Below are 549323 nucleotides of genomic sequence, written 5' to 3'. Positions count from 1 at the left end.
TTGCACCACTGCACTTCAGCCTGGGTGACAGAGCGAGGTTCCATCTCAAAAAAAAAAAAAAAAGAAAAGAAAAGAAAAAAAGAAAAACTTGTAAAAGCAAAGTAATAAAATAGGATCACCTTTATCAAATATGAAAGTGTTATTTAAAGTATAATGATGAAGACATCTTGATGCTTATGTATGACTATATAATTAACTGGGCCAGGCGTGGTGGCTCACGCCTGGAACCCCAGCATTTTGGGAAGCCGAGTTGGGCGGATCACTTGAGATCAGAAATTTGAGACCAGCCTGGCCAACATGGTGAAACCCTGTCTCTACTAAAAATACAAAAATTAGCCGGGTGTGGTGATGTGCACCTCTAGTCCCAGTTAGTCGGGAGGCTGAGGCAGGAGAATCGCTTGAACCCAGGAGATGGAAGTTACAATGAGCTAAGATCACACCACTGCACTCCAGCCTGGGCGACAGAGCAAGATTCTGTCTCAAAAAAAAAAAATAAAATAAATAAATAAATAAATAAATAAATAAAATTAAGTGGAACAGAATAAAGCCCAAGAAACAGACCCAAATATATAAATAAATTTCACTTATTGTGAATCTGCTGTTATTTAAAATCGTAAGACAAATACAAAATATTCATTAAATTCTGTTGGGGCAACTAGCCATTTGGAGGAAAATGAATACATTCCTACAACAATTCTTATACTATCATAGACTTCATAGAGAAAAAAGTAATAAATATTTTTAAACTAAAATAATAAATAAAATATTTTAAAAACAAATAAACCCATCAGAGGAAAACAAACATGAGTTTTACATTTTAATTTTAGAGCATGAAAGAATGTCCCATGCATGATTTAAAAAAACAAAAACATGGCCAGGCGCAGTGGCTCACGCCTGTAATCCCAGCACTCTGGGAGGCCAAGGTAGGTGGATCACCTGAGGCCTGGCCAACATGGTGAAACCCCATCTCTACTAAAAATACAAAAATTAGCTGGGCATAGTGGTGGACACTTGTAATCCCAGCTACTTGAGAGGCTGAGGAGGAGAATCACTTGAACTCGGGAGGCGGAGGTTGCAGTGAGCTGAGATGGTGCCACTGCTGTCCAGCCTGGGTGACAGAGCAAGACTCTGTCTCAAAAAAAAAATAATAAAAATAATAAAAAAAACAAAAAACGGCACGTATAAAGGAAAGAATTTGACTGCAAATAAATTAATCAAGCCAAAATAAATGAATGAAAACCAACAATTAATTCAAAGACAATCTGAAAAAGAACTTTGCAAAACAGAAAAAAAGAACTAGTTTTCTTAATCTGTGAGCAGTGCTTATAAATCAATAAGAAAAAAACTACAAAACCCAAACTAGAAGGAACAAATTGTGCAAACACTTCACAGAATAAGAAATACCCATGGTCAGTAAGTGAAAACAATGCTCAACTTTACCCAGGCTTAAAGTGATGTTCATTGAAGTATTATGTTGCATCTATCAGATTGGCAAATGTTTTAAAGTTTCATAATAGACACTTTAGGGGAGAATGTGAGGAAGGCATTCTCAAAATGTGTGTGTAGGAGCTATTGAATTGTCAATCTCAAATGGTCTTCAGTTCACCAACTGCACTTCTCAGAATTGGTACTGCAAAGCTGCTCACAGATGTAAGCAATGGTCAGTGTACATGGGTGCCCACTACATCATGTTAGTTATAGCAAAAGCCTGGAAAGCACACAAATATCCATCAATGGAGAAATGTTTTGATGAATTACAGTACATCCTTATGAGAGAACACTATGCAGCTATCAAAAAGGAGGAAACAAAGAGAACTAGTTCTACAACACACTGGAGAGTTAATCAGTGCAGAGACTCTAAAAGGCAATTCGGCAATATCTATTAGAACTGAATAGGTTTGGCCAGGCGCTGTGGCTCACACCTGTAATCCCAGCACTTTGGTAGGCTGAGGTAGGCGAATCCCCTGAGGTCTGGAGTTCGAGACCAGCCTGGCCAACATGGTGAAACCCCGTCTCTATTAAAAATACAAAAATTAGCTGGGCATAGTGGCGGATGCCTGCAATCACAGGTCCTCAGGAAGCTGAGGCAGGAGAATCACCTGAACTCAGGAGGCAGAGGTTGCAGTGAGCAGAGATTATGCCACTGCACTCCAGCCTGGATGACACAGTGAGACTGTCTCAAAAAAAAAAAAAAAGAAAAGAAAAAAGAAAGAAGTAACAAAAAAGAAAAAATAATTGAATGAGTTTAATTGCAATAGATAGTAAAGGCAAAAATCCTGCAACATTTCCTTTGCTCCAGGCTGAGTACCAGGCCCTGTTTCTGAGCTCTGCACCAATTCCCACTAGGCAGTAATAGCACAATCACCAATAAGACCTTCTCCCTTTCCCACCTGAAGAGCTAAACCAATGAGAGGGACTCAGGAACAGGTCATGAGGACCTGCACACTCACCATTCAATCTCTTTAGGATCACCGTTCTTCAGGAGCTCTTGCACCTCCTGTCGGCAGTGCTCCTGGTATTCTGGGTACCTCGCGAGGTTGTACAGGACCCAGGAGAGACCACTGGCCGAGGTGTCATGGCCTGAGGGGCAGCCAGGTAAGCTTGGGTCTCTGGGCTGCTTCAGCACCCAAGGGTGGACAGCACCCATGTATTGAGGCCCTCAGAAGGAAGTGGGGAAGGAAGATGGGATGGGGTGATCCAGGGTCCACTCACCACATCCCTGGAATGGAGACACTCCTACCCCTAGTGACATCACACCCTGGGACCCTCACCCCCAGACATGAAGGTGTCAGCCTCCGCTCTTATGTTCTCATCTGACAACTTCTTTCCATTTTCATCCTGGAGACAAGACAAGACCTCTAAATTACACCAGCCATGAAGGCACCTGAGTCTAACCTAAAACAGTTCATGAAGATCCATATTCCAGGCAAGATTCCTCCCTTATCATCATTAGACCTGCCTAGCAGGACTCTTTCCCAGTCTCTTGCCTCCTGTTTGCTCCTTCTAGGAACTCTTCTACAGAGTCACCTCTAAAATATATCTTACTTGTCCCTCCTTTCCTCAAGCACCTTCCATGGCTCCCCAGTGCCCTCTGGATCAAGTCCAAGTTCATGGATCTGACATTTCACGTCAAAGTCCATTCTACTTCTGAAATTCAGATCCCAGAGTAGCCCACCTTGGCCAGCAAGAGCACGTCAATGAAGTCCAAAGTCTTGGACTTGGCCTTGGCCTGCAGGAAGTCATCGACACCCTGGCTAGTGAGGGTGCGACGCCGCTCCTGGATGACAGCATCTGTGAAGTTGTGCACTATGTCACAGGCCCTGCAGAAGCGTCGCCCATTGGGAGTGAGGAAGTACAAGAAGTCCGTGAGCAGGAAGATGTGCTGGTGCCGTTTCAGACTGAGGGCACTGAGCTCCAAGATGGCATCAATATATTCGCTGGGCTTCCCGCAGGGTCAGGCCAGGAAGAGGAAGCAGCTTCTAAACACACATGAAAGCCTGGGAGCACCTTCTAGCCAGAATCCCAGGACCACGTTCGGTGCAGAAAAGGGTGCCCTGCAAGCACACTTCACTCTCTGCCTCCCACTCTCTGTGAGCTGCCTCCTGCCCCAGATGCCCCAGGGCACAGCTTGGCCATCATGGGCATCTTACACAACATCTGCTCCTGCCTATTTCTCCTTGGTTTCTCTCAAATCTGCCCCTTTTTCTCCACCAAGCTCAGGCCTCTTCCTCTCCATGGTCTCCTTGCTTCCTCTGTCTACATAACAGTCAATCTTCCACAGAGTCAAACGTCCAAGCTCAGCACTGACCATGACCCTCATCTTCTCAAATACCTCCCATGATTCCCTGGGAGCCTTGGATGAAGTTCATACCCCTTTGCATGGCTTTTCAATGTCATTAAGTTGTAGCTACTGCTGACCCCTCCAATCTCATTTCCAAGGTGTCCCCTTGATGGCCATTGCACGTGCTCTGCTCATCCTAGCCTCCTTGCCATTACCCAAACACTTCTACCTACCTGGAGAACTGATCTTTCTCTCTCCCCTTCCCTGTACTTCCATGCTCAATTCTGACTCATTTTCTCCAAGAAGACACTTCAGATGCCCTGATCAGTCCTCTCTCCATAACCTACTCCTGTGGGTCCATGGCCAAGATCCCAGGTCCTGGGGAAGAACTCACTCCTGACAATTGCTGTCAAAGCTGAAGATGCATTTCTGCAGACTGTCCAAGGTCATGAGGCTGATGTGCTCAAACATTTCCAGACGGACACTGCCCTCCAAGGCCAGGCGTTGCCATTTGGCCTGGCCAGAGAAGGGGACAGAGCAGGAACTGAGCCCTGGCTCCCCTGAGTCCCTTCCCGTCCCCAACCTCCAGGATGGACTCCCCCAGAACCAACTCCTAGTCGTCTTTCCCGGGTACCCATCCCCAAGGAGGACCAAGCTTGTGAGGGACAGAAGCTGTTACTATTAGGACATGAAGGCCCAAGGCTGGGGTTCGGGTGACCTGGGTTCAAGTTCCAGCTCTGCTTCTGTGCCCTATGTACCCTTGGTCAGCCCACTGCCCTCTTTAGGTCCCCCCTGTCAAATCTTCAGTAATAGTTAAGATGATCTGCTTTGGGTCAGGCACAGTGGCTCACACGTGTAATCCCAACACTTTGGAAGGTGAGATGGGCAGATCATGAGTTCAGGAGATTGAGACCATCTGGGCCAACATGGTGAAATCCGTCTCTACCAAAAAATACAAAAAATGGCTGGATGTGATGGCAGGTGCCTGTAATTCCAGCTACTCAGGAGGCTGAGGCAGGAGAATCGCTTGAACCCAGGAAGCGGAGGTTGCAGTGAGCTGAGATCATGCCACTGCACTCCAGCCTGGTGACAGAGTGAGACTCCATCTCAAAAAAAAAAAAAACAAAAAAAAAAGCAAAACAAGATGATCTGCTTTGGTGCCAGATAACCAGGTTAGAACCCCTTCTCCACCACTTTTAGCTCACTTTCTAACTGTGTAAACTTAGGCAAGCTCCCTAATCTCTCTGACCCACAATTTCTTCATCCATAATGTGGCAATTATGATCATCTCTACCTCAAAGGATTGTGAATATTAAATTAGACAACATAGATCATGGAATTGGCATATAGTTTCTGGTATACACTAAGTGCTCAATAAATGTTAGCTATCATTATCATCCTCATCATTAGCACAGAGGCAAGTGATTGCAGAAATGTCCCCAACTTTTTGCCCCTCACCCTTGGCGATGAGACTTGGCACCTCCTTCCATTTGCAGGCAGAGCCTGAGTCTCCATCTCCTGGATTTGAGCTGGTCTTGAAACTGGCTTTCACCAGGAGAATGTGGTAAAAATGCTAGTGTGCTAGTTCTGAACTAAGCATCAGGAGGTACTAAAATGTTTCTGCTCACTCTCTTGAAACTCAGGCTCCATGGTGGTAGTGAACCCAGGCTAGCCTCCTGGAAAATAAGGGACAAATGGAAGTGTCTGGTTGGCCCACCAGGGCCAGTGAGTTTTAAAGTGGTTTGCTATGCAGAAAAAGCTATATGCAATTTTTTTTTTTTTTTGGACTTGTAGTCTCACTGTCGCCCAGGCAGGAGTGCAGTGGCACAATCTCAGTTCACTGCAACCTTTGCCTCCTGGATTCAAGCAATTCTCCTGCCTCAGCCTCCCAAGTAGCTGGGATTACAGGCATGCGCCACCATACCAGCTAATTATTTTTTTGTATTGTTAGTAGAGATGGGGTTTCACCACGTTGGCCAGGCTGGCCTCAATCTCCTGGCCTCAAGTGATCCACCTCGGCCTCAAAAGTGCTGGGATTACAGGAGTGAGCCACTGCGCCCTGCCATTATCCAAATTTCATCATAACTGTCTTTATTAGTTTGCAAGGTTTCTGTGAGGGAGACTAGTAATTAATGCCTTCTGAACACCTACTATGTGCCAAGAACATGACTTCGGTACAAGATCTTGACCACCCTTTAAGTAGAAATTATTATCCACATTTTACAGATGAAGAAACCAAGGCCTAGGGAGGAAGAGCTATGGCACCAAAGCCACCCAGCAGAGCCAGCATTTCAGACCAGATCTGTCTGAGGTCACTTCTCCTTTTCCAAGGGCCCAGCTGGGATCCGAGTTTGTGGCACTCACGTGCATGATGTTCGTGCTCTCATTGAAAATCTTCACATAGGGCTTCAGGATTTTGAAGTGGAAGGCAGGTGTGAGCAGGTGGCGGTGCCATCTCCACTTGTCACCGGCACTAATCAGGAGCCCATCCCCTAGTAGAGGCAGCCAAGGGCCATGGGCAAGGACAGCACCTTCCCCTGGCCCCAGAAGGTTGTCCCCATCCCCATTCATCTAGTTACTCACCCAGCCAGGGCTTCAGGAAGCCATAGAAACTCATATCCTTGAGTGCAACAGCAGCTGACATGAATAAGGACCATCAGGGGTTATGGAGAGGGGCAGGGGAGGGACTTTGAGTGTAGGGGGAGGCTCCCAGCCAGGGATTTGCACTTCCACCCTCCAGGCCCAGCATAGCAGGAAGAGGGTCAAGGGCAAAGGAAGGAGGGAGGACAGGGGAGGAGACTGGGGACCAGACCAGGCTGCAGCGGTGCAGTAGAACAATGACACAGCCCAACATGGCACAGCACACCCCAGTACGCCTTGACATGGCTCCTACATGGTCCAACATGTTCTGCAACACCTGAGCATAGCTCAACGCTCTACAAAATGCCTTTACAAGGACCTAGGACACCCTAGCCGGGCACGGTGGATCACGCCTGTAATTCTAGCACTTTGGGAGGCTGAGGTGGGCGGATTGCCTGAGCTCAGCAGTTCAAAACCAGCCTGGGCAACATGGTGAAACCCCGTCTCTACTAAAAAATACAAAAACATTAGCTGGGTGTGGCGGCGGGCGCCTGTAGTCCCAACTACTCGGGAGGCGAATTGCTTGAACCAGGGAGGCGGAGGTTGCAGTGAGCCAAGATCGTTCTACTGCACCCCAGCCAGGATGACAGAGTGAGACGCTGTCTCCAAAAAAAAAAAAAAAAAAGGACCTAGGACACCCTGTCTGCCCAGTACTCTCTGACATCTTCTGACATGGACCTGAGATATGTGGCATAGCCTGAGATGCGTTAACATGTTCTGACATTGACACAATATACATGACCTGTCCTGATGTGGCATGCTCAGACATGGACCTGAGAGAGTCTAAAATGACTTCCACATGCCCTATAGATGGGCCCCAGATAGGATTTAAATCTGGTCCTATTAGCATCCCACATGTAACCTAGGCTTGATTTAGGCTTCCTCAGTATCCTGCCACACTCCACAATAAGCATTAATGAGTGAGACCCTGTCTCAAAAAAATTACAAAAAGAACTAAGAGGGAGGCCTCGATATGCTGTGTGACCTTGAGAAGTCATTGCACCTCTCTGCACCTCAGTTTTCTGACTCAGGAAATGCCTATCTCACAGGGATGCTGGTGAATGGATGTCTGGTGAATGGTGGTATCTGCCCGTCCAGCATCCATCCTCCTCATGCCTTCCCCACTCTCAATCCAAGTAGTTGAGTGGGTTCTCATCCCCTGCTCCAGAGCTAAGCATATGACCTTAAACCTATGCAATCAAGCTGCAGTGACTGGATAAGAAATTGGTCCTGTGACCCAGGCCAGGCAAATTTAGGGGAATCCTGGAAATTTTCCTGGAACTACAGGGAATTTTCCATGGGGGTTGAGCTTCTGGGATTTATCTTTAGCAGCATGAGAGTGAAACCATCACAGAGGGATACAAAGCTAAGAGATGAAGACTGGCATTATGATGGCCTGGATCCAGCCATGCCTGAAGACCACCCTTCCTGGACTTCACTTTTACTTCCTGACTTTTACTTTACAGTCAATGCATTCTGTTTCTTTGCTTAGACCACACAGGGTTGAGTTTTCTTCATTCAGAACTAAAAGAGGCCTCAGGAGCCAGAGAGCACCAGGGACCTGCCCAGAGTCACCCAGCAGGTTAGTGGCAGAGCCATGGTCTCTATTGGATATGTCCATTTTTCTGCTCAGCATGGCCTGTCCAAAGGTTGGGAAGGCAGGGAGCAGAGGCAGGGAAGATGCTGCAGCATAGCCTCCTGAGAAAGATACCTGAAGCCTGGAGCACAGGGGCAGTGAACGTAGGGTGGACGAGATGCAGGACAGGGTAGAAAGACCCAAGCCACCAGAGTTGGACATCACGGAAGTAGTGGCCCAGATCCTCCATCAGCCTCATGTCCTCCTCATTGCCCCGCATCTGGGGATAGACAAGGCTGACACCAGGCTGGCAGGGGGCCTCAGATGCTACCACTGCCCATTGCACCCCCCTACCCACCACACACCCCCAAACTTCTCAGCCCTTTCACCTGAAATATTGGTCTCTGCCTGTCTCTTTCTGTGTCTGTGTCTATGTGCTTCTCTGTTCCCTCACTCTCTTCCTCTCTCTGTGTCTTTCTCTAGATAGATATGTAGATGATGGATGGATGGATGGATAGATAGATAGATAGATAGATAGATAGACAGACAGATAGATAATAAGATAGATGGTTGGATGGACCCGTAGATAGGATGGGTGGATGCATGGATGGATTGGTAGGTAGGTGGGGAGGGAGGGAGGGAGATGATAGATAGATAGATTAGATAGATAGATAGATAGATAGATAGATAGATAGATAGATAGATAGATTAAATGGACAGATGGACACACAGATAGGATGGATGGATGGATCGCTGGATGGATGGATGGATAAATGGGTAGGTAGGTTGGTCAGTCGGTAGATATACAAGCAGATAGATAGAAGATAGATAGATAGGCCAGGTGCGGTGGTTCATGCCTGTATTCCCAGCACTTTGGGAGGCTGAGGTGGGTGGATCACGAGGTCATGAGTTCAAGACCAGCCTGACCAATATGGTGAAACCCCCCTGTCTCTACTAAAAATACAAAAATTAGCCGGGTCTGGTGGCGCATGCCTGTAGTCCCAGCTTCTCGGGAGGCTGAGGCAGGAGAATCACTTGAACTCAGGACGTGGAGGTTGCAGTGAGCCAAGATCACGCCACTGCACTCCAGCCTGGGTGACACAGCGAGACCCCATCTTGAAAAAAAAAAAGTAGATAGATAGATAGATAGATAGATAGATAGATAGATAGGATACATGGATGGATGCACAGATAGGAGGGATGGACGGATATGTAGGTAGGTAGGTAGGAGGTAGGTATATAAGTAGGTAGGTAGGTAGATAACAGGATAGATGGATGGATTGATGTATGGATGCACAGATAAGATGGATGGATGGATAGATGATAGATTAGATAGATAGATAGATAGATAGCTAGATAGATAGATAGATAGATAGATAGGATAGATAGAAGGATGAATGGATGCACAGGCAGGATGGATGGATGGATAGGTAGGTAGGTAGGTAGATAATACGATAGACAGATAGATGAGAGAAAGAGAAAGGTAGGTGACAGATCGATAGATGATAAATAGGATAGATGGATAGAGAGATAAGAGAGACAGGTATAGATGAGAGAGATGTATGAGTGATGGCTACATAGATGACAGATATGATCAATGACAGATTTAGATATGTGTGTCTATGTGTTTCTTTTACTTTCTGTTTATGTGTCACTTTCTCTGTGTCTTTCTCTCCCTCTCCCCTCTCTCTCCCTCACTCTGTCTCTCACTGTCTCTCTCTTTCTCTGTGTGAGCATCTTTTTCCCTATCACTGTCTCTCCCAAGTCCAACTCTCCATCCCTCTCCCTGTCTCTCCCCACCAACACTTGACCATTCACCCCACTTGCTGTTTATCCCAAATTCATAATGAATCTCAGTCCATTGAACTTTCTCTCCTGTCCCCTAGTCCCAGCACAGCCTCCTGCCCCTAGCTCTAGACAGGTACCCCCAGCTTTGCAGCAAGTTAGCAGGGGGAAGATGTAGACACAGCCCCTTCTCCCAAGCCTGGCTGCACCACCCCCAGACCAGGCTCCACATCCCACCCCAAGGATAGCCCTGAATTTGAGTTCATGGGAGAATGTTCTGTCTCATACTCCCATCACTCCCACAACTGTGCCCAGGCTGGAGCCAGCTGGGAAAGACTGAAGGAGATGCCCAGAAGAGATCCAGAAGGAAGTGGAAGAAAATGGGTAGAAGCCAGTCAGAGAACAAGAGCAGAGGTAGCAGGTCAGTGGGAGAGGAATGACTGGAGAATCATAAGGCCCTGTCTTAGTGTGGGCTCTCTAGAAGCAAAACCTGAATTGCAGATACTTCTGCAAGGGTTGCTATAGAAAGGAGCTTGATAAAAAGGGAGAGAAACCAGGTGGGGCAACGGAAGGAGCCAGTCAGCTGATATTGCCCCTCTCCTGTTCACACACCCTCCAGGGCTCCCCATTGTCCTCAGAATCAATCTCCTCCCCTCCCTCTTTCTTCTGCCTCTCATCCTAATTGTTCTGGTGGCACCAAGCTCTTTCTTGCTGCTCAAAAGCCAGGTGCTTGCTCTCACCTCCAAGTCTTCGAGTTGGCCCAACCTCCACATGAAATTATCTTTCTCTTTCTCTTCTTTGCTTAAAAAAATTCCTACTCATCATTCCAGACCCACTTCCACAAACCCCTCCTCCAGGAAGCCTGCCTGCCTGCCCCATTGGCAAAAACCCTGATTCCCCTCAGGGGTCCTACAGTCCATCTCTCCTTCAAGCCAGCCCTGACCACACAGGATGTGGAGTGTCTCAGTCTAGTTCTGTGGCCCCAAGATTGGGGGTGCCTCCAAGGTAGAACCTCAACTGAGTCTCTCCAAGGATCCCTAGGATGGAGATTGGCAAATAAATGAAAGAAATAAAAGATGACCAAGGGCGTCCAGAGCCACGGGGACCTTGGGTCCTACAGGATCAACACATAAGCTGGGCAAGAAGGGGCTCACAGGCTTTGGACACTGCCATAGCACCCACTTCCAGGTGTTCTGAGTGAGCACCTGTGGTGCTGATGACAGATCGTATGATGTTGGGTGGCACAAACCAATAAAGAGGAAAATGAGACCCAGCCACTTTTTTTTTTTTTTTGAGATGGAATTTCACTCTTGTTGCCTAGGCTGGAGTGCAATGGGGCCATCTTGGCTCACTGCAACCTCCGCCTCCCAATAAGTGGCTCAGTCTATCAAAAAAGTCTGTCCAGGTCTCATCTTTTTTTTTTTTTTTTTTCTGAGACAGAGTTTTCCTCTTGTCACTCAGGCTACAGTGCAATGGATAGATCTCAGCTCACTGCAACTTCTGCCTCCCAGGTTCAAGAGATACTGCTGCCTCAGCCTCCAGAGTAGCTGAGATTATAGGCGCCCATCAGCACACCCGACTAATCTTTGTATTTTTAGTAGAGATGGGGTTTCACCACGTTGGTCAGGCTGGTTTCGAACTCCTGACCTCAGGTGATCCACCTGCCTCGGCCTCCCAAAGTGCTGGGATTACAGGCATGAGCCACTGCACCAGCCATCTCATCTCTTTACTTCATTGCAAATAACAAACTTTAAAACCTGAGCTCTCATTCTATAAGATCTGTGTCATGTTTTCATGTAGCTTGATGTTTTAATTATTCTTCAATCAGTCTTCACAAGCATAATGATTAATGTTTTCATACAGTTCCTTCAACAAATAGTTATTCAAGATAGACTGTGTGCATTCTACATTCAGGTGATAGAGCAGGGGATAGGACAGGTGAAGTCACTTTTGCTCTCAGGGAACTTGCAGTGGTCCATATGGCTTTACCATAATTAATTCACTAGTTTTGAAAACATGTTTACTATTTATTACTAGCATAACAAATGCAATGGAAGTCTCATGTAATTATGTTACATATACCTGATTATCAACTGAATATAGTGTCCTCAAAATAAGTCATTGGTATAGTTTGAAGTTTTTGATATATACTGCAAAATTACTTTGAAGAAGAATTTTATAAATATCCACATGCATATCTGCTCCGTATGAAGGTGGACAGCATTACACACTGAAGGCCTTATATGTTTTTAAAAAGCCTTTATCAATGTAATAGTCAAGAAGTAACATCTTGGCCGGGTGTGGTGGCTCACACCTCTAATCCCAGCACTTTGGGAGGCTGAGGCAGGCGGATCACCTGAGGTCAGGAGTTTGAGACCAGCCTGGCTAACATGGTGAAACCCTGTCTCTACTAAAAATACAAAAAAAAAAAAAAAAAAAAATTAGCTGGGTATGGTGGTGCACGCCTGTAATCCCAGCTACTCCAGAGGCTGAGGCAGGAGAATCACTTAAACCCAGGAGGCAGAGGTTGCAGTGAGCCGAGATCATGCCACTGCACTCCAGTCTTGGTGACAGAGCAAGACTCTGTCTCCGAAAAAAACCATATATATACATACAAAAATTAGCCGGGCATGGTGGTACATGCCTGTAGTCCCAGCTACTAGGGAGGCTGAGGCAGGAGGATCATTTGAACCCAGGAGATGGAGGTTGCAGTGAGCCGAGATCATGCCACTGCACTCCAGCCTGGACGGCACAATGAAACCCTGTCTCAAAAAAATAAAAAAATAAAATAAAAGGTCACATCTGAAATTGTCTTTATTGATTATGAGATTGCATCGATTTTCTTAAATTTGTCGATAATCTCTGTCTCTATTTATTCAAACTGTGTAGGCAAAACTTTTGCCTGTTAGCCAATTGATAGTATCTCTAATGGATTTGTAGTGTAATTTGTGTGCTTTTGTCTGTAATTTTTATAAATGGTTTCCTTTTTTAGACAGAAAAAGAAAGAAAGAAAGAGAAAGAAGGAAGGAAGGGAGAAAGAAAGAGATAGAGAGAAAGAAAAGAAAGAAGAAAGAAAAAGAAAGAAAGAGAAAGAAAGAAAAGAAGAAAGGAAAGAAAGAAAGGAAGAAAGAAAGAGGAAGGAAGGAAGGAAGGAAGGAAGGAAGGAAGGAAAAAGCCTGTCCGGGACTGAGGAGAGAGTGGAGGAAAGGATTGGGCACGGCAACAGGGAGACCAGGGAGGCGCCCGTGGGAGGCATCCAGGAGAGAGGTGGCAAGGGATGGAGCCAGGGGAGGCAGGAGGACTCAGAGAAGGAATTGACGGAGGAGAGACTGTGCCAGGCAGCACCAGCAGACGTGCTGAGGGACAGGATGTGCAGATGAGAGAAAGAGAACATCAGGAGACCCCAAAGCGTGGGGTCTGGGAAACTGAAGGACTAGACCAAAATGGGGGACAGTGTAGGGAGGGGGGCCATGAGTTCAGATTCAAACCGATCGGAATGGAAGTGTTTCTGAGACCACCCCCACCCCGAGAGGAGAGAAGCAATGACCTCCAGCTCAGGAGATGTAAACTCAGAGCTCACTTCTAGAGGGAACCGATGGTCAATTTAGAAGCTGGAGCCCTGGGTAAGGAGGTGACCTCAGGAGAGAGGCAAGAGGGAGGAATGACTAGGACCATGGGGGATCTCCCCATAGTGAGGAGCCAACAGCAGAGACACGGGAGCACACGAAGGTCAGAGGAGACCAGGGAATGGCAACGTCCTGGAACCAAGAAAAAAGGAGGTACTGGGAATGACTGAGTAGTCACAAATTCAGAGAGCTGCTGGGAGGTAGATGAGTTGGGGCTGGGAGGTGTCCATGGGATTTGGGGGCTTGAGGGTCACGGTCACCTCAAGACAGCAGGATGGGGTGGAGAGCAGGTGAGGGGCGATCAGAGAAACAAAGGGAGTGAGTGAAGGCAACTCTGTCTTTGAGGGGACAGCAGAGCAAGCAGGCTGAAGGTCTGGGCGCAGAATGTGGTGCACAGGAGGTGGGTGGGAGGGAATTTACATATCACCCATCTGACCTGCTTTGTGACCTTCTCTAATATTGTTGTAGAGAAGAAATAAAGAGAACACGGGTGGCCAGACACCATGGCTCATGCCTGTAATCCCAGCACTTTAGGAGGCTGAGGCAGGTGGATTGCTTGAGCCCAGGAGTTCAAGACCAGCCTGGGCAACATAGTGAGACCCTGTCTCTATAAAAAATGAAAAATAAAGACAGAACATGGGCGATTGAGCTCATCTAAGGCAAAGGTCTTCCAAATGGCCAGGAAAGAAAGTCCCATTGGCCAGAAACCAGCCCATGAGCAAATAATAGGAACTATGCCTAGGAAGGACTGGAAGAAGCTGCTAGACTGGGGTGTAGAGAGAACTGGAAGTCCCAACAGGGTGTAAGATGAGAAGCAGTGGGCCAGGTGCAGTGGCTCATGCCAGCACTTTGGGAGGTCAAGGTGGGCAGACCACTTGAGGTCAAGAGTTTGAGACCACCCTGGACAACATGATGAAACCTCATCTCTACTAAAAATATAAAAATTAGCCAGGCGTGATGGTGGGCGCCTATAATCCCAGCTACTTGGGAGGCTGAGGCAAGAGAATCACGTGAACCTGGGAGGCGGAGATTGCAGTGAGCTGAGATCACGCCACTGCACTCCAGCCTTGGTGTGCACGAGTGAGAACGAGACGACATCTCAAAAAAAAAAAAAAAAAAAAAAAAGGTTGAGAGATAGTGAACAGAAAAAGCTAGAAGGAGAGAAGGGATTGTGGTCAGAGAAGGCAACACTTGAATCAATGGCATTGGAGTGGCGCCTTTACAGATAATGACCAACCCAAGGTATGATTCTGGCAGTAGAGGGCCAACACAGCATGGAGAAAAGTCCTCTAGGGGGGAGGCTAGGATGAGGGAGATGAGGAATCTCCTCCCAGGGAATTTGGCTGTTAGGGCAGAGGCCAGAATGATCCCTTCTGAAAGGAAAAGTAGTCAACTGTTATCCAAACTGAGCAATGGGGCCCATTGACATATCTTAGGGGTGGAGGGAAATATAAGAAAAAAAGGTGCCTGATTAAAGACACGGAGGGAGAAACCAGCCACATCTTTCCTCTGGCCCAGCTGTGCCCTGTGGGTGCGGTAGGGAGAAATAGCAAATCTTATGGGGAGGCAGCAGCCCAGAGAGGAGTAGACACCAGCCTGAGGCCCACAGAGATGGGCCAGGCAGAGAGTGGACTCTGGACTCTCCCCGTGAGGAGACCTCAAGTCCAGTGATAAGGATTGTGGACTAAGCTAAGTGCAGTGGTTCATGCCTGTAATCCCAACACTTTGGGAGGCAGAGATGGGAGGATTGCTTGAGGCCAGGAGTTTGAGACCACTCTGGGCAACATAGTGAGACCCTGTCTCTACAAAAAAAAAAACTAGCAGGTCTGGTGGTGCACGCCTGTAGTCCCAGCTACTGGGGAGGCTGAGATGGGAGGATTGGTTGAGCCCAGGAGGTCAAGGCTGCGGTGAGCTATGATTGCACCACTGCACTCCAGCCTGGGTGATAGAGCGAGACCCTGTCTCAAAAAAAAAAAAAAAACATGGGCAGCCAGGGAGTACCTGCTCTGTGCAGTCCACCCTAGAAGCCCCCAGTAGAACAAGGATACAACGATGCATTAATGTGGGGAAGACAAGTAGGAACTTGAGCCAAAGCAGGCTTAGGGTGGGGAAGAGAGAGAAAGAAAAAGGCCTGGGGCCATGGAGTGGACAGAGAGGAGGAATGAATCCGGTTGGGGCAGTGAGGAAATAGGGGCTCCCCTCGGCCTCCCTCACTCCTCTGATGTCCCAGACCCCAACCCACCCTCAATATCCAGCTCCCTGAGCCCCATTCCCACCCCTCTAGAAGTCCACCCACCCTGAGACCCCAGACCCGTCGTGCTGCCATACTCACCAGGCTCAGGTGACCTCAAAAGCAGTTCCGTTTTGGAGGCTGCTGGAAACACTGGAGGCGGTGGCAGTTGTCATAGAAGGCGTACGTCCAGGCCAGGACACGGGCCAGGAGCCAGGAGGCCCCGACCAGCAGCAGGAGCAGCCATGGGGATGCTGCCACCGGCCCGAGGCCCAGCCAGGACAGGCTCAGCAGCGACATCCTGCAGGGCACACGGGATGGAGGGTGAGGTCCTGAGGCCCAGAAAAAGAGCCCGGGGAGCTTCGGGGACATTGGACAGGGGCAGGGATGGGAGGTGCTGGAGGCAGGGAGAGCTCAGAGATGAGAAAACAAGGGCTGAAAGCAGAGAGGGAAACCCAGGTACAGCCAGGAGAAGAGGCGGAGAGAGAAGAGAGTAAAGAAGAGAGAGGGAAGAGAGAAAGAGAGAGAGGAAGGCTGATTAGAGTCCTGAAAGGCCCAGCCTGAATCACTGCAGGTTGTCAGTGGCTTGGTTTCAGTTACCAGGAACCCATCAGCCCCACCAGGACCAGCTCCCTGGAGCCACCCCAGCCTTGGGCAGTGCCCCTCCCTCTCCCAGACCAGGACCCTCCAGCCCCGACAGTTCCAGCCTGGCACCTTCTGTCAGGAGCAGCTTGTCCCACACAACTTCCTCTTCCCTCCTCCTGGGGCTTCTTTGTCCCTGGCCCCTCACCTAGGCAAGGCTGGGCTGGGCTGGGCAGTCAGGGGCAGCCAATCCCCGTAGGCCATAGGCCTGGCTGCCTCCTCCCTGCCTGGGCAGCTGGCCAAAACCTGCAGGCAGTATCAGCTGGGTGCAGAGAGGAACCAAGTCAGTGTCACAGTTCAGAGTGGAAACTGGATCTTCAGCCTTCAGTATCTCCTGCTTGAACCTGGGGCCAAGGTGACTCTGGGACCCCAAGTTTACAGCTGCCCCTGCCCTTCCAAGGCCACGTAAATCATGAGGTTGGGAATTCAGGCGTCAGGCAAGGAGAACCAGGCAGGCCAAGCCTTGCACCCAAACATCTCCCACAAGTGGGCTGGGAGGACACCATGCACCATTTCTCGGTGCAGAATTAGGAGACTTGGAGAAGGGAGTCTCTGGCCTCTGACTGCACAACCTGGCAGAAATTCAAGTCCTGCCTCCAGCCAGCCCAGGGCTGAGGTGACACATGATGGCCAGGAGCAGGAACAAAGAACAAAGAATCCAGCCCCGCTGAGGATTACCCAGGTCAGATTCTGGGGATTAAGAGGAGAACTGGAAGAGTAAACCAGGCAGCTGTGGTCGGTTTTGTTTGTTTTAATTAATGCAAAACAGATTTATCTGCATGCACAGCAGTGAGGATTAGGAAACTAGATAGAAAGGAAAGAAGCCTTCAGCAGCAAGTGAAACTCATCAAGACTCTTTTTTTTTCTTTTCTTTTCTTTTCTTTTCTTTTTGGAGGCGGATTCTCGCTCTGTCACCCAGGCTGGAGTGCAGTGGCGTGATCTCGGCTCACTGCAAGCTCCGCCTCCCAGGTTCATGCCATTCTCCTGCCTCAGCCTCCCAAGTAGCTGGAACTACAGGTGCCCACCACCACGCCTGGCTAATTTTTTTGTATTTTTAGTAGAGACGGATTTCACCCTGTTAGCCAGGATGGTCTTGAACTCCTGACCTCAGGCGATCCACCCGCCTCAGCCTCCCAAAGTTTTAGGATTACAGGCGTGAGCCACCGTGCCCAGCCAAGACCTTTAAGTAGCTGACTCTAGGATCTCTATAATGGGAAGACTTACTCAGTCTAGAAGGTGGGGTGGGAGGCACAGGGGGCAAGAGTGAGAGGGGCCATGAGCGGACAGGGTCAGGCATAGGAGGGCAGAGCCAAGGGACTCTGGGTGGAGTCCTCGTTGTGCCCCGTCCTTGCTCTGACTGTGAGCAGTGCTGGGTCTCCTGGGCTCAGTCTTCCTATCTGGGAAATGGGATGTTGGCCTTAAAGGGGCACATCTTGTCCAGATACTGTCCTGAAATCCCCTGTTGGGTGTTCTCAGCCCTCAGCCACTAAGATGAGGGTGAGTGGGGTTTTTTCATTTTTTTGATGTTTGTTTTATTTTGTTTTGTTTTTGAGACAGAGTGTCGCTCTGTTGCCCAGGCTGGAGTGAGGTGGCGTGAACTCAGCTCACTGCAAGCTCCGCCTCCAGGTTCAAGCTATTCTTCTGCCTCAGCCTCCCAGGTAGCTAGGATTACAGGTGCCCACCACCACACCCAACTAATTTTTGTATTTTTAGTAGAGACGGGGTTTCGCCATTTTGGTCAGCTGGTCTTGAACTCCTGACCTCAGGCAATCCACTCGCCTCGGCCTCCCATAGTGCTGGGATTACAGGCGTGAGTCACCACGCCTGGCCAAGACTCTTAAGTAGCTGACTCTGGGATCACTATAATGGGAAGATTTATTCAGTGTAGAAGGTGGGGTGGGAGGCATAGGGGGCAAGAGTGAGAGGGGCTGTGGGCGGACAGGGGGCAGGCGTGGGTGGGCAGAGCGGAGTGACTCTGAGTGGAGTCCTCATTCTGCCCCGTCCTTGCTCTGACTGTGGGCAGTGCTGGGTCTCCGGGACTGGGTCTTCCTATCTGGGAAATGGGATGTTGGCCTTAAAGGGGCACATCTTGTTCAGATACTGTCCTGAAATCCCCTATTGGGTGTTCTTAGCCCTCAGGCGCTAAGATGAGGGTGAGTGGGGTTTTCTGTTTTCTTGGTGTTTGGGTTTTTTTTCGTTTTTTGTTTGTTTGTTTTTGAGGTGGAGACTTGCTCTGTTGCCAAAGCTAGAGTGCAGTGGCGCGATCTCAGCTCATGGCAAGCTCCACCTCCAGGTTCAAGCTATTCTTCTGCCTCAGCCTCCCAAGTAGCTGGGATTACTGGCACCCGCCATAACGCCTGGCTAATTTTTGTATTTTTAGTAGAGACAGGGTTTCACCATGTTTACCAGGCTGGTCTTGAACTCCTGACCTCATGATCTGCCCGCCTCGGCCTCCCACAGTGCTGGGATTACAGGCGTGAGCCCTCAAGCCCAGCCCCAAGATGAGAGTAAGTTTGAAGGATGGAGCTGCTGAATGAGAAAATCAGGATAGGTGTTCCTCCTGTAATTGATCGAATGTTGGGGAGATGTCCAAAATTTCCTTCCCCCACTAAGAGCTAACTACATACCATGTAGCCCTGCCTGATCCAGCTTCAGGTCCTAGAGCACGTTGGAGGGCCCTGGAGCTGCCAGCAAGCTGAGATGTACAGATTCTCCTTCTTCTCTACTGGGGTGGCTCCACCTGGTCCACCCCACAGACGAGCCAGGGGCAAGGCCAGGGCCCCCTGGAGTAGGTGGGAGGCAACAGGGTAGGTGCCCAGCTAGGTCTGGGGAGAAGAGGGAGGGGGAAAATCAAAAACAGAGAGGTGCCGAAACTTGCTCCAGCCACACAATGAAGTAATTAAACATTAGCATGGGTGAAAATGAATCCTGGCACGTAGTAGGTGCTCATTAAATATTTAGGGAAGAAAGGGACTTTTCTAGCCATGAGCTATAAGAAGTGGACACTCAAGATGTGATCCTTGGATCAGCAGCATCTTGGAAATGCAGAATCTCAGATTCTAACCCAGACCCCTTAAAGGTGATAGCCACAAAGTCTTTGTCACTGTCTTCAGCAAGAGGGAGAGCTTAATTTCTTTCCCCTTGAATCTGGACTGGCCTGGGATTGAGAACAGAAGTGGCATGTCACCACCTCCACCACACACTATTGGTTGCTTAACCTATAGTGCCTGGGTGACAGTGAGACCTCATCTCTGCAAAAAAAATACAAAAATACAAAAAAATTAGCCAGGTGTGGTGGCACATGCCTGTGGTCCCAGCTACTTGGGAGGCTGAGGTCCCAAGCTACTCAAGTTGCTTAACCAATAGTGCATGGTGATGGTGACATGCCACTTCTCTTATGGGAAATTAACAGAATGAGACAAGCTAGACAGCGACTGAGGGGGCTGTTCTGGACTCAGTGATCAGGCAGGAATGTCCCAAGAGGAGACCTTTGAGCAGGAACCTGAATGACATAAAGGAGGGGGCTCTGCATAAGGGCCACTGTATAAAGACCCAGCACCAGGTGGGACACACATGTTCATTCTCACTTCCATCCTCAAATGCACTGAGATAATCAGAGCTAGAGGGGTGCCTGCAACCAAGAGATGCAGGAGAAGCAGGGTGCACTGGAGACCCATGTGGTGACCGATGAAATCTCACCCAACGCTCACACCAGAAGCCAGTGTTGAAGTTTCATTTAACACTCTCAAGAACTCAAAACCCAGCCAGGCACAGTGGCTCATGCTTGCAGTCCCAACACTTCGAGAGGCCAAGACAGGTGGATCGTTTCACCCCAGGAGTTCGAGACCAGCAACACAGCGAGACCCTATCTCTGAAAAAGTAAATTTAAAAAAAAAAAAAAATATATATATATATATATATACATATATAAATACAAAGAATTAGCCAGGTGTTGTGGCACATGCCTGTGGTCACAGCTACTTGGGAGGCTGGGGTGGGAGGATCGCTTGAACTCAGGAGGTTGAGGTTGCAATGAGCTAGGATTGCACCTCTGCATTCCAGCCTGGTGACAGAGTGAAACCCTATCTCAAAAAAATAAATAAATAAATAAAAATTAAAAAGATGATGAAGAAGAAGAATTGCAAACCCAACAAGCCCCTTAGTCCATATTGAGGGCAGGACCAGCAGGTATAGCTATAACTGCCACATTTGCAGCCCGGGTGACAGAAGACCAGATGAACTGGATTGGGAGACAGAAATCCTAGAAGGGAACTTTGGAAAAGTTCAGAGGTCACACAAGAGCTAGGAACCACCACCAGAGCATGTTACTCGATGTTACTCAGTGATTTCCTCTCTTCTTTTTCTTTTTAATAAACTTTATTTTTTTAATGTATTATATATTTTGGCCAGGTGCAGTGGCTCACGCCTGCAATCCCAGCACATTGAGAGTCCAAGGCAGGTGGATCACTTGAGGTCAGGAGTTTGAGACCACCCTGGCCAACATGGCGAAACCCTGTCTCTACTAAAAACACAACAAACATTAGCCAGGTGTGGTGGCATGCACCTGCAATCCTGGCTATCCAGGAGGCTGAAGCACAAGAATCACTTGAACCCAGGAGGCAAAGATTGCAGTGAGGTGAGATCGCATCACTGCACTCCAGCCTGGATAACAGAGCAATACCCTGTCTCAAAAAAAAAAAAAAAAAGAAAGAAGAAAGAAAATAAAAGAAAAAATAAAATGGTCAGGGCATTGTGGCTCATGCCCGTAATCCCAGCACTTTGAGAGGCCGAGGCAGGAAGTCGGTACCAGCAAATAGGAAGCACCAAATTGCCAGCCATGAGAGTGAGCCACCTCAAAGTATCTCTTCCAGCCTCAAATGAGCTGCCCACACTGATGCTGTGTAGGACTGAGAAAGCCATCCTGGCTGAGCCCTGCCCAAATTGTAAACTTGTGAGCAAACTAAAAGTTGTATATATTCTGATACAGATAGGAGTTCATACACACATACCAAAAAAAAAAAAAAAACTTGTATATCTTTTTTATTTTTTTGAGATGGAGTTTCGCTCTTGTTTCCCAGACTGGAGTGCAATGGCATGATCTTGGCTCACAGCAACCTCTGCCTCCCTAGTTCAAGCGATTCTCCTGCCTCAGCCTCCCAAGTAGCTGGGATTACAGGCTCACACCACCGCGCCCGGCTAACTTTGTATTTTTAGTAGAGACAGGGTTTCTCCGTGTTGGTCAGGCTGGTCTCGAACTCCCGACCTCAGGTGATCCGCCAGCCTCGGCCTCCCAAAGTGCTGGGATTACAGGCATGAGCCACCGAGCTTGGCCTGTATATTGTTTTAACCTACTAAGTTTCCTGGTAGTTCAATATACAATAATAGATAATTGAAACAGATATATTTCCCAACAAGTTTGGAGTCATCAAAAAACTGATAATGGACTGGGTGCAGTGACTCAGGCCTGTAATCACAACAGTTCGGGGGGCCAACATAGGCGGATCACTTGAATCCAGGAGTTCCAGTTCAGCCTGGGCAACATGGTAAAACCCCATCTCTACAGAAAATACAAAAAAAAGCATCTGGATGTGGTGGTGGGAGGATTGCTTGACCCCAGGAGACAGAGGTTGCAATGAGTTGAGATTGAGCCACTGCACTCCAGCCTAGGCAACAGAGCAATACCCTGTATCAAAAAAAGAAAAAAAAAAAAAGGCCGGGTGCAGTGGCTCACCCCTGTAATCCCAGCACTGGGAGGCCAAGGTGGGTGGATCATTTGAGGTCAGGAGTTCAAGACCAGCCTGGCCAGCATGGTGAAACCTCATATCTACTAAAAATAACAAAAAAAAAATTAGCCAGGCATGGTGGTGTGCCTGTAATCCCAGCTACTCAGGAAGCTGAGGCAGTAGAATCACTTGAACCCAGGAGGCAGAGGTTGCAGTGAGCCGAGATCATGCCACTGCACTCCAGCCTGGGTGACAGAGTGAGACCCTGTCTCCAAAAAAAAAATTTTTTTAATAAACAAAAAAAACCCGGTAACGTGTGCATAAATGCTTTTATATACATTGGAAAACGTTCATATATATATGAACGTTTTTTAATTTTTAAAAACTGAAAAAAGAGCACACCAAACTGCTGGGCCAGAGGTAGAAGCAGAAGCAGAAAGCGGAAGAATTTCCCTTTCAAATTTTACACTTATAACTTATTCCCTGCTCCTTCCATGTCCTTGAGGAGGGAGGAGGCTGTCAGGAGAGGAGTGAGCACCCAGCTTGTGGTCAGACAGCCCATAGTCAAAGCCAGGCTCTGCCACTCCCTCACTGCCGTGTGACCTTGGGCAAGTGATTTGCCCTCTCTGAGCCTCACATTCATCGTTGGTAAAAAAAATAAATAAAAGCGCACACTGACAGGCTTCTGGGGATTGGAGGAACCAGCACACATGTGTGTCTTAATTTGGGTTCCCTGGAACTAGACCTTAATACAAGGAGTTGAGTGCAAATCCTCTATCAGGAGGGTGACCATAAGACAAGAGTTCAACTGCCTGTTGTTTCTTTGGGAGGTGATCCCTGGAAACACAATTAGGGCAATGGAGAAGAGGGATGGGGAAGGGAAGGCAGCAGCAGTTAAAGGGACCTTTATTGAGGAAGTTTCCACTGTGGGTAGCTAGGGCTCAGCCCTGCCTAGTACCTCAGGGAGACAGAATAGAACATGCACCTCCCAGAACAAGGGAGTCTTCACCCCCAGAGAGAGGGAGCTGGGGTATTTATCCACCAATACCCACCAGTCATTACTGACAGCTTCCTCCAAGGGCATGATTTCTCCAGAATGTCCTGCCTGCACCGCACAGGTCAGACCTGGGGACAGAGGCAAGGGCTCTGACAGTGGCTCCAGCCATGAGCAGGAACACAGCCTGGTGTGTGTGGATAGTTACAGTGACTCAGTGAGTGGAGTTCTCCTCTCCTCTCCTTCCAACACACCCATCCATATGCGCACACACAGTCACACCGACACATACACGTTTACACACACTCGTGTGCACACTACAACACATGCACACACTGTTACCCAAATGCACCCAAACACATACGCGGTCACACATGCACGCTCAAACGTGCACGGACACAAAATTGAACGAATAGAGAATGGATCTCCAAATTGTCCAGCAGAGGGAGCGTTCTTCACACTCAGGAGGAAGGAGGTCCCACAGCCGCCAGCGACAGGACCAGACTTCGGTGTTTTGAGAATTACACTTGCAGTACGTGTAACAGGGCTCCGGGGACCCAGGGACCTTACTCCTCCCCTTCTCATTCTCATTTATTCACCCTCGTGGCCCTTGGCGGAAACTCAGTGTGCATTACAAGCATGATGATACCGGACTATTCGCATGACAAGAAAAAGCCGAGGTGCAGAGAGGGACAGTCACGTGCCCAAGGCCGCCCCTAGGAAGGAAGAGCCTAGATTGAGCCCACATATGTCGGATCTCAAGGCTAACTTCGTTTGCTAGTGGATGGCGAGGTTGCGCCGAAAAGGGCCCAGGAGATGTTTGGCAAAGGATGCGCTCTTGGAGACCCTCGGTTGGGAGGGGGGTGTAGGAGAGGCAGCACCTGCAAGATCCGGGTGGCTCACGTAGGGTCTGGGACTGTCTGTTTCCCATTCAGCCCCGGAGTACGTCGAACAGGGGATCCCGGCCGACGACCCCAGCACAGGCCACCGGGGGGCGCCCCAGGACACACGCCGCTGCTACTGCCTCTCGCACAGCCAGCCCCGCTTTAGCTCATCTCCTCCCCGCTCCAACTCTAGCCCAACCCCCGTCGACGCCCCCTTCTACGCTACGTGGCTAGGGATCTAGACCAGGACTGGGAGCCTGAGGGGTGGGGCAGAAGAGGACTCAGCGCCAGCGCTGAGGCCGCACCGAATGATCTTGGGTAAGTCACTTCATTCGGGGGCTCAGTTTCTACCTCTGTTAAACGGAATAATAAAAAGTGATCTTACAAGTCAGTATGAGGATTAAATGGGAATATATGGAAAGAGCACACAGGAAGCACTCAATCAAAAAAAAAAGTTTTGTTTTTGTTTTTCAGACCGAGTCTCGCTCTGTCACCCAGGCTGGAGTGCAGCGGCACTATCTTGGCTCACTGCAACCTCCGTCTCCCGGGTTCAAGCGATTCTCCTGTCTCGCCCTACCGAGTAGCTGGGACTACAGGCGCGTGCCACCACTCCCGTCTGATTTTTTTTTTATTTTTAGTAGAGACAGTGTTTCACCGTGTTAGCCAGGATGATCTCAATCTCCTGACCTCGTGATCCGCCCGCCTCGGCCTCCCAAAGTGCTGGGATTACAGGAGTCAGCCACCGCGCCCTGCCCTAATTTTTTGTATTTTAAGTAGAGATGGAGTTTCACCATGTTGGCCAGGCTGGTCTGGAACTCCTCGCCTCAACTGATCCGCCCACCCCGGCGTCCCAAAGTGCTGGGATTACAGGTGTGAGCTACCACGCCTGGCCTCATAATTGTTAGGTTAACTTTGGAGACCACCCCCAGGGCTCCCTTAAGCCCTTACTCCATACACACACACACACACACACACACACACACACGCGCGCGCGCGCGTGCGCGCACACACACACGCACACATGAGATCTCACCCAGTCTTAAAGTTTTGCTTTCTTTTCTGTTTTTTTTTTTTTGTTTTTTTTTTTTTGTTTGTTTTGGTTCTCCAGTTCATGGTTTTTAATTAGCAGAACTGTTGCCTTTGGGACTGGATAATTACTTGTTTTATTGAGCTAGGTATCCTTTGTCTTGTAGAATGTTTAGCAGAGTGCTGGGTCCCTACCCTCTAGACGCAAATAGTAACCACCGGTTGTGACAACCAAAAATGTTTCCAAATAACAACGAATGTCATCTGGTAGGAAAAATCACCCCCATTTGAAATCGCTTCACTAGCTTTTGGAAAAATATATAAAATATTTATACTAAGGCTTCCCAAATATACATGCCCAACCCAAAACTCTTGAATTGGAGAACCGTTTATTCGACTGACATGTCCAATTCCTCTGAACCAAAACTGACATCCTGACATCTCCCACAAAACAACTTACTCCACTCAGCATTCCCCACGTCAGCTGATGGCAGTTCCATTTTTCCAGATGTTCAAGCCCAAACCTAGTGTCCCCCACTTCTTTCAAACTTCACGTTTTATCCACCACCAAGCCTGACAGCACTGCCTTTGTGAACAGTCACTCCTCCTTGGAATCCAATTGCTCTTGATCACATCTAAAGACCCCGGCTTGGTTGAAGCCACCATCATGTCTCACCTGGACGAATGCAGTCACCCCTAACTGATCTGCCTAGTCCCATCTTTGCTCACACTGTCTCTGTTTAACAGAGCACACAAAGTCCTGTGGAAGTCCTGGCATGGTGGCTCACACCTGTAATTCCAGCACTTTGGGAGGCTGAGGTGGGAGGATCGCTTGAGACCAGGAGTTCAAGACCAGCCTGGGCAACATGGTAAGACCCCCGTCTCGATAACAAATACAAAGCTTAGCTGGGCATGGTGGTGTGTGCCTGTGGTCCCAGCTACTCAGGAGGCTGAGGCAGGAGGATCGTTTGAGCCCAAGGAGGCCAAGGCTGCAGTGAGCTATGGTTGCACCCCTGCACACCAGCCTGAGCAACAAAGCATGACCCTGTCTCAAAAAAAAAAAAAAAAAAGTTCGTATGACAAAGCTTGTCCCTCCTCTGCTCAGAACTCCCCATTTCTGTCACAAAAAAAGTCACAGAAAAGGCCCTGTGTGAATTTACTTCTTTCTTTACTTATTTATCATTTATCATATCTCCTCCCTAGAGGTAAACTCTGGGAACCTAGGGCTCAAACAGTGCCTGTCTCACGGCAGATTGCCCAAGAAATATTTGGTAAATTAATTTTTTTTTTAGACAGAATCTCACTCTGTCGCCCAGGCTGGAGTGCAGTGGCACAATCTCGGCTCACTGCAACCTCCACCTCCCAGGTTCAAGCGATTCTCCTGCCTCAGCCTACTGAGTAGCTGGGATTACAGGCACCCGCCATCAAACGTGGCTAATTTTTGTATTTTTTAGTAGAGACAGGGTTTCACCATGTTGGCCAGGCTGGTCTCAAACTCCTAACCTCAGGTGATCCACCTGTCTCAGCCTCCCAAAGTGCTGGGATTACAGGCATGAGCCACCGCACCCGGCCTGTTGAATTAATATTATTGTCTCTAGTGACCTAGATGGAAATAGTCTACAGGCAAATGCTACCTAAAAGGAAGATGATACCACTATTATACCACCACTATATATATAATGATGGCATATATAGTGCATATATATATATTATATATGTGGTATAATAGCAGTATCATTTTCCTTTAGTGTAGCATTTTATATGTATAAAATTGCTGACATTGTCATTGCCCACCTTTTTTTGTTTGTTTGTTTTTGGAACAGGGTCTTGCTCTGTTGCCCCAGCTGGAGTGCAGTGGTGTGATCATAGCTCACTGCAGCCTCAAACTCCTCAGCTCAAGTGATCCTCCTGCCTCAGCCTCCCAAGTAGCTGGGACTACAGATGTGCACCATCACACCTGGCTAATTTTTTATTTTTTGTAGAAATGGAGTCTCACTGTGTTGCCCTGGCTGGTCTCTAACTCCTGGTCTCAAGCAATCCTCCAGCCTCAGCCTCCCAAAGTGCTGGGATTACAGGTGTAAGCCATCACGCCTGGCCCCCATCTTTTATATTCCCATATCAGGGACTACTCTACCATCAAGTTCCCTCAGCCAAATACCTGAGCATCACCCTTACCACCTCCCTCCCCTCAGCCCCCACTGCTAGATAGTCACCCCAATCCTGGCCCTTCCTGTTGTCTGGACCTCAGCTTCCCTCTTTCCCAGGGTCCCAACCCCGCAAGTCACCTCCCTGCCAGCCCTAGATCTGGCCATGTCCTGTCCTGATCCCGCTCACACACTCTCCATGGCTCCCTATTGCCCTCAGCATAAAGCCTGTGCATTTGGCCCCTTCCTTCATTCTGCCCCCACTTCCCAGATCCAACCACCTGGCCCCTGGTGAGTTCCTCAAACACACTCTGTTCTCCCTCAGCTCAGGGTATTCTCAGATGTTGTTCCTTCTGCCTGGAATACTCTTCCCTCCCCTTGTCACCCACTCAACTTCCATTCCAGCATCGGAGAAGCTCTCCCTGACCCATCCCCATCCCTCTGCTATATTCATCCAGCACCCGGGGCCTCTCCTTTGGAGCACCTGTCCTGGGTTGTAAATAAACCTTTACACGTGGAATTATTTGTTCAACATCTGTCCCCCACCCCCTAAGAAGGCAGAAAACAGGGCCTGCCTGTGGTTCTGAAGCAGTGCCAGCAAACAATATGTGATCTGTTGATGAAATAAATGAACACACAAACTGACCCCCAAAATCTGAGTTTATGTCCTAGGATAAATGGCTTTCCAGCCTCCTAGCCCGCAGCTTCGCTCAGTTGCAGAGCCCCTCATTCCCATGCTGGGGGCTCCACGTGTAAGGATCTGGCTGAGCTAGGGGTGGAGGGTGGGGTAAGTCTGCATCCTTTGCTTTTATTCTGCAAAAACAGAACACTCAGCAAAGGATCTTTGGGCAAGGGAGGAAGGAAGGGGCTTACAAGGGTCTGAGTTTACAAAACAACAACAAAAGCAAGCAGCCTCGAACCCTACGATCCAGCCTCACGCCTGAGCAGTCTGCCCGTATGAGCTGAGGGCCTCAGGAGGGTGATGTCCGAGTTAAAAGCTCTGACGTCAGGCTCCAGCTTTCCTCAGTTTGGAAGCCTGCCAGGGGTTCAGCCAGTTGGGGGGGGGTGGGGTGTGGTGGGCCCTGAGTCATAGGTGGGTCTTAGGTCCTCTGAAGGCTCAGTGGGCAAGGCCTGGAGACCTGGATCTGCAGGGGCGTGGCCTGAGGACCTCAATCCGTAGGATCCTGGGGGCGGGGCCTGAGCCCAAGGGGGCAGGGTCGACCCTGGTCCCTCAAACAGGACAGGTGCGAGAAGTCAGGGGGCGGGACCTAAGCCTCAAGGGGCGGGATCAGGCCCCCTAAGGGGAGGAGCCTTGCCTTGAGGGGCGTGGCCAGTACCACCAGGCTGCTCAACAGCGGTGCCTGGTCATCCAGGAGCTGAACCTGAACTTCGAGGGGGGTGGCCTATGCCCTCGGGATCTTTGGGGCGAGTCCTGGTCCTTTGGGGGCGGGGCCTGGACCCTCGGGAGCCGCAGGGGCGCGCCCACGCTCAGGCCCGCGGAGGCAGCGGCTCCACCTTGAGCCAGAGCCCGTTCTCCGTGCGCAGTATGAGCTCCGGCTTCCGCCGCACCTTGCGCGTTCGGTCCACGCTCAGGCGGAAACGTAGCAGTGTTAGTGCCACAACCACGCGCAACTCGGCCATGGCGAAGCTCTGTCCGATGCAATTCCTGGAGGAAGAGGGGACAGGGCTCAGGCCCAGCTTCTGTGTGAGCACTGGTCCCCGGGGGTCACATGCCTCCTTTGAAAATGAAGCAAGCATCCTGGGCTGGCTGAGGGTTAAAGTGAAACCCCACGCTGGGTGAGGGTTAAAGTGAGACCCCACGGATCGCTCAATTAATGTGACCTTGGGGTTGAGTGTCTGAATCCCAGTACAGCCTCTTACTAGCTGTGTGTCCTGGATACACAGCGCCCCCTCTGAGTCTCAGTTCCTTCATCTGTAAAAACGGGGACAAAGGCATCATAGAGCCAATGGGAGCGTGGGAGCCCAGAACTCAGGGCCTGACACACCGTTGGTGCTCAATACCCAGGATGCTATTGCAGAGTCTGATTTGGGGGCCTCCTGGCGCATTGGGGAGAGGGTGCTGGGTCTTCAGAAAGGACGCCTGGGTGCCATCTGATCTCTGCTCCTGAGAGGCACATTCCTGATCTTTCCCTGCCTCTGTTCCTACACAGCTGGCTTGGACTAGGGGAAATAGAGGGGTTACCTGGGTCCTGCAGAGAAGGGCACATAGGCCAGTGGAGAGCGCTGCTGTGGGTTGTCCGGGTCAAAGCGGTAGGGGTTGTACACCTAGGGAGGAACAGCCTGGAGATGAGTCTGGGGGCTGCCCCAGACATCCCAGCCTGGCCCCCTTCCCTGAGCCTCTGGGGGTCAGTAAAGATGGATGGGGAGCACCCCAGGGCCACCTCTTCCATTCCACCTTGCACTTCCTGCAATGCAGCCACACCTGCCTCCTTCTGTTGTTCACACGCACCAGTGAGATTCCACCTCAGGGCCTTTGCACTTGCTGTTTCCTCTGCCTAGAACAGGCTTCTCCCTGATCCTTCATCCCCTAAGTTCTCAGCTCAAACATCTCCTCGGCAAGGCCTTTCATAACCACTCGAGCTAAAGTGCCCCCTCCACCTGTTTTTCTTTTTTTTTGTTTGTTTGTCTGTCTTTGTTTGTTTGTTTGTTTGTTAGAGTCAGAGTCTCACTCAGGCTGGAGTGCAGAAGCGCGATCATAGCTCATTGCAGGCTGGGCGCGGTGGCTCACGCTTGTAATCCCAGCACTTTGGGAGGCCAAGGCAGATGGATCATCTGAGCTCAGGAGTTCAAGACCAGCCTGGCCAACATGGTGAAACCCCATCTCTACTAAAAATACAAAAAAATTAGCCAGGCATGGTGGCACACACCTGTAATCCCAACTACTCAGAAAGCTGAGGCAGGAGAATCTCTTGAACCCAGGAGGTAGAAGTTGCAGTGAGCCAAGATCGCACCACTGCACACGCTCCAGCTTGGGCAACAGAGCAAGACCCAGTCTCAAATAAATAAATAAATAAATAACCATAGCTCATTGCAGCCTCAAACTGCTGGGCCCAAGCGATCCTCCTGCCTCAGCCTCCCGAGTGGCTGGCACTGCAGATGTGCATCACCATGGCTGGCTAACTTTTTTTTTTTTTAGAAATGGGGTCTCACTGTGTTGCCCAGGCTGGGCTGAGCTGGAACTTCTGGCCTCAAACAATCTTCCCATCTTGGTCTCCCAAAGCACTGGGATTACAGACACAAGCCACCACATTGGGCCAACTTTTTCCTTTTTGGTAGAGATGGGGGGTCTCGCTGTGTTGCCCAGGCTGGTCTCAAACTCCTGGGCCCAAGCGATTCTCCCACCTTAGCCTCTCAAAGTGCTGGGATTACAAGTGTGAGCCACTGCACCTGTAAACCGGAACTGGCCCAGTTTTTCTTTCTTTTGTGCATGTATCAATACCCAAAATCTTATTTATTTGCTTATTGTCTTCCCCAAAACTTCACTGTGAGCCCTGTAAAGGCAAAGACAGTATCATCCTCTATTTTCAGAGCCCAGCACACACTCTGGCACACAGTAGGTGCTCAATAAATATTTTCTGCCCTAATGAATTAACAATCAGTGGGTGAATAAATGGCTAAATGCGGAGTGGGGAGGGGTGTGCGCACTCAGGCCCTGCAACCAGCCCTGCTCGCTGGCTCCCTGGGGCGCAGGGGAGGGGAGGACCTGAGGGCAGGGAGGAGTGGGGCAGGCACTCACCTTGGAGTCAGGCCACACTGTGGGGTTGTGGTGGGTTCCATAGATGCTGACCAAGCAGATGATTCCTGTGGGGAAAGATGGGATCAGTGGGGCCAAGGGGAGCCAGGGCCTCCTCCAGAAACATCCCCCAACTTGGGTCTCCCTAGAGCCATGATGTTCCCATGAGCCATCTGCCACCACCTTCTGTCCATCCTTCTCTAAAAAATTCTGCTGCCCCATCCACTCTTCCCACCTTTCCCTAAGAGGAACCTATCATCTTCTTTCTGGCTGCCAAGCTGGCCACATAGGGATCTTTCTTACTCGCAGATCTGACATTGCTCCTCTTCAGCTCAAACACCTACCTTGGCTCCCTGCTGCCCCCAGGATTGAGTTCAAGCGCCATCACCTGGCACTCAAGGCCTTTCAAAATCTGCATCCTGAGGCTCTACTCCATAAACATGCTCACTCTTTCACTTCCACACTCCAAGCCTCACCTCCCACATTCCCTCCTCCAGGCAGCCCTCCCTGCATTCCTCTCCATATTGGAGCTACTCCAGCCCCTGTCTCTCCCTTTAGCCCATTCCTGATTCCATACGCCTGGGAATGTCTGCACCCTGCTGTATCTCCCCCAGAAAGGGCAATACTCAAAACCTGAGCCAGGGTCCCCTGTATCAACCAAGGCAGGGCTTGGTCTCCAGGGAGTAACTGGCAACTGAATGAAACTGACCCTCCCCAACTGCACCCTCACAGGCCCATCCCTGCGACACTGCCTCCTTCCTTTCCACCTGGACTCACCCGGCTCTATCTCCCTGCACACACAACTGGGTTTTCTCCAACACCCCAGAAGCAACAGGCACACAGAGAGCTATCCCATCTGCAGGGATAGTGCACCTGGGGCAGGCATAGCCAGGCCCCTGTGGACAATAGAGCAGCTACATCATTGGAGGCAGTGCACCAGCAGCAGGCGGAACATGGTAGGCACCTTTGGGGATGATGCGCCCATCTGGGAGCTTGATGTCCTCCGTGCATTGGCGAGAGACAAGAGTGACAGGTGGGTACTGGCGCAGGCTCTCCTTAATGCACATAGTTGTAAAGGGCAGCTGAGTCAGATCGTCCCTGGGGAGAATGGAGATATAACTAGAGGCCGAGCCACCATGGCACCACCTCCCCAAAACACACACACACACACACACACACACACACACACACACACACACACACTCTCTCCCTCTCTCTCTCTCTCTCTCTCTCTCTCAGGGGCAGCTGGGCAAGAAACCAGTCCAGGATTTTAGACTTGCCCCAATTTCTGCCATTTGCAGTTGTCTCATGCACAGGTGGGAAGTACTAATATTTAGTGGTTTTTTTGTTTTTTCTTTTCCTTTTTCTTTCTTTTTTTTTTTTAAGACCGAGTTTCGCTCTTGTTGCCCAGGCTAGAACATAGTGGCGCATCTCGGGTCACTGCAACCTCAGCCTTGCAGGTTCAAGCAATTTTCTTGCCTCAGCCTCCCAAGTAGCTGGGATTACAGGCATGCGCACCCACACCCGGCTAATTTTTGTATTTTTAGTAGAGACAGGGTTTCTCCATGTTGGCCAGGCTGGTCTCAAACGCCTGACCTCAGGCAATCCACCCACCTCGGCCTCCCAAAGTGCTGGGATTACAAACGTGAGCCACAGTGCCCGGCCAGTACTAATACTTAGGATGCAAAGTATCTGAGCACCAACCGCTCAGAACAGCACTAGCACTGGGCCCTCTGCTGGGCCCAGCATTAAGCCTTTAATTGATGAATTATGTGGAGGTCCAGGGGCACCTAGGCGAGGTGCCAGGACAGCCAAGGGGACTCACGGCAACAGCAATATGCCAGTTTATATGGTCCATTTCTGTACTTAAAAAACTGCTGCAGGACAGGTGTGGTGGCTCTCGCCTGTAATCCCAGCACTTGCAGAGGCTGAGATGGGCGATCGTCTGAGGTCAGGAGTTCAAGATCAGTCTGGCCAACATAGCAAAACCCCATCTTTACTAAAAAACACAAAAATTAGCTGGGTGTGGTGGCGTGCACCTGTAGTCTCAGCTACTTGGGAGGCCGAGGCAAGAGAATTGCTTGAACCCGGAAGGCGGAGGTTGCAGTGAGATGAGATTGCACCACTACACTCTAGCCTGGGTGACAGAGTGAGACTCTTGTCTTAAAAAAAAAAAAAAAAAAAAAACTGGTGCAGGCCAGGCATGGTGGCTCATACCTGTAATCCCAGCACTTTGGGAGGCCGAAGCAAGTGGATAACTTGAGCCCAGGAGTTCGTGACCAGCCTGGGCAACAAAGAGAGACCCCATCTCTACCAAAAGTTAAAAAATTAGCTGGGCATGATGGCACACACCTGTGGTCCCAGCTACTCAGGAGGCTGTAGTGAGCTATGATCATGCCACTGTACTCCAGCCTGGGCCACAGTGTGAGAGCCTATCTCAAAAAAAGAAAGAAAGAAAAAAAGAAAAAAGAAAGAAAAGAAAAGTGCATTATCTCCTTATAATATCATTTACTTAATATTTTTTCCCTTGGACTTTAGGGCCCAAAATTGGGCTAATGATAACTCTTGGTTCATGTTCTAGATTAGATTAGTTTCTTTAAATTAGCAGGTTCTCTTTCTTTTTTGATGGCGTCTTGCTGTTTCATCCAGGCAGGAGTGCAGTGGCACAATCTCAGCTCACTGCAACCTCTGCTTCCCAGGTTCAAGCAATTCTCACGCCTCAGCTTCTCAAGCAGCTGGGATTACAGGCACACACCAATACGCCCAGCTAATTTTTGTATTTTTAGTAGAGACAGGGTTTCACCATGTTGCCCAGGTTGGTCTTGAATTTCTGGCCTCAAGTGATCCACCCGCCTTAGCCTCCCAAAGTGCTGGGATTACAGGCATGAGCCACTGCACCTGGCCCAGGTTCTCTTTCAAAGAAACTTTATGGCTGGGCACAGTGGCTCACACCTATAATCCCAGCACTTTGGGAGGCCAAAGTAAGAGGACTGCTTGCACTCAGGGATTTGAGAGCAGCCTGGGCAACACAGCAAGTCCCCATCTCTTAAAAAAATGTTAAAAATTAGCCAGTTGTGGTGGCACACTCCTATAGTCCCACCTACTCAGGAGGCTGAGGCAGGAAGATTGCCTGAGCCCAGGAGTTTGAGGCTGCAGTGAGCTATGATTATGCCACTGCACTCCAGCCTGTGTCTTAAAAAAAAATAAACTTCATGTTGCTATAAAGGGCAAACAGCATCCCTGGCATAAAGGTATTCATCCATACAAACACCACTGTGAAAGCAGTAGTGTGTTATTAAATTGTGTCTACACACCAACTCCCACCCAACTCTCTCAACCTGAGACATCTTCTCCACTTGTTTAAAAGGAAGATTAGCAAAGTGTTCAGGACACAGTAGCACCCCACTGAGCATGTCCCCCTGAGGCCATAAGGCAAAAGGTTGAAATAGAACCGAAAGGAACCTCCTCACTGTGTGAGTTGATGCTATTTAATGTTGCGGCTGTGTTTTTCTTCTTTTCTTTTCTTTTCTTTTCTTTTTTTTTTTTTTTTTTTTTTTGAGACAGGGTCTCACTCTGTCACCCAGGCTGGAGTGCAGTGGCGTAATCTTGACTCACCACAGCCTCCACCTCCTGGGTTCAAGCAGTCCTCCCACCTCAGCCTCCCAAGTAGCTGGGACTATAGGCATGCGCCACCCCACCCAGCTAATTTTTGTATTTTTTTGTAGAGACAGGGTTTCGTCATGTTGCCCAGGCTGGTCTCAAACACCTCAGCTCAAGCAATCCACCCCCCTCGGCCTCCCAAAGTGCTGGAATTACAGGCATGAGCCACCACGCCCAGCCTAATGCTGTGTTTTCTTTTCATCACCCAGAATCAGCTCTACATAGCATGAATCTGGTAGAGACTGGGTATGTGTTCTGATTCTCCACTTCCTCCCTGAATTAGAATTATATACCTGTACCCTTTGTCATATGATTCTTCAGTGCCTTCTGCTCAGGTGAGTGGAGTATATGTCCTGCCCCATTCATGCTGGGCTTGGTCACGTGACTTGTTTTAGCCAATGCAATCTTCTAGTGCAAGCACAGCTTTTGTTTTTTTTTTTTATTTTATTTATTTACTTATTTTATCTTTTTTTGTGGGGGGGTGGGGACAGAGTTTCACTCTTGTAGCCCAGGCTGGAGTGCAGTGGTGCAATCTCAGCTCACTGCAAACTCCACCTCCCAGGTTCAAGTGATTCTCCTGTCTCAGCCTCCCGAGTAGGGGGGATTACAGGCACCCATGACCGTACCTGGCTAATTTTTGTATTTTTAGTAGAGATGGGGTTTCACCATGTTGGCCAGGTTGATCTCGAACTCCTGATCTCAGGTGATCCACCCACCTCGGCCTCCCAAAATGCTGGGATTACAGGCGTGAGCCACCCCACCCGGCCCAAGCAAAGCTTTTAAATTTCATGGCTTTTTGTGCTTCTGGAATCTGCCTTGAGAAGAATACGACCCAGGGTAGCCTCTGGTCCAAAGAGAACAGAAAGGGAGTATATGAAGCAGATCTGAACCCAGCTCTTAGTTTTGAAGCAACTCCACTCCACTCAGCCAAGTCCAACAGCAATTAGAGTAATGAGCAGACAAGAGCAAGAAATGTGTGCATACAAAAGCAAGAAACAAATGCTTGCTGTAAACCACTAAGTTTGGGAGCTGTTCATTATGCAGCATCATTGCAATAATTGCTGACTAGGACACTTTGAGAACTTCTGCATTATGAGGTGGGCATAGGCACTATAACCACCCCCATTTTGTAGCTGAAGAAATTGCAATTCAGGAAGCTAAAGTGGCTTGTCTGAGGTCACACAATCAGTAAGTGGGAGAGCAGAGGCTTACACCCAAGGCTCTGGCCTCAACCTGCCCCCTCCATTCCCCTGACCCCACACTCACCACTCCAGCTCCTCCAGCTCCCGGCCTTTCATGACTTCCTGAATCTCTTCTCGGCATTTCTCCTGGTATTCCGGATACTTTGCCAAATTGAACAGCATCCAAGAGATCCCACTGGATGTTGTGTCGTGACCTGCAGGGAGATGAGGGTATCTGAATGGAGGCTGCCTGAAGAAAGCAGAGATGCTGTCTACAGACAATGATGTCCCTTCCTGCCCTCCTCCAGCCTCACCCCACATCCTCACCCTCAAACATGAAGGTGTCTGCTTCGGCTCGGATATCCTCGTCTGACAGTTCCTTTCCATCTTCATCCTGGAATGGGCAGTAGAGGGTGCTCAGCCCACTTCATCCCACCCTCCGCATCCTAGGGGCTCCTCAAAACTCAGATATCTCCCCGCCCCCATCTTTTTTTTTTTTTTTTTTTCTGAGATGGAGTCTCGCTCTATCACCCAGGCTGGAGTGCGGTGGCACAATCTCGGCTAACTGCAGCCTCCGACTGTCAGGTTCAAGTGATTCTCGTGCCTCAGCCTCCTGAATAGCTGGGATTACAGGCACATGCCACCACTCCAAGCTAATTTTTGTATTTTTAGTAGAGATGCAATTTTGCCATATTGGCCAGGCCGGTCTCGAACTCGTGGCCTCAAGTGATCTACCTGCCTCATCCTCCCAAAGTGCTGGGATTACAGACATGAGCTACCACGCCTGGCTCCCCTCTCTCTCTTAAGCCAAGCTGTGGGGGGAACTAGTCCAGGAAGATGGAAGTATGCAACTTGTCTAATAAAGATGGAAAGTGCCCAGCATGGTGGCTCACACCTATAATCCCAACACTTTGGGCAGCTAAGGTGGGAGGATCACTTGAGCCTAGGCGTTCAAGACCAGCCTGGGCAACATGGTAAGACCCCATTTCTACAAAAAAAAAATCAGCCAGGTGTGGTGATGCATGCCTGTAGTCCCAGCTACTGGTGAAGCTGAGGCAGGAGGATTAAGCCCAGGAGATCAAGGCTGCAGTGAACCATGACCGCATCACTGCACCCCAGCCTGTGTGACAGAGCAAGACCCTGAGTGAGAGATGCTGGTGAGGCTGTGGAGAAATAGGAACGCTTTTACAAGGTTGATGGGAACGTAAATTAGTTCAACCATTGTGGAAGACAATGTGGCAATTCCTCAAAGACCTAGAACCAGAAATACCACTTGACCCAGCAATCCCATTACCGGGTATACAACCAAAGGAATATAAATTATTCTATTATAAAGATACACGCACACATATGTTCATTGCAGCACTATTGACAATAACAAAGACATGGAATCAACCCAAATGCCCATCAATGAAAGACTGGATAAAGAAAATGTGGTACATATATACCATGCAATATTATGCAGCCATAAAAAGGAACAAGATTATGTCCTTTGCAGGGACCTGAATGGAGCTGGAAGCCATCATCCTTAGCAACCTAAGGCAGGAACAGAAAACCAAACACCACATGTTCCCACTTATAAGTGGGAGCTGAACAATGAAAACACACGGACACAGGGGGGAAACAACACACACTTGGGGGGCCTATCAGGGTGGCAGGAGGAGGGAGAATATCAGGATAAATAGCAAATGCATGCAGGGCTTAATACCTAGGTGATGAGTTGATAGGTGCAGTAAACCACCATGGCACATGTTTACCTACGTAACAAACCTGCACGCCCTACACACGTATCCTTGAACTTTCCATTTAATTTAAAAAAAAATTTTTTGAGATGGAGTTTCTCTCTTGTTGCCAGATTGGAGTGCAGTGGCGCAATCTTGGCTCACTACAACCTCTGCCTCCAGGGTTCAAGCGATTCTCCTGCCTCAGCCTCCAGAGGAGCTGGGATTACAGATGCATGCCACCACGCCCGGCTAATATTTTTTTTTTATTTTTAGTAGAGACGGTGTTTCAATATGTTGGCCAGGCTCGTCTTGAACTCCTGACCTCAGGTGATCCTCCCACCTCAGCTTCCCAAAGTGCTGGGATTACAGGGGTGAGCCACTGCGCCCGGCTTATCCTGGAACTTTAAATTACATTTTTAAAAAACAAGAAAAAAGAAAAGAAAGATGTAAAGAGGGACAGAAAGTCAACAGTGAGGAGAAGAAGGAAGTTCATATTTCTTGAGCAGCCTCCAACACCAAGCATCCCACTGGATGCCTGACAACCTTGTGATCAGGTTTTATGATCACCATGGTATAAATGGAGAAACTGAGGCTTGGGAAGAAGAGTCAATGACTAAGGTCAAACATCCACTAAGCGACAGAGCCAGGACTGGAATCCAGGACTATTTGAATCCAGAACCCAAAAGGTCCACAGACACACCAATGAGTGACCATAGAAGTGTCTCATCTCTTCAAGGTCATGTATTTCTTTTTTTTCTTTTTTTTTTTTTTTTTTGAGACGGAGTTTCACTTGAGTGCAATGGCATGATCTCAGCTCACCGCAACCTCCGCCTCCCAGGTTCAAGTGATTCTTTTGCCTCAACCTCCCGAGTAGCTGGGATTACAGGTGTGTGCCACCACGCCCGGCTAATTTTGTATTTTTAGTAGAGATGGGGTTTCTCCATGTTGGTCAGGCTGGTCTCGAATTCCTGACCTCAAGTGATCCACCTGCCTTGGCCTCCCAGAGTGCTGGGATTACAGGTATGAGCCACCACGCCCAGCCCAAGGTCATGTATTTCATTTTTGCAATTGTGATGAGCTGAATGGTTCCCTGCCCACCCCCCCTCCGCTAGAATTCATAAGTCCTAACTTCCAGTACCTCAGGCTATGACCGTGTTTGGAGAGAGGTCTTTGCAGAAGTAATCAAGACAAAATGAACTCATTAGGGCAGGGCCCTAATCCTTATACAAAGAGACGAAGACAGAGACAGGCACAGAGGGAAGATGATCCGCAGACATAGGGAGAAGACAGCCTTCTGCAAGCCAGGGAGCAAGGCCTGGAACAGATTCATCCTTCATGGGCCTTAGAAGAAACCAGCCCTGCAGATACCTTGATCTTGGACTTCTAGCTTCCAGAACTGTGAGAGAATAAATGGCTGATGTTTAGGCCATTTAGTTTGTGGTACTTTGTAATAGCAGCCCAAGAAAACTCACGCAGTAAGTCTTACATGTTCTGACCCCATCCCAGACCCATGTGAATTTCTTTTTGTTTTGAGCATGTGTATTGTTTTGTTTTGTTTTGAGACAGAGTCTCGCTTCTGTTGCCCAGGCTGGAGTGCAGTGGCACCATCATAGCTCACTGCAGCTTCCAACTCCTGGGCTCAAGCCAGACTCCTGCTTCAGCCTCCCAAGTAGCTGGGACCATAGGCATGCGGCACCACACCCAACTTATTTGTTTTTTGTAGAGACAGGGTCTCCCTGTGTTGCCCAGGCTGATCTCCAATTCCAGGGCTCAAGCGATCCTCCCGCCTTGGCCTCCCAAAGCGCTGGGATTACACGTGTGAGCCACCACGCCTAATGGAGTTTTAACACTTATCATTTTACATGCAATTCCTCGGGAGGCCAGCCCTCGGGAGGCCAGCAATTCCAGGGGGCCCAGCCTCACCCTGGCCAGGAGCAGCACATCAATAAAGTCCAAGGTCTTCCCCTGCTTGGCCTTAAGCCAGGCCTCGGCCCCCTGCTGACGCAGTGCCCGCCGCCGTTCCTGGATGACTTCAGTGGTGAAGTGGTGCACCATGTCACAGGCCTGCCGGAACCTCCGCCCATCCGCCGAGCGGTAGTAAATGAAGTCGAGGTAGTGGTGCAAGCGATACTGGCGCCGGACAGACAGAGCGCTCAGTTCAATGATAGCGGAGATATAATCACTCATCTTCCTGCCAAGGAGAAGGGGATCCATGAGTGTAGCCCCTTCCCCTAGCATAGCACAGCCCTGGCTTGGCTAAGATAAGCCTCCTGTCCCCATTGAATAGATAACAAAGAGAAGCCCTATATTAACTCTATTTTTAAATTCATTTATTTATTTTTTTAGATAGGGTCTTGCTCTGTCACCTAGGCTGCAGTACAGTGGCACAATCATAGCTCACTGCAGCCTTGAACTCGTGAGCTCAAGTGATCCTCCAGCCTTGGCCTCCCAAAGTGCTGGGTTACAGGTCTGAGCCACCACACCCAGTCTCGGGTATATTTTTGAACAGGCCCAAAGAGGGATAAAGACTTTCAACATAGGCATAGTCATTGTAGCATCACTAAAACTAAATGGTTACACTCCTCAGCATGGGAGAAAATATTTGCAAATTGTCTATCTGATAAGGGATTGGTACCTAAAATAAATAAAGAATTCTTAAAACTTATTTTAAAATGGGCAATGGATATGAATAGGCATTTCTCCAAAGAAGACAGAAATTTCCAATGAGAATGTGAAAAGATACTTAACAGCACTGGTCACCAGAGAAATGCAAATCAAAACCACAATGAGATACTACTTCACCCCACTAAGGTGACTAAAATCAAAACTTATAATAACAAGTGTTGGGCTGCACTCCAGCCTGAGCAACAGAGCAATATCCTATCTCTAAAAAGCAAACAAAACAACAACAACAAAAAAAAGCAAGTGTTAGTGAGTATGTGGAAAAACTGGAGCTCTCATACATCACTGGTTGGGAGAGCAAAATGGTACAACCACTTCATACCATGTTGAAACCCACTGAAATAAAGTTTAGCAGTTCCTCAAAATGTTTAAAATGGAATTACCGTATGACCCAGCAATTCTGCTCCTAGGTATATAGCCAAAAGAATTAAAAATGTATGTTCACACAAAACTTTGTGCATGAATGTTAATAGCAGCATTATTCATAAAGGTCGAAAAGTGGAAACAGTGTCCATCGATGGGTGACTGGATAAACAAAATGTGGTATTATGTGGTAAATGGAACATTATTCATCAATGAAAAGAAATACATAACTGATACATGCCACAATATGGATGAGCCTTTAAAACATTATGCTGGGTGAAACAAGCCAGACACAAAAGTCTGTATGATTCCATCCGTGTGAAATATCCATAACAGGCAAATCTATAGAGATAGAAAATAGATTAGTGATTGCCTAGACTTGAAGGAGAAAGGGAAGTGCACGGGTTGCTAAAGTGTATGAAGTTTCTTGGGGTGGGGGAGGATTGATGAAAATATTCTAAAATTGATTATAGTAATGGTTGCACAACTCTGAATATACTAAAAGCAGTTCAGGTGTATTCTTTAAATGAGTAAATGGTATAGTATGTGAATTGTGTCTCAACAAAGCCATTATTTTTTAAAAACTAACAGGTGAAGCAGGCTTGAAGGGAGCTGTCCTCAGTCCTGAAGTGGGCTTGTTTTCATGCACTTATTGCAGTCTGTCGTTTTCTTGTTTGTTTACTTGTTCATGGTTATTACCTGTCTTCCTACTAAAATGGAAGCTCTAGAAAAGCAACATCTTGTCTTTCTTGTTGAATATGGTGTTCCCAGCACCTAGTTCAGGGTTGGCACTTACTAGGCACTCAGTAAATATTTCTTGGATGAATTAATTATTTAATTTCTAAGACAATCTCTGCCTTATCCAACTGGAACGTGCCCCTATAATGCCTAGAGTAACGAAGTCATTAGCTTGTTACTGAGGACCTACTATGTGTTGCAAGTTTTGCATTAATTATCTCCCTTATTCCTTATGTCCCCACTTAGACTATAAACTTCACAGAACTGTGACTGTCTGTTGTTCACCACCCTGTTCTCAGCAGCAATATCATGGTGCCAGGCACGTAGTAGGTGCACAATGAATATTTGATGAATGAATGAATTAATGAAGCAAGGCATTGGTTATTTGATTCATTTACTCAACAAATATTCTCTGAGCATCAACTATGTGCCAGGGCAGTGCTGCATCATTTTATCCTTAAAGCATCTCTCAGAAAGTAAGAGATTGTCATCCTTTTTTTACAAACAAGGAAACTGAGCCTCAGAAAGTGGGGAGGACACTGTCCAAAGACCACATACTCTTCCTAGTGGAATGAAAAAATACTAACATTTACTAAGCACCTACTTTATACCAAGCCATTGATTCACATTATCTCATTTAATTCTCACACAATGACTATGGGGAAGGAATTATGATGCCCATTTTTTTGATTAAAAAAAAAAGTGAAGCTCAGAGAGATGGTCAGTTTCCCGGAAGCACATGGCCCATCCGTGGCAGAGCTCCCATAGGCCAGAGTTGTCTAATGCCTGGGAGTTCCCTTTCTCCTGCCACCATCTTGCTCCTAGAGCAGCTGGCTCCATCTTCCCAAGAAGGGTCACACTCACTCTTGGCAGTTGCTGTTGTAGCTGAAGACACATTTCTGAAGACTGTCCAGGGTCATGAGGCTGATATGCTCAAACATATCAAGGGAGACCGCTGAGCCCTCTGCCAGATGCCGCCATTTAGCCTGGAAGAGAGATACATGGTGACTGTGCATGGAAACCACAGAGAGGGAGTCAGCCTAACAAGGACCCGACTGCGTTTTCACTACAAGCTCATTTTATAGATAAAGTCAGTGAGGGCTCCTGACATCACATGGCTTGCCCATGCATGAGTTGGAGCCTGGACCAGCCTCACTCCCAAGACACCCTCTTCCCTCAAAGCCTTAGGACTCACATGCATAATGTCAGCGCTCTGGTTGAAGATCTTCATGTAAGGCTTCAGGATGTCAAAGTGGAAGGCGGGTGTCAGCAGGCGACGGTGCCGGCTCCACTTGTCACCTTTGCTGAGCAGCAGCCCATCCCCTGGGCCCAGAAGACTGAGGTTAGGGACCTCTCCTGTTACTCTGAAACCTTCCAAGGAACCCCATGCTCTTCCCTCTCTTCTCTAAAGCCCCAGCCCCAGCCTACCCACTGGGCACTCACCTAGCCAAGGTTTTAGGAAGCCATAGAAGAGGTCATCCTTGGGGGCGATGGCAGCTGTGGAGGGCAAAGGGAAAATGGTGACTCAAAACAGAGTTTTTTGGTTTTTTGTTTTTTTTTACGGAGTCTTGCTCTGTCATCCAGGCTGGAGTGCAGTGGTGCGATCTCCACTCACTGCAACCTCCGCCTCCCAGGTTCAAGCAGTTTTCCTGCCTCTGCCTCCTGAGTAGCTGGGATTACAGGTGTCCGCCACCATGCCCGGCTAATTTGTTTGTATTTTTAGCAGAGACAGAGTTTCACCATGTTGGCCAGGCTGGTCTCGAACTCCTAACCTCAAGTGATCCACCCACCTCAGCCTCCCAAAGTGCTGGGATTACAAGCACGAGCCATCGTGCCTGGCCTCAAAACAGAGTTCCAACCCTTGACCTTTGCTTATGACTTCCTTAGTCCTCCTCACTGGGCTCCAACCTCCCACTGTATTCACCCAGTCCGTCCTCCACACCTACCCGAGAAAAAATCCTTATAAAACACTGATCTGAACATGAGCCTCCCCTGCTCAGACACCTCCCATGGCTCCCCATTGCACTTGTAAAAAGTTCAGGCTCAGCCTGGCATTGAAACCCAATTCCATCTGGCCCCTGTATGCCTCTCCCACCACCTCATCCTTCAACATACACCAGATAACCCTATTCTCATCGCCTGCTGTGGATCACCTCTGAACCTTTGACCAGGTTGAGCTGTCTATCCAGAATGGACTTCTTCACCTGAGTCTTCCCCTAATCCACCCCCTTATTTTCTGCCAGCTCAGGCCATCTGAATCACACCTCCTGTGCTCCCAGCCTCCAGCCTCACCCTCTCCAGTGTGTCCCTCATGAATGGCCCCAGGAGAATCTCATCTGACTATCAGATCTGACCACGCCCCTTCCTGCTCACACACCCATCACCCTCACATACCAGCCCATTTTCAAAGCCCTGAATCATTTGCCTTTGTCCAAATCTCTCTCAAGACACCTCTGTCTTCCACCCCCTATTCGACGTCACAGAACTAACACCACATAACTTTTTGTTTTTTGTTTTTTTGAGATGGGGTCTCACTCTGTCACCCAGGCTGGGGTGTGTGGTGAGATCATAGCTCACTGCTGCCTCCAATTCCTGGATTCAAGCGATCCTCCCACCTCAGCCTCCCGAGTAGCTGGGACTACAGGCATACGCCACCATGCCTGGCTAATTTTTTAATTTTGTGTATGGACAGGGTATCGCCATATTGCCCAGGCTGGTCTTGAACTCCTGAGCTCAAGTGATCCTCCAAGTTCAGCCTCCCAAAGTGCTGGGACTACAGGCATAAGCCACCATGCCCGGCCACACCACAGAACTTTTCTCAGCTCCTTAAAAAGACCACGTGCTCTCTCTTCTCTGAGACTTTCCACCAGCTGTTCTCTCTGCCCCAAACACTCTTCCCTCATCCTGTATGAGAACTTGAATGCTTCTCCCCACCCCTGACCCAGCAGTCACTCTGGATTGTATCCACTTAGTTACAAGCCCCTTAACAGGAGGGTTCGTGTTGATTACTGATATGTTGTGCTAGATAAATTTTTATTAAATGAATAAATAAGTCAATCCAAGGATGGATGAATGAAAGAATAAATGGGTGGATGGATGAGTAGAGGGACAGATGAGTACATGGATGGATAAATAAGTGGATGGATGAATAGCAGATGGATAGATGGTGGGTGGGTGGATGGATGGATGGATGAATGGATGGATGGGTGGATGGTGGATGGATGGATGAGTGGATGGATGGATGAATGAGTGGATAGGTGGAAGGTGGATGGATGAATGAATGAATGAGTGGATGGATGAATGGATGGATCCTCCTTCTATATACTGAACAGATTTGGGGCTGAATGGGCAGAGGCCCAGGAAGGAAGTATCTGAAATTCGAGTGATATCACTTTTACCTGAATGCGACTCAGCCACCTACACCGACACAATCCCTAGGAATTGGCCAATTGCCTACACAATCATCCGCCCACTCATCCCCCCATTCATCACACCTCTTATGCTGCCTTTCTGTGCCCAACCCAAGCTGGGTGATGCTGGGGACCCACAGATGGCTCAGCTCTATGCCCTCCCTGGAGGAGCTCCTGAGTGGGGCAGGAAAGGGAAGCAGAGACACACCATGCAATTACCAAGAAGGTAGAAAGTGTGCTAGGTGCTAAGGAAGGCTCAGAAAAAGGGCTGTTGGAAGTCAGGGCAGGCTTCCTGGAGGAGGCAGCATTGAAGAGGAAAGCAGGAGTCTAGTCACTCCTCTCCTCTCTGCACTCTGGACTCCAAGATAGGCTCCACAGGGATCTTTCTGACACCAGGATCTGGTCAATAGCTGTCTTGTTCAAATACTTCCCGTGGCTCCCTATCACTCCCAGGATAAAGTACAAGTTCATTCACTTTGCTGTCCAGTTCCTGCTTAACTGTCAGTCTCATTTCCTATTCCCCCCAACATATCACCTTCACTCCAGCCACCCTAAATCACCTGAATTCCCCTGGAATTTTCACACATCTGCATCAAGGCACTGGCAGGACCTTCCATCTGGGACTCCTTCTCTGGCAAGCTCCTAGGCATCCTTCGGGGCCCAGCTTCACTGACACCTACTCCAGGAAGCCTTCTCCAAACCCCCTTCTCAGCTGAACCATTGTTCTCTCATCCTCAGGTTCCTTTTCCACTCCAACTCTGACCACAATGCCAGGAAAGTCTGTGTCCACGCTCCTCACCAGTTTTCCCCTCCAGCAAAAAGGAGATGGTAGGCCAGGTGCAATGATTCACACCTGCAGTCCTAGCACTTTGGGAGGCAGAGGCAGGAGGATCACTTGAGCCCAGAAGTTCAAGACCAGCCTGGGCAACACAGCAAGACTCTGTCTCTACAAAAATGTTTTTTAAAAAGAAAAAAAAAAAGAGGGAGAGATGGTAATGCCTACCATGGATGAGACGGTGTACGAAATACCCCCACATGGTGCCAGCATGGAGAAACTCATGCTCAGAAAGCTGCATATCACTATGTTTGAGAGCTTGGGTTCTGGGCCAGCCAGGTCTGAGTTCAAATCCCAGCCCTGCCACTAACTAGATATGTAAGCCTGGACATGTTACCACTGCCAAAGGAGAAAATAGAACAATCTTGCCTCATGGCATCCCTATAAGACTCAACAAGCTCTTGTGTTCCTGGCACATGGTAGATGCTCATTAAATACGTGCGTAGGTAAATGAATAATTGACCAACTGTTGGCTATTTTTATTACTATGGTTAAAATGATTATTTATTGGCATCAAGAACTTGTGAGATAAATAGTTGTGTTTCCTGTTAGTAGAAAATTAATGCACACCCTCTGTGGAAAACAGCAAGGTGGCTCCTTAAAAAGTTAAGTACAGAATTCCATATGACTTGGCAATTCTACTCCTAGGTATCTACCCAAGAGAGAAATGAAAACATATGTCCACCCCAAAACTTGAACACATATGTTCATAGTAGCATGATTCACAACATCCAAAAGGTGAATGGGTAAACAAAAAAAAATCCATACAGTGAAATGAATTCAGCCCTAATGACCAACCTGGACAACATAGCAAGACCCCATCTCTACAAAAATAAAAATAAAAATTAGCTGGGCATGGTGGTGCGTGCCTGCAGTTCCAGCTACTCGGGAGGCTGAGGCAGGAGGAGAATCACTCGAGCCCAGGATTTCAAGGCTGTAATGAGTTATGGCTACACCACTGCACTCCAGCCTCTGGGTGACAGGGTAAGACCCTGTCTCAAAAAAAAAAAAAAAAAAAAAAGAATGAAACTGATTCCTACTACAACGTGAATGAACTTCAAAAACATTATGCTGAGTAAAAGAAAACAGACACAAAAAGATCACATTTTATGTGGTTCTCTTTCTATGATGTACCCAGAATAGGCAAATACATAGAGACAGAAAGCAGATTCGAGGTTACCAGCGGATGGGAGGAGGAGGGAAATGGGAAGTGATTACTCAATGGGTACAGAGTTTTTTTATGAGGTGACTAAAAATTTTGAAACTGGAAAATGCTGGTGGTTGCCCAACATGGTGAATACACTAAATACCACTGATTGTTCACTTGTAAATGGTTAATTATATGTTACATGAATTTCACCTCCATTTTAAAAAGATGATATAAAAGCAAGCTACAATTATATGTCTATATATCATCATGTTCTCTATAAAGCATGTTTATCTACTTTCTCTCATTAAAATTTCCTAGTCCAAAGGCCCATAAGATGATGGGGAAACTGAAGCTCCAACAGGAGCTGGGCCCTCCTCCAGGCTCAAGGGCTGTGCAGCTCCAAGCTCAGAACAGCAAGCCACTCCCAGGTGTGGCCCCAGGAGGTCCTGATCCAGGGTGGTGTCTGTGACTGGAGCCTGATCTGTGTAATTCCAGGTGGGGGCACCCTGGGGCCAAGAGGCCTCACTCCAGGCTGACTCACAGCACCACCCTTTTTTCCATCCTGGAGTTCCCTATCTGGCTTCTCTGATGGGGTACACAGAATATCCCCTCCCTCCACTGGATGAGGGGAGGGCAAGAGGCTTAAGCATCTACTACATGACAGCCCCTGCTGGGGCACTACTCCTCGGTCTGTTTGGAGTCTCAGAACCAGGCAGGATGGTGCTCAGGAAACTGATGCTCTGAGGGGGAGGAGAAGGGAGGAGGAAGGAGAAAAAAGAGAGACCAGGCGCTGTAGCTCACGCCTGTAATCCCAGCACTTTGAGAGGCCAAGGCAGGAGAATCACTTAAGGTCAGGAGTTCAAGACCAGCCTGGCCAATATGGTGCAGCCCCGTCTCTACTGAAAAAAAAAAATACAAAAATTAGCCAGGTGTGGTGGTGCACACTTGTAGTCTCAGCTACTCGGGAGGCTGAGACAGGAGAATCACTTGAACTCGGGAGGCAGAGGTTGCAGTGAGCTGAGATCATGCCACTGCACTCCAGCCTGGGTGACAGAGTGAGACTCTGTCTAAAAAGAAGAGGAAGAAAAAGAAGAAGGTGGAGGAGGAGGAGGGGGATGGGGAGGAGAAGAAGGAGAAGGAGGAGAAGGAGAAGAAGAAAGAAGTAGAAGGAGGAGGAGAGAAAGAAGAAGAGAAGGGAGGAGGGGGAAAGAGGAGTAGAGAGAGAAGTAGAAGGAGGAGGAGAAGAGGGAGGAAGAAGAAAGGAAAGGAGGAAAAGAGAAAGAAAAACATATATTAAAAAGGCAGAAGAGAAACCCTTACTAATGCCTATCCATATTATTTTTTTTTTAATTTTTTTAGAGACAGAATCTCACTCTGTTGCCCATGCTGGATGCAATGGCACAATCATAGCTCTCTGCAGCCTCAACCTCTTGGACTCAAGCAATCCTCCTACCTCAGCCTCCTAAGTAGCTGGGACTATAGGCACGCACCACCACACCTGGCTAATTTTTTAAATTTTTTGTAAAGATAGAGTCTTGCTCTGTTGCCCAGGCTGGTCTTGAACTCCTGGGCTCAAGTGATCCTCCTGCCGTGGCCTCCCAAAGTGCTGAGACTGCAGGCATGAGTCACTGCACGTGGCCTCTTATCCACATTATATTATTCAGGCTTCACAACTGCACCCATTTTACAGATCAAAACCTGAGATCCAGAGAGGCTAGATAAATGGCTGGGGTCTCACAGCAAGCATGTGCCAAGGCCAGAATTTGAAGCCAACCCACCTCAGTCCTGGCCCAGGGCTCTTCCCACAAGTTGGTATTCATCCCTCAGAAGAGTCAATTCTCCCTCCCAAGGTCTAGGTTTTCCCCTTAGTTCAACAGGGATCGTCATCCCTTCACAAATGTAATAACGGGAGACAACAAGGCATTGAGAGGGAATAGCTGTGGAAGGGGAAGATGGCAGCTTCTTTCACAGCTCCTGGGTGGCAGCCCTGGAGATGGTCCCCAGATGCGTGTTTGTAGAGGCAAAGCTGGGACAGAGATCCTAAAATTCCTGGAATCTCCCACTTTTTTTTTTTTTTTAAGAGACTAAGCCTTGCTCTGTCACCCAGGCTGGAGTACAGCAGTGGTGCAATCATAGCTCACTGCAGCCTCCATCTGCTGGGCTCAAGCAATCCTCTCACCTCAGCCTCCTGAGTAGCTGGGACTGCAGGCATGCACCACAACACCCAGCTAATATTTTTAAATGCTTTTGTACAGATGGGGTCTTGCTAGATTACCCAGGCTGGTCTTAAACTCCTGAGCTCAAGTGATCCTCCCATCTCAGCCACCCAAGTAGCCGAGACTACAGGTGCACATCACTGCCACTGGGTAATTATTTATTTTTTTCGAGAGACAGGGTCTTGCTGTGTTGCCCAGGCTAGTCTCAAACTCCTGGCCTCAAGCAACCCTCCTGCCTCAGCTTCCCAAAGTGTTGGGATTACAGATGTGAACCACCATGCCTGACCTACTGGAGCTCATTGGTTCATTTGAGAGTGAGTTCTCTCAGATGTCCCGATACCTCTGGAGGTGCCCAGGTAATATGGTTTGGCTGTGTCCCATCTAAATTTCATTTTGAATTATAATTCCGATAATCCCTATGTGTCATGCGAGGGATCCGGTGGGGGGTAATTGAATCATGGGGGCGGTTACCCCCATGTTGCTGTTCCCATGATAGTGAATGAGTTCTCACGAGATTTAACGAATTTCCCCCTTTTACTTGGCACTTCTCCTTCCTGCTGCCATGTGAAGAAGGACGTGTTTGCTTCCCCTTCCGCCATGATTGTAAGTTTTCTGAGGCCTCCCCAGCCCTGCGGAACTGTGAGTCAATTAAACCTCTTTCCTTTATAAATTACCCAGTCTAGGGTAGTCCTTCATAGCAGCGTGAGAACTGACTAATACACCAGGTACACAAGGCCACACTGAGGATCCAGAGTCCCGCTCATGAGGAAGATAGAGCTGGACACAGACATACCCAGGTCCAAAGGGTTAGGACTGAGAATAGGTCTGTCTGGGAAGCCAGGGAAAGATTCCTGGAGGAGGCGGCCATTGGAGCTGGGTGTTGAAGGCTGAGCAAGAGCTTGCCAAGCAGACTTGGAAGTCTCACATCTTGGGATAGGTGTGGACTGCACGAGGAAGAAGGAATTCTTCCACATCTCCCTCCCTGCCAGTCAGAGTCAGCCCAAGTGATGACAGCAGGCTGCAGGCTGAGTCACCAAGAGTCCTGGCCATAATGGGAATGTCAGAACCAAATGATGGGCGTGCCACGGCCAGGGATTGAGTAACACTTACTTAACAAAACCATAAGGAACAACTGCCTATCCAAACGTGCCTGGCTCTGACTGCCAGATGGATGGACATTCCCTCGAAGTTTCTGGAACTCTTAGTCATTGCCACATCTTTGCCCATACTGTTCTCACAATCTGGATTGCCATGCTTGCTTTGCCAAACTCTTATTCATCCTTCAAAGCCCTATTCAAATGACCCTTCCTCTGGATATCCCACCTGCCTAGAATCTCAGATAGGCTCTGGGAGTTGAGGACTCAACCATAGATCGGAGGCCCAGCCCACGTACCTGAGGCTCCCAAAAGGGGTTTGATGTAATCAGGGTGCACCAGAACCAACAGCGGCAGGACAGGTCCCATCCATACCAAGAGTACATGGTGCATGTTGTCCAGTACCTTCTTCTCATCTTGAAGGCCCGCCTCATTTGGAAGGTACTGCAAGAGGTAAGGGAGGAGCAATGAGGAGGTACCCAGCCCCAGCTTCCCCCACTGCCTTCCTCCTGCCACCTCCTGTAGTCTCAAAACAAGCCCAATAGTGCTACATTATGATTTCAGGCAGTTGGCTGCACCTCCCTGGGCCTCCATTTCCTCATCTGAAAAAATGGAGGAGAATCAACTCTCCCTCTGAGGGCAGTAGAAAGGATTCATGAAATAACAAAGCAAGAGCCCCAGCATGGGCCTGACCCATGGCTGATGTTCAATAGCTAAAAATAGTAGCCAAGTGTAGTGGCTCACATCTGTAATCCCAGCACTTCAGGAGGCCAAGGCAAGCAGATCACCTGAGGTCAGGAGTTCGAGACCAGGCTGGACAACATGGTGAAAGGCCATCTCTACTAAAAATACAAAAATTAGCTGGGCTTGGTGGTGGGCGCCTGTAATCCCAGCTACTCAGGAGACTGAGACAGGAGAATCGCTTGAACCCAGGAGGCAGAGGTTGCAGTGAGCCGAGATCATGCCATTGCACTCCAGCCTGGACGACAAGAGCAAAACTCCACCTCAAAAAAAAAAAATAAAATAAAATAAGAAGATAAAATTAGCCAGGCTTGGTGGGACATGCCTGTAGTCACAGCTACTCATGAGGCTGAGGCAGGAGGACCACCTGAGCTTGGGATGTCAAGGCTGCAGTGAGCTATGATCACCCCACTGCACTCCAACCTGGGTGACAGAGCAAGACCCTGTCTCTTAAAAAATAAAAATAAAAATAGTAATGATAAACACAATAATGATCATGGTTGGCATTTATCAAGTACTTGCTATGTGAGTAATAAGATATTACTACTGTTGCTATCTTTACCACATACAGGTGCCTGCACTGTGTTGGTCACTGTGGTGGAGACTTTTCATGTACTGGCATATTTGATCAGTACAAGAACCCTATGAGACCGTTGCTATTATTTTCCTCATTTTATTTTGTTCAGCAAGGTCGAATGGTTTTTCTGAAGTTGCAAGTTAAGTAGGTGACTGTTCTGGTTGAGGCTCCCCCAGAAGGAAGTCCTGAGACAAGGGTTCTAGGGCAGGTAGTTTATTTGGGGCATGATCCCCAAAAACATGGGTCATGAGATAGGGGAAGAAGACCACCAGTAAAGGATGAGTTGTCAAGGAAATTACCACCAAGGGCAACCAGGGCTCGGTCCCACTGGGGAGCTTTGGAGGGCAGAGTAGCGCATTGCACCTCAGAGTCACTCCACCTGAGGGCAAGGGAGCTGAGGTATTTATACACCAATGCCCATCAGTCATTGGTTGAGGGTCACTCCTGGGGGCGTTAATTCCCAAGCTCACAGAAGCGACAGTGGCAGGACAGGCACTGGGACTCTAGGTATGCACCACCAAGCCTGGCTAATTTTTAATTTTTTTGTAAAAACTGGGTCTTGCTATGTTGCCCAAGCTGGTCTCAAACTCCCGGGCTCAAGCAATTCTCCTGCCTTGGCCTCCCAACGTGCTGGGATTGCAGGTGTGAGCCACTGTGCCCAGCCTTTATTTCACTTGCAGAGTGGGCTCCAGCCACCAGAGACAGCCCCTAGAATGCAGGAGCTGGCAGCTGGACGTCAGGCCACTGCATCCAAAAATGGGTTGAGAGGAATATGGGCAAGCTTTGGCATCATCTGCAAAGCTAGTACCTGAACCCAGGCCACCTAGCTACAAAACTGCACTTCCTCACCTGCTGTATGAGGCAGGAAAGCTTCAGGCTCAACGTCAGAAAAATCCAAGTTCAAACCCACCCTCAGCGGCTGTGTGACTTTGAGCAAGCCACTTAACCTCTCTGTGCTCAAATCCATAAAAGTGTGAATCCATGAAATAGGACAGATCCATCCCCACTTCACAGGCTATGAGAATTAGAGAAGAGCTCAGCTACAAAGGAGCCTAACCCAGTGCCTAGCCAGTGATAAGGCTCAGCAATTGCCAAATGATTCAACCAACAAATGACTCCTTTCCAGCTCCTGTGTCTCCTTCCCCGTCAGGCTCAGCCTTGATCATGTCCACACCCAGGGCTCAATTGCAGCCTCACCCAGCCCCCGTGGGCCCAGGAGCTGGGCAGGACAACGTCAAGGCTGGGCTTTAGAGCTGACCCTGGCCAACTCCTCCAGGCACTAGAGCCTGGCCACTCCCTCTAGGACAACCATCAAACCCAGAGAGGGCTTTCTAGAGTAAGGGCACTGGAGATGGGGCATGAAAAATGAGCAGAAGTTGATCTAGCAGAGAAGGATACCTGGACAGAGAGTACAGTTTTGGGAAAGGCCTTGGAGGTGGGAGCCTTGTTACAGGAGTGGGAAGTGATTCTATGGAGCTAGGGAGGGATGGTGGAACAAGTGAGGAGGATGGAGGTTGGAGCCAAAAGGGCCTTGAACACCAGCCTTTTTCTGAATGGCAATAGGGAGCCATGGAGGGTGTGTAAGCAGGGGCAGGGATGTGGTTGAATCCAAGAATCCCTCTGGGGCCAGGATGGGAGACGGACCGAAGGGATGAAACTGGAGGTAGGAACTCAAGGAGGGGGCTGGACCATGGACCAGCAGTAGAGGGTAAGGCCTGAGCAGGGGTAAGGGATGGAAGAAATGAAGGAGAAAAGTCCAAAAGGGAAAGTCCAGCCTATCTCATCCAGAAAGTAGAGGCATCAGAGAGTAGAACTAAAAACAGGGAGGCTGAGCACGGTGGTTCACTTGAGGTCAGGGGTTTGAGATCAGTCTGGCCAACACGGTGAAACCCTGTCCCTACTAAAAGTACAAAAATTAGCCAGGCGTGGGGGCATGCACTTGCAGGCTTGCAGTCGCAGCTACTTGGGAGGCTGAGGCAGGAGGATCCCTTGAGCCCAGGAGGTAGAGGCTGCAGTGAGCCATGATTGTACCACTGCACTCTAGCCTAGGTAGCAGAGAAAGACTGTCTCGAAAAAAAAAAAAAAAAGGAAAAGTCTAGCCTATCTCATCTAGAAACTAACTACAGAAACTAGAGGCATCAGAGGGTAGAACTGAGATCAAGGAGGCTAGAGCTTGACAGGCTGGGTTTGAACCCCAGCTCTGCCACTTACAAGCTGTGTGACCTAAGGTCAGCTACTTAACCTCTCTGTGCCTCAGTAATCTTCCACGCAAAATGGGGCTAGTCATGGGACCTACTTCCTAGAATTGTCAAGAGAACTGAATGAGTTAATATTTGCCTGGAAAAATACTTGGCACATATCTGCAAAATTAAAAAGGACTCAGCAGGCTGAGGCCAAAGGATTGCTTGAGCTTAGGAGTTCAAGATCAGCCTAGGCAACATAGCGAGACCCTGTCTCAAAAAGAAAAAAATTCAATGCAATAAAAGGGTAAGAGTCCTCACCTAGGACCACAGCATTCAAGGGAGAAGAGTGGAACCACATTGGGAATAGGATGTGTTCCCCTCTCCTCCTCCAACCCTGCCCTGGGATTCCAAACTCCAAAGGTAAAGGTACCTATTGTACAGTGATAGCTATAAAATTATAGAGAGAGTTCTTTTTTTTTTCCTTAGAGAGACAGGGTCTCCCTAGGTCACCCAGGCTAGAATGCGGTGGCACAATCATAGCTCACTGCAGCCTCAAACTCCCAGGCTCAAACAATCCTCGCGCCTCAGCCTCCCAAGTAGCTGGGATTACAGGTGTGTGCCACTGCACTCAGCTAATTTTTGTAATTTTTCTTATAGAGATGGGGTCTCACTGTGTTTCCCAGGCTGGTCTCGAACTCCTAAGCTCAAGTAATCCTCCTACCTCAGCCTCCCAAGTGGCTGAGACTACAAGTGTGCACCACCACACCCATATAATTTTTGAATTTTTTGTAGAGAGGGGGTCTCACTATGTTTCCCAAGCTGGTCTCAAACTCCTGGCCTCAAGCAATCCTCTCACCTCAGCCTCCCAAAATAATTCATCTTTAAAGTTAGTTCTGCCTCCTCCCACCTGTGTGACCTTGGGTAAACTGCTTGCCCTCTCTGAGCCTCAGCCTCATACCCCATCATATAAATCTGCTGCTAGCCCCAACCAGATTCTTGGGAGGCTGTGGGAAGCCAGCAGGCCCACCATCCCTACCTATTACCCTGCACATGCCCAGCCCAGCCCAGCCCAGTCCTGCCTGGCCACACTTACCATGCCCAGGTGGCCCAGCAGCCAGTTGCGCCGGGGAGGCTGGGGGAAGCAGCGCAGCCGGCGGCAGGTGATGTAGAAGCTCCTGCAGAGCCTCAGGAACCGCAGCAGCAGGCGGAACAGGAAGAAGAGCAGGAAGAGGAGAAGGGTGGACACCGCGTATATGCGGAACGCCGTCTTCTCCAGCCCCAGGAGGTGCAGCAGGCGGTCTGTGATGGGCAGCATCCTGGGGACACACAGGGTCAGGGGGTCGGTGCCATGCACAAGACGATGACCCATGGGGTAATGCATGGTGTGCCTAGTGCACAGAAGGTTCCCAGCACACGTGAGTTCCAGACACCAAGGATACCTCTTCATCCCCCAGCCATGATCTCCAACCAGCTGGACAGATGGATGCACTCGGGGCCCTGCTCGTATGCTCTCAGCCTTGACTTTTACAAGGCCACCCTCTTGACTTCTCTACCATAGGGCATTCTCTGCCCAGGCATAGCCGGTCAGGCTGGGAAACCAAGACACCCCTCCCAAAGGAGCAGCTCTCAACCAATGACTGAGGCTCATTGGTGGATAAATACCCCAGCTCCCTCACCCCTTGGGTGCAATGACCCTGAGATATAGGTTCCACACTCACTCTAGGCTTCCCCAATGAGATTAAACTCCAGCTGCCCACAGTGGAAACTCCCTATTGGCCACGTCCTTTCCCCCTCTTTCTTTTTCTTTTTCTTCTTTTTCAGTTGAGATGAGATTCGCATAACACAAAATTAATTATTTTAAAGGGAATAATTCAGTGGCATTGAGTACATTTACATATAATGCAACTACCACCTCCATCTAGTTTCAGGACTTCTTTCTTTCTCTCTCTCTTTCTTTCTTTCTTTCTTTCTCTCTCTCTCTCCTTCTTTCTTTCTTTCTTTTTGAAAGAAGGTCTCCTCTGTCACCCAGCTGGAGTGCAGTGGCATGATCACGGCTCACTGCAGCTTTAACCTCCCCAGCTCAAGCAATCCTCCCACCTCAGTTTCCCAAGTAGCTGGGACTACAGGTGCATGCCACCAGGCCCAGCTAATTTTTGTATTTTTTTGTAGAGACAGGATTTTGCCATGTTGCCCAGGCTGGTCTCGAACTCCTGGGCTCAAGCGATCCTCCCGCCTTGGCCTCCCAAAGTGCTGGGATTACACGCATGAGCTACCTCACCCAGCTAGTTTCAGAACATTTTCATTATGCCAAAACAAAACCCCATCCCTGTTAGTAGCCACTTCCCATTCTCCCTCCCTGGAGCCCCTGGCACCACTAATCTGCTTTCTGTCTCTATGGATTTAAGTATTCTGGATATTTCATATAAATCTATTAAATGCTATGCAGCCTTTTGTGTCTGGCTTCCTTCACTCGGCATCCTGTTTTTGAGGTTCATCCACATTGTAGCATCAATCAGAGCTTAATTCCTTGTACTGCTGAGTAATATTCCATTGTATGGATATTCCACATTTCCTTTTTTTTTTTTTTCTTTTGAGACAGGGTCTGGTTCTGTCACTCAGGCTGGAGTGCAGTGGCATGATCACGACTCGCTCCAGCCTTGACCTCCCAGCCTCATGTGATCCTCCTGTCTCAGCCTCCTGGGTAGCTGGGACTACAGGTGCATGCCACCACACCTGGCCCCACATTTTCTTTATTCATTCATCTGTGGACAGACATTTGGGCTGTTTCTACATTTTGGCTATTATGAAATATGCTACTCTGAACATGTGTGTACATGTATTTATCTGAGTACCTGTTTTCAATTCTTTTGGGTTCACTGTCTTCTTCCTTGCTGGTATTTTCTGTTATTACTTCCCAAAAAAATTACTTGCACTCAGGTCCTTGCTTTAGGGCCAGCTCCTAAGGAACCAAAACAAAGCAGTCAGGTAACCATAATGTTAATAAAACAGTGAGCAGGCAGGAAGGGCTTGTCATCTGCCGTGCACCACCATGCTCCGGGCAGTACCAGCCTCATCTCAGAGAATCTGATATGGTTTGGATCTGTGTCCCCACCCAAACCTCATGTTGAACTGGAATCCCCAGTGTTGGAGATGGGGTCTAGTGGAAGGTGATTGGATCACGGGGCTGGTTTCTCATGAATGGTTAACACCATCCCCTTGGCGCTGTCTTCCAGATAGTGAGTGAGTGAGTTCTCATGGGATCTTGTTGTGAGTTTTTTTGTTTTTTGTTTGGAGACAGAGTCTTGCTCTTGTTGCCCAGGCTGAAGTGCATTGGTGCGATCTCAGCTCACTGCAGCCTCTGCCTCCTGGGTTCAAGCGATTCTCCCACCTCAGCTTCCCAAGTAGCTGGGGTTACAGGCACCTGCCACCATATCCAGCTAATTATTTTTTGTGTATTTTAATAGAGACGGGGTTTCACCATGTTGGCCAGGCTGGTCTTGAACTCCTGACCTCAAGTGATCCGCCCACCTCAGCCTCCCAAAGTGCTGGGATTACAGGCATGAGCCACCACACCACGCCTCACTTAGGTCTTCTGCCAGCCAACGCCAAACCACATTTTCCATGCAGAAGTGAAATTTGTTGGCCGGGTGCAGTGGCTCACACCTGTAATCCCAACATTTCGGGAGGCCGAGGTGGGCAGATCACTTGAGTTCAGGAGTTCAAGACCAGCCTGGACAACATGGTGAAACCCCATCTCTACTAAAAATACAAAAATCAGCCGGGCGTGGTGGCGTGCGCCTATAATCCCAGCTACTCGGGAGGCTGAGGCAGGAGAATAGCTGGAACCTGGGAGGCGGAGGTTGAAGTGAGCTGAGATCGTGCCACTGCACTCCAGCCTGGGCGATAGAGTGAGACTCCGTCTCGAAACAAAATAAAAATAATAAAAATAAAGAAGTGAAATTTCTTTTTGAGACAGGGTCTCACTCTATCACGCAGGCTAAATAGTGACCCTAAAGAGTACTATCACGGCTCAATGCAGCCTCAACCTCCCAGGCTGAAGCAATCCTCCCACCTCAGCCTCCAGAGTAGCTGGGACTATAGGTGCACACCATCATGCCCAGCTAATTTTTTCTATTTTCTGTAGAGACAGAGTCTCATGACGTTACCCAGGCTGATCTCAAATTCCTAGGCTCAAGCAATCCTCCCACCTCTGCCTCCCAAGTGCTGAGATTTACAGGTGTGAGCCACCTCGCCCAGCTGCAGAAGTGAAATTTTTATTAGTTAACACTTCCTGGGAAAACAGCTGGGTGGGTCATCATCAGATTTGGAGATCCCAATTGGGATGGATATTATGACTTAAAATACAGACTACATGACCAGTCTTAAGATGGTTGCAACTGAAACAAAAAAACAGAAAATAAGTGTGGTTGAGGATGTGAACAAATTGGAACTGTTGTGCACTGGGGAAAACCATATGGTGTTTCCTTTTTTTTTTTTTTTTTTTCTGAGACAAAGTTTCGCTTTTGTTGCCCAGGCTGGAGTGCAGTGGCACAGTCTCAGCTCACTGCAACCTCCGCCTCCTGGGTTCAAGCAATTCTCATGCCTCAGCCTACCGAGTAGCTTGGATTATAGGCACCCGCCACCATGCTGGGCTAATTTTTGTATTTTTAGCAGAGACAGAGTTTCACCATGCTGGCCAGGCTGGTCTCGAACTCCTCACCTCAGGCCATCCACCCACCTCCACCTCCCAAAGTGCTAGGATTACAGGCGTGAGCCACCACGCCCGGCCACTGGTGGTTCCTTTTAAGATTAAACAAGCTGAGCATGGTGGTGCATGTCTGTGATCCCAGCTACTCTAGAGGCTGAGATGGGAAGATTGCTTGAGCCCAGTTGTTCGAGGCTGCAGTGAGCTATGATCGTGCGACTGCACCCCAGCCTGGGTGACATAGGGAGATCCTGTATCTTAAAAAAAATTAAAATTAAACATAGAATTACCCTATAATCCATCCATTCTACTTCTGGGGATATACCCCCAAAGAATTGAAAGCAGTGTCTCGAAGAGATATTTGCACACTCATGTTCAGAGCAGCACAAGTCATAATCACTAAAACGTGGAAGTAGGCTGGGCGGGGTGGCTCATGCCTGTACTCCCAGCACTTTGGGAGGCTGAGGGGGCAGCTCACCTGAGGTCAAGAGTTCGAGGCCAGCCTGGCCAACATGGCGAAACCCCGTCTCTACTAAAAATACAAAAAATTAGCCAGGTGTGGTGGCAGGTACCTGTAATCACAGCTAATGGGGAGGCTGAGGCCCAGGAATCGCTTGAACCTGGGAGGCGGAGGTTGCAGTGAGCTGAGATCGAACCACTGCACTCCAGCCTGGGTGACAGAGCGAGACTCCGTCTCAAAAAAAAAAAAAAAAAAGGTGGAAGTAACCCAAGTACCCACCAACAAATGAATGTATAAACAAAATAGGGTCCATCCACATAATGGAATACTATTCGGCCTTCAAAAGCAAGGACATTCTGACACATGCTACACCAGGGTTGAACCTTGAGGGCATCCTGTTCAGTGAAATAAGCCAATCACAGCTGGACGTGGTGGCTCACACTTGTAATCCCAGCACTTTGGGAGGCCAAGGCAGGCAGATCATGAGGTCAGGAAATCGAAACCATGCTGGTTAACATGGTGAAACCCCGTCTCTACTAAAAATACAAAAAATTAGTCAGGTGTGGTGGCGGGCACCTGTAATCCCAGCTACTCAGGAGGCTGAGGCAGGAGAATTGCTCGAACCCAGGAGGCGGAGGTTGCAGTGAGCCGAGATCGTGCCACTGCACTCCAGCCTGGCGACAGAGCGAGACTCTGTCTCAAAAAAAAAAAACAAAAAAACAAAACAAAATATTAGCAGGGCATGGCAGCATTCGCCTGTAGTACCCGCTACTCGGGAGGCTGAGGCAGGAAAATCGCTTGAACTTGGGAGGCGGAGGTTGCAGTGAGCCGAGATCGTGCCACTGCACTCCAGCCTGGGTGACAGAGCGAGATTCCATCTCAAAAAAATAAAAATGAAAAAAGAAGTGTGTGCACTGAGGCTCTGTGTGTGGTCCGTATGGAAAGCCTGGTACCCCTGTGAGTGAAGTATTGCCTCCATTCATTGTTTACGCTGGAGTTTTTCTCCTCATGGAATGCAAGTAAAACTTAGTGTTTGTCACCAATAAATGGTGACAAGAGCAAAACTCCGTCTCAAAAAAAAAAACAGCAAAAAAAGGGAAAGAGACTTTCTTTTTTTAGTTTTTGTTTTTTTTTTTTTTTTGAGATGGAGGCTTGCTCTGTCGCCCAGGCTGGAGTACAGTGGCGCGATCTCAGCTCACTGCAAGCTCCTCCTCCCGGGTTCATGCCATTCTCCTGCCTCAGCCTCCTGAGTAGCTGGGACTATAGGCGCCCACCACCACGCCCAGCTAATTTTTTTTGTATTTTTAGTAGAGACGGGGTTTCACCGTGTTAACCAGGATGGTCTCGATCTGCTGACTTCGTGATCTGCTCGCCTCGGCCTCCCAAAGTGCTGGGATTACAGGCTTGAGCCACCACGCCGGGCTGAGACTTTCTTTTTAAATGCATGCATGTACTTGTGCACGCGCACACACACACAGACACAAACATACACGATGAACATCTGGATTCTATGTCTGCCTCCTCACCAATTGGCTATGTGGCCTGGTCCTCAGTTTCCCTGTTTGTACCTCGGGGTGACTATAAAAAGATGATCTCTGGGTCCACACCAGTGTGACCTTTTCGTCTGCAGCCCGGTCAGTGGGTGTGGGGTGGGTGTTACCATCTTGGCAGGCCCAAAAGTGCTGAGAGGGAGTCAACATATTCAGCCAACAGGGGTCACATGAATCATCACATCCACCCCCAGGAGCCACCTGGCTGCAGTTCAGTCCCATTCCAGCCACCACAATCCCCTTTCTAACAGCCTGTGACTCCTATGCTCTAACACCCTGCATGGCTCCCTACTCCCCTCAGCCTGGCATCCAAAGCCCTTCAGGAACTCACTCCTGCCCATCCTCCACTTCAGCCTCAAAAAGTCCCCTCCTCTGGCTGAGCACAGTGGCTCACATCTGTAATCCCAGCACTTTGGAAGGCCAAGGCGGGTGGATCACTTGAGGTCAGGAGTTCGAGACCAGCCTGGCCAACACGGCAAAACCCCATCTCTACTAAAAATACAAAAATTAACCAGGCATGGTGGCGGGCGCCTGTAGTCCCAGCTACTCGGGAGGCTGAGGCAGGAGAATCGCTTGAGCGTGGGAGGCAGAGGTTGCAGTGAGCTGAGGTCGCATCATTGCACTCCAGCCTGGGTGACAGAGTGAGACTCTGTCTCAAAAAAAAAAAAAAAAATCCCATTCTCAGTCTGCTTTGAGCCCGTCTTTCTTCACCCGGTTTGTAAATGTTGGGGCTTCTAAGAGCCACGTTGTCCCCCCTTTCCTCTGTGCCCACATCCTGAGGATCTCACCCCTCCCGTGGTTTCAGAAATCCTATCTCAAAGGCAATTCCCATGTCTCAGTGTCCAGCACTGCCAGGTCCAGCCAGCTCCTGAACATCCCCCTGGGGGCATCTCCTAGACTCTCAGATTCACCTCACCCTCTTCCTCCCCCTTTCAGCCACATCCAATCTGTTGCCGGGTCCTGCTAGTTGTCCATCCTAAACATCTTCAGAATCCATTCATCATTCTCCATCCCCATCATCCCAACCCACAGCAGGCCAGCACTGCAGTGGCCCGTTCCCACTGGTCCCCTGAGTTCCATCCTTTCTCCCTGCAAGAAGTCCATTCTGCACACACAGCCAGAGGGATCTTCCTCAAATTAAATCAGATCATGAACCTTCCCTGCTCAAAATTCTCCCATGGCTCCCCACTTTGCTCTAAATGAAATTTAGACTCTTTTGTTTTCACGGTTTTTCTTTTTTTTTTTTTTCTGTGTTTTGTTTTGTTTCTTTTTTTTTTTTTTTTTTTTTTGAGACAAAGTCTCATTCTGTCGCCAGACTGGAGTGCAGTGGCGCGATCTCGGCTCACTGCAAACTCCGCTCCCCGGGTTCACACTATTCTCCTGCCTCAGCCTCCTGAGTAGCTGGGATTACAGGCGCCTGCCACCACGCCCAGGTAATTTTTTTTTTTTTTTGTATTTTTGGTAGAGATGGGGTTTCACCGTGTTAGCCAGGATGGTCTCGATCTCCTGACCTCGTGTTCCGCCCGCCTCGGCCTCCCAAAGTGCTGGGATTACAGGCGTGAGCCACCGTGCCCGGCCTTTTATCACGGTTTTTCTTTTAGAGGCAGGGTCTTGCTGTGTCACCCAGGCAGAAGTGCAGTGGTGCAATCATAGCTCACTGCAGCCACAAACTCTTGAGCTCCAGAGATCCTCCTACCTCAGCTTCCCCAGTAGCTGGGACTACAGGCATGCACCACCATGCCCAGCTAATTTTTAAATTCTTGGTAGAGATGGGGTCTGGCTATGTTGTCCAGGCTGGTCTTGAACTCCTGGTCTCAGACAATCCTCCCACCTCAGCTTTCCAAAGTGCTGGGATTCTAGGCATGAGTCACCTCATCCAGCTAAATTTAGACTTTTTGTCATGGACCACAACAACCTACATGGCTTACCCCTGTTGATGCCTCTAGCCCTGTCTCCCACCACCCTCCTCCTCACTTGCTCACCTCAGGCTGCTCCAGGCCACTCCTTCCACAGGCCAAGCAACTTCCCGTCTCAGAGCCTTTGCACATTCTGTTCCCTCCATCCACATTCCTTTCCTCAGCTGTGCCCACACCAGCTCCTCATCCTCCAACCCCAGCTCTGCCCTGATGGTCCACTCCTTTGCACCACAATCAGCCACCTCCCCTAGATCACTCTCCAAAGAATCATTGAGTGCCTGTTATGTGTGATGATTTTCACTATCATTCACTCCATCTTCCCAGTAAGCCTTAAAGAGAGCTGGAAGACTTCTGAGTGAAATCACAGCTAGAGCCCCCAACTCGCACCCAGGAAAATCCCAGCTGAAATCTCAACAAAGGAAATGTCTTCTGGAATGAATGAAATGGGAAAGAATTGGGATAAGAGAAGGTGCCAGCCCTAGAGAGGGATCCCTGCTCCAGGTGGCTGGGTACATGGGGAGATGGGTGCTTGGGGAGGGTGAGAGAGGGGAGTTGTGGAGCCCTGTGTCCGCTTCACCTCCCCGTCCCCCTACCAGACATGGGCTGAAGTCCTTCCCAGGACAAACAACCCCTGGCTCTGCCCCCAGGCAGGACCACATGTTGTGAGTCCCCAGTTGGGACACTCTCTGGAAGCCTCCAGTTTCTCCACTACAAAATGGGAATCATGACAAGAGGTCCACCAGATGCCCATGGGAAGACCACCATGAAAGGTACATTGGGGAAGTCCTATACTTTCCACAGCTGGGGTCCTCCTGTCCCTCAAACAAGAACACTTCTGTCTGGCACCCACAAAAAAAAATAGTGCAGCCACTGTGGGGAAACCCTAGAATTATCATTTGAGGTCGGGCACGGTGGCTCACACTTGTAATCCCAGCACTTTGGGAGGCTGAGGTGGGCGGATTGCCTGAGGTCAGGAGTTCAAGACCAGCCTGGCCAACATGGCAAAACCCCTTCTCTACTGATAATACAAAAAATCAGCCATGCGTGCCTGTAATCCCAGTTGCTTGGGAGGCTGAGGCAGGAGAATCGCTTGAACCAGGTAGTCAGAGGTTGCAGTGAGCCAAGATCGTGCCACTGCACTCCAGCCTGGCAACAGACTCCGTCTCAAAAAAAAAAAAAAAAAAAGAATAACATCTCTTCAGGCCACGTACCCCATGGACCTCTCATGAGATCCTCTGAGCAAGTGGACTATCTTTCCAGAGTCCAGGGATTCCAGGTTGAATACAAAGACTTCCCCAAAAACAACAAGAATGAATTTGTATCTCTTATCCATTGCTCCTCTCAGCCGCCTCTGATCAGCCATAGTGTTATAAGTAAAATGTTTATTCAGAAATAGAATGCTTGTTCCTCGGTACTGCAAGTAAAAATCAGCATTCAGATAATAAGTTTTCTCAGCAAGGCAATTTTACTTTCTGCATAAAGGGTGCTCCTTGCAGATGGAATAATGGCGAGAGCACACCTGAACAAAGGAGGGAAGCAATTTTTATCCCTTATGCAGTTTGTCCTTGCTACTGTGTCCTGTCTCCATTGGCTGAAGCAAGACCTCACAATCTAAATTAAACCTGACTGGCTAATAATTTAAAACTTTCCTAAATAGGTAAAGGCAATAGAGAGCAAAGGAAAAGAGGAAGTTGCTTACAAAAGGACTTAGAAAAGCAATAATATTTCCAAATAAGGAAAGGGCATGGGCTGCGAGCTGGGACATGCCTGTGAGCACATCCAGCACAGATATCTTGGTTAAAGTACAAGGACGTAGAATGTACTATGTGCCTGTGAGCATGTCTAGTACAAATATCTTGGTTAAAGTACAAAGACATAGAATGTACTTATTCTCTTATATCTAACACATAGTATTGGCAAGGATGTTGAGTCCTGCTATGATATGGCTGCACTAAACATCTTTTTCTTTTTCTTTTTTATTTTTCAAGACCGAGTCTCGACCGGGCGCGGTGACTCATGCCTGTAATCCCAGCACTTTGGGAGGCTGAGGCGGGCAGATCACGAGGTCAGGAGATCAAGACCATCCTGGCTAACATGGTGAAACCCCATCTCTACTAAAAATACAAAAAATTAGCCGGACGTGGTGGCGGGCGCCTGTAGTCCCAGCTACTCAGGAGGCTGAGGCAGGAGAATGGCGTGAACCCAGGAGGCAGAGCTTGCAGTGAGCCGAGATCGCGCCACTGCCCTCCAGCCTGGGTGACAGGGCGAGACTCCATCTCAAAAGAAAATAAAAAAAAGACAGAGTCTCGCTCTGTTGCCCAGGCTGGAGTACAGTGGTGCTATCTCAGCTCACTGCAGCCTTTGCCTCCCGGGTTCCAGCAATTCTCCTGCCTCAGCCTCCTGGGTAGCTAAGATTACCGGCATGCGCCACCACACCTGGCTAATTTTTGTACTTTTTAGTAGAGACGGGGTGTCACCATATTGGCCAGGCTGGTCTTGAACTCCTGACCTCAGGCGAACCATCCACCTCGGCCTCCCAAAGTGCTGGGATTGCAAGCGTGAGCCACCGTGCCTGGCCAGCTGCACTGAACACCTTAAAGTTGCTGTCTGAGTTGGACCAACAAAGTACAGAGATGCCAAGAACAGGAAATGGATCAATGTCTGTGTGTGGGAGGTGCTGAACCTTTTCTGGCCATGAACCATTATAAAATCCCAACATATACACTGAAAATATTAAAACTGCTTTGAAAATTTGGAATTTCTGATACCTCTAGTGGGCCGAGAGACGGTGGGTAAAGGATGTGGGCAGCAGCAGGGAACACAACAGGGGAGGTGGCTGTGGCCGGGCTGGACTGTGCTGGGGTTTGTTGTGACGGCCACTCGGTGACCTGGCTGTCCCTACGCAATACCAGCTGCCTTTGGGGAAGAAGGGCTGCCCAGCCAGCTGGCTCTCCTGGGGCACCAGCAGATCCACGCCCTGGGCACCTTCCTGTTTGGTCTTTTTTTTCCCGTGTGAAAGAAGAAACTGAAAGCATGACCCCTTCTCAAGCTGGCTTAGTTGGGACAAACCCTGGACAGCCACACCAGAGAGAGGCCTTCAACCAGCCCCAGAGCTAAAAGCACCAGAGAAAGTCAAATGCTTCCTATTCAGCATGACCTAACTTCTAGTGTGCCACGGCCCCACCACTTCCTGCAGTGCCCACACCATCACCACTGCTTTCTCTTCCAACAGTGATCTGTATTCTTAGTTTCATTATTTCCTTTTTATTGGTATGACACTATATAAAATTTTCCTCCTTCCTGCCTTCCTTCCTTCTTTCTTTCTTTCTTTTTCTTTCTTTCTTTCTTTCAAGACAAAGTCTCACTCTGTCACCCAGGCTGGAGTGCAACGGCACAGTCTTGGCTCCCTGCAACTTCTGCCTCCCAGGTTCAAGCAATTGTCTGCCTCAGCCTCCCGAGTAGCTGGGCCACCACACCCAGCTAGTTTTTGTACTTTTAATAGAGACGGGGTTTCACCATCTTGGCCAGGCTGGTCTTGAACTCCTGACCTCGTGATCCACCCGCCTCGGCCTCCCAAAGTGCTGGGATTACTGGCATGAGCCACCGTGCCCGACGACACTATATAAAATTTTCATTTGAGAGTTTCTCAACTGTATCTAATTATATCGCACAGTTTGGAAACTTTTCTGAGACTGACTTTATCAATAATCTAACCGACAAAGATCATATCCACGTGTATGTAGTTAGACATTTTTATTTCATTGACTAACCCAGCACCATTTCAGTGATGCAAATTACGTGCCCTATGGTTCAGCTGAAACAGTCCTGGACTTTCAAAAACCTTGAATAAGTCTCCCACAGTTGTATAAATTGGACAATTTAGGAATTTTAAACTTTAGATGATCATTTGCTTCCATTTTTATTTTATTTTTATTTTTGTTAATGCAAACAGGACTTAAACAAATGAACTTTGATCTCCATTTTAAATATTCTTTAAGAAAATCATGTGTCTATACATACGGCTCTTGAGGACTTAGCTTTCACTACACTACAGGATATGATCTCCACATAGTTCACATAAAACTGCAGACTGATTTTCCAGAGTGCTCGATACTATTAATTACATCTCGATTAGGGCTGAAAAGTATGACCTATGTTTCTTTATACAGTTGTGTTGCTTTTGATGTTGTGTTACTATACACAGAAGTGTGTGCACTGGGCCGGGTGCGGTGGCTCACGCCTGTAATCCCAGCACTTTGGGAGACCGAGGGGGGTGCGGATTGCCTGAGCTCAGGAGTTCGCAACCAGCCTGGACAACACGGTGAAACACCATCTCTACTAAAATACAAAAAAATTAGGCTGGGCGTGGTGGCTCACGCTTGTAATCCCAGCACTTTGGGAGGCCGAGGCGGGCAGATCACGAGGTCAGGAGATCGAGACCATCCTAGCTAACACGGTGAAACCCCGTCTCTACTAAAAATAAAAAAAATTAGCCGGGCGAGGTGGCGGGCGCCTGTAGTCCCAGCTACTCGGGAGGCTGAGGCTGAAGAATGGCGTGAACCCGGGAGGCGGAGTTTGCAGTGAGCCGAGATCGCGCCACTGCACTCCAGCCTCGGTGACAGAGTGAGACTCTGTCTCAAAAAAAAAAAAAAAAAAAAATATATATATATACAAAAAATTAGCAGGGCGTGGCAGCATTCGCCTGTAGTCCCAGCTACTCAGGAGGCTGAGGCAGGAGAATCGCTTGAACTCGGGAGGCAGAGGTTGCAGTGAGCCGAGAACATGCCACTGCACTCCAGCCTGGGTCACAAAGCGAGATTCCGTCTCAAAAAAATAAAAATGAAAAAAGAAGTGTGTGCACTGAGGCTCTGTGTGTGGTCCATATGGAAAGCCTGGTACCCCTGCGAGTTAAGTACTGCCTCCATTCATCGTTTACACTGGAGTTTTTCTCCTCATGGAATGCGAGTAAAACTTAGTGTTTGTCACCAATAAATGGTAATACAAAAAAGAGAGAGAGAGAGAGAGAGAAAAGCTTTGAGGACCCAGGAAAAATGGTGGCAGCCTCTGGAAAGGGCCTGAAAGAACTCGGGACAGGGGTGGAAGGGAAACTTAAGTTTACTATCCACTTTTCCAGTCGTTTTGGTTTCCTATACCATGAGCACATGTCACCCATTCAAAAAAAATTGAATCAATTATAAAAATTCATTAGTTTACTGCATGACACAAAGAGTGAATCCTAATGTAAACTATGGAGTTTAGATAATGGAGGAAAGGTATCAGCCAGGTGAAGTGGCTCATGCCCGTAATCCCAGCACTTTGGGAGGCCAAGATGGGAGGATCACTTGAACCAAGGAATTTGAGACCAGCCTGTGCAACATAGTGAGACTCCGTCTCTACTAAAAAACAAAAAAATCAGGCCAGGCATGGTGGCTCATGCCTGTAATCCCAGCACTTTGGGAGGCTGAGGAGGGAGGATCACTTGAGGTCAGGAATTTAAGACCAACCTGGGCAACATGATGAAACCCTGTCTCTACCAAGAAAAAAAGAAATAGCTGGGCATGGTGGTGGATGCCTGTAGCCCCAGCTACTTGGGAGGCTGAGGCAGAGGTTGCAATGAGCCAAAATCTTGCCACTGCACTCCAGCCTGGGGGACAGAGTGAGACTCTATCTCAAAAACTAAAATTAATTTAATTTAATTTAATGTTCACTTTTGACTTCAACAGGCCTGGGTTCAAATCTCAGCTCTCCTATTCCCTAGGTTAGCAGCCTTGGGTGAACCCAGTCCCTGCCATCAGCCTCCCTTTGCCAATCTGTGAAATGGGTTGATAATAACAGGACCTACCCCCTAAGGTTTTTGGGACGGCTCAGTGAAATGAGGCATGGAAAGGCCTTGTCACGTAGCTCACAAAATGTTAGCCATGATGACTACTCCTATTATTGCTATTTGATAGAAGTGAGAGCAATTCAAAGGTGACACCCTCAGAATGTTGTGGGCGGCTGGCATGTCCACTCCCTATCTACACCGGCCCCCGATCTCATCCAGCAGGCCCGCCTTGGTAGAGGTGGCCCTGCCCTGCCAGGGCCCGCATTATCTGGTGGTGGTGAAAGCCAGCGACTGGCTCCGTGTCCCGGCCCACGCCCAGGTCGCGCTGGTTTGTCAGGTTGGCCCAGCCGTTCACCCACTGAGGACTTGTTATACAAGGTGTGTGGGCTCCCAAGAAGGAGTGGAGGGCACGGACCCAGGCCGACGCCAGGTACGAGATACATGCCTCTTCTTGAACTGCAGGGGCTGGGACCAGCCAGGAGCCTGATGGAAGAGCACCCCAACGCTGGCCCCATCACCCCAAATCCCAGCCCTCCTTTTCACTCCAAGCCTGTAGTCAAGGCAGCCTGCCCCCGTCCCCACTGATTCATGGTGCCACCTTGGCTTCCTCAACATCAGAGGGCTGGCTTACCCCAGAGACTCACATATTCCCCCAAAGTGCCAGACCCCAGAAGGCTGGAGCTGAGAGGGGACTTCTAAGTTGTTTTGTTGTTGTTGTTGTTTGTTTGTTTTGTTTTTTAGACATGGTCTTGCTGTGTCCTTCAGGCTGGAGTGCAGTGGTGTGATCTTGGCTCACTGCAACCTCCCCGTCCTGGGCTTGAGTGATCCTCCCACCTCAGCATCCTGAGTAGCTGGGACTACAGGCGCCTGCCACCATGCTCAGCTAATTTTTTTTTAATTTTTTTGTTAAAAAAAATTAATATAGTGCTGGGCGCGGTGGCTCATGCCTGTAATCATGCCTGTAATCTCAGCACTTTGGGAGGAGGGAGGATCACCTGAGGTCGGGAGTTCGAGACCAGCCTGACCAACATGGAGAAACCCCATCTCTACTAAAAATACAAAATTAGCCAGGCATGGTGGCACATGCCTGTAGTCTCAGCTACTCAGGAGGCTGAGGCAAGAGAACAGCTTGAACCCGGGAGGCAGGGGTTGCAGTGAGCCAAGATCACGCCATTACACTCCAGCCTGGGCAACAAGAGCAAAACTCCATCTCAAAAAAAAAAAAAAAAATATATATATATATATATATATGGTATCCCTATATTCCCCAGGCTGGTCTCAAAGTCCTGGGCTCAAACCATCCTCCAGCCTTAGCCTCCCAAAGTGCTGGGATTACAGGCATGAGCCACCACACTCAGCCTGGCTTCTAGGTCTTCAGTCTCCACTCAGCACTCTAAATTTCTAAGGTTCTGAGAAAGAGCTTCAGAGTCATTTATGACTAATGAGGGCAGGGCCAAGTTGGCAAATGTGGTAAAGGAGACAGTCCTATCGCAGCTTTGATCATATTCAAACCTTTTGCTAATAATTTCCTTGGCCCAAAGGGGATCCTGGCAGAAAAAGAAGTTTTAAAACCACTAATAATCTAGACCATTGCAGGGTTGTAATTGTTTCTGCCCACCATCCCAAGTGTGGCCACACCTGGACATGAGCCTCAGAAAAGATTCTATAAAGGTCTGCCTCTTTGCTGTGCGACCTCGGGTGAGTGTCTGCACCTCTCTGAGCCTCAATTTCTTCATCCATTAAGACAGAAGCCCTATTTACCCACCTCATGGGGCTGCAATCTTCCAGGCACATAGTAAGCCTTTGATCAATGATATCTCTCATTACCGTTGGTGCTGCCATCACGTTCATTATTGTGACCTGGCCATCTGGGGTTTGGAGAATCAGGTCCAAGTTTTATCAACAAGGAGAGATGAGTCAGGCGCAGTGGCTCATGCCTGTAATCCCAGCACTTTGGGAGGCTGAGGCGGGTGGATCACTTGAGCCCAAGAGTTCAAGACCAGCCTGGGCAACATGGTGAAACCCCATCCCTACCAAAAATACAAAAAGTAGACAGGAGTGGTGGTGCATGCCTGTAGTCCTCCATACTCAGGAGGCTGAGGTAGGAGGATTGCTTGAACCCAGGAGATCGAGGCTGCAGTGAGCTATGATTATGCCACTGCACTCCTGCCTGGGTGACAAAGTGAGACCCTGTCTCAACAACAACAACAAAAAAAGAAAGAAAGAAAGAAAGAGAGAGAGACAGAGAAAAGAAAGAAAGAAAGAAAGAAAGAAGGAAGGAAAGAAAGAAAGGAAGGAAGGAAGGAAGGAAGGAAGGAAGGAAGGAAGGAAGGAAGGAAGGAGAGATGGGTCCCATTCCCTGAATGCCTCTCAAGTCATCCAAGCCCCTCTGCAGATACCAACCTGGGTCACCGCCAGACACCAGGCCAGAGTTAATGTTACTGTTCAGAAACCCAAGCTGGGCCATTTGGTGATGCCGGGGACATCGGAAAGTGGACTGAGGCTTTGGGGTCAAACAGGGCTTGTTTTTTCAAATCCCAGCTCTCCCACTGGGCACTGGGTATCCACAGGCACAGGCTTCTTCTCTCTGGCCCTCAGTTTCCGTGCCTGTAAAATGAGGGTGGTAGGGAAGATTTGGGGAGGTTCCTTCTCTTTGGGGTTTGGAGTTACACAAGAAGGAGTTTGATGCTGCCAGCCCTGGCTGGGCACAGCTCCAGGACCTAGAAATAAGGGGTGGAGCAAGGGGCACAGGGTAGGAGGAATTTCGGGTACGCAGCCAGCCCTGGCCATCTCCTTTGCCTACAGGGCGGTGAGACTCACAATGAGTGCATGAATGAGCTGTGAGCGGGCAGATGAACCAGGAGAGATGCCCTGAGCCTAGGCCTCTCCAGCCTGCGACTCCCCAGGTGGCCAGCCTCGGCCAACTTGCATACCCAGGCTGGGCCAGGCCCCTGGGAGGCCAGAAAACATCTTCCTTCCAGCATCTATCAGACGAAGATCACCTGGGACCAACCCCAGGACCTCACACAACCCTCAGAGCCAACTCTCGGGGCCAGAAGAACACCGTCTTTTCATAGAGGGGCTCTGCGTCTGGCATGGATGGGCAGAGGGTTCCTGATAGCAGTTGAACCACAAGCCTAACCCCATCGGTTGAATGTACTACAACCTCCCCGTCAAGACAACGTGCAGTGGTGAAATCTCAGGGCGAATCCCCATTCAGCCCCAAAGAGGCGTCCCAGGGCGGGGCTTGAACCCATCTGGGATGTCCTGACTACCAGAGGGGTCTTTTGGAGGCCCCCTGCCCATCACAGATACCCAGAGAAAAGGATGCGCCTAGGACTCCGAGGCGCACACAGAAAAAAAAAAAAAGAAAACAACTCACAAATGCAGCAAACGTCGGGGACACACCCACGTGCCCCTCTCCCCACGAGTGCCCCGGGCATGCAGCCCCGTCCTGGGTCCTGGGGGGGTCCCCGTGGCCGGCTGCGCCCCGCCCGCCGCCGCGCGCAGACCTTCGCCCTTGCCCCGCCAGCACCGAACCGCGCGAGCCTCGGGTTCCAGCGCAGCGCCGCGGCCGCGCTCAGGTTACAGCCCTCACCACGCGCGCACTCACCCGCGGGTCTCAGCCTCCTGCCCTCGATCCGGATCCACCGGCGCCACTACCTGGGATCTGACCGCGCCGTCCCACGGCCCAACCCTTTAACCCCGCCCGGCCGTGCCGAGGGGTCCGCCCCCGGACATCCCGCCCCGGGCTCCCGCAGGGTTCTGGGCGGGGACTCCAGCGCTGCCCCCTAGAAAAGGAGAGAACAAGAAATAGGCGTGTGGAGGGGTGGAGAGCGATGGAAAGAGAGAGAGACTGAGACTGAGATGGAGAGATGAAGAGAGACAGAGACTTGGACACCTAGAAGTCCCAAACCATCAGGCTCCCCGCCCTCCTGCCACTGCTGGGCCGCATTAGCGCCCAAGTCCCGCTCTGGACCACACTCCTCCCACACCAACACCCCCCATGGCCCTTACTTCCAGGTTTGCTCCCAAGCTTGGACAGCGATCTCTAAACCATCACCCCCTGGGGCCCCACTGACCCCCCCGAGAAGCCTCCTCTGGGGCCCTCAGGAATTCTCTGGCTCCACCAGCCCTTGGGAACCAGCCCTTCCCCTCTCTCTGGATCCTGGGCCTAAGCTTCCCCGGCACCCACCCCTGGAGGCTCTGCAGCCTCTTCCTCCAGGAAGACCTCCAACCTCAACAAGCAGCACCAGACTGGTTCTGCTCCCCGCCAACCCGCCCTCCGCCACTCCTCCCCACCCACTGCCAGACACCTTGACCCTCTGACCAGGATGTTGTCCTTGGCCAACCCGTCTACTCCAGATGTGTGGAGACAGAGTCAGCTCCGCCTCTGGATGTGTCTGTCCTCCGGAGTCGGTGGGTGGATGTGTGGCTGACCTTAGCACGTGGGCAGACAGATGAGAAGACAAGAATCTCCACTTGCCCCAGCAGGTGGTAAACTTAGAAGACTTCCTTATCCCTCTTTTTTCTAAGAATACGCTCTCATTTGGTGCTGGGCCCTTGGAAAGAGGGCGTGGGAGGTGTGGGGCATGTCTCCTGGTGAAGAAGAGGAGACACAAGTAATTGAAGTTTTGCTGCTTGGAGGAGGCAGACATGAGGTCAGGGAAGGCGACGTGGAGGATGTGACACTTGAGCTGGGACTGCATGGAGAGGTTGGATTTCAACAAGTGCAGGAGAGGGGGTAGAGCTCAAGCACAGAGAAACTGGAGGGTGTGACTTAGCAGATGGCTTTCCCTGGCCTTGGAGTGTGAGAGGTGTGGAGGCTGGAGGGATGCAGGAGTTGACTGTGAAGGCCAGTTTGAATGGCTGGATCTTGATCTGGTGGGCAGTGGGGAGCCATGGATGGTGCTTGAGTAGGGGAGGTGCCCCCTGTTAGTTGATTGGTCTCACTCTGTCATCCAGGCTGGGGTGACTCCTGGGCTCAAGCCATCCTCCTGCCTCAGCCTCCTGGGTAGTTGGGACTACAGACACGTGCCACCACACCCAGCTAATTTTTTTTTTTCATTTTTTTAGAGACAGGGTCTCACTATGTTGCCCAGGCTGGTCTCAAACTCCTGGGCTCAAGCCATTCTCCCAGCTCCTAGAACTTTTAAAAAAAAATATTTATATTTATTTGTGTCTTTAATCTTTTTTACTTCTGAGGAAGAGCTTATTTTATTAATTTTTTATTCATAATTAACGCAGCATGAAAGCCTATTTTTTAGGGATATGAATTTTGTTTTGCCAGTAATTCTGGCCAAGGGGGAGCTTACTAGAAGCACTTTGGAAAATGCAGAGATCCACATAGAGTGAAGTTTGAGAGGGACCCCTCCAGTGGCTGCAGGGGACAGAGACAAAGGGTGGGGGTAGCTGAGACCCAGGAAGGGGTTAAGGATGAGGTCCCGGAGGTCATCTCCACTGACCACTGGCTAAATACGGGGTTCTAGGGAAGAGAGAAGGAAAAGAAGCCATCTGCCTGGCTTCTCTGCTCTCAAAGAGCTGGAGACCAGGAAGGAGGAGTAAGTGAAAGGGCCTGGAGCACTAAGAGTGGGCTTCGTGGATGTGTGGCCTTGAGCTAGTCACATGGCTGCTCTGAGCCTCCATCTCCCTATGCATAAAATGCAGAAGAAGCCCATGTGATGAGGTGGTGTTCAGCCCCACTCCTGGCACAGGGCACAGGCTGGACAAACATCAGCTGTTTGAGTTTGCAGTTGATTGGGGCCATCCCAGCAGAGTAGAGTTTTCCGCCAGGGAATGTTTAGCAACATCAGGAGATCATACTGCTGGGTGGGGGGTAGAGGTGGGGGTGGGGGAATTCAGGGTGGTGCAACTGACATCTAGTGGGTGAAGGCCAGAGATATTATTCAACATCCAGAACACCCCCACCCCCAAAGAATAATCCAGGCTCAAATGTTGACAGTGCTAAGATTGGGAAACCGTGGGTCACCTTCAGTCTAAAAGTCTCGTGGGTCTCATGGGATGACATTCAGGGAGACATCCAGGAGGCAGTTGGGCTCAGCGTGAGGGCACCTCCTGAGAATTGCATCTGTGAGTCACCTGCCTTGGGAAGACGGTGGATGGCATGGCAGTAGGTCAGCGAGATCACTCAGGAGGGAGGTGGGCAGAGAAGAGGAGGGGAGGGCAGAAGTGGGGATCACAGCCACTTTTTTTTTTTTTTTAAGATGGAGTCTCACTCTGTTGCTCTGTTGTCCAGGCTGGATACAGTGGCACAATCTTGGCTCACTGTAACCTCCGCCTCCCGGGGTCAAGCGATTCTCCTGCCTCAGCCTCCCGAGTAGCTGAGACTACAGGTGCCCACCACCAAGCCCGGCTAATTTTTGTATTTTTAGTAGAGACGGGGTTTCGCCGTATTGGCCAGGCTGGTCTCAAACTCCTGACCTCAAGTGATCCACCTGCCTTGGCCTCCCAAAGTGCTGGGATTACAGGCATGAGCTGCCGTGCCTGGCCTTTTATTTTATTTTTTAATCAAACAGAGTCTTGCTCTGTCACCCAGGCTAGAGTGCAGTGGTGCTATCTTGGCTGACTGCAACCTCCACCTCCCGGGTTCAAGCAATTCTCCTGCCTCAGCCTCCTGAGTAGCTGGGATTACAGGCTTGCACCACCACGCCCGGCTAATTTTTGTATTTTTAGTAGAGACAGGGTTTTGCCATTTTGGCCAGGCTGGTCTCAAACTCCTGACCTCAGAGATAATAGCTACATTTATAGAGAGGACAGGCAGCAGCACTGAGCTGGAGCTGGAGATGGAGTTTGAGAAGAGTGGTAGTAGGGACCATCACTGGCACCTAGACGTCAAGGAACCCAAGCTCTAGAGCTGTGTGGTTCCCATGCCACCAGAGCCCTCAGCCTGCCACAGCCCAGGGCTCAGTGGGGTGAGGTTGAAGTGGGAGGGGAGGAAGTGGAGGCTGTGGCTGGACTTGGGAAATGGTAGTAGAAAGCTGTCTGGGAGTGGATGTGGCAGGTCATGGCAGGGAGTCAAAGATAAAAAGAAGAGGGATCTCGCCATACCCTGCTGGTGGCAACGTAAAATGGTTCAGCCACAGTGGAAAACAGTTTGGGAATTTCTCAAAAAGCTAATCAGAATTACCATAGGACCCAGATATTCCACTCCTAGGTATACACACACAATAACTGAAAACAAGTACTTGCCAGGTACAGTGGTCTACAGCTGTCATCTCAGCACTTTGGGAGGCTGAGGCAAGAGAGCATCACTTAAGCCCAGGAGTTCCAGACTAGCCTGGGGAACAACATAGCAAGACTTCATTTCTACAAAATATAAAAAATTAGCTGGACATGATGTGCGTACCTATAGTCCCAGCTACTTGGGAGGCTGAGGTGGGAGGATAGACAGCTTGAGACTGGGAGGCTGAGATTGCAGTCAGCTGAGATTGTACCACTTCACGCCAGCCTGGCTACAGAATGAGACCCTGTCTCAAAAAAAAAGAAAAAGAAAGAAAGAAGAGACAGAGAGAGAGAGAGAGAGAGAGAGAGAGAGAGAGAGATAAAGAGAAAGAAAGAGAAAAGAAAACAGTTACTCACACGTAATTGTAGAGGAGTGCTCGGGATAGCACGATTTATTATAGCCAAAGGTGGAAACAACCCAAATTCCACCAACAGATGAATGGATAAACAAACTGTGGTCCATCCATACAATGGAATATTACTCAGTCATAAAAAAGAATAAAGGCCGGGCGAGGTGGCTCTTGCCTGTAATCCCAGCACTTTGGGAGGCCGAGGCAGGTGGATCACCTGAGGTCAGGAGGTTGAGCCAGCCTGGCCAACATGGTGAGACCCTGTCTCTACTAAAAATACAAAAATTATCTGGGCACGGTGGCGGGCACCTGTAATCCCAGCTACTCGGGAGGCTGAGGCAGGAGAATCGCTTGAACCCGGAAGGCAAAGATTGCAGTGAGCCAAGATCGCACCACTGCACTCCAGCCTGGGGGACAGAGTGAGACTCCGTCTGAAAAAAAAAATACAAATAAAAATAAATAAAACCCTGATCCATGCCGCAATGTGGATGAGCCTCATAAACATTGTGCTGAGTGAAAGAAACCAGACACAAAAGGTCACACAGTGCATTATTACATTTATATGAAATATTCAGACTAAGTGAATTCACAGAGACAGAAAGTGGAGTAGTTGTTGCCAGGGGCTGGGGGAGGGGGGATGGAGAGAGAAGCCCATACCCAGGGGGAGTGGTTATAGGACCTCCTTTTGGGGTGACAAAAACACTGGAACTAGATAAAGGTGATAGTTGCACAACATTGTGAATGCACTAAATGTCACTGAATTCTACACTTTAAAGGGTTAATTTTATGTTATGTGAATTTCACCTCAATTTTTTTTTTTTTTTTTTTTTTTTTTTGAGACAGAGTCTCACCTGTTGCCCAGGCTGGAGTGCAGTGGTGCGATCTCAACTCACTGCAAACTCCGGCTCCTGGGTTCAAACAATTCTCGTGCCTCAGCCTCTCAAGTAGCTGGGATTACAGGCCTGTGACACACAGCCAGCTAATTTTTTTATATTTTTAGTAGAGACGGGGTTTTGCCATGTTCGCCAGGCTGGTCTCAAACTCCTGGCCTCAAGTGATCCTCCCTCTTCAGCCTCCCAAAGTGCTGGGATTACAGGCATGAGCCACTGTGCCCGGCCTCACCTCAATTAAAATAAATACTTTATATATATATATATTATATATATATAATAATTATATATATATAATATATAATAATTATTATATATAATATATATAATAATTATATATATAATTATTATTATTGGGAGGTCGAGGCAGGAGGATTGCTTCAGTCCAGGAGTTCAAGACCAGCCTGAGCAACATAGCCAGACCCCATCTCTAAAAAAAATAATTTTTTGTAAAAATTATAAAAAATAACAAATTAGGCATAGTGGTACATGCCTGTAGTCCCAGCTACTCAGGAGGCTGAGGTGGGACGATTGCTTGAGCTCAGGAGTTTGAGGTTTCAGTGAGCTACAATTGCACCACTTCACTCCAGTCTGAGCAACAGAGTGAGACCCTGTCTCTAAAAACAAAAGAGGGCCAGGCGCGGTGGCTTATGCCTGTAATCCTAGTACTTTGGGAGGCCGAGGCGGGCAGATCTCCTGAGCTCAGGAATTCGAGACCAGCCTCGTCAACATGGTGAAACCCTGTCTCTACTAAAAATACAAAAATTAGCCGGGCATGGGGGCTCACGCCTGTAGTCCCAGCTATTCGGGAGGCTGAGGAAGGAGAATCACTTGAACCCGGGAGGCAGAGGTTGTAGTGAGCCAAGATCGTGCCACCGCACTCCAGCCTGAGTGACAGAGTGAGACTCCATCTCAAAAAAAATAAAAATAAAAAAGAACTCGGCAGGAAACAGACCGAACACTTAAGTGGAGTAATTTGTAGAGAGTTTAATAAAAAGCACTATTTTCAAAGGGATAGTGCAGCACACCAGGGGCTGGTAACAGCTGAAATTAGTTACCACCCCTAGGACCTGGGGCCAAGGAACTAAAGTTGCTAGAACCTGGACCAGACAGGGCTATGCAAAGAGGTCCACCTGTCAAGAGTTCTGAACCTCCGGTGGAGGGACACAGCCAGCCTGCATGGAAAGAAGATGAGTTACAAATAACCTAACCTCACTTTCCTCCCTCCCTCCAATGCCTGCTATGGCTCCCTGCTGTTTCAACCCAACTGGAAGCCACAAGACAAAGGAGCTCATTGAGTGGTCCATATACATCAGCCTCCTGGGACACAAAAACAGTGAGGCAGAAAAGTGGAAACAGAACAGGTGATATCAGAGATTTCAAACAAAGAAAGCAACACAGCTGGGCATGGTAGTTCATGCCTGTAATCCCAGCACTTTGGGAGGCCAAGGCAGGCAGATCACCCGAGGTCAGGAGTTCGAGACCAGCCTGGCTAACATGGTGAAACCCCGTTTCTACTAAAAATACCAAAAAATTAGCTGGGCATGGTGGCACGCACCTGTAATCCCAGCTACTTGGGAGGCTGAGGCAGGAGAATTGCTTGAACCTGGGAGGTGGAGGTTGCAGTGAGCCAAAATCATGCCATTGCACTCCAGCTTGGGCAACAAGAGCAAAACTCCGAAAAAAAAAAAAAAGAAAAAAAGAGAGAGAGCGAGAGAAAGGAAGGAAGGAAGGAAGGAAGGAAGGAAGGAAGGAAGGAAGGAAGGAAGGAAGGAAAGCAATTCAAAGGTGAGAGGCAAGTGGGGTGTTAAATGGCCCCTTTTAACATGTGCTGGCCACTTTCCTTCTCCCCATCCACACACAAGCCACTTGGGACCATTTTTGCCAAACCCATCAAAGACCATCTCTCCAACTTTAAATCCTTTGCACATGCTCTTCTCTCTGCTTGGAATTATCTTCCTCTCACCCACCCAACTAACTCCTACTTAAGGCCATTTTTTCTGAGGGCTTCCCCAGTCACTGGGCTTAGTTCCAGCCCATACTCAATGCAGCCACAGCCCCTGAGTGTCCTCGCTCCCAGTAAAATTGCTCTTGGAATGATTTTTTTGTTTTGTTTTTGTTTTGTTTTGTTTTGTTGAGATAGAATTTTGCTCTTGCTGCCCAGGCTGCAGTGCAATGCGCGGTCTTGGCTCACTGCAACCTCCACCTCCCGAGTTCAAGTGATTCTCCTGCCTCAGCCTCACAAGTAGCTGGGATGCACCACCACACCCAGATAATTTTGTATTTTTAGTAGAGACAGGGTTTCAGCATGTTGATCAGGTTGGTCTCGAACTCCTGACCTCAGGTGATCTACCCGCCTCGGCCTCCCAAAGTGCTGGAATTACAGGCATGAACCACCGTGCCTGCCTCTTGGAATGATTTGTTTAGCCCTGGATAGGGCTGTAAACTCCACGCAGGTAAAAGGGATCTTTCTCTTTCTCTGCCTTGTCCCCAGCCCCAGCTGTCACATAGCACATATTCATTCAACAAATGCCAAGTTTGCACATGGTACCAGGCATTGCTCTGCAGTGAATAAACAAAAACACATAAATTAAAAGTGTATAATCTATGTGATATGTGCTATGGGACAAAACCTAGCAAGGTAAGGAGATGTGGAAGCCCTCTCTGAGGAGTTGATATTTGAACAGGGATCTTAAGCATTCCAAGCAGAGGGCACAGCCTGTGTAAAGGACCTGAGGCTGGACCATGCCTTAAAGAACAGTCAAGAGGCCAGTGAAGCTGCAGCAGAGTGAGTGAGGGGGATACCGGGAGGAGATAAATGCAGGGAAGTGACAGGACAGGTTGTCTAGGACCTGGGGGACCACTGAGAGGGCTTAGGTTATTACTCTGAGGAAGGTGGGAGCCATACAGGGTTCTAGGCAGAGAAGGGATGTCCCCTGAGAGGTTTTAACAGGCTTCCTCTGGCTGCAATATCATGAACAGAGTAAACGGGGAGCAAGAGCTTGCTTCCTCACTGCCCAACCCTGAAGGAACTTAGAGTTGTGAAAGGTGGTAGAGTTTGGGATTTGTTTAATAAAAGGTGGAGCTGATGGGATTTGCTGACAGACTGGATGTAACTCCAAGGTTTTCCACCTGGGCATCATTTAGGCTGGAGGTTTTGTTCTGTTTTTGAGATAGGGTCTCACTCTGTCATCCAGGCTGGAGTGCAGTGGTGCGGACATAGTCCACTGCAGCCTCGACCTCCTGGGCTCAAGCAATCTTCCCATCTCAGCCTCTCAAGTAGCTAAAACTACAGGCGCTCACCAACACGCCCAGCTAATTTTTTAATTTTTTTGTAGAGATGGGCAGGGGGGATCCCACTATGTTGCCCTGGGCTCAAGCCTCAGCTTCCCAAAGTGTTGGGATTACAGGCATGAGCCACCGTGCCTGGCCTAGGCTGGAGTTTTTAACGGAGTGAGTAGAAGAGAAGAAGAAGGGTGAAGGAAGAGAGATAAAGACAGTCAAACAGGAAGATTGGGGTGGAGGAAGGGAGGGGAGAGAAGCTCCCGGTGGAGGAAGACAATAGCGATAAAAACGCAGTGGGGGCCGGGCGAGGTAGCTCACGCCTGTAAACCTAGCACTTTGGGAGGCCGAGGCAGGAGGATCACAAGGTCAAGAGATTGAGACCATACTGGCCAACATGGTGAAACCCCGTCTCTACTAAAAATACAAAAATTAGCTAGGTGTGGTGGCAGGCGCCTGTAGTCCCAGCTACTCGGGAGGCTGAGGCAGGAGAATCGCTTGAACCCGGGAGGCGGAGGTTGCAGTGAGCCGAGATCACTCCACTGCACTCCAGCCTGGGCGACAGAGCGAGACTCCGTCCCAAAACAAAAAACAAAAAAACTCAGTGGGTGCAAGAAGATGCCTTTGGGCAGGCAGGTGGAGGGAGGAGAGGTCCTTGTCATCAGAAACTAGAGAGATGAAGAGTGTGGTCCCCTAGGAAGGGAAAGGATTGGGGAGAAGGGGTTCTGCTGGGGAAGGGGAAGGAATGAAGAGGACCCCTGCTTCCTCCCTGGGAATTATAGAGGGGCTGGGTGACACCTCTCTCTTCTGGGCCATAAATCCTAGTGGTCACTCTGCAGGAGGCGTGATGGGAGGTGGAGAACAAGATTCTTTCTCAGCAGGTATGGTTGGGGAGGTGTCCTCTCTGGCCTTTGCCTGGAGTGACTCAGCCCCCTCCCCTCCTCCACACACATCTGCCTCCATTTCCCCATAGTCCTAGGAGATTAATCTCCACCTCCTTCTACCAGGGCCCAGAGACACGGGATTTGTGAAGGAGAGCAGAAATGACATTGCTAACACCCCCGGGGAAACTTCATGCTGAGTTTCCCCCAGCCAATCAGATTCCACCCTCCCACACCTCAGCAAATTAAATGCTCTCATATCCCTCAGTCAATCAAACCCCAGTCTCCTGTTTTTCATCCGATTAGACTCCGCCCTCTTCCCCCTCCCGCAACTAAACGCTGCTCTCCAACCCCTCAGTCAATCAGAGTCTGCCTTAGTCAATTAAACTACTCTCTTAACTCTCACCCAATCAGACTTCCATATCCTACTTTCCAGCCAATCAGACTTTGCTTGTCTACCCACCCTACCAACTACTTCCACTTTTTGGTTCCTCGGCCAATCAGATTCTTCCCTCCCCTTCCCCCCACCCCCACCCCCTACTGCACCCCGGCTCCTACAGCCTATCAGAAGCAACCTTGTCCCTCTGTTAATAAGAATTCCCCTTCAGGAAAAGCAGGCAGGTAGGTATCTAGGCCTGGCTCTGACACCAGCTCTGTGGCCTTAGGTACACATCTTAGCGTCTCTGTGCTTCATTTTTCTCAACTGTAAAATGGGAGTGGTCCTCCTCCTTCCCTCTTAAGGTGGTCCTGAGGCTCCAACAGGGAGGTAGGTGTGAACGTGGTCTGTCCTCAGGAAAGTGTTGTGTAAATTCCCTTATTAATCTCAGCCTCCCAGATTGTTGGGATTCCAGGCTTGAGCCACCGCGCCCAGCCAGAGGTGGGTTTTAAAGAATATATAGGAGTCTGCCAGGTCAAATGAAAAGGCTTGGGAGTATTTTACACACTCACATGCTTAACTAATGGAGAATGCAAAGTAATCCCTGGGGAGAGAAAACTGGCAATATCTGGCTGAATTATATATGCGTTTATCTTATTATAGGAAAGTGAAATAAGCCAGTCACAAGGACAAATATTGTATGATTCTATTGATATGAAGTAACTACAGCAGTCAAATTCATAGAGACAGAAAGTAGAATGATGGTTGCCAGGGGCTTGGCGGGGAGTAGGGAATAGGAAGTTAATGTTTAACGGGGACAGAGTTTCAGCTGGGGAAGCCAAAAAGTTTTGGAGATGGCTGGTGGTGATGGTTGCACAACGTGAATGTACTCAGTGCCCTAGAACTGTACGCGTAAAAATGGCTAAAATGGTAAATTGTATGTTATGTGTATTTTACCACAGTAAAAAAGTAATGTGGTATTACTTCGTCTGAATGACCCAGTAACTCAAAGCTGCATGTGGTAAGGTACTATATTTATTTATTTTTTATTTTTATTTTTTAATTTATTTATTTATTTTGAGACAAAATCTCGTTCTGTCGCCCAGGCTGGAGTGCAGTGTCACGATCTTGGCTCACTGCAACCTCCCACTGCTGGGTTCAAGCGATTCTCCTGCCTCAGCCTCCAGAGTAGCTGGGATTACAGGCATGCACCACCATGCCCGGTTACTTTTTGTATTTCTAGTACAGGCGAGGTTTCATCATATTGACCAGGCTGATCTCAAACTCCTGACTTCAGGTGATCCACCCCCCTCGGCCTCCCAAAGTGCTGGGATTATGGGCCTGAGCCACTGTGCCTGGCCTAAGGTACTATATTTATAATGACATTTTTAAATGGGGGTGGGGGATGGAGGTAATAGGTGAAGTTTGCAATAGTAACAGATTAATATTAACGATAATATTAATAATAACAGGCTGGGCACAGTGGCTCACGCCTGTAATCCCAGCACTTTAGGAGGCCGAGGCAGGCAGATCACCAGAGGTCGGGAGTTTGAGACCAGCCTGACCAACATGCAGAAACCCCATCTCTACTAAAAATACAAAATTAGCCAAGCATGGTGGTTGCATGCCTGTAATCCCAGCTACTCGGGAGGCTGAGCAAGGAGAATCGCTTGAACCTGGGAAGCGGAGGTTGTGGTGAGCCGAGATCGTGCCATTGCACTCCAGCCTGGGCAACAAGAGCGAAAACTCTGTCTCAAAAATAATAATAATAAATAATAATAGATTAATGATAATTGTTATTATGACATTATTAATCCTGTTATTTGACGTATTTTCTTTTCTTTTTTTTTTTTCTTTTTTTGAGACGGAGTCTTGCTCTGTCGCCCAGGCTAGAGTGCAATGGCTCAATCTCGGCTGGCTGCAACCTCCACCTCCCAGGTTCAAGCAATTCAGCCGTCTCAGCCTCCTGAGTAGCTGGGATTACAGGCGCATGCCGCCAAGCCCCGCTAATTTTTTGTATTTTAGTAGAGATAGGGTTTCACCGTGTTGCCCAGGCTGGTCTCGAACTCCTGAGCTCAGGCAATCCACCTGCCTCAGCCTCCCAAAGTGCTAGGATTATAGGCATGAGCCACTGCACCCAGCCCTATTTCAGGTATTTTCTAATTGAACAGTGGTTCTATTAATAGTTGCAGTTATAATGCACAATCTTATTGTGAGATGTTGTTTTTATTGTTGTAGGTAATTTTTTTTTTTTTTTTTTTTTTGAGACAGAGTCTCACTCTGTCACCCAGGCTGGAGTGCAGTGGCGCGATCTCGGCTCACTGCAACCTCTGCCTCCCGGGTTCACGCCATTCTCCTGCCTCAGCCTCCCGAGTATTGTAGCTATTTTTAAAGTAAATACTTTCTACACTCAAAAAAAAGGCCCTAGAAATTAAACACTTCTGGTTACCGGCATAACCAATCAGAAAGAAAGTATTTTAGCTCAGTAATTTAATGGTACATCCCTAGTGGAATATACCAAAATGAAAAGGGACAGGGGAAAAATGTTAAACTGTTTCCCATAACCATATCACTTAAGATACTGTTGGTGTGTTCTTCTGGGATTAATGTGTGTGTATTGTGGAATAAAGCAAATGAGTGAATGTGTTGGTGGTGGTGAGAATTTGGATTTTCAGTGTGGGAAAATAAAAATGCAGGTATCAAATTGATCAGGCTAAATAAAAGGCATTTAGTCCAAAATATGAATTGGAAGCATCAATACAAACTCATTTCATATATATATATATATCTTGAGGCTCCTGAGTAGCTGGGATTACAGGTGCCCACCATCATGCCCGGCTAATTTTTGTATTTTTAGTAGAGGTGGGGTTTCACCATGTTGGCCAGGCTGGTCTCAAACTCCTGACCTCAGGTGATCCACCTGCCTCGGCCTCCCAAATTGCTGGGATTACAGGTGTGAGCCACCACACCTGGCCCATGTTATATATATTTTTAAAAAATTAAAAAAAAAGGTAGTGGGAGACCAGACATGGTGGCTCACACCTATAATCGCAGCACTTTGGGAGGCTGAGGTGGGCAGTCACCTGAGCTCAAGAGTTCAAGACCAGCCTGGGCAACATGGTGAAACCCTGTCTCTACAAAAGATACAAAAATTAGCTGGACATGGTGGCACGCCAGTGGTCCCAGTTACTTGGGAGGCTGAGGTGGGAGGACCACTTGAGCCTGAGAGGCAGAGGTTGCAATGAGCCGAGATGGGACCACTGCACTCCAACCTGGGTGATGGAGACCGCCTCTCAAAAAGAAAAAATAGGTGGGGGGCTGGTGCAGTGGCTCACGCCTGTAATCCCAGCACTTTGGGAGGCCTAGGTGGGCAGATCACGAGGTCAAGATATCGAGACCATCCTGGCCAACATGGTGAAACCCCGTCGCTAATAAAAATACGAAAATTAGCTGGGCGTGGTGATGCACACCTGTAGTCCCAGCTACTCGGGAGGCTGAGGCAGGAGAGTCACTTGAACCCGGGAGGTGGAGGTTGCAGTGAGCCGAGATGGCGCCACTGCGCTCCTGCTTAGGCAACAGAGCAAGACTCCGTCTTTAAAAAAAAAATAGTGGGGGATTTTCTATTTGTGTCCAGTGAAAATACCTAGAAACAAAACTAACTTATTAGCCATGAGCACTTCAGCTCCTTGATTGTGGAGCTGATTCCTCATTTTCCAATCAAAGGAATAAGGGTTCCTGGGAGAAATTGCTGATCCCAGGCCTGTGGCAGGAAATGAACAAGATGTTCCCACAGCATCTGGTTAGAACATCTTGTTATGTCATGAAGCAAGAAAGCCACCTAGGACTCTGAGCCATGCCAAAAGAACACAGGAGTCAACATAAAGAGACTCCCACCAGCCAAAGAAGGAAGCCAATTTGATTATCAGTAATGATAAAAACTGCAATGTATTGACATATTTCATTAGTTTAATGAGATCGTAAATCTATAAGGGAAAAAAAATCTCAGTGTTTACTTTTTGAGGATATTAAGGGACCCAAGGCTGGGCGCTCATGTCTGTAATCCCAGCACTTTGGGAGGCCGAGGCGGGTGGATCACGAGGTCAGGAGTTCAAGACCAGACTAGCCAAGATGGTGAAACCCCATCTCTACTAAAAATACAAAAATTAGCCGAGGTGGTGCGCACCTGTAGTCCCAGCTACTCAGGAGGCTGAGGCAGAGAATTGCTTGGACCCGGAAGGCAGAGGTTGCAGTGAGCCGAGATCATGCCACTGCATGCCAGCCTGGGCGACAGAGCGAGACTCCGTCTCAAAAATAAATAAATAAATAAAAATAAATAAACGGGCCAGGCGCAGTGGCTTATGTCTGTAATCACAGCACTTTGGGAGGCCGAGGCCGGTGGATCACCTGAGATCAGGAGTTCGAGACCAGCCTGGCCAACGTGGTGAAACCCCGTCTCTACTAAAAATACAAAAATTAGCCGGGTGTGGTGGCAGGTGCCTGTAATCACAGCTACTCGGGAGGCTGAGGCAGGAGAATCACTTGAACCTGGGAGGCAGAGGTTTCAGTGAGCCGAGATCATGCCACTGCACTCCAGCTTGGGCAACAGAGCGAGACTCTGTCTCAAAAATAAATAAATAAATAAATAAATAAATAAATAAATAAATAAATAAATAAACGGGCCGGGCGGGGTGGCTCATGCCTGTAATCCCAGCACTTTGGGAGGCTGAGGCGGGCAGATCACCTGAGGTCAGGAGTTTGAGACCAGCCTGGCCAACGTGGTGAAACCCCGTCTCTACTAAAAATACAAAAATTAGCCGGGCATGGTGGCGGGCACCTGTAATCCCAGCTACTCGGGAGGCTGAGGCAGGAGAATCGCTTGAACCTGGGAGGCAGAGTTTGCAGTGAGCTGAGATCATGCCATTGCACTCTAGCCTGGGCAACAAGAGAGAAACTCCATCTCAAATAAATAAATAAATAAATAAACTAGAAAAGAACAAGAATCAAGTGCTCATCTTGCCTTTCCCATATGAATGGTACCACTGGGTAACCAAATGGAAGATGAGAGACTGTTTCTTTCCTTTTTTTTTTTTTTTTTTGAAATAGAGTCTCGCTCTGTCACCCAGGCTGCAGTGCAGTGGCGTGATCTCAGCTCACTGCAACCTCCACCCACCAAGTTCAAGCAATTCTCCTGCCTCAGCCTCCTGAGTAGCTGGGATTACAAGCATGCACCACCACACCCAGCTAATTTTTGTATTTTTAGTAGGCCATATTGGCCAGGCTGGTCTCGAACTCCTGACCTCAGGTGATCCACCCACCTCGGCCTCCCAAAGTGCTGGGATTACAGGCGTCAGCCACCGCACCCAGCCGAGACTGTTTCTTTCTATAGAACTGCATCAACTAATGAGCAAAATAACCAGCTAACATCATAATGACAGGATCAAATTCACACATAACAATATTAACCTTAAATGTAAATGGGCTAAATGCTCCAATTAAAAGACACAGACTGGCAAATTGGATAAAGAGTCAAGACCTATCAGTGTGCTGTATTCAGGAAACCCATCTCACCTGCAGAGACACACATAGGCTCAAAATAAAGGGATGGAGGAAGATCTACCGAGCAAATGGAAAACAAAAAAAGGCAGGGGTTGCAATCTTAGTCTCTGATAAAACAGACTTTAAAGACCAAAAGAAGGCCATTACATAATGGTAAAGGGATCAATTCAACAAGAAGAGCTAACTTTCCTAAATATATATGCCCCCAATACAGGAGCACCCAGATTCATAAAGCAAGTCCTTAGAGACCTAAAAAGAGACTTAGACTCCCACACAATAATAATGGGAGACTTTAACACCCCACCGTCAACATTAGACAGATCAACGAGACAGAAAGTTAACAAGGATATCCAGAAATTGAACTCAGCTCTGCACCAAGCAGACCTAATACACATCTACAGAACTCTCCACCCCGAGGCTGGGCGCGGTGGCTCATGCCTGTAATCCCAGCACTTTGGGAGGCCAAGGCGGGTGGATCACAAGGTCAGGAGTTCAAGACCAGCCTGGCCAAGATGGTGAAACCCCGTCTCTACTAAAAATATAAAAAAATTAGCCGGGCGTGGTGGTGAGCACCTGTAATCCCAGCCACTTGGGAGGCTGAGGCAAAGAATTGCTTGAACCTGGGAGGCGGAGGTTGCAGTGAGCCGAGATCGTGCCACTACACTCCAGCCTGGGCAACAGAGCGAGACTCGTCTCAAAAAAAAAAAGAAAAGAAAAGAAAGAAAGAACTCTCCACCCCAAATCAACAGAATATACATTCTTTTCAGCACCGCACCACACCTATTCCAAAATTGACCACATAGTTGGAAGTAAAGCTCTCCTCAACAAACGTAAAAGAACAGAAATTATAACAAACTGTCTCTCAGACCACAGTGCAATCAAACTAGAACTCAAGATTAAGAAACTCACTCAAAACCGCTCAACTACATGGAAACTGAACAACCTGCTCCTGAATTACTACTGGGTACATAACGAAATAAAGATGTTCTTTGAAACCAACAAGAACAAAGACACAACATAGCAGAATCTCTTGGGACACATTCAAAGAAGTGTGTAGAGGGAAATTTATAACACTAAATGCCCACAAGAGAAAGCAGGAAAGATCTAAAATTGACACCCTAACATCACAATTAAAAGAACTAGAGAAGCAAGAGCAAACACATTCAAAAGCTAGCAGAAGGCAAGAAATAACTAAGATCAGAGCAGAACTGAAGGAAATAGAGACACAAAAAACCCTTCAAAAAGTCAATGAATCCAGGAGCTGGTTTTTTGAAAAGATCAACAAAATTGATAGACCACCAGCAAGACTAATAAAGAAGAAAAGAGAGAAGAATCAAATAGACACAATAAAAAATGATAAAGGGGATATCACCACCGATCCCACAGAAATACAAACTACCATCAGAGAATACTATAAACACCTCTATGCAAATAAACTAGAAAATCTAGAAGAAATGGATAAATTCCTCGACACACACACCCTCCCAAGACTAAACCAGGAAGAAGTTGAATCTCTGAATAGACCAATAACAGGATCTGAAATTGAGGCAATAATTAATAGCTTACCAACCAAAAAAAGTCCAGGACCAGATGGATTCACAGCCGAATTCTACCAGAGGTACAAGGAGGAGCTGGTACCATTCCTTCTGAAACTATTCCAATCAATAGAAAAAGAAGGAATCCTCCCTAACTCATTTTATGAGACTAGCATCATCCTGATACCAAAGCCTGGCAGAGAGGCAACAAAAAAAGAGAATTTTAGACCAGTATCCTTGATGAACATTGATGCAAAAATCCTCAATAAAATACTGGCAAACCGAATCCAGCAGCATATCAAAAAGCTTATCCACCATGATCAAGTGGGCTTCATCCCTGGGATGCAAGGCTGGTTCAACATACAAAAATTAATAAATGTAATCCAACATATAAACAGAACCAAAGACCAAAACCACATGATTATCTCAATAGATGCAGAAAAGGCCTTTGACAAAATTCAACAACCCTTCATGCTAAAAACTCTCAATAAATTAGGTATTGATGGGACGTATCTCAAAATAATAAGAGCTATCTATGACAAACCCACAGCCAATATCATACTGAATGGACAAAAACTGGAAGCATTCCCTTTGAAAACTGGCACAAGACAGGGATGCCCTCTCTCACCACTCCTATTCAACAAAATGTTGGAAGTTCTGGCCAGGGCAATCAGGCAGAAGAAGGAAATAAATGGTATTCGATTAGGAAAAGAGGAAGTCAAATTGTCCCTGTTTGCAGATGACATGATTGTATATCTAGAAAACCCCATCGTCTCAGCCCAAAATCTCCTTAAGCTGATAGGCAACTTCAGCAAAGTCTCAGGATACAAAATCAATGTGCAAAAATCACAAGCATTCTTATACACCAATAACAGACAAACTGAGAGCCAAATCATGAGTGAACTCCCATTCACAATTGCTTCAAAGAGAGTAAAATACCTAGGAATCCAACTTACAAGGGATGTGAAGGACCTCTTCAAGGAGAACTACAAACCACTGCTCAATGAAATAAAAGAGGATACAAACAAATGGAAGAACATTCCATGCTCATGGGTAGGAAGAATCAATATCGTGAAAATGGCCATACTGCCCAAGGTAATTTACAGATTCAATGCCATCCCCATCAAGCTACCAATGACTTTCTTCACAGAATTGGAAAAAACTACTTTAAAGTTCATGTAGAACCAAAAAAAAGCCCACATTGCCAAGTCAATCCTAAGCCAAAAGAACAAAGCTGGAGGCATCATGCTACCTGACTTCAAACTATACTACAAGGCTACGGTAACCAAAACAGCATGGTACTGGTACCAAAACAGAGATATAGACCAATGGAACAGAACAGAGCCCTCAGAAATAATGCTGCATATCTACAACTATCTGATCTTTGACAAACCTGACAAAAACAAGAAATGGGGAAAGGATTCCCTGTTTAATAAATGGTGCTGGGAAAACTGGCTAGCCATATGTAGAAAGCTGAAACTGGATCCCTTCCTTACACCTTATACAAAAATTAATTCAAGATGGATTAAAGACTTAAATGTTAGACCTAAAACCATAAAAACCCTAGAAGAAAACCTAGGCAATACCATTCAGGACATAGGCATGGGCAAGGACTTCATGTCTAAAACACCAAAAGCAATGGCAACAAAAGCCAAAATTGACAAATGGGATCTAATTAAACTAAAGAGCTTCTGCACAGCAAAAGAAACTACCATCAGAGTCAACAGGCAACCTACAGAATGGGAGAAATTTTTTGCAATCTACTCATCTGACAAAGGGCTAATATGCAGAATCTACAATGAACTCAAACAAATTTACAAGAAAAAAACAAACAACCCCATCAAAAAGTGGGCAAAGGATATGAACAGACACTTCTCAAAAGAAGACATTTATGCAGCCAAAAGACACATGAAAAAATGCTCATCATCACTGGCCATCAGAGAAATGCAAATCAAAACCACAATGAGATACCATCTCACACCAGTTAGAATGGCAATCATTCAAAAGTCAGGAAACAACAGATGCTGGAGAGGATGTGGAGAAATAGGAACACTTTTACACTGTTGGTGGGACTGTAAACTAGTTCAACCATTGTGGAAGTCAGTGTGGCGATTCCTCAGGGATCTAGAACTAGAAATACCATTTGACCCAGCCATCCCATTACTGGGTATATACCCAAAGGATTATCAATCATGCTGCTATAAAGACACATGCACACGTATGCTTATTGTGGCACTATTCACAATAGCAAAAACTTGGAACCAACCCAAATGTCCAACAATGATAGACTGGATTAAGAAAATGTGGCACATATACACCATGGAATACTATGCAGCCATAAAAAATGATGAGTTCATGTCCTTTGTAGGGACATGGGTGAAGCTGGAAACCATCATTCTCAGCAAACCATCGCAAGGACAAAGAAACAAACACCACATGTTCTCACTCATAGGTGGGAATTGAACAGTGAGAACACATGGACACAGGAATGGGAACATCACACACTGGGGACTGTTGTGGGGTCGGGGGAGGGGGAAGGGATAGCATTAGGAGACATACCTAATGCTAAATAACGAGTTAATGGGTGCAGCACACCAACATGGCACATGTATACATATGTAACAAACCTGCATGTTGTGCTCATGTACCCTAAAACTTAAAGTATAATAATAATAATAAAAAGAAGTATTTCAGCTAATACATGAAGGAGGAATATTATCACTCAAATGTCATTATGTTATTCCTACTAATGAATTAATAGATCCTGGCAATGATCGTCAACAGCAGATAATATCACAAAAGAGAGACAATGGGTGGAGTATAGAAGAAACAAGATGAATTGTGATTTGAAGATGTCAATTCGGTGATCGGTATGCGTAGGGGTTTTTTACAATTCTCTCTACTTTTGAATATGTTTGGGATTTTCTATAGAAGATATGTTTAAAGCCCTTTGCCCTGTGTCATTCTCTGAAGCAGGGTGATGACAGCTAAGAGCCCGTGTGTGCTCTGTAAATATTCCACCAGGAAGCGCTAAGATATGGCCCCATCCCCCCACACTCAGTCTTGGCCCCTCGCATACTGGCAAGAGCTAAGCTCACCATATCTCTACAGTATCCCACATCTCAAATTACTAAACTCCGTCCTCCCCAGTTCCAGGACCAGTTGCCTGAGAGATTAAATCTCACCTCTGATGTCCCAGAAAGATGCAATTGAAGTCAACTTCTGCCCACTGGGAATGGCAGAAAAGCCCCAGCTGGGGGCCGCACGGTCGCTGGCTCATGTCATGACTTGAGTCTCTTTTTAGTGAATTGGGCTCGACTGATTTGGGGGCTGGCTGACCTTGGCTTTCATGATTTGGCTGTGGTTCCAGATCGGCTCCAGGCCCAGCCCTAAGGCCCAGCTGGCTACTGGAAGACCAGGGGCCAGCAGGGAAGCCTTGGGCTTGGACAGGTGCCCCAGATGGAGAAATAATGCATGACTATGAGTCTGGACTCCTCTAGGAGATGGGAATCCAGCCATGACAATAATTAAATGGATTTTTCCCATGGGCTGGGCTAAACATTTGCTGGGGAGGCTGGGGCAGGCGGGTGGGACAACAGGAACCGAGGACATCACCATCCTCTACTCCCTACTCATCAAGTGCATTCCACGTGTTTTTGTGTGTGTGTGTGTGTGGGATTTTTGTTGTTTTTGCTGTTGTTGTTTAATTTTGAGACAGAGTTTCACTCTTGTTGCCCAGGCTGGAATGCAGTGGAGTAATCTCGGCTCACTGCAACTTCTGCCTCCCGGGTTCAAGCAATTCTCCTGCCTCAGACTCCTGAGTAGATGGGATTATATGCACACACCACCACGCCTGGCTAATTTTTGTATTTTTAGTAGAGATGAGGTTTCACTATGTTGGCCAGGGTGGTCTCGAACTCCTGGTCTCAGGTGATCCGCCCACTCCAGCCTCCCAAAGTGTTGGGATTACAGGCTTGAGCCACCACACTCAGCCATGCTAGGCACTGTTTTAAGCACTTTATACAAGTATCAACTCATTTAACCCTAACAGTCACCCTTTGCAGTTGGTACTATTCTTCCATTTTAGAGATGGACAAAATGAAGACTAGAGATAAAGCCACCTTCTCCAGCCAGTAAGCAGCAGCATAGGCATTTGAATCCAGGCGGGCTGGCTCGGCAGGGGTCAGCAAAGTTTGTATTAAAAGGCCAGATAGGCCGGGCACGGTGGCTCATGCCTGTAATCCCAGCACTTTGGGAGGCCAAGGCGGGCGGATCACGAGGTCAGGAGATCGAGACCATCCTGGCTAACATGGTGAAACCCCATCTCTACTAAAAAAAATACAAAAAATTAGCCGGGCATGGTAGCACATGCCTGTAGTCCCAGCTACCTGGGAGACTGAGACAGGAGAATCACTTGAACCCAGGAGGTGAGGTTGTGGTGAGCCGAGATCGTGCCACTGCATTCCAGCCTGGGTGACACAGTGAGACTCTGTCTCAAAAAAAAAGAATTAAAAAAAAGAGCCAGGCTGAGGCAGGGCAGGAGAATTGCTTGAACCTGGGAGGCAGAGGTTGCAGTGAGCCGAGATCACACCACTGCACTCCAGCCTGGACGACAGAGCGAGATTCCATCTCAAAAAAAAAAAAAAAAAAAAAGCCCAGATAGTAAATAAATATGTTTTGCTTTGTGACTCAGCTGTTATAGCAGGAAAACAGCCACCATAGCTACGTAAATGAATGGAAGGGAATGTGTTCCAATAAACATTCAATCACCTAAACAATTTGTGATCCTTTCATACAATGGAATACTATGCAGCCCTGAAAAGGAATGAAGCACTGATCCAGGCTATAACGATGAAGCTTGAAAACATGATGCTAAGTGAAAAAAAAGACAAGCACAAAAGGCCATAGTGTGAGATTCCATTGATCTGAAATGTCCAGAACAGGCGAATCCATAGAGACAGAAAGCAGATTTGTGGTTGCCAGGGGCTGTGGGAGGGGGAATGAGGAGTGACTGCTGATGCGGACAAGGCCAGATAGTCAATAGTTTCTGCTTTGTGACTCAGCCATTATAGCAGGAAAACAGCCATAGAAATGTAAATGAATGGAAGGAAGTGTGTTCCAATAAACATTCAATCACCTAAACAAATCGTGATCATTTCCCACAATGGAATATTATGCAGCCCTGAAAAGGAATGAAGCACTGATCCAGGCTATGATGATGAACCTTGAAAACATGATGCTGAGTAAAAAAAAAAAAAAAAAAAGACAGACACAAAAGGCCATAGTGTGACATTCCATTGATCTGAAATGTCCAGAACAGGCGAATCCATAGAGACAGAAAGCAGGTTTGTGGTTGCCAGGGGCAGGGGAAGGGTGAATGAGGAATGACTGCTGATGAGGACAGGGTTTTCTTTTAGGGGTATGCAAATTCTTTAGAACTAGATAGAGGTGACAACTGCACAACACTGTAAATATGCTAAGTGCCTCTAAACCACACAGTTTAAAATGGTAAATTTTGGCCAGGTGTGATGGCTCACACTTGTAATCCCAGCACTTTGGGAGGCCAAGGTGGGAGGATCACTTGAGCCCAAGAGTTCGAGACCAGTCCAAGCAACAAAGCAAGACCCCATCTCTTCAAAAAATCAAAAAATTAGCTGGATGTGATGACACACATCTGTAGTCCCAGCTACTTGGGAGGCTGGGGGCGGGGATCCCTTCAGCCCCAGAGGTCGAGGCTGCAGTGAGCCATGATCCCGCCACTGCCCTCCAGCCTGAGCAACAGAGTGAGACTCGGTCTCAAAAAAAAAAATAAATAATAAAATGGTGAATTTTGTGTTAGGTGAATTTCACCTCAAAAAACAGTTTTACAAAAACAGACATCCAGTTCATAAGCTGAGGTTCTCTGACTTCTGCTGTAGAACATTGCTTAACAAATCCCAGTGATTAAAAAAAAAAAAAGGAAAAAAAAAATAACCACAGGCACAGGCACATAAAACCTTAGCTCAGAGCCCCACACACAGCACTTTTTATTAGTAGTGTCAGAGGCCTGTGAACCAGAGCAACTCCATCTTGAACAGGAGCTGGGTGAAATAAGGCTGAAACCTGCTGGGCTGCATTCCCAGTTAAGGCATTCTAAGTCACAGGATGAGATAGGAGATTGGCACAAGATACAGGTCATAAAGACCTTGCTAATAAAACAGATCGCAGTAAAGAAGCCTGCACGGCCGGATGCAGTGGCTTATGCCTGCAATCCCAGCACTTTGGGAGGCCGAGGTGGGCAGATCACCTGAGGTCAGGAGTTCGAGACCAGCCTAGCCAACATGGTGAAACATTGTCTACCAAAAATACAAAAATTAGCTGGGTGTGGTGGCGGACGCCTGTAATTCCAGCTACTCGGGAGGCTGAGGCAGGAGAAACACTTGAACCCCGGAGTGGAGGTTGCAGTGAGCCAAGATTGCGCCACTGCACTCCAGCCTGGGCGACAAAAGTGAAACTCCTCCAAAAAAAAAAAAAAAAAGCAGCAGCAGCCAGCCCAACCCATCAAAACCAAGATGGCGACAAGAGTGACCTCTGGTCATCCGCACTGCTACACTCCCCAGCGCCATGACAGTTTGCAAATGCCATGGCAATGATAGGAAGTTATCCTATATGGTCTTAAAAGAGGAGGCATGAATAATCCACCCCTTGTTTAACCTATAATCAAGAAATAACCATAAAAATAGGCAACCAGGCTGGGCGCGGTGGCTCACGCCTGTAATCCCAGCACTTTGGGAGGCCGAGGCGGAAGGATCACCTGAGGTCAGGAGTTTGACACCAGCCTGGCCAACATGGTGAATCCCTATCTCTACTAAAAATACAAAAAATTAGGCCAGGCACAGTGGCTCACGCCTGTAATCCCAGCACTTTGGGAGGCCGAGTCGAGTGGATCACGAGGTCAGGAGATTGAGACCATCCTGGCTAACACGGTGAAACCCTGTCTTTACTAAAAAAAAAAAAAAAAAAAAAAATACAAAAAATTAGCCGGGTATAGTGGTGGGCGCCTGTAGTCCCAGCTACTCGGGAGGCTGAGGCAAGAGCATGGCATGAACCAGGGAGGCGGAGCTTGCAGTGAGTGGAGATGGCGCCACTGCACTCCAGCCTGGACGACAGAGCGAGACTCCGTCTCAAAAAAAAAAAAAATAGCCAGGTGTGGTGGCACATGCCTGTAATCCCAGCTACTCAGGAGGCTGAGTCAGGAGAATCGCTTGAACCCAGGAGGCAGAGGTTGCAGTGAGCCGAGATCATGTCATTGCACTTCAGCTTGGTCAACAAGAGCAAAACTCCGTCTGAAAAAAAAAAAAGGCAGCCAGCAGCTATCAGGGCTGCTCTGCCTATGGAGCAGTCATTCTTTATTCCTTCACTTTCCTAATAAACTTGCTTTCACTTTACTCTGTGGACTCACCCTGAATTCTTTCTTGCGCGAGATCCAAGAACCCTCTCTTGGGGTCTGGATCGGGACCCCATTCCTGTAACAGTAGTAGCGAGCGGGGTCTTCATTATTAGCATCATTAGTGCCACCATAGTGAACGCTGTCGACTCTGACGTTGAGCCCAAGCCCAGCCCTGCCCCAAGTTCCTTCTCCTCTGGCCTCATCCCAGCCTTGCTTAAGATCTAGGGCCAGAGGCTCTGCCTATCTGTGCCAATGCTACAACTCATGAGAGCCGGCCCTGCTCCATAATCAGTGGCTACTCTTGTGACCCCTCTAGTCTCTCTGCAGCCTGGAGGGGCCTTGATTTTTTTTTTTTTTTTTTTTTTTGAGACAGAGTTTTGCTTTTGTTGCCCAGGATGGAGTGCAATGGCGCGATCTCAGCTCACCGCAACCTCTGCCTCCCGGGTTCAAGCAATTCTCCTGTCTCAGCCTCCTGAGTAGCTGGGATTACAGGTGCATGCCACCACACCAGCTAATTTTTGTATTTTTAGTAGAGACGGGGTTTCATCATATTGGTCAGGCTGGTCTTGAACTCCTGACCTCAGGTGATCTGCCCGCCTTGGCCTCCCAAAGTGCTGGGATTACAGGCGTGAGCCACCGCACCCGGCCAAGGGGCCTTGATTTATCTGACAAGTGGGCCTCCTGAGGTTGAAGGAAACCTGGGGTAGAGGTGATTCATTGTGGGATTTCCAGCCTTCTTTCTGCCTCCCAGGCCCAGCCCAGCCCTGATGCATTGGTGTGTGAGTGCCTGAATGTGGGTGTACATGTGTGTGTTTCAGATCCTGACCCCAAACTGGCCCCACATCATTCATCAGGCTTTTTGTGCATTTAGCAATCCCTCCCTGACACTCACTTGGTCTTGAGTCTGTGCTGGGCACTTCTGGACAGCCCCAAAAACTCAGCATCTCCTAGATTTGGGGAGACAAAACTGGACAAAGAACCTTCCAGCACTGTAAGCACAGCCTAGGTTGAAGGGAAGAACAGCAGGTCAGGGAGCTGGGAGGAGTAAGGGGAGCAAGGGGTAACCACAGAGGCTCCCTGGAGGAAGGGTCCTGCCCCAGAAGGTCACAAATCCTACATAGACCCTAAGGAAAGAGCCTGCCATCCATGACATGCCCCTGGCTTAAAACAAGGCAGTCTCTGCCCCAACTCCAAGCTTTAAAGGGAAATCAGGTGGGGTGCAGTGGCTCACGCCTGTCATCCCAACACTTTGGGAGGCCAAGGCAGGTGGATTACCTGGGGTCATGAGTTCAAGACCAGTTTAGCCAATGTGGTAAAACTCCATCTCCACTAAAAATAGAAAACTTAGCTAGCCTTGGTGGTGCATGCCTGTAGTCCCAGCTACTCTGGAGGCTGAGGCGAGGGAATCACCTGAACCTGGGAAAAAAGAAGAGTTACTAAGAAAATCGTATGGAAGAGGAAGTATGTTTACTATTCATTAAGTAGAAGTGTGTCATCATAAAGGTCTTCATCTTCATCGTCTTCATGTTGAATAGGCTGAGGGGGAGGAAGGGAAGGGGTTGGTCTTGCTGTCTGAGGGGTGGCAGAGGTGGAAGAGGTGGAGGAGGTGGAAGGGGAGAGAGGAGAGGCAGACACACTCCATGTAACTTATTGGAAAAAATCCACGAGCCAGGTGCAGTGGCTCATGCCTGTAATCCCAGCACTTTGGGAGGCTGAGGTGGATGGATCACCTGAGGTCAGGAGTTCGAGATCAGCCTGCCCAACATGGTGAAACCCCATCTCTACTAAAAATACAAAAATTATCCGGGCATAGTGGCAGGTACCTGTAATCCCAGCTACTCAGGAGGCTGAGGCAGGAGAATCGCTTGAACCCAGGAGATGGAAGCTGCAGTGAGCTGAGATTACGCCACTGTACTCCAGCCTGGGGGACAGAATGAGACTCTGCCAGAAAGAAAGAGAAAAAGAGAAAGAAAGAGAAGAAAGAGAAAGAAAGAAAGAAAGAAAGAAAGAAAGAAAGAAAGAAAGAAAGAAAGAAAGAAAGAAGGAAGGAAGGAAGGAAGGAAGGAAGGAAGGAAGGAAGGAAGGAAGGAAGAAAGAAAGAAAGAAAGAAAGAAAGGAAGAAAGAAAGAAAGAAAAAAGAAAGAAAGGAGGGAGGGAGGAAGGGGGGAGGGAGGGAAGGAAGGAAGGAAGGAGAAGGGAAGAAAGGAGAAGGAAGAGAAGGAAGAAAATATGGAAGAGGAAGTATATTTACTATTCATTAAGTAGAGAATCATCATAAAGGTCTTCATCCTCACCGTCTTCATGTTGAGTAGGCTGAGGAGGAGGAAGAGGAGGGGTCTTGCTGTCTCAGGGGTGGCAGAGGTGGAAGAGGAGGAAGGGGAGAGGAGAGGCAGGCACAGTCCATGTAATTTTTATTGAAACAAATCCAGATATAAGTTGACCCTCACAGGTCAAACCCATGTTGTTCAAGGGTCAACTGTACTCCGTATGACACTCTAGTGGTGGACATATGTCATTATACATTTGTCCAAACCCATAGAATGTACACCACCAAGAGCAAACCCTAATGGAAATGATGAACTTTGGGTGATAATGATGTGTCAGTGAAGGTTCATCGATTGTAACAGATATACCATTCTGGTGCTGGATAGTGATAATACGAGAGTCTGTGCATGTGTCAAGGCAGGGAGTAGAACTCTCTGTAACTTCTGCTCAATTTTGTCACGAACCTAAAACTGCTCTAGGCCAGGCATGGTGGCTCACGCCTGTAATCCCAGCACTTTGGGAAGCTAAGGCAGGAGGATCCCTTGAGTCCAGGAGATGAGACCAGCCTGGCCAACATAGCGAGACCCTCATCTCTATAAAAAATTAAAAATAGAGGCCGATGCGGGTGGATCACCTGAGGTCAGGAGTTCAAGACCAGCCTGGCCAACATGGTGAAACTACATCTGTACTAAAAGTACAAAAATCAGCCGGGAGTGGTGACGGGGACCTGTAATCCCAGCTACTCGGGAGGCTGAGGCAGGAGAATAGCTTGAACCTGGGAGGCAGAGGCTGCAGTGAGCCAAGATTGTGCCACTACACTGCAGCCTAGGCAACAGAGCGAGACTCTGTCTCAAAAAAAAAAAAAAAAAAAAAAAAAGCCTGTAATCCCAGCACTTTGAGAGGCCAAGACAGGTGGATCACCCGAGGTTGGGAGTTTGAGACCAGCCTGGCCAACATGCTGAAATCCCGTCTCTACTAAAAATACAAAAATTAACTGGAAGTGGTGGACGGGCACCTGTAATCTCAGCTCCTTGGGAGGCTGAGGCAGGAGAATCACTTGAACCTGGGAAGCAGGGCTGCAGTAAGCCAAGATTGCACCACTACACTCCAGCCTGGGTGACAGAGGGAGACCCTGCCTCAAAAAATAATAATAATAAAATAAAAAATAAAGCTGGGTGCAGTGGCTCACGCCTGTAATCCTAGCATTTCGGGAGGCCGAGGCAGGAGGATTGCTTGAGGCCAAGAGTTTAAGACCAACCTGGCCAGCATATCAAGACTCCATCTTTAAAAATAATAATAATAATAAAACTGTTCTAAAAAAGTCTTAAAATTATTTATCGGCCGGGCATGGTGGCTCACGCTTGTAATCCCAGCAATTTGGTAGGCCAAGTTGGGTGGATCACCTGAGTCAGGGGTTCAAGACCAGCCTGGCCTACGTGGCAAAACCCCGTCTCTACTAAAAATACAAAAATTAGCCAGGCATGGTGGCGCATGCCTGTAACCTGAGCTACTTGGTAGGCTGAGGCAGGGAGGCAGGAGAATTGCTTGAATCTGGGAGGTGGAGGTTGTAGTGAGCTGAGATCGTGCCATTGCACTCCAGCCTGGGTGACAGAGCGAGACTCCGTCTCAAAAAAAAAAAAAGTTATTGATGACTTAGATTTTCAACACTGCCTTAAATTTTGCGGCAAAGAGGATGCCTCAACCTAGTCCCTGCCTCAGCCCACAACCTTCATATGGTTCTACCAGGCAAAGCTCCTATCCCCAAATCCTGGGAAACGAGCTTGGAGGAGGACATTGTCTCTTACTCCCATGGGAAGTGTCCCCCATTCACTCTATCACTTAGCACCCTACATCCTGAGCTTCCACTATGTGCCCAGCTTTTTTCTGGGAGGTCCCCAGAAAGAGGACACCTGAGGAGGCCCCAGGGGTGGCCCCCAGGGGAATCCCAGGCCTGGCTCAGGCTGGACATTCCCAGGCCTGCCCTGGCTGAGTCTCCAGCTGGTGGGTCTCCTGGAAACTCCCCGGGCTGGTTTTGAGGTGGGAGCCCCACAGGGAAGCAATTTACATACACAACAGCCCAGTCATGTCAACCTGCCCCATCTGATGCCAGAATAAAGGGGAGATGGGTCCATTCTGCAGGTCTCAGTCATGGGCACCCGGAGAAGAGGAAGGACATTTCACTGTCAGCCCAGGTGAGTCCAGAAGCCAGCTCCTGGAACAATGCCAGGGTCCTGAACACTCAAGCTCAACCCCTGCTCTCAGCTACTGCTGGTGGCTTGAAATCAAGGGCTGGAACTGGATGAGAGGTGACAGCCCCTGGTCCCCATGGGCTCAGAGCAGGCCTCAGCAAACACTGTCCTCGGCCCCTGCACCCATGCTCTGCCTGAGCCTGAAGTGTTGGTTGCAAAAAAAAGCAGGAGGCAGTGCCAACTTCAGGCCTCAGCAAACACTGTCCTCAGCCCCCGCACCGATGCTGTGCCTGAGCCTGAAGTGTTGGTTGCAAAAAAAAGCAGAAGGCAGTGCCAACTTCAGGCCTCTGCTTCTCTCCTCTCCCTCAACACAGCCGGTCTTACCAGTACAGCAGGCGGCAGCTGAGAGTCCCCTCTGGTGGCCAGCAGCGGCTACAGAGCCGTCACTATGGGGAGGGACAGGACTTGAGGGGTTGCCTCGGTCCACCTCACTGGAGAATGGGCAGAGTTTATGGAGTCTGAACCACCTGGTCTCCAGGCCCCTCTGGGGATGGGCCTGGCTTACTGACCACTGACCTCAGCCTAGGAGGGACAGAAGAGACTGGGGGAGACCAGGATGCCCAGATGACCTTGACCCAGGGTACGCTGCCCCATGTCCCTGCTGCCTCCCGCCCACAGCTCTACGAGAGGCAGGTCTGTCATTCGCCGCTGGACTTTGACAGTGGTCAAAGGCTCTGCTCAGTTCTCTGTGCCTGTCTCCCTCCAGCACTGCCGAGGTTCTCTGCCGAGGCCAACCAGAAATACCCCTTGGAAGCTGGAATCCTGCAACAATGGCCCAGGGTGTCCTCTGGATCCTACTCGGATTGCTACTGTGGTCAGACCCAGGGACAGGTGAGTCAGGGGGCAGAGTCCTGGGACCAAACCTCTTGGCTCTGCAGAAGGCGTACTGCTGTCCCATCTATGTCTTGCCCTGCATGGAGTGAGGCTGGAGACTCAAGCTCTCAAAGAAGCTCCAGCATGGGGACATAGATATTCCCAGCTCCACAGAGTCAAGGCAAGGATAAGGGAAGGAATCTGGGGCCTGGAGAGCAAAAGTAGGGAAGGCTTCTTGGAGGAGGAGACATAAGAGCTAGGCTAGGAAGAAAGAGAAATGATTTGGGGGAGAAGCCAGAAAGGGCATTTTTTGCAGAGAAGAGCAAAGCTACACAGGTTAGGTGGTGGACTGGAGAAGAACCTAGATTCTAGACCAGGAGAGTGTGTCGAGTAAGACTTCCTGGATTCAAATTCTACTACTGGCCAGGCCTGTAATCCCAGCACTTTGGGAGATCAAGGCGGGCAGATCACTTGAGATCAGGAGATCGAGACCAGCCTGGCCAACATGGTGAAACCCCATCTCTACTAAAAATACCAAAAATTAGCCAGGCGTGGTGGCAGGCACCTGTAATCCCAGCTACCCAGGAGGCTGAGGCCAGAAAATTGCTTGAACTCAGGAGGTTGCAGTGAGCTGAGCACTACTGCACTCCAGCCTGGATGATAGAGCAAGACTCCGTCTCAAAAAAAAAAAAAAAAAACAAAGGCAAATCCTGCCTCTGCCACTTCCTTCCTGTGTGACCTTAGGCAGGTAACTTAACCTCTCTGTGCTTCAGATGCCTCATCTGTAAAGGGACACCATCTTAGTCCCTTTGTGCTTCTATATAGGCCAGGGTACCTGAAACTGAGTAAATTTGTAAAGAAGAGAAATTTACTTTCTTGCAGTTCTGCAGGCTAGGAAGTCCCAAATGCCAGTGCTTTGATCTTGGACTTCCCAGCCTCTAGAACTATGAGAAATAAATGTCTGTTCTTTTTTTTTGTTTTTTAGACAGAGTCTGACTCTGTCGCCCAGGCTGGAGTGCAGCAGCATGATCTCAGCTCACTGCAACCTCCACCTCCCGGGTTCAACAGATCCTCCTGCCTCAGCCCCCCAAGTAGCTGGGATTACAGGTGCCCGCCACCGCACCCGGCTAACTTTTGTATTTTTAGTAGAAACGGGGTTTCACCATGTTGGCCAGGCTGGTCTCAAACTCCTGACCTCAAGTGATCCGCCTGCCTCGGCCTCCCAAAGTGCTGGGATTACAGGCATGTGCCAGCACACCTGGCCAAATTTCTGTTTTTCATAAATTACCCAACCTCAGAGATCTGTTATAGCAGCACCAATGTACTAAGACAGGGGCTAAAAGGACCTACCTCACAAGAGTTGTGAAGACTAACTGCGTTAAATTATTAATATATAAGTCACCTAGACTAGTAGCTAGCACATAGTAAATGTTTACTGAAAGTTAGCTATTATTTGATAACCCATCTCTGAACCAGCTCTGAGCCTAACTTAGCATTTCTAGGTTTGCAGTTCAGCCACTGACATTTCCCCAACATGGCACAAGCCCATCCTGCTCTTCCCCCTGCCTCCCAGGCTATTTTATTTTATTTTATTTTATTTTAATTTAATTTTATTTTATTTATTTTATTTTATGATGGAGTCTCACTCTGTCACCCAGGCTGGAATGCAGTGGGGGGTTCTTGGCTCACTGCAACCTCCACCTCCTGGGTTCAAGCAGTTCTCCTGCCTCAGCCTCCTGAGTAGCTGGGGTTACAGGTGTGTGCCACCATGCCCAGCTAATTTTTGTATTTTTAGTAGTGACGGAGTCTCGCCATGTTGATCCGGCTGGTCCTGAGCTCCCGACCTCAGGTGATCCACCCGCCTCTGCCTCCTAAAGTGCTGGGATTACAGGCGTGAGCCACTGCGTCTGGCATTTTTTTTTTTTTTTTTTTTTTTGAGACAAAGTCTCACTCTGTCACCCAGGCTGGAGTGCAGTGGCGCAATCTCGGCTCACTGCAACCTCCACCTCCCATGTTCAAGTGATTCTCCCGTCTCAGCCTCCCAAGTAGCTGGGATTACAGGCACACACCACCATGCCTGGCTAATTTTTGTATTTTTATTAGAGATGGGGTTTCACGGTGTTGGCCAGGCTGGCCTTGAACTCCTGATCTCAGGTGATCCACTCACCTCGGCCTCCGAAAGTGCTGGGATTACAGGCCTAAGCCACCACAGCCAGTCCCAGGCATCTTTCAAAATACCTTTCCCTCTAACATCCCCAATTTTTAACTTCAATTCATCACAAAAGACCATCCATCTCTCCCTCTCACGATCTGGGGACTCTTCCACTTTTGTCCACTGCAATGTCACTACCTACCTTCTGCCACCTTCATCTCTCACCTCCACACTGTCTCCCCTTTTCTATCCTGGCACCCCAAAAATCCATTTCCTTATGGCAGCCAAACAAATCTAAGCCTAAGAAAGGAGTCTTAGAATGCCAGGTTCGTCACACCTCTGTCCTGCTCATAAATCTGCCATGGCTCCCCAGTACTCACAGACAGTCTGAGCTCCTTAACCAACAGGCAATAGTCTGTGTACCTCACTTTCCTCATCTACACAAGGATAGTGTTGGGGGTCATGGGGTTATCAGATGGAGGGCTGGGAGCATTGGGTAGATGTGGAATCAATACAAGGAGGCTCAGGAATGGGTGGGGCTGGGCTAACACATTCTTTCCTCCTGCAGCCTCCCTGCCCCTGCTCATGGACTCTGTCATCCAGGCCCTGGCTGAGCTGGAGCAGAAAGTGCCAGCTGCCAAGACCAGACACACAGCTTCTGCGTGGCTGATGTCAGCTCCAAACTCTGGCCCCCACAATCGCCTCTACCACTTCCTGCTGGGGGCATGGAGCCTCAATGCTACAGAGTTGGATCCCTGCCCACTAAGCCCAGAGCTGTTAGGCCTGACCAAGGAGGTGGCCCGACATGACGTACGAGAAGGGAAGGAATATGGGGTGGTGCTGGCACCTGATGGCTCGACCGTGGCTGTGGAGCCTCTGCTGGCGGGGCTGGAGGCAGGGCTGCAAGGGCGCAGGGTCATAAATTTGCCCTTGGACAGCATGGCTGCCCCTTGGGAGACTGGAGATACCTTTCCAGATGTTGTGGCCATTGCTCCAGATGTAAGAGCCACCTCCTCCCCAGGACTCAGGGATGGCTCTCCAGATGTCACCACTGCAGATATTGGAGCCAACACTCCAGATGCTACAAAAGGCTGTCCAGATGTCCAAGCTTCCTTGCCAGATGCCAAAGCCAAGTCCCCACCGACCATGGTGGACAGCCTCCTGGCAGTCACCCTGGCTGGAAACCTGGGCCTGACCTTCCTCCGAGGTTCCCAGACCCAGAGCCATCCAGACCTGGGAACTGAGGGCTGCTGGGACCAGCTCTCTGCCCCTCGGACCTTTACGCTTTTGGACCCCAAGGCATCTCTGTTAACCATGGCCTTCCTCAATGGCGCCCTGGATGGGGTCATCCTTGGAGACTACCTGAGCCGGACTCCTGAGCCCCGGCCATCCCTCAGCCACTTGCTGAGCCAGTACTATGGGGCTGGGGTGGCCAGAGACCCAGGGTTCCGCAGCAACTTCCGACGGCAGAACGGTGCTGCTCTGACTTCAGCCTCCATCCTGGCCCAGCAGGTGTGGGGAACCCTTGTCCTTCTACAGAGGCTGGAGCCAGTACACCTCCAGCTTCAGTGCATGAGCCAAGAACAGCTGGCCCAGGTGGCTGCCAATGCTACCAAGGAATTCACTGAGGCCTTCCTGGGTGAGGAAGTTCCCCACACCCTGTGATCCTTCCCATTACAGACACAGACGCCCCCACCCCGTATATTCAGGGAAGTTGAGGACTAGGAGAGTCCAGAGGGGGCAATAAGGGATCTGGTCGGGGGTGGGTGGGACAGCTGCACAGGTGAGGAAATGCCAGAGTTGGGCCTTGAAGGATGAATAGGAGTTCATCTCATTTTGTTTTGCTTCATTATATTTATTTGCATTAATTTATGGGGTACAAGTGTAACCTTGTTTCTCGCATAGATTGCATAGTGGTCAAGTCTGGGCTTTTAGGTACCCATCACTCCAATAACATACATCCACCCATTAAGCAATCTGTCATCATCCTCCCTCCTCTCTCTCCCTCACCCTTCTGAATCTCCACTATCTATCTTTCCACACGCTACATCCATGCATACACATTATTTAGCTCCCATTTATAAGTGAGAACTTACGGTATTTGTCTTTCTGTGTTTGACTTGTTTCACTTGAGATAATGGCCTCCAGTTCCATCCATGTTGCTGCAAAAGACATTCTTTCTTTTTTTTTTTTTTTGAGTCTCTCTCTGTCGCCCAGGCTGGAGTGCAGTGGCACGATCTCAGCTCACTGCAACCTCCGCCTCCTGGGTTCAAGCAATTCTCCTGTCTCAGCCTCCTGAGTAGCTGGGACTACAGGCATGTGCCACCATGTCTGGGTAATTTTTTGTATTTTTAGTAGAGACGGAGTTTCATCATTTTATCAGGGTGGTCTCGATCTCCTGACCTCGTGATCCACCCACCTTGGCCTCCCAAAGTGCTAGGATTACGGGCGTGAGCCACCATGCCCAGCCAACATTATGTCATTTTTTACAGCTGAGTAGTATTCCATTTCCTGCCGACCACTGTAGACAACCTCCTGGCAATCACCCTAGCTGGAAACCTGGGCCTGACCTTCGTCCAGGGCTCTCAGACCCAGAGCCATCCAGGCCTGTAATATATATCATATTTTCTTTATCCAATTCTCTTTTGATGGACAGTTAAGTTAATTTCTTACCTTTGCTATTGTGAATAGTGCCCTGATCAACATGTGAATGCAGGTATCTTTTTAATATAATGATTTATTTTCCTTTGGGTAGATATCCAGTAGTGGGATTGCTGGATTGAATGATAGTTCCAATTTATTATTATTTTTTTTGTTTTGTTTTGTTTTGTTTTGTTTTTAGACAGAGTTTCACTCTTGTCTCCCAGGCTGGAGTGCAATGGCACAATCTCGGCTCACTGCAACCTCCACTTCCTGGGTTCAAGCGTTTCTCCTGCCTCAGCCTCCTAAGTAGCTGGGATTACAGGTGCCTGCCACCATGCTCGGCTAATTTTTGTATTTTTAGTAGAGACAGAGTTTCACCATGTTGGCCCAGGCTGGTCTCAAACTCCTAACCTCAGGTGATCCACCCACCTCAGCCTCCCAAAGTGCTGGGGTTACAGTCGTGAGCCATCACCCGGCTTTTCTGTCTTTTTAATAATAGCTATTCTGATTAGAGTAAGATGATATCTCATTGTGGTTTTAATTTGCATTTCTCTGATGATTGGTGATGTTGAGCATGTTTTCCTTTGCCTATTGGCCATGTGTATATCTTCTTTTGAAAAATGTCTATTAATGTCTTTTGCCCGCTTTTTAGTGGGTTTCTTTCTTTCTTTCTTTTTCTTTCTTTCTTTCTTTTTCTTTCTTTCTTTCTTTCTTTTCTTTCTTGAATTGTTTGAGTTCCTTGTAAATTCTGGGTATTAGTCCCATACCAGTGCATAGTTTGCAAATATTTTCTCCCATTCTGAAGGTTGTCTGTTCGTTCTGTTGATTATATCTTTGGTGTGCAGAAGCTTTTTGGTTTAATTAAGTCCCATTTGTCTACTTTGTTTCTTTTGCTCTGTGCTTTTGAGGTCTTAGTCATGAATTCTTTGCCTAGCCCAATGTTCAGAAGCGTTTTCCTTAGGTTTTCTTCTGGTATTTTAGAGTTTCAGGTCTTACATGTAAGTCTTTAATCTATCTTGAGCAATTTTTTTTTTTTTTTTTTTTTTTTTTTTTTTTTTTTTTTGAGACAGAGTTTTTGCTCTGTTGCCCAGGCTGGAGTGCAAAGATGTGATCTCAGCTCACTGCAACCTCTGCCTCCTGGGTTCAAGCGATTCTCCTGCCTCAGCCTCCCACATAGCTGGGATTACAGGTACCTACCACCATGCCCGGCTAATTTTTGTATTTTTAGTAGAGACGGGGTTTCACCATGTTGGCCAGGCTGGTCTCAAACTCTTGATCTCAGGTGATCCACCCACCTCAGCCTCCAAAATTGCTGGGATTACAGGCGTGAGCTAGCGCATCTGTCCTTGAGTTAATTTTTGTATATGGTAAGAGTTAGGGGTCCAGTTTCATTCTTCTGCATATGGTTGGCCAGTTGTCCCAGCACCATTAGCACCATTTACTGAATAGGCAGTCCTTTTCCCATTGCTTATTTTTGTCGACTTAGTTGAAAATTATTGTTTGTAGGTGTGCAGCTTTACTTCTGGGTTCTCTATTTCATTCCATTGGTCTATGTGTCTATTTTTGTAACAGTACCATGCTGTTTTGGTTACTATAGTATTGTAGTATAATTTGAAGTCAGGTAATGTGATACCAGGCTCGTTTTGCTTAGAATTGCTTTTGCTATTTGGGCTCATTTTTGGTTCCTTGCGAATTTCAGGATAGTTTTGTCTAATTCTGTGAAAAATGACTTTGATATTTTGATAGAGATTGCATTGAATCTGTAGATTGCTTTGGGAAATCTGATTTCTCTTTTTCTAGAAAATGAGGTCTCACTATGTTGCCCAGGCTGGTCTTGAACTCCTGGGCTCAAGCAATCCACCCACCTCGCCTCCCAAAGTGTGGGATTGATTACAGGAGTGAGCCACCATGCCTGCCCCCACCTCCAATTTTTTTTTGGGGGGGACAGAGTCTTGCTCTGTCACCCAGGCTGGTGTGCAATAGCACAATCTCGGCTCACTGCAACCTCCACCTCCCAGGCTCAAGCAAGTTGTCTCATGCCTCAGCTTCCCAAGTAGCTGGGATTACAGGCATGTGCCACCATGCCTGGTTGATTTTTGTATTTTTAGTAGAGACCGGGTTTCACCATGTTGGCCAGGCTGGTCTCAAACTCCTGACCTCAAGTGATCCACCCACCTCGTCCTCCCAAACTGCTGGGACTACAGGTGAGACCCACTACGTCCGGCCCACCCCCAATTTTTTTTAATAAAAATAAAATAGATTTAGTTGAGTATAGTTAGTTGGTCCCCAGGGAGGACCAATGTGGGGTGAGACTGGACCCTTTCCAAATCTGAGAGGAGGCTGAGGGATGGTCTGTATGTGCGCTTTAATGCGGGTGGAGGAACAGGCAGAGAAACAGTTCCTGACCCCAGCCTTCAACCCCCTTGCCTGTAGGATGCCCGGCCATCCACCCCCGCTGCCGCTGGGGAGCGGCGCCTTATCGGGGCCGCCCGAAGCTGCTGCAGCTGCCGCTGGGATTCTTGTACGTGCATCACACCTACGTGCCTGCACCACCCTGCACGGACTTCACGCGCTGCGCAGCCAACATGCGCTCCATGCAGCGCTACCACCAGGACACGCAAGGCTGGGGAGACATCGGCTACAGGTAGGAGGGGCCCGACCGGGGAGGGGGCGGGGCCCACGTTCGGGGATGGGGTCTGAGTGGGCGGAGCCTGATGCAGGGGACCGGGCTTGAACCCGAGGAAAGCTGGCAAGACCAAGGAGGAGTCCTGATAGGTAGAGCAAAGTTGGAGAGGTGGCGTGGCTTAGGCTAGGGGCGGGGCCTTAATAGGGACCGGGAATAGCTAAATCATGGGACTCCAGTCAGGGTAGAGAACTAGTACAGGAGGCGGGATCTGGGAGAGGAGCGGGACCTGTGGCAGAGTCTGGGTCTGGGGCCAGGCAGAGATGGCCTAAAACAGACAAGGAGGCCTGGTGCGGTGGCTCCCGCCTGTAATCTCACCACTTTGGGAGGCTGAGAAGAGAGGATCGCTGGAGCCCAGGAGTTCGAGACCAGCCTGAGCAATATAGGAAGACACCCCCCCACACCACCCATCTCTACAAACAAAAAAAACTTAAAAAGGCCAGGCGCAGTGGCTCACGCCTGTAATCCCAGCACTTTGGGAGGCCGAGGCGGGAGGATCACGAGGTCAGAAGATTGAGACCATCCTGGCTAACACGGTGAAACCCCGTCTCTACTAAAAAATACAAAAAAATTAGCCAGGCGTGATGGCGGGTGCCTGTAGTCCCAGCTACTTGGGAGGCTGAGGCAGGAGAATGGCGTGAACCCGGAAGGCGGAGCCTGCAGTGAGCCGAGATCGCGCCATTGCACTCCAGCCTGGGCGACAGAGCGAGACTCCGTCTCAAAAAAAAAAAAAAAAAAAAAAAAAAAGCTGGGCATGGTGTTGCGCGCCTGTAGTCCCAGCTACTCGGCAGGCTAAGGTGGGAGGATCGCTGGAGCCCAGGAGTTCGAGGCTTGAGTGAGTTATGATCGCATCTCTGCACTCTAGCCTGAGTGACAGAGCGAGAACCCGTCTCGAAAAGAAGAAGGAGGCCGGGAGCGGTGGCTAACGCCTGTAATCCCAGCACTTTGGGAGGCTGAGGCGGGTGGATCACCTGAGGTCGGGAGTTCCAGACCAGCCTGGCCAACATGGAGAAACCCCGTCTCTACTAAAAATACAAAATTAGCCGGGCGTGGTGGTGCATGCCTGTAATCCCAGCTAGTCGGGAGGCTGAGACGGGAGAATCACTTGAACCTGGGAAGCGGAGGTTGCAGTGAGCCGAGATCGCGTCGTTGCACTCCAGCCTGGGCTACAAGAGCGAAACTCCGTCTCCAAAAGGGAAGGGAAGGGAAGGGAAGAAGGGAGGGGTGGCGAGGGGAGGGGAGAAGGCTGGGCACAGTGGCTCACGCCTGTAATCCCAGCACTTTGGGAGGCCGAGGAGGGCAGATAACCTGAGGTCAGGAGTTCGAGACCAGCCTGGCCAACATGGCGAAACACCGTCTCTACTAAAAATAAAAATTAAAAAAAAAATTAGATGGGCGTGGTGGCGGGTGCCTGTAATCCCAGCTACTCCGGAGGCTGAGGCAGGAGAATCGCTTGAACCCGGGAGGTGGAGGTGGCAGTGAGCCGAGATCGCGCCCTTGCACTTCAGCCTCAGCGACAAGAGTGAAACTCCATCAAAAAAAGAAAGAAAGAAAGAAGGAAGGAAGGAAGGAAGGAAGGAAGGAAGGAAGGAAGGAAGGAAGGAAGGAAAGAAAAAAAACCCAAAAACAGAAAAGCTCTCTGAATTGGGCAAGAACTGGGCTTGAGAAAAGGCAGAGGTGGGGAGGAGAAGGGCAGAAAGGGGCGTGCCAGTACTGAAGGGCGGATCCAGAGAAACCGAACGGTCCTGGAGTGGCAGCTGGTGTGAGAGTGGAACAGAGCTGGATGGGACACAGGCAGCGCGACCGCGCGGGTCTTGGGGTCGGTGGCCCTTGGCACACCAACAGAATCGGGGAGGGGAGCGGATAAGGGCCCGGGTCCCCCTCACGCCGCATGGTGCTTGCTTCTCCCTCCCCTCTGCAGTTTCGTGGTGGGCTCGGACGGCTACGTGTACGAGGGACGCGGCTGGCACTGGGTGGGCGCCCACACGCTCGGCCACAACTCCCGGGGCTTCGGCGTGGCCATAGTGGGCAACTACACCGCGGCGCTGCCCACCGAGGCCGCTCTGCGCACGGTGCGCGACACGCTCCCGAGTTGTGCGGTGCGCGCCGGCCTCCTGCGGCCAGACTACGCGCTGCTGGGCCACCGCCAGCTGGTGCGCACCGACTGCCCCGGCGACGCGCTCTTCGACCTGCTGCGCACCTGGCCGCACTTCACCGCGGTGAGTCTTCGCAGCCTGCACTACACGGCCCGCCGCCCCTCCGTCTACACAAGCTCCACGAGGCCCCTGCCCCCTGCCTGTAACAGCTGTGCCCGCACAGCCTCAGCCAGGCCCCCAACTTCCCGGCGGCACGTCTATTCAGGAAACCTAGGCCCAGCCTTTGCGGGTCACTCTGCGGGCAACATCCCTGATCCTGTGACTTCTGCCTATGCAGCCTCAGCTCAGCCCCAGACCCAGCCAGCCTGTCCTTTCCCCAGCTCCTAATACCTCTACCTTTCCAGCCAAGGCATGGACCCTGACACCTGCCAACAGCCCCTCTGCCCTCACAACCTCAGCCTGGCCTTCATGACTTCTCTACCCAAGTCACAACCTGTCAGGCTGCACCACCTCATCCTGGCCCGCCGAACCTTGACCTCACCCCTGCCCCTACCCGAAGGCCCTCTGTCCACACAACATGAACCTAGGCTGTGACCTTTTGCCTTCACAACCTCTGTCCAGTCCTTAATCCTGTGTTGCAATTCTCTGTCCAGACAATCTCAACTCTGAGGTTGCTTGTTTCGTCCCTGACTCCTTAACCCCTGATGACAACTCTTATGCCAGCACAACTTTGACCTGATGACCTCATCCCAGCCCTTGATCGCCATCACTAAAACAATTTTAGAATCACACCTGGACAATCTCGTGCTACCTACATACTGCCACTCCATTTCATTAAGCTATTGACTAGCACATCCATCTCGGCCTATAGTTGGCTTTGTCCTCACTCTCTCACTTTGGGCCACTGTCCCCTCCCTGATCCAGGGTTCCACCACCAGGAGGGCAGACCCAGCCACATACCACAACCACCCCCAAGCCTCACACTCCCTTGTCTTTTTCCAGACTGTTAAGCCAAGACCTGCCAGGAGTGTCTCTAAGAGATCCAGGAGGGAGCCACCCCCAAGGACCCTGCCAGCCACAGACCTCCAATAAAGACAGCATGGAAACAAAGTCTCTGTTCATGCATCATCATGCATTGTCTTAGTTTGGGTCTTCCCAAAAGCAGACCTTAAGACAATAATTCCAGTACAAGTAGTTTATTGAGAGGAGATCCCAGGGCAGGGCACGGCAGCTCACATCTGTAATCCCAGCACTTTGGGAGGCTGAGGCGAGGGGATCACCTGAGCTCAGGAGTTCGAAAACAACCTGGGCAATAGAGTGAAATCTCATCTCTGCAAAAAAAAATTTTCAAATTATCCAGGCATAGCCAGGCACGGTGGCTCATGCCTGTAATCCCAGCATTTTGGGATGCTGAGGAGGGTGGATCGCCTGAGCTCAGGAGTTCAAGACCAGCCTGGCCAACATGACAAAACCCCGTCTCTAACAAAAATACAAAAAATTAGCCAGGAGTGGTGCCACACACTTGAGGTAGGAGGATCACTTGGGCCTAGGAGGCAGAGGTTGCCGTGAGCTGAAATCACACCACTGCACTCCAGCCTGGGAGACAGAGCAAGACCCTGTCTCAAAAAAAGAAAAAATTATCCAGGTACAATGTTGTGTGCCTGCAGTCCCAGCTACTCCGGAGGCTGAGGTGGGAGGATTGCTTGGGCTGGGAGGTCGAGGCTGCAGTGAACCATGATTGCGTCACTGTACAGCAGCCTGGAGAAGAGAGTGAGAGCTTGTCTCAAAGAAAAAAAAAGAAAGAAAGGAAGAAAGAAAGAACGAAAGAAAGAGGAAAGAAGGGAGAAAGGGAGGAAGGGAGGAAGGAAGGAAGGAAGGAAGGAAGGAAGGAAGGAAGGAAGGAAGGAAGGAAGGAAAAAAAAAAAAAGAAAAAGAAAAAATAGAGAGGTGAACAACCCAGGTACCGATGCAGGGAACTGGAGGCAGCCAGGGAATAATGTGTTTTCAAGCAAGTTTCCACTGTAGGCAAGAGAGCTCAGTCTCACTTCGAAGCCCTGAGGGAGAGCATAGGACACATACCTGAGTCATCCCACACAAGGGTTGAGGGAGCTGGGGTATTTATACACTAATTCCCACCAGTTATTATGTGAGGGCTGCTCTCAGGGACATGTTAATTCACTGGCACTTTTGGAATGCTTGTTACACAGACATAGTGGACTCCATCTGCTAGATACAAATGGCTGCAAATGTCACCTCCTCAGGGAAGTCCTCCCTGATTTTTCCAGCTCAAAGAGTGGCATTTTTGCTCAGCATTCACTGCAGCCTATTTCCTTCTAGGTCCTCCTTACCAGCTAGAAATGTCTCATGTATGAGTTTAGGATCTTATCTACCTCCATCATCTGTGAGCTCCAGGAAGGCAGAAACCAAGTTTGGTTAGTTCTCTGCGGCCTCTCCAGCACCTAGCATGTAATAGGCACTCGGGAAACATTTGTTGACTAGACAAAGGCTTACATGAATCTTTTGAAACTGATATTATCGTCTTGTACAAATAAGGAAAACGAGGCTCAGAGAGAGGAAATGACTTGTCTGAGGTCACACAGAGGGAGAGGGGCCAGCTGGTACTCGGCTCCTGGACCGGATTTATGCTGACTCATTTATTCCTCAGAATGGCATTTACTTACCTCTGGCTTTCAAGTAAACATCTGTGGAAGCCTAACAGAGATACAAGAAAGTGCTCCCAAGGGCACAGCTTGATGAATTTTCACAACAGCACACAGCCATGTAACCAGGACCCAGCTCAAGAAATAGAACATGTTAAGCCAAGCGTGGTGGCACACATCTGCAGTCCCAGCCACTACAGAGGCTGAAGCAGGAGGACTGCCTGAGCCCAGGAGTAGGAGACCAGCCTGGGCAACATAGTGAGACCCTGTCTCTTTACAAAAAAAAAAAAATTAAAATTAGCCAGGCATGGTGGCATGCACCTGCAGTCCCAGCTACTCAGGAGGCTGAGGCAGGAGGATTGCCTGAGCCCAGGAATTCAAGGTTGCAGTGACCCACAATCATGCCTGGGAATAGCCACTGTACTCCTGCCTGGGTGACAGAACAAGGCTTCGTCTCTCTGGGCACAGAGGCTGATGCTATTCCTGTATTCCCAGCACTTTGGGAGGCTGAGGCATGAGGATTGCTTGAGCCCAGGAGTTCAAGACAAGCATGGGCAACATAGTGAGGCCCCATCTCTACAAAAAACAAACAAACAAAAAGTTAAAAATTAGTCAGGTAGCATGCACCTGTAGTCCCAGCTACTCGAGAGCCTGAGGTAGGAGGATCGCTTGAGCCCAGGAGGTTGAGAATGCAGTGAGCTGTGATTGTGCCACTGCACTCCAGCTTGGCCAACAGAGCAAGACCCTGTCTCAAAAAAAAATCTTATTAAAAAAAAAAGAACATGCTAAATTTGTGTTATATGAATTTTACCTCAATTAAAAAAAAAATAGGCCAGGCATGGTAGCATGTGCCTATTATCCCAGCTACTTAGGGGGCTGAGGTGGGAGGATCACTTGAGGCCAGGAGTTCAAGAACAGCCTGGGCAACAAAGCAAGACCCTCATCTCAACAACAACAAAAAAATTGTTTTTAATAAGCCAGGTGTGGTGGCATGCAGCTGTAGTCCCAGCTACTCAGGAGGCTAAGGCGAGAGGATCTCTTGAGCCCAGGAGTTAGAGGTTACAGAGAGCTATGATGGCACCACTGCACTCCAGCCTGGATGACAGACCTCATCTACAAAAAATAATAATATTCATATTATGTATAATGTAATATTATTTATATTACTATGTAATATAAATATTATATTTTTATTTTATGAGATCTATATTATTTTTATAGACCTCATTTATAAATAATAATAATAATAAGGGCCGGGCACGGTGGCTTACGCCTATAATACCAGCACTTTGGGAGGCCAAGGCGGGCAGATCATTTCAGGTCAGGAGTTCAAGACCAGCCTGACCAACATGGTGAAACCCCGTCTCTACTAAAAATACAAAAAAATTAGGCAGGCATGGTGGTGAATACCTGTAGTCCCAGCTACTCAGGAGGCTGAGTAGGGAGAATCACTTGAATCCGGGAGGCAGAGATTGCAGTGAGCCAAGATCGTGCCACTGCACACCAGCCTGGGAGACAGAGCGAAACTCCTTCTCGATAAATAAATCAATTAATAATAATAAGAGTAATAATAAATCTTGCCATCTTCCAGAAGCCCCCCTTGTACCCTCTTCCCAGCCACCAGTGCCTCCAAAAGAAACTGATACCCTGCTTGTTAGACATGGTTTTGCCTGCTTTAGGACTTTATGTAAATGGAATCACAAAGTGTATACTCTTCATTGTTTTGGGGTTTTTAAATTTATTTATTATTGCTTTTTAGAGATGGGGTCTCCCGAGGGCAGGGAGGGGAAAAAGAAAAAAAAAAGTTAGATATGAGGTCTCCCTATGTCACCCAGACTGGAGTGCACTGCCTATTCACAGGCATGATCACAGCTCACTGCAGCCTCGAACTCCTGGCCTCAAGCGATCCTCCTCCCTCAGCCTCCTGAATAGCTCAGATTACTGGCATTTTATGGCTTTGGTTTTGGTTTTGGCTCAACATTGTTTGTGATTCACCCAAGTTAAATCATTCTTTAGTTTGTTCTCACTGCTGTATGATATTCTGCTGTGCGAAGAGATCACAATTTATTCCTTCTCCCACTAATGGGTACTTAGGCTGCTTCCAATGTGGGGCTATTATGCATTGTGCTGGGGGGGCATATCTATTGGACGTCTACCTAGCAATGGAATTGCTGAGTCAGAGAAGATCCAGCTAGTAGTGTTAGTAGATCCTGCCAAACCGTTTCCCAACATGAGTGAATGGGTCTACACTCCGGCCAACTGTGGATTAGAGTTCTAGGTGCTTTGTATTCTCGCCAGCATTTGTTCAGCCTGTACTCATTTTGCAGAGAAGGCAACGGAGGCTCAGAGAGAGGGGCAAGTGCTGCCTCCCCGTCAGGGAGGCAGTCTGGGTCCTTCTTGCTAGAAGCCTGGTAACCCACCTCCTCTCTTCTCCTCCCTCGAACCTCCAGCAACCTGCCCGCACTGTGCCCTCCCAGCCTGGCTGTGGGGTGGGGTGGGACAGAGAGGGTCACGTGGAGTTGGGTTCCGAGGGAGGAAGCCAGGCGGGGTGCAGACGGCTGCTGATTCTGGGGCTGGTCAGGAAACCAAGGTAAGGGAGGGAGTGGAGGTGGGGGCAGGGGGATTCCTGGAGGCAGAGCTGAGGGTGGGGAGGGGGCCGAGATGAGGGCAGTATGTGGACAGACACTGGGCACTACTGTCACTCTCTCGTCCCCCAGGAGACCCCCCCCCCCAACCATGGACCCACCGTCGCCAAGCCGGACCTCCCAAACCCAGCCCACAGCCACCTCTCCGCTGACTTCCTACCGCTGGCACACAGGGGGCGGTGGGGAGAAGGCGGCTGGAGGGTTCCGCTGGGGCCGCTTTGCTGGCTGGGGCAGGGCCCTGAGCCACCAGGAGCCCATGGTCAGCACCCAGCCAGCCCCTCGCTCGATATTCCGTCGGGTCCTATCTGCGCCTCCCAAGGAGTCACGGACCAGTCGCCTTCGACTCTCCAAGGCCCTCTGGGGGAGGCATAAGAACCCACCGCCGGAGCCAGACCCGGAGCCGGAGCAGGAGGCCCCAGGTACATGGTTCCCCCACCCTGAGCTTGGGCCGGGCTGGGAAGCCGGATGCTTGGGTTTTGTCTGCCTCCGGAGCATCAACCATACAGACACAGGAAGTTGTGGGGAGTGCAAAAGCCCAGCAGGAAGCCGCTGGGGCCCAGCTACCCTGTTCCCTCTTTCCCCCTAAAGAGGGTAGGAGGAGTTGCCGGGGTCCTGTGGGCAGAGGGTCCATCTGAGGAAGGAACAGTGAATGTAAACCCGTGATAGTATTGTCCAGAGGCTAAACGGCTCTTGGCCCCAACGGGTCTCTCCTTCAATGGCTCAGGCCCATCCTTTCCTACCTGGATATCCATCTTCAGCCTGCCTCCTACTCTCCTACCTTCTAGCTTCCGTGTCTTTGTTCTGAGCCCTTAAGCCTCAGCCTCTCCATCAGTTCAGTGAGAATAATGATCTCCATTTTGGAGAGTATATAATTTTATTTGCTCATATTCATTCATTTATTCAAGCAGAGGTTTGTTGAGCTTCTATTGTATGTGCCAGGCCCTGATTTAGGCACTGAGGACACACTAGTGAAAGAGACAGATGACCCTCCCTGCCCCATGGAGCTCACAGTGTAGTGGAATTGACAGGAAATCCATCAACAAGAAAATGACAGATGGGCCAGGCATGATGGCTCACACCTGTAATCCCAGCACTTTGGGAGGCCAAGGTGGGTGGATCACCTGAGCTCAGGAGTTCGAGACCAGCCTGGCCAACATGGCAAAACCCTGTTTCTACTAAAAATACAAAAAAAAAAAAGTATCTAGGCATGGTGGCACATACCTGTACTCCCAGCTACTCAGGAGGCTGAGGCAGGATAATCGCTTGAACCCGGGAGGTGGAGGTTGCAGTGAGCTGAGATTGCACTACTGCACTCCCGCCTGGGCGACAGAGGGAGACTCCATCTCAATGGAAGAAAAAAAAAAAAAAGAAAGAAAAAAAATGACAGATGGTGCTAAGTGTCACACAGGGGGATCTAGAAGAGTAATGGATATCACAAGAATTAGGGCTCAGGAATGTAACACTAGCCTAGGGCCCAGCATTTTTTTTATTTTTTTTTTGAGATGGAGTCTCGCTCTGTTGCCCAGGCTGGAGTGCAGTGGCGCGATCTCGGCTCACCGCAAGCTCCGCCTCCTGGGTTCACGCCATTCTCCTGCCTCAGCCTCCTGAGCAGCTGGGACTACAGGAACCCGCCACCATGCCCAGCTAATTGTTGTATTTCTAGTAGAGACAGGGTTTCACTGTGTTAACCAGAATGGTCTCGATCTCCTGACCTCATGATCCGCCCGCCTCAGCCTCCCAAAGTGCTGGGATTACAGGCGTGAGCCACCGCGCCCGGCCCCAGGCCCAACATATTTTAAGTGATCCGTTAATAAGCGGGAGTTATCATTTATTGCTCCTGGTGGTAAAAACAAGGGAACAGACAGGCAATCTGGGAGGGCTAATTCAGCCCTCCTATTTCCTGGAAGCTCATTTAATTCTCACTGCTTATATTCCCATTTTGTTTTTGTTTTTGTTTTTGTTTTGAGACACAGTCTCACTTCCTTGCCCAGGCTGGAGTGCAGTGGCGGAATCTCAGCTCACTGCAACCTCTGCCTCCCAAGTTCAAGAGATTCTCCTGCCTCAGCCTCCTGAGTAACTGGGATTACAGGCATGTGCCACCACGCCTGGCTAATTTTGTATTTTTAGTAGAGACGGGGTTTCTCCATGTTGGTCAGGCTGGTTTTGAACTCCCAGCCTCAGATGATCCACCCGCCTAGGCCTCCCAAAGTGCTAGGATTACAGGTGTGAGCCACAGAGCCCAGGCACATCAGGCTATTTTTTAAAGACAGGGTCTTGTTATGTTGCCCAGGCTGGTCTCAAACTCCTGGTCTCAAGCAATCTGCCCCACCTCGGCCTCCCAAATGTTGGGATTACAGGCATGAGCCACCTTGCCCAGCCCCTGTCCTGTTTTTTAACCTCTTGGACCCACATAATGTCTTGGTTAAGAGAAGAATGCAAAAAAAACAAAAAAACAAAAAAAGAGAGAGAGAGAAGAATGCTTGTGACTGAAGCCCAGCCCAACCACTCACAAACTGTGTGACCCTGAGCAAGTCACTCAACCTCTCTGAGCCTGTTATCATAGCCCTTTGAATGGCTTTTGGAGGATTCAATGCAAGAAGGTGTGTGGAGTGGTATACAGGGTACTGGGCACATGGTAGGTGAGTTGTGTCTGCTACCCATGGTTAGTGGGGACAAGGCCCAGACAGCGATGAAAGCTTGCCCAAGGTCATACAGTCTGATACGGCTGCTGGGGTGGGGGGCACCTAGGAGGGAACCCACCATGAGCCTTCGGGAATGGAAAGGGTAGCCTGAGGGAGAGAAAACGTCTCTTAAGTCCCCCAGTGCCTCCTCTTCTTCCCAGAGCTGGAGCCGGAGCCAGAGCTGGAGCCCCCTACCCCACAGATCCCTGAGGCCCCCACACCCAACGTGCCTGTCTGGGACATTGGGGGCTTCACCCTGCTTGATGGGAAGCTGGTGCTGCTTGGAGGAGAGGAGGAGGTGAGAGGGGGCACCTGGGAAAGGGGAGGAGGGAAGAAAGAAAAAGGAGGAGGGCAGAACAGAGGCAGGGGCTGGAGGGAGGATAATGGGAAGGTGTCTGCCTCTCCCTCGGTCTGCCTGCCTGCCTGCCTGCCTGCCTCCCCTCTCTGACTACCCACTCCTGCGGGAGAACAGGGTCCTCGAAGGCCCCGGGTGGGAAGTGCTAGCTCCGAGGGCAGCATCCACGTGGCCATGGGGAACTTCAGGGATCCAGGTAAGCTTGAGGGGTGGAAAGGCCTGGGGCATTTGGGAGGCTCTAAAAGTGGGGCAGAATCCAACCCCCCAACCTGCCACCCATAACGACCCACAGATCGGATGCCTGGAAAAACAGAACCGGAGACTGCTGGTCCCAACCAGGTCCACAACGTTCGGGTAAGGCAGCCAGTGAAGGTGGGAGGTAGAGGGGAGAGCCAAGACTCTCGGACCCTCAAAGCTGAAAGGGCACTCTTGCTGGGTGATCTGGAGCAGGTTGCTGACCCTCTTTGGGCCTCAGAGTCCCAGTCTGTCAAATGAAGCTAATGAAATAACCTTTCTCTAGGGGTTGTTTATGGGAAGCCAATAGAGAGTGCAGGAGCCAGGCAGGGCAGTGCGCAGCTATAGTCCAAGCTACTCGGGAGGCTGAGCAGAGAGCACTGCTTGAGGCCAGGAGTTCAACACCAGCCTAAGCAACATGGGGAGACTTCATCTCTTAAATAAATAAATGAATAGTATAGGAGAATATATGATTGATGCTTTACAAATGGGAGTTTGGGCCAGGCACAGTGGTTCACACCTGTAATCCCAACATTTTGGGAGGCTGAAGCAGAAGGATTGCTTGAGACCAGGAGTTCAAGACCAGCCTGGGCAACATAGCAAGTCCCCAATTCTACATGGTAACATTCACCTGTAGTCCCAGCTGAGGCAAGAGGATCACTTGAGCCCAGAAATTTGAGGCTGCAGTGAGCCATGATCGCACCACTGTACTCCAGCCTGGGCGACAGCACGAGACCCTGTCTTAAAAAAACAAATGAACAAAGAATTAGGAGCTGCTGATTGCTCTTATTATTCCTGCTAATACAGCCTGAGCTTGGTGTTGGTCCTCCAAGACCAGTAGATCCTCTGGGATGTCTTGGGAGGGAAGGAGCTGAGGAAGGAGCACAGATTTCTGTCCAGCTGACATTCCCTTCCCCACAGGGGTTGCTCAAGAGGCTGAAAGAGAAGAAAAAGGCCAGGTTGGAGCCCCGGGATGGGTAAGGGTGTATGAGAGGCTGGAGGGGCTGGGGTTCAACACTGGCCCCTCCTCCTCCACCTCCTGCATATCATTCCAATCTACACCAAACACCCCCTGTGGCCTCTGTGTTCTGCCCCACATCAGTTGATGCTGGGGACATTGAATGATCTAGCACAGAGCCAGGGTGGGGGCAAAGTCTGACACAATAACTCTAAAATGGGAGCTAAGTCAATCAACTGGTCTGGGAGGGTTAGGGAAGGTACCCTTGAGCTGAGATCTGAAGGGTGGATGGAAGTTAACTAGGCCAACAGGGGGGTGGAAAAAGCATTCCAGGCAGAAGGAACAACAAGTGCAAAGGCCAAGAGGCCGAAAGAAGCAACTAAAACAAGGCCAAGAGGGCTGGGTGAAGTGGCTCCCAGCACTTTGGGAGGCCAAAGTGGGCAGACTGCTTGAGTCTAGGAGTTCGAGACCAGCCTGGGCAACATAGTGAGACCCCATTTCTACAAAAAATACAAAAATTAGCTAGGCATGGTGGCGGGCACCTGTAGTCCCACCTACTGGGGAGGCTGAGTGGGAGGATTGCTTGAGCCTGGGAAGTTGAGGCTGCAGTGCACAGAGATCATGCCACTGCACTCCAGCCTGGGCAACAGAGCAAGATTGTGTCTCAAAAATAAATAGGGCTGGGTGCGGTGGCTCACACCTGTAATCCCACAGTTTGGGAGGCAGAGGCAGGTGGAACATTTGAGGTCAGGAGTTCAAGACCAGCCTGGCCAACGTGGTGAAATCCCATCTCTACTTAAAATACAAAATTAGCCAGGCATGGTGGCGAATGCCTGTAATCCCAGTTACTCAGGAGGCTGAGGCAGAAGAATCGCTTAAACCTGGGAGGTGGACATTGCAGTGAGCCAAGATTGTGCCACTGCACTCCTGCCTGGGCAAAAGGGCAAGACTCCATCTCAATAAATAAATAAATAAATAAATAGGGCTGGGCACGGTGGCTCACACCTGTAATCCCACACTTTGGTGAGGCTGAGGCGGGTGGATCACTTGGGATCAGGAGTTCAAGACCAGCCTGGCCAACATGGTGAAACCCCACCTCTACTAAAAATATAAAAATTAGAAAATTAGCCAGGCATGGTGGTGGGCACCTGTGATCCCAGCTACTTGGGAGGCTGAGGAAGGAAAATCACTTGAACCTGGAAGGCAGAGGTTGCAGTGAGCTGAGATCCAGCCACCGCACTAAACAAGACTCTGTCTCAAATAAATAAATAAATAAATAAATAGGATAAAATAAAACAAGGCCAGGGAGGCTGGAGCTCAGAAAGTGATGGATTAGGTGGAGGGAGATGAGGTGACAACATCTGGACCCAGCTTGGTCATGTAGGTCACCAGGAGTTGAGTTTATCCTAAAAGCAAGGAGGTGCCATGGCGGGGGGTGGGGGGGGCACGGGGGAGAAACGGGATCCGAATTGGGTTGAAGTCCTTCCTGGCCTTCCTCTACCCTTCAGGCTATGGGGGATGGGGAAGAGGCAGGAATGACGGTGTGCTCACCCACCCCCTTCCCAGACCCCCCAGTGCTCTGGGCTCTAGGGAGTCGCTGGCCACACTCTCTGAACTGGACCTGGGTGCCGAGCGGGATGTGCGGATCTGGCCACTGCACCCCAGCCTCCTGGGGGAGCCCCACTGCTTTCAGGTAAGTGTAGACAGTCCACCTCGATTCCACCTCAGTCCCACCTCCCACCCTTTGGCTTCACCCTTGGCCTCGATCACACCGTTGGATTCTCCATCCCAACAGGTAACCTGGACGGGTGGAAGCCGCTGCTTCTCTTGTCGCTCGGCCGCTGAGAGAGACCGCTGGATCGAGGACCTTCGTCGCCAATTCCAGCCCACCCAGGTCATTGCCCTCAGAAAAGCGGGACACGGAGACCCCGCCCACAGGCCTGGCCCGCCCCTTCCACTCTACCCAAAGCCAGCTCGCTCCATAACCCGCGCCCCCAACACACCTGCCCCGCCTGCATCGTTGCAACGGCTCCAAGACTCCCCTTCCATCTATTACCAGCCCCGGGAATATCAGACCCGCCCCTTCTGTCCACTCCCGGCCCCATATGCACCCAAAGCCCTGCCTGCCAGGCAATCGCGAAGTCTTTACTCCAGTACTACTCTTGTATGCCCTGGAGCCCCCAACTCTCCCGGAGAGCCCAGAAAAGCTAGAAGACTTCCGCGTAACCGCCTCCGGACTCCCGTGGCTCCACTTCTTTCCCCAAAGGCCCAGCAATCTCCCTAGGGACCCGACGCAACAGGTTTGAGGCTCCACGCTTCACTTGCGGTGCCTTCTTTGGGGTGCCAACAAACCAAAACGCTTCCCCCCATCCCACTCCCATCTGCAGGACAACGTGGAGCGGGAAGAGACATGGCTGAGCGTGTGGGTGCACGAAGCGAAGGGGCTTCCCCGAGCAGCGGCGGGGGCACCCGGCGTGCGCGCCGAGCTGTGGCTGGATGGCGCGCTGCTGGCACGCACGGCGCCTCGGGCCGGCCCAGGCCAGCTCTTCTGGGCCGAGCGCTTCCACTTCGAGGCGCTGCCACCGGCACGTCGCCTGTCGCTGCGGCTGCGCGGCTTGGGCCCGGGAAGCGCGGTGCTGGGCCGCGTGGCCCTGGCGCTGGAGGAGCTGGACGCCCCACGCGCGCCTGCCGCCGGTCTGGAGCGCTGGTTCCCGCTGCTCGGGGCGCCGGCGGGCGCAGCGCTGCGGGCGCGGATTCGGGCGCGTCGCCTGCGCGTGCTGCCGTCCGAGCGCTACAAGGAGCTGGCGGAGTTCCTCACCTTCCACTATGCGCGCCTCTGCGGGGCCCTGGAGCCCGCGCTGCCTGCGCAGGCCAAGGAGGAGCTGGCGGCAGCCATGGTGCGCGTGCTGCGGGCCACCGGCCGGGCGCAGGTGCGGCACCGCGACAGCGCGGACCGGGGCTACCAGGGGTAGACCGATAACGCGCTTCGGGCAGGAGTTGGGGCGCAGGACCTGAGTTGCACCTGTAATGGGGGAGACACCTTGAAGGGGTGTGAGGGGCGTGGTCCAAGTGTCACCTGTAAGCGGCGGGGCACCTAGAAGGGCGGGGCACCTAGAAGGGCGGGGCCTGAACATCACCCGTAAGGGGCGGGGCACCTTGAAGGGCGGGACCTGAGCGTCAGCTGTGAGGGGCTGGGGCTGAGCTGCACCTGTAAGGGGCGGGGCACCTTGAAGGACTGGGCCTGAGCTTCAGCTGTGAGGGGCGGGGCCTAATTATCACCCATAAGGGGCGGGACACCTTGAAGAGCGGAGCCTAAGCTTCAGCTGCGACAGGGGCCTGAGCATCACGCGTGAGGGGCGGGGCCCAGGTTGCACCTCAGCGCTGAAAGGCTTAAATTTCTGCTGTGAGGGTTAGAGGTTCCGGCCTCGGTTATGAGCCCCAGCAGTAAGGACTGGGCCTAAGCATCAGCTACAAGGGGCGGGGCCTGTGCCTCTGGTGTGAGGGACCAGCCAAGGATCCGAATTCCCTTGGACTCTGTCTGCATCTGGTGCAACCTGACCTCCTGCCCTTCCTAGGCGCTGGTGACTGACCTGGGCACTGCGGAGCTGGCGCGCTGTGGAGGCCGTGAGGCGCTGCTGTTCCGGGAAAACACATTGGCCACCAAGGCTATCGATGAGTACATGAAGCTCGTGGCACAGGATTACCTCCAGGAGACCCTGGGTGAGCTGGGGGAGAGTCCATGTCAGCGGCCTGCTGGTGAGCTAGGGGACCTGGGTGAAGTTCTAAGAGTCCTTGAGCAACCTGGATTCTGGTAGTGAGTGGTGTTTTGGGGGTGCTAGGATCCTGGGGACAATTGGGAGCTCCCCAAGATGTTGGGTGCCTCCGGAATAACCTGAAGACAAGGTTGGAGGATGGGTGTGGCAGGTTTTGGTGGTCATGGCCCCAGCCCCTATCTGGCTGTGCTGGGCTGCAGGACAGGTTGTGCGGCGTCTCTGTGCTTCTACTGAGGACTGTGAAGTGGACCCCAGCAAATGTCCAGCCTCGGAGCTGCCAGAGCACCAGGCCAGACTTCGGAACAGCTGCGAGGAGGTCTTCGAAACCATTATCCATTCCTACGAGTGAGAATCAGGGCCCCAGCAGCTTAGCCCACCCCTGCTTACCATGCTAGCCCCGACCTCCAGTTTAGGGTGGCCAGATAAAATACAGGAGACACTCAGTTAAATTTGATGCAATAATTGGGACCATGCTTATACTAAAAAATTACTCATTTGAACCAGGCATGGTGACTCACGCCCGTAATCCCAATGCTTTAGGAGGCCGAGACAAGAGGATTGCTTGAGCCCAGGAGTTCAAGGCCAGTCTGGGCAACATAGCAAGACTCCATCTCTCCAAAAAGCTTTTTAAAAATGAGCTAGGCATGGTGGCACACACCTGTATTCCCAGCCGAGGCTGGAGGATCGCTTGAGCGCAGGATTCAAGGCTGCAGTGAGCTATGATCATGCCACAGCACCCCAGCCTGGTTGACAGAGACCCTGTCCCAAATAAAAGTAAAAATATAAATAAAAATCACTCCGTTATCTGAAATTCATGTTTAACTGGATGTCCTGAAGTTTCGTTTGCTGCATCTGGCAACCCTATCACCATGCAACCCTATCACCACTGACCCCAAGTAACCTGAGACCCAATTCCTTGTCCTGTAACCACAGTTGATTCCATATCCCCAATTTCATGCCACTGGCTCCAGTTAACATAGGACCTCAATCCTATGACCAGATGATGCCCCAAGTCCATGATCCCTGGCTTTAAGTGACCCTCCACCTCAAATCCCATGCAACTGATCACAGGAGACCTGGGATTCCAATCCCTTGACCTCTGACCCTAGGTTAACCTGCATACCTAATCCCTGACTTCAATCAAGTGACTTCTGACCCTAGGTGACCTCCAGAGCCCCAATCCTACTTTATATCTTGTACTCTGGCCCACCAGTCTCATGTCTAATTATAAGTACATCCAAGCTCATAACCTCTGTCTTCATGTGACCCTGTATCCCCAACTATAAGAGTATTATCCCCAGCGATTGCCATAGCTACACCATAAGCCATGGCCCCATGCTGATTCATAACCCCAAGCATTGTTATCTCAGATATTCCCAATCCTAGAGCCCAGACCCCAGGTTCAGTGAGAAGGAAGCCTGCATGGGCTTCATGAATAGCTCTCTGGAGGATCATGGACCAATCATGCAGTGCTTCTGGGACTCCCAACCTTATGACTTTAACCTTTATGCCCATAGCCTCCCCGTCTGACCATTCATTGCCTCTTCTGCACCAGCTGGTTCCCTGCGGAGCTGGGCATCGTGTTCTCAAGCTGGCGAGAAGCATGTAAAGAACGTGGCTCTGAGGTGCTGGGCCCCCGACTGGTGTGCGCCTCCCTCTTCCTGCGGCTCCTGTGCCCTGCCATCCTGGCACCCAGCCTCTTTGGTTTGGCACCAGACCATCCAGCACCCGGCCCAGCCCGCACCCTCACACTGATTGCCAAGGTCATCCAGAACCTCGCCAACCGTGCCCCGTAGGTGCTGGGAAGCTAGGGGTGGGGGGACCATGCTGGGAGTGTGGGGGTGGCAGGTGCCTGACCTGACCCACCCAGCCTGGCCCTGATCCAGGTTCGGTGAGAAGGAGGCCTACATGGGCTTCATGAATAGCTTCCTGGAGGAACATGGACCAGCCATGCAATGCTTCCTGGACCAGGTAGCCATGGTGGATGTGGATGCTGCCCCCAGTGGTTACCAGGGCAGTGGTGATCTGGCCCTCCAGTTAGCTGTCCTGCATGCCCAGCTCTGTACAATTTTTGCTGAGCTTGACCAGGTATGGCCTGAACCCAGAGTAGGGAGGCAAGAAGGCTTGGGAGACTCTGACCCTGGAGACTTTGCTCAGTCTCTGTCCTGCATGCCTCACCAGACAACCCGAGACACCCTGGAACCACTGCCCACCATCCTGCGAGCCATTGAGGAGGGCCAGCCTGTGCTTGTGTCAGTGCCAATGCGTCTCCCACTGCCCCCGGCCCAGGTCCACTCCAGGTAACCTCAAGTCTGGTCTGGGGTCTGATGGGTGGGAACAGGAAGGAGCAGGGCTCAGACAGGGGTCAGAGGTGAAGTTGGATCATTGTGAGCAGAGGTCAAGCCCAGGGTCAGACGGGAATCACAGGTTATAGAAAGGGTTGGGTCAAAGGTCACAGTGTGTTTGAGGTCGGGGATGAGAGGAGAGGTTAGGGTGGAGAGATGTCAAGGGTCATAGAGAGGACAGTATTATAGTCAGAAGTCAAGGACAGGAGCCAGGCTCAGTGGCTCATGCCTGTAATCCCAGCACTTTGGGAGGCTGAGGCAGGAGGATCACTTGAGGCCAGGAACTTAAGACAAGCCTGGGCAACATAGGGAGACCCCATCTCTACCAAAAAAAAAAAAAATTACCTGGGTATAGTGGCATGTGCTGGTAGTCCTAGATATTTGGGAGGCTGAGGCTGGGGAATAGCTTGAGCTCCAGAATTCAAGGCTGCAGTGAGCTATGATCTAGCCACTGCACTCCAGCCTGGGCGACAGAGCAAGACCTTGTCTCAAAAAAAAAAAAGAAAGGACAAGTTCACGTGGGGGGTGAGGTCACTTCTGGTCAGGTCGGGATGGGGTCGTCTCAGGGGCCAGTGGAGGGTCTAAGATCCTCCATCCCACCCCTAGCCTCTCCGCAGGGGAGAAGCCCGGCTTCCTGGCCCCCCGGGACCTCCCCAAGCACACCCCTCTCATCTCCAAGAGCCAGTCTCTGCGCAGCGTTCGCCGCTCAGAGAGTTGGGCCCGGCCACGGCCGGACGAAGAGCGGCCCCTGCGGCGGCCCCGGCCGGTGCAGCGCACGCAGAGTGTCCCGGTCCGGCGTCCTGCCCGCCGCCGCCAATCTGCGGGGCCCTGGCCGCGACCCAAAGGCTCCCTGAGCATGGGACCAGCGCCCCGCGCCCGGCCTTGGACCCGGGACTCCGCCTCGCTGCCTCGGAAGCCGTCGGTACCCTGGCAGCGCCAAATGGACCAGCCGCAAGACCGAAACCAGGCACTGGGCACGCACCGACCTGTGAACAAGGTAAGGTCAGGCCCAGGTCCGCGCCTGGGGAGTGGGAACAGGGACGCGACTGGGGAAGACTGAAGGGCCAGGCAAGTCTGGGTTCAAGTACCCAGCTCGCTGTGCTGTGTGACCCCAGGCCTAGCCCGACCCTCTCTGAGCTTCAGTCTCCCCAGCTGTACCGCAGGAGGGATGTTCCCCAACTAGGCAGGCCGGTGATGACGCTGAGCGCTTGGGCCTGGGAGGTCAGGGTCTCCGGGGAGACACAGGGGCGGGACAACGGGTCAGATTACAGCTGCTCTCCCACCACAGTTGGCAGAGCTGCAGTGCGAGGTGGCCGCTCTGCGTGAGGAGCAGAAAGTGCTGTCCCGCCTCGTGGAGTCGCTGAGCACCCAAATCCGGGCCTTGACGGAGCAGCAGGAGCAGCTGCGGGGCCAGCTGCAGGATCTGGACTCCAGGCTCCGTGCTGGGTGAGCCCAGCCCTCTCCATTAGCTCCGCCCCCAGGTGGGCCCGATCCAATTAGATCTGACCAGGCCCTCCCCCCCCCCCCCAAACCACGCCTAGCACGGCCAAGCCCCACCCTGGCCCCGCCCCAATAAGTCTGTCCAGGCCCTGCCTCTTGGCAAGCCCCGCCCCCAGGTGGACCCACCCAACGAAGGTCGGCCTAGGACCCTGGCAGATTCTCTCATCCAGGCCCCACCCCTCCATCAGCCCCTCCCAACCTGGCTGGGCCGGGCACTGAGATATCTCAGCCTGGGCACTCCCTCCAGCTCAGTCACGACCCCACCCAGGACTGGCCAAACCCCACCTCCAAGGGATGATTGATAGGTCCTGTCATTCCAACCATTCCCGTCTCTGGTCCGACCCTTCTTCAAGCATATTTAGGCCCCGCCCCTCAGTCTGGACAAGCTCCGCCTCCACTCCAAGCTCCGCCCCCGGAGTCCCTGGCACTCCCACCAGGAGCTGGAAGGGACTTCCTTAGCCTCTGCCCTTCGCCCCAATCCCCCGACCCCCACAGGAGCTCAGAGTTTGATTCAGAGCACAACCTAACAAGCAATGAAGGGCACAGTCTGAAAAACCTGGTGAGATTGCCATCTGAGCCCTGGGGCAGGTCTGGGCGGTGGAGGAGCAAGGGTTGCGGTGCAGCCCTCTCCTGGTTTCTGAACCCCATCACCACTGCCTCCCCAGGAGCACCGCCTAAATGAGATGGAGAGAACTCAGGCTCAGCTGAGGGATGCTGTCCAGAGCCTGCAGCTTTCTCCAAGGACGCGGGGGTCTTGGAGTCAACCCCAGCCCCTCAAAGCACCCTGCCTCAATGGAGACACCACCTGAGCTGCCCATCCTGCCTCATCACACGTGGTCTGGGAGCAGAGAGATAGCCATCTTAGGGGGGGTGTCTGACTTTGCCTTAGCCCTACTTGGCCTACAGTGGGGAGTGGAGCTGCTGGTCCCAACCACTCTGGCAGTATGAAGTTGCCCAGTAAAATCTTGATTTCAGTGAAATTGGTGGTTTCTTTGCCCACTAAGAATTGCCAATTCTTAGGCATTTGCCCCGCAAGCCCTATTCATCTCTCCCAAATTCTCCCCTAATTAGAAGTCTCATGGAGAGGGCCATGTACACAAGTTCTCACCAGCTGTGTGACCTTAGACCTTCATTCTCTTAAGAGCCCGTTTTCTTATCTGTGAAATGGACGTAAAGTTCCCTACACAGTGAGAGGACCCATAGTTAAAGGCATTCGATAAAAGGTATTCACCATTGTTATAGGCAGCACCTGCTTCTCAATGAAGCATGGATTCCACCCCTGGCAACCTCCCAATCCCACAGTGAGAGCATCTTCCTAGGCCCTCCTCATGTCACGGAGGCCATGGGTCTGGGAGGCGGATAAAGGAAGGGGGTCAGGTGTGGAGATGGTTGGATACTGTGTATGAATGATTGGGTAAATGAGTCATTCAAATCATGGGTGAGTGGATGGGTGAGGGGTAGAGTGGGTGGAGCAAACGGCAGACGGATAGGTTAGCATTTGCTGGATGTTTGACCTGGTAGGTGAGTAGCTGGGTAGTTGGTTAACCAGGTTGGGTATGTCTGCCTAGAAAAGGCCTGGTTCATAGTAAGAAAAAATTTTTTTCAATGTTGTGATTATATATATCATATGTACATATGTTGAGGTCTCCTGAGACGCCTGAGAACTGGGCAGTGGAGAAACAATAATGAACTAGACAGGACTCCTGGCCTCATGGAACTTACATGTTAGTGGAGGGACCAAATCAACAGACAAACTGGTGGATGGATGTTTGGGGGGCTGGGCGGAAAGATGTGTGTGGGGATGGTTGGGTACTTGCTTGGTTGTATGGATAAATGAGTATTTACTTGGGTGCTGGATGAATGGGTGGGTAGATGGGAAGTGAATGGGTGGGTTGAGTGGGTGTTTGGGTGAATTAATAGGTGGTTGGAGGGGTGGGTGGATAGGTGATTAGTTCATTGGATAGGTAGATGAGTGATTGATAGATTGAGGAAGTGGATGAGATAGCTAGGTGGTTAGATATCTGGATACATGGTGGATAAGACAAGACAACAGGCCATGATGTGTGTCTGATGGGGTAGTCCTGGAAGCTGTGATCCTGGGAACTGGGTGGAGAAGGTGACTTAGGACTGAAGACCTAGGGCAACTCTAGGGACATGGAGGTGCTGAAGTCCAGTGTGGATGATTGGGAAGGAGGGAGTGAGCTTGTGGTTGGAAGGTAGCTGATGGGGGGCAGGGGACAAAAGGCTAAAAATTGGCTGGGTGGAGTCTTCAATGACCTATCAATGACCCATCAATGACCCATGGGGGAACTTCTCTGCACCCTCCCCACTCTTTTAGTGCTTTTAGCGAGCCTACCATTGGAAGTACCAGTGGGACGATAAGGAGCCATTGGGGTGTGGGACGACAAGGGTGTTGTCATGGTAACGGGGCCTCTCCCTGGACTCAGGCCGTGCGGGCCCTTTAAGGGTGACCCGCTTGGCCACTCCCAACATGGCGGCGCGCCCGCTGGCCGCCCCCCCCGGGGCGGCGAGGGGGGGGGGGGTGGGGTGGGGGGGGCGCCCCGGACCTCCCCATCATGGCGGCGCGGCGGGGCTGTCGCGCTGAGGTCACGGCGGCGCGCCGGGGGGGCGGGGCGGCGGGGGGAGCGATTTAAAGGGACAATGTCCCCCGAGCGGTGGAGGCGGCGGCGGCTGCGGAGGCCGCGGCACCGGCACCGGGAGCGGCAGCGGCGGTAGCGGCAGCGACGGCCGCACCAAGGAGGGGAGCTCCGAGCCCCGGCACCTGGCCGGCGGCGCCGCCTCCCCGGTGAGGCCCGGCCCGGCCTGGGGAGCCCGCGGGTGGGGCGGAGCCGTAGCGGGGCGGGGGAGGCCCCGGGCCGGGCCGGGCCAGGCGGGACCCCCCGGGGCGGGGGCGGGGGCGGGGCCTTCAGGGGCGGGGCCTGGCCGGGGGCGGGGCCGTGCAGGTGGGGGGAGGGGCGGGGGTCTTGGGGCAGGTGTCCCCCCTACCTCGGCGCGTCCCGCGGGGTCTCCTGCCCCGGGGTGCACGGGCGGAGGGCTCATCCCCCGGACCCTGGACCCCCGAGGAGTGGGCCCGCGCGGCGCAGCCCCCACCTCTGCGACCCCTGGGGGGCGTCCGGGTAGGAGCCCCCTCCCCACGCTGCCAAAGTGCTCCGAAGTTGCGGTCCCGCCCGTTCCCCGCGGGCAGTGCCCACCCAGTGGACAACCGCAGGTGCTTCCTCCGGGCCTGGGTAGGGACCCCCACCAAGACTGCCAGCCCACGGAGGAGCCCCCTGGGAATCCCCAGGCCCCCGAGGGCAGCGCCTGCAACCAGGCCTGGCGCCCCGGCCCCGCCCCGGTTGCCTGGGCCCGGCCTCCCCACCATCTCCCTGGGGAGGGCGCCTCATTCCTGCCCTTCACTTTCCGCCGTTACCTTGAAGGTATTTATAGGTAGAGAGGACAACCCCCGCTCCCCAGGGTCCTCATTTCTGGACCAGGAGCCCTATCGTTTTCTTTCGCCCGAGGACTAGAGCAATCTTGGTTGGGGGGTGGGGGGAATGGAGGAGCCCAAGCTGGGTATGCATGAGGGATAATGTTGGGGAGAAGCGAAAGGGTTAATGCTGGGGTCACTTGAGGCTGTGTGTGTGGAGGGGGGTGAAGGGGTTAATGCTGGAGAACCCTAAGGTCCTGTGTGGGGGAAGGGTTGGAGTGTGGGAAAAGTGCAGGGATCATTGGTATGGGACAACCCAATGGAGAAAAGTAAAGGGGTAATGATGGGAGACTCCTGACGGTGTATAGGATCAGAGTGTACAAGTGGCTGGGATTCTTGCCGAGGAAACGAAGGCATGGCAGTAGGATGTGCGTGTGCATGGATGTGAGGGCAGGACTGGGGAAAGTGCAGCTGTGTGTGAATGAAGGGAGGCGTCTGGAGAAATGGTAAGATTGATGGAAGAAGACCAGGTGGCTGAGTGTGCATGTGTCAATATGGGTAAACTGAGGCAGTGCAGGATCTGTATAAAGGGGAGGAGTTATTGATGGGGAGACGGAGGCATGCTGAGGGTAGGGGCCATTGGGATAGAAGGTGTGTGGAAAAGGTCTGAACACCATTAGCTCCCCTGGGCTGGGAGGTAAACTGAGGCAGTGAGCTGCAAAGTTGAGGACTGAGGTTTTGAGGGATGGGAAACTGAGGCAGATTCCCTTTCCTCCATCCCCTAAGCACTTCCTTCTCTCTATCCCCAGGCCCACAATGCCCCGCTGAGCCGGTGCAGCAGCTGAGTGGATCCAAGCAGAGAAAATCCGATGGAGGGGTCTCTGGCAGGCAGCCTGGCTGCACCAGATCGTCCCCAAGGCCCAGAGAGACTGCCTGGCCCGGCGCCAAGGGAGAACATCGAGGGTGGGGCCGAAGCTGCTGAGGGGGAAGGTGGCATCTTCCGGTCCACCCGTTACCTGCCTGTCACCAAGGAGGGCCCCCGAGACATTCTGGATGGCAGAGGTGGCATCTCTGGTAAGAGAATGGGCCGTGTGGCCCCCAGGGAGCATCCAGCCCATTCCCCAAGGCTCAGAGAGAGTCAAGTCACCCAGCGCAGCAGCGGCTGAGCTGGGATGCTGATTCCGCTTGGGTCCAGAGCCTTTTCTTTGTACTCTGTTTAGTTTCTTATTTGACAGTTGTGAAAACAGGTGTCCTGGGAGCCAGTGACCAGACCAAGGCTCCCCACTGGGTGGTATGGAGCTGGGACTTGAACTCAGGTCAGCCTGGCTTCCTCCTCTGAGCATACTAATTGGGTCCAGAGGCCCATCTCAGCACCCCAGACTCCCTGCCCCCAGCCCACTTATTCCACAGGTATTCCCCACTCCCATCAGTCTATCCCAGCTCCCTCTGGCTGTCTGGGTGTATCCTGTTCCTGAACCACGGGCCAAAACAGCTTCTGTAGTGGCTAGGGAGAGGCTGGGTAGTCAGCGATGCTGGCTACCCCTTGGTTTACCCAGCAAAAAGGTATCTCACACTCTCCCCACCTCCAGACGTGTTATTCATTCATTAAATACTGAGCACCTTCGGTGTGCCAGGGTATGTGCTAGGCACTGGGAAGACAGCTGTAAACCAAAGAGGCAAGAATTCCTGCCCTCAAGGGGCTGACACTCTAGTAGGGGAAATGGACAACAAGCAACTAAACAAATATCAGAAGGACAGGTAGTGACAGATGCTGTGAAGGCATTAAACAGAGTGCCAGGATCATGCCTGGGAGACCTGGGAGACCCTCCCTGATAGAGTGGCATTTGAATGGAGCATGGAGTGAATGGTGGGACGGGCATTCTGGGTGGAGGGAACAGCCAGTGCAAAGGCCCTGTGGTGGGGAGGAGCCTGACGTGTCCAAGGACCTGGTAGGAGGCTGGTATGCCTGGAAAACAGTGGGCTGATGTATCACACCCCCCACCCCCATCTCCAAACACCTCATCAAGGGCTTCCTCCGTGCCAAGGCTTTTGCAAGATCATCTTCTGTCATTCTCCAAAGAACCCTGTGGAATAGCCTTCATTATTATTATCCCGTGTCAGAGATGGGGAAACTGAGACCCTGAGCGGTGACATAAGTTGCCCAACGTCACCTAGCCAGGGAGTAACATGGCTTGACAGCCCTCACTCTTAACCACCCTGCTGCATCCTCACAGATCCTTGACCTGCTCTGGCCACCTTTACAACTCATGATGCTCGGATATTTATAAATACACAGCATCTTCTAGGGGCCACGCCCTGGGGCACAGCGGTGACTGAGCACACACCATCCTCGCTCTCATAGACCCCACCATCTGAGGCTGGGGAGACAGATGTTATGATACCGTGTTATGACCCGGTGTTATGTCACCAGGTGTTATGACACAGCGGCTGGGGCTGTGATGAGGAAAGCACCTGGTGGGGAGCAACCAGGAGTTCCTGCAGGAAGTGAGAGGTAGGATGAGGGACAATGAGCCAGACCAAGGGGGAAGCAAGCATCTAGGCAGGGGGCTGTGTACATGCCAAGGCTTAGAGGTAGCTGGTGGCATCTGCAGGTGTCAGGCAGTGGGGTGGCAAGGTGAGACCCCTGAGGGCAGAGGGTACACCCAACTCCAGAGTATCAGCACTCAGGGAAACTTTAGCAATCCCCTCCTCTAAGCCATTAATAACTGAGTTAATAACTGAGGCTCAGAGAGAGGCAGAATCTTGTGCCAGGTCGCACAGCCGGCCAGGGCTGGGCGGGGACTTTGATTTTGTGGGAGCCTGAGGGTACAGGCTCTAGGGATCCCAGGGTCCTCTCTGGGTCTGGTTCCGAGGGATTGGACATCTCTTCTCTACCTCGCAGATGCCCCAGGTCTGGGGAGAGGGGAAAAGCAGGCAGGTAGGTGCATCCTCACTCCCACTGGGGAATCACCCAGGGTCTCATACGTGCATCTGTTTTATAGCTTGGGGAAGAGAGAAATGTGGCTGCTGAGGGGGGCCAGGCCCACCCTTGAAGGTTTCCCTCAGCAGCTGGGGGCAGGGATAGGAATGGCTTGACTTGGAGTGAGGTCATGGCCTGAATGTTGGAAGAATGCCTGGGTTTGGGACACCACGTCTCTCCCACTGCCCTCTCTGCCCGCTTGATCTCCCCCTCCGGGACACGGGCACCTGCCCTACTAGTCTTGTGATGCCTATAAATAGGAACAGGCTCTGGGGCTGCTATTCCACCCCAAAGCCTGGGCCTTCCTTTATCCCCACTCAGCCCTCAGAGCCCCCCAAGAGCACACTGGAGTGGCCACCTCCAAACTTCCCTGCCTGGGCAGGGGTGTGCCCGCTGCCTCCTCTGTCCCCCGTTACGGCTGTTTACCCAGAGCTCCCACACCCCCTCTGCAGCTCCTGCCTCTCTGGTTGGGCCTCCCAGGTTCAGAAAAGACTCAGGGGCTGAGGTGGTCTGTATGGATCGATGAAGAGTCTGGTACATGCCTGGCATTGTGTTGGGGACAGGGCACCCAGGGACAAATGACATATCATTTCTGCTGTCTTGAGGCCCCAGCCTGGGGAGAAAATCAGAGCATGGAGTGACCGGACCTGAGGCTCTGGGGTCTAGCCTCAAGCTTCCCCCTTGAGACATCGCTGAACCAGCCCTGATCCCCCAGGCCTCCCACCAGCCTTCTTCCCCTCCACCGCCACTTCTCTGGATGGAGCATTTACTACAATCTTGCTGGCACCCATTGCTGGCCCTGCGAGACTGGGTCGGTGGCTGTTCCCATTGCACAGCGGAAGAAACCAAGGCTCGGAGTGGGAGAGGCACGCCCTTCAGGGCACCCCTGGGGTATTGAACTCGGATCTGTCTGGCTCCAGAATCTAGGTTCTTGGCCACTCTACCAAGTTGAACCCCAGGCTTGGAGTTCAGGCTGCTTATGGACACCCCTTGCCATCAGCATTTGCAAACTCTCTCGGGGAACCCAGATGGCAGGAGCCAACAAGGGCCCCTTGGCATGGCCACTGCCTAAGGGCTGCGACCTAGCGCCTCATCTGACCCGTAGGGACTCCTGGATCCCCATCAACTGTGGAGGCCTCTGGGTGAAGCCCCCACCCCCAAGGTGTCTTGGACACAGGGCACTGCTTGGCCTGCTTCCTCCAAAGTCACTGCCACTAAAAATAGGAGCCTCGCTGGAATTGCTCAGACAAAGAGGCCACGCGGTCCCCTGGCTCTTGGAATTCTTAGACAACAGCAATCGCAGAATCATCAAATCTGGGACGCCCGGAATCTTGGGAGCTTGGGGTCCTAGAACCTCAAAAGCAGGATGCCCGGGACCCTCAGACCCACACCTCTAGGTCATGCTAGGGCAGGTTATATGTGAACCGGCTGCCCTCTCCTGAAAAAAGTCAAATCTATGACTCACATGTTCTCTAGAGCCCCTGTTTCTTGGCTGGGCCAGGCCTTTCTTTCCCAACTCTGAACGCCCTCTCCAACACCCCCATCCTAAAACCAGCCCTTGCACCCAGGCACAGCTCTGCTGCCCATCAGTGTATCCTGGTGGTTCTCAAATGGGGGTGATTCGCCTCCCCCTCCAGGGGACACTTTGGTAATGTTTGGTGACAATTTTGGTTGTCATGACCGAGGGCTGGGGAGGTGTGGAGGCCAAGGATGCTGCTCACCATTCTGCAATGCACAGGATGGACCCCACCCCAGAAAATGATCTGGCCCCAAATGCCAATGGTGCTGATGTTGAGACACCTTGCGCTGTAGATGATGCAAATTTCCATACCCCCACCACCCCTTCCAGAGGTCACACAACAGTCACAACCCTTTTCTTGGGTTCAGAAGAAGGACCCTCAGCCAGTGACCACACCTTTCTGGTCAACACCCTCTCCCCACCCTACCTCCACTTTTATCCCTTGACTCTCAGCAGTCAGCTCTCAATTTCTCGGGCCAATTGGATGATGAGGGATTGGAAAAAGAATTCGCCCCAGCCCTATCCCTTTTTCTGGACCATCCTCAAATTGAGGCTAATCCAACAATTGCATCTGTCGGGCTCTGGACGGGGCACAAGTTCCCCCAGTGTGTTAACCTTGGCCCGGGCAATTGGCCTGCTCCCCGATTGGCAAGCTTACCCACGTCAGGCAAGTGTGGCGGGCAGAGATGCAGGCCAGGATTCCTGTGGTCGCTCCAGGCATTGGCTCCACAGGCGGATAATAGAGAGTTGGCTCCATCTGTGTTGGTGGGGAGGGGGTCCCAGGAGGGGATTGGATTTCAGGACATAGGCCTGGGAGAGGGTGCAGAAGGCAGGGATGGGCTCTCTGCAGCTCAGGTTAGAACAGGTGCCTCGTTCATCATCTGGCAAGGATTTGCTGAGCACTTGCTCCATGCCAGGTGCTAGAATGCTGCAGTGAACGAAGCCGACAAAGTACCTGGTCTACTGTGACTACATGCTAGTAGGGGACCCAGCAAGCAGTCATCCCAAGAAAGAGCCAGGTGATTTCAGAAAGTTCTAAGAAAGAAATGAAACAGGTGCTGAGAGAGAAAATCATAGGGGCTCATTTGAGTTAGGCGGTCAGAGATGAGTGCCCTGGGCAGAAGGCATAGCAGGTGCAAAGGCCCTGAGGCCCAAAAGAGTTAGGTGGGCTTGGGGCTTCCTGAGGAGGCCCATACAGTCAGAATGGAGGCATTGAAGGGCCAGGAGAGAGAGGGGAAGTTGGAGAGACCAGCAGAGGTCTGACCTCATAGGGCCTTGTAGGTGGCGGCTAAGAGTCTGGTTTTTAGGCCGGGCACAGTGGCTCACACCTGTAATCTTAGCACTTTGGGAGGCCGAGGTGGGTGGATCGCTTGAGGTCAAGAGTTTGAGACCAGCCTGGCCAACATGGCGAAACGCCGTCACTACTAAACATAGAAGAATTACCCAGGCATGGTGGCACACGCCTGTAATTCCAGCTACTCAGGAGGCTAAGGTAGGAGAATCGCTTGAACCCAGGAGGCAGAGGTTGCAGTGAGCCGAGATTGTGCCATTGCACTCCAGCCTGGGCAACAGAGCAAGACTCCGTCTCAAAAAATAGAAGTCTGGTTTTTATTATAGGTATAATGAGAAGCCAGGTGAGTTTTTACCAGGGTGAGGCTTGTAAAAAACCACCCTGGCTGCTGGGTTGGGGGAAAGAGAGGAGGGTTGGAAGGCAGCAAGGCCCTGGGGTCCCCCAGGAGAGCCAAGGGGACTCTTCCAAAGAAACCCCTTTCAGGGCTCAGGACCACAGAGGCCACGGGCCTCTCAGGGAGAGGAACTGGGAGCCAGCAGGGCCTTTCTGAGGCACCTGGCAGGGCTCCTGGAGCTGGGGTGTGGAGGGCCCCGGCCAGGGGGACCCCAGCCCCTCAGGGTCTCCCCTCTCTGTTGCAGACGGGCAGCCCCATCCCGGCCTCAGCGAAGCCCTCCCCCGTGTCACCTCCGCCACCCATCGGATCAGCAGCTGGTGAGTGCCATGCTGGCCCTGACCTCAGGGAGGGCAGGGGGGCAAGCAGGACATGCCCAGGCCTCAGATAAGCCCCTGGGGAATGAGAAGGGGACAGGAGGGAATCAGGAGGCCAGGCAGGAGGAGGAGTCAGCTCCCGGCAGGCAAGCCCCTGGGCGTGTGCTGGGGTTGGGGGAGGTCTGGAATGAACACAGAGGGTCAACTCTCATTATCCCTGCCAGGAGCAGGGCCAGAGGGGCAGGAGCCTGGATGTTGGACCCTTCAAGTCCTCTCTCTGCCAGGTGACCCTTAGAATGATACTAGGCCTCTCTGGGCCTCAGTTTTCTCATCTGCAAAATGGAGTCCATAAGATGCATCTCATGAATTCGCCTTGAGGATCCAAGGGGCATTGGGTGAGAGCAGGAATCAAGAGCAATGCTGATGGTCCCTACTCTTTATTAAATGGCTTGGCAGGTGCTAATAAGTCATAGTCATCTTTTTTTTTTTTTTTTGAGAAAGTCTCACTCTATCGCCCAGGCTGGAGTGCAGTGGCGTGATCTTGGCTCACTGCAACCTCCACCTCCTGGGTTCAAGCGATTCTCCTGCCTCAGCTTCCCCAGTAGCTGGGATTATAGGCACCTGCCACCATGCCCAGATAGTTTTTGTATTTTTAGTAGAGATGGGGTTTCACCATATTGGTCAGGCTGGTCGAGAACTCCTGATCTCAGGTGATCCACCCACCTCAGCCTCCCAAAGAGGTGGGATTACAGGCATGAGCCACCATGCCTGGCCAGGTCATAGTAAGTTTATCAGGATTACTAATAGCTCTCAGAATGAGCAAGAATATTATTAATTAATTAATAATAGCTGCTATGAGCTACACTCTGAACATGTGTTTATCCCCACTGAATCCTTGCCACAGCCCCAGGAGGATGGTCCTTTTAGTATCGCATGTCAGTGATGGAGCTTAGAAAGGTGACCTTATGGTCTCCACCCAACATCTGAATGGAACATTTCCACATCTGTTCCATAAGCGTGATTGGCATCCCCTGATGGAGGCAGGATCTTGAAAAGGAAGGGAGAACCGATCTCAAATGGTCATAATAAGAACCCACACTGGGCCAGGCATGAGGTGAAACAAAGCATTTCTCAAGCACTGAGTTGTGTCATCTTCACCCTACACCCTGCGGGGTCATTGAAAGGTTGTGGTTGTGAGCATTTAAAGAAGCACCTGCCTTGTGTTGCAAGCACCTTTTGTTGATGATGGCTATGAGAAAGCTCCACAGATGTTGTATAAGGACAAAGGGGTTCCCAGTTCTTGGGAATTACCCCCAATTTCAGGATTGGAAAACTGAGGCCCAGAGTGGTTACCTTGCCTCCCCCAGCCCCACTCCCACCCCTCTGCCCAAGAAGGTCAGGATCACTGGGGCCAAAGGCTTAGCAGGGACCTTCAACCTCTCCTGACTCTGCCTTTCTGGAGGGGGAGATGCAGGGAAAAGGAACATTCCTTTGAACTGTTCTGCCACAAAGTTAATCGCCAAATCTGGGGGAGAGGTGAAACTAAATTAGCAAAATCACCCCAGTTTGGGGAGAACCAAGACAGAAGCAGCCTGGAGCACAGATGAGAGGCTTGGGTCCTCCCTGGGGAGAGATGAGAGTTGACTGTTGCCACCAGACTTCTTAGAGGTGGCCACATCCCCGTGTGGCCCAGGGGTGGTCTCCGTACATTCCCCCACAATGCAGCGGGGCTAGGCTTTGTGGACAGGTGCATCCTAGGAGTTGAACCTGGCTTTTGACCCGATAGGTCCGGAAGGATCCACGTGGACTCCCCCTACCTCCCACCCTCACCCCCACACCCCTGTCACCCTCGGGCTGGATCTCCGGGGCCTGCTTCAAACGGCCTGGGAGGACCCCCATCACCACCCTAGGAAGGAAAACTGCAGCCCATGGCTAACCTGTCCCCATTGGCACTTCCTTGCAGCTGCTGGGATGGAGGCAGCCTGGACTTCCGGCCGGGCTCCCCACCACCCCATCTCCTGGGCCATTTCCCAGGTACCCCTGATGGCCGGGGGCCCTGGGAGCACCCCCTTGTCCAGGAGGCTGGGGAGGGCATCCTATCTGAGCGGAGATTCGAGGACTCAGTCATTGTGAGAACCATGAAACCCCACGCTGAGCTAGAGGGCTCTAGAAGGTTCTTACACCACCGGGGGGAACCAAGGCTTTTGGAGAAACATGCCCAGGGCCGCCCCAGGTTCGACTGGCTCCAAGATGAGGACGAGCAGGGATCCCCCCAGGACGCAGGGCTGCACTTGGACCTGCCTGCCCAGCCGCCACCCCTCGCCCCCTTCAGGAGGGTGTTTGTGCCAGTGGAAGACACCCCGAAGACGCTGGACATGGCGGTGGTGGGTGGCAGAGAAGATCTGGAGGACCTGGAGGGGCTGGCCCAGCCGTCCGAGTGGGGCCTACCCACGTCAGCCTCGGAGGTAGCCACACAGACCTGGACAGTGAACTCGGAGGCTTCTGTGGAGCGGCTGCAGCCGCTACTGCCCCCGATCCGGACCGGGCCCTACCTGTGTGAGCTGCTGGAGGAGGTGGCCGAAGGGGTGGCCAGCCCAGATGAGGACGAGGACGAGGAGCCGGCCGTGTTCCCATGCATCGAGTGCAGCATCTACTTCAAGCAGAAGGAGCACCTCCTGGAGCACATGAGCCAGCACCGCCGAGCCCCGGGCCAGGAGCCCCCTGCGGACCTGGCCCCGCTGGCCTGCGGGGAGTGTGGCTGGGCCTTTGCTGACCCCACTGCCCTGGAGCAGCACCGGCAGCTGCATCAGGCCTCCCGGGAGAAGATCATTGAGGAGATCCAAAAGCTGAAGCAAGTTCCAGGAGACGAGGGCCGGGAGGCACGGCTGCAGTGCCCTAAGTGTGTCTTTGGCACCAATTCATCCAGGGCCTATGTGCAGCATGCCAAGCTGCACATGCGTGAGCCCCCAGGCCAGACCACCAAAGAGCCTTTTGGAGGCAGCAGCGGGGCTGGCAGCCCCAGCCCTGAGGCCAGCGCCCTCCTCTATCAGCCCTACGGAGCTGCCGTTGGCCTCAGCGCCTGTGTCTTCTGTGGTTTCCCCGCGCCCAGCGAGAGCCTGCTCAGGGAGCACGTGAGGCTGGTGCATGCCCATCCCCACTGGGAGGAGGATGGCGAGGCTTATGAGGAAGACCCTGCCAGCCAGCCAGGCACTAGCCAGGATGCTCACGCCTGCTTCCCTGACACTGCTGTGGACTACTTTGGCAAAGCTGAGCCGTCCTTGGCCCCCATGTGGCGGGAGAACCCTGCTGGATACGACCCCAGCCTGGCCTTTGGCCCAGGATGCCAGCAGCTGAGCATCAGAGATTTCCCGCTGTCAAAGCCACTCCTGCATGGCACGGGCCAGAGGCCTCTCGGAAGGCTGGCCTTTCCCTCCACACTAGCATCCACCCCCTACTCCTTACAGCTCGGGAGAAACAAAAGCACCGTCCACCCACAAGGGCTGGGGGAACGGAGGCGCCCTTGGAGCGAAGAGGAGGAGGAGGAGGAGGAGGAGGAGGATGTAGTGCTGACCTCCGAGATGGATTTTTCCCCTGAAAATGGGGTCTTTTCACCCCTAGCCACCCCCAGCCTCATCCCGCAGGCGGCCCTGGAGCTGAAGCAGGCATTCCGAGAGGCCCTGCAGGCAGTAGAGGCCACCCAGGGGCAGCAGCAGCAGCTCCGAGGGATGGTACCCATTGTGCTCGTGGCGAAGCTGGGGCCGCAGGTCATGGCGGCAGCCAGGGTGCCCCCAAGGTTGCAGCCCGAGGAGCTGGGGCTGGCAGGCGCCCACCCCCTGGACTTCCTGCTCCTGGACGCGCCGCTGGGCGGCCCGCTGGGGCTGGACACACTCCTGGATGGGGATCCGGCCATGGCACTGAAGCACGAGGAGCGGAAATGCCCCTACTGCCCCGATCGCTTCCACAACGGCATCGGCTTGGCCAACCACGTCCGGGGCCACCTGAACCGCGTGGGCGTCAGCTACAATGTGCGCCATTTCATCTCCGCTGAGGAGGTGAAGGCCATTGAGCGCAGGTTCTCCTTCCAGAAGAAGAAGAAAAAAGGTAGGGCAGCTTCACTTTTAAAGGCCCAGGAGACACATGGCTGGGCAACCCACCGTTGATCTAAATTCTCTCCCTTAGCGCCAAGCAGGGGGACACTGGGGCCTCTGCTCCTGAGAGACTTGAGAGCCACAGTGAAGGCCACCTGGTCGGTGGATGTGTGGAGACGCCCCAGTCCCCTGGCCATTCCAGCCACTGGAGGAAGGAGTGTGGGTAGAAGAGTCAGCCTCAGGCAGAGAATTTCATTCATTCCTCCATTCAACAAATATTTACTGAGCAAGGTTCCCCTCTGTTCTGGGGACCTGGGGACACAGCAGTGGACAGAATAGCAGTTCTTGGACTCTTGGAGTTCATGGCCCAGTCCAGGAGTGGTGGGACCCCCTCCACCCCACACTGGCCAGCTTCAGAACCCCCTGGGGCTGCCTGTAAGGTTTGTCAGTTCCCACAGTACAAGGCTCTGATTCCAGAAGTCTGTTTCCAACAGGAGCACCCTGGGTGGTTCTGACATTGGCAGACACAAAGCCCACTTGGGGAGGTGCCAGTATGGTGTTTGAGTGTGTGTGTGTGCGTGTGTGTGTGTGTGTGTCTACGCACTAGGGGTTGGGGGCAAGGGGTGACAACCAGGAAACCAGGCAGTGACGACACCGAGTGAGCAGGGCTGAGATGCGGGGAAAGCTGGGAGAACCAGGAGGCTGGGGAAGCTGAGACAAAGTCCCTAACTCCAGTTGCAGGGCTCAGAGAAGGCTCCCAGCAGAGGGCATTACATCCATTTGTCCATTTCTTCATCCAACAAATATTTAATTTACAGCACTTGCGTGATCATGAGTAAAAATAGTCACGAGAAGGCTATTAATCAAATACTCTCATAGATGATGGCAGGTCCACAACTGGAGAAGCATTTCTTTTTCTTTCTTTCTCTTTTTAAGAGACAGGGTCTTGCTCTGTTGCCCAGGCTGGAGTGCCATGGGGCAATTATAGCTCACTGCAGCCTCAAACTCCTAAGCTCAAGCAATCCTCCCACCTTAGCCTCCCAAGTAGCTGGGACTACAGGCACGCACCACTATGCCCAGCTAATTTTTTTATAGAGATGGGGTCTCACTATGTTGCCCAGACTGGTGTCAAACTCCTGGGCTCAAGAGATCTTCCCGCTTGGCCTCCCAAAGAGCTGGGATTACAGGCGTGAGCCACCACACCTGGCCCTGGAGAAGGGTTTTTGCAGAAGAGGTCCCTCCTTGACGTTGCCAGATGTGGGAAGGGGGTATCTGGGAGGGTCAGGCTTCCTGGAATGGGGTGGGAGGATGCACGAGCTGAGAGCTGAGGAGCAGGCAGGAGCAAAAGGGACAGCCACGGGGAAGAAAGGCAGTCCAGGGTGAAGCCCTGAATATGGGGAGGGGTTGGGGCTGGGGAGTAGCCCCCTCTCCACCTCAGGCAGTCCTGTCCTCTCTCCACAGTGGCCAACTTTGACCCAGGCACCTTCAGCCTGATGCGCTGTGACTTCTGCGGGGCTGGCTTCGACACACGGGCCGGCCTCTCCAGCCACGCCCGGGCCCACCTACGTGACTTCGGTATCACCAACTGGGAGCTCACTGTCTCACCCATCAACATCCTGCAGGAGCTGCTGGCCACCTCTGCTGCTGAGCAGCCCCCCAGCCCCCTGGGCCGAGAGCCTGGGGGTCCGCCTGGCAGCTTCCTGACCTCCCGTCGGCCCCGCTTACCTCTCACGGTGCCCTTTCCACCCACCTGGGCTGAGGACCCTGGGCCAGCCTATGGAGATGGTAAGGGGAGGGGACGGGCTGTGCTGGAGCCCCATCCTTCCCAGGGGCCCAGAGCATTGGAGGGGCGGGGCTGGAGGGGCAGCCGCTCAGCTTTCCTGGAAGCATTTTGAGTCACTTTACAAAGTATGTTGATGACTTTCCTTACAACCACCCTGCTATTTAGGTGTCCTTTCTGTTTCACTCAGGATCTGGGCCAGGTCTCTTTCTGGATCCAGTTTTTCACTATCTTTCCTGCCAGTGACTTTGACAAATGCTTACTGAGCTTTTACTGGGAGCCAGGCATCGTTCTAAGCACTTTACAAACATGAACTCATTTACATCCTCACAACAATCCTATAAGGCAGGTGTTATTATTTCTTCCACTTTACAGATGAGGAAACTGAGGCACAGAGTTTAATTAACCTGCCTGAGGTCACACAGCTGGAAAGGGTGAAACAGGGATTTAAAACCCAGGCAGCTGGGCCCCAGATTCTTTGCTGTTAATGACATCTTCTATCTTGAGAAGCATTGTTGTATAGAACTTTCTGAGATGATGGCTGGAAATATTCTCTAGATATCTGCACGTCTTACAGGGACACCATTGGTCATGTATGGCTGTTAAGAAGTTGAAATGAAGCTAGTGCCAGGCTAGTGGGGATCCTATTGGATAGTGCAGATCTAGAGTCTAGATTTTCTTTTTTTTCGAGATGGAGTCTCGCTCTTTTGCCCCGGCTGGAGCTCAGTGGCACAATCTTGGCTCACTGCAACCTCCGCCTCCGGGGTTCAAGTGATTCTCCTGCCTCAGCCTCCTGAGTAGCTGGGATTACAGGCGCTCATCACCACGCCCAGCTAACTTTTGTATTTTTAGTAGAGATGGGTTTTCACCATGTTGGCCAGGCTGGTCTCAAACTCCTGCCTTCCAGTGATCCGCCTGCCTCAGGCCCCCAAAGAGCTGGGATTACAGGCGTGAGCTACTGTGCCCAGCCTAGAGGCTAGATTTTTTCTGAGATGAAGTCTCACTCTGCCACCCAGGCTGGAATGCAGTGGTGCGATCTCAGTCACTGCAACCTCCAACTCCCAGGTTCCAGCGATTCTCCTGCTGAGTAGCTGGGATTACAGGCGTGCACCACCACGCCTGGCTAATTTTTGTATTTTTAGTAGAGACGGTTTCACCACGTTGGCCAGGCTGGTTTCAAACTCCTGACCTCAAGTGATCTGCCCGCTTCGGCCTCCCAAAGTGCTGGGATTACAGGCGTAAGCCACTGCACCCGGCCTAGAGTCTAGATTTTCAACCAATGTTTGCTTTATCCGGCAGACCTGATATGCTACTCCATTATCAAATGCTTGCTATGTACTAAGGTTTTTTAATTTTAATTTTTTATTTTTTTGAGACGGGGTCTTGCTGTGTTGCCCAAGCTGGTCTGGAACTCCTGGGCTCAAGCAATCCTCCTGCCTCAGCCTCCCAAAGTGCAGGGATTTAGAGGCCTGAGCCATCACGCCTGGCCCCTGTACTAAGATTTTAACGTGTTAAATCTCATTTATGCCTCAATGTAAGTCTGTACAACTAAGATTGCTGTGTTTCTGTTTTTTTTTGTTTGTTGGTTGGTTTGAGGCAGAGTCTCACTCTGTCGCCCAGGCTGGAGTGCAGTGGTGCCATCTCGGCTCACTGCAGCCTCCGCTGCCCAGGTTCAAGCGATTCTCCTGCCTCAGACTCCTGAGTAGCTGGGATTACAGGGCGTGCCACCACACCTGGCTAATTTTTAGTAGTGACGAGGTTTCACTATGTTAGCCAGGATGGTGTCTATCTCCTGACCTCGTGATCCGCCTGCCTCGTCCTCCCAAAGTGCTGGGATTACAGGTGTGAGCCACCGCACCGGCCATGTCCCTGTTTTAAGGATAAGGAAACCATAGGTCATCTTCTTTGCCACAGCCACACAGCTGTAGAGCTAGACTTCTGAGCAGCTTGTTTGGTGGTGTCTCTAGTGGAGGATGGCTTGGAAATCCATAAGTCCTATTTGGTGAAGGAGCCCAGGACTGGGCACTGCAAAGGGAGTGGACAAGTGAAGGGCCCAGTCTTGCACAGCCTGGCTTTGCACGAGCCTTTACAAGGCAGAGAACTTGGCTACAAAAAGTAGTTGGGCTCTGAGGAATGGAGAGTGTCTGAACAGGGGGTATCGCCCCTGGGACTGCTGGAGGCTGGGGCTTCCTTTGATACTATTCCTTCTTTTTTTTTTTTTTTTTGAGATGGAGTCTCGCTCTGTCTTGAGATGGAGTATCGCTCTGTCGCCCAGGCTGGAGTGCAGTGGCACGATCTCGGCTCACTACAAGCTCCACCTCCTGGGTTCACACCATTCTTCTGCCTCAGCCTCCCGAGTAGCTGGGACTACAGGTGCCTGCCACCACGCCCGGCTAATTTTTGTATTTTGTTTAGTAGAGACAGGGTTTCACCGTGTTAGCCAGCACGGTCTCGATCTCCTGACCTTGTGATCCGCCCGCCTCGGCCTCCCAAAGTGCTAGGATTACAGGTGTAAGCCACCACGCCTGGCCCTTTTTTTTTTTTTTTTTTTTAAAGATGGAGTCCTGCTCTGTCGCCCAAGCTGGAGTGCAGTGGCACGATCTTGGCTCACTGCAACCTCCGCCTCCCGGGTTAAAGCAATTCTCCTGCCTCAGCCTCCCAAGTAGCTGGGATTACAGGCGCCCACCACCATGCCCAGCTAATTTTTTTTGTATTTTTAGTAGAGATGGGGTTTCACCATGTTGTCCAGGCTGGTCTCAAACTCCTGACCTCAAGTGATCCACCCCTCTTGGCCTCCCAAAGTGCTGGGATTACAGGCGTTAGCCACCGCACCCGGCCCCTTCGGTACTATTCCTACTTGCAGCTGCTGGGGTCCTACCTAGATCTGTACTCTGGGCTCAGTCAGACCCACTCACAAGCCCACTTGAAGGGCATTCATGAGCCTGCAAAGGGGAGGGTGGGGCTATCAAAGCCCCCTCTCCTTGGAGGTTCAGAGAGGACAGGGGCTGGTTGAGGTGACACCTCAGGAAGGGGCAGAGTGGGGACTTGACCTCAGGCTTCTTGCTTCTGCTAAAGGCTGCTCCCCAGGCACTCAGCTCACCCACGTCTGGCTTGTAGTGTCTCAGGGGTGGCTGCGAGACAGAGCTGGCTCTGAGGATGGCTAGGGGTGCAGGAGGCACTGGGGTATAAGGAATCAGCCTACGGATGAGAGGAGCCAGGTTTGGCACTGCCCTGGCCTTGTCCTTGGGAGGGAGAGCTATGACCAGTCTTTCAGTGAATAACTGCGAGGCAGAGGGTTGGCGGTTAGGGAGTGATTGGGAAGATCTTGGAAGCCTTGCCTTAAGTAAGGATATGCAACATTAGGGCTAGGTCTGGGCACTGGCGCTGCAAGGCTGTCGTTAGAAGCCTGCCCCCTCTCCCTAAGTGGGCAGGAGGGGGCGGGTGCCAGGTTGGGGGCGGGGCAATGTTCCGATTCTAGCCCCACCCAACTGTCAAGGAACAGCTGGGGACAATCGGAGAGAGAAGCAGGCGGTGATTGAAATGTGTTGCCGGCCTTGTGGGGTTCCCTAGGTCTGCGGAACGGCACCGTCGGGGGACGGTTGGATAACAGGATGATACTGGAGGGATTCTTGTGGTTGGAGATCAGGTGTTTTCCAGGATCCCCGACTCGGAGATGGAGACTTTCCGGAAAGGGAATGGGGCAGGGTCCTAGGGCAGGTCCTAGCTCCGCCCGTCGGGGCTCTTAAGAGTTTTGACGTTGTTTAAGGGGGTCTGAGTGAGGCCGGAAGATTCCCATCCTAGGGATAGAGATGTCCGGGGACTGGGCTGGGGCGGCGGTTAGAGGCCGCTGGGCGCCCAGCGTGGGTGCATCCGCTAGCCAGGGCGCGCGACAAGCTTCCAGCAGCTGCAGCCGTCCGCCCTCAGGGCCCAGACGAACGGTTTCGCTCGTGGCACTCGGCGCTCGGCGCTCGGCACTCGGCAGGCCAACCTGGGCGCGCCCTGAGGGGCGGGGCGGAGCGGGTTTGGCGGCGGCGGCAGCGGCACTCGGCACTCGGCGCTCAGCTGCTCCCGCCTGGGGCGGCCGCCCCGCGTGCGCCGGAGCCAAGATGGCCGCCTCCACCGCCCAGTGCCGAGTGACAAAAGCGGAGAGCAAGGCGGCGGCGGGGCCGCGCGCGGGGGGCGCCCGGGAGCGCGCGCCCGCGGGGGCGCCCCCGCCCAGCCCCCCGAGCCCGGGCCCCGCGGCACCCCCCGCGCCGCCGCCGCCGCCCCCACCCCCGCCGCCGCCGCCACCACCACCGCCACCGCCACCGCCGCCGCGGGACGGGCCCAAGGCCGAGCCGGAGCCGGGGCCCGGGCCCGCGTCCGCTCCCGCGCCCGGTAAGAGCCCGCGCTTGGGAGGGTGTGGGGAGGGGAAGGTCGGAATCCCGCCTGCCGGTGCCGCCGCCCCCGACGCCTTCCGTCCAGTCTGCGGGACCCCCCCCTCCCCCAGGCCCTTTAGTTGTGTGGGCCCAGGGCCTTCTGTCGCCGCTCGCAGGGTCCCAGGCCTCAGAAACACTCCTCCGCCGCTCCTCGAGACCTTTGCCCCGTCTGACAGATGTCCCTTGCCCCCTTTGGAGCCCCGGGAGCGTCCCTTGCCACGGTTCCGGTCCGTCCGGTGCGGAAACTCACTTCAGCCCTGCCCCATCTGACAGACGCGCCCACCCGACCCGGAGACTTTGACAAAGTCCTCGGTGCCCCAGTCCTCAGCGCCTACTCTTTGCTTCTGCGAGACTCAAACTGAGCATAGAACCTACATGGCCCCCTGCCCCGTTACATCCCACTGAACGCCTCCAAGGCCCCATTTGGCACAGTTCCTTCATCCTTTGCTCTGAACTCTAAATTTGGAGTTCAACTGGCCTCCCAGGCCCCTTTGAACAACTAGACGTGAAAATTCACCCTTGGTTCCCTCTGCCACACACTCCTCACCCAGGGATGCTGCGGGCCTGATAGATGTCTCAGAAACTTAACACAAAGTTCTGTGATTCCAACTCTTTCTGTCCGAAGTCAGATAGCTGTAGGTGCAGACACCTTACCCCACTTAGGGCCCAGCTTGTGATCAGTAGGCCACCCCTGGTCCCCCATTGTCTCTGCAGCCCCAGCTGTCTTGTCTGGTGGAGATTCCTCACAAGTGCTGTGAAGCCACCTCCCTGTCCCTGGCTCCCTGGCTCCCTGCCTCTGTGTGGCCTCTCCAGCCTCCTGACCCTGGTGTTGTGTTGAATTCCCTCTCTGAGTGCCTCCCACCCTCACCCTCGAGACAGGCAGACGTTCCCCCTCACAAGTTCTGCCCAGAGAGATCTTTTCTTTGAGATCCCCTGGGATGGGAGTTTGGGCTCAGATTTGCATTAGACCCCAGACCTGTCCATGCTGTAGTGTGTGGAAGCAGCTGCTGGCGTCTGCTGTCAGTGGCAGCCTCAGTGTCCCTGCACTGGACTGGTGCTGGGGGTTATGGTGGAACCTCAGCTTTCCTGGGGTGAGTCGCTTCGCAGAGTGAGAGCGGACATCAAGGATAAGGAAGAAGGCCATCTTCTTAGTTCTGGGTATAGACAGCCTGAAATTTGTCTGGGCTGAGCCTGTCTCCCCAACCCACAGGCCTGGGTTCTGAGGAAAACGCAATGGTGGCCATGGACTTGGGCTCTCCCTCGCTCCCTAAGAAGAGCCTGCCTGTCCCTGGGGCCCTGGAGCAGGTGGCCAGTCGGCTGAGCAGCAAAGTGGCTGCAGAGGTTCCTCATGGCAGCAAACAGGAGCTGCAGGACCTCAAGGGTGAGTGGCCCAGGTGGCATGGCAGGGGATGCTGGCCAGGCTGGTTACACTCACAGGAGCACTCTCGTGCCTTGGGGTTAATGTGGGGCCCAAGGTTGCCCGCAGTTTTCCCTCTGGCACCTTGAGGCACCAAGGTTGGCACTCAGCTGTCTTCTCTCTTGAACTTCTACTGTCCTGGGCATGCGTGGCCCTGAGCTGCACCCTCACGGGGCGAGGGACAGCATCCAGAAGCAGTGGGTGTGGTGGTCCAGAGCTCATACTCAGACCCAGCTCATTTGCTGAATCTGGCCTTTGCTAGCTGTGCAGTCTCTCGCATGACACCATTTCTTCGTCTGTTGATCCTAAGGTTGTTATTGACTAGTGACGGGCCCTGGGGTGGACTCCAGGGAGGTGAGAGGAGCAAAATGAATTTGGCCCTTGCTCTTGAGGGCCATTCAAGTTGGGGAACGGGGAGACAGAGAAGCAGATAGGCAAGGATAAAGGCTCTGTGGAAGAGGGTGCAGGAGACTGCAAGGACCAGTGTTTCGGGCAGGAGTTGAGCCACAGAGGGTGGTTAGAACTTAGTTCAGTGAGGCATGTGGCTGTCAGGTCAGCGTTTGTGTGAACCTGTTGCCAGGGCACCCCGTAGGCCTGAAAGGTTGTGAAAGGTGTCCCACTGGCTGGATGACAGAAGGGCTCTATCTCCTGCTGTGTGCCCTTGGGCACAACTTTTCCCTCTCTGAGTCTCAGTTTCTAACCCTTATTGGCAAAGCAGCCAAGCTATTCTCTGCGTTGTTAGGGTCATTGTGAGGTTTGGGGGGCCTGACGGAGGCAAAACACTTCCATGGAGCCTGGGTGAGTGGGACTCTCAGGGGAGGAGAAGCGGGAGAGCTGGGCCGTGGGCCTCACAGCCTGCTCTCCCGGCCTCTGTGTTGCCCTTCAGCCCAGAGCCTGACCACCTGCGAGGTCTGCGGTGCCTGCTTTGAGACCCGAAAGGGCCTGTCCAGCCACGCGCGCTCCCACCTGCGGCAGCTGGGAGTGGCAGAGTCGGAAAGCAGCGGCGCACCCATCGACCTCCTCTACGAGCTTGTGAAGCAGAAGGGTCTGCCTGACGCCCACCTTGGGCTGCCCCCAGGCCTGGCTAAGAAGTCCAGCTCACTGAAGGAGGTGGTCGCCGGGGCCCCCCGGCCCGGCTTGCTCAGCCTGGCCAAGCCCTTGGATGCCCCTGCTGTCAACAAAGCCATCAAGTCGCCTCCCGGCTTCTCGGCCAAGGGCCTGGGCCACCCGCCCAGCTCTCCACTCCTCAAAAAGACACCACTGGCCCTGGCGGGCTCCCCTACCCCTAAGAATCCTGAGGACAAGAGCCCCCAGCTGTCCCTGAGCCCCCGGCCGGCCTCCCCAAAGGCACAGTGGCCTCAGTCTGAGGATGAGGGGCCCTTGAACCTCAGTGAGTGTGGGTCCCAAGAGCCGAGGGAGGTTCTGGCGCTGGGAGGGTCGGGACCTCAGGTTGGGCTGTAGCCCAGGGACAGGGCCCAGGGTGGGTGGGGGCGGTGGGGACTACAGCTCCCATGTCCTGGGCCAGCCAGGCCAGAGTATTGGTCAAGCCTCTGCATCTCCTTTTGGGCCGCCTTGGATGTGGATCGTGCCTCCCACTTTACTTTGCTGATCTTCCCCTGAAAGCCTCACTGCGGCTGATGAGCCTGCCAGGGTCATGCTCGCCACTGAGGGGCAGCTCTTGGCTTTCTCTGGGCCTGTGGGTAGGGGCGGTGAAGGTAACCAGGGTTCCTGTGGCCTAGCTTTCTCAGTGGTAGTTGGAAGCATCTTGGATAGACAGGGGATCACCTGATGGGAGGTGCCCACGATTGGTCCTGTCATCAAGTCTTCCTGGCTGTCCACCACGCAGAGGCAGCTCTCTGCGCCTGCCGGTGAAGCCCCACCTCCTGGGCTGCCTGTGGGCACGGCAGGCAGGGTTTGGGAAGAAACCCTCCAGGTGCAGTGAGCAGGTTTAACAAGGACGTCCCTTACAACATCAGGCTTTCCCATATCTTTGTGGACATTAGAGTCTGGGGGTGACCCCAGGGTCTCACCCCCTGCCCAATGGAGCCCCCCATTTGGCACCTTATGTTCCCTTGAAGTTGCTTCCACTGAGTCTGCCGTGCTTCCAGGGGCAGGGCCTTGAGCAGGTGTGCCCTTGGCTGCGTGAGCCCAGCAGCCACCATCGCCCCCAAATAGCTCCCATAGCAGGGATCCTAGGGGAGAGGGTCTGGGAGTATCTGATTACCTAGAATTTGGTCACTGCCTGTCTACCCAAAGTCCTTAAGCTCTCTACACTCCCCTCGATGCCAAAGGGCTAGGCAGGAAACAGGATGTCCTGCTTCCCAAACTTCAAAAGAAATCTGCGGCCTGAGTCTTGGACCCCCCAACTGCCTGAGCAGCCAAAAATCACACCAGACCCTCCTACCTCAGGCCCCCAAGGCCGGCCAAGGTGGCGGCCGTGAACCCCCCCTGTGTTTTGTCTCCGCAGCTTTAGATAGTGACGGGGGCAGAGAGCTGGACTGCCAGCTGTGCGGTGCCTGGTTTGAGACCCGCAAGGGCCTGTCTAGCCACGCCCGTGCCCACCTGCGCCACCTGGGCGTCAGCGATCCGGACGCCAAGGGATCCCCCATAGACGTGCTCCACGGGCTCATCAGGAGGGACGGCGTCCAGATCCGCCTCCCACCCAGGCGCGGCGCCCTGGCCCACCCGGGGCGGCCGCCTCCCACCTCCGCGGCCCTCTCCTTGCTTCCCCCCCCACCGCCGGCCAAGAAGGCCAAGCTGAAGGCCGCGGGTATGGCCAGCCCCTGGGGGAAGCAGGACCTCTCGGCCGCCGCAGCCGCCGGCATTTTCTGGGCCTCTGATGTGGAGCCGTCTCCTCTCAACCTCTGTAGGTTCTCGCTTCAGCTGCCCCCTCCTCACTGCGGGCCCTGGAGCCCCTCCCGGGGGGGGGGTCACAGCCCCCTCCCTGCTGGGGCAGGGAGTAGACAGGGGCCCTTGGCAGTGGGCCGGTTCTGCCCAGAGATCTTGTTGGCAGTGGGCTGCTAGGCCCTCTCTCTTGGCCTTTGACCTCCATGACCCTTCCTGAGAATGAAGGCCAAGGTGGGGAGATCCTGCCTTTTAGTGTGCAGAGCACCCACATCTGCCCCTGTCTGGATGGCACATAGCACCTAGGCTGCCTCCCTGCCTCACCCTGTCCTTGTTGGGACCCACAGAGCAATGGAATCTTGGTTCCATCCTCCTCCGCCAGGACTGAGGGCCCATGTGCTCTCTGGAGCCTCCCCTCACTCCTGCCGGGTATCTGGCCCCCAGCCCCGCTCCTCCACTCCCTTACCTGCACCTGCCCTCACCACCCTAACCTGTGGGCGTGCTGCTGCCGCCCACGCCCAGCCGACCAGGACACTCCTGCAGGTGACCATGCTGGCAGTTCCACGATGCTAACTGCCCCTTTCTCCTCCTGCTGCAGCCTCAGGCCCAGAGCCAGCACGAGACATCCGCTGCGAGTTCTGTGGTGAGTTCTTCGAGAACCGCAAGGGCCTCTCGAGCCACGCGCGCTCCCATCTGCGGCAAATGGGCGTGACCGAGTGGTACGTCAATGGCTCGCCCATCGACACGCTGCGGGAGATCCTGAAGAGACGGACCCAGTCTCGGCCTGGTGGACCTCCCAACCCACCAGGGCCAAGCCCAAAAGCCCTGGCCAAGATGATGGGCGGCGCAGGTCCTGGCAGCTCACTGGAAGCCCGCAGCCCCTCGGACCTTCACATCTCACCCTTGGCCAAGAAGTTGCCACCACCACCGGGCAGCCCCCTGGGCCACTCACCAACTGCCTCTCCTCCTCCTACGGCCCGAAAGATGTTCCCAGGCCTGGCTGCACCCTCCTTGCCCAAGAAGCTGAAGCCTGAACAAATACGGGTGGAGATCAAGCGGGAGATGCTGCCGGGGGCCCTTCATGGGGAACTGCACCCATCTGAGGGTCCCTGGGGGGCACCACGGGAAGACATGACACCCCTGAACCTGTGTAAGTGTGACCCTGCAGTAGGGCAGGGAGAACAGTTGGAGGGGTCTCCTCCCTGCCTCCCCTTGGGGGTATCCAGAGTGCCTAGGGTTGAATTGGAAGGGAGGACACGCAGGTAGAGAGGACACAGGGTTAGCTGTGTATTCCTGCTATGCAGACCCCTGCAACTGAGCTGCTGCTCAATTGTCCTTTATTCATTTGAGAAGCAGGATTGTGTCATTCAGTGACAGCAGAAAGATTCCATCTCTTGTGCCATTTCAATCGATTGGTAGTGGCTGCCAGCCAGACTCCTAGGGAGAAAGACTGCGGGGATCCATTAGTGATGTCTGCTACAGCAGGAGCGTAGGGACTGGCAGTGAACGTCTGAACTGTGTCTTTCTGACATTTTTGGTAATTAAGTGCTTGACATTGGGAGTCAAGTGTGAGTTAAGATCTCTGTTCCTCCACAGTCTAGCTTTATGTGACCTTGGGCAAGTTTCCTCATTTGGAAGATGGAGATCAGCATAGTCCCAACTCTGTCTGGTTTTCTTGAGGATTAAGTGGGATAAAGCACTTAGCACAGCACCTGGTTACAGAAAACTCTGTATGCCATCATTGTAATGTCACTTGCTCGCTTGCCTGTCACACCAGCACTGTGTTCATTCTGCTCAGGTTGATTGGATGCCCACTGTGTGCTGAGCAGGTGAGGGCAGCCCAGGCTTGTGCCTTAGCGCTCACGTGTGTTGTGTACCAGCTCTGTGCCCCATGCTGAGAGCTGTTCCCATTTTAGACCGTCCCAAAGTAACACTGGGAGGTAGGGGTTTTCATCTCCATTTTGCAGCGGAGGAAACAGGCTCAGAGAGGGAAAGTGACTTGCCCAGGATCATACAGGGAGGTATCTTGAAGCCAGCTAGAATTTGAAGTGACAGAACAAGCAGAAGAGCCAGATGTTAAAAGGGCCTCTGGAAGCCCAGATGAGGGAGCAGGTTGTTGCGGTCTGGTGGGTGGTGTGGACAGGGGTAGCTAGGCAGCTGGCACTGATACGGGGGCTTTGAGCTTGGAGGCTTCCTGCCCGCAGCCGCCGCCTCCTTCTCCTCCTCCTCCTCCTCCTCCTCCTCCTCCTCCTCCTCCTCCTCCTCCTCCTCCTCCCTCCTCCCTCCTCCTCCTCCCTCCTCCTCCCTCCTCCTCCCTCCTCCTCCTCCTCCTCCTCCTTCCCCCTACCCTGGATCCCCTGCAGCGTCCCGGGCAGAGCCGGTGCGCGACATCCGCTGTGAGTTCTGCGGCGAGTTCTTCGAGAACCGCAAGGGCCTGTCGAGTCACGCGCGCTCACACCTGCGGCAGATGGGTGTGACCGAGTGGTCCGTCAATGGTTCGCCCATCGACACACTGCGAGAGATCCTCAAGAAGAAGTCCAAGCCGTGCCTCATCAAGAAGGAGCCACCGGCTGGAGACCTGGCCCCTGCCCTGGCTGAGGACGGGCCTCCCACCGTGGCCCCTGGGCCCGTGCAGTCCCCACTGCCGCTGTCGCCCCTGGCTGGCCGGCCAGGCAAACCAGGTGCAGGGCCGGCCCAGGTTCCTCGTGAGCTCAGCCTGACGCCCATCACTGGGGCCAAGCCCTCAGCCACTGGCTACCTGGGCTCAGTGGCAGCCAAGCGGCCCCTGCAGGAGGACCGCCTCCTCCCAGCAGAGGTCAAGGCCAAGACCTACATCCAGACTGAACTGCCCTTCAAGGCAAAGACCCTTCATGAGAAGACCTCCCACTCCTGTAAGCAGCGGGCGGCAGGGTCCTGGGAGGGCGACCGCCAGGGCCTGCCAGGCCAGGCAATGCCACAAGCGTGCACACTGACCCCAAGTGGGGCCCCCATGGCTGGGTCTGTGTGGGAGGCGGGATTGGCACCTGGCCTGGGCAGGGCCATCTGGGTGCACCTGCCCCCTTTGGGCTGTGACTCAGCAGCACCCCCTCCGCCCCGCAGCCACCGAGGCCTGCTGCGAGCTGTGTGGCCTTTACTTTGAAAACCGCAAGGCCCTGGCCAGCCACGCACGGGCACACCTGCGGCAGTTCGGCGTGACCGAGTGGTGCGTCAATGGCTCGCCCATCGAGACACTGAGCGAGTGGATCAAACACCGGCCCCAGAAGGTGGGCGCCTACCGCAGCTACATCCAGGGCGGCCGCCCCTTCACCAAGAAGTTCCGCAGTGCCGGCCATGGCCGTGACAGTGACAAGCGGCCGTCCCTGGGGCTGGCACCCGGGGGCCTGGCCGTGGTCGGCCGCAGTGCCGGAGGGGAGCCAGGGCCCGAGGCTGGCCGGGCAGCCGACGGTGGTGAGCGGCCTCTGGCAGCCAGCCCGCCAGGCACCGTGAAGGCTGAGGAGCACCAGCGGCAGAACATCAACAGTGAGTGCTTGGTGGAGGAGGGTCGGGAGCGCAGCGGGCACCTGTCAGGCCCACCCAGCCACTCCCCAGGCGCTCTGCTGTGGCCCTTAAGTCCTTTCTCCAGTTGCTTACCCATTCACCCATCCATCCCCCATCCCACCCATCCAGGTAGCATCAGTCCTCAGCTCTTGTGTATTCCAAGTCTCTGCAGCATCCACCCCTCCCACTCATCTCCCGTCCCCCTCTCCACCTTAGAATTTGAACGCCGACAAGCCCGCCCTCCAGATGCCTCCGCAGCCCGGGGAGGCGAGGACACCAATGACCTACAGCAGAAGCTGGAGGAGGTGCGGCAACCCCCACCCCGAGTCCGGCCAGTCCCCTCCCTGGTGCCCCGGCCCCCCCAGACATCACTTGTCAAGTTCGTGGGCAACATCTACACCCTCAAATGCAGGTAGGCTGCCCCTGGGGGAGGGAGGGAGACCACCTGAGTGGACCTTGGTCACCCGGAGCCTTGGAACAGGATAGGGTTTGGTGGAAGCTGGGAGGTGTCGCCTCAGTGGCTGCCCTTGGGTGTGGTGGGGCTCAGGCTAAAGGCTGACACCCTGAGCTTTGTAGCCTGCGAGACCTGGGTTCAAATCCCAACTCTGCCACTTACCAGCTTAGTGACCTCAGGGAAGGACTTACCTGCTCCTTACCTCAATTTCCTCACTCATAAAAGCGGGTTGATAACAAACCTACCTTACAGATTTGTTACGAGGAGTAAGTGAATTTAATATTTATAAAGCACTCAGAACTGCCTGGCACATGGTAAGTAAGCACTCAACTAGTGTCTGGCTCAAGAAAAAAGTAGATCTTAGTTAATTCTTACCAAAGTCCACAAGTACATTGAAGAGCAGCGAACTGGGACTCTGAGACGTGAGGTGACTTGCCTGAGGCCATACAGGCCAAGTCAGAAGTCAGAGTCAAAGCCACGTCTTGAGCCATGGAGCTTGGGCTCCAGGCCTCTGTGCTGTGAGGCCTTTTTAGGTGCCAGGAAGACAGGAGGAGGTGGGGGGCTTGGTGCGTTGGGTAGGATTTGCTTCTCTGTGCCCTCTACTGTCTCAGATTCTATGTATCTGCCAGATGGCAGGGGTACCTGGAAGCCAGTAGCCCTTACCTGGCACCAGTGACTTCTGAGCACAGAGGCAGGGGTCTCTGTGAGACCCTGCCATGACCCCATGGTGAGTGGAGGTGGCTGTCCATGGGAAACGCCTGACTTCTGGGTCCCTCTTCCCCCGCCTCCTGGGCTGGCTCTGTCCACACTGAGTAGCAGCAGGTGTGCCCAGGGATGCTGGCAAGGCTATGCTTCCGCCTCTCCTCACAGCACTGGCCACTCCCTCTCTCTGTTCCCCCATGCAGGTTCTGTGAGGTGGAATTCCAGGGCCCCCTCTCCATCCAGGAAGAGTGGGTGCGGCACTTACAGCGGCACATCCTGGAGATGAACTTCTCCAAAGCGGACCCCCCACCTGAGGAGTCCCAGGCCCCGCAGGCACAGACAGCGGCGGCAGAGGCTCCCTAACACAAAAGCATTCCAGATCCCCTCTCGTGCCACCTCTGTCTCCTCTTCTTCCTCCTCTGTGTCCTTGTCCCTCTTCCTCTTTCTTTCCGTTTCCAAAGGAGCAAGCCAAAACCTCAAACCGGCGCCCCTTGGGGGCCGGGCACACTACAGCCAGGGCGCCGGGAGCCAGCTAGCTGCCCTTCCCCCAGCCCGAGGACTCTGGGGCCACAGGGTGTCTTCCTTCAGCCCATGCCCACCTGGTCCAGCAGGGGCAGCAGCCAGGTCTCTGATGGCAGCCGGTCTGGTCACAGGGGAGGACAGCACTCCCCCGTCTAGCAGCCAGGCAGGGCGATGTCTGCCATCCGTGGCCATTTGCAAAGACCCCAAAGACCCCTGTTCTGGTTCCCTCTCTCCCCCATGAATATCCTCTCACACACATGTACATGCGAACACACACAACACGCACCTCGTGAGACCCGGGACCTGCCCCGGACCCCCAGTTCCTGGGTTGAACGACCACATCATGCCACGGTGCTTGCTCAGGGGAAGCCACGCTCCCTCTGTGGGGCCTGCTGGGGCCTGGGAGCCCCCCACTGAGCCCACAATGCCACGGAAATCCTTGTTGGCTGCCCCCGAGAGGGGCCTTCCCAGCTGGGAAGAGCTCAGAGCTGACAGCTGCCTCCTGCCATGTCAAGGCCCCCCAAAGAGCCTCAGGGGCTCTGGGGCCCTGGAGGGTGGGGTTGGGGGGTGGGACTCTCCTCCCCCACTCCTGCTCCCTCTCCCTTTTCACTGTTGCTTTCTATGTATAGCTCCCTAGACCTTTCACTTTTTTAAAAACGCGTTTTGTGTAGAGAATAAGGAACGTGGATCTTTTTATTTTGCAATCCTGGGCCAGCTAGAAGCCAGGAGCTGATTGACCTTTTAACTTTTTTCAGTGGCCACATTTTGGTTATCGATGTACCTAGAAGTATGTAAATTAGATTAAATTTCTCTTCTGGAAACACCCTGGGGCAGGCGGCCAGCGTGTGTTTTTCTGTCAAGTGGACAGGCTGGCATTGGCTGGCAGCCGGGGCTGGGATCGGGGCCTCCTCTGTCCAGAGCGCCATGGAGGCCCTGGGTTTTCCAGTTGGCCGCCAAGCCGACCAGACGCAGCTGGGGATGAGCCCAAGTTCCCAGCTGTTGGCTCTTTAGGCCATGGCTGGGAGGGGGTCTCTGGCTGGCTGGCAAAGCGGCTCCAGTGAGCAGATGAACCAGGGTTCTGGGCAGCCTGTCTGGGAAGGGAGCCAGGATCAAGAAGCAGTTGAGGCTAGAGGAGCTTATCAAAGGCAGGAGCTACCAGCGAGGGTGTCAGGGACCCGTTGGGAGCATTTGGGTGGGGGCCAGTGGGGTTGTAGAGAGCTGGAACTCACCTGCTTTTAATACATGTGACTTCTAGTGAGACACATGCACCCCTGACCCAAGGAACATGCGGGGAAAAGAGGAGCCACTGGCTCCTTTGCGATGTTATTTATTTTCTCGCTCTGCAAATGTTTATTGAACATTTCTGAGATTTTAAGAGATTTTGTTGGCTGCTCCTTCTTGTTTATTGCATGTGGTTTTTCAGCTCATCGTTTTTACTAAACGGTCAAGTGCTGGAGAGTGGGAACGACCTCATGGCGTGTGGACAGAAGGGGCCACCTCTACCCCCAGCCCTGCTTTCTGGGCCCTCCCACCATACCCCTTCCTGGGAAGGAGGGATTAACAGGCTGCAATAACGCCCACAAGGGTGGTCTTGGCCCACACGTCTGCTCCTGTGGGGTCAGGACGCACATCTCGCCTGGTGGCAGAAGGCCGCAACCACTTCTCTCCATCCTGTGCTGTGGGTGGGTGGATGTATCCAGGACTTAGGAAGCAGGGAGAGCATCTTGTGAGCTGACTCAAAGGTGTTTCTTCCTCTTTCAACTTTTCATAAGTCAGTTTTTATTTTTTTATTTTATTTTTTGAGACAGGGTCTCATTTTGTTGCCCAAGCTGGAGTGCAGTGTAGGGACCTCGGCTCGCTGCAGTCTCTGCCTCCTGGGTTCAAGTGATTCTCCTGCCTCAGCCATCCAGGTAGCTGGGATCACAGGCATGCACCACCACCCCTGGCTTATATCTGTAATTTTTGTAGAGACGGGGGTTTCACCATGTTGCCCGGGCTGGTCTTGAACTCCTGAGCTCAAGTGATCAGCCTCCCAAAGTGCTGGGATTACAGGCGTGAGCCACTATGCCCGGCCCGTAAGTCAGTTTTTGAAATATAAAAGTGGTATAGGCTAGATGTGACAAAAAACAGTCAAATGATACAAGAGCTTATAAAGTCATATGGCAAGTTCCTCCCCACCAATCATGCAGTGAAGTGAGGGTCATGTGTGTCCTTGGAAGAGTCACCTCCAGTTCTTGCAGGGGGATGTTTTCCTAAAACTTTCTGAGCATTGCTCTTCTCTGCTCAAGCCACTTCAATACACCTCAGGCAGCAAAGTCTCAGCTTTTGAGCCGTGGTCTCTGAGGGTGTTGGATGTGAACGAAATCAAATCGGTACAATGATGACTGTGGCAAGTGCGATGAAGGAACGAACCTGCAGGGCGCAGAAGACGTGTCCTGGGGCCCTGCCTTGGTTTGGAAGACAGGCAGGCATCCCTGAGGCTGATGGGGAGATGAACCCCGAAGCCAGAGTGCTTATCCGTCAGATCTCTGCTTCATGTTTGGAGTTTGCTCACTTAACACATCAGAAGTGGCTTTGTTCCGTATGGCAGCAAGTTCTGCAGAAGCCTCATTTGGGTGGGGGGAGTTTTATTAAAACAGTTTATCATGGAGAATTCCAACTATACAAAAGTAGAGCAAACAGTAAAATGGACTCTCATCTATCCATCACCAACCCATGACCAATGTCTTCAGCTGTCAGAGATTTATCTTATAGCTCCTTGCTTCCTCCTCCTCTCTCTACCTGTCTGAATTGTGTGAAGCACATCCTGGCCATAAGATCAGTTAACTTCTTAGTATTTCAGTATGTTTCTCTCAACGTTGTAAATGCCACTATTACACCTAAAGAAATCAACAATATCAAAAAGAAACAGCATACCTTAAAAAAAGTTTTAAAACACACGAAGCGTAGAAGTCGTAATTGCGCAGCTTAATGAGTTTTCACAAACACACGTGTTAAGTACTCTTCGGTGCAGCTCTGTCATCTCTAGAAATTATGAGTTGTCCCTGGCAGGGTTTCCATATGCCCAGGAAACAGACTGAGGACATGACTGGTGCCCGGCTGCACTATTGCAGGATCTCTCGAGCCCAGAGTGAATCAGGAGGGTTTTAGAAGCAAAGCTCCCATTTTAACACGTAACTGTCAAGGACCTTGAGCAAATCATGAGTTCCAAGCTTCAGTTTTAAGTGAGGATTAAAAGCTTTTTGCAGGTTTGAAGGAGCATTCGAATGACACACAATACAAACGGAATTATTACACATATAAGCATATGCCATATAAATATATTATCGTTTTGTTACGATTAATCACATTTATTCAGTGCACTGGCACCAGAATGATTTCTTTACACACACTTTGTCACGTAATGTTGAAACGTGTGTCCAGCATCTTGTTTGGTGCTGTTTTAATTTTCTCTTCTCAACATGGCTTTGCTATGCTTGTTTTGGAGCCGAAGGCCAGAGAATTTGAGAGACTTAGCTAGGTCCCCTACCCAGCACCTCGGTGGCGGAGTTGGCATCCCAGCCCTGCCCTGAGCCGTAGACCCGACTCCCTCTGGCGGGTCTCCAGGGTACGGGCGCTCCTCCAGCCCGACCATGCTTGGGCCTTGGGCCTTTCCGTAGTGCACAGCTCCGCCCCCTCAAATTCTATAGGACTCCGCCTCTCTGCCGGCTTCTGTAGGCCAATCACTGAGGCCTTAGAATAACAGAAGGCGGGGACAAGGCGGGGCTCTCACGAGATTGCCAGCAGCTTCCAGCCACTGATATGAGGAGGCATAGAGATAGACAGCGGTTCCTTCCAATAGACGTGAAGCCGAGGCCGGTATGAGCCAATGCGGTCGGGAGGCGGGGCTCGGGTGTGTGTGGAGGGGACCCTGTGGTTAGCAGCAGCTATCGCAGCGTCGGATGTTCAGAGCAGCAGAAGCCGGCGTCGTCGGATGTTGTGTTGCCCGCCACCATGAGCTACACAGGTGGGCCTGGCAGGGTGGGGTCGGGCTCTGCGTGGGGGATGGGACAGGGACGTGCGGATGCCGCACCAGGCTTGCCCGCACCTCCCCTGGGGCCCCGTCACTGCCTTCCCTGCGGTCACAAAATGGCGCCGCTGGCCCGTCGCCTCAGGGTCGCTGCCCTCACGCCTCGTTGCCTCAGCTCTCTGTGTCTGCAGCCGGCGTCCCGGCTCCCGGCCGCCTGATGTCTTGGCTTCTGTCGCCTGTGTCCGTGGGTCCGGGCCTCAGCGCACGAGGTCTCCGCCCCCACCACCTCCGTCCCTGGCCTGCGCTCCTGGACCTCGACGCCTTAGGTTTCCCTTTCTCAGGCCTTGGTCCTTGCGAGCAGGCAGCAGGCTCGGCTGCCGTCGCCATTGTCGCGTCCTCCCCCGCGCAGTTTCTCTGCAAAAACGCCGCAGCTCTACACCCCCATCCCGATCCCACCCACCACCCCCTTTTGTCTATTTCAGAACTGGGAAAGGCGCCAGGCCCTAGGGGGATAAGTAAATATTGGAAGGGTTTGGGCTGAGCGGGGAGCCTTGGGCCCCTAGGGGCTGAACTGCAAGGAATGACAAGGTTCCATGTTAATTCCCTCTGCGTCTGTCAAATGAACCGTGTCCGGTACAGACTGGGTATTGGGAATACAGACAAGAATTCCTCAAGCAGCTTAGAGGCGAGGATCTTAATAGGCAAATAAGCGAGTGTAGGATATATTTTAGGGTGGTCAGTACCGTGCGGGGGTCGCTCCACTACGTGGAGTGGTTGGAGCCTTCTGTAAAGAGGTGACATTTGAGCAGAGACCTAAATGGAGGGAGCGAATAAAGATATCTGGCCCAGGGAGCTTTTGCTGTAAAAGGCTTACGGGCAGGAACTGCCTGGCTTGTTAGAAGATCAGCCAGGGAGGCCAGTGGGAGGCCAATGGGATTTGAAAGGGAGAGTGGGTGACAGATCCGAGAGCCCCTCTCCGCCCCCCGCAATATGCTTGGGCGACTGTAAATCATCACTGGGTGAATTGCCAAGGCCTCCTGGGTTTGCCTTGGCAGTGACTGATGAGGCTTCTCGGCCAGGAGACTTACACTAGGCCTCCCTGTTTGGTGAGGGTATTATAGGCTTGAGCGTGTGTGGTTGCCAGGTAACCTGCATTCTACTTGGAATTTTGAGAACTGAGAATGCAACGTGAGTCTGTGGGGCTCCTTTGTAGACCACTTTATGTTGGCATAGGCAAGAAGGTAGTGCCAGTCCCCTCTACCCTGGCTGCCAGGTCAGGAGCTTTCCAAGAACCCCAGTTTTTCTAGCAACCATCCCCCAGCCCAGTGGGTTCTCATCCAGGGGTGATTCTGCCCCAGATGACATCTGGCAATGTCTGGAGACATTTTTGGTTGTCACATATGGGAGTGGGAGTGCTGCTGGTATCTAGTGGATGGAGGTTTGGGATGCTGCCCTGCTACGGTATACACAATGACACCTACCGCAAAGAAGTATCTGGCGTCAAACATCAGTAGTGCCCAAGTTGGGCAGCTCTGCCAGAGCCTTTCTGTAGCTTTCCTAGTTCAGGAGGAAAGACTATGGGGTTGTTACTGACATCCCTGGGATTGGAATATAATTCTCACCAAGTCTTACCAAGAACTGGAAGACAGTTTCATGGTTTTTAAAAACAGGACTCTTGAAGAAACCAGAAGATGAATGGTTGGGTGCTGTGGGGTAGCTGAGTAATGGAGCTCTTTTTTTTAATAGATGAGGAAACTGAGATACAAGGTCACTAATGACCAAACCTGAATTCCAGCTCTAGGTCTTGTAGGCTGTAGTTCTGGGTTTGGGTGGGCACTGAGATAGCCAAGCTAAAAAAGTAATGATTAGTTTTTCCTTTATCTTGATAAACTGAAAACCACAGTAATTTACAATGTGAGTCTTCCCCTTATTTAAGAAGTAGGGCACTAAAGTCAAAGGCATTTTAATTCACATTTCAGACAACTAATAGCTTTAAGGGTAAGTCCTAGAGGCCTCGAAGCAAATGTTAGCATTATTAAACATAAAAGGTGACTGATAAATCTTTTTATTAACTCGCCCTGCTTTTGAACCCTGTTACCTTATTTATACGTGGGAAAGGAAGCTGCATCTCTAGCACTGAGAGGGGAAGAGGAGAGCAGTGGTAAACAGCACAGAAATATCCAGAATCAGGCCCTCAAACAAAGGTCTGAAATGCTACTGTACTTGTCATAGAAACATTTATTGTCTCACACAGTTTCTTTATGTTTGGAATGGATAGGTGATTTCACTGGGTGGTTCTAGCTTGGAATATCATGAGGTTACATTTAGGATCTCTATGTGGACTAGAGTCATCTGAAAGCCTGACTGAGGCTGGAGGTCCCACCTCCAAGGTGACTTAAACTCCCATGCCTGGCAGGCTGATGCTGGCCAATAATTCTTGGCCCCATGGATCTCTCCCTAGGGCTGGCTGCTGGAGTATCCTCACAACATGGTGGCTGGTTTTCTCCAGACTGAATGATCCCAGAAAGAGCAAGGCGAAAATCCCAGAAGTCACACTCAGTCATTTTCATAAATCTTATTGGTTGCACTGGCTAGCTCTATTAGTTGGGAGGGATCTACATAACGTTAAGAGGCAGGAATGGAGACCATCTTTGAGGATGGTTGTCACCCTACTCTTGGCTCAGATAATAAAGATTGAAGGCAACCTAACCTAATTCCAGTTATCTTTTAATTTTTGGTACTCTGTGTTACTCCTTCAAATAAGACTCTTTTTTTTTTTTAGATCAGGCACGGTGGCTCACACTTGTAATCACAACACTTTGGGAGGCCGAGGCAGGAAGATTGCTTGAGGCCAGGAGTTTGAGATGAGCCTGGGCAACATAGCAAGACCCTTTCTCTATAAAAATTAAAAATAAAAAAGTTAGCTCTGCGAGGTTGAGGCTGCAGTGAGCCATGATTGTGCCACTGTGCTCCAGCCTGGATGACAGCGAGACTCTGGGATTTTTTTTTTGTTTTTTTTTTTGAGACGGAGTCTTGCTCTGTCACCCAGGCTGGAGTGCAGTGGCGCCATCTCGGCCCACTGCAAGCTCCGCCTCCCAGGTTCATGCCATTCTCCTGCCTCCGCCTCCCAAGTAGCTGGGACTACAGGTGCCCGCCACCACACCCGGCTAATTTTTTGTATTTTTAGTAGAGACGGGGTTTCACCTTGTTAGCCAGGATGGTCTTGATCTCCTGACCTTGTGATCCGCCCTCCCTGGCCTCCCAAGGTGCTGGGATTACGGGCATGAGCCACTGCGCCCGGCTGACTGGGAGGTTTGCTGGAGCCCAGGAGTTCAACATTGCTGAGCTATGATCATGCCATTGCACTCCAGCCTGGGCAACAGAGCAAGATCCTGTCTCAAGAAAATATATACTCTTTTTTAAAAAGGAGAAAGGAAAAGTATAAAACTGAGAAGCATTTGTTTTGTTTTGTTGAGACAGGGTCTCACTATGTTGCCCAGGTTGGAGTGCAGTGGCACAAAATCATAGCTCACTGCAGCCTCGCCCTCCTGTGCTCAAGTAATCCTCCCACCTCACCTCAGCCTCCCAAGTAGCTGTGACTACATGTGCATGCCACCATGCCTGGCTAATTTTTTATTTCTGAGATGAGGTCTCACTATGTTGCCACGCAGGTCTTGAACTCCTGGGCTCAAGTGATCCTCCCAACTCAGCCTCCCAAAGTACTGGTATTACAGACATGAGCCACAGCATTTGGCCTGCTTTTGTATTTTTGAGCAAAAAAAGTTGACGAGAGATTGGTTAAAAGCAAGGAGTGTTGCTGCAGAACTAGAAATCCATGGTCTCAAAGTGAGAGGATTGCTTAAGCCCAGGAATTCAACACCAGCATGGGTAACATAGTGAGACCCTGTCTCTCAAAACAAAAAAAGAAAAAGAAAACAAAAATTAGCTGGGCCTGGTGGTGCGTGGCTATAGTCCCAGCTATACAGGAGACTGAAGTAGGAGGATCACTTGAGCCCCGGAGGCTGAGGCCACAGTGAGCAGTGATTGTGCCACTGCACTCCAGCCTGGATGACAGTGAGACCCCCTGTCTCTAATAAAAATAGAAAGAAAGAAATCCGTGGGCTAGGCGTGGTGGCTCACGCCTGTAATCCCAGCACTTTGGGAGGCCGAGGTGGGCGGATCACGAGGTCAGGAGATCGAGACCATCCTCGCTAACACAGCGAAACCCCATCTCTGTGAAAAATACAAAAAATTAGCCAGGCGTGGTGGCAGGTGCCTGTAGTCCCAGCTACTCAGGAGGCTGAGGCAGGAGAATGGCGTGACCCCAGGAGGCGGAGCTTGCAGTGAGCCAAGATCGTGCCACTGCACTCCAGCCTGGGCGACAGAGCGAGACTCCGTCTCAAAAACAAACAAACAAAAAAAAAAAGAAATCTGTGATCTAACATTTAGCTTTATAGGGCCATATAGGGCATATTTTATTTTTTTCAACCAGCGCTAATCAGGCTGATAAATTGTACCAAGAGAACACTTTACAAACCAGCTAAGAATTTAGGCCGGGCGTGGTGGCTCACGCCTGTAATCCCAGCACTTTGGGAGACCGAGGCGGGCAGATCTTCTGAGGTCGGGAGTTTGATACCAGCCTGACCAACATGGAGAAAACCCGTCTCTACTAAAAATACAAAATGCGTAGTGGCGCATGCCTGTAATCCCAGCTACTCGGGAGGCTGAGGCAGGAGAATCGCTTGAGCCTGGGAAGTGGAGGTTGCGGTGAACCGAGATCGCACCATTGCACTCCAGCCTGGGCAACAAGAGTGAAACTCCGTCTCAAAAAAAAAAAAAAAAAAAAAAGAATTATTCATAATAGGAGCCAAAACTGGCTACAGAAGGGCCTGCTCTGCGATCTTTGCAGATGGTATTGTGGAACAGAATGTTAATGTGGTGCAGGGTATAGAGTTAGAGCAGAGATTGCCATTGATCTTGGAGGGTTTGATGGATCGTCTTTCCTTCCTAGGGAAGCACCAGGGCCCCTCTCGCCTGAACAGACACAGATATTTTGCTCAGCAGCTTGCTGACTGTATCTTGTGAGGGTGTGGTAGGCTGTCATTTGCAGTTGCAGTACTCACAGATCACATTACCTAAAGTCTGAGGCCATTTTACTGGTGGCCCAATTGCTGAAAGAACAAGTTTCCAGAGGCCAGTTGAGCAAACAGTGGAGACCGCAGGGGCTGGGTATTCCTTACATTATAAGGCTTTCCCCTGGGTGAACTCTTCAAAGCTGCTCTCAGTGTTTCTTATGGACAGCTATTAATCAACAATGCCTGGATTTTAGGCATCTCAGGAAGGTCCAGATCCCTGGAAGGAATCCATTTGAATGGATTTCTAGCCTCTTTACTTAGGGAAGGTAGAAGACTGGATCTGTATACCCTCGGTTTTATCCTGCCTCAAGTCCCAGTCCCTACTCTGGAAAGTGAAGATGAAGCTGGGTTCACAGCTCCGTCTTTGGAACCCTTGGAGCTAGATGTATTTTGGAATTCTAGCTTAAGAGAAGTCACGTGGGGTCTGGGGAAGCACCTTGTATTTAAATAGATTAATTCTGCACTAAGTAGGACAAAGAAAGATTATAAATGTCCTTACAGGTGAAAACAGCTCCAGCGTGAGTTTTGGCACCACACTGGTAGAAAACACTTGGTGTTCAGACCCTTTTGGACCTGGGGGAATTGCAGAGTAAGGAATCTTGCCCACCTGCCCTTATTGTCTGTGGTGAGGATGAAATGAGATCATTGCAGATAAATGTTCTTAGCACCCTGCAGGGAAAGCACTTGTTTGCTGTTGGCTGCTGCTGCTGTGGTCTTAAGAGATAAAATAGAGACACTGTCAACAAATAAGAGAACGCTTACCCAGGGGGAAGGCACTTCTGTAGGTTTTTGATGTAAACAAGCTGTTAAAGGCATAGGCTTTAATTTTCAGGTCATGAGTTGGCTCTGATGGGAAAGGCAAATACTGCCTCTTATGGTATCTGTCGTAATTTCAGTGCTGAGAGAAAATTATTCAAAAATATGTATTTCTGGCCGGGCGCAGTGGCTCACGCCTGTAATCCCAGCACTTTGGGAGGCCAAGGCGGGCGGATCACAAGGTTAGGAGATCGAGACCATCCTGGCTAACATGGTGAAACCCCATCTCTACTAAAAATACAAAAAAATCAGCCGGACATGGTGGCACGCGCCTGTAGTCCCAGCTACTCAGAAGGCTGAGGCAGGAGAATCGCTTGAACCCGGGAGGTGGAGGTTGCAGTGAGCCGAGATCGTGCCACTGCACTCCAACCTAGTGCGAGACTCCGTCTCAAAAAAATATATATGTATTTCTAACTGTAGAGTTGTTGTTTTTTCTTTTTTTAATGTAGTTTTAAAGCAAGTGTCAGGATTAGCATCAGTCATAGTCTGTAGGAGCACTGGTTTCTGATAGAGGTAGAAGTTTTCCTTACTTGGCACTAACTCATTTTATTTTATTTCATTTATTTATTTATTTTGAGATGGAGTCTTGCTCTATTACCCAGGCTTGAGTGCAGTGGCACGATCTCCACTCACTGCAATCTCCGCCTCCTGGGTTTAAGCAGTTCTTCTGCCTCACCCTCCCAAGAACCTGGGATTACAGGCAGGTGCCACCACACCCAGCTAATTTTGGGGTTTTGTTTGTTTGTTTTGAGACGGAGTCTTGCTCTGTCGCCTAGGCTGGAATGCAGTGGCATGATTTTGGCTCACTGCAACCTCTGCCTCCTGGGTTCAAGCGATTCTCCTGCCTCAGCCTCCTGCGCAGCTGGGACTACAGGCACACACCACCACGCCCAGCTAATTTTTGTATTTTTAGTAGAGACAGGGTTTCACCATATTGGCCAGGCTGATCTCGAACTCCTAACCTCGTGATCCACCTGCCTCGGCCGCCCAAAGTGCTGGGATTACAGGCGTGAGCCACTGTGCCCTGTAATTTTTGTATTTTTAGTAGCTAATTTTTGTATTTTTAGTAGAGATGGGGTTTCACCATGTTGGCCAGGCTGGTCTTGAACTCCTGGCCTCAACCAGTCCACCCCCCCTTGGCCTCCCAAAGTACTGTGAGTACAGGCATGAGCCACTGCATCCAGCCCTAATTCATTTTATGTTGAGAAATAGTTTGAAAGTTGAGAAGATAGGAAATTTTATGTATATATAATAATACTTATTTCCATATGACCATGCCACCCCAAATAATTACTTTTAAGAAATAATTGTTTTTTGTTTTTGTTTTTGTTTTGAGACAGGGTCTTGCTCTGTCACCCAGGCTGGAATGCAGTGGCGCAATCATAGCTCACTGCAGCCTTGACCTTCTGGGCTCAAGTGACACTCCCACCTCAGCCTCCCAAGTAGCTAGGACTACAGGCACATGCTGCCACAGCTGGCTTTTTTTTTTTTTTGTAGAGACAGGGTTTCACCCTGTTGCCCAGGCTGGTCATCTTGGCCTCCCAAAGTGTTGGGATTACAGGCATGAGCCACTGCCCGGCCCAGAAATAATTGTTATAATTGTTATACACACTTTTTAATGGGAAAACCAAAATAAAAAGCAGTTTCTGTTTCAGATTTAGAACAGGGAGGGGGGTATTATTTGCTTTAACATGGTTTTGAAGCTAACCTCCATCCTTGTTTGAATTCCAAGTGGCTCACCCTTCAGGGATTTGAATAGTTTCCTCATTTAACAGAATGATAACTTGGGTGTTCATTTCTCAAAATAGGCTACTGGCTTAAATGTTTAAAAATTTTTATTTGGGGCCAGGCTCTGTGGCTCACACCTGTAATCCCAGCACTTTGGGAGGTTCAGGAGGGTGGATTGCTTAAGCCTAGGAATTAAAGACCAGCCAGGGCAACATGATGAAACCCCATCTCTACAAAAAAGTATAAAAATTAGCTGCGAATGATGGCACGAACGTATAGTCTCAGCTACTTGGGAGGCTGAGGCAGGAGGATTGTTTGAGCCTGGAAGGTCGAGGTTGCAGTGAGCCGTGATCATGCCACTGCGTTGCAGCCCGGACAGAGTGAGACCTTGTTTTTAAAAAGTAAATAAATAATTTTTTAATCTAGTCCTCCTGGTATAGCAAGTTAAACATAGCCTGCCTTTCCATTGGGTAATATTTTCTGACGGTCTAATTAAACTGTGGAATCTAGAGGTTTTGGTGGCTTTTCGTTGAGAGAAGGGCCTGCTGGCAATCCTATACCAAAGGTTAGGTAGTCTCAGGTCATTTCCCTGTGACTTGCTTGTGGAAATTAACCCCACTGTCTTTATGTTTAGGCTTTGTCCAGGGATCTGAAACCACTTTGCAGTCGACATACTCGGATACCAGCGCTCAGCCCACCTGTGATTATGGTAAGTGTGGACTTCTGGTGGGAACCAAAGTGTTCTGCAGAGCAGTTCCTTGTCTTCTTAGTTGCCTTTGGCTTTGCTGTCACCCTGTCATGCTTTTTTAAACCTAAACTTGTGTGAAATGGTGTGGCCATTTGAATAGCTAGTGCTTCCCTTTCAGGCAATTATGGGAAAAGTAGCTGTGTTCCTGAGCAAGTTAGGCTCTTTGATAAAAGGCCTGGCTTCAAATCCCCATGGGGGAGGGACTGGGAGTCACAGTGGCCAATTAAAGTCCAAAGGAGGCCAGGCGCGGTGGCTCCTGCCTGTAATCCCAGCACTTTGGGAGGCCGAGGCGGGTGGATCACTTGAGGTCAGGAGATCGAGACCATCCTGGCCAACATGGTGAAATGCCATCTATACTAAAATACAAAAAATTAGCCGGGCATGGTGGTGTGTGCCTGTGGTCGCAGCTACTCAGGAGGCTGAGGCAGGGGAATCACTTGAACCCGGGAGGCAGAGGTTACAGTGAGCCGATATCATGCCACTGCACTCCAGCCTGGCAACAGAGCAAGACTCTGTCTCAAAAAAAAAAAAGTCCAAAGGATTGGTCCAGGAGAAAGCAAGCTATTAACTTAGTCCCAGCATAGTGCATGTCCTTGCTGTGGGAGAGAGGCTGAGTGTGTGAATCTGGCAGCTTTTGGAGACTCAGCCAGGCCACCTCAAGCCAGCAGGCTCCACACACACAGAGTTGAGTGAAGATCTCTGATTGAGTTTTCCAGCGTGGACAGAAACACCTAATTAGCTAATTCAGAAGTAGCCACCAGTAGGATTCACAGATGCTGTTTTGTTTGTGTGCTGTGGCAGCCCGGACTGCTGTTAAAGCTGGTTTTTGGTTGTCTGTGACTCTAGGGGTATCTGTTGAGAAGGAGCCCTCTTTGGAATTAACAGGGATAATGTCTTAGTTACTGAGATGGGTAATTTCTTTTACTACCAAGATCTGGGGAAAGACTGATCCTACACAGCTAACATGCCTTCAGGGGTCACTGCATAAAGAGACTTAAGTAAGCTCCCCAAGTAACAGCAGCTAGTCCCAGGAAAAGGGAAGACTTAAAATATTTTGAAATTGAGTGAGAAGGTATCAGGTGTCTCATAAATGAGGAGAAACTTGGTTTGCTTGACTTCCCTGTGCTGCCCTCCCTGCCTCTCCCTTTTCATCAAATGTAGTCCCTAATTGCACATCCTTTTGAATTATTTTCCCTCTGGATTGCATATTCTGAGTACAAGCCATTTCTCGGATATGCCATTTACAAATATTTTCTCCCAGACTGTGGCTTGTCTATTCTCTTGTCAGTGTGTCTTGTCTTGTGTCAGAAAGAACACAAGTTGTTAATTTTGAAGCCCAATTCAATCTTTTCTTTAATAGATGATGGTTTTGCTTTTATATCTAAGAAATCTGTAATATTTTCTTTAGAATTTTCTTTTAGGTGTTTTAGTTGTGGGTTTTACATTTAGTCTGTGATCCATATTGAGTTAATTTTTCTACAAGGTGTGCAGTATAGGTTAAGGTTTCTTATTCTTCTATGGCATATAAATATATAATTGTTCCAGCACCATTTGTTTAAAAAACAAAAACAAAAACAAAACCATTTTTTCTTTCTTTTTTTTTTTTTTTGAGACAGAGTCTCACTCTGTCCCCCAGGCTGGAGTGCAGTGGCGCGATCTCAGCTCACTGCAAGCTCCGCCTCCTGGGTTCATGCCATTCTCCCGCTTCAGCCTCCCGAGCAGTTGCCCGCCACCACGCCTGGCTAATCTTTTTGTATTTTCAGTAGAGACGGGGTTTCACCGTATTTGCCAGGATGTTCTCGAGCTCCTGACCTCGTGATCCTCCCGCCTCGGCCTCCCAAAGTGTTGGGATTACAGGCGTGAGCCACCGCGCCCGGCCTCTTTCTTTCTTTCTTTCTTTCTTTTTTTTTTTTTTTTGAGATGGAGTTTCGCTCTTGTTGCCCAGGCTGGAGTGCAATGGCGCGATCTCAGCTCACCACAACCTCCACCTCCCAGATTCAAGCTATTCTTGTGCCTTGGCCTCCCAAATAGCTGGTATTACAGGCATGTGCCACCACGCCTGGCTAATTTTTGTATTATTAGTAGAGACGGTTTCACCACATTGGCCAGGCTGGTCTTGAATTCCCCATCTCAGGTGATCCACCCGCCTTGGCCTCCCAAAGTGCTAGGATTACAGGTGTGAGCCACTGTGCCAGGCCTATATTTTCTCTATTGAATTGCCTTCGTACCTTTACTGAAAATCAGTTGACCATATACTGTGGGTCTATTTCTGGACTCTTGGACTCTCATTCTGTTCCATTGGTCTGTACATCTAAATTTCGTTCAGCAGCACGGTCTTTTTGTATTTTTAGTAGAGACTGGTTTCACCATGTTGGCCAGGCTGGTCTCAAACTCCCGACCTCACATGATCCACCTGCCTCGGCCTCCCAAAGTGTTGGAATTACAGGCATTAGCCACTGCGCCTCGCCCAGCAATGCAGTCTTGATTACTGGTTAATAGTAATCTTGAAATATGAGTCCTCCAGGTTTGTTCTTTTTTCCAAAATTGTTAGTTTCTTTGCTTTTGCATATAAATTTTAGAATCAGTTTATGAAGTTTTTTAAAAAATTCATGCTGAGATTTTGAGTGAGAGAGCCTTGGATCTATAGATCTATCAAATCTGTAGAATCTATAGATTAGTTTGAGAAAATTGACATCTTAACAATATCAAGTCTTCTGATTCATGAGTGCAGTATGTCACTTCACTGATGTAGTGTTTTGTAGTTTTCAACACAGATCCTACACATACTTTGTTAGATTTACGCCAAGTTTTTCATGCTTTTAGTGCTATAGGAAATGGTACTTTTAAAAACTTTCCATTCATTGCTGATATATAGAAATTTGATTGCTATTTGATTTGTAGGTTTACCTTGTAATATTTGAAATTTGACTTACAGATTGACCTTGTAATAAACCTTGCTAAGCTCACTTATTCTAGTAGCTCTTTTGTAGATTTGTTTGAGATTTTTTTACATACACAATTGTGAAAGAATAGAGATGGATTTATTTTTCCTTCTGGCTTGAATTGCAAGAACAATATAACATTTAAATAACATTTTGAAAAACAGTCAACCAAGATCCTACCATATTAATGTTTAATTTTTATCAGCTTACTGATTTTGTGTAGTTTAATAATTTATAGGTGGATAGAATTGTGGGTACTGCTCTTATTTTATTTTATTTTTTTAAGATATGATCTCACTCTGTCCCCCAGGCTGGAGCACAGTGGCACAATTTCAGCTCACTGCAACCTCCACCTCCTGGGCACAGATAGCCCTCCCACCTCAGCCTCCTGCATAATTGGGACTACAGGCATGCCCTACCATGCCCAGCTATTTTTTGTATTTTTTCTAGAGATGGGGTTTTGCTATGTTGCCCAGGCTGGTCTCAAACTCCTGGGCTCAAGCGATCTGCCTGCCCCACTTCCCAAAAGGATTACAGGTGTGAGCCACTGCGCCTGGCTGGTCCTGCTTTATTTTATGTTAGAAGCATTTCCTTGTGCCACATAAGGCATAGTAAATTCTTTTTATATGCTTACATGATATGTCACCGAGTAGGTAGGTGTAATCTGATTAACTATTACGTTAAAGTTGAGTGTTAAATTGTTTTCTATTTTTGGTCCATAAATATCACATACTGTGACCATGTCCTTTTTTCTTTTAAAAATTATGTCCTTGGGGCCAGGTGCAGTGGCTCATGCCTATAATCTCAGCACTCTGAGAGGCTGAGATGGGAGGCTTGAGCCCCCAGGAGTTTGAGACCAGCCTGGGCAACATAGTAAAACCCTATCTCTACAAAAATAGAAAAAATTAGCTGGGCATGGTGGCACATGCCTGTTGTCCCAGCCACTCCGGAGGCTGAGGCAGAAGAGTCACTTGAACCCAAGAAGTCGAGGATGCAGTGAGCTGTGATCACACCATTACACTCCAGCCTGGAGGACAGAGCAAGACTCTATCTCAAAAATATATATGTACATATATCTTATTTTTACATATATATGTATATATTTAATAATAATAAATATATAAATTTTAAGGATCTCTCTCTCTCTCTCTCTCTCTCTCTCTCTCTCTCTCTCTCCTTAAAATTTCTTTTGTCAACCATGATCTCATCCCTTCTGGGGATGGAAATGAGTTGGGGTGTTCTTTCAGAAAGGGCAGGTCTTGGGGAGTCCCTAAACGCCAGTCTAGATGAAGGCTTCCTCCTGAAGGGACCCAGCTGGGATGTCCATCAAGGAGTCTGGGTTGCTCCAGGCATAGCAAGTGGCATGTAGTGAGTGTTTGCCTGGAGGGACTCCTGAGAGTTGCCCATCGTGGGAGGCCCTGCTTGTCCTTAAAACGTAAAGTGGTGTTCACGGAGTTGATGCTGCTTCCTTTCGTTGTGCCTCCTCACTCTGTTGTGGCAGATCCTCAGCAGGTGAAGCTTGCAGTGACCACATTGTAGCCTCCCAAGCAGAGCCCTGATGGATCTGCTTTTGCCTCCATATCCTATTTTCTTTTTCTTTTCTTTCTTTTTTTTTTTGAGACAGAGTCTCGCTCGGTCGCCTAGCCTGTAGTGCAGTGGTGCAATCTTGGCTCGCTGCAACCTCCACCTCCCAGGTTCAAGTGATTCTCCTGCCTCAGCCTCCCAAGCATCTGAGACCATAGACGCGCACCACCACACCTGGCTAATTTTTGTATTTTTAGTAGAGATGAGGTTTCACCATATTGGCCAGGCTGGTCTCGAACTCCTGACCTCGTAATCCACCCACCTTGGCCTCCCAAAGTTCTGGGATTACAGGCATGAGCCACCACGCCCAACTCCTATTTTCTTTAGAATAGCTAGTGCCCACTGTCCCTGGTACAAACAGTCACTTGGCCAGGTGTACAGTAGCTGCCTGGGCTACCTGTGTGTTGTTCTATTTTTTTTTTTTTGAAATGGAGTTTCACCGTGTCGCCCAGGCTGGAGTGCAGTGGCGCGATCTCACCTCACTGCAAACTCTGCCGCCTGGGTTCAAGCAACTGTGCCTCAGCCTCCTGAGTAGCTGGGACTACAGGTGTGCACCACCACGCCTGGCTAATTTTGTATTTTTGGTAGAGAAGGGGTTTCACCATGTTGGCCAGGCTGGTTTCAAACTCCTGACCTCAGGTGATCCGCCCGCCTCGACCTCCCGAAGTGCTGGGATTACAGGCGTGAGCCACTGCACCCAGCCTTGTGTGTTTTTCTTTATGTGGCTCTGCCAGCCTCTCTTGCCTCTTAGAATGGCTCCATTCTTTCCTCAGCTACCACTCCTGACTTACCCATGCTGCTCTCTGGCTGTTAGCATCTCTCTTACCAACAGGCAGATCTCCATGCCTGAGCAGTGCCTGGGACTGCAAGCCTCTGTTCCCTGTGCTCAGGGGATACATAAACAAATGGATGAGAAGCCTGTTTTGGTTTCTCCAGCCCAAGAGTTTTTGTTTTGTGAGCTCTCTTGTTAAACATAGTGGTCATCAGCAGTTCCTCAGCTTCTCTCTGATTTCTTCCCATTCTTTTTGTGCACTGGGTCGTGGAGGAACCCAAGTGCAGGACGACAGCCTGCCTGTTCTCTCTGGCTCATCTTTTCAGTTGACTTACACTCTTCCTGCTGTGGTCTGGCTTCTGCCACTTATTGCCCTGCTGTCTGTCTCACTGAGCTTCGGTCCCCTGCCCTGGGATGAGCATGTCCTCTGCGGGGCAGAGATGACATGGAATGGGAAACAACTGTTGGGTCTCACCAGAGACCCAGGGAAAGGGGTCACCTGCTCTGTGCCCTCCTTTGGGGAGGAACTGTGTGTTTGACTCAGAGTTCCCAGGGGACTTTACACTTTGTCACTTCTCAGTGGCTTTATGTTACTGAAGGAATGAGGTTTTATCATGTGTTGTGATTGAATCCAGAGCATATTAAGTTGATAATCCAGATTGTTCTCTCCACAGCTTTTCTCAAGCGAGGGGTTGCTTCTTGGGCTTCTCTCACTGATGTGTTCCAGCACAGCACAGTCAACAATTCAAGGGCTTGTTGGCCCTCCCTTTTAAGGCAGACTCTTGGGAGACTGGGGTTGGGTTTTCTGCTATAAACTGATTAGCACTTAGCTTGGGGTGTGGAGGTCACCTTCTAATTCTGGCTCTTAAAGGGAGGAGTATAGGAGCCAAGTTCCTTAGTTGAGAGTGTTGGGAACAGAAGGATCCTTAAATAACAGATGCTCAGAGCCACAGGCAGCCAGGCACCAGGGCAGCAAGTGGCCTGGGTCATTTGCGCAGTGCTCGCGAGCTCAAGGCTTCTCGGTTAGGGGAGGTGCAGCCTGCTCTGACCAGTCAGGTCCTGGGAATAATTGTCTGCGCCTGAATTATGGCCTTGTATTGTAAGCAAGTATAGATGTAACTGCCCTTTTACTTTTTGTAGGATATGGAACTTGGAACTCTGGGACAAATAGAGGCAAGTGTCATTCCTGTGATTGCTGTCCTGTCCCTTGGGGTTGTCCTGGCTGTGTTTCTCTGCCACTGCCCTGCTTGGCCAAGGTTGGGAGTGGGGAGGGGGCATGTTTCTGGGGTTACCTACTCCTTAACAGGAGGCCCTCATCAGAATGACCAGGGCCCATCTAGCTTCAGTGGCTAGGGTCTTCTCTCTCTGTGACAGAAGATACCCTTGTATCTGTGTTTGTCTCTGTCTCTGTCTGCCTCCCCTCTGCCTGCCCCCACCATCTGTCTGTCTCTGTCTCCCTCACTGCAGGCTACGAGGGCTATGGCTATGGCTATGGCTATGGCCAGGATAACACCACCAACTATGGGTATGGTATGGCCACTTCACACTCTTGGGAAATGCCTAGCTCTGACACAAATGCAAACACTAGTGCCTCGGGTAGCGCCAGTGCCGATTCCGTTTTATCCAGAATTAACCAGCGCTTAGATATGGTGCCGCATTTGGAGACAGACATGATGCAAGGAGGCGTGTACGGCTCAGGTGGAGAAAGGTGAGTGGACACCTGCCTAGGGGTTGAGACTCTGCAGGGGCGGCTCCTGCCTGCTGCCCACTGCGTTTTCCTCTCTGAGTGCCCCTCTGTGTCTGCTTCCTCCCCGCTGCTTGGTGCTGCTGTGGCTCCCAGCAGGGTCCGTTGCACTTCCCGTCTCTGACTTGTGTCTCCTCTCACCCACCCTCAACCCCTGCCGCACTGCCTGGTGGTCAGCCTTTCCCAGCTTGCGGTGAGAGGAACAAGCCCAGACTGGGCAGACTTCACTGTGCCCTCAAAAACAGAGTGTTCAGCCACCCCTCCCTCCAAGGACAGCCATTTGGAATTCTCTCGAGACTTTGCCTCCTGCGTGGTGTCAGGGCAGGACAGATGGAGTTTGGTGTGAAGGGTGGGACGAGCGTTTGGGGCTGATCACTGCGAGCTGGGCCACCCCCACGTAAGGGTCGGGGCAGGTGTGGGCATTTCCTGGTTACTCTCCTGTGCCTTACAAACATGTACCTGATGGAAGCACTCCTGTGAGGAACTGCTGCTGTCCTCATTTTGCAGGTGGGGATACAGAAGTGCAGGCAGGTCATACCCTGAAGGCACGCAGCAAGTACTTGGTGGGGCTGGGCCTCGCCTACCAGATCTGCCCTACTCCAAAGCATCATGCTGTGGGCATTTGTTATTAACTGAACTGGACTTGGCCCAGGAGTGCTTATGCCCAGTGCGAGGCTTTGGTGAGGAGCGTGGGTGTATCTCTAACATGGGATAGAGTGGAGCACCAGCTAACAGATGAGTGAGAGCCAAGAGTAAGGAGTTGCCTGGCTGAGCACTGATAGGGCCAAGGGAGGCCCCAGGGCTGTGGTGGCAGGGTGTGGAACAGGCACAAGGGGATTTGATGCCATGGGCTCTGTAACTCCTGGCCCAACAGCTGCAGCACTCAGAGCTGAGGGCTTGGCATGTGAGGCTTGGCCTTGCGTTGCTGCTATGCACCTTCTTACCACAGCCTGGAGCCTGGGATCGGGGTAAGCAGAGCAGCGGCAGCACCAACTGCTGCTCTTAGAGCTGCCGGTGCCTCTTGGTGGCCCAGGTTTAGGGAAGAGTGTGCAAGGGGAGCCCCTGTGCCTGTGAGGTGTGTGGGGTCCAGGCCTGTAGGGGTGTGGGCTGCGGGCTGCAGTCACGGTTAAAAGAGCTCTCTGCGGTGCCCTCTGTGTCCTGGGAGGAGGTCTGGCCTGCCTTCCCAGTTGCAATACAGGGTATATAGAGTTTGGTGTCTGGCTCTGGGCTCCAGGGTTGATGTAATACAGCTCTTTTTCTTGTCCCTGGGCAAGCTCTCAGTGTCTTCCCTGGGAAATACTCCCCCTTTTGTCTCAGTTGTTTTGGTAATGAGGGACTTTGCAGAGTTTGAAGGTTCCCCAGCCATGAGGGACAAGAACAGTGTTTCCCATGGGTATCATCAGCCTCACTGGCTGCGCATTCATTGTGCTGGACCTGCCTGCATCCTGCAGGGTGCTGGGGTGCTCAGCCTTGCCCTGTGAGGAGCAGCCTTGGGCGTTGCAGCTCCCACAGATGGTGTACATGTTCCCAAAGGGCTGTGGAGCAGCTCTGCCCCTTGTTGAGACTCACTGGACTAGAGCCTCCACCCCAGTTATCAGTCCTTCAGTCCTTCTTAGGGTCCCCAAGCCAGTGTGTGGCTACATTCAAGTTTGGGGCAGTGGTGCCCCTATATCAGCTGAGAGGCTGGAACTCTTTAATCGGCATTTCTGAACATTGAGCCTCCCAACCAGGGCAGGGTGGGTGCTGGACTGGGAGATTGGGGAGGGCAGGAGCAGTTGCCTGGAGGTGAGGGATCCTGAGGGGCTCCACCTGATGCTCACCCCATGCCTCTGCAGGTATGACTCTTATGAGTCCTGCGACTCGAGGGCCGTCCTGAGTGAGCGCGACCTGTACCGGTCAGGCTATGACTACAGCGAGCTTGACCCTGAGATGGAAATGGCCTATGAGGGCCAATACGATGCCTACCGCGACCAGTTCCGCATGCGTGGCAACGACACCTTCGGTCCCAGGGCACAGGGCTGGGCCCGGGATGCCCGGAGCGGCCGGCCAATGGCCTCAGGCTATGGGCGCATGTGGGAAGACCCCATGGGGGCCCGGGGCCAGTGCATGTCTGGTGCCTCTCGGCTGCCCTCCCTCTTCTCCCAGAACATCATCCCCGAGTACGGCATGTTCCAGGGCATGCGAGGTGGGGGCGCCTTCCCGGGCGGCTCCCGCTTTGGTTTCGGGTTTGGCAATGGCATGAAGCAGATGAGGCGGACCTGGAAGACCTGGACCACAGCCGACTTCCGAGTGAGTGGAGGCAGCCTTCCCCTCTGGGAAGCTTAGTTCCCACTGGGGCGGAGCTAAGGGCCGGGTGCCATGCACCCTGACACGGCTTCCCCCCCTTATGACCCAGACCAAGAAGAAGAAGAGAAAGCAGGGCGGCAGTCCTGATGAGCCAGATAGCAAAGCCACCCGCACGGACTGCTCGGACAACAGCGACTCAGACAATGGTGAGCCCACTAGGTGGTACTGGGCGGCTGCCCCCTGCCTCTGGGAACTCCTGGGTTGAGCTTACCTCCTTTTCCCTTTCAGATGAGGGCACCGAGGGGGAAGCCACAGAGGGCCTTGAAGGCACCGAGGCTGTGGAGAAGGGCTCCAGAGTGGTAAGTGGCTCTGGCTGGGCATTTTCTGTCTGCAGGCAGGGCGAGCTGGCCTAAAGAGTGGTGCTCTCCCTGGGGGCCAGAGGCAATGCTGTGTCAGCTCTGCGTGCATGGTGACCAGCATGGGGAGGCAGTGTGGTCTGGCAGAAAGCACAGGCTGCCTAGCTGGAGGCACAGTTTCCTTGTTGGAAAATGGGATGAGCCCCTGTGCACCAGGTAGTGGGAGGATGTGAGGTTTCTGGCACATAGCCGGGCCTTGTCATTTAAAGCCATTGTAAATAACTGGGCTACTCTGGGCCACCCTGCCTATAGGATAGCCCTGCTCTGTCTATGGAGCAAGCAGCTGTTTTACTATATACCGTTGCTCTAATAAACTTGGTTTCTTTTAAAAAAAAAAAAAAAGGCACCTGTTTTAAAGTTGGAATTTGAAATTGTTAGGACGGAGAGGATGAGGAGGGAAAAGAGGATGGGAGAGAAGAAGGCAAAGAGGATCCAGAGAAGGGTGAGTTTTCCTGGGGTGCCTGGTGCTAGGGCGGCTCTTCCAGGGGCTCACAGTGGGAGGGACCCAGCTGAGGGCAGGGTTGCGGCAGACATGCGGCCAGTTGGGGACCTCCCTTGTGGGCCCGAGTGTGTGCTGGCAGGGGGCTTTCTTTTCGCCGCCTCCACCCCCTTCCCACTCTTCCTCCTCCTTCCCAGGCGGAGGCTGTGGATGGTGGTGACCCCTGCCTAGCACACTGGTTTTGCCTTCAGATGGGGGCAGCTAGTAAAAGTGTGGGGAACCCCAGGCACGCCCCCTGCCCTCGGTCCCTCAGTAACGCGCAGTTCCAAGTCCTCAGTGGCTGGTGTCCGATCTGGGACCCTCGGTGCAGTTTTTACGGCTCTGGTGTGCGTATCCTCTCCCTTAGCACCTCTCCAGCCCCTGTTGGGATTCCGTGTCCCCCCACCTGAGTGATGAGCGCCAGCAGGTACCTAACAGCAAATCCAGCGTCAGCCCACTGTTGCCGCGGTGCCCGGTTGGGGGTGGGCAGGGCCATGTGAGCAGCCTCCCTGCATCCCACCACCTGGCCCCTCTGAACATGTGCCAGTGTCCCCACAAAGATACCCCCTCTTTGCTTTCCAGCCTCCTCCTGGCCCACTGCACAGAGAGCATGGGTGTCCTGGAGAGTGGAGGGGTCATCGCCTGGCCCCCACTCCTTGGGGCCTAGGCCAAACCCACTCCCTGCACAGCCCAGGATACCCAGCCCTGCTCATGGCCAGAGGCCTTGCTTGGACAGCTATTCTCGATGGACCCTCTGGAGTGGACAGTGGGTGATTCAGCCAGAGGCCGCAGGGCCTGCCCTGTCCTGGCAGAGCCAAATTGGTGACAGTGCCCATCTGCTCCCACAGGGGCCCTAACCACCCAGGATGAAAATGGCCAGACCAAGCGCAAGTTGCAGGCAGGCAAGAAGAGTCAGGACAAGCAGAAAAAGCGGCAGCGAGACCGCATGGTGGAAAGGTAACCAGCTTCCCTCCACCCCTCTGCCTCTGCCTCGCTGTGGGGCTGCCGCCAGGAGAGCAGGGCCATAGCTCTGCCAGCTCGCCGCCCTCTGGCCTCCCTTGGGAGCCGCCACCTGCTCGGCCGTGCATGGACCCTGCTTCCCGCCAGGCCCAGCTCCCAAGGCCTGACTCATCCCCTGCCCCTCTGCGGCCGCCTGGCGACCGCTGGCGTCTGTGGGCCGAGACCTGACACCGCTCGGCACCGTTGCTCAGAAGCTCTGGCGCTAGGTCACTCGGCGCACGAACCCCAAGGTGCACTGGGGGCCTGATGCCCCTGAGGGAGGGGGCCAGCTCATCAGAGACTCAAGGTCCAAGGCGCCTGTGCCGCCCCAGCTAGCTGCCAAGAGGCCACCGCCGTGCCCAGGAGAGATGGCAGCACCTGTGGGCTGTGGCAGCCTCGGGCCTGCCTTCTGCCCTGCCCGCCGGCCCTGTCAGGCCGGGCCTGTCTGCGGCTGAGCCCTTCACGCCCCTTGGTCGGGTCTGTCTGCCCTCAGGGCTCCCGCACTGGCGCTTGCCTCCTCCGCCTCAGACTCTTGCTCTTGCTGGACCTTCCTCAGCCTCGCCGGCGCCCGGCCCCTGGGCTCTCCAGACAAAGCTGACCCCGTGGCCCAGATAAGGACGTCCGGCAGAGGTAGGGACCCGCCCCGAGGTCTCGGTGGCGGCTGGCCTCCTCCGCCCCTTGCCACGGCGGCCTGCTCCGGCCCAGGCCCCAGACCCCGGGCTTCTACTGTGGACACCAGGCCCAGACAGAGCACCTCGCCCAGGTGACTCCAGGCTGCCCTCTGGCAGGCCGAGCGGGCGCCCTCCTTCCAGCTCAGACTGGTCTCTTCTTGGAAGAGGAAGATGAGGCAGCAGGTGCCCAGGCCTGCTGCCTCCCATCCCTCCCGACACCACCCCCAAGCATTCTGAGCAGAGGATGGGCTGGGCCTTTGAGTCCCCCAGATCCCAGAAGGAAGATGCAGCACCTTTTCGGGCCCTGCCTCGGGACTGCGTACTCCACTCTGCACCTCAGGGCCACCTGGCTCACGCCAGGGCATCCTTCCTTCCGGTCCCCACCTGGGCCAAGTGCACACGCTCCTGCCCAGCCTTGGTAGCGAGGCCCTCCAGCAACTTTCCAGCGACTCGTTGCCTGTTGCAGCAGCTGCTGTCTCAGGCTTCAGCCTCCTGCCTGTGGGAAGGAAGAGCTCCTCCCCTGTCCCCTACGTTGCAGTAACTGCAGCCTGCAGACTTTCTGGCCCTTTCTACTCCCGACCCCACTGGTCCCAGCCTGTCCCTCTGCTGGGACCGTACTTCAGAGGCCCGTGAGCAAGGCCTGTTTCAGGGCTTGTGTCTGGGTTGGGTGAGGCGGCAGCACTATCCCCTGGGACACTTGCAGCCTCAGCCCCTCGTTTCCTTCCTGTGGCAGGATCCAGTTTGTGTGTTCTCTGTGCAAATACCGGACCTTCTATGAGGACGAGATGGCCAGCCATCTTGACAGCAAGTTCCACAAGGAACACTTTAAGTACGTAGGCACCAAGCTCCCTAAGCAGACGGCTGACTTTCTGCAGGTGAGCCTTGGAGTAACACAGCCGCTCTTAGTTTCTTGGACCCCTGAGAACATAAGGCGGCCCACATGAACCTTTATATTCCTTGCAGGAGTACGTCACTAACAAGACCAAGAAGACAGAGGAGCTCCGAAAAACCGTGGAGGACCTTGATGGCCTCATCCAGCAAATCTACAGAGACCAGGATCTGACCCAGGGTGAGGAGATTTTCAGCCCACTCCCACCAGGCAAGGCCTCAGCCTGCACTCCTGATTTTCGGTGCAGGGTCAGGACACCCTTCTGTTCCCCCAGGGAAGGTCAGGAGACCAGCCTTGGCTCAGGCCCAGGTGGAAGTGGCAGGGCGAGTTGAGGAGGAGCTGGTGTGGTTTTTTTCTCGAACACCTGGGTCTATCTTAGGCACCTGGGCCCAGTGGTGACTCCCTCCTCCCCACTACAGAAATTGCCATGGAGCATTTTGTGAAGAAGGTGGAGGCAGCCCATTGTGCAGCCTGCGACCTCTTCATTCCCATGCAGTTTGGGATCATCCAGAAGCATCTGAAGACCATGGATCACAACCGGAACCGCAGGGTGAGTGGCCACAGTGCTCTCCCTCTGTCCTGTGGGTAGATTGAGTGAGGCCTCTGGGGAGGTTGTGCAGTTGGAACCTCTGCCAGCCCGTGAGGGACTGCAGTGGAGGCAGGAGGAGGTGGATATGGACATTTCCAGCTCAGTGCAGGCAGCACAGCTACAGAGAGAGGGGTGAGAGATGGGGACTCTGCCTGGGAGAAGGTGATATATTCTGTGGGATATGGGGACCTCCATGTTCATAGGGGCCAGCGCCAGATTAGGTTCAGAAACCAAATGGAGATGATACAGTGCAAGTGTTGCTGGAGGAGGGGGTTGGGCTTGAGGCTCAGGAGAGCTGCACTGAGAGGCCTGGGCTTGTTCCTGTAGGCAGTTAAGTTTCAAGTGTGGGATTAACAGGTTAGAGTTGGTGTTGAACTAGAGACTTCAGGCCTGCACCTGGGTGGGGTGGTGGGGGCCAAGGAGGAGCTCCTGCAGTCTCCAGACAAGAGGAGACCCCACCTTGGGAGTGAAGGGGAGAAGAGCAGTTGAAGGAAGGGAGCCGGGGGCTGGCATGTGGGAGTGATCAGAAGCCTGGGGTGACTCTGGTTTCTGACTTGGGGAACTGGGAGGACAGCGGTGCTGCCAAGATTGTCAGGGAGCAGGGAGCAGTAGGGAAGTGTGTTGTGCGGCATGGAGAACATAAGGCAAGAGAATGAGCAAATTCTGTCTCATTTTCCAGTGTTGCTCCAGTGCCTAGCATGGAAGCCAGAGTAGGTGTTTTTTTGATTGAATGGATGACATGCTGTGTTGCAGGTGGGGGTGAAGGGGCTGTGTATGGGCAGAGAGCAAAGAGGCCCAGGACCAGGTCTGGGCCAAAGAGGGGCTTGGCTGTCTTCACCCTGGAGGAGGGTGGTGGGGTTTATGAACAGATGTTCGCATCCAAGGTGAGCATGGGAAGCAGCATTTCTCCATCTTCTTCCATGCTCATCACAATTCCTCTCTGGTCTTTTTCGGTGTGATGATTCTGAACGGTGGACAGGGTCAGGGGTCTCTCTGGTTGCAGAGACTCAGGATTGGGAAATGCCACCAAGAGTTCTGGGAAGAAAAGGAAAATGTCAGTTGGCTTTGGCAACAGAGAAGCTTTAGGGAACTTGCCAAAAACAGATTCTTTTTTTTTTTTTTTTTTTGAGACGGAGTCTCGCTCTGTCGCCCAGGCTGGAGTGCAGTGGCGCGATCTCGGCTCACTGCAAGCTCCGCCTCCCGGGTTCACGCCATTCTCCTGCCTCAGCCTCCCGAGTAGCTGGGACTACAGGCGCCCGCTACCACGCCCGGCTAATTTTTTGTATTTTTAGTAGAGACGGGGTTTCACCGTGTTAGCCAGGATGGTCTCGATCTCCTGACCTCGTGATCCGCCCGCCTCGGCCTCCCAAAGTGCTGGGATTACAGGCGTGAGCCACCGCGCCCGGCCTAAAAACAGATTCTTATGCTAGGAACTAGTAGGGGTTAGAAGACTGCAGAGGGTGGAAACTATATGTCATTAATGAAAGTTGGAAAATCTGGCTGGGCGTGGTGGCTCACGCGTGTAATCCCAGCACTTTGGGAGGCTAAGGTGGGCAGATGACGAGGTCAAGAGATGGAGACCTTCCTGGCCAACGTGGTGAAACGCTGTCTGTACTAAAAATACAAAAATTAGCTGGGCGTGATGGCGGGCACTGTAATCCCAGCTACTCGGGAGGCCAAGGCAGAAGAATCGCTTGAACCCAGGAGGCAGAGGTGGCAGTGAGCCGAGATTGCGCCACTCGCAGAGCAATCTGCGAGACTCATCTCAAAAACAAAACAAAACAAAACAAAAAAACCAAAACAATGGGCACGGCACTTTGGGAGGACAAGGTGGGCGGATCACGAGGTCAGGAGATTGAGACCATCCTGGCTAACATGGTGAAACCCGTCTCTACTAAAAATACAAAAACAAAATTAGCCAGGCGTGGTGGCAGGTGCATGTAGTCCCAGCTACTCAGGAGGCTGAGGTGGGAGAATGGCGTGAACCCAGGAGGCAGAGCTTGCAGTAAGCCAAGATCGTGCCACTGCACTTCAGCCTGGGCGACAGAGCGAGACTCTGTCTCAAAAAAAAAAAAGTTGGAAAATACGGGAGAGGTGATAGCAAAATATAAACTCAAACTTGATCCTAAAAGAAGTTAAAAAAAAAAAAAAGAACAAGCCATAGCAGCTGGTAACCGTAGAGAGGTTTGGAAGGATGATGAAAGATATTTAGAAGGCACCAGAAGTCATTGGTTTACAGAGATAATTTGAATACAGTCTAAATACTGTATTTTTTAGAATTCTAGACTGTAGAGATTAATGGAAAGCTTCTAATTATTGTTATCTTTGGTAACAGCTTTACTGAGATAGAATCACATACTGTACAATTCACGCATTTAAAGTATACAATTCAGTAGTCTTTGGGCTGGGCGTGGTGGCTCATGCCTGCAATCCCAGCACTTTGGGAAGCCAAGGTGGGAGGATCGCTTGAGGCTAGGAGTTCAAGGTTACAGTAAGTTATGATTGCACCACCACAGTCCAGACTGGGCAACAGAGCAAGACCCTGTCTCTAAAAAAACCAAACAAATGAAAAAAAAAACCAATTCATTGGTTTTTCACGTATTCACAGAATTCTGCAGTCATCAACCAGTCGATTACAGAATATTTTCATCACCTTAAAAAGAAACCCTTTAGCTATCAGCCCCCCCAACCTCTTGTCCTCCTCCAGCCTTAGGCAGCTACTAATCTATCTCTCTCTATTTGCTTATTCTAGACACTTCATATAAACAGAATCACATAATATGTGGTCTTCTGTGATTGGCTTCTTTCACTAAGCATGATGTTTTTGGGGTCCAGCCACATTGTAGCATGTATCAGAACTTCATTCCTTCATATGGCTTCATATTATTCCATTGTGTAGATAGATGTGGCACATTTTGTTTATTTATCTTTTTGGGTGTTTGGGTTGTTTTCACCTTTTGGCTATTATGAATAATGCTCTTAGAAACATTATTGTGCAAGTTTTTATGTGGACATATGTTTTCATTTTTCTTGAGTATATGACTAGGACTGGAATGTCTTGATCAAATAATAACACTTTAACTTGTGAGACTATTTTCCAAAGTGACTGTGCACCATTTTACATTTCCACCAGCAACATATAAGGGTCCTGATTTCTTCACATACTCACCAACACTTAGTTTCTGACTTTTTTTTTTTTTTTTTTTTGAGACAGAGATTCGCTCTTCTTGCCCAGGCTGGAGTGCAATGGCGCGATCTCGGCTCACCACAACCTCTGCCTCCCGGGTCCAAGCAATTCTCCTAGCTGGGATTACAGGCATGTGCCACCACGCCTGGCTAATTTTGTATTTTTAGTAGAGACGGGGTTTCTCCATGTTGGTCAGTCTGATCGCGAACTCCCGACCTCAGGTGATCCCCCTGTCTTGGCCTCCTAAAGTGGTGGGATTACAGGCATGAGCCACCGCGCCCGGCATTTTCTGACTTTTTGATCTAGTCATCCTAGTGGGTGGGAAGTAGTATCTCATTGTGGTTTTGATTTGCGTAGCCCTGATAACTGACTAATGGCATCTTTTCATGGGCTGGTTGGCCATTTTTGTATCTTTGGAGAAATGTCTATTCAAGTTCTTTGTGCATTTTTTAATTGTGTTGTCTTTTGTAGAGTTCTTTTTGTAAAGTCCCATATTTGATATGAGTTACAAATATTTTCACCCATTCTGTGGGTTTTTTCACCTTCTTGATGTGTCCTTTGTAGCACAATAGTTTTAATTTTTATAAAGTCCAATTTTCTTTTATTGCTTATGCTTTGGGTGTCATAACTAAGAATCTATTGATAAATCCAAGGTCACGAAGATTTACCCCTGTGTTTTCTTCTAAGAATTTTATGGTTTTAGCTTTTGCAGTTAGGTCTTTGTTCCATTTGAGTTAATTTATTTATATCGTATGAGGTAAGGTTCTAACTTTATTTTTTGCATCTAGATATTAAGTTGTTCCGGCACCATTTGAAAAAGAAATGAAAGAGACTGTTTTCCCCCCATTGAATGATCTTGGCATCTTTGTTGAAAGTCAGTTGACCATAGCTATTAAGTCTTCTAATCCATGAATATGGGATGTCTTTTCATTTACTGAGATCTAGTAAATGAATTAATTTCTTTCAAAGGTTTTGTAGTTTTCAGGGTGTAAGCTTTGTTCTTTATTGTTAAGATTTTTTTTTTTTTGAGACAGAGTTTTGCTCTTGTTGCCCAGGCTGGAATGCAGTGGTGCCATCTTGGCTCACTGCAACCTCCGCCTCCTGGGTTCAGGCAATTCTCCTGTCTCAGCCTCCTGAGTAGCTGGGATTACAGGCACGCACCACCACGCCCAGCTAATTTTTTGTATTTTTGGTAGACAGGGTTTCACCATGTTGGCGAGGCTGGTCTTGAACTCCTGACCTTGGGGGATCCACCCACCTCAGCCTCCCAAAGTGCTGGGATTACAGGCATGAGCCACCAGGCCCGGCCTGTTAAGATTATTTATAAGTATTTTATTCTTTCTGTTACTATTATGAATGGAATTGTTTTCTTGATATTTTTGGATTTTTTTTGCATGTGTATAAAAATACTTTTTTTTTTTATTCTTGAAATAGGGTCTCACTCTGTTGCCTAGGCTGGAGTGCAGTGGCACCATCATGACTCACTACAGCCTCCAACCTCCTGGGCTCAGGTAATCCTCCCACCTCAGCCTCCCAAGTAGCTGGGACTACAGGCATGTGCCACTATGCCCAGCTAATTTTTGTATTTTTTGTAGAGACAGGGTTTCACCATGTTGCCCAGGCTGGTCTCAAACTCCTGGGCTCAAGCAGTCCTCCTGCCTCAGCTTCCCAAAGTGCTGGGATTATAGGCATGAGCCACTGTGCTCAGCCAATATATTGATATTATACCCTACAACCTCACTGAACTATTTGTTTTTAATATTTCATAATTTTAATAATATTTCAGCTATGGCTAGGCATTATAGCTCATACCTGTAATCCAAACACTTTAGGAGGTGAAGGTGGGAGGATTGCTTCAGTCCAAGAGTTTGAGACCAGCATGGGCAACATAGTGAGACCCTGTCTGTATAAAAGAAACAAGTTAGCCAGGTGTGGCGGCAAGTGCCTGTAGTCCCCGCTACGCAGGAGGCTGAGGTAAGAGGATGGCTTGAGCCTATGAGGTTGAGGTTGCAGTGAGCTATGATCCTACCATGCACTCCAGCATGAGTGACAGAGCAAGACCCTGTCTCTAAAAAATAAAAACATAAGGCTGGGCGCAGTGGCTCATGCCTGTAATCCCAACACTTTGGGAGGCTGAGGCGGGAGATCACGAGGTCAGGAGATCCAGACCATCCTGGCTAACATGGTGAAACCCCGTCTCTACTAAAAATACAAAAAATTAGCCAGGTGTGGTGGCGGGCACCTGTAGTCCCAGCTACTTGGGAGGCTGAGGCAGGAGAATGGCGTGAACCCGGGAGGCGGAGGTTGCAGTGAGCTGAGATCGCACCACTGCACTGTGCCTGGGAGACACAGCGAGATTCCATCTCAAAAAATAAATAAATAAAATAAAATAAAAATAAAAACATAAAATAATGTTTATTAGTTCTAATAGTTTTTAGTGGATTTTTTTTTTTTTTTTTTTTTTTTGAGACAGAGTCTCACTCTGTCGCCCTGGCTGGAGTGCAGTGGTGCAATCTCGGCTCACTGCAACCTCCACCTCCCAGGTTCACGCCATTCTCCTGCCTCAGCCTCCCAAGTAGCTGGGACTACAGGTGCCCGCCACCACGCGCAGCTAATTTTTTGTATTTTTAGTAGAGATGGGGTTTCACCATGTTAGCTAGGATGGTCTCAATCTCCTGCTCATGATCCACCCGCCTCGGCCTCCCAAAGTGCTGGGATTACAGGCATGAGCCACCGTGCCCAACCTAGTTTTTAGTGGATTTCTTAGGGGTTTCTTTGTACAACATCAGTCATCTGCAAATAGAGTTAGTTTTACTTCTCCTTTCCAATCTAGATGCACTTTATTTCTTTTTCTTACCTAATTGCCCTGGTTAGAACCTCCAATACAGTATTGAATAGAAGTGGTGAGAATGGATGTCCTCATCTTTCTGATCTTACAGGGAAAGCACCAGTCTTTACCATTAAGTGTGATGTCAGCTGTGGGTTTTTCATAGGTGCCCTTGATTGAGTTGAAGACGTTCCCTTCTAGTCCTGTTAAGTGTTTTATCTTAAAATGGTGTTGGACTTTGTCAAATGCTTTTTCTGCCTCTGTTGAGGTGATCATGTGGCTTTTGTCTTTAATTGTGTTGTTACAGTATGTTAGATTATTTTATTTGGATATAAAACACCCTTGTGTCCCTGGGATATATCCTGCTTGGTCATAGTGTGTAATTATGTTTATATATTAGATTGGTTTTGCTGCTATTTTGTTGAGAATTTTTGCATCTATATTCATAAAAGATAATAGTCTGTAGTGTTTTGGTGATATATTTGTCTGGTTTGGGTATCAGGTTAATTAATACTGGCCTCATACAGTTGTCATTTTTCTTCCTTTTCTGGTTTCTTGGAAGAGTTTGTGAAGAACTAGTATATACTAGTATTAATTCTTCAAGTGCTTCGTAGAATTTGCTTATGAAGCCATCTAGGCCTGGCTTTTGTTAACTAGATTTTTTTTTTTTTTTTTTTTGAGACAGGGTCTCACTCTGTCGCCTAGGCTGGAGTGCAACGGTGTGATCTCGGCTCACTGCAACCTCCACCTCTCAGGCTCAGGCGATCCTCACACCTCAGCCTCCCAAATAGCAGGGACTAAAGGCATGTGTGACATCATGCCCGGCTAGTTTTGGTAGTTTTTTGTAGAGACGGGGTTTTGTCATGTTACCCAGGCTGGTATCAAATTTCTGGACTCAAGCGATCTGCCTGCCTTGGCCTCCCAAAGTGCTGGGATTATAGGCATGAGCCACTGTGCCCAGCCTGTTAACTAGTTTTTTTTTATTATTATTAATAATTCAGTCTCCACTTGTTATAGGGTATATTCAGATAGTCTGGGGTTTTTTTTTAAGTCATTTTTAGTAATTTGTGTCTGTCTACAGAGTTCCCTTTTTTGATTAAAAAAAAATAAATAGAGACAGGGTCTTGCCACTACAGGCATGAGCCACCGTGCCCCGCTGAGAAGTCGGCTTTAACCTAATATTGGGGTTTCCTTGTGATGATTTGTTTTGTCTTGCTGCTTTCAAGATTTTTCCCCTGTCTTTGACTCTTGGCACCTTCATTATGTCTTTGTGCATCTCTCTGTGTTTATTCTACGTGGAGTTTGTTGGGCTGGTTTTTTGTTTCTTGAGACGGAGTCTTGGTCTGTGGCCAGGCTGGAGTGCAATGGCACAATCTCAGCTCACTGCAACCTCCGCCTCCCAGGTTCAAGTGATTCCCCTGCCTCTACCTTCTGAGTAGCTGGGATTACAGGTGCACACCACCATGCCCGGCTAATTTTTTGTATTTTAGTAGAGATGGGGTTTCACCATCTTGGCCAGGATGGTCTCGATCTCCTGACCTCGTGATCTGCCCGCCTCGGCCTCCCAAAGTGCTGGGATTACAGGCGTGAGCCACCACGCCCGGCCTGAGCTGCTTTGATGTATAGATTACAGGTTTCATCAACCTTCCAAAGCTTTCAGCCATTGTTTCTTCAAGTATTTTGTTTTCCTACTCCTTTCTCTCTTTCCTCTTCTAATGCTCATTACCCGTATGTTGGATCACTTAATAGTGTGCCATGGTTGTCTGAGACTGTTCATTTTACCTCATTTTTTTCCCTCTGTTCTGCAGATTGTATAATCTCTTTTGATACACAAGTTCACTAATTCTTTTTTTTTTTTTTTCTTTTTTTTTTGTGATGGAGTCTCGCTCTGTTGCCTAGGCTGGAGTGCAGTGGCGCCATCTCTGCACACTGCAAGCTCCGCCTCCTGGGTTCATGCCATTCTCCTGCCTCAGCCTCCCAAGTAGCTGGGGACTATAGGCGCCCACCACCACGCCCGGCTAATTTTTTGTATTTTTTTTTTTTTTTAGTAGAGATGGGGTTTCACCGTGTTAGCCAAGATGGTCTCCATCTCTTGACCTTGTGATCCGCCTGCCTCGGCCTCCCTAAGTGCTGGGATTATAGGCGTGAGCCACCGAGCTCGGCCAAGTTCACTCTTTTTTAGAGATGGAGTCTAGCTCTGTCGCCCAGGCTGGAGTGCAGTGGCGCGATCTCGGCTCACTGCAAGCTCCGCCTCCCAGGTTCATGCCATTCTCCTGCCTCAGCCTCCGGAGTAGCTGGGACTACAGGCGCCCGCCACCACGCCCGGCTAATTTTTTTGTATTTTTAGTAGAGACGGGGTTTCACCATGTTAGCCAGGATGGTCTCGATCTCCTGACCTCATGATCTGCCCGCCTCGGCCTCCCAAAGTGCTGGGATTACAGGCGTGAGCCACCGCACCCGGCCCAAGTTCACTAATTCTTAAGTTCAAATCTGTTGAGTCCTTCAAATGGATTTTTGGTGTCCGTTATTGTACTTTTCAGCTCTAAGATTTACCATTTTATTATTATCATTTCTATCTCTGTGTTTAAATTGTTTCATGAGACAGTGTCATTATACCTTCTTCTACTTGAGTTTTCTTTAAACCTATTTACAATTGCTACTTTAAAATGTTTGTTGAATTTGACATCTGTTCACTGTCACAGGAAGTTTCTATTGTCTGCTTTTTCATCTGTGCCTGGGTCAGAGTTTCCTTTGGATGTCTCATAATTTTTCACTGTTAACTAGACATCTTAGATAATTTGTTGTGGCAACTCTGGGCACTGATCCCCCACCCACCCTCCCAGGGTCTTGTTACTGTATTTGCTTGTCTATTTGTTTAGTGACTTGCTAGATTTTTTTAGTTAGGTCTCTTTCATTCTCACACAGTATGAAACTGGTGGTGTGTCTTGGAGGGAGGAAGCCATGGGCTCGCTCTTTTTCCCAGACCATACTCAGCTGTTAAACTCTACCAATTGCTGGCTGATTGCTTTATTGTTTTCAACAATGTTTTGGGGCATAGATTGCTGCCCAATCTGATCCAATTAAATTTGGGCTCCTTTATAGGGATTTTTTTCCCCTCCCCTCCCCGCCCCCTCTCCCAGACAAGAGTCTTGCTCTGTTGCCCAGGCTGGAATGCAGTGGCGCGATCTTGGCTTGCTGCAACCTCCACCTCTCAGGTTCAAGCAATTCTCCTGCCTCAGCCTCCCGAGTAGCTGGGATTACAGGCATGTGCTACCACGCCCGGCTAATTTTTGTATTGTTAGTAGAGACGGGGTTTCACCATGTTGGCCAGGCTGGTCTCGAACTCTTGATCTTATGAGCCACCCACCTCAGCCTCACAAGGTGCTGGGATTACAGGCGTCAGCCACTATGCCAGGCCCAAGAGGGATGGTTTTTGAGGTGGTTGTTTGAGATTTATTCTGAACCCAGGGAGTCTGTTCTTAGCTATTTCACTGGTCCTTGTCCTCTTTGGTAACCTAGTTAGCCTATGGGTTAGCTAATATCACTGTCAAATCTACCGGTCCTTCTTTTTTATGGCTGTGTGGTGGGGGAAAAAAAAAAGGACAAAGCTATCAGTGTTTAACTCCAATAAATATTCAGAAAGAAAAAAAAAAGCTATCAATGTCCTTTTAATTTTTTTCCTCCCTAGTCTCCATTGTTTTTGAGAGAGGCCCTAGTCTTGCACTTCCCAACACTCTTGCCAGTGAAGTCAGTCAGTTCCTTTGAGATTGGGAGTTTACTGATTTAAGGCCGTGCTCTCACTGTGGGCAGAATCTCTGAGCCAAGGCTCTGGGGATGGAGACAATGGAGTACCTCTCTCTGAGTGACTCTGCCACTTTAGGAGAGACATGGGAGGAGGTACAGTAGGCTGTAGCCTCCGGTCTTGGTTTGCCTTTCCTGGCATGGGACCTCTGCTTTATGAACAAGCCATGGGTATGTGAGCCCTTATATTCTTAGTGTGCCATGCCCAGGGTCAAGCCTCCATTCCACGTGCGTGTGGCTGGGTAGAAGATAGGAACCGTTCTCTCTCAGCTATGCTTGTCTAGAACTTAGCCTCATCAGCAGGTAGCTGGGGGCGGGATGAGAGATACTGACATCCGGCTGGGTACAGTGGCTCACGCCTGTAATCCCAGCACTTTGGGAGGCCAAGGTGGGCAGATCACCTGAGGTCAGGAGTTCAAGACCAGCCTGGACAACATCGTGAAACCCCATCTTTACTAAAAATACAAAAATTAGCCGGGCTTGGTGGCGGGCACTTGTAATCCCAGCTACTCGGAAGGCTGAGGCAGGAGAATTGTTTGAACCCGGGAAGTAGAGGTTGCAGTGAGCCGATATCACGCCATTGCACTCCAGCCTGGGCAACCAAGAGTGAAACTCCAACTCAGAAAAATAGATGCTGACATTCTGTTCCTCCTGGGAAGATATCATACCCCTTAACTGAGATGATCTGGGTAGATGCGGGCAGACCTGTCTTCTTGGCTGTACTGTCTGGAGTGGAGTTTCCATCACACTAAGCTGGGGGAGGCAGGGATGCAATAGGTTGTGTTTCAGACATCACAACTCTTCATGGAACTGAGTTTTAGTAGCTTTTCCTCATTAAATCTTTCTCATAGGGCTGTATGTCCTTAGGAACATTTTCAGAGACTTTAAATGGTTGTTTTTTAATACTTTTCATCAGTTTCACTAGGGAGTGTTCCAGGGAACGCCTCAGACTGCTATGCTAGAGTCTGTCCTCTCAATATTTAGGAAGCTTCTTAAACCTTAATTCCAAAATTCTGATAAAGATGATACCAAAATGAAACTGTAGATTAGTTTACTATTATTAAAGATATGAAAGTGGGCTGGATTGGCCGGGCGCGGTGGCTCATGCCTGTAATCCCAGCACTTTGGGAGGCCGAGGCAGGCGGATCACGAGGTCAGGAGATCAAGACCATCCTGGCTAACACGGTGAAACCCCATCTCTACTAAAAATACAAAAAATTAGCCGGGCGTAGTGACGGGCGCCTGTAGTCCCAGCTACTCGAGAGGCTGAGGCAGGAGAATGGTGTGAACCCAGGAGGCGGAGGTTGCAGTGAGCCGAGATCGCGCCACTGCACTCCAGCCTGGGCAACAGAGTGAGACTCCTCAAAAAAAAAAAAAGAAAAAAAAGAAAGAAAGTTGGCTGGATATAGTGGCTTATACCTGTAATCCCAGCACTTGGGGAGACTGAGGTGGGAGGATCATTTGAGCCCAGGAGTTCAAGACCAGCCTGGGCAATATAGTGAGACACTGTGTCTATAAAATTAAAAATAAAAAAATTAGCCAGGTACTGGGGCCTGTGGTCCCAGCTACTTGGGAGGCTGAGGTGGGAGGATCACCTGAGCCCAGGAGGTTGAGGCTGCAATGAGCTGTGATCGTGCCACTGCATTCCAGCCGGGGCAACAGAGCAAGACTCTGTCTCAAAAAAATAAATAAAATGAAGTGCTAAATAAAATATTAGTAACTATCAATCTAGTAGTGATCCCTATGTATGATACATTATAAGTAAGGTTTGTTTCTGGAATGGAGGGATGGTTCCCTAAGAAATCTAGCAACAGTTGCCGGGCGCGGTGGCTCATGCCTGTAATCCCAGCACTTTGGGAGGCCGAGGTGGGTGGATCACGAGGTCAGGAGATCGAGACCATCCTGGCTAACACGGTGAAACCCCATCTCTACTAAAAATACAAAAAATTAGCCAGACGTGGTGGCGGGCGCCTGTAGTCCCAGCTACTCGGGAGGCTGAGGCAAGAGAATGGCATGAAAGGCCGGGCGCGGTGGCTCACGCCTGTAGTCCCAGCACTTTGGGAGGCCGAGGCGGGCGGATCACGAGGTCAGGAGATCGAGACCATCCCGGCTAAAACGGTGAAACCCCGTCTCTACTAAAAACACAAAAAATTAGCCGGGCGTGGTGGTGGGCGCCTGTAGTCCCAGCTACTTGGGAGGCTGAGGCAGGAGAATGGCGTGAACTCGGGAGGCGGAGCTTGCAGTGAGCCGAGATCCCGCCACTGCACTCCAGCCTGGGCAACAGAGCGAGACTCCGTCTCAAAAAAAAAAAAAAAGAGAATGGCATGAACCTGGGAGGCGGAGCTCGCAGTGAGCTGATATCGCGCCACTGCACTCCAGCCTGGGCGACAAAGCGAGACTCCGTCTCAAAAACAAAAACAAAAAATCTAGCAATATTATTGGTATAATGCAAACTCTCTTTATGTGCAAATAATGTGATTATGCTCTTAGAAAAGCTGAATGATCCCAGCAAAATGTTCTTAGAATTAATAGAATTTGGTAAGGGGATGGGATTCAAAATAGCGTACAAAAAGTCGTAGTGTTTCTCTATTCTAGTATTAACCAGTTAGAAATTTAAATGGAAAAAAAACTACTTAAAATAACCACACAATGTATGAAATAGCTAAGAATACAGATTTAAGAAGAAAGACTTGAGGGCCAGGCATGGTGGCTCATGCCTGTAATCCCAGCACTTTGGGGAGGCTGAGGCGGGTGGATTGCCTGAGGTCAGGAGTTTGAGACCAGCCTGGCCAACATAATGAAACCCTGTCTCTACTAAAATACAAAAAATTAGCTGGGCGTGGTGGTGGGCGCCTGTAATCTCAGCTACTCAGGGGGCTGAGGCAGGAGAATCGCTTGAACCTGGGAGGCGGAGGTTGCAGTGAGCCAAGATCGCGCCATTGCACTCCAGCCTGGGCAACAAGAGCAAAACTCCGTCTCAAAAAAAAAAAAAACAGGGAGGGAAGAAGAAAGGCTTGAGATCTTTTAAGAACTGCAAATACTCCAAGGATATGAAATAAGACCTTAGCCGGGCACGGTGGCTCACGCCTATAATCCCAGCACTTTGGGAGGCGGAGGCAGGTGAATCACTAGGTCAGGAGTTCAAGACCAGCCTGGCCAAGATGGTGAAACCCTGTCTCTACTAAAAATACAAAAAATTAGCCGGGTGGGGTGGTGGGTGCCTATAATCTCAGCTACTTGGGAGGCTGAAGCAGAGAATTGCTTGAACCTTGGAGGTGGAGGTTGCAGTGAGCTGAGATCATGCCACTGCATTTCAGCCTGAGCAACAGAGCAAGACTCCATCTCAAAAAAAAAAAAAAAAAAAAAAAGAAATAGACCTTAATGAATGGAGGAATGTTCTGTGTTCTTAAATAGGCAATTTAATAGTGAAACAAAACAAAAACCAGTTCTCTCCAAATTAATATAGACAGCACATTTCTAGTCAAAAATATCAGTCGGGGAGTAGGACTGAATGAAATGAAATTATTTTAAAGTTTTACATTGTAAAATTCAGTCTAACAATAGCTGAGAGATTGATTTCAGAAATACTAAAACTTACTACAAAGCTGCTGCAATTAAAAAACAAAAAAAGTGATAATTAGCACAGTAATGAAACAGTGGAACCAGAATAGAGAGTCTAGCAAAAGATCTCAGTATATTTCAGACTTAGTAATTTGTTAAAGTTAGTACAGATATTTTATCTGAAACCTTAGGGCCAGAAGCCTCAGAATTAATTTTTCAGCTTCAGAAAACCAATATGCAAGGCTGGGGGCAGTGGCTCACACCTGCAATCCCAGCACTTTGGGAGGCTTAGGTGGGATTGCTTGAGCCCAGGAGTTCCTGACCATAGTGAGATCTCGTCTCTACAAAAAATAAAAAATTAGCCAAGCATGGTGGTGAGTGCCTATAGTCCCAGCTACTCAAGAGGCTAGCATGGGAAGATCACTTGAGCCCAGGAGTTTGAGGCTGCAGTGAGCCGTGATCACACAATGGCAGTGCAGCCTGGGCAACAGAGTGAGACTCCTATCTCTAAAATAAAATAAAAAGAAAGACAATATGGTATTAGCACTAACCTCTCCAACAGGATCTGGGGAAAGCGCCTTGTAGTTGAGTCACAAATAATTCTTCACATGACTTACATATAAATGAAAAATGTAATGTCAGTTCACATTTAGCCACCAAATGAATTTTGGGGGAAGACTTGTTTTCTAGAGCCTTTTGGATTTCCAGTTTATAGATAAGGGATGGTAGACCTATATGCCAATTTGGTAGGGAAATAAATGGTGTGTTTTGTACATTTCTGGAAAAGAAAATTTTGGACCCTCTACCTCATAACATATACAGATTGAGTTCATCCGTCATCTGAAAATCCGAAATGCTCCGAAATCCAAAACCTTTTTCTTTAAGAAAAAAGAATTGAGTCTTGCCATGTTGTGCAGGATGGAGTGCAGTGGCTGGTCGCAAGTGAAATCATTGCACACTATAGCCTTGAACTCCTGAACTTGAGCAATCCTCCTGCATCAGCCTCATGAGAGTAGCTGAGACTACAGGCACGAGACACTGTGCCCAGTAAAATCTGACTTTTTCAGCACAGACATGACAAAGTAAATGCTCATTGAAGCATTTCAGATTTTGGGTTTTTGGAGTAGGGATGCTCAACTGGTAAGTATAATGCAAATCAAAATCTGAAAGACTTCTGGTCATAAGCACTTTGAATAAGGGATACTCAATCTGTATCAAATTCTAGAAAATTTGGCTGGGCGTGGTGGCTCACGCCTGTAATCACAGCACTTTGGGAAGCCGAGATGGGTGGAGGTCCTGAGCTCAGGAGCTCAAGACCAGTCTGGGCAACATAGGAAAACCCTGTATCTACTAAAAATACAAAAAAGTAGCTGGGTGTGGTGGTGCGTGCCCGTAGTCCTAGCTACTCAGGAGGCTGAGGCATGAGAATTGCCTAAACCTGGGAGGCGGAGGTTGCAGTGAACTGAGAGCCCCTGCACTCCAGCCTGGGCGACAGAGCGAGACTGTCTTAAAAAAAAAAAAAAAAAATTTAAATGTGAAAAATGAAAACCAAGATCAGAAAATAGTTAGAAAATTATAAACTGTGGGCGGGTGTTCCAGTGTGCTTACCAGAGCACTCACTCGCCGGTGGGCAGGGAAATGCCGTGGGAGGCAGCAGCACAGATTCTTCTGTCTTTTATCCACAGCAAAAATACCCAACAGTGACAACATCCAGTGCTGATGGGCAGGCAGGAGGACCAGGTCATTGTTTTAACACAGGTGGAAGAAGCATGACTTGCAAATGTTCTGCAGTTAATTGGGCACTATCACTTTGAAACCAAACCTGGTTAGAATGAAAAGCACCAGCATGGAAGTGTACAAGTTTATTCTAGTGTTGCTGGGTTATTGTGGAGAAGATCTGGAAGCAACATAAATGTGCCTCACTTGGGAGAATTTATGGTGTGGTTATCTGGGCATCTAGAACCAGGAGGATAAACTGTTGGCAAGTGAGAGTCACTGGGGGAACGGTCTATAGTAGTATCCTAATTGTGTATCTTTAGTTTATTGTGAGCATGTATGATGTCTGTTAATATTTTCCTCCAGTAGTAGAGAAAACGTGCTAAGGAAAAAAAAAAATGAAGATGGAGAGAGTAGAAACAGCAAGTGAGAAGGCTTTCTGAAACATGTAAATGGAGTGGGAAGGACTCAATGGGCTCTCCCACCCCACCAAAAATATCCTTCTTTTACCTTATGGTTTTTATAATGATCAAAGTGAGATTTGCCTGTACTCCCACCATGAGATGGCCCAGCATATTGATGGAAATCCTTCCAGACAAAATGGCTCTGGCATGCTCTGCAGACAGTACTATATTATACACCTTTCTTATGCCAGTGCAGAGATGAGCCCGATTTGAAGGGCTGCATGATGTTCTTTTGAATGTACGATTTATTTAACCTCTTCTGCACTGAGGAACGTTTAGGTGTTTTCCCATTTTTCACCACTACAATCAGTGTGCACGCATGTTTCCAGTTCTTAAATTTAGGATACGTTCTGGGAAGGGATTAATGAGACAGATTTTTACTTTTCATACATTGTGTCAAACTGCTTTCCAAAAAATACGGAAACAGTTGATCCTCCCACCAGCAGAGAAGACTCTCTTCACCCTTGCATGACTGGGAATAATTCTTCATTCTTGGAATTCTGTGGGTTAAAAAAGACGTTTCATTAAATATCTGTTCCTGTTTTTATATCTTCCCCGTTGGCCCCAAAGTGCTCCTTGCCTATTAGCCTAGTTGGCACCTTGTTACAGGTTGCACCCACCTTTGGCTCTTAGTTTCTTAATTGTTCACTGCTTATAGCTTTTTTGTAAGCAAATCAGATTTCTGTAATACAGCCGTAAAGTTAGAGATATATAGATCTGTATTTTTATTTACCTACAGTAAGTGTGGTGTGGAAGGAGAGGGAATTTGAACAAAGATCAGATAGGTTGTGGTTCCATGCTTGTGGAGTGGCCCTCCGTTGGTGGGGCTGGAAGTGCGTGGGTGCAGGGGCGGGGTGGGGTCCCTCTAAGCTGGCAGGGTCGGGGCAGCAACTTGTAGGGCACTCAGAGCAGCCTCTCCAGCTCCTTCTGCCCTGCCCGCAGCTCATGATGGAGCAGTCCAAGAAGTCCTCCCTCATGGTGGCCCGCAGTATTCTCAACAACAAGCTCATCAGCAAGAAGCTGGAGCGCTACCTGAAGGTGAGGCACTGGTCCGGGCCTGCCCTGTCCCCAGCTTAGTCCCCGCCTGTGCTCCCTCCCTTCAGTGTCCGCGCCCCTCCCCACAGGGCGAGAACCCTTTCACCGACAGCCCCGAGGAGGAGAAGGAGCAGGAGGAGGCTGAGGGCGGTGCCCTGGACGAGGGGGCGCAGGGCGAAGCGGCAGGGATCTCGGAGGGCGCAGAGGGCGTGCCGGCGCAGCCTCCCGTGCCCCCAGAGCCAGCCCCCGGGGCCGTGTCGCCGCCACCGCCGCCGCCCCCAGAGGAGGAGGAGGAGGGCGCCGTGCCCTTGCTGGGAGGGGCGCTGCAACGCCAGATCCGCGGCATCCCGGGCCTCGACGTGGAGGACGACGAGGAGGGCGGCGGGGGCGCCCCGTGACCCGAGCTCGGGGCGGGCGGAGCCCGCGTGGCCGAAGCTGGAAACCAAACCTAATAAAGTTTTCCCATCCCACCTCCGGGTTTCTCTGTTACTGTGCCGCGCGGGCGGGGCGGGGTGGGCAGAGGGGCGGGGTGCGCATGCGCGCGGGCCGGGCCGTCGGGCACCGCGGTGGGACCACAACTCCCATTAGGCCACGGAGCTGGATCGTAGCAGCCCGAAAGGCCAGCTGGGACGGCGAGGGCGGGCCCTCGTGAAGACCAGCCAATGGGGGCGCGCGGAAGTAGTGACGTGTGCGCCTGGTCTTCCAGTAGTCGATGGCGGAGGTGCGCTGAACGCATGCGTGCTGTGGTCGCCTAGTAAACGGGGCTGCTGGTGGGCCGCGTCGAAGACATGGACCAGGGCTACGGAGGTTTGTGTTGGCTGCTGGGTGCGGAGCGGGGAGGGAAGGCTCTGTGCGGGCGACGCAGCCGCTGCGCAGACTGCCGCCGGCCGGGCCTTCGTCCCGAGCGTGGTTGCCCCAGCTGGGCCCTCCGGAGAGGCGGCCAGGGCGCGCGCGCGCCGCTCATTGGGCTTTGGCGCCGTCGCTCCCGGGGCTCTGCGTGCGGATTGGCCGCCAGGCCCCGAGGAGGCGGGCGGGACTCGGGGTTGGGGCAGACGCCGCGGTGGGCTTCGTGGGGGCGTCTTAGACAGTGTGGGCCGTTTTTGCCCCTCACCTTCGGCGGAGTCCTTCCGGCCCCCAGCGACCCCGGGGTTTGCACTCCCGGCTTCCTCTTCCGAAGACGCCACAAAATGGCGGCGCTAGGGGGGCGGAGCTACAGCGTGGGGTTGTGAGGTCGGACCCGGGGAGCTGGGTCTGGGGCCGCGGGCGGACCGCGGGGGCCGCCTCTCTCCCGACCTGCCCTAGGCCCGCGGGGCCGTGTAGGGTCTCCGCTGGGCTCACGTGGCCCAGGGCGCCTGTCCCGGAAGCCGTCGGGCTGCGCGGGGTCGGGCCTTTAGTCCCCGGTGCAGCGCGGTGGGGCCGAGTGCTGCCGGCGCGAGAGTCAGCCTCGCCGGGCTCCAGCTCTGTACCCGGCGCGTGCTGGCTTGGGACAGGATGGTGAGGGGCAGATGCTGAGTGTTCGTATAAAGCTGGAAACCTGATGTGCCCTGGGGCTGGTGACATTGGCAGTTCTCCTTTAGGCAGTCTGTTGTGGTGGCCTGGAGGGGCCGAGGGGCTGTGCAGGAGGGAACGTGTCCTTTCCCCACTAGGATTTAGCGCTTGGCCTGCAGTAGGGCCGATCTTCTCGAGCTGCCTGCTCCCTGCTTCTGGAATCAGAGCCTTTTGGGAGCAAAGTTTGCCCACAGGGGATAGTTGGGACATGCTGGGTGGAGCTCGACTGGTTGTAGAGAAGCTAGTGGTCTGATCCTGGCTGCAGGAGCTCGAGAAGTTGTCGATCTTGAGAAGTGGCAGGGCAAAAGTATCCCAGCACCAGAAATTGCAGAGAGAGGTTTCGGTCCTGAGGCGGCAGCGTGCGCGGTGTGCTTTGGTGTCTTCCGGGTCCTAGCGAAGGCTCAGCCTGGCTCTCCTGGTCTTCCGCAGCCTGGGTAGATTTCACCATTCTTTCCCTTCTTTCCCATCAGATCTTTTCTGCAGGTATTGTATTCCTTCTTTTCATTCTTAGTTTGGAGAGGTTTTTTTTACCCCCTCTTCCTACCTGCCGAAAACCTTTCAGACACACTGGAGATAGTTAAGCTTCCCTGATTTCTTGTGTTTCCGGGAGCGTTTTAAGGTTAATAGTGCGTGCCACTTACACTAGAGCTTCACAGAGAAGCAGTCTCTCGAGGTTGGTTACTTGCTGTTGGAATCTGCAGTCTGCCTTTCTGCTGCACGGATGCGAATTTAGAAGGTTTTGCGGTATGACGGAGGGGAAGGCGTAGCATAGCAGAGGGCAAAACTCAGCAGTATGACTGGGTCAAGTCTCGTAACCCATGAGCCTAGCTCCCTTGTCTCTGAATGGCATTCCGGACAACAGGGTTTGCTGGGTGCTTGCGGTGTATCGGCACGCACTAGGCACTTAGCCGGGGGCGGGGGAGTTGTTCTGGTGAGGGAGACATGGATATGTTCCTGCCTCATCAAAGTGAAGTCATTTAACAGGCATGGTGGCCACCCGCGCGCAGCTCAGTGCTGGGCCCCAGGGACACAGAAATAAAGAGAACACAGTTCCCATTCTCCTTCCTGGAGGGACCAGACAGATGCCATAGTGGGCGGGGGGTGTGGAGGGGTGAAGAGTGCTGTCTGATGCCTTAGGGCCAGGCGAAGGCTCTGGGACTTAAAGGTCCAGGGGATCCGTGGAGGCCTTAAAAGTGGCAGGAAGGGCCTGGCGCGGTGACTCACGCCTGTAATCCCAGCACTTTGGGAGGCCGAGGCTGGCGGATCACGAGGTCAGGAGATCGAGACCATCCTGGCTAACATGGTGAAACCCCGTCTCTACTAAAAACACAAAAAATTAGGCGGGCGTGGTGGCAGGCGCCTGTAGTCCCAGCTACTCGGGAGGCTGAGGCAGGAGAATGGCGTGAACCCAGGAGGCGGAGCTTGCAGTGAGCCGAGATCGCGGCACTGCGCTCTAACCTGGGCAACAGAGCAAGACCCCGCCTCAAAAAAACAAAAAGTGGCAGGAAGTGCAGCTTAGAAAGATGCAATTTATGTCACTAAATTCCCATGCTTGTTTTCAGTTACGAAGTACTTGTGATGGCACTCTGAACTGGTTTCCTAGCTGTGTGGTGGGTGGGGGAACGTGTCCTCATGCTGAGTGGATTGTCTTGTGTTAGCCTCAGTTGTGGATGAAATCTTGGAGAGGTGAGGTCCTTGGCCAAGGTCCCTCTGCAGGGCGGAGCTGACTTCCAAGCCCACTTCCCACCCTTCTTTTTCTGCTTTGATCTCAGCCAGGTGGAATGCGATGACGCCATTAGCCAGTTGTGTGATGGCTTTTTTTTGGTGGGGTGGGGGGGAGTCTTCCTTCTTCTAAGGCTGGCACTGAACTGTAAGGAGATCCCTTTAGGAGTACCCCCAAAAGGACCCGTTCTCTGGTGTGACAAATAGAATTTTAACTCACGGGGTCTTCTTGCAGGCTACGGGGCGTGGAGTGCTGGACCTGCCAACACCCAGGGTAAGTGGGCTCTGCTTTGCGGGTGAGGCGTGGGCTTCCCCTAACTCAAGGCCCTAGCATGGCAGAGCTGAACTTGGGTCAAGGGAGAGTAGTAGCCCAGGGGTCAGCAAACTTTGTGTAAAAGATCAGATAGTGAATATCTTTGTGGCTTTATGGGCTCCACAGTCTCTGTAGCAGGAAAGCAGTCATAAATGTGTGAAAGAGTGGATGGGACAATGCCAGTAGTTACTTACAGACAATACAATTTGAAGTTCCTAATTTTTGCGTGTTAGTGAATACTCTATTTTGGCAAAATATTTTTGTTATTCTGAGTAAATAGCTGAGGGTATATCCGAGGTGTTTTTTCTCTATAATTACCAGACTTTTTAGTACAGCTTTAGATTGAGTAGTGGAGTTTCATACGCCCACCCACCTCCACTCAGGTGTACTGAGTGTACACTACACCTGTAGTGAGTGTACTAAAAATCTCATTAGTATGATTTTTTTTTCTTTTGATACAGAGTCTTGCTCTGTTGCCCAGGCTGGAGTGCAGTGGTGTGATCTCGGCTTACTGCAGCCGCAGCCTCCCGAGTAGCTGGGATTACAGGCACCCACCACTGCGCCCAGCTAATTTTTGTATTTTTAGTAGAGACAGGGTTTTACCATGTTGGCCAAGCTGGTCTCGAACTCCTGACCTCATAATCAATCCCATAATCAAAGTGCTGGGATTACAGGCGTGAGCCACCACGCCTGGCCTCATTAGTAAGATCTTTCATTAGCTGGGCGAGGCAGCACACGCCTGCAATCCCAGCACTTTGGGAGGCTGAGGCAAGAGGCTCACTTGAGCCTGGGAGTTCGAGACCCGAGCTCAAGTGATCCTTTTATCCAACTAATGAAAAATTAGTGGGGCGTGGCAGTGCGTGCCTGTAGTCCCGGCCACTCAGAAGGCTGAGATAGGAAGATTGCTTGAGCCCAGGAGGTAAGGCTGCAGTGAGCTGTGATTATGCCACTGTACTCCAGCCTGGGTGACAGAGCACGACCCTGTCTCAAAAAAAAAAAGGCCAGGCACGGTGGCTCACGCCTGTAATCCCAGCATTTTGGGAGGCCGAGGCGGGCAGATCACGAGGTCAGGAGATCGAGACCATCCTGGCTAACACAGTGAAACCCCGTCTCTACTAAAAATACAAAAAAAATTAGCCGGGCGCGGTGGCGGGCGCCTGTAGTCCCAGCTACTCCGGAGGCTGAGACAGGAGAATGGCGTGAACCCAGGAGGTGGAGCTTGCAGTGAGCCGAGATCGCGCCACTGCACTTCAGCCCATGCAACAGAGCGAGACTCCATCTCAAAAAAAAAAAACAAAAAAAAAATCTTGCATTGGTGTGATGCATTTGTTACAATTAATCAGGCAATGTTGATGTGATATTATTCACTATAGCTCATAGTTTTTGTTAATTTGTATAGTTCTCTGAGTTTTGATCCAGTGTGTAAGTGATGTATCTCATGTCAAAATTTGTCATTGAATACACTTTAGAAACTTTACCCCAACCATTTAAAAACGTAAAATTCATCCTTAGCTGAGGGCAGAGCCTGAGAGCACAGGGCTACGGGCAGTGTGCTGGTACTTATTTATGGGCACCGAAATTCGAAAATCCTAAGGGCTGTGCCAAGGCGGGAAGTGGGCTGGGTGTGGCTGGACTTTTTGCAGATCCCTGCTTTAGAGTCAGGGCCATGATGCTAGGCTTGTGTGGCGAACCAGTGCATGCTCTCTGCTGGCGAGGCTTTCTCCTTTCTGCCAGCCCGTGTTTTAGGGCACGAGGGCTTCCTTTGTTTTCTGAGCCTGAGATCTGACTCAGGCAACATGGGGAGTGGGGCTGCTTTTGAGCCACCACCCGGTGTTTCAGGAGGAGGCCTTCCAAGTCGCTCGTGGCACATAACGTCCTCTTTTTCGCTTGAGTTGAGGACGTGACTTTGCACCAATGCTTCGCTGTGCAGTTGGCAGCGCCTGCACTCTGGCTTCTGATGGGAACTGACCCTTTACGAGGTCTCTGCCTGGGGCCTGGCCTGGCCAACCTCTTGGCCAGCAGCCCACAGTGGACGAGCTTCCTGGGGAGCGTGCGGCGTCCCTTCCCTTGCCCTGACGGACGGTTGGCCTTGCCCGGGATAGAGGGCTTGCTTGTGCTCAGCCTCTCAGCCTAGTGCTCTGTAGGAGTTGAGTGAGCTAAAAACACCCAAGGGTGTCTCCCTGAGCGCTGCGGAGGGAAGCCCTGGCCCTGGGGCTGTGGAGGGTGGAGCAAGGTGACAGCTGGGGTGTCAGTGCCTTCGTTCTGCAAACAGGGCTCTTGTGTGTTTCTGTTTCCCCTAAGGTGCATATGGAACTGGTGTGGCCAGCTGGCAAGGTAAGCCCTTCTGTGGGGGGGGTCTGTGGGCGGGCAAGTGGGCCTCTGATCTGAAGGCCAGGCGGGTCAGCCCGTCAGGGAGGTCTGGCGTGGACTTTCTGGCTCTGTTCCTGAGGACGCAGTCAGCCACGGCTGCTGTTGTGTATATGGGGGGACTGCAGAGGGCTGTGGTGGGCGGCCTCAGGGGAGCATGATGGGGAGGACTGCGACCGTGCTTTGGGAGCAGCGGTCCTTTGTGGGGCCTGTCAGCAGCCGGAACTGCTGTTCCCAGGCTCTCAGTCACCCGGCTTTGAATGGGGAACAGGTCCTAGCGTCTGGCATGGAAAACCCGCCGCTCGGCACTGAGGCTGCCCCTTTCTCTGGCCACCTCCTGCTGCCTCTTGGCAGGTCACAGTGCAGTGTGAAGTGATGCCAGCAGCACTGGGTCCCACACCCGTTTTCCTTCTCCGTGGCAGCGGGTGCCCCTCCCCGGTTGTGTCCACCATGGACAGGCCTCGTGGCTGCTGAAGTCTGACTTGGCTCCTCCCCCTGTGACAGGTTATGAAAACTACAATTACTATGGCGCCCAGAACACCAGTGTCACCACAGGCGCAACCTACAGCTACGGCCCAGCCTCGTGGGAGGCCGCCAAGGCCAATGATGGCGGCCTGGCGGCCGGGGCCCCTGCCATGCACATGGCCTCTTACGGCCCAGAGCCATGCACCGACAATTCCGACTCCCTCATTGCCAAGATCAACCAGCGTTTGGACATGATGTCCAAGGAAGGAGGCAGGGGCGGGAGCGGCGGCGGTGGGGAGGGCATACAGGACCGGGAGAGGTGATTATGGACCCAAGCCCTCCCCCGGGACCCCACACATCCCCACCTTTGTGCGCATGGGAGTGGGCACCCACTCTTGAGGGAGGGCCTGTCCCCGCCTCCCTCTTGGGTGTGGCATTGACGAGTTGGGCTCGTGGGGGGTCAGTGATGTTACAGTAGGACTTCCTTGCTTTTCTTCATGGCGGGGCTTGGGCGTGGTTGTTGGCTAAGCTCCCCGAGACTCCTTTTTTCTACATCATGCTATTCCTGTGGCCAGGGGCTCTGTCCCCTGCTCAGCAGTGTTCCAGGGAGGGTGTTGGTCAGTTTTGGTCATCCCAGCACTTAGGTGGGATGCAGGGTGGTTTGGTTTGCTGTTTTGAATGTAGGGGCGTCGAGGTTATACTGAGGGAGTGTGGCAGTGGGTGATCGGGGTGACCGCCCCTGATGGGCTGTGCTTCTGTTGCAGCTCCTTCCGCTTCCAGCCGTTCGAGTCCTATGACTCCAGGCCCTGCCTGCCGGAGCACAACCCCTACCGCCCCAGCTACAGCTACGACTATGAGTTCGACCTGGGGTCCGACCGCAATGGCAGCTTTGGGGGGCAGTACAGTGAATGCCGAGACCCAGCCCGGGAGCGGGGCTCCCTTGATGGCTTCATGCGGGGCCGGGGCCAGGGCCGCTTCCAGGACCGGAGCAACCCTGGCACCTTCATGCGCAGCGACCCCTTCGTGCCCCCCGCTGCGTCCTCTGAGCCCCTGTCCACGCCCTGGAACGAGCTGAACTACGTGGGTGGACGGGGCCTGGGAGGGCCCTCCCCCAGCCGGCCACCTCCGTCCCTCTTCTCCCAGTCCATGGCTCCCGACTACGGCGTGATGGGCATGCAGGGGGCGGGCGGCTATGACAGCACCATGCCCTACGGATGTGGCCGCTCGCAGCCTCGGATGCGGGATCGGGATCGGGTAAGCCCTCGCAAGGTTCCTTCCGGCCGCCTTCGCTTCTCTTTTTAGCAGCTTTATTGAGGTAAAATTTCCCCATCTCAACATTCACTTAAATGTTTTTAAGTGCGCAGTTCGACTTTTAGTTAATTTACAGGATTGTGCAACCATCCCCACCATCACAGTCTAATCTTAGCATTTATGTCAACCAGAAGAGAAACTTCTTCTCATTAGTCACCCCTGTCTCTTCCCCGCCCCCACCAGCCCCCGACAACCACCACTGGTCTCTGGATTTGTGTGTTCTAGACATTTTGCACAAATGGAGTCGCGAAACGTGTGGCCTTTTGTTCCTGGCTTCTTTTCACTCAGCATGATTTTCTTTTTAGTTTCAAATTATGTTGTCTCTTTGCTTTTTGAAAAGACCTTTTGTGCCTGTGTTGTCTGATCCTACAACCTCCTTGTTCTTTTCTGTGGGGCATCTTCATGGCCCTCGTAAGTAGCTCATGGGGTGTGCTTGTTGTCTGTAGCCCAAGAGGAGAGGGTTTGACCGCTTCGGACCAGATGGCACGGGCAGGAAACGGAAGCAGTTCCAACTTTACGAGGAGCCAGACACCAAACTGGCCCGGGTTGACAGTGAAGGAGATTTCTCCGAAAATGGTATGTCCTGGGGGCCAGGTGGGCCAGACAGATGTAGGATGGGTCGGCTGCCTGCTGGGGGCTCTGCTTGCCCCATCTGTGTCGTGGACACTCGCAGGTGGCATGTTTCAACCCCACTGTGGTCAGGGCAGACTCACCCTGGATGGCGAGCTTGGGAGGGCGGAAACCGGATGGGACCGTTCTCCGGGGACTGACTTTTCCTTTCTTTGTGTCTGGCAGATGACGCAGCTGGTGACTTCCGCTCAGGAGATGAAGAATTCAAGGGTGTAAGTCCACCAGGCAGCCCTTTTGCCTCTAGTGTGGGATTTCTTCTTTCTTTAATCACCCTTCCTCACAAAGGGGCAGGAGCAGCTGCCATGGTAGATTTGACTACCTCTGAGTGGATTCAGGACCCTGACTTTTAGCTAGATTTCTAAAAGTTTTCCACCTTAGCCGGCACGGTGGCTCACACCTGTAATCCTAGCACTTAGGGAGGCTCAGGTGGGTGGATCACTTGAGGTCGAGAGTTGGAGACCAGCCTGGCCAACATGGTGAAACCCCGTCTCGATTAAAAATACAAAAATTAGCCAGGAGTGGTGGCACTTGCCTGTAGTAGCAGCTACTTGGGAGGCTGAGGGAGGAGGATCACTTGAACCTGGGAGGTGGAGGTTGCAGTGAGCTGACGTTGCATCACTGCACCCCAGCCTGGGCGACAGAGGGAGACTCCGTCTCAAAAAAAAAAAAAAAGTTTTCAACTTACAACAAACATTCCTTTTCTGAAAAAAGCTCCCAGTTCCTCTCCCTGGTCTCTAGGCCAGTAAGTGCAGGGACTGTGGGCTGAAGCCTCCAAGCACAGGCTGGAGGCTCATTTGCCGCCAGCTCCGTGCCGGGTGCCGCTGACTGGTGTCCTCATCCTTCCATCCTCACAACAAGGCACAGGCAGGCAGCACGTGGGGCCAGTTCATAGCCGGGACCACCCCAAGCTCTTGGGGAGGTGCCTCAGCCACCCCAGTGTAGATTCTGATCCAAGTTGGAGGTGTAGGGCCTGGAGGTCCAGAGTGGGAAGGAGGGCCTTCCCCAAGTCCTTAGAGTCACACAGGCAGGGAACAGGCAGGAGATGGTGGCTTTTCAGGTTTTCAGAGTCTCACTTGATCCCTATTTTGCTGGTCTTGAGATTAGGAATCTCTGTAAACCTGCTGATTGTTAATTTAGCCGTATGTTCACTGCCTAAGGAGTCAGCTCTGTTCAGATTCTCAGTTGAATCGTTTTTATCTATACGTGATTGTTATTAAGACATCGGGTAAATATAGGCCTGGCGCGGTGGCTCACACCTGTAATCCCAGCACTTTGGGAGGCCAAGGCGGGTGGATCACGAGGTCACAAGATTGAGACCATCCTGGCCAATATGGTGAAACCCCGTCTCTACTGAAAATACAAAAATTAGCTGGATGTGGCGGCATGCGCCTATAGTCCCAGCTACTCGGGAGGCTGAGGCAGAGGATTTGCTTCAACCCAGGAAGCAGAGGTTGCAGTGAGCTGAGATTGCATCATTGCACTCCAGCCTGGGAGACAGGGCGAGACTCCGTCTCAAAAAAAAAAAAAAAAAAAAAAAAGACATTGGGTAAATATAAACAAAAGCTCGGGAAACGTGGTGGAACCCATTTTCTATGAAGAATGCCAGAACTGGCATCCCCCAAGTGAGACTCTATCTCCCTACGGTTGGTGAACAGGCTCCATTCATAGAATTGTACGGGTGGGTCTTTGTCATGGGGCAGGCAGTTCTGCAGCTTAGGAGGAACCGAGAGAGGGTGGGTGAATGGCTTTTTAGCAAGGTGATTGTCACAGAATCTCTGAAGGCAACTAGGAGTAATAACAGGACACACAGGCCCTGTCCTGAGCCCCGGAGGCTGGTCCTAACACACTGTGGCTCATTCTTGGTGGCATAGCAACCTAGGTCTTGGGTGAGACTGCCCACCAGGCAGTGGCCAGGGACTGGGCTGGTTGTGGAGAGTCTGGACACACCAGCTCACTGCCGGACTTTGTGTATACTCTTTTCCAGGAGGATGAACTCTGCGACTCTGGGAGGCAAAGAGGTAGGCATCACCGTGTCCCTTGCAGCTTTCCTGTGTCTTCCCAGCTGCCCCGCACTTACTGCCCAGCTTCTGAGCAAGCCAGGGGCCTGGATGGAGGGGCCCGTGGCTGTGGGGGAAGAGGGGCTGCAGCCACCAGATGGGCCTTGACCGTGGCGATCAGCCAACACTTTGCTTCAAAGTGTCTGGGGCAGCATTTACTGGAAACGGGTCTGTCTGCCTGACCCGATGTGGGCTGCAGTGGGGATGGGGGGCAGCCTTGGGTGTCCACCACAGTCGAAGTTTGTAGGGAAGGAGAAACATGAGAGAAGAGGCCCCCAGCCCATCTTCTGTGCCCTCCTCGGCCAGTGCATTTCCCTGAAGTGTTTTCTCTGGGGCTTCCTTTTGTCCAGTTCCTTCAGTCGCCTGCCCTGGGCTGTGCTGTGGGCCTCTGTGGTGGGGATACTGGCAGCTGCACTGCACATTGCTTCGTGCCTGCGAGTGTGTGACAGCAGACACCTGCGGGGTCGGGAGCACCCAGGCCCACTGGGTCTTTGAGAGGCGGGCGCCCTTCAGCAGGTCTCTTCATGTCCAATGCAGGAGACCAGAGGGTCTGCAGCAACAGCAGAGCAGGCTTAAATCCCTCATGGCAGAGCGGCCTGAGGTGCCGCGGCCTGGAGCTCACCCTGAAGCCACTCGTTTCTTTACCTGTCCTGTGGGTCTTTCCGTAGCTGGTTACCCCAAGGATCATAGGCTGGCTCCTCAGTGGCCCTGCTCCCATCCATTCTGAAGGCCCTTGGCTTAGATGTTCCTCCTGTTCAGGCTTTGCCAGCCCTCTGCGGTCCTCCCCCCCGCGACCCGCAGCAGTCCTGTCCATAGCACGGGGCGCCCCGAGCGCTTAGCGGCACAATGCTAAAGCAAAGGTGACATGTCTGTTGCGCGCAGGTCCTGCTACCTACCCGGGATGACTTTGCTATTAAACAGCAGTCATAGTTTCAGGCAGTGACCTCTTGCCAAAAATCCCACACGCCCTTTTGAGAGGCTTCTGAGCAGCGCACGCCGGTCGCCATCTTCGTGGGACAGTCTCGGGACTGGCATCAGGGGTAGGGGTTACAGTTCAGATGCTTCTCCAACCTTTTTTCAGCGTCCGTCCCTGGCCTCATGCTGGGATGATGGCCGCGTGGCTCTCCGAGGAGCTCCTCTGCTGGCCCCGGGGGACGGACGGGAGGACCAATTGGTCTCTTCCCAAATTTTTTTCTAGGATTGCTTCCCACGCAGCCCTGGGAAAGCCCTAGATTGACGGTTTTTGTGAGTGGAAGATAGAGGTCGGGCCAGCAAGGACTGTCAGACCTGCTGAGGCCCTAGTTCAGACGGGGCCGCCAGGACGCTCGTCACAGTCCACCTAGAGGTGGGATAGAGGGCGGCGGAGCAGCTGCTTCACTTCCTGAGGCCTTCAGCTGCCGCCTCTTCATCCGGGGAGAATTGGCTTCTCCTGTGATATTGGGAGAAGACCCCATCGCAGGGCATGAGATTGGACAAGCAGAATGGGGAGGACAGAGGGAGCAGGGGGCTGTGGTGCACATGGGGTGGGCAGGCTGTGTCCCTAGCCCATCCTGGCCGCCTCAGGCCATGTGGGGAGTTTGGTGACTACTCCGGGCTCTCACTCCAGGCCCGTGTCCACCAGGAGTCTCTGACAGTGCCTTGGGGCATCCTGGACCCTGCCGCGTGGTGCAGGCAGTGGCAGGGCACAGGGTGCGGTGGCCAAGCTGCAGCCCCCCGACCAGGCCCTGGAGCTCAGCTCCTTTGCAGGCCACTCAGAGCGTCTCGAAGGGACTTGTCTGTTACAGGAGAGAAGGAGGACGAGGACGAGGATGTGAAGAAGAGAAGGGAAAAGCAAAGGAGAAGAGACAGGACGCGGGACCGTGCAGCCGACAGGTGAGGCGCGGGCACACGACCCCACAGGAGGAGGTGGACTCGTGCGGTGGAGGCGCTGCCGAGCTCACCTGTCCTCGCTCCACAATGCTGGGGGCCTGGTGGCCTGACTCCTCTGGCCAAACCAGTGGGAGGCAAAACAGTAAACAATTGGGAGTGCAGAAAAGACCATCACTCGTGCTCCCAGCACACGAGCTACCTGTCTTCTAGGATGGCTGGGACGTTGCTTTGGTGGTTAGGTTTCTGTTCTTGCTTTAGAGGATTGGTGTTTGACTCCTGTGTCTCTATTCCTCTGGAATCCCAGCCTTGCTGGTGGGTCTGTGTGGTCCATAACTGCTCAGCAGCGGGCTCTGTTACTCTCCTGCAGGCCTGAGGGGCATCCCTGCCCCCTAGCCTGGTGTCTGGCATCTCAGACACTGTCCTGTGTTCACCTTATCCAAATCCAGACCACCCCTGGAGTTTGACACAGCTAGGAGACAGGTAGAGAGATGATCCTACCATCAAGATTTTGTCCCACAATAGAAAAGGATTGCAAAAATGTTGAGCCCAAAGGATGTCATTGTGAGCACACCATGTGCCTGCCTCTCCCTGCCAGGAGTTAAGTGGCTTCTGACTAGAAACTGAAATCACCAGTGATCATGTGATGCTGGGGAATCCTTGACCTTAAGGTTCACATGGGACAGTGATTTTCTTTTTGTTTGTTTGTTTCTGAGATGGAGTCTTGCTCTGTCGCCCAGGCTGGAGTGCAATAGCATAATCTCGGCTCACTATAACCTCTGCCTCCTAGGTTCAAGCGGTTCTCCTGCCTCAGCCTCCCGAGTAGCTGGGATTACAGGCGCCTGACACCACGCCTGGCTAATTTTTGTATTTTTAGTAGAGGTCGGGATTCACCGTGTTGGCAAGGCTGGTCTTAAACTCCTGATCTTGTGATCTGCCCGCCTTGGCCTCCCAAAGTGCTGGTATTACAAGCGTGAGCCACTGCGCCCAGTCTGGGCAGTGATTGTCGTGTTCAAAGAAATGCTTAGTAAAAGGGGCCAGATGCCGTGGCTCACACATGTAATTCCAGCACTTTGGAAGGCTGAGCTGGCGGATCGCTTGAGGCCGGGAGTTCAAGACCAGCCTGGTCAATATGGTGAAACCCATCTCTACTAAAATTACAAAAATTAGCCAGGCATGGTGGCAGGTGCCTGTAATCTCAGCTACTCGGGAGGCTGAGGCAGGAGAATCACTTAAACTGGGGAGGTGGACTTTGTAGTGAGCCAAGGTTGCACCACTGCACTCCAGCCTGGGCGACAGAGCAAGACTCTGTCTCAAAAAGAAAAAGAAACGGGCTGGGGGCAGTGGCTCACGCCTGTAATCCCACCACTTTGGGAGGCCAAGGCAGGCGGATCACCTGAGGTTGGGAGTTCGAGACCAGCCTGACCAACATGGAGAAACCCAGTCTCTACTAAAAATACAAAATTCGTCCGGCATGGTGGCGCATGCCTGTATTCCCCGCTGCTCGGGAGGCTGAGGCAGGAGAATTGCTTGAACCCAGGAGGTGGAGGTTGCAGTGAGCCAAGATCACACCACTGCATTCCAGCCTGGGCAACAAGAGCGAAACTCTATCTCAAATAAAAACTCCATCTCAGTGAGCCGAGATTGTGCTACTGCACTCCAGCGTGGGCGACGGAGCAAGACTCCATCTCAGGAACAAAAAAAAAAAAAGAAAATCACTGTTCCATGTGAACCTTAAATCAAGGATTCAAAAAAAAAAGAGAGAAATGCTTAGCAAAACGAAGCCAGGAACCAAACGCAGAACTGTTTCTTCTTAAGTGGTACAGGAACATTGAAACCCTTGTTATTTTAAACAGATAAATGGATAGAGTAGATGACTTTTCATGTCACATGGAAACTGAGATGACATTTTCTTTTTAATTATTTTTAAACTTAAATAATCTAATAAAGAGATAGGGGTCTTTCTCTGTTGCTTGGGCTGTTGAACTAGCCTCAAGAGATCTTCCTGCGTTGGCCTCCCAGAGTACTGGGAGAAGGGTATAGAGATGACATTTTTTTTTTACTACTTTTTGCTTTTTTTTTTTTTCTTTTTGCTTTTTTTTCATCTTGTATGTTCTTCCAATGAACAGGTGACTTTTTTTAAAAAAAAAAAAAGAAACCTTCAGAGTGTGCGCTAGTGACTGAGGATCTTTTTCTTTTTTTTTTTTTTTATCCTTTGAGATGGAGTCTTGCTGTGTCACCCATCCTAGAGTGCAGTGGCACGATCTCAGCTCACTGCAACAGTCCACCTCCTGGGCTCAAGTGATCCTCCTACCTCCGCCTCCCAAGTAGCTGGAATTACAGGCGCCCGCCACCACACCCAGCTAATTTTTGTACTTTTAGTAGTGACGGGGTTTCACCATGTTGGCCAGACTGGTCTCAAACTCCTGACCTCAGGTGATCCACGCACCTTGGTCTCCCAAAGTGCTGGGAGTACAGGCATGAACCACCGCGCCTGGCCATGACTGAGGATCTCGAAGGGACTTGGAGGAATTCTCACGGGGAGGCAGAGGTGTAGCAGGGAAGCACACAGCTCATCAGTAGCTTCCTGACAGTGCTGTGTATGAGCCCCGGGAGATTGTCCCCTCCCCGCCTACGTAGGGGCTGTCTGCAGAAGCGGAGGTGTCTTCATGTTGCTTGTCAGAGGTCAGAAGCCAGGCATGTGGAGTTGGCAGAGGTGAAGTCCTGAGTGCCACAGGGCCTGCACCCCTACACCAGAAGGGGCAGGAGCCTCCAGGAGAGAGCCAGGGAGGGAGCACCCCAGTGTGGTGGCCTGGGGGCCTGCAGGCTGCTCTCCCTTGCCATGCAGCGTGGTTGCATTTGGGGAGACTTTGAAAGCCTGTGACAAAGAAGCCTCACTTTTTATCTGTAGAATTTGATGTGACATGTCTTTACGTGTAGTCTCATGGCAGAACTGATACTGGGTTTTGTGTTTTGAATTGTGCGAGGTGTTTTGTCTGCACGTAAAATGAGGTTGCCTTATGTCATCCCAGTTCCTGCAGAGAGGAACTCATCTGAGAAGCTGTGAAGCTAGATGCTGGGCCCCAAGAGCTGCCAGCCAGAGCCTAGGGCGTCCCCAGTTCCAAGCAGTTGCAGCTTTCTGGTGTTTTCTCAGGGGCTTTGGGGCCAGAGGGGCTGCAGTGCCAGCAGATTACTATGCGAGTCATTTTCCTGAGATACCTGCAAGCCTGTGTTCCCATTCTTCAGCTGGGGAAGTTTGGGTAACTGCCATTCTGTTGCCCTTTGGGAAGTCGGAACTCTTGGTTCAGCAGCCACTTTCCCTGGCTGAGTGCGGTGGCATGCACCTCTAATCCCAGCTACTTGGGAGGCTGAGGTGGGAGGATCGCTTGAGCCCAGGAGTTTGAGAACAGCCTGAGCAATACAGTGAAATCTCATCTCGAGAAAAAGAAAAGTCTGGGTGCGGTGGCTCACGCCTGTAATCCCAGCACTTTGGGGAGGCTAAGGCAGGTGGATCACCTGAGGTCAGGAGTTCGAGACCAGCCTAGCCAACATGGTGAAACCCTGTCTCTACTAAAAATACAAAAAAAAAATAGGCTGGGCGCGGTGGCTCACGCCTTTAATCCCAGCACTTTGGGAGGCTGAGGTGGGTCAATCACGAGGTCAGGAGTTCGAGACCAACCTAGCCACCATGGTGAAACCACGTCTCTACTCACAATACAAAAATTAACTGGGAGTGGTGGTGGGCGCCTGTAATCCCAGCTACTCGGGAGGCTGACGCAGGAGAATCACTTGAACCTGGGAGGCGGAGGTTGCAGTGAGCCAAGATCGCACCACTGCACTCCAGCCTGGGCAACAGAGGGAGACTCCGTCTCAAAAAAATAAATAAATAAAATAAAATAAAAATACAAAAATTTAGCCAGGCTTGGTGGCGGGCCCCTGTAATCCCAGCTACTCGGGAGGCTGAGGCAGGAGAATCGCTTGAACCTGGGTGTTAGAGGTTGCGGTTAGCTGAGATCGCACCATTGCACTCCAGCCTCGGCAACAAGAGCAAAACTCCATCTCCAAAAAAAAAAAAAAAAAAAGGAAAGAAAAAAAATTACTGAAAATCCTGTTTCTTTTTTTTTTTTTTTTTGCCCACTGCCAATTTATTTATTTATTTATTTATTTATTTATTTATTTATTTTTATTGATCATTCTTGGGTGTTTCTCGCAGAGGGAGATTTGGCAGTGTTTGTGTCCCTGGGTACTTGAGATTAGGGAGTGGTGACGACTCTTGGCATGCTGCCTTCAAGCATCTGTTTAACAAAGCACATCTTGCACCGCCCTTAATCCATTTAACCCTGAGTGGACACAGCACATGTTTCAGAGAGCACAGGGTTGGGGGTAAGGTCACAGATCAACAGGATCCCAAGGCAGAAGAATTTTTCTTAGTATAGAACAAAATGAAAAGTCTCCCACGTCTACCTCTTTCTACACAGACACAGCAACCATCCGATTTCTCAATCTTTTCCCCACCTTTCCCGCCTTTCTATTCCACAAAACCGCCATTGTCATCATGGCCCGTTCTCAATGAGCTGTTGGGTACACCTCCCAGACAGGGTGGTGGCTGGGCAGAGGGGCTCCTCACTTCCCAGTAGGGGCGGCCGGGCAGAGGCGCCCCTCACCTCCTGGACGGGGCGGCTGGCTGGGCGAGGGGGCTGACCCCCCCACCTCCCTCCCGGACGGTGCGGCTGGCCGGGCGGGGGGCTGACCCCCCCCACCTCCCTCCCGGACGGGGCGGCTGGCCGGGCAGGGGGGCTCCTCACTTCCCAGTAGGGGCGGCCGGGCAGAGGCGCCCCTCACTTCCCGGACGGGGCGGCTGGCCGGGCGGGGGGCTGACCCCCCCCCACCTCCCTCCCGGACGGAGCGGCTGGCCGGGCAGAGGGTCTCCTCACTTCCCAGTAGGGGCGGCTGGGCAGAGGCGCCCCTCACCTCCCAGACGGGGCGGCTGGCCGGGCGGGGGGCTGATCCCCCCACCTCCCTCCCGGACAAGGTGGCTGCCGGGCGGAGACGCTCCTCACTTCCCAGACGGGGTGGCTGCTGGGCGGAGGGGCTCCTTACTTCTCAGACGGGGCGGCTGCCGGGCGGAGGGGCTCCTCACTTCTCAGACGGGGCGGTTGCCAGGCAGAGGGTCTCCTCACTTCTCAGACAGGGCGGCCAGGCAGAGACGCTCCTCACATCCCGGACGGGGCGGCAGGGCAGAGGTGCTCCCCACATCTCAGACAATGGGCGGCTGGGCAGAGACGCTCCTCACTTCCCAGATGTGATGGCGGCCGGGAAGAGGCGCTCCTCACTTCCTAGATGGGATGGCGGCCGGGCAGAGACGCTCCTCACTTTCCAGACTGGGCAGCCAGGCAGAGGGGCTCCTCACATCCCAGACGATGGGCGGCCAGGCGGAGACGCTCCTCACTTCCCAGACGGGGTGGCGGCCGGGCAGAGGCTGCAATCTCGGCACTTTGGGAGGCCAAGGCAGGCGGCTGGGAGGTGGAGGTTGTAGCGAGCCGAGATCACGCCACTGCACTCCAGCCTGGGCACCATTGAGCACTGAGTGAACGAGACTCCGTCTGCAATCCCGGCACCTCGGGAGGCCGAGGCTGGCGGATCACTCGCGGTTAGGAGCTGGAGACCAGCCCGGCCAACACAGCGAAACCCCGTCTCCACCAAAAAAATACGAAAACCAGTCAGGCGTGGCGGCGCGCGCCTGCAATCGCAGGCAGTAGGCAGGCTGAGGCAGGAGAATCAGGCAGGGAGGTTGCAGTGAGCCGAGATGGCAGCAGTACCGTCCAGCTTCGGCTCGGCATCAGAGGGAGACCGTGGGGAGAGGGAGAGGGGGAGGGGGAGAGCTGAAAATCCTGTTTCTATTTCAGCTCTCCTCAGAGGTGAGCTGATGCCCCCTGCTTCACTCGCTGATGCTCCCTGCTTCACTCCCCTCCTTGTTTTCCTTCTACAGAATTCAGTTTGCCTGTTCTGTATGCAAGTTCCGTAGCTTTGATGACGAAGAGATCCAGAAGCATCTGCAAAGCAAATTTCACAAAGAGACCCTGCGGTTCATAAGCACCAAGCTGCCCGACAAGACCGTGGAGTTCCTCCAGGTAAAGGAAACCTGGGCCCCGTCACCGCGTCTCTTGCCCATCCCGCAGGTGCCGGATCCCTTGAAGGAGGAAGGGAAATCAGAGGCTATACTTGGCCAAGGTTTCCTTTCCCAGATAGAGTAGCTGTGTAAGTCCCTGAGTCACAGGGACAACCGGGAGCTCCAGCCATCGTGCTGTGCTGCCCCACGCAGCTGCTCTGATAGCTGCCTGCCTAGCCCTGGCAGTTGAGAAATGCCCACATGCGCCCACCTCTCATTTTACTTTATGCCCTCTCCAATCCCACCTAGGAATACATTGTAAACAGAAATAAGAAAATTGAGAAGCGGCGTCAGGAATTGATGGAGAAAGAAACCGCAAAACCAAAACCAGATCCTTTCAAAGGTGAGTTGTCATCCCAGGATGAGTGCTTTCCTGGATGGTAGTAAGGCATGTGACAGGACCCGTAAAACGTGGCACGAGGCCGGGCACGGTGGCTCACACCTGTAATCCCAGCACTTTGGGAGGCTGAGGCAGGCGGATCATGAGGTCAGGAGATCAAGGCCATCCTGTCTGACACGGTGAAACCCCGTCTCTACTAAAAAAATACAAAAAATTAGCCGGGCGTGGTGGCGGGCACCTGTAGTCCCAGCTACTTGGGAGGCTGAGGCAGGAGAATGGTGTCAACCTGGGAGTCAGAGCTTGCAGTGAGCCAAGATTGCACCACTGCACTCCAGCCTAGGCGACAGAGCAAGACTCTGTCTCAAAAAAAAAAAAAAAAAAAGTGGCATGAAGCCAGCCCAAGTTGGCTGAGAAGGTGATGACGAGACCCGTGGGAAGAGCGCTCAGCAGCAATGGAAAGAAACCTTCGGATGTGGCCTTGCATAGATTGCAGCTTATATCAGTGACATTAAGCACTTTCATATCTTTTCCTCCTTGGTTTGAAAAGAAACAACCAGGAGGAACAGAAAAGCTGAAAAGTGCAGAATTCACAGCTATAGAGGCCGATGTGCTGACCCATACTCCCCATAGAAAGGCAGGCTGTGCCCTTCTGATTCCTTAGAGTTGCAGGGAGAAAACGTGGGCCCAGATGGGGAGTAGGAGGAAAGCATCACTTGCTGTCCCAGATCCTACAAGACATGCGTTTCCTGGCAGGGATTGGCCAGGAGCACTTCTTCAAGAAGATCGAGGCTGCTCACTGCCTGGCCTGCGACATGCTAATTCCTGCACAGCCGCAGCTCCTCCAGCGGCACCTGCACTCCGTGGACCACAATCACAACCGCAGGGTGAGTCTTCCTCCCCACACTGCCTGGGGTGCTCATTGCAGGGCTGCGGCTCAGAGCCTGCTGTGTCTTATGGGGAATAACAACATCTTTAGGGGTTCTTGCTATGTTTCAAGTCTATCACTTCCATCGATGGGTCGTAAGATTCGTCTCAATTTTTATAAAAATGTGAGAAAATGTGTTGCTTAGACTCGATTAAATGCAGTAGCTGAGATTCTCCTGATAGTGTTTCCACGTTGGTCAGTTTTCCCACTAGCGGAAGGCCTGGGGGCTTCCATAAGCTGAGACCGAAGGGCCATTGAAAGCTGAGTGGCCCAGGGGACTTGGACTAAAGGACTGGTTCTGTCCTTACCTAGCTGCTGGGGCTTCAGGCTAAATGTTGAGCCCAGGGGTCAAGTGTTGAAGATGCTGGAAAAATACCTTATTTTGTAAAGAGTCAGATCATGAGTATTTTTAGCATTGCAGACCATAGAGGCCCTATCCAGCAACAGCTCTACCTGCTGTCAGTGCAGAAAAGCAGACAGTGAAGAGTGCCTGTGGCTGCGTTTGCTCTGCAGCCTGTCACTTTCTGGCCCTGGGTTAGCAGCTCTCTCCTTAGTTTACTCAGCTATTAAATGGGGAGGTCAAGAGCTGCTCACCCATCTCACAGTACTGTGTTTTGGTTTTGGTTTTGGTTTTGGTTTTTTGGTTTACGTTTTTGTTTTTTTGTTTTTTTTTTACGGAGTTTCACTCTTGTTGCCCAGGCTGGAGTGCAGTGGCACGATCTCAGTTCACTGCAACTTCTGCCTCCCAGGTTCAAGCAATTCTCCAGCCTCAGCCTCCTAAGTAGCTGGGATTACAGGCGCCCACCACAATGCCCGGCTAATTTTTTGTATTTTTAATAGAGACGGGGTTTCACCATGTTGGCCAGGCTGGTCTTGAACTCCTGACCTCAGGTGATCCACCCGCCTCAGCCTCCCAGAGTGCTGGGATTACAGGTGTGAGCCACTGCACCCAGCCCCAGTACTGTTAAAGATCAGCTGAAAAGCAGTATACAAACAAGGGACCATTGTGCAAACAAGTCAGGCTCTAAAACAGAGACTTGGTGCAGTCATGGTTGTGTGTTTGTTTTTTGTTTTTGTTTTTGTTTTTAATTTTATTTTTTGAGACAGAGTCTCACTCCATTGCCCAGGCTGGAATGCAGTGGTACAATCTCAGCTGATTGCAACCTCCATCTCCCAAATTCTCATGCCTCAGTCTCCTGAGTAGCTGGGATTACGGGTGTGCACCACCACACCCAGCTAATTTTTATATTTTGTAGACAGGGTTTCACCATGATGGCCAGGCTTGTCTCGAACTCCTGGCCTCAAGTGATCCACATGCCTCAGCCTCCCAACGTGCTAGGATTACAGGCATGAGCTGCCACACCCAGCATATTCATACTTTTGTTGTTGAACTTATGAAATCAATGTAACCCCAAAAACTGAAAAGAAAGAGCTTGTCCTTTTCCTCCACTGAGTCCACACAGCCTTTCATTTGTAAATGCTCTTGTTTCACCCCCAATTCTGCATGTGCTACATGGGTATCAGTGGTGCATCTTTGCATTTATCTCTTAAGATTGCCTAGCTTTTCCAGTTTGTTAGTCTTGGTTGCACAGTCTCTGGAGCCTTCTATTCTTGGAGGCTGGCGTTTTGAGATTCGCTTCTCTGCATAGGGCTGATCTCAGGATGACTCGGCAGAGCCTGGCTGGTTTATTCTCTTCCTTAATCTTTGCCATTTTTAAGAGCTCACATTTGGTTCCCTTTGCAGTTGGCTGCTGAACAGTTCAAGAAAACCAGTCTCCATGTGGCTAAGAGTGTTTTGAACAACAGACATATAGTGAAGATGCTGGAAAAATACCTCAAGGTTTGTGCTTGCAAGTACCACAGACAGGAAAAGCTTTCAAAAGGGAAGATGAACCCCAGGAGCAGGGAGTTGAATCCAGAGTGCAGCATTTAGCATTTCTGAGTCTTTTGACAGTTGAGGGACACTGGAATGCATCAAGCTCAGGAACATGACAACTGGGATTTCTAATGAGTCAGTGCTTGCCTGGGGACTCTGGGGATGTGGCGCTGCTTGATTAATCAGTGCGTAATGGATTTTTACCATGAAAAATCCTGATTGTTTAGCCTTAAAATTCTGAGCAAATGATGGTTAGGTGATTTTTTAAGAAAAACCCAAGGCTAGCCCTACTCGGGAAGCTGGGATGGGAGGATTGCTTGAGCCCAGGAATTTGAGGCTACAGTGAGTGATGGTGTTACCACTGCACTTCAGCCTGGGTAACATAGCAAGACTGGTCTTGAAAATAAAGGAAAGCGGGGAACCGGGAATTATGGCTCATGCCTGTAATGCCAATAGTTTGGGAGGCTGAGGCAGGAGGATCCCTGAGCTCAGGAGTTAGAGGAGTTAACGATTGCGCCACTACACTCCAGCCCAGGTGACAGAGTGAGACCCCATTTCAAAAAAAAAAAAAGAATCCAAGGTACATGAGAATTTTCCAGGAGAGAAGCTAAAAAGAGATTTCATTGATAGAGCCAACTGACAGTGAGGTTGAAGGTGAGGGGTAGTGAAGAACCAGAGCCTTCATGATGGGAGCAGCATATCGAAGTCCCAAAGTGGGTGCTCATGGAGAGAAGGCTGGTTGGAAGAGCTCCCAGTTCTTCCTTGTGAAACCCATTTTGCTCAGTGTTCATCCCAGGACTTTAGCATTTGGGGCAGGTGGCTAAGTCCCAGCCCACAACCTGACTTCAGGACCTTTGCCCTCCTCTCAGTTACTAAACACTTCCATATTTGACAGTTCCATCTATTAAAGGCACAGAATCTAAATAACCAATTGAAGAAACATGACTGGGCCGGGCGTGGTGGCTCACACCTGTAATCCCAGTACTTTGGGAGGCTGGGGTGGGCGGATCACTTTGAGTTCAGGAGTTCAAGACCAGCCCGGACAACATGGTGAAACCCTGTCTGTACAAAAAATACATAAATTAGCCAGGCGTGGTGGCATGCGCCTGTGGTCCCAGCTACTCAGGAGGCGGAGGTTGCAGTGAGCCAAGATCGTGCCACTGCACTCCAGCCTGGATGGCAGAGTGAGACCTTGTCTCAAAAAAAAAAAAAAAAAAAAAAAGAGGGAGGAAACATGACTGATGTATATTTTACCTTTGCAGCTTAAGCAAGGTAAAAGTTTCCAGAGTCAAGTGTGAGCTCAGGCTTCTAAGCGTCTTTTTTTTTGAGTCAGGGTCTTGTTCTCTTGGTACCCAGCCAAGAGATTCCTGCAGAGATTCTCTGCAGCCTCGAATTCCTGAGCTCAAGAGATCCTCCCCACTCAGCCTGCCAGGTAGCTGGGACTGCAATAGTACACCACCACACCTGGCTAATTTTTTTTTTTTTTTTTTTTTTTTTTTTTTGAGATGGAGTCTTGCTCTGTCACCCAGGCTGGAGTGCAGTGGTGCGATCCCGGCTCACTGCAAGCTCTGTGTCCTGGGTTCATGCCGTTCTCCTGCCTCAGCCTCCTGAGTACCTGGGACTACAGGCGCCCACCACCATGCCTGGCTAATGTTTTGCAGGGGGATGGGGTGGCCGGGCGTGGTGGCTCACGCCTGTAATCCCAGCACTTTGGGAGGCCGAGGCGGGTGCATCACGAGGTCAGGAGTTCAAGACCAGCCTGGCCAAGATGGTGAAACCCCATCTCTACTAAAAATAAAAAAAAAATTAGCCAGGCGTGGTGGCGGGCACCTGTAATCCCAGCTACTTGGGAGGCTGAGGCAGTGAATTGCTTGAATCCGGGAGGTGCAGGTTGCAGTGAGCCAAGATCGCGCCATTGCACTCCAGCCTTGGCGACAGACCAAGACTCCGTCTCAAAAAAAGAAAAGAGAGATGGGGTTTCACTGTGTTAGCCAGGATGGTCTCCATCTCCTGACCTTGTGATCTGCCTGCTTCCGCCTCCCAAAGTGTTGGAATTACAGACGTGAGCCACTGCACCCGGCCACATGCTGGCTAATTTTTTAAGACAGTCTTGCTCTGTTGCCCATGCTGGTCTGGCCTCAAGTGATCCTCCCGCCTTGACCTCCCAAATTGCTGGGGTTACAGGCGTGAGCACCTTGCCCTAAGCATCATATTTTAAAACATGTTTCCTAATCTGGTAATGATAACTTTTAGTTTGCTTGTTTTAGACTACAGATAGTTTTCTATCATATACTTAGGAGAATTTTGACTTCTGAGGGAGTCAGACTTGGATTTGAATCTTGATTCGCCACGTTGCCCAGGCTGGTCTCGAACTCCTGAGCTCCGGCAGTCCTCCAGCCCCAGCCTCCCAAAGTGCTGGGATTACAGGCGTGAGCCACTGTACCTTAATGAAACTAAAATATTACGTAGTGTTAACTTCCTATTACATGCCCTTTATTTTATTTTATTTTATTTTTTTGAGATGGAGTCTGACTCTGTCGCCCAGGCTGCCAGGCTGGAGTTCAGTGGCGTGATCTCGACTTACTGCAAGCTCCGCCTCCCAGGTTCACGCCATTCTGCTGCCTCAGCCTCCCGAGTAGCTGGGACTACAGGCGCTCGCCACCATGCCCGGCTAATTTTTTTTTTTGTATTTTTAGTAGAGATGGGGTTTCACTGTGTTAGCCAGGATGGTGTCCATCTCCTGACCTCGTGATCCACCCATCTTGGCCTCCCAAAGTGCTGGGATTACAGGTGTGAGCCATCACGCCCGGCCTCATGCCCTTTTTTAAAAAACATCAAGTTAAGGCTGGGCTTGTGAACTTTTCCTCGCTGGTACATGCTTGATTAAAAATTGCAGGCCAGGCACGGTGGCTCGTGCCTGTAATCCCAGCATTTTGGGAGGCCAAGGCAGGCGGATCACCTGAGGTCTGGAGTTCCAGACCAGTCTGCCCAACATGGTGAAACCCCGTCTCCACTAAAAATACAAAATTAGCCGGGCGTGGTGGCTCCTGCCTGTAATCCCAGCTACTCAGGAGGCTGAGGCAGGAGAATCACTTGAAACCAGGAGGCAGAGGTTGTGGTGAGCTGAGATCGCGCCATTGCACTCCATCCTGGGCAACAAAGCAAAACTCCGTCTCAAAAAAAAAAAAATTGCAGAATGGGCCGGGCATGGTGGTTCACACCTGTAATCGCAGCGCTTTGGGAGGCTGAGGTGGGTGGAAACCCCATCTCTACTAAAAACACAGGAGGCGGAGGTTGCAGTGAGCCGAGATCGCACCACTGCAGTCCAGCCTGGGCAACAGCGAGACTCCATCTCAAAAAAAAAAAAAATTGCAGAATATCTCCCCGAGGTGTTTTCTGAATCTGTAGGCTCTGAGAACATGTAGGATTCACTCCTGTGGCATAATTTACAGAAGTGTTTCCCTTGTGGACTGCTGGTTCTGAAAAGCTGACATCCCCGCAATCATGGGCCTCCTGAGCTCTGCTTACACCACGCTGACCGGTGTTTCCTCTTTGGCCAGGGTGAGGACCCTTTCACCAGTGAAACTGTTGATCCAGAAATGGAAGGAGATGACAATTTAGGAGGTGAGGATAAGAAAGAGACACCTGAGGAGGTGGCCGCGGACGTCTTAGCAGAGGTGATTACAGCAGCAGTGAGGGCCGTAGATGGGGAAGGAGCGCCCGCTCCAGAGAGCAGCGGGGAGCCGGCTGAGGACGAAGGCCCCACGGACACAGCGGAGGCCGGTAGTGATCCTCAAGCCGAACAGCTGCTGGAAGAGCAGGTGCCCTGTGGAACGGCACATGAGAAGGGCGTCCCCAAGGCCAGAAGTGAGGCTGCAGAGGCTGGAAATGGCGCCGAGACAATGGCAGCAGAGGCAGAAAGTGCCCAAACCAGAGTTGCTCCTGCCCCAGCTGCCGCGGATGCTGAAGTGGAACAAACTGATGCAGAGTCTAAAGACGCTGTTCCCACAGAATGATGCTCATTTCCCTGTTCCAGGGAAGGCGTTGGGATGATGGATGCGTTGGTCTTTCTCCCTTGGTTTGTAAGCAGTACAAGGGCGTGTGCTCCCAGAATATGCTGTAATCTAATTTTGGTGAAGAGACCCAGCGTTTCCTCCTGAGCAGTGCCTCTCACGGCTTGTCTCATGCAGTCGTGTGGCTTCTTGCCCAGGTTTCAAAGCTGAAGTACATTGTCCTTAGCGGCTGTAACATGTCTCTTGACAGTAGTGCACTTGGAATAATAAAGGTTGGGTGATTATATCTTGATGATACATTACTTGTTCAATACAGCCACTGATGGAATGCTTCCTTTTTTATTTTTTTCCTTAATTTTTTTTTTTATTTGGTTGGGAACAGCTGAATACTAGGAATATATCTTGCTCTATAGAGGATTTTTTTTTGTATGTTTCAAGCTTCAGCCTTTAACCTATACCTTTGTAGTGCACCATATGGTGTGTGACTTTCACAGGACTTCGCAGCACCTGGTTCACATGTGGCACTGACCGCGTCACATCCACGCACTCCCAAAGGCCAGAAGTATCTGACCGACCTACGCCACTGGAAACACACCCACCGCAACCTCAAGAACCAGACTGTGCAGAGGGCATTGCGTCCCAATCTTTAGTCCTTGCTGAATCAGTTCTCTAATATTTTACCTCATTTGTGTTCCACCTCTAGATTACTTCAGGTTTTTTTCCTTTAAAATTAGTTACTACCACTCAAATGTATTTACAAAGAGAATTTGGCCAGGCACGGTGATGCATACCTATAATCCCAGCACTTCGGGAGGCCGTGGTGAGAGGATAGCTTAAGCCCAGGAGTTCAAGACCAACCTGGACAACATAGCAAGACCCCATCTCTTAAAAAAAAAGGAAAGAAAACTTGATGTGATTGCCATAGGTGGAATAATCCAACATAAATTGCCATAGATAGAAGGTATCTGTAATATATATATATATATATAAAATGAAATATATGTTTCATTTTAGAGAAATAACTATTACTTTAGATCTTTCCAAATCTGAGAAAGGGAGGCTAGCATGTGTTCAAGGTTAGCACGCAACAGAATTTCCTAAAATCAGAAGAATTGGAAGATCCTCCCCTTTTGAAATGGCCCTGCTGTGTCAGTTTCCCTGTGGCCTTTTGAACTGTACATCTCACATGTTGGGAAACGCTGGCCACTGGGAAATCATTAGAAAGGAGGCTGTAGAATATTTGCCGAGCCTCTACTGTATACCAGGGGCTAACTCACCAAGCACATTCTAGGAATTGGGCCCTGCTCATGAGGAGCCTTAGTGGAGATTCCAGGTGAATATTTATGAAAAAGTCAACATTAGAACTGAAAATGGAAATAAACTGCTTGAAAAGACGATGGTGCCTCTGGGTCATTTCTGCTCAGCATCCGTTTGTGTTGTGTAGATGCGTCTTAATCGCAGGGTGAGCATGCCTTTTAAGCTTGTTCTCTTAAGGCAAAAATGTCGGTAGCATTAAACAGTAGTGCAGAAAAACATCACTAGTGGAACTGCTTTATTTCCTTAATTTTCTTTTTTTTTTCTTTTTTTTTTTTTTTTTGAGACAGTCTTACTCTGTTGCCCAGGCTGGAGTGCAGTGGCGTGATCTTGGCTTACTGCAACCTCTGCCTCCCAGGATTACAGGCATGAGCTACTGCACCTGGCTCTCCCCTACCCCACACCTTTTTTTTCTTCTTATAAAAATCCAAGACCCGGCCAGGCATGGTGGCTCACACCTGTATTCCTGGCACTTTAGGAGACCAACGCAGGTGGATCAGTAGAGGTCGGGAGTTCAAGACCAGCCTGGCCAACATGGCAAAACCCTGTCTATACCAAAAATACAAAAATTAGCTGGGTGTGGTGGCACACACCTGTAATCCCAGCTGCTGGGGAAGCTGAGGCAGAAGAATCGCTTGAACCAGGGAGGCAGAGGCTGCAGTGAGTCGAGGTTGCGCTACTGCACTCCAGCCTGGGCAACAGAGCAAGAATTTGTCTCAAAAAAATAAAATATCAGGCCAGGTGTGGTGGCTCATGCCTGTAATCCCAGGACTTTGGGAGGCCAAGGCGGGCAGATCACAAGGTCAGGAGATCGAGAGCATCTTGGCCAACGTGGTGAAACCCCATCTCTACTAAAAATACACAATTAGCCAGGCGTGGTGGCAGGTGCCTGTAGTCCCAGCTACTCTGGAGGCTGAGGCAGGAAAATCACTTGAACTCTGGAGGCAGAGGTTGCAGTGAGCTGATACTGCATCACTGCACTCCAGCCTGAGCGACGAGCAAAATTTCGTTTCAAAATATGTATATGTCAATCCAAGACCTGTCATTAAATTGGTCTGAATGTCAGTGAGGCTCTTCCACCTTCCACCTCTTGGTGAAACTACATAATTCTGTTGTTGTTGTTGTTGGTTTTACAGGCAGGATCTCACTGTTGCCCAGGCTGGAGTGCGGTGGCACCACAGCAGCTCACTGCGGCCTCCAAATCCTGGTTTCAAGTGATCCTCCCACTTCAGCCTCTTGATTAGCTGGGACTACAGGAGTGCACCACTATGCCCAGCTAATTTTTAAAAGCCTTGTAGCCAGGCATGGTGGCTCATGCCTGTAGTCCCAGCACTTTGGGAGGCCAAGGCAGGTGGATGGTCTGAGGTCAGGAGTTCAAGACCAGCCTGGCCAGCATGGTGAAACCCCGTCTCTACTAAAAATATAAAAATTAGCTAGGCATGGTGGCAGATGCCTGTAATCCCAGCTACTCGGGAAGCTGAGGCAGGAGAATCGCTTGAACCTGGGAGGTGGAGGTTGAAGTGAGCTGAGATCACGCCACTGCACTCCAGCCTGAGCCAACAGAGCGAGATTCCATCTGGAAAAAAAAGTCTTGTAAGCCGGGCGTTGTGGCTCATGCCTGTAATCCCAGCACTTTGGGAGGCTGAGGCGGGTGGATCACCTGATGTCAGGAGTTAGAGACCAGCCTAGCCAACATGGTGAAACCCCGTCTCTACTAAAAATACAAAAAATTAGCCAGGTGTGGTGGCAGGTGCCTGTAATCCCAGCTACTCAGAAGGCTGAGGCAGGAGAATTTCTTGAACCCAGGAGGCGGAGGTTGCAGTGAGCCGAGGTCATGCCATTGCACTCCATCCTGGGCAACAAGAGTGAGACTCCATCTCAAAAAAAAAAAATTACTTCTATGTTTTATTCCAATAATTTAATAATGTTAGCTCATATTTAGGTCTGTAGTTCATTTTAATTTTTGTTTGTTTTGTTTTGTTTTGTTTTGAGACGGAGTCTGGCTCTGTCGCCCAGGCTGGAGTGCAGTGGCGCGATCTCAGCTCACTGCAAGCTCAGCCTCCCGGGTTCACACCATTCTCCTGCCTCAGCCTCCCGAGTAGCTGGGACTACTGGCGCCCGCCACCACGCCCAGCTAATTTTTTTGTATTTTTTAGTAGAGACGGAGTTTCGCCTTGTTAGCCAGGATGGTCTTGATCTCCTGACCTCGTGATCCGCCTGCCTCGGCCTCCCCAAAGTGCTGGGATTACAAGCGTGAGCCACCGCGCCCGGCCAATTTTTTTTTTTTTTTTTTTTTTTTGAGATGGAATCTCATTCTCTTGTCCAGGCTGGAGTGCAGTGGCGCAGTCTCAGCTCACTGCAGCCTCTGCCTCCTCAGTTCAAGTGATTCTCACGCCTTAGCCTCCCGAGTAGCTGGGATTACAAAATTGTGCCACCACGCCTGGCTACTTTTTGTATTTTTAGTAGAGACAGGGTTTCATCATGTTGGCCAAGTTGGTCTCGAACTCCTGATGTCAAGTGATCCTCCTGCCTCGGCCTTCCAAAGTGCTGGGATTATAGGCGTGAGCCACTGCCTCTGGCCAAGTTAATTTTTATATACGTGTAAGGTAAGGGTCCAACTTCACTCCATGTGGCTTATCGCGTTGTCTCAACAGTATTTGTTGAAGAGACTGTTCTTTCCCCCAATGAATGGTCTTGATACCCTTGTCAAAAGTTAGTTGACCATATAACTACATGGTTTACTTCTGGACTGTCAGCTCTATTCTATTCTACGTATCTATCCTTATGTCACTGTGCTTTGAAGTAAGATTTAAAGTCAGGCAGCGGTTCATGCCCATAATCCCAACACTTTGGGAGGCTGAGGCAGGCAGATCAGGTAAGGCCAGGAGTTAGAGACCAGCCTGGCCAACATGGTGAAACTTCATCTCTACTAAAAATATAAAAATCACCTGGACAGGCCAGGAGCGGTAGCTCACGCCTGTAATCCCATTTACTTTGGGAGGGCGAGATGGGTGGATCACCTGAGGTCAGGAGTTCGAGACCAGCCTGGCCAACATGGTGAAACCCTGTCTCTACTAAAAATACAAAAAATTAGCTGGGCATGTGGTGCGCACCTGTAATCGCAGCTACTCTAGAGGCTGAAGCAGGAGAATCGCTTGGACCCAGGAGGGAGGCAGAGGTTGCAGTGAGCCGAGATCATGCCATTGCACTCCAGCCTGGGCAACAAGAGTGAAACTCTGTCTCAACAACAACAACAAAAAAAATTAGCTGGACATGGTGACATGCACCTGTAATCCCAGCTACTTGGGAGGCTGAGGTGGGAGGATCGTTTGAGCCTAGGAGGTGGAGGGTGCAGTGAGCTGATACCGTGCCACCTGTAATCCACCCAGCCTGGGCAACAAAGTGACGACACTCTGCCTCAAAAATTAAATTAAAATAATAAATAACTCAAAGTCGGCCAGGCACAGTGGCTCATGCCAGTAATCCCAGCACTTTGCGAGGCCGAGGCAGGTGGATCACCTGAGCTCAGGAGTTGGGGACCAGCATGGGCAACATGGTGAAACCTCTTCTCTACCAAAAATACAAAAAATTAGCTGGGCATGGTGGTGGGCACCTGAAGTTCCAGTTAGTGGAGACACTGAGGTGAGAGTATCACCTGAGCCTGGGAGGTAGAGGTTGCAGTGAACTGAGATCATGCCACTGCACTCTAGCCTGAGTGACAGAGACTGTGTTCAAGAAAAATAAATAGGCTGGGCATGGTGGCTCACGCCTGTAATCCCAGCACTTTGGGAGGCCAAGGCGGGTGGATCATGAGATCAGGAGTTCAAGACCTGCCTGGCCAAGATGGTGACACCCCGTCTCTACTAAAAATACAAAAAAATTAGCTGGGCATGGTGGTAGGCACCTGTAATCCCAGTTATTTGGGAGGCTGAGGCAGAGAATTGCTTGAACTGGGAGGCAGAGGTTCCAGTGAGCTGAGATCGTGCCACTGCACTTTAGCCTGGGTGACAGAGCCAGACTCCATCTCAAATAAATAAATAAATAAAATAGATGAATAAATACAAGCTCAGGTGCAGTGGCTCACGCCTGTAATCCCAACACTTTGAGAGGTCAAGGCAGGTGGATCCCCTGAGGTCAGGAGTTTGAGATCAGCCTGGCCAACACCCAACATGGCGAAACCCTATCTCTACTAAAAATATAAAAATTAGCCAGGTGTGGTGGCGCATGCATATAATCCCGGCTACTTGGGAGGCTGAGGCAGAACAATCACTTGAACCTGGGAGGCGGAGGTTGTACTGAGCTGAGCTTGCACCACTGCACTCCAGCCTGGGCGACAGAGTGAGACTCCATCTCAATAACAATAAAAACATGAATAAATAAAATAAATAAGGAACTGTGACTCCTCCGACTTTGTTCCTCTTTTTCAAGATTGTTTTGGTTATTCTGTGTCCCTGTTTTTTGTTTTTTGTTTTTTTTGAGACGGAGTCTCTCTCTGTTGCCCAAGCTGGAGTGCAGTGACGTGATCTCGGCTCACTGCAAGCTCCGCCTCCCAGGTTCACGCCATTCTCCTTCCTCAGTCTCCCGAATAGCTGGGACTACAGGTGCCTGCCACCACACCCCACTAATTTTTTGTATTTTTAGTAGAGACGGGGTTTCACTGTGTTAGTGAGGATGGTCTCGATCTCCTGGCCTCGTGGTCCACCCGCCTTGGCCTCCCAAAGTGCTTGGATTACAGGTGTGAGCCACCGCACCAGGCCTTTTTTTTTTTTTTTTTTGAGACAGAGTCTCGCTCTGTCAACAATGCGGAGTGCAGTGGCGCGATCTCAGCTCACTGCAACCTCCACCTCCCACGTTCAAGCGATTCCCCTGCCTCAACCCCCAGAGTAGCTGGGATTACAGGCACGTGCTACCACAACCAGCTAATTTTTGTTATTTTTAGTAGAGATGGCGTTTTGCCATATTGGTCAGGCAGGTTTTGAACTCCTGACCTCAGGTGATCCGCCCACCTCGGCCTCCCAAAGTGCTTGGATTACAGGCGTGAGCCACTGCACCTGGCCCCAGCCCTTGAGTTTTTATATGGACTTTAGGGTCATCTTGTCAAACCCAGCTGGTACTCTGACAGAGATATCAGACAGGAAATCTACAGATCAACTGAGGTAATATTGCCTTTTTTTTTTTTTTTTTTTGAGACGGAGTCGCGCTGTCACCAGGCTGGAGTGCAGTGGTGCGATCTCAGCTCGCTGCAACCTTGGCCTCCCAGGTTCAAGCCATTCTCCTGCCTCCGTCTCCTGAGTAGCTGGGACTACAGGCGTGTGCCACTGTACCCACCCAGCTGATTTTTGTATTTTTAGTAGAGATGGGGTTTCGCCATGTTGGCAAGGATGGTCTCGATCTCTTGACCCTGTGATCCACCCGCTTCAGCCTCCCAAAGTCCTGGAATTACAGGCGTGAGCCACCGTGCCCAGGCTTGGACCTCTTTTGTTCCTAAGTATTTTTTATATGTTTGATGCTATTGTAAAATGAAGTTTTAACATTTCTTTCGTTTGTTTTTTTTTTGAGACAGAATCTTGCCCTGTCGCCAGGCTGGAGTGCAATGGTGCAATCTGGGCTCACTGCAACCTCCGCCTCCCGGGTTCAAACGATACTCCTGCCTCAGCCTCCAAAGTAGCTGGGACTACAGGCGCACGCCCAGCAAATTTTTCTATTTTTAATAGAGACAGGGTTTCACCATGTTGGCCAGATGGTCTCGATCTCTTCACCTCATGATCTGCCCTCAGCCTCCCAAAGTGCTGGGATTTCGGGGGTGAGCCACCGTGCCCGGACTAAAAAAATTTTTTTTTTGAGACAGAGTCTTGCTCTGCAGCCCAGGTTGGAGTGCAGTGCCAGCATAATCTTGGTTCACTGCAACCTCTGCCTCCTGGGTCCCAGTTAAGCAATTCTTCGCCTTAGCCTCCCGAGTAGCTGAGATTACAGGCGCACACCACCATGCCCAGCTAACTTTTGTATTTTTAGTAGAGACGGGGTTTCACCATGTTGGCCAGGCTGGTCTTGAACTCTTGACCTCGTGATCCACCCACCCCGGCCTCCCAAAGTGGTAGGATTACAGGTGTGAGCTACCATAAATTTTTTTTTTTTTTTGAGACGCAGCCTCATTCTGTTGCCCAGGCTGGAGTGCAATGGTGTGATCTTGGCTCACTGTAACCTCAGCCTCCCGGGTTCAAGCGATTCTCCTGCCTCAACGTCTGAGTAGCTGGGATTACTGGTGCATGCCACCACACCCAGCTAATTTTTGTATTTTTAGTAGTGACAGGGTTTCACCATGTTGGCCAGGCTGGTCTTAAACTCCTGATACCAAGTGATCAGCCCGCCTCGGCTTCCCAAAGTGCTGGGATTACAGGTGAAAGCCACTGAACCCAGCCTATTTAAAACATTTTTAATTAAAAATTTTGGGCCGGGTGCGGTGGCTCACGCCTGTAATCCCAGCACTTTGGGAGGCTGAGGCGGGCGGATCACGAGGTCAGGAGATCATAGACCATCCTGGCTAACACGGTGAAACCCCGTCTCTACTAAAAATACAAAAAAATTAGCCGGGCGTGGTGGCGGGTGCCTGTAGTCCCAGCTACTTGAGAGGCTGAGGCAGGAGAATGGCGTGAACCCGGGAGGCAGAGCTTGCAGTGAGCCGAGATCGCGCCACTGCACTACAGCCTGGGCGACAGAGTGAGACTCCGTCTCAAAAAAAAAATTTTTTGTTTGTACTCAGGGGGTCTGCCTGATAATTTTTTTGTTGTTGTTGTTGAGACAAAGTCTCACTCTTGTCGCCCAGGCTGCAGTGCAATGGCACAATCTCGGCTCACTGCAACCTCCGCTTCCCGGGTACAAGTGATTCTCCTGTCTCAGCCTGCTGAGTAGCTGGGATTACAGGCACCTGCCACCACGCCTGGCTAATTTTTTTATTTTCAGTAGAGACAGAGGTTCACCATGTTGGCCAGGATGGTCTCGAACTCCTGACCTCAGGCAATCTGCTCGCCTCAGCCTCCCAAAATGCTGGGATTATAGGCGTAAGCCACTGCATCTGGCCGAGAATGTTTTTAATTTCATTTTTGGGTTGTTCGTTGCCAGTGTACAGAAATACAAGTAAGAGGTTTTTGTGTGTTGATCATGGATGCTAATTTTGTGGAATGTATTAGCTCTAATAAGTTTGTGTGTGTATGTGTGTGTGTGTGTGTGTGTTCTTCAGGATTTCGTATCTATAAAATCACATCATCTGTGAATAGATACAGTTTTACTTCTTTGATTACTGTCTTCCAGTACAGTGCTGGCATTGTTGTAACACTTTTATTCTTTTCTTTTTTTTATTTTTTTGAGACAGGGTCTTGCTCTGTTGCCCAGACTGGAGTGCAGTGGCACAACCATAGCCCACTGCAGCCTCAATCTCCTAGGCTTAAGTGATCCTCCCATCTCAGCCTCCTGAGTAGCTGGGACTACAGGCATGCACCACCACGCCCTGCTAATTTTTGTATATTTTGTAGAGACAGGGTTTCTCCATGTTGCCCAGGCTGGTCTCAAACTCCTGGGCTTAAGAGAAACTTCTCCCAAGGTGATGGGATTACAGGTGTGAGCCATGGCACCCAGCCTCTTTTTTTTTTCTTTTCTTTTCTTTTTTTTTTTTTTTTTTTTTGAGACGGAGTGCTGCTCTGTCTCCCAGGCTGGAGTGTAATGGCACGATCTCGGCTCACTGCAACCTCCGCCTCCTGGGTTCAAGCGATTCTCCTGCCTCATCCTCCCGAGTAGCTAGGATTGCAGGCACATACCACCATAGCCAGCTAATTTTTTTGTACTTTTAGTAGAGATGTGGTTTCGCCATGTTGGCCAGGCTGGTCTCCAACTCCCGACCTCAAGTGATCGCCTGCCTCAGCTTCCGGAAGTGCTGGAATTTCAGGTGTGAGCCACCGCGAGCCTGTGTTTAAAGCATATTTACATCCCCAGTAATATTCCTCTCAACTGAATTCCATTATGTTGATGTGGAAGACCGTTTATTCCTACAAATCCTATATTTCCAGCCAACTCATTCAAGCTGGATTATTTCAATAAAGAACAGAGTGTATATAACATCTCCTTTTCGGGTCTAAGTCTGAGTCACAGGTCAACAAGTTGGGCATTTGTGTCTGCAGGGCCTAGGCATTGTGGGTGCACAGATCACCATGTTTTCACTTAATAGGCCACCCAGCCCATCGCTACCCACTCAAAACGACAACCGATCCTGCCCTGTGGGAAATGCCTGGGGATTTTGGCTTCTCAGATGCCTACAAAGACTTGGGAACATTTCTCTAAATAGATGTGAAGAGGCAGAGTTCAAAAATGCATGCAAGTTTCCCATATTTGCTGGCAGAAAATTATCTCTGAAATAACTGCTAAATACTTGTTGTCCTCTTTAGAGATTACCCACATGGGCCGGTGACTAACTTTAGGGAAATGAAATGTGTGAATGTGAGAATTCTCTACTACAATGGTCCCCAAAAGGAAAACTGTAGCCTCCCTAGAGAGACATAAGTTCCTAATTCCTCCTCACAAGAGGACAATGAGAATGACAATACCGATTACCCCAAATGAATTAAGACCACAACAATTCTCCGCAGTGTTTGAAATACACTTTGTCGGCCAGGCGCAGTGGCTCATGCCTGTAATCCCAGCACTTTGGGAGGCTGAGGCGGGAGGATTACCTGAGTCTGGGAGTTCGAGACCAGCCTGACCAACATGGAGAAACCCCGTCTCTACTAAAAACACAAAATTAGCCAGGTGTTGTGGCACATGCCTGTAATCCCAGCTATTCAGGAAGCTGAGGCAGGAGAATGGCTTGAACCTGGGGGGCAGAGGTTGCAGTGAGCCAAGTTCACGCCACTGCACTCCAGCCTGGGCAACAACAGTGAAACTCTCTCTCAAAAGAAAAAAAAAGAAATAAACTTTGTCAACTGGATGGGCACGGTGGCTTACACCTTTAATTCCAGCACTTTGGGAGGCCGAGGTAGGAGGATCACATGAGCCCAGGGGTTTGAGACTAGTGTAGGCAACATGGCGAAAATCTGTTTGTAAAAAAAATGCAGGCTGGGTGCAGTGGTTCACGCCTGTAATCCCAGCACCCTGGGAGGCTGAGGTGGGTGGATCACTTGAGGTCAGGAATTTGAGACCAGCCTGGTCAACATGGTGAAATCCCAGTTCTACTAAAAATATAAAACTTACCCTGGCATGGTAGCGCATGCCTGTAATCCCAGCTACTTGGTAATCCCAGCTACTCCGGAGGCTGAGGCAGGAGAATCGCTTGAACCCGGGAGGCGGAGGTTGTGGTGAGCCAAGATCACGGCATTGCACTCCAGCCTGGGCAACAAGAGTGAAACTCCGTCTCAAAAACAAAACAAAACAAAACAAACAAACAAAAACAACGGCAAGCAAGCCGGACGCATGGTGGCTCACGCCTATAATCTTTGCACTTTGGGAGGCTTTGGTGAGGATCACTTGAGTCCAGGAGTTTGAGACCAGACTAGGCAACATAGGGAGACCTCATCTCTACTAAAAAAAAGAAAAAAATTGCCAGGCATGATGGCACACACCTATAATCCCAGCTACTTGAGAGGCTGAGGCAGGAGGATCGCTTGAGCCCAGCAGGTTGAGGCTGCAGTGTGCTGCGACCATGCCACTGCAGTCCAGCCTGGGCAACAGCGCAAGACCCTGTCTCAAAGCAAAACAAATAAACAAACTGGCAAGCATAATAGTATATACATGTCTTTATTTTCACTTTTTGAGACAGGGTCTCACTCTATTGCCCAGGCTGGAATACAGCGGTGTGATCTTGGCTCACTGCAGCCTGGACCTCTCAGGCTCAGGTGATCCTCCCACCTCAGCCTCCCAAGTAGCTGGGACTACAGGGATGTGACACCATAGCTGGCTAATTTTCTGTATTTTTGCAGAGATGAGGTTTCACCATGTTGCCCATGACGGTCTCGACCTCCTGGGCTCTAGTGATCCCCCGTCCTCGGCCTCCTAAAGTGTTAGGATTACAGGCATGAGCCACCATGTCCGGCCTACATGTGTTTATACATTTGTCAAAACCCATAGAATATACAACACAGAGTGAATGAACCCTAATGTAAAGTACAGGTATTAGTTAATAATGTATCGGTATTGGATCTATACTGGCTCATCAGCTGTAACAAATGTAGCACACTAATGTTAATGCTGAGATTGGGGAAAATGGGGTGGAGGGTAGTAGTAAGGGCATATATGGGAATCGTACTTTCCACTCAATTTTTTTTTTTTTTTGAGATGGAGTTTTGCTCTTGTTGCCCAGGCTGGAGTGCAATGGCGCGATCTTGGCTCACTGCAACCTCTGCCTCCTGGGTTCAAGCGATTCTCCTGCCTCAGCTTCCTGAATAGCTGGGAGTACAGGTGTGTGCCACCGCACCTGACTAATATTTTTGTATTTTTAGTAGAGACGGGGTTTCATGTTGGGCAGGCTGGTCTCGAATTCCTGACCTCAGGTGATCCACCCGCCTCAGCCTCCCAAAGTGCTGGGATTACAGGTGTGAGCCACCACGCCCAGCTTCAATTTTTTTTTTTTTTTTGAGATTGAGTCTCGCTCTGTTGCCCAGGCTAGAGTGCAGTGGCGCGATCTCGGCTCACCGCAACCTCCTCCTCCTGAGTTCAAGTAATTCTCCTGCCTTAGCCTCCCAAGTAGCTGGTATTACAGGTGCGCGCCACCATGCCCGGCTAATTTTTTGTATTTTTAGTAGAGACAGGGTTTTGCCATGTTGCCCAGGGTGGTCTCAAACTCCTGACCTCAGGTGATCCACCTGGCTCAGCTTCCCAAAGTGCTGGGATTACAGGCGTGAGCCACTGCACCTGGCCTCAATTTTTATGTAAACCTAAAACTGCTAACAAAATAGTCTATTAATTTTTTAAAAATTATAGCAGAGTAGCTTCTGTATCATTACAGAAATGAGACTTGTAGGCTGGGCACAGTGGCTCATGCCTGCAAGCTCAGCACTTTGGGAAGTTGAGGTGGGAGGATCTCTTGAGCCCAGGAGTTCAAGACCAGCCTGGGCAATATGGTAAAACCCCGTCACAATAAAAAATGCAAAAGTTAGCCCATTGTGGTGGCATGCACCTGTGTATGGTTCCAGTTACACAGGAGGCTGAGGCAGGAGGATTGCTTGAGTCCAGGAGGTCAAGGCTGCAGTGATCGTGCCACTGCACTCCAGCCTGGGTGACAGAGAGACCCTGTCTTTTTTTTTTTTTTTTTTTGAGACGGAGTCTCACTCTTTTGCCCAGGCCGGACTGCAGTGGTGCTATCTCGGCTCACTGCAAGCTCTGCCTCCCGGGTTCATGCCATTCTCCTGCCTCAGCCTCCCAAGTAGCTGGGACTACAGGCATCCGCCACCACGCCCGGCTAATTTTTTGTATTTTTAGTAGAGACGGGGTTTCACCGTGTTAGCCAGGATGGTCTCGATCTCCTGACCTCGTGATCTGCCCACCTCAGCCTCCAAAGTGCTGGGATTACAGGCGTGAGCCACTGTGCCCAGCCGAGAGACCCTGTCTTAAACAAACAAATAAAAAAGATGCATGTAAAGAAATTTCTGCTTCTCTAGGCTTGAGAGTCTAGAACTGGGACGAGCAAACTATATGGCCTACAAGACAAATCTCAGCCACCGTTTTTGAACAGCCTTCCAGTGAGGAATGGTTTTTATATTTTTTAAAAGGCTGACAGCCGGGCGCGGTGGCTCATGCCTGTAATCCCAGCACTTTGGGAGGCCGAGGTGGGCGATCACCTGTGCTCAGGAGTTCAAGACCAGCCTGGCCAACATGGAGAAACCCCATCTCTACTAAAAATAAAAAATTAGCCGGGTGTGATAGCGCATGCCTGTAATCCCAGCTACTTGGGAAGATGAGGTAGGAGAATTGCTTGAACCCGGGAGGCAGAGGTTGCGGTGAGCCGAGATCGCGCCACCACACTCCAGCCTGGGCAACAAGAGCGAAACTCCGTCTAAAAAATAAATAAATAAATAAATAAATAAATAAATAAATAAATAAAAGGTTGACAAAAGTCAAAATAATGACATTTTGTGACTCATGAAATGTATACGAAACTCTCATTTTAGTATCCGTAACATTTTATTGCCAGTCATGCCATATGTTTACATATTATCTATGGCTGTTTTTGTGCCACAATGGTACAGCTACAAAAATTAACAGTGTAGCTGGACTCAGTGGCTCACACCTGTAATCCCAACACTTTGGAAGGCCAAGGCAAGAGGATCATTTGAGCCCAGGAGTTCGAGACCACACTGGGCAACTTAAATGAGACCCCCATGTCTACTAAAAATAATGAAAAAAAAAAACAGCTGGGCACAGTGGCTCCTGCCTGTAATCCCAGCACTTTGGGAGGCCGAGGCAGGCAGATCACGAGGTCAGGAGTTCAAGACCAGCCTGGCCAACATAGTGAAACCCTGTCTCTACTAAAAATACAAAAATTAGCTGGGTGTGGTGGCACACGCCTATAGTCCCAACTACTCCAGAGCCTGAGGCAGGAGAATCATTTGAACCCGGGAGGCAGAGGTTGAAGTGCGCTGAGACACACGCCACTGCACTCCAGCCTAGGTGACAGAGTGAAACTCCATCTCAAAAAAACAAAAACAAAAACAAAAACAAAACAGCCCAGCATGGTAGCATGTGCCTACAGTCCCAACAACTTGGAAGGCTGAGGCAAGAGGATGGCTTGAGCCTAGGAGGTTGAGGCTGCAGTGAGCCCTGATGGTACCACTGCAACTGCAGCCTGGGTGAGAGAATGAGACCCTGACTAAAAGAAAAAAAAAAGGCCGGGCGCTGTAGGGCTCATATCTGTAACCCCAGCACTTTGGGAACCTGAGGCGGGCAGATCACCTGAGGTCAGGAGTTCAAGAGCAGCCTGGGCAACATGGTGAAACCCTGTTTCTAATAAAAATACAAAAATTAGCTGGGCATGGTGGCACATGCCTGTAATTCCAGCTTCCTGGGAGACCACGGCATGAAAACTACTTGAACCTGGGAGGCAGAGGTTGCAGTGAGCTGAGATCACACCACTGCACTCCAGCCTGGGCAACGCGGCAAGACTCTGTCTCAAAAAAATTTTTAAAAAATTGGCCATGTTATAGAGATTGTATGGCCCTCTAAGCCTAAAATGTTGAGTATTTGGCTCTTTCCAGAAAAAGTTTGTCAACCCCTGGGCTAGGGGAAAAAAATGCAAGCAATCTTTACAGAGTCAGGATATCTAGGTTCTCAACTCTGTGTAAATGTGTGACCTTGGGTGACTCACTTGCCTTCTCTAGGTCTAACTATAAATTCTAGAATGTAACTTTGTGGGCAAGTTCCCATTGGAAAGTGGGCATTGATACAAGACACAAATCCTCCAGCTCCTTTTTTTTTTTTTTTTTTTTTTTTGAGACGGAATCTTGCTCTGTCTCCCAGGCTGCAGTGCAGTGGTGCGATCTCTGCTCACTGCAAACTCCACCTCCCGGGTTCAAGCGATTCTCCTGCTTCAGCCTCCCAAGTAGCTGGGATTACAGGCACACACCACCACGACCGGCTAATTTTTGTATTTTTATTAGAGATCGGGTTTCACCATGTTGGCAAGACTGGTCTCGAACTTCTGACCTCAGGTGATCCACCCACCTTGGCCTCCCAAAGTGCTGCAATTACAGGTGTGAGCCACGGAGCCCGGCCTCTTTTTCCCTTTTTTTTTTTTTTTTTTTTGAGACAAGGTCTCACTCCATTGCCCAGTCTGGAGTGCAGAGGCTCAATTGTGGCTCACTGCAACTTCTACCTCCCAGGCTCCGATGATCCTCCCACCTCAGCTTCCCAAATAGCTGGGATGACAGGCATGCACCACCATACCCAGCTAATTTCTTTTGTATTTTCTGTAGAGGTGGCATTTCGCCATGTTGGCCAGACTGGTCTTAAACTCCTGGATTCAAGTGATCCACCCTCCTCGGCCTCCCAAAGTGCTGGTTTTACAGGTGTGAGCCACCACACCCAACCTTTCTGATGTTTTCAGAGCTGAACATGCTATATAAATTTATCCTTGTTTTTTTTTTTTTAAACAGTCTATTGATCTTTTATTTTTTATTTTTATTTTTTGAGACGGTATCTCGTTCTGTTGCCCAGGCTGGAGTACAGTGGCGTGATCTTGGCTCACTGCAACCTTCGCCTCCCAGGTTCAAGTGATTCTCCTGCCTCAGCCTCCTGAGTAGCTGAGATTACATATGCCTACCATCATGCCCACCTAATTTTTATATCTTTAGTAGAGACAAGGTTTCACCATGTTGGTCAGGCTGGTCTTGAACTCCTGACCTCTTAGAGTGAATAATGTGCTCAATACGTACATGAATTCTCTTGGCAAGAATTTTGCCCTTAACTTGTCCGTTTAGAAGAATCCCAACAGCATGCTTGGTAATACTGTAGACTCTTCCAGTTTTGCATGATAACAGTTGTGGGGCATTCCTTTGTGAACAGTACCCATTCCCTTGATGTCTACAACATTACTTTTCTTACAGATTTGCATGCATGTGGCCAAAGGAACAACTCCATGTTTTCTTTTTCCTTCGTTTTTTAGTTTAGTGTTTTTTTTGTTTTTTTTTTTAAACGGAGTCTTGCTCTGTCTCCCAGGCTGGAGTGCAGTGGCGCAATCTTAGCTCACTGCAACCTCCACCTCCTGGGTTCAAGTGATTCTTGTGCCTTAGCCTCCCGTGTAGCTGGGACAACAGGTGTGCACCGCCACACTTGGCTAATTTTTGTGTTTTTTTAGTAGGGACGGGGTTTCACCATGTTGGCCAGGCTGGTCTCGAAATTCCTGACCTCAAATGATCCACCTGCCTCAGTCTCCCAAAGTGCTGGGATTACAGGCATGAGCCACCATGTTATCTGAGATAGATAACATACTGTATGTGATCCTGACATCATCTCCAATAAGGCAGATCTCAGAGTATTCACGTGAAATGACTTCCAGCCAGACACAGTGGCATGCACCTGTAGTCCCAGCTATTTGGTATGCTGAGGTGGACTGGGAGGATCGCTTGAGTCTAGGAGTTCTGGGCTGTATGTATTAAATTAAAAAAGCTGGCTGGGTACGGTAGCTCATGCCTGTAATCCCAACACTTTGGGAGGCGGAGGTGGGCGGATCATTTAGGGCCAGGATTCTGAGACCAGTCGGGCCAACATGGTGAAACCGTGTCTCTAGTAAAAATATTAAAATTAAATAGCTGTGGTGGCGCATGTCTGTAGTCCCAGATACTTGGGAGGCAGGGGCATGAGAATCGCTTGAAGCTGGAGGCAGAGGTTGCAGTGAGCCGAGATCGCACCACTGCACTCCAGCCTGGGTGACAGAGCAAGACTCTGTCTAAAAAAAAGAAAACAGCAAAAAGCAACAGATATAGGATGATCCCTTTTGTTTAAATAACATAACTATTTCTATACATTGATACACATTGATGCATAGAATTAAAATCTAAGCTGGGCAGGCAGCTATAGTCCCAGCTACTCAGGAGGTTGAGGTAGGAGGATTGCTTGCGCCCAGGAGTTCAAGGCTATAGTCAGACATGATTGTGTCTATGAATAGCCACTGCATTCTAGCTTGAGCAATATAGTGAAACCTTATTGCTACAAAACACAAACAAACAAAAAAAATAAATAAAAAAAAAAGCCAAGTGTGGTGGGGCATGGGTGTAGTCATATGTACTCAGGAGGCTGAGGTGGGAGAATTGCTTGAGTGGAGAAGGGTGAGGCTTCAGTGAGCTATGATTATGCCACTGCACTCCAGCATGGGTGACAGGGTGAGATCTTGTCTTTATAACTTAATAAATAAATAAATAAGCCAGGTGCCATGGCTCAAGCCTGTAATCCCAGCACTTTGGGAGGCCGAGGTGGGCAGATCACTTAAGGCCAGGAGTTCGAGACCAGCCTGGCCAACATGGTGAAACCTCGTCTCTACTAAAAATACAAAACAATTAGCCGGACGTGGTGGCACATGCCAGTAATTCCAGCTACTCAGGAGGCTGAGGCACGAGAATCTCTTGAACCCAGGAGGTGGAGGTTGCAGTGAGCCGAGATCATGCCATTGCACTCCAGCCCAGGCGACAGAGTGAGACTGTTTCATAAATAAATAAATAACATGTGAACCATGAGGTAACAAGACTATTTTTATTAAAGTGACTCAACCAGATAAACATTTTCTGAGTTTGAGCTATCTTCGAGGAGTTAGGCAAAGCACCATGGAAGACAAAAAGAATGAGACATTGTTGTCCCAAACGATTTTTGGAGACAGCTTTTGGAACTGCCTTTACAGCCTGAATATTTTTTCCAGGTTGGATTTAATTTGTAGCAATGGCCAAAAGCCACCTAGTTCGGTCTAGTTATCAATCTAGATATATAGTTTTGTCTAATGTTAAGTGTGACTCTACAGTAAAGTGAGGGCTTTTATTATGTGATTTGCAAACCAACAGTTCCAAATTACTTCCAAAAACATTTATTGTCAACAACAATGATAATTTTTTTTTTTCGAGATGGAGCCTCGCTCTGTCCACCCAGGCTGGAGTGCAGTGGCACGATCTCGGCTCACTGCAACCTCCACCTCCCGGGTTCATGACATTCTCCTGCCTCAACCTCCCGAGTAGCTGGGACTACAGGCACTCACCACCATGTCTGGCTAATTTTTGTATTTTTAGTAGAGATGGGGTTTCACCATGTTAGCCAGGATAGTCTCGATCTCCTGACCTCGTGATCTGCCCGCCTCAGCCTCCCAAAGTTCTGGGATTACAGGCGTGAGCCACCGCGCCTGGCCAACAATGATAAATTAAGTGGATAATGCAGCAAGACAAGATAACTATAGGGAAGGAGAGCTTAAAATAGATACATTCTGGTTTCCTTAAAAAAACAAACAAACAAAAAACCCAGTAACAACAAACCAGTTGTTAATACCTATTCACAAAGCCCTGGGTACCCTCCTGCTCTTTTTCCATTTCTGATCATCTTCTGCATAATTGCCAGGGGTGCAAAATTAGGAGCCAGAAGATATTCACAAATTTCAATATTCTGTAATACAGAGTTAGAAGGAAGTTTCAATGAAGGAGTTACAATTACATCCTTTATTTCTTGCAGCTAATAACTTGTTTTCTCATGCTTTGTTAAAAATAAAGGGTTAGGCCAAGGCAGAAGAATCACTTGAGGCCAAGAGTTTGAGATCAGCTTGGCCAAGACAGTGAGATCCTATGGCTACAAATTTTTTTTTTTTTCGAGACAGAGTCTTGCTCTGTCACCCAGGCTGGAGTCCAGTGGTGCGACCTTGGCTCACTGCAACCTCCACCTCTTAAGCAGGCTCAAGTGATTATCCTGCCTCAGCCTCCCAAGTGGCTCAGATTACAGGCATGCAACACTATGCCTGGCTAATTTTTTTTTTTTTTTTTGAGACAGAGTTTGACTCTTGTTGCCCAGGCTGGAGTGCAATGGCGCGATCTCCGCTCACTACTGTATCCTCCACCTCCGCAATCTCTGCTCACTGCAACCTCCGCTTCCTGGGTTCAAGTGATTCTTCTGCCTCAGCCTCCTGAGTAGGTGGGATTACAGGCACCTGTCACCAAGCCCCGCAAATTTTTTCTATTTTTAGTACAGATGAGGTTTCACCACCTTGGCCAGGCTAGTTGTGAATTCCGGACCTCAGGTGATCCACCTGCCTCGGCCTCCCAAAGTGCTGAGATTACAGGCATGAGCCACTGCACCCGGCCTTTAATTTTTGTATTTGTAGTACAGACTAGTGTGTTCACCATGTTGGCCAGGCTGCTCTCAAACTACCGACCTCAGGTGATCCACCCGCCTCAGCCTCCCAAAGTACTGGCATTACAGGCGTGAGCCACTGCGCCCAGCCAACTACAATTTAAAAACTTAGCTGGGTGTAGTGGCACATGCCTGTAGTCCCAGCTACTCGGGAGGCTGAGGTGGGAGGATTGAATGAGCCTAGGAGGTCGAGGCTTCGGTGAACCATGAATGCAACACTGCACTCCAGCCTTTGGTGAACCATGAATGCAACACTGCACTCCAGCCTGGGCAACAGAGCAAGACCCTGTCATAAATGAATAAATTAATACATAGATACATGAATGAATGAAAAAATTTAATTTTTAACTTTGCTTAGGACCCATTAGTGATTTATGATTGCCCCTGGTTAAGCATGAGCAAACACATGATAGAAAAGAACTATTTTACTGGTATCCTATTATATCCATATATTCTGAAACCATGGGCCATCAGGAAATGTTTCATTACTTGGACTTAAAAAAAAAATACCACGCAGACTTTTTTGTTTTTTTTTTTGAGACGGAGTTTTGCCCTGTCACCCAGGCTGGAGTGCAGTGGCATGATCTTGGCTCACTGCAACCTCCACCTCCCAGGTTCAAGCGATTCTCCTGCCTCGGCCTCCTGAGTAGCTGGGACTACAGGTGCCCGCCACCACACCCGGCTAATTTTGTTTGTATTTTTAGTAGAGACGGGGTTTCACCATGTTGCCCAGGTTGGTCTCAAACTCCTGACCTCAGGTAATCTACCCGCATTGGCCTCCCAAAGTGCTAGGATTACAGGTGTGAGCCACTGTGCCTGGCCCCATGTAGACTTTTTAGAACTGAGTTTGCTTTCCTTTTTTTTTTTTTTTTTTTTTTGAGATGGAGTCTCACTGTCGCCCAGGCTGGAGTGGAGTGGCACGATCTCAGCTCACTGCCACCTCTGCCTCTTGGGTTCAAGTGATTCTCCTGCCTCAGCCTCCAAAGTAGCTAGGATTACAGGCACCCGCTACCATACCTGGCTAATTTTTATATTTTTAGTAGAGTCGAAGTTTCACCATGTTGGCCAGGCTGGTCTAGAACTCCTGACCTCAGGTGATCCACCTGCCTCGACCTCCCAAAGTGCTGGGATTACAGGTGTGAGCCACCGCGCCCAGCCTGCTTTCCATTTTTAAAAGATGGGAATACAAAATGCTAAGAGAATGGCCTGGGTGCGGTGGCTCACGCCTGTAGTTCCAGCACTTTGGGAGGCTGAGGGAGGTGGATCGCTTGAGCCCAGGAATTCAAGACCAGTCTGGGCAACATGGTGAGACCTCCTCTCCACAAAAATACAAAAATTAGCTGGGCACGGTGGCGCACACCTGTGGTCCCAGCTACTAAAGAGGCTGACGTGGGAGGATCACTTGAGACTGAGAGTTTGAGGTTACAGTGAGCTATGATCCAGCCACTGCACTCCAGCCTGGGTGACAGAGCAAGATCTTGTCTTAAAAAAAAAAATATATATATATATAAAAGGAAAGAGAAGTGGTTGTTTCCAGGTTTGAAAAATTTCACAGTATTATTTTAAGCTACAAGAGACATATGCCTAACTTCCTCCTTTTAGCAATCTCAAAACTACCCCATGTTTACTAAGCTCTTCCGTGGCCAGGTGGGGTGCTTTGGAAGCCCTAGAAGAGGTCATATGATGTTTTTTCCCCTCGGACTCACACATGTAGAGTAGGCACATACGTCCTGGAGCTGACTTAGGGTTGAGTCTTTTTCTTTTTTGGAGACAGAGCCTTGCTCTGTCGCCCAGGCTAGAGTGCAGTGGCACAATCTCGGCTCACTGCAACCTACGCCTCCCGGGTTCAAGTGATTCTTCTGCCTTAGCCTCCTGAGTAGCTGGCATTACAGGCATGGGATTACAGGCATGCGCCACCACACCCGGCTAATTTTTTTTTTTTTTTTTTGAGACGGAGTCTCGCTCTGTCGCACAGGCTGGAGTGCAGGGGCGCGATCTCCGCTCACAGCAAGCTCCGCCTCCCGGGTTCACGCCATTCTCCTGCCTCAGTCTCTCGAGTAGCTGGGACTACAGGCGCCCACCACCACACCCGGCTAATTTTTTGTATTTTTAGTAGAGACGGGGTTTCACCGTCTTAGCCAGGATGGTCTCGATCTCCTTACCTCGTGATCTGCCCGCCTCCCAAAGTGCTGGGATTACAGGCGTGAGCCACTGCGCCCGGCCCACACGGGGCTAATTTTTGTATTTTTAGTAGAGGCGAGGTTTCACTCTGTTGGCTAGGATGGTCTCCAACCCCTGGCCTCAAGCCAACCTCCTGCCTCTGCCTCCCAAAGTGCTGAGATTACAGGTGTGAGCCACCGAGCCTGGTCTGACTTGGGGTTGAGTCTTAAGGATGGGAAGGAGCTGGGCGCGGTGGCTCACGCCTGTAATACTAGCACTTTGGGAGGTCGAGGCAGGAGGATCGCTTGAGTCCAGGAGACAGAGACCAGCCTGGCCAACATCGTGAGATCCCATCTCTACAAAAAATAGTTAGCTGGGTGTGGTGGTGCACACCTGTAGTCCCAGCTACTTGGGAGGCTGAAGCAGGAGGATCGCTTGAGGCCAGCAGGTTGAGGCTGCAGTGAGCTATGACTGCACTACTGCACTCCAGCCTGGGGGACAGAGCAAGACCATGTCCCTTTTTTTAAAAAGGTGGGTTGGAAGAAGATCAACAGGGGGGCATAAGAGGAGAAAGGTGCTACCTCCCTGCCCAGGGGCAGCCAAGGAGGATCCGCCTCGGCCTTGCTCGCAGCCTCCTCTCACCTCCTTTCCTCCACTTCACCCCAGCCCCGGCGCCCCCATCGCAGCTCTCTCGCCTCAGCCTCCCTACCTGGGGTCCCCCCTTAGGGCTCTCTCCTCCGCCTCCTCCATCAGTCTGTGGGGTCCCTCCTCACCATCCTCCCTCCCTGTGAGGGTCTGTCTTCAGACCTTTCTTAGTATTTTGGATGTCTCTCTCAGCCTTCAGATCTTTTCCCGCAGGCCCAGCCTGCAGTCCGCCCGTTTCCCCCAGCCCGCTCCTTCGCTCTGCGGGGTCTCCTCCCTCAGTCCGCGGTATCCCCCACTCACCTCGCAGCCACTGTCTCTCCAGAGCTCGTTCGCGCTGGGCGCGGGGGCGGGGCGCGCACACCGGGCGGCGGCGGCGCGGGGCCGCGCGCGCAGCGTGCGCGGTGACGTCAGTGCGCTGGCGGCGGCGGCGGCGGCGGCGGCGGCGGCTGGGCTGTTTGTTCTGGTCTCCCGCAGCCGAGGAGCCGAAGCAGTGGCGGCGGCAGCGGCTGCGGCGGCTGCCGGCGGTGCCCGCGGGCGAGCGCGGCCTGTGAGCTCGGCAGAGCGGCGGGCGGGCCCCGGCGCCGCGCAGGCAGCTCGGGGAGGGGGCGGCGGCAGCGGGCGGACGGCCGGCGGGGGCGGCGTGCGGCCTAGCGTCTCAGGTGAGGACTGGTGCCCTTTGGGGCGGCGGACGACACTGGGCGGCTGGCGGAGGCTCGCGGCGCGGTCCGCGTAACCTGCATTGCGTAATGGGGCCGGGGCGCCGCCACCTACGCCATCCGCGCGGCGCGGGGGCGGGGAGGCCGGGGCTACGCGGGCTCGGGCCTGCGGGCCTCCCGCGCCGTTCGTTCCGGGCCGGGGCGGCCTGCGCCGTTGGTGTCGGGGCGGCGGGGTCGCTCGCGGCTGTCCTGCCTTTGGTGCCGTCGGACCCGGGCTTGGGCTGGCCGGCGGGGCGCGGGTGGGGGGCGCGGGCGCCGCGGCGGGGCCGGCGGTCGGGGGCGGGCGGGGGGCGGGCCGAGGCGCCCGGCACTTCCTGCCGCCGCCATTTTGTTAAGTGAGGAGGAGGAGGAGGAGGAGGAAGCGGCCGCCGCGGGGTCCGCGGCGCGCCCGGCCCGGGTAAGTCCCGGCCTGGCGCGGGGGCCGCGAGCGCAGCTGTCCCGGTCCGCGGTCCTCTAGGCGGGCTCGGCCGCGGCGCTCACGTGGGCCGGGGCCGGCGCGCTCTCCTTCTGGCACCCAGGTCGTTTTGCCTGGGCCGGGGCAGCGCGCCCCCACCCCCATCTCTTCACCTTCCCGGCGGTCCCCGGAGTGCTGCGGAGAAAGGGGCAGGTCCCCTGCGGAGGGAGGTGGCTGCGGCTGCACGCCGGTCTGAGGCCAGGCCTCAGGGCGGGAGCGGTGCCCTGGAGGCGAGCTTGGCCCGCTTGACGCACCCACTCTCAGCCTGGCAGCCCCTTGCTGGGCGCTTTGTTTTGCTCGGTCCGTGCTCGCCGGCGTCCTTGCAACGGCCTATTTTATTTGCAGTGTTGTGTGGTGGTGGTGATTGTGGTGATTTGGGGTGGGGATGTGGGGGAGTTGTGATTCAGCGAAATAAAATGATCCCCCTCCTCCCAAACGGAAATAGCATGGCTTCACTCGGCTGAGATGCCCCCAAGGCTTGGGTTTGCTTGAAGATGGGAAACCCCACTCTGTTGTAGTGGACGGTGTAAATACTTTAGTTCAGGCCGGTGCATGAGTCATGTGCTTCTCCTGGGTGGCTGACCTCCCTTTTACTCAAGACTACGCTTTGTTTTTTTAAGATTTTTATTTGCTTGTTTACTTGTTTACGTTTCGTGCAGCCTGGTGGGGTGTCTGGTCTTGGGTTCATTTCTCTGCGTGTGTGTTGGATGCTAGTGACCCCTTGGAATGTATGCCTCACGAGAATTGGAATGTCTTTGCTTACCTTCGACAGGGCTCTACCAGTCCGTGGTTCCAAAAACCAAGTCGCAGTTTACCTCGTAAGCCAGTGGCTCTTTGGGGCTGTAACAATGGTCGGGAGTTTTTTGTGAATGGAGCTGTCAAGTTCCCTACCGTCTTTGGAAGTTGTAAAGAAAGCGATACTCAAAAGGATTTATGAATGTGTTTTTAATTTCAAGAAAGTTTTTGATGGCACAATCTGTTTTATGATCTTGCCAATATATACATATACTTTTAGATGGAGTCTCGCTCTGTCGCCCAGGCTGTAGTGCAGTGGCGCGATCTCGGCTCACTGCAACCTCTGCCTCCTGGGTTCAAGCGATTCTCCTGTCTCAGCCTCTCGAGTAGCTGGGACTACAGGCGCCCGCCACCACATCTAGCTAATTTTTGCATTTTTAGGAGAGACGCGGGTTTCACCATGTTGGCCAGGCTGGTCTCGAACTCCTGACCTCAGGTGTTCCATCCTCCTCGGCTTCCCAAAGTGTTGGGATTACAGGCATGAGCCACCGTTCCCGGCCGCCAATAATTTCATAAAGCATTTATTTCGGTTTAATTTGGGTGGGGATTATGTTTTTTATCTTTTTATCTTATCACTGATGCGTTGTAGATAACCAAGCGCTTCCCCCCAAAAACTTCAGCCAGGGAAAGATAAACCACTCAGGGTTTCCATTGATCAAATGGAGAAGGCAAAGCCTAATCTGAAACAAAATGTATTGCTGCTCTGTTATCCACCATACCTCTTTCTTTGGTAGGAAACATAGTATCTTAAAGGCTCAAACTGGAGTTAGCCGGTCTCAGAATGGCTTTAGTTGGTCTTAATTGGAAGGAGTCGAGTCCACCTCCGAGTATCTTGCTAGCAGTCAGCCCAGTGGAATTGCTGAAGATAAGGAACTTTGCCTACGGATGAAAGATAAGAAGGTAGCTGCTGAGTTTTAAGGATTGTTTGGCTGTTCTGGGGTGCTATATGCCTAGCTTCGCTAGTCTGGAGGACAGCGAGGGAAAATTTTTAGCTAAGAATAACGAGAATCATTGGCCACTTAGTAACATTTCCACTAAATTATTGAATTGTTTAAAGGAATTTAGACTTTGTTTCTAAAAGTTGCCTTTTTGAGCCAGTTGTTGTGATCTTTGTACTAAATTGCACTTTTGCTTTAGGAGGTGGGGGTAACAATATTTTCTTGTTTCACAATTCAGGTTATTGAATGACTTCAGATTTACAGATTTAAGAGATTGAATTTTGTTTTGTTTTTATTTTTTATTTTTTTGAGAGAGTCTGAAGTCAGTCGACAGGCTGGAGTGCAGTGGTGCGATCTCGGCTCACTGCAACCTCTGCCTCCTGGGTTCAAGCGAGTCTCCTGCCTCAGCCTCCCGAGTAGCTGGGATTACAGGCACGCGCCGCCACGCCCAGCTAATTTTTGTATTTTTAGTAGAGACGGGGTTTCATCATATTGGCCAGTATGGTCTCGATCTCCTGATCTCGTGATCCGCCAGCCTCGGCCTCCCAAAGTACTGGGTTTACAGGCATGAGCCACTGCGCCCGGCCTGTTTTGTTTTTAAAGCAAAAAACCATTTGGCACCTCAGTGATTTGAAGACCCTGGGCTGTTAAATCTGCTTCTGACAACCTACTGTATAGTGTGTTGTATTTTGTGAATGTAAAATGTTTTGGTTTCTGATTTTGAATAAACTTGTAGAGTAGACCATGTTTGTCTTTATGTTCCTGGCAAATCTGTAAAAAGGAAAGATAAGCTTGTCATTGGAGCTCCTAATGTTTCATAAATCTTTGTGATTTTTGGTGTCTAGAAAAGAGTGTACATTTGCGAGGTGAGAATTGTGGGGAATTCCTTGCTGGTGCTGACATTTAATACATAAGAGATGAGTTTGGAAAGATAAAATTTCCTTGTTAACTTAAAAAAAAAAAAAGCAGAATGCGCCGGGCGTGGTGGCTCACGCCTGTGATCCCAGCACTTTGAGAGGCCGAGGCGGGCAGATCACCTGGGGTCAAAAGTTCGACACCAGCCTGACAAACATGGAGAAACCACGTCTCTATTAAAAATACAAAATTAGCCGGGCATAGTGGCGCATGCCTGTAATCCCAGCTACTCGGGAGGCTGAGGCAGGAGAATCGCTTGAACCCGGGAGGCGGAGGTTGCGGTGAGCCAAGGTCATGCCATTGCACTCCAGTCTGGTCAATAAGAGCGAAACTCCGTCCCAAAACAAAAAACAAAACCAGAATGTAAGTTGGATGAGGGCAGGGTTTTGTTTGCTTGGCTTTGCCTGTTTTATTCTGTTGTATCTTGTGCCTAGAAGAGCACCTTAAATAGTCTCAATGAATAAACGGGAGAAGTAATTGAGCAAGAATTTTGCATGCCGTAATGCCAAATGCAAATAATCCCGCTTTAAAAATGTTGTTAGCCGTGGACATAATTGTTCGGTAGTGACTTACAAGGAATGTGAGTTTCAACTAAGATAACGCTGGGGTCCCTCGGTGTTGTAGTAAACTTATTAGTCCGAGCAGCCTGGCATGCAGTGTGTTTCCATGCACTACTGGACATTTCCCACTTAGCAGTTTGAAGTGCGGTGAGTGGCTTTGCGCTGTGGTTCAACCCTGACCTGCCAAAAGTATTTTCAAGAGGGATATGAAGTGGGCAATAAACACATATGGGTAGCATTTCTTAATGTGAATCTCATGTTGTCAATAAAAACCTGTTAAGTTTTTTTTTAAACATTGAACACATTTTTAAATATTTTGATTTTATGTGTGCATGATTGGCCAATCTGTCTCTACAATTAGTCCTTGAGCCCTTACTATGTACAAGGAAAGACTGAAAGATATTTGTATAATGACTTTAATATGCGTAGTCTTTATTATTAGCGTGTTCATCCTCCACGTTTATTGAATATCAATTATGTATAATTTGAGCATACTATTATTGTAAAATCCTACCAAACATCTTTTTAAGAAAATAATAGCTTTGAGATAAACGTTGTTATACATGATACAATCATCAGTTTTTAAATGTATTTACAGAGATTTGCAGCCATCACTGCAACCAATTTTAGGACATTTCCACCCCCCCCCCCCAAAAGAAATCCATTACCTATCATTCCCCATGCTCCTGCCCACCCCCCGCCACTTTTGCCCCTGGAAGCCACTCATCTACTCTCTGTCTCTATGGATCTGCCTGTTATGGATATTTCAGGAATCCTACAATATGTAACCTTTTGTGCCTGGCATCTTTCACTCACTGTACTGTTTCCAAAAGGTTCTTGCTGTGTAGCATGAATCAGTACTTCATTCCTTTTTATAACTGAATGATACTCCATTATATGGCTATGCTACATTTTGTTTACCCATTCATTAGTGGTGAACATTTGGGTTGTTTTCACTTTTTGGCAATTGTGAATAGTACTGTTAAAAATACATTTGTGTACTTTTTTTTCTCTTTTTTTCTTTTTCGAGACGGAGTCTTGCTGTGTCGCCCAGGCTGGAGTGCAGTGGCACGATCTCAGCCCACTGCAGCCTCCACCCCCCGGGTTCAAGCACTTCTCCTGCTTCAACCTCCCAAGTAATTGGGATTACAGGCACCTGCCACCATGCCCGGCTAATTTTTGTGTTTACTATTTAGTAGAGATGGGGTTTCACCATGTTGGCCTGGCTGGTCTTGAACTCCGGAGCTCAAGTGATCCACCCACCTTAGCTTTCCAAAGTGCTGGGATTACAGGCGTGAGCCACCGCGCCTGGCCTTTTGCGTACAGGTTTTAGTTTCTCTGGGACAGATATCTGGGAGTGGAATTGCTGGGTCATATATCTATGTTTAAGTTTTTGAGGGTGCACAGCGACTTTTTAATGGCATTGATGTTTCTAGTACTTAGGTAGAATGGTTAAAAGCTTAGTGGGATACTGAGTAACTGTTTAAATGAATGAGGAAGTGGAACTGCAAGGATATCAGCATGTTGACATGTTGTATTCTGCCTTCATGGTTTGGTCACCGTTTGGTTTTTTACATTGTGCATGGTTACAGAACAGTTTGAAATGCTGCTCCATAGAGAACAGTCTCGGAGATGCACCCCAAACTTGCAGTTCCTTTATTGTAAAGGGTGATGTTTTAAAGCAGTTTGTTTTCAGTCTCGACAGGCTACCAACCTCAATTAAACCACGTGCACATGTCCTAGCATAATTCATGGAATGTAGTCCACTCTGAAGAAGCAGAGGAAGAGAGTTCTGAGTCAGGGTGAGGGCAGAGCAGCCGTCTGTCCCATTCTTGTCCTCGTCCTGAAGAGGAATAACATTGGTTGTTCCACATCATTTGAAAAGGAGATTGTAAGGCTTTTTCTTTAAACAAAAGTAGTGCATGGTCATTTTAAGGAATTTGGAAAAAGTAGAATGTTAAAATGATGGTTAAAAATGATCTCTTAATCCCATTTTCTTTCCTTCCAGTTATTTGTCTTTGTCTGAGTAACACAATTTGGTTGTAGTGAAGTTCTTTGTTTTTAATTTTAATTTTTATTTATTTATTTATTTTGAGGCAGAGTTTTGCTCTGTCACCTATGCTGAAGTCTTTGCTCTGTCACCCATGCAGAGACTGGCTCATTGCAACCTCTGCCTCCCCGGTTCAAGCCATTCTTGTGCCTCAGCCTCCCAAGTAGCTGGGACTACAGGCGCCCCATGCTGCCACACCTGGATAATTTCTTGTAGTTTTAATAGAGATGGGATTTTGCCATGTTGTCCCCACTGGTCTTGAACCTCTCGCCTCAAGTGATCTGCCTACCTCGGCGTCCCAAAGTGCTGGGATTAGGATTACAGGCATGAGCCACAGCGCCCGGCCTTTTTTTTTTTTTTTTTTTTTAATGCTACATTGTGAACATTTCCAAAATGTTTCGTTTTAACTGGCTGCTTAGCTGTCGTATGAATGTACCATAACTTAATTCTGCTATTTTTGGACATTTGGACATGATTTCCAAGTTTTCTTTTTCTTTCTTTCTTTTTTTTTTTTTTTTTTTTTGAGACGGAGTCTTGCTCTGTTGCCCAGGCTGGAGTGCAATGGCACGATCTCAGCTAACTGCAGCCTCTGCCTCCCGGGTTCAAGTGATTCTCCTGCCTCAGCCTCCTTAGTAGCTAGGATTACAGGCATGCACCACCACGCCCAGCTAATTTTGTATTTCTAGTAGAGACGGGGTTTCTCCATGTTGGTCAGGCTGGTCTGGAACTCCCGACCTCAGGTGATCCGCCCGCCTCAGCCTCCCAAAGTGGTGGGATTATAGGTGTGAGCCACTTCATCTGGTGTTTTCTCTTTTTTCATCTTTGAATTGGGAGGTGTATATTTTTGAAAACTTGATTTAACTTATTTTCTGGAAAGGTTGCATGTATTTCCATTTCTCCAATCAGAGCTTGACAGGGTCTTGTTTATAGGGGTGAGATTTTAAACATTTTTTCCCCCACAAATGATGATGTATGAAAACAAAATGTGTCTTTTTTAATGTGGTGAGAAGTAGAAGTGTCTCTAGGCTCTTGCCCTTTGACTTTTCTACCCTCTCCTGCCCAGAGTTGGACTTTGTTTCCTGAAATCAAGTCTCCTGACCCGGCAGTACGAGCCCAGTCCAGTCTTAACTGGAATGCTCTAGGGAGGGTGACCTTGGAGGGCTTGGGCAGCCTCTTGGCATCCAGTCCTATCTCATTTTTGCTGCCTTGCTCCAAAGACTGATAACACCAGTACGGCACATTCAGGCCTCGGTTAGAATCCTGGCCCTGCTACCTGCTGTGTAACATTCATTCTGTCACTCAGCCTTCCCAGAGCTTCATTGGCCCATCTTTCAGATGAGGTTAAAATGAGACAGTGCCTTAGAGGACACACAGCACAGGGCTTGGCAGCAGTGCTGTGCCCTCTCAAGGTTAGCTACTGCCGTCCTTGCCCAAGGTGAAGAATAGAAGTGGGAAGAGGAAGCCAGGGGTCAGAGTAGAGCTGCTGACAGCCAGGAGGTGCACCAGCTGATCCAGGGCATGGTACTGGGTGACACTACAGCCCACCAGGTGCCTTCCAGAGGTGCCACGTCTTCCAAGTGAGCTCTGAGTGGAGACCAGTGGAAGAGGTGCTTGAAAGAGGGATTGTGTTTGTTTTTATCTGATAATGAGATTAAGAGCAGTGATAATGGGATTAGTGGAGGTGCAGCAGCTTTGGGGGCATCCACCCTGGGATGTTTGCTGCAGAGTTTGGGGAAATGATCCAGCAGGGGAAGCTGGCTCAGTGTATCCTCAAGCCTAAAATGTAACTTACCCATCTTATGAAAACCTGGTTATCTGAACACAAAGACTTGGTCAGGGAGCCAGAAGGCACTGGTGGGCCAAAGTTTTTCCAGAACACTGGAACATCTTTCCATACCTTTCTGGCCTCCATTGGCTCTGATTCTGATTGTATTGGCATCTGGGCTTGGTGAAAGGATTCTGGTCCCCAGGAAGGTGTAAGGTCTCCCTGGAAAAGTTTGGTAGAGTAATTTTGGCAGCTGGATGTGTGGAGGTCCTGACTGGGAGTCTGGCATACTGCCGATCGACTTTGGGCCTTTTGACCAGAAGAACCAGTTAAGTCCAGTTACTTACTAGGCGTCATTGGGATCCGGTTCCACAAAGGTTGCCTTTTGCTTGTGTGAAATGCAATTGAAAGATATATTTTCTTTAGAGGTTGGTCACATAATCTAAGCATTAGCTTCAAATTAAGAGAATGTGAATAAATTTGACATTTGTTCTATTTTTCGTTTATCCTAGGTGTAGACAGTTGTGTGATCCTTCCCCTTCCCCCCTCCCCAGGCATGTGTTAGCCTGTTCTGCCCAGTGTAGGAAGTTTCTGGGACCTTGGGCTGTGGCAGACAGCATTGGTTGGGCTTGGGTGGAGCCGTGTACCAGAGCAGGAGAGGAGAGAGAACACCATGGAGTTCACTGTTGGGTGCAGTCCCAGCCCCACCCCCTTCTGGCCTTGACCTCAGGGGAGTTACATCGTCTCCATAAGCCTCAGTTTTCTCTTCTGTAAAATGGGATCAGTGTGCCTGCACAGTGACAAAAGGGGGACCATGTGGGTACTGACCTGGGCCTCATGTCTAATTGTATAAAGATGCCTGGGACTGTTGAGAAAGATGGGGGCCGAGGAGTGCTGGCTTTGCTTTCTGCCTGAAAAAGTGTGAGAAATGCTATCCAGGCCCTTCCTACTTAGTATGTGTGGTCACCTTCCTTGTCTTGGTCTCCACTCAAGGCTGAAACTCTTTATTTGTTCCTAGCTGCTGTTAGTCAGGAGACACTGGTACATTGTCAGCCAGCACCAGGGGAGAGGTGTTGGGCTTGGTATTACACAATTTTCAGAAACGTGAATTAGTAATTCTCGTGTCCTTGTGTGTTGCTAATGTCTGCAGTTGTTCCTTCTCAGGCAGTAACACATACATGTCTATGGGTGGATTAGCCTTCAAAGTTTTGTTTTGTGTAAAGAAAAGGGAAGAGGGTGAGAAAAATTTGGGGACTTCATACTTGAAAATTTTCCATGCTGTTTGAGGAAACATATTTTGTGGGAGCAGATCATTATCATGAGAGTTGAAACAAAAAAACTACATGGAGGTGGAACCTGCCAGCCCAGTGGTGGATGCCAGTCTGGGCCATACTGGGCTGCTGGGGCACACTCAGCAGGGGACATCTGCCTGTGTCCTTGGACCCGTTGCCTAACCACTCTAGCCTCAGTTTTTCATATATAAAGTAGGGCGCATAGGTTTTGATTCCAGAGAAATTTGATCAGAATCTGGATTTTAAGAGAGAGCAGTTCTTTTTTTTTTTTTTTTTTTTTTTTTTAAAGAGATGGAGTCTTGCTGTGTTGCTCAGGCTGGACTTGAACTTCTGGGTTCAAATGATCCTCCTGCCTCAGCCTCCCAATTAATTGGAAGAAAATAATTCTTTGTATTTTTGTTTGTTTGTTTGTTTGAGGCAGAGTCTCACTGTGTCACCCAGGCTGGAGTGCAGTGGTATGATTTCAGCTCACTGAAAGCTCCACCTCCCAGGTCCACGCCATTCTCCTGCCTCAGCCTCCCAAGTAGCTGGGACTACAGGCGCCCACCACCACACCCGGCTAATTTTTCTTTTCTTTTCTTTTTTTTTTTTTTTTTGGAGACAGAGTCTCTCTCTATCTCCCAGGCTAGAGTGCAGTGGCGCAGTCTCAGCTCACTGCAAGCTCTGCCTCCCAGGTTCACGCTATTCTCCTGCTTCAGCCTCCCAAGTAGCTGGGACTACAGGCACCTGCCACCATGCCTGGCTAATTTTTTTTTTTTTTTTTTTTGTATTTTTTAGTAGAGATGGGGTTTCACTGTGTTAACCAGGATGGTCTTGATCTCCTGACCTCGTGATCTGCCTGCCTCGGCCTCCCAAAGTGCTGGGACTACAGGCGCCCGCCACCACGCCTGGCTAATTTTTTTTTTTTTTGTATGTTTTAGTAGAGACGGGGTTTCACCGTGTTAGCCAGGATGCTCTCGATCTCCTGACCTCGTGATCCACCCGCCTCGGCCTCCCAAAGTGCTGGGATTACAGGCGTGAGCCACTGCGCCTGGCTTTCTTTGTGTTTTTAAAACCATGGGTCATGGCATGGCTTGAGGGAGGAGAATGGCGTGAACCCGGGAGGCGGAGCTTGCAGTGAGCCGAGATCGTGTCACTGCACTCCAGCCTGGGCGACAGAGCGAGACTCCATCTCAGAAGAAAACAAAACAAAACAAAACAAAACCATGGGTCATGAAACAAATATGGTGGATTGCAATTGGTGTATAGGGGAGAAAAGGGAAATGTCAGAGGGTGTCACAATTTTCAAGGATATTTCATAAAACCTTTGCTTTGATCTTAGGTGTTGTGTACATGATAAAATGTGTTTCTTATGGGGGGGTCATGTCAGAGGAGTTGAATTACATTGGTTTCCATGCTACTTGATGGCAATTGTGAATACCTTGATTTGTGTGTGTGTGTATGTATGTGCCATTTTGTGATCTGTTTCTTTGTCATTTGCCCAATGATGACTGTCCTGGATATGCTTTCTAGTAGCAGGTGAAAGCATGGATCTTTAGTTTCGTTTCTTCCCTGTACCCACTGTGTTTTAGAAGCTTTGTAGGGGGTAGGGTGAGGGAAGTTGGAGAAGCATGGAGTGGTGAAGGTCTAGTAGTTTGCCACAGGTGAAACAAGAAGTATGTAGAGTGTCATTTGTGTGCATGTGTGGTAAGCTACTTGTCGATTATTCTCAGATGTTATTCTCCTAACTTTATTCAGATGACTGTGAGGAAATGGTTGTATTACTTATGTCTTTCTCTGGTATAAATAAACAAAATTAGCTGAAACAGAAGGGAGTTTGTTGCCTGATGCAACATGAGGCTCAAGAGTAGTTGAATCTAAGGGCTCCACAATGACTTCAGTACTTGTTCTTTATCACTAATGTTCTGACCTCAAGGTCAAGAGTGAGTCTTCCCAGTAGTGCTTTCTGATGGCAGTGGATTCTAGGTTGGATCATTGCCCATCTCTGACCATGTGCAGAATGGGAATGCTTAACTGGCTTGCCTCAAGCATGGCGCCTGTAGCTGGTCTCTGCCCTCCATTCCCTCAACCCAAGTGGTAGCTCCAGCAGCATCTCGCTTGTTGATAAGAGGCATGCTAGATGGGATGCTTTGTCCAATGGACAGAGTCCCCTCCCTCTTTCCCTTCCTTCCTTCCTTCTTTCTCTTTTTCTTTTTTCTTTGTTTTCTTTCCTTTCTTTCCTTTCCCTTTCCCATTCTTTCTTGATGGAGTCTCGCTCTTTCGCCCAGGCTGGAGTGCAGTGGCACCATCTCGGCTCACTGCCTCCTGGGTCAAGCAATTCTCCTGCCTCAGCCTCCCGAGTAGCTGGGATTAGAGGCATGCGCCACCATGCCCGGCTAGTTTTTGTATTTTTAGTAGGGGCAGGGTTTCACCCCGTTGGCCAGGCTGGTCTCAAACTCCTGACCTCAGGTGATCCATCCGCCTTGGCCTCCCAAAGTGTTGGGATTACAGGCGTGAGCCACTATGCCTGGCCCAGAGTCCTATACTAAAAGTAAAATGTACCCCCGAACTTGGAGCAAGAAATTATGGATGGCTGAAAGGAGGTTTCCATACTAGTTTGTAAACCAGAATTAGTGGAAAACAGTTCAGAATTGAGTTACTCACAAAGGGTAGAATGAAGATAGTTAAGGATGTGTGTATCCCAAATATTTTCGTAGAAGATGAAATGAAAGACACTGTGTATCTTACCTGTGTCAGGCATAGAAGGAGCTCTGGGAGAAGTCAAGCCAAGTCTCAGGAGTTACTTGGGTGGGCTGAATGATCCAGTTTGGCGGGAAAACAGCCCTGAAGGGAGCACAGGAGTGAGACCAGCTTAAAGTGTTCAGGAAAATCTTGGATAAGAGACCAGGTAGATATAAAGTTTAAATAAATGCTTACAAGATTGAAATTGTGTTTATCACATTAGGTCTCTCTTCCATATAAATAACAAGTTGTTATTTATATAACTTATGTAATCTGTATGGTATATTGTTATTACTAGTAACTATTGTTAGTTCAGGAGACTGGATTCATCTATCTTCCGTGCCTGCAAAAGGTACAGTTGTAATTTTGCTATTTGCTAAGCTATTTCCATACTCAAGTTCTCGTAGTCTGCTGCTTGGCATTCCTCAAGCATTACGAAAAGCCTCCTCAGATTTCCATAATCAAAAACAAGTGTTAAGTTCTACTGTAATAATCGTTTTCCTACAGTTCTCACTGTTGGAAATATTATTCCTTTAGGAGACACAAAATAATTGAGTCTAGTGGCTAAGAATGGGACTGACCCTGCTTCTCTCTAGATCATCACTCCTTAAGAGGAGGCTGGAGGTCTCCTTGAGTATGCTACAGATGCTTTGGATCCTCTCTCCACAAAAATGCACATAGGCATAAACATTGAACTCTAAAGACCAGGTACCAGAATGAATTTCCTGATTTTACTCTGTGGAAGAAAAATTTATTACGATGTTGGTTAAAGGGCTATTGATGGCTTTTTTGTTTTGTTTTGTTTTGGAGGTAGAGTCTCACTGTGTTGCCCAGGCCGTAGTGCAGTGGCATGATCACAGCTAACTGTAGTCTCAGCCTCCCCAAACTCAGGTAATCCTCCCACCTCAGCTTCCTAAGTAACTGGGCTACAGGTGTGGGCCACCACACTCATCTAATTTTGGTATTTTTTTGTAGAGACGGGGTTTCACCATGTTGCTTAGGCAGGCTGGTCTGGAGTCCTGGGCTTAAGCAGTTCATCTGCTTAGGCCTCCTAAAGTGCTGGGATTACAGGCGGAGCCACTTCACCCTGCCTCTTGATGGTTTTGAATACTTTTTATTTTTATTTTTTAAGACAGGGTCTTGCTCTGTTGCCCAGGCTGGAGTGCAGTGGCATGATCTTGGCTCACTGCAGCTTTGACCTCCCAGGTTTAAGTGATCCTCCCACCTCAGCCTGCTGAGTAGCTGCAACTACAGGTGTGTGTCACCATGCCTAGCTTATTTTTATTTTTTGGTACGAGGTCTCACTTTGTCATCCAGGCTGGAGTGCAGTCATTCACTGTAGCATCGGCCTCCTGGCCTAGGTGATCCTCCTACTTCAGCCTCCCAGGTAGCTGGGACTACAGGTGTGAGCCACCATGCCCAGCTAATTTTTTGTATTTTTGTGGAGATGGGGTTTCACCATGTTTCCCAGGCTGCAACTCCTGGGCTCAAGTGATCTGCCCACCTTGGCCTCCCAGAGTTCTGAGATTACAGGTGTGAGGCACCGCTCCCAGCCTTTTTTTTATTTTTTGAAGGGACGAGGTCACACTATGTTGCCCAGGCTGGTCTTGAACTCCTGAACTTGAGCAAGCCTCCTGCCTTCTTTGTCTCCCAGACTGCTGGGATTACACAGGTGAGCCACTGTGCCAGGCTGGTTTTCACATGTATCTTACTTTTCTAGACATTTACAACTTTATGACTTGGAAACAGGGTGGATCACCCATTTTGGTTTGTCCTTGCAAAAATCCTCCAGAGGTTTCACAGAGTTGTCAGGTAACGTGTCAACAGTGATGTGAACCTTCCCAGGGCCCCTGTGCCCCCAACTTTGTCAGCCTGTGCTCTTTCCTGGGGATAAGGAATTTGAGAATGTACCAGAATGGGTCTGTTGCAAAGGCCGCAGATGAGGGTCTTGGAACTAGGGCTCTACACTGAAGCTGCTGCTGTTTGTAAACTGTCTCCATGATTTGCTGTTGGTATGGAGCCTTTGCTCCAGAAGGTAACTGAATGGTTCCTAGCCAGCCTCATTATTTATGTGGTAGTGTTGGATGTGGGTAGGCTTACAAGATTTATGCTGTGGTCCCTTACGTGGCTTAATGTGTGCCCTGTGCTGCGGGACATTTGCTTACGCATGCACTGGAACCTGCAGATTGAGGAAGAAAGCTTGTGGGAAACTACCATTCTTCAGCATGACATGCTTACGTTTAGGGATATCGACATGCTACACCAAGCAGTGTACACAGTGCCACTCTCTTTCTCCTCACATCCTTGTCTGGTGGAAGGAATAGGAAATATAATACCATAAACTTGAATAATTCATACTTCTGTAATTGGGGCAGAGTTGAGTCAGAGGATGGAAAAGAACTCTTATTACTTCTAAGAATAGCACCTATTACAGACTCCTTCACCCCCCCGCCCCAATCTCTATAGTTTGAAGATTAAACTTGTATGTGCCAATGGATGTTTTCCCTCATTCATGTACCATTGGTCTTGGCTTTTATTAATCCCATTTCTCTGCTCAGTTGAATTGCAGTCTTACTGTACAGGCATGATTTTTGTAACTTAAGCAGTTTCCCCTTTCTATTTTGTAATTAAGAGAAATAAGATCATGTGCGTGAAAGAGTTCTGTGAAAGGTGGTGCTATCTGTGTGTAGGTTGTTTTCATTTGTAATCTTCATTAAAAATTACTTGGCTCTGAAGCACTTTCAGTTATAAAAAGCTGCCAAGTAATAGAGTTGTGTGTGTATGAGACTCTTCATATGTTTTCCTTTTGACAGTAGGAAACCATTCAGCTGACAGATTAGCTGCCTGGAAATAATACCACCTTCGTGTTCATCTTTTTCAAAATAATAGCTCAGCTATCTGTAATCCCAGGAATGCAGTTTTAAATTACCAGTGTTAGAGCGGTCTCTCTATTGGGCCCTTTTGAGTTGCGTAGCATGCTGCCTGCAGCTTGCTTATCCTCAGTCTTTAGGCCTGTCTGCTCTGGTAACTGATGTCCTTTGCACTTGTGAGAGCTGGTTTACCCTTTCTGGCCTGTGTCTCTTTCCCCTGACCTTCCTGACCACCACCACCACCACCACCACCCCTTGCCCACCACCCCCCACTCCCATTGTTCACCTTAAAGCAGTCCTTATCTTTGTTGACTCTGAAAAGTTCAGGGTTTGTAGCAAATAGCTGCCTATGAATAGGCTTCCCTGTAAAGTATAAAACTACATTTTCTGACTGGATGCTTGACATCTTCCTTAATTTTTTTCTATTGCTTACTGCATGCCTGTTTTAAAGTGGTGGAGCCAGACATCCATCAGTCCAGTTTCTGTGTCAACCATGATGCTGTAGGGAGCTGCAGACTTGGTCACTTCACTGCCACATTGCCCTCCCCAGACCCTGAGCTTGAGCACACTGCTGCTGATTGTTCTGTTTTAGCGAATATTTCTAAGCCTCTACGCATTCCTTAAGTCCTCAGAAAACAACCATATACACTGGGCACTAGTATCATCCCGGTTTGCAGATACGGAAGGTGGTGCTTGGAGAGCTGTCACTTGGGCAGGGTTGCAGGGTCACAGAGTTGGTAAGTACTTGGAGCACTTGTGTCCAGAGCCCACTAGCTCTTGTCTGCTGTGGCATAAGCTGTGGGAGTCCACCATATTCAGCTTTGTTCTCAGTGAACTCAGATGGTTTGGATGATACGTAGTGAGCACAGGGTAGAGCTCAGAAGTGCTTTCCAAGATGTCCAGGCAAGGCAGCCTGAGAGGGAGGAGACCTTCCAACTGGGAGCATAGGAAGGGGGCTAGCATTGAGTCTGGTTCTTCAATGAGGACAGCAGAGGTTTGGAAAGAGACCTGGACAGGTCTGAAAGCAAGTACCTGTCCCTTGGAGGTGCTCACCAGTGTGAGGGGATGATCAGAAGAGGGATGCAGAATGCTGACTGGACAGGTCTCCTTTTCACCCAGACATCTGGTCAGTAAAAACAGTGCTTCCCTCCTGAGGAGTTTCTCATGAAGACATTCACAAGAGTGGAATTTAACCTCATCTTCAAAAAGTTTCCGCTAGAGAACCAAGTTGCCTTGATTTGGTTTCACTTCTATTTTTTCTTTTTCTTTTTCTTTTTTTTTGAGATGGAGTTTGGCTCTTGTTGCCCAGGCTGGAATGGAATGGTGTGGTCTCAGCTCACTGCAACCTCCGTCTCCCAGGTTCAGGTGATTCTCCTGCCTCAGCCTCCTGAGTTGCTGGGATTACAGGCATGCGCCACCATGCCCGACTGTTTTTTTGTATTTTTATTAGAGACAGGGTTTCACCACGTTGGCCAGGCTGGTCTCGAACTCCTGATCTCAGGTGATCCACCGCTCCGGGCCTTCACTTCCATTTATCCTTTTGCTACTCAGAGCAAGTCTGGGAATATAGAAGCGGGATGGTTGGGGGGAAGTAAGTAAACTGGAGTGTGTCTTTAGTCCAGGTGCCCCAGGCTTGTTAAAATTATGGTGTGAACTGGATACTCTTTCAGGATTATGGTGAGCTTCTCAGTCTTTTTTTTTTTTTTTTTTTTTTTTTGAGACGGTGTCTCGCTCTGTCGCCCAGTCTGGAGTGCAGTGGCGCGATCTCGGCTCACTGCAAGCTCTGCCTCCCGGGTTCACGCCATTCTTCTGCCTCGGCCTCCCAAGTAGCTGGGACCACAGGCGCCCGCCACTACGCCCGGCTAATTTTTTGTATTTTTAGTAGAGATGGGGTTTCATCGAGTTAGACCAGGATGGTCTTGATCTCCTGACCTCGTGATCCGCCCGCCTCGGCCTCCCAAAGTGCTAGGATTACAGGCATGAGCCATGGCGCCCGGCCGCTTCTCGGTCTTGAGGTGCTTTTTTTTGAGACAGAGTCACCCAGGCTGGAGTGCAGTGGTGTGATCTCAGCTCACTGCAGCTTCCACCTCCCGGGTTCAAGTGATTCTCATGCCTCAGCCTCCCAAGTAGCTGGGACTACAGGCGCCGGCCACCACGCCCGGCTGGTTTTTTTGTATTTTTAGTGGAGATGAGGCTTCACTATATTTTCAGACTGGTCTTTAACTTCTGATCTCAAGTGATTCACGTGCCTGGTCCTCCCAACATGCTGGGATTACAGGCGTGAGCCACCATGCCCGGCCCTTGAAGTGCTGCTTACTGTAGGGTAGAATTGAGTTCTAGCTCATGGGTGCTTCCCCCCCCCAATCCCCTTAAGGATTCTGTTTCCAAGAGAATTTCCTGCCTGCCTCAGGCACACCAAGTGGAACTCGGTCAACATCCATGTCCAATGCGTGTGCTGGATGTACTTGGTAATCAGACACTGTTCTGCATTCACTGCAGACATGACAGTGAGTGAGGCAGGTGTTTCAGGGATCCTAATGTCTCCGGTGGTGATTGTTGCACAAGATCCTAATACCCCTGTGCTAGAAAGGTGGTGATTCATTTAACAGGTGTGCCCTGAAGGATTTTACTTTTACATCTTTTCTTTGACTTCGTAAAATGACACGTGATCTCATTCAGTAGGAAATTGGCTCTGAATACCTGTGGGGGGAAAAAAAAAACAAAGCCAGTCCAGAGAAAATGGTAGAAGTGGTTAAACTCCACGCACAGTGCTACTAGTAAGCTAGTTGAAAAGTACACAATCAAAATAGAATAGATGACTACAGCATGATTATGCTACCCTGAAACCGCACTGCATATAGGATAAGACCTACACTCCTGTCATGTAGCACCCTGGGCTCCTGGGTTCTGTGACACACTGTTGCCTCATTCCGTTCATTTGATTCTTCTTCCAGACATCCCCCCAAACTCCATTTCCTCCATCTTCCAAGGTCTGGTCTAGACCTTACTTATTTTACAGTGTATTACCCAATTTCCAAAGCAGTGCTGTCCAGGGGGACTTTCTGCAGTGTTGGGACTGTTCTGCAGCTGGGTTATCCAGCCTGGTAGCCACTGTCCCCTGTGGTAAGTGGGCCTTTGAAGGGGGCTTGGAACACTCAGTAGGGCTGTTGTCACCCTGTTTTGACAGGTTTTAGAGAAAATGGGGTCACTTTAGTTCCTTGACCATGTGGAGCTTGTCGACATCCTCATGGATGCTGTCATTGAAGCGGTTGGATGTGCAAGCCTGGAATGCAAGGGTGGATCTAGACCAGACTTGGGGGCATTGGGCATCTCCAGGAGGATGGATGTGAGGGCTCCTCCCAATAGGACGTCGGAAATAAGAGTCCCAGCAGGGTCCCAGACTTGAGAAAGCCAGGCCCCTGTGTAGTAAGAACACAGATTAGTGAATTTGCTTTAATCTGGGGAATGGTGAAGGGCTTTTCTTTCCAAAACAATGTGTCCTAGAGTGAACTCTAGTGACCTAGATAAGTATCATGTTTAATAGTTTTGTCCTCTGTTCTTGGAGGCTAGAAAATTTCCCACTTCTCTTTGGAATTTGCTTTGTCTGACATCTTTCATTTCATTCATTCTATGCGTCCACACCCTCACGTCCTCCATTTTGTGAGCAGGGTTTTGGGAGCAGGACTGGCTCATTTTGGCACATTATATTTGTGTGTGGAAAATGTGAAGTGCGAACGAAAGTTCAAGCACATACTCAAGGCTGAGCTGTGGTACTAGAAGGTGCCAGTGGTGGGTCCACCTGGAGTGAGTCAAGCAGTGGTTGAGGTGACTTGAAAATATCCCCTATCGATGGTTCAGGCAGGATAGCCCCTGAGTTCCTAAGGCAGAGATTCTTAAATTTGGTCTGTGTAATCTTCCCTCTCCCTCATCATGGAGTTTTTCCGGCAAGCACTTGATGTTTCTGGTTATTGAGCAGTTACTTGTGCTGAGTGCCAGGGATTGTCTGGGTGCTGGAGGTCAGCGGTAAGCAAGGTGGATGATGCACACCCTCCTGCCTGCCCATTAGTTCATGTGCTAGGAGACTGCAGGGCAAGTGATGCAGCCTGCTTGGCTTTTACTCCATGATTACAGATTATGAAATATAAATATTAATACATTAAACAGTTCTTACTAAATCATTACATTCACACTTTTTTTGAGATGGAGTTTTGCTCTTGTTGCCCAGGCTGGAGTGCAGTGCGCAATCTCGGCTCACTGCAACCTCCGCCTGCCGGGTTCAAGCAATTCTCCTGCCTCAGCCTCCTGAGCAGCTGGGATTACAGGCACCCACCACCACGCCCGGCAAATTTTTTTGTATTTTTAGTAGAGACAGGGTTTCACCATGTCAGCCAGGCTTAGTCTTGAACTCCTGACCTCAGATGATCCACCCGCCTCGGCCTCCCAAAGTGCTGGGATTACAGGCATGAGCCACCGCTCGGCCTTTTTTTTTTTTTTTTTTTAAAGATGGAGTCTTGCTTTGTTGCCCAGGCTGGAGTGAAGTGGCACGATATTGGCTTACGGCAAGCTCCGCCTTCCGGATTCACACCATTCTCCTGCCTCGGCCTCCCAAGTAGCTGGGACTCTAGCTGTCCGCCACCACGCCCGGCTAATTTTTTGTATTTTGAGTAGAGAGACGGGGTTTCACCGTGTTAGCCAGGATGGTCTCGATCTCCTGACCTCGTGATCCGCCCGCCTCAGCCTCCCAAAGTGGTGGGATTACGGGCGTGAGCCACCGTGCCCGGCCACAATTCACACTTTTTTTTTTGAAGACAGGGTCTCCCTCATCCAAGCTGGAGTGCAGTGGCACAGTCTTGGCTCATGGCAACCTCCACCCTCCAGTCTCAAGCTATCCTCTCACCTCAGTCTCCTGAGTAGCTACGCCTGACATCTTTGTTTTGTTTTGAGAGTCTCGCTCTGTCACCCAGGCTGGAGTGCAATGACATGACCTCCGCTCACTGCAACTTCTGCCTCCCGGCTTCTAAGCAATTCTCTTGCCTCAGCCTCTGGGGTAGCTGGAATTACAGGCACGCGCCCCCACGCCCGGCTAATTTTGTATTTTTAGTAGAGATGGGGTTTCCCCATGTTGGCCAGGCTGGTCTAGAACTCCTGACCTCAGGTGGTTCACCTACCTCAGCCTCCCAAAGTTCTAGGATTGCAGATGTGAGCCACCGTGCACAGCCTGTTTTTGGTTGTTGTTTGATTTGACGGATTTTCACTCCTGTTGCCCAGGCTGGAGTGCAATGGTGCGATCTCGGCTCACTGCAACTTCCGCCTCCCGCGTTCAAGCAATTCTCCTGCCTCAGCCTCCTGAGTAGCTGGGATTACAGGCGCACACCACCACGCCCAGCTAATTTTTTGTATTTTTAGTAGAGACGGGGTTTCACCATGGCCAGGCTGGTCTTGAACTCCTGATCTCAGGTGATCTGCCCGCCTCGGCCTCCCAGAGTGCTGGGATTACAGGTGTGAGCCACCGCACCTGGCCCCTTTTTTGTACTTTTAGTAGAGATGGGGTCTCACCACATTGCCCAGGCTGGCCTTGAACTCCTGAGTTCAAGCAATGTGCCTGTCTTGGCCGCTCAAACTGCAGGGATTACAAATGGGAGCTACAAGCTACTGTGCCTGGCCGATGCTTGCTTTTATTAGTAGTAGGTGTTTATTGAACACTTGCTTTGTGTGGCATTTCATTTGACCCAGCCCTGTGAGGGCATTTTCCCATGTTAGTATTGAGGAATGTCGGCTGAACCCATTTGCCTACATGCACACGCATGTGTTTCAAAACATAAAATGCAACATCCTAACCATTTTACAGTGTAAACTATATGCATATTGTCGTGCAGCAGATCACTAGAAAGTTTTCATCTTGCAAAGCTGACACTGTATCCTTCGAATAACTTCCTTTTCCTTCTTTCTCCCAGCCTGTGGCAGCCAGTCTTCTACTTTCTGTTTCTATGAGTTTGACTACCATAGTTATTCATATAAGTAGAATCAGACAGTATTTTTTGTTTGTTGAGTATTTTTCGTTTGTTTGTTTGAGATGGAGTTTCATTCTTGTTGCCCAGGCTGGAGTGCAATGGCGCGATGTTGGCTTACTGCAATGTCTGCCTCCCGGGTTCAAGTGATTCTCCTGCCTCAGCCTCTCAAGTAGCTGGGATTACAGGCACCCGCCACCATGCCTGGCTAATTTTTTTTTTTTTAATGTATTTTTAGTAGAGACAGGGTTTCATCATGTTGGCCAGGTTGGTCTTGAACTCCTGATCTCAGGTGATCCACCCACCTCTGCCTCCCAAAGTACTGGGATTACAGGCGTGAGCCACTGCACCTGGCCGATTCAGACAGTATTTAGAATTTTGTTACTGGCTTACTTCACTAAGCATAATAACCTGTTCTCCAGGTCCATCCGTGTTGTAGCATGTCAGAATTCCACTCCTTTGTTGATGGAGTTGGGTTGCTTCCACCTCTTGGCTGTTGTGAATAATACAGCAGTGAACATGAGTGTGCAAATATCCACCTGCCTACTGTTTTTTGTTTTTTTGTTTTTTTTTGAGACAGAGTTTCGCTCTGTTGCCCAGGCTGGAGTGCAGTGGCACGATCTCGACTCACCGCAACCTCCGCCTCCTGTGCTCAAGCAATTCTCGTGCCTCAGCCTCTCAAGTAGCTGGGACTACAGGCCCCTTGCCACCATGCCTGGCTAATTTTTGTATTTTTAATACAGACAGGGTTTCGCCATGTTGGCCATGCTGGTCTCAAACTCCTGGCCTCAAGGGATCCACCTGCCTCGGCCTCCCAAAGTGCTGGGATTACAGGCATGAGCCCCTGCTCCTGGCCATCTTGCTTACTTTTTGAACACATGTTAGAACTAAGAACGTGGGTGCGGAAGCCTGCTGAGGGGCTTTAAATTCCCCATATCCTGCCTCCACACGGAAACTGATTTTGGGGATGGATATTGGGCATCGGTGAAGAGTAGGCACAAAGGTACGGGAGATGGTTCAAACAGTGGTGCAGCCAGGTGTCTTTCAGGACTGCCTAAAGGACTGTTTAAGGCCAGGCACGGTGGCTCATGCCTGTAATCCTAGCACTTTGGGAGGCCGAGGCAGGTGGATCACCTGAGATCAGGAGTTTGAGACCAGCCTGGCCAGTATGGTGAAACCCCGTCTCTAATAAAAACTATAAAAATTGGCCAGGCGCGGTGGCTCACGCCTGTAATCCCAGTACTTTGGGAGGCCGAGGCGGGCGGATCACGAGGTCAGGAGATTGAGACCTCCTGGCTAACACGGTGAAGTCCTGTCTCGACTCAAAATAGAAGAAATTAGCCAGGCGTGGTGGTGGGCACCTGTAGTCCCAGCTACTGAGGAAGCTGAGGCAGGAGAATGGCGTGAACCCGGGAGGCGGAGCTTGCAGTGAGCCTAGATCGCGCCACTGCACTCCAGCCTGGGCCACAGAGTGAGACTCCTTCGGGGGGGGGGGGGGGGGGGGGGAATCCAAAAATCAGCCGGACATGGTGCCATGCTCCTATAGTTCCAGTCACCCAGGAGGCGGAGGTTGCAGTGAGCTGAGATCACGCCATTGCACTTCAGCTTGGTCAACAAAGTGAGACTCTCTTTCAAAAAAAAAAAAAAAAAAGGACTGTTTAAAAATGGATTGGATCTCACCCTTTCATCAGCTCCCAGGGGACTCATCCTATCAGTGGGCTTCTCACTCCTACCCACTTTGTACAATGATTTCCACAGCAAGTAGTTTCTGTCTTGATGTCACCTTGAAAAGGCTCACAGAATTAACATTTCTCTATGCATTGCCTCAGAATGTAACCACAAAAGCTTGGGTTTTGGAATGTTTTAAGTGCGAGGGTGCTTACCAACTCTTGAGCAGACAGAGAACAGGTGAGAGGAGCCCCCGGTGAAGCCAGATTGGCAAGCTCTGCCTCTCTCCGCACTCAGTGTTCTGTGACTTGTGCCTGGATGACTTGATTGCTTTGTCCTTCACTCCGGCACAGTGATTCTTGGGTACAGTACCTCAGTCCTTGGAAGGGCAGCATGGAGCCTCAGAATTGATTGCCACACTACCCGGTTTGCTCCTTGAGAAGGAAACATCTTTGATTCCCCTCCCCTACCCCCAATTTCAGAAAATCTGGTTGTATCCTTAGAAATGACACTATCCGTTCATCAGTTCATGGATATTTTGGTTTCTAGTTTTTGGCTCTTATGAATAATACCTCTGTGAGTGCCCACACACACTTTTTATGTAGAAATGTTTCCCTTTCTCTTGGCATATGCGTAGGGGAGGAATTTCTGGGACATTCATTATTTATGTTTTAACCTTTTGGAGGAACTGCCAGACTGTTTTACAGTGGCTGCCCCATTTTACATTGCTGGACATATGAGGGTTCCAGTTTCTCCACATCTTTGCCGACAATTGTTGTTTGTCTTTTAGATGATAGCAAAGATTCCTTTTAAACCTACCAGAGATTGACAGTTTGTTGGTTTTTTTTTTTTTTTTTTGGAGGTGGAGTCTTGCTCTGTCGCCCAGGCTGGAGTACAGTGGCACAATCTCTGCTCTGCTCACTGCAAGCTCCACCTCCTGGGTTCATGCCATTCTCCTGCCTCAGCCTCCCGAGTAGCTGGGATTACAGGCGCCCACCACCACGCCTGGCTAATTTTTTGTATTTTTAGTAGAGATGGGGTTTCGCCGTGTTAGCCAGGATGGTCTTGATCTGACCTTGTGATCTGCTCGCCTCAGCCTCCCAAAGTGCTGGGATTACAGGTGTGAGCCACCGCACCCGGCCCTAAAGTTTTTATTTTTGTTTGTTTGTTTGTTTGTTTGTTGAGATGGAGTCTTGCTCTGTCTCCCAGGCTGGAGTGCAGTGGTGCAATCTTGGCTCACTGCAACCTTCACCTGCTGGGTTGAAGCAATTCTCCTGCCTCAGGCTCCCAAGTAGCTGGGGCTACAGTCGTGTGCCACCATGCCCGGCTAATTTTTTGTATTTTTAGTAGAGACGGGGTTTCACCATGCTGGGCAGGCTGGTTTCAAACTCCTGACCTCGTGATCCTCCCGCCTCGGCCTCCCAAAGTGCTGGTATTACAAGTTTGAGCCACCGCGCCCAGCCCAGATGTTTAAAGTTTAAGGAGTTTCAGCTTATGTTTTTTGCCCCCTTTTTAAAAATTTATGTCCTCAATTTTTTTCTTACAAATTTTTATTTTTGCCACTTTCTTCATCCAGTGTCACAGCTTATACTATTACTTTTTTTTTTTTTTAGGTAGACTCTCGCTCTGTTGCCCAGGCGGGAGTGCAGTGGCGCAATCTTGGCTCACTGCAACGTCCGCTTCCTGGGTTCAAGCGATTGTTCTGCCTCAGCCTCCTGAGTAGCTGGGACTACAGGTGCACGCCACCACACCCAGCTAATTTTTGTATTTTTAGTAGAGACAGGGTTTCACCACATTGGCCAGTCTGCTCTCGAACTCCTGACATCGTAATTCACCCGCCTGGGCCTCCCAAAGTGCTGGGATTACAGGGGTGAGCCACCGCGCCCAGCCAACCTACCGTTTTAAGAGACGAGGTCTCCACTGTGTTGCCCAGGCTGGAGTACAGTGGTGAGTCACATGCATGACCCCACTGCTGATAGGTATGGGAGTTTTGACTTGCCCCCTTTCTTTTTTTTCTTCACTACGCGACCCACCCCCCCCCCCCCCCCCGGCCCCGCAACTTTTTTTTTTTTTTTTTTTTTGAGACGGAGTCTCACTCACTCTTTTGTGCAGGCTGGAGTGCAGTGGCACAGTCTTGGCTCACTGCAGCCTGTTTCCCGGGTTCAAGCAGTTCTTGTGCCACAGCCTCCTGAGTAGCTGAGATTACAGATGCCCGCCACCATGCCCAGTTAATGTTTGTATTTTAATATAGTTGGGGTTTTGCCTTGTTGGCCAGGCTGGTCTCGAACTCCCGGCCTCAAGCGATCCGCCCGCCAGGGCCTCCCAAAATGCTGGGATTACAAGTGTGAGCCACCACATCTGGCCGACCTGGGCTGGTTCACCCCTTCTTAGGCAATCTGGTAGTACCCACTCCTTGGAGGTCACCACACTGATGCCAAACGTAGTGCGGCCACCTGATTGGCACCATGCAATATAGCCCAGAACTCCTGGGCTCAGGACATCCTCTTCCCTCCTCAGCCTCTCAAGTAGTTGGGACTATAGGTGCTCACTTCCGCGCCCAGGCTTTTTTCCTTTTTGGCATTGTCTTGTCCTGGAAAGGGCATGAGATAGACTCAGTGTTGCATTTTGTGCTTAAAGATCTCTGTACCTCTGATGTGTTTTATATGGGCAATTAGAACTTGCTGAAAATGGAATATACTACCTAAGCAGGTGCACAGATGAGTACCACTGTGACTAGTGGTACTGAAGCTCAAAATGGACATTCACCCACTGGAATTTGGAGACATTGGCAGTGATCTGGAGCAGGTTGCTTAATCTTTGATCCTGTTTCCCTGTCAGTGAGATTGGGTAGCAGAAGCACTCCATCCACCTGTCAGAGTTAGCTCTGCTTGTTACTGATGAGGGTCAAGCACAGCAGAGGGAATTGCTCCTACCCACCCTGCAGCGCTCTTACTTCACTGAAGGTGCTGTAGGTGATTGACGGTGCAGTGTTTTGGTTAGCCTTTCAATTTTGAGTGATTCTGATTTGTGTCACTCAACTTGAGGAGACTTGGCCTGACCAGTTCAGTCACCTCTGCTTCCTGTGTGTGTTCCTTTCCCTACTTCATTTCCTTGCCCATCCTGAATTTTGAGTTTACCGGTTTTGTGTTTGTTGCATGTATAGGTATACCTCGTTTTATTGTGCTTTGCAGATAATTGCGGTTTTTTTATTTACAAATTGAGAATTTGTGGTGACCCTGCATTGAGCAAGTCTTTTATCAGTGCCATTTTTCCAACAGCGTGTGCTCACTTCATCTCTGTGTCACATTTTGGTAATGTGACCAACGTTTCAGACTATTATATCTGTTATGATTCGTGATCAGTGATTTTGGGTGTCATTATCATAGTTTTGGGGAACCACAAACCATGTCCATCTAAGAAGGTGAATTCAGTCTATAAATGTTTGTGTTCTGACTGCTCCAGCTACTGACTATTTCCCATCTCTTTTCCTCTCCTCAGACCTCTCTATTCCTTGAGACACAACTGTCTTAAAATTAGGCCGGTTAATAACCCTATAATAGCCTTTAAAGTGTTCAGATGAAAGGAAGGGTCTCGCGTCTCTCACACCAAGTCAGAAGCTAAAAATGGCCAGGCGTGGGGTTCATGCCTGTAATCCTAGCATTTTTTGGCAGGCGTAGGTGGGAGGATCGCTTGAGGACAAGAGTTTGAGACCAGCCTGGGCAACATAGTGAGGCCTCGTCTTCATAAAAAAAATGGAAAAAGTAGCCAGGCATGGTGGCACACGCCTGTGGTCCCAGCTACTTGGGAGGCTGAGATGGGAGGATTGCTTGAGCCTAGGAGGTTGAGGCTGCAGCGAGCTGTGATCATGCCACTGCACTCCAGCCTGGATGACAGAGCAATACCCTTTAACAACGCTAAAAGGCCAATAACATATTTTGAAAGCCAAAAGCTAGGCTGCTTAAGCCAGAGAGTTAGCCAGATTGTGAATGCAAAGGAGTTCTCGAAGGAAATTAAAAGTGTGACTCCAGTGAATGCCTGAGTGATAAGAAAGTGAAACAACCTTATTGCTGACATGGAGAAAGTTGTAGTGGTCTGGATAGATCAGGTCAGCTGCAATATTCCCTTAAGCCAAAGCCTAATCTAGCAAGGCCGTAGTAACTCTATTCAATTCTTTGGAGGCTGAAAGAGGTGAGAAAGCTGCAGAAGAAAAGTTTGAAGCCAGCAGAGGTTGGTTCATGAGGTTTAAGGAAAGAAGCCATCTCCAAAACATAAAAGTGCAAGGTGAAGCAGCAAGTGCTGATGGAAAAACTGTAGCAAGTTATCCAGATCTAGCTAAGATAATTGATAAAGGTGGCTACAGTAAACATTTTAGTGTAGACAAAATAGTTTATTGGAAGAAAATGCCATCTAGGCTTTTATAGCTGTAGAAAAATCAATACTTGGCTTCAAAGGACAGGCTGCCTCTCATTAGGGGCTACTGTAGCTGATGACTTTAAGTTGAAGCTACTGCTCATTAGCCATTCTGAATATCCAAGGACCTTAAGAATTATGGTAAATCTAAATTATGCTAAATCTACTCTGCCTGTGCTCTGTAAAGGGAAAAACAAAGTCTGGGTGACAGCACATCTGTTTACAGCATCATTTGCAGAATATTTTAAGCCCGCTGTTGAGACCTACTGCTTAGAAAAAATATTTTTCAAAATATTACAACTCATTGGTGATGCACCTTGTCACCCAAGACCTCTGATGGACATGCACAAGGAGGTGAATGTTTTCGTGCCTGCTAAAACATCCATACAGCAGCCCATGGATCAGTTTCACCTTTCAAGTCTTATTATTAAGAAATAACATTTCAGGCTGGGTGCTGTGGCTCATGCCTGTAATCCCAGCACTTGGGTAGCCAAGGCAGGTGGATCACCTGAGGTCAGGAGTTTGAGACCAGCCTGACTAACATGGAGAAACCCTGTCCCTACTAAAAATACAAAATTAGCCAGGCGTGGTGGCTCCTGCCTGGCTACTTGGGAGGCTGAGGTGGGAGAAATCCCAGCTACTCGGGAGGCTGAGGCGGGAGAATCGCTTGAACCCAGGAGGTGGAGGTTGTGGTGTGCTGAGATCGCGCCATTGCACTCCAGCCTGGGCAACAACTCCGTCTCAAAAAAAAAAAAAAAAAAAAGATGGTCTTAATTTTAATGTAGGTGAATTTATGAATCTTTGTTTTACGGTTGGTGGGAAGAACACTATCCTGAAGTGAAATATATTTTATATTTTCTTCTGGAAGTTGTAAGGTTTTGCCCTTCCAATTCATGCCCTTGATCCATCAGGAAATGATTTTTTGGGGGTATAAGGTGAGGAGTCAGGTGTGACCTTAGATGAATTACCGATTTCTTCTCGCATCAGCTTCCTTGGCTGCAAAACTGAGACCCTAATCCCTGCCCTGTGCGAGGTTCTTGTGAGGTCGGAATACAGCATACAGACACATTGAGCCCCATGTCTCAGTAAGCATTCAGTAATTGCTTGTTGGTTTAAGTCCAACCTTCTTCCCTAAGCATGTGGACACTCAGGGAAAGTTGGCGCTTAACTGGGAAAGTTGTTGCTCGTACATTGTCTGCCAGCTTACTACAAGCATCATGGCCAGGCTGGGTTTGGCTGCTCAGCACATCCCCTGGCAGGGCACTGGCGGCCTGGAAAATGTATAGCAGGCAGGTGCTCAGTCAGTCCTAGAGCTGATTTCATGTGATATCTGATGCATTTATTATAGAAATGAAAGCATAAAAATGTGTTTTAACTGTTTCCTACTCCCCCGGCACAGTGACAAGGCTGATTCCAGGCACAGCTTGGTTAGGCCAGCACTTGTAACTATGGTGGGGAGCCTCGAGGCACTGAGTGAGCTCAGCCTCCTTGGGCAGAAAAGCTTGTTTAGTTATTGCCAGCACACACTGTGTGTTCCTGTGGGCAAACAAACAGACGGCTGGAGATCCGGGGGACCTGGTAGTCGTCAGCATTTATGTCACCACCGTATGCCTTCTCTGAATGACTTGCGGAAGAATAGAGTGGGTTGGGATTATGTGGTAAGTGTAAAAAAGTTAGCGATCAGAGGGACTTTGGGTTTACCTCTGGAGAGGACATAATGAAGGTAATCCTTCACTGTGACGGATGAGTGGATATTTCTTTGTACCCTGAGCTCTTTCATCCTACCTTGGTGGTCAAATGTGAGAGCAAGTGCTTTGGGGCTCAGAGGGCATCACTCCAAGCATTCTGCATGGAGTCTGTTGTGGTGAATGTTCTTGCTGGCATCTTGATCAAGGACTTTGTCATCATTAGCCATCAAATGCTTGTTGGTCCTTCTCAACCCTGTAATGTTGATACTTAAAAAACTGGAAACATCCTGACAGAAACAGTCGAGAAGTGGTTGTGTGAGCTCTGGTTATCGCATTACAGTTAAAGTTGGCAGATAGGTTCTGTATTCAGTGCCCCATCAAAAACAGAACACAGACTATATAAGGGGAATATTGTTTGTAAGTAACTCTGTGGGCTAATTGTGCAAATAGGTGCTAGAATGCTGGGCAGCCTTTTTCCTTCTTCGTGGCTTTGTTGCATTTTATTGTATTGTTGTATTGCATTTTATTGTAATGACAGTTACTCCTTTTGATAAGATGATCTCAGTAGATAGGCTGAATTGTCCTGTTTAAGGCTACTTTTCTCCTCTGAATCTAAAGGTGTTCGCTGTCAGAGCTAGTACGGAGTTTTGAATTTGGCACTGTGTTGCCTAACCGTCTTCTCCCCCCGCCCCATCCCCGCATAGGCAAATAGTTTTACTAGTTTGACATTTAATCAAAATTTAAACATGGGGCCAAGGAAGGTCCTCCAGGAAGCATTAGTATGAAAAATATTGTAAACAGTAGCTTTGTTCTAGCCACACAATTTGGATTTCTCAAGATTAACTGTCTGTACATAAACACTCTTGAATAGCTATGTATTAACTTTCCCCTACTTTGAGCTGGAAATAGCTTCTCTTCTCCAGTTGATGTGAATGCAGGGGTAGTGTACCCTACATGGACTGTGTATTACTCCTTTAAGATTGTTGGTCTTGCTGCTTTGTTCTCTCAGTGTAAAGCACAAGTCACAGAACCATGGTTTACCTTAACTAGAGCCCTCCTTTCAGAAAAGCACTTTTTTTTTTTTTTTTTTTGCGACGGAGTCTCGCTCTGTGGCCCAGGCTGGAGTGCAGTGGCGCGATCTCGGCTCACTGCAAGCTCCGCCTCCCGGGTTCACGCCATTCTCCTGCCTCGGCCTCTCAAGTAGCTGGGACTACAGGTGACCGCCACCACGCCTGGCTAATTTTTTTTGTATTTTTTAGTAGAGACGGGGTTTCACTGTTTTAGCCAGGATGGTCTCGATCTCCTAACCTCGTGATGCGCCCGCCTCGGCCTCCCAAAGTGCTGAGATTACAGGCGTGAACCACTGCGCCCGGCCCAGAAAAGCACTTTTTAATTTTTTAATCCTTTTTTTTTTTTTTTTTTTTTTTTTTGAGTCGGAGTCTTGCTCAGTTGTCCAGGCTGGAGTGCAGTGGCACGATCTCAGCTCACTGCAACTTCCGCCTCCTGGGCTCAAGCAATTCTCCTGCCTCAGCCTCCTGAGTTGCTGGAATTACAGGCATGTGCCACGATGCCTGGCTAATTTTTGCATTTTTAGTAGAGACAGGGTTTTGCCATGTTGGCCAGGCTGGCCTTGATCTGTTGACCTCGTGAGCCACCGTGCGTGGCCGAACTGCTCTGTTTTACAGACAGGAAACACAAGGCTGAGAACATCTGTTACTCAGAGTCCCCCAGGTTAGCATGGAAGCTCGTGGTTCAGACCAGGCTGTCCTTGCCTGCTGCACTTGCAGGTCTGTCTGCCTTCCCTGCAAAGCAGCATCTCCCAGTCCTGGGGGGTCTCTGTACCAGGTCTAAAGGGGGTCAGGGTGGTGTACTGCATGTGGTTTGTTTATTCTCTTAAGTTTATATGCAATAAAATTCCCCTTTTTTTTTTTTGAGATGAAGTCCCACTCTGTCTCCCAGACTGGAGGGCAGTGGCGTAATCTTGGCTCACTGCAACCTCTGCCTGCTGGGTTCAAGCAATTCTGGAGTCTCAACCTCTCAAGTAGCTGGAATTACAGGCCTGCGCCACCATGTCCAGCTGATTTTTGTATTTTTAGTGCAGATGGAGTTTTACCATGTTGGCCAGGCTGGTCTCAAACTCCTGACCTCAAATGATACTCCTGCCTCATCCTCCTAATGTGCTGGGACCATAGGCGTGAGACTCAGCAACTTTTTTTTTTTTTTTTTTTTTTTTCTTTGAGACGGAGTCTCGCTCTGTCGCCCAGGCTGGAGTGCAGTGGCACAGTCTTCGGCTTACTGCAACCTCTGCCTCCCAGGTTCACACCATTCTCCTGCCTCAGCCTCCTGAGTAGCTGGGACTACAGGCGCCCACCACCATGCCTGGCCAATTTTTTGTATTTTTAGTAGAGATGAGGTTTCACTGTGTTAGCCAGGATGGTCTCGATCTCCTGACCTCGTGATCTGTCCACCTCGGCTTCCCAAAGTGCTGGGATTACAGGCGTGAGTCACTGCACCCAGCCTTTTTTTTTTTTGTTTTGAGACGTAGTCTTGCTCTGTCGCCCAGGCTGGAGTGCAGTGTGGTGCGATCTCGGCTCACTGCAACCTCTGCCTCTCGGGTTCAAGTGATTCTCCTGCTTCAGCCTCCTGAGTACCTGGGATTACAGGTGCGCACCACCATGCCCGACTAATTTTTGTATTTTTAGTAGAGGCGGGGTTTCACCATGTTGGTCAGGCTGGTCTTGAACTCCTGACGTCGTGATTTGCCCGCCTTGGCCTCCCAAAGTGCTGGGATTACAGGCGTGAGCCACCGTGTCCGGCTCCTCAGCAACGATTGATCTGTTTTCTGTGTCTATGATTTTGCTTTTTCTAGAATGTCATATTAAATGGAAAATGGCATCATACAATGCAGGGGAGGTAGAGGTTGAGTCAGGCTTCTTTTCGTTAACATAGTTTATTAGAGTCATCTGACTACTTAGTGGGAGTGTTTCAGTTGTTTCTTTTCATTGCTGAGTAGTGTTTCATCATATGGATAGACCCCAGCTTTTTCTGCATTTCTCAGTTGAAGGACACGTGGATGGTTTCTAGTTTTTGGTGATTCTTAATGAAGCTGCTAAAGCTATTCACATGCAGTTCTTTGTGTGAACATGTTTTTCTTTCTTTTGGTTAAAGACCTGCAAGTGAGATGGCTGGGTCATTGGAATAAATACATGTTTAGCTTTACAGGAAACTCTCAGATGTTTCTGGAGGGTTGCATCATTTTTCGCCCTCATCAGCAGTGGATGAGAGTTTTAGTCGTTGCTCATCTTCACTAGCACTTGGTATTGTCAGGGTTTTAGGGGTGGGAAGCAGTGGATTCACATAGTCTTGCAGTGGTATCAGTGTGGCTGTGATTTGTATTTCTTCATGACTAGTGACGGGGAGCATCTTCCCAGGTGCATTTTCTTTCTTTTTTTTTTTGGTATATATTTATCTTTTTATTTTGTCTTACGGGTGATTGCCCTACCCCACACATGGTTTTGTTTGATTTTTTGTTTTTGTTTTTGTTAAGATGGAGTCTCCCACTATCACCCAGGCTGGAGTGCAGTGGCACGATCTCTGCTCACTGCAACCTCTGCTTCCCAGATTAAAGTGATTCTTCCACCTCAGCCTCCCAAGTAGCTGGGATTACAGGCACCCACCGCCACACCTGGCTTTTTGTATTTTTTTTTTTAGTGGAGACAGGGTTTCACCATGTTGGCCAGGCTGGTCTTGAACTCCTGACCTCAAGTGATTGGCCTGCTAAAGTGCTGGGATTACAGGGGTGAGCCACCACACCCAGCCGACACATAGGTTTTTATTTGTTTTTATTTATTTATCGGATCAGGGTCTTGCTCTGTCGCCCAGGCAGCAGTTGCAGTGGCTGTGACGTCTCACTGCAGCCTCTGCCTCCCGGGTTCAAGCGGTCCTCCCTCCTCAGCCACCAGAGTAGCTGGAACTACAGGCACACACCACCACACTCAGCTAATTTTAAAATTTTTTAGTAGAGGTGGAGTTTCACTATGTTGTCCAGTTGGTCTCCAGCTCCTGGGCTCAAGTGATCCTCTCACCTCAGCCTCCCAAAGTGCTGGGATTGCAGGCATGAATCACTGTGCCTGGCCAGGTGCAAACTCCAAGGGATTCTCTTTGTAGATGGAGAGGCAGCTCTTCATACGCTCTCTGTAGAACAGCAGTTCTGTGGAGCAGCAATTAAGTCGTGTTTTCCTCGTGAACCTTAACAGGCCTGGGTGGGTGAAGTGCAGAAGTGGGTGGCCACTTGCCGTAAGGACACATAGCACTGGAATGTTGAGCCCCACTCTCCTGAGTGAAGCCAGCTGGTTAATGCAGACTTGCCTTAGGGAAAAGGAAACAGAACGTCATACCAAGGAATCCACTCATGCTGGGCCACTGAAGGAACCATGGAAACATGTCCCTGTAAATGTGTCCCTGTTCTGTGTGTGTCTCTACATGTGTCCATATTGAGAGTTATGCTTGAAGCTGGGGATCACAAAATCGAAAATTGTGTCGACCAGCTTCTTAGCTGGGCTTGGCCATGGCGGGGATGTCCCAGGCCTTACCTGTCTTCTTCATTCACCCCCTACCCACCACCACCACCAAGGGACTCTTGAGTTGATTACTTTGCTGTGGGCATAGCATAGCAATCTGTGTGCGGAATGTGTGGAAGTGTGTCAGGCTTTGATGGGTAAAAGACTTTGATGGGTATATGAGCACATATATCATGAGAAAGGAATTGTGTGAGTTTCTGTGAAAGTTACAGAACTCTCCAGCAACCATTAGTCTTGGGGAATTCTTTTTAAAATGGCAGGGGTCATTCTGTTCATTCTCTATGTGATGGTCACTTCTCATAGAGTGATGGGGCCTTCTCCCTTAAGACAGACACGTGGATCAGGAATAGACAGGACTGACAAGAGCCCCTCTTCTTTCCCAGATGGAAGACACTGCCTATTTCTACAAAATGGGGGATACCTAGCCACCCCGGTGGGCAGCCATGATAGCTGAGCATGTTTGCTCCCCATGTGCCCACTTACTGCAAGTGTTTGTGGTGCCACCATGACTGGGGAAGGGCTCTGTGCCGGCAGAAGAGGGTTGTTGCTACACCTGGGGTGTGACCTGTAAAGGTGACACGATGTGCCAGCAGTTACCCAAATGCCAGAATCCTAGGAAATTATCCTGGGCTGCTTGGGGATGTCTTAGTGTGAGACCTGTTTTCTTTCTTTGGGTCTTAGGCGGAGTCGGATTGATATTTGAATGATTGGGCATTCTTTCTGTTAAGCTGATTTTCTGGTTGTGGGAAGTAGATTGTTATAATTTTGGCTTAGTTCAAAGTGTTAGGGAAGCTGTATAGAATTTCTTTCATCTCTTTTTCAGGGTGGGGTGAGGAGAGAAGGGATGTGACCACAAGCTTTTTTTTTTTTTTTTTTTTTTTTTTTTTTTTTTTTTTTTGAGTTGGAGTCTCGCCCTGTTGCCCAGGCTGGAGTGCAGTGATGCAATCTCTGCTCACTGCAACCGCTGCCCCCCGGGTTCAAGTGATTCTTCTGCTTCAGCCTCCTGAATAGCTGGGACTACAGGCGCCTGCCACCGTGCCGGGCTAATTTTTGTATTTTTAATAGATACTGGGCAGGCTGGTCTTGATCTCCTGAGCTCGTGATCTGCCCGCCTCAGCCTCCCAAAGTGCTGGGATTACAGGCGTGAGCCACCGTGCCCGGCCAACCACAAGCTTTTATATTAAGAATGCAAAGAAAGCATTTTGCATTTTTCTTGAAAGCCGTTGAGTTAACTACAGTCCTGTACATACTTAGCTAAGATTCAAGGCAAAAACAGGCCAAATATTCCATCAGTGCTTACGCTAAGTGTTTTTGTTTGTGGACCTCCACCCGTGTTTGTGCCTTTTGCAGAGCCCACCTTAATAAACTGTTGCTTATAATAAAGTCCAAATTTGGCTATGAGTCATTGGGCCTGCAGAGGCAGGCACAGAGGGATCTTTTCTCAGGATTGTTGGGTGCTGCTGTAACCCTTGTGAGGCAGGCCATCATCTTGTGCCTCATAGTGGCTCTCCCAACTGCAGATTCCACTGGTTGTAATAGAATCTCCTGTAATGCTTCCTTTTCTTTCATCTTGCAGGCAGGATTGCAGAAATGCTTGAGGTTGTGGATGGGCACACATGTAGGCAGCACTCTTTCACCGTGCTGCACCTGGTCCCTTGGGTTTCCTGGGCATGGTCCTTATATGCTGCCATTACCATTTCACCTGCAATTTTCCAGCTGGTTTCTGCCTCTTACATCATCTGCTGTGACGAAGGCTGGCTTCATACAGAGGAAGTGAGGACGCCTGGTTAGAGTCCACAGCTGTATTCCATTTGCCAGCAGGTGGGGCATCTCCCACTAAACCTGATCCCTGAGCAAAGGCATGTCCAAAAGCAGATGAGATGTCAACTTGCTGTGAAAGAGGCCCATTAGCTCTGTAAATACAGAGCGTATCTTAGTTCTTTGCACTTGTCCAGTAAACACTACAAAGGAATGTGTGGAAGTGCGTCAGGCTTTGATGGGTAAAAGACTTGAAAAGCAACCGCAGTACCCCAAGGCGATTTTAAAACTCTGTGAAGCCAGGGTTTGGGGGGGTTCGGTGGCAGTGGCTCAGTGCTTCTCTGTATCGTGTGTACGTTGTTTATTCAGGAAGGTAGGGAGCAGCAGTATAGTCCATCTGATGTTTTCTTAGCAGCGGCTCTCAAGTAGATTTAGGACTGCAGAAGGAGCAGCTTGGAAGGCTCTGCAGTCTGTGCAGCCTGGTCAACGGGAGGGCACAACTGGAGACCATGCCAGGCCTGGCTGCCATGCTATGTTGTGTCTTTTGTTAAGAATGTAGCTGAGGGCTAATGTAACTGAGGGCTACTGCTGTATCACATCCTGTGACTTTGTGTGTCAAAGGGGAAGGAACTTTTAAACGTCTATCTGTTAGAAGCTATGCTGGCTGCTTTTATGTATCTTTTGTTTACTCCTCACAGATACAAGGTAGATGTTACGAAATCCACCTAGAAGATGGACCTGGGGCTGAGGTGCCTGCCCAGGGGCAGGATCTGAACAAAGATCTTCTGGCTTTGAAGTATCTGTTTGTTTCATGTGGTGGCTGTTGGTGGGGGGGGCTTCTGCCGTCAGAGCCTACTCTCCATGAGAGGTGGGCAGAAAGGGTTATATGCCTAGAGAACCAGGGAGAAACAGTTGCTCTTCAGATTAGAGAAGTCTCTGTCAACACAACTCCTTTGTTAAGGGAATTTTCAGAGGATTTAGAGTAAGTTGATTTGTCTCCCTTTATGCCCCTGGATTTTCCAACTTAAAGCTCTGCCGCTGGACGGAGTGGTGCTTCAGAATCTCAGTGTGGCTGGACGGTCAGGAGACTGCACTTTGGGATGCTGCCTCACATCCAGATCCTTTTGGCTCCCTGTCCACTTCAGCGGCCATAGTTTACTCTCCGCGCCACTGCTCTCTAAAGACACACTGGCTGGTCTGCGGACATCATGTGCTAGCCTCTGCCTCAGGCTTTGGGCCTTGTGTGGCTGACCATCGTGGCTAATCTCTGGCTTTCTTCAAACACACATTGAGGCCTGTCAACCTGCGAAGCACTCACTAGATACTATCCATGCCAATATGCACTTGGAAGAAGGGGAACAAATGCGGCCACAGCATTACAGTGTGGTAGATGCTGTGGTTGCTTGTAATTGTGCATTACTGGTATATAAAGAAGCAGTTGATGTTTGTGTATCTCGCAGCCTTGCTTCTTATCCAGGAGTCTTCGGGATTCTTTTTTTTTTTATTTTGAGATGGAGTCTCGCTCTGTCGCCGGGCTGGAGTGCAGTGGCACGATCTTGGCTCACTGCAACCTCTCTCTCCCGGGTTCAAGCGATTCTCCTGCCTCAGCCTCCTGAGTAGCTGGGACTACAGGCGTGCGCCACCACCCCCAGCTAATTTTTGTATTTTTAGTAGAGACGGGATATCACCATGTTGGCCAGGATGGTCTTGATCTCCTGGCCTTGTGATGTGCCTGGCCGGAATTCTTTACCTAAACAATCATATCTGTGAACAAAGACAGTTTTTTTTGGAGACTGAGTTTCGCCTTTGTTGCCCAGGCTGGAGTGCAGTGGCACAATCTCAGCTCACTGCAACCTCCACTTGCCGGGTTCAAGCAGTTCTCCTGCCTCAGTCTTCCGAATAGCTGGGATTACAGGCGTGTGCCACTATGCCTGGCTAATTTTTGTATTTTTAGTAGAGACAGAGTTTCACTATGTTGGCCAGGCTGGTCTTGAACTCCTGACCTCAGGTGATCCACCTGCCTCGGCCTCCCAAAGTGCTGCGATTACAGGCGTGAGCCACCGCACGCAGCCCCCACAAAGGCAGTTTTATTTCTTCCTTCCCAATCTGTGCCTCTCTCATTTCCTTTTCTTGTCTTATTACATTAGTTCGGACTTGAAGTATGATTGAAAAAGAGTAGTAAGAATATGCTTGTCTTGTTCCAGATGCAGGGGGAAAGCATCTAGTTTCTCAGCATTAAGTAGATACCCTGTGATTGTGATAAGGCAAATTCTGGCCACAGCAACAGTTGGGAAAGCCACCCAAGGCAGGCTTGAAATTAGCAAAAATGGAGGACACACGGAAAGCCTTTTGAAGGAAAGATTTTAGCCAGATGGAGTGTCTTGGAGAACAAGGTATTCCCGGCAGAGAAAGCCTAGTGTATTGATAGAAGAAATCGAGGGTCAGGAGGCCACATGAGCTAGCAACAGCAAGTGCATCCGTGAGAGAGATGCGGGAACCTGTCTCTAGTCCCTGGGCTCTTGTTAGATGCCCAGTGCCATGAGGTGCTAGGGATACAGTATGCATAGACACCAGACACACACCGTGGCACCCCCAGGCTGCAGTGGGACATGGCACAGGTTTCTCCAGCAAGCTGGTTTTCTGGGATGGGCAGAGGTTCAACTTCAACAATATGGTTTGTTTTCTGGGCTGTTGCCCCCTTTTATGGAACCTTTTATTTAATAGCAGGCTAGGAAATTGTAAACAGCACAAAGTAGTAGTATGGTGTTGAGTGTTTAGACGGAAAACATTCATAGCTGAACTGTAGTTTTTATCTTCATTTTGGAGTTAGTCATGTTCTTTGGTCTCTGAATGGCCTTCTGGGCGTGGGGTCTGGGACAGCCTGCACACCTTTCAATATCCTTGACTGCCTGCTACTTCACTGCACAGGGCTCCAGATGCCCCTCACTGGCTGTCTGTGTCCCAGGCACCTTGGATGTTGGCCAGGCCCTAGGGACCCAGGCTCTGAGGAGATAGCGATTCTGTTCATTTTGGATTAGCCATGGCACCCAGCCATCATTTACAACATTCTTCCCTGGGAACCTGGCAGAGAAGTCCCAATGATTGGCTCGATGAACATTTGGAGCACGATCCTCTCCTGAGCTGTTGGCTGCCTGTGGTATATTGAGATTTCTGCAAAAACAGTGGGAAAGGGGAACAAAATTAGCCCTGGATTTCTGGGCCAGTTCTTTTAGTGTCATCCTCCCACACCTAACCTTCCAGGTGGCAAGATAACCAAGCTTCGCTTGAGTTCAGTGCTTGCTGCAAAAATCACATACCAACATTCCTCTTCTCATCCCCTTTTGGAGTGGAGAGGAAGCAAATGGGCCCATTCACATGAGGTGTTTCCACCTAGCTGGCAGACAGCATCTTGAGGGCTGGGTGCCTGTCGTCCAGATGTGTCCAGAGCAGCCACAGTCTCTCTCCTCTGCTGTGAACTGCACGTCCAGACCTTTATCAGTTACAGCTGCAGAAATGCAAGGGAACAAGAACATTTCGCCTTGGCGTTTATGTTTTGCTCAACACAGAAATGTTTAGTTTCAGAGTATGAGAAAATCATTACATTTGCGAAAACTCAGACTCATGGTATGTCCTAGCATGGTGCTCCATTTCTTAATTGTTCCTGATTGTGCTATCCAGGAGCCCCCAGCCCTCAGTCTACTCATTAGCCTACAAAAAGACACTTAGCGTTTTGGGGATTCCAGGGAATCGTATGCCAGGAAACGGTGAAGACCAAATATGTATTTCACAATATCACATGCTACAACTTGGATGAATCTTAAGACATTATGCTAAGAGAAAGAAGTCAGACACAAAAGGGCAAATATTGTGATTCAACTTACATGAGATACCAAAAATGGTCAAATACATACACAAAAAATAGTGGTTACCACGAGCAGGAGGATTAAGGAGTTACTGTTGAGTGGGTAGAGTTTCTTTTTGGAATGATGCAAAAGTTCCAGAGGAGGATAATGATGATGGTAGCACAACAGTGTAAATGTACTTAAAGCCACTGAATTGTACACCTAAAAATGGTTAAAATGGCGGATTTTAGGTTCTGTGTATTTTACAATAAACATTTAAAATATAGGTGTGCTTTACCCCTTCCGGGTCGCTAGCTTGGGGACACCTTACTATCAGTCATATCCACTAGAGACTAACGAGTGGTGCCTGCACGAGTCGGCTAAAGCTCTTACACTCTGCCATGGCGGTTAAATTTTTGGCTGATTTTTCTTTTGGCAAGAGGACATAGCTGTCTGCTTTCCTGCTATCGAGTTGCCAGCTGTTGCTTCCTGTCTTGTACCTTTAACTGCTACTCTCCTTTTAATGGTCTGCTTATGATCTGGTGTCCTGGGAACTGAGATAAGCCTGCCAGTGGCCTTACCCGGTGCCACCCTGCTGGGTCTACCCAGTGCCACCCTCCTAGGACTTCTGGTTTGGGCTCAGGTAGCCAGGAGCCCTTAAAACAACCACTCTAGTGTCTTTAACAAGCGAAACTGTATGGTTTCAGGCTTGTTTTTTAGCTTCGGTTTTTATATTGGCACCTGAGGTTCAGCTAATCTTTTTCTGAGTTAAAGATGAGCTTATTTATTTATTTTTTTCTTTCAGCCTGGATGTCACTGTTTTGAGTGGTGCTGCCATTGGCCTCCTTGAACTTTTAGCATCGACAGTAGTCGGCTGTTGTGGAGACACCCAGGTGTGCACTTGGTGTGGTCTGGCAGGAAGCACCCTTTCAGGGGCACTTAACTCCAAGAGGAGTTAAGAGAGTAGGACATTAACTACCAGCAGTGTGAGCAGAGTTACCCTCCTTCTGTTGCTGCAATCCTTTCACATCCGAAATTGTGAGACCTAAAACTAGACTTTTGGTTTGGGGATGTTTCAGGCTTTTCTTTTCTTTCTTTCTTTCTTTTTTTTTTTTTTTTTTTTTTTTTTTTTTTTTTTTTTGAGACGGAGTCTTGATCTGTCACCTAGGCTGGAGTGCAGTGGCACCATCTCAGCTCACTGCAAGCTCCGCCTCCCAGGTTTATACCATTCTCCTGCCTCAGCCTCCTCAGTAGCTGGGACTACAGGTGCCCGCCACCACGCCCAGCTAATTTTTTGTATTTTTAGTACAGACGGGGTTTCACCATGTTAGCCAAGATGGTCTCGATCTCCTGACCTCGTGATCCGCCCGCCTCGGCCTCCCAGAGTGTTGGGATTACAGGCGTGAGCCACTGCGCCCGGCCCAGGCTTTTCAACGAAACATCTACAGTTGTTTTCTCATTTGCTCACGATGCCCTATTAGGCAGGTAGTTTTCCCCGTAGTCCATTGTGTGGTCCAAATTAGTGCCAAGGGCTTCTGGGTCTAGCATTTCCAGCAGCAGAGGCAGACCCTTTGGGGTGTAGATAAGTCATCTGAGTCTGCAGCCGTAATTGAGTGTCATGAAGGCACCTCCAGATGGCTGTGAAATGAAGCTCTTTTGTTTTTGGCCTATGAGAGTTGTATAACTTCTGAGAATTCCAGGATACAGAGAACACCAGGGTGGGATCATTAAGTATGGTGGGATGTTGTGATAACTAGGGGGTCTCCTTTTGGCTTGCTTTCCCAATTAAAGGTGGAACATATTTGTAAAATGAAAAATGTGGCTTTGATTAGCTGAGTGGCTATCATTCAGCACTGCTTACAGTTTATTTAGGGAATCATTTTGTCACTACGTAGCAAAATAACTGGTATAGTGGAAGGAATTACCATCCTTTTGGCTGTAAGAATGTAAACCTAAGGATTGCTGACATCATAACCTGCCTGAAGGGTAGAGTCAAGGATGACTGAACCTTCGTTTGACTCAGGAAGATATACATAAGCTTCTTAAAATCAATGTCTAGGCAAAGTAGTACAGCATGCAAACCACTGAAGTCGTATGGGATTGCTTAATGAGCTGCTCTTTTACATATGTACATTAATTCTCAAAGGCATATTCAGTCGTTTTTCATTATCTTTAAAGATGATAGTATAAAGATGCTATCACCAAATGGAAGCTGTGGTTTTAAGTAAGCCACAAGCCCCTGTGTTCAAAATAGTTATATATCAGGGGAACCAGCTTTAGAGCAATTTGCACATAAATGAGATGTTCCAGTGGAGAATGTGTATTCTCTGGGTGGACTGTTATCCTGTTCAGTGCATAATACGGAGGCAATGAGAAGAGATTAGGAACCACAGAGCCTCACTTGTGAAAGTCATAAGGAGTAGGAATTTTTAAAGTGCCATCCCATCTGCCACCTACATTTCTTTTTTCCATAGGGTTTACCATCTCCTAATTTTAGTTGTTATTTTCATTCTTGATTGTCTATCTGTTCCTGTGAACCCACAAGGGCAGATGTCTTTGTGTTGAATCTCCTGAGCCCACAGTCTCCCAAGAGATGTAGTAGGATGAGTCAGAACTCCCAGTATTTTCACCTAAACCAGGAAAATTTCAAATGATGGGGATACTGAGTCATCCCCAGGCACCTGCTGTTTGGCTAGCCTCAACTAGGAGCTGATTTGCAGTCTGTTCTTCACCTTAACACCATCTCCTTATAGGCCTACTCCAGGAGCAGGGCATAACAAGTCAGGAGCAGGCCCAGTAGACACATGTTAGGAACAGGATCGGGGTGGTGGTGGTGGGTGATAAGCAATGGTCAGGTCACAGTTACCATAACCCATTGACTTGGGGGTTTTGCAGGGTCTGAAGTGCCATCATACCCACTTCTTTCCATCTGGGACCAGTAAAAAAAATACCATATGCGTCTTTAATGCAATAGAGTTTTTTCTTTTCTTTTTCATTTATGAAGAACGCTTTTTAAAACCTCTCAAATGTTTCCTTGGGTTGAAATCAAATTTATAATAGCCTGTATATCATCCCCTAGAGATAGCAAAACCAACTCATGAGGGAGCCTGTGTTTATGAGGGAAGAGGGGGTACACTTAGGTTTTCGTACATATGGGTATGAGATGGAACACACTGGAAACATGAAAACTGCAGGCTTAGATGAGAAGCGGGTGTATATGTTGTGAGCTTTACCATCTGAGGCAGAGTCCCAGCCTGGCCAGATTAGCTGTTTGCCTAGAGCATCTTTCTAGGGGTTGGTGTTCTGTATGTTGAAATGAATGAAATTGCTTCCCCAGGGCTGGAACACATCTGTTTGGGTGGTGTTCTAGGTGTATACTTGCACCCATTTATTATTAAAGGGGTGGTTTGAGTTTGTACTGGATTTGATGAGAGTTTTTCTTTTTCAGTACTCGTGATGCATTTCTTCACCTGAAAGTATAATGCATTTTGATTTCTATGGCAACCAGTGAACGCCAAGGGAACAAATTCTATTTCTGTTTTCTAACGTAACAGGATTAGTGGAGGCGCATCAAAAATTCCATTCTAAGTCAGTGCTGCGTCTTGAAGAGAATTGAAATGGTCTAGTACTAACTTTTTAACATTGACTTTGAATACACTTTTAATAATCCACATGTCAGTCAGCTTACTCTTGGTGTTAAATGTCACTCGAGCAGGAGGAGGCCTCGATGGGAGCTTCTTTTTAATCTCCAATGGATCCTCAGTGAAGTCCTTAGGGATTTCATTTTCTGGGTTTCAGAAGTACACACACCTGTCATTAGGGCTTCATATGCCTAGCGTGTGACCCCCTGCCCTACCCTTAAGCCTAAGGCAGTCATATGGTTTTTAATGTGTCTATCCTGCCTTGAAACCAAACCTCTCCAAGAACTAAAACAAAAATGTGAATTACTCCTTGCCCTTCAGGCTGCTTCGTTGGAAAGCCTTCCCTCACTTGAGCCCCTTGCTGAGAGCCCTGTAGCACCCTGTGAAGTGGCCCCGTTTTCCTTCCTGTCTATGCAGGCAGGGACCTGGCTGTGGGTGGTGCCCCGTGGGCAGAACCCAGAGGCTGGGGGGCTCCAGTGTCCTTACAAGCACACTTCTCCCATTGCTTGTGAGCCACATCTTTCCTAGCTTCCATTCTCCTGGTTTCATCAGATCTATTAGGATGGTGCAAAAGTAACTGCTGTTTTGGCTTTTTTTTTTCTTTTTTTTTTTGGATCAAAACCGCAATTACTTTTGCACTAACCTAGCTACCTTGAGAGTGGTTTTGAGTGGGAAGTAATACCCATCTATTTTCTGATTTATTTTATTTATTTATTTATTTATTTTAAGATGGAGTTTCGCTCTTGTTGCCCAGGCTGGAGTGCAGTGGCGCGATCTCGGCTCATCGCAACCTCCGCCTCCAGGGTTCAAGTGATTCTCATGCCTCAGCCTCCTGAGTAGCTGGGATTACAGACATGTGCCACCATGCCCGGCCAATTTTATATTTTTAGTAGAGACGGGGTTTCTCCATGTTGGTCAGGTTGGTCCCGAACTCCTGACCTCAGGTGATCCACCCGCCTCGGCCTCCCAAAGTGCTGGGATTATAGGCGTGAGCCACCGCACCCAGCTGTTTTCTGATTTTAAGTAGCTAAGGAGTCTGGCTTTCTGCTGGAATCATTTGGAAAGGTCGTGGGAGAAACATCTCAAGCCTGCCTAGGTTGTCTCTTTAGGGCCTGGCCTCTGGCTTAGGGCACTAGTTGTCAGAACCCAGAAAACAGAGCTATGGGGCCTGTGTCGGGGAGTGGGGTTACTAAACAAAGGTATTTTGAGGTAAAAGACGTGAAGCATTTCTAACGTGGTTCTGTAGTTTGCTTTCCCTAGGTTGTTATGGACCAAGAGACTGTAGCTGACTTTGTTTAACTCTCATGTTCAGGAGTGGAGGAGGGGACTTGAGTATTAACAGCCGCCTTGACACAGTGGGGACCTGGTGGCTGTGGAAGCCTGAGGAGTCGGTGCCTGCTCCTCTGAACTTTCCCTCCCCTCAGCAGATGGTACTGTTGCGTGTTCTCTCTGGTGCCAGTGAAAGAGCTCATTCATGCCATTCACAGAGTAGTGTGCTTAGAACTCAGCCCTCCTCCATCTGCAGGGGCAGGCACCCGCCACGGCTTAGTGGCCACCCTCGGGCGTTGACTTCCTCCCTTCGGCGGCCCTGTGTGTCTGCTGGGCAGTGCACCAGCCTGTGTAGCACCAGCTGCTCGGCTGCTTTGGTAAAAACAAGGGAAGACTGTGAAGCTGTTCTGTGCTCTGCACACCAGCAGGAGAAGCCAGCGGAGGGTGTGGATGGGCTTAGGGCAGTGTCTGCAGTTCCGGATGAATTCTGCCTGTGCCTTATAAACATCTTCTGGGAAGGAGCTGATTTTTGATGGGTGATTGTCCAAGTTTATAACTGGATCCTGTGTTTCACTCCTCTTCTTCTATTTATTTTTATTTATTATTTTTTGAGATGTGGTCTTGCTCTGTCACCAGTCTGGAGGGCAGATCATAGCTCACTGCAGCCTGAAACTCCTGGCTTCAAGCGATCCTTCCCAGCCACCCATAAATCCTTTTAATAAGTTGCAGATGTGATATTACCTCTGTGTACTTCAGCAAACATTTCTTAAGGGCATTCTCTTTGAAAGCAGGGACTGAAACATGTATTTGTACGCCCATGTTCATAGCAGCCCTATACACAGTAGCCAAAAGGTATTATAGAAGCAACCTGTGTCCATTGATGGATGGATAGATAGGCAAAATATGAAGTATTAATCAGCCTTAAGAAGGAATGAAATTCAGGCCAGGTACAGTGGCTCACACCTGTAATCCCAGCACTTTGGGAGGCCGAGGTGGGCAGATCATCTAAGTCAGGAGTTTGAGATCAGCCTGACCAAGTTGGTGAAACCCAGTCCCTACTAAAAATACAGAAATTAGCCAGACGTGGTGGCACGTGTCTGTAGTCCCAGCTACTCGGGAGGCTGAGGCACAAGAATCGCCGAACCCAGGAGGTGGAGGTTGCAATGAGCCTAGATCGTACCACTGCACTCCAGCTTGGGCGACAAAGGGAGACTGTCTCAAAAAAAAAAAAGAAATTCAGAGGTGCTACAATGTGGATGAACCTAGAAGACGTTATGCCAAGTGAAATACGACAACCACAAAAAGACAAATACTTTGTGGTTTCACTCACGCTGGGTACCTATAGGAGTCACTTCCACAGAGACAGAAAGTAGAATGGTGGTTGCCAGAGGCAGGGATTGGGAGTTAGTGTTTAGTGGATATATGGGTTACAGAGTTTGTTTTACAAGGTGAAAGCGTTCTGAAACGCCCAGTTGTGGTGGCTCATCTGTAGTCCCAGCACTTTGGGAGACTGAGGCAGGAATATTGCTTGAGCCCAGGAGTTTGAGACCAGCCTGAGCAACATAGCAAGACCCCATCTTTAAAGAAAATAAATACATAAATTAAAAAGTTCTGGAGCTAGATAGTGATTGCATAGTAGCGTGAATGCACTTAATGTCACCAAACTATACAGTAAAAAATGGTTAAAGTGGTAAGTTTTATGTTACATATATTTTACCATAATAAAAATAAGATTATTAAAGTTTTTACTGTGTCTTAAAAAAAAAAAGAATAAAGGCACTGTCCTCTAAAACCGCATAAACATTTTTTTGCATACAGGAAACTCAACAATGATTGTATCCTGTGTTGAGATTTCCCATATGTTTCCCCCATTCACACAGGTGATGTGTTAATACTAATGCTATGTTAATGTTTTCTTTTAAATAGATATATTTTAGTTGAGCAGGTTGATTTAAAGCACAGGTGGATCTGTGGGTGATAAAAGTGGTAGGTGTGGAAACTGACTGGGGTCTAACCAGCCTGAATGTGTAGTATTCCCCATCCCTGTGGCCCCAGAGCAGAGTTCCTAAAATGCCTGCCCTTGGCCTCCTAGCCAGTGAAACCTCTTAGATTTTCACAGTGAGGTCAGCACTAACCCCACGTGGCTCTTGAGCATCAAAAAATGTGGCTAGTGCTACCGAGGAAATGAATTTTTACTTTAATCAAATTCTAATTAATTTTCAAAGCTGATGCTCAGTTTAGTTAGTGAAAAACATCCAGATATGTTGGGGACACCTCGGGTATGTGAATCTACTTTTTCAGCTGCAAGTTTTATGGAATCTAAATACAGATCACATATTTTGGGTGAAAATTTAGCACCTGAATTGTGCTGTGACTGTGGGGCATGCACACTTAGATTTCACAGATTTAGTAAGGAAAAAAATGTTACACGTTTATATGTCGAAATGGTATTTTGGGTAAGCATACCTGCTTTCTCTGTTAATGTGGCTCCTAGAAATTTTAAAATGGCATGAGTAGCCACATTGTATTTCTGTTGGACATGCGCAGATGTGCAAGTATGGAGTTTCACTTCCTCCGTGCAGCAGCCACCTTCCTCTCCCATGCCCTCCACCTGATGTCCCTATTACTTCCCTGTCTCTGCTGCTGAAGTCTCTTTCTCGTCTTCTGTGCTAATAAGGCCTCCAGCCTGTGAGTACCACGGTGCCTGATTATGGTCTTGCTGCAGCACTGTGTTGGCTCCTCCATGTTAGGCCGGTGCAGGGGAGGGGCTATGCTCCTTTTCTCATCTGCTCGGGGTGGAGGGGACTGGACTGATTTGTGTTACTGGATACCTGAGGAAAGACCTTTGTCCCCCTTTGTCTGGCTTTTGGCCTTAGGTCCATAGGACAGAGGCGTGGGAAGAATTGGTGGGAGGGTATTGGGACTTAGGAGAGGGTAATGGGGCACCTCCTTGAGGTGGCTCCCTCCCTGGACGAGGCAAGCCTAGCATGGCATCTGGGAGAACCTGGGAATAACTTAGGGAGCTAGGGAAGGCCAGTGGGTCTCATGCTGCCAGCATGTTGCTCTCTGGCTCTCCTCACACACGCCTCCTAAAGCAGTTACTAAACTCAGAGTGGGCACCATCCTAACTAAGCCAGGTGTCTCTCCTGCTGTGCTTCGTGCCCCCACCCACCCCTGGCCATTTAAGTCCTCCTTAAAGTATTTTTTCCCTTTAGTTCCTGATTGATAACTATGTTGATGGTATTTCAGGGAGTTGGGAAAAACAAATGTAAAAAGTAGTAATAAAAATTAGCCAAAGTTTTATGTTATCTTGCCATCTCTTTTCTACTCAGGGATGTGCACTTTTTAAAATTTTTTCATTCTGTATGCTAGACCCTAGTCTAAGGCTTTATTTATGTGTGATGCACCTTATTTCTACATCCTTAGATTTTTTTTTCTTTTTTTGAGATGGGGTCTCACTCTGTCACCCAAGTTGGAGTGCAGTGGTGTGATTTCGGCTCACAGCAACCTCTGTCTCCCAGGCTCAAGCGATCCTCCCTCCTTGGCCTCCCAAGTAGCTGGAGCTGGGCAGAGTAGCTGGGACCACAGGCGTGCACCACCAAGCCTGGCTAATCTTTTGTATTTTTGGTAGAGACACGGTTTTGCCATGTTGCCCAGGCTGGGCCTGAACTCCTGAACTTAATCAGATTTTTAGTAGAAAGGTGGTGAGGCGTTCCTAGGGACTGCCACAGGTTCCATACGAGTGTGATAGTCGCTGCCCTGGGTTTTGGTTTCTATTGGTCTGAAAATTCCTTACCAGTTAAGTGGCTGTTACTCCTCAGTGGACTCAGAGGACAAGCTGGCCACATCTGCAGGGGAGTGAACTTAGGTTGTGTGATGGACTCTTGAGTCTGCAAGATGCCAACTTGGCTGCATCCAAGGCTCCCTTGTGGCACAGCACCCAGGGCTGCTCTGTGAGTGGCTGCTGCCTGCAGGGGCTGGAGAGAGGAGGAAGGGTGTGCACAGTGAGGAGATGAGGCATGCTCTGTGTCTTTTCTCTCCAGCACCTCCATGTACTCGCCTGTCAGTGTAAGAGTTGGGCTGCTTGACTTCTGTGGGTTATTTACTTTGTGGAAGTTAGGTGGAATTAGGGGCAAACAAGAACATGGTTCTCACAAAGTGATTATGCCTGCCAAGTTTTTTGCTTCCTTAGCTGTAGTCGTCTGAAGTGGTGTGGGTTTCATTTTATTCTGCTCCTTTATATTCTGAAAGTTACTGAGATGAGAGGGTGACAGCTATTTACTTCCAAGCATCCCTCTCCAGCAGATTCAGTTCAGTTGTCTGGACAGAAGTAGACACTGAATGTGTGTGGAGGGCCTCCCAGCAGTGCATGGAATGGGTTATCTGGGTGGCTTGCTTTTACCTGAGGGAAGAGAAGCTTGAAAGTGAAGTTAATGTTGCCTGGAAGGTGGGGACCCCTTGGCCTGTTTACCTAGGACGGCATTGACCATCAAAGGCTTCTGTAAAGTTGTAAGAATGGCCTTTTGTGTACCCTTGGGGGTGTGTATCAGATATAAATCCAGCACTTGAGACACTGTCAGCTCTCACTGACTGGTCATCTTTGGGTCTTGGGTCAGTCTTCAGTTCCTGCTTTGTCAGCCAGGGACTTGGGGTCTTTGGAAGCTGGAAGCTCTGACGTTAATTTAGTGTCACATTCTGCGTTCCCTTTTCTTCAAGAAAAGTGATGCCGTTCCTCCTCCTGATCCCCATAGATTGGATTCTGTACCTAATGAGTGGTGAGGGCAAGATGAGAAGAAAAGTCTTCTTGTCTGAAGCCATTTCTTGAGCGTGTCTAGATACTGACAGGTGTAACGTTTTTTCCAGATCTTTCTCTTAAAATCACAATGAAGTGCCCAGGGTAATATCATTGAAGAAAAGATCATCCCATTAACGTCAGCTCTTCATCGAGATACCCAGGCTTTGATACCTCTGGACCCTGAGTCATTGTGTGCTATTGCCTTTCATGCATGTGTCTGTTCCTGGCTCCATCTCTCCTCGTGCCCATCAAAGGTCTAGTTTGGCTTTCCCACCCAGCAAGGGCTCTTGCTAGTCATGGCTAAAATGTTGCTGGTGGGGGTGTTGGGTCATGGTGTCTCTGAAAGCACTTGTGCCAGCCCTGTTCCCTTTTGTGTCCCCAGTGAGTGTGGGCAGGTTCCAGGGACACCTTGAGTCAGCCGCTGCTCTGCTGCTTTGAGAAGAAACTTAAGAGGCGTGATACACTCTTGCTTACTCACCCGGGCGGCTTCCCAGTGGGTGAAATTAGAGCAGTTGATTGGAATGTCACCATTCCCACTCGTGGATCTGTTTCAAGAGTTCAGTGTTGTTTCCACTTACACATAACAGGACTGTGTGTTAAGCTGGTGTGTTTTGGAACATTTCAGCCACAGGCATTGTGGTCATGAACCATGCAGATTGTTGTTTGCATTTCACTCATCTCTCTCTTGGCTTCCCAAATTCCCAAAGGGCGTGATCTTGACCACTCACATAGAAGCTGTCATAACATGTTTCCCTGGTGTTTGGTATATAGGAAATTTTTATAGTTTTAAATTTAAATGAGGATTATAAGCTTAGTTTTTATGCTTTTGTTTGCAATGGGAAAATTTCAGAAGACCGGTGTGATGTCATCCGGAGAAATTTTCTGATTGACACCAGGGGCAGCCCAGGAGTGTATTATCAGCTGAGTTTAACTAAACCTGTCTTTCACTCTTAAACTTTCTTCTCATTTTAATTCTTCGTGCCCTCTAAGAAGTGAACTTCCTCTCCCACTCTTGCTGTCTTTGTAGTCTTTCATTCTCCAAGTGTGTCCCCCGTATTTCCTTCCTCCTAGGAAACACCCCTCTTAAGCAGAGCAAAGTGCCCAGCTCACTGCCAGCCCCTACTTTGTGATCTGCATTGCTCCCTGGCCATCTTGGAGTCTCTCTCAAAGCAGGGTTTTAATCCATAAATTCACAGTCATGTCACATTGCGTTTCATAATTTAATTATTTAATTTATTATTATTTTTAAAGACAGAGTCTTACTCTGTCGCCTAGGCTGGAGTGCAGTGACATGATCATAGCTTAACTGCTGTAGCCTTGCTGAGCTCAAGCAATGCTCCCACCTGAGCCTCCTAAGAGCTGGGACTGTGTGTGTCAGCACTTCCAGCTGTGTTTCATATTATGGTGTGGATGAATCTCAGTGCCACATACCCCACAGCTCTGTTGAAAAAGATGAATAGCTGAAAAGGTGTAAAGTGAAGACAGGTAAAGGAGATGGGGAAATGGCTTTAAAGGAGTCAACAAGGAGAAAATGCCACTCTTAACTGTGAAGGGCACAGCTGAGTCAGTGGGAATGCATAGCTTGAATTAATGACATTTCTATCATAATCTTTCAGCCTGTAATTTGGCCAGGTGTAGTGCCTGAAGGGCCAACTTACCAGGTAGAAGTGGACAGACACCAAGAGGCCAGTATGGGCTTGTCAAAGGGGATAGATTGCATAGAGGCTGAGTAGTTTTTACATGTGTGGCCGAGTGGTTGGTTGGTTTTCAGTGTAAGTAGGTGTTGTCATCCACACACCTGCCACCACCTCTGGCTTCATTCTGTGGGTCTTTGTGCCCACCCACCTGGCATTGTTACCTAATTTCATCTGTAATTTTGCATCCTGCATTTCTGATGTAACATCACATTCTCTTACCTTCACAAAGTCTAGAAATCTATGGAATGGGCTGCAAACTATGGCCTGCAGGCCAGTCAGTTTTTTTGGCACACAGTGAGGCTCATTTGTTTCAGGATTATTTGTGGCTGCTTTCATTTTATGATGATGGCAGAATGGAATATTTTAACAGGCTGTTTGTCCTGCACAGCTGACAATATTTGCTCTCTGGCCCTTTACAGGAAAAGTTAGCCTAGCCTGCCCCTGCTGGAATACATTTTAACCCAACAGTTTTTGTTTGTTTGTTTGTTTGTTTGTTTTGGAGATGGAGTCTCGCTCTGTTGCCCAGGCTGGAGTGCAGTGGCACAATCTCGGCTCACTGCAACCTCTGCCTCCCAAGTTCAAGCAATTATCCTGCCTCAGCCTCCTGAGTAGCTGGGACTACAGGTGCACGCCGCCATGCCTGGCTAATTTTTTGTATATTAGTAGAGATAGGGTTTCACTGTGTTGCCCATGGTGGTCTTGAACTCCTGAACTCAGGCAATCCACCCGCCTCGGCCTCCCAAAGTGTTGAGATTATAGACGTAAGCCACCATGCCTGGCCAACCCAACAGTTTTGATCTTGTCCATGTCAAAGTTTTGTTTTTGCTACATGCTTCTCACAGGAACATTTTACATTTCATGAATCCATCCGCCCAGATTTAACAATCAGCAACATGATGTAACCCACATGTAACAATGGATCCTTTCACTGTACCTGAGCCACTTGTCCCTCCAGTTGCTGGCAGCTTTTGCAGTGAAAAGATGCTGCAGCATTTTCAGTGCTACTAGTTTAATTAGCCTGCTGATGAGTTTCAAAAGCAGAGAGACTGGAATTCTGGTTGGTGAGATTGTGTCCCGCCCAGTTTCCTGGCCTCCTGACTGCAAGATCCTTGTGTGCCTGTGTCCCCTCCAGTGGGGAACAGAGAGCTTGAGTGTGGCTCACACTCTCCCCTAGCAGCAAGGCCAGTATATCTCTGCCTTGGCTTGTCTAATCCAAGGCAAGTTGCAGGGTCTGGGGTACTGCAGAGTCAAGAGGTAATGGGGCCCCACCACTTGGCTGGTCCAAGGGGTGGGGGGCAGGGTGTATACACACTGCGTGAAGGAGGATTAAGGCCTCTAAGAGCTGCCTCGGCGCACGGCCACTGGCCCGGCTCCAGGCGGCGCAGTCTGGCTGATGACACGAGCGCTGTTCTCACCAGCTGCCTGAGCCAGTCAGATGGAAAAGTAATCCTATTTGTGCTTCCCCACTGACACAGATTGCACAATTAAAGAAGCCGCTGTCAGGAATTTGAAGTAGATGCCACTCTAGCACCTAGGAGGGGAACAGACCTTCTGATATTGATGTTGTGTAATCAGCATTTCAGCAAAGATGTTTCTAGGACAAGATAAGATGTAAATTGCTGTAAATTGAATTGTATTGAGAAATTACCAGGTTTTTACCAGTCAGGGTCCCTCATCCTCTTGTTTTTGTCCCTGGGCAGAATCTAGCATTCCCTGAAAATAATTGTTTATTCAAGAGCCTTGGAGCGGTGGAGAGGTGACCTCCTCTACCTGAAGGGTATGTGTGACTGTGAACTTGTGATTTCATGAGGGGCTGTAGTCAGTTGGCATTGGCTGGCAGTCTGTATGGAATAAAACAAATTTAAGCCATGTCCCCTCAGGCATCTTACTGCTTGGGAAGCATAAATAACAACTTGGTGTCCCTTCCCCTTGCCCCCACACCTCATGACTTCAGCACAGTGGTATGTTTTAGATTTCACCTATGACACGGGATATATCTCATTGTAAGCAGATGGCCAGGTGCTGCAGGGAGAGGTCTTGGCTCTGATTTGTTTACGAGGATGAAATTCTTTGGAATACTACTGCTAGAAGTCTGACTTAAGACCCAGCTTATGGGCCACATGGCACCCAGCTGCTTCTGCAGAGAAGGCAGGCCACTGATGGGTACAGCAAAGTGTGGTGCTGCTGGCCAAGCCAAAGACCCGTGTAGGATGACTGGGCCTCTGCCCCTTGTGGGTGTTGCCACTGTGCTTGGTGAGTGGAGACAGCTGTGGAGCAGAGGACTTGAAGCACACACTGTTCCAAATGACGTCCAGCCAACCAGGCCACCATCCACTCTGCCTCTGTCCCCATGGGGATGATGATGAAGATGATAAAGTCGCAGCCTGCTTTTTAGGGTTGTTGTGTGGATAACTAAGCCAATACAGATGAAGTGCTCGATAACAGCATCAGCTCAAGAAGTGGCAGGTACCTCCTGTGGAGCTCTTCTAGGCCCTGGTGCAGGTCTGTGTGATGATGGCTTGCATAAAGCTCTGCTAAGTGTGGTTTAACCAGCCATCGTCTTGGCGACTGCTTCTGCCTTCCCTGGCGTCTTTCTACCTGTGTGCTCCATCACTTTAGGAGAGGGGTGAGTCTGAACAGACCAGACAGAATGAAGGCAGGATTACTGGGTTTCAAGAGGTCCGCTGGGAGGCCAGGACTTCAGGTAGAACTGCAAATACAAAGTATAGCTGGTCCCAACCCATTGGTTTTCTCAGTGACTTGTGATGGACGGAACTGGGAACTGAATCTCCAGCAATCAGCAGATTCTGGGCAGTTGTTTGTGGTCTTTCTCTTTTCCTCTCTGGCTTGCCTTTAGAGTCCCAGAACTAAGCCTGCCCTGCATGTCTGTATCTATCTATATCCTGCTTTCTAATCTCCTTTCCTGGTCTGGGAACAGGTTGCTTGGGGCCAGACTGCTTTGTGATGAGTGGGTTCAGAACAAAGCCTGTCTGGAGACCCTGAAAGCCCCTTTGAAGGATAGGAGCTAATTGGGACGGGCGATGGAGAGAACTATGACTTGATGGAGGATACCAGTGAAGAGGGCTTGCTGCCATCCACTTTGCAAGTAGGGACTCCATCATTGCAGAAAGTGTTCAAACTTTCTGAGCTGGTTTTGGATTTTTTGTTTTCTATATCTTTTGTTAGATTTCTAATTTGTCTGAACTATTGACTAGATTGTAAATAAAGTTAGTCCAAGGAAACAGTTTGTTTCCTGTTCAGAGTTATAAAACATTACAGTTGTGTTCTCTGTTAAGTACTGTCTATCCCTAATATTTTCCCAAAATTCACTTAAATATTATGATTGCAAAGAACATCTTTGAAAACAGGCATGCTTAGCCGGGTGCGGTGGCTCACGCCTGTAATCCCAGCACTTTGGGCGGCCGAAGTGGGCGGATCATCTGATGTTGGGAGTTTGAGACCAGCCTGACCAACATGGAGAAACCCCATCTCTACTAAAAATACAAAATTAGCCAGGCGTGCAGGCGCATGCTTGTAATACCAGCTACTCAGGAGGCTGAGGCCGGAGAATTGCTGGAACCTGGGAGGCGGAGGTTACAGTGAGTCGAGATCACGCTATTGCACTCCAGCCTGGGCAACAAGAGCAAAACTCCGTCTCAAAAAAGAAAAGAAAACAGGCATGCTTAATCAGAGGTCTATGAATTTAGAGGGAAAATTTACATTTTTATTTTCATTAACCCAGAAGTTCCCAAATTTTCTTGGTTCACAACATCCTTAAACGTCTCAGTTTTTTCTGTGATGCCTCAGGCCAGAGGAAGTAGCCAACAATATTGTTTATTAGGTGGTTAAGCACAAGCAGCAGAATAAGTACCAATGTCTCAACAACTGTGTAGCTGTCTGAAAAAAAAAAACAGGAATATATATTTTATTCTTACATAACCATAGTTATTTCTTTTTTTTTTTTTTTTTTTTTGGCGGGGGTTGGGCAGAGTCTTGCTTTGTTGCCCAGGCTGGAGTACAGTGGCACAATCTCTGCTCACTGCAACCTCCACCTCCCGGGTTCAAGTGATTCTCCTGTCTCAGCCTCTGGAGTAGCTGGATTACAAGCATGCGCCACCATACCTGGCTGATTTTTCTGTATTTTTAGTAGAGATGGGGTTTCACCAGATTGGCAGGCTGGTCTGCAACTCCTGACCTCAAGTGATCTGCCTACCTCGTTTTCCCAGAGTGCTGGGATTACAGGTGTGGCCCGCCATGCCTGGCCCATAGTTACTTTCTAATAGGATGTGTCTGCCTGTTGGATGCTGCACAAATCCTCAAACCTTAGAACCAGGTTGGATGTCACTACCTGCATCTCCTGTTGATGTTGATTTTGATTTTTTTTTTTTTTTTTTTTTTTTTTTTTTTTTTTGAGACGGAGTCTTGCTCTGTCTCCCAGGCTGGAATGCAGTTGTGCTATCTTGGCTCACTGCAGGCTCCACCTCCCAGGTTCACACCATGCTCCTGCCTCAGCCTCCCAAGTAGCTGGGACTACAGGCGCCCGCTGCCATGCCTGGCTAATTTTTTGTATTTTTAGTAGAGATGGGGTTTCACTGTGTTAGCCAGGATGGTCTCGGTCTCCTGACCTCGTGATCCGCCTGCCTCGGCCTCCCAAAGTGCTGGGATTACAGGTGTTCATGTTGATTTTTATATGACCTTTGCTTTTTGTTTTGTTTTGTTTTGTTTTGGAGACGGAGTCTTGCTGTGTTGCCCAGGCTGGAGTATAGTGGCGCCATCTCTGCTCACTGCAACCTCCACCTCCTGGGTTTAAGTAATTCTCCTGCCTCAGCCTCCTGAGTAGCTGGGACCACAGGTGTACACCACCATGCCTGGGTACTTTTTTTTTTTTTTTTTTTTTGGTAGAGATAGGGTTGCACTGTGTTGGCCAGGCTGGTCTCAAATTCCAGACTTAAGGTGATCCACCTGCCATGGCCTCCCAAAGTGCTGGGATTACAGGCGTGAGCCACTGTGCCTGGACAATCTTTGTTTTATTACAGCAACTTGCTGATCAAGTGTTGCAGGCTGTGACACTGTTGAATATAGTGCAATCTGGTGTTGAAATGATCAATTGCCTTGTGCTGATAGTTCCTGCAATGCCATCTGAGTTTACCATGACATCCCCAAGGCACCTGGGCACTCAGTTTGGGAACTACAGCATTGTCTAACCTTGCTTCATCCTTTTCTTCTACACTGGGAACATGATATAGGGTTTCTGTTGGAAGTAGATACAAAAGTAGGACATCAAGTTCGATTATGTAGCCGCCTTTGGATTGGAAACAATAAGCGAAATTCTTTTCCTTTTCCTTGACCTTCAGCTAACTCTTAACGTGGTGAATGGTGGCTCCTGCTTTTTGGCCACAGGTCAGTATGAAAATGGAGAGGGAGCAGCAGTTTTTAATCTTTTCAACGGAAAACTTTGAAGATGTTGTCTCCTGTTATCTATGCCAGGCATGCCTTCTCTTGCCACTGCCTGCCTGACCCCCACCACAGAAGCGCACACACTCTTCCCCCGCCTCTGGTCTCATTCTCTGTCCCTTCTTCAGAGATGCCGCCTGTCCCTCGGGTCAGTGCAGATCCCTCTCCCCGTCCATGGCCAGAGCAGCCCTGCCCTTCTCCTCCACAGTATTCACCCCATGTATTGCCTAATCACTCGGGAGAATGCCATGTCAACCGCTGAGTCCTAGGGCAAGGCATGTTAGGACCTGTTGCCTGAGCGAGTGACTGAGTCTGGTGGTCTCCACATTATCCATGTGAGAGTGTGAACTGTTTTGCTTTTCCAGAGCTTTGAGATTGAGCTGGAAGCCCCAGGATGACAATGTGGGTATGGTCACTAAGGGTTCACCTCCTGTGTGCTGGGAAGATAAAAGTGAAATAAAGATGAGCCTGCCTTCAGGTTCCTAGGGGGCTGACCATGGAACTCAGTAGATGGAGATGAGGGAAGCACCAGATGCTATGGGCCAGAGAGAGAGAGAGAGAGAGTCTGTGAGCCTATGTCTGCATCCATCCATCTGTCTGGCAGTAGGGCTAGCAGATCAAAGGCTGAAGGTGACAGGGTTGGCTGACTTGTTGTTAGAGCCTAGATGCTAGGGGCCTGGGGCAGTGTGGGGTTGGGGGGAACCGCTGTGGGAAGAATTCGCCCAAGGAGGCTGACCTCATATCAAATCTGGGCCTTAGAAAAGTCATCTGGGTCTCACATAGGACTTCTCACTGTACCTCTCTTTCTTGCCCCATAACAGACTAGAAGTGGTTGGTTTTCCTCATGTTTCTTGTCATTGCAGTAAGAGTGGGCTCTTGAAGTTTCCCAAGGGTCTTACTTTCCTGTAGTCATGGGAAGGCTGTGGGCATAGCAGTAGGTCAGTGTGGTCCCTTGAGGTGCAGGTGCTGCACAGGCCCAGAGTGGGTGCAGGAGTCCCAGGTATCTTATGGTGATCTCCCTTGTGGGGCCATGGATATCACTTTCTTTTCTTTTCTTTTTCTTTTTTTGAGATGGAGTTTTACTCTTGTTGCCCAGGCTGGAGTACAGTGGCACAATCATGGCTCACTGCAGTTTCCGCCTCCCAGGTTCAAGGCAGTTCTCCGGCCTCGGCCTCCCGAGTAGCTGGCCACCATGCCCGGCTAATTTTTTGTCTTTTTAGTAGAGATGGGGTTCCATCATGTTGTCCAGGCTCATCTCCAATTCCTGACCTCAAGTGACCCACCCTTCTTGGCCTCCCGAAGTGCTGGGATTACAGACGTGAGCCACCGTGCCCGGCCAGATGTCACTTTCATTGGTTATCTTCAGAGCCTCCTTAAAGAAACTTTGGGGTACTGGTAGCTACCAGGTTTGTCTTATGTGTCGAACATGTCATACCTTCACATTTGAACAGACAACCTCCAGCAGTTTCTTTCCTCAGGGGCCTGGGTGTGTGTGTGTTAAGGATGGCCACTGTGTCACGACCATCTGTGTTGGACACTTCTGATGTGTGTGTGTGCAGCTCACTAATGAGGACTTCCTTAATTCAAAGGCCAACTTAACTGCCCAGGAATCAGATGCCAGGTTTTGGGCCACTCTATCTGCTTAGACCTGGTGTTTCCACTCCTGGGTCAGGTACTTCTCTCTGCCTTGGTTTCCCTATCTGTAAAGTGGGGATGAGGCCAGAAGCAATGTTAGCATTTTTGAGGATTTAACTGTTACTGTGCATCACTTGTGAGCTGGCTGGCTAGGGAGGGGTGTTTTGGCTTTTGCAATGGCTTAAAACACCAAATGAGGCAAGGTTCAAGAGTCAGGTTTTCTGTAGAAAACTGTTTTTTTCCTCTTGTGAACAGAAAATTCAGCTTCTGTCCGGGCATGGTGGCTCACGCCTGTAACCCCAGCAATTTGGGAGGCCGAGGCAGGTGGATCACCTGAGGTCAGGAGTTTGAGACCAGCCTGGCCAACATGGTGAAACCCCATCTCCACTAAAAATACAAATATTAGCCAGCCATGGTGGCACACGCCTGTAATCCTAGCTACTGGGGAGGCTGAGGTGGGAGAATCACTTGACCCTGGAAGGCAGAGGTTGCAGTGAGCCAAGATTGCACCACTGCACTGCCTGGGCGACAGACCCTGTCTCCAAAAAAAAAAAAAAAGGAAAATTCAGCTTCCTCGGCTCAAGGGCCTATCTAGGCCTGGTGAGAAGGTGAAGAAGAGTGGTCACTGGCCTAGAGCACACATGAGTTTTTGTCCCTTGGCTTTGCTGCAAGTCTTTTTGGAAAGAGACAAGCATGGCCCAGCCCAGAAGTTCTAGAAGTCCTTGGCCTCATCTTGCCTCAAGGGCATTGCTTAGAGATTTCCAGAATGTCATTACTTAATGGAAAATTTATAGGGTCTGCTTCCTTTTGGGACAGCTTGGCTCTGCACCCTGGCCGCCTGTGTCCTTGTGGCTGGGCTGCTCCTGCCCCTGCCTGCCATCACTTACCTGGCGTGTGCTTGGTGCGCAGCATCAGCTATATGTTTCTGGAGCTGCTTTCTAGGAGAAATCTAATCATAGAAACCAAACTGAATGGCATTCCTTGGCCTCACTCTTTGTACCCTCCATCTTGGGATCCAGGCTTCCACAGTGCCTTTAGGCCTCCCCTCCCCTTGACCCCATCACACTTGTCCCCATTGGTCACTTTGGACTTGCTGGTCCTGCTGCATGGAAGCCCTCTCCAGCCTACTCCACATGTGAGTGGGGTTTAAACCCCACTGACTTGTTTCCTTGTCTGTGATGCTGTCCTTCTACCAATACTTGTGTCCAGTCACTTGGTGTGTCCTGTAATCTATCTGTGTCTGGACCAAGACTGGTACACTGGACCCAAGGTTCCCAGCAAGCTGATATGTGGCTTGTGTCATTTGTCCCTGTGTCTTCTCCTATCTCACTGGCCTCCTATCTCCACAGCCTAGTCCATGGAGTTGCTTTATGTAGCAAATTCTCCGTTTGGAGCTTTTAAAATAGGATTATTTGCCAGAACTGCATTTACAAAAAAAGTTTGTGTAATCCTGGTTTAAATAAATTACACAAAGTAATTCACTGGCAGCTAGGGTGCCTAGTGTGTGCTAGGCATAAAGCTGCTTCTGAACCCACTAAAAGTTCATCCCAGAATGATATCTCCACTGAGTTCTTAGGTTTATTACTAGAGATGAAAAAAAAAAAAAAAAAAGAAAATGGTAGGTCTAGTATGGATTCATTTTTATTTTATCGGCAGTAAACATGCAGATTCTTTCCTCAGCAGACCTGCATTATTTAAGTTACCAAGAAAATATTCTTAGTAGGTTTGTGGCTTTGCCCTGAGCACTTGGCAGTGGACTGGGTGGGCCATCCATGGGTGGGCAGACCCAGCCTTCCTGCTTCTCCTTGCCTGGCCCACCAAATGAAATGATTGACTTTGCTCGATGCTTTGTGTGTGATAAATGCAAGGAGTTTTAATGTAAATGTCATATGTGGGAGCCTGCACATCATCCCCTTCCACACACAGGCAGCATCTCCTAAAAACTCACAGGTGGGAAAAGGGATGTGCAGGTTTGTGAGACGTGGCTTCATTGTACATCCTTCCCCATGACCTTCATAGTTCCCAGAGCCTTTGCTGGCTCCTAGTGGGCTCTCACCACCTCACTCTGCCTCCTCTGTTGGTTTGTGGTCTCCTCCCTGCTGGAGGGTAAGTCTTTGGGGAGAGGAGACATTGGAACCCTTTCAGTCAAAGCATGGGGTGGTCCCTCTGGCCAACTTGGCTAGCTACCGCCAGGGAACTCAGTCCTTGGAGACCACAGCCAGAGGGACTTGTCATTCTGAGCGGTGCCCATCTGCTGACTGATATCTCACGGGGGCTCTTCTCTTCCTTTGTAGAGTGCCTGGTGAAGAATGTGATGGGATCACTAGCATGTCTGCGGAGAGCGGCCCTGGGACGAGATTGAGAAATCTGCCAGTAATGGGGGATGGACTAGAAACTTCCCAAATGTCTACAACACAGGCCCAGGCCCAACCCCAGCCAGCCAACGCAGCCAGCACCAACCCCCCGCCCCCAGAGACCTCCAACCCTAACAAGCCCAAGAGGCAGACCAACCAACTGCAATACCTGCTCAGAGTGGTGCTCAAGACACTATGGAAACACCAGTTTGCATGGCCTTTCCAGCAGCCTGTGGATGCCGTCAAGCTGAACCTCCCTGTGAGTAGTGTGGGCAGGGCCCAGGGTGGCCGTCCTGGAGGTCGTCTCCTGCATGTCTCCTGGTCAGGGCAGTTCCTGGGGGGAGGGTAGGAGATGCATTTGGAATCATGGTGAGAGCTGCAGGGCCCTTGAGTGAGTGGTTTCAGCAGTTCTGATCAGTTGAAATCAGGGAGAAAGAATGAGCTAATTGGCTTAACAATAACTGGTTTCTTAGATATTGGAATCCTGGGGAAAATTGTGTAGAGGTTGAAGCAGTGGGAGAAAGGAAGGCCCACAGATCTACTTCCAGTTCCATGGTGAGTTGAAGTCAGAGCACTTGGCCATCCTAGCCCCTTCATTTCTCAGGTGTGGACATAGTTGATCAAGGATAAGTAGACGTAGTTGATCAAACTATGCTAGAGGGGAATTGGCTTGCTGCAGTAGTGGTCACCTAGCATCATCGTCACTGTCACCCGGAGCACACGGTGGGGAAAGATAGTGGGATTACCTCGCAGGGAGTGCAAGTACATGGAGGCGTCCCCAGTTGGAGAAAGGTGGCTGTGGCTGCAGCTGCACAGGTGGTGTTGCCCTCCCTCCCTCTGGCTACAGCACACTTGCTCTTGTGCTTTTGTGAGCCCGCCCCTCTTCTCTTTCCCTGGAGAGTTTTCCATATGCCCATGTCCCTAGCAAACTGTTCTGCAAGCAAACCTGTATCTCCAGCTGAACCTCAGGGAGCAGATGGAATAAATGCTTCAGTTTTTTTTTCTTTAAAGCACCAAAGACTAATTGTCTTTAAATTGTCCTTTGCTGTTTGCCAAGTCCTGTACACCCCCTGGCAAGTGCATTAGGTGGTTGCAGCCACTGACCCAGACTGGTGTGTGCACACCAGAGCCACTGGTGTGTGCACACCAGAGCCACTGGTGTGTAGGAGCGGCCTTAGCCTCTGCCAGGCATCCTTACTCCCAAGTTTAAAGTCATTGTGTCTGTAAGAACTGTCTGGTGCTATTGCTTCACTGAATACGTGTCAAGCACTCGGGGGAAGATAATCAGAACAGGGCAGTACGTGTCTGGGTCTTGAAATGGCTCAGGAAAGGTATGGAGGCAGAAGAGGCGCCACGCTCTCCATTGACCAAGATGAGGAGTGGAGGCAGTCAGCTGTGTTGGCCTGCGGGAGGGAGACTGTTGGGGGAGCTCACTGCACCAATCTCTAGCTGGGCTGGACAGGGTCCATAGTTGAGAGTGAAATTCTCAGAGCAGATGCACAGAACCAGGAGAGAAGGAACTGGGGACTGGAGTGGAACCCAGAGCGTTGTGAGGCCCTTAGGGGTTGGAGGGAAGGCAGAAGGCCTACAGAAGAGAGCATTTCCCCAGATTCCAACATCAGAAGCTACAGGGAGGTCAAAGAGATGAGGATTCCGACCTGATCATCCTGTTGACCTTTAGGAGGGCATTGGTGACCTTAGGAAGACGTGACACAGAAGTAGAAACCAGATTGCGACGGTGTGAATGAGAAGGTGAGGATGTGAAGCCACCATTTCAAGAAGCTTGGCTTTGAAGGGAAACGCATCAGTGCCAGAATAGCAGAGGGGTCAGCTTGTTACAAGAAAACGCAGTGGGAACTGAAGCAGGGAGGGCTGAGAAGGTGAAGACAGGAGAAGGAAGGGCTGGGGGACTTGAGATTGCCGAGAAGCAGCAGCATCCCAGTTGAGGTTGAGGGAACAGTGCTGGCCAGCGGGACAGACAAGTATGGGTGATTGGTTAGGCCATGGGGTTTGGGAGTTCAAGGTCAGTCTCTGAAGTGCAGGCTGGAGAGTGGCCAGGACGTTCTTGGTCCAGGCAGAGTGTGAATCTACCTGTCCCTATGACTGTTGACGTCGCCCTCATTAGCTCTGACATAAGAAGAAGGGACTGATCCATGGTGGCCCTGATCTGATGTCTTCAGAGATGGGAGAGTGAGGAGCTGAGGAAGGAGCTTGCTGAGTGAGAGTGGTCTCAGGGCATTTGGTGGGGGCTGAGCCAAAGGGGATGCTTGATCAGGAGCATCATCATGCTAAATCTGTATTCTGGGGACTTCCTTCTTCAGGAGATGTTAATAAGGCCACCCTAAAAAGTATTCCTTGTCTGTTTTCTGATGCCTTCTAGGTCTTCACCCGCATTTTGATCTCCTATCATGGCCCCAAACCGTACTATCCAGGCTGGCAGTTCCTCTTCCCCCACCGTTCTCTCTGCCTTCACCCCAATTCCTCTTCACTATTCTGTTGGCCATTGAGACATGTGACACACTGTGGCCAATTCAGTGGCCTTTGGCCATAGAATAAAATTTAAATTTCCACTGGGATAGATCTATTCAGACTTGGTTCTCTTGGGAAAGGAGGTCAGAGCATAGAAAGTGGCACCGATAGTCTGCTTCCAGTCTCCCCTCTTGACCACTTGCCTAAGGTGCCTGGGTGTGCACTTGTAGCCCTCACCCCCAGGGCAGTTCCATGAGCTGTGCCAAAACCTTACATGTAAGCAGGTGGCCCTTGACTCTTTCTCGTGGATGTCAGAACATCTCAAAAACCCCACACCCATACCCTGTGCTGGCCTTTCCAACGCTGTCCACTACCATCCCGAGCAGGGCCTCAGTGCTTGCTGTTAGTATACCTGCTCTCTTCTCCCTGCAACAGCCTCTCCACCTGCAGCCTGTGCCTCTACCGTGGGACTCCACTTGGATTTGGTTCTGATACACCACTTGAACTTAATTACAGGAGCACCTGTCCTCAGTCAGAGTGATGACTCAGAAAGTTTGGCTATCGGTGGGTCAGGCCAACAGCCTGAGCTGGTCTAGTCATTGGGGACTTGCTGTCTGGGTGCAGCCCCCTGCCTGGCCCTCTGTGATCCTCACACCTGGAAACCCAGGCACTGCTTGATCTGTCCGCACATTCCTTCTGTGGTTGTTTTTAAAAATGAACTTAGTTTTAGAATAGGTTTAGATTTAGAGAAGAAGTTGTGAGAATAACGTGGTTTGATTTCGGGCACTTTAAGACGTTTACATCTGTTATCTGGCTCCTTCTGTTTGGCACTTAGTAAGATCTGAAAGTTTGAGGGTTGGGATGGTGGATTTTTTATTTTTATTTTTTTAAACTAAGGATTGTGAAGGCTGTCCAGATTTGTCATTTGGCAGTTAACCTGGTCAGTCAGCAGTATCTGGATACTAAAGAATCCTTAGTGGTAGACTGTGTGCAAATGAAAGAAACGTTAAGTCCAGTGAATTTGACTAGGGGTGGAAACTTATGCTCCGCAGCTCTTCATGGTGACAAGGAGGCAGGAGTGCCAGGGTCAAGGGTTACAAGTGGACTCCAGCATTGGCGCCAGGGGAATTTGCATTTTATGGACATGTAAAATTTCAAATGGGACAAGTAGGACCTGCCATGGGTTGTCTTACTAGGTGAGGATTGCTTTTTAAAAGGCTGCCTGGTTTCCCCCTTATTTATTAAAAGTGAAAGAATATTTTAGTATCCATAAAAAGAAAAAATGTGCATTTCAATGAAGGCAGCCTATTTCAAGATAGAGTGGTTGGAAACTTGTACGTTTCCCTCTGAATTACTCCCCAGCATCCAGGAACCCTTCCCCGCTCCACTTTATTTTGGTGTTCCCCCTCAAGATCACTTGCTGATGCCAGTAGGAGCTGTGGCTCCCGTGGATTTACCTGTGGAGCAGCCAGGGGTGAGGTCCCCAGGCCAGCCTGGCCAGCCCAGCGTTTGTGCTGCCTGGCTGCCTAGGTGACACTGGACTTTTGCTCTCTGCTCTCCAGGATTACTATAAGATCATTAAAACGCCTATGGATATGGGAACAATAAAGAAGCGCTTGGAAAACAACTATTACTGGAATGCTCAGGAATGTATCCAGGACTTCAACACTATGTTTACAAATTGTTACATCTACAACAAGGTGAGATGTAGGGGTGGGTGTCCAGCTGCCCTGGGGAGAGAGGAGGGGAGGCGACGGCAGTGGGCATGTCAGGAGCCCGTGGGCAGGGGTGTTGGGTGTGGCTGGGCTTGGAGTCTGGCAAGAGGAGACCCTTGGAGGTAGAGGTAATGAGACCTGTGGTTGTTCCTGTGACTGGGTGTGGGCTTTTTTGCTGGGAGGAGGGTGCTGGCCATGTTGAACTTGCAAGCTGTCCTTGTTAGCCTGAAGCATGTGCTTCTGGTGCCCTTGGGATTTTGGTTCCTGAGCATGTCTAGTAGAGAAGGTGTGAGGAGAATAGTGGCGACTCATGACAAAGTCCATTTGGGTGATGTAAATTGTTAGGAAAGAGCCTGCTAAAATGTAGTTGTGCAGAGGTGTGCCCAAACAGAGACCTCCACGTGAGAGAGGGTGTGATGGGGCCGGCGCAGAGCTCAGTTGCTCTGTGGGTGATGGTCTGCTGGAACTGTGGACATGACTGTCAATAACTCTTGGCCATAGATGAAGTGTCCCCCCGATCCTACATGTAGACCTGAAGGTCACTTCCTAACCCCGTAGCCAAACCTTTCGGCTCGGCTGTGCCATGAAGCCAGATCATTTGTTTACAGTTCAGACCACAGATGTGATTAAAATCAACCCTTTCAAATAGAACGACTCTGGAGGGAGACACTATACAGAACTCAGCTTTTGACCTCTGCTGGTGTAGTGGGTAAAAATGCCCAGAAGAGATGGGTAGGTGAGTTTCTTGAAGTTTACTGTGTTTTTTAAAGTCTCAGCTCTCACCACTTAGGTTTGAGCAAAATGTGCAGACCAGGCTCTCAGTTTAGAACTGAGTGGGAACAGCATGTTATAGATGAGGTGACAGAGTGGGACCCCTCAACTAGTGTGAGATGTGCAGTGCCCAGAGTCCTGGTGAGCTGCCATGGGGGTACGTTGGGGAGCATTGCTGGGGCCCTGCTAATGTATCATGGCAAGAAATCCTGTGTCATTCACGTATTTCTGGTGAAATTGAATTGTGTCAAAGGAGGGCCCCTTTCAGTGATTGGCTGAGCTTGGTAGATGCTTAAGGCATTAGGATGGCTTCTCAGATAGGCCAGAGCTTAAAAGATGAGGGAGGTGCAGGTAGACAAGTGTAGGCTCAGCACACCTGTGGGAACACAAGCCTCTGTGATACCTGGTAGTGTAGCCATTGTGGCTCCTTTGGGTGCAGATCGGGGAAGGACCCGGAATACGACGCTTCATGTTTTGGGGGCAGGGGGTGGGTGGCATGGGGTGCCCTGTCTACAGAGGTGGGGAGGGGAGGGCCCTCTGACTCTACCCCTGTGTCTCCTTATCCAGCCTGGAGATGACATAGTCTTAATGGCAGAAGCTCTGGAAAAGCTCTTCTTGCAAAAAATAAATGAGCTACCCACAGAAGAAACCGAGATCATGATAGTCCAGGCAAAAGGAAGAGGACGTGGGAGGAAAGAAACAGGTAGAGTACTGAAATAGCAAGTAAATTGGCTTTCTCCCCGACCTTTGTCCCTTTTCCAAGTTTGGTGGGGGGCTGGGAGTGGCAGGAGGATGTGACATTATATACTGCATGCCGTGTTGGTGTTTGGACATGTGAGATTGGGTTTGGTGTTGGATCCATCCCATAGGGTCATGTGGCCCTGTGGCCTCTTCTAAGCAGAAATAATTGGGCCCTGCCTTTTCTGAGGGTAGGTGATGGACTTAGGGTAAAAGGAAAGTGTAACTTCTCAAAGCACTTTGACGTTTGTTGAACACTTCACCCTGCCAGTATCATAGGTGGTTTTTACTTTTCCATTTTAAGGACATTAACATGACCAGAAATCATTTTAACTAACATCTCAGTTCTAAACTTTGAGGTTTGTGATTGGAATTACCTTAATGCACTGGTGTCAGAGTTATCCCTGCTTCTGATGCTCAGTCATCTGAAGTGAAAGCCCTCCTCATCCATCTCTGCCTGTCACCACCCCCAACTGACACAGGGTTCCAGGGGCCAGCTGGCAGAGCTGCCCACTCTAGGAAATGATTCTGTCTAGGAAACTCTCCAGCAGCTACTGGCTACATCTTGTCCTTTGCAACTCCATGCTGCAGAAGGGTGACATTTGCGAGGTGGTCCCTGAGTGTGAGTTGTTTGCTTCTCTGAGCAGCAGCCTTTCACCTGGCCTCCCATGCTGTTCTGAAGTGGTGGCAGAAAGGGGGTTGCTACATCCCCTGCTGCACCCAAAGGTAACCAAGGAGAACTAGTCTCACGTGTCACCCTGTGGCTCTTGTACCTATCAGATCACATTCCTGATCCTCATGTAAGTCACATCCCTTATCCTTACATGAGGATATTGGTCCTCACTCCCTGGGACCAGGGGTTTGGGCTGCACGCTGGGCAGACAGACGTGGTGGCATCTCCTATTCCAGTCTGGGAGAAGCCCAGGAGTTGTGCCTGAGGAAGGAGAATTGGGAAACTCAGCAGAATCTCACCCTTGCTCCTTGAGATGCACAGGGAACATGGGTGCTGCTTGAGCTGATAGATGAAGGCACTGGGTGTCTTTGTCCATTTTCATGGCAGCCAGCATGCACACGAAGGATGTGGTGACCCAGGTTATGCTCCTAGACATTCTCACCCTGGTCCACCCAGTTTTGTTAGAGCTCTGGCCATAACCCCTCACTTTTTGCAGCTGGTTGGGTGTGCCACGTGACCATTGTGTGTTCGGACTGCCTGCACAGCTGCTGGGAGGCAGCGCTCGAGCCAGTCATGAAGGGCAGCAGTCCAGCTGCCCCCTGTGGTTCCAGGAGGTGGGGGCCTGCCAGTTTCCAGAAACCTTGGCAAGGGCGGCTACTGCCGGCTCCCTGCCAGAAGCTCTTACTCAGAAGGCAGTGCTTCTGGGAACAAGGGCAGCTGTGCCTGGAAGCTCTGAGGAGTGTTTTCCCGCTCTCTGTCCCCTGTCAGCATGTGCTTCCTGCTCCTTGAGCCTGGGCCTCCAGGCTTCATGAAGGGGTCTTTGTGCCTGAGTTGGGAGTTGCAGCCAGGACGCCCTAGGAAATGGGAAGTGCGGTTTTCTGCTGTTCTTTGAGCCCCAGGGACAGGTGGAAGGGTTTGGCAGAGTGGAGTCTGGGATGTTCGTCTCTCAGGCAAATGCAACACGCGAATGTGCGTTCACTGTGTGTGGTGTATGTCCCCACGAGGTCAGCCAGCATGTGGATGTCAGCATGGTCTCTAACTCGCCGTCTTATTATGATTTGTAGGGACAGCAAAACCTGGCGTTTCCACGGTACCAAACACAACTCAAGCATCGACTCCTCCGCAGACCCAGACCCCTCAGCCGAATCCTCCTCCTGTGCAGGCCACGCCTCACCCCTTCCCTGCCGTCACCCCGGACCTCATCGTCCAGACCCCTGTCATGACAGTGGTGCCTCCCCAGCCACTGCAGACGCCCCCGCCAGTGCCCCCCCAGCCACAACCCCCACCCGCTCCAGCTCCCCAGCCCGTACAGAGCCACCCACCCATCATCGCGGCCACCCCACAGCCTGTGAAGGTGAGTCTCCTGGACTCTGGAGGGCTGCTTCACCAGGGAGGAGAGCGGCCCTGTCCTTGCCCGTGCTTTACACAGAGCCTGTCCTGGGTCCCGGGCACTGGTGGGTGTTTCTGGGGAGATCTTGCTGTGTTGAAATTGCAGCCCAGAAACAGCCGCCCCACTGACTCAAAGGTCCCATAATTGTGTCACACCTCCTAGTGGGTTCCTGCCCCCTGCACCTCTTTTATTTAGACTGTGCATATTTGCAGATGGGCCATCTAAATAGTCTCTGAATTGTGCCTCCCCTGGGCACTTGGGGAGAGGCCCTGGTGTTAGGTACTAAGCAGCCTCCAGAGGTCCCTTGGCTTCCAAGTGAGCACACAGTTTTATGCTTTCTCCTGCCACAGGCAGGTCCTGTCCCAGCTGCAGAGCAGAGTGGTGGGACACGATCTGCCTGTCCTTGGCCCTTTGCCTGTGCAATTATCTTTGGGTCCATTCTGTGTGAGCGATGGGCCCCAAGACAGGGCCTGGCTTTGGGGGTGACCCTGAGGGCAGCTGTGCCGGCTGCCACTTCTGACTGTGCCTGTTGGCGTCCGTGTTCTTGGCAGACAAAGAAGGGAGTGAAGAGGAAAGCAGACACCACCACCCCCACCACCATTGACCCCATTCACGAGCCACCCTCGCTGCCCCCGGAGCCCAAGACCACCAAGCTGGGCCAGCGGCGGGAGAGCAGCCGGCCTGTGAAACCTCCAAAGAAGGACGTGCCCGACTCTCAGCAGCACCCAGCACCAGAGAAGAGCAGCAAGGTCTCGGAGCAGCTCAAGTGCTGCAGCGGCATCCTCAAGGAGATGTTTGCCAAGAAGCACGCCGCCTACGCCTGGCCCTTCTACAAGCCTGTGGACGTGGAGGCACTGGGCCTACACGACTACTGTGACATCATCAAGCACCCCATGGACATGAGCACAATCAAGGTTAGCGGGATGTGCCTGAGGGAAGGGACAAGGTGGGCAGGCTGTCCCTCCACATCAGAACCTTCCTAGACCTTTTAGTCCAAGAGGAAGCCCAGGCCCTGGAACGGTGGCTGCGTGGATTTTTCCCGCCAACTCGAAGAAACTCAGCGCCCCCTGCTGTCTGCTGTGGGACGTGCTCTGAGACCTGGTGCTTGGCCATTGTGGCTACAGATGCCTGTGCTGCCCCTTCCCCTAGTCTGAGGAAAAGCAAGACAAGCCCTCTGGCCTTGGGGGCCCAGTGCCCCAGGTACCTTGCCCACACAGTAGATGCTCCATGGGAGTTGGGGCTTGGCGGCCTTGCCAGCCTCTTTGTGGTGGAGAAGGCCTTGCTGTCTCCTCTGTGTTGGAGGCACGCTGTAAGTGCCGACATTTTCACCATAGTGTTTTGAGGCTTTTTTAGTTTTAAGACTTGTTACGTGTTTCTTCTTCTGGGAGTGGAGTCCCAAGCATGGGGCAGGCAGAGCAGGGAACAGTGCTGTGTCCCTTTGACCAGCTCCTGTACTGTGTCATCACGATGAGCTGGGCCCAGCCCTCTCCATCAGTTCTCCCCGTCATTTCTGGCTCAGGCTCCGCCTCCTGTGGGTTCTGAGTCCACCTGCCTGCGAGCCAGGCAGGTGAGCTGGGATGTTGGCAGGGCCAGTCCCAGCCCTGAGGCTGAGAACTGGGGTGATGGCCTGTCCCCCCACTAGAGTCTTGACCAAACTGAGAGCCAAGAAACCAACTTGCTCTTCTAGGCATCCCTTTCGTCTGCTGCCAGCCACTTCTCCATGGTCACATGGGCAGACACAGCTAACAGGGACTTGTCTTGTTTTCCAGTCTAAACTGGAGGCCCGTGAGTACCGTGATGCTCAGGAGTTTGGTGCTGACGTCCGATTGATGTTCTCCAACTGCTATAAGTACAACCCTCCTGACCATGAGGTGGTGGCCATGGCCCGCAAGCTCCAGGTGAGGCTTGGGAGGGCGCAGCCACCCTCAGCAGAGCAGGCTGAGGTCCTCGTGGGAGCAGACTTCTGTGGGCCTTGGCAGAGTTTTTTTTTCTGTCACTTTCCTTGGGATAATGCCATGTTGCTTTAGAAAAGTGCCTAAAGTCAGCCTAGTGCATACATTTTAAGTTGGGGTTATTCAATTAAAGCAGAGTGGGTGTTCCACTGCAAGCCCCCTCCACCAGCACTCATTTGCTTTTGGCTGGAAGACCGGGTGTGTGCTGTGCATGGCCCAGTCTCTTCTACAAAACACACCTGTCTCAAGTGGGTTGGGGGTGGGGGGCACTCTTGCCGAGAAGTCGCTGTCACAGTCGTGAGCTGAGGACATCTGCACTGTGGACATCCCTCCACCAGAGCCGTAAGAGCCTTCTAGCTGCAGAGTGGTTGTTTCCACATGGCCACAATTCTGATTGGGGGTCCTGGGTCACTTCCTTCAAGTTGAGAGCCTGGGTGGTGCACAGTGTGAAGTACACGTGTGGGCGGGGAGGGGAGGTTACAGCATAGATGTGTAAACTTAATTTTTTTAAAAAAGGAAAAATACCTAAGTTTAAAAAATGACTTTCTTTGAATAATAAGATTGGGTTAAAAATTTTGGAGAATAAAGTCAATATTTAGTACTATCATCATCATCTTTTCTATTTTTTTTGTTTTAATTATTGGAGACAGGGTCTCGTTCTGTCACCCAGGCTGGAGTGTAGTGGCACAGTCATAGCTCACGGCAGCCTCTGCCTTCCAGGTTCAAGCGATCCTCCCACCTCAGCCTCCCGAGTATCTAGGACTACAGGCTTGCACCACCATGCCCAGCTAATTTTGCCTCGTTTATTTTCTTTTTTTTTTTCTTTTTTTTTTTTTTTTTTAAAGAGATGGGTTTTGCCATGTTGCACAGGCTGGTCTGGAACCCCTGGGCTTAAGTGATCCACCTGCCTCGGACTCTCAGAGTGCTGGGATTAGAGACTCATCTTCTTTTTTAAATTCTTTAAGACTGTAGATAAATGATCATAAAAATTCCCAGCATCTTCTCCCCAAGGCCATGGGTTGCTTCTGTTCTCAGGGTCAGAGCCATCATGAGGTGCTGATGTGCTCATTGTAGGCCTCAGCGGGCTTCTGCACACCTGGCTGTCGCAGCCATCTGCTTCCAGGGCAGAAGTGAGGACTTGGAAAGCCTTTGGTGACCTGTGGATCGGTGCCAGGCAGAGCCCCACTGCCTGCCTGCCTCCCAGCTGCACTAGTTCTCATGTTGTCCTAGACTCCCCAGCATAGCAGCCCGTACCTGCTCCCACTGGACCTAAGGCACTGTCTCTCCTATTCTCTGTGGATCAGGGGCTGCCTTGGGTTCAGAGGACATGTGCTCAAACTCTTGAGGTAGGATAAACACTTCCCTTGTGAAGTTTGTTGGTCTCTTTCTTACTAGTGTGGATGTGGCTCTTGTTATTTAAATGCATGCTCAGGCTTGGAGCTTTTTATTTCTACTTTTTTTTATTTATTTATTTTTGGAAACGGGGTGTCATTCTGCTTACTGTAGCCTCAACCTGCTGTGCTCAATTGAGCCTCTCAGGTAGGACAGCAAGCGTGTGCCACCATGCCTGGCTAATTTTTGTATTTTGGTAGAGATGGCATGTCACTGTATTGCCCAGGCTGGTCTCAAACTCCTGGGCTTAGGTGATCCACCTGCTTCAGCCTCCCATACTACCAGGATTACAGGCATGAGCCACGGCACCTGGCCTGTTTCTTAGTTTTATTTTCTGTGACTTGGGGAATTGTTGCCCTCTCTTCACTTTGGTGTTGTCTGTGTGCCTTCTTCACAAACAACATTGCCCCTTCATCATTCATGTTTGCATTTCCCATCCTTGAAGGAGTTCAGGCTTTTTAATTTCTTTCTTTCTTTCTTTCTTTTTTTTTTGAGATGGAGTCTCTTTCTGTCGCCCAGGCTGGAGTGCAGTGGCACGACCTCAGCTCACTGCAACCTCCGCCTCCTGGTTCAAGCAGTTCTCCTGCCTCAGCCTCCTGAGTAGCTGGGATTACAGGCGCACGCCACCACGCCCAGCTAATTTTTGTTTTTTAGTAGAGAGGGGGTTTTGCCGATTGGTCAGGCTGGTCTTGAACTTCTGACCTCATGATCTGCCTGCCTGGGCCTCCCAAAGTGCTGGAATTACAGGCGTGAGCCACCGTGCCCGGCCAGACTTTTTAATTTCAATGCAGTTTTTGTTCAGGGCCACCCGGTGGCAGTGGCGCCCTCAGATTGGTGCCTTCAACTCCTCCACCGCTCCCTCTCTCCCACTCTCTTGAGAAGACAGGGGCGCAGCTTTTGCCCACACTGCTCACATTGATACCCATGCCCTTCATCTACTCTCATAGGAAGAACTCAGCAGAAACAAATTCTCTTCCAGCACCAAAGGTGACTGTTTTGAGCTACTTTACTAAGAGAAAGAAAAGAAAAAGCACCCTCTGATGTGTTCTAGCCCTTCCTTCCTCATTTTTGTCTCATTTTTTCTGTCCTCTCCTGACACCCTGGAGCCACCTCCTTTTCGCAGATTTTCTCCAACAAAGATTTTTGGGTTTTAAGTGGTTTTTTTTTTTTTTTTTGCATTTTTCTCCTTCTGAGAGGGGAGTAAGCCTGCCTGAATGTAGAGTTTACCAAGGCCACTGGATGTCTGTCACACCACAGACACTGCAGCAGTAGAGTTTCTTCCTACACACGGGCTCCAGGTGCCGGACTGGAGTGGACACAGGCCTCAATCTCAAGGGGGCCTAGTGCAGGCAAGGGGTGGGGGGTGCTGTAGGTGGGCTGCCTCTGGCCCAGCCTGTTTCGCCTGCCCTTGGGAGGGACACCTCTCTGCCAGTGCTTGGTAGAGGTGTTTCTGTTTGAGCAACAGAGTTGATGGTGGAGGGTTCCAGAGCAGGCTTCTCTTCAGTGGGCAGTTGTGTTTGTGGCATTTCAGGCTTTGTTTTTCTTACTTCTCTCTACTTTCTCTGCATCAGCAGGTAGAGAGCAAATTCTCCATCAGGGAAGGGGAGGGACAAAGCTTCCAGCCCTTGCTCACTTCTTCAGGAGCTATTGGGACCTGCTTAATTGGGTCTCTTAATTTGGCTGGGCCCAAGAAGTGGGATTATCTGGAAAGTTACTTGGAAAAGGAGCCACTTTATTTTTCTCTCTGAGCCTCTAAATTCTCGGGTCATTGAGAAAACCTGTGTTCCACAGCCTGACAGCTGAGATACTTGTCTGAAACCAGTGAGGTGTGCTGAAACTGAGAAGCATGACCTCAGACCCAGACCTCCAGAGGAGTGAGGTGTAGGTCTGTGGGATGCCGGGCAGGGGGCTGGGCCTCAGCTGGGTCTCAAGAGACTGTCAGCCCAACAGAATGCCTGCACTCGGTGTTCCCTGGCGGGTGCTGGTGCCTGCTACCCCTCACCATCACCATCCTCCCTTGTGAGAGGCTTGCCTCGGTGCATCTTGAATTGGGCTTTACTGTCCTCTTGCTGGCCCCATAGCACCCCTGACTGTGTTCTTTTCACTCTTAGGTCTCAGCACACTTCCAGTTCATGGCAACCCCTTGCTGCCCATGTGTTCATTCACCTTTCTGTTTCCAGCTAGACTGAGCTCCTTGAACAGGGAGCTCGTCATTCCTGTCTACCATCAAGCTGGTACTTGGAGACTTGTGACTGTTGAAGCCACACAGCAAGGTTTTCCTACAGCAGCCCTGGGCCCACTGGCTTGTGGGTTTCCCAGGATGCCCCCCACTCAGGCTACAACAAGAGTTCTCACATCCAAGAGACAGGGAAGGATGACAGGGTCACACAACTGGACACGCCAGGAAGCTGGCAGTTCCCAGTCCCACCAATGTTAGTTTCTCATCTTAGCTGACTTTGTGTCTTGTATTTTTTGCTCTTTGTTGTTGGGGCCTTTGGAGAGCCAGGGCCATGAGCACCCAGGGAATGGAAGGAGGCCTCAGAGTGAATGCCACACACCCCCACCCCAGCATTTACCCAACAGTCATCACCTGGTGGGGAGGAACAAGGACATCCTCAAGTCTTGAAGCTGGCCCAGGCTTACAGACCAGTTCGCTGAGGTAGCTACCACTCAGTAGAGGGCACTCCCTTTGTCCTGGGAGGCATAGCTGATTATCTCCCTTCATGATGTCCTGGCACTTCTGAGGCCCACTTCTCTAACCTGCTTCCTGCTGCTTGGCAGCAGGCCTGGCTCTTCCAGAAGCTCATGTGGCCCCAGCTGCCTCTTGGAGTCATTTTGGGACCTGAGCCCACCCACATCCAGGGCACTACCCACCTGCCACGTAGCCGGGTGCTGCAGGGCTAGGGATCTGTCTTACTCTCTCACTGGGGCCTCCACTCTGATGTGAAGCCCCCCACCTTTTCCTCCCTGGGCCCCACTCCTGGGAGGCTAACTGGTGATGGCCTCTGGTCGTCCCTTGTTGTGTATCTTCTTCCTTGTCTCAGACCTGCTCAAGGAGTTATTTCTGAATAAAGGTATTTGCTGGGTGCAGTGGCTCATGCCTGTAATCCTGGCACTTTTCATTGTAGACCACCTTGTGGGAGGATCCCTTGATCCCAGGAGTTGGAGACCAGCCTGGGCAACATGTCAAAACCCTGTCTGCACAAAAATTTAGCTGGGCATGGTGGTCTCAGTTCTCAAGGAGGCTGAGGCAGGAGGATCTCTTGAGCCTAGGAGGATGAGGCTGTAGTGAGCCATGATTGAGCCATTGATTGCATTCCACCCTGGGCAACAGAGCAAGGCCCTATCTCCAAAAAGAAGAAGAAGAAGAAAGAAAGAAAAAAGTTATTGGGCCAGGCGCAGTGGCTCACGCTGGTCATCCCAACCCTTTGGGAGGCTGTGGCAAGTGGATCTGTTGAGGTCAGGAGTTTAAGACCAGCCTGGCCAACATGGTAGAACGCTGCCTCTGCTAAAAATACAAAAATTAGTTGGGCATGGTGGTGTGCACCTGTAATTCCAGCTACTTGGGAGACAGAGGTTACAGTGAGCTGAGATTGCGCCACTGCACTCCAGCCTGGGTGAAGACTGTCTCCAAAAAAAAAGTTATTGGCTAAAAGAAGTCATACTCCGGGTGTCCTGGAGGGGAGGGAATCAACACCACAGTTATATGGGATGCCTGCTCCAGCAGCGTGGGAGAGGAAGCCTCAAGGAGTGTTTCCTGAGCCATCAGGAGGGGATTCCAGGGCCGTGGTCCTCTCTGAAGCACTGACACACATTTGGGGGAAGGTCTTTGCCATGGTGTGTTTCCACGATGATCAGTTTATTCCTGGTTTGAAGCGGGTCCCAGAATCCTGCTGGGAAGCCAGGCCTGTGCTTCTGCCTCTGTCTTGAGCCATCACTGGATTGAGCACAGCGCCCCCGGGGTAGGGCAGGGACTTGACAGCTGGCTGGCAGTATGTGTGGCCAGACCCCAGTGTCCATGCATGGCTGCTGTTCCCTGAGCTCCATGACCCCACGTGGTTCCATCTGATTGCTGGATCTTAGGGTTGAAAGGTCTTAGGGTCTCCTGCGCACAGTGGCTCCCTCCTGTAGCCTGTCCTCAGTGCCCCACACCTGCTGCCTAAACCTCTCTTACCTTGTCCTGTGTGTGCTGGAGATGCCTCCTCCAGTGGTGCAGCCCTGCTTGGTTAAGTGCTGCAGGGGCTATCTGAGGAATGAGGAGACCGACTTAGAACCGTGTCTGCTACAGCAGAGCCTAGTCCCCTAGAGGAGGTGCGCTTGTGGCAGGTACATTCCCACCGGGGACCTCTGCGTGTGCTGTGTCCTCTGCCTGGAATGCCCTCTCAAACCACAGACAACTCCTGCTCCCCCGCACGCATCTGGTGGGAGCCTCGGCTAACTGTTTTGGGGTTTGAGGATGCCCTTGGTCCAGTACCATCTCAGACTTCAGTGAGCTGGCTGTCTTAGTGGCCTGGGTCTCATGTCCTTGCCTGGGCGGTGTCCTCCAGGGAGTGAGTGCCCCGCTATCTCTGGACCACCTTGTTCTTCAAAGTGAGATTTGAGAGAAGAGTGTTGCAAGAGTTGTCAGAGGCCCTTGGCTGGCCCTTGCCCCTGTCTCGGCAGCAAAGAGACAGGATCACCATCCTCTTTCGCCCTCGGTTGCTTTCTGTTGAGTTGGCCCCAGCAGCCAATGAGGGCAGGTGATGCTAGGCCGCGGCCTGGGTACCCAGCAGCCGTCACAGCATGTCTTTCCCTCACCAGGATGTGTTCGAAATGCGCTTTGCCAAGATGCCGGACGAGCCTGAGGAGCCAGTGGTGGCCGTGTCCTCCCCGGCAGTGCCCCCTCCCACCAAGGTTGTGGCCCCGCCCTCATCCAGCGACAGCAGCAGCGATAGCTCCTCGGACAGTGACAGTTCGACTGATGACTCTGAGGAGGAGCGAGCCCAGCGGCTGGCTGAGCTCCAGGAGCAGGTGAGGGCATTGGTGGCTCCATTCTTAATCCCCAGAGTCCGTGGACCAGGGTGGCCTCCCCAGAAGTTTCTAAGAGATGTTCTTGGTTCTGAGTTCCCAAGGGAGCATAATTCCCACTGGACCACCTGTGGCCTTTTCCCCTTTGCTAGGTCAAATGCATGTTGATCATACACGTATGTATGATATATGTGTTGAGCTTGCGGTTGGGGATGGGGAGGGACATGGCCATTTTCTGGGCAGAGAGGAGGTGGCTTGATCCTTTCAGTATCTGGAAGGAGGAGGTTGAGCCAGGATGTTCGTCTCTCCTGGGGCTACCTGTTTGCTCCTCTCCCTATAGCCAGTCATCAGGCCCTTCGTGCCTGACGTGTCCGTGTGCTCTTACTTAGATTCTTAGGGGCCCTCCTTCTGCGATCAGGATGGCCGTGAGACTTGGTGTCTGTCGGCTTGATCAGCTCCTCTGGTGAGGAAGACACTGGCAGTCTTTGGAGTTGAGTGAATGGGTGGAGATAGTCTTGTTAGGAATCTGGTTAACATGACAGGCGCAAAGCTGGGGGCCTTCCCTTCCCCTGCCTCCCCTATGCCCACACCCTGATGCCCCAGGTGCATGCTGTCGCATGTTTTTTGGAGCAGACGCCTGGGTCTTGGGTGACAGGAAGGTGGTTTCAGCCCTGAGTGTGTGTCTTGCCTGTCTGGTCTACAGCTCAAAGCCGTGCACGAGCAGCTTGCAGCCCTCTCTCAGCCCCAGCAGAACAAACCAAAGAAAAAGGAGAAAGACAAGAAGGAAAAGAAAAAAGAAAAGCACAAAAGGAAAGAGGAAGTGGAAGAGAATAAAAAAAGCAAAGCCAAGGAACCTCCTCCTAAAAAGACGAAGAAAAATAATAGCAGCAACAGCAATGTGAGGTCTGTGTCCCCTGAATTTGTCCTGGGTGGGGACCCTCCTTCCAGGGCTTGCTCTGAGACTGTGTGGGCCACTGCCCCTCCCTGTCCTCATTGGGTGCGGAGGCTGCCCCTCTGCAGCCGTGGCTTCACAGGCCAGGCTGGTGGCCACTTGCACACAGGACTTAGCTGCACTGTCTCTGCCTCTTTCTGTAGGATGAGCCTTCGGAGCTCACCATGTTTGGTTGGGGAGGATAGGCGGCAAGGATGGGGCTGTAGTGCATCCCCCACTTGGGCAGCCTCCAGTCACAGTTTGCTTCGGTCTCCACTGGGTGCTCCCAGAGATTGAGTTGCCCATGCCCCGTTTCCTGTGAAGGCTGGTGGGTGGGGGGTATGGGAAGGGCACCCCTTCCCCCCAACATACATGTGGAGGAATGAGTGCCTGGCTTCCTCAGGGGGCCCGTTCTTGATGGTGTCTGCATCGTCCCTTCGTAGCAAGAAGGAGCCAGCGCCCATGAAGAGCAAGCCCCCTCCCACGTATGAGTCGGAGGAAGAGGACAAGTGCAAGCCTATGTCCTATGAGGAGAAGCGGCAGCTCAGCTTGGACATCAACAAGCTCCCCGGCGAGAAGCTGGGCCGCGTGGTGCACATCATCCAGTCACGGGAGCCCTCCCTGAAGAATTCCAACCCCGACGAGATTGAAATCGACTTTGAGACCCTGAAGCCGTCCACACTGCGTGAGCTGGAGCGCTATGTCACCTCCTGTTTGCGGAAGAAAAGGAAACCTCAAGGTGTGCTTGGGCCCCCTGGGCATGGGGTTCCTTCTGTGGGCACCCTCAGAGTAACTTTTCCCTCCTTGCTCAGTCCACTCTTTCTGCGCCCCCCCCCTTTTTTTTTTCCAATTATAATATCTGTGTTCTTGACACAGAAACCTCCGAAAGGTTGTGACATTGCACTCACCCCTAGGCTGTCAGTGCCTTTCTACATATCTGACTGGTGGTGTCTGGGGCCTCTCTGCACCTTGTTGCCTGCAGCTGTGTTCTAAGCCGGAGCTGCTTTCAACCCAGGCTACCTGCTGCTGAGTCTTCCTCCGGCCTCTTTGGGGAAGGAGGAAAGGCGGGTCTGCAGGGTCCCAGGACCTGTGTACCGATACGTTATGCAGCACTGAGCCAGCCTCTGTCCCTCTCTAGCAGGGACAGTTCGGTGTGGCATCCTTTCTGGACTCTTCCAGGCAGCTCTTTTGTGTCACACAGCTCATCCTGGCCTACGGCTTTCCTCTGAGGATCGGTGTCAGGGCATTGCACACAGTCTTTGTCCCCAGCCCTGACTAGCTCCTGGGGTCCTTGGGCCCCTACCTGGGGCACACCACATGATGATTCCAGCGTGCGTCTGAACAGCTGTGCTGAGAGACCCCCGGGGGTCTCTCCCTGCCTTGCGTTACCTTTTGGCAGCATGTTCCTTTTGGATCTTCTTCTTCCCCTGCTAGAAGAGTAACTGGGAGAATCCAAGCCTTATGCCCAGCGGTACCTTGTGTTAGGAAATTATCCTTCTGCCTGGTCTCTTGAATCCTTGATAAACCCCCCAAAGGAGACTTTTTGAGAGATTGAAGGAACCTTGAAATTCCATTGTAAGCAGTCTACCCATGGGAACTGTGGGACCACGTGGGTTCTGGGAGTGGCAGCTGGCAGTTGGGAGCAGCCCCTGGGCCCACCGTGCACAGGCTCCTCACTGGTCCTTCCTCCAGATGGATGGGGTGTGCCCATGGCTTAGAGCGGCTTCCTGGGCCACAGCCCTGCCTGACCAGCTCCCATTGCTTGGATTGCAGCTGAGAAAGTTGATGTGATTGCCGGCTCCTCCAAGATGAAGGGCTTCTCGTCCTCAGAGTCGGAGAGCTCCAGTGAGTCCAGCTCCTCTGACAGCGAAGACTCCGAAACAGGTTAGGTGACTTGTGTTCTACGTGTCTTACCAAACTCTTCCCACCTGTGCCTGGCACTAGCTCGGTCCTGTGTCCAGGATGCTAGAGCCCAGAGACGGCACTCCCAGAACTTGCTGGGTTCCTCTGTCTGTCTGTCTCTTTGTTAACTGTCTCCCTGGGGCCATGAATAGCCCTGCACTCTGTGCAGTAGTGTCCATTCTCTCGGCCTGGCCGTTATGCTCTCCCTGCCAGGGTCTGGTCATGGAGGATGAATGGCCAAGGGCGTTGACACTGCGGAGCCCTGGATGGTGGGCGGGGAAGCTGGGCCATGAGGACTGTGGGCGTGGGGGTCCAGGCTGTGCTGTTGACCTTGATGTGACCACACCCAGCTTTCTGCACCAGTGGAGACTTCGTGTCCCCAGGGCCTTCCCCGTATCACAGTCACGTGCAGTGCGGCCGCTTCAGGGAGATGCTTCGCTGGTTTCTGGTGGATGTGGAGCAGACTGCAGCTGGCCAGCCGCATCGCCAGTCTGCTGCTGGCCCTGCCATCACCTGGGCCCCAGCCATTGCCTACCCCTCCCCAGAGTGTGCTCGTTGCTGTGTTGGCTGCTCCTGAATCTGCCCTAACTCCACACGCACCTGGACTTGCGTGTCCCTCCTGCAGTTCTAACTAACAGTCCCTTCTTTTCAAGCCCCGTGGGTCTGCACGTTGGACCCTGGGTTCCCCATTAGAGCCCACCTTCTGAGCAGCAGCCTCAGTGGGAGGTGGAGGCAGGTAGTGATGCTGGGTGCCAGGTGGGAGTGGAGAGGGGACTGCTCTCCTCCAAGTGTGCACTTTCCTCATTATTCTCAGGGGCGCAGATGCTCAGGCTGGCGCAGGGGAGAGGCTAGGGAGGGAGCCATGGTGCCCAGAAGGCCTGGCGACCAGCCCCTGCTGAGAGATGGAGCTAACATCCTGTGTTTACGGCCAACGGGGTTGCCGCTAGGCTGGTGCAGCTGTCAGTGAGCTGGCGTGCTGCAGACCACCTGAGAGCTGGCCCTAGGGTCTCAGGCAGACTGGGGAGTGGGGATCCACAGTGGGAAACCTGTGTTTTGGCAGTAGACTCCTGCATGTTCTCCCACGGGCCTGTCCCATCCCTGGGATTTTATTCTAACTAGAAATAAATGCTAACCCTCAATAATCAGTGCATGTAAATAACTTGATCGTGCCAAGGAAGATTGAGGACCCTTCACGGCAGCTGGGGAGAGCCATGTTGCTCTGAGGTGTGTGTGCACAGATGGGGTGGGGGTAGGTGGCACCTCGGGCCTTGTCAGTATTCCTCTTCCCTTGGACAGCCTGGTGCCCTCTGCTTCCCAGGTGAGTGAGGAGACTTGCCTTGAAGTGGGCTGAAGGACCCTCCAGGACTCCAGATGCCCACATTCTCTACCACAACTGCATGCAGAATGCCGTGGGCAGCTCACTGGCCTCCTGGCCTTCCCTGTCGCCATCCTTCACCCTTTCATCTCTAACCGTTACTCTCCCCACACTGCTTTTGTAATCCATCAGCCAGCAGGAGGCACTGCACCCCATGGCTGCCCAGGAAGGGCTGGCTTTGCCACCCGAAGCTAGGGCCCCCACTCGCAGCAGAGTGACTGGGGTGAATGGCTGTATTCTTGGATCCAATTAGCATTCCTGGTGGCCGCTGACTTTTCACTTTCCATGCCAGCCAAGCCTCCAGCTTGCCTTCCTCTGGGTTTTTGCACCTCCTGTTTTCTAGTTGACTTCTCCTACCAGGGGTTTTGTAGTCTTCTCATCTGAGGATCTGAGTGACCAAGTGGAAACCCCAGATGCTGAAATTGTCAGGGGACCTGATTAACTAAAATGACATGACGTGGTCGTGGCAGTGTGCTGCTTTAGCCCTCACAAGACAAGACACCTTAGAGGGCTGTGGCCATCACATCCTGATTTCCAGTGTGTGATCATGGCCTTTGCCCTTGGCCTCTGCGTCCCTCTTCTGGGCTCCTCTGCTTTGGGAGAGGAGTGGGAATGCTCCTGGTTTCCTGAACGAGTGCCCCACACCCCTCCTGCCGCTGCCGAGATTTTATTATTTTTTCACTCCCCCACTTTAAAAAAAAGTGGAAAGATTGTGCAACAAGTAATCTGAGAGTCCTGGGAACAGCTGTCCTGGCGGGAAGGAGGGCGAGATTTACAGTCTCAGAGCCGCTGGCTCCCAGGCTCCCAGGCTCTGGCGGTCCAGCCCTGGCCGCTCATGCAGCTATCTGGGCTCTGGCCTTCCCCTCTTCCCAGGCGCCCTCCCCACCTTGGGTTTTGCCTGGCTCCCTTTTGTCTTCCCAATCCTGGCCAGCAGGGGCTTTCCTTTGCCTTCTGTGTGCACTGAGTGAGCTCTGTCGTGGGCCGGCAGGGTGCTTCTCCTCTCAGGAGGGGCCGCTGCGAGGGTTTCGTACGGCAGATCCCGAAATGGGAACCCACACCCTGGCACCAGTAAATACAGCCTTCTGCTGCCCTGTCCCGCACAGGACTCTGCACTCTCAGGGCGGGGGGCAGAGGGGGCGTAGCTCCTTCAGCAGCTGCTCTCCTGGGTCCAGGAATCCCGGCAGCCCTGATGTCCATGGCCCGTTACAGGCAGCTCTGCCTTAACGGGAGTGGGTCAGGGTGGGGGAACATTATTTCCCTTTGGTCTTTTGGTGCCTAGTTGATTTGCAGGCCCGCGCCCCCGCCCCCCCCCCCCCCCCCGTTCTTGTGTTTCCATTTGGATTGGAGCCGAAATTCCTGAAAGGGCCTATTTTTGTCACTTATACTACGGGGTTAGTTCCGCTGACAACGGCCCTGAGACATGAATCACCAGAAGAAAACGAATGGAGTCACTAGATTGAGGCTGGGGGGTGTGATACATGAACACCCCTCTTGGTAGCTATCCATAGACCGGGATGCTGTGGACTGATGCAGGCGTGGGGTGGTCCTCTGGGGCCAGGCTCTAGTTCAGGGAGCAACGGAACACAGGCAGGAGGAGGATGGCGGGGGTGGGTGCTGCTTTCCCAGCTGTGTCCCAGGCCACCATGTATTCCCCACCCTCTGCCCCAGCAGCATGCAGTGCAGTGGGCCAGCCCTACCACTTCCTCTGATTCCAGCTATTGCTTGGGCTGTGGTCTTCCATTGAGCTGTGATTCCAGCTAAAGCCTGGAGCTGCTTGAGGATTCTGTATTGAGACAGGCAGGGGTAGGGCACAAATGCCACTCTCCCACCACCCCTAGGGCATCTGCAGACCTGGGTGGAGCAGGCTGGAGGAAGACACTGTCCCAGGTGGGCTGTGGACAGTACTGTGGCTTTGCTGTCATTAGCACTGGGGTTAGGTCTGCCAAGCACATGGGGCAGGGCATGTCCTAGGAATCTTCTAGCTTTCACTTGTCACATAGCTGACATCTGGTTCTTCCCAAGTGTCATGCACAGGTCTTTGTGAGCAGAAGTGTCCCCACAGCTTATGTCCCTCTTAGGAATACCCGTTTAACCTCAGCTACCTGGGCTGGGACAGGGTCTCAGGGAGGTGTGAGAGATCCTCCTGGGCTTTGGTCTGGTCGTCTAGTTGGAACGGGAGCGCAGTCCAGCTATTTTAGTTTCCTGGCTTCCTTTTCCCAGGATTGGAGCATGTGGGTGTTTCTTAATAGCTCCAGGGGAAAAAGGAATGCTTGATGTTTTGGAAAGATTTGAGCTGGGAAGTGCAGACAGAGGCCATGGGGCGTTCTTACCACACAACCAGCCTCAGCTTCCTGACCCCCAGGGTCTTTGAGGGACTTAGTCCATCTCCAGGCCTGCTGCTTGCCTGCTCCAGAGTGTGGCGCTTACCTAGGGGAATGGTGAGGACCCTGGAGGTGGGGGAGTAGGAAGAGACTTGAAGATAGGGCAGTAGCCTTTCTGTCTGCACAGCCAGGTGACTCCCCCCACAAACAGCCAGCATTTGCAGCTGGAGGGATTCTGGGGCTTCATGGGCGGGTGAGGGCGAGCCTTGTGGAATGTGGCCCAGAGTGAGAGGCCGCCAGTGGGCGGGTTTTTCCCATGCCCGCACTCAGGGGCCAGGGAGTAGCACGTCGGTTGCATCCGTGACTCCAGCAGAGGCATCCGCTCTGCTACGTGGGTGGGAACAAGCCCAGTGCCCCTCCCTGGTCCAGGGAGCCATGTTGGATACCCCAAAAAAGGAAAGAAAGGACAAGACTTTATTCCTTAGCCTGTTTCTTTTTCTTTTTTTTCTCCTCCTCAACAGTGTATATAATAGGTTCTGCTTTTTAGAGTTTGAGCTTTTTGTTTGGGGGATCTGGAGGAATGCAGAGATGAGGCTGTTTGCTCTTTCCCCTCCACTGGGGGTCCTGCATTCTGGTACCTCCTTTCTTGTAGACCCAGGAGGAAGGGCTGGCATCGCCTTCCTGAGACTAGACAGTGCACAGCCCCTGGGTGAGATGAGCTCAGAGTCAGCAGGGGCCTGGTGGGCTTGCCACACCTGGCTGGTGGGACAGGGCAGGGGCATCACTCAAATTCAAAAGAAGCCACTTGAGGGCAGTAAAGGAAATGCCGGCGTGCGCTCAGGCAGGGCACACGTGGAGCTTGCTAGTGGGAACCAGGGCCACTCTCTAGAAGCTGAGCAGGCTGGGGGCGGTTTCCAAGGCATCCATGCATTCTGCCTCTGTGACCTTTCTAAGCGGGCGGTGGGTCTGTCCCTACCCAGGGTTAGCCAGGCACGGGGCAGGGCTCCAGTCTCCAGTGCCGTTCTTGTGCCCATCAGCCACCAGGGCGCAGGAGGTTGGCTCAGTCTGCGGTTCTTCTGTTCTTGTGACTTAAATGGTACATTCCACACCATTTCTCTCACACTGGTTTCTCTCTCCCTCTACGTAGGTCCTGCCTAATCATTGGACACGGACTCTTAATAAAACGGTCTTCAGTTCCAGATTCCTTCCCAGCAAGCTATAGCTTAAGTCCATTTTCTTCCGTGAAAGGGACAGGACTCCATCAAGTTATGGAATTCCTCAGAGCCCTGGGCCTGTCCCCCGGGGTGGATTAGTCATGTCCAGCAGCACACGCCTAGTCCCGCCTTCGGGAAGGCTGCCTGCCTGGCCAGCCGCCCAGGCCTCTCTGTGTAAAGACTGCCTGGCTGTCCTGCCCAGCCTTCCTGGTTCTCTGGGGTCCTCTGGGTGGGTGGCATCTCCTGGAGGGTGATGACAATCCCCAACACATGCATTCATGTGGTGCTACTCTGTGTGCAAAGCCAGACCCCAAGTATGTTTTCTCTCTTTGTCCCATCCCTCTTTTTCTGGGACTTTGGACCCTAACTACTTCCCTCCTGAACCTTGCAGTGACATCAGTCCAGGAGAGCTCTCGTTCAGTGTGCGGAAGAACACTCTGACCTCTAGAGCTGTCCTAGATAAGGAGTGGGAGCTTTAGAGGCAAGGCCTCTAGACCCTGGAAGGCTCAGTGAGGCTCTTCCCACAGCATGCTTCTCACTGGTGCCCTGTAAGGCTCGAGCCACCGCTGACTCTGAGCCTTTTGGAGTCTTTCCTCCTTCGTCTCCATTGTTCCCGTGCATTTCCAAAAGCTTAAGTTGCCTGGTGGGCATTTCCCCAGTTTCTTTGGCCTCCGTCTTCTCAAGTCACATAGGGAAAGTACCTCCTGGAACCAGGCTGCAGTATGCAGGACCTGCCAGGCAGGCACTGGTGAAGGGCCTTGGGCCTATCATCCCCCCAACCCCACCTCACCCCACCCGCCTCCTCTAGTGGGGTGAGTCTGGGCTGGTGGACCAGAGAGGGTGTCACAGACCCTCAGGGACTGCCCCATGGACACCTCTGACTGGTGTTAACAGTGTGAACATTTTCCCCGTCTTCAGTCCCTTAGAATGACGACAGCCCCTGGGGTTGGGGCAGGCGAGTGTGGCCACATCATCCAAGCCCTCCCAGAGACACAAATAGGCTTTTTTGCTCTAAAAATAAATACCAGCCCTTTTTTGGTCACAAATCCAGCATCTCAGCAGAAAACTGCCTGACATGAAAAGTCCCCTGAGGAACTGCATCTGCGTTTCAGGGGCTTTTCATTTTTTCTCCTTTTTTAAAGTGTAGATTGTGGGTGCTTCCTAGAGGCCTGCCTTCTTCTGGAACTGGAAGTGGGCTATCACCATGGGCAAGCCCTTGGGTGCAGGCTCCCCACCTGCCTGGGAACTCTGGCAGCTCTCCTCAGCTCCTTGGGCTTGAGCAGCTGCAACTGCCCCAGATTTGCTGTGGAAGCAGGGGCTAGCCCTGGCCTCACCAGGGCCTCCCGGGGCCCTGCATTGATGCTCAGGAGTTCCTGGGCTGCTCTTGATCCTTTCTGGGCATCCAGCTTCCAGTTAAGCTCTGTTTGCCAAACAAACTATTCTCAGCTGCCCTTTGGCCTGCGCCTGATGTGTTCCTGTTGCAGTCCCGCCTGCCTGAGACAGGAGCAGGCAGGAGAGCCTTCATGCCCAGATTCCCACAGGACAATTGGGGAGCTGCTGGCATTGTCTTTCTGGGAAGATTCTGCTTTCTTGGACCAAATGGCAGCCTGATTACCAGTGTCGGGCCTGCATGCTGCCCCCGACACACGCACGCACGCGCACACACGTGTGCACATGGGCCATAGCCACAAGCCAGCTCTCCTCCAGGGTCCTTTCAACCTCGCTGTCCAGGGACCCTGTCCTTCTTGCCCGTGGGGCTTCCATCTGGCAGAGAACGTTCAGGGCTTGTTGAACTTGAAAGCTCATTAGACTTAAGCTGTCACCTGTGCTTGGTGCCCCAGGAACAGCCAGAGAGGACAGTGCCCACTCACTTCTTGTTGGCAGCCTCCTGTGCAGGAAGTGCCAGCCGGGCCTCGACGCACCAGCTGGCTGTGGGTCCTGAGGAGGGGCGGGAGGCGGCCGCTCAGTGCAGATGGGGACTCCTCTCCTCTGCCCTGACCTTACCCTCCATTACCTCCTTCACTGGAGTGGGGCTGGGGGGTGGGTGGAATCAGTGTTTTAATCGGATTTTTAAAAAACATTTTATTTCTTTGTACAATTACCATCCTATGTAAAGATGAAATTTGTGTTGAGTTGAAGATTGTCATGGAATAAAGATCACACCGTACTTGAGGCCATCTTCATGTAACCCTTTCTAGAGAGTTTTGTGTGGGGGTGTCTTGGGGCTGGTGTGTTGTGAAGCTGTGCACTTCCTGTCTTGTCTTTTACTGGTAACTCTGACACAAGGCTCAGACCACATGGGCCAGAAGGGGGTACCTCTACCACCAGCCCCTTTAGGCATCTGGTCCTGGGGGTCTGCCGTGCACATGCCGCCTTCTCTCCCCCACTTTTTAGGCCTGCCTTGCCTGGGGGCCCCAGCACTTGCAAGGGGCCCTGGAGACAAGTCCTCAGGATATTCCCTGTGGCCTTTCCAAGGCAGCTGAGACATGCCCCCTGGAACCCCCCACAGGCCCTGCTGCGCTTTGTCCCTACATCTTCTCCTATGGGCCTCTGCTCACAGCCTGCAGGCTGTGAGGGGTTAGAGTGACCATCCCTCTTTTACAACCAAAAAAACAAGGTTTCTTCCAAGGCCACGAGACAACAGGCGAGCCCCAGCATATCCTTCCCTTGCACACACACTTTTTCCCTCAACTCTATATCTGGACACATCCCTGAGGCTTCTCCTAGTCGGACTTCACACGGTGGCCCTGCTGCTTCCCCCTACCTTCCGCCTTCTGCCCCGGGTCCCCTCCAAGGTGTGCCCAGCATGCCCCCAGACAGCGCGGCTCCATCACCTCCTTGTGCCAGGAGAGAAGCCCTGGCCTTTTCTTCCCAGTTCCCTAGTGTGCAGGGTCCCCCTGGTCCTGTGGCTGCCAACCTCTGCAGCCAGCGCTCCTCCCCCCACCACCACAGCAGTCAGACTCCCTGTTGCCCTGACACTGCAAATCTACTCAAGCTTTCCCTTCTGGCATGTCTCACCCACAACAGTATCTCTCTCATCAGATGTCATACTCTGACCCAGAGCGTCCTGAGCCCTGTATGCAGGTTTTAGGCGGGGCCCCAGGTTCCCCCGTGTCCCCAGTTGCAGCCCCTGGTCATTTGTACGAGGACGTGTGTCTGTAGCTGCTGAGGTCTGTGTCTGTGTCTTGTCTGGCGTGGAGTGGTGAGCTCTTACAGGGCACAAGGTCCTTCCCCATCCCTTTTGGTGGCATGCTGCACTGAGGGCCACGTGCCTCACAGAAGCTTAGCGTGGCCCTCCACGAAGCAGATCCAAGTGGAAGGAGCCTGGATTTGGGCAAAGCATGTGTCCTCCAACACCAGCAGCAAGAGGCAGCACCCTGACAAGGAGCTCAGGCGAAGCCAGGCAGTGCCATGAGGTGCTTCTCAGTGACAGGAATCCAAAAGGCGCCATACCATGGGCCCGGCCTCCCATCTGGTGGCAGGCGACTGTGACCTGCCAGCCCATGAGCACTGGCCAGGGCTCATGTCCCCCTGTGGGGCTTGTACACCATCCATGTTTGGTGAGGGGACATCCAACTGGCAAAAGTCCCTTAGTGTAAATCTCTGGGGTGAGGACAGAGGTGGGCACGCTGGCTCTCGAGTACACCTCTCAGGGGCAGACACACCCTGGACCCATCCACCCTACTGTGGTGCCAAGCCGTCGGCCCACACGAGTGGGGGCGTATGCTGCCTTCTGTCTGCAGCATGGTGACTGTGTCCCAAAGCAGGGACTTCTGAGGTCCATCTACCTCTTTAGTAGCTGGTCATTCCCAGGAGGCCAGCCTGCTCCTTTTTTTTCTCCCGGAGTGGGCTCTCTGTGTTTTCCCTTGCCGATATGTTCCTCACCGTCCTGTGGCTCTCAGCCCCAGCTGAGCCTCTCTGCTTCCCTTTGGAGGATGGAAAGGAGTGGGCCTTAGAGGGCCATGCAGTTGGAGGCCCCCGAGAAGCTGCTTTTTAGCCATGTGACCCTGGACAAGTCCCCTCCCTTCTGAAGCCCCACTTTTCTCAGCTGTAAGATGAATGTGACCATTGCAACCATCACAGGTTGTTGGAAAACTGAGCAGGTTGCTGTCCAGGCCATGCACTCAGTCACTATAGTGAGTGACTGACCCTTGAGTAGTGGGAGGCGTTGGGCAAGCTCTCAGCTTCCGGTGCAACCGTGGTGATCTGAAGCTTGGCAGGGGAGGCTTTTTCAGGCACAGTCCCTGCTAGGAAAAGCAGCAGGCAAGTGGGTAGGTGATGCCTCGCATGTCTCTCCCTCTCCCGTGATGACCAACTCATCCCTCATTGAACTCGGCTGCCCTTTCTCAGGGTCACTGGTCCTTCTCCTGAAAGTGCCCTGTTTTCTCGTCTTTCTTCATCCAAGGCCAGCTCACTCACCTTCTCCCCCAGAGCCTCACTACCTTCTCTTTTCCTCTGCAGAGATGGCTCCGAAGTCAAAAAAGAAGGGGCACCCCGGGAGGGAGCAGAAGAAGGTACATGGGCTCAGGGGCATCCTTCATTAGGTGGGACGTTGGGTCTGGCCCGGGCCAGTTCTGCCTGCCTGACATCAGCCTGTCTGTCTGTCTGTCTCTCTGTCTGCAGCACCATCATCACCACCATCAGCAGATGCAGCAGGCCCCGGCTCCTGTGCCCCAGCAGCCGCCCCCGCCTCCCCAGCAGCCCCCACCGCCTCCACCTCCGCAGCAGCAACAGCAGCCGCCACCCCCGCCTCCCCCACCCTCCATGCCGCAGCAGGCAGCCCCGGCGATGAAGTCCTCGCCCCCACCCTTCATTGCCACCCAGGTGCCCGTCCTGGAGCCCCAGCTCCCAGGCAGCGTCTTTGACCCCATCGGCCACTTCACCCAGCCCATCCTGCACCTGCCGCAGCCTGAGCTGCCCCCTCACCTGCCCCAGCCGCCTGAGCACAGCACTCCACCCCATCTCAACCAGCACGCAGTGGTCTCTCCTCCAGGTGAGCCGTGGCCTGCCCCAGTGTGGGTTGAGACCCCTTCCTGCCTCGGTTTACCCATGTGGTGTCCGAGCACTCTGGCTGGGCAGCTTCTTAGCCTCAGCTGCTCTGGTCTCTAGAGGGAAGATCTGTGGCTTCTCGAGGCCATCTTGGAAGTTAAAGGAGATGCCTCAAGACAGGTCATGCATGGAGTTATTAACACGTTGATTCAGAAGATTTTTGTTTCTAAAACACTGACATCATTTGAGTAACAATCTAGATGATTTTGACTTATTTCTGCTGCTGGGCCAGGCGTCATGTTAGATGGGAAAAGCTGGGACCCCTCTGCAGCTTTTCTCATCAGGGGTTGGGGGATGCACTCATGAGATGGGATTCCTCCCATGGAACCTGGACAGCACTCACCTGGGGGATATGGGGACAGGGCCACCTTCCTGGGGGCCTGGGGAATGGCCGGGCAAGTGAGAGACCGAGTTCTGCACTGAGGCGTGAAGGGCCATTGTGAGCATGGGGAGCAGGAGCTGGGGACACAGAGCATAGGGCAGGATGACACCGCCCTAAAGCTCTCTCTGGAAGCTGTTTACTGCTCTGGAGTTTGTGGGAGGCCACGGTAGGTGGGGAGGGAGTGCCAGTTTGAGGGAGGCCAGTAGGAGAGCACTGGAGTCCAGATGAGGTCAGGATGGAGCAGAAAGGCCAGGCTGGGGCCACAGGTGCTCAGGCCTCACCGCCTCGGTGTTGTGTTCTTCCAGCTTTGCACAACGCACTACCCCAGCAGCCATCACGGCCCAGCAACCGAGCCGCTGCCCTGCCTCCCAAGCCCGCCCGGCCCCCAGCCGTGTCACCAGCCTTGACCCAAACACCCCTGCTCCCACAGCCCCCCATGGCCCAACCCCCCCAAGTGCTGCTGGAGGATGAAGAGCCACCTGCCCCACCCCTCACCTCCATGCAGATGCAGCTGTACCTGCAGCAGCTGCAGAAGGTGCAGCCCCCTACGCCGCTACTCCCTTCCGTGAAGGTGCAGTCCCAGCCCCCACCCCCCCTGCCGCCCCCACCCCACCCCTCTGTGCAGCAGCAGCTGCAGCAGCAGCCGCCACCACCCCCACCACCCCAGCCCCAGCCTCCACCCCAGCAGCAGCATCAGCCCCCTCCACGGCCCGTGCACTTGCAGCCCATGCAGTTTTCCACCCACATCCAACAGCCCCCGCCACCCCAGGGCCAGCAGCCCCCCCATCCGCCCCCAGGCCAGCAGCCACCCCCGCCGCAGCCTGCCAAGCCTCAGCAAGTCATCCAGCACCACCATTCACCCCGGCACCACAAGTCGGACCCCTACTCAACCGGTAAGTGGTCCTCACCCGTAGACTCTGGGGAGGCTGGTGCTGGGCCTATAGTTTTGTCCTCAGGAAGCCAGAAGGGTTAACTCATGCTTCAGGCTGCAGTGGGTTCAGAGCTGAGCCTCAGCTTGGAGGGGGACCTGGAAGGGTCATTGGTGCTTCCTACAGTGTGTGTTTATCAGGTGTCTCTCTTGCTTGTGAGGTGAGATCACTCAGAATAAGGCCCCTCTGGTCCCTCTCTTGAGTCAGGAGCACGACAATGCTAGGTGACTTCTTGCTAGGTGGGGAAGCTAGGAGCCCAGGGGAGGTACCTGATGCACCTCAGGGGGTCAGGATATGCTTCCAAGAGGCAGTGATCGCAGACAGGTAGCAGCTAACTTAGCAGAGTGAAGAATGAAGTTCAGGGAGAGCCAGAACCATGGTGTGGGGAGCACTGAGCTGGAAGCTCAAAAGGCAGCTCAGAGCCCGCCCAGGACCTGTCCTCATCGCCTGTTACCAGCCTCCAGCCCAGTCCACGCCACCCTTTTCCCATTGACAGCATTGGTCAGGCCACACCCTTTCACTTTTCCTGGGCGCTTAAGTGTCAGTAACCAGAATGTCCTGGCTGGCTCCGGCAGGGGATGTTCTGGTCAGTGCCTCCTGATGTGGTGCTGCAGGGTTAGGGTGGAGGGTCCTGGCCTCAGCAGTGTAGATGGTGCTGCCTGTCTTGGGTGTGTACCGGGTGCTGCCTGCAAATCAAGCAACGAGGCAGGGCTGTGATTACTCCTAACCCAGCAAAAGCTGCTGGATGCAGGCCGGGCGCGGTGGCTCACGCCTGTAATCCCAGCACTTTGGGAGGCCAAGGCAGGTGGATCACCTGATGTCAGGAGTTTCAAGACCAGCCTGACCAAGATGGTGAAACCCTATCTGTACTAAAAATACAAAAATTATCCAGGCATGGTGGCAGGCACCTGTAATCCCAGCCACTTGGGAGGCTGAGGCGGGAGAATCGCTTGAGTCTGGGAGGCGGAGGTTGCAGTGAGCTGAGATCGTGCCACTGCACTCCAGTCTGGGCAACAGATGGAGACTCTATCTCAAAAAAAAAAAAAAAAAAAAAAAAAGTCAGGTGCCAAGTGGATCTCTGCATGCCCTGAGCCAAGAACAAGCTGCCTGTCCTCCCTGGGAAATACTGGTGTTGGGCCTGGCAGCTGTGCGGCTGTGCCTGTTCTCATGCGAAGCAGGGCTGGACTCCTGTTGGGGGTGATAGACAGGGGATGCAAGGCATTTAGAAGAGCCAGCACTCGGGTGCACCAGGCACCTATCGGGGCTGAGGCAGGTCTTCTCCAGCCAGCTCTACTTCAGGTCCCTGGCCGTGACCCAAGCCCCAGCAGGCTAGGATGGGGCATCAAGAGCAGTGTGGATTGGGATCCTGCTAGGGGCTTTGTAGGCCAAAAGCCAAGTTGTTAGACTCCCAAAGAGACTTAACAGGCATCCCTGGGCCCCCAGCCAGCTTTCAGGAGTCATCCGTGAGCCATCCTCTGAACCCACCAGCAGGCAGGTGGTTTCTATAAACCACAGCCCCTGGAGCCTACCGTTGCCCAGGTCAGCCTCAGCAGGTGCTGAAGGCACTGCCCTAGTTGGGTGGGAGGCTGTTGCAGTCATGTGCCTGTGGATCCCTGGCAGGCCAGACCTGGGGCCCTCCAGCACTGAATGGAATTGGCAGTGCCCAAAGTGGTCCCGATGTGCTAGAATTGGAGGAGATGTCAACGCCAGGAAAACCAGCCACACACAGCAGTGGGCTGCGGGGACAGGATGGGCCTGGCCACCATGTGGGCTCCAAGCAGCTGCAGTGTCTTCTGGCGTTAGGAGTGGGTCCTGGCTCTAGAGAGGATCTACCACACCTGGGGCATTGTGGTTTGCTCCAGGCCTATGAAAATAGATGCCTCCAGCCAGCAGGGCTCCTGGAGAACCCAAGGGTGCCTGTGCTGACAGACAGTGGAAGGAGATGGGCATGAGGCTAGGCTGGGAGCAAAAGCGTTGCAGAGGGGCAGCCTCCTCTGTGGACAGTGTGGCTTGTCCCGAGCTGCAGCTAGCCAAAGAGCGGTGAGGCCCCTTGCCTGCAGGGATTCCAGCAGAGAGAGGCCACATGTTGGATGGGTAGGACTCAGCTGCTCCAGCTGCACAGTCCCGAGGTGCTGGCTCACTGTGATTGAGGGCCCAGTAGTCCCTGTGGCTGCTGGATCCTTCCCAGCCTTGGGTTGGATGCAGGTGTCAGGCTGGCCTGTTTCCTAAGAGACAGCTCCAGGCCCTTTTCCGCCTGCTCCCCACTCGGCGCAGGTGGAGGCCAATTCCAGGCTTCTCTCTTCCGTGGGGGCGTGCAGGCTGAGTGGGGAATAGGACTGTGGGGAGGGTCCTGAGCATCCCCACCCCCAGGACTGGGTCTTGCACCCCCTGCAATCATCCAGGTGGGCCAGGCTAGTTGGCAGGAACCCAGGCTGAGCTTTGTGGGTTTAAAAAGTATTAGGGCCCAGGCCCTGCCAAGCCCACATGTGTCAGGATCTGTGTTTTCCACAGTATCCCAGATGATTCTGATGCACACAGGAGGGTCAAACACCAGGACTGGTGCCACAGGGCCCTAGAAAGCTCTGCTGCACACTGAGTTATGCCCCACATGCAGGGGGACACAGGGCACTCAGCCCTTTCGGGGAGGGGTCATGTCCTCACCAGGCCCAGTCACTTGTGTGGGTCTTCACCCTTTTTGAGCTGGGCTAATGGACCCTTGTCCCAGGGCCTGGGCGGCACATGCAGTTTCTCCATACAGCCCACGTTTTCCTTCCCGACAATTCTCTCAGGGCCAGCAGTTCTAAGCCAGCCCCTTGACACATTCCTTGTCCCTTCTCCTAGGTCACCTCCGCGAAGCCCCCTCCCCGCTTATGATACATTCCCCCCAGATGTCACAGTTCCAGAGCCTGACCCACCAGTCTCCACCCCAGCAAAACGTCCAGCCTAAGAAACAGGTAACTGGCAGGGCTGGGCCATAGTCCTGTGGGCTAGGGCCGGGGGTGCCTGCCCACCTCACCGGCCGCTGTGCCTGTGCCATCCCAGGAGCTGCGTGCTGCCTCCGTGGTCCAGCCCCAGCCCCTCGTGGTGGTGAAGGAGGAGAAGATCCACTCACCCATCATCCGCAGCGAGCCCTTCAGCCCCTCGCTGCGGCCGGAGCCCCCCAAGCACCCGGAGAGCATCAAGGCCCCCGTCCACCTGCCCCAGCGTGAGTGCTCTCCCTGCCCACAGCCAGGGCTCAGGCCCCCCGAGGCCCGTGTTGGACATAAGCTTGCTGTGGGGCTGGTGGACCATGCCCCACTGGGGTGAGGTGGGCCAGGGCCCACCGGCTGTTTATGTTCCAGGGCCGGAAATGAAGCCTGTGGATGTCGGGAGGCCTGTGATCCGGCCCCCAGAGCAGAACGCACCGCCACCAGGGGCCCCTGACAAGGACAAACAGAAACAGGAGCCGAAGACTCCAGTTGCGCCCAAAAAGGTTGGGATGGAGGTCCATGGGTGTCGCTTGCCCCTTGGCCCTGGAAGGTGCCATGCTGGGCACACCCCCAGCTATGCCCTTTAGGCACAGCAGACCCCTCACCCACCCCAACCTCTCTGTTCTGCAGGACCTGAAAATCAAGAACATGGGCTCCTGGGCCAGCCTAGTGCAGAAGCATCCGACCACCCCCTCCTCCACAGCCAAGTCATCCAGCGACAGCTTCGAGCAGTTCCGCCGCGCCGCTCGGGAGAAAGAGGAGCGTGAGAAGGCCCTGAAGGCTCAGGCCGAGCACGCTGAGAAGGAGAAGGAGCGGCTGCGGCAGGAGCGCATGAGGTGGGCGGGTGTCTGGGTGGGGCATGGGGACTCTTGGGGCCACACCAGTCCCCAGGCTGACTGGGACCCTCTGCCCAGGAGCCGAGAGGACGAGGATGCGCTGGAGCAGGCCCGGCGGGCCCATGAGGAGGCACGTCGGCGCCAGGAGCAGCAGCAGCAGCAGCGCCAGGAGCAACAGCAGCAGCAGCAACAGCAAGCAGCTGCGGTGGCTGCCGCCGCCACCCCACAGGCCCAGAGCTCCCAGCCCCAGTCCATGCTGGACCAGCAGAGGGAGTTGGCCCGGAAGCGGGAGCAGGAGCGAAGACGCCGGGAAGCCGTGAGTCTGGAGGCCTGGTGGGGACCCTGGTCTAAGGATTAGCTCCTGAGGGAGCTGGGAAAGGGGGACTGGAGCCTGGACAGGGAGGGGCAGCGGGGGAGCCCCGTCCCTGCTGGTCGGCATGTGGTCCTCTGGACTCAGCTGTAGGGCCCTGAGTGCTGTGTGGACGGGGTGAGCGCTATGAGGGGTCAGCCACGGGGAGGGCTACGGGGCTGACTGCTGGTAGCGGGTATGAGGGCTTGTAGCTGCAGGGTGGCTAGGTCATCCTCCTGACTCCCTCCTTCCTTTCTCCTCCAGATGGCAGCTACCATTGACATGAATTTCCAGAGTGATCTATTGTCAATATTTGAAGAAAATCTTTTCTGAGCGCACCTAGGTGGCTTCTGACTTTGATTTTCTGGCAAAACATTGACTTTCCATAGTGTTAGGGGCGGTGGTGGAGGTGGGATCAGCGGCCAGGGGATGCCTCAGGGCCTGGCCCTCCTGCATGCTATGCCCGGGGCAGGCCTGACGGGCAGCTGAGGATTGCAGAGCCTGTCTGCCTTACGGCCAGTCGGACAGACGTCCCGCCACCCACCACCCCTCACAGGACGTCCGCTCAGCACACGCCTTGTTACGAGCAAGTGCCGGCTGGACCCAAGCCCTGCATCCCCACATGCGGGGCAGAGGCCCTTCTCTCCGCCAAATGTCTACACAGTATACACAGGACATCGTTGCTGCCGCCGTGACTGGTTTTCTGTCCCCAAGAACGTGACGTTCGTGATGTCCTGCCCGCCGGGAGTCTTTCCCCACACCCCAGCCATCGCCGCCCGCTCCCAGGAGGCCAGGGCAGGCCTGCGTGGGCTGGAGGCGGGCGAGGCCGGCCCACCCCCTCGCTGGCACTGACTTTGCCTTGAACAGACCCCCCGACCCTCCCCCACAAGCCTTTAATTGAGAGCCGCTCTCTGTAAGTGTTTGCTTGTGCAAAAGGGAATAGTGCCGTGGAGGTGTGTGTGTCCATGGCATCCGGAGCGAGGCGACTGTCCTGCGTGGGTAGCCCTCGGCCGGGGAGTGAGGCCACCAACCAAAGTCAGTTCCTTCCCACCTGTGTTTCTGTTTCGTTTTTTTTTTTCTTTTTTTTCTATATATATTTTTTGTTGAATTCTATTTTATTTTTAATTCTCTCTTCTCCTCCAGACACAATGGCACTGCTTATCTCCGAAATGGTGTGATCGTCTCCTCATTGAGCAGCGGCTGCCACCGCGCTGTGGGTAGTGTGTGACCGTGGCTGTACTGTATAGTGAACATAGTTGGCATATCTTTGTTTGAAGTTTGTTGGTGACTCCACCAAACTGGTGTGAAAAAAGAAAAAAGCTCAAAAAAATCCACAAAAAGACAAAACACACAAAAAAAATCCTGCCTATATTTTACTCAGTTTCAAACTTTATTAGTCTATTTTTAATTATAAAACCAGAAAGCTACAATTTCTTTTCTTTCCCCTCCACCCCCCCCCCCCCCACCCATTTGTTGGCTTTTTTGTTTTTTAATGTCAGATCTGTTGAGTTGGTTTTTTTGGTTTTGGTTTTTGTTTTTGTTTTTGTTTTTTACTGAGAAAGGAAGGGCCAAGGGATGAGGTGGGAACCGGGCCCTGGGGGCGCCACAGACTAAGGCAGAGACTCCCCTACCTGGCGCCCAGCCCCAACCAGCTGGCCGCTCCTGCCCATGCTTTTTTTTTTTTTTTTTTTTAATTTTTATAATTGGAGCCCCTGGTGAGGTTACGCGTGCCATGAGAACCCACTCTACACCACGACGCTGGTGCCTCAGTGTTGGCCAAACTCTGGAGTCACTGACTGGTTTGACTTTCATACGGTGAATATGCATTTGGTCTGTACTGATCATGGAATAAACACATCTCTCTTTTTTTAATGCTGGCGTCTCCCTGACATTTCTTTGTGAACCAACTGTTGCCTAGGCTAGGCCCAGGGGACCCCCTGGACCCCAGACCACCTCTGTACAGGAACTACTGCCAGGGATTACCTAGCCCCTCTCCTGTGACCTGTCCCTGTCTGCCCTGGGCGGGAGCCACGCAGACTCATAGCAACCACCCCAAGCTGAAGCTGTGACGCAGAGCCCGGTACCCATCCTTGTGGACCCTGGCTGAGGTGGAGGGTGTGCTCTAGCAGAACCCTGGCCAGACTCCAGACAGTATTCTTCCCCTCCACCCTACTCCATCCTGTCCCCCCTACTCCATCCTGTCCCCCCACTCACCAAAGGACTTGGGCCACTTCTCCCACCTTGCCTGCCTCAACCTAACTCCTCCTTTCATTTAAGCTCAGGGTTAACCAGATACTCTTAGATATAAGTCTACATCCCCCAAAATAGGATCCTCACCCCCCATGCACATACACACACATTCCTGTCCAAGAAAGCCCACAGGTGGCTGCTCTGCCTGTGTGTCCACTTGTGTATGTACATGCCCCAGCCACAAGGCACGGGTGACGCCCAAGAAGAGCCCCTAAGATGTAAGATACAAGTATATAATTTATATGTATGCAGAGACAAACTGATTGAAACATTTCTAGCACTGTTTATTCTCCTACATCCCCTCTTTTTGACCTGAAAGGTCCTTTATTGTCTTTGGATCTGCCAAACCTCCCTGTGAGGGTGTGGTTCAGGCATCCAGCCAGAGGTCCCCCCACTTCTTCGATGTCCATGCCCACTCAGGCACTTTCTCATATACCACTGTGCCACTTCAAGTGTGACGTATTTAGGTTCTTTGGGGTTTCTTCCATCTCATCCCACCCACTCATTTTTGTTCCTTGTTTTGTTCAGACACTTCCCCAGCCTGGGTCCAACTGCTGAGCTGGATAGTTTTCTCTGCAGCTTCCTGCTGAAGATTTAACTCAGCCATGGCCTTCTCCACACCTCCCTGATGGGTGTCTCTCTACCTGGGTTGTAATTAGAACTGGGATCTATTTAATTTCTCCAGCCATTTCCCAACCCTTCCCACAGTACTAGAAATCTTAGTCCTATACCAGAGTAAGAGGTGTGTACAAGCCCCCACTGTACTGTATGCACGGATCGCTTGGCCAATAATTATGTCAGTGAATCTGAGACTTGTATTAAACACTTTAGACATTTGTAGAAGGGAATTCGTAGACTTTTCACTTACATACGAAAGGTTTTTTTTTTTTTTTGTGCAGTTCTCATTGCAAAAATAAACATTTGTACTGAGTATAAAGTTACTCTCCTGTGATGGCTGCTTTTTGTTTGAGGGTAGACTTGGGAGAAGCGGGGAGATGAGGGCGGGGGGTCAGTGATGTGTAGGAGAGGAAGAAGGGAGGTTCCCCAGACACCCACCACCCATGCGTCCAGATTAGCGGAGTCGGTTGGGAGAGATCCTGGGAACATCAAATTGTGAGATAATTGATTTAATGGAAGGTGTAAAAGAAAAAGCTGCCAGGCACGGTGGCTCACATCTGTAATCCCAGCACTTTTGGGAGGCCGGGGTGGGAGGATCGCTTGAGGTCAGGAGTTAAGAGACTAGCCTGGCCAACATGGTGAAACTCCCATCTCTACTGAAAAATACAAAAAATTAGCGGGGCGCGGTAGCACACACCTGTAGTCCCGGCTACTCCGGAGGCTGAGGCAGGAGAATTGCTTGAACACTGGAGGCGGAGGTTGCGGTGAGCCGAGATCACACCACTGCATTCCAGCTTGGGTGATATGGTGAGACTCCCATCTCAAAAAAAACAAAAACAAAAAAACCCCCAAAGCTTTGATGTAGGCTAATCACACAACAAAAGAAAGGTAGTGGTTAAGTAGTCCAGGGAGAACAAAAGTTTGTACACTATGGGCAATGTAATCATAGTGGTCTATTCGGCTCTTGAGATGCATTGTTCACTGAGGCAGAACATAAACCACTATTCACCTTTAAGTGGCAACTTCATGGACTTAGTTATGGTCCCAGGACAGTATAATGTTTAGCAGCCTTGACAGTACAAAGGTATATGGATAAAAGTGGGAGGTGGAAAGGGGCAAGAGGTGACAAGTGGAGTGTTTTTAAAGGAAACTAACAGGGAAACAAAAAACGGCACGTCCGGGGTAGTGATGTGAGCAAGTCAGTGGCTGATGTCATACATTGGTTAAGTCAAGAAATAAAGGTCAGGCACGGTGGCTTGCATCTGTAATCCCACTTTGGGAGGTGGAGGCTTGAGGATTGCTTGAGGCCAGGAGTTTGAGACCAGCCTGGACAATATAGCAAGTCGTCTCTCTGAAAAGTTTTTGAAAAATTAGCTGAGTGTGGTGGCACAGGCCTGTAGTCCCAACTACAGGTTGTAGTGCTTGAGCCCAGGAGTTCGAGGCTGCAGTGAGCTATGATCGAAACTCCATCTGAAAAAAAAAGAAAAAGCTAAAAACGTTCCAGTGGCTGCTTCCGGGAGGAAGGGGAGGTGTAGCCACAGATCGCTGCCTTTTTCCCTACATCTTTGCGGATGGCTATTTTACAAGATGTATGTCTTCAGGCAAATGACTTCATCCTCGAATTTCAGGTTCATGATCTATACTACAGGAATGTGATTATGCTACTTAGACTTAATAGGGTTGCTCTATGGTTAAGTGATGGCTGTCCCTAAAATGTTCAAGGATATCGGGAGAAGGTTGCAAAATAGGAGGAAGAAGCTGGCTGCTTTTTTTTTTTTTTTTGAGACGGAGTCTCGCTCTGTCGCCCTGGCTGGAGTGCAGTGGCGCAATCTCAGCTCACTGCAACCTCCGCCTCCTGGGTTCACGCCGTTCTCCTGCCTCAGCCTCCCTAGTAGCTGGGACTACAGGCGCCCGCCACCACGCCTGGCTAATTTTTTGTATTTTTAGTAGAGACAGGGTTTCACCATGTTAGGATGGTCTCGATCTCCTGACCTCGTGATCCGCCCGCCTCGGCCTCCCAAAGTGCTGGGATTACAGGCGTGAGCCACCGCGCCTGGCCAGAAGCTGGCTTCTTGCAGGGACAGCAGGGCCGCAAGGCTCTGTGACTCTAGGCCCCATCACACCCGGCCCTGTCCCACTTCCTCTTTCGGCCAGAACCCCAGAACTCCAGTCATTCATAGGCCGGGTCCTCCTCGGGGGAACCAGGCCTGCCCCCTAGGAATCAGGGTATCCACGCCTCCTCGGCCCGCTCTCGGAGCCTGGGCCTCAACACCTGCAGATTGGCTCCCGGGCCAGGACCTGTCGCTTGAACATCAGTGGCCGCCGCCGTCCAATCACAGACGTACAGGGGCGGGCTGGCGGGCCTGTTGGGCCAGCAGGAGGACGGCGCCGGGCCGAGGCCGCTGGACCCGCCGTTGGAACCACAGCTGGGTGAAGTCAGTGCTGCTAGGTCTTTGGAGCCAGACCGAAGGGAGGGTCGCGCGCCCCTGGGTGGGTAGCACCAGGCGGCGGCCGTCGGCCGGGCCTCCCGAAGCCTCCTCCAGCCGCTAATACCGCCCGCGCCTCCCTCCTAGTCCTAGACCTGGCATTGCCTGTCCCTCTTCTTCGTCTTCCAGACCCTCCTGACCCGCCATATTAGGTCCCGGCCCCGCCCTCCGTCTCATTGCCCATTGCCCACCCCACCCCACCGCCCCCTCCCCGGCCTACCGTCAGCTCATTGGCCCAGGCTCCCGCCTTCTTCGCCCAATGTTAGGCCTCACCTCCTCTAGGATCCACCCTCTCCCCGCCCACCCGCATAAGCCAGGCCCACCATTCCAACTCTTTCTCCTTTTTGGCTTGTAGGCCGCACCTACTCTGCATATGCCCCGCCCCTCACTCCAGGTGTCGCCCACTTAACTGAAGATCCAGGATCCCCTCCTTAAGGTTTGTCTGGGCTCGGAATTGCCTTTTTTTTTTTTCTTTTTTGAGACGGAGTTTCCCTGTTGTGACCCAGGCTGGAGTACAGTGGCGCGATCTCAGCTCACTGCAACCTCCACGTCCCGGGTTCAAGCGATTCTCCTGCCTCAGCCTCCCAAGTAGCTGGGACTACAGGCGCCCGCCACCACGCCCAGCTAATTTTTGTATTTTTAGTAGAGACGGGGTTTCACCACGTTGCCCAGGCTGGTCTCGAGCTCTTGATCTCAGGTGATCCGCCCGCCTCGGCCTACCAAAGTGCTGGGATTACAGGCGTGAGCCACCGCACCCGGCCCGGAATTGCCGCCTTTAGACCCTCACCCACCCGCTGCTGAGTCTTCCTGGGCCCCGCCCCGGCCCTAAGCCCCGCACAGGACCTGCTAGGCCCCGCCCATTTATTTCCCCCCTTTCCAACCTCTTCCTCCCCAGCCTCCGCACCCTACCCTTGTTTCCTGTCCCTGTCGCGCCCAGGTGTTTACCTGGCACTCAGGTGAGTGGTGCGCTCTGGCTGTTTTCTGTCGGAGCCGCCCGCCTCTTCCTTCAGCGCGTCCCACAAATCCCGACGGCACGGAGGGGCCCCAGGCCAAGGGCGATGGGCCCCTGAGCCCTGACACCGCTTCGCCGCTGCTGCAGGTGCCCCTGGCCGGCAGCGCCGCCGTGGTCCCGGAGCGCGGCGACATGCCGGAGCTGGTGGTGACCGCGCTGCTGGCGCCGTCGCGCCTGTCGCTGAAGCTGCTGCGCGCCTTCATGTGGAGCCTGGTGTTCTCGGTGGCGCTGGTGGCCGCGGCGGTCTACGGCTGCATAGCGCTCACGCACGTGCTGTGCCGGCCCCGGCGCGGCTGCTGCGGGCGCCGTCGGAGCGCGTCCCCCGCCTGCCTGAGCGACCCCTCGCTGGGTGAGCACGGTTTCCTGAACCTCAAGGTGATCGCACGGGGGCGCTATCGGGGCTGCGGGGTCGCGTGGGGTCGAGACGGTTCAAGCCTCGGGAGAGAGGGTTCCCCAGGCTTCAGGCTGTGCCCTCCCCCTAGAGCTCGGGCCTGCGTCTGCACTATGTCTCGGCTGGACGAGGTAACGGACCCCTCATGCTGTTTCTGCACGGCTTCCCTGAGAACTGGTACGTCTGGGGCCAGGGGCCTGAGGCCCACGGGACTCGGGGGCAGGTGGAGCTTGGGCTCCCAAGAGGCAGGGAGGAGGGCTGTATAGATCGGGACAAGCTGAACATAGATGGGGATAGGGGTACTGAGCCAGCATACCCAGGATCCCTAGGCCCTGAAGGGACAGGACAAAGGGGTATTGAGGTTGATTGAAGTTCCCTGGATTCAGGGTGTAGCTGGCTTCAGCCTCAGCCTCTGCCTCTGCCTGGGATTCCCCATCCTCCTTTTAGGGGAAGTTTAGAGCAGGAAGGAGGGTTTGCCAATGGTTGCTGATGTGCGTAGGGTGCAGGTGCAACCTGAGGGCCCTGACTCAGCCTCCCTCCCTCGCCCGCCTGGCAGGTTCTCCTGGCGTTACCAGCTCCGGGAGTTCCAGAGCCGCTTCCATGTTGTGGCTGTGGACTTGCGAGGCTATGGCCCCTCGGATGCACCTCGGGATGTGGACTGCTACACAATCGACCTGCTGCTGGTGGACATCAAAGATGTCATCCTAGGCCTGGGTGCAGACATACCCCCATCCTAGGCGTGGCCTCCCTCATCCTGCACACACGCATACCCCCGCTTTCTCCTTGCTGGAACCTACTTCCCCCATCCCTGCTTCAGTCCTACTGGGCACCTCACTTATGCGAGCTCCTTGAATTCCCACAGGTTACTCGAAGTGCATCCTTGTGGCCCATGACTGGGGTGCCCTCCTTGCCTGGCATTTCTCCATCTACTACCCATCCCTGGTCGAGCGGATGGTTGTGGTCAGTGGTGCCCCCATGTCGGTGTACCAAGGTGTGTGTGGGAGTCCGGGACACTGGGATGTACTTATGTGCAAGGGGGCAGGGACATGTGTCTGTGTTTTCAATTCTCTGTATACCTGTCAACACATCAGGGGCTGAGGGTGCAGCAATCAACCCAGGTCCCTTCGGTTGTGGAACTCCTCATTCGGAAATTAATGACACGCCAGACCCAGTGGCTCACACCTGTAATCCCAGCCCTCCGGGAGGCTGAGGTGGGAGGATCACTTGAGGCCAGGAGTTCAAGACCAGTCTGGTCAACATAGCAAGACCCCAACTGTCTCTACAAAAAAAAAAAAAAAATGTAATTAGCCAGGCATTGGTGGTGCATGCCTGTAATCCCAGCTACTCGGGAGGCTGATGCAGGAGAATCTCTTGAACCTGGGAGGTGGAGGTTGCAGTGAGCTGAGATCATGCCATTGCACTCCAGCCTAGGCAACAAGAGCAAAACTCCATCTCAAAAAATAAATAAATAAAATAAAGTATGGCCAGGCGTGGTGGCTCCTGCCTGTAATCCCTGCACTTTGGGAGGCCAAAGCCGGTGGATTGCTTGAGCCCAGGGGTTCAAGACCAGCCTGGCCAACATGGTGAAACCCCGTCTCTACTAAAAATACAAAAAAATCAGCCAGGCATGGTAGTGCACGCTTGTAGTCTCAGCTACTCGGGAGGCTGAGGCAAGAGAATCACTTGAACCTGAGAAGTGGAGGTTGCAGTAAGCCAAGATCGCACCACTGCACTCCAGCCTGGATGACAGAGTGAGACTCTGTCTCAAAAATAAAATAAAATAAAATAAATCACAATACACTTAGGAGTAATCCACATTTTTTTATAGCACTTACAGTAACAAGGAATATGCACACAGTAACCTACTTAAGGCTCCTGGGCTTATGAAGGTTGTATTATCCCCATGTTCCAGCTGGAGGAAACTGAGGCTGGGGAGGTTAACAATGTCTATCATATCACCTGATGTTAATATGCAGCACTGTGGTCATAACTGTGCTCTCTCTCTCTCTTTTGTTGTTTTTTTTCTTTTTCTTTTCTTTTCTTTTTTTTTTTTTTTTTTTTTTTTTTGAGACAGAGTCTTGCTCTGTCGCCAGGCTGGAGTGCAGTGGCGTGATCTCAGTTCACTGCAACCTCCGCCTCCCAGGTTCAAGCGATTCCCCTGCCTCAGCCTCCCAAGTAGCTGGGATTACAGGCCACCATGCCGGGCTAATTTTTTGTATTTTAGTAGAGACGGGGTTTCACCATGTTGGCCAAGATGGTCTTGATCTCCTGACCTTGTGATCTGCCCACCTTGGCCTCTCAAAGTGCTGGGAGTATAGGCGTGAGCCACCACGCCTGGCCCCTTTTTTTTTTTTTTTTCTTGAGATGGAGTCTCACTCTGTGCAGTGCAGTGGCGCAATGTCGGCTCACGGCAACCTCCGCCTCTCAGGTTCAAGTGATTCTCTTGCCTCAGCCTCCTCAGTAGCTGAGACTACAGATGTGTGCCACCATGACCGGCTAATTATTTTGTATTTTTAGTAGAAATGGGGTTTCAGCATGTTGGCCAGGCTGGTCTTGAACTCCTGGGCTCAAGCGATCTGCCGGCCTCAGCCTCCCAAAGTGCTGGGATTACAGGAGTGAGCCACCCTGCCTGGCAACCTCTACCTCCTGGGTTCAAGTGACTCTCCTTCCTCAGCCTCCAGAGTAGCGGGGACTGCAGATATGCCCCAACACGCCCAGCTAATTTTTGTATTTTTAGTGGAGACGGGTTTTCACTATGTTGCCCAGGTTAGTGTCTAACTCCTGATCTCAAGTGATCCACCCGCCTTGGCTTCCCAAAGTGCTGGGATTACAGGCGTGAGCCACCGCACCCAGCCTATTATTGTTTACTTGTCTGTCTCCCCATCTAGACTGTCAGCTCCCTGAGGGCAGGGAGTTTTTTGTCTTTTGGGGGTGTCTTTTTTTGTGTTTTGTTTTTTTTCCTTTGAGACAGTCTTGTTCTGTGGTCCAGGCTGGAGTGCAGTGCTGTAATTGCAGCTCACTGCAGCCTCAGACTCCTGGGCTCAAGCGATCCTCCCACTTCTGCTTCTCAAGTAGCTGGGACTATAGGCACACACCACCACACCCTGCTAATTTTTAAAAAATTATTTTTTGGAGGCCGGGTGCGGTGGTTCACGTCTGTAATCCCAGAACTTTGGGAGGCTGAGGCGGGTGGATCATGAGGTCCGGAGATCGAGACCATCCTGGCTAACACTGTGAAACCCTGTCTCTACTAAAAATACAAAAAAAATTAGCCGGACGTGGTGGCGGGTGCCTGTAGTCCCAGCTACCGGGAGGCTGAGGCAGGAGAATGGCGTGAACCCGGGAGGCGGAGCTCGCAGTGAGCCAAGATCACACCACTGCACTCCAGCCTGGGCGACAGAGCGAGACTCTGTCTCAAAAAAAAAAAAAAAAAAAAAAAAAAAAAAAAATTATAGATACAGGGGTTTCCTTAAGTTGCCTAGGATGAACAGGGAGTTTTGACTGTCTCATTCACTGCTGTGTCTAGAACAAGGCCTGGCATGCAGTAGTTGCTCAATAAATGTTAGCTGAATAAAGCAGAGGAAACGCACCCTGGCCTGGGCAGAGGAAGCACACCTTTGGATATGGGGGTTCCCAGGAGATGCCCCCATCCTGTGGATAGTGAAACATGGCAGGAGGGAATGTAGCTGGTGCCCAGGCCAGGAGGGGTATCTAGTACCTTCACAGACCCAGGCAGGCAGCAGTGGCATTCCTGAGGCTTGTGTCCCTGACCTGGGTATGTGTAGGGGTGCAGGTGTATGGGGCCACCCCAGGAGCAGGCCTTATATCTCTCCCCCAACCCTCCCACCCCAGACTATTCCCTGCACCACATCAGCCAGTTCTTCCGTTCCCACTACATGTTCCTGTTCCAGCTGCCCTGGCTGCCCGAGAAGCTGCTGTCTATGTCTGACTTTCAGGTACAGAGGGTGCAGGTTGAAGGGAGGAGGGAAGCAGGTCGGGGCTGGGCAGGCTGGGCACTGAAGCCAGAGTCCTGCTGTGTACCTAGATTCTGAAGACCACCCTCACCCACCGCAAGACAGGCATCCCATGCTTGACCCCCAGCGAGCTCGAGGCCTTCCTTTATAACTTCTCACAGCCTGGTGGCCTCACTGGGCCCCTCAACTACTACCGAAACCTCTTCAGGTGAGACCAGTTGCCAAGCATAAGCTCAGGAGATTTGCAGGGGCAGGGGGGTGGGAGGCAACCATCCTTCTGCCTGTCTGTCTGCCTGTCTGTCTGTCCTGGCCACAGGAACTTCCCCCTGGAACCCCAGGAGCTGACCACACCCACATTGCTGCTGTGGGGGGAGAAGGACACTTACTTGGAGCTGGGGCTGGTGGAAGCCATCGGCAGCCGCTTTGTGCCGGGCCGCTTGGAGGCCCACATCCTGCCAGGCATAGGGCATTGGATCCCACAGAGCAACCCCCAGGAGATGCACCAGTACATGTGGGCCTTCTTGCAAGACCTGCTGGACTAGTGGTCCTTGCTGGCCTGCCCAGGAGGCATGGATACTCAGGAAGGAACACACACCCATTATCTGTGTGTGCCTGGGAGTCCATACAATGTCCATACATGGGTGAACTCTTGAATCGCTCATAGGCATGGGACTCCTGGATCCCACACAAGCGCACCTATGGGTGCCTCGGGACACACCAACCCCTATACTCACACACAGGCATGGATGCATGTGTGTGTAACAAACACTTTGACCCTGGGAACTGGGTATACCTCTCTTCCAGTGGAGCCAGATGCCGAGACCGAGTGTCCCACCTCCTCCCTTCCTGGGGCCTCACTCTGCGCTTTGCCAAAGTCGCTTCTCTGCCATAGCTGCACAGACCTTAAACCCTGACCTTCCTGTCCCTGCCTTCGACCTCCTGCCTGGGTCTTCAGCTCAGTGCTACTCTGAATACAATACTGCTGACCACATTTGGCTACTTCAGCTTAAATGTATGTTAATTGAAATGAAATACAATGAAAATGCAGTGCTCAGTCCCACCAGCTGTATTTCATTTTTTTCCCCTTGAGACAGAGTCTTGCTGTGTCGCCCAGGCTGGATGGAGTGCAGTGGACGCAATCTAGGCTCACTGCAACCTCCACCTGCCGGGTTCAAGCGATTCTTGTGCCTCAGCTTCCCGAGTAGCTGGGACTACAGGAGCGTCACCAGGCCTGACTAATTTTAGTATTTTCAGTAGAGATGGGGTTTCACCATGTTGGCCGGGCTGGTCTCGAACTGCTGACCTCAAGTGATCTGCCCACCTTGGCCTCCCACAGTGCTGGGATTACAGGCGTGAGCCACTGTGCCTGGCCATACCAGCTGTATTTCAAGTGCTCAATTGCCGCATCAGTGAAGAAAGTTGTGTGTGGCAGCGCTGATGAGGGTAATCCTAGCTTAAGAGTAGGGGTCAGGGCCGACCACAGTGGCTCAAACCTGTAATCCCAGCACTTTGGGAGGCTGAGGTGGGCGGATCACGAGGTCAGGAGATCGAGACCATCCTGGCTAACCTGGTGAAATGCTGTCTCTACTAAAAATACAAAAAATTAGCCGGGCGTGGTGGTGGGCGCCTGTAGTCCTAGCTACTCAGGAGGCTGAGGCAGGAGAATGGCATGAACCCGGGAAGTGGAGCTTGCGGTGAGCTGAGATCGCGCCACTGCACTCTAGCCTGGCAACAGAGCGAGACTCCATCTCAAAAAAAAAAAAAAAGAGCAGGGGGCCTCCCTGCCTGGCCCCTGGCAACCTCCCCAAGGGCAGACCCTCATGAGCAGGCAGGTGGGTGTGCAGATTCCTCATTCCTCTCCAGCCAGTCCCAGGAGAGCTCCCACAAGCCCCTTCCCTCACCCCCCGTCATGACCCCAGGCCTGGTCAGGTCAAGTTCTCTTGCCCCAGCCTGGGCTGGCCTGTCTCAGATCCCTGGGAAAACAGCTCTCGTCTCTGTTAGGACAAGTGAGATTCTGGATTCCGGGCAGGAAGGGACCAGCTCCCAGAAAAGCCATCTGGGATCTGAGGCCTGCCTCTCCAGCTCCTGGAAACTTCTGCTCCAAATTAGCCACAGTTTCCGCTGACTCTGGAGCCCTCTGGGGTGGGGATGGGTGGGGGGTGGCGGTTATATGTGGAGGGTGCGCCACCCAGTCTCAGGCTGACCGTAGCATCAGCTTGTATCTCCCTGGCTTGTGCCTGGCTTTTTGGGGATGTTGCCATCATCACCTGTACCATGAGGACTGAGAGGCCCTGAGAAATACATTCTCCTGTCTCTGAGATAGGCCTGCCTGCTGGTCATCCCCCTCTGTCCTCCCTTATCCCCAGCACAATATCCTTTTTTTGTTTGTTTGTTTGTGAGATGGAGTCTTGCTCTGTCGCCCAGGCTGGAGTGCAATTGCGCGATCTCGGCTCACTGCAGCCCCCTCCCAGGCTCAAGCGATTCTCCTGTCTCTGCCTCCTGAACAGCTGGGATTACAGGTGTCCGCCACCACACCCAGCTCATTTTTGTATTTTTTTTTTTTTTTTTTTTTTTTGAGACGGAGTCTCGCTCTGTCCCAGGATGGAGTGCAGTGGTGCGATCTCGGCTCACTGCAAGCTCCGCCTCCCGGGTTCACACCATTTTCCTGCCTCAGCCTCCCGAGTAGCTGGGACTACAGGCGCCCACCACCACGCCCGGCTAATTTTTTGTATTTTTAGTAGAGACAGGGTTTCACCGTGTTAGCCAGGATGGTCTCGATCTCCTGACCTCATGATTCACCCGTCTCGGCCTCCCAAAGTGCTGGGACTACAGGCGTGAGCCACCGCACCTGGCCCATTTTTGTATTTTTAGTAGAGATGGGGTTTCACCATGTTGGCCAGGCTGGTCTCGAATTCCTGACCTCATTATCCGCCCACCTCGGCCTCCCAAAGTGCTGGGACTACAGGCGTGAGCCACTGCGCCTGGCACAACATCTTTTTACTCAACATAGATACCAGGCAGTGTTCTAGGTCCTAGTGACAGAGTGTGAGCCAGAAAGAGTTTAAGGAGGAGAGAGCTGACAGGGCTCAGGGAAGGCTTCACTGAAGACTCACAGGTGGGACCCTAGCTAGAGGATGCACTTATTTGTTGTTGTTTTGAGACAGGGTCTCACTCTGTTGCCCAGGCTGGAGTGCAGTGGTGTGACGTAAGCTCACAGCAGCCTCTACCTCCTGGGCTCAATCAATCCTCCTGCTTCAGCTTCCTGAGTAGCTGGGACTATAGGGGCACACCACCATGCCAGGCTAATTTTTAATTTTTTTTTTGAGAATGGAGGCTTGCTCTATTGCCCAGGCGGGAGTGCAGTGGCGCCATCTCAGCTCACTGCAACTTCCACCTCCTGGGTTCAAGTGATTCTCCTGCCTCAGCCTCCCCAGTAGCTAGGATTACAGACACACGCCACCACACCTGGCTAATTTTTGTAATTTTAGCAGAGACGGGGTTTCACCATGTTGGCCAGGCTGATCTCCAACGCCTGACCTCAAGCAGTCCGCCTGCCTCGGCCTCCCAAAAATTTTTTATAGAGACAGACGTCTCACTATGCTGCCCAGAGTGGTCTCAAACTCCTCGGCTCAAGTGATCCTCCCACCTCGGCCTCCCAAAGTGCTGGGATTCCAGGCATGAGCCACCGCGCCCGTCTAGGATGCACTTTTTGGTGGAGTGGGAAGTAGTGACTAGGAAGGTCCCAGGCGGGAAGAAGCTTGGGTCATTGGAGTTACAACACGCAGGCCAGGGCCTTGCTAAGGCAGAGTGAGCGAGGAGGCTTCAGAGAAGAGGCCACACAGCCAGATCGCCAGGGGCTGCGAGGAGCTTGGATTCGATTCTCAAGGGGAGCCAGGGGAGGGTTTTCAGCAGGGAAGGGACATGGCTTGCATTTTGAAGAGCTCCCTGTGGCGGTTGGACAGTCCCACGCAAGAGTGCGAGCGCCGAAGCCTGCGGGGGGCTGCGCGCGGCCACAGCACAGGGCGGTCCCACTGTCCCGACCGAGCAGGGACCCCCAGAGCCGGGTCCAACCCGGGGCCCCCCTGCCAGGGGAGGAGCAATGCCCCCCGCCCCGGGGAGGCGAGAAGACGGGCAGGAGGAGGAGGGAGCCCCTGAGACGTGGGGTCGCGGACGTCGGAGCCCGCGGCGGAGGTTTGGGGCGAGGAGGCCTGCGGACAGGACCAGGACGGCGTCCAGGGGTAGGTGGGTCCGGCGATGGTTGCCGGGGTGACGGGGGACGGGTTGATGGTTGACCGGAACGGGTAGCGGTTGTCCGAGTGACCGGAGGGGCCCAGGCAAAGGCTGACGGGAGGCCTGGGACAGTTGCCCGGGCGACGGAGATCCGCTGACGGTTGCTAGGGCGACGGAAAGGCGCCTTCTTCCGCCTCCGCGGCCGCCGGCGGGAGGGAGGCGGGGGTCTTCTGGGGAAGACGATCGCGTCGATTGGGCAGAGTCCTGGCGAGTAAGCCAATAGAAAATCGTGTCTCGTCGTAGACCCGCCTCCCCCAGCCTGAGCCAATCCCGGCCCGTTTTTTTTTTTTTTTTCTGGCCCAAGGGCTTGGCGCGTGCATCTTTTAGGGCGGGAGCGGGGACCTCGGGGGCTTGGGCTGGGATTCCTCGCATGATCGGCCTGTCCCTCTCCCTGCCTCCAGACCACTTTCCATCACTCACTCACTCACTCACTCACTCACTCACTCATTCCGAGGGCTGCATTGATGGTCCAGTAGTAGAATTCTCACTTCCCATTCATTCATTCATCCATTCATCTGTCCCTGCCACCAGTTCTAGGAGGGGTGGTGGAAGACAAAGCCGGGCTCTGACACTGCCAGCAGGGTGTGATCAGGCCCTGGTGGAATGAGCAACTGGGGAGGAGCACTTACCTGGGGGAAGGGAGGGAAGGCTCCCTGGAGGAAGCAGTCTTGGAGCTGAACCTTGCAAAGCTGCGCCCCGACCCACAGAAGCCTCCCACGCCGGGATGATTTAGCATTTCCGTGAGACTGGGAGGAAAGTTTGGGCTAGGAAGACGTGAGACTATAAAAGGCTTCACATGCCAGCAGGGGAGGGTCTCGGACAGATCCGTGTGTCTGGAATGTTACTTGGGGGATGGTGAGAAGGCCGGACCAGAGGACGGGAAGGCCTCAGAGGAGGATGGGCGTGGTCCAGGCAGTGGAGAACGAGACTCAAGTCCAGGCACTGGAAGAGGAGCAGATACGCTGAGAAGGTACAGAGGCAGGTTTGGGATATATTCAGTCTGACGGCGCTGGATCCCGGGGTAGGGACTTAGAAGCATGTTATGGGCTAAAGACAAAAATAGCCCAGCAAGCATCGGTGTATTGTGGGGCAGAGAGGCTCTTAAGCTGGGAGCGAGGGTGAAGTCTCCCTAGAGCAGAATGGAGAACAAGACTGGAGACTGAACCCTGAGGACCCCCAACACCTCAGAGACAGGCAGAGGAGAGAGGCCACAAAGGTAGGAGGTGAGGCCAGGCACGGTGGCTCACGCCTGTAATCCCAGCACTTTGGGAGGCCGAGGCGGGCAGATCACAAGGTCAGGAGATCGAGACCGTCCTGGCTAACATGGTGAAACCCCACCTCTACCAAAATTACAAAAAATTAGCCGGGCATGGTGGCACATGCCTGTAGTCCCAGCTACTCGGGAGGCTGAGGCAGGAGAATCACTTGAACCCGGGAGGCAGAGGTTGCAGTGAGCCAAGATCATGCCACTGCACTCCAGCCTGGGCGAGAGAGGGAGACTCCATCTCAAAAAAAAAGTCTAGGCACAGTGGCTCACACCTGTAATCCCAGCACTTTGGGAGGCCGAGGCGGGAGGAACACGAAGTCAGGAGTTTGAGACAAGCCTGTCCAGCACAGCGAAACCCCGTCTCTACTAAAAATACAAATATTAGCCAGGCGTGGTGGTGGGCGCCTGTAATCCCAGCTACTCGGGAGGCTGAGGCAGGAGAATCGCTTGAACCCGGGAGGTGGAGGTTATAGTGAGCCAAGATCACACCACTGCACTACAGCCTGGATGACAGAGCTAGACTCCATCTCAAAAAAAAAAAAAAAAAAAAAGGTAGGAGGTGAACCAGGCAAAAGTGATGCCCCAGCAATGGAGGAGGGAGGAGCGTCAAGGAATAGGGATGTAGTTCCTGGCGTCACAAGCTGCTGAGAGACAAGCGTGGTGGTTCATGCCTTCAATCCCAGCACTTTGGGAGGCCGAGGAAGGAGGATCACGGCAGACCAAGAGTTTTGAGACCAGCCTTGGAAACATTGCAAGACCCCTTGTCTCTTAAAAAAAAAAAAAAAAATTTAACTGCTGGGCATGGAGGCGTGTGCCTGTAGTCCTAGCTCCTCAGGAGGCTGAGATGGGAGGATCGCTTGAGCTTGTGAGGTCAAGACTACAATGAGCTGTGATCATGCCACTGCACTCCAGCCTGGAGACAGAGCAAGACCGTGTCTTAAAAACAAACAAACAAAAACCCAGGCCGGGCGTAGTGGCTCACTCGTGTAATCCCAGCACTTTGGGAGGCCAAGGTGAGCAGATCACTTGAGGCCAGAGTTCAAGACCAGCCTGGCCAACATGGTGAAACTCCGTCTCTACTTAAAAAAAAAAAAACACTTAGCTGGGCGTGGTAGCGGGTCCCTGTAGTCCCAGCTACTCAGGAAACTGAGGCTTGAGAATTGCTTGAACCTGGGAGGTGGAGGTTGCCGTGAGCTGAGATCGTGCCACTGCACTCCAGCCTGGGAGACAGAGCGAGACCTTGTCTCAAACAAAAAACAAAAAACCCTAAAACAAAACAAAACAAAATAAAACAAAAACAACCTCTGAGATAATCAAGTGAGAGCTATACAAATCTCCAAGTTATGAGGGAGGAAAGCCAGGAGTGAGACTGAAGGCAGAGGGCTTGGCTGCTCTGAATGAGGTTAAGCAGGGAGGGGCAAGGAAATATTGGAGGCTTGGGGAAAAACAACTGAACACATTCAAACAGAGTAATGCGGTCAGGCACCCGGGCTCACTCCTGTAATCCCAGAGCTTTGGGAGGCTGAGGAGAGATAATCGTTTGAGTTTAGGAGTTCGACACCAGCCTGGGCAACACAGTGAGACCCAGTCTCTAAAAATTAAAAAAAAAAAAAATTACAAACCGGGAAATTTGAGGCAGGTTTGCTGCAAGGACTATACACAGTGGTGTGGGCAGAGTTTGGGGAAACCAACAGGAGTTGCTGAGGCAGCCAGGGCAAGCACCCTTGGAGATCCTTTATCATTTCTGGATGCTCCCGATGGGGCAAGGGGAAGGATGTTAGCAGAGCCTAGGGAGAGAGTCGTGTGGATGATGGACACAGCCAAGTTGAGGCGACCCCGCAGGGAGGGATCCGGGAGGATTAGTGTCCCCAATTCACTTTCCTCTGACATCTTTTTTTTTCTTTTTCTTTTTCTTCTTTTTTTTTTTTTTGAGATGGGGTGTCGCTCTTGTTGCCCAGGCTGGAGTGCAGTGACGTGATTTCAGCTCACTGCAACCTCTGCCTCCCAGGTTCAAGTGATTCTCCTGCCTTAGCCTCCCAAGTAGCTGGAATTACAGGCACCCACCACCACGCCCGGCTAATTTTTGTATTTTTAGTAGAGACGGGGTTTCACCATGTTGGCCAGGCTGGTCTCGAACTCCTGACCTCAAGTGATCCGCCCACCTCGGCCTCCCAAAGTGCTGGGATTACAAGCATGAGCCACCAAGCCCGCCCTACATCTTCTGCTAGTGCCTCCAGTTGTCCAAACCCACCGGAAACTGGAGGACAAGAACATCTGTAGAATGCACAGAGTGGAGTGGAGAAGGGAGAGGTGGAGCCAGGGGTCTGGGGAGGTGCAAAGCAGGGAGAGGCGACCAGAGCTGGGGCCGGGCAGATGTGGGATGAGCATTTGCTGTGGATTTTACTTTAGTATTTATTTATTTCTTGTATTTTTTTATTTTTTTGAGATGGAGTCTCGCTCTGTCTTCCAGGCTGGAGTGCAGCGGCACAATCTCGGCTCACTGCAACCTCCAACTCCCAGGTTCAAGTGATTCTACTGCCTCAGCCTCCTGAGTAGCTGGGATTACAGGCTCACGCTGCCACGCCCGGCTAATTTTTTGTATTTCAGTAGAGACAGGGTTTCACCACGTTGCCCAGGCTGGTCTTGAACTCCTGAGCTCAGCAATCTGCCCACCTTGGCCTCCCAAAGTGCTAGGATTACAGATGTGAGCCACCAGACAATCTGCCCACCTTGGCCTCCCAAAGTGCTGGGATTACAGATGTGAGCCACCAGGCCCTGCCTATTTAATTTTTTGTAAGATGGAGTCTCACTCTGTCACCCGGGCTGGAGTGCAGTGGTGAGATCTAAGCTCACTATAACCTCTGCCTTCCTGGGTTCAAGTGGTTCTCCTGCTTCAGCCTCCTGCGTAGCTGGGACTACAGGCTCACACTATCACCTCCAGCTAATTTTTGTTTGTTTGTTTGTTGTTTATTGAGACGGAGTCTTGCTCTGTCACCCAGGCTGGAGTGCAGTGGCACAATCTTGGCTCACTGCAACCTCCGCCTCCCGAGTTCAAGCGGTTCTCCTGCCTCAGCCTCCCTAGTAGCTGGGATTACAGGTGCCCGCCACCACACCTGGCTAATTTTTGTATTTTTAGTTGAGAGGGGGTTTCACCATGTTGGCCAGGCTGCTCTCGAACTCCTGAACTCAGGCGATCTGCCCGCCTTGCAAATTGCTGACGTTAGAGACATGAACCACCATGCCTGGCCAATTTTTTTATTTTTAGTACAGATAGGGTTTCACCATGTTGGCCAGGTTGGTCTCAAACTCCTGACCTCAAGTGATCTGCCCTCCTCGGCCTCCCAAAGTGCTGGGATTACAGGTGTGGGCCACTGCACCTGGCCAGATTTTTACTTCATCATGGAAGAGATTTCAGCCTATGGCTAAGGAAGGAGGTAATGAAAGCCTAGGGGAGGAGGTCCCCTTCTCTCAAGTAGGAGGGAAGGTAGTTGGGACAGTGGGGACAAGTGTCACCCCTACAGGAAGGAGGACAAACTTCTGGGGTCAGGGAGCAGTAAGGGCAGGGGTCCTCAAACCTCAGGCCACAGAGAAACAGGGCCATACAGCAGAAGCTGAGTGGCGGGAGAGCCAGCGAGGCTCCATCTGTATTTACAGCCCCTCCCCCTCCGCAAATTACCACCTGAGCTCTGCCTCCTGTCAGATAAGCAGCAGCATTAGAGTCTCATAGGAGTGCAAACCCTACTGTGAACCGCGCATGTGAGGGATCTAGACTGCATGCTCTTTATGAGTATCTAATGCCTGATGATCTGTCACTGTCTCACATAACCCTCAGATGGGACCGTCTAGTTGCAGGAAAACAAGCTCAGGGCTCCCACTGTTGCTACATTACGGTTGTATCATTATTTCATCATATAGTACAATGTAATAATAATAGAAATAAAGTGCACAATAAATCTTATGCGTTTGAGGCTGGTCGCGGTGGCTCATGCCTGTAATCCCACAACTTTGGGAGGCTGAGGTGGATGGATCACTTGAGACCATGTGTTAGAGACCAGCCTGGCCAACATGATGAAACCCTGTCTACTGAAAATACAAAAACTAGGTGGGTGTAGTGGCGCACACCTGTAATCCCAGCTAATCAGGAGGCTGAGGCACAAGAATCACTTGAACCCAAGAGGCAGAGGTTGCAGTGAGCCGAGATCACACCACTGCATTCCAGCCTGGGTGACAGAGCGAGACTCTGTCTCAAATACATAAATAAAAATTAAAATGTAGGCCGAGCACGGTGGCTTACGCCTCTAATCCCAGCACTTTGGGAGGCCAAGGCGGGCGAATCACCTGAGGTCAGGGGCTCAAGACCAGCCTGGCCAACATGGTGAAACTCTGTCTCTACTAAAAATACAAAAATTAGCTGGGTGTGGTGGTGCACATATATAATCCCAGCTACTCGGGAGGCTGAGGCAGGAGAAATGCTTGAACTCGGGAGGCAGATGTTGCAGTCAGCCGAGATTGTGCCACTACCCTTCAGCCTGGGCAACAAAGTGAGACTCCATCTCAAAAAAAAAAAGAAAGAAAGAAAAAAAGAAAGTGTCCAGTGTCCAGGCACGGTGGCTCACACCTGTAATCTCAGCACTTTGGGAGGCCGAGGTGGGAGGATAACCTGAGGTCAGGAGTTTGAGACCAGCCCGACCAACATGGAGAAACCTCATCTCTACTAAAAATACAAAATTAGCCAGGCATGGTGGCACATGCCTGTAATCCCAGCTACTCGGCAGGCTGAGGCAGGATAATCGCTTGAACCCGGGAGTCGGAGGTTGCGGTGAGCCGAGATCACGCCACTGCACTCCAGCCTGAGCAACAAGAGCGAAACTCCGCCTCAAAAAAGTAAAAAATAAAAAAAGTAATGCACGTGAATCATCCCGAAACCACCCCCTACCCCGGTCCGTGGAAAAATTGTCTTTCACAAAACCAGTCCCTGGTGCCAAAGAGGTTGGAGGCCACTGAGTTAGGGGACATCAGAATATCACAGTTCAGAGGTGAGCAAGAGGAGATAAGATCCAGGGTGAGGCCATGGGCATGGAAGGTTGCTGTGGTCCGGAGCCCAGGGCCTGAGAAGACAGGACAGAGAACAGGGCGTCAGACCCAATGGAAGCTTCTGGGGTGGGGAAACCAGCACCCCCAGAAGGGGTTGAGAATGGCCTCCCTTCTACCCTTTCCCAGAGCCACAGAGCTGCAGACGCTCCATCGAAGTGAATTCCAGGCTGGGCATGGTGGCTCATGCCTGTAATTCCCGCACTTCAGGAGGCTGAGGCAGGAAGATTGCTTGAGGCCAAGAGTTCAAGACTGTATCTCTACAGGAAAAAAAAAAAAAAAAAAAAGGGTGGGCGCAGTGGCTCACGCCTGTAATCCCAGCACTTTGGGAGGCCAAGGCGGGCAGATCACGAGGTCGAGAGATCAAGACCATCCTGGCCAATATGGTGAAACCCCGTCTCTACTAAAAATACAAAAATTAGCTAAGCGTGGTGGCACGCATCTGTAGTCCCAGCTACTGGGGAGGCTGAGGCAGGAGAATCGCTTGAACCTGAGAGGCGGAGGTTGCAGTGAGCTGAGATCATGCCACTGCACTCCAGCCTGGCGACAGCGAGAATCCGTCTCAAAAAAAAAAAAAAAAAAAAAAAAAGACAAAGAAAAAAAAATTAGCCGGGCATGGTGGTGCATGTCTGTAGGTCCTAGCTTCTTAGGAGGCTGAGGGGAGGATCGCTTGAGCCCAGGAGTTTGAGGTTACAGTGAGCTACAATTGCACCACTGCACTCCACCTGGGTGACAAAGAGAGAACCTGTCTCTAACTCCAAAAAAACAAACAAAAAAAAGGCTGAGGCGGTGACTCACGCCTGTAATCCCAACACTTTGAGAGGCAGAGGTGGGCCGATCACCTGAGGTCAGAAGTCCAAGACCAGCCCGACCAACATGGTAAAACCCGTTCTTTACAAAAATAAAAAAATTAGCTGGGCATGATGGCTGGTGCCTGTAATTCCAGCTACTTGGGAGGCTGAGGCATGAGAATTGCTTGAACCCAGGAGGTGGAAGCTGCAGTTAGCTGAGATGGCACCATTGCACTCCAGCTTGGGCAACAGAGTGAGACTCCGTGAAAAAATAAAAATAAATAAATAAAAATGGCGGGTGCAGTGGCTCACGCCTGTAATCCCAAGCACTTTATGAGGCCGAGGTGGGTGGATCACCTGAGGTCGGGAGTTCAAGACTATCCTGACCAACATGGAGAAACCCTATCTCTACTAAAAATACAAAATTAGCTGGGCGTGGTGGTGCATGCCTGTAATCCCAGCTACTTGGGAGGCTGAGGCAGGAGAATAGCTTGAACCCGGGAGGCGGAGGTTGCAGTGAGTCGAGATCACGCCATTGCACTCCAGCCTGGGTGACAAGAGTGAAATTCTGTCTCAAAGAAACAAAAAAATTACCTGGGCATGGCGGTGTGCACCTGTAGTCCCAGCTACTCGGGAGGCTGAGGCACGAGAATCACTTGAACCCGGAGGCAGAGGTTGCAGTGAGGTGAGATCATACCACTGCACTACAGCCTGGGCGACAGAGTGAGACTCTGTCTCCAAAAAACCAAAAAAACCCAAAGTGATTGTTTGCAAACTAAATCAGATCAGCTTCTTGTGCTAAAACCCTCCAGTGGCTTCACTGTGCTTGGGCTAGAATCCCAGACCCTCTGGCCCCTTGGGAGTCAGCCCCACCTGCTTCCCTGACCTCCTCACCTTTGCTCATTCAGCACCAGGCACCCAGGCTTCCTCGCTGTTCCTCTCGTCCACCCTCTCCTTCCTCCTCTGGGCCTTTGCACTTGCTGTTCACTCTGTCTGGAACACCCTAGCCCTGGATGTTTGCCTCGCTGGCTCCTCTCCTTCTTTAGGTGACTTCCCCCTCTCTCCCTCACATTTAACCATCTTGTCTCAATGGCTCTGTTTTGGTTTCTTTTCTTTTTTCTTTCTTTTTTTTTTTTTGAGATGGAATCTCCCTCCGTCACCCAGGCTGGAGTGCAGTGGTGCAATCTCAGCTCATGACAACCTCCGCCTCCCGGGTTCAAGCAATTCTCCTGCCTCAGCCTCCTGAGTAGCTGGGATTACAGGCACCTGCCACCGTGCTCGGCTAATTTTTGTATTTTTAGTAGAGATGAGGTTTCACCATGTTGACCCAGACTGGTCTCGAATTCCTGACCTCAGGTGATCCACCCAACTCAGCCTCCCAAAGTGCTGGGATTACAGGCATGAGCCATCACACCCAGCCTCTTTATTATTATTTTTTTAAGACAGGGTCTTGCTCTTTTGCCCAGGCTGAAGTGCAATGGCACAATCATAGCTCTCTGCAGCCTCAAACTCTGGGCTCAAGTGATCCTCCTGCCTTAGCCTCGGGAGTAGATGGGTCTACAGGCATGCACCACCTATGCCTGGCTAATTTAAAAAATTTTCTTAGGCCAGGCATGGTGGCTCATGCCTGTAATCCCAGCAGTTTGGGAGGCCGAGGCAGGTGGATCACGAGCTCAGGAGTTCGAGACCAGCGTGACCAACATGGTGAAACCCTGTCTCTACTAAAAATACAAAAAAAAAAAAAACTAGCCAGACGTGGTGGCGCATGCCTGTAATCCCAGCTACTCAGGAGGCTGAGGCAGGAGAATCACTTGGATCCGGGAGGTGGAGGTTGCAGTGAGTGGAGATGGTGCCACTGCACTCTAGCCTAGTGACAGAGCGAGACTCTATCTCAAAAAAAAATTTTTTTTTTTCTTCTGAAGAGACAGGTGGGGTCTCGCTATGTTGACCAGGCTGGTTCTGAACTCCTGGACTCAAGTGATCCTCCTTCCTTGGCCTCCCAAAGTGCTGGGATTACAGGCGTGAGCCACTGCACTCAACCTTGATGGTTCTTGTTTGCCTATTTGTTTCTTGTCTGCTTCCCTTCTCAGGGCAGGAACTGGCTCTGTCTTGGGTCACCTCTGTCTACAATAAGGCCTGGCACCAAGTAGGTGTCCAGTAAATGTTTGTTGAATGACTGAATGAAGGTGAGAAGAGCTGGAGGTTCAGAGTGAGCAGCCAGGGGAAAGGAGCCTTTGTAGTATGAGAAGCATTTTCCTACCAGTGGGAACTCTGCATGCAAAGGCTGACAAGGCTGAGAGGCAGGGAGATGAAGCTGATGAGGTGGGGAGGAATTGTGTCACTTCAGGCAATGGGGAGCCATGGAAGTTTCAAGCATCGGAGTGTCCCAGGGAAGCAGTGTCCAGGGGACATGGCTGGGTCCAGCCTCCCCACACTTGCCGAAGGCCCACACTCAATTGCCCTCACTCCTGCTGGTTCTCACTAGGCTCCCACAGCCCACTGCCTGGCTCGAGAACCTGGCCCCAGCTTCCGCGCAGAGGGCGGGACTGTAGTCCCAAGAGGAGAAGCCAAGGGCACATTCTCAGGTTCCCGGTCAGCGGGCCGGCAGCTGTGTCTTGGCCTGGCCCCAGGTCCCGCGTCCCCAGGGACTGAGCTCATGGAGGAGAAATGCAGTCCCCAGCCAAGGCAGCCAGCAGGGGCCGGGGAGGGGGCTCAAGCCCACCCCCACCATGTTGGGAACTGTGCGGCCGCAGCTGCAAGGCCATGGGAAGGGTTGCTCCGACTGCCCAGTCCCCTAGGGATCTGGACACCTTGGGTGGGTCCCACCACCGTGGCTGGAGGGCAGTGGCAGGAACCCGCAGCTGAGACCCCATCTTCGGCTGAGCGGGTGCTTTGTAGATGGGTCTTTCTTCTTCTTCTTTTTTTTTTTTTTTTGAGATGGAGTCTCGCTCTGTCTCCCAGGCTGGAGTGCAGTGGCACAATCTCTGCTCACTGCAAGCTCCACCTCCCAGGTTCACGCCATTCTCCTGCCTCAGCCTCCCAAGTAGCTGAGACTACAGGCGCCCGTCACCACACCCGGCTAATTTCTTTTGTATTTTTAGTAGAGTCGGGGTTTCACCATGTTAACCAGGATGGTCTCAATCTCCTGACCTTGTGATCCGCCCACCTCGGCCTCCCAAAGTGCTGGGATTACAGGCTTGAGCCACTGCACCCGGCGGGGTCTTTTTCTTTTTTTCTTGAGATAGAGTCTTGCTCTGTTGCCCAGGCTGGAGTGCAGTGGTGCGATCTCGGCTCACTGCAACCTCTGCCTCCTGGGTTGCAGGGATGATTCTCCTGCCTCAAGTGATTCTCCTGCCTCAGCCTCCCAAGTAGCTGGGATTACAGGCGTCTGCCACCAAGCCTGACTAATTTTTGTATTTTTAGTAGAGATGGGGTTTCACCATATTGGCCAGGCTGGTCTCGAACTCCTGACCTCAAGTGATCCGCACGTCTCAGCCTCCCCAAGTGCTGGGATTACAGGCATGAGCCACCGCTCCTGGCCGGGTCTTTCTTCTTTTAGTCTGTATTCCCCCGTGAAGTCCTCTGCCTGGGTTTTCACCGTTACTTCCCCCTCTCCCACAGATCAGGGTGTGCTGTATCAGCAGTCACAGACTCTGAACTTCCTGCCTAGTGAAATGTGTGTCCAGGGTCCTTGGTTGCTCCTAGTGATGAGGAGCTCAGCACCTCCTACAGCATCCATTCCAGCAGAAAGCCCTTTCTCAATCGCTTGAACACCGGAGGCGGAGGTTTCAGTGAGCCGAGATCGAGCCACTGCAGCCTAGCCTGGGTGACAGAATGACATTCTGTCTCAAAATAAATAAATAAATAAATAAAATAAAGAAAAAAAAGAAAGAAAGCCCCTTCTCAGATGGGCCAAGGGAGGAGCTGGCCTTTCCTTGAGGGCCCTAACTTTGCCCCTCAATCCCTAGACCCTTCTGTGGAACCATAGACCACCCCCGCCTGCAAAATTATACTGAACAGAGTGGTTTGAGGCCCCTGAAGTGGCTAAGTGGCTTTTTTTTCGGGGGACAGGGTCTCACTCTGTCACCAGGCTGGAGTGCAGTGGTGCGATCTTGGGTCACTGCAACCTCCACCTTCTGGGTTCAAGTGATTCTCCTGCCTCAGCCTCCCGAGTAGCTGGGACTACAGGCACCTGCCACCACGCCCGGCTAATTTTTTGTATTTTTAGTAGAGATGGGGTTTCACCATGTTAGCCAGGATGGTCTCGATCTCCTGACCTCGTGATCTGCCCACCTTGGCCTCCCAAAGTGCTGGGATTACAGGCGTGAGCCACCTCGCCCGGCCCTGAAGTGGCTCTTCTGGGCTGGGCTTCCCAGCTCCTTCAGCCCCTTCCTGAGTCACCAAACCGTCCTACGTCACCTGCTTTTTGCTCACTCCATGCTGGGGGATGCTGGGACCCTCAAGAAGCCTCATCCTCTGTCTAACCCCCAAGGAGCCCTCAGTCCTTTGTTTGTTTGTTTTTTGTTTTTGTTTTGAGACAGGGTCTCAGTCTGTCACCCAGGCTGGAGTGCAGGGGCACGATCTCAGCTCACTGCAACCTCCACCTCCCAGGATCAAGCAATCCTCCCACCTCAGTCTTCTGAATTGCTGGGACTACAGGTATGCACCAGCATGCCCAGCTAATTTTTGTGTTTTTTGTAGACACAGGGTTTTACCATGTTACCCAGGCTGGTCTGAAATGCCTGTCCTCAGGTGACCCACCCCCCTCGTCCTCTCAAAGTGTTGGGATGACAGGCATGAGCCCCTGTGCCCAGCCAGCCCTTAGTCTTTAAATAGGGGACAAACCAGGGTACAGACACCCCCAACCCCTTGTGAACAAGGCTGAGCCATGGAGAAAAAGGGCACCGGGAGAGCGGGGGTGTCGGGGAGAGAGCAGCGCAGACTGAGGGACAGGGAGGACTTCCCGGAGTGGTATCCCTGAAGAATGGATAGGAGGTAACCAGAAATAGAAATAAGGGGCCAGGCACAGTGGCTCAGGCCTGGAATCCCAGCACTTTGGGAGGCCAAGAGCAGGAGGATCGCTCAAGCTCTGGAGTTTGAGACCAGCCTGGGCAACATAGCGAGACACTCATCGCTACAAAAAATACAAAAATAAGCAGGGTGTGGTGCTGAGCACCTGTAATTCCAACTACTCGGGAGGCCAAGGTGGGAGGATCACTTAAGCCTGGGAGGTCAAGGCTGCAGTGAGCTGTGTTCACGCCACTGCACTCCAGCCTGGCCTATAGAACGAGACCCTGTCTCTATTAAAAATAAGTAAATAAATAAATAGAAAGAAAGAAAGAGAGCAGGCCAGGCGTGGTGGCTCACGCCTGTAATCCCAGCACTTTGGAAGGCTGAGGCGGGCGGATCACTTGAGGTCAGGAGTTCGAGACCAGCCTGGCCAACATGGTGAAACCCCATCTCTACTAAAAATACAAAAATTAGCCGGGTGTGGTGGCCCGCCCCTGTAATTCCATGGGAGGCTGAGGCCGGAGAATCACTTGAACCTGGGAGGTGGAGGCTGCAGTGAGCCGAGGTCACACCACTACTGCACTCCAGCCTGGGTGACAAGAGCGAAACTCTGTCTCAAAAAAAAAAAAAAAAAAGAAAAGAAAAGAAAAAAATAAAGAGAGCGGCATGGGCAAAGGGGTGGCCTGTGTGAGAACTGTGTGAGAAACAGCAGAACATTCCCTCTAGCTGGAAGAAAATGAATTTTTGAAGAGGTCACACTGGCTGTGAGTTCCTGCTTGGGGAGGAAGCAAAAGGGTGTTTCTGTGCAGCTGGGTGTCTCAGGCAGAGGGAAGCACCCAGGCAAAGACCATGGGAGCACAAGGCCTGCTGGTTGCATCTGGGGTTTGACATGGTGTGACAATGGTTTTTTGTTTGTTGTTTTTGCTGGGGGTTTGGTGGGGAGGGTTAGGAAGGAGAGGGTCAGTCCCGGCCCAAGGGGCCCAAATGCAGGACTGAGGGCCTTGGATTTCCTTCCTGGGTGGTAGGCATGACGCAGGACTAGATCTGTGCCTGTCCCCATGGGCCTCTTGACTCAGCACAGTCACCGTGAGTCAGTGTGTGCCCCTTCTTAGGCAACTTCTGTTATTCCTCTGCCCAACCCCTACCCCGCCCCTGTACTCCATGTGGCCGGGAGTCACTGAGACCCAGGTTCATTTTTTTTCTTTTTCTTCCTTTTTTTTTTTTTTAATAAGGTCACTCTGTTGGCCAGGCTGCAGTGCAGTGGTGCGACTCGACCATGGCTCCCTGCAGTCTGGAACTCCTAGGCTCAGGTGATCCTCCTGCCTCAGACGCCCACATAGCTGGGACTACAGGTGTATGGGGTCTCACTGTGCTACCCAGGCTGGTCTCGAACTCTAGGCTCAGGTGATCCTCCTGCCTCAGCCCCCTGAGTAGCTGGGACAACAGGTGCACACCACCACACCCAGCTAATTCTTTCTTTTCTTTTTTTGTAGAGACAGAGTCTCACTATGTGGCCCAGTCTGGTCTCAAACTCTGAGCTCAAGTGATCCTTCTGCCTCAGCCTCCCAAAGTTCTGAGATTACAGGTGTGCTACACTGTGCCCAGCCAGTTTTTTTTTTTTCTTTTGAGAAAGTCTTGCTCCAAGGCTGGAATGCAGTGTCATGATCATCTGCAGCCTGGAACTCCTGGGCTCAAGCGATCCTCCTGCCTCAGTGTCCCGAGTGGCTGGGACTATAGGCGTGCACCGCTACACCTGGCTTGAGACTTAGCTTCAAACCTCAACTTTTCTTCCAGAAAGGCTGCAGTGAGTCACTGTTTTTTTTGTTTTTTGTTTTTTTTGAGATGGAGTTTCACTATTGTTGCCCAGGCTGGAGTGCAGTGGTGCGATCTCGGCTCACTGCAACCTCTGCCTTCCAGGTTCAAGCGATTCTCCTGCATCAGCCTCCTGAGTAGCTGGGATTACAGCCACCCGCCACCGTGCCCAGCTAAGTTTTGTATTTTAGTAGAGACGGGGCTTCACCATGTTAGCCAGGCTGGTCTCAAACTCCTGACCTCAGGTGATCCACCCACCTCAGCCTCCCAAAGTGCTGGGATTCCAGGCGTGAGCCACCGCGCCTGGCCTGTCTTCTCTAAGTTATATGGCTGTACCTGTAAGATGGAAATGATTGAACATCTTCACCTCCTGCCCTCTGAGAAGCCAGGGCAAGACCAGGGGTTGTCAGTGATGCTAGCCGCTGGTCAGTCATTCAACTTTCTTCTTCTTCTTTTTTTTTTTTTGAGACAGAGTCTCGCTTTGTCACCCAGGCTGGAGTGCAGTGGCGCGATCTTGGCTCACTGCAACCTCCACTTCCCGAGTTCAAGTGGTTGTCCTGCCTTAGCCTCCTGAGTAGCTGGGATTACAGGCATGCGCCACCATGCCCGGCTAATTTTTGTATTTTTAGTAGAGACAGGGTTTCACCATGTTGGTCAGGCTGGTCTGGAACTCCTGACCTTGTGATCTGCCCGCCTCGGCCTCCCAAAGTGTTGGGATTACAGGCGTGAGCCACTGTGCCCGGGCCTCAACTTTCATCCTTAGCACTCTCTCTCTCTCTCTCTTTTTGAGACAGCTCTGTCACCCAGGTTGGAGTGCAGTGGTGTGATCATAGCTCACTGCAGCCTGGAACTCCTGGGCTCAAGCGATCCTTCCGCCTCAGCCTCTTCTTTTTTTTTTTTTTTTTTTTTTTTGAGATGGAGTCTCGCTGTGTCGCCCAGGCTGGAGTGCAGTGGCACGATCTCGGCTCACTGAAAGCTCTGTCTCCCAGGTTCACACCATTCTCCTGCCTCAACCTCCCGAGTAGCTGGGACTACAGGCGCCCATCACCACGCCCGGCTAATTTTTTGTATTTTTTAAATAGAGACAGGGTTTCACCGTGTTAGCCAGGATGGTCTCGATCTCCTGACCTCATGATCCGCCCGCCTCGGCCTCCCAAAGTACTGGGATTACAGATGTGAGCCACCGCGCCCAGCCCCTCAGACTCTTAAGTAGCTGGGACTACCAGTGTGTGCCCATGCCCAGATAATTAATTTTTTTTTTTTTTTTTTTTTGTGACGGAGTCTCACTCTGTCACCCAGGCTGGAGTGCAGTGGCACAATCTCGGCTCACTGCAACTTCTGCCTCCCGGGTTCAAGCGATTCTCTTGCCTCAGCCTCTGAGTAGCTGGGACTACAGGCACGTGCCACCATGCCTGGCTAATTTTTCGTATTTTTTAGTAGGGACGGGGTTTCACCATGTTAGCCAGGATGGTCTCCATCTCCTGAACTTATGATCCTCCCGCCTTGGCCTCCCAAATGGTGGGATTACAGGGGTGAGCCACCACACCCGGCAATTTTAAAATTTTTTATAGAGATGGGATTTCACTATGTTGCCCAGGCTTATCTGGAATTCCTGAGCTCAAGCAATTCTTCTGCATCTGCCTCCTAAAGTGTGATTACAGGCATGAGCCACCATGCCCGGCTGTCTCTCTTTGACAATCCTTCTCTGTCTCCTTTGCTTCTTTCTCTTTCAGCCTTTAAAAATCATCCATCCAGCCAGGCGTGGTGGCTCACGCCTGTAATCCAGCGCTTTGGGAGGCTAAAGCGGGCAGATCACAAGGTCAGGAGTTTGAGACCAGCCTGGACGGTATGGTGAAACCCTGTCCCTACTAAAAATACACAAAGTTATCTGGGCATGGTGGTGCACCTGTAACCCCAGCTACTCAGGAGGCTAAGGCAGGAGAATCTCTTGAACCTGGGAGGCAGAGGTTGCAGTGAGCCAAGATTGCGCCACTGCACTCCGGCCTAGGGAACAGAGCAAGAGACCGTCAAAAAAAAAAAAAAAATCCATCCAGCCAGGCACAGTGGTTCATGCCTGTAATCCCAGCATTTTGGGAGGCCGAGGCGGGTGGATCACAAGGTCAGGAGTTCGAGACCAGCCTGGCCAAGATAGTGAAACCCTCGTTTCTACTAAAATACAAAAATTAGTCAGGCATGGTGGTGAGTGCCTGTAATCCCAGTTACTTGAGAGCTGAGGCAGAGAATTGATTGAATCCAGGAGGCGGAGGTTGCAGTGAGCTGAGATCACACCACTGCACTCCAGCCTGGGTGACAGAGTGAGACTCCGTCTCAAAAAAAAAAAAAATCATCCATCCAAAGTATTAATGGACCACTGGATAAGTAATGTGTGGTATAGCCATTCAATGAAATATTACTTAGCCATAAAAAGGAAGGAAGGCCGGGCACAGTGGCTCATGCCTGTAATCCCAGCACTTTGGGAGGCTGAGACCAGCCTGGCCAACATGGTGAGGCTCTATTAAAAACATAAATTTTTATATTTTTACAAAATAACTAGGATTATTAACTACTAAAAATACAAAAATTAGCTGAGTGTGGTGGCAAGTACCTGTAGTCACAGCTATTCAAGAGGCTGAGGCAGGAGAATCACTTGAACCCAGGAGATGGAGGTTGCAGTCAGCTGAGATCGTGCCACTGCACTCCAGCCTGGGTGCAACAGAGTGAGACCCTGTCTTGAAAAATAATAATAATAATAATAATAATAATAATAATAATAATAATAATAACTAATAAAATAAAATTAAAAGGAAGGAAGCCAGGATCCATGCTAAAACATAGAACAACCCCAAAAACATGATGAGAAGCCAGACACAAAAGGCTACATAGTGTATGATTCCATTGACACGAAATGCCCAGAATGGATAAATTCATAGAGACAGAAAGTGGATTAGTGGGTTCGAGGGCCTGGAGGAGGGAGAATGGGGAGGTTTCCGTTTGCAGGGATGGAAATGATCTGTAACTAGAGGTGATGGTCACACAGTATGAACACACTTTAAAGTGGTCAATGTTTAATTTTACGTTATGTGAATTTTACCTCAATTAAAACAAAAAGCACCAGAGAAGGCCAGGAGTTGTGGGGCGTGTCTATAGTCCCAGCTACTCGGGAGGCTGAGGAAGGAGGGTCACTTGGGCCCAGGAGTTCGAGGCTGCAGTGAACTATGATTGTGCCACTGGAACCCTGCCTGGGAAACAGAGCAAGACACTGTCTCAAAAAAAAAAAAAAGAAAGAAAGAAAGAAAACAACAACAACAACAACAAAAACAAACGAACAAAAAAAGAAAGCAAAACAATGATCAGGAGAAATAATCAAAAGATGCTAAAATCTATGGGGGAAAGCTTATTGGGCAGTAGGATATTCACACGGTCTCAATGTATCTCCCTATAGGGTAACTGTTCTGCGATGCTAGCCCCTGGTCAGTCATTCAACTTTCATCCCCCTTACAAAGGGGGAGGATGGAAAGGGAGGAAAATGGCACCCTTATAGCAGGGAAACTTGACCAACTTTGCCCCGGTGATGACAGCTGAACATCACCAATGCTGGGAACTGATGTCAGGAACCTCCTGATACGATGCACCCAGGAGGACCCAGCAATGCTTCTGTGGTTTCTGCCGAAGATGCACAGCCTGAACCTGATCACGAGGAAATGGCAGGCCAGCCATTCCTGCACAACTGCTGGCCATTCTGCACAACTGACCTCAGCTCTCCAAAAACGTCAGTGTCATGAAAGACAAAGAAAGACTGAGGAACCAATTCAGATTAAAAGAGACCAAGAGATATAAGGATTAGAATTAGCCGGGTGTGGTGGCTAGCTACTTGGGGGGCTGAGGCAGGAGAATCCTAGCTACTTGGGAGGCTGAGGCAGGAGAATCCTAGCTACTTGGGAGGCTGAGGCAGGAGAATCAGTTGAACCTGGGAGGTGGAGGTTACAGTGAGTCAAGATCATGCCACTGCACTCCAGCCTGGGTGACAGTGCGAGACTCTGTCTCAAAACAAAAGGATTAGATGCAACTCATGATGCAGCATTAGATAGATCCTGGGCCAGCAAAGAAACATTGCAATAAAAGATTTAATTTTTTTTTTCTTTTCTTTTCTTTTTTTTCTTGAGACTGAATCATGCTCTTTTGCCCAGTCTGGAGTGCAGTGTCGCGATCTCGGCTCACTGCAAACTCCGCCTCCTGGGTTCAAGCGATTCTCGTGCCTCAGCCTCCCGAGTAGCTGGGATTACAGGCACTTGTCACCATGCCCAGTTAATTTTTGTATTTTTAGTAGAAAAGGGGTTTCACCATGTTGGCCAGGCTGGTCTTGAACTCCTGACCTCAGGTGATCAGCCGGCCTCAGCCTCCCAAAGTGCTGGAATTACAGGTGTGAACCACCGCGCCCGGCCACTAATTTTTTTGTTTTTTCCCCACAGGGTCTTGCTCTGTTATCCAGACTGGAGTGGAGCAGGATGATCACAGCTCACGGCAGCCTCGACCTCCTGGGCTCAAGCAACGCTCTCACCTCAGCCTCCTGAGTAGCTGGGACTACAGGTACGCGCCACTATATGCTGCTAATTTTTTCTAGTTTTGTAGAGTCAGGAGTCTTACTATGTTGCCCAGGCTGGCCTTGAACTCTTGGCCTCAACCAATCCTCCCTCCTTGGCCTCTCAAAGTGTTGGGATTACAGGTGTGAGCCACTGTACCTGGCCCAATAAAGGATATTATTTGGGCAACTAGCAAACTTTGAATACAGACTGGGGCAAAAACTGTAGTATGTTTATGAAAGAGGATACCCTTGTTCTCAGGAAACACACAGCAAAGTATTTGAAGGCAAAGGAACATCATATCTACAACTTACTCTCAAATCATTTAGCCAAAAAATGCATATATGCATATGTGTATAACGTATATGTACACATATATGTCAAATGTGGCAAAATGTGGGTGGTTGGTGAATCTGGACAAAGGGCTTATACAAGTTGTTCACGCTATTCTGTAACTCTCAGTTTTTTTTGTTTTTGTTTTGAAGTTGGTTCTTGCTCTGTTGCCCAGGCTGAAGTGCAGTGACATCCAGGCTCAAGTGATCCTCCCACTTCAGCCTCCCAAGTAGCTGGGACTACAGGCGCTCACCACTACACCCTCTTAATTTTATTTTAATTTTTTATAGAGATGGAGGTCTTGCTATGTTGCCCAGACTGATTTTGAACTCCTGGCCTCAAACAATCCTCCTGCCTCAGCCTCCCAAAGTGCTGGGATTACAGACATGAGCCACCACGCCCGGCATGCAACTTTGTGTGTTTTAAATTATTTTCGTCTTTTTTTTTTTTTCCTTTTTGTGGAGAATGGGGTCTCACTATATTGCCCAGGCAGGTCTTGAACTTCTGGGCTCAAGCTATCCTCCCGCCTCTTGCCTCCCTGAGAGCTGGGATTACAGGCATGAGCCACCGCGCCCGGCTTAAATTATTTTCAAATAAAAAGTTAAAAAAACTGTGGCCAGGCATGGCGGCTCACGCCTGTAATTCCAGCACTTTGGGAGGCTGAGGTGGGTAGATCACTTGAGGTCAGGAGTTCGAGACCAGCCTGGACAACATGGTGAAACCCTGTCTCTACCAAAGACACAAAAATTAGCCGGGCATGGTGGTGTGGGCCTGTAGTTCCACCTACTTGGGGTGGCGGGGGGAACTGAGGCAGGAGAATCGCTTGAACTCAGGAATGGAGGTTGTAGTGAGCCGAGATGGCACCACTGCACTCCAGCCTGGGCCACAGACCGAGACTTGGTCTTAAGAAAAAAAGAGTCCGGAAGTGGTGGCTCATGCCTGTAATCCCAGCACTTTGGGAGGCTGAGGCAGGTGGATCACCTGAGGTCGGGAGTTGGAGACCAGCCTGACCAACATGGAGAAACTCTGTCTCTACTAAAAACACAAAATTAGCCACACATGGTGGCACATGCCTGTAATCCCAGTTACTCGGGAAGCTGAGGCAGGAGAATCACTTGAACCCAGGAGGCAGAGGTTGTGGTGAGCCGAGATTGCGCCATTATACTCCAGCCGGGGCAACAAGAGCAAAACTCCATCTCAAAAAAAAAAAAAAAAAAAAAAAAAATTGGCCCGGCGTGGTGGCTCATGCCTGTAATCCCAGCACTTTGGGAGGCAGAGGAGGGTAGATCACCTGAGTTCAAGAGTTTGAGACTAGCCTAGCCTACATAGTGAAACCCTGTCTCTACTAAAAATACAAAGCCAGGCATGGTGGTGTGTGCCTGTAATCCCAGCTACTTGGGAGGCTGAGGCAGGAGAATCAGTTGAACCCGGGAGGCAGAGGTTGCAGTGAGCCGAGGTCGCGCGCCACTGCACTCCAGTCTGGGTGACAGAGGGACTTTGTCTAAAAAAAAAAATTGTCTGAAGATTTCTGGGATACCCATGTGACTATCTCCTACCAGAATGGTTCTCCCATGCTCAGCCATACCTGCCTTGTAGGTGACCCCCTCAAACCCAGCATCTCTCCTCCACCCAACCCATTCCTTCTTCCAGCATCCTTATCACCAAGCCAGATACCAAGGAGTAAGCATGGCTCCTTTCTCCTCTTAACCTCTGGCCTGTACACGTTCCCTTCCAACTCTGTCCCTTCCTGTTGGCATGGGCCAGTCCCTCTGCTGGGATGACTTCCCTCCAGCTCAACTTTCAGGGCCAAGCCCCACTGGACGTCCTCTTGGACGCCCTCCAGGGTGCACCCCCAGTCCATAGAACAGAGTGTGATACAGGGCTGGAGCCTTAGCCATACTTGTTGAATACATGAATGAACAAATAAATAACCCTCCCAGGCAAAGTCCTCACCCACCACCCGTGTACCCCAGGCCCTTCCCAGATTCCATGCCTTTCTCTGGCCCAGCCCTGAGCCCTCCACACTGGGTGTGTGTGCGTCTAGCTTTTTCTTCCCCAGACTGGAAGTTCCTCCAGGGCTGGGCTCCAGGCCTCTCAGGGTCCCCATTCTTTCCACAGGAACAGAGGGAGCTGCAGGAAGCCTGTGCAGCATGACTGATTTGGGAAAAGGCAATTGATCAAGGCTGGGCGTGGTGGCTCACGCCTGTAATCCCAGCACTTTGGGAGGCTGAGGCGGGCGGATCACTTGAAGTCAGGAGTTCGAGACCAGCCTGGCCAACATGGCAAAACCCAGTCTCTACTAAAAAAATAGAAGCTGGGCGCGGTGGCTCACGCCTGTAATCCCAACACTTTGGGAGGCTGAGGCAGGCAGATCACGAGGTCAGGAGATCGAGACCATCCTGGCTGACACGGTGAAACCCCGTCTCTACTAAAAATACAAAAAAAAAATTAGCAGAGCATGGTGCCAGTTGCCTGTAGTCCCAGCTACTCGGACGGCTGAGGCAGGAGAATGGTGTGAACCCAGGAGGCGGAACTTGCAGTGAGCGGAGATCATGCCACTGCACTTCAGCCTGGGCAACAGAGCGAGACTCCGTCTCAAAAACAAACAAACAAGTAAACAAAAACCCAGAAAAAATTAGCCACGTATGGTGGCGCACACCTCTAATCCCAGCTACTTGGCAGATTGTGGGGGTGGGGGCTGAGGAAGGAGAATCGCTTGAACCTGGGAGGTAGAGCTTGCAGTGAGCCAAGATAGGGACACTGCACTCCAGCCTGGGTGACAGAGCGACACGCTGTCTCAAAAAAAAAAAAAAAAAGAAAAGAGAATTAATCAAATTGAGCCAGATAGGCTGAGGCCCAAAGCTGTGTGGGGTATGGGGGTGGGACTAGGGGGCTGGGGTGACCCTTTGAGAGTCACAGAGGAAGTGGGTTGCTTTCTGGGAGGGCTGAGAGCAAGAAGAGTTTGTGTGTGCATGTGTGAACACACACACATGCATGTGACTCCTAGTACGTGTCTGAGGTCTGAGGCTGCAAATGTAGTCCTAGGCTCCTGGCCTGGCTGAGTGAGTTTTAGCGGTTTTTTGTTTGTTTGTTTTGTTTGAGACAGGGTCTTACTCTGTTGCCCAGGCTGGAGCGCAGTGGTACGATTTCGGCTAAGTGCAACCTCAGCCTCCTGGGTTGAAGCGATTTTCCTGCTTCAGCCTCTCGAATAGCTGGGACTACAGGCGTGCGCCACCACGCTCAGCTAATTTTTGTATTTTCAGTAGAGTCCGGGTTTCACCATGTTGGCCAGGCTGGTCTCCAACTCTTGACCTCAAGTGATCCATCCACCTCTGCCTCTCAAAGTGCTGGGATTACAGGCCGGAGCCACCGCGCCCGGTCCGACTTTTAGGTTTGTGAATGTTTTAGATCAGAGTCCTGGGGAAGCTTGGTGCATGGGCTTGCATTTGTGCGTCCGTGGCTGTGGGTCCATGAGCCTCTCAGGACGTGACTGGCCTCAGTTTCCAGAGTTTCTGGGAGGCTGTGTTTTTTGTCCCGGCTCCAGAGGTGTCCGGCTCTGGGTGTGTACTGGGGGATGGGGATGGGGTGCGTGGGCGTTCACGAGGTTGGGTGTGCCCGCCACTCCGGGTTCTGCCCGCGTCTCACTGCATGCTCGGCCTGGGTTTCCGAGGGTCCGCGCGTCCCAGGCTGTGCGGGTGGAGGGTGGGCAGGGACCCCGGGAGGCCGGGCGGGGGGCGGGGGCGCGCTGGGCCGGCCCCGGGGCGGGGCGAGCCTTCGAGGGCTGGGGGCGGGGCGGCCCGGCCGCCTCACTTCGGCGAAGTTGGCGGCGCGGAGGCTGGCCCGGGACGCGCCCGGAGCCCAGGGAAGGAGGGAGGAGGGGAGGGTCGCGGCCGGCCGCCATGGGGCCGGGGGCCCGTGGCCGCCGCCGCCGCCGTCGCCCGATGTCGCCGCCACCGCCACCGCCACCCGTGCGGGCGCTGCCCCTGCTGCTGCTGCTAGCGGGGCCGGGGGCTGCAGGTGAGGGGCCGGGACCTGGCGGATGGGACGAGGGCGGCAGAGGGGGAGTGCAAGAACCCCCAAGGCCGGGGCTGGCGGGGGTTCATGGGAGGCAGGAACCAGGGTCGGGGAAGGGGCGCAGGAGCCCCGGGCTTCATGCCAGTCCTGGAGGACCCAGAGATTCAGAATGGGGAGGACCCCAGAGGCCCAAGGAACAGGGACCCTTGAGCGATTAGAGCTGAAGATGAAGGGACCCAGGAGTCCGAGACTGGGAGCTCGAGGTGCGGGGATCAGGGACTCGAGGTGGGGGGGTGCGTACAGAGTTCGGGACTCGTCCCCATCCAACTCACGCCTGGAGTCCTGGGTAGGTTATGATTGGGGGCCCAGGTACTTCTAGGCCGGGGACCTCTCGCACAAAAGCCCCCCCACCCCGCCCCCGACACCCCGGGCGGGCTGGGCCAGGCGGGGGGTGGGGAGGGGGCGCGAAGTTCTGGGAGCTCTGAACTCGGAGAAAACTTCCCAGGCCGGCGCGCAGCAAGACCCGGAGCCGGATTCCGAGCCGGAGCCTCGGCGGCGCGCGCGCCCCCTCCCCCGCCCGCAGCCCGCCTCTCTCCTCTGGCCGCGGGGACCCGGAGGCCCTGGGACCCCGCCCCTGCGCGGGGAGGGGAAGGGGCGAGGGCCCACGTGCTCCCCTTCGGCTCCAGCGCCCCCTCCCCGCGGCCAGAGCCCCTCCCCAGCCGGCCAGGGGCCCCCGCCCCTCCTCCTCTCCTCCCTCCCCTCCCCCGCTCGGGACAATGGCCGCGCCGTCTAGACACCCCCTCCCTCCGGCCGGCCTCGCGCTTTCTTTGCCAGACAAAGCGGGACCCGCGGCTGGGCCGGGGAGGGGGCTGCGGGGGCACCCCCCTCACCGCTACGGGAGGCCTGGTGGGCGGGGGAGGGGCGCGGGCCAAGGCCCCTGGCCAGGGGTCCCAGACGCCAGTGTGGGGCTTGGCGCTGGGCGGGGTGGGGGTTTCGGGAGTGAACGGCCTCCCCAGCCCAGCCCCGGGGCCCGGACGGGGCAGGACCAGGCAGGAGCCGCCGCCTCCGCCGGACCAGCGGCGCACACACATGGCCTGTGACACACTCGCTGGCACACATAGCTCTAGGTCACGTAACAGAGATGCAAACCTGCACACACACAGCACACTCGCAGACTTGCACACCTGGCTCAGGAAAGACACACCCAGCTGCACGCACACAGCTCACACATTGACATACATACACACACAAATATGATCACACAGGTGTGGCACACACGCTGCCTGCACACACTCAGACAGCACATAGATGAAGACTCAAGGACATGCTTACACCCAGCTCACACATGCAGATGGACAGACACAGCCAACCCATACACAGACACAGCGGTGCACACACAGGTCACACCAACACACAGCTGTACACCCATTTACACGGTTCACATACACAGACGCACAACAGACACAACCTGCATACAGACAGCACACACATCTGTGCATTCCCGTATGGGTGTGCAGCTCATACACACACGGGCACACCCACGCTGACATGCATGTACAGATAGACTCACATGTAGCTGCAACTGAGACACAATAGATGCATGCCCAAATCCACATACAGACACACAAGCCCGTGCACGCACACACATGTGGCTCACATTGCCTACAGCTCAGGGTGGCCCATAGCCCATGTTATGGGACCCACAGTGTGAGTTCACGAACACCCACAGGTCCTGGTGTGGGTGATGGTGTCCAGTCGGCTTGTCCTGTGAGGAAGGGGCATATACTATGTAGGCCCATGCTCAGGTTCAGCTCGACAGATTCTGTAACTCACCCTCTTGTTTTCTATTTCTTTCTGTCCTTCTCTCTCTCTTTTTTTTTTTTGAGACAGTCTCACTCTGTTGCCAGGCTGGCATGCAGTGGCGCAATCTCGGGTCACTGCAACCTCCGCTTCCCAGGTTCAAGCGATTCTCCTGCCTCAGCCTCCCGAGTAGCTGGGACTACAGGCGTGCGCCACCACACCCAGCTAATTTTTTTTTGGAGATGGAGTTTGGCTCTTGTTGCCCAGGGTGGAGTGCAATGGCGTGATCTCGGCTCACTGGAACCTCTGGCTCCTGGGTTCAAGCGATTCTCCTGCCTCAGCCTCCTGAGTAGCTAGGATTACAGGCACCTGCTACCATGCCCAGCTAAGTTTTATATTTTTAGAACAGACTGGGTTTCACTGTGTTGGCCAGGCTGGTCTCGAACTCCTGACCTCAGGTGATCCACCAGCCTCGGCCTCCCAAAGTGTTGGGATTAGAGGCGTGAGCCACCATGCCTGGCCGCTTTCTATTTCTTTCTGTCCTTCTCTGTCTTCTCCTGGTCTATCTGCTTCTAGTTCATTCTCACGTCTTTGTGTTTTTCTCGATCTTCCTTCCTCTCTCCATCACCCTCTCTCTGACAAGAGCATGCATGGACACACGCACTGTGTCCCCACACCTGATCGCATGCACACAGTTCTCCACTAGCTCAGACCCAGCCACACCCTGGACCCTTCTGGCAGGACAGTTAGACTATGCCACACCCTAGAGGGACACAGCCCTTAGGGATGGCGATGTTGGACAGGGCAGCACATGCCTTGTGCCAGTTGCCCCTCCCTTCAACACACACCCTATTCCAGCAACGCCCAGCGCTGGCTGCTTCTGGAGATGCTGTGCTCACTCGTGGGTACATGCCTTGGTCCCTCTCCCAAGAGCACCACGCAGGCCTGCCTGGCTGGAGTAGATGCCCATCAGGGAAAGGAAGACCCGTGGCCCTAGGATCCCCTGCCCCTTCCCCTTCTATTACCCCTGAACCTGGGCATGAAGCCCCAGACCTCCCTGTAACACTCAGCACCCTTACTTCCTGTCTCAGCACACCCCATTCTGCACATCTTAGCTCTGGCAGCTTCCCGAGCCCCCACATCTGGCATAAGACAGCCCCTCCTCCTGCCTTCCCCTGCTTTGTGGTTCCCAGGGCTCGAGCTGGCAGGGACAGCTGCAGCCTCAACAGCTGGGGCTGGGGCGGGGGGGGGGGGGGCGTGGGAACTGTGGATGGGGGGACTCCCTGCACCCGCAGAGACGCCCCCATCCCCATGCAGCTGTTGCCTGGTGGAGGGAGGGAGGGGGTTTGTCACTTGGGCCTGGGGTTCCTGGGCACCTGGCTGATCCTCCACCTTCCTTCACCCCCACACAGCCCCCCCTTGCCTGGACGGAAGCCCGTGTGCAAATGGAGGTCGTTGCACCCAGCTGCCCTCCCGGGAGGCTGCCTGCCTGTGAGTGCCTGGCTCAGAGCCACCAGTGGGCCCTGTGTGTGGGGGCGGGGGGGAGGGGCGATTTGTCTTCTCCCTCTGCCTCTGTGTTCACCATGGATGTCTCTACCACTTCCTACATGTGTGTGGCTTGGGCAACCTCTCGTGTTTCCCCATTGGAAACTGAGCAGGGGCTCTGCACTCTTCTTGGCATGGGTTCAAGTCCCACATCATGTTGCTGACCGGCTAGGAATTAAACTCTTTACATCTCAGTGTCATGGTCTGCAAAATGGGCCCAGTAATCCCAGCTTCACAGTTCTTGGCCACCTGAGGTCACATGTAAAGCCCCCCATGAGGTAGGTATTATTCAATCAACAAACTATCAGGGACCAATCGCAGTGGCTCACACCCTCCACACCCCTCCCATCTCTCAACATTTAGTGGAGGGGGACATAGGAGGCCTATAATACAGTCCCACACTGCCACTTACTTGCAGTGTGACTTTGGGCTAGTCACTTTCCCTCTCTGATCATCATTGCACCTGTGAAATAGGGAATGCTTCACTGGCGACTGTGAAGGGACTTAACAATTTAGTTGTTAGATATCACAAGGAAAGGCAAGAGGTTGCAGGGAGCAGAGCAGAGGCTGGGAAGGAGCTGAGCAGAGACAGAAAGAGCTCAGCTTAAATTCTGGGGTCTGGGACACCTTGAGCATTCAAGCTTTTTGAGCCTCAGTTTTTGCATCTGGAAAATGGGGCAATAATAACTCCTGTATGCACTCAACATACATTAAGTGCTCAGAATATAGTATGTGCTCAACATAGGCATTATTATAAATAATAATGGTAGGGAGGCAGGAAACAGGTGCTCTAAGGAGAAGTCTCTCAAGGTTATGAGGAAATGCTTGGCTCCTTTCATGCTATCATTAATAACAGCAGTTCACGCAGTAGCCATTGATTGACTCATTAATGTATTCATTTATTCAGCATCATGTGTGCCAAGTACTGGGTCAGGCCCAAGCTGGGTGGGTCTGGGGTGATTTTAGACCAAGAAGAGCCGCTTTGAAGTTACACCTACATTTATTTTGGCTGGATCTCCCACTCGGGCTCACCTTTGTGGAGGGCTGAGCCTGACTGAGAGGGTTTCCTGGGGCTGGGGGGTCTGCGAAGGTGGGGCGGGATGGGGAAAAGTGTGACCTTACCTGGAGCCACACACCTGGGAGGGCGAGCGGTGGGGCCGGGCGCCTGCGCAGTGGAGCTCCGCGCCTGGAATACTGCCGACAGGTGAATGAGCCCGCGGCTGCCCCGCCCTTCGACAGGTGAATCACCGGCGCGCGCGGCGCCCGGAGCCCGGATCGCCCGGAGTGGAGCGGGCTCAGTCCTCCGAGTTGGGCTGTGGGAACCACTCCCTACACGCCCTCCACCCCCCACGAGTCTCTTTCACGGTCTCAAATACTCAAGTCCTTTCAAGGATGCCCCCAAGCTGTCACCCCACCCATGGATCCCCCAAGACCCCCCCACCGGCAGCAGACGTTTCCATAGACCTCGTCCCCATCTCCTAGTCCTCGCCTCACCCGCCGTGCCCCCCCTAACTAGGTCTGCGCTCCCCCCTCCGTCTCCCCCAAAGCTTAGGCCGTGGGGCGGGGCGCGGGCTGGGGCTGGAACCGGCCCGACCGGTCGGCGGGGGCGCGGGACGCAGAGCGTGGGAACCCGCCCGGGGCGTCGGGAGGGGGCCCGCGCGGGTCGCGCCCTGCCTGGCGGTGGGACCAGCTATCCTCGGCGCCCAGCGCAGCGCGCCCCCTCCCGACGCGCGGTCGGGGCCGCAGTGGTCGCCCTGCGGGCCTTGGAGGAGGGGACGGGAGCTGTGCCCTCCCCTCCCAACGCCACCCGCACCCTTGCTTGCTCGGCCGTGCCCCGACCTGTTTCGCTGGGGGCCGGGGTGGGGGGGATCTTGCGGGTGACGCTAAGGACTGAGTCAGCCGCTTGTTGAGTTCAGTCTCAGGCGTCTGGGACAAGCCGGAGGGAGGACAACCGCGCCAGGGGCGGAGGGTGGGGGGATAGAGGGGGGTGAGGGTTGGCAGCGTCGGGGGGCGGAGCTTGGACTCTCTGGCTTCTCTAAGCCCCTCCCTCTGACCCCGCTAGTGCCCCTTGGAGATTTCCAGTCTTAAGACCAACCCCTCCCAGTTCCAATTCCTCACACTCCTTGGTGGGCTTGGGGAGGGGGCTGCAGGTTGAAGGACCACCCCCCCAAGATGAGGGTACCAACAGTGGTGTCAGTACCCCAACCCTCCACCCTCCCATCCCTGCATAAGAGGCTATATAAGTCCCAGAGAAGGGACTTGAGGGTTTGTGGGAGCCCTGCTGTCTGTCCCTGTGAGTGAGAGTTGCTCATTTCCGCGTGGGATGCTGTGGGTTGGTGTCTTGAGTGCTGGCCAGGCCATGGCGTCCAATTGGTGTGTCCCTCTGTGTGTGTAGCTGTGGTTTCTGGGCCTGTCTGTGTGTGCCTGCGTGGTTGTGTCCTGGGGTCTGAGACTTCTTTTTTTCCTTTTCCTTTTTTTTTTTTTTTTTGAGATCGAGTATCGCTCTTGTTGCCCAGGCTGGAGTGCAGTGGCTCGATCTTGGCTCACTGCAGCCTCTATCTCCTGGGTTCAAGCGATTTTCCTGCCTCAGCCTCCGGAGTAGCTGGGATTACAGGCATGTGCCACCACACTTGGCTGATTTTTTGTGTTTTTAGTAGAGACGGAGTTTCTTCATGTTGGTCAGGCTGGTCTCGAACTCTTGATGTCAGGTGATCTACCTGCCTCGGTCTCCCAAAGTGTTGGGATTACAGGCGTGAGCCACCGCGCTTGGACATGGGTCTGAGACTTTTCATTTGCTGTTCCCTCTGCCTGGAATGCCGTTCCCCAGAAAGCCCCATGGCCCCCTCCTTACCTTCATATGTCTGTGAAAATAGAATTCCACCTCCTTGACCCCATCATTCTATCCCCCTTAACCCTGTGGTTTAGCTTCCTACGGCTGCTCTAACAAATTACCATAAACTGGGTAGCTTGAACAATAGTAATTTATTCTCTTGAAGTTCTGGAGGTTGGAAGTCTGAAATCAAGATATCGGCAGGGCTGAGCCTCTCCATGGGGACCCAGGGGAGAACTGACTCTTGCAGCTTCTGGTGGCTCCAGACGTTTCTCAGCTAGTGGCTGTCTCACTCCAGTCCCTGTCTCTGTCTTCTTCTCTTCCTTCTCCCACCCAAATCTCCTTTTGGCTGCCTCTCTCTTTTTTTGAGACAGAGTCTTGCTCTGTCACCCAGGCTGGAGTGCAGTGGTGCAATCTTAGTTCACTGCAGCCTTCAACTCCCAGGCTGAAGCGATCCTCCCACCTCAGCCTCCCAAGAAGCTGGGACTACAGGTGTGAGCCACCACGGCCAGCTAATCTTTTATTTTTATTTTTTAGGTGGAGTCTCTCTCTGTCACCCAGGCTGGAGTGCAGTGGCACGATCTCGGCTTACTGCAACCTCCGCCTCCCAGGTTCAAGCAATTCTTCTGTCTCAGCCTCCTGAGTAGCGGGGACTACACGAGTGCACCACCACGCCCAGCTAATTTTTGTATTTTTAGTAGCGACGAGGTTTCACCATATTGGCCAGGCTGGTCTTGAACTCCTGACCTCGTGATCCGCCCACCTCAGTCTCCCAGAGTGCTGGGATTACAGGCATGAGCCACTGCGCCTGGCCTGTTTGTTTTTTTTGTTTTTTGTTTTTTTTTGAGATGGAGTCTCCCTCTGTCAACCAGGCTGGAGTGCAGTGGTGCAATTTCGGCTCACTGCAACCTCCGCCTCCTGGGTTCAAGCGATTCTCCTGCCTCAGCCTCCAGAGTAGCTGGGATTACAGGCTCCTGCCACCATGCCCGGTTATAATTTTTAATTTTTTTTTGTGGAAAAAAAGTCTCCCTATGTTGCTCAAGCTGATCTTGAACTTCTGGCTTGAAGTGATTATCCTGTCTTGACCTCCCAAAGTGTTGGGATTACAGTTGTGAGCCGTTCTCTTGTATGAACACTTGTCACTGAATTTAGGGCCCAGGTGGATAATTCAGAATAATCTCATCTTGACATCTCTCATTTAATTACATCTGCATAGCCAGGCCTGGTGGCGTGTGCCTGTACTCCCAGCTACGCAGGAGGCTGAGACAAAGAATTGCTTGAACCCCGGGAGGTGGAGGTTGCAGTGAGCCAAGATCGCGCCACTGCACTGCAGCCTGGGTGACAGAGCAAGACTCCGTCTCTTAAAAAAAAAAAATTACATCTGCAAAGAGCCATTTAAAAAAAAAGTAAGGTCCTAGTCACAGGTTCTGGGACATGGATGTCATCTTTTCAGGGGCTGTGACCCAACTGACTACATCCTTCATGGTTCTGATGGCTTTCACCGCCCCCTGCCAGCATGTTGTATATTAATTTGTTATTCGTATATGTTCTCCTTGCCTGGACCTGGCTGCAAGGATCCAGAGGGATAGGGACCCCTTTCATTGTGTTTGTTGCTGTATTTGTATTGCTCAGAACGTAGTAGGTACTCAGTAAATATTCGTTGCATGAATGAATGTGTGTTTTGTTTTGTTTTGTTTCTTTGAGACCGAGTCTTACTCTGTCACCCAGGCTGCAGTGCAGTGGCGCGATCTTGGCTCACTGCAACCTCCACCTCCCGAGTTCAAGCAATTCTCCTGCCTCAGCCTCTTGAGTAGCTGGGACTACAGGCACGCACCACTATGCCCAGCAAAGTTTCGTACTTTTAGTAGAGACGGGGTTACACCATGTTGGCTAGGCTGGTCTTGAACTCCTGACCCCAAGTGATCTGCCCGCCGCAGCCTCCCAAAGTTCTGGGATTACAGGCGTGAGCCACTGCTCCCAGCAAATGTGTGTTTGCTGCTCTGTTTCCCTGCGTGTTTCTTGCCTGTCTTGTGTGTATCTTTGTGTCTGGGGCCATCCTGCCCTGTGCTGCCCAACCAAGCCATCTCTGCCCACAGGTGCCCGCCTGGCTGGGTGGGTGAGCGGTGTCAGCTGGAGGACCCCTGTCACTCAGGCCCCTGTGCTGGCCGTGGTGTCTGCCAGAGTTCAGTGGTGGCTGGCACCGCCCGATTCTCATGCCGGTGCCCCCGTGGCTTCCGAGGTGAGAGGGGAAGAGTCTGGAGGGGAGGTAGTCGGGGGTGTGGTCAGTCCTAAACTCACCCTGTCCTGGTCCCTCCAGGCCCTGACTGCTCCCTGCCAGATCCCTGCCTCAGCAGCCCTTGTGCCCACGGTGCCCGCTGCTCAGTGGGGCCCGATGGACGCTTCCTCTGCTCCTGCCCACCTGGCTACCAGGGCCGCAGCTGCCGAAGCGACGTGGATGAGTGCCGGGTGGGTGAGCCCTGCCGCCATGGTGGCACCTGCCTCAACACACCTGGCTCCTTCCGCTGCCAGTGTCCAGCTGGCTACACAGGGCCACTATGTGAGAACCCCGCGGTGCCCTGTGCACCCTCACCATGCCGTAACGGGGGCACCTGCAGGCAGAGTGGCGACCTCACTTACGACTGTGCCTGTCTTCCTGGTGAGTGAGCCCTACTCAGGAGAGTCAGAGGGGTGGGCGTGGGGACAGCAGGCCAGCCCGGCGGTGACCATCCTTGCCCCCTTCCCTGCTAGGGTTTGAGGGTCAGAATTGTGAAGTGAACGTGGACGACTGTCCAGGACACCGATGTCTCAATGGGGGGACATGCGTGGATGGCGTCAACACCTATAACTGCCAGTGCCCTCCTGAGTGGACAGGTGGGCACTGCGGCCAGAGGGAGCGGGGAGGCAGGCCTCGGGTGGACATGCGCCAGGTGGCTGGACTGCTGCATCTGTGTGCCACAGGCCAGTTCTGCACGGAGGACGTGGATGAGTGTCAGCTGCAGCCCAACGCCTGCCACAATGGGGGTACCTGCTTCAACACGCTGGGTGGCCACAGCTGCGTGTGTGTCAATGGCTGGACAGGCGAGAGCTGCAGTCAGAATATCGATGACTGTGCCACAGCCGTGTGCTTCCATGGGGCCACCTGCCATGACCGCGTGGCTTCTTTCTACTGTGCCTGCCCCATGGGCAAGACTGGTGAGTGGCCGTTTTCTCTGCAGGGAGCCATGGATGGTTTTTAGTGAGGGCAAATAAGAAGTCTGACTTGAGTGTTAGAAAGATTATGCTAGGCTGGGCACAGTGGCTCATGCCTGTAATCATAGCACTTTGGGAGGCCCAGGCGGGCGGATCACTGGGGTCAGGAGTTTGAGACCAGCCTGGTCAATATGGTGAAACCCCATCTCTACTAAAAACACAAAAATTAGCTGCGCGTGGTGGTGCACACCTGTAATCCAAGTCTCTCAGGAGGCTAAGGCACGAGAGTAGCTTGAACCCAGGAGGTGGAGATTGCAGTGAGCCAAGATTGCACCACTGCACTCTAGCCTGGGTGACAGAGTGAGACTCCTTCTCAAATTTAAAAAATAAAAAAAAGATTATGCTAGGCCGGGCACAGTGGCTCATGCCTGTAATCCCAGCACTTTGGGAGGCCAAGATGGGAGGATCGCTTGGGCCCAGGACTTTGAGACCAGCCTGGACAACATAGTGAGTTTTTGTCATCTCTACAAAAACTTGGTAGGCTGGGTGTGGTGGCTCACGCCTGTAACCCCAACACATTGGGAGGCCCAGGCGGGTAGATTGCTTGAGCTCAGCAGTTTGAGACCAGCCTGGGCAACATGGCAAAACCCTATCTCTACCAAAAATACAAAAAATTAGCTGGGCATGGTAGCGCATGCCTGTAGTCCCAGCTACTCTGGATGCTAAGGTTGAAGGATGGCTTGAGCCCAGAAGGTGGAGGTTGCAGTGAGCTGAGACTGAGCCACTGCGTTCCAGCCTGGGAGACAGTGTAAGACCGTGTATAACAAAAAAGAGAGAGAAAAAAAGATGATGCTGGAGGCAGCTTTAGTGGGGAAGTGTAAGCCTGGGAGAGGCTTGGGAGGAGGCTGACATTGCACTGATGCATGGCTCAGGGCAGAAGCCATTGGAATGGGGAACTCCTGGGAGTTACCTTTGGAAGTGGCAAAGATCAGAGAACATGTTTAGGAGGGGAACGTGGATATAGAAAGAGGGCATACATGGCAGAGGGTATTACAGAAGCAAAGGCTGGAGTGTAGGACCCTTTTGTAATCAGAAGAGTCAAAAGGTTTTAAAACAATATGTGGATGTTTGCAATTTATTTTATTTTATTTTTGAGACAGAGTCTCACTTTGTCACCCAGGCTGGAGTACAGTGGCATGATCTCAGCTCACTGCAGCCTCGACTTCCTGGGCTCAAGTGATCCTCCCACCTCAGTCCCCCAAGTAGCTGGGATTACAGGCGTGCGCCACCATGCCCGGCTAAGCTTTGTATTTTTTGTAGAGACGGGTCTCACTATATTGCCCAGGCTGGTCTTGAACTCTTGAACTCAAGCGATGCACTCACCTTGGCCTCCCAAAGTGCTAGGATTATAGACGTGAGCCACTGTGCCCGGTCTGCAATTTATTTTTAAATGGTTTAGAAAAGAAGATTGGTAGATTAAGCTAACAATAGTTGAATCTAGGTGGTGGGTATATGAATGGTCAACTTTTCTGTATGTTTGATAGTTCTCATAATAAATGGATTAAAAAAGCAGCTACTAAATACTGTTTAGGTTTAATAAAAACAACAGGCCGGGCGCGGTGGCTCACGCCTGTAATCCCAGCACTTTGGGAGGCTGAGGCAGGCAGATCACCTGAGGTCAGGAGTTTGAGACCAACCTGGCTAACTTGGTGAAACCCCGTTTCTACTAAAAATACAAAAAATTAGCCGGGCGTGGTGGCACATGCCTGTAATCCCAGCTACTCGGGAGGCTGAGCAGGAGAATCGCTTGAACCTGGGAGGTGGAGGTTACAGTGAGCCAAGATCGCGCTATTGTACTCCAGCTTGGGCAACAAGAGCGAAACTTCGTCTCAAAAAACAAAACAAAACAACAACAACGACAAAACAATACTCAAGGGGTGTGGGCCTTTTGGGCAGAGCAGGAAGATCTGCCTATGACTTCTGCTTACCACTTCCCAGGCCTCCTGTGTCACCTGGATGACGCCTGTGTCAGCAACCCCTGCCACGAGGATGCTATCTGTGACACAAATCCGGTGAACGGCCGGGCCATTTGCACCTGTCCTCCCGGCTTCACGGGTGGGGCATGTGACCAGGATGTGGACGAGTGCTCTATCGGTGAGGGGAGCTCCATCGTCTGTGAATGGGCTGGGAAAGAGGGGAGAGGAGGGGGTCCCGGCCAGCCACGCCCACACCGATCGCACTCCATCCGGCAGGCGCCAACCCCTGCGAGCACTTGGGCAGGTGCGTGAACACGCAGGGCTCCTTCCTGTGCCAGTGCGGTCGTGGCTACACTGGACCTCGCTGTGAGACCGATGTCAACGAGTGTCTGTCGGGGCCCTGCCGAAACCAGGCCACGTGCCTCGACCGCATAGGCCAGTTCACCTGTATCTGTATGGCAGGTGGGTGGTGGGCGTGGCCTGGGCGGGTCCTGAGGCAGGGGGCGGGGACAGAGAAGCCCGCGGATGGGGAGCTGAGCAGAATGGGGTGTAAGTGGGTTTGGAGTGGGACCCTTAGAGACTGAAGCCTGGAAGGAGGTGGGGTCAGGACCAGAAGGGAATACTGTGTGATTCTGGGGGCTTGGTCAAATGGAGTCAGTAGAACCTCAGGTGGGCTGGGAGTATTCTTGGCCTTAGGACCCACTCGGGAAGGGGTTGGGGATAGAGAGGCAGAGTCGGGGCTGCTGTGAGGTCAAGGTGAAGCCTGCAGACAAGCTTGCAGTAAGCCTGGGCAAAGGCTATGGGGGGCCCTGGGGCTGGGGGCTGGGGACTGGGGAAAGGGCTTAGTCTGAGGACTGGGGAGAGGAGGAGGGGTTTGAAGGCAAGGCCTCTGCGGACACCCATGAGCCTTGGGCCAGTTGGGACCACGGCTGGGTGACAGTCCAGCCTGTGGCTGAAAATTAAGGTTGGGCTGGGAGTGTAGAGGTGGGGACGAAGGCTCGGGGGATTTGTCGATGAGTAGGAAGGGAAGTACCTCCTTCCTTGCACCCCGTTCACACCATAGGGTAGCCCCCGCTTTCCTAAGCCCTATTCCCTGCCCCAGGCTTCACAGGAACCTATTGCGAGGTGGACATTGACGAGTGTCAGAGTAGCCCCTGTGTCAACGGTGGGGTCTGCAAGGACCGAGTCAATGGCTTCAGCTGCACCTGCCCCTCGGGTGAGGACCTCAGGAGAGGGAGCCCGAAAAGACATGTCTGGGAAGGGGCAAAAACTCCAGGGTGGGAACCTGTAAAACCACGTTAGCGGATAACTTACAATAGAAACCATATGTTATGAAACATTGAAGTTAATTTAAATCCAAGTAAATGGGTTTTTCCACCCAAACAAGGCGGGGCTGGAGAGGGGTGTACTGCTCTCACCCTTTCTGGGCCTCTGCTCATCCCACTCCCCACCCCAGGCTTCAGCGGCTCCACGTGTCAGCTGGACGTGGACGAATGCGCCAGCACGCCCTGCAGGAATGGCGCCAAATGCGTGGACCAGCCCGATGGCTACGAGTGCCGCTGTGCCGAGGGTGAGGCGGGCCAATGACAGTCCGACAAGAATCAGGAGGCGGGGCTTGTGGGCGACAGGGCCAATAACAGACTTGGGGAGAGCTTGGGGGCGGGGTTGTAGCAAGGCAGGACCCAGTGACAGAGTTGGGGGGTGGAGCCAATAATGCATATAGACTGACATAAGGCTACGTGTGGAGCCAAAGTGTTGGGCTGGGCACAGGGTGCCTGTAACTGAATGGGGAGGGCCCAATACCTTCCCCTGGCACCTGCCATGTGCTCCCATCTCCAGTGGAGGGTGGGGCAGAAACAGGGCTGGAGGTGGGGCCACAGCTGGGGGCGGGATTTAACTGTGGGAGAGTCTTGGCTAGGGACAAATTCTGGAGCTTGTAGTGGGGTGGAGTGGAAGTAAGTGGGGGGTGGGGGGTGGGGCCTGTATTGAGCTCGCCTCCTGACAGCTTGATGGGCAGGGCCTCAGATAGAGCTGAACCAGGATTGGTCCGAGGCCTCACTTGTGGGCAGGCCCCTGGCAAGTGGGCGGAGCCTGACCCTCTTGGCCCCACAGGCTTTGAGGGCACGCTGTGTGATCGCAACGTGGACGACTGCTCCCCTGACCCATGCCACCATGGTCGCTGCGTGGATGGCATCGCCAGCTTCTCATGTGCCTGTGCTCCTGGCTACACGGGCACACGCTGCGAGAGCCAGGTGGACGAATGCCGCAGCCAGCCCTGCCGCCATGGCGGCAAATGCCTAGACCTGGTGGACAAGTACCTCTGCCGCTGCCCTTCTGGGACCACAGGTGGGACCGGGGGCTGGGGCAGAAACAGCACACCTGGAGGGGCACAGAGGGTTTGGGAATGGTGCATCTAGTGGGGCACAGTGGTGGCCACTCCATGCCATGTTCCTGGCCCCTAGGTGTGAACTGCGAAGTGAACATTGACGACTGTGCCAGCAACCCCTGCACCTTTGGAGTCTGCCGTGATGGCATCAACCGCTACGACTGTGTCTGCCAACCTGGCTTCACAGGTGGGCAAGTGGCTGCCATGAGAGGGGGTCCTTAGATCGAGGGTGAAGTCACTCGTCTCTGTGGGCCTGTTTTGCCCGTATCTTTGCAGACTCTTGTCCAACGAGGTTGTCCGTGCTTTGCCCTGAGTCTGTGCTGTCTCATTGGCATAAGGTTGTTTCGAGATTATTCTGCAGGCTGGGCGCGGTGGCTCACGCCTGTAATCCCAGCGCTCTGGGAGGCCAAGGCAAGTGGATCACTTGAGGTCAGGAGTTCGAGACCAGCGTGGCCAACGTTGCGAAGCCCCATCTCTACTAAAAATACAAAAATTAGTCGGGTGTGGTGGTGGGCGCCTGTAGTCCTAGCTACTCGGGAGGCTGAGGCAGGAGAATTGCTTGACCTCAGGAGGCGGAGGCGGCAGTGAGCCAAGATTGTGCCACTGTACTCCAGTCTGGGCGACAGAGTGAGACTTCATTTCAAACACACACACACACACACACACACACACACACACACACACATACAAAAACAAACAAAAAGATTATTCTGGAACATAGATGAAAGTGTCCAAACTCAGTGACTAGGTTATTTCTGAATGGGTCTAAACTAATCCTTAGTGGAAATGAATGTGACTTTGCTAGGTGTGTTGGCTCATGTCTGTAATCCCCCAGCACTTTGGGAGGCTGAGACATGAGGATCACTTGAGCCCAGGAGTTCGAGACTAGCCTGGGCAACATAATGAAACCCTGTCTCTACAAAAAATAAACACACTCCCAAAGCCAGATTAGTCAATACGTAGATAAACACGCACACACATGCACACACAATTAGCCAGACGTGGTGGTGCGCAACTGTAGTCCCAGCCACTCGGGAGGCTGAGGTGGGAGAATCGCTTGAGCCCAGGAAGTGGAGGCTGTGGTGAGCTATGATCATGCCACTGCAGTCCAGCCCGGGCGACAGAGTGAGACCCCATCTCAAAAAATAAGAAGAAGAAGAAAAGAAAAAGAAAGGGACTTCATGGAAGTTTGGGGACCAGAATGATCTGGGGCAAGTCAGCTCTTGGTTGAGGAGGCGGGTGTCCTAATCTGCACAAGAGCTGATGCGTTATGAAAAAGAGGTCATTGCTCGGGGGTGTGGGTGTGCTAAGTGGGGTCACGTCGTCCCTCCCTGGTTGTCCCTGCTGACTTTGTTCTGAGATGAGATTGCTTGTGTACTCCCCAGGGCCCCTTTGTAACGTGGAGATCAATGAGTGTGCTTCCAGCCCATGCGGCGAGGGAGGTTCCTGTGTGGATGGGGAAAATGGCTTCCGCTGCCTCTGCCCGCCTGGCTCCTTGCCCCCACTCTGCCTCCCCCCGAGCCATCCCTGTGCCCATGAGCCCTGCAGTCACGGCATCTGCTATGATGCACCTGGCGGGTGAGGGCCCTTCTCAGCCTCAGACACTGCCCCCTCTCCCTGGCCCACCTCCCTGGCCTGACTACCTTCCCCTGCCAGGTTCCGCTGTGTGTGTGAGCCTGGCTGGAGTGGCCCCCGCTGCAGCCAGAGCCTGGCCCGAGACGCCTGTGAGTCCCAGCCGTGCAGGGCCGGTGGGACATGCAGCAGCGATGGAATGGGTTTCCACTGCACCTGCCCGCCTGGTGTCCAGGGTGTGTACCTCACCTTCCCTCTGCAGCCCCACCAACACCATGGGCCTTCTCATCTCTCTTCTCCTCTACTCTCTCCTCCCGCTATGTTAGCTTCTTTTTTGCTTTCAATCATTTCCCTCCAGGAGCTTGGGAGGTGGGTATCAAGGTGGGGACCCTGGGGTTGGGGGAGGTGGGGGGAGATGGGATCAGGGAGTCCCTCAAGGCTATCTCTGCTTCCCTCTCTTCCACCCCCAACAGGACGTCAGTGTGAACTCCTCTCCCCCTGCACCCCGAACCCCTGTGAGCATGGGGGCCGCTGCGAGTCTGCCCCTGGCCAGCTGCCTGTCTGCTCCTGCCCCCAGGGCTGGCAAGGTATGCCACCTGCTTCTCTTCCCTCCTCCTCTCCATCTCCTCTGCCCCCTACCCTATCAGGGATGATGCTGGGGATCCAGAGAGGGACCCATCCCCAGCCCTGCCTTTGAGAGGGGCTTCCTTCTTGGAAGGACAGAGCTGGACACTGATATGCAGCCTGTGTGGGTCAGCCCTTGGAAGAGGAAGAGTTATGGGGCTAGAGATGCTGGGACTTAGGGCGGGGTTTAGGGTACAGCTTCCTGGAGGAGCAGACCTCATAGTAGGTATTTGCCACCTACTGAGACAGGGAGACGGCCATTCTGAAACTGCATATGCAAAATGCCCAGACACGAATGACAGCACGGCTTATTTTGCCTTCACCCATCTCGGCCTGCAGGTTCTTCCTGAGCCCCAGGTCCCTGAGACCCTGCTCTGTACCCTGTAACCCTAGGTGTAACCTTGCTCCCTACCCCCAGGCCCACGATGCCAGCAGGATGTGGACGAGTGTGCTGGCCCCGCACCCTGTGGCCCTCATGGTATCTGCACCAACCTGGCAGGGAGTTTCAGCTGCACCTGCCATGGAGGGTACACTGGCCCTTCCTGCGATCAGGACATCAATGACTGTGACCCCAGTGAGTGCAGGGGAGCTCTTGGGGGTGCTGCTCTGGGGAACACAGTCATTAAGCTTGAACTGTGTGCCTGGCACTGTGCTGTCATTTCATCTTCACAGTTATCTTACTTTTCCCGTTTTATTTATATGGAAACTGAGGCCCGAGGAGGTTGAGTGACTTCTTGTGCAAGCCCATGGAACGAGTTAGGGAATGAGCTGGGCTTAGAACCTTGGAGTCTGTGTGCTGCCTCTTTTTTTTTTTTTTTTTTTTTTTTTTTTGAGACAGAGTCTTAGCTCTGTCGCTGGAGTGCAGTGTTGCAATCATCGCTCACTGCAACCTCTGCCTTCTGGGCTCAAGCACCTCAGCCTCCCCAGTGGCTGCGACTATAGGCGCACACCACAGCGCCCAGCTAATATTTTGTGTTTTTTGTAGAGACGGAGTTTCGCCATGTTGCCCACGGTGGTCTCCAATTCCTGGGCTCAAGCAATCTACCTGTCTCCACCTCCCAAAGTGCTGGGATTACAGGCGTGAGCAACCACACCCGACCTAAGTGCACTGTCTTTGAGAGCAATCGAGTTAATATCATGTGCAAAGTATGAGATAAAAGGCCCCCCAGAGGCCGGGCGAGGTGGCTCACACCTGTAATCTCAGCACTTTGGGAGGCCAAGGTGGGCGGATCACCTGAGGTCAGGAGTTTGAGACCAGCCTGGCCAACATGGAGAAACCCCATCTCTACTAAAAATACAAAATTAGCAGGGCATGGTGGCGCATGCCTGTAATCCCAGCTACTTGGGAGGCTGAGGCAGGAGAATCACTTGAACCTTGGAGGTGGAGATTACGGTGAGCTGAGATTGTGTCATTGTACTGCAGCCTGGGCAACAAGGCATAACTCCGTCTCAAAAACGAACAAACAAACAAACAAACAAACAAAAAGGGGTGCTGCCAAACAGATAAATAACACAAGCCACATATGCAATTTTAAATTTTCTAGTAGCCACATTAAAAAATAAACAGAAATGGGAGATATTAAATTTAATATTTTATATTTATTTATTTATTATGTATTCAGAGTGAGGCTCTGTCGCCCAGGCTGGAGTGCAGTGGTGCGATCTTGGCTCAGTGCAGTCTCGAACTCCTGGGCTGAGGCATTCCTCCTGTCTTAACCTCCTGAGTAGCTAGGATTACAGGCACTCACTACATGCCTAGCTAATATTTTTATTTTAATTCTGTAGAGATGGGGTCTCACTGCGTTGTCTAGGCTGGTCTCAAACTCCTGGCCTCAAGCCATCCTCCTGCCTTGGACTCTCAGACTGCTGCCACTGTGCCTGACCAAATTTAATATATTTAAATTTAATTTATTGAATGTATATAATCGGCTGGGCGCAGTGGCTCACACCGGTAATCCCAGCACTTTGGGAGGCTGAGGCAGGTGGATCACCTGAGGTCAGAAGTTTGAGACCAGCCTGACCAACATGGAGAAGCCCCGTCTCTACTAAAAACACAAAATTAGCTGGGCGTGGTGGCACATGCCTGTAATCTCAGCTACTCAGGAGGCTGAGGTAGGAGAATCACTTGAACCCGGGAGGCGGAGGTTGTGGTGAGCTGAGATCGTGCCATTGCACTCCAGCCTGGGCAACAAGAGCGAAACCCCATCTCAAAAAAAATAAAAATAAAAATAAAAGTAAATAAATAAATAAATAAATAAATGTATATAATCTATTTAACCCAATATATTAACATATCATTTCAACATGTAACCAGTATAAAATTGTTAATGAGATATTTTACATTGTTTCCTTTTTTTTTTTTGAGACAAGTTCTCACTCTGTCGCCCAGACTGGAGTGCAGTGGTGCGATCATGACTCACTGCAGCCTTGACCTCCCAGGCTCAAGTGATCCTCCCGTCTCAGCCTCCCCACTAGCTGGGACTACAGGTGTGCACCATCATGCCCAGCTAATTTTTGTATTTTTTATAGAAATGGGGTCTTGCCATGTTGCCCAGGTTGGTCTCGAACTCCTGAGCTCAAGTGATCTGCCCACCTCGGCCTCCCAAAGTGCTGGGATTACAAGTGTGTGCCACCACGCCCAGCCTATTTTTTTTTTCATACCAAGTCTTCAAAATCTGAAACCCAGTATGTATTTTACATTTATAGCACATCTCCATTTAGTCACAATTTCAAGGACTCAGTAGCCACATGTGGCTAATGGCCACTGTCCTTGTCCTGTTCCAAGCACAGGAATTAGATCAGGCACAATTAGCAGCGTTTGCTTGGCAGCTTAAAGGGACCTTTTGGTTTTCCCAACATCCTGCCCTTGCCACATAGGTGAGGTTTCCAGATAAAGGAGGGGACGAGGCCACAGAAGGGGATGGATTTAGATTCCTCTGACCAAATGCACCCCATCCCAGTTGAACCTGGTTTCCTCCTGAATTCTTCTCAATCCAAGGCATATCCCAGTCAGACTGGGCTAATGGGGGCAAGGTAGGTGACCAGACCGCCTTCCTCCTGTCCGCAGACCCATGCCTGAACGGTGGCTCGTGCCAAGACGGCGTGGGCTCCTTTTCCTGCTCCTGCCTCCCTGGTTTCGCCGGCCCACGATGCGCCCGCGATGTGGATGAGTGCCTGAGCAACCCCTGCGGCCCGGGCACCTGTACCGACCACGTGGCCTCCTTCACCTGCACCTGCCCGCCAGGCTACGGAGGCTTCCACTGCGAACAGGACCTGCCCGACTGCAGCCCCAGGTGGGCGGGGCCTCTGCTTGGAGAGCAGGGACTCTGGCTTGGGATGGGGCCTGGGACCTGGGACGAAGTGGGGACAGCAACGACTTGGGGGAGTCCTCAGCTTGGTACCCACTGCGGACTCTGATGACTGATGGGGCAGGGCCAGGGAAGGAGCAGGGCGTCTGTTTGGAGCTCACCTTGGAGTCTCTGGTGCCTGAGAGGGCATGGCTTCCAGGTGGCTCTCACCTTAGGGCTGAAGTCCCTGGTGAATTGGAGCTAAGGGACCTGATTGGCTTCTGCTGGGGCTGCAGCTTCTTGCCGAGATAAGGGTCAGGGAGTGGGACGTCCCCAGCGCTAACAGCGGGACTCAGGAAGGAGGGCAGGGCCTGTGAGGGGGCGGAGCCTGATCCTCCCTCCCACTCCTTCCGCTCCAGCTCCTGCTTCAATGGCGGGACCTGTGTGGACGGCGTGAACTCGTTCAGCTGCCTGTGCCGTCCCGGCTACACAGGAGCCCACTGCCAACATGAGGCAGACCCCTGCCTCTCGCGGCCCTGCCTACACGGGGGCGTCTGCAGCGCCGCCCACCCTGGCTTCCGCTGCACCTGCCTCGAGAGCTTCACGGGCCCGCAGTGCCAGGTGGGTGGAGTTACTGGGGACCTGGGGGAGGAGCCTGCCTGGGATCCTAGGAGGGAGAAGCCAAGTCGGGGCACAGTTTCTCCCAGACTACCCCCCACCCCACAGTACTGACTCTGAGTGCTTCCCCTCCAGACGCTGGTGGATTGGTGCAGCCGCCAGCCTTGTCAAAACGGGGGTCGCTGCGTCCAGACTGGGGCCTATTGCCTTTGTCCCCCTGGATGGAGCGGACGCCTCTGTGACATCCGAAGCTTGCCCTGCAGGGAGGCCGCAGCCCAGATCGGTGAGTGGGAGCATGTGGGCGGGCGTGTGGGGCCTTGGGAAGGGGCTCATGCACGTACCTCCTGCTAGTGTGAGCCGAATGGGGGTGCCACAGAGCCTATGGGGCATGATGGGGTGTGTGGCTGAGTGGTGTGGGTGTGTGAGCATGTGACAACTGGCCGGGATGGTGTGTGTCTGTCACTGTGAGACAGCAGGGATGGTGTGTGTGCTACAGGGTGTGACCGAGCTGCTGTGAGCGTTGAAGGCATGTGTGTGTATGTCAGTGATGAGACCTTGCCTGCTGGGGGGATGTGTGACAACCTGATGGAGTGTGGGTGCGATCCTGGGGACTCATTCCACCAAGGATGTTGAATGATCTGTGTGATGGAGGCAGAAGGGGGATGTATGGGGTTACCTCTGTTCCTGTGCCACTCTCCTCTTTGCAGGGGTGCGGCTGGAGCAGCTGTGTCAGGCGGGTGGGCAGTGTGTGGATGAAGACAGCTCCCACTACTGCGTGTGCCCAGAGGGCCGTACTGGTAGCCACTGTGAGCAGGAGGTGGACCCCTGCTTGGCCCAGCCCTGCCAGCATGGGGGGACCTGCCGTGGCTATATGGGGGGCTACATGTGTGAGGTAAGGGGGCGCTCCCCAGGAGAGGGAAGAGGAGGTGGGCATGCTTGGGTGCGTCTGGGCACACATTTCTGTGTGGCTTGGTATGGGTATGTCTCTAGATATGTCTGAGTTTTTGCTTTTGTGACTCTTGGTGTATCTGTGGGTGTCACTCTGGGTAGATCTGGGGTGTTTTTTTATTTGTTTGTTTTTTTGAGACAGGTTCTCACTCTGTCACCCAGACGAGTGCAGTGGCGCGATCTCAGCTCACTGCAACCTTTGCCTCCTGGGTTCAGGTGATTCTTCTGCTTCAGCCTCTCATTATAGCTGGGAGTACAGGCACCCACCACCACGCCCAGCTAATTTTTGTATTTTTCATAGTGACAGGGTTTCACCATGTTGGCCAGGCTGGTCTCGAACTCCTGATCTCAGGTGATCTGCCCACCTCGGCCTCCCAAAGTGCTGGGATTACCTACTGGTAGTGCGCTGAACATCTGTGTGTGTCCTTTTGTGCTGGGGTTCTTTGCGTCTTCATGGGTATGTCCAGGTGGGTCTGTGTCCCACTAAGCTGAGTGGGTCCCTCTCTTACCCCACTGAAGTGTCTTCCTGGCTACAATGGTGATAACTGTGAGGACGACGTGGACGAGTGTGCCTCCCAGCCCTGCCAGCACGGGGGTTCATGCATTGACCTCGTGGCCCGCTATCTCTGCTCCTGTCCCCCAGGAACGCTGGGTATGCCAGGGCCAGGGTTGGGGGGACAGGATGAGAGGCTGTCTTCATTCCCTCTTGACCACCCCTCGTTTCTTCCCCCAGGGGTGCTCTGCGAGATTAATGAGGATGACTGCGGCCCAGGCCCACCGCTGGACTCAGGGCCCCGGTGCCTACACAATGGCACCTGCGTGGACCTGGTGGGTGGTTTCCGCTGCACCTGTCCCCCAGGATACACTGGTTTGCGCTGCGAGGCAGACATCAATGAGTGTCGCTCAGGTGCCTGCCACGCGGCACACACCCGGGACTGCCTGCAGGACCCAGGCGGAGGTTTCCGTTGCCTTTGTCATGCTGGCTTCTCAGGTAAGCGTTGGCGAAGGGGCTGGCCTGGGACCCCGCCTGTCATTCCCCCATTGTGGCTGATCTACATGCTCCCGCTCGCTCAGGTCCTCGCTGTCAGACTGTCCTGTCTCCCTGCGAGTCCCAGCCATGCCAGCATGGAGGCCAGTGCCGTCCTAGCCCGGGTCCTGGGGGTGGGCTGACCTTCACCTGTCACTGTGCCCAGGTAGGTGTGGGTGGCGGCCTTTGGAGGAGGAGTAGGGGCGTGGCCTCTGGAGTAGTAGGGGCGTGGCGTCTAGGAGGAGGATGTGGCTTTAGGGGAGACATCGAAGGGAAGGGAGTTTCTGGAAAATGCTGACATTTCCGCCGGGTGTGGTAGCTCACACCTGTAATCCCAGCACATTGGGAGGCCGAGGCGGGAGGATCACTTGAGGCCAGGAGTTAGAGACCAGCCTGGGCAACATGGTGAAACCCCGTCTCTACTAAAAATATAAAAATTAGCCGGGCGTAGTGGCAGCTGCCTGTAATCCCAGCTACTCGGGAGGCTGAGGCAGGAGAATCACTTGAACCCGGGAGGCGGAGGTTGCAGTGAGCCATCACGCCATTGCACTCCAGCCTGGCGACTGAGTGACACTCCGTCTCAAAAAACAAAGAAACAACCCCCTGCCCCGACATTTCCTGGAGGTTTGAAGGGAAAAGGGTGAGGATGGTGATTGGGGGGCGTGGCCTCCTGGGATGGCAGGGCTTATCTGCCAGGTGGGGTCTCCAGTGTGGAAAGGGGAGCGGTTGGGTGGGACATGGGGAGGTTGAGGGGGTCTCAACCTTCCTTAGTCTTGACCTCTTCTCTTCCCCCTCTCTCCCCTTGACTCTTCTTTTCCCCACTCCTCCATTTCTTCTCCTCCTTCCCTCCACTCCCCACCCTCATTTTTATCCCTCCCTCCCCAAACCCGACCCCCAGCCGTTCTGGGGTCCGCGTTGCGAGCGGGTGGCGCGCTCCTGCCGGGAGCTGCAGTGCCCGGTGGGCGTCCCATGCCAGCAGACGCCCCGCGGGCCGCGCTGCGCCTGCCCCCCAGGGTTGTCGGGACCCTCCTGCCGCAGCTTCCCGGGGTCGCCGCCGGGGGCCAGCAACGCCAGCTGCGCGGCCGCCCCCTGTCTCCACGGGGGCTCCTGCCGCCCCGCGCCGCTCGCGCCCTTCTTCCGCTGCGCTTGCGCGCAGGGCTGGACCGGGCCGCGCTGCGAGGCGCCCGCCGCGGCACCCGAGGTCTCGGAGGAGCCGCGGTGCCCGCGCGCCGCCTGCCAGGCCAAGCGCGGGGACCAGCGCTGCGACCGCGAGTGCAACAGCCCAGGCTGCGGCTGGGACGGCGGCGACTGCTCGCTGAGCGTGGGCGACCCCTGGCGGCAATGCGAGGCGCTGCAGTGCTGGCGCCTCTTCAACAACAGCCGCTGCGACCCCGCCTGCAGCTCGCCCGCCTGCCTCTACGACAACTTCGACTGCCACGCCGGTGGCCGCGAGCGCACTTGCAAGTGAGCCCATCCACCCGATCGATCCGTCTGTCTATGCATCCATCCCAGTCTGTTTGTCCGTGGGCCCTGCCTCTCTTTCCACCTGCCCATCCACTTGCCCCGTCTGTTTCTCTGTGCACTCTATCTGCCCATCGGTGTGTCCCACGTGTCTGTCCGTGTGTCTGTTCATCCATGTGCTCTGTCTATCTTGTTCTTGTTTCTATCTGCCTATGCACTTCTCTGCCCCGTTTGTCTGCCCTTTTCTCCATCCAATAATTACTTTTTTTTTTTTTTCCCGAGATGGAGTCTTGCTCTGTGGCCCAGGCTAGAGTGCAGTGGCGCGATCTCGGCTCACTGCAACCTCTGCCTCCCGGGTTTAAGCAGTACTCCTGCCTCAGCCTCTGGAGTAGCTGGGATTACAGGTGTGAGCCACCGTGCCCAGCCGAATTCCTTTTTTTTTTTTTTTTTTTTTTTAAGACGGAGTCTCGCTCTCTTGCCCAGACTGGAGTGCAATGGCTCCATCTTGGCTCACTGCAACCTCCGCCTCCCGGGTTCAAGCGATTCTCCTGCCTCAGCCTTCCGAGTAGCTGGGACTACAGGTACCTGCCACCACGCCTGGCTTTTTTTTTGTATTTTTAGTAGAGACAGGGTTTCACCATATTGGCCAGGCTGCTCACGAACTCCTGACCTTGTGATCCGCCCGCCTTGGCCTCCCAAAGTGCTGGGATTACAGGTGTGAGCCACCGCACCTGGCTCCTTTTTTTTTTTTTTTTTTTTTTTTTTAAGACAGGGTCTTGCTCTGTGGCCCAGGCTGGAGTGCAGTGGTGTGATCTTGGCTCAGTGCAATCTCTACCTCCTGGGCTCAAGTAACCCTCACACCTCAGCCTCCCTAGGAGCTGGGACCACAGGTGTGAGCCACCGCGCCCGGGTAACTTTTGTGCTTTTTCTTAGAGATGGGGTTTCGCCATGTTGTCCAGGCTAGTCTTGAACACCTGAGCTCAAAGCAATCCACCCAGCTTAGCCTCTCAAAGTGCTGGGATTGTGGGCCTGAGCCACCACATCTAGCCTAAAAATTCCTTTTATTGGCCGGGCACAGTGCTCACGCCTGTAATCCCAGTACTTTGGGAGGCAGAGGAGGGCAGATCACCTGAGGTCAGGAGTTTGAGCTTGGGCAACATGGTGAAACTCCGTCTCTACTAAAAATACAAAATTAGCCGGGTGTGGTGGCACATGGCTGTAATCCCAGCTACTCAGGAGGCTGAGGCAGGAGAATTGCTTGAACCTGGGAGGTGGAGGATGAGGTGAGCTGAGATCGTGCCATTGCACTCCAGCCTGGGCAGCAAGAGTAAATCTCTGTCTCACCAAAAAAAAAAAAAAAAAAAAAAATTGCTTTTGTTCCTCTGTGTACCCAACTGTCTTCCTCCACTCCTGTTTGTCCATCCTTGGGCCGAATCTGTCCATCCATGCACTCTTTTTGCTCCTCTATATGGCTATCTGTGGGTGCCCCTGACTATCTCTGCCCCTCTTCTGCCCCTCTCTCTGTCTGTCCTAGGCAGTCCATCTGTCCATCCCTACACCCTGCCCCTTCTGTCCTCTGCGTACCTCTCTGTCTGCTTGGAACCCTCCACCCCCTTAATCTCCACATCCTCATCTTCTCTGCTTTCCCCTCACTCACTCTGTTCCAGCCACCCTGGCCTCTCTGCTGTTTCCCAGATACCCCAGGCTTGATCCCATATCAGGGCCTTTGCACAAGCTGTTCCTACTGCCTGGCTGTTCCCTTCCCCCACATGGCTCCTCCCTCACCTCCTTCAAGTCTTTGCTGAAATGGTGGTACCTTCTCAGTGAGCACCTCCCTGGTCACCCCCAGCCCTTCCTCTGCTTTATTTTTCTGCTTAGCATTTAATTCCATCCAGCACTATGTGTGTGCGTGCGTGTGTGTGTGTGTGTGTGTGTGTATATACATATATATACATATATATATATATATATGTATTTTTTTTTTTTTTTTTTTTAGACAGGATTTCTCTCCCATTGCCCAGGCTGGAGTGCAGTGGTGTGATCTTGGCTCACTGCAACCTCCACCTCCTGGGTTCAAGCTATTCTCCTGCCTCAGCTTCCCGAGTAGCTGGGATTACAGGCGCCCGCCACCATGCCTGACTAATTTTTGTATTTTTAGTAGAGACGGGGGTTTCACCATTTTGGCCAGGCTGGCCTAGAACTCCTGACCTCAGGTTATCCGTACACCTTGGCCTCCCAAAGTGCTGGAATTAGAGGCATGAGCCACCGCACCCAGCCTGTATTTTTATTTTATTGATGAGTAATGGAGATGCTGTATATTTGGCTCATGTATCTCCCTTACTATCTGTCTTCACCCAGTGGAATGCCAGCTGCACGTGGACCAGGAATTGTGGCCGGGCCTTATCCTTGTGCCTGCAGCAGTGCCCAACACATGGTAGTCAGTTAGTATTTACTGATTAATTAATAGTTAGCCAGTGAGGCCGGGAGTGTGGTGTGGGTTTGTAGTCCTAGCTACTTGGGAGGCTGAAGAGGGAGGATAATTTGAGTCCAGGAGTTTGAGATTGCAGAGAGCTATGATTGCACCACTGCACTCCGGCGTGGGCAACAGAGCAAGACCCCATTTCAATCAATCAATTTAAAAAAATATTATCAAGGGCTGCGTGCGGTGACTTATGCCTGTGATCCCAGCACTTTGGGAGGCCGAGGCAGGTGGATCACCTGAGGTCAGGAGTTCAACAGCAGCCTGGCCAACATAGTAAAACCCCGTCTCTGCTAAAAATACAAAAATTAGACGGGCGTGGTGGTGCATGCCTGTAATCCCAGCTACTTGGGAGGCTGAGGCGGGAGAATCGCTGGAACCGGGGAGGTGGAGGCTGCAGTGAGCTGAGAGATCATGCTACTGCATTCCGGCCTGGGCGACAGAGCAAGACTCCGTCTCAAAAAAAAAAAAAAAAAATTATCCAGTGAATGGCAAGATTTGCAGAAAGCCTGGCATGGGTCCGTATATTCCAGTCCCCTGTGCAAGCCTTGTCTGGAGTCTCTGTACTCTACGGTGTGAATGCATGGAAGGGGATTGTCTCCTCTGACCCCTGACTCCGCCCCTCTCTGCCTCACCCTTCCCCACCAGCCCGGTGTACGAGAAGTACTGCGCCGACCACTTTGCCGACGGCCGCTGCGACCAGGGCTGCAACACGGAGGAGTGCGGCTGGGATGGGCTGGATTGTGCCAGCGAGGTGCCGGCCCTGCTGGCCCGCGGCGTGCTGGTGCTCACAGTGCTGCTGCCGCCAGAGGAGCTACTGCGTTCCAGCGCCGACTTTCTGCAGCGGCTCAGCGCCATCCTGCGCACCTCGCTGCGCTTCCGCCTGGACGCGCACGGCCAGGCCATGGTCTTCCCTTACCACCGGCCTAGTCCTGGCTCCGAACCCCGGGCCCGTCGGGAGCTGGCCCCCGAGGTGATCGGGTGAGTGACCCCACCTGGAAAAGCCGTGGTGGCTGGGGAGAGGAGAGATGCTGTTGATCCAGGTCTTGTGTGTTTCATTTCACTTAATGCCTTTACCCACCAGATGTCAGGAGCACCGCCTCCTGGCTGTGACAAGCAAAAAATGCCTCCAGATGGAGCTAGTGCTTCTGGGGTAGAATTGCCCAGGTCTAGTGCTGGCTTGTGGGGAGGCAGGTTGCTAAGTGGCTTGGCAGAGTGGTTAAATACATGTGTAGGGTTTTTTTCTTCTTCTTCTTCTTCTTCTCCTTCTCCTTCTCCTTCTCCTTCTCCTTCTCCTTCTTCTTTTCTTTTTTTTTTTTTTTTTGAGACGGAGTCTCTGTCGCCCAGGCTGGAGTGCAGTGGCGTGATCTCAGCTCACTGCAACCTCTGCCTCCTGGGTTCAAGCAATTCTCTGCCTCAGCCTCCAGAGTAGCTGGGATTACAGGCATCCACCACCACACCGGGCTAATTTTCTTCTTCTTAAAGACATAGAAGATAAAGCCGGGCACAATATATTCTTGTAGTCCCAGCTACTTGGAGGATCACTTGAGCCCAGGAATTCAAATCTAGCCTGGGCAACATAGCAAGACTCCCATCTCTCTCTCTCTTTTTTTTTTTTTTTTTTTTTGAGACGGAGTCTCGCTCTGTCGCCCAGGCTAGAGTGCAGAGGCGCGATCTCGGCTTTCTGCAAGCTCCGCCTCCCGGGTTCATGCCATTCTCCTGCCTCAGCCTCCCGAGTAGCTGGGACTACAGGCGGCCGCCACCATGCCTGGCTAATTTTTTGTATTTTTAGTAAGAGACGGGGTTTCAGTGTGTTAGCCAGGATGGTCTGGATCTCCTGACTTCGTGATCCACCTGCCTCGGCCTCCCAAAGTGCTGGGATTACAGGCGTGAGCCACCATGCCCGGCCTCCGATCTCTTAAAAAAAAAAAAAAAAAAAAAAAAGAAGAAGAAGAAGAAGAAGAAGAAGAAGAAGAAGAAGAAGAAGAAGAAGAGGGAGGAGGGAGGGGGAGGGGGAGGGGGAGGAAGAGGAAGAAGAAGGAAGAGGGGGAGGGGGAGGAGGAGGAGGAAGAGGAAGAAGAAGAAAGAAATAGGAGGGGCTCGGTGGCTCACGCCTGTAATCCCAGCACTTTGGAAGGCAGTTCATTTGACGTCAGGAGTTTGAGACCAGCCTGGGCAACATGGCAAAACCCTGTCTCTACTAAAAATACAAAAAATTAGCCAGGCGTGGTGGTGTATGCCTTTAGTCCCAGCTACTCAGGAGGCTGAGGCATGAGAATCACTTGAACTCAGGAAGTGAAGGTTGCAGTGAGCCAAGATTGTGCTACTGCACTCCAGCCGGGGCAACAGAGCCAGACTCTGTCTCAAAAAAAAAAAAAAAGAAAAAGAAAAAATATAGAAGTATCCTGCTAGTGGCCTGGTAGAGGTACCAGAAGGGAGGTGTAGCTATTGTTGAGGAGAAGGCAGAGACCTGAGAGGGGTGGGTCTCTGATACAGAGAGGAGGGTTGGGTTTTGCAGATATTGGGATGTGGGTGGTGGAAGGGGAGGGGTAGAGGGATGAAGGAGAGTGGTTGGTGTACCAGCCCCTGGCTAAGCTGAGTGATAGGGCCACAAAGTGAAAAACAGGTCATTTTGGAGCTTGCAGAGTCTGAGGGACCTGGAAGTATTGGGAAGGCCTCCAAGGAGATACCTGGGGGCTAAAGACACAAACAAGAAAGATATAAAAGTGTTGATGATCATTGAAGCCATGAGAGGGACTCAAAGGAGTGGGGAGAGAAGGAACAGAAGAATTAATCTGGGGACACGGAGACCTAAGGATTGGATGAATGGAATTAGCTCAAAAAAGAGGAAGAGGCCAGGTGTGATGGCTCACAACTGTGATCCCAGCACTTTGGGAGGTTGAGGCGGGTGGATCACCTGAGGTCGGGAGTTCAAGACCAGCCTGACCAACATGGAGAAACCCTGTGTATACTAAAAATACAAAATTACTGGGGCGTGGTGGCGCATGCCTGTAATCCCAGCTACTCAGGAGGCTGAGGCAGGAGAATTGCCTGAACCCTGGACGTGGAGGTTGTGGCGAGCTGAGATAGCACCATTGCACTCCAGCCTGGGCAACAAGAGTGAAACTCTGTCTCAAAACAAGCAAACAAACAAACAAATACAATGTCCTGGCCAACACGGTGAAACCCCGTCTCTACTAAAAATACAAAAATTACCTGGGCGTGGCAGCGCGTGCCTGTAATCCCAGCTACTCAGGAGGCTGAGGCAGAGAATCACTTGAACCAGGGAGTCGGAGGTTGCAGTGAGCTGAGATTGCACCACTGCACTCCAGCCTGTCGACAGAGCAAGACTTCATCTCAAAAACAAAAAACAAACAATGTCCCTTGGCTGGGCGTAGTGGCCCAGGCCTGTAAACCCAGCACATTGGGAGGCTGAGGTGGGAGGATTGCTTGAGCCCCGGAGTTCAAGACTAGCCTGGGCAACATAGTGACACCTAATCTCTATGCCTCCACCCCCAACCCCCCCCAAAAATTAGCCAGGTGTGGTGGCACATGTCTGTGGTCCCAGATCTTTGGGAGAATGAGGTGGAAAGATTGCTTGAAGGCGGGAGGTCAAGGCTACAGTGAGCTCTGATTTCGCCACTGTGCTCTAGCCTGGGCGACAGAGTGAAACCGTCTCAAAAAACAAAACAGAACAAACAAACAACAAAAAAAACAGGCCAGGCACAGTGGCGGCTCACGCCTGTAATCCCAGCACTTTGGGAGGCCAAGGCAGGGAGGATCACTTGAGGTCAGGAGTTCAAGACCAGCCTGGCCAACGTGGTGAAACCCCGTCTCTACTAAAAATACAAAAAAATTAGCTGGGCATGGTGGCACACGCCTGTAATCCCAGCTACTTGGGAGGCTGAGGCAGGAGAATCGCTTGAACCCAGGAGGGGAAGTTGCAGTGAGCCGAGATCGCACCACTGCACTCCAGCCTCGGTGCAAGATCAAAAAATAATATCCATTGGATTCATGGCTCTGGGGGGACTGCTGACCACAGCAAGACACGTTTTAGGGGTGCAGTGGGGTTGGATGCCAGGTGGATGCAGGTGGGCCATGGAGACCTGTGGGTGGAGATGGCGCTTCAGAGCCAGGCGCTGGGGAGGGAAAGTGGGGCTTGGTACCAGGGGGTGCATCGGGCAATTTTTGAGCCCTCTGGTCCCTCCCTGCTGTCCCTGCAGCTCGGTAGTAATGCTGGAGATTGACAACCGGCTCTGCCTGCAGTCGCCTGAGAATGATCACTGCTTCCCCGATGCCCAGAGCGCCGCTGACTACCTGGGAGCGTTGTCAGCGGTGGAGCGCCTGGACTTCCCGTACCCACTGCGGGACGTGCGGGGTGCGGCCCTGCCTTGGGGAGGGGGTGGCGGGGGCGGAGCTGGGGGCGGCCGAAGCCCCGCCTGAGGCCAAAGCCCCGCCCTCGGCTGAAGCCCCGCCCTCTGCTTCCTGCTCTTAGGGGAGCCGCTGGAGCCTCCAGAACCCAGCGTCCCGCTGCTGCCACTGCTAGTGGCGGGCGCTGTCTTGCTGCTGGTCATTCTCGTCCTGGGTGTCATGGTGGCCCGGCGCAAGCGCGAGCACAGCACCCTCTGGTTCCCTGAGGGCTTCTCACTGCACAAGGACGTGGCCTCTGGTCACAAGGGCCGGCGGGAACCCGTGGGCCAGGACGCGCTGGGCATGAAGTGAGAACCCTGCTCGCTCCCTGTCCCTGACTACGGGGACCTTGTGAACCCTGGACCCCGCCTTGACCTGACTCAGACCTCTGACCCCACCCCAAATCCTCCTTCCCAGCTGGACACCTCTAGTGTCCCCCTCACATCCCCTCTTCCCATTGTCCGCCAGGAACATGGCCAAGGGTGAGAGCCTGATGGGGGAGGTGGCCACAGACTGGATGGACACAGAGTGCCCAGAGGCCAAGCGGCTAAAGGTACTGCCCCCCCTCTGACCTTTGCCCCCTCCTCTGACCCCTCCCCTCAGGGTACTGGGTGGGGTCCCCAGTGGATGATGGGCGTGATCAGGGGATGGCACCGCTGTCCCCACCTCCCTAGCTCCAGAGAATAGTCCCAGCTTTGCAACCCTTTCTTCTCAGTGTGGTTCTGTGACCTCAGAGGGAGGAAGATTTGCCACTGGGGCCCCAAGGGTCCCTCCGGGCAGGTGGAAAATCCTCCCCTCCATCCTGCCCCTCCCCAGCCAGGATCCTGCTTCCTGGCCAGCCTGCACTCTTCCTGGAGGTGTCCCCCCAGCCCAGAGAGCGAGTCTGCCTTATCTCTGTCAGTTCCTATTTTGTCCAGCATGGACTTAGCCTGAAAGTGCTCTGAGCCGGTTCTGAGCTCATGGAGTCATGCCCCTGGGTTCAGTATGAGTCAGCTTTGGCTGCCATTAAAAAATCCCACAGAGGTGGATCACCTGAGGTCAGGAGTTCGAGACCAGCCTGACCAACATGGTGAAACCCCGTCTGTACTAAAAATACAAAAGATTAGCTGGGCATGGTGGCGGGCACCTGTAATCCCAGCTACTTGGGAGGCTGAGGCAGGAGAATCCCTTGAACCTGGCACTCCAGACTGGGCAACAAGAGCGAAACTCCGTCTCAAAAAAAAAAAAAAGTCCCACAGCATGGGTGACCTAAACAACAGAAATTAATTTTTTCACGGTTCTGGAGGTTGGAAGTCCAAGCCCAAGGTGCTGTCAGGGCTGGTTCCTGGTAAGGGCTCTCTTCCTGGTGTGCAGATGGCCGCCTTCTCACTGTAGCCTCACATGGCCTTTCCTCTGTGTACACAGAGGGGAGAGAGAGAGAGAGAGAGAGAGAGAGAGAGAGAGAGAGAGAGACAGATTTGACATCCCATCCTCTTCTTGTAAGGATACCAATCCTATTGGATTAGGGTCCCACATTTATAACCTCATATAACCTTAATTACCTCCTTAAAGGCCCTATCTCACCAGGCTTGGTAGCTTGCACCAGTAATTTCAGCTACTTGGGAGGCTGAGGCAGGAGGATCACTTGAGTCCAGGAGTTGGAGCCTGCAGTGAGCTATGACTGCATCACTTCACTCCAGCCTGGGTAACAGAGCAAGACCCTGTCTAAAAATAAAGTCCTATCTTCAAATGCAGGCACATGGAAATTTTATATATTATTTAGGGTTTTAGTGTATGATTTCTGTTTATTTATTTATTTATTTTTTGAGACCAGGTCTCACTCTGTTGCCCAAGCTGGAGTGCAGTGGCGTGATCTTGGCTCATTGCAGCCTCCACCTCCCAGGTTCAAGTGATTCCCCTGCCTCAGCCTCCCGAGTAGCTGGGATTATAGGCATGTGCTACCATGCCCGGCTAATTTTTGTATTTTTAGTAGAGATGGGGTTTCACCATGTTGGCCAGGCTGGTCTCAAGCTGCAGACCTCAAGTGATCCACCCGCCTCGGCATCCCAAAGTGCTGGGATTACAGACGTGAGCCACCGTGCCCGGCCATTGTATGATTTTTAGAGGGGGCACAATTGAGTCCATACAGATCCTGCTAGCATTACTGAGGCACCCGCTGAATGTCTCTAATGCACATAAAACATCTTATTTCATCTCTCTGAGGACGCTGTAAAGTAGCTATTGACATATACTTCAATTTACAAACTCCCTTCCTCTGTCCATATTTTAATGTTGTGAAATGGAATCATCTATTACAGTGGACAGATAAAAAAACCTGCTCAACCCAGACTTTTCCTTCTGCCTTCCCATCCCAAAGTAGGTATTAGAGGTATTAAAGGGGTGGCCCAATGTAATTGTGGTGGTATCTTAGCATGGTGGAATGGCTGCGTCATCCTGATTTTGCCAATGAGAAGCTCAGAGCTTCAAAGTGATTTGCCCAGAGCCTTCCAGCTACTAAGGGGTGGGGTTGGAACTTGAACCTGGATCAGATGCTATCCCAATCTGCTTATACTGTGTGCTTATAGTCCCAGCTACTTGGGCCGCTGAGGTGGGAGGATCATTTGAGCCCAGGAAGTTGAGGCTGCAGTGAGGTATGATTGCAGCACTGCACTCCAGCCTGAGTGACACAGTGAGACTCAGTCTCTAAAAAATATATACATAAATAATTAAAGCCATTTATTACTCAAAAAGACCAAAAAAAAAAAAAAAAAGAAACCTTGTGTCTTCCTTTTATTACCTCCTTGGGCTATGGCACACATTGATTTCCTGTTAATCTCAGCACTTTGGGAGGCTGAGAGGGGCTGATCACCTGAGGTCAGGAGTTCGAGACCAGCCTGGCCAACATGGTGAAACCCCTTCTCTACTAAAAATACAAAAAATTAGCTGGACACCGTGGCATGTGCCTGTAATCCCAGCTACTCCAGAGGCTGAGGCAGGAGAATCACTTGAACCCGGGAGGCGGGGGTTGCAGTGAGCTGAGATCATGCCACTGCACTCCAGCCTGGGGGACAGAGCGAGACTCTGTCTCAAAAACAAATAAAACACCAAACAGATGGTAAATGATTTCCCAGGGCTCTGTGTGTATCTCCTAAAGAGAAACCTGTAGGAATGCCCAGCCCCATCCCTGGCAGTGGCTCTCCCCAGCACCAAAGGGTGAGATCTGAGATCCAGGGTGCCTGCCCCTCCAGGTAGAGGAGCCAGGCATGGGGGCTGAGGAGGCTGTGGATTGCCGTCAGTGGACTCAACACCATCTGGTTGCTGCTGACATCCGCGTGGCACCAGCCATGGCACTGACACCACCACAGGGCGACGCAGATGCTGATGGCATGGATGTCAATGTGCGTGGCCCAGGTTAGTGACAGTGCCCCTCCCAAAGGGATGCCCCTCACCCATCCTACCTGTGAGAGGTTATTTCTGACTCTGTGTTTTGGGGAGAACTGGGGGAGTCTCTAAGCTTCTGTGAAGGGTGTGTGTATTCAGCAACACTCTTGGTTGGAAGTGACAAAGGTCCAACTCAGACTAGCTTAAGTAAAACAAGGGATTTATCAACTCATTTAACTAAAAGTGGCACATTTGGATCCAGGACTCAGTTTTCCCCTCTCTACCCTTTGACTCCAATCTTACAAAACCTTCTTAATGCTCCAGAAAAGTCTCAGGATGCATTCTGATTGGACAGACTAGGGTCACGTGCTCATCCTTGAGCCAATCAGTATGACCAGGGGGCTGGAATATGCAAATTGACCAAGCCTGATTCACATACCTGTCTTTGAGCTGGTGGGGGTCGGGTCTGCTGGTGGAGCGGGGAGGTCAGTCTCTACCCAGGGCTTGAGAATGGAGAACCGGATGCAAGTGGCTCCCTAAGAAAAATGAGGACAAGTGCTTGTGTACAGTGTGTGCAGTGTAGCGGACTATGTTGTTTGATCCTCTTAGATCCATCTTTGTTATGTTTCAGGGCATTCCTGCCTTAGCTTCATTTTGCTTATGCTCCAAATGGCCTGTACTTATGGCTCTCTTTTGAAGTCCCTCTGGCTGCTGGGGCCTGAAGTGCCTGGGATTTTATGTCCCTGGGGGCAGCTCTTTTTTTCCCCCCCCCTTTTAAAACACTCAAATGAATTGGCAGAAAGGGGCAGCTCCTAACCAGTGGGTGCAGGAGTATGAAGGGGATGGTTTCTTTGCCTTGAGTTGGATTAGAACTCTGGGGTACAACACATGTTCCAGAGTCCCTTTGGAGGATCAAGGTGGAATAACCCTTTGGGAATTTACTGGAGGTTGCACACTTGCTTGACTCCCAGAGTCCCTTGTCCTGTGTTCCCTGTGCCCTAGGAGTAGTTCTGTGACAAATCACGTGCCCACGAATCCTCATTCTGGGTGTGGGTGTGCAGACAGGAGGATCTGCTAATTGTCATTTTTCCATGTGTCCCATTAGCTCCTAATGGGGTACCCTTGATAACATTTCCTGGAAAAGGCCCTGTGTTTACCTTCCTGCTGACACACTCCTGTCCCTGCAGATGGCTTCACCCCGCTAATGCTGGCTTCCTTCTGTGGGGGGGCTCTGGAGCCAATGCCAACTGAAGAGGATGAGGCAGATGACACATCAGCTAGCATCATCTCCGACCTGATCTGCCAGGGGGCTCAGCTTGGGGCACGGACTGACCGTACTGGCGAGACTGCTTTGCACCTGGCTGCCCGTTATGCCCGTGCTGATGCAGCCAAGCGGCTGCTGGATGCTGGGGCAGACACCAATGCCCAGGACCACTCAGGCCGCACTCCCCTGCACACAGCTGTCACAGCCGATGCCCAGGGTGTCTTCCAGGTGAGATAGGCACACACTTTGGACCTCAGAGCTGGGGCAGGCATTAGACTTACCTGGGTTTGAGCCCCAGTTCTGCCTTTCAGACTCATTTTTTCTCATTTGGAAAATGGGGATATATGGGAATACAGTATCTGTCAAGCAGCTGCTCCCTGAACCTCACCAATTTCAGGGGTTGGGGTATGGGGGTTGGGGACTTCATGGGACTTAGGGGTGCTCCTGATTCCTCTGTTCCTGCCATGACCCCTCCTGCTGCATCCACTCTCTGTCCTAGATTCTCATCCGAAACCGCTCTACAGACTTGGATGCCCGCATGGCAGATGGCTCAACGGCACTGATCCTGGCGGCCCGCCTGGCAGTAGAGGGCATGGTGGAAGAGCTCATCGCCAGCCATGCTGATGTCAATGCTGTGGATGAGCTTGGTAGGTTGGCAGAGGAATCAAGTCTAAGCTGGGTTGGTGTCACCTGGGCCCTGAGGGTCATGTTGGTGCAAATTCATACCCATGTTGAGACCCAATCACTGAAGCTCACGCACACATAACCAGGCTTCATGAAGCCTGCAGGGTCATGCAGGGTCACCACTAGTCCTTAGGGTGCCTCAGGGATTTAGAAAAAGGTGCCTTTCCCCTAGATACTTCATTTCCACCTGCTTTGTTAGACGGACACACTGTACTTCCACCTGCTGGAAGTTATTATAATAAACGTACACATCAGGCCATGTGTGGTGGCTCATGCCTGTGATCCCAACACTTTGGGAGGCTGAGGCAGGAGGATGACTTGAGGCCAGGAGTTTGAGACCAGACTGGGCAACATAGTGGGTTCTACAAAAGTTTTTTGAAAGATTAGCCATGTGCGGTGGTGCATACCTGTGGCCCTAGCTACTCCAGAAACTGAGGTGGGAGGGTCGTTTGAGCCCAGGAGGTTGAGTCTGTGAGCCGTGATTGTGCCCCTGCACTCCAGCCTGGGGGACAGACTCCATCTCAAAAAAAAAAAACAGTCTCCAGACGTTGCCAAATGCTCTGGGGGCTGGGGGCAGGGAGTTTCTCCTAGTTGAGAGCCACAGTTCTAGGGCAGGGCTGGCCAATAGGACTTTCTGTGATGATGGAATTATTCTCTGCACTGTCCAGTATAGTAGCCACTGGCCACATATAGTGACTTGAAATGTGACTGAGGCAAATGAAGAAGTAAATGTTTTAGTTCATTTAATTTTTTTCTCCTTATGTTGCCCTTTTTTTAATTTTTTTTTTTGAGACAGAGTCTCACTCTTGTCACCCAGGCTGGAGTGCAATGGTGTGATCTTGGCTCACTGCAACCTCCACTACCCAGGTTCCAGTGATTCTCCTGTCTCAGCCTCCCAAGTGTCTGGGACTAAAGGTGCCCATCACCATGCCTGGCTATTTTTTTGTATTTTTAGTAGAGACGGGGTTTCGCAATGTTGGCCAGGCTGGCCTCAAACTCCTGACCTCAGGTGATCCACCTGCCTTGGCCTCCCAAAGTGCTGGGGTTATAGGCATGAGCCACTGAGTCCATCCTTTTTTTTAAAAACAAAAAACAAAAAACAAAAAACTGCTTTATTGAGATATAATTAACATGCCATACAATTCACCCATTTAAAGTGTACAATTCAATGGCTCTTAGTATAATCAGAGTCATACAACTATTACCACAATCAATTTTAGAACATTTCATCACCTGAAAAATAAATTCTCACCACTTGGCCATCATCTGCCAAGCCCCTCATCTGTCCAGCCCTGTGCAACCACTGATTTGCTTTTTGTCTTCATGGATTTGCCTGTTCTGGACATTTCATATAAATGTAATCATATGATACGTGGTCTTTTTTGTCTGCCTTTTTTTCAGTTAGCATTATGTTCTCAAGGTTCACCCATGTTGTAGCATAGTTCAGCTGAATAATAATCCATTGTGTCGATGGACCACTTTTTTTTTCTTTTATTTTTAGACATAGGGTATCACTCTGTCACTCAGGCTGGAGTGCAGTGGCATGATTACGGCTCTCTGCAGCCTCAAACTCCCAGGCTCAAGTGATCCTCCCATCCCACCCTCCTGAATAGCTGGTATTACAGGTGTGTGCCAGCATACCTGGGTAATTCTTAAATTTTTTGTGGAAATGGGGTCTCACTTTGTTGCCCAGGCTGATCTCAAACTCCTGGCCTTAAGCAATACTCCCACCTTGGCCTCCCAAATTGTTGAGATTATAGGCGTGAGCCACTGTGCCTGGCCAAAAGTTTCAATTTTGATCATGTCCAATTTATCTGTTTTGTAGTTGTTATTGTTATTTGTGGTTTTGGTGTCACATCTAAGAATCTTGGCCTAATTCAAGGTCATGAAGATTTACTCTTATGTTTTCTTCTAGATGTTTAGTTCTATAGTTGGAGCTCATATATTTAGGTTTCTGATCCATTTTGAGTTAGTGTTTGTATAAAGTGTGAGGTAGGGGTCCAACTTCATTCTTTGAATGTGAATATTCAGTTGTTCCAGCACCATTAGTTGAGAAGACCATTCTTTCCCCATTGAATGGTCCTGGCACCTATTTTATTAAATTTAAATCTAAAGAACCACATGTAGGTTGGGCACGGTGGCTCATGCCTGTAATCCCAACACTTTGGGAGGCCAAGGCTGGTGGATCACTTGAGCTTAGGAGTTTGAGACCAGTTTGGGCAACATAGTGGAACTCTATCTCTATCAAAAATACAAAAAATCAGCTGGGCATGGTGGTACATGCCTGTAGTCCCAGCTACTAGGGAGGCTGAGGCAGGAAAATCGCCTGAGCCCAGCAGGTAGAGGTTGCAGTGAACTGAGATTGTGCCAATGGACTCCAGCCTGGGTGACAGAACAAGACACTACCTCAAAAATAAATAAATGGATAAATAAAAACCACATGTGACTGACTACTGTATTGGATGTCACAACCCTAGGTTCAACTGAAGGAGGTCCACACAGCACCCCCTGTGTATAAACAGTCATGCACATGCACGCACACACACACACACACACAAACACACACACACAGACACAAAGTGCTTCCCCATTGCACAGAGTCATTTTGCAGATTTGCACACACATGGATCCAGACACAAGTACTTGGATATTCACGGCAGGCCTGCCTCCTCTACCCCTAGGCCACATTCTAGACAATTTCTGCCTCCCTGACATGGGGGCCCCAGGACAGGTGCCTGGTCCTGACCTCTCTCCCCTTCATCCTCCAGGGAAATCAGCCTTACACTGGGCTGCGGCTGTGAACAACGTGGAAGCCACTTTGGCCCTGCTCAAAAATGGAGCCAATAAGGACATGCAGGATAGCAAGGTGAGCCCCAGCCCTTGGTCCACTGGGTGTCAGCAGTGGCACAGTGCCATTGCAATCCAGCCTGGGCAACAGAGTGAGACTCTCTCAAAAAACAAAACAAAATAAAACCCCAAACATTGGATTAAAATATAATTTACTTTGGTGACTAAAGTTTTTGGGGGCCCCTTAAATTTTGTGCCTAATGGCTGGGTGTGGTGGTTCATGCCTATAATCCCAGCACTTTGGGAGGTCGAGATGGGTGGATTACTTGAGTTCAGGAGTTTGAGACCAGCCTGGCCAACGTAGTAAAACCCTGTCTCTATTAAAAATACAAAAATTAGCTGGGCGTAGTGGTGCACACCTGTAGTCCCAGCTGCTCGGGAGGCTGAGGCAGGAGAATCGCTTGAACCCGGAAGGCTGAGGTTGCAGTGAACTGAAATGGCGCCACTGCACTCCAGCCTGGGCGACACAGTGAGACTCTGTCAAAAAAAAAAAAAAAAAAAGACAAGAAAAAAAAAGTTATGCCTAAGGTGAGTACCTCGCTTAACTCACCCTAGTCCTGGCCTTGACCTCTGGCACTTAGTAGGTGATGGATGAATGTGGTTTAGAGGAAAGAACTTGTCCAGGCTCCCCCAGCACAGCCGGGATTTAACCCAGGTCTGTCAAGCTCCAGTGTACAAACTCATAGCTCTCGGGCTCCCCCAAGAGGCTGGAAGACTTTGCTACTGTTAGCTGGGGTTTCGCTGACCTCTGTGGGTTCTGGCCCCCCAGGAGGAGACCCCCCTATTCCTGGCCGCCCGCGAGGGCAGCTATGAGGCTGCCAAGCTGCTGTTGGACCACTTTGCCAACCGTGAGATCACCGACCACCTGGACAGGCTGCCGCGGGACGTAGCCCAGGAGAGACTGCACCAGGACATCGTGCGCTTGCTGGATCAACCCAGTGGGCCCCGCAGCCCCCCCGGTCCCCACGGCCTGGGGCCTCTGCTCTGTCCTCCAGGGGCCTTCCTCCCTGGCCTCAAAGCGGCACAGTCGGGGTCCAAGAAGAGCAGGAGGCCCCCCGGGAAGGCGGGGCTGGGGCCGCAGGGGCCCCGGGGGCGGGGCAAGAAGCTGACGCTGGCCTGCCCGGGCCCCCTGGCTGACAGCTCGGTCACGCTGTCGCCCGTGGACTCGCTGGACTCCCCGCGGCCTTTCGGTGGGCCCCCTGCTTCCCCTGGTGGCTTCCCCCTTGAGGGGCCCTATGCAGCTGCCACTGCCACTGCAGTGTCTCTGGCACAGCTTGGTGGCCCAGGCCGGGCGGGTCTAGGGCGCCAGCCCCCTGGAGGATGTGTACTCAGCCTGGGCCTGCTGAACCCTGTGGCTGTGCCCCTCGATTGGGCCCGGCTGCCCCCACCTGCCCCTCCAGGCCCCTCGTTCCTGCTGCCACTGGCGCCGGGACCCCAGCTGCTCAACCCAGGGACCCCCGTCTCCCCGCAGGAGCGGCCCCCGCCTTACCTGGCAGTCCCAGGACATGGCGAGGAGTACCCGGCGGCTGGGGCACACAGCAGCCCCCCAAAGGCCCGCTTCCTGCGGGTTCCCAGTGAGCACCCTTACCTGACCCCATCCCCCGAATCCCCTGAGCACTGGGCCAGCCCCTCACCTCCCTCCCTCTCAGACTGGTCCGAATCCACGCCTAGCCCAGCCACTGCCACTGGGGCCATGGCCACCACCACTGGGGCACTGCCTGCCCAGCCACTTCCCTTGTCTGTTCCCAGCTCCCTTGCTCAGGCCCAGACCCAGCTGGGGCCCCAGCCGGAAGTTACCCCCAAGAGGCAAGTGTTGGCCTGAGACGCTCGTCAGTTCTTAGATCTTGGGGGCCTAAAGAGACCCCCGTCCTGCCTCCTTTCTTTCTCTGTCTCTTCCTTCCTTTTAGTCTTTTTCATCCTCTTCTCTTTCCACCAACCCTCCTGCATCCTTGCCTTGCAGCGTGACCGAGATAGGTCATCAGCCCAGGGCTTCAGTCTTCCTTTATTTATAATGGGTGGGGGCTACCACCCACCCTCTCAGTCTTGTGAAGAGTCTGGGACCTCCTTCTTCCCCACTTCTCTCTTCCCTCATTCCTTTCTCTCTCCTTCTGGCCTCTCATTTCCTTACACTCTGACATGAATGAATTATTATTATTTTTATTTTTCTTTTTTTTTTTACATTTTGTATAGAAACAAATTCATTTAAACAAACTTATTATTATTATTTTTTACAAAATATATATATGGAGATGCTCCCTCCCCCTGTGAACCCCCCAGTGCCCCCGTGGGGCTGAGTCTGTGGGCCCATTCGGCCAAGCTGGATTCTGTGTACCTAGTACACAGGCATGACTGGGATCCCGTGTACCGAGTACACGACCCAGGTATGTACCAAGTAGGCACCCTTGGGCGCACCCACTGGGGCCAGGGGTCGGGGGAGTGTTGGGAGCCTCCTCCCCACCCCACCTCCCTCACTTCACTGCATTCCAGATGGGACATGTTCCATAGCCTTGCTGGGGAAGGGCCCACTGCCAACTCCCTCTGCCCCAGCCCCACCCTTGGCCATCTCCCTTTGGGAACTAGGGGGCTGCTGGTGGGAAATGGGAGCCAGGGCAGATGTATGCATTCCTTTGTGTCCCTGTAAATGTGGGACTACAAGAAGAGGAGCTGCCTGAGTGGTACTTTCTCTTCCTGGTAATCCTCTGGCCCAGCCTCATGGCAGAATAGAGGTATTTTTAGGCTATTTTTGTAATATGGCTTCTGGTCAAAATCCCTGTGTAGCTGAATTCCCAAGCCCTGCATTGTACAGCCCCCCACTCCCCTCACCACCTAATAAAGGAATAGTTAACACTCAGTGTTGTTGGTCTGTGTCTAGGTAAGGTGGGGAGTGGTGGCAGTGGGACTTCTATCTCCCCCACCCAGGGCTAACTTGAGCTCCCATCTTGGGGTAAATACATTTGACTTGCCAGTCTACTTATGCTTCCTCTTTTGGCAGATGACTACCGATTGGATTAGTGGTTGTCACCTGACTTAAGCTGAGCCAATCAGATTCTTTTGCTCGAGAACTTTCTTTAATGGAGAGGCTAAGAAAGTTGTCAGTTGGTGGAGCTCTTAAGGTCACAATCAGATTTAGAAATATCAGTGGCCAATTCGAGGTGGTGGGCAAAGAGACAAGCAAACAGGGCAGAAGAATGAAGCTAATATTCAGGGAGAATCAGAAATGAGAGCTCAAATGGCTCCTTGAGGGCTGGGGGGGTTATCTCGGCTCCCAGTGCAGTTATCAATTCCAGTTAATTGAGTGTTCATTCCATTGAGATCAACAGGTATTTATTAATTGCTTTCTAAGTATCTGATCATGGTTCTGCATGAATTTCACTTTTACTTCATGCTCCTATGGGTTTTGGAGATAACCTTGGACCCATGTAATAAATACTTCTTTACTTGTGCCAGCTTCGGTGGGTTTCTGTTACTCGCAACCAGTCGTGCTCCAAGACAAGGTTCTGTTTACACTGGTGTCTTCAGGAAAGGAGGATAGGATTTAATGTTCGTTGATTCTGTCAGTTGGAGTGCTCCTGGTTGCAAATGACACAAAAGTCTACTGGCTTAAACAAGAAAGGGGTTTATTAGCTCATATAAATTAAAAGGACCTACTTCAGGGGAGAATTGATCTAGTGGCTCAAATGTGGTCAACAATGGCTCAGTTTCTCTTCATCTCTACAGCTTTCTCTGGGCATCAGTTTCATCTACATGCTCCACATGGCACCCAGTAGAACCTCTCTTCCCGACATCACACAGCTCCAGCCTTCTCTCTGTGTTATCAAAATAGGTGCCATATTGCTCCTTCCAGGGAAGAGAGAAACTCCTAGTATTGTGATTGATTTTTCTTTTACTTTCTTCCTTTTTTTTTTTTTTTTTTTAAGATAGAGTCTTGTTCTTGTCACCCAGGCTGGAGTGCAATGGCACAATCTCGGCTCACTGCATCCCCCGCCTCCGGGTTCAAGCAATTCTCCTGCCTCAGTCTCCCAAGTAGCTGGGATTACAGGTGTCCACCTCCATGCCTGGCTAATTTTTGTATTTTCAGTAGAGACAGGATTTCACCATGTTGGCCAGGCTGGTCTCGAACTCCGGACCTCAGGTGATCCATCCACCTTGGCCTCCCAAAGTGCTGGGATTACAGGCATGAGTCATCGCACTCGACCTTGTGGTTGATTTTTCTATTGACTCCAATTGGTTCACGTATCCACCCTCTAACCTAAGGTTTCTTAATTTCGGCATTATTGACATTTGGGGCCAAATCATTCTTTGCTGTGGGGAGCTGTCCTGTGCATTGTAGGATATTTAATAGCATCTCTGGTCCCTACCCATTAGCTACCAGCAGCACCCCTTTTCCAGTTGTGACAACCAATATAACATGTCTCCAGACATTGCCAATTGTCATCTGGGAGGCAGATTCACACCTGTTGTTGTCTTAAAGCATGTCTTAAAGTCTCTTCTTTGGAACTACTGATGTGCTAAATTTAGGGGCAATCAGGTTTGCAGAAGCATGAATTCTGTGGAAGCTTCTAATAAATGTTTACTCCTCTCCCACCCCCTTTAGGCTAAGTCTTTGAAGATGAAACAGTCTCTTTTAGGTTTGTCTCAACTTTATTTTATGTTTATTCCCTTACCCTCTAACCTGTATTGGGCACCTACCGTGTGCCAACTCCCGGACAAGTTGTTGAGAATAGAATGGTGAATTATATAGGCCCAGTCTCTGCTTTTATGGAATTTCAGGCTAGTTGAGGGATGTATGGGGGGTGCACCCCTGTATACCCTTGGAACTTACCATTCTAGTGCTTGCTGACAGCATCTGACTGAACACCTGAGACTCTCCACCTGGGAACTTTCTCTTGTGTGGGGCAGGAGCAACCCTCAACATATGAGGGATGAATGAGAGATGGTGGATAAATACCCCAGCTTCCTCGCCACTCTCTGTGGGAATTCATGGATATGATCCACAGAGTCTCCCAAAGGATGCTCTTTGGGATTAAGCCCCAGTTGCCCACAGCAGCAACCTACTCTTCCTCACTCCTACTAGAGCTTTCTGGAATGATCTTGCGAATAAATTCCTTGCACTTGAATCATTGGCCCAAGAGAAGTCCATCTTAGCTTTATGCATGAGTAGATTCTTGGGAATAAAAAATAAAATATCTACTGGGGCTTAAGCAAGTTTGGGTATTCTTCTTCCCAAGTGCTGTACAAATGAGGAGAAAGTCCTTCTCCCTACCCATTTTGTCCACTCTATCATGCAACCTTGGCTTCATGTCAACAGAATATTGAAGAAGAGTGTCCCACAGCGGGAACCCACTTTCGTACCTGGTGGAGCTGACTTATTTGTAAGCACATGTGAGACTCACCCACACTGGGAGCTCCCTGGAATGATTGCAGAAAGGATGTTAGGTTGAGGACTAGGAAGCCTGCACTGGTGATGGAGGAAAATTAACTAATGAGATTCAAGGATTCATATGTATGTGATTTCATTGGCATGCTGAAGTTGGGAAGGGTTGGGGACTTTGGAATTGACATCCTAGTTGGTTTTTTGACTGAAAGGACAATGATAAAACAGCTGAGTGTCTGCTTTTTGCCTCCAGATCTGCACTGATCTTCCTCAACTCTTCTCTGTGCTCTGGGAGAATGACCCAGGTAGATGGCATCAATGGGTTTCCTTACTCTCTGGCTTCCACTTGGGTTTGGCCAATGAGAGACACAGGTGAGGGATTAGAGGGTGGAATGTATTTGTCTCCCTGGCTCCCTGCCTGCAGGGTACCTGCAGTGCTCTCCCTCCAGCTACCTACCCTCTGTGGGTCTGGGTTATTGTTTCCTCTGCTTGGCCCTTTTGGCATAGAAGCGATAAAGGCTCTCCACCATTGTGAGCCCCAAGGTATAGTAACATTCCTTGCCTACATTCTGCGCATGCCTCATCTGTCTAGAATGTCAATCATTTATTTATTATCTATCTATGTCTATCATCTATCGTTTATCTTTCATCCGTCTATATCTATCTTATGCTTCTCTGTCCTCTGTTGTCTATTTATATCTATGAATCTTTCTATTTTTCTATCATCTATCATTTATATATCTTTCTCTCCATCCATCTACCAATCTTTCTTCTTCTTTTTTTTTTGAGACGGAGTTTTGCTCTATTTCCCAGGCTGGAGTGGAGTGGCGAGATCTCGGCTCACTGCAAACTCTGCCTCCCGGGTTCATGCCATTCTCCTGCCTCAGCCTCCCAAGTGGCTGGGACTACAGGCGTCCACCACCGCGCCTGGCTAATTTTTTGTATTTTTAGTAGAGATGGGGTTTCACCATGTTAGCCAGGATGGTCTCGATCTCCTGACCTCGTGATCCGCCCGCCTTGGCCTCCCAAAGTGCTGGGATTACAGGCGTGAGCCACTGTGCCCGGCCTCTTCTCTTTTTTTTTTTTTTTTTTTTTGAGATGGAGTTTCACTCTTGTTGCCCAGGCTGGAATGCAATGGCGTGATCTTGGCTCACTGCAACCTCCGCTTCCTGGGTTCAAGCAATTCTCCTGCCTTAACCTCCTGAGTAGCTGGGATTACAGGCATGCACCACTACGCCTGGCTAATTTTTGTATTTTTAGTAGAGATGGGGTTTCTTCATGTTGGTCAGCCTGGTCTCGAACTCCCGACCTCAGGTGATCTGCCTGCCTTAGCCTCCCAAAGTGCTGGGATTACAGGCATGAGCCACTGAGCCTGGCCTAATTTTTGTATTTTTAAGTAGAGACAGGGTCACCATGTTGGCAGGCTGGTCTTGAACTACTGACCTCGTGATCCACCCTCCTTGGCCTGCCAATGTGCCGGGATTACAGGCATAAGCCACTGCACCCAGCCTTATCTGAGCCTTTCAAAGCCTCTATAGACAGCTCCTTCCCTAGCTTTTGGTTTAGTCTATTTGTCTCAACTGTCACTCACTGCCTCAGGCATCCATGAAGCTAAAATACCTTCCTGTAGCTGTTGTCAACAAAGGACCCCCAGAGTGAAGGCTTTTTGCATGGTTTATCTCAGAGCCAGGTCAAATACAGAGAGCTTTGCCAGTGGGATCTTGCAGGGAACCATTAGCTTGGTAAATAATGACAATTCTTGGCCGGGTGTGGTGGCTCACACCTGTAATCCCAGCACTTCGGGAGGCCGAGGTGGGCAGATCATTTGAGGTCGGGAGTTTGAGACCAGCTTGGCCAACATGGTAAAACGCTGTCTCTACTAAAAATACAAAAATTAGCCAGGCGTGGTGGTGCATGCCTGTAATTCCAGCTACTTGGGAGGCTGAGGCAGGAGAATTGCTTGAACCTGGGAGGCGGAGGTTGCAGTGAGCTGAGATTGCACCACCGCACTCCAGCCTGGGCGACAGAGAGAGAGAGACTCCATCTCAATAAATAAATAAATAAATAAATAAAATTTAAAAAATAATGACAATTCTTTGGGAATGAGGCTTGAAAGTGCTCTAGTTCTGTTTTGCTCTCTCTGGTGGATGCCAGGCTGCACCAGAGTTTGGGCTGGTATTTTTCAAGACGACCACGGAGCTGGAGAGTGGGGGAGAAGACCAGAGATGTTAAAATGCCGAGTATGCTGTTCTCACTGATATTCAGTAATTTTCTGAATACATTTTCTCTGAGTTGCTGCAAGACTTTAGTTAATTTCTAGAATTCCCAAAAATTTAGTCTAACAATTTTTTCTAGCTTTTTCATTCTTTATGGAGGACATAATTTATGGAGGTCCTTACTCTGACATTTTTTCTGACATTCCACCTCACATTGGTTGATGATTGATTGTTGGATTATGCATCTGGAGCTCAGAGTGGTTGGCTGATCTAAGATGTAGATTTGGGGAATACTGGTAAGGAAGTGGTATTTAAAACCATATGATTGTACTAATCAGTTAGAGAGAAGAGAGTCAAGGTTGAAGCCGTGAGCTACTTCAATATCAGAACAGTAAAAGTAAAGAAAGAGAGTGACAAAGAATGGTCAGAAATGAAGTGGACAAACCACATGCAGCAGATGGTGTCAGTCCCCTGCCCGCATCCACTTTCTCTGACAACTTCACTGCATATTGGCCTGATTTCCAACACTCGGTGCTTGCATCTATTTGTCTGAGGGCTTTCTCTGGACATTAAAGCTTACTCCATCCACATGTACAGCAGGACAGGAGTATTGGATAATTAATGCACTCAGGAGCAACCCTCAACAATAACCAACTGGAGTGGGTGTATACATACCTCAGCTCCCTTACCCCTCTGCAGTGAATGTTCTATGCTGCCACCCAGAGGTCTCCAGTGGGATTGACCCCAGTTGCTTACAGGGATAAGTTACTTGATAGGACATGCTTTATAAACTTCCTTTTGTTCCTACTTTCACTTCTTCAGATCTGGTATCACCTCCCAAATAAACTTACTTCCACTGGAATCCTTGTCTCAGAGTCTGTGTCTGGGGGAAACCCAAACTATGCAGGCTTTTTGGCATAGATTGGGTACACAGAATCATGAGTCTATATTCATCAGCTAGGGAGAGATAAGAAGGTCTAGGACTGAGCCCTGGGGAATTATCATATTAGGGGTCAGAAGAGGAGGAGACTAAGGAAGAGTGGCCAGAGAAAAAGCATATACCATGAAAAGAAAGAGAAAGGAGCATTGCAAGGAACAGATTTATCATCTAAGTTTAATGCTCCTGGAGAAAGGAATAAGATGAGGCCAGGTCCGACAGCTCACAGGCTAACAGGAGACACAGAGGAACACAGACAATATGAAGAGACAACCCAGGACTTCTGGTAGCCCAGATACTGCATATGACTAGCTTGGGGGTTCTTACAGAAGGCTTCCTGGAGAAGGTGATGCTGGTGGTGTGTTTTTAGTAAAAGTAGGAGTGAGTGTTGTTATGAGTGGAGCAATGGCTGTATTTAGTAGTAGAGGAGGTGGCAGGGGTCATATCACAACAGTCTTGGATGTGAAGATGGAGGGATTTTAAACTTTGAAAGCAATGGGGAGCCATGGAAGGTGCTTGCGTAGAGGAGGAGCACAGCTTGAGTTTTCTGTCCTGGGGTCAGTGCAGAGGTCAGACTGGAGGGAGTTGACACTGCAGGTTCTTGCAACAGGTAAGAATAATGCAGTCCTGAGTTGGGGTGGAGGTGAGGGGATAGAGAGAATTTTGGGAGGAAGAATGCTGATTTGGTAATTAATGGTCTAGGGAAGGAGGGATGGAGAAGGCTGAGGTCACCAAGAGATGTTAAACCTGGGCAACATTGGTAGAACAACATCAAATGATCCACTCCTTCCTCCCTCTCTTGAGGGCAGGGCCTGGGGGTGCATTTCCTCAGGAAGCAGCCTTGCCTAGCGCAGGTGGGTACTAGGAGCATGAATGAATGCTCTGCCATTCATTAATGAATTTCTGCTTGTTATCCACAAAAAGAAATAGTAATTAGTCCTTTTCCCGCTCTGTGCATGCAGGGTCTGTGGGCTTAGGAAGCTGACCCAGGGGTCTTGAGTTTCCTGGAGGGAAAATCCCCTCAGGGTGCCACCTGCCTGAGCTCCGTGGGACTTCTTAGTGTTCAGGGGGCCTGTGGGATGGCAGCTCTGGGGACCCTCAGCATAACAGGAGCTGTGTCCTCAGCCCCTCCCTTTTTAGGTGGTGAACAGAGCGATGCCAGCAGGCACTGCAGGAGCCTCCCTTGGCAATGGTGAGTGTGAATTCAGAGGCTTTTCCTGGCTGAAGGAGCCACCCCGGCCCATCCCTGGCCTTAAGGTTCAGATCTACAAATAAGTGGGGAGAGAGAGAAACTGTAGAGGGACTATGCTAACCCAGAAAAGGCTAAGCAGTGACACACTTGAATGGAGTTTCCCAGAAAGGTGTTCGATCTGTTTTTTGCCAACTACAAAGCATGGGCTGGAGAAGAATATAAGATTTTCCCAGAAAGGCAAGGAGGCGCATCTGGGGGAACCAAAAGAGACCCTTGAAAAGTCACACACATGCAGACACTGCATCATGGTGTGAACAGGTGTGCAAGCAGACAGGGAAGATATGGGGTGTGGACACGCATGTGCCCTAGAGTCTCATGAGTGCGCGCGCACACACACACACACAGAGTCATTTAGGGTGGGGCTGAAAGGGGCGGAGAAGGGCCTTTGGGGGTCTTCCTGATGAGAAGAAAGAGGAAAAGGAAAGACTCCAGACCCCAGTCCCATGCATTCCTCAGCTTCCCGGCTCCAGACAGCTCTCAGGAGTGTCACCTGGTCCCCTCTCCCCTGCACTGTGGAGGTGGCATTGGCTTGGTCCTTGAACTCAGCACCAACTGGTTCCCTGTAACTCTCTCACTAAGCAAGCAACCAGCCTGGGCGCTCTCAATGGGTGCAATTTTCATGGGTTCCAGGTAGGCAAATAAGGAATATTCTACTCCTGTGAATTGACCTCTTTTTGGGTCAGGCCTGGAATCTGGACACATTGCAGCAAACTCAGTCACAGCTCCTCAGCTGTTGCAGAGTTAATGTTCAGCCACATTTGGGATTTCCTCCTTTCTTCTTCCTTCTGTCTGGGGTGGGTGCAGGGGGTTGGGGCAGACGCCACCTCCAAGATGAGAGCGGAGAGGGGCCAGGTTGTCGGTTTGAGAGCTCTAGACACTGTGGGTCCCCACCCCCAGCAATCCTGAGATGGACAGAGTCCTCGCTGAACTCCAGCTGGGCTGGCCCTGCCCCTATCCCCCAGTGTGACTCTGCCAGCTCCTCCACCAGCTCTTTCTTTGAGCCTATTTCTGTTTTTAAAACAATAAATTTTTTTTTTTTTTGAGACAGAGTCTCACGCTTGTTGCCCAGGCTGGAGTGCAATGGTGCGATCTCAGCTCACTACAAACTCCGCCTCCTGGGTTCAAGTGATTCTCCTGCTTCAGCCTCCCAAGTAGCTGGGATTACAGGTGTGTGCCACCACACCCGGCTAATTTTTGTATTTTTGGTAGAGACGAGGTTCCACTATGATGGACAGGCTGGTCTTGAACTCCTGACCTCAGGTGATCCACCCACCTTGGCTTCCCAAAGTGCTGGGATTACAGGCGTGAGTCACTATGCCCAGCCAAAAAAAATTTTTAATTAAAAATATTTAAATATTTGTTCAATGAATACATGAATGAATGGAAATGGTTAAGGTTTTTTTTTTTTCTTTTGAGACAAGATCTCGCTGTGTTGCCCAGGCTGGAGTGTAGTGGCATGATCACAGCTCACTGCAGCCTCAACCTCCTAGGCTCAAGCAGTTCTTCCACCTCAGCCTCCAAAGTAGCGGGGACCACAGGAGCACACCACTGCACCTGACTTATTTGTTTATTTATTTAATTTTTTTGAGATGGAGTCTCACTCTCTTGCCCAGGTTGGAGTGTAGTGCCATAATCTCAGCTCACCGCAACCTCCGCCTCCCGGGTTGAAGCGATTCTCCTGCCTTAGCCTCCCAAGTAGCTGGGATTACAGGCATGTGCCACCACACCCAGCTAATTTTTGTATTTTTAGTAGAGACAGGGTTTCACCATGTTGGCCAGGCTGGTCTTGAACACCTGATCTCAAGTGATCTGCCTGCCTTGGCCTCCCAAAGTGCTGGGATTACAGGCATGAGTCACCATGCCCGGCCTGTCTCTAAACTCACTTCTAACCCATCAAAAAATTCATTGGGCTTCACCTTCACAACCCATCCAGATGGGCAAGTCCTCACCACCTCCATGTGCCCACCATGGCAAGCCCACTTCCAATGGCCCACGTGGTCCACACTGATCCCATTATCATCGGCCTGGACCAGCCTAGTCACCTCTTAACCTGCTGTGTCCAATGCCTCACGCACAGTTTTCCCATAGCCACCAGAGGGCGTCTGGGAACACCTGAGCCTGGGGATGTCCCTCTTCTGCTTAGACCCCTCCATAGTCCCACCTCATTAGGAGTAAATGCCAAGTCCTCCCCTTGATCTACAAGGCCTACACAACATCCCTCTGTCCCCTCCCTGTGCTTACCTGCTCCCTCTCCCTCACTGTCTCTCCCTCACTATTCCTCCTTGCTGCTCCTGTACCAGGCATGGTGCAGCCACAGGGTGTTGCCTCTACCTGGAATGCTCTCCTCCGTCTTGACTCATTCCCTCATTCTTTTTCAATTGTGAATTTGGGGTCTTTGCCTGGCTGGAGAAGCCACGCTGATCCATCTCTAGCCTAGAGCTGAGATCAGAAAATTGGGGCAGTCAAGGAAGGAGAAATTGGAATGCTCTCCTCCGTCTTGACTCATTCCCTCATTCTTTTTCAATTGTGAATTCGGGGTCTTTGCCTGGCTGGAGAAGCCACGCTGATCCATCTCTAGCCTAGAGCTGAGATCAGAAAATTGGGGCAGTCGAGGAAGGAGAAATTCTGAGCTGACCGTGATTAAACATCAACAAGGACTTTTCTGACCATCCCATTAACAATGGCAACTCTCCCCTGATTTCTCAATTCTCCCTTTAGGTCCTCTTTTCTGTTTCTAGCACTTAGCTCTGATGTAACTCACTTGTTGAGTTATCCTGTTTGTGGCTGATTGCGCGGCTGCCTCCCTTAGTACCTTCTGCTCCTCCAGGGCAGGTATCTCTGCCCATTTAGTTCCCTGCTGTGTCCTCATGCCCTCAGAAGCACCTGTCACAGAGGAGCTGTTCATGAAGATGTGTGTAATGAAAGGTGAGTCGCTGAAACTCACACTCCTGAAAGCACAGCCTCCAGAGACAGACTCCTGGGTTCCAATCCTGATGCCAGGACTGAGAATGTGAGCAAATTAAACCTGCTATACTCTGCCTCTCAAGCAGTGCAGAGCAGAGAATAAGAATCCCAGGCGTCCTCATAAGAAGTTAGAGACCGGCTGAGTGTGGTGGCTCATGTCTGTAATCCCAGCACTTTTGGAGGCCAAGGCAGGCAGATCACCTGAGGTCAGGAGTTCGAGACCAGCCTGGCCCATGGCCAACATGGTGAAACCCCGTCTGTACTAAAAATACGAAAACTTAGCCGGGCGTGATGGTGGATGCCTGTAATCCCAGTTACTTGGGAGGCTGAGGCAGGAGAATTGCTTGAACCCAGAGGCAGAGGTTGCAGTGAGCTGAGACTGCACCACTGAACTCCAGCCTGGGTGACAGAGCGAGACTCAGTCTAAAAAAAAAAAAAAATGTAGTTAGAGACCAAAAGATTCCTAACACTGTCAGGGCATCTTCCTATTACCCGTGACTTCAGAAGATCAATCTCCACTTTCATAGATGAAGCTCAGAGGAGCAAAATTAGCTGACCAAGGTCACCCTGTTCCTGGTAAGGCACCAGCATTCAAATCTAGGCTTGTGATATTACAGAGCTCTACTTGGTATTGCTGCTGGTCACTGAGGGGCTGTCCTTGAGCATGAAATTTCTGCTCTAGGTAATGGGCATTTTTTTGCAGCTAGTGATCTTCTCATCACTGGAGGCAAGCAAGTGGAGGCAGGATAATTGTGGTAGAGGACACTCCTACACTGAGCAAATATCAAGGGGGGTTTCCTTTCCAATTCCCTTCCATGTGATGCCCAAGAGGGTGCTGACTTATACCTGAAGGGAGCCTGTGATAATACCTTAAAGGGTCTCTTCCACAGTCACTTGCTCTTCAGATTATTTCTTAAAACTTTAATTACAAATGACAGCCAGGCTTGATGGCAGGTAGATGCCTGTAATCCTACCTACTCGGGAGGCTGAGGCAGGAGAATCATTTGAATCCGGGAGGCAGAGGTTTCAGTGAGGTGAGATTGTGCCACTGCACTCCAGTCCAGCCTGGGCGACAGAGTGAGACTCGATTTCAAACAAAACAAAACAAAACACTTTAGTTACAAATGGCTTTAGCATGTTTTGCATTGTTTATCTCAACCCTTGGCTTCCTCTGTCAAACTAGATTGATTAAACAGGAAAAGGGTTTATCAAGAGAAAAAATATCCTCTAAGAAATGTTATTTTTCTATTGATACAAATTAGCAATTGATGTAGAATATTTGGGAAATTCAAAAAAGTATAAAGAATGTATGCGAATGTCATCACAGAATTTTTACTGTTTCGTATCCCACTCTCACACAACCCATATATGAGAATTCTTCCCATGTTATTATCCATTCTCAAAGATACGACTTTAATAATGTCTTATTATTTTTGTGCTTTGTATCTTTTTCAATTAGAATGTCAGTATTTTGTTTTACCCTTGTTTGTAAGGGCATTTCGACTATAGAACACTTTAGGTCATGTCCTCTTTAAAAATTTAAATAATGCAGTTATGAACATTCCTATATATCTAAGTGCAGTTATTTTTCAATGAGAAAAATCTAGAGGTGAAATTATCTAGACAGACACATAATAATTCTATGTATTTATGGAGTACAGTTTGATGTTTCAATCCATGTATACATTATATCATAATGAAATCAGGGTCATCTGCTGATTTTATACTGGGGTGTTAGAGGACTACTGTTAGCCTTGGGCAAGAGGGATTCTGCCCTGGCACTGATGCATCTGAGGACTCGACTCTACCCCATCCCAAGGGGTGAAGAGTTTACAAAGTCAAGAGTATGTCTTTACCTTGAGCTTGCACCTCATTGTAGATGATGCGCTACATGACCCTAGAATTCCCTGCCCAGGTGGCTCCAAGCCACTAGCAGGGCCAAAAGTAGGACTTCTTTCTTCTGATATGAACCACACTGCTGGCGTGTATTTCCTTAGGTGTGGTTAAGCAGTGGTGTAGTTAAGGAGGGTGTTGCTGCATCTTGAAGGTGCATGGTTGGGATATCTGTACACATACATACAAGGCCCCTCGCAGTGCTAAGTGGCACCTGGGGTGGGAAGAGAAGGGGATAGGACATGGGCTAGAAACTAGCACACGGTGCTCTCCACAGCATCACATTCTGGAGTGGAACTCTAAAGAGTCCAGAAATCCTAAATTGAATTCTGTTTTTTCATGTCATTATGAAGGCTGTCAGTGTGATGAGTTAGAGCATATTTTACTTAACTGTTTATTAGCTTCACTTTTAACTTTAAATAATCAGTCACATGGTATATGGGTCTTTATTTGAGCTCCATGAATGTTGGGGAGTGGTCCTATACATTTTCCCTTCCCTTCCCTTCCTTCCTTTGTCTTTCTTTCTTTCTGTCTCTTTCTTCCTTTCTTTTTCTTCCTTTCTTTCTCTTTCTTCCTTTCTTTCCCTTTCTTCCTTTCTTTCCCTCCCTCCCTCCCATCTTTCCTTCCTTCCTTCCTTCCTTTCTCTCTTTTTCTTTCTTCTTTCTTTCTCAGGGTCGCTCTCTGTTCACCTAGGCTGGAGTGCAGTGGTGCAATCATGGCTTACTGTAGTTTTGATCTCCTGGTCTCAAGTGATCCTCCCTTCTCAGCCTCCAGAGTAGCTGGGACTACAAGCACATGCTATTATGGCTGGCTAATATATATATACATATATACATATATATATATATATATTTTTTTTTTTTTTTTTTTTTTTTTTGTAGAGATGAAGTTTCACCATGTTGCTCAGGCTGGTCTCAAACTCTTGGGCTCAAGAGATCTGCCTGTCTTGGCCTCTCAAAAGTGTTGGGATTGCAGGCATGAGTCACTGTGCCTGGCTCACATTTTTCTTAATTTGTAAGAGGTAAACATTTATCACAGCTTTGTTCTAGTTCGTGATTTGCCTATAAATTTGTTTCAATTTAACAATGTTTTGTCATGTTAAGTAATTATACTTCTTAAATAGTCATATCTCATTATTTTTTCACTGTGAAGTCTTCCATGTTATTGAGTTTCTATCACGGTCTCTATAAAGGGTTCTGTTCTTCCCTTTGATGTTGTTTACTTCACCATAAAAAGGCCTGTTTCAGACATATTTAGGGCATGTCTGCCAGTATGCTTTTTATTAGATCTGGATTTTCTTTTCTTTTCTTTTGAGATGGAGTCTTGCTCTGTTGCCCAGGCTGAAGTGCAATGGCTTGATCTCAGCTCACTGCAACCTTTGCCTCCTGGGTTCAAGTAATTCTTCTGTCTCAGCTTCCCGAGTAGCTGGAACTACAGGCGTGTGCCACCACACCCGGCTATTTTTAGTAGAGATGGGGTTTCACCATATTGGCCAGGCTGGCCTCAAACTCCTGACCTTGTGATCTGCCTGCTTGGCCTTCCAAAGTGCTGGGGTTACAGGCATGAGCCATCGTGCCGGGCCTAGATCTGGATTTCTTAAGTAGAGTCTGAGTTTCTTGGCTTGGGGTTTCATTTTACTTCAGTTTCTGAAGATTTGAAGTAAGGCCTTGTACTTTTTCATGGCATGAATCCCTCAGGGAATATGTGTTTTATACATTTATGTTTTCCATTGTTGGTTGCATATATATTTAAAATTGTTGTATCCTGTACTGAATTGATTCCTTTATCATTATATAATGTTTTTCTTTGTTTCTTTATAGTTTTTTATTTAAAGTTTATTTTCTTTTCCTGACATAAGGATTGTAATCCCTGCTCTTTTTTTGGCTTCCCTTTGAGTGGATTATATTTTTCTTTCTTTTCTTTTTCTTTTTTTTTTTTTGAGATGGAGTCTTGCTTTGTTGCCCAGGCTGGAGTGCGGTGGCGCGATCTCAACTCACTGCAACCTCCGCCTCTGGGTTCAAGTGATTCTCCTGCCTCAGCCTCCTTAGTAGCTGGGATTACAGGCACACACCACCACGTCTGGCTAATTTTTGTACTTTTAGTAGAGGTGGGGTTCCACCATGTTGGCCAGGCTGGTCTCGAATGCCTACCTCAAGTGATCTGCTCACCTTGGCCTCCCAAAGCATTGGATTACAGGTGTAAGCCACCATGCCCAGCCCTAGAATATCTTTTTCCATGCCATCTCTTTCATTCTGTGTTTCTTACAGGTGAATTAAGTCTCTTTTAGGCAGCACATGATTGGGTGCCTCTTTCTATCTATTCCTTCACCCCATGTTTTTTGATGGAGAATGTAATTCGTGTCCATTCAAGGTAATTGTTGACAGGTGAGGACTTACTATTGCCATTTTGCTGATTATTTTCTAGTTATTTTATGTATTCTTTTTGTTTCTTCCTCATTTACTTTTTTTTCTTAGTGCTTAAATGCTTTCTTCTAGTGATATGTTTTGATTTATTCCTTTTAAAATAAGTTTTATGTTGGGATGCTTCAAGAATGCGCATGTCATCTTTGTGCAGGGGCCACGATCATCCCTGTATCATTCCATTTCTAGTATATGTGCTGCCAAAGCGAACACTGACTCCTTCCTTTTCATTGTTGTGTATCTATTATAGGCCTTTGCTTTGTGCTTGCCATGAGGCTTGCAAAATACATCTTATAGTGTTAAAAGATTATTTTAAGATGATAACCACTTAACTTTGATCACAGAAATAAAGTATCTCTACACTCTTAATCCTACTTTGTATCAAACTTTTTATTTAGGTTATTATGTTTTTTTCTTCCTAGGATTTCTATTTGTGCTTTTAATTGTTTCTACTTCTTTGCCAAACTTCTAATTTTGTTTATAAAGTTTTTTCAAATTTCATTTAATTTTCTATCTGTATTTTCTTTTAGGCTCCTGAACTTTTAGAGAATCATTGTGAATTCATTTTCAGTCATTTTATAGATTACCTTTTCTTCTGGGTCTGTTACTGGAGCTTTATTATTTTTTTCTAGTAGTGTTATGTTTCCTTGTTTTTTTATTTTTTTGTTTGTTTTTTAAAACATAAACCTGTGTCCTACGTAGTTGCTTTTACATTTGAGGAGACAGCCATCCTTTCCAGCCTTTGCAGGTGGAATTTGGTTGTGATAGACCTTTATTATTTAGTTTAGTTTGGAATTCTGGGTGGGCTGGCTGGTTGAAACTCCAGACAGGCAGACTTTGCTGTGGGGTTCTCTAACTGGGCTGAGTTGCTTCCTGTTCTCTGAGGTTGAGTGGTATTTCTGAATGTGTTCCACAGTCTGGTAAGGGCACCTGGCTGGACTCTGCCATCATGTGGGGCGGCTGGCTGGGCTCTGCAATTGTCTCTGATCAGGCATGGTTGGATGTTGTTTTCCCTGGCTGGGTGGTAATGTTGTTAGGAAAAATAACATGCACCATGTTTCTTGCACATGATGCTGTTTGCTAGTTTCTATGGTGTGGCAAGTGTAGCAAGCCATTCTTGGCATTGCTATAAAGAAATACCTGAGACTGAGTAATTCATGAGGAAAAGAGGTTTAATTGGCTAAGAGTGCTGCAGGCTGTACAGGAAGCATGGTGCCAGCATGCTTCATGGTGTCATCTGCTTTGCTTCTGAGGAGGCCTCAGGAAGCATTACTCATGATGAAAGGCAAAATGGGAGCAGGCAATTCCCATAACAAAAGCAGGAGCAAGAGAGAGAGAGTGGGGTGGAATAGCTCCACACTTTTAAATGACCAGATCTTGCAAGAACTCACTCACTATTGTGAGGACAGCACCAAGCCATGAGGAATCTGCCTCCATGACCCAAACACCTCCCACTAAGCCCCACCTCCAACATTAGGGATTATAATTCAACATGAGATTTGGGTGGGGACAAATATCCTAACCATATCGGCACTTCTGCTGGTGGGGATGCAGCGCAAGTACCAAAACTTGTGAACTGGTTCCTGTGAGCCCCTCGTCCGCTGTTCTTTGACCGAACTGACCCCTGGTGTCCAGCCATGCCGGCATTCTCAACATTTCAAGTGGGACGAGATAGGAGCAAGCTACCCGTGAAGAATCCCAGAATGATGGAGAAGCTGAATGTTCACTTCCAACTCATCCCTTCCACTGCAAAAACCATGGGTCCAGGAGAACTCTCAGCATATGGTGTCCTGCTGGCCTCAGGGAGGGACAGTGTAGTCAGAGAGAACCATTCCTCTTACTGTTTCACCATGAATTTTTTTTTTTTATTCTTCAGTCCAAGGGGGCATCTCAGCCTCACTCCTAAGGTCTTGATATTAATGATAGCATTCTTCACTTTGAACAGTTGCCAGCAATTTCCAGTAGCTGAAGGAAGTAAAGGCAGAAAACTTCTATTCCACAATCTTGCTGACCTCATTCTCCTGAAAGTGTTATTTGGTTTATTTCAGGTATCAATTTTGCAGTCTTTGCCTTTGCCTTCCTAAGGTTTTTGGTTTTTTTGAGACAGAGTCTTGCTTTGTCGTCCAAGCTGGAGTGTAGTGGCATGATCCTGGCTCACTGCAACCTCCACCTCCTGGGTTTAAGCAATACTCTTGCCTCCGCCTGCTGAGTAGCTGGGATTACAGGTGCACACAACCACACCTGGCTAATTTTTGTATTTTTAGTAGAGACAGGGTTTTACCATGTTGGTTGGGCTGGTCTCGAACTTCTGGCCTCAAGTGATCCACCTGCCTTGGCTTCCCAAAGTGTTGGGATTACAAGCGTGAGCCACTGTGTCTGGCCAGATATTCTTTTTCACATGGACTATAGCAGACCCTGTAAAATTCTCACCTACATCCCCGTTGCTCCTATTTTTCTTGCTGAGCCAGACTTTGAATTTTCTGTACACATGGCAAGCGGCATGTGCTGGCACTTTAATGCCTCCTGAGAGAAATCTTCAATCAGTGGCTAATGGGACTGAGTGGATATATCCCCAAGCTCCCTCATACCTTGGGTAAAAAAACATAGAAGTGTATATTCCTGGACACGTCCCACGGTTCTGCACATAAGATTAAATTCCAGTGGCCCACGGCAGTACCTTCCTTGGTGATGTACATTGTATTGGTTATCTACCTTCCTTGTTTCACGTCCTACTTCCCTATGTATGTCACTTGAAATCATCTTTTATATAAAATATTTCTCTTGAATTCTTATCAAGCATCTGTTTCTAGAGAAATTCAAACTTACCATCTTCCTTCCACACACCAAATATCATTTTCTCATACATTCCTCTGATTTTCTTATCTGTGGAAGAGTCACTTGCTAGTTGTGTGACTCTTAGGAAAACAAAGGGCTTATTGTTTCTGAGTACCCCTTTCAGTTTTTGCAAAACAGGAATTATTATTATTATTTTTCTGAGATGGAGTTTCACTCAGTCCCCCAGGCTGGAGTGCAGTGGCGTGATCTCAGCTCACTACAACCTCCGCCTCCTGGGTTCGAGTGATTCTCCCGCCTCAACCTCCCAAGTAGCTGGGATTACAGATGCATACCAATACGCCCAGCTACATTTTTTGTATTTTTAGTAGAGACGGGGTTCCGCCATGTTGGCCAGGCTGGTCTCGAACTCCTGACCTCGGGTGATCCACCCGCCTTGGCCTCCCAAAGTGCTGGGATTACAGGCGTGTGCCACCGTGCCTGGCCAGAAATGATTTTCTTTCCACACTGCTACCTGATGCATCGCAGACCCTTATTAATCACTCTATTTTACCTATTCTGTTGCCTCCTCTCTGTCTCTTTACAAGCAGCAGGAAAATGGGACCTGTCTGGTGACAGAATTCCTGATGATGGGATTCTCCAACCTCCCACACCTGAGGAACACACTCTTCACCCTGTTCTTCCTTACCTACCTGGTCACCCTCGGTGGCAACGTCACCATCATCACCATCACCCATGCGGATAGGTCCCGCCACACTCCCATGTACCACTTCCTGGTGGTGCTGTCCCTCTCGGAGACCTGCTATACACGCTGGTCACCATCCCCAGCATGCTGGCTCATCTGCTGATGGAGACCAGGCCATCTCCATCCCTGGCTGTCAGGCTCAGATGTTTTTCTTCCTGGGTCTGGGATGCAGCCACTGCTTCCTCCTTACCCTGATGGGTTATGACCGCTATGTGGCCATCTGCCACCCCCTGCGCTACTCTATGGTCATGAGACCCACCGTTTGCCTCTGCCTGGGAGCCCTGGTTTTCTGCTCTGGGTTCTCGGTGGCCTTGATCGAGACCAGCATGATCTTCTCATCGCCCTTTTGCGGCGGAGACCACGTGGAGCACTTCTTCTGTGACATCGCCCCGGTGCTGAAGCTCAGCTGCGCCAAGAGTGCCAGCAAGGCGCTGGGCATCTTTTTCCTGAGCGTCCTGGTGGTGCTGATGTCCTTCGTCCCGATCCTCTTCTCCTATGCCTTCATCGTGGCTGCCATCGTGAGGATTTCCTTGGCAGCCGGCCGGCGCAAGGCCTTCTCCACCTGTGTGGCCCACGTCACCGTGGTCGTAGTACATTTTGACTGCGCCTCCATCATCTACTTGCGTCCGGAGTCCGGGGCCAACCCCGACCAGGACCGCTTGGTGGCTGTGTTCTACACGGTGGTGATGCCACTGCTGAACCCTGTGGTGTGCACTCTGTGGAACAAGGAGGTGAGAGTGGCTCTGAGGAGGACCCTGGCGTGGAGCCGTGGGGTTTTTAAATAAGAATCTGCTTGGCTGGGCACGGTGGCTCACACCTGTAATCCCAGCACTTTGGGAGGCCAAGGCGGGCAGATTACCTGAGGTCAGGAGTTGGAGACCAACCTGGCAAATGTGGTGAAACACCGTCTCTGATAAAAATACAAAAATTAGCCGGGCGTGATGATGCAGGCCTGCAATTCCAGCTACTGCGGAGGCTGAGGCAGGAGAATTGCTTGAACTCAGGAGGTGGAGGTTGCAGTGAGCCGAGATCACCCCATTGCACTCCAGCCTGGGAGACAAGAGCGAAACTCCATCTCAAAACAAAACAGAAACAAACAAACAAACAAAAACCTGCTCTACGTTTCAGGCTATTTTAGTTTTTTGTTTTTTTTTTTCCTTTCGGAGACAGGGTCTTGCTCTGTTGCCAAGGCTGGAGTGCAGTGGTGCAATGATGACTGACTGCAGCCTCCAACTCCTGGGCTTAAGTGATCCTCCCTCCTCAGCCTCCCACATGGCTGGGACTACAGGTGTTCACCACCGTGCCCAATTAATTTTTAAAATTCTGATTTTGTACAGATAGGGTCTCACTCTGTTGCCCAGGCTGATCTCAGACTCTTGGCCCCAAGTAAGCCTCCTGTCTTGGCTTCCCTAAATGCTGGGATTACAGATGTGAGCCACTGAGCCCAGCCACTCTAGGGTTTTTATTAGCATGTGTACCTCCACAGACTCAGTTGTCCCATCTGGTAAACAGGGTTCACTCCCATGCCTTAAATGAGATAGGCTTTGTCAACTAATAGTGCCTGAGACTTGGCATAAGCTCAGGAATGGATGCTTTTTCTTTCGTCTTCATTTCCTGGACTTGGCTGCGATGCACGGTGGTCTGCAGTGTCTGATGTGCACCAGTGGAGGATGCCATTAAGGCAGCCCCTTGAGGGTGGGCTGTGGAAGGTTGTGTCTAGTAGCATTGATCTGGACTGACACCGTCCTCAGCATTCTTTTATTTTGTCACACTAAGAAGTAGGTTTTTTTTAATGTTTTTTTTCTTTGAGACAGAGTGTCGCTTTGTTGCCCAGGCTGGAGTGCAGTGGTGCAATCTTGGCTCACTGCAGGGTCCACCTCAAATGATTCTCCTGCCTCAGCCTCCTGAGTAGCAAGACTACAGGCACGTGCCACCATGCCCGGCTAATTTTTGTATTTTTAGTAGAGACGGGGTTTCACTGTGTTGGCCAGGATCATCTCGAACTCCTGACCTCATGATCTGGCCATCTTGGCCTCCCAAAGTGCTGGGATTATAGGCGTGAACCACCGTGCCTGGCCTATTTTGTGTTTTTAAAAATCATATCAATCCTAATAGATGTAAAGTGGTGTCTCACTGTGCTTTAGTAATTAACTTTTGTTTAATTAGATGCTGGTGTTGGATTGAAATAATCCAAAGTATCTTTGACTACAATGGAATAAAGTAAGAAATCAGTGACAGAAGAAAACTTTACAAGTATGCAGACATTAAGCAACATGCTCTTAACCAGGAGGTCAAAGAAGAAATTATGTTAGATTGGAAAGTACATTGAGATGAATGAAAATGAAAACAAAACACACTAAAACTTATAGGATGCAGCAAAAGCAGGGCTCAGAGGGCAATTCATAGCTGCGAATGCTTACATTGAAAAAGAAGAAAGATCCTAAATCAATAACCTACCTTTATACTTTGTGGAATTAGGAAAAGGGAAGTTTGCTGAACACAGGTGATGAAGCTGACACCATAAAATTCTCCAAGAAAATATGATATGGGCTGTGCTTTATGTGCTGTGTTTTCTATTTGTCCCAAAATGTCTACTTTGCTTGTTGTCTCGGGAGACCAACCTATATGGACCACACTGATGGGCTTGGCACCCTCTGGTTTCTGGTTGGGTTTGGCCAATTGGAGGCATTGTCAGGAGATGGAGGTCAGAAGGAAAGAAATGTCAGGGAGACTATAGAGATACCAGATGCTTGGTTGCTGTAGTTGGCTGCTCTCTTTATTAGGGGCCATAGGCCCTTCCACACAGCCACTTTTTCTGGTCATCTGTAAGCATTCTCTTCCTTGCACCATCAGGCATTAATAAGTGTTAACAGCTCCCCAGTGTTGCTAGCTCTGGGATGCCACACCAGCCCTTAACTTTGCCCACATCATTACAAACAGACCCTTTGAAAAACTTCCCCTAAATTACCCAGAAGCAATGTGTCTTCCATTTCCTGTTGAATCCAGTTGATACACTTACAAGTAGAATTGCCTAAGAATAAAATAGGCCAGGCCTAAGGGAAACTCTCCCCATCAATACTCTTCTGATCATGCTGGGGAAACTGAGTCATTATCTCATATAACTCTAACTTTTCATGTAGACATCTGTGCCTTGCCTTTTCAATGCTTCTCCTTGCATCTCTGTTTTCCATTTCTGCTGCTCATTCTGTGTATTTAAACATATACATGATTATATGACTCACAAGGATACTATTTTGAAAATTCTAAACAGATTTTTTTTTTTTTTAAGAGACAGCGTCTCACTCTGTCACCCAGGCTGGAGTACAGTGGTGCATTCATAGCTTGCTGCAGCTTCAAACTTCTGGGTTGAAGGACTCCTCCTGCTTCAGCTTCCTGGGTAGTTAGTTGGGACTACAGGCACACAACACAACACCTGGATAATTTTTTTTAAAAAAGAGATGGCATCTCACTATGTTGCCCAGGCTGATCTGGAACTCTTGGGCTCAAGTAATTCTCCTGCCTTGGCCTCCCAAAGCACTGGGATTACAGGGGTGTGCCACTGCACCCAGCCTAAACAGATGTGTTTGTTGAAATCCTTGCCACTTTCCCATAAATCACGTTCCGCTGAAATGATTCTGTCATCATGGTCACATGGCAAGAGAGGGTAAAGCTTACTATAAGGATATGATGGGAGGAGAATGCCTTTCTAGTACTAGAAGGGGAGAAGGTGTTGCTAGAAGTTGGGGAAGCAAGTGGTCAGGCACTGGAGCCCTAAAATACAGAAGAGGAGACAGTATGGCAGGGAACCTCTAAGATGGCTCCCAGTGATCCCACCTCCTGGTACTCATGACCTCATATAATTTCCTCCTCTTGAGTAACTTGCTTCTGACCAATAGAATATCAAAATGTTGAGTGGATGCCATTTCCATGATTGTGTTACAAAGATCCTGGCATCCTTCTTGGCAGCAAAATCTCTCTCTTGCTGGCTTTGATGAAGCCAACAGCCTATTTGGAGAGGCAAGAAACTGAGTGTAGCCTACAGCCAACATCCAGTGAGCAACAGTGGCCCTTAGTCCAACAGTTTTCAAGTAACTGAATTCATGCTAAAACCACATAAATAAACTAGAAAAAGGGTCCTTACTCACTTGTGCCTTCAGATAAGACCGCAGCTCTGGCCAACCTTTTGATTGCAGCCTGTGAGTAGCTGTGCCCCAACTAAGATTCCTGATCTATAGACACTTTGAGATTCTAAACCTGTGTGGGTTTTTTTTTTTTAATGGAGTCTCACTCTGTCACTCATGCTAGAGTGCAGTGCCGCAATCTCAGCTCACTGCAACCGCCACCTCCTGGTTCAAGTGATTCTCCTGCCTCAGCCTCCCGAGTAGCTGGGATTACAGGTGTGTGCCACCACACCTAGATAATTTTTGTATTTTTAGTAAAAACGGGGTTTTATCAGGGGTTTCTACTTTTGTGTCTTCCTCATTTTCTCTTGCCGCTGCCATGTAAGAAGTGCCTTTTGCCTCCTGTCGTGATTCTGAGACCTCCCCAAGCCATTGGAACTGTAAGTCCAATTAATGCTCTTTTTCTTCCCAGTCTCAGGTATATCTTTATTAATAGTGTGAGAACAGACTAATACAGGTGGTTCCTCAAAAAGTTAAAAATAGATTCAGCATATGATCTAGCAATTCTACTTCTGGGTGTAATCCAAAAAGCCTGAAAGCAAGATCTTGAAGAGATATTTGCACACCCATATTCAGAGCAACATTATTCACAATAGCCAAAAAAGTTGGAAGCAACACAAGTGCCCTTCAGTGGATGGATGAATAAACAAAACATGGTATAGCACATACCACCATACAACAGAATATTATTCATTCTTAAGAAGAAGGAAATTCTGACACAACATGGATGAGCCTGGAGGATAGTATGCTAAGTGAGATAAGCCAATAACAAAATAAGAAGTACTGTATAATTCTACTTCTATGAGGTACCCAGATAATTCAACTTCTGTGAGGTACCCAGAGCATTCAAATTCATAGAGACAGAAAGTAGAACACTAGCTGTCATGGCCTAAGGGAGATGAGAATGGAGAGTGAGTGTTTAATGGGTATGGAGTTTCACTTTTGCAAGATGGAAAAGTCCTGATAATGAGTGGTGGTCATGGTTACACAACAGTGTGAATGTACGTAATGCCATTGAGCTGTAGACTTAAAAATGACTCTACTGGTAGTGTTTATGTTGTGTGTATTTTGCCACAATTAAAAATAGAAATTAAGTTAAAAGAGATATGCAATGAAATGCAGCCAGTTAGCAACATTGAGTTGGCAAGAGAAGAGTTTATTTGTCTTGTAGATATCTTGGTTCTGAAATATCTAAATCACCTCCCTAAACAGGCAGAGCTAGATGAACTGGTGCCACTGCATACAGTGTACATGCACCTCCTTCTTCTCATACACAGACCATCCCTATCCAAGAGACATAGCCTAATGACTCATCCACTCGCTGGTCTGGTTTGAAATATAACATTCCTCCATTGAGCTCTGGTATGGTTTCTCATGGTCTGGTGGCCTACAAACTTAAAAAGCTCCCTCTAGTCTACATGCAGTATAAGTGGTAAAACCATAGTCAAACAAACAAACAAACAAACAAACAAACACCTCTGCCCCCAATTTCCCAAACAATAAAAAACCTCCACTTCAATGGAAGCGTGGGAAACACACAAAAGTCAATGAACCGCAATATGAAATTTTCATTATGCAGAAATTAACTAGGTGTGCAGTGGTTCATGCTTGTAATCCCAGCACTCTGGGAAACCGAGGTTGGAGGATTGCTTGAGGCCACGAGTTTGAGACCAGCCTGGGCAACATAGTGAGACCCCATCTCTACAAAAAAACAAAACATTATCTGGGTGTGGTGGCATGTGCCTGTGGTCCCAGCTACTCAGAAGGCTGAGATGGGAGGATTGCTTGGGCCCAGGAGATTGAGACTGCAGTGAGCTATGATCGTGCCACTGTACTCCAGCCTGGGCGACAGAGAAAGACCCAGTCTGTAAAAAACAAAACAAAACAAATGCAAATTTTATCAGGCAGAAATTGTGAAGACTCCTTGAAGGGCAGCCTTGCCAGAGAGTAAGTTGTTTGTCCATTGTCCTCCATGGTCCTTGGTTTTGCCCGCTAGTGGGGCCCTTCATTGTCTTCTATGCCCCAAAGCCATTTCTGAAGTTTTCTCGTTTCTTGCTGGTACAATTTTGAGGGGGTTCATGATACAGATTTTTTTTTGAGACAGGGTCTTTCTCTGTCACTTAGGCTGGACTGCAGTGATGTGAATATGGCTCACTGCAGCCTCAACCTTGTGGGCTCAAGGGATCCTCCTACCTCTGCCTCCCATGTATCTGGGACCACAGGCATGCAACCCCATGCTCGGCTAATTTTTTTAATTTTTTGCAGAGATTGGGTCTCACTTTTTTGCCTAGGCCAGTTCTCAAACTCCTGGGCTCAATTGATTCCCCTGCCTTGGCTTCCCAAAGTGCTGGGATTACAGGCATGAGCCATTGCTCCTGGCCAAGATTTTTTTATTTTATTTTATTTTATTTTATTTTATTTTTCTGAGATGGAGTCTCCATCTGTAACCCAGGCTGGAGTGCAGGGGCACAATCGTGGCTCACCGCAATCTCTGCCTTCCGGGTTCAAGTGATTCTCCTGCCTCAGCCTCCCAAGTAGCTGGGATTATAGGCATGCGCCATCACGCCAGGCTAGTTTTTGTATTTTTAGCAGAGATGGGTTTTCACTACTCGGCCAGGCTGGTCTTGAACTCCTGATCTCAAGTAATCCACCCGCCTCAGCCTCCCAAAGTGCTAGGATTACAGGCATGAGCCATTGCTCCCCACCAAGATTTTCTTTTTAATGTCAAATAATCACAGTCAAAAGACTGTGCCAAAGCAGTCCAGACTTATATAGTTTCTTTGACAATGCAGATCTCAAAAATTTAGTAGACTTTCCATCCTCTTGTCTCCAGGCAGGCCCATATGCAAGGAGCGAGAGCCAATTATCAATATCTTCTCTGGCATAGTTCTTAAACCTTAACTCTGTCCTCCTTTATTTCCTAGCCTCTATGCCTGGACCTTGGTACTCTCTTATCTTTTTTTATTTTCTTTCTTTCTTTTTTTTTTTTTTTTTTTGAGATGGAGTTTCGCTTTTGTTGCCCAGGCTGGAGTGCAATGGCATGATCTCGGCTCACCGCAACCTTCACCACCCAGGTTCAAGCCATTCTCTTGCCTCAGCCTCCCGAGTAGCTAGGATTACAGGCACGTGCCACCACACCCAGCTAATTTTTGTATTTTTAGTAGAGACGGGGTTTCAACATGTTGGCCAGGATGGTCTCGATCTCCTGACCTCGTGATCCGCCCGCTTCGGCCTCCCAAAGTGCTGGGATTACAGGCATGAGCCACCGCGCCCGGGGATATTCTCTCATGTTAGTGACAGCTACTCTTAGCTTTTTGAAAGGCAGAGTTGAGAGGGGAGGCAGTACTCTTGCTCCTGGGCTGACTCTCACAGTCTAGAAGAGACTTCCAAGTGGGAAGCTGCTGAGAACCCGTTGCCTCATCAGAGCCATCTTGCATGGATGCTTCATTTTATGGGTGCAGGAGGTGTTTTGCTTTGAAGCCCTGTGAGGCCCTGAATCACCACCGTCAGTTCATTTCAACTGTAGCCTGCATGGAGAAAGAGCCTCCCTTGATATAATTCTTTTTTTTTTTTTTTTTTTTTTGGAGACAGAGTCTCGCTCTCTCGCTCAGGCTGGAGTGCAGTGGCGCGATCTCAGCTCACTGCAACTTCCGCCTCCCAGGTTCAAGCGATTCTCCTGCCTCAGCCTCCTGAGTAGCTGGCACTACAGGCGCCCACTGCCATGCCTGGCTAATTTTTTGTATTTTAGTAGAGACAGTGTTTCACAGTGTTTCCTAGGCTGGTCTCGAACTCCTGAGCTCAGGCAATCCGCCCACCTTGGCGTCCCAAAGTGCTGGGATTACAGGCGTGAGGCACCACACCCGGCCTCACTGATACAATTCTATTCCTTTCCATCTCCACTTCTACAGTACATATCTCTCTCTTTATTAATAGTAGCCAGAAGTAGTCAACACACACACACACACACACACACACACACACACACACACACACACACAAATAGTCTGGGTTCTTCCAATGACATCTCCAAAGCTTGGAGACTCCATCGGTGCCTGCTCTGTCATTCAAGACATCACAGTTTTACCTAGTGGTCTGCCATAATGTAACATAGATCACCAGATCCTCACCTTGTATCTGTGTCTTCATGACCTGCTGTCTGATGGTCAAGTTAATGCCTTACAGTTCAGGTTTTTACTACAGCAGAACCCCAGTTCTGGTTCTTAGTAGGGCAAAACCCCACATCTGGTACTTATTAGGGCAAAACCCCACTCTTGGTGCTAACTTTTAAATTATTGTACAGTATGAGCTGCTGTAACAACGAGAACCTAAAATAGAGTAGTTTAACCTGGATAGAAGTTATATCTTGCTCATGTACAGGTCTGGAGGTGGGTAGTTTAGGGCTGGTAAAGTGCTTTCCTTAAATCATAGCTTCCATGTCTGAGTCCAAAGTTGCTTCTTTAGCTCCAATCATACTTTTTTTTGAGACAAGGGTCTTGCTGTGTCGCTCAGGCTGGAGTGCAGTGGCATGATCTCAGCTCACTTTAACCTCCGCCTCCCAGGTTCAAGTGATTCTCGTGCCTCAGTCTCCTGAGTAGCTGGGACTACAGGCGCACGCCACCATGACTGGCTAATTTTTGTATTTTTAGCAGAGATAGGGTTTCTCCATGTTCGCCAGGCTGATCTTGAACTCCTGGCCTCAAGTGATCCACTCACCTCGGCCTCCCAAAGTGCTGGGATTACAGGTGTGAGCCACTGCGCCCAGCCCAACCATACATTTTTATCCCAGGCTATAGGAGAAACTTAAAGGCTCAAAGGAACATATACATTTCCTTTAAAGGGCACGATGGGCTGAGTGTGGTGGCTCATGCCTGTAATCCCAGCCCTTTGGGAGGCCGAGGTGGGTGGATCGCCTGAGGTCAGGAGTTCAAGACGAGCCTGGCCAACATGGCGAAACCCTGTCTCTACTAAAAATACAAAAACTAGCCAGACATGGTTGTGGGCGCCTGTAATCCCAGCTACTCAGGAGGCTGAGGCAGGGTAATTACTTGAACCCAGAAGGCAGATGTTGTAGTGAGCCAAGATCGTGCCATTGCACTCCAGCCTGGGTGACAAGAGTGAAACTCCACCTCCAAAAAAAAAAAAAGTATGACATAGTGGACTTTGGGGTACTTATTATACCCAATGGAGTACTATTTAGCCATAAAAAAATGAGATCCTGTCATTTGCAACAATTTAGATGGAACTGGCATATTCTCACTTATTTGTGGGAGCTAAAATTAAAACAATTGAACTCTTGGAGATAGAGAGTAGAAGGATGGTTACCAGAGGCTGGGAAGGGTGGTGGGGGGTGGGACGGAAGTGGGGATGGTTAATGGATACAAAAAAAAAATCTTGTGTTCCCCATAAATATATACACCTACTATGTACTCACAAAAATTAGAAACTAAAAAAAAAAAAAAAAAAAAAAAAGTTACATCAGTGCAGCATGGGAAGTAAAAAAGAAAAGAAAAGAAATGTGTCTAATATCAAATGCAACTGAAAGGCAAAACTAGGATTCAGCCCCAAGCTGTCAATACTCTTCACAATCTTAGCCAATTCACTGGGAGCCAAGATCCTGCAGTTAGTACTAAAAAAAAAAAAAAAAAACCAAACCCAAAGGAAATGAGGGATAAGAGAAAGGAAAGGAAAGGGAGACAGGAGCGAAGATCTCCTTCCCAGGTAGTCTGATGGGAGCCTCAAGAGAAAAATAAAGGTTTTTTTGTTTGTTTGTTTTGTTTTTGAGACGGAGTTTCACTCTTGTTGCCGTGGAGTGCAATGGCACAATCTCAGCTCATTGCTACCTCCGCCTCCCAGGTTCAAGCGATTCTGCTGCCTCAGCTTCCTGAGTAGCTGGGATTGTAGGCACCCGCCACCACAGTCAGCTAATTTTTTGTATTTTTTAGTAGAGACGGGGTTTCACTATGTTGGCCAGGCTGGTCTCGAACTCCTGACCTCAGGCGATCCACCCGCCTCAGCCTCCTAAAGTGCTGGGATTACAGGCGTGAGCCACTGCGCCCCACTGAGAAAAATAAAGTTTTAGAACAATTTCTAGATTCTGTGTATTTATGATTAGCTAATATAACTTTCTCTCTAGGAAGGAAATAATAATTATTAAGGGAATAATAATTCTTATACTATGTTCCATTAGGCATGACTAAAGAGGTCCATATTTTGGAGGATGACTCTCTTCTCTGCCAATGATAATTGCCTTTCTTTTTATAATACATAAAGTATAATATCGAATAAATGCTTATTACATTGCTGAGTAGTATTCCATGGAATGGATGTGCCGTAGGACATTTAACCATTCACTTCTCGAGGAGTATTTTGGTTTTTTCAGTTTTTGGCTATTACCAAAAAGCTTCTGTGGGTCAGCTCATCCCAGGATGTTGGATTTCAATTTCAATTTTTCTTTTTTCGAGACAGAGACTTGCTCTGTCGCCCAGGCTGGAGTGCAGTGGCGTGATCTCAGCTCATTGCAACCTCTGCCTCCCAGGTTTAAGCGAATCTCCTGCTCCAGCCTCTTGAGTTGCTGGGATTACAGGCGTGTGCCACCAGGCCTGGCTAATTTTTGTATTTTTGGTAGAGACAGGGTTTCACCATGTTGGTCAGGCTGGTGTCGAACTCCTAACTTCAAGTGATCTGCCTGCCTCGGGTTTCCAAAGTGCTGGGATTACAGGCGTGAACCCCTGTGCCTGGCCTCAATATTTCTTTTTTTGAGAAAAGGTCTTGCTGTGTTGCCCAGGCTGGAGTGCAGTGGTGTGATCATAGTTCACCACAGCCTCAAACTCCTGGGCTCAAGCAACATCTCAGCCTCCCAAGTAGCTGGGGCTACAGGTGCGCACCACCACACCTGGCTAATTTTAAAATTTTTTTGTAGAAACGGAATCTTTCTAAGTTGCTCAGGCTGGTCTCAAACTCTTAAGTGATCCTCCCACCTTGGCTCCGCCAAAGTGTTGGGATTACAGGCATGAGCACCCAGCCTCATTTTCAATTTTAAGGGGCATGTTAAGCACATTGAAAGTTGTGTAGGATGACTCCATTTTTCTTTTTAAATTTTGGGAATCTGTTCATTTATAAATTACTGACAACTCCTTTAGTAATGTTTTCGTGGTTTCTGTGGATGGTTAATTTTCCCCAGTGGTGAGAGCTTGTTGGTTTTCATTTATTTGCTTGAGTGGATGGAAATACCGGTTCCATCACTCCCTGTTAGGCATTACCTCCTACAGGTGTGGAGGCCGGTATGACTCACACCTCATGACGACGGTTGGAAGCCTACGTGATGCTGTCCTTGGCTCAAGGAGATGAAAGCCAGGATTAGGGGCCTGCATCAGTTTAGAAGGAGCTCTAAGTGCCTTAGGAGCCTTCTCGAAGGCTGTAGGAGCGTTTAGAAACACAGGGATTTCATGCCCACCGGGAAGAGTCAGGAAATCTGGGAACCAGTTTAGTACTGAACCACTTGCTGAGACTTGCAGAGATCACCCCGCTCTGTGTCTCACAAGTCATCAAAGAGAGGACTTGACATTGATGATCGCTTCCCTCTGTGACATTTCCAGACTCTATACTTACTTCGAAACTCATAAAAATAAGCATTGACAAGGATATGAGGGTGTGGTAAGCGCATTGCTTCCCCAGACTTGAAACACTTAACAGCAGCGTTTCCTGCGAGTAACATCAAAGACACCTTTGAATTGCACAGGCAGAAATTGAGTCCCTTTTCCAGTTCTCTTTCAAATCTTCTGGTTACTTCAAGGGATCACTTTGGTTTGGTGCCAGTGTGTCTTTAAACAATTCTATTTATTTATGGACGGTGTGTGTGTGCATATAATTATCTATTTATTTACACATATATGTATAAAATTATATGTACGTAATTTTAGTTTTTAAAGGATCATGCAGTAAAATTGAAATTTTTAGAGTTCAGTTCAATAAAAATTTTAACATAGGTAACCACTATCATAATTAGAATTTTAACACATGCAGCCACCATAATACAAAACAGTTCTATCACCCCCAAAACCTTCTATGCTACCCCCTTTATTCTAACACCCTTCCCTAACCCCTGGCAACACTGATCTTTCCTCCCATAGTATGGTTTTGTCACTTTTGGAGAATATCATATAAATGGATCATATTAATGGTACCTTTGAAATTGGCTTCTTTCTTTTTGTTTTGAGACGGAGTTTTGCTCTTGTTGCTCAGGCTGGAGTGCAATGGCACAATCTTGGCTCACTGCAAACTCTGTCTCCTGGGTTCAAGTGATCCTCCTGCCCCAGCCTCCTGAGTAGCTGGGATTATAGGCGCCCACCACGACACCTGGCTAATTTTTTATGTTTTTTGTAGAGACGGGGTTTCACCATGTTGGTCAGGGTGGTCTCGAACTCCTGACCTCAGGTCATCCACCCGCCTCCGCCTTCCAAAGTGCTGGGATTACAGGCATGAGCCCCACGCCCGGCCAAGATTGGCTTCTTTCAATCAGGCTACTTATTTTGAGATTCATCCAAAGTGTTGCGTGCTTCTTTGCTTTTCTGTTTTGTTGTATTTTATGTTTTTAGCAAGACAGAGGGTCTTGCTCTGTCTCCCAGACTGGAGTGCAGTTGCACAATCATGGCTCACTGCAGCCTCAAACTCCTGGGCTCAAGAGATCTTCCTGCTTCAGCCTCCAGTATCTGGGACTACAGCTGCATGCCACCATGCCTGACTACATACATATATATATATATTTTTTTTTTAGATGGAGTCTCGCTTTATTACCCAGGCTGGAGTACAATGCCACGATCTCAGCTCACTGCAACCTCTGCCTCCCGGGTTCAAGTGATTCTCCTGCCTCAGCCTCCTGAGTAGCTGGGATTACAGGCACCCACCACCATGCCCAGCTAGTTTTTTATATTTTTAGTAGAGCGGGGTTTCACCATGTTGGTCTGGCTGGTCTTGAACACCTGACCTCAGGTGATCCACCCGCCTCAGCCTCCCAAAGTGCTGGGATTACAAGCGTGAGCCACTGCACCTGGCCTGTCGTGTTTTAGTAGTTTGCCCTCTTTATTGCTGAGCAGTGTTTCATGGTATGGGTGAATCACAGTTTGTTTAACCATTCCTCTCTTAAGGGATATTTTTTTTGTTGTTTTTTGTTATTTTTTCCAGTTTTCAGCTATTGCAACTAAAGCACCTATGAATAATCATGTGCAGATTGTGTGTGGTTGCATATTGTTCAAAATCCTCTCTGGCTTTCCAATTCACTTAGAATAAAATTTGCAGTCCTCATGCAGTCTGTAAAATCATACCTGTCTGGCCTTTGTCCAGCCTTTGATAGCGTCTCCTCCCTGCCTCCTCTGCTCTCTTCCTTCTAGCTATCCTGGCTTTCCTGACTTTCTCTGCACATGCAAAGCCCATCCCATTTGTAATGAGTTGAATGACAGACCCTAAAATGTACATTCAGAACGTGCAAATGTGACCTAACTTGGAAAATGTGTTTTTGCAGAAGTAGTTAAGTGAGGGGTCTCAAGATGAGCCTATCCTGGATGAGGGTGGTCCCTAAATGCAATGACAAGTATCCTTGTAAGACGTAGAGGAGGAGGGCCGGGCCCGATGGCTCATGCCTGTAATCCCAGCACTTTGGGAGGCTGAGGCAGGCGGATTGCCTGAGGTCAGGAGTTCGAGACCACTCTGGTGAATATGGTGAAACCCCATCTCTACTAAAAATACAAAAAAATTTAGCCGGGTGTTGTGGTGTGTGCCTGTAATCCCAGCTACTCAGGAGGCTGAGGCAGGAGAATTGCCTGAACCTAGGAGGTGGAGGTTACAGCGAGCCGAGATTGCGCCACTGCACTCCAGCCTGGGCGAAAGAGTGAGACTCCGTCTCAAAAAAAAAAAAAAAAAAGATACAGAAGGAGATGCAGGCACAGGGAATAAGGCCATCTGAAGATATACGGAGAAATTGGAGTGACGCAGCCATAAGCCAAAGAATGCCTGGAGCCTCTTGAAGTTGGAGAAGGTAAGGATCCTCCCCAAAGATCTCGAGAGAGTGTATGGCCCCACTGATGCCTCCATGCTGAATTTCTGGCCTCCCGAAGTGTAAGAGAATTAATTCCTGTTGTTTCAAGCCACCCAATTTGTGGTAATGTGTTATGGCCATCAAAGGAAATTAATAAAACACCTCAGGGCCTTTGCATGTGCCATCTTCTCTACCTGGATTACTCTTTCTCCAGATCCTTGTGGGGCCCATGTCCTCACTTCCTCCTGGTCTCTCTGCTCAACTGTCACCTCCTTAGAGAGTCCTTCTGCTTGTCCTAAGAGAGGCCCTTACTGTATCCCTCTAACTCAATAATTTGTTGCACTTCTCTTTAAATTTCGATCAATTTAGATACATGGTATTTGTTTCCTCCCCTGCCCCACACCCACCCCCTTTTTTTTAGAGACAGGGTCTTGCTCTGTTGCCCCAGCTGGAGTGCAGTGGCACGATCACAGCTCACTGTAGACACAACCTCTTGGGTTCAAGCAATCCTCCCTTCTCAACCTCCCAAGCAAAAGGGATAACAAGCACGTGCCACCATACTCAGCTAATTTTTTTTCTTTTAAAAAAAATTTTTTTTAGACAGAGTCTTGCTCTGTTTCCCAGGCTGGAGTGCAATGGCGTGATCTCAGCTCACCGCAACCTCCACCTCCCGGGTTCAAGCGATTCTCCTGGCTAAGTTTGTTTGTTTGTTTGTTTTTTGGAGAGACTGGGTCTCACTTTTTGGCCCCGGTTGGTCTCAAATTCCTGGCCTCAAGCGATCCTCCTGTCTTGGCCTCCCAAAGTGCTGGGATTACACACATGGACCACCATGCCAGGCTTGTTTCCCTTTTTAAAAAAATCACTTGTCCTCTGTGTATATTTGTTTCAGGGACTGTTGAATAATCCAGCTTTCGGCTGAGAAGCTTTTTGGACATTTGCCTAGTGACAATCTTTCTTTATCTGGGGAGAGATTGGTCAGATAATTAGTCTTGGAGCATGTTAAAGCTTTGTCTCCCAAGAAAGAATTTACATCTATTACAACATCTTTCTCTCTCTCTGGAAAATTGTATCCTTGTTATTAAGACTTTTTTTTTCTTTTTTAGCTTTACAGAAAAGCTGCAAAGATAGCAAGATAATTTTTGTCTACTCTTTATCCAGCTTCCCTGAATGCTAACATCTTATATAACCATAATACATTTACTGAAACAAAAAGATTAACACTGGTTCATTACTACTAACTCAACTCCAAACTTTATTTGGATTTCACCAACTTTATCCACAAATTTGTCCTTTTTTTGATTCCTGGATCCAGTCCAGGGTACTATATTGAATTTAGTTGTCACAGCTCCTTTCCCTCCTCTAGTCTGTGGCAGTGCCTCAGTCTTTGTTTTTCATGACCTTGACAGTTTTGTAGAGGTCTGGTTAGGCATTTTGTAGAATGTGACTCAGTGTGAATTTCCTTTGCTTACTACTATACCTATTATACAAAAAATATACACATATATATATATACATGCACAAATATTTATTTATAGTGTGGAAAATATACATAACATAAAATTTACCATTTTTTAAGTATTATTATTATTTTGTGAGACATGGTCTTGCTCTGGTACGGCCCCGCTGGTGTGGAAAGCGAGCTGTGTTCGGAGGGCCTGAACCTACGGGCTTCCACCGTGGGGCCAATGGAAAGCTGCGGAAGGTGGGCCCCCAAAGGTCTGGGCTCCTGAAGCCGCTGAGGGGCGTGGCCTCCTGGTTTTAAAACATAAAATGGGTGTGAGGTCTGCAGTGCGAGCCAATGAAAGGCAAGGGGAGGCGGGGTCTATGAGGGAGGCGGCCAGTAGAGGCAAGGCTCTTTCGGGTGGCCCCGGAGCGGGGCTCCGACTGTGCGCATGCGCATCGGGCCGGACTACGGGGCGCCGCTGAGCCAAGTGGGCCACCCGGGCACGGCCACGCTCCCGGGTCACGTGACACGGAGGGGGCCGAATTCTGCTGGAGGCAGCGCCATATCCTGGAGGTGAAGGTGAATAGCGTCGGGGGTCGAGCTGGTGTGGGAGAACCACATCCTGATGCGATGTGACCTCGACCCAGCCTGGCCCGGGGTCGGGGATCAGGCTCGGGCCCGTGCGCTCTTTAAGGGAGAGGCGTGGGTTGCGTGGAGGGTCGCGCCCGCTAACCCGGGGGCGTGACCTCGTGCCTCTTGGTGACGTAACATGGGGCGGGCTCACTACTGGGGCTGAGATTTGGGGTCCGGTTGTGGAAAGAGAGGCGGGGCTTCCGCCTGTCCATTGACAAGTAGGTAAGTGGAAGATAACTGTGTGGTGCTGTCGTCGCCACCTTGACTTGTGGTGGCTAGTTTGGGTGGGAGTGGTGGTGATGTAAAGGACTGGGGCTAGCCCCGCGAGGGGCGTGACCTTGTCACGGAGAGGCATGGCTTCACCCCGAGCCTAGGCGCACAAAGGGCGTGGTCTGGCAGGGTTGGGGGCGTGGCCGCACAGAAACTGGCGGCAAGGGTCGTGGCCCTGGATCCTGCTGCGAGAAGGGGCGCGATTTCTTCCGGAGAGGTTCCCTGTCGCGCCCAAGTCTGGGAAGTGCCCTTTCTCTCTTAGGTACCACCTCATGGAGACCCCCGCGGCCGCCGCCCCCGCTGGGAGCTTATTCCCCTCCTTCCTGCTCCTGGCCTGCGGGACGCTGGTGGCCGCCTTGCTGGGCGCCGCTCACCGCCTGGGGCTCTTCTATCAGCTGCTGCACAAGGTGCGGGGCACAGAATGGGAGGTGGGCTGGGGGCAGTCAAAGAGGGAGGGGCCTCGTGGTGCTGCTTCCAGCTCACTCATTGTGCAGGGTGGGAAAGCGAGCCCCGACTAGTCCAGAGGGACTGGTAAGAGGTTCTGTCCAGGGCCCTGTCTCCATTGCCACGCTGTGTATGGAGGCCTGGACTTTGCCACTGGTAAGAGAGAACACGGAAGCTGCCGCTGCCGGGGCACTCGCACCCCACCTACCTCCTTCCCCAGTGACTCTTTTCACAGAACAGATGGACAGCACTCTGTGCTCCCTAACCTGGATGGGATAAATGGGGCAGAGGGCAGGCTCCAGCGAGGGGGTGGCAGTGACAGTTTCATAACAGTTGCCCTCTGCTGAGCTCAGTACTGTAGACTTTCTTACCTACCCCTTACCTTTTCCTTGAAAGTAGGTGCTGTTCTTTCTGTCTTCATTTTCTGCAAGAGGAAGCTGAGGCTCAGAGAGATTGTGTGGTGGTTTGCCCTAGGTGACATGTTTGGAGAGAGCTGACCCCACAGGTGTCCCCCTAAACTCCTTGCACCTCTGTTTGAAATTTACCCCTTCTCCAGACCCCTTCCTCAACCCTTTCTCTCCTAGCAGGGACCAAGCTTGACCTCTCCCTCCCCAAACCCTTCTCTACTGCTTCCTCTGCTAGCCAGGAGTGATGCCACTGACCTTCAGGACTTAGGAGATTTAAAGCAAGCCTTGGATGTGTAGGGCTGTGAGGCAGCTGGAGTTGGGAGGCCTCGGCACAGTCTGTGCCAGCAGCTCACTCCCGTGCCAGGCACATGGTGGCTGGCAGCCTGTCAACTAAGCCCTGGGCCTGTTTAGCGTCCATCAGGAGGGCATCAGGGAGGCTGGGATCAGGAGCCCAGCTGCCAGGCTCTGCAAGGATACTGGAGGGCAGGGAGGAGTCACAGCAGATGGCTCCCTGCCATCTGCTCTGCGTGCGTTGTGCCCCTGGCCAAACCCCCTGGGTTATATAACCCTCTCCTCTCTCCCTGATTGCCCTGCCATCCTGGAGACAGGCAGTGTAACAGTGGGGCACTTAAGAGCGTGGGTTCTATTGAACTTTCAGTCTTACTTGGGCAAGCCTTGATGTCCTCAGCTGTAAGAGGGATGTAATGACAAGAGGATCTGATAAGATGTTATGCCTTGGTTTGAGCCTGGCATGTAGTATAATATATGCCTAACCAAGACCAAGCTTCTCTTGACCTCTCACCCTGCTCCTGCCCCCTTACCTGGGGCAGGGGGATTGCCCCCTTTCCCAGCTGCCCTCTGCCCTGGCCTTTAACTTTATTGCTCCACCTGTCCTTGGGCCCAGGTGGACAAGGCAAGCGTCCGGCATGGCGGAGAGAACGTGGCCGCTGTGCTGAGGGCCCATGGTGTGCGGTTCATCTTCACGCTGGTCGGTGGGCACATTTCCCCGCTGCTGGTGGCCTGTGAGAAACTGGGCATCCGTGTGGTGGACACACGCCATGAGGTCACGGCCGTCTTTGCTGCTGATGCTATGGCCCGCCTGTCCGGTGAGGGCATTGCAGAGAGGGCTGGGGACTGGTTGGACTGTGGGCTAGAGTGTCTGTGAGGGTAGGGGTTTTTCAGAGGTGGAAGAATGGCCAAGAGAGTGGGCATGGCTGTGATGGGCTCTGTGTTCCAGGGACGGTGGGCGTGGCGGCAGTGACAGCAGGCCCTGGCCTCACCAACACGGTGACTGCGGTGAAGAATGCTCAGATGGCTCAGTCCCCAATCCTGCTTCTGGGTGGGGCTGCCAGCACTCTGCTGCAGGTACCCAGTCCTTGGGGGCCAGTGGGGGCCTAGGGGGGCTTGAAGGGCTCATGCGATAACCCTGCCACACCTCTGTCTTTGCCAGAACCGGGGTGCGCTCCAGGCTGTTGATCAGCTGTCCCTTTTCCGGCCACTCTGTAAGTTTTGTGTGTCTGTGCGGAGGGTGCGGGACATTGTGCCCACCCTGAGGGCCGCGATGGCTGCCGCCCAGTCGGGCACCCCAGGTAGGTGGAGGATGGTGATGCTGAGCAGTGCTGGGGCCGAGGGGCTGGGGACATGTTATGGACTCAGCGTCCTCCCTGTCCCTGCAGGTCCGGTGTTTGTGGAGCTGCCCGTTGACGTGCTGTACCCCTACTTCATGGTCCAGAAGGAGATGGTGCCAGCCAAGCCACCCAAGGGCCTCGTGGGCCGAGTGGTCTCCTGGTGAATAGCCCCACCCCTGCCATTCCCTCCTTTATCCCCCGTTCTCTCCTGCAGCTTCCAGCCCACACCCATCCTCCTTTGATTCACATGTGGACTGGGAGGAGACAGCTGGGGGGAGAGCATTCCAGGTAGAAGGAACAGCATGTGCAAAGGTCCTGAGGCAGGAATGAACTGGGTGGGTAGGGAAAGCAAGGCGGCCCTCGTGGAGGCAGCAAAGGGGAGAGGCTCAGGACAGCCCTCCTCCTCCTCCTTTTCCCTTTCTTCTCCTCCTCCATCATCTCTTCTTCCTCCTCTTCCTCCTCCCTCTTCCTTCCTCTTCTCCTCCCTTTCCCCCACCACCTTTCCCATCGTCCTCTCCGTTTTCCTCCTCCTAAAGGATGATCCTTGAACCTCGGAAGGGAGGTTCATTCTTACATTTACAGAGGAGGAAGCTCAGAAAGGTGAAGTCACTTGCCCAAAGTCACACAGCTAAGAAGTGGCAGAGCCCAGGCCGGGTGCGGTGGCTCTCACTTGTAATCCCAGCACATTGGGAGGCCGAGGTGGGCAGATCACGAGGTCAGGAGATCGAGACCATCCTGGCTAACATGGTGAAACCCCATCTCTACTAAAAATACAAAAAAAAAAAAAATTAGCCGGGCGTGGTGGCGGGCGCCTGTAGTCCCAGCTACTTGGGAGGCTGCGGCAGGAGAATGGCGTGAACCCAGGAGGTGGAGCTTGCAGTGAGCCAAGATCGTGCTACTGCACTCCAGCCTGGGTGACAGAGCAAGACTCCGTCTCAAAAAAAAAAAAAAAAGTGGCAGAGCCCAGACTCGAGCCCTCTCCTTCCTCCTCCTTTCCTTCCCTCACATCTTTGTCCTTTTCTTTCTTTTTTTTTTTTTTTGAAACAGATTCTTCGTTCTGTTGCCTAGGCTTGAGTGCAGTGGCGTGATCTCGGCTCACTGCAACCTCCGCCTCCCCCTGGGTTCAAGTGATTTTCCTGCCTCAGCCTTCTGAGTAGCTGGGACTACAGGCGCCCGCCACCACACCTGGCTAATACTTGTATTTTTAGTAGAGACGAGGTTTCATCATGTTGGCCAGGCTGGTCTTGAACTCTTAACCTCAAGTGATCCACCCTCCTCGGCCTCTCAAACATTACAGACATGAGCCACTGCGCCTGGCCTCTTCTCTTCTTCTTCTTCCTTTCCTTTCTTCTCCTCCTCCTCTTCCTCTTCTTCCTCCTTCTCTCCCTTCCCCTCAGTCCCTTCCCTTTGCCTGTCCTTGGCCCTTCCTTTCCATACATTTAGCGAGCGGCAGCCATGTGCCAGGTTCCAGGACAGGCACGGGGCATCATCAGTGGACAAGGTAGTCAGGCTCCTGTACTCCGGATGTGTGTGAAGCGCCTGAGGGTCAGCTCAGGCAGTAGTGATTTTGTTCTATGGCCTCTTTATTTTTTTTGAGACGGAGTCTCGCTTTGTCCCCCAGGTTGGAGCGCAGTAGTGCGATCTTGGCTCACTGCAACCTCCACCTCCCGGGTTCAAGTGATTCTCCTGCCTCAGCCCCCGGAGTAGCTGGGAATACAGGTGCAGTCCACCATACCCAGCTAATTTTTGTATTTTTAGTAGAGATGAGGTTTCACCATTTTGGTCATATAGCCTCATTCTTAATGCACTTTGCCCCCTGGCTTCCCAGTCAGTCCCTCCCCTTGTTCTCCTTGCCCCTCTCTCTTGGGCTGCCTCTCACAAGGCTATCTCTTATCTTGCCTTTTTTGTTTTGTTTTGTTTTGAGACAGGGCCTCACTCTATCACCCAGGCTGGAGTGCAGTGGTATGATCATAGCTCACCACAGCCTTGAACTCCTGGCCTCGAGCAATCCTCCTGCCTCAGCCTCCCTTGCCTTTTCTTTACTTGCGGGGCTTCCCACGGTTCCATCCTGGGCTGCTTCTGTGCTGTCTTGGCCTGTCCTTAACGGTGAAAGCAGAGGCTTCTGACTCTGAGCTCCGACTGTTTCCTGCCAATGCCCATGTGTCTGTCTTTCGCTGGATAGAGCGCCCCCTGAGGGGAGGGCTGGGCAGGATCTATCTTTGTGTCTCCAGGGCCCTGCACAGGTCCTTCAGGAAAGTTGGGGCCCTGGGGCCCAGTGAGCAAGGAGACCGAGAAGACCCTGTTTGAAGCAGGAGAGGACAGTGTTCAGAACTCCCATGCAAAGCGCCTCATGTCCTAAGTGGACAGATCCTTGAACCTGGGGAGGGAGGTTCATATTTACATTGACAGAGGTGGAAGCTCAGAAGGGTGAAGTCACTTGCCCTAAGTTGCACAGCTAGGAAGTGACAGAGCCAGGACTTGAGCTCACATCTGTTGGACCCACAGGCTTAATCCTGGCATGCTGAGCCTGCGTTCCTTGCTTCTGGGGGGCTACGTGGAGTTGGGGTGGACCCCAGAGGCTACCGAGGGCAAACAGGCAGTTGAAGACCTGGCCACTAGGGTTCGTCTGTCCCTGAGGTGTCACTCATCCACCCTGTCCCCATGCCACTTTGCTCCTGGCTTTTCTCCCGGCCCCTTTCCTTGCTCAGATCCTGGAATCCTTGTAGTTAGTTAATTCTGGCAACTTGGTTTCTTCCCCCTCCCTTTTGCAGGTATTTAGAGAATTACCTGGCCAACCTCTTTGCAGGAGCCTGGGAGCCTCAGCCCGAGGGACCGCTGCCCCTGGACATCCCCCAGGCTTCCCCGCAGCAGGTGAATTGCCTCTCTTTTGTGTCTGAGGACCCTACCCTCTCCCTGAGGGGAGAGGGCCCCCTGACCCTCTCCCTGAGTCAGTACTGGGGCCTTAATCTTGGGTGCTCATGGCGACTCAAGGGCGGCCCTTTGGCTGGACGCGGTGGCTCACAGCAGCAATCCCAACACTTAGGGAGGCCGAGGCAGGCGGATCACTTGAGGCCAGGAGTTCAAGACTAGCCTGGCCAACATGGTGAAACCCTGTCTCTACTGAAAATACAAAAGTTAGCCAGGCATGGTGGCACGCGCCTGTAATCCCAGCTACTCTGGAGGCTGAGGCGGGAGAATCGTTTGAACCTGGGAGGTGGAGGCTGCAGTGAGCTGAGATCATGCCATTACACTCTATCCTGGGCAACAGAGTGAAACTGTGTCTCAAAAAAATAAATAAATAAAAAGACAGCCCTTTGATCCCCACCTCTCGCTCCAGGTTCAGCGCTGTGTGGAGATCCTGAGCCGGGCCAAGAGGCCTCTGATGGTGCTGGGGAGTCAGGCCCTGCTCACCCCAACGTCTGCCGACAAGCTTCGGTGAGAAGCGCCAGCCCTGCCCTTGTTTTCACGTTCCCAGTCCCCAGTCCTCGGGTGCTCTTGGGGAGGCGGGAGGCCCCGGCCACACTGACCTCTGCTCTGCCTGGACTCCCAGGGCTGCCGTGGAGACCTTGGGTGTTCCCTGCTTCCTTGGAGGGATGGCACGGGGGCTGTTAGGCCGCAACCACCCCCTCCACATCCGGGAGAACCGCAGTGCGGCCCTGAAGAAGGCGGATGTCATTGTCCTAGCAGGTGGGCCTGAGCCTCTTCCTTTCCCTCCTTCCCCCAGGAACCCCCTCACCCTGTTACCCAGCTTCACACGAAGGAGGAGGAAGGTCTAGTGGGCACCTATTGTACTTGATACACATTTTCACATAAAGCGCTTTGAACCCAACCAGACGCATAATAGGTGTATCAGATAGCTACTGCCCTGTAACAACCATCCCCAAACTCAATGGCTAAAAATGCATTTCTGATTTCTCAAGATCCACCTATAAGGTAGGTGGTAGCTGTGGTTTTGGCTGGGCTCATTCATGAGTCTGCACTTGGGTTAGGCAGGAAGGCAGCTGTGCTGATCCAGGCTGGGCTTGCTCACCTGTATGGGGATTGGCTGGCCCTGCAGCTCGTCTGGGATGGCCTCAGCTGGGGTCATAGAGTTCTTCACCCCTGTCTCCATGGCCCCCTTGTTTCTCATCCTCCAGTAGGCTAGCCTGGGCTGGCCGACTTGGTGAAGGATGAGAAAACTATGGGGCTAGGAGAGTGCGGTTATTCAAGAGAGTGAGTGGAGGCTGTGTGGCTTCTTGAAGTAGAGTCTGCAGGAATGGGGGGTGGGGGTCCTGAATCATCTGGAGGTGTCTTCACTCAGAGGTCTTGCAATTGACGCCAGCTGTTGGAGGGGCTGTGGACTAGGGCAACTACACAGGTCTCTATGTGTGGCTCCGGTTTCCTCCCAGCATGATGGCCTCAGGGTAGTCAGACTTCTTAGACAGAGAGCACATTCCTTGGCCCCACCCAGGCCTCTAAAAGTGAACAAGGAAGAAACTGCATATCTTCCTTGTTGGGTGTCATGGTGTGTCACTTTCAAGGAAAGGGGACCTAGGCTGCACCTCTCTCCATGGGAGGCATGTCAAGGTGACCTTGTACAAATGGATGTAGGGTGGGAGATATTATGGCCATCTGGGAAAATATAACCTGCCTCTGCCCTATCCTGTTGGCCAAAGCATGTCATGAGGCCAGTCCCGATTCAGGGGGTGTGGGGAGCTGCAAGGTCACTGTAGGTGGCACAGGTGCAGGGAGACTCGGTGAGGAACAGGGACTCATTTGCATCCAGTCCACCACAGTGGATCAAGTAAGGTAGACGACATGGGGCCTCTGCCTACTGCATTCCTGTCCCCCACACCAGGAACTGTGTGTGACTTCCGCCTATCCTATGGCCGTGTCCTCAGCCACAGCAGCAAGATCATCATCGTCAATCGTAATCGGGAAGAGATGTTGCTCAACTCAGACATCTTCTGGAAGCCCCAGGAGGCTGTGCAGGGTGAGCCCCTTAATCCCCCCGTACACATATGTGCTCCTCCCAGTCCCTCTCCTCCTGGTTTCTGCTGCAGCTGGCTTGAGCCTGGTACAGTGATTGAGGCCCAGACCTTGCCCTAGGGGTAGCCAGTCAACCAGAGACAAATAGTTGGCTCTCAAACTGATGAATGCTTCTTTCTTTAAATTTTTTTTATTTTTATTTTTTAGAGACGAGGTCTCGCTCTGTCACCCAGGCTGGAATGCAGTAGTGCAATCACAGCTCACTGCACCCTCAAACTCCCAGGCTCAAAAGCAATCCTCCCACCTCAGCCTCCTGAGTAGCTGGGACTACAAGTATGCACCACCATGCCAGGCTAATTTGTTAATTTTTTTTTGTGGAATCAGCATCTCACTGTGTTGCCCAGGTTGGCGTGGAACTCCTGGCCTCAAGTGATCCTCCTGCCTCGGCCTCTCAAAAGTGCTGGGATTACAGACCAGAGCTACTGCGCCCGGCCTGATAGATGCTTCTGTAGGAACAAATGGTGGGGTGGACACAGAGGGAGGCTTGAAAACGTGCATGTGATCACGTTCCCTCCCACACTGCCCACTGCCCTCAGGACAGAGAGCACACTCGTTGGCCCCTTAGCCTGTCTTCCTGCCGTATCTCTCCCCTCCCCTTATTTTAGTCCCCTTGGACTTGAACTTGGTTCATCATTCTGAGGATGTTGACTCCCCTGCAGCCTAGGCGACAGGACACTCTTGTATTAAGCAGAGAAGTAGCACCGTTGCATCTGTGTTGGGAAGGTCCACTCAGCAGCCATGGACGGCAGGCCGGAAGGGGGCTGGGTGGAGGCCAGGGGGGCTGCTCAAAATGGCCAGGACAGAAGCGAGGAGGCCTGAACTGGAGATGAACAGCGGCAGAGCCTCACCTTCTCAGAGCCTCCATTTGATCATTTGAAAAATGGGGTGGTGAAAGATACATCACGGGGCTGTTTGTTAGTTCACTTCAGTAACGTTCGCTGTGCGCTTCCACGTGCCTGGATTTGAGAGATGTGCTTGGTGGATGTAGCTCTTTTCATTGAGTGTTTCCCAGGCAGAAGGAGGTGGAGGGAGGGGACGAGGCCAGCTTGGGTTTGTCACCTGCCTTGTGCTCCTTAACCCTTGTTTCTTGGGCCTTGTCTTCCCTTTTCACCTGGGCTGCCCTCCCCTGGTTCTGGCAGGTTCTGGGGTGTTTCACCTGTTTTTTTTCTAGGAGCACCCCTGGCCTGCTTCCCGTCTGCCTGCTCGGATGCTGCTGCTGGCTTCCTGCTGTTTTGAGGCCTCTGATGCTGGAAGAACAGGAGGAAGCCAGCTCCCCACAGCTGTGTCCTCTTCCTTCCCCAGGAGATGTGGGTTCCTTCGTGCTGAAGTTAGTGGAGGGCCTTCAGGGCCAGACCTGGGCCCCAGACTGGGTGGAGGAGCTGCGGGAAGCCGACCGGCAGAAGGAGCAGACCTTTCGGTGGGGCCTGGGTGGAGTGGATGTGGGAAGGGGGTTCCCGGCAGACCCTGCTGCCAACCCTGGTGACCTTCGCTGTCCTGTCGCAGGGAGAAGGCAGCGATGCCTGTGGCCCAGCACCTGAACCCAGTGCAGGTGCTGCAGCTGGTGGAGGAAACGCTACCTGACAACTCAATTCTGGTGGTGGATGGCGGGGACTTCGTGGGCACTGCTGCCCATCTGGTACAGCCCCGCGGCCCCCTGCGCTGGCTCGATCCTGGTAAGGAAGGGCCCCCGCCTGGGGCAGTGGGCACCATCCATCAGGACGCCTTCACACCCACCTGCTCTTGGTCCTCTTAGGGGCCTTTGGGACTCTGGGAGTTGGTGCAGGATTTGCACTTGGGGCCAAGCTGTGCCGGCCAGATGCTGAGGTGAGGCACTGGAGTTGGGAGACTTGCTGCTCTCTAGGTCCTGATCCACCCTAACCATCCTGGGTCCCCTCCCGACTAGGTCTGGTGCCTGTTTGGGGACGGAGCTTTTGGCTACAGCCTCATCGAATTTGATACATTCGTCAGACACAAGGTGACTGGGCTGGCCTGAGGGAAGCTTAGGGCCTGGGGTTCTGGGAGATGTCACCAGGGGTGGGCTGAGGTGGGGAGGGAGCCTCCTCTCTGGCAGAGGCCCTATCCCTGTCTCTGTCCTCTGGCTGGCCAAGCCATGGGGCTGAAGGCTGCGGCCTGCCTTCATCATCTTCCTGTAGATCCCAGTGATGGCCTTGGTAGGGAATGATGCTGGCTGGACACAGATTTCTCGGGAGCAGGTGCCCTCTCTGGGCAGCAACGTGGCCTGTGGCCTGGCCTACACTGGTGAGGGGGCCTCAGCGAGGTTGGGAGGACAGGAGGCTGTTTCAGTCCCAGCTGGGCTTGTGTTCCTCTCCTGGGCTGGCTGCATGTGCGGTGGGCTGAGTCCTTGCCACTATCCGACTTAATCTCTTCTTTTAGATTATCACAAGGCAGCCATGGGTCTGGGGGCCCGGGGCTTGCTGCTCTCACGGGAGAACGAGGATCAGGTGGTCAAGGTGCTGCACGATGCCCAGCAGCAGTGCCGAGACGGCCACCCGGTTGTGGTCAACATCCTCATTGGGAGGACGGACTTCCGCGATGGCTCCATTGCTGTATAGGGCCTTGTGGGTCAGGACGCTTGGCTGCCTTCCTGCCCCTGGACTGTGTCCAGCTGGTTTGGAGTCTCATCATTGCTTGCCCTGGGCCTATCCCATGAGGCCCAGTGACTCCACAACCTCCCTGAGGAGGGGATGGAGGGGTCAAATCTCAGAGAGGCTCTCTTGTGAGCTCTTGGACCCTCCTCTTCACGGACCCAACTGTGCCGTTTGTCCCCTCTCTTATGGAGACTGAATAAACCACCTCTGGCCCATGTAGGCCCAAGTACTCAGTCTCAGAACCTGTGCATATTTATTTATTATCCACAAAGATGGAGGTGCGGAAAAGAAGAGGGAGACAGGAGGGAACCGTACTCTCCCACTGGAACTCTGGGGCCCACTGAGGCACCATTATTGGGGATTTCAGGGTGGCTGGGCACTGCAAACTGCTCCCTCCTCTGTGGTCCCTGAAAGAGCCCCACACGCCTGCTTCAGACGTGTCCACGCACACCAGTCCTCACAGACACACACACACATGCATGGAGGCAATAAATATGTTCCGTACCAGACTGCCCCCAGCCTGACGCTTCAGGGGGCCCCCTCCAAAAGGGAGGGGTTTAAGTGCTCAATTTTTTTCGGGGGGGGGGGCAAGGGGGGGGCAAGGAGATGGGGATTGGAAAGGCCAGACTCTGTTATCTCCATTTGCTGACTAGAGGCCAATCGTGGGGACTTCCCCGGAAAAGGGTAGGGGAAACCAGCTGTTTCTCTATAAGCCCCAGGCTACCCCTGTGTCCATGCTGGAACCCAGGATAGGGGCTGCCCCCCACAAACAGTGCCTCATGCTAGTCTTTGTGTCGTCCAAGGGAGGGAGAAACAGTGCAGTGCTCAAAGCTAATACTGATTTGGTTGGCAGCAGCAAGAGGGCCGACTAGAGGTGACTCACCACACCAGGGTGATGCTCACAGTAACTGGTGTTGCCCCGGCCAAGGGGAGGCAAGAGAGGCCAGCCTAGCAAGCGCGAGAACTACCTTTTTGGCAACAAAAGGGGAAGCCCTTGGTGCTCAGGAAAGATGGTCACAACCGCTGGTCCCTAAAATCCCCAGGCCCCAGACTTGGCAACTAGTGTCCAAATACCGGGCCCTGGAAACTGGGAATGAGTCTCAGCCATACACGCGACTGGTCCCGTGGTAACTCGCTGGCAACCAGGAGCTCGGCCTGAGCAACAGGTCTGGCTCTCCTTGGTCACCAGGGCACCGCCTTAGCCACTGGGCGCCCGGTCCTTACTAACCGGGGTCCCACCCCGTCATCTGGCTCAGAGGCACACGTTGATTTGCTTGGAGAGCTCTCTCTCCAGATCCAGGATGAGGGCGTCGAAGTCTTTGAGATTCAGGTGCGGGTTGAAGGGCGCATCGAAGTCGTCTTCGAAGTCACCGGTGACCCTCGGCTCGCCGACCTCCTCGTCCTCGTCCTCGCTGTCACTGCCCGTCACGTGGTCGTAGTCTGGCCCGGACAGGAAATCCCGCCCACAGGGCAGGAAGTCCCGCCCGCAAACGCTCCAGTCGCCGGCGTAGCGGTTGCTCGGGGGGCTTTCGGGGCCTCCTCGACCGCGGGGCCGAGTCACCACTTCGGGGTCTGCCAGCGGCAGGTGCAGAGGTGGCTGTCGTTTGGGTCGCAAGTAAGGCGCGACATCTGGAGATTGTCGGGGCAGGCGGGGATCTGAAGGGAGACAGGGTAGGTCATAGAAAGAGGCGACAGCCGACCTCTGATTGGCTGCTTAGGGAACTAGGCTCCTGATTGGCCTGTGGAAAGCGGCCTTCGACCCTTTCAGGTTTTCACTGGCAGAGCTAGGACTGGTTGCTTACGCAACTAGGCCTCTGATTGGCATGTCAAGAGGCAGGGCCTCTGACTGCATCAAAGATGGGTAGGGGCAGGTCTGTGGATCATGCCTGGATCATGCCTGTAATCCCAGCACTTTGGGAGGCCTGAGGCAGGCGGATCACTTGAGGTCAGGAGTTCAAGACCAGCCTGGCCAACACCGTGAAGCCCCATCTCCACTAAAAATACAAAAATTAGCTAGGATTGGTAGTGCATGCCTGTAATCCCAGCACTTTGAGAGGCCTGAAATGGGTGGATCACTTGAGGTCAGGAGTTCAAGACCAGCCTGGCCAACACAGTGAAACCCTGCTCTACTTAAAATATAAAAATTAGCCAGGACTGGTGGTGCGTGCCTATAATCCCAGCTACTCGGGAGGCTGAGGTGGGAGAATCCCTTGAACCTGGGAGGCAGAGGTTGCAGTGAGCTGAGATCATGCCACCACACCCCAGCCTGGGCTAGAGAGCAAGACTCCATCTCAAAAAAAATAAAAAATAAAAATAAAAAGATGAATCAGCTCTGTGGGGCAAGGTGATTTGGTTTATAATCCCAGTACTTTGGGAGGCTGAGGCGGAAGGATGGCTTGAGATCATGCGTTTGAGACCAGCTTGGGCAATATAGAGAAACCCTGTCTTTACAAAAAAATGAAAATAAAAAAAGACAAAACAGACAGATTGGTTGGATCTGAACTGGTTGCTGAGGCAACCAGGTACCAGTTTACTCCATGAGGGGGCGTAGCTTCAAGCCTAAGACACTGATTGGTCCCTTAAGGTGGCATCACTGTAGCAGCCTGGCTCAGATTGGTGGTGCAGGCCCTGGGCATGAACTCACCTGGCCAAGACTGCAGCAGGTAGTGCAGCACCTCGATGTGGTGCTTGAAGTCCACTGCACTGGCAAGGCCTGGGCCGGAGCTGCGGGCACGAGGCCTTGTGGGCGCCTGGCGTGCCGGCAGCAGCACAGGCCCGAAGCACACGGCCAAGTTCTGTGGGGTCATGCGGTTGTAGGCATGGAAGGAGGAGACGAGGCGCAGGTGGTCCAGGAGAAGCGTCAGCGTGGCCTGGGAGAGGGTTGAGAGGATGTAAGTCAGACAAAGTCAGGCCCCTGTGGCACCTACCTGCAAGAGACTAAGGTGGCTAGAGTAGGGAAGCAGGTTCACAGTCTCATAGCTGGGATGTGGTCGGGTTAAGACTATTAATCATTAGATGTTAGTATTATGAGCCTATTTTGTTGGAGGGAAGACTGAAGCCAAAGGCAACTAAGCATTGGAAAAGCAGAGCTGCCATGAATCTCATTTTACAGATGAAGATATTGAAGCACAGAGAGGGATGGGACTTGTCTAGGTTCCCTCAGCCAGGAACCTCCCTTGTAGGTTGAAAGATCAGCGTTCAGCCTGCATTTTTGACACATCCTGGCTGTGTGACCTTGGGCAACTGTCACCTGCTTTGGGCCTCAGTTTCCAAATCTATGAAGTGGGATGCTAATAGCACCTATTTCTTGGGGATATGATGATGCTGCCAGCTCATGCCCATCTCAGGCCCAGGCATGGGTGAAACATTCTATTGGTATCAGCCCACTCTCAAGTCCCATCACTCCCACCAGGCCCAACTCACCCTTTCCACATCTGGCAGGCAGCTGAGGAGCCCTCGGGTGCCCTCAGTGGTGGGGGGAACTCTGTTTGGGGGGTCCCGGGCCATGGCCTCCAGTACCACCTTATACAGGGGCTGGGTGATGAGTGGGGTGGGCAACTCTCGAAGATAATCCTTGAGGATGCCTGTGAACACAGGGTCCCCTCTGGTCAGGGCACCACTGGCTTCTAAGGCTAAGGAGGGCACAGCTAAGGGGGAAGAGGAGGTGGGTGAAAGCAAGGTCAGATAGGAGGACTGAGGTCCCAGAGGAGCCCCAAGGCCTTGAAGTGAGGCATTGAATGGGGGTGAGCAGGCAGGGGAGAGGGGGCCATGCTGACCAGTGATGACATTGATATCGGGGTACAGGTCCTCAGATAGGCAGACCGCTGCACTGTCCCGCTCAAAGGCATCCCGAAGCTCTTTCTTCACTGCCGCTGAGCCACAAAGACGGTACAGTCCCACTACCTGGGGGTGGGAAGAGAGAGTGAATGTCTTCTTGCCGGGGCCACAGACTAATCAGGGCCCAGTGGGGTGAGCACTGGAATTCTGGGCCAGGCAGCAATGGGCATTGTGGGCTGGGAGGTTGGAACTACCTTGACAACCTGGCCTTGTAAACCCTCTGCTTGGACTACTTGTCTTGGCTGCCATCTCCTTTGACTTAGGAAACTGACACTTCTTTGAGGAGGCTTTCCATGACTACCCCAGGTTTTGTTTTAAGCTCTCCCAGACCCTAGGTACACCCCACCCCAACTCCAGTCCCAGTTATAGTTTTACATTTGTGAATGACTAGAGTCGTATCTTTTCCCCCATCAGACTCTGAGCCCCAGGAGGGCTTGGATCCTGTTTTTAAATCAATGGATGACCCATGGGTTCTGCCCAGGGTGCTACAGTCAAGGGGGCGCCTTCTGCCCTTGTCTAGGTTGGGATTGGAGCTAGGAGTGGCTCAGGCCTGGGGGTAGGGGTCTGGCATCTGTACATAGGGTGTCCTGAAGAGTGGTCTGAGGTCTGGGGGCCAGAGGGTTGGGGTGGGGTGGGTGCTCACCCGCAGCCCTCGGCGCTCGATCTGCCCAACGCACTTCTGGATGATGAGGGGCACCTGGCCGGGGGGCCGCTCCCGCTCCACCAGCAGTGGCAGGGGCAGCCCAAAGACGCGGGGCTCAGCTGTGGCAGGGGCTTCCTGCTGCTCCGACAGGGTCAGCTTGGCATACAGCAGCCCCTGAGGCTCCAGGCGCACGGCCAGCTGTTGGGCCTGGCACCCTGAGGACACAAGGGGGCCTGAGCCGGGTGTGCTCTGAAGCTTCATGTACCCTGGCCTCGCTGCTCCAGGCCACACCTTCCGCCCGGAGCCCAGCCCCCTAGGCACTCTGCGGGGGGTGGCGGTGGGGTTTGGGGGTCCCTGCCCCTCCTCCCCTGCAGCCGCATGTCCTACCTCGGAAGACCGTGGGCAGCAGCACGGTGCCCTGGGCACAGGGCCGGTGCCTTCTCACGCCAGGGTCCCACGCAAGCACCAGGGCGCGCAGGAGCCTGGCGGCCTCCAGCTCCAGGTGGAAGGTGTGGTCCAGCCGCAGGAAGTCCGGCCCCCCTCGCAGTGGCCCTGTTCGGGCCCTGGCCTCCCCATCCACTTGCAGTAGGCAGCAGAGGTCCCTGGGGGTGGCCCCCGGCGCTGGCCGCAGCCCCCCGAGACCGTACAGGTGCAGGCTGAGGCGGCCCCAGAGTGCGGCCGGGGGTGCCCGGGCTGCGGGACCCACCTCGTAGGGCCGGAAGGAGGTGGGTGATGGGGGCCCAGCTGGGCGCTCCGGTGAGTCCCCGTCGCTGAGGTAACCGGCCCTCGGGCTCCGGGTGCCCCCAGGCCCTGCTGCCGGCCCGGGGCCCCCCACGCTGCTGTCCAGGTGGTAGCGGCTGATGACGGAGCCCGCAGGGGCAGCCCTCTCGCGCTCCCTGCCAGCCCGGGGGCCTCGCAGGCTCAGGCGGCGCCGCAGTTCCGGCAGCTTCTTCATCTTTATGGAGAGGCGCCTGGCGGGGCCCGGGGACTTGGTGCGGGAGGCTTTGGTTGGGGGGCTGGCGGGGGCTGCACCTGTGTGGAGAGCAGACTTCAGGGTCCAGGAACCTGGGCTTAGGGGAGGGGGGTGAGGCTGGTGCTCCCCTGAAGGGAAGGAGTGTGAGGCTGGTGTTCCCCTGGCGGGGAGGAGGGTGTGAGGCTGATGCTCCTCTGGGAGCATCTGACGGGGTGGGGATGTGAGGCTGGTGCTCCCCTGAAGGGAAGGAGTGTGAGGTTGGTGCTCCTCTGGGAGGAGGGAGTGTGAGGCTGGTGCTACCCTGAAGGGAAGGGATGTGGAGCTGGTGCTCACCTTGGGGAAGGGGATGGGAAGCTTGTTCTTACCTTGGGGGGCCAGGCCCTCTGACTCAGCTGAGCCAGGCTGTGGCCCCGGGGGCTCAGGTGCTGGAGGTCTGGGGTCTTCCTCAGGGATGGGGTTGTACCAGATCTCGCCGGCGGGCTCCCCAGTGCCAGGTACCCCAGGCCCTAAAGAGGTGTCCTCAGCTGGCTTGGCCCCACCCAGCACCCATCGGCGGCTACTGGGCTCCAGGCTTTGCAGGTAGGCTCCCCGTGCAGGGCTCCTTGATGCCTCGGGGCTGGAGGGCCCCTCTGCTCCGGCCTGGGACCCTTCGGGAGCCTGGGGCTCTGGCTCTGGAGGGCTGGGCTCTGGGCGCTGGGCTGGGTGGCCTGGCAGAGAGCAAGGGGAGTGAGACCCACCCAGCCCCTCACTGCCTGCAGAGCAGCCCTGTGCAATTGATCAGTGGGTGGGATGCTGTGTACGGCCCTGGCCGGCCCCTGATAAGTCATGGTTCCTTGGATCCTGCTGTTTTGTTTGGAATAGGCAGCCACAGGCTAGCGATCTCAGTTATCAGCTTAGAGCACCCCCTACTCAGTCCCTGGCATCCCAAAAGGGGACTCCATCCCTGCAGCCTCAGGGTTCTAAGTCAGGCTTCCTGGGGCCCGTAGGTACTGCGTTCCAGTCTCCACTTCCTCTACCCTCTCAATAACCGTGGCATGGAGCTTTGCACCTGCGTGGCCTTGGGCAAGTCGCTTCCCTCTCTGAGGCTCAGTATCCTCCTGTGAAATGGGGGGATGTGATTTCCATGTCCAGGGAGGCTTCCAGGAGCCTTTTGGAAAAGTATACAGCCCACAGCAGGCACTACGTGCTCAGGAGTGAGGAGCTGGGTTTTCTATTCCCTGCAGCACAGTCACTCCCAGTCCCCTGCCCCTTTTACCCTCCCTCCTGTCTTCCAAACTCTGTCGCCATCCTGGGATGGGCCCTTGTCCCTCAGCCCAGGCCAGACCCCCCACGCTCAATGCTTTGGGACTTCCCCTTCCCTCCCTCCTCTCCTGTCTCATGTCCTGGGCTGTTTCCTGTGTGTGTTTGTGTTTGGGCATCTCTGTCCCTTCTCCCTTCCCTGGGAACATTGGGAATCTTTGGGAAGGCCTGGGGGGAAGGGGTACGTCCATGGAATGGTCTGGCCTTCCTCCTTTAACTCCTTCCTTCCTGGGTCCCCCTATCCCACGCAGCTGTTTCTCTAAGGTTTTTACTTGCTACCCTGCTGAACTCCTCCTCTGGCCACCTCTGATGTCCACCCTCTAGGGTCTCTGTTTGTAGCATAGTCCAAAGAGCTGTTTAAGTCGATGGCCCTGGGCACATGACCCAATTGCTCCGTGCCTCAGTTTCCCCATCTGTATAAAAGGGACAGTTTCCTGGGGCTAAGGCAGGCGCAGTTGCCGTCACTGTTAGTAGGTGGGAGGCGGAGGGGGCAGCTACTCTGATTGACGGGCCGCCCCTCTCTTTCCTTTGCAGGAGTACGCCTCCCATCTCCCATCCTGCGCCTCCAGGGCTCCCGATGCCCCTTGCCCAGCCCGACTGGGCCCCAGTGTCCCGGCCTCCCAGCCCCTCCTCCCCTCCACCCTCCAGGCCCTCAGTCGCGGCCCCATTTCCTGTCGTGGGCGAGGCCCCCTCCCGGGCCTCCCAAGGAGCCCGCAGCGCTGGCATCCCCGGCCAGCAGCACATAACGGTCCGCGCCCCCCTCCCTCCCAGCCCCTTCCTTCCAGGACCCCTACCCTCCCCTGGCTGGAGGCACCCCAGTCTGCAGCGGGGTGCGGGGGGCTCCCCCTGATCCCCCCCACCGTCTGTCCTCGGGGCCCTGGGACCCCGCTCCCAGGCCGGGTGGGGCTCGGCGCCCCCTGTTCCCCACCGATCTCCGCTTACCGCGCTCCTTGGCGTCCGACTTTTTCCGGGGAAGTTTCTCCCGGCCCCGCAGGCGGGAGAAGGTTTTCCTGAGTAGCGGCTCGGCCATGCTGCGGCCCGGGCCGGGCCGAGCCGAGTGCGCGCCCCGGGCTCCGGCCGCGCCGCCCCGCGCCCTCCCCGCCCCGCCCGGGCCTCCCCGCCCGCCCCCCGCCCCGCGCCAGCAGGAAGCACATTCCGGGAATGCTTGGCCCAAACTTTTTTTTTTTTTCCCCTTTCCCGCGGCCCGAGCGGGCGATGCTGGGAGATGTAGTTGCCTGGGGCCGGGAGGGGTTGGAATGGGGGCTCCGGGTGCCCGGATCCGCTCCAGCTTCGATGGGACGTGACGATCGTGGCGCAGGCCCGATCCCTTGTCTTCCACCTCACCCACCCTCCCTGGATGGGACTCTGGGTGATGGCATCCAGGAAGTTCTCTTGGGTCTGTCTCCAAATCGCAGCCTCCACGTATCCTCTCTCTCCTTGCCAGGTACTGCTTCAACCTGGTGCAAGCCGTAGTGTCATTCGTTTCAATGACCGTCCCCACTACCCACCCCACCCCAAGCTTCTTCCTTGGTCTCCCCATGCCACTCTTTCCCCACTCAATTCTCTCACCTCCAAATTCCAATTACTACTGCTGTTTGACAAACCATCCCCAAACGTAATGATGTAAAACAACCATGTCGTGATTGTGAAAGGAAAATAAATCTTGAGACCTCCAAATCACTGAGCCAAAAGGAAGAAGTCAAACTGGTAACTGTGTAGGACAAACCTGCCTCCCATTCTATTCCTAAGTAAGATAGCTACAAGGTTAAAAAAGCTAGCTGGGCGCGGTGGCTCACTCCTGTAATCCTAGCACTTTGGGAGGCTGAGGCGACGGATCACTTGAGGTCAGGAGTTCGAAACCAGGCTGGCCAACATGGTGAAACTCCATCTCTACTAAAAATATGAAAAAGAAAAAAAATTGGCCAGGCATGGTGGGTGGGCACTGGTAATCCCAGCTATTTGGGAGGCTGAGGCAGGAAAATTGCTTGAACACGGGAGGTGGAGGTTGCAGTGAATCAAAATTGCACCACTGCACTCTAGCCTGGTCATCAGAGCAAGATGCCGTCTAAAAAAAAAGAAGAAAAGAAAAGAAAAAAAAAGCTACATACCTCCCCCACAATTTGCCTACAAGGAAATTCCTTATGGATGAAGGACAGGCAGAACTCAAAATTGTCCCTCTGCTCACATGAGACAAACACATATCTGATCGCTTCCTTACCTATTTGTTTCACTAAGCCAGACTAAGGCATAAGTGACTATCTCTGTAAATTGCATATTCAGAAAGGCTAGTCAGAAACTCGAAAGAATGCAATTGTTTCTCTCTTATCCACCTATAACCTGGAAGCCTTCTCCCTACTTTTGAGTTGTCCTGCCTTCCCAGACCAAACCCATGTGCATCTTACATATATTGATTGCTGTCTCATGTCTCCCTAAAATATATAAAACTAGACCAAGGTGGAGTGCAGTGGTACCACCACAGCTCACTGCAGTCTCAGCCTCTTGGGCTCAAGTGATGCTCCTGCCTCAGCCTCCCGAGCAAGTGGGACTATAGGCATGTGTCACCATACCTGGCTAATTTCCCTACTTTTTGTAGAGATAGAGTCTCATCATGTTGCCCAGACTGGTCTCAAACTCCTGGGCTCGGCTGGGTGCGGTGGCTCACGCCTCTAATCCCAGCACTGTGGGAGGCCAAGGCGGGCGGATCACCTGAGGTTGGGAGTTCGAGACCAGCCTGACCAACATGGGGAAACCCCTTCTCTACTAAAAACACAAAATTAGCTGGGGGTGGTGGTGCATGCCTATAATCCCAGCTACTCGGGAGGCTGAGGCAGGAGAATCTCTTGAACCCGGGAGGCGGAGGTTGCAGGGAGCCAATATTGTGTCACTGCATTCCAGCCTGGGCAACAAGAGTGAAACTCCGTCTCAAAAAAACAAAACAAAAAAACAAAACAAAACAAAAAACCCTCCTGGTCTCAAGTGATCTGCCCGCCTTGGCCTACCAAGTAGCTAGGATTACAGACCTGAATCAAGGTAGTGGCCCTGACTACCCTAGTTTATGTTGTCAGGAGCTTCTAAGTCTGTGTCACAGGCATGTCCATAACCTTGGCAAAATAAGCTTTCTAAATTTATTGAGACTTATCTGAGATACCTTTTGGTTTACATGATGCTCACAGATGCTGTGGTTCAGTTTGGACAGGGGAGACTTAGGCTAGAGGGTGACTAAAAAATGGCAGGGTCCTGAGTCATCTGGAGGTGTCTTCACTCAGAGGTCTTGCAACTGACGCCAGCTGTTGCTGGGGCTGTGGACCAGGGTAGCTACACAGGCCTCTCCGTGTGGTTCGGGTTTCCTTCCAGCATGGTGGTCTTGGGGTAGTCAGACTTCTTAGACAGCCACCCAGCCCTCTAAAAGTGAACAAGGAAGAAGTTGCATCTCTTCTGACCCAGCCTTGAGTGTCATGCTGTGTCACTTCTGCCACCAGATTCAAGGAAAGGGGGCACAGATTATACCTCTCTACATGGGAGGCATGTCAAGGTGACATTGTACAAGTGGATGTAGGGTGGGAGATATTGTGGCCATCTGGGAAAATATAACCTGTCTTAGCCCTACATTTCATTCTCCATATATTACCCACAGTGGACTTAAAACTGAAATCAGATTGTGGCACCATCCTGCTGAATAGTGTTCCTATGACTGCTCACCTCACCTAGAATAAAATTCAGATTCCCAGCATGGTCTCACAAGACTTCCAGCCTCATCTCTTTGGCTGTCCCATTCACTCACCATGGCCTCCTTTCTGGTTCTCCTTCATATCAAGCTATTTCTGCCTCAGGTCCTTTGCACACATGGTTCCTTCTGCCTGGGAAGCCCTGGTTCTTCTGAGGCCACCTCTCTCTCATCCTTTAGGTCCAATGGCACCTTCTAGGGAGACCCTTTCTGTCCACCACCTCTGTCTAGTCAGTATCACATTACTCAGTTTCCTTTCTTCTAACACTTGCCACAACTTGAATTTAACAGTCCCAGTGGTTTGTTCTAGTTTATCTGCCTCCTCGTCCAGACTGGGTCTCCACCAAGTGATCAAGTGATGCTTGTCTATGTTGTTCACTGCTGAATATTCAGGTAGGAGATCAGGTGTCAGGTGATGGAGGTCTGTATAGGAGGGGGTGTCCAAGAGGCCTGGACGAGGAGGCTGTGTGTGTTTGGTTTTAATGTGTCTTTGTGTGGTTCTCTGTGTTTATTGTACTTGGAGTTTGTTGAGCTTTGTGGATATGTAGATTCATGTCTTTCATCAATTCTGGGCTTCTGGGAAGTTTTTTGGCCATTATTTCATCAAATATTATTATTATTATTTTTTGAGATGGAGTCTCACTCTGTTGCCCAGGCTGGAGTGCAGAGGCATGGTCTTGGCTCACTGCAACCTCTGCTTTCTGGGTTCAAGTGATTCTCCTGCCTCAACCTCTCAAGTAGGTGGGGTTACAGGTGCCTGTCACCATGCCCAGCTAATTTTTGTATTTTTAGTAGAGATGGGTTTTCGTCATGTTGGCCAGGCCGGTCTCAAATTTCTGACCTTAAGTGATCTGCCCACCTTGGCCTCCCAAAGTGCTGGGATTATAGGCATGAACCACCATACCCAGCCTCATCAAATATTCTTTCTGCTCCTTTCACTTCTCTCCTTCTGGGACTCTCATTATGCATATATTGGTATACTCATTATACAACTGTTGATATACAGTTCTCCTAGGTGCTGTTCACTTTTCTTGGATATGTGTGTTTGGGGGGCATCAGTCTGTAAAAGGGTGGAGTGCACCCTCCTCCCTATGAGATCCCTGCGCAGATGTCTTTGAGGCAGCTATTGACAATGGGGAAAGAAGTCAGGGGTCAAGACAATACCTGTTTACAAGTTGAGGGTAGAGGCTGCAGGACTAAGGTCCCAATGGGGTATTTCAGAGTCTCAGAGGAGCTGGGGTCTGACATGGGAGTGAGAGCAACCCTTAGCCCCACCCATATGACACCCACATACCACATAAATATTTATTATTATTATTTTGTGTAAATCTTTTTGAGTTTTTGTACTTTTCCTGTTGTCTTTATTTGCCTGCATGTAGCCTATTTAATTCACCATTGGCTCTGATTCTTTCTTAGCAATCAGAAATTTCCATAAGTGAGAACAGATTATCTGCAAATTGTATGTAATGAAATGGTTATGAATTCTAAGTTTCATAATGATGTTTGTATGCTTATTCCTGTGGATTTTGCTAGTTGCTGTACAGATTTTAGAGCCTGTATGCGTACATTTTCTTTTCTTTTCTTTTATAGAGACATAGTCTTGCTTTGTTGCCCAGGCTGGAGTGCAGTGGCACGATCTTGGCTTACTGCAACCTGTGACTCCCTGGTTTAAGCGATGCTGCTGCCTCAGCCTCCTGAGTAGCTGGGATTACAGGCACACACCACCACGTGCAGCTAATTTTTATATTTTTAGTAGAGATGGGGTTTCACCATGTTGGCCAGGATGGTCTCGATTTCCTGACCTTGTGATCCATCCACCTTGGCCTCCCAAAGAGCTGAGATTACAGGGGTCAGCCACCGTGCCTGGCCCATTTTCTTTTCTTTTAAAAAAATTTATTTTCATGGCCGGGCACTGTGGCTCATGCCTGTAATCCCAGCACTTTGGGAGGCTGAGGCGGGTGGATCACGAGGTCAGGAGTTCAAGACTAGCCTGGCCAAGATGGTGAAACCCCGTTTCTACTAAAAATATAAAAATTAGCTAGGCATGGTGGCAGGCACCTGTAATCCCAGCTACTCGGGAGGCTGAGGCAGGGGAATCGCTTGAACCCAGAGGGTAGAGGTTGGAGTGAGCCAAGATCGTGCCACTGCACTCCAGCCTGGGTGACTAAGACTCTGTCTCAAATTTTTTAAAAATTATTTTCATGTTATTTTTATTTACTTTATTATTATTATTTTATTTATTTTTCTTGCTCTGTTGCTCAGGCTGTAGTGCAGTGGCACTACCACAACTCACTGCACCCTCAACCTCCTAGGCTCAAGTGATGTTCCTGCCTCAGCCTCCCAAGCAACTGGAACTACAGGCATGTGCCACCATGCCACAGGCTGATTTTTCTATTTTTTTGTGGAGATAGGGTCTCATCATGTTGCCTAGACTGTTCTCAAACTTCTGGGCTCAAGTGATCTTCCCACTTTGGCCCCCCAAGTGGCTGGGATTACAGGTGTGAGCCACCGTGCTTGGCCTTATTATTTTTAGAGACATAATCTCCCTCTGTCACCCAAGCTGGTGTGCATTGGTGTGATCATAGCTCACTGCAGACTTGAACTTCTGGGTTCAAGCAATCCTCTTGCCTCAGCCTCCTGAGTGGCTAGGCCTATAGGCATGCACTGCCATACCCAGCTAGCTTTTAAATTTTTTTTGTAGAGACAGGATCTTGCTATGTTGCCCAGGCTGGTCTCAAACTCCTGACCTCAAGCGATCCTTCTTCCTTGGCCTCTCAAAGTGCTGGGATTACAGGTGTGAGCCACTGCACCTGGCCACGTGTGTGTTTTCTTTCCCCTAAATGTTCTCATTGGCTGCAGGTCTGATGTGCTGTGCTTTTGGTACCTGGTGGATTAACCAGCCCCAGACACATATAGACCAATTAGTTGAAAGACCAAAAGACCATTTCCTGTCAGTTTTGGGCAGAGCTCAGCACCTCTGTGGTAGTCAAGGGGAATTGATGGATAAATACCCCAGCTCCCTCACCCTTGTGTTGGATGATTGAGGTTCATGTTCTACACTGACCCCTAGTGTTCACCCACGGGATTGAGCTCCAGCTGTCCACTGTAGAAACCTGGTTATCAATACACTCTTTGCTGACTTCCTTCCCTTCCCTCTCCCACATATCCACCCCACTTACAGTATTTCCTGTTTATTTCCTAAATACTTGAATCCTTGTCTCAAGGTTGGCTTCTGGTGGACTCCAAACACAGACATTCTGTCTAGGCCTCTGTTTCATGTGCAAAGGGAATAATAAATTAGGCTGTTTTCAAGGCTATGGGCATGGGGCGTGGTTCTGTGGGGCTACATCTCCATTCTACCAGCTCCCTGGGGTGCTCAGTTCCTGGGGGATGGGAGATAGAGAAGGTTTTGGGGAGCAGGACCCAAGCTTCCTCCACCCGCTGTGGTCATTCCCATTTGTTTCCACACCTGAGGCTTGCGTCTATCTGGCATCTTCCAGGAGAAGAAGGTGAATACCTCAGCCTGCCTAGGCCTCCCTGGCTGGAAGTCAGACCTCAGAGGAACCAGCAAAGGGGTGGCTGCCCAGAGATATCCATCACAGTAGCATTCAGGAGCTGGAGGGAGAGGGGATGATTGTATATAATGAAATGGTTATGAATTCTGTTAGCATAAAGCAGCTTCCTGAGGCAGGGCACAGTCTCACCTGGGTGACAGTCAGTGGTACAGCATTGCTTGACCAGAGCCTCCCATTGACCCTTGGAAAAATCTGGCCAGACAGCTATAGAGCTGAAACTGAGGTGCAGGAGGGGTCCATAGTTGCTCCATGCCACCTCCAGAGTGGTCTCTGTTTATCAGCTGCAAGGCTGTGGAGCTTTCCTGCTGGCTAGGCCCCTGCACAGCCTCAGGGATAGACTCAGCAACTGGCCACTGCAGCCATGCCAAGAGCTCTCCAAGCTGGACATGGTGGTTCACACCTGTAGTCTCAGCTATTCTGGAGACTGAGGCAGGAGGATCACTTGAGCCCAGGAGTTTGAGGCTTCAATGAGCTATGACTGCACCACTGCCTCTAGCCTGGGCAACAGAGCGAGACCCTGTCTCTCCCCGTCTCTCTCTCTCTTTTTTTTTTTTTCTTGAGACAGGGTTTTCACTCTTGTTGCCCAGGCTGAAGTGCAGTGGCGCAATCTCGGCTCACTGAAACCTCCGCCTCCCAGATTCAAGCGATTCTCCTGCCTCAGCCTCCTGAGTAGCTGAGATTACAGGCGCCCACCACCATGCCTGGCTAGATTTTGTATTTTTTAGTAGAACTCCTGACCTTAAGTTATCTGCCCTCCTTGGCCTCCCAAAGTGCTGGGATTACAGGTGTGAGCCACCGTGCCCAGCTGAGGCCCTGTCTCTTAAACAAAGCTTATCTGATGTCCAGCTCCCAGACCTGGTGTGCTGGTGTGGACCCCCTAGACTCTACAGGCTGGGTGTACCAGAGGAAGCAGGAGCAGCCTGCAGAGAGGTGGCTGATCAGGTGAGGACAGGTGGCTGGGTGGGCAGGGCTTTGACAGAGATCCCACATCAGGCTTAGCTCCTGCCTCCTTCCTCCCATGCTTCTGGGCTCTCCTGCACATTCCAAAGTAAAGTCTAGCCCTTGTCTGGCTCCTGAAGAGTTGCCTTCAAGCTGGTGGAGTATCCTGTGTGATGAGAGTCTCTTTGTATACCTGGAGGTCACACCAGAGAGTTTATGCCAAAAACGTGTTTTATGGTGGAGGCCTTGGGCCTCACTGTGTCAGTTTGACCTCTCGAGGGGCTTGAGGCTGAGTAGCTAAGGTCAGTCACACAAATGGTCAGCCATACTATGTGGCTGTTATGGGCTAAATCAAGCTTGTTTAACCCGCCACCCACAGGCTGCATGTGGCCCAGGAAGGCTTTGAATGTGACCCAACACAAATTCGTAAACTTTCTTAAAACACTATGAGATTTTTTTTTTGCGATTTTTAGCTCATCAGCTATCTGTTAGTGTTAGTGTATTTTATGTGTGGCCCAAGACAATTCTTCTTCCAATGTGGTCCAGGGAAATGAAAAGATTGGACACCCATGGGCCAAATTATGTCCCCTTCAGTCCCTTGCCAAATTCCTATGTTGAAGTCTTAACTCCCGGTCCCTTAGAATGTGACTGTATTTGGAGATAGAGTCTTCTCTTCCTCTTTGGTCTCCCAAAGTGCTGGGATTACAGGTGTGAGCCACTGCTCCTGGCCATGTATGTATTTTCTTTCTTCCTTCCTTCCTTCCTTTCTTTCTTTCTCCTTCCTTCCTTCTTTCTTTCTTTCTTTCTCCCTCTCCTTCCTTTCTTCTTTCTTTCTCTCTCCTTCCTTCCTTCCTTTTCTTTCTTTCTTTCTCTCCTTCCTTCCTTCTTTCTTTCTCTCTCTCTACTTCCTTCCTTCCCCTTTCTTTCTTTCTCTTTCTTTCTTTCCTTCTTTCTTTCTTCTTTCTTTCCTTCTTTCTTTCTTCCCTTCCTTTCCTTCCCTTTCCCTTTCCCCTTCCCCTTCCCCTTTCCCTTTCCCTTTCCCTTTCCCTTCCCTTCCCTTCCCTTCCCTTCCCTTTCCCTTCCCTTTCTTTTCTTTTTCTATTTTTTTTTTCAGGGTCTCTCTCTGTCGCCCAGTCTGGAGTGCAGTGGTGCGATCTTACAGGCCTGTGCCACCACGCCCAGCTAATTTTTGTATTTGTAGTAGAGACAGGGTTTCACTATATTGGCCAGGCTGGTCTTGAACTCCTGACCTCAAGTGATCCCCCGACCTTGGCCTCCCAAAGTGCTGGGATTACAGGCATGAGCCGCCACACCCAGCCCCACATGTATGTATTTTTCTTCCTCCAATTTTCTTTCTCGTTGGCTGCAGGCCTGATACGCTGTGCTTTTGGTACCTGGTGGGTTAACCACCCGCAGGCACATACAGACCCATTCGTTGAAAGACAAAATGCAGGTGGAGGGACCGGTCAGGTTTGGGCAGAGCTCAGCACTTCTGTGGCAGTCATGGTGAGTTGGCGGAGAAATACCCCGGAGCTAGAGACAGAGGTAATTACGTTAAAATGACGTCTTTAGGGTGAGTCCTAATCCAGTAGGACTAGTGCCTTACGAGAAGAGGAAATTTGGATACAGATGTGTGCACACATAGAAGGAAGACAATGTGAAGTCTCAGGGAACAGCCAGCCACTTACAAGGCCTGGAGAGAAGCCACAGAACAACCCTACCAACGTAACTTGACCTTGAACTTCCAGCCTCCAGAACTATGAGAAAATAAATTTCTGTTGTTTAAGCCTCCCAGGCTGTGGTATTTTGTTATGGTAGTCCCAGGACACTAGTGATCCTCCATTATCTGCAGGGAACATGTTCCAAGATGCCCGGTAGATTCCTGAAACCGTGGGTAGTACAGAACCCTAGCTATACTGTGTTTTGTCGATCTCATAACTGCCATGGCTAGTAAGGGACTGATGGGTGGGGTGTTTACAGTGCAGATGTGCCAAACAAAGGGAGGATTGACATCCCAGCTGGGATGGAGTGGAATGGTGCAAGATTTCATCACACTACTCAGAATGGCACGCACTTTAAAACGTATGAGTTGTGGCCAGGCGCAGTGGCTCATGCCTGTAATCCCAGCACTTTGAGAGGCTGAGGTGGGCAAATCACCTGAGGTCAGGAGTTTGAGACCAGCCTGACCAACATGGTGAAACCCCATCTCTACTAAAAATGCAAAAAAATTAGCTGGGTGTGGTGGCGGGCACCTGTAGTCCCAGCTGCTCGGGAGGCTGAGGCAGGACAATTGCTTGAATGCAGGAGGTGGAGGTTGCAGTGAGCCAAGATTGTGCCACTGCACTCCAGCCTGGGTGACGGAGTGAGACTGTCTCAAAACCCAAAACCAAAAACGTATGAATTGCTAGCACAACAGGGTGACTGTAGTCAAAAATAATTTAATTGTACATTTGAAAATAACTTACAGAGCATAATCAGATTGTTTGTAAAACAAAAGATAAATGCTTGAGGGGATGGATACCCATTTTACCCTGATGTGTACATCCCTGTATCAAAATATGACATGTAATTCATAAATATATACACCTACTATGTACCCACAAAAAAACTTACTAATTGTTTATTTTTTTTTCTCTCTCTTTTTCTTTCTTTTTTTTTTTGAGATGGAGTCTCACTCTGTTGCCCAGGCTGGAGTGCAGTGGTGTGATTTTGGCTCACTGCAAGCTCTGCCTCCCAGGTTCACGCCATTCTCCTGTCTCAGCCTCCTGAGTAGCTGGGACTACAGCGCCCGCCACCACACCCAGCTATTTTTTTTGTATTTTTATTAGAGATGGGGTTTCACCATGTTAGCCAGGATGGTCTCAATCTCCTGACCTCGTGATCCGCCCGCCTCGGCCTCCCAAAGTGCTGGTATTACAGGCGTGAACCACCATGCCCAACCCAAAGTGTTTATTTCTCAAATTTTTCATTTAGTATTTTTGGACTGCTGTTGACAGCAGGTAACTGAAACCTCATGAAGAAGCGGGAACTATTGTAATACAGTGGCCAACCTCCAATAAGAACCCAGAACACCTCCCAGCACTTTGGGAGGCCGAGGCGGGTGGATCACGAGGTCAGGAGTTCAAGACCAGCCTGGCCAAGATGGTGAAACCCCATCTCTACTAAAAATACAAAAAATTAGCGGGGCATGGTGGTGGGCGCCTATAATCCCAGCTCCTCGGGAGGCTGAGGCAGAGAATTGCTTGAACCCTGGAGGCAGAGGTTTCAGTGAGCCGAGATCGCACCACTGCACTCCAGCCTGTGTGACAGAGAGAGACCCCGTTTCAAAAAAACAAAAACAAAAACAAAAAACAAACAAACAAAAACAACCCAGAACACCAAGGCTTGGGTCAGCTCCTTGGTTAGCAACACTCTGCACCTGTTGTTACACATTGTGGCTGTGAGAATTCAGCATTGTCTATGTCTGTACAACTCCACTGGGAGGGAACAGCTGGAAGCTCATGCCTGGTGTCTCCTAGATGCTGCTCTATCTGCCTTTTACCTTTGCAGATTTTTTTTTTTTAATGGGGGCCAGGTGTGGTGGCTTACACCTGTAATCCCGTTGCTTTGGGAGGCCAAGGAGGGAGGATCACTTGAGCCCAGGAGGCAGAAATTGCAGTGAGCTGTGATCACACCACTGCATCCCAGCCTGGGTGACAGAGCTAGATGCTGTCTCAAAAAAAAAAAAAAGGGGGGGGGGTTACTCTGTTGCCTCATCTGGAGTGCAGTTGTGCAATTCTAGCTCACTGCAACCTTGAACTCCTAGATCTGAGTGATCCTCCGACTTCAGCTTCCCAAGTAGCTGGGACTACAGGTGTGCATCACCACGCCTGGCTAATTTTTACAATTTTTTGTAGAGACAGGGTCTGGCCATGTTGCCCAGGCTGATCTCGAACTTCTGGCTTCAAGTGATCCTCCTGCCTCAGCAGAGTCCCAGTCCCACAAGGCACCTGAGTGTGGGACAGGCATAATTGAAGGTTGGGGGTATCAAAGGAGGAGTGCATCTCTCACTTAAAGTGTTGGGATTATAGGCATAAGCCACTGTGGCTGGCCCTTTGCAGATTTTAATCTGTATCTGTTTACTGCAATAAACCATGAGTATAATAACATTACTGAGTTCTGTGAGTCTTTCTAGCAAATCATTAAAGGTGAGGGATGCCTTTGGGATCCCCAGCCACAAAGGTTTACACAAACAAAACCACCTCCATTTCCTGCCAAGTTCCTGGCAAATGGACAGTTGGGAGGATTGTCCCAATCCATCTCTGCGAACTTCAGCCCAAATCTTAGTGAATCTTTCTTACACTTTCCAGAAAGTGGCCACTCCTGCTGGCTTGTCCGCTTTTCACTCCCCAGAGTCCCACACAGGGGCTGCTCCCTCCTCCCGGGACAGGCCTTGAGTTGCTCCAAGCTGCAGTGTGACCTTGGGCAAGTCACCCACCTGGGAGGCTACCAGCATCATGAGGGAGGGAGAGGCTGGGTTTTGAGGTCACACCAGCCTGGGCTGGATTCCCCCACTCTGCCCCAGATCTGGCATGTGGCCTTGGGGTGGTCACTTTTCGTCTCTGAGCCTCAGTTCCCGAATCTCCAGATTTGCTTTGAATCACCCAATAAAATTTCACATGGAGAGAAGGAAGTGTTCTTGTACTTTTTTTTTTTTTTTTTTTTGAGACAGAATCTTGCTGTGTCACCCAGGCTGGAGTGCAGTGGCACAATCTTGGCTCACTGCAACCTCCGCCTCCCAGGTTCAAGCGATTCTCCTGCCTTAGCCTTGAGTAGCTGGAGCTACAGGTGCATGCCACCACGCCTGGCTAGTTTTTGTATTTTTAGTAGAGATGGGGGCTTCACCATGTTGGCCAGGCTGGTCTCGAACTCCTGACCTCAGGTAATATACCCATCTTGGCCTCCCAAAGTGCTGGGATTACAGGCGTGAGCCACTGTGCCCGGTCTGTTCTTGTACTCTTAATATAGGCTTGGGCCGTGTGCAGTGGCTTACACCTGTAATCCCAGCGGTTTGGGAGCCAAGGTGGGAGGATGGCTTGAGGCCAGGAGTTCAAGACCGGAATAGGCCACATAGTGAGTCCTCGTCTCTATAAAAAAGTAAAAAAAATTAGCCATGTGTGGTGGTGCGTGCCTATAGCCCTAGCTACTCAGGAGGCTGAGGTGGGAGGATTGCTTGAGCCCAGGAGGTCGAGGCTGCATTCAGCCATGATCACACCACTGCACTCCAGCCTGGGCGACAGAGCGAGACCCTGTCTCAAAAAAAAAAAAAAAAAAAATTTACTGGATAAGATTGGCTCAAACCTCTTCCAGCATGCTTGCTAAGATTTTAGAGAATTTCCAGATTATTTTCTGTCTTTTGTTGTTGCTGAATTAAGGAGTCCCGCCATCTTGCTGGTTTTGCTCTGTGGGATGAGGCCCCTGGCTTCTTAATTTCAGCAGAGTCCCAGTCCCACAAGGCACCTGAGTGTGGGACAGGCATAACTGAAGGTTGGGGATATCAAAGGAGGAGTGCATCTCTCACTTAACCTTGACTGCAGGTATCTTTGTTCCAACTCAGCAGCCTACTTTGGCTGCCCCATCCGGTATTCCTAAAACCTTTCCATCACACTGCCTCATTCATTCATTCATTCAGAAAATATATTTTGTGGCTGGGTGCGGTGGCTCATGCCTATAATCCCAGCACTTTGGGAGGCTGAGGTGGGTGGATTATTTGAGGTCAGGAGTTCGGGACCAGCCTGGCCAACATGGTCAAACCCCGCCTCTACTAAAAATAGAAAAATTAGCTGGGCATGGTGGCGGGCACCTGTAGTCCCAGCTACTTGGGAGACTGAGGCAGGAGAATAACTTGAACACGGGAAGCGGAGGTTGCAGTGAGCCAAGATCACACCACTACACTTTAGCCTGGGCGACAAAGTGAGAGTCCATCTCAAAAAATAAAATAAATAAAATAAAATAAGATTAAATTAAAATAAAGAAAAAAAGTGTTTTTTGTTTTTTTTTTTCTTCTGAGACAAGAGTCTTGCTCTGTCGCCCAGGCTGGAGTGCAGTGTCATGATTTTGGGTCACTGCAACCTTTGCCTCCCGGGTTCAAGCGATTCTCCTGCCTCAGCCTCCTGAGTAGCTGGGATTACAGGCACGTGCAACCACGCCTGGCTAATTTTTGTATTTTTAGTAGGGATGGGGCTTCATCACGTTGGCCGTGGTTGGCCAGGCTGGTCTTGAACTCCTGACCTCAGGTGATTGCCCGCCTTCACCTCCCAAAGTGCTGGGATTACAGGTGTGAGGCACGGTGCGTGGCCAGAAAACATACATTGAGTGGCTACCGTACTAATCATAGGGGCACAGAGGTGCAAAGATAAACAAGATAACACTATTTCAGGTCCCAGCTCCCAGCTCAGTCAAATGGGTGAAACAGACATTAATCAAAGGGTTACACAAACTAATATAAAACCACTGCAGTGAGGAGGCCGGGTGCAGCAGCTAACACCTGTAATCCCAGAACTTTGGGGGGCTGAGGCAGGTGGATCACTTGAGGCCAGGAGTTCGAGACCAGCCTGGCAAACACGGTGAACCCCGTTTCTACTAAAAATACAAAACATTAGCCAGGCATGGTGATGCGTGCCTGTAATCCCAACTACTCGGGAGGCTGAGGCAGGAGAACCATTTGAACCCAGGAGGTGGGGGTTACAGTGAGCCGGGATCGCCCCACTGCACTCCAGACTGGGAGACAGAGCAAGACTCTGTCTCAAAACAAAACAAAAGACCCCACAAAACCACTGCAGTGATGAAGAGATCACTAATGATGAGTGATGATGAGAGAGGGGATAGCGAGTGTAACATTAGGGCAACTGATGTAGCTGGGCAAGGGATGGAGGTTAGGGGAGGCTTCCTTGAGGAAGTGGAGTTTGTGCTGAAATCTCAATGCCAAGCAGGAATTTACTCAGGAGGGGTCAGGAAGAGGGAACAGCATTTGCAAAGGTCCTGTGGCACCAGCTCCTTATCTTCTGATGGTTTTCAGCCCACTTCACCTCTCACTTTTTGGTCTTTCTTGGTCCCCTTAACTCTTGTCACTCCCATCCATCTATACGAGGATTGGCAACCTATGGCCCATAGGCTAAATCCAGCCCTTGAAATAAAAATAGTTTTGCATTTATTTTTATTTATTTATTTATTTTTTAAGTTTTTTAGAGACAGTGGTCTTACTCTATCCCCCAGGCTGGAGTGCGGTGGTGCAATCATAGCTCACTGCAGCCTTGACCTCCTGGGCTTAAGTGATCCTCCTTCCTCAGCCTCCTGAGTAGCTGAGACTACAGGCATGCACCACCATGCCCAGCTAATTAAAAAATTTTTGTAGAGATGGGGGAGGTCTCACTATGTTGCCCACTCCAGTCTCGAACTCCTGGCTTCAAGCAATCCTCCTCCCTTGGCCTCTCAAAGTGCTGGGATTACAGGCATGAGTGAATGCACCTGGCCTAGAGTAGTTTTAACATTTTAAAAGTGGTTGAAAACAAACCCAAAGGCTACAAGGTATGACATGTACTATGATATGAAATGGAAGCTTCTGTGTTTATAAACAAAGTTTTAGTGGAACACAGCCAAGCCCATTCGTTGATGTCTCATCTATGGCTGCTTTCGCCAGACAGCAGCAGAGTTCAGTCATTGCAACGGAGATGGTAAGGTCCCTAAAGCTGACAATATTGACGACCTGGACCTTGACAGAAAAAGTTTGCTGACTCCAGATCTATGGCATGGATAACTGGCAGGTTCGTTCTGAAGCACAGCCCCACCCCCTATCCTCCTTAAACCTTGTCATGGTCCCACTCCCCGTGGTCCACACACCGTGTTACTCCCAGTGCCCTCCACGGGCCCCCTGCAAACCCAGCTTCCCTGTCACTCTGGGCTCAGGCCACACCAGTCTCCGTGATTTCTTTAAACAACACAGGCTCCTTCTCATCATGGAAACTTTGCACCTGTTGTGCCCTTCCAGGGGGAGATTACACCTAAGGGCCATGGACCTGGGCCAGTTCACAGCTAGAATACAAGTTTCCGGGGAAAAAAAAAAAACAACCAAAAACCAAAAAAAAAAAAAAAAAAAAAAAGCGTTTTAAATCCAATTTGTGAAATGACATTATTGCCACCTAGTGGCCACTTCTCTAACTGTAGTTTTCAGAGCTTTTAGGGCGGTTGGGAAGGTTCCCTCCTGGACACAGTGGCTAGAGCGGCACCCCAAATCTGGTTCTCCTGTATCTCTGTACCTAAAGCCTATTTGGGTCCCGGTTATCTACAGGACCCCCATCTAGCCCAGTGATGCTCAAACTTTTAAATTACAAACTTTTTTTTTTTTTTTTTTTTTTTTTTGAGACAGAGTCTCGCTCTGTCACCCAGGCTGGAGTGCAGTGGGGCGATCTCGGCTCACGCAAACTCCGCCTCCCGGGTTGACGCCATTCTCCTGCCTCAGCCTCCCAAGTAGCTGGGACTACAGGTGTGGGCCACCACGCCTGGCTAAGTTTTGTATTTTTTTTTAAATTGAGGAGGAGTCTCGCTCTGTCACCCAGGCTGGGGTGCAGTGGCGTGGCCTTGGCTCACTGCAAGCTCCGCCTCCCGGGTTCAGGCCATTCTCCTGCCTCAGCCTCCCGAGTAGCTGGGACTACAGGTGCCCGCCAACATGTCCGGCTAATTTTTTGTATTTTTAGTAGAGATGGGGTTTCACCATGTTAGCCAGGATGGTCTTGATCTCCTGACCTCATGATCCGCCCACCTCAGCCTCCCAAAGTTCTGGGATTACAGGCATGAGCCACTGTGCCCGGCCTAATTTTCGTATTTTTAGTAGAGAGGGGGTTTCACCATGTTGGTCAGGATGGTCTCGATCTACTGACCTTGTGATCTGCCCGCCTCGGCCTCCCAAAGTGCTGGGAATACAGGTGTGAGCCACCATGCGCAGCCTGCTGTTACTTTCAGTGGCAAAACCACAATTACTTCTGCACCTACCTTGTAGGGGTGTTGCTTAACACTTATTGAGATTGTGCATATAAAGGAGTTAGCATTGTTCAGATAATAAATCTCGGTTGTCATCATCATTATTGTCATCATGCTGATACCCAGTAAGTGAATCCATGCAATCTAAATCCTTCATCCTTTTCTCCAGTTCTAGCCCAGGGTCCCTTGGCCAGAACACATGGTCAATTGTAAACTTGAGAGGATGTACTGGGACACTTTGTAGGTTTTGTAGGTTGCTGACATTTCTTAAACTAACTGCATTTGTTTTCTAGCAATGTTGCAACAAAGTACCACAAATCAGGCCGAGTGTGGTGGTTTACACCTGCAATCCCAGCACTTTGTGAAGCCGAGGAGGGCAGATCTCTTGAGGCCGGGAGTTTGAGACCAGCCTGGGCAACATAGTGAGACCCTGTCTCTACAAATATATATAGCTGATTGCAGTGGCATAGGCCTGTAGTCCCAACTACTCAGGAGGCTGAGGCAGGAGGATTGCTTGAGCCCAGGAGTTTGAGGTGAGGTTGCACTTTAGCTATGATTGCACCACTGTACTCCAGCCTGGGTGACACAGTAGATCCTGTCTGTCTCTAAAAGAAAAAAAAATTTAAAAATTACCATGAACTAGGTGACTTAAACAATAGAAATTTGTTGTCTTACAGTTCTGGAGGTTAAGAGTCCGAGATCAAGGTGTTGGGCCAGGTGCAGTGGCCCACGCTTGTAATCCCAGCACTTTGGGAGGCTGAGGTGGGCAGATCACTGGAGGCCAGGAGTTTGAGACCAGTCTGGCCAACATAGTGAAATCCCATCTCTACTAAAAACACAAAATTAGCTGGGCGTGGTGGTGGGTGCCTGTAATCCCAGCTACTTGGGAGGCTGAGGCAGGAGAATTGCTTGAACCTGGGAGGTGGAGGTTGCAGTGAGCCAAAATCATGCCACTGCATCCAGCCGGGATGACAGAGCAAGACTCCGTCTCAAAAAAAAAAAAAAAAAAAAAAGATCAGTTGTCAGCAGCTTTGATTCCTTGGTTCCTTCTGAGGGCTGAGAGGGATAGCCTGTTCCACGCCTCTCCTGGCTTCTGGTGGTCTGCAGGCAGTCCCTGGCATTCCTTGGCTTGTAGGAGCATCACCCCAATCTCTGCCTCCATCTTCATGTGGCGGTCTCCATGTGTGTGGGTGCCTGTGTCCAAATCTCCCCTTTTCATAAGGACGCCAGTCGTATCAGATTAGGGACCAACCTAATGACCTTACTGTAATCTAATGACCTCTGTAAACACCCTATCTTCAAATATGGTCACATTCTGAGGTCCTTGGGGTTAGGACTTCAACATATCTTTTTTATTTTATTATTATTACTTTTGCAGACAGGGCCTTGCTCTGTTTCCCAGGCTGGAGTGCAGTGGCAGGAACATAGCTCATGCAGCCTCGACCTCCTTGGCTCAAGAGGTCCTCCTGTCTCAGCCTCCCGAGTAACTAAGATGACAGGTGCACACCACCACACCCAGGTAATTTTTTCTTTTTTCATTTTTATTTTTTGTAGGGATGAGATCTCACTATGTTGTTCAGGCTGGTCCTGAACTCCTAGCTTCAAATGATTCTCCCTACTCAACCTCCCAAAGTGCCAGAGTTTACAGGTGTGAGCCACTGCGCCTGGCCTCCCACGTATCTTTTTTTGGGAGCCACAGTTCAACCCATAACACTAACTTTTTAAGTGCCCCGGGCCACCTGATCTGCTGTGGCTGACCCTGCGTGTAGAATCATACTGGGTTCAGAGTCAGGCGATGAATGTCACAGGAAACACATAGATTTTGGAGCTAGGCTAGGGTCTGTGTTCCCAAACTACGATTGATGGACCGTCTGCATCAGAGTCCCCTTGACTGGGGGTTGTGGGGAGACAGGAAGCCTGTTGGGAATTGAGAAAGTAAGCCCCAACCACAGTCATAGTTACAAGTGGAGGTCTCAAGACCCCCCAGGAGGCTGAGGCTTGCTGGCTGACTAAGCGAACAGCACGTGAGCTAATCTCACTTGCAAATATTTTCAAAGTTCTTCCACAACACTTAGGAAACACTGGCTAATACATGGGCTGTCTGTATCTACCTATCTATCTATCTATCTATCTACCTACCTCCTCTATCTCTATCTATCCATCCATCTATCTATCATCTATCTGTTGATCGATTGATCAATCGATCGACTGACCTACCTACCTATCTCATCTATCTATCTATCTATCTATCTATCTATCATCTATCTACTTATATGATCTATCTATCAATCAATCATCTATCTGTCTGTCAATAGATAGATCTATCGATCGGTTGACCTACCTACCTACCTACCTATCTATCCTATCTATCTATGTATCTATCTGTATATCTATCTATCTATCTATCTATCTATCTATCTATCTATCTATCTATCTACATATCTTATCTATCCACCCTATCTACCTATCTTATCTTATCCTCTCTATCTATCTGTCTGTCTATCTATCTATCTATCTATCTATCTATCTATCTATCTATCTATCTACCTATGAGTGACAGATCTTGCTCAGTTTCCCAAACTGCTGAAGTGCAGTGGTGCAGTCATAGCTCACTGCAACCTTGAACTCCTGGGCTCAAATGATCTGCCTGCCTCAGCCTCCTGATTAGCTGAGACTACAGGCGTATACCACCATGTCTTGCTAAAGTGATTTTGTGTGTGTGTGTGGAGATAGGGTCTCTGTATGTTGCCCAGGCTGGTCTCAAACTCCTGGCCTCAAGTGATCCTTCCACCTTGGCCTCCCAAAATGCTGGGATCACAGGCTTGAGCTTCCACACCTGGCCTTTGTCAATACTAAAATGAGTGTAGCTACGTCTCTTGTTTTCAACTACTCTTATTCACATAGCAATCCTAAAAGGCTGATCCTCCAGGAGGGCTAATTTCAGGCCAGTTTGATCCTTGCTATTCTGATCTTTTTGGGGAAGATAAATCCTGGGGAAAATGCACACCTTTCCTTTGGGTGCTCATACACTTTGTTCATCTCTTTATGACACATTTATCACGTTGTACTGGAAGGATTTATTCCATGTCTCTGTTCCCAGCTAGACTCTGAACTCCTCCAGGGTAGGGGATGGGATGCATCTCTGTGTCCCTAGCAGCCAACAGTGATCCTGGAACATGATAAACATCCAATAACTGTTCTGGCCTAGGACAGGGGACGGCCACTTTGCCGATGAGCTTCCCCAGGGCTGCCTTCATATCCTTGTTCCGTATGCTGTAGATAAAGGGGTTGAGCATGGGGATGAACACCCCACACATTAGGGCGGCTGCCTTGTCCTTCTGGGAGGAGCTGGGGGATGTGGGCTGTAAGTACACAGCAAAGATGGTCCCATAGGACAGTGACACCACAGTGAGGTGTAAGCCACAGGTGGAGAAGGCTTTCCACTTGCCCCGAGTAGAAGGGATCTTAAAGACTGTCCAGAAAATGCGGATGTACGAGAGAAGGATGCAGGAGAATGGGCTGGTGCCCACGACAATGCCAAAAGCAAAGATCACCAGCTCGTTGGTGTGCGTGTCTGAGCCGGAGAGCTTCAGCAGGGGCATGAGGTCACAGAAGAAGTGGGAGATTTCAGAGCCGGCGCAGAAGGTCAGTTGAGCCATGAGGCAGGTGTGTATGAGAGACTGGAGGTTGGTGATCATCCATGATGCTCCCAGCAGCAGCCCACAGACAGGGGAGCACATGAGAACCAAGTAACGCTGTGGGTGGACAATGGCCACGAAGCGGTCGATGGCCATTACTGCCAGGAGAAAGCTGTCCATGGTCCCGAACAGGTGGAAGGCATACATCTGGGTGAGGCAGCCCACAAAGGGGATGGCTCTGCTCTGAGCCTGGATGTTCGCTAGCATCTTGGGGACGGTGGTGGAGGATAATAGGGTGTCAACGAGTGAGAGGTTGAAGAGAAAGAAGTACATGGGTGTGTGGAGGTGAGAGTCCGTGATGATGGCCAGGATAATGAGGGCATTTCCAATGATGGTGACCAGGTATGTGGAGAGGAACATTGTGAAGAGGAGGGTCTGATGCTCTGGCTTTTCTGAGAGTCCCTGGAGGAAGAATTCTGAGATTTCGGTTTGCTTTTCTGGTTCCATGTATGGTCTGTGACTAGTGGGAACAAAAAGGGAGAAAAACCACACAGAGCCAGGTGTCAGAGATGCCATTCTGGTCCCAGCTTCCCACGGAAACCTATACTGTTCTGTGAAAATTCCATCAAATCCATCAAATTCCTTTGTGTTCAGTTAACCTCAAGCCATCTTCAGTGGGCTTCTGTTGCTCCTCAAGCCAAGTCATTCATGCCTGAGACAGTCAGGGTCTCAAGGATCTAACGGAGTCGCTCATAGTCAACTTGGATGTTCTCTATAAACACTTTTGCTTCCTTCAGTGGAGCAAAGCTTCATAGAAAACAAAACCAAGTGGCCCGCGCCTGTAATCCCAGCACTTTGGAAGGCTGAGGCGGGCAGATTGCTTGAGGTCAGGAGTTCGAGACCAGCCTGGCCAACATGGTGAATCCCCGTCTCTACTAAAAATACAAAAAAATTAATCAGGCGTGGTGGTGGGCGCCTGCAATCCCAGCTACTCTAGAGGCTGAGGCAGGTGAATAGCTTGAACCCGGGAGGCAAAGTTTGCAGCGAGCAGAGATTGTGCCACGGCTCTCTAGCCTGGGCTATAGAGCAAGATTCTGTCTCAAACAAAAAACAAAAAACAAAAATAAAAAAAGAAAATCAAGCAGAATCAAACCTCAACAAAAACTCTATACAGTAAAGGGAACCTGACCATCTTCTGTTTTTCCTTCTCTTCCTTTCCTGTGTTCTCTCCCTGTTTTCTTTTTCCTTTTTCTTTTTTTGAGACAGAGTCTTGCTCTGTCACCCAGGCTGGAGTTCAGTGGCACGATCTCAGCTCACTACAACCTCTGCCTCCTGGGTTCAAGTGATTCTCGTGCCTCAGCCTCCCAAGTAGCGGGGATTACAGGCACGCACCACCATGACTGGCTAATTTTTGTATTTTTAGTATAGACGGGCTTTCACCATGTTGGCCAGGCTGGTCTCAACTCCTGACCTCAAGTGATCTACCCGCCTTGGACTCCCAAGGTGCTGGGATTACAGGCATGAGGCACCGCGCCTGGCCATCTCCCTCTTTTCTTTCCTCCCCCCTCAACCCTCCTTCCCCTTCATCCTTCCACCAACAATATGTAATCTTTAACATCAGTTTTGTGTTAAAAACCGATGAATGGATAAAGAAAATGTGGTAGGAATATACAATGGAATACTATTTATTCAGCCATGGAAAAAAGAGGAAATTCTATCATTTGCAACCATATAGATGAAACTGAAGGACATTCTGTTACATAAAATAGCCAGGTACAGAAAGACAGATACCACATGGTCTCACTTATATGTGGAATTTAAAATGGCCAATCTCATAGAAGCAGAGTAGAATGGTGGTTACCAGGGGCTGGGGGCGGGAGGTGGGTGTTAGGGAGATATTGATCAAAGAATACAAAATTTCAATTAGATGGGAGGCATAATTCAAGAGATCTATTGTACAGCATAGTGACTATAGTTAATAACAATGCATTGTATACCAGAGAAACTCAGAGTCAATTTTATGTTCTCACCACCAAGAAATGATAGGTACAGATGTTCTGAGGCTGATAATGGGGTCATACATTGAAAATGTCATAAGTCAGACCTGGCGTGGTGGCTCATTCTTATAATCCCAGCACTTTGGGAGGCCGAGGCAGGGGGATCACCTGAGGTCAGGAGTTTGAGAGGTCAGCCTGGCCAACAAGGTGAAGCCCCGTCTCTACTGAAAATACAAAATTAGCTAGGCGTTGTGGTGCATGCCTGTAATCCCAGCTACTTGGGAGGCTGAGGCAGGAGAATCGCTTGAACCTGGGAGGCAGAAGTTGCAGTGGGCTGAGATTGAGCCACTGTACTCCAGCCTTGGCAACAAGAGCGAAACTCTGTCTCAAAAAAAAAAATATATATATATATATATATATATATATATATATATATATATATATAAGTCAAAAATGCATTGAACATACCTAACCTACCAAACATCACAGCTTAGCCTAGCCCACCTTCAATGTGCTCAGAACACTTACGTTAGCCTACAGTTAGGCAAAATTATCTAATACAAGATCTATTTAATTTAATTTAATTTATTTTGAGACAGGGTCTCACTCTGTCACCCAGGCTGCAGTGCGGTGGCACAATCACAGCTCACTGCAGCCTGTACCTCCTGAGCTCAGGTGTTCCTCCCACCTCAGCCTTCCTAGTAGCTGGGACAGGTGTTTTTATTTTGCCCTCAGCAATAATGATATCTGTAATGGGTTAAACCTTCTTAGGAGCCAGTTTCTTTCTTTTTTTTTCCCCCAGCTATTGGCTGCTCAGCATGATTTTTATTTTATTTAATTTTATCATTTTATTTTAAGTTCCAGGATACACGTGCAGGACGTGCAGGTTTGTTACATAGGTAAACGTGTGCCATAGTGGTTTGCTGCACCTATCAAGCCATCACCTCGGTATTAAGCCCAGCATGCATTAGCTATTTATCCTGATGAGGAGCCGGTTTCTTTCTTTCTTTTCTTTTTTGAGATGGAGTCTTACTCTGTCACCCAAGCTGGAGTGCAGTGGCGCGATCTTGGCTCACTGCAACCCCCGCCTCCTGGGTTCAAAAGATTCTCCTGCCTCAGCCTCCTGAGTAGCTGGGATGACAGGCGAGCACCACCACGCATGGCTAATTTTTGTATTTTTAGTAGAGATGGGGTTTCACCATGTTTGTCAGACTGGTCTTGAACTCCTGACCTCATCATCTGCCCGGCTTGATCTCTCAAAGTGCTGGGATTACAGGCGTGAGCCACTGCAGCCAGCCAGGAGCCAGTTTCTTAATGCATAGGTCTTACAATAACTCCCACAGGGAGATTGTGTTAGCTACAATTTACAGTGAGCAGACTGGGGCTGAGCGAGCTGCCAGGGGCACTCAGCTTGCAAGTGCCTGATCTCGCCTTTGAATTTAGACTTATTTTCACTCTCATACTCCACTGCCTCCCTAAGAATGGCCACTCTCACCTCTTTATGAGGCATTTCGAAGCTAAATTCTGTGCTGTCAACACGTGCAAGGGAAAAATATTCAATTACAAGCATTTACACGTGTTTCTTTTCGAGACAGAGTCTCACTCTGTCACCTAGGCTAGAGTACAGTGGCACGATCTCGGCTCACTGCAACATCCGTCTCCTGGGTTCAAGTGATTCTTGTGCCTCAGCCACCCGAATAGCTGGGATTACAGGTGTGCATCACCACGCCCGATTAATTTTTGTATTTTTAGTAGAGACGGGGTTTCGCCTCTACTAAGCCTGTTGGCCAGGCTGGTCTTGAACTCCTGACCCGGTGATCCGCCCACCTTGGCCTCCCAAAGTACTGAGATTACAGGCGTGAGCCCAGTAATCTCATCATTTCAGCGCCCAGCCGATGAAAGGGGTTTTTAGGAAGGTTAGCAGCATAATCTCCTTGGTAACCCCAAGAGGCCTTCAGCAAAGCCCTATGTTAACTTTTTGAGGCTTTTTAGTGTTGGACTTGAGGTTTTTGCAATGCAATGCTTGGTTTTCTCTAGGCTGGATAGAATACTGCGATTCCCTTCCTGGCAACATATTTGTAACAGTCCTCAGTTGTTGACTTGGGTTGCATAGAGCAGCGGTTCTCAACCTTGAGCACGCTTCAGGGTCACCTGGAAGGCTTGTTAAAACACAAAAAGCGGGCCAGGCATGGTGGCTCACACCTGTAATCCCAGCACTTTGGGAGGCTGAAGTGGGAGAATTGCTTGAGGCCAGGAGTTCAAGACCAGCCTGGCAGACAAAGTGAGGCCACCCCACCCCCAATCCCGCCCTGGATCTACAAAAAATAAAACAATCTGCTGGGCATGGTGGCATGCTTCCATAGTCCCAGCTACTCAGAAGGCTGAGGTGGGAGAATCCCTTGAGTCCAGGAGTTAGAGACCAACCTGGGCAACACAGTGAGACCCCCATCTCTACAAAATAAAAAATTAGCTGGACATGGTGGCACACACCTGTTAGTCCCAGCTGCTTGGGGGGCCAAGGTAGGAGGATCTCTTGAGCCCGGGAGTGTGAGACCATCCTGGGCAACATAGGAAGATCCCTGCCTCTACGAAAATAAAATTAGCCAGGCATGGTGGTATATGTCTGTTATCCCAGGTACCCGGGAGGCTGAGGAGGGAGGATCACTTGAGCTTGGGAGGTCGAGGCTGCGATGAGCTATGATAATGCCACTGCACTCCAGACTGGGCAACAGAGCGAGACCCTGTCTCAAAAACAGAAAGAACAAACAAACAAACAAAACAATCCCCCCGCCCCCTCCCCCCCGCTCCCAAACTCATCATACACAAAAAGCTAAGCCCTTTCCCTGAAATGTCTGGTGTAAGAACCAGCACTTCTAGATAGTTTCCAGAGGATGCTGGTGCTTCTAGCCCAGGGACCACACTTGGGGAGCTGCTGCATTGGAGAAACTTGTTTCTCAAGACCTCTCCTATCTGTGCAGGTGTCCTGCAGCTGCAGACCCTCAGTGCTTTTCCTCCACATATCCTGCCACAGAGGGTCTGCCGTCTGCGTGCTTTGTCCACTCAGAGAGTCTAGACTTGGTCTCAGTCTCTTCTCTCTCTCTCGGCCTCTAGGAAGGAGACAGATTCCTCTCCCACAACCCTCCACCCCCACCCTCAGCTCAATCCTTTCCCCATCCCTCACCTGCTCACCAGGATGGCATCACCAAGGGGAGGGTCCCGGGAAGCCTCCTTCTCCACCAACTGCTAGAGGATCCCGAGGTCAGCACTAAACCCCTAGGAAGGGCATGGGGGCTACTCACCTGTGATCGCTGGGGTTAGCCTGATGTCTATGGGAAGGATTCATATGTGTACCCCCCCGCCCCCAGACTCTGCAGGTGAGTGGGGGAGCCAGGGGAACATCAGGGTATTTATAGTCTGGGGACTCTAGGAGACTTCGTCCCCATAGCTCCTTGTTAAGGAAGCGGATGCTAATTATTTTGTTTCTCCTCTGCCACATGTGACCTGTTCTTTTGGAGATGGGTGTGCTTTGGGATCATCGAGTGGGTAAGAAGAGGAAACAGTGACTAGGGATTCACTCTCACTAGGACATCTCCCTACGGTCTCCTTCCAGCTCAGGCTGAGCTTCATGGAAGCTCCCAGGCAGAGAGGTCTGGGGGGTCCCAGACTCCAGTCGGGCACTCAGATGCCTGAATCTGAGAGGTCCTTTCATTCATTGCATTATGGAAGAAACTGGCTCATTAAGGAAAGCTCCGAAGAGTATCAATCAATCAATAAATCGGTATTAAATAAATAAATTTATCAAACACTTTTTTTTGAGATGGAGTGTCACTCTTTCACCCAGCCTGGAGCACAGTGGAGCAATCTCGGCTCACTGCAACCTCCACCTCCTGGGTTCTAGCAATTCTCCCTCCTCAGCCTCTTGAGTAGCTGGAATTACTGGTGCCCACCACCATGCCCAGCTAGTCTTTGTATTTTTAGTAGAGACAGGGTTTCACCATGTTGGAAAGACTGATCTCAAACCTCAAGTGATCTGCTCTCCTCGGTCTCCCAAAGTGCTGGGATTACAGGCCTGAGCCACTGTACCCGGCCTATCAAACACTTCTTGATCACCTGCTTGGCACTGGAGTTGGACACGGTGGCTCATGCCTATAATCCTAGCTACTTGGGAGGCCAAGGTTGGAGAATCCCTTGAGCCTAGAAGTTTGAGACCAGCTTGGGCAAAACAGCAAGACCTTATATCTACAAAAAATTTAAAAAAATTAGCCAGGATTGGTGGCACATGCCCGTGGTCTCAGTTACCCAGGAGGCTGAGGTGGGAGGATCACTTGAGCCCTGGAGGTTGAGGCTGCAGTGAGCTGTGATCGCACCACTGCATTCCAACCTGGACAACGGAGTGAGACCCTGTCTCTTAAAAAAAAAATCCTTCCTATCAGCCACACAGAACGTGTGTAGGATACTTGTTGAAATTCTCCTAGGGGCTTTAGTAAATATTAGAATTACTTTCCCTAATAATATTGGCTGTTGGACTGTTGGCTCTTGGATCGTAACTCTGTGGGGAGGTCAGCTTCAAAGCAAGAACAAGGTAGACCAACTTCGCGTTGGACATATGGGGATATGAGTAGGTGCCAATCCCACTGTCATTATTTTTTTAAAATTAAAATTATTTTCAGAGGCTGGGCATGGTGGTTCACACCTGTAATCCTAGCACTTTGGGAGGCCGAGGCAGGTGGATCAATTTAGCTCAGGAGTTTGAGACCAGCCCGGCCAACATGGTGAAACCCTGTCTCTACTAAAAATACAAAATTAGCTGGACGTGCCTATAGTCCCAACTACTCAGGAGGCTGAGGTGGGAGGATCCCTTGAGCCCGGGAGGTGAAGTTTGCAGCAAGTTGAGATCATGCCACTGCACTCCAGCCTGGGTGACAGAGTGAGACCTTGTCTCAAAAAAAAAAAAAAAATCAATTTGAGCCCAAAGGTTGGGGAAAAACCCACCTAAAAAGTCCATAAGGTGGCCAGACATGGTGGCTCACACCTGTAATCCCAGCACTTTGGGAGGCTGAGGCGGGTGGATCACTTGAGGTCGGGAGTTCGAGACCAGCCTGGGAAAAATGGTGAAACCCAGTCTCTACTAAAAGTACAAAAATTAGCTGGGCATGGTGGGTGGGCATCTGTAATCCTAGCTACTTGGGAGGCTGAGGCAGGAGAATCACTTGAACCTGGGAGGCGAAGATTGCAGTGAGCCGAGATTGTGCCACTGCACTCCAGCCTGGGTGACAGAGCAAGACTCCATCTCAAAAAAAAAAAAAAAAAAAAGTCCCACTGGGTGAACAAACTTTTGCCACTGTCCGTGGTTCTGAAAAAAAATTATTTTGCCCAAAGCCATGGTAGGTAGGACATTGGTGTCTCCCATCCGAACTCTCCTGGGAATTCTGAAACCAGTTATAGAAGGAAGAGTGAAGAGAGATAAGGAGGAATAAAAGATATATTCAGGAAGAAAAAAGCCTTTCTTTTTGATATGACTCTATAGAAAATGTTATCAAAAATAACATTTCCCCCCCTGGGAAATTGGTATAAGGCAGGGCCAGTTATACACTCCCAGAGTCCAGTTTTCTAGTCATGTTGGTTTGGAGTCCAGTGCTGATTGCTTTGGGAAAATCTTAGAGTCTTTATGTGGCAATGAGTCTGGTACCAGGAAACCATCAATGAACATTGGGAGGGAGGAAGAAGGGGGTGGTCTACTTCATTCTATCCTCTCTAGGAGTGAGGTCCAGATTTCTTCTCTCAGCATCTTGGGCTTCAGCCACTCTCCACCCATTCTTCCAAGCACAAATGCTTTTTTTAAAATCCAACACCTAAAAGGTTTTTATATAGTCCCTGATTTTCTTCCTTGATTAGAATCTAGGAGAGATGGGGATTCCTGAATTCTGGCAAGGGTCAAGGGCTCCTGATGTGGCAGTGGTCAAGTAGAACGGACAGTCTTTTAAATTTTTATATGTACTTAGTTATTTATTATTTTAATTTAAGTTCTGGGATACATGTGCTGAACGTGCAGGTTTGTTACGTAAGTATACATGTGCCATGGTGGTTTGCTGCACCTATCAACCCATCATCTAGGTTTTAAGCCCTGCGTGCATTAGATATTTGTCCTAATGCTCTTCCTTCCCTTGCCCCACACCACCTGACAGGCCGTGGTGTGTGATGTTCCCTTCCCTGTGTCCATGTGTTCTCATTGTTCAACTCCCACTTATGAGTGAGAACATGTGGTGTTTGGTTTTCTGTTCCTGTGTTAGTTTGCTGAGAATGATGGTTTCCAGCTTCATCCATTTTCCTGCAAAGGACATGAACTCATTGTTTTTTATGGCTGGAGAGTATTCCATGGTGTGTATGTGCCACATTTTCTTTATCCAGTCTATCACTGATGGGCATTTGGGTTGGTTCTAAGTCTTTGCTATTGTGAATAGTGCTGCAATAAACATACATGTGCATGGGTCTTTAGAGCAGAATAAATAGCAGAATCCTATTTATTTATTTTTTGATAGAGTTTTTTCAAAATATTATTATGTTTTTATGTTCCAGGGTACATGTGCAGGATGTGCAGATTTGTTACACAGGTAAATGTGTACCATGGTGGTTTGCTGTACCCATCTACCCATCACCTAGGTATTGAGCCCAGCATACATTAGCTCTTTTCCTTAATGCTCTCCCCACCCTGCCCTCCCCCAACAGGCCCCAGTGAGTGTTCTTCCCCTCCCTGTGTCCATGTGCTCTCATTGTTCAGCCCCCACTTATAAGTGAGAACATGTGGTGTTTGGTTTATTTATTTTTGAGACGGTCCTGCTCTGTCACCCAGGCTGTGAGTGCCATCATAGCTCACTACAGCCTTGAACTCCTGAGCTCAGGTGATCCTCCCACCTCAGCCTCCCAAGTAGCTAGGACTACAGGTGTGTGCCACCATGACAGGCTAATTACAATTTTTTTTGGTAGAAATGAGGTCTTGCTATGTTGTCCAGGCTGGTCTAGACCTCCTTTCTCAGCTTCCCACATTGCTGGGATTACAGGCATGAGCCACTGTGCCCAGGGGAACTGATAGTCTTGATTTGGGTTCAAAACAGGCTCTAATCATAAAGCACTTGGGTGCAGATGGTTTATTTGGTCCCAGAAGTGGGGAAAATGAAGCAGGAAATAAAGTATGTTAATAAACACATTATATTCCGTTTGTAGGAAACAGGGCTCCATCCTGCTGGGGGAACTCTCTGGGGTATCACATAGACCGCACCTTCAGAATTATTCCATTGAGGGAAGAGGTATGTGGGTATTTACCATTGACTCCTTTATTTGTTGAGGGTGGTACTTGGGGATGTTAAATCCCCTGCTGAGCACACTCCCACGGTGCTGGAGAAGATGTCCAGACAGTAAAGACAGAAGTAGCGGGGCTTCCACCAGCATATGTGAAATTGCCCACTGCTGCTGTAAGGTGAAATCAGAGGTGAGCCAAGGGGCTATGGGTTGAGGCATCTTCAGTATCTGCTCGGGGACCTGCTGTTAGGTGAGGAAAAGAGTGAGGTTTGTTTGTTTATTTATTTATTTATTTATTTATTTATGCTCTGTCTCCCAGGCTGGAGTGCAGAGGTGCGATCTCCGCTCACTGCAACCTCTGCTTCCCAGGTTCAAGCAAGCCTCCTGTCTCAGCCTCTTGAGTAGCTGGGATTACAGGTGTGTGCTAATTTTTAATTTTTGTATTTTTAGTAGGGATGGGGTTTCACCATGTTGGCCAGGCTGGTCTTGATCTCCTGACCTCAAGTGATCCACCCACCTCAGCCTCGCAAAGTGCTGGGATTACAGGCATGAGCCACTGCGCCCGGCCTCATTGTGGTTTGATTTTCATTTCCCTGATGATTAGTGATGTGCATTTTTTCATATATCTCTTGGCTTTTTGCATGTCATTGGATAAATTTCTATTCAAGTTTTTAATCGATTTTGCAATCGAGTTGTTTCTTGGCTGTGGAGTTGTAGGAGTTTATTTTATATTTTGGTTATTAACCCTTTATCATTTATATGGTTTGCAAAGGGTGGGTGTTTCCTCCTCTCTCTTCCCATCCTAATTTCAATTAGGCTTCTTTTAGGAACATCCTTTCCATTTCAAGTCTCTCTAATTGGATACTATATTATTTTCTTAGGTCTTCTGTAATAAAATAACATGAACTAGGGCAGGGGTCCCAATCCCAAGGCCATGGACTGGTAGTGGTCTGTGGCGTGTTAGGGACTGGGCCACACAGCAGGAGGTGAGCAATGGGGCAGGCAAACAAATCTTCATCTGTATTTATTTATTTATTTATTTATTTATTTATTTATTTTTGAGATGGAGTCTCACTCTGTCACCCAGGCTGGAGTGCAATGGTGCTATCTCAGCTCACCACAACCTCTGCCTCCTGGGTTTAAATGATTCTCCTGCTTCAGCCTCCTTAGTAGCTGAGATTACAGGTGCCCACCACCATGACCAGCTAATTTTTGTATTTTTAGTAGAGATGGGGGTTTCACCATGTTAGTCAGACTGGTCTCCAACTGCTGACCTCAGGCGATCCGCCCGCCTTGGCTTCCCAAAGTGCTGGGATTACAGGCGTGAGCCCCTGTGCCCGGCCTGTATTGCCTATTTCAAGATAGCTAGAAAACGGAGGATCTTGAATGTAACTACCACAAAGAAATGATAAAGATTTGGGTGATGGACATGCTCACTATCCTGATTTGATCATTATGCAATGTACATATGTATTAAGACATCACAGGTACCCATAAACATGTACAATTATTATGTGCTGATTATAAAGAGAATTAAAAAATGCATTTAGTGTATGCTAAGTGTACAGTAGCAACACATTCACTCATCACTCTCTCGCTAGCTCACTCAGGGCAGCTTCCAGTGCTGCAAGCCTGGTAAGCATTCTATATAGATATATCATTTTTTGTTTTATATCTTATGTTTACTGTATTTTTTTTTTTTTTGAGACGGAATCTCACTCTGTCGCCCAGGCTGGAGTGCAGTGGCGCGATCTTGGCTCACTGCAACCTCCGCCTCCCGGGTTCAAGCGATTCTCCTGCCTCAGCCGCCCAAGTAGTTGGGACTATAGATGTGTGCCACCACGCCCAGCTAATTTTTGTATTTTTACTAGAGATGGGGTTTCACCATATTGGTCAGGCTGGTCTTGAACTCTTGACCTCATGATCCACCCGCCTCGGCCTCCCAAAGTGTTGGGATTACAGGTGTGAACCACTGCACCAGGCCTACTGTACCTTTTCTATGTTTAGATACACAAATGCTTACTGTTGTGTTACAGTTACCTACAGTATTCAGCACAGTAGCATGCTGTACAGGTTTATAGTCTAGGAGCAATAGACTAGAACGTATAGCCCTGGTGTGTAGTAGGCTATGCCATTTAGGTTTATGTAAGCTCACTCTAGGTTACTGGCACTATGATGAAATTGCCTAATGAAGCATTTCTCAGAAAGAATCCCTGTCATTAAGTGACACATGACTGTATATGTTTCTCTGAAACCTACTTATTTATCCATTTTTTAAAAAACTTGGCAGCACGTACATCATGGAATTCCTCCAGGCGAATAGATAGATATCTAACTCATTATTTTTAATAGCTACCTAATGGCTCATGATAGGAGTGTACTCTGATTATCCAACCCTTCCACCATTGAGGGCACACAGGTTATTTATAGTTTGTTTTTTGTTGCTACTACAAATAATCCCTTGATAAATATCGTTCTATAGGGTGGATTCCCAGTGTGGAATTTCAACTAGGTGTTGTTCTAGTAACTTCCCCCAAATGCAATAATAAATCACATTCCCACGAACAACACACAGGTGTGCCCTTTTCAACACATAGTTGCAAGCACTGGGTTTCATTGCATTATTAGTTTTTGAATGATTGCCAGTCTGATGAGTGAAAACTAGTAAGTCATCTTTACTCTCATTTTCTTTTTTTTTAAAAATATATATATTTTTATTATACTTTAAGTTCTAGGGTATTCATTTCCCTGGCTGATAGTGAAGTTGACCTCTTTTTCTTTTTCTTTTTTCTTTTTTAACTTCACTAGCAGGAAAGACCTCTTTTCATTATTTTATTTTATTTTTATTTTATTTTATTTTATTTTCAGATGGAGTCTCACTCTGTCACCCAGGCTGGAGTGCAGTGGTGCGATTTTGGCTCACTGCAACCTCCGCCTCCCAGGTTCAAGCGATTTTCCTGCCTCAACCTCCTGAGTAGCTGGGATTACAGGCACGTGCCACTAGGCCCAGCTAATTTTTGTATTTTTAGTAGAGACAGGGTTTCGCCATGTTGGCCAGGCTGGTCTCGAACATCTGACCTCAAGTGATCCACCCGCCTCAGCCTCCCAAAGTGCTGGGATTACAGTCGTGAGCCACCGGGTCTGGCCCGTTTATTTTAATTTTTTAAAGAGCTTCTCACCTGTGGCTGCCCATTTCAAAGATTATCTGCATATTTGGACACATTTAGGTTATTTGTGTCTTATTTGCAGAAGATCTTTGTATCTTAGGTGTATTGACCTTTTAGTTGTAACAGCTGTTATCTGGCCCAGGACTTGTACAAAATATCATTAACCCTGACACATCTGCATGCTTGAACTGGTCTCTAGACCCCAGTACTTCAACTCTTGCTGCCTACTGGAATCACTGGGGCAGCTAGGGTTGATATTGTGGAGGCCTGGTGGCAGGGCCCAGCTCCCCAAGATTTAGCTTTCAATGGTTTGGGACACAGAAATCAGGATATTTTTATCACAGTAAGATTCACATAATATAAAAGTCATCATTTAAACCTTTTTAAAGTGTACAATTCAGTGGCATTTAGTACGTTCACAAGGTTGTACAACCCCACCTCTATCTAGTTCTAGAACACTTTCACCCCCTCAAAAGGATACTCTATCCCCATGAGCAGTCACTCCCCATTCCCACTCCCTAGCCCATGGCTACCTCTAACCTACTTTCTACGTCTGTGGATTTATCTATTCTGGACACTCATGCAAATGGAATTATGCACTATGAAGCCCTCTTTGTCTGGCTTCTTTCACTCAGCATCATGCTTTCTTTTCTCTTTCTTTTCTTTTTCTTTTTTAAGACAGGGTCTTTCTCTGTTGCCCAGGCTGGAGTGCAGTGGTGTGATCATGGCTCACTGCAACCTCCACTTCCAGGCATCAAGTAATCCTCCCACCTCAGCCTCCTTAGTAGCTGGGACTAAGATGCACACCATCATGCCAGGCTAATTTTTGCATGTTTTGTAGCGATGTGGTTTCATCATGTTGCCCAGGCTGGTCTTGAACTCCTGAGCTCAAGTGATCCTCCTGCCTCAGCCTCCCAAAGTGCTGGGATTACAGGCATGAGCCACTGAGGCAGGCCTGTTTTCAATGTTTATCCACATTGTAGCATGAATCGGTACTGCATTCTAATTTTTTTGTTTTTTTTCTTGTTTCTTTTTGAGACAGAGTTCTGCTCTGTCACCCAGGGTGGAGGGCAGTGGCGCGATCTTGTCTCACTGCAACCTCCACCTCCCAGGTTCAAGTGATTCTCTTGACTCAGCCTCCCGAATAGCTGGGATTACAGGCACACACCACCATGCCCGGCTAATATTTTTGTATTTTTATTTTGTATTTTTTAGTAGAGAAAGGGTTTCGTCGTGTTGGCCAGGCTGGTCTTGAACTCCTGACCTCAGGTGATCTGCCTGCCTCCAGGGTTCCCTAACATGTTATTCCTAACATAGGGAATCTTCTTTCCTTTCTGGATCTTTTCCCTGATCTAGGAGAGAATTAACTAAGAGTCTGGTACCTTTTTAAGTCTGATAATATTTATAATCTATTCTCTCTGAAGCCTGCTACCTGGAAGCTTCATCTGCATGATAAAACTTTGGTCTCCACAATCCCTTATCTTAACCCAGACATTCCTTTCTGTTGATTCCAGGTCTTTAGATAATAATTCTTTTCAACCAATTGCCAATCAGAAAATCTTTGAATCCGCCTACGACCTGGAGGTCCCTGCTTCCAGTTGTCCCGCCTTTCCGGCCTGAGCCAGTGTACATTTTACATGTATTGATTGAGGTAAGCTCTCATTGTTGAGAGCCTGATTCTGTCGCTGTTCGGGGCACCACTATGTAACCTACCACGACCCCTGGTGGACTGAACAAAGGGGGCGAACGCAAGAATAAAAGACAAGAGACAAAAGAGTATATTTGGAAGAAGGGGTCGGGGGCACCTTGCCTCTAGTGGACAAGGGCCCTGAGCTTTACACAGCCCTCCGTATTTATTAGGCAAAAAAGATAGTGAGAAGCGGGGTGGAAGAAGGAGTCCAGGGGCTCAGTCCAGAGTAGGCTTGCAAGACTGCATTCCTCGAACAGCAGGCTCTAGATGTTGCAGTAGATAACCTCCACGCCAGAGATTGCCTCCGGCAAACCTTCTGTCGGCAGGAGCAGTCGTGAGTTTGCTCACATCCTGCATTCATGGTACACAGTTTGCTGTTTGATCACGTAGCCTCCGGTGGAATGCTGAGTTGGTCACGTCCCACGGGTCTTCGGCTCCCTACATCTCACGTCTCCCTAAAATGTATAAAACCAAGCTGCACCCTGACCATCTTGGACACATGTTCTCAGGATCTCCTGAGGGCTGTGTCATGGACCATGGTCGCTCATATTTGGCTCAGAAAAAATTTCTTCAAACATTTTATAGAGTTTGACTCTTTTCAATAACAGATGGTACTTTATTTTTTTAAATTGCCAAATAATATTATATTCTATGGATAACTGTACATTTATTTATTTGTTTATTTATTTATTTTGAGATGGAGTCTCGCTCTGTTGCCCAGGCTGGAGTGCAGTGGCACAACCTCGGCTCACTGCAACTTCCACCTCCCGGGTTCAAGCGATTCTCCTGCCTTGGCCTCCCAAGTAGGTGGGACTACAGGCCCCCACCACCATGCCAGGCCAATTTTTGTATTTTTAGTAGAGACGGGGTTTCACCATGTTGGTCAGGCTGGTCTTGAACTCCTGACCTCAAGCAATCCACCCACCTCGGCCTCCCAAAGTGCTGGGATTACAGGCATGAGCCACTGTACCCAGCAGGTAACTGTACTCTTAAGTAAAGAGACAGACTCGCTTTAAAGGAAAATATGAACGAAATAATAGTACAGGAGTTTGTTGATATGGGGTGAAGGTGGTATGCAAAGAAGATCAGATCTTGACATGGCGCTCACTTGCTCTTCCTTCAGATTCCCGTTCAAATGTCACCTCCATGACCTTCTGTCTGGGTGTAGAGTTTCCTTTTAGGTAATAAAAATATTCTGGGACGAGACAGAGGTGTTGGTTGCACAGCACTGTGAATGCACTAAATGCCAGTGCTTGAATATTTTAAAATGGTTAAAGCGCGGCCGGGCATGGTGGCTCATGCCTATAATCCCAGCACTTTGGGAGGCTGAGGTGGGAAGATCACCTGGGGTCAGGAGTTTGAGACCAGCCTGGCCAACATGGTGAAACCCCGTCTCTACTAAAAACACAAAAATTAGCCGGGCATGGTGGTGGGCGCCTGTAATCCCAGCTACTTGGGAGGCTGAGGCAGGAGAATCGCTTGAACCCGGGAGGTGGAGGTTGCAGTGAGCCGAGATCATACCACTGCACTCCAGCCTGGGCAACAAGAGCAAAACTCTGTCTCAAAACAAAAAACAAAAAACAAAAAACAATGGTTAAAGCGATACATTTGATATTATGTGTATTTTGCCACAATAAAAAAGCATCTTGCTCCCATGATTCTGTAACCCACTTACGATGTTTTATTTTTCTCCATGACACTTAGCACTAGCAAAAATATATATTGCAGTGCTATGTGTTTGCTTATCACAGCATTTCCGTACACAATGTCAGTTCCATGAGATCAATGACTTTGTCTTTGTCGGTGATGCTATTTCTAGCACCTAGTACAGCATTTGGTATTTGACAGAGATTCGATAAATTATTTTAATGCAATGAATGAGTGAACAAATCTATTGAAATTAAAATGCTCATACACTTTTTTTTTTTTTTTTTGAGATGGAGTCTCGCTCTGTCACCCAGGCTGGAGTGCAGTGGCGTGATCTCGGCTCACTGTAAACTCCGCCTCCTGGGTTCACGCCATTCTCCTGCCTCAGCCACCCAAGTAGCTGGGACTACAGGTGCCCGCCACCATGCCCGACTAATTTCTTTTTGTATTTTTAGTAGAGACGGGGTTTCACCGTGTTAGCCAGGATGGTCTCGATCTCCTGACCTCGTGATCCGCCTGCCTCGGCCTCCCAAAGTGCTGGGATTAATTGCTCATACACTTTTAACAAGCCATACTACTCCTGGAGAAATGTTTGTACATAGTATGTGAGACTCACACTACTGGTGGTACATCGAGATGACTTTTAGTGGATCATAAATGAACACTTAAGATTTTACTCGTATATCCTTTTTTTTTTATCTTTTTTTTTTTGAGATGGAGTCTCGCTCTGTCTCCAGGCTGGAGTGCAGTGGCACAATCTCAGCTCACTGCAACCTCTGCCTCCCAGATTCAAGTAATTCTTCTGCCTTAACCTCCCGAGTAGCTGGGACTACAGGTGCACGCCACCACGCCTGGCTAATTTTTATATTTTTAGTAGATATGGGGTTTCACCTTGTTGGCCAGGATGGTTTTGATCTCTTGACCTTGTGATCCACCCTCCTCGGCCTCCCAAAATGCTGGGATTACAGGCGTGAGCCACCACGCCCGGCTTTACTTGTATATTCTTATTGGTATGGTTATGGTCAGGCCTCTGAGCCGAAGCTCAGCCATTGTAACTCCTGTGACCTGCACATATACGTCTAGATGGCCTGCAGGAGCCAAAAAATCTGGAGCAGCCGAAAAACCACAAAGAAGTGAAACAGCCAGTTCCTGTCTTAACTAATTAACCCACCTTATGACATTCCACCATTATGACTTGTTCCTGCCCTGCCCCAACTGATCAATCAACCCTGTGACATTCTTCTGGACAATGAGTCCCATCATCTCTCCACCATGCACCTTGTGACCCCCTCCTCTGCTGACAATAGACAACTACCTTTAACTGTAACTTTCCACGGCCTACCCAAGCCCTATAAAGCTGCTCCTCTCCTATCTCCCTTTGCTGACTCTCTTTTTGGACTCAGCCCACTTGCACCCAAGTGAATCAACAGCCTTGTTGCTCCACACAAAGCCTGTTTAGGTAGTCTTCTATACGGACACGCGTGACAGTTATTTCCTATTGTGGCAAGTGATACTAACTTTCCTTTTATAATAGGTACATTTTCCTTTTTTAAAACAACAGCTTTATTGATGTATAATTCACATACCATAAAATTCACCCTTTGAAAGTATTCAATTCAGTGCAGGGCCTGGTGTCTCCTACCTGTAATCCCAGCACTTTGGGAGGCTGAGGCAGGAGGATCACTTGAGCCTAGGATGTGGAGGTTGCAGTGAGCCGAGATTGTGCCACTGCACTCCAGCCTTGGCAGCTGAGTGAGAACCTATCCCCCCCAACCCCCCCAAAAACGAAAGTATACAATTCAATGGTTTTTGATATATTCAAAGAGTTGTGACACCATCACCACTATCCAATTCCAAAAGTTTTTTTTATCACCCCAAAAGGAAACCTGTAGTCATTAAATAGTCACTCCTCGTTTCTTTCCCATCAACCCCTGGCAACTGCTAATCTGCTTTCTGTCCTTTTCTTTCTTGAGATGGAGTCTTGCTCTGTCGCCCAGGCTTGAGTGCAGTGGCACGATCTTGGCTCACTGCAACCTCTGCCTCCTGGGTTCAAGCGATTCTCCTGCCTCAGCCTCCTGAGTAGCTGGGACTACAGGAACGCACTACCATGCCTGGCTACTTTTTGTATTTTTAATAGAGACGGGGTTTCGCCATATTGATCAGGCTGGCCTTGAACTCCTGACCTTGTGATCCACCTGCCTCAGCCTCCCAAAGTGTTGGGATTACAGGCGTGAGCCACCATGCCTGGCCTCTTTCTGTCTTTATGGACTTTCCTGTTCTGAACATTTCATAGCAATGGAACTGTGTAATATGTGGCTTTTTGCAATGGGCTTTTCCCACTTCGCATAATGTTTTCAAGGTTCATTCAGGTTGTAGCCTGTATTAGTCCTTCATTCTTTTTCTTATTTTCAATTTAATTATTTTATTTTATTTTATTTTATTTTATTTTGAGACAGGGTATTGATCTGTTGCCCAGGCTAGAATGCAGTGGCATGATCATAGCTCACTGCACCCTCTAATTCCTGGACTCAAGTGATCCTCCCACTTCCGTCTCCTGAGTAGCTGGGACTATAGGCAGGCACCACCACACCCAGCTAATGTTTTCTTCTTCTTTTTTTTTTTTTTTTTTTGTAGAGACTGGGTCTCCCTCTGTTGCCAGGGCTGGTCTTGAACCCCTGGCCTTAAGCAATTCTCTCATTTCAGCCTCCCAAAGTGCTAGGATTACAGGTGTGAGTCACCCCACCTGGCTCTTTATTCCTTTTTATTACCAAATAATATTTTATTGTATGGATAACAGTTCCCCACCCCCACCCCCCCGGCCACTTTTTTTTTGAGACTATGTCTGCAGTGGTGCGATCTCGGCTGACTGCAACCTCTGCCTCCTCAGCTCACTGCAACCTCCGCCTCCCGATTCTCCTGCCTCAGACTCCCAAGTAGCTGGGACTACAGGTGCGCGCCACCATGCCCGCTAATTTTTGTATTTTTAGTGGATATGGGGTTCCACCATGTTGGACAGGATGGTCTTGATCTCCTGACCTCGTGATCCACTCACCTCAGCCTCCCAAAGTGCTGGGATTACAGGCGTGAGCCACTGCGCCTGGCTAACAGTTCCCTTTTTAAAGCAATTTTAAAATTTCAATAGCTTTTGGGGGTGCAAGTGGTTTTTGTTACATAGATGAATTATATAGTGGTGAATTCTGAGACAGTTTCATTTCGAATTAAAGAAAATAGAATTATTTTAAAGAAAAATATTAACGGAACAATCACACAGGGTTATGCAGATATGAGACGAAGTTTGCATGTAAAAGACCAACATTTGGGAAACTGTAGTATAGAAATCCCATTTGGATATATACACAGTCAACGTGAACAACCAGGGGTGTGCCTTCTGGGTGTGCAAACATTCTTTAATTCCGTGGTTTGCATGGGGGGATCATTTATTCTGTCTTCCCACCAATGCTGGTTTCTACAGAATAATCAATGGGAAAATGTTGGGCATGGTCAGGAAATACTCAATATCTGTTCCCTAATCTCTTTCAACCCACTTCTCACCAAGAGTCTATCCAAAGGAATAGATATGTTGCCTAAAAACCTAAACCCACCCAGAATCCTGTAGCTATTGAATGACACAGTACTATTCTAACCCCCAGCACCAGGTACAAAATCCAAACACTTCTCAAATTAAGTATAAATCAAAATTTATGATTTGCCAATTGGATATTACATCATATTCATTTAATAGCAACAGATGACAACTGACAAATTCGTTTACATGGATTAGATACTTTAGGTTTGTTTCTCCTACTTGGTAATCAATGATGATTACACCCTGTTGCAATCAAGGTTAATGAAAACTACCACAGTTATTTTTTTGTTTGTTTTAGATAAACTTTGTTTATTTCCAATTGACAATAACAATTGTGCACACTTAGGGGGTACAATGTGACATTGTAACATATGTTTACATTGTGCCATGATTAAATCATTGAAATCCGTGTATTAAAGAGATACCTGAACTCCCATGTTCATTGCAGCGCTAAATAAACTTACTTTGGGAAATAATTCTAAGTTTACAGAAAAGTTGCAAGAACAGTACAGAGAATTCCTACACTGTTCCTTCATCTGGTTTCTTTTAATGTTAACATTTTACATAACCGGGATACATTTGTCAAAACTAACATTGGTACAGTATTACTAACTAAACTCCAGGTTTTATTCATATTTCACCCTTTTTCCCACAAATGTCCTTTTTCTGTTTCTAGAATCCTGTCCAGGATCTGACAACGCATTTAGTCATCTTGTCTTCTTAGTCTCCTTTGGTCTGACAGTTTCTCAGCCTTTCCTTGTTTTTCATGATTTTTTGACAGTCTTTTTTTTCCTCTAGATTTTTGGAAGAGATCGGGGGATTCTCGCTAGGTTGCCCAGGCTGGTCTTGAACTCCTGGGCTCAAGCAATCCTCCTGCCCTCACCTCCCAAAGTGCTGGGATTACAGGTGTGAGCCATCATGACTGCCCGTTTTTGATAGTCTCGAGGAAGACTGGTCAGGTATCCTTTAGAATGTTAACCAATCTAGGTTTGTCAGATATTTTTCTCATGATTAGATTGGGGTGATGAGTTTTTGGAAAGAAGACTGCAGAGATGAAAGGGCCCTTTATCACATCAAATCAGGAGCTTCGTGAAATCCACTTGACCTTCTTGGTGATGTTAACCTTCTTTCCTTGGTAAAGGTAGCTTTTGCCAGTTTTCTTCATTGTAAAGCACGCAAGTTATTTTTTTGAACAGCTTTATTGAGATATAATTCACACACCATACAATTCACCCATATAAAGTGTATAATTCATTGGTTTTTGATATTTTACATAATTAATTTTAAAACATTGTGGTAGATTATATAACATAAAATTTGACATTTTAACTTTTTTTGAGACAGAATCTCACTCGTTTTAACTTTTTTAAACTTTTTTATTATTATTATACTTTAAGTTTTAGGGTACATGTGCACAACGTGCAGGTTTGTTACATATGTATACACGTGCCATGTTGGTGTGCTGCACCCATTAACTCGTCATTTAGCATTAGGTATGTCTCCTAATTTATTGTGGCACTATTCACAATAGCAAAGACTTGGAACCAACCCAAATGTCCAAAAATGATAGACTGGATTAAGAAAATGTGGCACATTTTAACGTTTTTTTTGAGACAGAATCTCACTCTGTCACCCAGGCTGGAGTGCAGTGGCATGATCTTGGCTCACTACAACCTCTGCCTCTCAGGTTCAAGTGATTCTCCAGCCTCAGCTTCCCGAGTAGCTGGAATTATAGGCGTGTGCCACCAGGCCTGGCTAATTTTTGCATTTTTAGTAAAGATGGGGTTTCACCATGTTGTCCAGGCTGGTTTCAAACTCCTGGCCTCAAGTGATCCACCTACCTTGGACTCCCAAAGTGCTGGGATTACAGGTGTTAGCCACTATGCCTGGCCACTTTAACCATTTTTAAAGTGTGCAGTTCAGTGGCGTGAATTACACTCACAACATTGTACAGCCATCACCACTATTTCCAAAATGTTTTCATCACCCCCCAGATAAAACTCAAACTCATTAAGCAATCACTCCCTGTTCCTCCTTATCCCCAGCTCTTGAAAACTTCTAATCGACTTTCCACCTCTATAAACTTACCTATTCTGGGTACCTTCTAAAGTGGAATCATACAATATTTGTGCGTCGTGTCTCTGGCTTATTTAACTTAACATAACGTTTTCAAGGTTTATCCATGTTGTGGGAGGACTAAAGATATTTTAACAGAGAGAATTTTTTTGTATGTTAATTATTTTTTTATCTTTTGAGACAGGTTCTCACTCTGTCACCCAGGCTGGAGTACAGTAGTGCCATTTTGGCTCACTGTAACCTCCACCTCCCAGGATCAAGGTGATCCTCCCACCTCAGCCTCCCTAGTAGCTGGGGCTACAGGTATGCACCACCATCCCAGGATATTTGTTTTTGCATTTTTAGTAGAAATGGGGTTTCACCATGTTGCCCAGGCAGTCTCAAACTCCTGAGCTCAAGCTATCTGCCCACCTCAGCCTCCCAAAGTGCTGGGTTTACAGATGTGAGCCGCCACACCTGGCCTGTATGTTAATATTTATTATTTACTAGATTTACGGAATGTAGACACCGAAAGCTCATATTCTGTCATTTATTTGTGTTCTACTTGTAGTTTCTTATAGATGACATTTTCCAGAAGCTACCATTGAAAAAATTTTGCACGGGGCCGGGTGCAGTGGTTCACACTTGTAATCCCAGTGCTTTGGGAGGCTGAGGTGGGTGGATCATGAGGTCAGGAGATGGAGACCATCCTGGCCAACATGGTGAAACCTCGTCTCTACTAAAATACAAAAAATTAGCCAGGCGTGGTGGTGGGTGCCTGTAATCCCAGCTACTTGGGAGGCTGAGGCAGGGGAATTGCTTGAACCCGGGAGGTGGAGATTGCAGTGAGCCAAGATCGCACCACTGCACTCCAGCCTGGTGACAGAGCAAGACTCAGTCTCAAAGAAAAAAAAAAGTGCATAAATTTAAGGAGTACAAGGCCAGTTTTGTTACACGGATGTGTTGCCTAGTGGTGAAATCTGGGCTTTGAGTGTAACCGTCACCCAAACAAGGTACATTGTACCCATAAAGTAATTTCTCATCCTCCATCTCCTCCTACTCTCTTACCCTTCTGCCTCTCCAGTGTCTATAATTCCACACCCTATGTCCTTGTCTACACATTATTTGGCCCCCACTTATAAATGAGAACATGTTGATATGGTTTGGCTGTGTCCCCACTCAAATCTCATCTTGAATTGTAGTTCCCATAATCCCCATGTGTCATGGGAGGGACCTGGTGGGGGGTAATTGAATCATGGGGTCAGTTACCCTCATGCTGTTCTCGTGATAGTGAATAAGTGTCACGAAATCTGATGGCTTTATAAAGGGCAGTTCCCCTGCACACGCTCTCTTGCCTGCCACCATGTAAGATGTGCCTTTGCTCCTCCTTCACCTTCCACCATGATTGTGAGGCCTTTCCAGCCATGTGGAACTGTGAATCCATCAAACCTCTTTTCTTTATAAATTACCCAGTCTTGGGTATGTCTTTATTAGCAGAATGAGGATGGACTAATACACATGTGCTATTTGACTTTCTGAGACATGATTTCACTCTTTTTTTTTTTTATGGCTGAATCATAGTCCATTCTGTATATATACCATATTTTCATTACCCAATCATCTGCTGATGTCTTTTAACAGAAAGAATTTAACATGGGAATTAATTAAATAGGTAGTGAAGGACCAGAAAAGCAAGAAGGCAAGACTAGTTAACAAGGACCTGGTTAACACTAGTGCTAACCCAGAAATAATTTCTGTGGAATCAGCTGACAAGCTGAGGCCTGGGAAACGCTGGGAAGAGTTGACGTTATCAGACTCTAGAATCTTAGAAGAGGAAGAAGACAGTGCCATGTGCATATCTGTGCATATATCTGAGACGGGGCTGCTGGCCAGCTGATGCACGTATATTTCAGGGGGCACAATGATGCCGGTTTTGTGTGTGGGGCAAAAAAGTTGCAAACTGGAATGACGTGATGCTACTGGCAACTCCAAAAGGAAGAATCCTCTTTTTTTGTCCTCTTCCCATTTTCTCTCTCTCTCTTGTGACTTGTACTATCAGAAGCTAACAGCAAGCCAACTGGGTGTATCAAGATAGCCTTGAGGCCATGGGTATGGACTGTGGGTGAGCATACACAGCAATAGGGTGATTGGCTTACTGAATTGGCCAGGGTGAAGGTGACCTCATTCTTATAATTGATCATCTGTAAGAGCAACTTCACAAACAGCCGACATATTTTATTCCCACATAACCCGACCAATCAGAATGAAGGTGAAGAGTTCAGGTTCCAAATTCTCAAAGCTAGAACTCCCTTTCCTTTTCTTGTGTCTCATGCTAAACTGGGTGCTACACTTTGGAACCTTTGGAAATTGCTTATTCATTCTTATTAGTGAATAAAATTTAAACATGATTAAATAGAAACTGCTCATAGGTAAAAGAAGTGGATTTATTTTTATCTCATAGATTCTGTACATTTCCTAGGTAGCTGGTAGAATGAATGTCATTCATTCCAATGTGCTGTTTTAACCTGGCTGGTCTCATGTGTCAGTCAGCACAGATTAGGTTATGCTGCAGTAACACATGACCCCAAAGCTCACTGGCTTATGACAATTGATGTTTAATCTTGGATCCATCAGGTAGAAGAGCCAGATTTTGAATAAATAATCATATCGCAAAAGACATAATTTTAAAGTGTGATTTGTGGCTTGGAGAAAAAGTCTACAAAGAACTCTAAACTCGGGTCTTGTCTGAGGTGATGGACAAAGAGACTTCCCTTCAGAAATGTATTTGAGCTACAGTATAAAGGATAACAAGGTGGTTTGGAGGAGTGATCTAAGTAGAGGTAACTGAGATAGGAAATAGCCTATCTTGGAAAAGAAAGAAGTCCAAAGTGACTTCAGAAACACTGAAGGAGGGGGGAGGGGAGAGGGGGGAGGGATAGCATTGGGAGATATACCTAATGCTAGATGACAAGTTAGTGGGTGCAGTGCACCAGCATGGCACATGTATATATATGTAACTAACCTGCACATTGTGCACATGTACCCTAAAACTTAAAGTATAATAATAATAAAAAAAAGAAACACTGAAGGAGTAGAGATAAAAAGATGTAGGGATCTAGAAGTTAAGACTTTTTTCCTTATCCTAAGGGCAGTGGGAGGTCACAGAAAGATTTTAAGAAGATGCACAGCAGGTCATATTTGCATTTTCAAAGATTTATTTCACATTTATTATTGTTATTCTTTTAGAGATAGTTCTGTTGCTCAGGCTGCAATGCACAATCATAGCTCACTGCAGTCTTGACTTCCTGGGCTCAAGTGATCCTCCCACCCCAACCTCCCAAGTAGCTGGAACTTACAGGTGCGTACCACCATACCCGGCTCAGATCTGCATTTTAAAACGACTGTTTCTGCTGCTATCGGAGAGCGTCTTGGAGAACAGATAAACAAAGGGGGACTTGCCTTGGAGCTGATGTGGCAAAAGCTACAGGATCCCCACTTTTCTGGGCCTCTGCATGGTCCGAGGAGAGACCCTGACAATGTGCTTATGTGGCTGTACTAATTCTGCGTTGCTGTTTGTCCTCTTCTTAAAGAGGGACTCTTTCTGCCCAACTGTACAGGTCCTACAAAGCCTGGATCAGTTCCTGATGCTGAATATGAAACTTCCAGGCTAAACCTACACATCCTTGCTTAATAATTGGGGAAAACCTTTAGTCGCAGGTCTTGAAGAACAAAGCCATTGATATGGTTTGGGTCTGTCTCTGCTCAATCTCATGTCAGATTGTAATCCCCAGTGTTGGAGGTGGGATCTGGTGGGAGGTGATTGGGTCATGTGGGCAGGTTTCTCCTTTGGTGCCGTTCTTGTGCTAGTGAGTGTGTTACCGCGAGATCTGGTTGTTTAAACGTGTGTAGCACCTCTCCACCTCCCTTCTGCCTGCTCCAGCCAAGTAAGGCGTGTCTGCTTTCTCTTCGCCTTCCGCCATGATTGTAAGTTTCCGGAGACGTCCCCGGCCATGCTTCCTGTACAGCCTGTGGAACCCTGAGCCAATTAAACCTTTTTTCTTTTTGAGACCGAATCTCTCTCTGTCACCCAGGCTAGAGTGCTCACTGCAACCTCTGCCTCCTGGGTTTAAGTGATTCTCCCATCTCAGCCTCCCGCGTAGCTGGGATTACAGGCATGCGCCACCATGCCCAGCTAATTTTTTTTGTATTTGTAGTAGAGACAGGGTTTCACTGTGTTGGCCAGGCTGGTTTTGAACTCCTGACCTCAAGTGATCCGCCCACCTCGGCCTCCCAAAGTGCTAGGATTACAGGGGTGAGCCACGGCACCTGCCTTCACCTTTTTTCTTTGAACATTACCCAGACTCAAGTATTTCTTTATAGCAGTACGAGAACAGACTAATACAACGGTAGATTTCAATGCTGGCTTATTCCATCTAGCATAATATACTTTAGGTTCATCCATGTGATGGCAAACGGCAGAATCTCATTTATTTATTTGTTTTAAAGCTGAATAACATTCCATTGTGTGCGCACACACACACATGCACACACACACAGTCTCTCTCTCTCTCTCACAGACACATACACACACACACACGCACGCACAGTCTTTTCCTTATTCATTCGTCCGTAGATGGACACTTCGATTTTTTCACATTTTGGCTATTGTGAATAATGCTTCAATGACCATGGGAGTGAAGATATCTTTACTAGATTTAATTTCATTTCCTTTGGATATATATCCAAAAAGTCTAATTGCTGGGTCATATGGTGGTCTGTTTTTTTTTTCTTTTCTTTCTTTTTTTTTTTTTTTTTGAGACAGGATCTTGCTCTGTCACCCAGGCTGGCGCACAGAGGTGCAATCTCGGTTCACTGCGGTCTTGACTTCCTGGGCTCAAGCGATCCTCCCACCTCAGCCTCCCAAGTAGCTAGGACTACAGGCACACACCACCGCACCTAGCTAATTAAAAAAAATTTTTTAGTAGAGACTAAGCCTCACTTTGTTGCCCAGGCTAGTTTAAAACTCCTGGGCTGAAGTGATTCTCCCGCCTTGGCATCCTGAGGTTACAGGCGTGAGTCACCATGCCTGGACAGTTCTGTTTTTTTATTTGATATATCATAGTTGTACAGATTTTTGGGGTGGTGATCAAATTAGGGTAATTAGATATCCATCACCTTAAACGTTTATCTTTTCCTTGTGTTGGGAACACTGCTATTCTTCTCCTCTTGCTATTTTGAAATATACAAATAATTACGGTTAATAATAATTTTCCTACTGTGCTCTCGAATACAAGAACTTATTCATCCTACCTAACTGTACTTTTGTACCCAGTAACCCATTTCTCTTCACGTCTTCTGCCCGCTTCCCTTCCCAGCCTCTGGTAATTACCATTCCAGTCTCTATCTTCACCAGATCTACTTTTTTAGCTTCCAGATAATGAGTGAGAACATGTGATGTTTGTCTTTCTGTGCGTGGCTGATTTTACTTAATACAGTGTCATCCAGGCTCATCCACGTTGCTGCAAATGACACGATTTTGTTCTTTATTATGGCTGAATAGTATTCTATTGTGCATATATACCGCAGTTTCTTTATCCATTCATCTATTGATAGACACTTAGGTTGATTCTATATCTTGGCTATTGTGAATAGTGCTGCAATTAACATGGCAGTGCAGATATCTCTTTGATATATTGATTTCCTTTATTTTGCATATATACCTAGGAGTGGGATTACTTGATTATTTTGTAGTTCTGTTTTTTTTTTTTTTGAGATGGAGTCTTGCTCTGTCGCCCAGGCTGGAGTGCAGTGGCGTGATCTCGGCTCACTGCAAGCTCTGCCTTCAGGGTTCATGCCATTCTCCTGCCTCAGCCTCCCAAGTAGCTGGGACTACAGGTGCCCGCCACCATGCCCGGCTAATTTTTTGTATTTTTAGTAGAGACGGGGTTTCACTGTGTTAGCCAGGATGGTCTCGATCTCCTGACCTCGTGATCTGCCCACCTCGGCCTCCCAAAGTGCTGGGATTACAGGTGTGAGCCACCGCGCCCAGCCTCTTCCTTTTTTTTTTTCTTTTTGAGACAGCGTCTCACTCTGTCTCCCAGGCTGGAATGCAGTGGCACGATCTCAGCTCACTGCAACCTCCGCCTCCCAGGTTCAAGCGATTTTCCTGCCTTAGCCTCTCAAGTAGCTGGTATTACAGGCGCCCACCAACATACCTGGCTAATTTTTGTATTTTTAGTAGAGACGGGGTTTCACCATGTTGGCCAGGCTGGTCTTGAACTCCCACCCTCAAGTGATCCACCCGCCTTAGCCTCCCTAAGTGCTGGGATTACAGGTGTGAGCCACCATGCCCAGCCTGTTTTTAATTTCTTTAGGAATCTCCATAGTGTTTTCCACAATGGCTGCACCATTCTATTTTCCACCAACAAAGGTTCCCTTTTCTCCACACCCTCACCAACGCTTATCTCCTATCTTTTTGATAATAGCCATCCCAACAGGTGTGAGGTGATACGTCATTGACATCAAAATTAGTATTGATAGCAAAATTGGAATTTTTGGAAAGATATTAGGATAGGGGTTGTCAAACCTTCTCTGTAAGGGGCCAAATAGTAAATAGTTTCAGCTTTGTGGGCCATATGCTGTCTGTTCTAACTACTCAACTCTACCATTGTAGGTTGAAGGCAGCCGTAGCCAGTATGTAAGTGAATAAACATGCCTGTGTGCCAGCAAAGCTTTGTTGATAAAAACAAACTGCAGACTGGATCTGGTGAGTGAGACACAGTTTTCTGACCCTCATGTTTGGAGACTCCCAGAATCATTGGGTGTTTGGACCGCAGGTTGGCATGTAAGTAAGTGTATAGAGCTCAGTGCATGCATCACCCCAGATCTCTTGGCCCTTCGAACCCACCCCTGTGTTGGCCACTTGGTTTTCCATCTCCATGGATAAAACCCCGGTTACTGCCATGGCTAGATTCCTGGGTGTACCACATAAAATGACCATAGACGATTGACTTCCTAAGGTGGAGGTTCAAATGGATCAGGAATGATGTACTTATGCCAGTAGACAGGTGTCAGCTTCCCAAGTGCTCAGAGGAGAAAGGCTTTGAGGTAACACTTGAGTTCATTAGGAAAAATAGGTGTGATTGATTAGTCATGTCTGCCATGGGCACCAGGCTAGAGAGATGGCACACTTGCTAAATGTCTTTGATGCTGTAACTAGCCCACCTCCAATGTCCCTTATAGTTCTGAAAAGTGACATTTTTCTGTCTGCATACTTCCTTGGAAACATTCTGGAGATGGAACAATTATGTAAAAGATAGCCATTCAGCATGAAAGTGTGGCCTGTAACTTTACAAATTCCCAACACGTCTGTTTTTGTGAAAGAGACAGGAGCTCGGTGTGGTGGGTCACATCTGTAATCTCAGCACTTTGGGAGGCCAAGGCAAGAGGATTGCTTGAGACCAGGACTGTGAGACCAGCCTCGGCAACATAGCAAGACCCAATCTCTACCGAAAAATAAGAAAATTAGCCAGGTGTGGTGATGCACACCTGTAGTCCCAGCTACATGAGAGGCTGAGGTGGGAGGATTGCTTGAGCCCAGGAGGTCGAGGGTGCAGTGAGCTATGATGGTGCCACTGTACTCCAGCCTGGGTGGCAGAGCAAGATCTCATCTCTTAAAGAAAAAAAAAAGGAAAGAAGACACAGGCTGAAGCTCCTGATTCTCCATTCATGATAGACACACCTGGGAGGAAGCCAGCCACTGGGAAAAAAGAAATTAAATCCATAACTCCTTTTGTATCAGCCTCACTGTTTCAGCACAGAACAAAGATTTCAACACTTTCTTTCAAAGTTTGACAACTGTTTATTGAACACTCATTATGCAGATTAAGGGCTTGTTCCCTGCCCTCCAGAAGTGGTCATTTCCAGCATCTAATCCTGGGTGAGAGGGAAGGATCAATCAGAAAAAAGAGAGGAAATGGCTTTCTGGAAAAAGTAGGGGTGGGAGGTAGTGGAAGAGGGGTAAAGGGAGAGGGAGGGCCCTCCAGCTTGGGGGAAATGGTGATAGCAAAGGCTTAGAGGCAAGGGTGAGTAAGAAGACATTAGCCTTTTTGAAAGAGTGAATTCATGGTGGAAGAGATGGGAGATGGGTTTAGCTAAGTGCTGGTAGATGGCAAAATTGGAAGGGTGTGAGAGATCCTGATGTGCGGTTTGACTTTGGTCTTTATTTGATTGATTGATTTATTTTGGAGACCGGATCTCACTGTCTCACCTAGAGCTGGGATGCACTGGCATGATCATAGCTCCTTGCAGCCTCAAACTCCTGGGCTCAAGTCATCCTCCCACCTCAGCCTCCTGAGTAGCTGGGACTACAGGCATGTGCCACCATACCCAGTTAATTAATTTTTTTTTTTAGAGACAGGGTCTTGCTGTGTTGCCCAGGCTGGTCTCTTAACTCCTGGCCTCAAGTGATCCTCCCGCTTCAGACTCTCAAAGTCGGGAATACAGGTGTGAGCCACTGTCCAGTACCCTGGTCTTTAAATAATATGGTATGTTGTGTCTTCTTGAGTGTTCCAGGGAGATCACTGTTATAGATGGTATGGAGGACACATGAAAAGTGGGATGGAAAAGCAGAGAGGCAAGGGAGGAAGTTGGTTGCAAAGATGCAGATATGAGAAGCTGAGGACTTGAGCCTGGACAGTAACATGTCAGGGAAGAGAAGACCGGCATGAAAGTTGTTTCAAAATCAGGCTGGACTGGGCATGGTGTCTGGTGGCATATGAAGGATGCAAGAAGAGAGGGGTCATAGATTGACTGCAGAAATCTGAACCTGGGATCTGAGGTTGAGGATACCAGGGAACGCTTGGAGGAGTAACCGGGAAGAAAAGCCCTGAGTTTTTAGTGACGCTGGATGTGCCCGTAGGTTACTTGAGCAGGAAAGGTCAAAGCTGGGGATGGAGAGATACAGGCTGTAGAGTTGGAAGATAGTGAAGCCGATCTGACTTCCAGCCTGGTGCTGCAAGGTTACCTGGAGGTAACCTTGGCTGGTGGTTATTGAAAATTTCTAGAAACTTCCAGAAAGCTCCTACCTTGGAGATAGGGAAAATTTTTATTAGTCATCTTCACTAATTAGAAAAGTTTTCAGATGGATCAGGATTTAGCAGGTTGTGGAAAAGAGGCTGGGCTGGAAGTCAAACCTTGTCCTTGCCTCTGTCTTACTGTATTGCATTTGACAAATTATTTAACCTCTCTGGTTATGAGAGGTTAAATATTATGTTGTCTGCAAAATAGCAAGGTGACAACAGGGAATTTGCCATAGCTCCAACACGCTCTCATTTAGAGTAATTGAATGCAAGAATAGTTGAATAGATGGATTTTCTTGGAGAGAGGGCAGAGTCCAGGGTTTCAGGGGAGGGGTGTTAGGAGGAAGAGATCCAGAAAGGAGGAGACAACTTTATTATCTAGAGAGGCCATGAGCTAGGAAGAGAACGGAGTTAGGACACCAACTTGCCAGCCAAGGAGGAGTGGTTTTGGAGAGAAAGAATGGTTCTTACCTTACTAACTCTCCAGGGTAAAGGAAAGAACTGGAAGTTGGGAATGCATTGGCCTCAGGAGGAGGTTTGACCTCCAAGTGAGATGCAGGAGCCAGCAGAGGTTGGATTGGGGTAGGAGGGGATGAGTGGGCTTTGGTTTGTCTATGGAAAATCTTGAGCTTTATCCAGTTTCTGCTTCATGGGAGAAAGAAGACCACAGGAACAGAAAGTGGGATAAGTGAATGCACTCTTAGGTCTCTTCGGTTGCATTAATAAAGATAGAAAGTCCAGCCTGAGGGAGGTGATGTTAATGTTGCCACCATGCCTTGTGCTAAGTTTTGGCTGGCTTGCTCTAATAAGGACAGGAGGACCTGCATGAAGGGTGTGATGGAAAAGAAACTGGGTGCCATTTGGCCTTGGGAACAGAAGATCTTGGGGAGAGGTAAGAGCTGCCTCTAAATTTCTGTGAGACAGAAAGAATGCTGGAAGGAAAGCTCCTCCTGGTCTTTCTACTTCTACTGCAGATACAGCCGTTTCCGGAGGGTGCTTTGGATTTCAGGGTTCGTTTTCCTTGCTTTTCCTTCTTGAACCAGCTCTGCTTCTGCCATCCGCCGGGTCACCTGCAGCAACAGGTGTGGTGAGCTTGGAGGAGTCAGTGTCATGGACTTATGGGGGGAGGGTTAGGGAACGGGGCAGGTGGGTATTCTTGTCCTAAGATGAGAGACCGTTGTGGCCTCTTCCTATACCATAGTTTGTATGGAATCCTTGGCTGGGCATTTTTTAAATAATTTGCAATAAAAACATATAAACATTAAAAGAAAACAGTTTGCCCAAACATTGTTTATATCCAAGGGGGATTTGTTTATAGAAATTTATCTCCCATACTGTGGCTTTTAAGAGTCCCTGCATTTGGGAAAGTTGTTGGAAAGTGGGCTTCTTAGTTTCTGTATTGAGATCTGGCTTGGATTTGGAGCTGAGGGAAATGGAGAGGGGTTAGGAGGAGGCTCAGCCCCCTCCGCCTGCACCCTTCTTGGCCTGGGCGGTGGTCCCAGCTACCTTTTGTCAACTCACCTCTGTCAGAAGTTCCAAGATATGTCCTTTCCTCTTCGTGAACACATCCACCAGGGTCTGGATAAAGCATGAGCCTTTCTGATCATGTCGGTAGGCGATGTATCCTGGGAATTCCAGAGAGGTGGGTTCGGGGGAGCTTCAGAGGGTAGGTAGAGGGGATCCTGGAAGGGCGTGGGTCCTGGAGGAGAGGTTCAGGAGTTGGGAGTGGCAGGAGAGGGGGAAGAGCAGAGGGATCCCTGGGCCAGCTGGGAGCTCATACCCTCTACCGTGGAATAAACGTGCAAGGCATCTGTGTATGTTGGGATGGTTTGTGGGCTGTCTTTGATGACCATCACAATCTCATCTCCACCTACTGTTTCACCGGGGTCCCTTTGTTCTGAAACAACAAGAAGAGGAGGAGGCAAAGTCAGAGAGAAAGGTAAGGAAAGGGGCTGGGCAGGGTGGCTCACACCTGTATTCCCAGTGTTTTGGGGGGCTGAAGCAGGAGGATCACTTGAACCTGGGAGCTTGAGGCTGCAGTGAGCCATGATTGCACCACTACACTCTAGCCTGGGAGACAGAGCGAGATGTCGCCTCTTAAAAAGAAAGGTAAGGGCTGGGCACGGTGGCTCACACCTGTAATCCCAGCACTTTGGGAGGCTGAGGAAGGCAGATCACCTGAGGTCAGGAGTTTGAGACCAGCCTGACCAACATGGTCAAATCCCATCTCTACTAAAAATACAAAAATTAGCCAGGCATGGTGGCTTGCACCTGTAATCCCAGCTACTTGGGAGGCTGAGGCAGAAGAATTGCTTGAACCTGGGAGGTGGGGGTTGCAGTGAGCCAAGATTGTGCCATCGCACTCCAGCCTGGGTGACAGAGCAAGACTCCGTCTAAAAAAAAAAAAAAAAAAAGGATGCTTTTGTGGTATGCCATGTGCAGTGGGGCTTTTTAATTTAATTTAACTTTTTAGAGACAGGGGCTTGCTTTGTTGCCCAGGCTGGAGTGCAATGGTGTAATCATAGCTCACTGCAGCCTCTTAACTCCTGGGCTCAAGTGATCCTCCTACTTCAGCCTCCTGAGTAGCTAGGACCACAGGCCCATGCCACCATGCCCTTGGCTAATCTTTAATATTTTTCATAGAGCTGGGTTCTTGTTACATTGCTCGACGCTAGTCTTGAACTCCTGGCCTCAAAAAATCTTCCCGCCTGGGCCTCCCAAAGTACTGGAATTACAGGCATGAGCCATGGTGCCTGGCTTCAGCTGGGGCTTTGGATCTGGGACTGGCTTGGATAAAAACACAGACTTGGTTGGGCATGGTGGGAGGCTGAGGCAGGAGGATTGCTTGAGCTCAGGAGTTTGAGACCAGCCTGGGCAACATAATCAGACCCTGTCTACAAAAATTAGCCTGACATAGTGGCGGGAGCCTGTAGTCTCAGCTACTCAGGAGGCTGAGGCAGGAGGACGGCTGGAGCCTGGGAGATGGAGATTGCAGTGAGTTGAGATTCCGCCACTGCATTCCAGCCTGGGTGCTGTCTCAAAAAACAAAACAGAAACAACAAACCACAGACTCTGTGCTCTTGGATCTGTCCCCACCTCCTCGACAGGCCTGTATGATGTACACCTTGGGCTTAGCTCGCAGGGCCTGGCAGTTCTTGTTGTTCAGGGCCTCGAAGAGATTCTCCAGCTTGACCATCTCCCCATCTTCTCCCTTGAGGAAGCCTTCCCTCCCGTGAGCCATGAGTACCACGAAGGCACAACTGACGGGATCTTCCCGGGAATCGATGGCCTGCTGGAATTTTTCCAGCTCTTCCTGGAATTGCTGGAGTGAGAGGAAGAACCAGACTCAGCTGGGTCCCCATAGCCTACACTTCCAACCTAGTACCTTTCCCCCAAACAGGCCTGGAGTAGGCACCCCAATACCTCGGCAGTGGGGTCTCTTTTCATGGTGCTTTCGAATCTCAGCTGCCGAAACATGTGTTCCAGAGCATCCAGGTCTTCTTCGGAACCTTCCCGGGCTTTGGTGACACACAGTATTAGGGCCAGGCGGGCACCTGACATATCATATTTCTCCTGGGGCCAAGAGAAGACAGAAATCAGCATGGAGAGGTTCAAGGAGAAGCAGATGTAGTCAAAAGAGGCATGCAGGCTGGGTGTGGTGGCTCATGCCTGTGATCCCAGCACTTTGGGAGGCCGAGGTGGGAGGATTGCTTGAGCCCAAGAGTTCGAGACCAGCCTGGGCAACATAGTGAGACTCTGTCTCTACAAAAAATGAAAAATATAGCTGGGTGTGCTGCTGTGCATCTGTGGTCCCAGCTACTTTGGAGGCTGAAGTGGGAGGATAGCTTGAGCCTGGGAAGTTGAGGCTGCAGTGAACTATGATCTTGTCACTGCACTCCAGCCTGGGCAATAAGTGAGACCCTGTCTCAAAAATGAACAAACAAAACAAGAGAGGCTTGGGCTTAGGGTTGCCAGGTATAATAGAAGATGCTCAGGTACACTTAAATTTCAAATAAAAACCAAATACCTTTTTAGTATAAGTATATCCCAAATATTGCATGGGATATACTTATACTACATAATTATTTGTTGTTGATGTGAAATTCAAATTGAATTGGGTGTCCTTTATTTTTAGTTCCCAAATACAGCAACCCAACCTGGGGTCCAGCTCTTTTCTAGCTTGGTATGAACTTGGGGGAAGTCACTGCTCCCATCTGAGCCTCAGTTTCCAAATATAGACAATGAGTGTGTGTGTGATTTTGAAGATCCCTTCCAGTTGTCGTATTTTGTGGATTTGCAGGTCTCCTCATCCTCCCCAAGAGTGTTCTGAGCATTCCTCTATTACCTCCTCACTTGCAGAGGTCTCAGAGTTTCTGAAGCTAATACTGAGATCCCGTCTGAGGAAGAAGAATATTGGGGGTCAACAGTTCTTTCCAGAACAGAAGCAGCGTACTGAGCACCCCAGTGGTAAGAACTTCATCTTTTAAAAAATCAACATGAAATTGTTTATTGCAGGACTTCTCAGAACCTTTAATGTGTTGAGAAGAACTTGATCTTTGGAGACAGAGGTAGCTGTGTTTGACTGCCCCCACCACCCAACCCAACTTCGGTTCCATCTCTGAGTCTTTTTTTGCTGTTTGATTGACTACAAAGTACCTCCTAGCTCTGAGTTCAGATCATGATTTTTTCAGTCCCTCCACTCTTTCCAAAACATTAAAATCCTCACCTTCCTTCTCCCCAGATGATCACCCTCCCCTCAACCTGCACCCAGCCTACCTCTTCCAAAGACCGCGGATTGCTCATTTCTCCTTTGGTTGTGAGTCCCGGCTCTCAGCACCCTTGTCTGATCCTTGGAGTCAAGAGAAGATAGGTTAAAGTTCTCTAAAGGGAGGCCGAGGGGCTCAGGGGACAAACTGGCTTATGTATCTGGATTTTTGAGACCAAATAGCACTCAAGTGGTGGGGATTTGGTCTGTGGACAGATCTGGGCAATAGATGATAATCCATGAAGTAGTAATATATCACCCCTAGAATGACAATTTCACGATGTCTTCCATTTCTGGATGTCTTCTTCAGAACTGCTGAGCCTACCCCACAATGTCCCCCACTCCGCCCCCAAAAACTTCCTGTGTCTCCCGTGGGTCATTCACCAGCTTCTGGTGGACTGAACTTCCCCTGAAAGCCCTGGAATGAGGAGCAGGGCAAGTGACCCATGTGTTTGCCTCTTCTACCTAGGAGATGACGGGCTGGGGAAGCCATCTCAAAGAGATGCCTTGGAGGAGTGTTTAAAAGGAGAATGTCATCGAAGTGGGGAATGCAACTTTGATATTATCTCACTGGGTCTCCAATACGAAGGGGTCAATCCACCTCCCTTGCTCTTCCTTGAGTCTGAATGTCTGTCCACATTCTCCATTCTCATCTCTGAGTCCTGTTCTCTTCTCTGGCTGCACAGACAGACTTTTGTCATACTCTTGGCATTTCCCCATCTCTTTGCCTTTTCCTACACTTTCTCCTCAGTAGGGAATGCTTTTTGCTTTTTTTTTTTTTTTTTTTGAGACAGAATCTCACTCTGTCACCCAGGCTGTCTGGGGTGCAGTGGCATGATCTCGGCTCACTGCAACCTCTGCCTCCTGGGTTCAAGTGATGATCCTGCCTCAGCCTCCCGAGTAGCTGGGACTACAGGTATGCGCCACCATGCCTGGCTAATTTTATTGTATTTTTAGTAGAGACGGGATTTCACTGTGTTAGCCAGGATGGTCTTGATCTCCTGACCTCATGATCTGCCCACCTCAGCCTCCCAAAGTGCTGGGATTATAGATGTGAGCCACTGCACCCCACCGGGAATGCTTTTTTTTTTTCTATCTAGATCCTTCTCTGACAATTTTGGTGGCATAATATCTGCTATGCCTTCCCCCATCAACCATCCATTCATCTATGTTTTTATCCATCTATCTATCCAGTCACCCATCAATTCATTCATCTATCCATCTACCATCTATCCATTAATTCATCATCTATCCATCCATTCACCCACTCACCCTTCCATCTATTCATCTGTCCATCTACTTATCTATTAATCAGTCATCCCATCCACCCATCCTTCCACCCGCACATCTATCTAGTCATCCATCAATCCAATTTAACATCCATCCTTTTATTCATCAACCCATCCACCAATTTATCTTTCCACTTACCTATCTATCCACTCATCCATCCATCCATCCACCCACTCACACATCTATTCATCCGTCTGTCTACCCATCTATTAATCAGTCATCCCATATACCCATTCATTCTTCCATCAACCCATTTATCTACCCATCCATCTATCTATCCATCCACTTATTCATCCAACCACTCATTCATTCATCCATCCATCCATCCATTCATCCATTATCTCTCTCTGTCTTCCATCCCTCCATCTATTCTATCTTCCAACTATCCCTCCATCTAGCCCTCCTTCTATCCATTCCTTCATCCATCATCTCTATCTTCCATCTATCCATCCACCTATTTACTTATCCATCTACCCACCCACCCATCCATCCATCCATCCATCAATCCATCCACCCACCCACCCACCTACCCAGCAAATATTTTCTGGGTATCTATTATGTGTTATGCACTTAGAATCCATTAAGTAAGACAGACATGCTCCCTGACTTTCTGTCCTTCTGTAGCTCTAGTCTGTGACAGAAATGAATATTAAATCTCTCTCTCTCTCTCTCTCTCTCACACACACACACTCACACACACACACAGCAAGTGCTGTGACGAAAGAGGAGCCAAAGATTGTGAGGGAGGAAGTGGAAGGAGCATAGCCCTGGAGCCAGAACCGAATCCTGCCTCAGTCCCTTCCCAGCTGTGTGACCTTCGGCATCTCACTCTCCTCTCTGAGACTCGATTTTCCCATCCGCAAAGGACCTGGGGAGAGCTCTAGGTGCTTAACAGCAATGGTGACCCAGGTAGGTTTTAGGATCCCTCTTGACCTCCTGGAACTTTCCTCTTCCTTCTCTGGACTCTCACAGCTCTGCTTGCTCCTACTTGAATTACAGCAGTGTTTTTGATTCTTACTCTCATGGCTGAACTGGCAGCTCAGTTTTCAGGACTGAAAGCCTGACTTCATTATCTCTGTCTCCATCATGGCCAACAGTGTGGCAGGGAGCACAGAGGTGGTGTTGGAGAGAATTTGCTGAGTAAACAAATAAGAAAAAAATGAACAGATGAAAAGAAAGAGGGGATGGATGGAAATTTCTTCCATTCTGCCAAAACTGGCCAGAGCATTAATTCATGAAGGGAGAGGGAGCGTATGTGTGTATGTGCGTGTGTGTGTGTGTGTGTGTGTGTGTGTGTGTGTGAGAGAGAGAGAGAGAGAGAGAGAGAGAGGCTAATATCCACCAAATCACTTACCAACTCTAGAGGCAGCTGTTCCTCAAGGCCAAGTTCAATCTCACTACTCTCCTAGTTGCCAATACTGAGCTGGGCACCGAGGAGGAGTCAGGCCCACGTACTGATCTTGGAGAAGGGGCTGACAGTGTGGAATCTCCCGGGGTTTCTCCTGAGAAGCCTGGTCTATGAATCGGGTGGCACAATCACCTGGCCCTTTATTGTCGGTGAGTTTTCTGTCACTCAAGAAACCTCATGACACACCCTTGGCACACAGCTGTGGTGTGGAAATGGAGCCAACGCCAATGGGATGAGTGATCGCAAGGCTGAGGGGACTCCCTCTGGCAAAGGTGGCCTAGGCAGAGAGTCTAAATGAGTCAGATGTCTGTGCCAGCCCAGCCACAACCTCTCCCAACCCCCATCCCATAGCCAGCCCATCTGGTTATTACCATCATCATTATGCCTAGTTTATTCATCTCACCTTCCACTGTGTAGATAACACCGACTTCACTTAGTTATTATCTCATCGAGTCTTCAAGAGTCTAGACAGATCAGTATTTTTGCTCCCATTTTGCAGATGGAGAAACTGAGGCTCATAGAGGTGAAATGACTGCCCAAGGTCAGCAATTGGCACAGTTGGCATTCAACCCTATAAGGGGTGAGGTGTGGTGGGTCACGTCTGTAGTCCCAGCGCTTTGGGAGGCCAAGGCAGGAGGATCGCTTGAGGTGAGGAGTTTGAGACCAGCCGGGGCATAGTGAGACCCTGTCACTAAAATAATAATAATAATAAAAATGATGGCATATACCTATAGTCCTAGCTACTCAGGAGGCTGAGGTAGGAGGCTGGCTTGAGCCTAGGAGTTTGAGGCTGCAGCGAGCTAAGATTGTGCCTCTGCACTCCAGCCTGGGTGACAGAGCAAGACTCTGTCTTAAATATAAAAACAAACAAACAACCCCTAAAATGTTCCAGCCCAGTTGCCTTAACTGATGCATCATGATGATTCCTCTCTTCCTCCTCCTCTTATTATTTTTCAGCCATTTTGTTTCATTTTATTTCTTATGTTAATAGTGAAACCAAAGGCGAACCTGATTAAGCCCTCCAGACTTAATCTGCCTTGCGTTTAATTGCTTACTTACTTTTAATTGCTTACTTATAGTTGATCTTAAAAGCGCCACTAGCAAGTCACGTAGCCAAATAATGCATAACTAAACTCCCACTGGCTTCCTTACAGATAACATTTTTGTCTGTGGGACACTATAGTAATGGGTGCTTAAAGTTGTTTTTCAGGAACTAGGTAGGAGGCAGCTCTTGTTTAGTTTAAGCCAGTGGAGATCACTGACCCTTCAACTGCACCTATGTGGGTAGCTGATATCAGAGGGCCGTAAACTCCACCTTCAGATCATGCTAAATGCTATTTTTTGCACAAATGTCCTATCTAAAGCCATGTAGCTCAACCATGCTTGCTCAGAAATTCTGATTACCTCACCTTCCCTACCTGCCAGTCACCTTTCTCCGTACTTTAGATCACCCCGTTTTCTATCCCATAAGCACCCTCAAACCCTATTTTTGGGGAGGAGAATTTGAGACCTGTTTTACCACCTCGTCGCTTAATTGCCTCATGAACGAACTCTTCCTCTTCTGCAAAATCTGTCATTACATTGATTGGCTTGCTGCACAGAGGAAGAACAAACTCGGTTCGATAGCAACAGCTTAAATGAGATATAATTTACGTATTATACAATTCACCCACCTGAAGTGTGCAATCCAGTGGGTTTCAATATATTCACAGTGATGCAACCATTGCGTCAGTTCATTTTGGAACATTTTGTTTTTTCTTTTTTCGGAGATAAGATCTGTCACCCAGGCTGGAGTGCAGTGGAGCGATCACAGCTCACTGCAGCTTAAAACTCCTGGGCTTATTCGATCCTTCCACCTCAGCCTCCTGGGCAGCTGGGACTACAGGTGTGCACGTACATGCCTTGCTACTTTTTTCCTCAAGATTTTTTGTAGAGACAAAGTCTTGCTGTGTTGCCCAGGCTGGTCTCGAACTTCTGGCCTCAAGGGATCCTCCCCACTCGGCCTCCCAAAGTGTGAGATTACAGGCGCGGGCCACCACACCTGGCTCATTTTAGAACATTTTTATCACCCCCCAAAAGAATCCCAGTACCCTTTAGCTATCACTCCCAATCTCTCCATACATCCCAGCCTTAGGCAACCACTAGCCGAGTTTCTGTCTCTGCAGGTTTCCCTGTTCTGGATATTTCACAGAAATAGAATCATACACTATGTGATTTTTGTGTCTGGCTTCTTTCATTCAGCATGATGTTTTCAAGAACAGTATTGCAGGGATGTTGGTTTGTTGTCTCCTGTTTCATTTTGTTTTGGTTTTTAGAGAGCCAAGTGTTAGATGTCTTTCAGCAAACCATTGCAGACACTCCCATTCCAATTCCTTCCCCTAAGATCCAGCCTTCTTAGCTGACCAGATCCTATAAATCAATGAGATTTCAAGGAGGAGGAAGATAGCATCCACATGGTAGCATATATTAGAACTTCATCCCTTTTTCTGACTGAATAATAGTCCATTGTACAGATATACCTCATTTTGTTTATTTATTCATCTGTGGAGGAACATTTCAGTTGTGTTAGGCTTTTGGCTATTTGAAGGATGCTGTTATACATATTTATGTACAAGTTTTATGTGGATTTTTTTTTGAGACAGGGTCTCACTAAGTTGCCCAGGCTGGAGTGCAATGGTATGATCTCAACTCACTACAACCTCTGCTTCCCGGACTCAAGCAATTCTCCAGCCGCAGCCTCCCCAGTAGCTGGGACTACAGGCGTGCACCACCATGCCAGGCTAATTTTTTGTGTGTTTTTTGTAGAAACTGGGTTTTGCCATGTTGCCCAGCTGTTGTTAAACTCCTGAGCTGAAAACGATCCACCTGCCTGGGCCTCCCAAAGTGCTGGGATTACAGGCGTGAGCCACCACGCTTAGCCTGATGCATGTTTTAATTCCATTCCTAGTAGTGCAACTTTCTAGCAATACAGAAATGTTTTTTTTAGCAAAACTGGCCTGTTCTCATCCTTCCAATTCTTCCCTTTGCTTCCAGGTAGCCCAGGCACAAGACTGAGCAATTTCCCTTCAGTGCCTATTGCCGCATTGACTTACACACATTCGCAGTGTTAGTTACATAGGTGGGCCCGTTCTACAAAATTGTCCTGTTACTTGCCTTGTTCACCGAATTATGTCTGGGTCATCTTTCCATGTTAGCACATATGGAACAAACTCAATTTTTTTGTGTTCTTTAAACAACTATTGAGAATAACCTATGTGAAGAAAAGTGCGCGACTCTTTTTTTTTCTTTCTTTTTTTTTTTTTGAGACGGAGTCTCGCTCTGTCACCCAGGCTGGAGTGCAGTGGCGTGATCTTGGCTCACTGCAACCTCTGCCTTCCGGGTTCATGCCATTCTCCTGCCTCAGCCTCGCGAGTTGCTGGGATTACAGGCACTCACTACCACACCTGGCCAATTTTTGTATTTTTAGTGGAGATGGGGTTTCACCATGTTGGTCAGGCCTGTCTCGAACTCCTGACCTCGTGATCTGTCCCTCTTGGCCTCCCAAAGTGCTGGGATTACAGGCATGAGCCACCGCACCCGGCCTAGTGCACAACTCTTAAATGTGCAGCTTGATAATTTTTTTCAAACTGAACATATCCACGTGACCGACAATTCAGTGGTGCTATTGAATCAATTCTGCAATGGCATAAAAAGTACACACTTTTCACTAAAAGAGAAACAAAACCCAGGAAAACACCAAATTAAACTGGACATAACATCCTACACTTACCCCATGCCAAAATTTTAGCTAAAGCATGCTTTTGCTGTCTTCTTCCTCCTTGAAATCTCATTGTTTGACAGGGTCTGGTCCGTTAAGAAAGTTGGATCTTAGGGGAATCAGTCAGGACTCGGAGTGTTTGCAATGATGTGTTGGAAGATGTCTAACACTTCGCTCTCTAAAAACAAGACAAAATGAAGCCAAAAAACCACAACAAATCAACATCCCCCAATACTATTCAGCCATAAAAAGAATGAAATCCTGTCATTTGTGGTAACATGGATGGAACTGGAGGACAGTATGTTAGGTGAAATAAGCTAGAAACAGAAAGTTAAACAGCACATGTTCTCATTCATGTGTGGAAGCTAAATAAGTTGATTTTGTAAAAGCAAAAAGTGGAACAGAGGATGTTAGAGGCTGGGAATGGTAGGGGGAAGAGAGGATAGGGAGAGATTTGTTAAAGGATACAAAATTACAGCTAGTGCTGTTCACAACAGCAAAAACATGGAATCAACCTAGGCGCCCATCAACAGTGGACTGGATAAAGAAAAGTGTTATATATATATGTGTGTGTGTGTGTGTGTGTGTATGTGTGTATATGGTGTATATATATATGGTGTGTGTATATATACCATGGAATACTATGCAGCCATAGAAAATAACAAAATCATGGCTGGTTGCGTGGCTCATGCCTGTAATCCCAGCACTTTGGGAGGCCGAGGTGGGTGGATCACCTGAGGTCAGGAGTTTGACAACAGCCTGGCCAACATGGTGAAACCTCATCTCTACTAAAAATACAAAAATTAGCCAGGCGTGGTGGCGCATGCCTGTAATCCCAGCTACTGGGGAGGCTGAGGCAGGAGAATTGCTTGAACCCAGGAGGCAGAGGCTACAGTGAGCCAAGACCGTGCCACTGCACTCCAGCCTGGGCGATAGAGCAACACTCTGCCTCAAAAAAAAAAAAAAAAAAAAGAAAGAAAAAAGAAAAGAAAAGGAAAGAAAACAACAAAATGATGTCGTTTGCAGCAAAATGGATGCAGCTGGAGGCCATTATCCTAAGTGAATTAATGCAGGAACAGAAAACCAACCACCACATGTTCTCACTTATAAGTGGGAGCAAAACATTGACTACTCGTGGACATGAAGATGGAAACAATAGACACTGGTGACTACTAGAGGGAGGAGGGCAGGAGAGGGGGTGAGGGTTGAAAAACTACCTACTGTGTCCTGTGCTCACTACTTGAGTGATGGGATCATTCATACAGCAAACCTTAGCATCATGTAGTGTAGCCACTGATATGGTCTGGCTCTGTGTCCCTACTCAAATCTCATCTTGAATTGTAATCTGAATTGTAATCCCCAGGTTTGGGGGAGGGACATCGTGGGAGGTGATTGGATCATGGGGCCAGTTGTCCCATGCTGTTCTCGTGATAGTGAGTGAGCTGTCCTGAAATCTCATGATTTTATAAGGGGCTTTTCCCACTTTGCTCTTCACTTCTCTCTCCTGCTACCACGTAAGACGTGCTTCTTCCCCTTCTGCCATGATTGTAAGTTTCCTGAGGCCTCCCCGGCCATGGGGAACTGTAAGTCAATTAAACCTCTTTCCTTTATAAGTTACCCAGTCTTGGGTATTTCTTTATAGAGTATAAAAATGGATTAATAAACTCATGTAACAAATATGCACATGTACCACCGAATTTAAAATAAAAATTGAAAAAGAAAGATAAAGGTAACTTCAAAATGGTAGAAACATTTTATGGCATTTTTACTTGCCCTTGTCCCCCGCTCTATCTCCCCACCAAAAAATACAGCTAGGTAGGAAGAATAAGTTCTAGTGTTCTACAGCACTGTAGGGTAACTACAGTAAACAATAATATATTACATAGTTTCAAACAGCTAGAAGGAGAATATTGCATGCTCCCAACACAAAGAAATGATAAGTGTTTGAGATGATTGACATGTCAATTACCCTGATCTGATTACTGTATGTCATATGCCTCAAAACATCACTATGTACTCCATGAATATGTACAATTATTATGTGTCAATTAAAAAATAAAGAGGATGGCCAGGCGTGGTGGCTCACATCTGTAATCCCAGCACTTTGGGAGGCCGAGGCCAGCGGATCATTGGAGGTCAGAGTCTGACACCAGCCTGACCAACATGATAAAACGCCATCTCTACTAAAAATACAAAAATGTGCCAGGTGTGGTGGTATGCATCTGTAATCCCAGCTACTTGGGAGGCTGAGGCAGGAGAATTGCTTGAACCTGGTAGACAGAGGCTGCAGTGAGCCAAGATTGCACCATTGCACTCCAGCCTGGGCGACAAAAGCAAAACTCCGTTAAAAAAAAAAAAAAAAAAAGGAAGGAAAATGAAAAAACCTCCCAAACAATAAAAAGCAAAAAATGTCCTCATTTGTAATGTTGCTAATTTCCATGATGTATTCACTCTTGCTGTAGCTGATTTCAAGTTACAAACATGGCATCACTGAATGCAGAGTTGGGAAGAACTAGCCTTGGATTAGCCCAGGATTGAAAGGGCATTTCTGAGGCAGCCCCTGCCCCTGTGTGGAGGCAGGTGGGTTTAGACTGCCCAGTTCTTGGGTTGAAGGCTGTGCTTGAGTGTTTCATTTGGAACCAGGCACACAGTGAGGGCCCAAGAAGGAAGAACTGGGTGGATGAGTGTACTGGGATGCCCAGTTTAGTTTTGTCTCCTAAAATGGAGGTTGGCAGAGATGGTTCCTCATGAATTTCTCCTCAGTCCAATGATGATGAAATGTCGGGAGATCCTGTCTCCTCTGATGAGACACATATTTACACAGTATCAGTATGTGAGAGAATGCGTCACCATGGGCTGGAGTACTTGTGAGTTAACTAATTAAGTAATTAAATTGATTAATTATATTAATCAGAGTTATCTGGCAACTGGCTGGTCCAAGAAAGGCAACCTGGTGTAAGGACTCCATGGAGGAATGCATGCATTGACTCCCAAAGTGGTTACATGGTTACAAGTTGGCTTCATAGAGGAGGTATATGTCACCTGAGACTTGAGGAATGAGTAGGTGCTTTTCAGGTGGGCATGTGGGAGAGGTAGCCAGTGCAGAGGGGTCCCAACATGGGGAAATAGCAGAGGTGAATGAGTGAGCTTGGTGAATGCAAGGCACCATGTCTGTTTCCACATGGCCAGAGAATAAAGTGTAAGAGACAGTGGTGGTGAGAGTTAGTCCAGGTGGTGAGAGGTGAGTTCAGGTGATGGGAGATGAGTCTAGGTGATGGGAGATGAGTCTAGGTGGTGAGAGATGAGTCTAGGTGGTGAGAAGTGATTCCAGGTGGTGAGAAGTGATTCCACGTTGTGAGAGATGAGTCCGAGTGGTGCGAGGTGAATCTAGGTGGTGAGAGATGAGTCTAGGTGTTGAGAGGTTAGTCCAGGTGAAAGGTGAGTCCAGATGGTGAGATATGAGTCCAGGGTGTGAGAGGTGAGTCTAGGGGGTGAGAGGTGAGTCCAAGTGGTGGGAGGTAAGTCCAGGTGAGAGGTGAGTCCCGGTGTTAAGAGGTGACTCCAGGTGAGAGATGAGTCCAGAAGGTGAGAGATGAGGTGAGTCCAGGTGGGCTAGTCCAGGTGTTGAGAAGTGAGTACAGCTGGTGAGAGATGAGTTCAGGTGAGAGATGAGTTCAGTTGAGATGTGAGTCCAGGTGGTAAGAGATGAGTCCAGTGAGAGGTGAGTCCAGTTGGTGAGAGGTGAGTCCAGGTGGTGAGAGGTGAATCCAGGTGGTGAGAGGTGAGTCCAGGTGGTAAGAGATCAGTTCAGTTGAGTTGTGAGTCCAGGTTGTGAGAGATGAGTTCAGTTGAGATGTGAGTCCAGGTGGTGAGAGGTGAGTCCAGGTAGTGAGAGATGAGTCCAGGTGGTGAGATATGAGCCCAGGTGGGTGAGTCCAGCTGGTGAGAGATGAGTACAGGTAATAAGGGATGAGTCTAGTTGGTGAGAGGTGAGTCCAGGGGGTGAGAGATAAGTCTAGGTGATGAGAGGTGAGTCCAGATGGGTGAATCCAGGAGGTGACAGTGAGTCCAGGTGGTGAGATGTGAGTTCTGGTGGTGAGAGGTGAGCCCAGTGATGAGAGGAGAGTCCCTTTGTTGAGAGATGAGTCCTGGTGATGGGAAGTGAGTCCAAATGGTGAGAGGTGATTCCAGGAAAGGGTGAGATCATGAAGGGGCTTGAAGTCACTTTAAGGGAGTCTGAATTTGGTTGGGTTGTAGGGTTACCAACCGTCCTGGTTTGCCCAGATCTGCAGAGTTTTCTGGCATGTGGGGATTTCACTGCTAAGAAGCCAGGGAAGTCCTAGGCAAAGTGAATAAGGTGGTCCCTGATCCAAATAGGCAATGGGGAGCCATTGAGGAATTCAGAGCTGGAGAGTGACACAAGGACTCTTGGTTGTTAAAAGACTCATAGGTGGGAATTGAACAATGAGAACACATGGACACAGGAAGGGGAACATCACACACTGGGGCCAGTTGTGGGGTGGGGGAGGGGGGAGGGAGGGGGGAGGGATAGCATTAGGAGATATACCTAATGTTAAATGATGAGTTAATGGGTGCAGCACACCAACATGGCACATATATATATATGTAACAAACCTGCACGTTGTGCACATGTACCCTAAAACTTAAAGTAAAATAAACAAAAAAACAAAAAAGATTAATCAGATCTCAAGTAAAACGAAGCTTCTGGAGGAAGCTTCTGCTGAACGCTTCATGGACCAGGTGGTTCCAAATTACTGTGGCTGCCTGCACTTCTCCTGGGAAGTCATTTTACTCTTATAAATCTCCTTTGATATCTTCTTTCTCCCAAAGACAGTCAGCCAGTGAGAGTGTGAGCCATGCATGTTGTGTTTACGCAGCACCCAGCATGACACATGAAAAATGTTCAATGTGCATTGGGAGCAAAGGCCTGAAGTTGTCAGAATTGATGCTTCTGCCCCTTCACTCTACAGATGCTCTACAGATATAAACTGGAAATAATACCACGTCCTTCCTTAAGAATACAGTATGAGCCAGGAGTGGTGTAGTCCCAGCTACTTAGGAGGCTGAGGTGGGAGGATTGCTTGAGCCCAGGAATTTGAGGCTGCAATGAGCTATGATTGCACCACTGCTGCACTCCAGCCTGGGCAACAGAACAAGACCCTGTCTCTCAAAAAAAAAAAAAAAAAAACAAAAGAACATAATATGAAATTTTGTATGCTTTGATCAGTATCTCCCTATTACCTGCCCCAGCCCCTGGCAACCACCATTCTACCTCTCGACTTTCACGAGTCGGACTTTTTTAGATCTCATGTATAAGTGAGATCATGCAGTATTTGTTTTTCTGTGTCTGGATTATTTCACTTACCGTAATGTTCTCTCTAAATTCATCCATGTGGCAAATGACAGAATTTCCTCCTTTTAAAGGCTGAATAGTATTTGACCTGTGATCCCAGCTACTCCAGCCTGGGCGACAGGCTGGATTTTTTGTGTGTGTTTTTGTGTTTTTAGTAGAAATGGGGTTATTTTTGAGGCTAATTTTTGTATTTTTAGTAGAGATGGGGTTTCACCATGTTTGCCAGGCTGCTCATGAACTCCTGACCTCAGGCGATCTGCCCGCCTCAGCTTTATTTTTTAATTTTTTACTAGAGGCAGGTGTCTTTCTATGTTGTTATTATTTTTAAATGGCACATAATAATTGTATGTATTTATGGAGTACAGCGATATTTTGATGCATATAAACAATGTACAATGATCGAATCAGGGTGATTAGAGTATCCATCATCTCAAACATATATAATTTCTTTGTGTTGAGAACATTCAACATCTTCTCCTTTAGCCATTTGAAAATATACAATAAATTATTGTTAGCTATGGTCACCCCACAGTGCTTTAGAGCACTAGAACTTATATGTTTTTGAGATCTAAGATTTGTACAGCATGGTGACTATAGTTAATAATATTGTACATTTCAAAATTGCTGAAAGAGTAGATTTTCTTTTTCCTTTTTCTTTGAGATGGAGTTTCGCTCTTGTCACCCAGGCTGGAGTGCAATGGCGCAGTCTTGGCTCACTGCAACCTCCGTCTCCTAGGTTCAAGTGATTCTCCTGCTTCAGCCTCCCAAGTAGCTGGGATTACAGGTGCCCGCCACCATGCCTGGCTATATTTTTTCAATTTTTAAACATTAAATTTTTTTTGGTGATATCTAGACTTCAAAAAAGAGTAGATTTTAAATATTCTTATTAGAGGAAAAAAAAGGAGAGATGATATGTTTACTAGCTTGGTTTATTCATTCCACAATATAGACATATGTGAAAACACCACATTGTACCTCATAAATATATACAATTATTATTTGTCAATTTAAAAATTGACAAATTCAAAAAAAGAAATAAAATACTATTATTCATTAAAATAAAAATACTATTACTCATTTAAAAAAGCAGCAATGGGCCGAGTGCAATGGCTCACTCCTGTAATCCCAGCACTTTGGGAGGCTGAGGCGGATGGATCACGAGGTCAGGAGTTTGAAACCAGCCTGGCCAATATGGTGAAACCACATCTCTACTAAAAATACAAAAATTACCCAGGCGTGGTGGCACATGCCTGTAGTCCCAGCTACTCGGGAGGCTGAGGCAGAAGAATCCCTTGAACCTGGGAGGTGGAGGTTGCAGTGAGCCGAGATTGTGCCATTGTACTTCAGCCTGGGCTACAGAACGAGACTCCGTCTCAAAAACAAAAAACAAAACAAAACAAAACCAAAACACAAAACCAGCAATGGCATCTTAAGCCTGAAAGTCAATGTGGGTGAGGGCTCCCCGTCTCCAAGCAGCCCAAATCTCTTGGGTTGTTTTGCAGAAGAGCAAGTGCATATGTTTCACTGAACATGCTCATGCTTCCTAGGCATGATTTTCCTGAGAGTTCACAGTCGTGGTGAATATCTTCTGCCTTCACACACCATCAGAGAATGGCCATGTATCTAAATTGTTCATGCTTGCCCCCTGGGCACATCCATGAATTCATCTTCTTAGCCACAGTGCTGTTTCTCTGCCTGGAGTCCATATTCGCATCTATGTCACCAGCCCATGCTTCTCTCTGAATCTCAGGTCCTGACCTCTGGGGCCCCCTTTGCTTTTGTTGGGAGTTAAAGAAGTGAAAGCTCATCACAGTGTTGAAAGGAGGTGGTGTTGCTCAAAGATCTTTGGCAACTTTTCATCATTCTGGGCTTCCTTGGGGGGTAAACAATCCATGGGCCAGCGACAAGATGAGACAGCATCTTGTCAGGCAGGATTTTGTTCTCCACAATCTGGGAAGACATCCAAGCACCCCAGGTGTTCCTTCCCTTCCTGAAAGTATGAAAGTTTTGCAAGCCATTGAGCTTGCAATGCAATGGAGAGCCCAGCTGTGCAGCTGTAATTTCTCAAGCAATCCCCAAGATAATTCTTTATTTTTTTTACTTCATCTGATTTTTTATGTTCCTTCTGGGTGTCTGTTGCCATGTGCACGCACAATTAAAAAATTCGAATACGTTTAGTAGTAGCAGTCATACCAGCAGTAGTAGTTGTTGTTGTATTGGGATGAAAATCTTGATTGCATTTGCAACTATTCTTGCAACTCAGCTCTGTGAAGAAGGGGGGTTGATTTATCATCAAGGCAAGGAATGCATATCACACATGTCACTTTTCAAAACAAAATTTATATAAAGTATACACGGAAGCTGTCAGTCAATACAGAATACCTATATTTCAGGTGCGATACGTATTCTTTTACTGACCTTCGCTTACCTAAGTCACAGGATTGAGAGATGCTCTTCATTCACTTAGAGCATTTTTTTTTCTTTTTCATAGACAAGGGGTCTTGCTGTGTTGCCCAGGCTGCTCTCGAACTCCTCCTGGGCTCAAGCAATCCTCCCACCTCGGCTTCTCAAAGAGAGCTGGGATTACAAGAGTGAGGACTTAGAGCATTTTAAGCATAGAAATGCTAATCCCGACAACAGCTGTGCAACTGCATGGAGAAAAGTGAGGTTTAAGAATAGTTAAATAACTTGGCTCCCAAGCGTTGCAGCTGGGCTCTGACAGCAGCTCTCTGGAACTCCCAAGTCTTCTTATTTCCCTTCCTTTATGGCCCAAGGATGGGATCCATGAAAAAGAAATGAAGGAAATGTTTGGCTACTCTCTAGGTCCATCCTGAGAAGCTCACATGAGTTTGGCAGAATGAATGAGTTTGTCAAAGCTGCTCTGGGGGAACTGAAGCAGGTTTGGTAACAAAGGCAGTTCTCCCTCTCTCACCTTAGCATGCAAGGCTGCACATCTGCGTTCTCTGATGTGGTGCATCTTTTGACCATTTATATATTGCTTCTATCCCTACCAAGTCGCTATAGATTGTGTGTGTGTGCACGTGCGTGTGTGTGGTGTGAGGGGTGCAGGTGGAAGAGATGCAAATGCAAGTGAGGAATTTTCATTCTGTGGCAAACAGATAATTGAATGGAAGGCACAACAGCACAACGGTAAAAATGTATCCTTTGAAATCAGACTTTCTGGGTTGGATTCCTGACCCTAGTGACTCAAATTCTGAATTATGTAACCTTTTGGTGGCTGAGTTTCCTTATTTGTAAAGAAGCGATAGTAATATCCACTTTACTGGAGTGTGATGAGGGGTTAATGTATCTAAAACACTTGGAAGAGTTTCTGTCATCTAGGAAGCATTCTATTTTACTCCCTAAATACTTCTTGACTTCATCCTTTTCTCTCCAACATCCCTTTCTGTGCCCTAGTTGAGATGTCCAATATCTGTGACCTGGGGAGCAGATGTAGACTCCTAATAAATCCCTACTAGCTGGTTGTGTGACCTGGAAAGGCCCACGTCACACCCCAGGACAACCGCCTCTTTAGTGTCCACAAGGAGGTTGTCTCTGGTCAGCCGGCTGGTGTTTTGGAAGCTGCGTGGTGTGTGTGTTGCAGATCTTTTTCATGATGAAGGTGGAGGAAAGGAGGTGGCCATAAACCGATACTATCCATAAGCTGGGCCAAGTCTTCAGGGAGGACCTGGTTCACACCACCGTGGGATGAGATGACCTAATAGCAATTAATGATGCCTGTAATCACTGAGGTGTTAATGAGGCAGGAGATGAAGACAGAGGAATAATTATTGTGTGTTAGTTCCACGAACAAGCAGAAATGGCAACGGTGGTTACTCTTGCAATGAACAGTCACAAACATGTTTCTGTGTTCAAGAAAGGGGTGAGGAAAGAGATAGGAAAGAACGAGTGAGAGAATCCCAGAGAGTATGTGAAAGGGTGCTTGGGTAGAAAATGATAGCTGGAAGAGAGGTTTCAGCAGAATTGCCTGCCCCAGGCCCTTTCTCCACAGAACGATGAAATGAAAGTCCACTGTGGTCAACAACGTATCAACTGATGGGGCATTGTGAATCTAAGGGAATCTATTGATGAGATGTAGAGGCCTTCTAGAACCTGAAAGGCCAGAAGTGGAAAATGTCTATGTGAAATCAGACCCCCAAAAGACTGACCTCGAGAAGGTCTCCTCCTCTCCTTCCCTCCCTCTCTCCCTCCCTCCCTCCCTCCCTTCTTTCCTTCCTTTTTTCCTTCTCTCTTCCTTTCTCCTCTTCTTTCCTTCCTTCATTCTCTCCCTCCCTTTCTCCTTTCTCCCTTTTTTCCTTCTTCCCTCTTCCTTCCTTCCCTCCTTCCCTCCTTCTTCCTCTCCTTTCCTTCCCTGCCTCCTTCCTTTCTTCCCTCCTGCCTCCTCCCTCCCTTTCTTCCTTCCTTCCTTTTTTCCTTTCTCCTCTCCTTCCTTCATTTCTTCTTTCCTTCCTTCTCTCCTCTTTCCCTCCATCCTTCTCTTCCTCCCTCCTTCCTTGCTTTCTTTCTTCCCTCCTCTCTTCCTCTCTTCCTTTTCTTTTCTTTCCTTTTCCCTCCCTCCCTCCTTCCTTTCTTCCTTCATTCTCTCCTCCTCTCCTTCCTTCCTTCCTTCCCTCCCTCCCTCCTTCTCCTCTCTTCCTCCTTCCTCTTTTTTTTCTTCCTTCTCTCTCCCTTTCTTCCCTCCTTCCTGCTAACATTTATTGTCTTCCTACTATGCCCCAGGGTGTGGCAGATATAGTGGAAAAAATGCTGTCATGGACCTTAAGTTTACTGGGGGGAGACAATCATTAGCAAAACAGTCACGTGAATGAATATGTATTTGAAAGCTGAGATAAGCACACAGAAGGAGAGAAGCCGGTTCTTTGAGAACATAAAGGAACCTGCCACGGCTCCACTACTAAGACTTCCTGGAGGAGGAGACATGCTTGAGTGAGAATTTTCTGGGCAAAGGTGTAGGACCAAGGGGGAGTGAGAAAGGGTGGCCCAGGTATAGAACAAACATGAACAAAATCCCTGTAGCTGGAGAGGAGGCCAATGGGAAGGGTGATGGGGGAATGGCCGCCCCAATTTTTTTTCTCTCGCTCTGTTGCCCAGGCTGGAGTGCAGTGGTGCAATCTCGGCTCACTGCAACCTCTGCCTCCTGGGTTTAAGCGATTCTCGTGCCTCAGCCTCCCTAGTAGCTGGGATTACAGGTACCCGCCATGACTCTGGGCTAATTTTTTTTTTGTAATTTTAGTAGAGACAGAGTTTTGCCATGTTGGCCAGGCTGGTTTCGAGCTCCTGGCCTCAAGTGATCCATCCACCTTGGTCTCCCAAAGTGCTGGGAGATTACAGGTATGAGCCACCAAGCCCAGGGGATGGCCCAAGATTTGAATGGAGAAAGGCAGGAGCCAGCCCTGCAGGCCTCTGTCCTCAAGCAAGTCTTTTCTCCAAACAGAATGGAATCGAACTTCTCCACATTGGCCTCCAATCACTACAGGTGGTAGTGTCAGAACCGAAGGAGATAAGTACATTCAAGACTGCTCAAATCAGACCCAGAGAAGACTTTCCTCAATGTATAAGGCTTCGATTAGGCCAGGCACTTTGCAAGTGCCCCAGAGTGGGGAAACCTCTTTAAGAATCTGTGGATAAAGACTGGGTACCCAGGATTGCTGTCTGACAGTACAAGAGTCCTTGAGTCTTCAAGTATACTGATGCATTGCAGAATTTTTCATCAATGAGAATGAGATTTCTGTTGGAAGAATGTGACTTTCCAGCAAGGAGGATATACAGAAAAAGAGGGGTCCCAAGTGAAATAAATATGAAGGAAAAAGGCATCCAGATGACATTCAAAGAGGAATCTGATTTGCAACATTGAGCCCCTAGCCACCTCTCCAGCCTCATCCACCACCATCTTAAAAATATCTTCAACTTCCCAAACACATCACATGCTTTCCCGCCTGCTCCAGGGCCGTTGCACAGGCTGTTATGCTTTCCTGAGTCTTCCCCACTTTCTCTTTTTTACCTGACTGATGTCCATTCATACTTCAGATGTCAGCTTTAATGTCAGCTTTCTTAGGGACGTCCCTGACCTGCTTTCTCTTCCACTGGGTAAGATCTCCTTCATTTTTATGCATCAATCACACCTGGCCTTCCTCCTTTTGATCCTTTGTTTTTTTTTTGTGAGATGGAGTCTTGGTTGGTCACCCAGGCTGGAGTGTAGTGGTGCCATCTCAGCTCACTGCAACCTCTGCCTCCCAAGTTCAAGTGATTTTCCCACTTCTGCCTCCTGAGTAGCTGGGACTACAGGCATACAGGCGTGCACCACCGTGCCTGGCTAATTTTTATAATTTTAGTAGAGACAGGGTGTCACCATTTTGGCCAGGCTGGTATTGAACTACTGACCTCGTTATTCACCCGCCTCAGCCTCCCAAAGTGCCGGGATTACAGGCATGAGCCACTGTGCCTGGCCCTCCTTTGATCCTTTTAATGACTCAGGTCAATATTTGTCCTCTCTGTTGATGGAGCACTCACTCACTGTCTGCTAGGCGCTGTAGTAAGCACTTTAAGGAACACTATCTCATTTAATTCTCACAGCCCTGCAAGATAAGAATCTTTATTATAACAAATATATATGGGGGAAACTGAGGCACAGAGAGTTTAAATAGTTTGGCCAAGGTCTCTCAATTAATAATCACCCGCATCACAATTTGAACCGATAGCTGACTCCAGAATCCACATTCTCTAATATTTCCTGCAGCACAGAGGGAGGAGGGGTAAGGCTGGACAAGTATGCAGGGACTTTTCAGAGCAAGATGGCTCTGCTCTTCCTAGCCCCCTCTGGCACTCAGAACTTACCCTGTAAAACAAGGATCACTGGCCAGGCGCGGTGGCTCACGCCTGTAATCCGAGCACTTTGGGAGGCTGAGGCAGGAGAATCGCTTGAACTTGGGAGGCTGAGGCAGGCAGATCACCCCCTTTTGGGTCTTACCAAACAGAGATACAATGCTTTGCAGGGACATATGGTTAGGTCAGTAGATGACTCCAGTGATGAACTGGGGAAGGTGGGAGGAGAGAGCTGCTTAGTGGTCCATGGTTATGCCTCTGGAGGTGGAGAGGCAAAGGGGACCCTGGACTTCTACTAACACAATGTCGGAACTGAAAGAAATAATCCGCCCCCTCCTGACCCCATATATTACTTATAAGCTTGGAAGTCTTACAGAATATAAGTAACTGGGCTGGGTGCGGTGGCTCATGCCTGTAATCCCAGCACTTTGGGAGGCCAAGGCAGGTGGATTACGTGGGGTCAGGAGTTTGAGACCAGCCTGGCCAACATGGCCAAACCCCCTCTCTACTAAAACTACAAAAAATAGCTGGGTGTGGTGGCAGGCACCTGTAATCCTAGCTATTTGGGAGGCTGAGGCAGGAGAATCGCTTGAACTTGGGAAGCAGAGGTTGCATGAGCTGAAATCGTGCCACTGCACTCCAGCCTGGGTGACAGAGTGAGACTCTGTCTCAAAGAAATATATGCATATATATACGCATATATATATATATACACACACACACACACACACACATATGTAACTGACTTAAGAAATAGAATTATATTTTTTTTCTTTCATGCAGAAATACAGATAGATAGCTCAGAGCTGGAATGGAGGCTCAGTAATCACCAGGGAGCCAAACTTTCTCTATTTTGTTGCTCTGCTTGCCTGAACATACATCTTTACCATGTAACCCAAAGTGGTTGCTTCAGCTCCTATCATCACATCCTATGTTCTAGTTGGGAAGAAAGAGGAAAGGGGAAGGGGAAAGAAGTATGCTCCTTTCCCTTAAAGGAATTGCTGGAATATTTCACATATCCCTTCTACTCTCATTTAGTTGGCCAGAATATAGTTCCATAGCCACAACGGGTCTCAATGGCTTCTCCATGCCCTCTCAGCCTATCCTTAGCCAAGATATGCCTCCTCAAGGATCTAGCAGTGTCCTGCTTCCTTCATGTCAAAGCCACAAGCCTCATGGTTTGCTTTCTCAGTCTACAGCTCTAGAGGATGAATGGAGTTGTGAAGAGAGCACTGAGAATGGAGTCGGGGACCTCAATTTTAGCCCTGAGCTGCTACAAACTCAGTGAAAGACCTAAATGAAATTGCTTCTCCTATCTGGGTTTCAGCAGCTTCATTTGTAAAATGAGGTGATTGGGCCCTTTCCCATTTCTAGGTTCTAGAACGTGAGTCACCATCCTCTGCAGAATTCCATCAACTAAATACTTTGTTGGGACTGAAAGTCTTGTCCCTACTTCATTCATGGTCAACCTGATCCCTAGATCACTCAACTCTTCATTCCATCTTTCAAGCATTTCCTCAAGTCTGCAGCCTCAAGTATTCTTTGTTAATGGATGAAGAGTGTCACGAAAACCTCAAGTTTCCCCCAAATCCATACTGCATCTAGTGGCAGAGTTATATAAATATGAGTTTGGCATATGGCCACCAAGCTAAAGATTATGTCTCCCAGGCTCCTTTGCAACTACAGGTAGCCATGTGACTAAGTACTGGACAATAGGAAGTGAGCAGAAGTTGTATGTACAACTTCCAGGTCATGCCCTTAAAGGGGAGGAACATGTCTTTTCCTTCTTCCTTCCTCCTTCCTTCTCCCTGCTGACCACAGGCATGAGGAGGGGTGCTGGGACAGTTATTTTGGAATACAATGTGGAAGCTATAGCAAATTAATCATCTTACCTGCCACCATGTAAGATGTCCCTCCCATGACACATGGGAAGTGTGGGACCTACAAATCAAGATGAGATTTGGGTGGGGACACAGCCAAACCATATCACAACACATTTGGACTTGATGGAGAGAGCTGCTCATTCCCCCAGATATCCTAGAGTTTTAGGTGGAAGAAATACTTGATGATGAGACCTCGGAGTGTCCCTATAGATGGAAAGAAGAATGCACTGAAATAACCAATCCCAATATGCTGCTGTCTCTACTTCCAGGCTTTGTTCAAGAGTTTTTGACTTTGAAGATGATTCTGAGTTATCTTATTTTGGTGTGGGGTTTCTCAACCATGATACAATGGACATTTTCAACTGAAGACTTCTTTGTCATGGCAGGAAGCTGCCCTGTCCACTGTGGGATATTTCAGAGGATCCCTGGCCTCTACCCAATAGATGCCAGCAAGATATTCCATCCCCAGTTGTGACAACCAAAAATGTCTCCAGACATTGCCACATGTCCCTAAGAGTAGTGGGAGAATCGCCTGGTCAAGAAACACTACTTTAGGCCGGGTGCAGTGGCTCACACCTGTAATCCCAGCACCTTGGGAGGCCAAGGCGGGAGGATCACTTTAGGTCAGGAGTTCGAGACCACCCTGGCCAACATGGTAAAACCCTGTCTCTACTAAAAATATAAAAATTAGCTGGGCATGGTGGCGCATGCCTGTAATCCCAGCTACTCGGGAGGCTGAGGCAGGAGAATCGCTTGAACCTGGGAGGCGGAGGTTGCAGTGAGCTGAGATCACACCACTGCACCCCAGCTTGGGTGACAGAGCGAGACTCTGTCTCAAAAAAACAAAACAAAACAAAACAAAACAAAACAAAACACCCACTGTTTTAGTCCTGTATGAGGCTCCCTGAAAAATTATAGCCCGTGCTTGATTGCTTCTTGGCCAGGGAACTCACTGCTTTGCAAAGCATGGCCTCCATGGTTAGAAGCAGTAAGGTCTTTCTTAGAGTGAAATAAGGAGTGACTGGTGATGGGCACAGGGTCTCCTTT

At 50.4% G+C, this 549323-nt stretch overlaps 13 protein-coding genes, 2 long non-coding RNA genes, 2 other non-coding genes and 4 pseudogenes across 74 annotated transcripts, besides 66 other annotated features; 12 read left to right on the top strand and 9 right to left on the bottom strand.

Moving 5' to 3' along the window:
* Positions 1–16041, bottom strand: part of CYP4F23P (cytochrome P450 family 4 subfamily F member 23, pseudogene) — a 20772-nt pseudogene extending 4731 nt beyond the window's left edge.
* Positions 23539–23678: an enhancer, noted in NCBI's record as "active region_14191". NCBI's record gives its function as "activates an Ori minimal core promoter by ATAC-STARR-seq in GM12878 lymphoblastoid cells {active_cell/tissue: GM12878}" and the evidence as "EXISTENCE:reporter gene assay evidence [ECO:0000049][PMID:35858748]".
* Positions 24139–24198: a silencer, noted in NCBI's record as "silent region_10284". NCBI's record gives its function as "represses an Ori minimal core promoter by ATAC-STARR-seq in GM12878 lymphoblastoid cells {active_cell/tissue: GM12878}" and the evidence as "EXISTENCE:reporter gene assay evidence [ECO:0000049][PMID:35858748]".
* On the bottom strand, positions 27694–71486 carry CYP4F22 (cytochrome P450 family 4 subfamily F member 22). Of its 3 annotated transcripts, XM_011527692.3 has the most exons (15): positions 71428–71486; positions 70218–70421; positions 56212–56318; positions 54453–54675; positions 50158–50302; positions 42597–42650; positions 42349–42476; positions 42018–42139; positions 39294–39561; positions 35974–36040; positions 35732–35861; positions 31770–31903; positions 30809–30873; positions 29255–29337; positions 27694–28717 (listed from the first exon to the last, which is right to left on the bottom strand). In XM_011527692.3, the coding sequence occupies exons 4-15, from the start codon at positions 54672–54674 to the stop codon at positions 28540–28542; spliced, it is 1596 nt and encodes a 531-aa protein (XP_011525994.1). In that variant the 5' UTR covers position 54675; positions 56212–56318; positions 70218–70421; positions 71428–71486; the 3' UTR covers positions 27694–28539. The 3 variants fall into 3 exon arrangements, with proteins under 3 accessions (XP_011525994.1, NP_775754.2, XP_011525995.1); NM_173483.4 differs by lacking the exon at positions 70218–70421; XM_011527693.3 differs by lacking the exons at positions 70218–70421; positions 71428–71486 and adding an exon at positions 71197–71359.
* Positions 28396–28445: a silencer, noted in NCBI's record as "silent region_10283". NCBI's record gives its function as "represses an Ori minimal core promoter by ATAC-STARR-seq in GM12878 lymphoblastoid cells {active_cell/tissue: GM12878}" and the evidence as "EXISTENCE:reporter gene assay evidence [ECO:0000049][PMID:35858748]".
* Positions 40906–41106: a silencer, noted in NCBI's record as "peak3387 fragment used in MPRA reporter construct". NCBI's record gives its function as "represses an SCP1 promoter by STARR-seq MPRAs in K562 erythroleukemia cells {active_cell/tissue: K562}" and the evidence as "EXISTENCE:reporter gene assay evidence [ECO:0000049][PMID:32103011]".
* On the top strand, positions 63173–64868 carry LOC100422106 (staufen double-stranded RNA binding protein 1 pseudogene; annotated as a pseudogene).
* Positions 71342–71842: an enhancer, noted in NCBI's record as "H3K4me1 hESC enhancer chr19:15618980-15619480 (GRCh37/hg19 assembly coordinates)". NCBI's record gives its function as "activates a minimal SCP1, AML or CMV promoter by ChIP-STARR-seq in naive H9 embryonic stem cells {active_cell/tissue: H9 hESC(naive)}" and the evidence as "EXISTENCE:reporter gene assay evidence [ECO:0000049][PMID:30033119]".
* Positions 100510–111366, top strand: PGLYRP2 (peptidoglycan recognition protein 2). Of its 2 annotated transcripts, NM_052890.4 has the most exons (5): positions 100510–100700; positions 103403–104473; positions 107911–108121; positions 110082–110379; positions 111259–111366. In NM_052890.4, exons 1-5 carry the CDS (start codon positions 100640–100642, stop codon positions 111346–111348), a joined length of 1731 nt encoding a protein of 576 aa, NP_443122.3. In that variant the 5' UTR covers positions 100510–100639; the 3' UTR covers positions 111349–111366. The 2 variants fall into 2 exon arrangements, with proteins under 2 accessions (NP_443122.3, NP_001350475.1); NM_001363546.1 differs by having other exon boundaries at positions 110082–111366.
* Positions 109976–110025: an enhancer, noted in NCBI's record as "active region_14190". NCBI's record gives its function as "activates an Ori minimal core promoter by ATAC-STARR-seq in GM12878 lymphoblastoid cells {active_cell/tissue: GM12878}" and the evidence as "EXISTENCE:reporter gene assay evidence [ECO:0000049][PMID:35858748]".
* Positions 110036–110125: an enhancer, noted in NCBI's record as "active region_14189". NCBI's record gives its function as "activates an Ori minimal core promoter by ATAC-STARR-seq in GM12878 lymphoblastoid cells {active_cell/tissue: GM12878}" and the evidence as "EXISTENCE:reporter gene assay evidence [ECO:0000049][PMID:35858748]".
* Positions 115124–115233: an enhancer, noted in NCBI's record as "active region_14188". NCBI's record gives its function as "activates an Ori minimal core promoter by ATAC-STARR-seq in GM12878 lymphoblastoid cells {active_cell/tissue: GM12878}" and the evidence as "EXISTENCE:reporter gene assay evidence [ECO:0000049][PMID:35858748]".
* RASAL3 (RAS protein activator like 3) lies at positions 115467–128387 on the top strand. Of its 13 annotated transcripts, none has more exons than NR_174478.1 (18): positions 115467–115506; positions 115634–115980; positions 118404–118540; positions 118715–118793; positions 118890–118951; positions 119753–119808; positions 121356–121482; positions 121585–121683; positions 122177–122719; positions 123365–123509; positions 123763–123878; positions 125118–125354; positions 125449–125650; positions 125744–125862; positions 126514–126904; positions 127196–127353; positions 127903–127966; positions 128073–128387. NR_174478.1 is itself a non-coding variant. In XM_011528186.2 (18 exons), exons 2-18 carry the CDS (start codon positions 115653–115655, stop codon positions 128214–128216), a joined length of 3027 nt encoding a protein of 1008 aa, XP_011526488.1. In that variant the 5' UTR covers positions 115467–115506; positions 115634–115652; the 3' UTR covers positions 128217–128387. The 13 variants fall into 13 exon arrangements, 11 of the variants coding, with proteins under 11 accessions (XP_011526488.1, NP_001387307.1, NP_001387306.1 ...); XM_011528186.2 differs by having other exon boundaries at positions 119753–119790; positions 125080–125354; NM_001400378.1 differs by having other exon boundaries at positions 119753–119790; positions 123763–123907.
* Positions 115874–116003: an enhancer, noted in NCBI's record as "active region_14187". NCBI's record gives its function as "activates an Ori minimal core promoter by ATAC-STARR-seq in GM12878 lymphoblastoid cells {active_cell/tissue: GM12878}" and the evidence as "EXISTENCE:reporter gene assay evidence [ECO:0000049][PMID:35858748]".
* Positions 116104–116243: an enhancer, noted in NCBI's record as "active region_14186". NCBI's record gives its function as "activates an Ori minimal core promoter by ATAC-STARR-seq in GM12878 lymphoblastoid cells {active_cell/tissue: GM12878}" and the evidence as "EXISTENCE:reporter gene assay evidence [ECO:0000049][PMID:35858748]".
* Positions 127556–127625: an enhancer, noted in NCBI's record as "active region_14185". NCBI's record gives its function as "activates an Ori minimal core promoter by ATAC-STARR-seq in GM12878 lymphoblastoid cells {active_cell/tissue: GM12878}" and the evidence as "EXISTENCE:reporter gene assay evidence [ECO:0000049][PMID:35858748]".
* Positions 130031–130160: a silencer, noted in NCBI's record as "silent region_10282". NCBI's record gives its function as "represses an Ori minimal core promoter by ATAC-STARR-seq in GM12878 lymphoblastoid cells {active_cell/tissue: GM12878}" and the evidence as "EXISTENCE:reporter gene assay evidence [ECO:0000049][PMID:35858748]".
* Positions 130055–160033, top strand: WIZ (WIZ zinc finger). 18 transcript variants are annotated; one of them, NM_001371589.1, is made up of 13 exons: positions 130055–130213; positions 131644–131908; positions 137263–137335; positions 139296–141433; positions 142882–143205; positions 148829–148999; positions 149922–150425; positions 151503–151901; positions 152478–153029; positions 154243–154770; positions 154979–155398; positions 155633–155828; positions 156776–160033. In NM_001371589.1, exons 2-13 carry the CDS (start codon positions 131704–131706, stop codon positions 156933–156935), a joined length of 5670 nt encoding a protein of 1889 aa, NP_001358518.1. In that variant the 5' UTR covers positions 130055–130213; positions 131644–131703; the 3' UTR covers positions 156936–160033. The 18 variants fall into 18 exon arrangements, with proteins under 18 accessions (NP_001358518.1, NP_001426174.1, XP_005260062.1 ...); XM_047439175.1 differs by lacking the exon at positions 130055–130213 and adding an exon at positions 130412–130636; NM_001439245.1 differs by lacking the exon at positions 139296–141433.
* Positions 130211–130330: a silencer, noted in NCBI's record as "silent region_10281". NCBI's record gives its function as "represses an Ori minimal core promoter by ATAC-STARR-seq in GM12878 lymphoblastoid cells {active_cell/tissue: GM12878}" and the evidence as "EXISTENCE:reporter gene assay evidence [ECO:0000049][PMID:35858748]".
* On the bottom strand, positions 130403–130463 carry MIR1470 (microRNA 1470). Its single transcript, NR_031716.1, has one exon. It is a non-coding gene; the product is annotated as a microRNA 1470 (primary transcript).
* Positions 130681–130790: a silencer, noted in NCBI's record as "silent region_10280". NCBI's record gives its function as "represses an Ori minimal core promoter by ATAC-STARR-seq in GM12878 lymphoblastoid cells {active_cell/tissue: GM12878}" and the evidence as "EXISTENCE:reporter gene assay evidence [ECO:0000049][PMID:35858748]".
* Positions 147140–147379: a silencer, noted in NCBI's record as "silent region_10279". NCBI's record gives its function as "represses an Ori minimal core promoter by ATAC-STARR-seq in GM12878 lymphoblastoid cells {active_cell/tissue: GM12878}" and the evidence as "EXISTENCE:reporter gene assay evidence [ECO:0000049][PMID:35858748]".
* Positions 147766–148364: an enhancer, noted in NCBI's record as "H3K27ac-H3K4me1 hESC enhancer chr19:15542458-15543056 (GRCh37/hg19 assembly coordinates)". NCBI's record gives its function as "activates a minimal SCP1, AML or CMV promoter by ChIP-STARR-seq in primed H9 embryonic stem cells {active_cell/tissue: H9 hESC(primed)}" and the evidence as "EXISTENCE:reporter gene assay evidence [ECO:0000049][PMID:30033119]".
* Positions 160034–161022: 989 nt separating the features above from the next.
* On the top strand, positions 161023–199961 carry AKAP8L (A-kinase anchoring protein 8 like). 3 transcript variants are annotated; one of them, NR_111971.2, is made up of 16 exons: positions 161023–161100; positions 169417–169491; positions 175969–176001; positions 176296–176353; positions 176456–176536; positions 178408–178861; positions 178968–179064; positions 179147–179217; positions 179653–179716; positions 180601–180709; positions 181245–181381; positions 182156–182297; positions 182386–182491; positions 182731–182861; positions 199399–199494; positions 199581–199961. NR_111971.2 is itself a non-coding variant. In NM_001291478.2 (14 exons), the coding sequence occupies exons 1-14, from the start codon at positions 161088–161090 to the stop codon at positions 199887–199889; spliced, it is 1758 nt and encodes a 585-aa protein (NP_001278407.1). In that variant the 5' UTR covers positions 161023–161087; the 3' UTR covers positions 199890–199961. The 3 variants fall into 3 exon arrangements, 2 of the variants coding, with proteins under 2 accessions (NP_001278407.1, NP_055186.3); NM_001291478.2 differs by lacking the exons at positions 176456–176536; positions 181245–181381; NM_014371.4 differs by lacking the exon at positions 181245–181381 and having other exon boundaries at positions 176296–176536.
* Positions 164972–165471: an enhancer, noted in NCBI's record as "H3K4me1 hESC enhancer chr19:15525351-15525850 (GRCh37/hg19 assembly coordinates)". NCBI's record gives its function as "activates a minimal SCP1, AML or CMV promoter by ChIP-STARR-seq in naive H9 embryonic stem cells {active_cell/tissue: H9 hESC(naive)}" and the evidence as "EXISTENCE:reporter gene assay evidence [ECO:0000049][PMID:30033119]".
* Positions 165472–165973: an enhancer, noted in NCBI's record as "H3K4me1 hESC enhancer chr19:15524849-15525350 (GRCh37/hg19 assembly coordinates)". NCBI's record gives its function as "activates a minimal SCP1, AML or CMV promoter by ChIP-STARR-seq in naive H9 embryonic stem cells {active_cell/tissue: H9 hESC(naive)}" and the evidence as "EXISTENCE:reporter gene assay evidence [ECO:0000049][PMID:30033119]".
* Positions 166686–167215: an enhancer, noted in NCBI's record as "NANOG hESC enhancer chr19:15523607-15524136 (GRCh37/hg19 assembly coordinates)". NCBI's record gives its function as "activates a minimal SCP1, AML or CMV promoter by ChIP-STARR-seq in primed H9 embryonic stem cells {active_cell/tissue: H9 hESC(primed)}" and the evidence as "EXISTENCE:reporter gene assay evidence [ECO:0000049][PMID:30033119]".
* Positions 199253–200167: an enhancer, noted in NCBI's record as "H3K27ac hESC enhancer chr19:15490655-15491569 (GRCh37/hg19 assembly coordinates)". NCBI's record gives its function as "activates a minimal SCP1, AML or CMV promoter by ChIP-STARR-seq in naive H9 embryonic stem cells {active_cell/tissue: H9 hESC(naive)}" and the evidence as "EXISTENCE:reporter gene assay evidence [ECO:0000049][PMID:30033119]".
* Positions 199253–201083: a biological region, named in NCBI's record as "H3K27ac hESC enhancers GRCh37_chr19:15489739-15490654 and GRCh37_chr19:15490655-15491569".
* Positions 199599–200088: a silencer, noted in NCBI's record as "silent region_10278". NCBI's record gives its function as "represses an Ori minimal core promoter by ATAC-STARR-seq in GM12878 lymphoblastoid cells {active_cell/tissue: GM12878}" and the evidence as "EXISTENCE:reporter gene assay evidence [ECO:0000049][PMID:35858748]".
* Positions 199939–200233: an enhancer, noted in NCBI's record as "tiled region #9920; HepG2 Activating DNase matched - State 1:Tss, and K562 Activating DNase unmatched - State 1:Tss". NCBI's record gives its function as "activates a minimal TATA promoter and a strong SV40 promoter by Sharpr-MPRA in HepG2 and K562 cells {active_cell/tissue: HepG2 | K562}" and the evidence as "EXISTENCE:reporter gene assay evidence [ECO:0000049][PMID:27701403]".
* Positions 200168–201083: an enhancer, noted in NCBI's record as "H3K27ac hESC enhancer chr19:15489739-15490654 (GRCh37/hg19 assembly coordinates)". NCBI's record gives its function as "activates a minimal SCP1, AML or CMV promoter by ChIP-STARR-seq in primed H9 embryonic stem cells {active_cell/tissue: H9 hESC(primed)}" and the evidence as "EXISTENCE:reporter gene assay evidence [ECO:0000049][PMID:30033119]".
* AKAP8 (A-kinase anchoring protein 8) lies at positions 200224–226626 on the top strand. The gene is made up of 14 exons (NM_005858.4): positions 200224–200298; positions 202997–203035; positions 205376–205408; positions 205946–206225; positions 206671–207160; positions 207664–207793; positions 208013–208059; positions 209832–209865; positions 211689–211776; positions 217760–217901; positions 218189–218282; positions 219033–219163; positions 220949–221044; positions 224641–226626. Exons 1-14 carry the CDS (start codon positions 200280–200282, stop codon positions 225094–225096), a joined length of 2079 nt encoding a protein of 692 aa, NP_005849.1. The 5' UTR covers positions 200224–200279; the 3' UTR covers positions 225097–226626.
* Positions 200429–200978: a silencer, noted in NCBI's record as "silent region_10277". NCBI's record gives its function as "represses an Ori minimal core promoter by ATAC-STARR-seq in GM12878 lymphoblastoid cells {active_cell/tissue: GM12878}" and the evidence as "EXISTENCE:reporter gene assay evidence [ECO:0000049][PMID:35858748]".
* LOC124904643 (uncharacterized) lies at positions 217877–247398 on the bottom strand. 2 transcript variants are annotated; one of them, XR_007067146.1, is made up of 4 exons: positions 247363–247398; positions 243406–243519; positions 235645–235779; positions 217877–217960 (listed from the first exon to the last, which is right to left on the bottom strand). It is a non-coding gene; the product is annotated as an uncharacterized LOC124904643 (long non-coding RNA). The 2 variants fall into 2 exon arrangements; XR_007067145.1 differs by lacking the exons at positions 217877–217960; positions 235645–235779 and having other exon boundaries at positions 242615–243519.
* Positions 219814–219953: an enhancer, noted in NCBI's record as "active region_14184". NCBI's record gives its function as "activates an Ori minimal core promoter by ATAC-STARR-seq in GM12878 lymphoblastoid cells {active_cell/tissue: GM12878}" and the evidence as "EXISTENCE:reporter gene assay evidence [ECO:0000049][PMID:35858748]".
* Positions 245566–245705: a silencer, noted in NCBI's record as "silent region_10276". NCBI's record gives its function as "represses an Ori minimal core promoter by ATAC-STARR-seq in GM12878 lymphoblastoid cells {active_cell/tissue: GM12878}" and the evidence as "EXISTENCE:reporter gene assay evidence [ECO:0000049][PMID:35858748]".
* Positions 246590–247206: an enhancer, noted in NCBI's record as "H3K27ac hESC enhancer chr19:15443616-15444232 (GRCh37/hg19 assembly coordinates)". NCBI's record gives its function as "activates a minimal SCP1, AML or CMV promoter by ChIP-STARR-seq in naive H9 embryonic stem cells {active_cell/tissue: H9 hESC(naive)}" and the evidence as "EXISTENCE:reporter gene assay evidence [ECO:0000049][PMID:30033119]".
* Positions 246590–247232: a biological region, named in NCBI's record as "H3K27ac hESC enhancer GRCh37_chr19:15443616-15444232".
* Positions 247163–247232: a silencer, noted in NCBI's record as "silent region_10275". NCBI's record gives its function as "represses an Ori minimal core promoter by ATAC-STARR-seq in GM12878 lymphoblastoid cells {active_cell/tissue: GM12878}" and the evidence as "EXISTENCE:reporter gene assay evidence [ECO:0000049][PMID:35858748]".
* Positions 247373–247472: a silencer, noted in NCBI's record as "silent region_10274". NCBI's record gives its function as "represses an Ori minimal core promoter by ATAC-STARR-seq in GM12878 lymphoblastoid cells {active_cell/tissue: GM12878}" and the evidence as "EXISTENCE:reporter gene assay evidence [ECO:0000049][PMID:35858748]".
* BRD4 (bromodomain containing 4) lies at positions 247472–344492 on the top strand. Of its 11 annotated transcripts, XR_007066712.1 has the most exons (21): positions 248088–248175; positions 306878–307196; positions 310969–311106; positions 312460–312595; positions 314368–314657; positions 315245–315607; positions 316463–316591; positions 322838–323047; positions 323748–323947; positions 324419–324714; positions 325749–325859; positions 335249–335301; positions 335411–335780; positions 336524–337111; positions 339989–340101; positions 340190–340352; positions 340489–340619; positions 340747–340952; positions 341031–341268; positions 341566–342336; positions 342445–343173. XR_007066712.1 is itself a non-coding variant. In NM_001379291.1 (20 exons), exons 2-20 carry the CDS (start codon positions 306912–306914, stop codon positions 341632–341634), a joined length of 4089 nt encoding a protein of 1362 aa, NP_001366220.1. In that variant the 5' UTR covers positions 247472–247721; positions 306878–306911; the 3' UTR covers positions 341635–344492. The 11 variants fall into 11 exon arrangements, 10 of the variants coding, with proteins under 10 accessions (NP_001366220.1, NP_001366221.1, NP_001317313.1 ...); NM_001379291.1 differs by lacking the exon at positions 248088–248175 and adding an exon at positions 247472–247721 and having other exon boundaries at positions 341566–344492; XM_047438540.1 differs by having other exon boundaries at positions 341566–344492.
* Positions 247703–247932: a silencer, noted in NCBI's record as "silent region_10273". NCBI's record gives its function as "represses an Ori minimal core promoter by ATAC-STARR-seq in GM12878 lymphoblastoid cells {active_cell/tissue: GM12878}" and the evidence as "EXISTENCE:reporter gene assay evidence [ECO:0000049][PMID:35858748]".
* Positions 248133–248232: a silencer, noted in NCBI's record as "silent region_10272". NCBI's record gives its function as "represses an Ori minimal core promoter by ATAC-STARR-seq in GM12878 lymphoblastoid cells {active_cell/tissue: GM12878}" and the evidence as "EXISTENCE:reporter gene assay evidence [ECO:0000049][PMID:35858748]".
* Positions 248263–248412: a silencer, noted in NCBI's record as "silent region_10271". NCBI's record gives its function as "represses an Ori minimal core promoter by ATAC-STARR-seq in GM12878 lymphoblastoid cells {active_cell/tissue: GM12878}" and the evidence as "EXISTENCE:reporter gene assay evidence [ECO:0000049][PMID:35858748]".
* Positions 248423–248472: a silencer, noted in NCBI's record as "silent region_10270". NCBI's record gives its function as "represses an Ori minimal core promoter by ATAC-STARR-seq in GM12878 lymphoblastoid cells {active_cell/tissue: GM12878}" and the evidence as "EXISTENCE:reporter gene assay evidence [ECO:0000049][PMID:35858748]".
* Positions 279366–280073: an enhancer, noted in NCBI's record as "H3K27ac-H3K4me1 hESC enhancer chr19:15410749-15411456 (GRCh37/hg19 assembly coordinates)". NCBI's record gives its function as "activates a minimal SCP1, AML or CMV promoter by ChIP-STARR-seq in primed H9 embryonic stem cells {active_cell/tissue: H9 hESC(primed)}" and the evidence as "EXISTENCE:reporter gene assay evidence [ECO:0000049][PMID:30033119]".
* Positions 280500–281027: an enhancer, noted in NCBI's record as "H3K27ac-H3K4me1 hESC enhancer chr19:15409795-15410322 (GRCh37/hg19 assembly coordinates)". NCBI's record gives its function as "activates a minimal SCP1, AML or CMV promoter by ChIP-STARR-seq in primed H9 embryonic stem cells {active_cell/tissue: H9 hESC(primed)}" and the evidence as "EXISTENCE:reporter gene assay evidence [ECO:0000049][PMID:30033119]".
* Positions 286614–286673: an enhancer, noted in NCBI's record as "active region_14183". NCBI's record gives its function as "activates an Ori minimal core promoter by ATAC-STARR-seq in GM12878 lymphoblastoid cells {active_cell/tissue: GM12878}" and the evidence as "EXISTENCE:reporter gene assay evidence [ECO:0000049][PMID:35858748]".
* Positions 293821–293870: an enhancer, noted in NCBI's record as "active region_14182". NCBI's record gives its function as "activates an Ori minimal core promoter by ATAC-STARR-seq in GM12878 lymphoblastoid cells {active_cell/tissue: GM12878}" and the evidence as "EXISTENCE:reporter gene assay evidence [ECO:0000049][PMID:35858748]".
* Positions 305036–305535: an enhancer, noted in NCBI's record as "H3K27ac hESC enhancer chr19:15385287-15385786 (GRCh37/hg19 assembly coordinates)". NCBI's record gives its function as "activates a minimal SCP1, AML or CMV promoter by ChIP-STARR-seq in primed H9 embryonic stem cells {active_cell/tissue: H9 hESC(primed)}" and the evidence as "EXISTENCE:reporter gene assay evidence [ECO:0000049][PMID:30033119]".
* Positions 314142–314642: an enhancer, noted in NCBI's record as "H3K4me1 hESC enhancer chr19:15376180-15376680 (GRCh37/hg19 assembly coordinates)". NCBI's record gives its function as "activates a minimal SCP1, AML or CMV promoter by ChIP-STARR-seq in primed H9 embryonic stem cells {active_cell/tissue: H9 hESC(primed)}" and the evidence as "EXISTENCE:reporter gene assay evidence [ECO:0000049][PMID:30033119]".
* Positions 315814–316313: an enhancer, noted in NCBI's record as "H3K27ac hESC enhancer chr19:15374509-15375008 (GRCh37/hg19 assembly coordinates)". NCBI's record gives its function as "activates a minimal SCP1, AML or CMV promoter by ChIP-STARR-seq in primed H9 embryonic stem cells {active_cell/tissue: H9 hESC(primed)}" and the evidence as "EXISTENCE:reporter gene assay evidence [ECO:0000049][PMID:30033119]".
* Positions 317328–317506: a silencer, noted in NCBI's record as "fragment chr19:15373316-15373494 (GRCh37/hg19 assembly coordinates)". NCBI's record gives its function as "represses an EF-1alpha promoter that drives an FKBP-Casp9 reporter gene in an ReSE screen in K562 erythroleukemia cells {active_cell/tissue: K562}" and the evidence as "EXISTENCE:reporter gene assay evidence [ECO:0000049][PMID:32094911]".
* Positions 328596–329467: an enhancer, noted in NCBI's record as "H3K4me1 hESC enhancer chr19:15361355-15362226 (GRCh37/hg19 assembly coordinates)". NCBI's record gives its function as "activates a minimal SCP1, AML or CMV promoter by ChIP-STARR-seq in naive H9 embryonic stem cells {active_cell/tissue: H9 hESC(naive)}" and the evidence as "EXISTENCE:reporter gene assay evidence [ECO:0000049][PMID:30033119]".
* On the top strand, positions 343003–353092 carry EPHX3 (epoxide hydrolase 3). Of its 4 annotated transcripts, none has more exons than XM_047439452.1 (9): positions 343003–346604; positions 347011–347091; positions 347755–348042; positions 348150–348235; positions 348615–348772; positions 348921–349049; positions 351911–352014; positions 352104–352240; positions 352349–353092. In XM_047439452.1, the coding sequence occupies exons 3-9, from the start codon at positions 347800–347802 to the stop codon at positions 352572–352574; spliced, it is 1083 nt and encodes a 360-aa protein (XP_047295408.1). In that variant the 5' UTR covers positions 343003–346604; positions 347011–347091; positions 347755–347799; the 3' UTR covers positions 352575–353092. The 4 variants fall into 4 exon arrangements, with proteins under 4 accessions (XP_047295408.1, XP_024307493.1, NP_001136358.1 ...); XM_024451725.2 differs by having other exon boundaries at positions 343003–346659; NM_001142886.2 differs by lacking the exon at positions 343003–346604 and having other exon boundaries at positions 347043–347091.
* Positions 346814–346973: a silencer, noted in NCBI's record as "silent region_10269". NCBI's record gives its function as "represses an Ori minimal core promoter by ATAC-STARR-seq in GM12878 lymphoblastoid cells {active_cell/tissue: GM12878}" and the evidence as "EXISTENCE:reporter gene assay evidence [ECO:0000049][PMID:35858748]".
* Positions 347312–347813: an enhancer, noted in NCBI's record as "H3K4me1 hESC enhancer chr19:15343009-15343510 (GRCh37/hg19 assembly coordinates)". NCBI's record gives its function as "activates a minimal SCP1, AML or CMV promoter by ChIP-STARR-seq in naive H9 embryonic stem cells {active_cell/tissue: H9 hESC(naive)}" and the evidence as "EXISTENCE:reporter gene assay evidence [ECO:0000049][PMID:30033119]".
* Positions 356555–356634: a silencer, noted in NCBI's record as "silent region_10268". NCBI's record gives its function as "represses an Ori minimal core promoter by ATAC-STARR-seq in GM12878 lymphoblastoid cells {active_cell/tissue: GM12878}" and the evidence as "EXISTENCE:reporter gene assay evidence [ECO:0000049][PMID:35858748]".
* Positions 356805–357501: an enhancer, noted in NCBI's record as "H3K27ac-H3K4me1 hESC enhancer chr19:15333321-15334017 (GRCh37/hg19 assembly coordinates)". NCBI's record gives its function as "activates a minimal SCP1, AML or CMV promoter by ChIP-STARR-seq in naive H9 embryonic stem cells {active_cell/tissue: H9 hESC(naive)}" and the evidence as "EXISTENCE:reporter gene assay evidence [ECO:0000049][PMID:30033119]".
* Positions 378132–378631: an enhancer, noted in NCBI's record as "H3K4me1 hESC enhancer chr19:15312191-15312690 (GRCh37/hg19 assembly coordinates)". NCBI's record gives its function as "activates a minimal SCP1, AML or CMV promoter by ChIP-STARR-seq in primed H9 embryonic stem cells {active_cell/tissue: H9 hESC(primed)}" and the evidence as "EXISTENCE:reporter gene assay evidence [ECO:0000049][PMID:30033119]".
* Positions 378632–379133: an enhancer, noted in NCBI's record as "H3K4me1 hESC enhancer chr19:15311689-15312190 (GRCh37/hg19 assembly coordinates)". NCBI's record gives its function as "activates a minimal SCP1, AML or CMV promoter by ChIP-STARR-seq in primed H9 embryonic stem cells {active_cell/tissue: H9 hESC(primed)}" and the evidence as "EXISTENCE:reporter gene assay evidence [ECO:0000049][PMID:30033119]".
* Positions 379016–420973, top strand: NOTCH3 (notch receptor 3). Of its 2 annotated transcripts, NM_000435.3 has the most exons (33): positions 379016–379223; positions 382433–382511; positions 387492–387634; positions 387713–388051; positions 388144–388266; positions 388354–388587; positions 390583–390738; positions 390837–391022; positions 391663–391776; positions 392017–392130; positions 392673–392906; positions 393023–393133; positions 394332–394524; positions 394603–394754; positions 394992–395105; positions 395561–395716; positions 398210–398435; positions 398849–399050; positions 399183–399330; positions 399755–399939; positions 400515–400647; positions 400729–400986; positions 401070–401188; positions 401921–402486; positions 405611–405943; positions 409186–409340; positions 409458–409680; positions 409841–409925; positions 412600–412762; positions 413920–414224; positions 414496–414643; positions 417449–417546; positions 418297–420973. In NM_000435.3, the coding sequence occupies exons 1-33, from the start codon at positions 379106–379108 to the stop codon at positions 419347–419349; spliced, it is 6966 nt and encodes a 2321-aa protein (NP_000426.2). In that variant the 5' UTR covers positions 379016–379105; the 3' UTR covers positions 419350–420973. The 2 variants fall into 2 exon arrangements, with proteins under 2 accessions (NP_000426.2, XP_005259981.1); XM_005259924.5 differs by lacking the exon at positions 395561–395716.
* Positions 379720–379946: a silencer, noted in NCBI's record as "fragment chr19:15310876-15311102 (GRCh37/hg19 assembly coordinates)". NCBI's record gives its function as "represses an EF-1alpha promoter that drives an FKBP-Casp9 reporter gene in an ReSE screen in K562 erythroleukemia cells {active_cell/tissue: K562}" and the evidence as "EXISTENCE:reporter gene assay evidence [ECO:0000049][PMID:32094911]".
* Positions 384445–384945: an enhancer, noted in NCBI's record as "H3K4me1 hESC enhancer chr19:15305877-15306377 (GRCh37/hg19 assembly coordinates)". NCBI's record gives its function as "activates a minimal SCP1, AML or CMV promoter by ChIP-STARR-seq in naive H9 embryonic stem cells {active_cell/tissue: H9 hESC(naive)}" and the evidence as "EXISTENCE:reporter gene assay evidence [ECO:0000049][PMID:30033119]".
* Positions 384946–385446: an enhancer, noted in NCBI's record as "H3K4me1 hESC enhancer chr19:15305376-15305876 (GRCh37/hg19 assembly coordinates)". NCBI's record gives its function as "activates a minimal SCP1, AML or CMV promoter by ChIP-STARR-seq in naive H9 embryonic stem cells {active_cell/tissue: H9 hESC(naive)}" and the evidence as "EXISTENCE:reporter gene assay evidence [ECO:0000049][PMID:30033119]".
* Positions 394039–394539: an enhancer, noted in NCBI's record as "H3K4me1 hESC enhancer chr19:15296283-15296783 (GRCh37/hg19 assembly coordinates)". NCBI's record gives its function as "activates a minimal SCP1, AML or CMV promoter by ChIP-STARR-seq in primed H9 embryonic stem cells {active_cell/tissue: H9 hESC(primed)}" and the evidence as "EXISTENCE:reporter gene assay evidence [ECO:0000049][PMID:30033119]".
* Positions 397788–398306: an enhancer, noted in NCBI's record as "H3K27ac-H3K4me1 hESC enhancer chr19:15292516-15293034 (GRCh37/hg19 assembly coordinates)". NCBI's record gives its function as "activates a minimal SCP1, AML or CMV promoter by ChIP-STARR-seq in naive H9 embryonic stem cells {active_cell/tissue: H9 hESC(naive)}" and the evidence as "EXISTENCE:reporter gene assay evidence [ECO:0000049][PMID:30033119]".
* Positions 398307–398826: an enhancer, noted in NCBI's record as "H3K27ac-H3K4me1 hESC enhancer chr19:15291996-15292515 (GRCh37/hg19 assembly coordinates)". NCBI's record gives its function as "activates a minimal SCP1, AML or CMV promoter by ChIP-STARR-seq in naive H9 embryonic stem cells {active_cell/tissue: H9 hESC(naive)}" and the evidence as "EXISTENCE:reporter gene assay evidence [ECO:0000049][PMID:30033119]".
* Positions 400661–400728, top strand: MIR6795 (microRNA 6795). The gene has a single exon (NR_106853.1). It is a non-coding gene; the product is annotated as a microRNA 6795 (primary transcript).
* Positions 402197–402366: a silencer, noted in NCBI's record as "silent region_10267". NCBI's record gives its function as "represses an Ori minimal core promoter by ATAC-STARR-seq in GM12878 lymphoblastoid cells {active_cell/tissue: GM12878}" and the evidence as "EXISTENCE:reporter gene assay evidence [ECO:0000049][PMID:35858748]".
* Positions 409087–409677: an enhancer, noted in NCBI's record as "H3K27ac-H3K4me1 hESC enhancer chr19:15281145-15281735 (GRCh37/hg19 assembly coordinates)". NCBI's record gives its function as "activates a minimal SCP1, AML or CMV promoter by ChIP-STARR-seq in naive H9 embryonic stem cells {active_cell/tissue: H9 hESC(naive)}" and the evidence as "EXISTENCE:reporter gene assay evidence [ECO:0000049][PMID:30033119]".
* On the bottom strand, positions 434693–434796 carry RNU6-782P (RNA, U6 small nuclear 782, pseudogene; annotated as a pseudogene).
* Positions 437973–438879, top strand: OR10B1P (olfactory receptor family 10 subfamily B member 1 pseudogene; annotated as a pseudogene).
* On the bottom strand, positions 453837–455851 carry ILVBL-AS1 (ILVBL antisense RNA 1). Its single transcript, NR_186314.1, has 3 exons — positions 455786–455851; positions 455506–455547; positions 453837–454084 (listed from the first exon to the last, which is right to left on the bottom strand). It is a non-coding gene; the product is annotated as an ILVBL antisense RNA 1 (long non-coding RNA).
* Positions 453956–454719: an enhancer, noted in NCBI's record as "H3K27ac-H3K4me1 hESC enhancer chr19:15236103-15236866 (GRCh37/hg19 assembly coordinates)". NCBI's record gives its function as "activates a minimal SCP1, AML or CMV promoter by ChIP-STARR-seq in primed H9 embryonic stem cells {active_cell/tissue: H9 hESC(primed)}" and the evidence as "EXISTENCE:reporter gene assay evidence [ECO:0000049][PMID:30033119]".
* Positions 454082–454151: a silencer, noted in NCBI's record as "silent region_10266". NCBI's record gives its function as "represses an Ori minimal core promoter by ATAC-STARR-seq in GM12878 lymphoblastoid cells {active_cell/tissue: GM12878}" and the evidence as "EXISTENCE:reporter gene assay evidence [ECO:0000049][PMID:35858748]".
* Positions 454225–465024, top strand: HACL2 (2-hydroxyacyl-CoA lyase 2). Of its 3 annotated transcripts, none has more exons than NM_006844.5 (16): positions 454225–454355; positions 454942–455086; positions 456435–456636; positions 456768–456895; positions 456981–457119; positions 457207–457318; positions 459930–460029; positions 460496–460593; positions 460709–460845; positions 461996–462130; positions 463489–463603; positions 463690–463859; positions 463940–464010; positions 464090–464161; positions 464340–464445; positions 464581–465024. In NM_006844.5, the coding sequence occupies exons 2-16, from the start codon at positions 454952–454954 to the stop codon at positions 464757–464759; spliced, it is 1899 nt and encodes a 632-aa protein (NP_006835.2). In that variant the 5' UTR covers positions 454225–454355; positions 454942–454951; the 3' UTR covers positions 464760–465024. The 3 variants fall into 3 exon arrangements, with proteins under 3 accessions (NP_006835.2, XP_005259774.1, XP_011525953.1); XM_005259717.5 differs by having other exon boundaries at positions 454225–454631; XM_011527651.3 differs by lacking the exons at positions 454225–454355; positions 454942–455086 and adding an exon at positions 454819–454941.
* Positions 454372–454461: an enhancer, noted in NCBI's record as "active region_14181". NCBI's record gives its function as "activates an Ori minimal core promoter by ATAC-STARR-seq in GM12878 lymphoblastoid cells {active_cell/tissue: GM12878}" and the evidence as "EXISTENCE:reporter gene assay evidence [ECO:0000049][PMID:35858748]".
* Positions 454720–455485: an enhancer, noted in NCBI's record as "H3K27ac-H3K4me1 hESC enhancer chr19:15235337-15236102 (GRCh37/hg19 assembly coordinates)". NCBI's record gives its function as "activates a minimal SCP1, AML or CMV promoter by ChIP-STARR-seq in primed H9 embryonic stem cells {active_cell/tissue: H9 hESC(primed)}" and the evidence as "EXISTENCE:reporter gene assay evidence [ECO:0000049][PMID:30033119]".
* Positions 454722–454771: a silencer, noted in NCBI's record as "silent region_10265". NCBI's record gives its function as "represses an Ori minimal core promoter by ATAC-STARR-seq in GM12878 lymphoblastoid cells {active_cell/tissue: GM12878}" and the evidence as "EXISTENCE:reporter gene assay evidence [ECO:0000049][PMID:35858748]".
* Positions 465025–465036: 12 nt separating the features above from the next.
* SYDE1 (synapse defective Rho GTPase activating protein 1) lies at positions 465037–472610 on the bottom strand. 6 transcript variants are annotated; one of them, NM_033025.6, is made up of 8 exons: positions 472490–472610; positions 470614–470955; positions 469663–470307; positions 469276–469490; positions 468572–468698; positions 468219–468379; positions 467440–467665; positions 465037–466451 (listed from the first exon to the last, which is right to left on the bottom strand). In NM_033025.6, exons 1-8 carry the CDS (start codon positions 472575–472577, stop codon positions 466048–466050), a joined length of 2208 nt encoding a protein of 735 aa, NP_149014.3. In that variant the 5' UTR covers positions 472578–472610; the 3' UTR covers positions 465037–466047. The 6 variants fall into 6 exon arrangements, with proteins under 6 accessions (NP_149014.3, NP_001287839.1, XP_047295535.1 ...); NM_001300910.2 differs by having other exon boundaries at positions 470614–470754; XM_047439579.1 differs by having other exon boundaries at positions 469663–470955.
* Positions 467046–467571: an enhancer, noted in NCBI's record as "H3K4me1 hESC enhancer chr19:15223251-15223776 (GRCh37/hg19 assembly coordinates)". NCBI's record gives its function as "activates a minimal SCP1, AML or CMV promoter by ChIP-STARR-seq in naive H9 embryonic stem cells {active_cell/tissue: H9 hESC(naive)}" and the evidence as "EXISTENCE:reporter gene assay evidence [ECO:0000049][PMID:30033119]".
* Positions 467572–468099: an enhancer, noted in NCBI's record as "H3K4me1 hESC enhancer chr19:15222723-15223250 (GRCh37/hg19 assembly coordinates)". NCBI's record gives its function as "activates a minimal SCP1, AML or CMV promoter by ChIP-STARR-seq in primed H9 embryonic stem cells {active_cell/tissue: H9 hESC(primed)}" and the evidence as "EXISTENCE:reporter gene assay evidence [ECO:0000049][PMID:30033119]".
* Positions 470374–470924: an enhancer, noted in NCBI's record as "H3K4me1 hESC enhancer chr19:15219898-15220448 (GRCh37/hg19 assembly coordinates)". NCBI's record gives its function as "activates a minimal SCP1, AML or CMV promoter by ChIP-STARR-seq in naive H9 embryonic stem cells {active_cell/tissue: H9 hESC(naive)}" and the evidence as "EXISTENCE:reporter gene assay evidence [ECO:0000049][PMID:30033119]".
* A 14430-nt stretch (positions 472611–487040) lies between the features above and the next one.
* Positions 487041–497800, bottom strand: OR1I1 (olfactory receptor family 1 subfamily I member 1). Its single transcript, NM_001004713.2, has 2 exons — positions 497735–497800; positions 487041–492958 (listed from the first exon to the last, which is right to left on the bottom strand). Exon 2 carries the CDS (start codon positions 492943–492945, stop codon positions 491878–491880), a length of 1068 nt encoding a protein of 355 aa, NP_001004713.1. The 5' UTR covers positions 492946–492958; positions 497735–497800; the 3' UTR covers positions 487041–491877.
* Positions 497801–521717: 23917 nt separating this feature from the next.
* Positions 521718–530531, bottom strand: CASP14 (caspase 14). 2 transcript variants are annotated; one of them, NM_012114.3, is made up of 7 exons: positions 530366–530531; positions 527733–527805; positions 526380–526529; positions 526053–526278; positions 524737–524853; positions 524478–524581; positions 521718–524026 (listed from the first exon to the last, which is right to left on the bottom strand). In NM_012114.3, the coding sequence occupies exons 2-7, from the start codon at positions 527757–527759 to the stop codon at positions 523922–523924; spliced, it is 729 nt and encodes a 242-aa protein (NP_036246.1). In that variant the 5' UTR covers positions 527760–527805; positions 530366–530531; the 3' UTR covers positions 521718–523921. The 2 variants fall into 2 exon arrangements, with proteins under 2 accessions (NP_036246.1, XP_011526163.1); XM_011527861.2 differs by lacking the exon at positions 521718–524026 and having other exon boundaries at positions 524480–524655.
* Between the last annotated feature and the right edge of the window lie 18792 nt (positions 530532–549323).

This window comes from Homo sapiens, chromosome 19 (genome assembly GCF_000001405.40).
Source record: "Homo sapiens chromosome 19, GRCh38.p14 Primary Assembly".
Classification (NCBI taxonomy): domain Eukaryota; kingdom Metazoa; phylum Chordata; class Mammalia; order Primates; family Hominidae; genus Homo; species Homo sapiens.
This window is presented reverse-complemented; position numbering and strand designations above follow the sequence as displayed.

What these genes read in the sequence shown, in the direction of transcription:
- CASP14 (NM_012114.3), bottom strand. Translation starts at nt 527,759, where the DNA reads ATGAGCAATCCGCGGTCTTTGGAAGAG. An exon ending in CATACAGGCCTGTCGAGGAG is followed by an intron (nt 524,854 to 526,052) that starts GTGGGGACAGAT and finishes TTGTTGTTTCAG; the next exon opens with AACAAAGGGACCCCGGTGAA. An exon ending in TCTTGGAACTTCTGACAGAG is followed by an intron (nt 524,027 to 524,477) that starts GTGAGTTGACAA and finishes CTGTTGCTGCAG; the next exon opens with GTGACCCGGCGGATGGCAGA.
- BRD4 (NM_001379291.1), top strand. Translation starts at nt 306,912, where the DNA reads ATGTCTGCGGAGAGCGGCCCTGGGACGAGATTGAGAAATCTGCCAGTA. An exon ending in CCATGGCCCGCAAGCTCCAG is followed by an intron (nt 316,592 to 322,837) that starts GTGAGGCTTGGG and finishes TTCCCTCACCAG; the next exon opens with GATGTGTTCGAAATGCGCTT. An exon ending in CAGCGAAGACTCCGAAACAG is followed by an intron (nt 325,860 to 335,248) that starts GTTAGGTGACTT and finishes TTTCCTCTGCAG; the next exon opens with AGATGGCTCCGAAGTCAAAA.
- WIZ (NM_001371589.1), top strand. Translation starts at nt 131,704, where the DNA reads ATGGAGGGGTCTCTGGCAGGCAGCCTGGCTGCACCAGATCGTCCCCAA. An exon ending in TGGCAGAGGTGGCATCTCTG is followed by an intron (nt 131,909 to 137,262) that starts GTAAGAGAATGG and finishes TCTCTGTTGCAG; the next exon opens with ACGGGCAGCCCCATCCCGGC. An exon ending in TGAGAAGACCTCCCACTCCT is followed by an intron (nt 154,771 to 154,978) that starts GTAAGCAGCGGG and finishes TCCGCCCCGCAG; the next exon opens with CCACCGAGGCCTGCTGCGAG.
- AKAP8L (NM_014371.4), top strand. An exon ending in TCAGCCCACCTGTGATTATG is followed by an intron (nt 169,492 to 175,968) that starts GTAAGTGTGGAC and finishes TACTTTTTGTAG; the next exon opens with GATATGGAACTTGGAACTCT. An exon ending in AGCTGGAGCGCTACCTGAAG is followed by an intron (nt 199,495 to 199,580) that starts GTGAGGCACTGG and finishes CCCTCCCCACAG; the next exon opens with GGCGAGAACCCTTTCACCGA.
- SYDE1 (XM_047439579.1), bottom strand. Translation starts at nt 472,577, where the DNA reads ATGGCCGAGCCGCTACTCAGGAAAACCTTCTCCCGCCTGCGGGGCCGG. An exon ending in TCGAGCGCCGAGGGCTGCGG is followed by an intron (nt 468,699 to 469,275) that starts GTGAGCACCCAC and finishes TCCCACCCCCAG; the next exon opens with GTAGTGGGACTGTACCGTCT. An exon ending in CCTGCTGCAGTCTTGGCCAG is followed by an intron (nt 466,452 to 467,439) that starts GTGAGTTCATGC and finishes GTCTCCCTTCAG; the next exon opens with ATCCCCGCCTGCCCCGACAA.
- NOTCH3 (NM_000435.3), top strand. Translation starts at nt 379,106, where the DNA reads ATGGGGCCGGGGGCCCGTGGCCGCCGCCGCCGCCGTCGCCCGATGTCG. An exon ending in TGCTATGATGCACCTGGCGG is followed by an intron (nt 394,525 to 394,602) that starts GTGAGGGCCCTT and finishes TTCCCCTGCCAG; the next exon opens with GTTCCGCTGTGTGTGTGAGC. An exon ending in CTGTCCCCCAGGAACGCTGG is followed by an intron (nt 400,648 to 400,728) that starts GTATGCCAGGGC and finishes TTCTTCCCCCAG; the next exon opens with GGGTGCTCTGCGAGATTAAT.
- AKAP8 (NM_005858.4), top strand. An exon ending in GGCATACAGGACCGGGAGAG is followed by an intron (nt 206,226 to 206,670) that starts GTGATTATGGAC and finishes CTTCTGTTGCAG; the next exon opens with CTCCTTCCGCTTCCAGCCGT. An exon ending in AGGAGATTTCTCCGAAAATG is followed by an intron (nt 207,794 to 208,012) that starts GTATGTCCTGGG and finishes TGTGTCTGGCAG; the next exon opens with ATGACGCAGCTGGTGACTTC.
- PGLYRP2 (NM_001363546.1), top strand. Translation starts at nt 100,640, where the DNA reads ATGGCCCAGGGTGTCCTCTGGATCCTACTCGGATTGCTACTGTGGTCA. An exon ending in ATTCACTGAGGCCTTCCTGG is followed by an intron (nt 104,474 to 107,910) that starts GTGAGGAAGTTC and finishes CCTTGCCTGTAG; the next exon opens with GATGCCCGGCCATCCACCCC. An exon ending in TGGGGAGACATCGGCTACAG is followed by an intron (nt 108,122 to 110,081) that starts GTAGGAGGGGCC and finishes TCCCCTCTGCAG; the next exon opens with TTTCGTGGTGGGCTCGGACG.
- RASAL3 (NM_001400377.1), top strand. Translation starts at nt 115,653, where the DNA reads ATGGACCCACCGTCGCCAAGCCGGACCTCCCAAACCCAGCCCACAGCC. An exon ending in TTACCTCCAGGAGACCCTGG is followed by an intron (nt 123,510 to 123,762) that starts GTGAGCTGGGGG and finishes GCTGGGCTGCAG; the next exon opens with GACAGGTTGTGCGGCGTCTC. An exon ending in CGCACCGACCTGTGAACAAG is followed by an intron (nt 126,905 to 127,195) that starts GTAAGGTCAGGC and finishes CTCCCACCACAG; the next exon opens with TTGGCAGAGCTGCAGTGCGA.
- EPHX3 (XM_047439452.1), top strand. Translation starts at nt 347,800, where the DNA reads ATGCCGGAGCTGGTGGTGACCGCGCTGCTGGCGCCGTCGCGCCTGTCG. An exon ending in CCCCATGTCGGTGTACCAAG is followed by an intron (nt 349,050 to 351,910) that starts GTGTGTGTGGGA and finishes CTCCCACCCCAG; the next exon opens with ACTATTCCCTGCACCACATC. An exon ending in TGTCTATGTCTGACTTTCAG is followed by an intron (nt 352,015 to 352,103) that starts GTACAGAGGGTG and finishes CTGTGTACCTAG; the next exon opens with ATTCTGAAGACCACCCTCAC.
- OR1I1 (NM_001004713.2), bottom strand. Translation starts at nt 492,945, where the DNA reads ATGGAACCAGAAAAGCAAACCGAAATCTCAGAATTCTTCCTCCAGGGA.
- CYP4F22 (XM_011527692.3), bottom strand. Translation starts at nt 54,674, where the DNA reads ATGCTGCCCATCACAGACCGCCTGCTGCACCTCCTGGGGCTGGAGAAG. An exon ending in ACCCCTTTTGGGAGCCTCAG is followed by an intron (nt 42,651 to 50,157) that starts GTACGTGGGCTG and finishes TGCCCTCCACAG; the next exon opens with CTGCCATCGCCCCCAAGGAT. An exon ending in CTTCCTAAAACCTTGGCTAG is followed by an intron (nt 42,477 to 42,596) that starts GTGAGTGCCCAG and finishes TTCTGGGCCCAG; the next exon opens with GGGATGGGCTGCTGCTCAGC.
- HACL2 (NM_006844.5), top strand. Translation starts at nt 454,952, where the DNA reads ATGGAGACCCCCGCGGCCGCCGCCCCCGCTGGGAGCTTATTCCCCTCC. An exon ending in GGATGTCATTGTCCTAGCAG is followed by an intron (nt 460,846 to 461,995) that starts GTGGGCCTGAGC and finishes CCCCCACACCAG; the next exon opens with GAACTGTGTGTGACTTCCGC. An exon ending in CTGTGGCCTGGCCTACACTG is followed by an intron (nt 464,446 to 464,580) that starts GTGAGGGGGCCT and finishes CTCTTCTTTTAG; the next exon opens with ATTATCACAAGGCAGCCATG.